General features: G+C 43.0%; 1 protein-coding gene and 1 pseudogene across 2 annotated transcripts; one reads left to right on the forward strand and one right to left on the reverse strand.

Annotated features, from left to right (window-relative positions):
* Window positions 1-6,225: 6,225 nt before the first annotated feature.
* Window positions 6,226-425,761, reverse strand: GRIN2A (glutamate ionotropic receptor NMDA type subunit 2A). 2 transcript variants are annotated; one of them, XM_063717183.1, is made up of 15 exons: window positions 425,673-425,761; window positions 424,899-425,089; window positions 423,004-423,435; window positions 182,560-183,152; window positions 134,849-134,963; window positions 93,691-93,896; window positions 85,010-85,178; window positions 84,733-84,886; window positions 78,215-78,340; window positions 73,562-73,791; window positions 66,460-66,620; window positions 41,757-41,944; window positions 12,423-12,661; window positions 7,318-8,494; window positions 6,779-6,974 (listed from the first exon to the last, which is right to left on the reverse strand). In XM_063717183.1, the coding sequence occupies exons 3-15, from the start codon at window positions 423,415-423,417 to the stop codon at window positions 6,901-6,903; spliced, it is 3,846 nt and encodes a 1,281-aa protein (XP_063573253.1). In that variant the 5' UTR covers window positions 423,418-423,435; window positions 424,899-425,089; window positions 425,673-425,761; the 3' UTR covers window positions 6,779-6,900. The 2 variants fall into 2 exon arrangements, with proteins under 2 accessions (XP_054389424.1, XP_063573253.1); XM_054533449.1 differs by having other exon boundaries at window positions 6,226-8,494.
* LOC100439290 (inosine-5'-monophosphate dehydrogenase 1-like) lies at window positions 354,411-355,881 on the forward strand (annotated as a pseudogene).
* Window positions 425,762-576,716: the final 150,955 nt, after the last annotated feature.

Raw genomic sequence — 576,716 nt, forward strand, 5'->3', positions numbered from 1 at the left:
TTCCCTGTCACAGAGGCTGACACTCAAGGGTATATGCCCAGGAATCTCAAAAGAGCAGACCTCTCTTTCTGACTTCTATTCTGACCTCCCTGGAGGAGACCAGGCACTTTGAGAATATGTCTAACGTTAGGGATTTACTAGCTAATTCTAGTTGCTGATGAGGCTGAGAAAAACCTGAGCCTCAGTTTCCTTATCTGTGAAATGGGAGTAATCATATTTATGTCTTAAGGTTATTTTGAGGATCACATTCTAGGATATGCCTAGAATATCACCTACACTCAATTTAGATATATTTTGATATTTTCAAATTCAGTTGCAGATCCATGGCAAGTACTTGCGATAAGCAGAAAATATAACATTCCAAGAATGCACAGAATGGGATGGACAGAGTGACAAAATCTCCATCTCCACCTCACCATCCTTCCTGAAATACACCCATATTCCTTTTGCCATCTCTGCCCCATTTTCTCTCTAGGGAACCTGATGCCTTCTCTTTTGTCAGCCACAACAGTAGGCACTTGGAACTCGATAAAGAATTCTCCCTCTACCCTTCCCCGATACATTCATACCCTGGTCTATCAAAAGGGTTCTTCAAACGTCAAAAACAAAACCAAACAAAAAAGCTTTAGGGAAATGCTTCGTCTTTTTACAACATGGTCTATTTTCTAATCCTTTGGGGAATTTTTTCAACCTTTTCTTGAGGCACATGTCATAACGCAAGGCTGGGAAGAGGCATGATTTGGCAAGGATTGGAGAACTGGTTGGAACCAGACCAAAGCCTTCCTGTGCAAAAATGTAGGAGTGTGAGTGTGTTCACCTGGTTAGCAGCTCCTGGGTCTCCTAAGCACATTATTTGAAGATTAAAATAAATCAAGTGCATTTCCGGGAGCACTAACTCTATTCTCCAGAGTTACTTAAAGGTTTAGGGAACGACTTTAAAAAAAAAAAAAAAAAAAGGTATGCTCATAGAATCAGATTATTTTTTTTTTCCTGGCTACAACTTTAGTTGTCATTTCTAATTTTTGCTGTTTAGTCTCTGTTTGCATTTCATGGGTCCTTGGTTATCCTTTGCATTAGAGAACTGAACTTCTAAACCATAAGCTACTCATAGGAAGAGACTATATTTTCTACTTATTTTGCATCCCCTCCCCCACAATCCCAAACTGGCTTTCAAAATAAAGTGGACATTCAGTGAAATCCTATTAGCTGGTCAACGTGCTTGGTTCTTCCTCAATGCATGGTACATAGAACTCAATTATTTCAATGGTCACTGCCAGCCTTTTATCTTCAGTCTGAGGTTTTAAACAATATCCCTGTTGATTTTTCCTAAGGAGATGGTCTCTGAAAAAAGTTTTCTCTTCTACGAACTTTAAGACAGGGATTGTGAGGGAGTTTAAAGGAAAACCAATTTCAAAGAAGCATGCGTAGGTCTTTCTAGGGCAAGAGGCAAAAAAAAAAAAAAAAAGCCAGGGCAGCTTTATGGGGATCTCTGGCTCTTATTTCAGAGGTACTCAGGAGTGTCCCCTTGAAAGAAACCTAGAAATAAGTCAGCCCGGTCAGAGAATCGAGCCAGAAATTGAACCATGTCTTGGATCTAATCCTCGCTCTGATACTCTCTAACTTGATCTTAAACAGGCGACTGCCCATTTGTAAACTTCATTTTTCTCATCTCTCCTCCCCTTCTCCTAATTTTTGGTGTGGTTCTACAAACTCTCTTTTTCTAAGACCCTTCTGGGCAGGCACTTCTAGCTAATACTATACTGAAAGTATTGCTGGGCACAGAGACAGTGCAGGTGAGGAAAGAGGATAAGGAGTTTAAATAGGAAATCTATGCCCTTTGATGTGTTTAAGGAAATCACACACAAGTCCATATCGGCATTCTCTTCAGAAGCAAATGTGAGCAGAATATATTCTATACCCCTCATCCCAGAGTTTTGTTTTTTAAAGAAGGGGCCAAGAACGCCAACACCCAAATTCTACTTAGGCTCTGTCATCCTCCCTACAACTGAGATTAAAAAAATATAGTGCCCTCTCTACAGAAATATCCTCCCATAAAAATAACCAGAATGGGTTTTCCATGTGTTAATACCATCATCACCATTTAATTTTTAACATAAACTTTACAATATGTACAATTTTATTTGGATAATACACTTACGTGTGAATTGTAGAAATCAAGCATGTATATTATGTACATGTGTACACAAGCAGTTGTATTCACAGGATAAGTGCATTTGATCATCTCTGATCTATATCAAGTGGCAAGCTGACCTCATCTGATACAATTAGATATGAACATAGTACAATGTATAGGATTGAATGGGAAACAGTAACTGCATATTGGGAGAACTTTTCAAGTATAGACCCCACATCACTTTCAACCCTGTTCACCAAAAAGAGATGGGGTATCTGGAAAGGTCTAATTTTGTCTCCAGTGAAAAGAAACAGTACTTTTGGAAGGAAAATTGCCTTTACATAGAACCCTTCACTCATTAAATATCAACCAACACATTTAGCTTCCACCTACTCAAACTTCTTTTTCTTTGAGTCCAATCATGTCTACTATAGCCATGGTTAAGACAAACAGGCTCCATTTCAGAAACAACGCATGTCCCCTTTTCAAGGATTCATGCACAACAGCTATGCACAAAGAAATAGTACAGGAATGTGCATAATGTTAACGAATATATCCAGCTCCTCTGTAAGGTATTTAGATTTCTCAAATTAGTGTTTATTTAGGTCTTAAACCGCAAGGGATTTCAGTACAAGGTACTTATTTATATGACAACTGATTATTAAAGCTGCACTTTTTAGATTTAAAGGAGATAAATTTTTAATCACCATTTAATTAACATCAACATTTTTTTCTTTTTCATTAGCAATTCTATTTGCAAATAATTCAGGGCATTTGTCATTTCCTGAGAAGGATGCAGAATATTAAATACACATCGGTGGTCGACATATCAAATAGAATAAACAATGTGTGACTATATGACAGCCGTGGATCTTTTGACTAATTAACTACCTTGGCTAGAGTCCCATTTAAGTGAAACTATTTCATTTGTAAACAAGGTGTAATTTTCTTTTTTTCTCCCCAGAAAATAAGCGTGAAATGATTTGACAGATTTTGCTGCAGTGTGTGAATTTTAATGCTTTCACCAGAAAAGCTAAATACGAAGACTCTCTGGCATCCTGTGAATCAGGGAAGAGAAAAATCAAGAGTAATCCATGGATGCCCAGTCATGGTGCTGGCTAAAATAATGCAGAGAGATTTGCAGAGGACAAAACAGTAATGAGTGGTGAGATTATGAGATTATAATCCTGCAAGTCTCCCTGGCAGAAAGATAGACCTATAGGGACTTGCCAGCTCAGAGCATTGAAACCATAAGTGGCCTAACAACCAGCAGATGTAAGGATGATGAAACCCATTTTCCAGAAGCACAAAGGTTTCTCAAGTACAGTTTATGCTCTAGAAGACTCTCTTACCCAGAGTATTTTAAATTGGTTGCATGTGTGTGCTATTACCCATGGACAGAGACACAACCATTTGCATTCAAGTGTACCTATCTGAGGACCAGTTGGGTCCTTCTCAAGTGGGGAAAACCAATTAGAATTAACAAAATATCATTATGGATGCCAGCTCTGACTTAAGCCAGCTGAAACTCGGGCATTTGTGTTCAGAAATTTGGGCTCCTTGCCATCAACAAATCTAAGATCTCAGAGCTGGGATATGTTACAGGAATCTTCTGTGATGGATCTATAGTCTCAGGCTTCCTATTTAATTCTTGTTACTTCTCATACTGTGGGTTCCATTTACCACTGGACGTTACATTCCTGATATTCTTTTTGCAAAAACTGAACTGACTTAGATGACCTTTGAATAACTCTACATCTTTTCCTTAGAAATTGACCATCTGATCAGTAGTTGATTTTTTTTTCTTTTTTTTTTTTTGGCTTGGGATCATCACATTGAAGAGTCAGTGAATTAGTAGAGAAGGGAAACCATAAACTTTGTGTAGCATAACATTTCTGATTATTTATTTAAAAAACACCTTGGGCAGTGAAAAGAATATATATATTTTTTCACAACATTACTGTTGATTCTTCCAAAGGCCACGTTTTCAGTTTCTTTATCCAGAGATGTATGGGGTTAATAGCAGAAATAATGCTGCTGTTAGGGGAAGGCTTTCTGACTGATGAAGTCAGTCCAAATATAACTCTCACTCTCCCTGGAGGTCTCTGTGGCATTTGGCAGCGCCCTGGGTTTAGAGGACACCAGAGGAAGATAGAAACCCTCTTTGGCTTGACGAAAAATCACTGTTCTGTATTCTGGAAAGACTTTTTAATTCATTCATGTCAAAACATCCCAGACTCATGAGGAAATGGAGGTGATCCTTGCTGGGGCGGATAAAGGTCTGGAATGCACAGGAAGGGCAGAAGGTAGAAAGGGCTAAAACGCTACACAGTCATGGAAATTTAGATTTAGGATCAGAAGTTGGGGTGACTATTCCAGGCCCTTCGATCCAGGCTTCTCCATGGCTGGGTCTTGGGGCAGAAGAGGTACAGCATCCGGGAAATGTCATTTTCAAGCACATGCATCCCCAGCACCTAGTCAGCCCCTTCTGCCTTTCAAAAATGAAAGGAAGCTCCTCTCACCCACTGCCTCCCCTGTCTCCCTATCACTGACCCTGAAATTTATTGCAACCATTTTTCATCATTATAGGAACACTGTAGGTCAGGCGTACTTTCCCAAAGATGGAGCTATTCCATGCATCCTTGAGCTTTAAGAGAATCATCCCTGACACTTGCCCACATGCAAGAAAATAATACTTACAAAACAGAACGCACACCATGAGGAGAAGAAATGGGATAATTTTTCAACCTGCCACTTTATCCCTTTCTTCAAGAATGTAAAGCAGAATGCAGGAGGAAACCAGGAAATGGCCAGGCGAGTCTACATTAGCTTAGTGTTTCCGTAATGGCCGGAAAGAGACTGAGGTCTTCTGCAAACACTGATGGCTAGTTATCCCAAATACTTCAAAAATATTCATGTACATGAAATACACTAATTAACAGAGTAGAACTATATAAAAGGTTTAGTTAATATTATTTGCTGGTTTTATGATATTTAATTTTTAAACTAGAAATCCTGATCTGATAAAGTGTCATAACATAGCAACTATCTTGTCGGGGGCACTTTTTTTTGTGGCAGGCACTGTGCTAACAGGCTCCCCATGCATAAGTATTCCCCTCTCTGTCTCTAACTTTAAAAAAAATGGGTATCATTTCATGTCACATATGCACAGCTTTCAGTAGAATAAGAATGGGATAATGCAGGTGACTCAGAAATGACAAATACTTTGAGGAATTTTTCCTATATCTCTGTTGGTGCTATGAAGTGGTTTGCCACCAACATAGAGAATAACTCAGAAGGGAGAAATCACTTGTCTCACTAAACTGTATCCACAGTTTGGAGGATACTCAGGGTAGATCCAAGAGTGCCTCGTGTTTTGAAGGCTTTTGATTTGAGGAGGTTGGGGTGGCAGTGAGTGTCCAACAGAATTTCTGGATGTGAAGGAAGATAAACCTAAAACCATGCTAGCCTTCAGCACACAGATGGCATTGTACTTCTTACAGATCACAGTACACATACGGCTGTTGGTGCATGTCACCACATTAACAACTCTGGGAAGAGCGATACACAGCTAATTGGACACCACCATGGCTGTTTGGAAATGCAACGAGTTATGGTTACTCTGGGAGGGAAGGGGTAACAGATACTATACAACCCTGAGTCATCACCAGAAGGGATGAAATGCAAACTTACGTACATAGGCGTCTTCGGGATAAACTACAATGGCCACTGTGTCACAGACAGAAGATCCACACTTAGATCTCGGAGACATAAATGTGTTAGTTTATGCAGCTCTGAACAAGACCATCGAAGCCGAGGGTGAGAGAAACACAACATCAACATCCAAAGAGATTCCTGTAGCTCTCTCCACCTGAGGGTCCCTCGGGCCTTTGGCTCCAGATGTGTCTTGGAAATGAACTATAGTGAAGGTAGCATAGTCACCACGAACACACTGATTTGCTATTCTTTGGGGGAGCCTGGAGTTCTTGGGGTGAGCCTGGGCTGTGATGGAAGGCATAACAAGAAAGCTGAAACTGTTACGAGCCAAACTTCCTAATCTCTTGCACATGTCAATCGCACTACAGTGCAGATACATTCTTAACTTTTTATTTTGTCTGTGTCAGGTTTACATGCATACCATATTGCTTATTCTGTATTAGAGAAACCATTAGGCATTTCTGATGAGAAAATTACATGGTGGACTGACCTTAATGGAATTTGGAATATAGGAAATCATAACATCACCATTGGCATCCAACGCATCATTATTGCCAACATACCCAGTAGGCATGTCCCGGAGACTTGCCCTTATGTAGTTAGTTATTTTTGGTTAAGGACTCACCTATCTGGTGTCTGCCATGCTCAGCACACACCTCACAAGATTCCTTGAGTGGAAGATTATGGCATGAAGCCATGTGCAAAAGAGCCAACAACAACAACAAAATACCTCCCTACATCTTCTTCCTCTTAGCAGGGCACTATTGGACATCCAACATTTACCCTCCAGAACGTTGGCCATTACGTATATTTCCCTATAGATAAAACATTAATGGAAGATTTTTAAACATCAGATTCGATACTAGGCATTTTCTTGTACACGCGTCTATTGCTGCAGGAATTTAAAACCCTGGGGGTAGAGTACATATTATTCTTATTTGCAGCATAAGGCATAACATGCTCCGAAATATACACATCATTGTGGCCCCGACTGTCCCTGGAACAGTACGATGCCGTTGACCTCAAGGACGACCGAAGATAGCTGTCATTCACCGCCTGGGATGGCAACGAGTGTTTGTAAGGGTCCGAGGGGCATCTCCCAATAACCAAGCGTTGGTCATCCCTGTGGGAGTGGAGGAAAGGGTTATCGGAGGTGTGGTCTGGCAAGAGAGACTTGCTCCTCTTGCTGTCCTCCAGACCTTGGGGGAAAAGGGAGCTTTTTTTCCCCGAGAGTTTGCTTGAGGGGACACTAAACAGGCTGCCGTAAAAATTTCCCTCCAGAAGCCGTTCCCTGTCCTTGAGGCTTATGCTCCGGGAGGGCCTGCTAAGGTCTAGCTCCCTAGGTTTGTCGACAATGTTATCGTAGGAATGCTGACGGCTAATCCTTAGCTTGTTCTTTTGTAATTGAAGGGCATTGTTCTGTGCCCAGTCCTGCTGGTAGACCTGCTCCCCGGTGGCTGGGTTACCTGTCTCCTGAAGCATCTGGTCTTCATCGATGTCATAGAGGTTCCCCATCCGCAGGCAGGCATCGCACTTGAAGGGGGACCTCATGGTGAAGTGGCCTGAATAGGTGGGCAGGTTGGAAAGGCAGCTTCTGCAGTGTGTGGAGTTCTGCCGGTATCGCTCGCTGGTCTCACTGTGCGGGGAACCCTTGTCTTTCAAGGTGAAGTGCTTGGAGTAGAGTTTATACTGGTCGTTGTTGGAAGGCCCCTCTTCATTATGCAAGGGGTTCCGGTTCATTGGCAGCGTGGAGTCCCCCTTGCGGAAGTTTTCACTGTGATCCTGGTAGGGGTCTGGGAAGTCCACGTTCTCGGGCAGGGTCACGTTTTCAACAAACTGGGGTGGATCTAAGTGGAAACCAGGCTCCTTCTCACCATCAATAGTGTAGATCTTGTCTCTGGGGGAGCTTGATTTGGTTTTCAGGTAGGTGCGCTCGACCTCACTACAGTCCTTGGGGTATTTGGAGGCCCCTGACCTTTTAAAGTTGTCCTTGGTTTTGTGGTTCTTACTGTTGTCAGGTTCCCTGTGGCACGTGGCCCGATTTGACGTTTCTGAAATGTCAGAATGGGCCATCTCTTCTGGAAGATACCTAGGGCTCTTTAGGGAGTGGGTCCTATTCTCTGCTGTTCCCTCATCCCTCTGGGAGACTGGATTCTGGGATAGTGAATCCTGGCGTATGGAATCCATGGATTTCTTCCAAAGCTGCCGGGGTCTAGAGTTCACTTTGGATTCTGTGCTCACGGCCACCTCCACCGTGTTAGGGTTGGACTCATTGAGAGTAAGAGGATGTTGTCCCTGGAATACATAGTTATTGAGGTTATCCTTCTGCCGGTTGGCCACAAATGTTTGGAGTTCGTTCATGTTGTCTCCAAAAATGCTCTCTTTCCCCTGAAAGGACCTGTTGTCTGAGTACATCAAATTCCCCTTATCTGAAACCATGTCCATGATGAGGGAACCTCTTTGGATGAAGTCAGCAGCTCTTTTGGGTGAGTCCATTCTTGAGGAGTTCATGTTGGACATGTTGGAAATGTTTTTGGCTGACCGGAGGAGTTTTAACATGTTGCTCTGGGATCCCGTCAGATTGAAGTCTGGAGACTTCTTCTTTTCTTCAATGTGCACTCCATGAATGCAGCTGTAGATGCCCTGTAGGGGAGTAACATAGAGCACTGTCAGCAGCAGCAGCAGTGAACATGAAACCACTTTGCACTTGAACTTTACCTGCAAAGGTGAGATTTGTACTTCTTGCAGGAGCCCTGGAGAAACAGCAAAATTTAGTCTGAATCCTGATAATGTCTCTTAAAGGTATGAGACAAGTTGCAAAGCATAGGGTTTATCTTATTGCTCTGGCTCAAGATTAGCTGACACCTTTGCAAAGAGTCACACATGGAGTTTGAGAAAAGGTATCAACCGATGCTCATACAACTGTCAATGCCTCAGTGTCTCCAAAGTGGCATATAAGAACAGATAACTGAGCCTCCCAGCACCTGGGTCACCAATCCAAGCTTTTATTAAAGTTTCCCAGCATCATCTTTGAAAGTTTAGGCACCAGAGAGTTAACTACTGACAAACACAGTCAGCATGAAAGGTTCATCCACTGTTAATTCTTTTCTGGAATTACCCCCTACTCTTATGCAAAAGCTAACAATCAAAGAATGTGTCCTAAGTGGCCAATCAGAAAATCTCTTCTCCATGCACACATTGATTCATCTAAAGGAAGGCATGAAATTCATGTGAGACTCATCATACTCTTTGGCGGGGGGGATACATATGGATGCTTGACTAGAAGGAGTTGCAGTCTTACCATCATGTGTGGGTGTGAGCCTATCAGTGAAGCCATTGCAGTGAAAAGTAGAGCCCAAGAGATAGAGAAAGACATGGTTTAAACCCCTGGAGCCACTCCCTTGAACTTTTTTACTTAATCCACTCAATCTATTCCTTGTGTGTTTGTTTGTGTGTGAGTCTATTCAATGTAGTTAGAACTGGGTTTTGGTTACTAGTCATAGTGAAGAGTTCTGATGACACAGTGACACCGCCTTTAAAGCCATCCAGGGAACTGAATGACTTAAGGGCTCCTGGGCAGCCTGAATACAAGCACCTCCATCTATATGTCTCCTCATTTTCTACTCTTTCTTTCTTTTAGAAAACAACTGTTTATGTTCACTTAAAAGTAGCTGTTTAACTGTTATCAAGGGAAAAGCCCTTGATTCATACCACGGTAACAGGCAAAAGAACGTCTGGAACATTTTGATCTGTGGCCTCCCCTGCTTCTCCCCACACCTACCCCAGATTTCAGCAGCCGCACCTACAGGAAACAGTCAGATCAAGGCTGCAGGATTTGACCTGGTCTTCCCAAGGCTGACAGGGAGCCAAACTATGAAGGGGTTTGTAGGGCAGAATTGGCAGTGGCTGCTGACTTTGGCATAAACTACAGGAAAGTATGTGTGATTAACTGTGGACTCTGATAATGGTGGCTCCATCGGTTCCCCATGGTGGGGACGAGCTCACCCTGTAGGGATGCTCACGGAACTGTGACAGCCTCAACTCATTTTCACTGCTACATTTTTCTTGTAGTAGACAGTCTCTCTACTCCAGCCTTCAAGGAACCATAAACACAAGAGCCTACAGTTGCAAGTTTGAGCTGCTCTTTCTCTGATCCTCTCCACCCCAAGCTTCATGGTTGGTGAAGGCCCCCTGAGGCCCAGGGAACTGGCATTACACCCTTTCCTGCCTTCCTGCAAACTTATCTGTGGTCTCCTTCTATATATAATGTGTGGTTGGCTGTTCGTCCTGCCACAAAATAACACCCTTTCCTGCCTTCCTGCAAACTTATCTGTGGTCTCCTTCTATATATAATGTGTGGTTGGCTGTTCGTCCTGCCACAAAATAACATCTGCCCCTGCCATCATTGCTTCCAGAGCTGCTGGAGCATCCAGACTGTGGATGTGGAAATCTTACAAATGAGCCACTGCGCTTCAGCCTGGGCAACAGAGGGAGACTCCATCTCAAAATAAATAAATAAATAAATAAATAAATAAATGCACATTCCTCCCATAAAACTTAGGTCCTTCTCCCCTAGGGACGGAGAGGCCAAAGTTCAAATTCTACCTGATTAAGGAACTCCACCAACAATGCCTGCCCTGTGCTGCCCAGTTTGCTTTCCATTCCCATCCTTTGGAAAGGAAGATATGGATTTACTTCATTTCTTAAAATGTTGATAAATCAACTTGGCTTCCTTAGCGGTGTTTTAGATAGAGGAAATGTTCTTCCAAAAACAAGCAAGATTTAGAAGTAAACGCAACAGTGTGTATTTGTTTGGTGATAATCCCAGAATCATTTGGATATGAAAAGCCTTTGGTAATTGGCTGGGAGAATTAGCTTAACGTTGGCATAATACCTAGCTCTATGCACGTACATTGTTATTTTTAAGCAATCTATGTGTTTAGATGCCATCAAGCTAATTAGGAAATATGTATTTGCACAGAACCCGAGTTTGGAGTGCAACTGAATGGAGAAAATAAATCTTCCTCACTAAACTAATGTGTACCTTCTGAATCTCCACAGGTCTTGAAACTAGCAAATACTAAGAATATACAAATTTGATTTTTAAAGCAATTATTTAGCTTTCTCAGTAAACAAAAGCATATAAAATTAGGTGTTATTTATTTATTTTTTATTATTATTATACTTTAAGTTCTAGAGTACATGTGCACAACATGCAGGTTTGTTACATATGTATACATGTGCTGTGTTGGTTTGCTGCAATTAGATGTTTTTAACCAAAAAGTTTTCACCATTTTTCAAATCCTAATTAATGAAGTTCTTCCAAGGCCAAAAAAAAAAAAAAAAAAACAAAAACAAGGTGGGCAAATAAGAGAGATGAGTGGATAAATAAATGGATGCATAGATGGCTGAAATGAATGAATGGACATATGGACAAGAAGGTAGATACATATGTATTCTGTGCTGTTGTTTTTGTTGAGTTGAAGGTATACTTTGTTTTCTGCTTGATACGTGTGCATTTTCTTCTGTTACTTTACACCTGTGTTTCATTTCATGTGCTATTGCATTCCACATGCTCTTTGTGTTTTGTTAGATGTGTATGCATATTGCATAGCATTGCAAGTAGATTTTGTTTTGTTGTGTATGTTCTGTTACAATGCATACACAAATTGTAACATCTTGCATAGCAGCATTAGTAGTGTTATACAACATACCTTGGTGCTAGCGATGGGAGCCACAGGCTGGCTGTGTCTGGCCCAGTGTTTTTTATTTATTTTTATTTTTTATTTTTTTTTTTGTGAGATGGAGTCTCGCTCTTTCGCCCAGGCTGGAGCTGGAGTGTAGTGGTGCTATCTTGGCTCACTGCAAGCTCCGCCTCCCGGGTTCATGCCATTCTCCTGCCTCAGCCTCCGGGGTAGCTGGGACTACAGGCGCCAGGCTAATTTTTTGTGTTTTTAGTAGAGAGGGGGTTTCACCGTGTTAGCCAGGATGGTCTCGATCTCATGACCTCGTGATCCGCCCGCCTGGGCTTCCCAAAGTGCTGGGATTATAGGTGTGAGCCACTGCGCCCGGCCAAAAAATTTTTAAATGGAATTAGTTACTAATATTTAAAAATGGAAAGTTTCTAACAAAATCAGATGACATTTTCTCTTTTTAAAAAACTAGAAGACCTGATAATGTTGACCCTACGTTCCCATAAGACAATACTCAGCAGGAGTTGAGGATGGCTGCCCGCTACTGGTGAGGTAAACGTTATACAGTTGGCCACAGTCCTCAGTATTCCCTATCGTTCTCTCACTTTGATACTGAGGTTTAGCTGCCGTTTCACGTCATTTGTGCTATTTTTCTCATGTCCCGCCTGCTGCACCCACTCCCATTTCCTTTCTGCCTTCCTTAGTCATCTGGGTTTGCAACACCTGGCTTACGAATGCACAAAATCTGGATGCTTTTTTGACAAGCCCAAGAAGGGCTGGTAAGGGGAGGAAGGGCAGACCCCACTGAGACGTCAAGAACCCACACGCTTTTCTAAAACTGCTTGCGCTGCAAGAAAGTAGCCACCCGGGGTACTGACCCTGCTGATGGAGAAGAGCAACCCAGGCCGGTCGGAGCACACGCCCGTGAAACAGAAGCGCAGCTTCCAGTAGAAGAGGTGCTCCCAGATGAAGGTGATGAGGCTAAGGGCCATGGCGGCGGCCAGCATGTAGAACACGCCCGCCATGTTGTCAATGTCCAGCTGGCTGCTCATCACCTCGTTCTTCTCGTTGTGGCAGATCCCGGTGAGCCACAGGGTCTCCAGCTCCTCCATCTCACCTGGACAGATCACAACATTCACAGGCAGTGAGGACCAGAACATGCACTTTGGGGCAGACGCTTCTGGGTTTGGAACAGACGATGTGCAACTCACAGCTATGTAACCTTAAGCCAAGTTTCTGAGTTTGCTGGGTTTCCATTTGCTCACTTCTTGAGTGAAGATAATAATGATTACAAAGCCTACCTAATATTGTTGCAGTGAGGACAAAATTTATATATAAAAATAGAGAATATATATATATAGAGAGAGAGAGAGACAGAGAGAGCAAACTTAGAGTATAGCAAACTTATTCTCTATTAATATGTATTTATATATTATATATTATATACATATATCATATATATAAGTTAGCACAGTTCCTGGTTTTGTTTTTTGGAGTTTCGTCTTTTTTTTTGGATCATTATTATGTTTTTCTGACCTTGCTTTCCCTTACCCCTGCCCCCAACACCCACCCAAGCTTGGAACAAGACATGGGAATAAAAGGGCAGAACGTGACAATAGAAAGACTTCATTGCAATTCTGACTTGATCATCTGCTAGCTGCATGGCCTCGGAGCTACTGTTATCCTGTCTGTGAAATAGGCATAATAATAGAACATACTTCCTAGAGTCGCCATGAGGATTGAATGAGATGAGAATGTATAAAATCCCTAAAGGACCCAGATCATAGTAAGTTTTCATAAGTGGTATGTTTGCTACTATTTACTGTTGCGAAGAAAATGCCTAACACAGTGCCTGGCCTATGGCAATCCTCAAATATATGTGTTTCTTTTTCTGTCTTTAGAACATTCAGGATTACTTAGAAAAGTCACACATGAGCAGTATACTTAGGGCACAAAACTTTAATTGAAAAGAGACATCCAGCTGGCTCTGAATGGCCCCTTGCAAACTAAACTATCCCCACCCCCCAACTTCAGTAGGCAATTAAAGAACCAGGTGGTTTTTTCCAATGGGGGGAAGAAAAGAGTAGGCATGCTTAGAATTATTCTGTCCCTCTTTTCTGTGCTATCCAGTTGCCATTTAGCAGAAAATTCTCTGATCTAAACATCTAGCAATTATGCTGTCTAGCAATTCACTAAACTATGGCACTTAGACTGTGATTCAGCCTTTAAAAATGATCTTTCAAGGACACTAAAAATCAAGGAAGATGCGTATGTTAAATGAAAAGTATGACTATATTTTATATGTATATGTATATACATGATCTCTAAGATGTAATGGGGACATGCAGAGAAAAATTAATGAAATACTCTAAATGTTTATATCAATTCTCTTTGAAGAAGTCAATCATAATGATTGATTTAATATTGGTCTTTTAAGTTATGTGAAATTAGCATGTATTGTTTTTGGTTCTCACTCTTGAATGATATGGCTGAATATAAAAATCAAAGTTGACAATTATTTTTCCTAGACCTTTTGAGGATGTTAAATTTTGTTCTGATCTGGATGGCAGTTGTTGAAAAGTTGGCTAATCATCTAATTGTCCTTACTTTCTATGCAATCATATTTTCTCTCTAGTTGCTTTTGAGAATTTCACTTTGTCTTTGGTGTGAAGTCTAGGTGTGGGTTGTTTTATTGGTTCGGCTCTGGACTTAGTATGATTCTTCAATCTGAATACTTAAAACTTCAGTTCTGGCAAAAATTCACCTGCTATGGCTTTGAATATTACTTCTCCCCATCATATCTTTTTTAAAAAGTTAACAGATTTTATTTTTTAGAGTGGTTTTATAGTTACGGAAAAACTGAACAGAAAGTACAGAGAGTTCCTATATACTACCTCTCCCCGCTCCCTTCAATTTTCCCTGTTAACGTCTTGCATTAGTGTGGTACAGTTTTTACAATTCATTTGGGTAAATACCTAGGAGCATTACTGCTAGATTACACAGTAAGTCTGTGTTTCAGCTTTGTAGGAAACTGCCAAACTTTCTTCCAAAGTGGCTGTACTATTTTGCACTCCCATCAACAATGAATGAGAGAGCTCCTGTTGCTCCAAGTCCTCACCACCCTTTGCATTGTCAGTGTTAGTGTTAGTGTTTGGGGTTTTAGCCACTCTCATAGGGATGTAGTGCTAGCTCATTATTTCAATTTGCAATTCCCTAATGGCATATAATAGTCCCATCTTTTTTTTTTTTTCCTGAAAACTTTAAAATACTGTGGAACTTTTCATTCTCTCCTCTAGGTTATTTACCTTGTTTTAATATTGGCATTCTTTTTTCTCTCTGTGCTGCATTTGGGTGATTTCCAATAGATATATTTTCCTGTTAATTTATTCTGTTGTTGGTAATATTTAGCTTTATGTTTTAATTTTATTTATTTTAATTGTGATATTCATTTGGTTCTTTTACAGTTCTGCCTGTTCTTTTTATCATAATATCCCACCCTTTTGTTATGATTTTTAAAACTTTTATATATTTAATAATTTTAAACCTCTAGTCTTTCAGATTACTCCCCCCAACCCCCACCTTAGTTCTTGGGATTCTCATTCCTCTGTTTGCTGTGTGTTCTGACTCTCATGGTGGGTTACTTCCTTGTGACGTCTGTAACTTTTGACCATGAGTTACTCTTCTGCAGAATTATTTTCCCTCTGAGCCCCATGGGACTTCCAAGAACACTAGGCTATAGAAACATCCCTACAGAGAGTTTCTGGGTTTGCTACTGCCATGGTTCCAGGAATTTTCAATGTATGAGTTTTTGTATGGAAAAATTTTTACTTTGATTACCACACCATTTAAGTAGCATACATTTGAACTCACGTGCTCATTTGGGCTTTAATTTCTTACTGACAGCTTCAAACAGATGGTAAACCTCCTTGCATTTTCTTCACTTTGATGGACAGAGATTTTCCTAGTTTTCTTTTTACAGACTAAGTGACTCATTACAGGTCTCAAATGTATTAACCGGAAAAAAAGCATACATGTTAATGAGTTTTTTTAAAAAAAAAATAGGAAATCCATCCCCTTTCAAGTTCCTCACCCACAAAAATGGATGCTGATCAATCAGTTGTGTAGGTAAAGGGATGAGAAGAGGGTATCTTGATTCGATTCCTTCTCTTCCAACAGCCTCCCATGCTTTCACACAGTCACAAAGGTCATGGGAGACTTTGAAATAATATCTCACTGTCTACCAACACTATCTCAAACTCATCCAGATCTCTCTGCCCACCATGTACCTCACACCTGCACGGCTGCTTCCTCTTCTCACAAAAACACCAATGCTATCCCTTTCGAAATACAATGTGCTATTGACTTCTCCCCTCCCTTTGGAGGTATTCTGTTTTGTTTTGTTTTGTTGAGATGGGGTCTCACTACAGTCGCCCAGGCTGGAGTGCAGTGGTGCGATTATAACTCACTACAGTAGCAGCTTCCTGGGCTCAGGTGATCCTCCCACCTGAGCCTCCGAAGTAGTTGGGACGACAGGCACACGCCACCATGCTGTGCTAATTTTTTGTATTTTTAGTAGAGACGAGGTTTCACCATCTTGCCCAGGCTGATCTCAAACTCCTGGGCTCAAGCAACCCACCTGGCTCAGCCTCCCAAAGTGCTAGGATTACAGGCGTGAGCCACTGTGCTCAGACCCTTTGGAGTCTGTGAGGACACAAAAATGGGTCTTCTCACTATGACTCATCAGATTCCCAGAACATCTTCCTTTTGGTGTTGCCTCAAAGCAAGCCAGGTTTGTAAGCCTGTAAGGAGGGCCGTCTGATATAAGAAACATCATCTTGATTCTTTTCAGGATGTAAATAAAAAGATATCCTTCTGCCCTTTGCCCAAGCAATACCTCTTTTTAGAGGAAATCAACCTGGTAAAGCAGATCTCAATTTCAAAAAAAAAAAAGAGCAAATGCACATTTCTCATTACCAATTACAGCCTGTTCCAATAATTTTCAAATTAATCATTTCCTGCCTCGTGGCCCTCTTTGACTAGCGTACTGAACTGTAGTTCAAATACTTTCTTATTTCATTTTTAATTTACTCAAGTATATTGTAATCTCCTGGAGGGAGATCAGGGACCATATTTTACAGTTTTGATATTTTTCATGGCCTGCAGCACACAGTGAGCATTGAATCCATATTTTCTGTTTCTGTTTCTTTTCTTACATCCCCAGGCTTAAATTGGGCAGCATTGCAGAAGAGTTCAAATCTGTTTAGTGAGTTATTCTGCCATATAAATAGAAGGAATACAAAGCAAAGGGGAACATGCAGCAGGCTTGAGAGTAAAAGGCTGGGAAATGTGCACCCTTTAGGTAGGGTGAAGCATCAAATGTCGTTTTTCCAAGGAGTGGCTCTATGATATTTATTGTGCTGTCAGTTTCTCCTATTAAAAAGAGGCCGTGATCTTTGTCAGTGTGATCTTGTGAACCAGAGCTAGTATATGGGGCAATTAAATCTCTTTCCTGAAGCAGACTCATTCTTGCTGGGAAGACACAAGCTAAATGCTCTCTTGGGAACAGATGGAACCTGGGAAGTTTTGTGGTTGCAGTCAAACCACACTGCCTTTGTCTCCCCACTGGAGAGGACTGGTCCCCATGTAGCGCTCAAAGCCCTCTCCTTTTGTGTTTCCACCTCCTCCGGTGACAGTAAGCTCATGCACATATGCAGAACTTCTTTGCGCCCGTGGGAACTTGCACCTGTTCTTCCTATATCTGTTTTCAGGGGAGATGTTTCCAGCCACAAGTATCTCTGCCACTTAGTTCTGCACTATCCTGAGGAAAGCTGTAAGTTCAGTAGAAGGAGCAAGGTGTCAAGGTCACTCTTTTCCTAATGCTGGCAACATTAAAAGACAGAATAATAAAGTTTCAGGAGTCAACCATCAGAGAGATGCAGAATCTAAAAGGGAACAGGCAAGGATAATTGAGGCAGTGTTGTGTGTGTCTCCAACTTGCTTCCATTCTATTCCATTGGCTGCTTGGGTCAGGCCGTAAGAAGGCTGGTTAGACAAAAGGCACAGACAGGATGCAGACAGTGGAGGAGTTTCTCCCATTACCCATCCACCACTGACAAGGTGGAAGCCAAGGGTTTTATATTTGCAAAAAGGAATGAAAGAAAATTCAACTAGATACTGTCCAGCAAATTACAAGAAAGAATGTTTCAGGTAGAAAACACTAGAATGAGATATAAAAGGAAGCACCCTTCCCTGAAGATTTTGGGGAGCACATCCAATCATCTGGTAAGGTCTAGATAGTAACACAGAGGTATTAATACACTCAATATCTGAGTCAGACGGCTTGCATTAGACTCTTGCCTTCCACAGGTACCGGCTCTTTGATCATGGTCCAGGTACTCTAATCTATCCAACTACTCATCCATTCATGTATCTATTTTTCTATTTAACAAAATTACATAAAATAGACTGTCCTTCAGGTACCATACTAGAGTTTTAAAAAATTAACTCATGTAAACTTAATGTGGCTGGTCTATTTTACAGATGAGGGCACGCAGGTGCAGAGAGGTTAAGGAATTTTCTTAATCACTCTAAGCTTCAGTTTTAATATCTAGCAAATGGGAGTACATCAGAATTTATCTCATAGAAGTTTTGTTAGAATTAAATGATGTAGCATACACACAGTGCCTGGCATACACTAATTACAAAATCAGTATTTCTGGAGATATTATTATTGCCGAAATCAGGGAAGCTGCGGGGTGGGATGGAGCACATAACGCTCTCTGTGCCCTTCTAACTCTATCTATCTATGATTCCAAGAACACAAGCTCAGGGAGAAGGTTCAGCTCTCCATGGAGACTCTGTTATATCCAAAGTAAGAGAAATTAGTTCTCTATTTGCCCTAAGACTCATTCTCAGCACTTTCAGAGGAACTGCAGTTTTTGGGAATGGATTTTATAGCAAGCAATGTGACTAGCCTTCAAACTTCCCAAGTACCTCTCCCCTGAGGTCATTTGTGAAAAATCCATTTTGAACCTGTACCCTTTAGGCTTTGTCCAAAATTTGCTGAAACGTATCTTCTAAAATCAGCTTCCACAGGCACATGTCTACATATTTTTTTTCTTGGTTTCTTGCCAAAGTACCTGACCCAAGGCAGTGATGAAAGATGAAAAGAGAGAGTATGTGGTTCTGAGAAGCTGAGTTCCATGTTCTATTTCACGTCTGGTCAAGGAAGCTGTTGCTTTTTGGTTTTCTGAGGACTTCATTTGTTTTTTCTTTACTCATTCATTTACTCATTGAAAAGAGAATATTTCTAAAGTGCTTAACATGTGGCAAACATCTCTGTATTTTCATATAGAGATTAATTACGGATAGTCTTTGGCCTCTAACAGTTCATTCCTATGAGAGAGATAGTCATGAAAACCAGTAGTTACGGCAAAATGAGATGATTGGATTTGCATAGGGCTGGAGGCAGGAAGAAACAAGGAGTGTTGAGATCAGAGAGCAGTTCAGGATTTCTGGGAAGGAAGAAGGGATCAAAGGAGGAGCCTGAAGAGTAGAAGCCAGAATGCTAAGAACTCAATTTTCATGCTAAGAAGTCTGGGGTACCCAGGGAACAGCAAGGCCATCAGATGTACATCTGTAGTGAACACCCAACTATTTTCTTGGTGGACCCAAGATTCTTCAGGTGTTGCTCATGTTTCTCCAGTTATGGCCCCCTAATTGGAAATCCAGTGTCTCCTCACATACAATAGGAGGTAAGCTGTGATGAGTGAGTGTGCAATGTCTCATTCAAATTGCAAATGTGTACAACGGTGCTACCATGTAGAGGAAAGTCACCAGTCAACTCTATCCTGGTGACACAGTCACTATTAGAGTCCTGTCCTGATTTCAGAGTCAGACAGAAGATGCAGCTTAAGCTTTCCTGTTCTGAGGTTATGTAGTGACTGGGAGAAATGACTTACAAGAAACTGCTGGCAAGGATTCATTGTAAACTGTCACCAATATCATCACCCATTACAGTCTACTCTGGATATACCAGCTGCATGGTATTTGTGCTGAAAACTTGGCAATAGCTATCTTTGGTGTATAGCTCAGAGGTATCCACCTTCAGGAAGTCTTCCGTGAATGCACAGGAATGTAAATACGAGGCCATGGTTTCCTCTACCATAACATCCTGGATTTTTTTTTTTTTTTTTTTTTTTGTATAGAATTTGTCACAGTGGAATGTAATTGTCACTGGGAGGTGAGTTTATTCAGGGCAGGGATCTTGTCTTATTCTCCTTGTACCCCCAATCTGTGGCACAGGTCTTGGTACATGTGGTTCATAACATTGCACCAACTGTGGATAACACAAGGCTCCTGTCTCCTTGATCAGTTTGTGATCCACAGATCTGAGGATCAGTCAGAGCCCAAGACAGGAAGAAATTTGAGAAGCCCCAGGCAAAGGGGTGAGGAATAGATTCTGAAACCCAGAAATCAAGGCTGGCTCTTGGGCGAGTATGTTCTAATCAAAGATCCCAGCAATAGAGCCTGGTGGTTTCCCACAGGGAACAGACTTCCATCTATAGCTGAAAGACGTCAGAAGGTTGTTGCTGCTGATCTCATTAGGGTTTGTTGTGAACACCGAGAGGGTAACTGACCCCATTTCAATCCTGTTTCATGTCTTGCCCAGGGGTTGGGTACTTTGGGTTTCTCAGAAGCCCGATTGGAATTGGAAATGGCAAAGGAACAACTTTTTTTTTATGTGAAATCTAGGGCACAGATTCATTGGCAGGCTGGTGGTCTCGATGACAACAGATTTGGCCATTCTGAGTTCTGAATTGTGGTCCTGCAATTAACGATGGCCTGGGGGACACAGAATTGGGGCCAAATCCTCTCCTTGCCCAGTTGTCCTATAGATGAAAGGAAGTTGTGTATCCGATTTGGGGATGTGGTCTGTGGCCTTGGAGCAGAGTAAGATCAGCTAGACCATCTGAGCTTTGACCTTGAGGGCCTAGCTTCATGAATTCCACCATCCTGACTCAAAGCCATGTGAGGCAAGTCCACCCTCCCAGATGCAGCAATGAGAAACTCATTCCTTTCTCTCTTCCCTGTGCTGACCCAACACCCATGTTGTTTTAAAGACAAATTTAAAAACTCTCAAAAGGACAAAACAAAGCCCCAATAAATCTGACAAATAAGAAAAAAAAAATGAGCTAGAGAAAAATAAGACCCAAGTAACCTTGGGTTCAGAAATAATATTCTGGAGCCTATGACCTCTGTTCTCATGATCTCAGAGGGTCACTGAACTATTTGCTGAAGAGAAAAAATACTTTTGATGGTGGTGGTGATAGGAAATAGTACAAGATTCTGGACACAAATAGATTGAATTTGGGAGATAAATATTCCTTATTTAAATGTCAGAATATTCCATTTCTGTATAATGCTGAGAAGTCACAAAACCAAAATAAAAATAGGGCTAGGCTTAAACGTATCCAGTTAGAGGCAGGGACAGGCTGTCTTTGGCATAAATGTTTCACCGCCACCTTCCAACTGAGGTTTCTGCTCCATGGATGAAACTTGAGTATTGTCAAGTTCATTGCTACTTGTCACATTGCAGGATTTCACAGGCCACGTGATTAGTCGCACAAGTTGGATGGAGTTGGGGGATTTTATGCACACAGGTTCCCAACCATAAAATCTCCCAACTCTGGCCGGGTGCAGTGGCTTACACCTGTAATCCCAGCACGTTGGGAGGCCGAGGCAGGCAGATCACCTGAGGTCAGGAGTTTGAGACCAGCCTGGCCATCATGGTGAAACCGTGTCTCTACTAAAAATACAAAAAATTAGCTGGGCGTGGTGGTGGGCGCCTGTAATCCCAGCTACTCAGGAGGCTGAGGCAGGAGAATTGCTTGAACCTGGGAGGTGGAGGTTGCAGGGAGCCGAGATCGCGCCATTGCACTCCAGCCTGGGCAACAAGAGTGAAACTGTCTCAAAAACAACAGCAACAACAACAAACCCAACTACAACTTGTGCAGCTTCCCAACCAGTGTCTCTTTCAGAAGAAAAATTAAAAAGAGGATTGGACAGTAAAGGATTGGACAACTCTATCAAACATCAAACAATACACATGGTCACAATTTTCCATTACTGGATGAAGTTGGAGAGATATAATTCTTTGAAGTAAGATGGCAGAAACCTTGTAGGAATCGAGGAAACCTTATTATATACCAAGCACTTCTGGAATCTGCTTAACCAATCTGCCTCACACAAATAAAGACGGTCAAGCTGACATGGCTTAAAAGGCACATGCATTTGTGAGCACAAATGAATTCATAGTGACTTTTTGCCATTGCATATTTTCTCAATCAATAGTCCTCAAAATCTGATGACTTATCATGAGAACGTTATGAGGACTTTTTAATATCACACAGGGGTTCTTGTGTTTTAAACATATATAGATTTAAAAAAAAAAAAAGGATAGCAATAACTTCAGATCCCGTGCTGTTTTGAGATCTGGCTAAACTGAGTTTCCAGTACTACAGCAGCTAACAACCCTGCCCTAATTGTCAATGAGGGGAAGTAAATCTGGGTGTTTACATGTGCCTTTCACAGGATGCTTCTTTTACCTAATAGACAGCCTTATGCCTAGTTTTCCTATCCATGACCAGGGGATCTCTCCCAGGAGGAACTTGTTTATAACTGCTGATGCCCTTGCAGCTCTTGTCTGACCCATGTCCAGTTTATGTCTGCCTGATCATCGCTCTGGCACTGGAAGCCCAACCTTGTAGTCTCCTCGAGGGAAAACCCAGTCTGCGGTAGTTCCTAGGTCTTCAGTTGAAAGGTGCAAATTCAATACACCACCATATAGAAAATAAGCTCAAAGATTTATTACTTCCACATCCTGGGCAGGGAGGGTGCAATGAATCAAGAGGACAGTTTTCTGCTCCTGCATCACACAAGGCAAGAATGAAGAGTCAGCCCGAGAAAGAGAGAATGTGGCCAACTAGTGGTACGTAAAAGGGAATAGGGTGCGGGTCACTTTAAGTTTGCAGGCAAATACCTGAATGATCCATTTAAGGGAAACAGTGGGAAAGCATGGAGCCTGGTCTCCCAGGTGGGGGAGATGCCTCTGAGTTCTCATCTCTGGCCAGGGGCTTCAGCCATTTGGGTGTGATGCTTCACTTGTAACCCCAAGGTAACCTATGCTGTGTTGCTCAGTTCTACATGCCAAGAAATAGCTCCTCTCTTTCAGCAAGTAAAATTATCTCACTGCTTTTCAGTTTCTTTTTTATTGAAGTGTTGTCAACAAGTTCCTCGAAGCTGTAAAATCCAGAAGCAAAATGGATCACTTCCAGTTGATCTGTATTCCCCATTGCTTAATATACACAAGGAGCTTAATGGGCATCAGAGACTTGGTTGTGGAATGAAAAGAGGAGAGAGTGGAAAGGGAAGAAAAGAGGACAGGGAAAAGAGGACAGGGAAGAGAAGGAGGAGAAAGATAAAGGGAAATGGAGAAGGACAGAAAGTGAGAAATAAAACTATTACAGAAAGGACCCTATATCCGCTGTCAGAACCATCTGTAACTAAAGCAGAAGGAAGACCCTGTTTTTCTTTCCACAGAGGGTAATAGGGTGGTGTGCAGGGCTGGGTTATAACTTAGGAGAGCTCTCAGCTCTTCCTAGGATGACATCCTCCCCCTCCCCAGGTATGGAGGTGCTCCTCTGACCTCTCCCTTTTCCCAAGTCTATGGCACCAGATGGGGTGAGACAGTGGCCAGGGATGAGTGAAAGAGCACATGCAGGTGGGAGAGAAGCTAGATATCAATTCTAACTCAGGAAAGTAAGTGGGGCAGACTCCACAGTCCTCTGCCCCCATTGTACCGACATTGAATCTGAGGTCAGGTTACATGAACCAAGGTCACAAAATAAGGCAATGTTGATGTTGGGGAAAGAATGTGGATCTCTAAATGATTGGTGGCAACAGCCAACCACACAGCCACTGATGAAGACACCTAGAGTTCAGTTGCACAAGCCAGCTTTACCTCTCATAGAAAGTCGAAAAGGAGCACTTGGAAATTGGAGAAACTACCTGCGCTGCTGGCGGGAATGTAAATTGGTTTACATTTTCAGAACACTGGTTCAAAGTATCCACTAAAGTTGAGTAGACACGCTCTATTACCCAGCAATTTCATTCCTAGGTATATTTCCAAACCAATAAGTGCCTTTGTGCACAAGAAAGGTACAAAAATATCCAAAGCAGACAAAAACTAAAAGTGATGTAAATGCCCATCAGCAGCAATGGATAAATTTGTATGATGAAATACCACCCAGCAATGAAAAAAATAATGAGCTGTGGTTACATGCAGTAATATGTATTAATGTCATAAGAGACATCAATGAATACATGTTGTATGATTCCACCATTTATTTGAGGATCAAAAGAAGGCAAAACCACCCCATGGTCATGGAGGACAGAATGTTGATTACTTGCAGGGGTAATATTGACTGGCAGGGGCCATGAGGAAGCTTTCTAGGATACTGGTCACATTTTATAGCTCAATCTGGGTGGCAGATGCACAGCTGTACAAAAATTAACTGGACATTGGGATTTGTGCAGTATAATGAATGCATGTCATAGTTTACAGAAGGTAACAAATAGAAAAAAACAGTGAGTGGCATAGTACAGGTATAAGTGTTCTTTTACTTTGGGGGTTAAGTGAGGTAATAATAAGGAAAGCTGAAGAAAACAGACTTTCTAAACCAGAGAGAAAAATAAAAACTTTTTTAAGTGTGATATTTCTTTACAAAAAGAGAAAATTTCTTTAAGGATAAGGGGATACCAGTCATGTTTAGTTAAATTCTTCCAATTGTTGGAGTTGTTTCAAAATAACATGTCACTTTTATCGTTTAAGCCAGAGGTCACTAATCTTTTTTTTTTTTTTTTATGGTAAAGGGCCAATTAGTAAATATTTTCAGCACTACAGGCCATACGGTCTCTATCACAACTACTCAACTCTGCCTTTGTAGCACAAAAACAGCCACAGACAATATGTAATACAGGAATGAGTGTGGTTGTATTCCAGTAAAACTTTATAAAAAACACGTAATGGGCCATAATTTGCAGAATTCTGATTTAACCAATCAAAACATGAAACATGAAATAACTTTTTATATTTATATACAAAAGATAGCATGTTGTACCTTCTAAAATAGCAAAAAGAACTGTAATGCCTAATGCTGCTCTTGTGGTAAAATTGGTACATTGATCTACTATTACTAGTACTTTAGATGGAAACACAACTTTTTTTCTTTGAAACAGGGTCTTGTTCTGTCACCCATGCTGGAGTGCAGTGGAAGGAACACTGCTCTCTGCAGCCTCAACCTCCCGGGCTCAAGTGATCTTCCCACCTCAGCCTCCAAAGTAGCTAGGACCACAGGTGCATGCCATTATGCCTAGATAATGTCTTTATTTTTTGTAGAGATGGGGTCTCACCATGTTGCCCAGGCTGGTCTTGAACTCCTGGGCTCCAGCAATCCCCCCACCTTGGCCTCCTAAAGTGCTGGGATTACAGGTATGAGTCACTGCACCCCGGGGAAACAAACCTTTTGGGCATCAATATGACGCCATATATCAAGACTCCTAGAGTTCTTTAGAACCAGTAACCCTTTAAATTCTACATCTAAGAGTTTGTTGCAAATAGTTCAAAAGAAAAAAGAAATAGGCATGAAGATATTTCTTCCATCATTATCTATACTAGCAAAATACCAAAATGCGTAGCATTTGGAAAATAAGGTAATGGTTTCTGGTTTAATAAAGATGATGACACTTCATGCAAAAAATTAAAATAATTGTGAAAGCAGATAATGTAGTTACATAAGAATGCTTAAAATGTAATAATAAGTGAAAAATCATGGAATATGAAAGTATATATAACCAATAATTATAATTATTTAAAGAAATGTGTCTGCAAGTAACAGGGATCAGGAGATAATATATAAATTAGAAACAATTATGTTACAGTAGTAGATTGGGCTGATTATATGTACAGTCAGCCCTTTCTGTATTTGTGAATTCAAATGATCACAGATTGAAAATATTTTGGAGAAAAAATGGTGTCTGCACTAAATATATACAGACTTTTTTCTTGTCATTGTTTCCTAAACCATACGGTGTACACCTATTTAGATAGCATTTATATTGCATTAGGTATTATAAGTAAACTAGAGATGATTTAAAGTATAAGATGTGCATAGATTATATTCAAATGCTACACCATTTTATATCAGGAACTTGAGCATCCACAGATTTTGGTGTCTATAGGAGGCCCTCAAATCAATCCTCCACAATACTGAGGGACAACTGTATATATAATATATTGCCTTTCCAAATGAAAGTGTTTAAAAAATATAGACTGAGAGGGATTTGGGGCCACTGTTTATCCATCCCATAAATTTTGCACGAGCCTATGTGACATCAATGTTTGACTTACCAACAAGCCATTCATTATGTCTTATTTCCACTTTGATGATTCTCTTGACATTTGACTTTCTCTGGTTTGAGCAATTCACTGCTTGTCACGTATGGGCCTGGCATGCTGACCTTGTACTAATCCTGGTGTTGGATTGATAACAGACACTAAGATTCTGAATCTCAACAGGCCCGTTAGGGAATTCACTGCAAATTTAGGCAGATGAAATCCCCTGGAGTTTTACCTCTGAGGAAGAGTCAATGGCTCTCCAGGATATTTATGGATTTTATCTGTTTCTTAAGTAAGTACTGTTCCATTATTATTCCAAATATGTCTCTAGTTAAAATTAGGAGGGAAATAAACAAGTCTAATTTTTATGGTACCATCTGGTCACAGGCCAATGGAGAAGCAGTTAAGTCCTTTATTGCTAATCTGTGCTTAGAACTGACATATTTCTTATTTGAAAACGTTGCATTTCTGAATAAATGGTTTGTCCTAGACAGCTTTTAGGTCATAGGAGAGTAAGTGACTTAGTTGTTGGGGCATCAGAATGGTTATTAATGATCACCTCCTTCTGATGTCTATATCATCAGTGTATTATCTTTGTGTATACATGAGGTTTATGTACATGCAAAAGTGATCCACATACGTGGGAGCAATAATGAAATCCATATAAAAAATTAGACTCAATCAACGGTCTTTAGCTGCACTTTCCCCGTGGTTTCAAATGAGACCCCGTCTACACGTATAAGGAATCAGGAGAGCCATTGCATCCAAATCTAGTTCCAGATCCGATTTAATCGATAGAAGTGCTGGCTCAGTCTTTACCCAAATGTGGGGTTTTCAGTTTTGCCTGCTTTATTTTTAACACTGTTATTATAGTCAATAAATGAAAATGAAATCTTTGGAAGCAATAAAGGCTTTCATGTCTATTTCGATCCTTCCTGAATGAGGAAGCTTAACATTAAAGCTTATCTGACTACATCTTCCATTCATAGCCTACCCTCATATCTCCTATGTTCTTTATTGTGGTTGGCATGTGGACTAACGCTTAGAAGTGCCAAACCATTTATGCCTCTAGTTTTCACAATCACCAAGGGCTCTGTGTAAACCCAATTAGAAGCCCTGAGAGAAAGAGAATGAATAAAACACAGCGAAAAGATTCAATATCATGGAACCCAACTGAGTGACTGGATGGCAACTGATATTTGTACTCAACATCTGCCAATCAGAGGATAAAATGTTTCTAAATGGTAAATATTGTTACTTTAAAGAGTGATTCTTAAACCTTATGGATGGAGCTGAAGACCATTATTCTCAGTAAACTAACAAAGGAACAGAAAACCAAATACCCCGTGTTCTCACTTTCAAGTGGGAGCTAAAGGATGAGAACACATGGACATATAGAAGGGAGCAACGTGCACTGGGGCCTGATGGAGGGTGGAGGATAGGAGGAGGGAGAGGATCAGGAAAAACAAATAATGGGTACTGGGCTTAATACCTGGGTGATGAGATAATCTGTACAACAAACCCCCATGACACAAGTTTACCTATATAGCAAACCCACACATGTACCCATGAACTTCCAAAAAAAGTTTTTAAAAAAGAATTATATGGCTGGGCGTGGTGGCTCACAGCTGTAATCCCAGCACTTTGGGAAGCCGAGGTGGGTGGATCACCTGAGGTCAGGAGTTCAAGACCAGCCTGGCTAACATGGTGAAACTCGGTCTCTACTACAAATACAAAAATTAGCCGGGCGTGGTGGTGGGTGCCTGTAATCCCAGCTATTCGGGAGGCTAAGGCAGGAGAATTGCTTGAACTCAGGAAGCGGAGGTTGCAGTAAGCCGAGATCTCACCACTGCATTCCAGCCTGGGCTACAAGAGCAAAACTCTAACAACAACAACAACAACAACAACAACAACAACAAAAACCTAAAACCATAAAAACCCTAGAAGAAAACCTAGGCAATACCATTCAGGACATAGGCATGGGCAAGGACTTCATGTCTAAAATGCCAAAAGCAATGGCAACAAAAGCCAAAATTGACAAATGGGATCTAATTAAACTCAAGAGCTTCTGCACAGCAAAAGAAACTACCATCAGAGTGAACAGGCAACCTACAAAATGGGAGAAAATTTTTGCAATCTACTCATCTGACAAAGGGCTAATACCCAGAATCTACAATGAACTCAAACAAATTTATAAGAAAAAAACAAACAAACCTATCAAAAAGTGGGTGAAGCGTATGAACAGACACTTCTCAAAAGAAGACATTTATGCAGCCAAAAGACACATGAAAAAGTGCTCATCATCACTGGCCATCAGAGAAATACAAGTCAAACCCACAATGAGATACCATCTCACACCAGTTAGAATGGCAATCATTAAAAAGTCAGGAAACAACAGGTGCTGGAGAGGATGTGGAGAAATAGCAACACTTACACTGTTGGTGGGACTGTAAACTAGTTCAACCATTGTGGAAGTCAGTGTGGCGATTCCTCAGAGATCTAGAACTAGAAATACCATTTGACCCAGCCATCCCATTACTGGGTATATACCCAAAGGATTATAAATCATGCTGCTATAAAGACACATGCACACGTGTGTTTATTGCAGCACTATTCACAATAGCAAAGACTTGGAACCAACCCAAATGTCCAACAATGATAGACTGGATTAAGAAAATGTGGCACATATACACCATGGAATACTATGCAGCCATAAAAAATGATGAGTTCATATCCTTTGTAGGGACAGGGATGAAGCTGGAAACCATCATTCTCAGCAAACTATCACAAGGACAAAAAACCAAACACCGCATGTTCTCACTCATAGGTGGGAATTGAACAATGAGAACACATGGACACAGGAAGGGGAACATCACACACCAGGGCCTGTTGTGGGGTGGGGGGAGCGGGGAGGGGTAGCATTAGGAGGTATACCTAATGTTAAATGACAAGTTAATGGGCGCAGCACACCAACATAGCACATGTATACATATGTAACAAACCTGCACATTGTGCACGTGTACCCTAAAGCTTAAAGTATAATTAAAAAATATATATATATATAAAATATAATGTAAAGGGAGCAAATGCCTGCTTTAAGAATTTTCACTTAAAAGTTATAAAATATTATAAAATTATGTACATGGAGATTCAATTTAGAACACTAGATAAAAAGTATAAGTTTCAATTAAAAAAACCCTTAATGTGTATTAGAATCATCCAGAAAGGATGTAGAAATGCCCCACAGGAGGTGAAAATTAGGTGTCTTTATTTTCAGTTGGCTTGCCAAGTGATTCTATTGGATGCAAAAATGTCAAAAGCATCTCCATATGCAAGGGCAATAGAGTAGGAGTGTTTAATCATTTTTATATTCCACCACCTGGAGTTTAAAAGCTGCTCAGTTGTTCTTTGTTGAATAGATGACTAGAAGGTAGAATGAATGAATGAACAAATGGGTGAATACATGGGAAGGGGGTTGTCAATGGCACCCAGTTCTTCCTAACTTTATTAGAAAGTTAGTATTTTACAGACTAGCTGAGCTCATCCCCAATTGTGATTTCTGCCTTTGAAGTCTCAATTTGATTAAAACACGTTTAGCACGGAACAATAACTTTCTGAAATTCTGGAGATTATGCAGCTCCAAGAAGCTCTGTGGGGAACAAGCAATTCCAGCAACCAAGACAGGTCTTTGTGAACCTGGAGAGGCTGCTTTGCAAGCCTGTATCGAGGCCAAACATCTGACTTCTCTTAATTACATTCTGTCCTTGTTTCATTCCTTCTCATTTCCTGCTTCTGGGTCCTTAGTTTTCCCCAAACTGGCAGGGTTGAATGATCTGAAAAATTAGGCTGGGCCTGCTCCCACGGTGCTGGGGCCTGAGGCATGGATGAGTCTCCTTCACCATGGAACAATGGAAAAAAAGTGTAGGTCACTTTCTCTCCCACCCTAAACTTCTGTCGCAAAATGATTTTGCCCAGTACCTTCTGCAGGGTAATGATGCTGTTTCATTAGTAAAAGACGAAGGAGCACTGACTCTGGGGTGTGACCTACTTGTGTTTAAATCACAGCCTTGCCCCTTTCCAGATGAGAAAACCACCTGTCTTCCAAGATGTCTATGAGGGTTTATAGCAGCTAAAGAAGTAACATCACGTAAAGATTAAAGCAAAGATTCTGGCGCCCTCCTGCGTAGGTACCAATTGTACCAATCTCAGATCTCCCACTTAGCTGGATAATCCTGGACACCTTACTTAACTGACCTGTGACTCAGTTTCCTCATATGTAAATAGGAATGAATAATCATAACTCCATGCCATTTAGTCATTGTGAGGAGCACATGAAATTAACATAAGGACCAAACTCCGACCATTTTCTTCTCTTGCCCAAAGCCCTATCTAAGGGCCTGAAGAGTCACACCCTACAGACAATCAAGTCTTGTCAGAGGGGTTTTATTCCATGCTATATAACAAGGCTTAGTTTCCAAATTTGGCAGAACATCACATGACAGATAAAGAAGGAAGTCAAAATATTTTACCTCCAAATATGTTTCTTTGCCGTATTTTTAAATGGCCTGCAAAGCCATTCTTGTTGGGGAAAATTGCATCTTATACATATTCTCTATTAACATAACAAGATCTTTCCCCATTCTAGGCCCTCCCAATCTTGAAGAGACTATCTGAGAATCCAGCATCTTTTAGAGGTCTGAATAGAAAACACTGAGGCTTCGTGCACATAAGAACCCTAGTCTCCACAACCCCTTCTCTTAACCCAGAAACTCCTTTCTCTTGATTCCAGGCGTTTCTATAATAATTTAACTCTTTCAACCAATTGCAAATCAGAAAATCTTTGGACTTTGACTCTACCTTTTACTTGTGCCCCACCCCCTACCCCACTTCGGGTTATCCCGCCCTATCAGACTGCACCAATGCATACCTCACAGGTATTGATTGATGTCTTTTGTCTCCCTATAACATGTAAAACCAGGCTGTAGCCCGACCACCTTGGGCACATGTTCTTGTTCTCAGGACCTCCTGGGGGGCTGTGTCCTGGGTCATGGCCCTCACATTTGGCTCAGAATAGATCTCTTCGAATATTTTACAGAGTTTGACTCTCTTCATGGATAAATACATACAAGGACTGAGATGATTTTGTGACATGTAGTTATCCTTCTTGTAAGTGTTACTTATTATGATAAATATCTATAACAATCATGGTAGCTGTTGAACTACTTCCATGTGGAGAAATGGAAAACTCTCTCATCCTCTCAAACGAGGTTTTCAGATGCTCTGCAATTCTTCTCCCCTCTATTTTTACTTTGCATTTATCTCTTTAATTGGGCTGAGGCTGCTGGTTGTAATGGGTGTTGCTGAGTCATCTGAGGACACAGGGACCTATGTCAGGAAGAATTGCTGGCAGGGAAGCCATCAAAAGACACATTAGACATCTCCGAGGCAGGAGTGAGTCATCCGGTGGTCTGTGCCTTGTACCAACACACTGGAGCCGAGGAGAAGCAGGGACGGCTCTGAGACATCTTCGGTTTCATTTGCAACATGGCTAATTCTCAGTTTAATAAAACCAGCCTGCTCTGTGGATGGACAGGCTAAACATCACCTGAACTATCACTTAGCAAACATCTCTTACCTATCCCACTCCTTCTTTCTTTGCCTCCCTCTCCCTTTACTCCTCCCTTTTTTGCTCTCTCTTCTTTTCTCCCCTTTCCTTACTTTTTGACTCTGTTTTAGGTTTTTTTTTTTTTTGAGATGGAGTCTTGCTCTGTTGCCCAGGCTGGAGTGCAGTGGTGTGGATCTCGGCTCACTGCCACCTCCATCTCCTGGGTTCAAGTGATTCTCCTGCCTCAGCCTCCAGAGTAGCTGGGATTACAGGTACCTACCACCATGCCTGGCTAATTTTTGTATTTTTAGTAGAGATGGGGTTTTGCCATGTTGGCCAGGCTGGTCTCAAACTCCTAACCTCAAGTGATTCACCTGCCTTGGCCTCCCAAAGTGCTGGGATTACAGGCATGAGCCATCATGCCTGGCCTTCTTTTCTCTTCTTTATCCTTTGTTATTACCTTCTTCTTCTCCTTTTTTCCCCTCTAATTTCTCCCTCATATATCTCTATCCCTTTTTCCTTCCCCACCCTATTTGTCTTTCTTTCTTCTTGTTCTCATCTTAATCTTCTCCCTTCCCTTAGGAGAACTGGACAACCAACTTTAAGTCTTCTCTGCCTTTTTTTTTTTTGAGACAGAGTCTCATTCTGTTGCCCAGGCTGGAGTGCAGTGGCGTGAACTCGACTCACTGCAAACTCCGCCTCCTGGGTTCAAGTAATTCTCCTGCCTTAGCCTCCTGAGTAGCTGGGACTACAGGCATCCACCACCACACCTGGCTAATTTTTGTATTTTTTAGTAGAGAAGGGGTTTCACCATATTGGCCAGGCTGGTCTCGAACTCCTGACCTCGTGATCCACCTGCCTCGGCCTCCAAAGCACTGGGATTGCAGGTGTGAGCCACTGCGCCCAGCCTTCTCTGCCCTTCTTATCTGTCTGTCTCCAGACAGTCTAGACTAGGTGCCATCAAACTTGTTCTGTAAAAGGCCAGATAATAAACATATTGGCCTTTGCAGGCCTTATGGTTTCTGTTGCAGTGACTAGGCTTTACATGTGATTGGGTTTCAATAAAACTTTATTTTCAAAGTTTTGATAAATGCTAAGGGAAATACTATTTTTCTTGGTCACCCACTTCATCATAAACCAGCAGACTAAAGAACAGGTTTCAGCCTCATGGTACTAATTTCTGGGCCCCTGAAGGTACAGTCCCTAGCCACACTCTCCCAGGTTCTTGATTAAAGAGACTGAATCCCATATTCCAGAACCCTCCCTAGATCTGGGGGACATGGAAGAACCATGAGTTCTGACTTACGTTGCTGACTATTATGTGGGAACACCTGAATTCCTGTCTGAGGTTAGAGAATTTGGAAAACAAACCTTGGTTGATAAGATATATGAAACATACATACATACACACACACACACACATACACACACATAAATAAATTAAGGAGGATGCTTTTGAGTGTTTAAATTCTTAGGACTGCAGCAGCAAGTTTAGCAAAGGACACAGTAGGAGCTCGATCCAGTTTGGCAAAGGGCCTGGCTAAGTCAAAACTGTGCAATTATCATTCCTGGTTGTTGGGGTTTTAGAATTCTCTGTTCATGCTAATAACATTGCAATGAACAAAACCACATCAGTGAAGTACAGCAAAAGTCAAAGGTGGAGCAACGCAGCTTTATTTCACAAGCCCCTCCGTGGGGAAGGGATTAGAGCTAGAGTTTGGAAGAGGTTTGCATGGAAGAAAGGGAGAAGCTGTGAACAGGGCTGGTTTGTCACAGAAAGACATAAACCAAGGGTGTGTGCCTGAGAACATTATGGACATGAAACTTGCCTACTGTTCCCCCATTAGCATGCAGTCTTACCTGAAATAAACAAAGCACGTGTTTTGGAGTCCACATTGTTTCTCCTGTCTTGCCTCTACTGTGCTGCAGGGAAGGAGGGTTCCTGGGAGACAGCAAGGCTCATTCCACTGGAGGCTTTTATGATTTGGATAGGGCTGCTGACCAATATGCCTGGAGGTACCCCAACTGTCCTCTATGACCCTTACTCCTACTGCAGAGGTCAAGTCTTTCCCAAAGAAACAGAACAAAGGACCATCACTGGTTTTGTGTTCCCTTTGTTTTGTTTTTAATATATAATTTGTCTAGGAGGCAGAGAACCTGGGTTTCAGCCCCAACTCTGCACTCCCTTGCTGTGCATCTTTAGGTGAGGTCATATCCCCTCTGTGGTTTCAGTTTCCCTATTACTGGACTAAGTAGCAATTTATGATCCACTACAGTTGTAAAATCCAGGGAATATATAATTCTGTTGGTTATATGCCTCATATTGCACATGTTAAATATATGCATATATGTGCCTCATACGCATATTGCATATATTGCATTAAAGAGCTTAATACAGGGATATTTGATTATTATAATATACAAATAAGACAATGGAGGAATTTGCCTCTATCTTGTAGTGAATACAGGGGTAAGATGCCTGGGAAGATTGTCAAAAGATTGGCAGTGATTCAGTGATTACCTCCTTGCATCTCTCTCTCTAGAGGTATCTAGTGTCCTTTCTAAAGAAAATAAGGGCCCTTTCATTACAGAACATATTAAATCGATGACATAAGACTTGAAAATAAGGTCCCTTTCATTACAGAAGATATTAAATCGATGACATAAGACTTGCAAAAGTATATCTGCAGTATTTTCTAATTCATTCATTTAACAAATTTTGTTTATGCACCTGCTGTATGCCAAGCTCCACTGAGTCCTGCAGTAAGGGGACAGCAACAAAGATGGACATGGATAGCGTATGCCCTTGAGGAATCTATAATGCAGTGCACTCAAGTGGCCCAGGGGACATGGAGAGGCCAACAATGGCATCTAATGTGTGCCAGGCATGGGCTAGCTTCTTTGTTTATTTTCATATTTAATCCTTAAAGAATTCTGATTTTAAAATGAGAAAACTGAGACTCTAAGAAATTAATTTGCCCCAGGTCACACCACTAGGAAACTGCAGAACCTTCATCTTACTTATTTCACTTCTCTTGCTTTGCTAAATGCCACAAGCATAGAGATATGGGAGTTCACAGGCAGGGTATCTAGCTTAGAGGTCTTTATGGGAGTCTTCACAGAGGAGCACAGAGGCTGAAGGATGGATGAGATGTCATATCAGGAAATGGGGTTAGGAAAAGAGGGAAGGAGGAATTCCATTTTTATAGGGTGTTGCATGCAGCAATCCACACTTATCTAAAAAAAAATTTCAAATGGTGAAATTTTGGATGCTGTAGAAAGTTGAATGGGAAAAATATTCAGGGGTAAGGGGCATTCAAGGATTTCCCCAATCCACACTGTCATACCATTCCTAAACCAGCCCTAAGAAGACTGGCTGTGAAGGCCTCTCAGGGATATGCCGTCCTCAGAATGGACACATGTGTGGTCATCACTGCCGGAGCTGTGGGACTGTCCAGCTCTACCCCAGACTCGGATGTCAGCCCAAAGATATTAAGCTGGGAAGTTGATTAAGGGCAGTGTTGAGGATATTAGCAACCCATCCAGTGGCCCAGAGCAATTTATGAGAATTCTAATTAGATACAAGGACTTCTGTAACCACAGAAACACTCTCTATTTTGCCTGCCAGCATGGGGTCCCCTGCCATCAAAAGCTATCTTGTATGCTTCAGTGGAAGAGCGGCCAACAAAAAAAGGACTCAGGATGCCAACACTGACCCACTTGGAGGGAGGAAGTGAGTTCTCCATTGACTTCCAAGGCTCCCCCACTCCAAGACCTGTGAGCATCATTATGCTGAATGGTGCTATTAAAGCTCTAGAGTCCGTTGCAGGAAGGTTCCCTATTAACATGAGAGCAGGGTTTGTGGTCCTCTCCAATCTGTTAACAATCTAGATGAGTCTTTAAAATTATTGCTGGCAAAAGTTGCAGTACAAAAGGAACAGAGGGAACCTGATGAAGTAAAATTGTGTGCGTGTGTGTGTGTGTGTGTGTGTGTATCTGTATCTTTCAAATATTTAACATATGATTATATGTACAAATATGATATAACTAGGGTCACTCACTAGTTTTAAAACTTGGAGAGTCCAGGCAACATTGGTTGAGTTGGTCACTCTATAATGTAATTTTTTTTGGAGACAAAGTCTCACTCTGCCACCTAGGCTGCAGTGCAGTGACATGATCATGGCTCACTGCAGCCTCAAACTCCTGAGCTCAAGCAATCCTCCTGCCTCAGCCTCCTGAGTAGGTGGGCCTACAAGCATGTACCACCATGCCCAGTAATTAAAAAAATTTTTTTTTGTAGAGATGGGTTTTTGCTATGTTGCCTGGGTTGATCTTGAACTCCTGGATTCAAGCAATCCTCCCACCTCAGGCTCCTGAGTTAAGATTACAGGCATGAGCCACTGCACCTAGCCTAATATAATATCAATGTGAGAGATATACGTACCATATCTTTCAAATATTTCACATATCTATTATATATACCTAAATATGATATAGGTGCAACTGAATATGCCATATACATAATTTTTAAGATATATGATAAATATATACATTTATGTGTTAAATGAACTCAGACTAGATGTCAGGGATGAGTAATGTCTACTGGAGTTTAAAAATAAATCCACAACCATTAAAACTGAGCAAAATACAAAGAAGAAGATTAAATGCTTCTCAATACTAAAAAGTCTTACTTATAGCTAAGCTGACCTGGCCACCTGCAAACCAGGTTTCTCCTTGCAGCTTGGTTTAGTAGGAAGTGATCAGAATTGGACTCAGATGAAATAGAGCCAATTGTTACCTCGATAAAAGTCTGAACAGGGTGTTGTCCATTGGCTGGTAGCATCAGCATCACCTGGGAGCTTGTTAGAAATGCTGGGTCTCAGGCTCCACCCTAGACCCACTGAAACAGAGTCTTTGTTTTAGGAAGATCCTCAGGTGATCTTGCTCATGGTAAAGCTGAATGAGCTCTGCTGCAGTTCACTTGACCCATTGGAGCCTCATTTTCCTGCTTTGTGCAATGGAGATAATAAGATTTACTCCAGAATATTATATAAAGGCTTACTAGGATATTATATGTGATGTGCTTGGTATAGTGCTGAACCATAGATGAGAGGACCCAAAACAATTTTTTCCTTCCCTTTTCTCAGCATCACTTGTGACTGAATAATAAAATTAGGCATTCTTGTTCTTCTCAGTATCTTTTGTTCTGGCCCCTAGATATGAGAAGGGTTTGACCTTTATGGTCTTTCTTCTGCTTCTTCAAATCCCAGAATCATTTTTTTGAAAATCACAAAATGCATGAGATAGATGGGACTTATGGGATCCCCTGTTCACCTTTACTTCAAAGCCAGAAATGCCATTCTTTAAGTCCAAGGCTTACCCAGTCTTCAGGTTCTCACTCAAGTATTACCTTTTAAGGACCAAGCAGAATTGAGGTACTCAATAAAGAGTTGCTGGTTGCTGGATGAATAAATGGCTGAGGCTTCTGTGAACCTGGCCCATTCTATTCTTTGTCTAAATCTTGCCACACTTGTTTTCTTTATGAATCATTCTGTCTTTTATTCTTAAAGATACTAGTTATGTCTCGTAGTTCTCCTTGACCACTCTGTTATGTACCCAACACACCTAAGAATATATATGTATGTATATATATACACATACATAAGAATATATACCACATACATAACACGTGTGTATATATGTATTTATGTCTACATATGTGTATATATACACGTGTGATATAAATTTATATATGTGAATTACTAGATACATGTTTCGATTTTAGGATTAGATATCTTGCATTTATACATTTGTCAACCTACTGGACTGTAAGTTCATTGAGGGTAAGAAGAAAAAGACCATGATAACCCCTTCTGGGAACATCAGTGCCTACAAAAACATCTGTTTCTCAGTAAATGTTGGGTATCGATGCTGAGCAATGCTGAAAAATATGCATGAGCATTGTTACTCCAGTACTGAGAGCCAAAGATGCCATGGTGCACTCTATCATTTTAGAAAGACCAGAGACAATTAGATGGGAAAAGGAAGGCAACATCTTGCTAGGATCTTGTGTATGCTTCCAGGCAGATGAGCAGCCTTTCTCCTAGGGAAATGCACAGCAGGCTTCATGTAAGAGGTTCCCTCAATAACCAAACACTCCATTCAAAGGTTATATTTACACAGCTCATTAGGAAAATTTTTTATACTTTTGACACTCATTTGACTCATAATCGTCCACTGAAGCTACTGTGTAACAAGAGATAAACACTCCATTCTAGAGGATGAATAATTAGGTACTGCTCAGCACTGTGCTCTTTACACTTCTAATTTTAGAGCATAATTAATCCTGCTGAAGCTGCATACGATAAGTGAAATATTTATGCAGCTGTGTTAATTCATGTATTTACTCCTAGAGAGACATCCAGAATTGGTCATGGCTTTCCGGGAAGATCATCTGGAGACACCCCGTGGACCAATGGCATTTTCTCTCCCAAGTCTTTGCCTCCAGATGGCCTCAAGAGATGAAGCTGAATAGACACATTTCCCAAACCCAATAGTCTGACCAGGAAGGCAATGAGCCAGAACAGAAAATATCTATGAGAACCTAGATGTTCTGTAAGTACATGAACAAACCCCTGGCCCATCTGGATGCTTTTACTGTTTATTTTTTATTTGGTGCAAAGAAGACCTTTTCTGTTTAGCACCACAAAAGTTGTTTCTGTGTTACTAACTTGACTATATTATTGCCAGTGCAACACTAAAGAAGTTGTGTTTGATACTAGAGTTGTGCACGGGCAACTATGGTGATGATGAGAAGGAAAATGATGAAGAGGAGGAGGAGGGTGGTGTGATGGCCATGATGATGGTGGTGATGATCGTGGTAATGAGGATGATGGCATTGGTCATGATGGTGATGGTGGTGGTGATGATGATAATGATAATAATGATGTCAGAGGCATGTGAACCAGAACAACTCCATCTTAAATAGTAGCTGGGTAAAATGAGGCTGAGACCTACTGGGCTGCATTCCTAAATGGCTTAAGGCATTCTAAGTCACAAGATGAGATAGGAGGTGGGCACAGGATATAGATCATAAAGACCATGCTGAGAGATAAAACAGGTTGCAGTAAAGAAGCTGGCCAAAACCCAACAAAACCAAGATGGCCATGAGAGGGATCTCTGGTTGTCCCCACTGCTACACTCCCACCAGCGCCATGACAGTTTACAAATGCCATGGCAACGTCAGGAAGTTACCCTATATGGTCTAAAAAAGGGAGGCATGAATAATCCACCCCATGTTTAACATACCATCAAGAAATAACCCAGCCCTTGGGTCTGCTCTGTCTGTGGAGTAGCCATTCTTTTCCTTAACTTTCTTAATAAACTTGCTTTGACTTTACTCCATGGACTTGCCCTGAATTCTTTCTTGTATGAGATCCAAGAACCCTCTCTTGAGGTCTGCATTGGGACCCCTTTTCTGTAACAGCAATGGTGACAGCTAACATTTATTGAACCACTTGTATGTTACAGGGTATATGCTAAGCTATGCACTTTACATGTATTCTCCCATTTCATCTTCACACCAGCCTTATTAGGTAAATATTTCTGTACCCTTTCACAGATGAATAAACTGAGGCTAAAAAAGATCACTTCTTTCACAGAAGTATTTGTAAATGGGACAGTAGATTTAGTTCAGATGTGCACTAAATTACTCCTTCCTAAAAGATTTATACACCTCAAGAGTTTAGTTACTCATCTTTGATAGATATCTTAGAGAATTAAATGTAACAACAGTCTTCCCTAATTGGCCCCCTTCCAGAGTAAGGTCCCTGAAGCAGAATCTTTGCCACTTACTAGCCTAGGGATTTGCCCTCTGAGATTCAATTTCCTCCTCTGTAAAGTGGGAATAAGCAACATTTAACCTCATAAGTTTATGAAGATTACATTGAGGAACATATGTAATGCATCCAGTATGATGATTGACATACCCAAGTCCCTAAATATGTTAGCTGTTTTATAATAGATGCTTCGAGAGTGACACCAATGGGGGGTGGGGCTAGAGTTAGAACTCACTTATTTGACAGGTACCTATCACATTTAAAAGTTTCCTGCCAAATGAAATACATCTTAACATCAACCATTCATCCATACACGTATTTATTCATTCAAACCTTTATTGACCAATTTACCTGTCATGTTCAGTGTTTTGTTGTAATGCTGGAAATAAGACTCCTGTTTGCTGAGTAGTTCATCCCCTGTAAGGGCGTTTATCCACCCCTGTGATAGGCAAAACATTTGGCCCCGATTCTTCAGTGTACTCTCAGCATCCACACTTTTGCCATAAAACTTCAAGACCTATCTCATGAAAGGTGGCGTATACCTGCAATCCCTTGACCATGAACTTGGCCACCTGACTTGCTTTGGACAGAAGGATGTTAGCAAACATGAACGTGACCGAGCAGTGGCTTGAAATGTGCACGTGCAGCTAGGCGTTCCTTTCTGTGCTTCTGCCATAGCCAGGAAAAGAGCTTCCCCAGGTAGCTGCTACCTTTTCAGCCTGAGACACAGCATAAACACGTGTGGAGCAGAGACCACACCATTGATTCATGGGCTTGTGGCAGGAAGCAGAGGCACTATCCCCACCCCAGGCAGAGCTTCTCCACTCAACCTGCACTACCATGAGGAAAATAAATGCTTACTGTTGTACGCCTCTAAGATCTCACAGCAAAAAGCTGACCAACACAGCCACAAATCATTATTACACAGCAGAGAACATGGCCAGTGATCTGAGGAAGGTACAAATGCCCTATGGAGAATTCAAAGACTCACATGTTCTTATTTGGGAGTTAAATATAAAACACATTTAGAATGCTTGATGGCACTGTGAGAATCTAGGATTTAATTCTGTGAATAGAAAGAAGATAAGAAGCCACAAGTAACTGTGCACTTCATTCAAATTCACACCAGCCCTATGCACTAGCTAACCTCTGCCTATTTTGATATTGCATTTCACTGTAGTGGTAACTAGATTTTTCTCTCCCACCTCTAGCCTGGCATAGCACATTCTGTAACCATCTCTGAATATAGCCTCCACTATTTGAATGGGGCTTCTGCCCTCTGGCCTGAGTCTTTCTATCCTCCTCATACCGAGCTCATTTTTGGTGTTAACCTGCTATCTGAGCTGACTTTGCTTTTCCTATTTCCTCAGTGTTAGCAATTAAAAGGAAACCAACCTGCCATTCCAAGCCACGGCCAGCCTCTAGAGACCATGCCAGGAAATCCCGGACTATAGTGAAATCACCAGCTATGAAGTAGAAAGGGCAGACAGGAGGAAATGCTTCTGGTGACACAGCTGGCCCAAGTGGCTGTATAGTTCTATGAATGCCACAGTCTCATTAGACTGTAATAGAGATTGCCTTTCCTTCATTCCTCCACGGGATAAGAACATGAGTTGCCATGTTGGTACAACATGACTCCACCCTGAGTCATGCCTGGTAAGTCTAGGAAGAGTCTTTGACCTCAAAATACATCAGGAATCCTTTCTCTGGAGTGAAATTGAGACTGATTACAGCCTAGTTATGTAATTTTGTACAGCAGGGTCTGTCAACCACAGCCTACCAACATGTGAGGTTGGATAATTTTGTGTTTTGTGATGTAAGGGGCTGTCCTGGACCCTGAAAGGTGTTTTCGTGCATCTTCTAGCCCTGGCCTCTACCCATTAGATCAGCAAGCAGATTCCCAGCCATGATCACTGAATGTGTCTCCAGGCATTGCCAAATGTCACCTGGGGGACAAAATTGCCCTTCACCCTTTGAGAACCACTGCCCTAGAGAGAAGGCCTGTGAATTCCCACTTAAGGCACCAGGACTGTCCTGGATCCTGTCTTTTTCTAAACCTATTTAACTCTTTCCTAAATCCCCTGAGAGAGACTGTATCCTTAGAATACTTTTGTTTGTTAAATTTAGTTATCTAGAATTGCTTTCCATTATAAGCAACCTAAAGAACCATGGTTTCATGTGACAGGAACTCAGTAAATATTTTTAGGGAGCAAACTCATCATGCAAAGATCCACTGGGAAGCCCAGGAGCAAACAAAGCGAGTGTGAGGGTGTCAAGTCCCCCTAAAGAAAGGGATCACCCGGGGTCTTACCATCACCCACAAACTGAAGCAAGGCCAGGTCAATCTGCCTCTTCCAAGGAGAGCCTTTCTGAAGGGCAATTCCGTAACCGGTGGTGGCAAAGATGTACCCACTCCCGATGGTCACCAGCTTGCAGCCTTCATCCCTCCCGGCCTTGTAATTCAAGACTGCGGCATCGTAGATGAAAGCGTCCAGCTTCCTGAAATGACGAGAAACCAAGGGGTCACAGGGGTGGCCGGGTACCACCTCGGGGTCCAGCTCCTGAGGCCTGATCCTGAAAGCATCACACACTTTCTTTCATGCTGGTGATGATGACTCATGGCCTCTCCATCCCCTCGTCATAAAAGGATCTATTTTTAATGAGGAGATAGAAGCCAGAACCTTTTCTCTCCAACTTACAAGAGACAGCTAAATAAAGACATGAAGGATCCATATACTCAAGTGAGTAAACAGTTGAGTTTGCCGGTCTGCTAAGTGTTTGTCCTTAACACTCCCAATGGTGGAGAACAGTGGCCTATTTAGAAAGGTTCACATCAGAACAAAATAAACCACTAAGGGGCAGAAGAATTTGGTGGTAGTGTGTATGAAGGGGAAAGGAACTAAATAGGAATATTTTTTCCTCCCAAAAGAAATACGTGTGCTGCTTATTTATCATACAGAAATTATTGCAGAATTTTTAAAAATCCAAATAATATAGAAAAGTATTAAAAATACAATTAAAATTAAAACTACCTATAATTCTACAACTTAGACTCAACCTTTGTTAACATGTTAGTGAACAGCCTTCCAAATTTTTTAGTGAGTATGCACAAACATGCATACACGGAGATTGGCAAACTTTTTTCTTTAAAGACAAGATAATAAATAGTTGAGGCTTTGTGGGCCATACCGTCTCTGTTGCAGCTATTAAACTCTGCTGTTGTAGGGTATTATGGGCTGCAATGTGTCCACCCCTAACATTCATACAGAAGTAGGATGAACCCCTAATCCACTGTGGCTGGTGTCCTTATAAAAAGGAGAAATCTGAACACAGACAAGCACACAGGGAGGATGCCATATGAAGACTGGAGTTACGCTGCTGCAAGCCAAGGAACTACCAGAAGCCAGGAGAGAGGTCTGGAACAGATCCCTCCCTGGAGCCTTCGGTGGAAGCGTGGTCCTGCAGATGCCCTGATCTTGGACATCTAGCCTCCAGAGCTGCGAGACAGTCATTTCTGTTGTTTAAGCCACTCAGGTTGCATTCGTTTGTTATGGCTGCCCTAGGAAACCAAGACATAGCGCCAAAGCAACCATAGAGAATGTGTAAACAAACGAACTTTGCTCTGTTCCGATAAAATGTTATTTAGGAAAACAGATGGGTCCATGGGATGTAGTTTGCCAACCCTTGTTTTAATCCCGAAAATGTTATTATGCCACAAAAACTATTTCACAAATTGCTTTCTTCTCTCATTCCATACCTAGTGAATGTATTTCCATGTCAATAAACATAGCACTTTAAAATTCTTTTTTGATATACTTATTTTTATTGAGGTATAACGTATGTGCAATAAAATGCATGATGAATTTTTACATATGTATATATCCTTGAAATTACCATGCAGTTCAAAATGTGGAATGTTATCATTTCCTTAGAAATCCTATGCATACCCCAGAAAACAAGCATCAGGTAATCTCTCCAAGGGCACAACTGTGCCTAAATATTATTATTATTATTATTATTCAGATGGAGTCTCACTCCATTGCCCAGACTGGAGTGCGATGGTGTGATCTCAGCTCACTGCAAACTCCACCTCCCGGATTCAAGTGATTCTCGTGCCTCAGCCTCCCAAACAGCTGGGATTACAGGTGCTGCCACCACTCCCGGCTAATTTTTATATTTTTAGTAGAGACAGGGTTTCACCATGTTGATCAGGCTGGTCTTGAACTCCTGGCCTCAAGTGATCCACCCACCTCGGCTTCCCAAAGTGCTGAAATTACAGGTGCTAATTATGATTAGATCCCTATCAGTAGTCCTGGATATTGTTTCCAAATGTTAAAGTTATTTAACGAGGCTGAAATGATCACTGTGGAATGCAAGGATGAATGTCTCAACTCTAAAATGGGTAAGAAAACTAAATCGGAGATGACTCAACTTCATGACACTTTCTCAACTTTATTGCCTTTCTTTCTTTAACAAGAAAACATAAAACAGTGAAGCAAAAAAATAAAAATAAAAATGGCAAAGAGAGGATGTGAAACACTGCATCTTTTCAGAGACAGCTGCCGAAGGACTCCTTATGGGAACAAAACTATTTGGCAGGTTTACAGCCATGTTCTTCATTTTAATTTTTTTTTTGTTTCTATAGTGGTTTGAGGTGGCGCAAAACTGTAGGACTTGTCTCATCCACAGAAACACTCTGAAGCTTTGATCTCAAGGTGGGGTTATCAGAGACTTGGTTTTAGGCTCTAAGAGTATTTAAAGGGAATCAGATCAAGCAGCAGCAGAAGAGAACCGGGCACTGATTGGCAACAGTGATGGTAACCTAGAGCTGTCATACGTAACCTAGAGCAACCTAGAGCTTGGCTTGATGACAGCAAGTCAAGAGGAACAGCCAGCAATAGTGAGACCTGCAGAAATATGGGATGGAGAGTTATACAAGGTCAAAAGTAACTTGTGTATAATGGGAGTAGGGTGTGTAACAGGAACACTGGAGTAGTAGGTAAAAGGAACCTGAGTTCTAGTCTAGGCTAGGATGATGGTGCAACCTCAGGAAAGTCACTTCCTCCTTTTGGATTTCTGGTTTCTCTTCTGTGAGAGGTGGTGTTCATTGTGGTCTTGCTGAGACACTTGTTCAGCTGCAGTATTCTAAGATTGTGTGAGCCAACAGTCACATTCTGTGGCTATCCATAGGGAAATTGAAACTCTGGATAACACATGTATCCTAAGGACTTAGGGCCGTGGAAGGTGTTGGTCTCTTGATAAAGCTGAGATACTTGCAACGTCAATACTTCCCATATCCAAGTTGCCATGGAGATATACAACCTTGGTTTTATTTAGACTTTCAAAGTACCACCCAACTCTTGTCTCTCCATTCCTCAAAAAATAAACATACACACGTACACATGGGCACATTCAAACATCAACGCCCTCTGTTGGAATTCATGGGGTGAAACCTTCTCCCATCCTGCTAAGCCACTGTGCACTGAGGTGCTGCTGGGTTGGAAATCTAAACACGTACCTAGCAACCACATGAGAGTTGTCCAGAAGCAGTTTAAGTTGGTATTTTATGGACAGGCATAGACATCTGCAAATCAGTACCATATTTCATGACAGGTCTTTTTGAGCTGAGCAACAAACAGACATATGAGTACAAGGAATAAAGGAAGTTTTCTTTGGGAACAAAGTTTGTAAAACCACAATGCTGAAAAGTCAGAGGCAGGACAGCTGCAAAAGATGTGGTTGACTCTGACCAAAGCAATTACACATTGGCATGACTGGGGTGGGCTGGTGGTCATGCTGTCAGAGGGGTCTGGCCATGGAGGGGCACAACTGGGCCAGCCCTCCATGGCCTGACTGTCATCTTAGGGCCACGTCAGAACTGAAGTGATTACAACACAGAAAGGAAACTGTAGGGCCACAGGAACTGGTTTCTAGATTCTAGAGAGCTGGGGCCTACACACAATGGGCTACAGAAAACTGCATGTTTAAAAATATCCTGGGGCATACACAGTCCCCTCTCAGAGAGATGGTCATTGTCTGAGATACCATCTCACACCAGTCAGAATGGGCTATTATTAAAAAAGTCAAAAAATAACAGGTGCTGGCAAGGTTGTGAAGAAAAAGAAACAAACACTCTTGGTGGGAGTGTAGATTAGTGCAACCATTGTGGAAAGCAGTGTGGCGATTCCTCAAAGACCTATACTGGGTATATACCCAAAGGAATGTAAATCATTCTATTATAAAGACACAGGCACATGTATGTTCACTGCAGCACTATTCACAATAGCAAAGACACGGCATCAACCTAAATGCCTACCAGTGATAGACTAGATAAAGAAAATGTGGTACATATACACCATGGAATACTATGCAACCATAACAAAGAACAACATCATGTCCTTTGCAGAGACATGAATGGAGCTGCAGACCATTATCCTGAGCAAACTGATGCAGGAACAAACTATGAATTAAAATAATAACAAATGGAATCACTAATAATCGCTTTTTAAAAAAAGAGATGGCCATTGTCTGCAAAGTGTTTTATAAAATACTTAGCATTTTACAGACATCCTCCCACTGAGGCCTCACAACTGTCCAGTAGCAAGATATTATTATTGTTATTATTTTTCTATTCTGTCTATGAGCAGACAAGGTTCGGAGAGGCTAAGGCAGCCTGGGGCTCATTGGTGATATTTCCAGACTTTATATTATAAAACCCTCTAGGACAATACTGTCCAATAGAACTTTCTGCAATGCTGGAAATGCTCTGACACTATTTACTATGGATATTGAGCACTTGAAATATGTTTAGTGCAACTGAGTTGTAAATTTCATTTAATTTCATTAATTTAGATTGTAATGTACGGGGTCCCACGTACCTATGGGCTATTGCAGTGGACGGCACAGCCCTAGCTGTTCCGTGGCAAGCAAGGGGAAGGCTTAGGGAGCGGGACTCTGGGTCTCCCTTCTTGCTCTGACCCAAAAAGTCTACTTTTGATCTGTTTTCTATCGGAAAAAATAATTGTTCCTGTTGTTAAAAAGGAAAAAAAATCCCCGAAATCTCTGAGACTTGTCATCAGGGACTTTGGGCAAAGAACCTGTATTTCTCAGGCTCAGTTTTCTCTATGAAAAATAGAGCCAACTCGCCGGGCACAGTGGCTAGTGCCTGTAGTCCCAGCACTTTGGGAGGCCGAAGTGGGCGGATCACCTGAGGTCAGGAGTTTGAGACCAGCCTAACCAACATGGAGAAACCCCATCTCTACTAAAATTACAACAAAAAAAAAGCTGGGCATGGTGGCACATGCCTGTAATTCTAGCTACTCGGGAGGCTGAGGCAGAAGAATCTATTGAACCCGGGAGGCCCAGGTTGCAGTGAGCCGAGATTGCACCATTGCACTCCGGCCTGGGCAACAAGAACAAAACTCCATCTCAAAGAAAGAAAGAAAGAAAGAAAAATGGAGCCAACAATATTTGCCCTTAGAGGGCTGTTGGGAATAAAGTGGTATTATATAAGTAAAGCATGTGTGCAATGCTCAGAACATAACAAATGCTCAAAACACGTAAATGCATTCAATCAAATTCAGATTTTATGCCAAAGGGGCTCACCAATTTTATGGATCCTATAGGAGAAATCCAGTTCTCCATACTTTATATGCATTATTATATATTTTTTGGTCCTTCTCCTTGTGCAGGGATGGGCATACTACTGCTATCCCCATTGTCAGATGGAGAAACTGAGGCATTGAGCATTAAAGTGACTCAGTACCACCAACCAGCCCATACGTGTCAAAAGTGGCATTGGAACCTATGCAGTCTGACACCAAAGATCACTGACATAACCACTGTTACCAAGCCATGTTATCCATAAGACTTGTAGAGTAAATGGAGGCAGCTCTATTACTTAGGAAATTCAGATTGGGGGTTTTAGCTATAAATAAGCCAAATGTTTTGAAAGAAGAGGCAAGAATGGGGCCAGAGCAGCCAGAGTTTCAATAGTCGTGGTGGGTTGTTCCACTTCATCTGTCTCGTTCCCAACAGCCACAGAATCATCTAAGGGGCTGGAGTTACCTCCATAGAAAACTCTTGCCCCTAACAGAGTCTACTCCAGTCCATCAGAAGACATGTAGGTATAGGTGGCCATAGCTTCTTGTTGAAGATGGAGGGTAAGAAAGAGAAAAAAGGCCACCTGAAACGGAAGCCTGCCATATTTCAAGTGCTTAATTTCCATAGTAGACAGTGTCAGAGTATTAGTCCTATGTGGACCAATGGCATTTGGAGGGGTTGAGCTGCGACTGCTGGATGCAGAGTGATGTGTTAGGCTGCAGCCTGGTATTGGCAGCACTGGCTTAGAACACCAATGAGGGGCTGGTTCCTTAGAACCAAGAGCATCCAACTGAAAGCCCAATTAAGAACACACAGCTAAGGGAACCCAGTTACTCTTCTCTGCTTGGTGCATGTTCTCTTCCTTTTTTCAAGAGGAAATTGTCTTTGTGCCACATTCTCAGTTCCTACCCAGGTACCAGGGTTGTGTTTCTCCCACTGGGCAGGAGGACGTTCAGAGGTCAGGTCTGAGAACTGTGGGATGTTGCCTGTGATGAGGACAGAGACACCATCTGACACACTGGGGTCCCTGCCACCTTTCTGCCTCCACTCCCTATAGAAGATGTTGGAGAGGAGTGATCCCTCTTCTCCAATGTCTGTGACAGACCAAAGACACCTTGGCTTCCCACCATGAGGGCTGGAGCAGTGCTGGAGCCCAAAAGAATGCCATGGTATGCTGGCTACATGACAGGCTCACCCCCTGCCAGGTATCTTAGTGGCTGTGCGGGTGCCATTACCTTCTCCATCACCGGCAGTCCTCAAGGAGCACAAATGATTAGAAATGACAGTAATTCAGAATGAGAGGGGGAAATAAGACCTCCTCTGTGTAAATTAGCAAAGAAGCAAGGTAAGGACGGATGTCACATGTGCCCCGTGCTACTTTAACCTAGTGGTTTCCTGCCATCCTTATTGACAGCTCTCAAGAGCTGCTACAGCTTTCACAAGCGTGTAGATCTGACCCCATTCCTTTAGTCAGTGGGTCTCTCTTATGCCTGCACAATGGCCTTGAAAGTCCAATCCTAGCGCCAAGACTGTTTGTTGGCAAATCTAATTGTCCCTACATTGGGGAGGACCATACCCCACAGTAGAGGCATGGACACATTAGGGATGGGAACTTGTATTGTCAAGCGGCTTGACATTTCCTAATCAAAAGTTTCCGGTTTTAGCTCATCATCTTCTTATGCATGTTTGCAGATGCTCTCTGGGGGTCTCAGCACATTTAAAGGCTAATTATATAGTTAAAGTTAATTATTCATTCATTAACATTCAAGAAGCCTTTAACAAGACACTGCTTGTCTTGATGAATTAATGAAACCAGCATGTGCACGTGTGTGTGTGTGTGTGTGTGTGTGTGTATGTATGTTACTGAAAATTAAATTAAAACATCTCTTTGATGATAACTGAATGTATTTTTTTCAAATCAAACCAAACCCTTGCCAGGAAGAGAAACACATTAGCACGTGAGGTCAGTTGGCATGTTTGGGCAACTGTGGAACAGGGAACACAATTCAGATTTGTCTTCACCAGCTCCATGAGTGAAGCCCGGTCATGGGACCTCTCTGAGCTTCAGTATTCTCATCTGTAAGATGGGAAATAATACCTTATTACAGGGCTGGCTATTGGATGGATTAAAATGGAAGTGAAGGTGTTTTGCTTGTAATTGCAGATACTGGTGGGATTTAGGAGATTGTCTGGCAGTGGTGGTATCATTATGCAGAGAAGCAGTGGAGGTGTGGATCACCACCAGGTACCCATCGGGGAAGGGCATTCATGATCCCCAGAAATGGTATCACTGAGGCATGACAACCTTTGAAATTGTTTACTTGGGCAAGAGACACTCAACCTATATAGAGACTACCTGCCATCAGCACAGGATGGTCTAAAACTGGCTTTGGGAAAATGGCCTAGAATCACATTTTGATTCTGGGTTTGTGAATACAAACTCTAAAGTCAGAGCTTTACCAACATTGATGAATTTTCACAAAGGAAGCATTCTTCAAAGCAAACTCCATTAAGCTAATTTAATTCCTCTATCGATGTCTTGCATAGCATAGTTAAATTGTTTCCAATTTTTTGGGAAACATTTTTACTGGGGTCAATTCTTTTGTGTTTAAATTTTATAAATATTTGCTTCATCGATCAGCATTTGGACCACAACAAATTTTACTAATTTATAACTTCTGCCATTTTGAGTTTTCTTTTGTGGTTATTATTTCCACTAAGTCCAGTTCTCCTGGGTCAAAATTGTACAGAGATCCAAAATTAGCTAAGAAGATTTGAGTCATCTGTGGATTTTTAGTCAATACCAAATTTCACCCTGTGTGCTTTCGGCTCTTGTCAGTTTATTTTGTGTAGTTTATTTTTTACCAATAATATTCACTGTGAATTGGGCAAAAAAGATGGATGGTTAATATTTATTTTTTTAGCTGAGAATAAATCCTGAGTGATTTTGTAAGACAGAGGCAGAGAGAAGCAGAGAAGGGGAGACGATAGAAGAGAGGAAGAGAACTAGGGAGGAGGAAGAGATCCAGATGGAAGGAGGTACCAAGCAAAACAGGAAGACAGAGACAGAAAGAGAGAAAGAAGATGAGAAAGAGAAAGTGAGGAAGAGAAACAAAAGGAGAAAGAGATAGTAGTAAGGTACAGAGAGGGAGAGAATAAAAAGTGAGATATATTAATTGCAAGAAACTAAGAGAAAAAAGGGGGGAAAGAAAGAGAGAAAAAGAGGATAGAAGAAGGTGATGGGGAAGGAGTGAGAAGGACAGTGATATGGTTTGTCTGTGTGCCCACCCAAATCTCATCTTGAATTGTAGCTCTCATAATTCCCACCTGTTGTGGGAGGGACCCGGTGGGGGACAAATGAATCATGGGGGCAGTTTCCCCCATACGGTTCTTGTGGTAGTGAATAAGTCTCATGAGATATGATTGTCTTAGAAGAGTTTTCCCCTTTTACTTGGTTCTTATTCTCTCTTGCCTGACACCATGTAAGACATGCCTTTCACCTTCCACCGTGATTGTGAGGCCTCCCCAGCCACGCGGAACTCTGAGTCCATTAAACCTCTTTTTCCTTATAAATTACCCAGTCTCGGGCATGTCTTTATCAGCAGTGTGAAAATGGACTAATAGAGAGAGAGAGAGGGAGACAGAGAGGAAGAGGGGGAGAAAGGGGGGGAGGGAGGGAGAGGGGGAGGGAGGGGGGAGGGAGGGGGGAGGGAGAGGGGAGGGACAGAGGGAGGGGGGAGGGAGGGAGGAGGGAGAGAAGGAGGGGGGGAGGAGGGAGGGAGGGAGGGGGGAGGGAGTGGGGGAGGGGGGAGGGAGAGAGGGAGGGAGGGGGGAGGGAGAGAGGGAGAGAGAGAGGGAGGGAGGGAGAGAGGGAGGGAGAGAGGGAGGGAGAGAGGGAGGGAGAGGGGAGGGAGGGGGAGGGAGGGGGAGGGAGAGAGGGAGGGAGAGGGGAGGGAGGGGGAGGGAGGGGGAGGGAGAGAGGGAGGGAGAGGGGAGGGAGGGGGAGGGAGAGGGGAGGGAGAGGGGAAGGAGGGGGGAGGGAGGGGGGAGGGAGAGGGGAGGGAGAGAGGGGAGGGAGAGAGGGAGGGAGAGGGGAGGGAGAGAGGGAGAGGGGAAGGGAGAGAGGGAGGGAGAGAGGGAGGGAGGGGGGAGGGAGAGAGGGAGAGAGAGGGGGAGGGGGGAGGGAGAGAGGGAGGGAGGGGGGAGGAAGAGAGGGAGGGAGGGGGGAGGGAGAGAGGGAGAGAGAGAGGGAGGGAGGGAGGGAGAGAGGGAGGGAGAGGGGAAGGAGAGAGAGAGAGGGAGAGAGGGGGGAGGGAGAGGGGGAGGGAGAGAGGGAGGGAGAGGGGGAGGAGAGAGGGAGGGAGAGAGGGAGGGAGGGAGAGAGAGGGAGGGAGAGAGGGAGGGAGGGAGAGAGAGGGAGAGAGAGGGAGGGAGAGGGGGAGGGAGGGAGAGAGAGGGAGGGAGGGGGGAGGGAGAGAGGGAGGGAGAGGGGGAGGGAGAGAGAGAGGGAGGGAGGGGGGAGAGGGGGAGGGAGGGGGGAGGGAGAGAGGGAGGGAGGGGGGAGGGAGAGGGGGAGGGAGAGAGGGAAGAGAAACAGAGAGAGAGACAGAGAGAGAGAGAAAGAGAAAGAATACCCAAGAGATGAATGTACCCCCTTTGTCTATTGACTGCTAATTTCAAAGATAGGGAAGGATTGAAATGATTGTGCAAATCCATCTAGCTGTAAGTACTTTGTTTCTGTTAAATGTAACGTTGGACCCAAACTGACTATGCCCAAGGAGTTGAGACAGTATGTAATCCAGTCTCTTCATTTTTCAGATGAGGACACTGAGGCCCAGAGATCTCTGCCCAATGTTTCCAGACCGGTCTGTCACTCACCAAAGCAGTGTGCCTTCAGGACACCATTGCCGGGCTCCCCCAGTGCAAGGCCTCAGCTGGGATGCAGGGTCACAGAACTGGCTCTGCATACTTTGTGGAAAGTTAGGAAAGTCTAAATATTTCTCTAAGCCTTGATTTCCCCATCTGACAGGAAGGAAAACATAATCTGTCTCCTATGTTTATGCACTGGTTGAATGAAGTCACAGCCATAAATTTGCTTGGTGAATTGCAAAGCACTATGCAATACTGTATTTTCTTCACCACAACTCATGCTCTGACATAGGAACAGTATTGGTTCTTTCTGGAATGTTACTCTTTATAGAGCTTCTTAGATTGTACTTTTCAAGGGTTGAGGTCAGAGCTAACCATTCTGCTGCAGATTTCATGAAGCATAGCATTTTTATAATATTAGAAAGATGACTCAAAAAGGTTTTCTTTGTTCAGACTTTTCTTGAACATTTACTATGTGCTGGACACTGCACTCTTTGCCTGAATATCTCATTTAATCTTTACAGTGTACTTCTAAGTGAAGGCAGCACAATAGTATAATTTTATAAAAGTGGAAAACTGGAGTCTAAGATGTTAATTAACTTGTCCAAGGTCCCAACACTGGATGTCACTGGAGTGGGAATTCGAATCCAGGATGCTTATCCTTTAAGCACCCCATCATACTGTTAGTAGTGACGACATCGCGGAACTTGTCACACAGGAGGACTGAAAGACAGGGACTCTCAGGGGCCAGAAAACATGAGAGTGAAAGAGAGATTCCGAAAAACATCGAGATTTGTGAAAATGCTATTATGTGTTAGATGGAGTGCAGGGTACTTTCCATAAGTCAACTTAGTTATTTCTCAGAGGAATTCCAGGAAATAGGATTTTACACACGTGGGAAACAGGCTCAGAGAGGTTATTTAATTTGCCAAAGGTCACACAGCTGGTATTAGAGGTAGAATGTTAAAGTAGGCATTTCTTACTCCAAAATCCACTCTCTGCACCAAGAGGCCACTCAGAAAATATAAAAATAAGCAAATCAAATAAATTGACTACCTAAGTTTGAAGGCTTCAAGAAAATATAAATACTTACGCCCAGAAATTCTATGTCCTGGTTTCATTCCTAGAAAACCACTTGTAGAGGTACACAGAGGACTCCCCAGTGATCCTTAACACAGCCATATGACTGATAGCCCTAATCCCACCCCCAAAAACCAAATCTAGTAAGAAGAAAATGCTTAAAAATACTCTGATGCATGCATATCATAGAATTCTTTCCAGCAGTCAAAGAGAATGAAGGCAAAAAATGGAAAGCTCTCCAAAACTTATCGTTGACTGAAAACCAAACTGTGACATACTGCATAGAGTTTGATAGCATTCCACAGAATAAAATTTTATTCTGTGTGGACATATTAATACATGCAAATGCAGACCAGGCACGGTGGCTCACTCCTGTAATCCCAACACTTTGGGAGGCCAAAGTGGGTGGATTACTGAAGGTCAGGAGTTTGAGATCAGCCTGGGCAACAATGGTGAAACCCCATCTCTATTAAAAATACAAAAATCAGCTGGGCATCATGGCGCACCCCTGTAGTCCCAGCTACTCAGGAGGCTGAGGCAGGAGAATCACTTGAACCTGGGAGGCAGAGATTGCAATAAGCCAAGATCGTACCACTGCACTCCAGCCTGGGCAAGAGAGCAAGACTCTGTCTCAGAAAAACAAAAACATATGCAAACGCATATAACAAAAGTCTGGGAGAAATGGAACGTACATCAAACAGACAACAATTTGGCATTGAGATGCCAAGCCAAAGAAATGCTTCCTTAGCTGTATTTTCATTTTTTTTTTTTTTTTACAATGAGGATACATTTTTTAATGAGAAGCAATATAGCATAATGGTTAAGGGCATAGCTCCTAGAGCCAGTTCAAATCCCAGCTCTGAAGCTTACCAGCACTGTGCCTGTGTCATGACTTAATCTGTCTGTATAGTGGAGATGCTGGGCATGCCAACCTCCCGGAGAAGCTGTGAGGATTAAACCAAGAGTTATAGGTAATGCACTCATAAAAGCTGCTGGGGCCGGGTGCGGTGGCTCGTGCCAGTAATCCTAACACTTTGGGAGGCTGAGGAGGGTGGATCCCCTGAGGTCGGGAGTTCAAGACCAGTCTGGCCAAGATGGTGAAACCCCATCTCTACTAAAATTACAAAAATTAGCTGGGCATGGTGGCACACACCTGTAACCCCAGCTACTCTGGAGGCTGAGGCAGGAGAATCACTTGATCCTGGGAGGTGGAGGTTGCAGTGGGCCAAGATCGCACCGTTGCACTCCAGCCTGGGTGAACAAGCCACACTCTGTCTCAAAAAGAAAAAACTTCCTGGCATGGAGTGAGGGCTACCTAAACAACTGAGACCAGGAGGCAGGGGATAGGGAAGGTATGGGAAATTGGCCAGCATAATTATCACCTGATGGTGGGGGTTCACATGCAAGAATCCACTTTGCATACCTGTGGGCTGTGCATCCCTATGGAATACACCACCACTCCCCACAGCACACCCAGATAAAATACTGGGCAGCATGGCCTCTTCCCCTGGTCCCCAAGACACCTGAGGACAGCCTCCACTGGCAGCGCTGATGTCGGATACCTATCAGGAGGTGATGTTGGGAAAACCACACTACAGCCTAGGTGAGTATACCTCCAAATTCATGTCCATCTGGGACATCAGAGTATGCCCTTATTTGAAAAATCATGTCTTTGCAGATATAATTATTTAAGGATCTTGAGATAAAGTCATCCTGGATTTAGGGTGGGTCCTAACTCCAACGGCTGGAGTCCTTAGAAGAAGAGGAGACATACCAAGGGAAGAAGGTCACCTGGAGATGGAGGCAGATTGGAGTGATGCAGCCATAAGCCAAGAAATACCTGGAGGCACCAGAAACTGGAGGAGGCAAAGAATGGCCCTCGCTTAGAGCCTTCAGAGGGAGCAAGGCCCTGCTAACACCTTGATTTTGGACTCTGGCCCCCAGAACTGAGAGAATAAAATTCTGTTGTTGCAACCCACCATGCCTGTGGTTATTTGTTATGGCCACTCTAGGAAACTACTTCACTGGGGCCACCTGAAGGTGCAGTACCCGAGTTCCTATCACTCCTCCACCTGCATTTCTCTATGGGAGGAAGGAGGTGGGGCTTGCTTTGGGAGAGGCAGCTGGCTGGGGTTGGTCCCGGGCACTTTCCATGGGGTGTAAACAGTGTCTCCTAACCCATGCTAGAGGCTTTCCATGGTCTGAGTGAGCCCAGTGCCAGGAAAATTCACTTCTCCCTGCAGCAAGAAAACACGCAGGGCTGATACATTAACACCATGACCTTTTTAGCACCTGGGTCGGTGGAGATGTGTTTATAATTTTACAGTGGGGAGAAAGGAAGCTGAGCTATTCCAAATCTGTGATGCTTCATGGGTGAGAGCAACTTCCCAGCTCCTAACCCCACGACCTTGTAACAGATAGGTACAACCCTTGACAGAGCTGTTCCCTTCTCAGGACAAGCAGAAGGTTAGCACAACATCATGGGTCAGAAAAGATGTTGGGTCTTCAATTGAATGCTGGCACTGCTACTCACTAGATGTTAACCTTCAGACGAGCTGTGGCTTCTGCCTGAACTTCAGTGTCCTCCTCTATAAAATGGAGAAAATGACTATCTGGCAGAGTTGAATCAGGAGGAGGAAATGAGATCACATGTTTGAAGTTCCCATGTGAGTTCAGCAAGCAATAACAAGAGGTGGGCCAGGTGTGGTGGCTCATGCCTGTAATTCCAACACTTTAGGAGGCTGAGACAGGCGGATCACTTGAGACCAGGAGTTTGAGACCAGCCTGGTATAACGTGACAAAACCCTGTCTCTCCTAAAAGTGCAAAAATTAGCCAGACATGGTGGTGCACATCTGTGGTCCCAGTACTCGGGATGCTGAGGCACGAGAATCACTTGAACCCTGCAGACAGAGGTTGCAGTTAGCCAAGATCTCGTGATTGCACTCCAGCCCTGGTGACAGAGTGAGACTCTGTCTCAAAAAACAAACAAACAAACAAAAACAAACAAGAGGTGATCCCTAAGGATACAGAACCTGCCAGGGAGTTCCTGCTTCTTCACAGTTCTTCCCCAGGAGAAATTTTCTGACCATGTGCTTCCTGTGGCTTGGCTCAAATAGAAGAAATTCATTTCCTCCACCCTCTTGCTCCATGCATTCATTTATTTTCCTCATCTCAATGGAAGAAGAAACATTACCCCTTTTGAAACAGTAGTAAAGATTTTAAAGAAAAAAAGAGAACTTTTGAAGTAAAAATATGAACAAAATTGGTACTAGGTTTTGCATAATGGTGGGCAATTACAAACGGCCTTAATTGTGGAATATTATGAGAACAGTCACATTTTTTATTTTATTTATGTTGTGACTCAAAGCATGGGCTCTGGGGTAAGATTGATCCCAGACACGCTGCTTAATCTCTCAATGCCTGTTTCCTCAAAGGTGGATGAAAATCCTGATGGTCACCATCATATAGGGTTGTCATGATGTTTAAATTAGATAATGGAGGCAAAGCATTTAACACAGTACCTGGCACTTAGGTAAGCTCCCAACAGATGGTATCTGTTAGTTAGAAATACCTCACTTGGGCCAGTCACAGTAACTCATGCCTGTAATCCCAGCACTTTGGGAGGCCGAGGTGGGAGGATCACCTGAGGCCAGGAGTTCAAGACCGGTCTGGACAACATGGCAAAACCCCGTCTCTCCTAAAAATACAAAAATTAACCGGGTGTGGTGGTGCACCCCTGTAATCCCCCTACTTGGGAGGCTGCAGCATGAGAATCACTTAAACCTCAGAGACGGAGGTTGCACTGAGCTGAGATAGTACCACTGCACTCCAGTCTGGGCGACAGAGCGAGACTCTGTCTCAAAACAAAAACAAAAAAGAAAGAAAGAAAAAAGAAACAATAAATAAAAACAATCAATAAAAAAAATTAAAAAAACAAAGAATTGCTTTGTGTCCAAAGCAATTCAGGTAGCTCACACTCACTGTAATAGAATAAGGTTTACACATACGGATAAAGCAATTGGAGTTAAGTGAATTCAGAAGTGGAATAGTAGCTCAGTCTTAGGGAAAGTCAGTTAACAGATATTCAGGCCAAAGGCTCCACAATTATGAAAGAAGAATCATGCATTAAGCTCTGAACTGTGCGGTAGTCCAAGCAAAAAAGAAACCATAAGTTGTTATAAGAATTGTGTTGTCAACAAGATCAAAGCATGCCTCAAACAGAACAAAGCAATGCTCTTCATTGTACAGAAATGTGAGGGATGCCACAGGACGACGTTCTCCACAAGCTGTCCTGTAATAACCGTATCAGCAAGCTTTTCAGAAATAACTATTTCTTGTAGTACTCTTCAGTGCTAGTTAAGACATGATGAAAACACAAAGCAGTAAAAGCTAAATTAATTAATATTCCTCTAGCTCAATGAAACTATCACCTGGTCCTTAAATGTGGAAACTAAACAACATAACTGTCCACTTTAATTGAGAAAAGCAAAACAAATTTGCATATGCACCAACTCAACTTGTATGAATTGTATATACGTGTTGACAATACAAGAATGAAATGTAGGAAAAAATAGAGAATTACAGTCAGAAGAAACTTTTTTCTAGCTATTGCAAGTAATACTGTGTTGCTGAAAATTTGTTAAATGTAAAAGGATGTAAAGTCGATCATCCCAATCACCTAGCAGCATCTCTGATAACATTTTGATACATTTCTTTTTAGTCTGTTTTTTTTACCTTTTTTTCTATCTCTGAGTTTAAAGAATTATGATCTCACTTTATTTAACTCCTCCCCCCCACAGACATTTTTTTCTACTTTAAAAAAGTTTTTATAGGTGGCCTTGAAAATCCTTTAACGTTGTTTCAATAGAGCTTACCAGGAAATAATTCCAAGTACCCCCCCACTGCCCCCCCCCAAAAAAAAAGATGTCTGTGTTTACTTGAGTTTTTATTAAGGAAAAAACTTCCTAACTCTAGGATGTGGAAGCAATTATTTTTGAGCTTTGTTTGCAGTGTGGGGGTGGATCTCAGAAACCAGGTCATTGTCGATCTGATTTTCTCTGGAGATGACGCTACCCCATTTAGAACAGCTCACTGAACCCTGATGTCTATGCCCGCTTTCGAATTCAGCAGCTGAAAATGAACCATTTGTGTTTGATTCTGTTTGACCGATAAAATACAGCAAATAAAACCCGCTCAAATGGCATCTTTGAAAAAATTTGCTCTGCAGAGCAACTGAACCTCAGTGACGATCCTTATACTCTCCTGGTTTACCTTTGCCTTGGGAATGCCAATATCCCTGAACCAGTTTCTTTTGAGGATAGAAATGATAATGCTGTGATTTTATCAGTTCTCAGATCATCAGTTAATATGATATGTACTCTATCATATATGCACATATGTAATATCTAACTTTAGTTTTCAATTCTCTCCTGAACCATAACCCCATATTTCCAACTGCCTAGGTGGCATTTCCAAGTGGGGAAGTAAGCCTAACTTCTATACTAACTAATTCTGCAATGTAGTTACTTAGCTGAATAGCCTATTGGGTAATTAGGTTAACATTGTGGAGCTTCAGATTCTTCATCTCTTAAAGGGGATATTAATGGTACCCAGATCGTAGGGGTGTTGTGAGGATTAATTGAGATTAGGCATATGAAGTACTCAGGGCTGTAGCTCACTAATTGTCAGGTCACATTAAGTGCAAAGATGCCTGGACATATGATGATGGTGTTCCAAAGGCACTTCCAACTTAATATGCCTAAACCTAAACTCACATTTTGCCACATCTCCACCCATCCTGCACCCTCCTTCTGAAATATCCTCCGTCTTCCTTGTCCTGTTTAGTCACTACAGAACTCCATCTCTCAATAGTCAACTAACTAACCTCTCAAAGACATGGACTACCTACATCTGAGTCACTAGAAGCACTAATAAAAATGTACATTCTTGGCCGGGTGCGGTGGCTCAGGCCTGTAGTCCCAGCAATTTGGGAGGCCAAGGCAGGTGGATCACCTGATGTCGGGCATTGAGTCCAGCCTGACCAACATGGAGAAACCCCATCTCTACTAAAAAATACAAAATTGACAGGGCATGGTGGCGCATACCTGTAATCCCAGCTACTCGGGAAGGCTGAGGCAGGAGAATCGCTTGAACCCAGAAGGCAGAGGTTGTGGTTAGCTGAGATTGTGCCATTGCACTCCAGCCCGGGCAACAAGAGCGAAACTCCGTTTCAAAAAAAAAAAAAAAGGTACATTCCTAAATCCCACAGGCTTTGCAAACCTATGCTCTAGGATAGGAATTCAGTGCTCATTTGTTTTTCAATGCAAAACTTTCTATGAAGACATTTCAAACACATACAGGGAGATGGGACTATACTGTTCTTTTGTTTTCACAGACATGTCACTGAGGACAACTCAAGCCTTTTAGAAAAATATTTATTGGTAAAAAGACAATACTCCCTAATTTTTTTTAAATGTGCATCAAAAGACACTATCAATGTAAAAGCTAGAATATAAAAAGGTAACCCATGGAATAGGAAAAAATATTTGCAAATTGTGTATCTGATAAGGGATTGATATCCAGAATATACAGAGAACTCTTAAAACCTAACAACAACAACCAAAAAAAAAAGAAAGCCCAAACAACAACCAAATGTAAAATGTCCAAAAGACTTGCACATCCACCTCTCAAAAGAATAAATACAATTGGCCAATAAGTAGGTAAAAAGCACTCAGTACCACTAGTCATTAGGGAAATGCAAATCAAAACTGCAATGAGATACCACCTCATACCCAGTGGGATGGCTACTATTAGAAAAACAGAAAACAACAAGTATTGGCGAGGATGTGGAGAAATTGGAACCCTTGTGCACTGTTGGTGGGAATGCAAATGGGACTGTGGAAAACAGTATGGTTGTTTCTCAATAATTAAAAATAGAATTGACATATGATCCAATTATTTCACTTCTGCATATATACCAACAAAAAAAACCAAAGTCTCAAAAATATATTCACACATCTACGTTCACAGAAGCATGAGTCAAAATAGTTAAAATGCTGAGATAACTCAAGTGTCCATTTAAAGATGAATGGATGAGCAAAATGTGGTACCTGAATACAATGGAATACTGTTTAGCCTTAAAAAGGAATAAAATTTTGACACATCCCAAAACATGGATGAACATTATGCTAAGTGAAATAAGCTAGTCACAAAAAGACAAATACCGTATGATTCCACTTAGATGAGGTACTTAGAGTAGTCAAAATCATAAAGACAAAACGTAGAATGGTGGTTGCCAGGGGCTGGGGAAAAGGGGGATGAGGAGTTTTTGTTTAGTGGATACAGAGTTGCAGTTTTACAAGATAAAGAGCTTTGGAGACAGATGGTGGTAATGGTTGTACCACATGATGAACGCATTTAATACCACTGAACTATACACTTAAAAATGTGAAGATGGCAAATTTTACGCTATGTATATTTTATCACAATAAAAAATACTGGGAAAAAAGACAATCCTCTCTTCCAGTTCTTCTAACTACTGCATGTAAAGGAAACCAACAGAGACCTGTTTTTCAACATTGTGCTGAGAATGAAATCGCACAGGGGACTGGGGATCCTGAGAGCTGAAAACTGAGGCTTCTAAGGAAATTGGGACTTTTCCATAAATGTATACACCCAGACTTGTACACGAAAGTCAATTAAAAGAAAAACACAAACTATCCCACTGTGTCTTGAAATATTAGGCTCTTCGGAGTTCTAGGGACGTTGTTTAATTTAAATCTGGCATAAGTGCGACGCTTGCAGTTTTGCCCCCATGCCAAAACGGCTTGGAGGACATCAGCTTCTGATGACTGAGCATTCGTAAATCTAAATCTGTCTCCACTCATTTCAGCTTCAGCTCCCTCTTCTAGAGAGGATGTTCTTCAAATTTGATTAGGGCATATCGGAGTCACCTGAAGAGCTTGTTAAACCATGCAGATCTTCAGACCCCTCCTTACAGAGATTCTGATTCAACTGGCTCAGTGGGGCTCAGCAATCTACATTTTTATTAGCACCTATTCTGATTCAGACTCAGGCTATGCTTGAGAAGCATTAGCCTAGAAACCTGGGGTCACTGACGCTCATCCACCTTTGGTTCACAGGAGTCCCACAAGGCACAACAGATCTGTGCCTGAAAAATCCCGTCTCTGTTGATGTTTACACATCAAACCCTCTTTTCTCACTGATTTGTCTGATAATTTCTTTATCTCCATTTATTATGAATTTCAATAAACAGTAAAACTTAGCTTTCAAGTTTTTCTCTGCCTATGCCTTTCTTCAAAAAATTATGGATTCCAAAGACAAGTATTTGGTTTGTCTACTCTGTATATGCCTATCTCAATAAAATGTGTTTCTCAAACTCCTTTAAAATAGTAGTTCTCAGCTCTGTTGCACAATGAATAGTGCGTTGGACTTCTAAAACAGTAGTTCTCAAATATTCATGTGTCTCAAAATCACATGGTGTGGCGTGCTGGGGGGAATGATGCTTATTATAATAAAGATTCACAGGCTCCATAGCTAGACAGAAACCTGTGTGCTGGGCCTAGGAATCTGCATTTTGACAGGTAATCATGTGATTCAGGTACAGTTGGTCCACTGACCAGGCTTGGAGGCACCCAATTTTGGGGCATGATTCTAAATCCTTTCTGCAAAACTGACAGTTGTTTGTATATGTGGTTTGTCTGAGTCTTCATAAGTGTTTGACACAAATAAAATAATCTCATGAACTAGTTCAGAGATCAAAGAATTCAACCATTTCACTTCTTAGATGGGGAAACTAGAAAGTGACTTGGAGAGGTGACATGACTCGTCCCAGGACACAGCTAGCTAATGCTCGAGCCCAGACTCAAACCCAGCTGGGACTGTCACTTGACAGTAATCCAAAGCCCATCTGGTGTTCAAGACTCTCCCAGAAAATTACAACCCACAATTTCACTGACCCTGGTGTGCATGCACGTGGCTTTGCTAGGCAGCAGATGTTACTGAAACGTGTGGGTGGAGCAGTGAGACCCAGCAGCTGAGCCACATGCTCTGGATGTTCTAAGTCAAGGCTTGCTGGATTCTAGGGTGTTGGGGGAATGTTCAAAAGCTGAGCAATTCAGGAGCAGATGAGGTTACCTTCTTCAACCTTCCAGAGGGATGGAACCTTCTACAGATGCTGGTCGTGGTGAAGGACAAGAATGACTTTTTTTTTTAAGGCTCGGTGGTAGGTATACGAAGATTTCATTGTATTATTATTATTCCTTAAACAGCAATATATTTCATAATGAAAATGTTAAAAAGGAAACAGGAGATGTGAAAAGGAAGGAAAAGGCCTGTGAGTGTGCTGACGTGGACACCTGAAAGACCGCAGTCTCGTGGTGGGATGTTGAGAAGACACAACCAACACAAAGTTGATCAGATCTTGGTGTAGCTCTGTGGTGGTAATTCTCCTATTTTGGTTTTCATAATTATCTGAGGAGTTGAAGTCATGTCTCATACCATCCACCAAGAAAAATTCCAAATATTAAAAAATGCAACCAAAAAAGAAGAAAACACGAGGTAATTTTCTTGTAATAACAGAATGATGAAAGACTTTTGAATTACGTCTCAAAATTCAAAAGCCATAAGCAAATGGTTGATATATTTCACTACAAAAAAGATAAAATCTGCATGGAAAAAAAAAAGCAGCAAGCTCAAAAAACAAAAAAAGAAATAGGGAAAATATTTGTAATCACATCACAAAAGGCTCATCTGTCCAATATATAAATTAATAAGAAAAAGACCAACAAACCAATAGAAATATTAATAAAAGTAAAAAAGGAATTGCCGATGGCTCTTAAGTATATAAATATGGCCAAAATTTACTGAAAATAACTGCAAATTTATATCTCAGCATACTTTTTACCTATTAGCAAAATTTTGAAAGATTAATTACACATTGTATTGGCAAAACTTTGGAGAAATAAGCTCTCTCATGCGCTGATGGAGTAAGTATGAATTTCCTTTGGAGGGAGATTTGGCAATATCTGTTAAAATTGCAACTATGACCCACTCTTCTTTCAAGAAATTTATTCTACATTGAATGTGGACGCAATCCAAAGATATTCACTGCAGCTTTGTTTGCAATGGCAAAAGATTGGAAACAACCTAAATGTCCAACAATAGAGGCCTGACCAAATAAAATATGGTATATTTGCATAATGAAAGATTATGACTCTATAAAAAATAACTTTATAGCTCTTTATGCATTAATATAGAAAGATTCAGAAGAACATATTGGAAGGATACACAGAGTAAATGTGGTTACCATGGAGGGGTACTAGATGAGGAATAGTGTGGAGGGAAAACTTTTCACTGTTTTTCTTTTTATGTACTTTTTTATTTTTGAAGTATATAAATATCTTATCTATTCAAAATTTAATTTAGGCCGGGTGTAGTGACTTACTCCTGTAATCCCAGCACTTTGAGAGGCTGAGGCAGGAGAATGGCTTGAGCCTTCTGAATTTGAAATCAGCCTGGGTAACACTGCAAAACCTCATCTCCACATGAAACACAAAAATTAGCCAGGTGTGGTGGTGCACGCCTGTAGTCCCAGCTACTCAGGAGGCTGCAGTGGGATGATTACCTGAGCCTAGGGAAGTCCAGGCTGCAATAAGCTATGATTACACTACTGTACTCCAACCTGGGTGACAGAGTGAGACCCTATCTGAAAAAAAAAATTATTTAAATAATTAATCAAGGAGCCTGTTAAACATGTATGTGGTTTCCCCAAATATTAACTTCAATGAAATTAAATCTCCAGGAATGATAACTGCTGTGCTTTCATCCCTAAGAGTATATTGAATTAATTCTTTAAAAATGACTTGTGGCTGGGTGCAGTGGCTCATGCCTGTAATCCCAGCACTTTGGAAGGCCGAGGCAGGAGGATCACCTGAGCTCAGAAGTTCAAGATATGCCTGGTCAACATGGTGAAACCCTGTCTCTGCAAAAACACAAAAATTAGCTGGGTGTGTTGAGAATCGTTTGAACCTAGGAGGCAGAGGTTGCAGCGGGGAGAGACTGCACCTTTGCACTCCAGCATGAGCAACAAGAGCGAAACTCCGCCTCAAAAAAAAAAAAAAAACACTTATACTCCTTCAGCTCTAGTTTCTGAGTTTAAAGTAACAATGCAAAGCAACCCCCACATAGGAGATTGAGTATAGAATGAATCTGCCATCTGCCCAAGTTTTCTAAGATGGATGTTATAATTATTATATGGCTTCCAGAAAACAATTTGTACAATTTATGGCCACGAATGGTTTCCATTTCTCTCCTTTTTGCTATTATATTTAAAAAAAGATTGAAAAAGAAAGAAAACAACCTATTTTGTGCTCTGGTTAATAAATGGAGGGAGGGAAAGCCAGCTAGGCATCAACCACTGTCTCCAACCATTGTCATCTGCATTTGTGCTCATGGTCTGTCCAAAACAACAGTATATGTTGATTAAAAGACCACAATGGAAACAAACAAACAAAAATCCCAAACCCATGGCTAAACTGTAAAGTCATCAACAGTTGGTTTTTTCTGGTATCTGTGAAAGTGGAAGACAAATATTCTATGGCTCAGCAGTTGCAGTCTTCGGTGTATACCAAGAGAAATGCGCTCACTCATTAACAAAAGAAGCATTATTCATAATAGCCCCAAAATAGGACATTACCCAAATGTCCATCAAGATTAGGAGAGAGACATCCATGTGTGGTGTATTCCAACAATGAGAATGAAAGCACTGAAATTACATGCAACAATCTTGCAAACACAATGTTGAGCCAAAGACGACAAAATAGAAAAGAGTGTAGCTTTATTTCTGTGTTTAAATAGCAGCCATCAAGAATCTATGGCTTTAGAAGTGCAGGTGGCGGGTGGAAGATATTGACTGGGAGAGGGTGTAGGGTGGGGTTCCAGGGAGTGATGACCTGGATGATCAGTTTGTACAAAGCCATAAAGCAGCATATTTAATATTTGTGAATTTTCTGCATTTTTGTTATACTTCAAAAGTTTAAAGAAATCATTCCAAGCCAGAATGAGCACTGTGGGAATGAGTTTTTCAGAAATCATAGACTTAACTTCTGAATAAATGCTCTCCCAGCCCCTGCTGAGATGCCAAAGACATTCCAAAGGCACAGACTGAAAGGACAGAATGCTCACAGCCAAAACTACCGGGATTTCTATGCAGAAATCCGGGCTTTGATGCTTTAGAGGGGCCTCTGTCTCCCCCTACCAGACACAAAGCCAGCAGCAAGGCCTTCACAATGGGCTTGCAGAACAGCCGAAAAGGAGGTTATTTATTAAGCCGCAAGGAGAATGCACCTGCAGTCATATTTCCATGCAGGAATCTGTGACAACTGAAATGCCCCATATGAGCTAATTTTCTGGATAATCAAAATCCCCTCATTAAACAACTCCATCATTTAAAATAAAATCATTTTTGTTGGATTTAATCCTTTCTAAAATGGATTTCTTGCATTCCTGGGTCTACATCCAGGACACACTCCGCGCTTCCTACGAGAATGATTCCTAGCAAGACTTTCTCCCAGAGAGTTCCAAGTGCAAGCAGAAAGAAACCAATATGGGCTTTGGCAAAGGAAGGGGCAGGACAGAGGTCTCCATTGTCAGCAATACCACAGAACAATGGACTTTTCAGAAGAGTCCATGGAATAGAATTTAACCTTTACAATAAATAACAACACTCACATTTAGGTACTGTCTATTTCCCATCCAAAAGGCTTTCCATCAAATTTTCTCTCTTAGGTCCTATTATTATTCCCATGTCAGGTATGAGGCTATGAGGTATGAGAAACTCTCTCTCCAAAGTCTAAACTCCTAACCCTTGTGCTGTCTTTTCTTTACAGCTTCAGCTATGGAGTCTGTGTTACACTCCACAATGCCAACAGACAGAGAGGAATGCTAGCTGTAACTTGAATGATTTGAGTTCTCATTGCTTTTCTTCCATCTTTGCTTTCTCTTTCATCAATATTATACAATTAGTTTTTTCATAAAGCTCCTACTAGCAAGCTGCTCCTCCCCACACTCAGAAAACCTCCTACCTAAAATCTGATAAAAATCTTTGTTTTCACTACTTTAAACGCTCGGCCTTCTTGGATCTTTCTATTTGTTAAAATATCCTATGGAGTTGGACAAACTTCTTTATCAGTTTAAGAAACCCCTCTGTTTCTGCGCATTTCAAAGTATCCTGGATTTGCTTTTTCTTCACCCAACTCAGAAGGAAACCTGGGATGCTCATTAGATTAACAAAAACAGCCCTCAACTGGGGCCCATCTGGACCACAGTCACTCTCCAGAAATAAAACAATGGGAGCAGATAGGAACTGAGGCATGCTGAGAGTCAATTTCTGTAAGGTTTATTGCCCGCAGACCTGTGGTGAAAAGGAAACTGCCATCCTTACCCTGTTTTCAGGCTGACCAAGGCGTCCTCTACTCCCTTCTGATTAAATTTGGTCATGTACTGATGCATGTAGGGATAGTTATTCCGAATGTTTCTCTCTGTGCTTCCATTAGGCACTGTCCCAAATCGAAAAGGTGGGGAATAGTCATGAGGTCTCTGAAACTGGAGAGAGAACAAGAAAGGAAGAGAGAGAGTAGGAAAAGAAAGAGAAGGGAGGAGGGGGAGGAGAGAACAAATAATAAATTAGTGATCATTTTGTCTGGTGTTAGGAGGTAAATGCATGTATTAGGGCAGGATGACAATAAAATGTTGCTTTTTGGTCTTTCTTTCTACTTAGTCACATCTTCAGCCAGTCTGTGAGCTCCAGGAGGGTGGACACGGCATCTGTTTTCTTCTGTACTATTGCTCAGATCCTAGCACAGGGCCCGGCTGGGTGCTCCATAGGTATTTGTTGAGTTGAACTTTTCAATGCCATTATGGAGACTAGCACAGTGTTAGGCACACAGTCAGTACTTAGAAATGCTGAATGAGCTGAACTTAATGTACTACCTTAGTCCAGTCCATTTATCCACTTTATGATGAAATTTTCTGTGATCTCCACCAATCACTCCCTTCTCTAAACTCCATTTATAATTACCTTCACCTCACCCAGAAAACAACTATATATTACCACTCATTCATTTTCCACTCACTCAGTCATGCATTCACTCCTGCAGGCACTATTTATCTAGTGCCTAACATTCCCCAGGCATAATTGCCAGTGCATGGCAGGCTCCATGAATACTTGTTGAGCCAGAGTCCCTGTTGATCTTTAGCTATCAGGGATACCCAGCACTCAGCATTCAAGCCCCCCATAAAGGCCTGTAGTCCATGCATCACCAGTCTTCCCTGATGGACTGGATGATTCTGTCTGTCCACAGCTTCGATGTTTCAGGTGACTCAATGAGAGTTGAAGTCAAGAGAACTGGATCTGAGTTCCAGAAATACAGCTAAACACTAGAGATGGTGCCGGGCTGTGGTTACAAGCGGGAGCTCGAACTGGCTGGTTGGAAGATCGGGTTCTATCACATACAAGCTATAGAACCCTAGATAACACATTCATTTCATGCTGCTTCCATTTATTTTCCATCTGTAGAGTGGGGGGCCACCATGAAGGTCTCAACATACATTTGTCAAGTAACTGGAATAGTGCCTGGACCAGAGAAAGCATTCAAAAATAAAGCTATGATTACCTTCTGTTATTATCATTATGAGTGAAAAAGGAACCTGAACCTCATTTTTCTATGAAATATTGAATTCTGGAACTAGAAAGTAGTAGCAACAATGACTAACACTTTTTGGGAACCTAGTCGGGTCCAGCACTATGCCAAGAACTTTACAAACATCAGGTCATTTAATCCTTACAAACCCATGCCAGGTAGTTAATCTTAGAGGCTCCTTCTTGCAGATAAGAAAACTGAGGCTCAGAGAGGTTGTGTGATCTATTTAAGATTATGCAACTACCAAGCAGTGGCCCAGAATTCAAACCTGGATGCATCTGACCACAGGCTGAGGTCTTAACTCTATCATTCCTCAGAGACCATTGCTAGTGACTCTCTCCTCATCTAGACATGAAGTTTTAAAGACCCCAAGAGGGGAAGAGCACCCAGAAAATCAGTGTCAGAACCAGGACCACAATGCAGCAGTCTCTGCAACTTCCAGACCAGTGTGTCTTCCACAGAACCAAGAACCGCCAGGGTAAGTGTCCAAATTTACCCAAGAGTCAGACCAGCTAGAAACATTATTCTTTTTTCCAGACTCACACTTCATTTCACTGTTAATTAAAATTTCCAGTTGAAAATCATTTTCCCTAAATTAGGCATGCTGTTGCCTAATACCCAGTCATAACTGGATTTGGGAGAAGTGGCCATCCATTGTCCAAATGAGATCCTCCTGCCAGGGTGTGCCTTGCCCTGGGAGTATGTGCATCCACGTGTGCATGTGTGTGTATGTGAACAGCAAAATGCTTTTTGCAGTCACTCCACCAAGCAGTGCCTTAACTCATCACCAAAAGCTCAAAAGGCCAAGCCCAGGCTCATCCTCATGGCAGCCGCCTGCGCGGGAGGAGAGAGGTAATAGTGCTGTTCATAAATCTCCTTGTAGCAGCCATTCCCAATCTCCAGAGATATCCGGAGATGGCCTATTTGACTAAATGCCTTCCACTTCACTCCCCGTCTGTTGCAGAGGAGCTTCATAGGTCTTTAAAAATTCACTTTCTTCCCTGCGTCTGGGTTGCGCACAGACTGAGTATCTGTGATGGTTTCCGCGCTTCTCTGGCCTGAATAGTACCATCACCCACACAAAATTCAGCCTGACACCAAGCTCCAGGAACCTTTTCCACTAGACTGAAGACTGTCAAACTTTTTAAAGCATGACTCACAATACGTTTCCCATCACCACTCCATGCACATGCATGAAATTTCACAGCACTCATTCTTTCTATCTGTGATGTACTCTGAGGTTATCCATTATGTTCTTTTTTTAAAAAAAATGTCTGCAATCCTTAGATTAATGTCATGGCTCACTAAAGAGTCATGACCTACAGCGTGAAAAACAGTGAGGGGGCAAGGATGGCTCATCTCAGGGTCTACATCCAGGACACACTCCATGCTTTCTACGAGAATGATTCCTAGCAAGACTTTCACCCAGAAAGTTCCAAGTGCAAGCAGAAAGAAACCAATACGGGCTTTAGCAAAGGAAGGGGTAGGACACAGGTCTCCATTGTCAGCAAGACCACAGAACAATGTAATCACAATATCTGGAGTCAGAGGAACTCCCCTGGCTTCTCTGCAGGGTTCCCTTGCTGTGTAGGTTAACTGGTTTCACCTGGCTTTGGACTTAGAGGAGACAAGTTCAGGTTCTCATCTGCTGCTTAGAAACTGCGCCATTTGGAGCAACCAGTTAAGCTCCTGAGCCTGAATTTCTCTATCTATAAATTGGAGATTGCTTTTGCAACCAATCTTAAAGTGTTTGAAAGAACACCTGGCATCCTCTAATGCTTGGGATAGATCACCTGGTGTTACTCACATCATTTCAGCCAAAGAAGCCAGTCTCCTTACAGTTTGGAGAACAGAGGATTATTTTCTAATTTTTTTTCCATCCAATATGGAAGCATGTCTGAAGGTCATCCAAGTGACTAAAACATGGCAAGTATTTGATGATGGAGGAGGTAGAGATGCAACACTTGGAGATAAAGTTTCCAGAAAAATGCAGCAATTAACCAAGATATTTTTTTTTTATGAACCAAAAACTACACATTTATTAAAAATATCTATCTGTCTTCTGTGCCTGTAAATAAGGGACATCTGGCAACTGGAGCCCCTATTTCTAGTACAGTCTTTTGTTGGTGAAGTCCCACGTGCTTCTTGATGTGAGCAGCAAGCAGGTGTGTCCTTGAGCAGAGAGAGGATCAGCTGGGAGGAGGCCTGGCTGCCTGGACTGGGACCACTCAGCAGCAGCAGCACAGTGCCCAGAGACAGCACGGCTCCTTGAGAACACATTCCTGGGCTCATCCACTGAGAGCAGTTGCCTCAATTCCCTCCATTGGTTGTCACAAAAGACCAATTCAGTGCAATAACATTTCAGGCCCCAGAAGCCAAGCATGGTTTGAGTCAAGCGATGATGAAGATGATGGAAGGAGTAGGAGGAGAAGGGAGACAAAGAGAAGGAGAGGGGGAGGAATGAGAGGGGGGAGTGGAAAGGAGGAGGGTAGAAGAAGGAAATAACACATTACAGGATCATCTACTGTGTGCCAGGCATGGTGTGAGGATTATTTCTAATCCTCCTATCAACCTTGCCAGAAAGGAGATAATGTCTTCTCTTTTATAGGAAATTAAGCCTAGGGGGATACTGACATACAGAAGGCCAATCATATGGCAAGGCCAGGATTGGAACCCAGCTCCATTTGACCCCAAACATGATATCGCTCTTCCCACAACATAAATCTGCCTCCCAGAGATGGATTTCCTCTATCAGAGTGATTCCCAACATTTTCGAAACCATCCCTATCAACATTGCAATTTTCTCTTAATAATTCCTAGGGAAGCATCTTACCCATGAATTCACCTATTTATAATTTAAGTCCCAGCTCATCTGAGCACACCATGGGCTCCAATATGATTATTTCACAGCAAGCACTAATGGCTTAAAAGCATTGTAAACCTGAGTTGTTACACAGGTATACATGATAAACAAAAAAACAAAAGCAAAACCAACCACAGTGTACAATAAATTGATTCAATATAGTTTTTTTTTGCAGACTTTCTTGGTGTATCTTCTATTAATCTTCTGGGAGCATATAGATTATTTACTCATGAATTTTGCTGTTTATCTCATTGTATCAAACATTTAATTAAAAGAGCTGTCAGCTTGCCTCTAACGTTTTGAGCATGGAGACTGAGCTGTGTCTCTTGAGGATATGGTATCTGTTACTGGGTGTTTCCAAGTCAGTGAAGGTCAGTCAAATTATTAGTGGTTTTAATTAGTTTTCCCACAAGTGGTCATGTTATTTAGACCCAAAACTATGTAGTAAGGATTTCCCTCCGCCCTTGCCTTTGAACATAGCAACAAAAAGCAAAATATGCTGCCAACCACTTTCTTGAAAAATCCTCTCTTCCAGGGCATTGCTTCCTGCTGCTTCCACCATACCTCCAATCACTTCTAGGAATTGCACTTTTGATCCCATAATGCGACAGAGTTGCATAATAGCACTTCATGTCTGCAGAGGGATTCATATGCTACAAGACACATTTACATATGTGGCTTTCTTTCATCCTCACTGCAATTGTGACTCCCAAATTTAGAGAGCAGACAAAGCAGGCACCGTGAGGCGACATGGCTTTAAAAACATTATACAGCTGGTGAGTGGCAGAGAGGATACGCAAATTTTCTGACTCTAAACTCAGTGTGTTATCTACTGCCTCTGACATACCACCCGTTTTAGGCGGGGATCTTACAGTAGCTGACCCCAAGTGAAGGATTTGGGGGTGAGCATGATTTACTAGTGAAGGGTTCCAGGAGAAGTCAGCAGGGGAGCAGGACAAAGTTAGGAAAGATTGGAGAAGGGGGAGAAATCAAGGGTCTGATTTAAGGCCAAGTCTCCATCTCAGTCCTGTCCTGCAGGGAGCTCCAGAGAGTGATTCATACCTTAAAGTTTTTCCTACTTCGAAGCAAGGGAGCAGCTTGGCCTTTGTATTCTCACACTGATTAGTCTTTGGTTACAGGTGACCACAAAGATTGAGGGAACTTAAATTGCCAGGCATTTACCATTCCAGTGCCCAAAGGCAAAAATCTGCTGAGGATCCCTGAAGTGAGGCTTTGTCAGCAAAGCATAGAAAGGTATGGCTGGGCACACAGGTTTGCAAAAGGGATCCCAGGAGATCCAGGTGGGGTATGCACAGTGTCCAGTATACTATGCATGTATTCATTCACCCAGCAAGAATGTCCTGAGCACCTCCTAAGTGCGAAATAACTCTATGAAAACTACATCCCTGAGGTTCTCTTCCCCCAGACAATTTTAGTCTCATCAGCTTTATCTTCTTTATAATACTTATTCCTGCCCCAAATTTCCAAATTTGTTTCTTCCTTGATGTTTACTTGTGTATTGTTTATTTTTTTCCTACTAGAATTTAAGTTTCTTGGGAGCCTGAGCCCATTCTGCCAAGTTTATTACAGTAGCCAGGAAAGACTTCCCTGAGGAGGTAATGTCTTCCCTAAGGCCAGAAATTCCAGGAGGAGCCAACCATGAGAAGAATGGGGAAGAACATTCTAGGCAGAGGGCATAAGAGGCACAAGGACACTGAGCTGAAATAAACTTAGTGACAGGGATGGAGCAAGAGGAAGGAAACGTGGGAGCAGGTGAGATAACACAGGGCTTTGTGTGCCATGGTAAGTAAAGTGACCCTTACTCAAGCCTCAATCAGAAGCCATCAGAGAGAGGAAAGCCACTCTCATGCCTTTGTGGAAATGACTCCATCTTTAACCCCAACCCCTCATCAGCTCTCTTGACAAGATTCTTTCAATCACAGTGTGTACCATGGATAAGCTGTAAAAGCTTTCCATGGATTGATTTTCTATTCAGCAGTTTGTTGATGAATGGCAAAAGGATACATGTAGACTTATGTCAACAAGATATGTTAGCAAGGTTTTATAACGAGAGACAAATTATCCCCCCACACGCGGAACAGAAAATCTTTGCGGTGCTGCAATCTCAACACTTGCTGAGCTTAGCAAGTCAGGATGTTTCCTGAACTAAAGTCTCAATAGGAGGATGCACCCAGTTTACCTCTTTTTTTCCTCAATGTGCGTTTCTGAATAGCTACTCACACCCCGCAACCCTTGTTACATTTCATTTCAGTGGCGAATGAGAGAGCAGGTGTTTTTACTCCTGTCTTACTGATGTGGGAAGTACAGCCCCATGAGGGAAGATTAGTGATATATCTGAGTAGAAGGAACCAGTGGGAAATAAAAAAAAAAAAAAAAAAAAAAAAGAAAGAAAAAAAACCTCTCTGCTCCTTTTGTGTGCCTTGAAGACATTTCAGGTGAGTCAGAAGCACTGATGCTGAGACTGATTTGGCTGTATGGAAAAGAGGAGCTGTCAGATAATTTTGTCTCTGGGTAGGGCTTAGAGATGACTTTTTTTCATGTCATAGATGAGGTACCCACAGCCTACAGTGCTCCTTCACCCCAGTTTCTTCTCATCCAGGCAAATGGGCCTTCCTTAACATCACACTTTCGAAAGGATGAATTTCAACCTAAGCACTTGAGTCATAGGCCATTCACAAGCATCATCAGAAAGATCATATATAAATAGGAAACACGACCACTCGGGGAAGCCACGCTTCCAAATTAGATGTGGAATCTTTTAGATCTAGGAGAGCTAAGCTTAATGTTCTGTTTCAAAAACTTTGAGAAAGATGACAATTTGAGTTAAGGAGAAAAAAACCTTCTGGCTTTTGTGCATTAGAGTTGATGGATCTCAATGAGAGGCACCTGAATCACTTCCTCCTGAAAGGAGAGCAGTTAAGACCAACCCTCAGATAGAGATGAAAGCAAGGTGACCTTACCTTTTTGTCACTGAGGCCAGTCACTTGGTCCACAAATTCCTCTTGGATCATGAAGGCAGCCAGATTGGCTGTGTAGCTAGCCAGGAATATGACAGCGAAGAAGGCCCATACGGATACCATGATCTTGCTGGTGGTCCCTTTAGGATTCTGGACAGGCACGGAGTTATTGAACACCAGGCCCCAAAGAAGCCATATAGCTTTTCCAATTGTAAAAGAAGGCCCATGGGGTGCTGCAGAAGATGAAAAGGACATTCTCAGCATTTTCTGAAAAAAATGCCTATTTGTGTATGACAACCATGCAGCAGCCACCAGCAACACTGAAGGTTGCCAGAAGATGGAATTATATCATAGTTGTGTCCTGTGATTGCCCTAGAACCACAATAACTTATTTTTTTCTTTAAAAATTAGCATTCTTCTCACATTTCTATGTAACTGGATTTTTGCCACATTTCTTTAAAAAAAGAAAGGAAACGAAAATGGTTATGCAAAATGGGGGTTTGAATAAGTAGTGTTATGACCTGTTGTAAATTTGGATTTGATTCCCATTTGAGGAAACCAACCTTCTTAATGAACATAAAGAGAGCCTGACAAAAATGTGTGCATGGGGACTGCTTCCAAATTCATCGGATGTGCTATCGTATAAGAACCACGCAATTCAGCGGGACTGATGTTTGGTATTCTAATCCGATTGTCCCTAGCAATTGCTCCTGTTCAAACTCAGATGTAAAGTGTGTACAACATAAGAATTAAACCAAACTAAAACCCTCTCCAAATGGAGACATTAAGGAATGGAACAATAGATCTTAATTCTTCCAACACTTCACAGATGGAAGACATTTCATTGCAGGGTCATGGAAAATGAACACTGATGTCATATCACAGCACTTTTTCCAGTATGTCCTCGCAATAGCTATGTAGCCCTTTTAAGATTCTTAAATGTTCCTTGCAACAGACTTAACTAAAGAGACAGAACGATATGCCAAAATTTATGGAGATGGGGCATATGCAGGCTGTAAAACACACATATTAGGGTTTTCAAGTCTTTGTTTTGCACGGGCAAAAAAAAAAAAAATCAATTGATGCCCTAATTTCATAGGGAAGGTTTTCCTTTAACAGGAGGTTAATTTTTATGTCATTTAAGTAAATGAAGATATGAAAAAATGATCTACTCAGATGTAAGCTGGCAATACAAGCAGAGTGGGCAATAAATAAAGTGGCAGAAGCAAATTCACATTAATGGAAGTTATGAAGTGCTGGGCGGGAAGCCTAGGAAAAGCAAGCTCTCTGCACATTGGAGGCCAAACCCAGGCTACAGCAGTACTTATAATATCCATGACACAACCCATTAAAGAGAAGGCAGTTAATTCTCTTATTCTCAATCTCTCCTGTTTCTATTTGGCTAGTTTTATGATCTTCTGGGCTATTCTCAAGAGGCAGGAAATTGTTGGGGAAAACTTGATCAGTCAACTTTATGAACTTAATTTTTTTAGGGATGCACATTGATCAGAAATGACAGCTATTTGGGAATCAGACGTAGGCAGTTCATGGTCCAAGACTTCTAGGAATTCCTGATTCATGAATACTATGACTGGGCCATATAACTTTTCCCATAAAGTGCAGCGAAATGTAACAGAAAACCATTTTGTACAAACAAACAAGTAGCTGTCATTTCCCAAGAGTTGCCACAGCAGACGAGCTGGAAACAGAGAGCCTGGAGAGAATGGAAGGGCTGAGGAGTTTGCACAACTGATGCCATCCTTTACAATAGTCTTTCCAGCATGCTTCAGTCAAAGGAGAACGTATTGCAAGGATGGGCTGTGGGTCATTTTTACCTTCCAAAATGTAACTCAGATTTACCTGATTATCTGTATTTTCATTGTTCTTGACCAGTTCCAAGTCACTGCAATCCTTTCTCTTGGAAAAGTGACACCTTCTTAACTGCCCTCCTCGTCCCCGCTTCCAACTGTTGTCCACACACACTATCTGGATAGAGTAGCCCCAGTGACCTTTTTGCTCTGTACATGTATGTCACCTCTCTCCCTGCCATTGTTTTTTTTTCTTCTTCTTCTTCTTTTTTTTTGAGATGGAGTCTTGCTCTGTCACTCAGGCTGCAGTGCAGTGGCACAATCTCGGCTCACTGCAGCCTCCACTTCCCGGGTTCAAGGGATTCTCCTGTGTCAGCCTCCCGAGCTGCTGGGACTACAGGAACATACCACCACGCCCAGCTAATTTTTGTATTTTTAGTAGAGATGCGGTTTTGCCATATTGGCCAGGCTGGTCTCAAACTCCTGACCTCAAGTGATCTGCCCACCTCAGCCTCCCAAAGTGCTGGGATTACAGGCATGAGCCACTGTGCCTGGCCTCCCTCCATTGTATTTTGAAGAAAGTCTGACATGCTTACCATGGTCAATTGCCTATCTCTCTGATTTCATCTTATTCTATTGTCTACCTCATTCACTCACGTCTTTTTATTTTATTTTTTAATAGAGACAGGGTCTTGCTCTCTTGACTAGGCAGTGCAGTGGTGTGATCATAGCTCACTGCAACCTAAACCTCCTGGGCTCAAGTAATTCTCCTACCTCAGCCTTCTGAGTAGCCGGGACTACAGGCACACATCATCACACCTGGCTTATTTTATTTATTTATTTATTTAATTAATTTATTTATTTATTTATTTACTGTAGAGATGAGGTCTTGTTATGTTACCCAGGCTGGTCTCAAACTCCTGACCTCAGGCAATTCTCCTGCCTTGGCCTCAAGAAGCCTTGAGATCACAAGTATGAGCCACTGCACCCCCTCAGCCTTTTTCTGTTTCTTAAGCATCTCAAGATTAATTTCAGCCTTTCTGTTTGCTGTTCCTTTTACATGAAATGACTGTAACTGTTTTTCACAAATACAATTGTATGTCACCCTTTAGGTCCTAGCTCAATGAACGTCCTTTCCCATTAGACCATCTTATCTAATGTAGTGTCTGCACCCCATCACTGTCATGTCACTATGTTTTTTTCTTCTTCTTCTTGATATTTATTATAATCTGTGATTATTAGTTCGTGTGTCTACATGTTATTTTCACAACTAAATTCTAAACTGCCTGATAGAAAATCTCTATTTGATTTACCACATTATCTCTGGCAGCAGTTTAGTGCCTCCTGGCACATAGTACCCATTTGATAAATATTCATCGGATAAATGCGTAAATTCACAACAGCACAAGCCCTGATTATGCAAATGTAAGGAACTACTGTATCACAGTATGGTCACTCACAGAAACTGTCTCAGATTCCACCTTGTTGGAAATCTTCTTAGTGGTTAAATTACCCTTTAAATGAAGGCTTGCAATCTCCCATTAAACACAACATCATTATTTATGGCATTGTTTAGTATTTGGTTGATTGAAGATGGTTTATGTGGTAATCACCACTCTTCAATGGTGAGGAAGAAGTTGAAAGATTTCAGTAAAACTCGGTTCCTAATAGATTCCCATGACCTGTTGAGTATTTCCAATATTAAAACATCCAAGGAAAAGAATATGTATCAATCACATTAAAGTGCTCTGCTTTTTGGGGGATATGAGACTTCAAGTTCCATCCTCTACCATATCAAGTCATTTTTTGGGAAAGAGATTTGGTCCTGACACTTTTCTGATAACACCCATTTAGAAGGTAGTGCCCACTGAGGAAAGCCCACTCAAGATGGCATAACGTGTATGACATAAACCCTGGCTAGAGTGGGATCCTTTTAATGAGTTATAGCCAACGAATGCCTCCCAATTTTATTTCCTATCTACTGATTGTCCCTTTATCAACTACAATGCACTAAGATCAATGCATTATATTTTAGCACACTTGATTTCCTCCTGATATCACTAAGAGGAAAATATAACCCTATGGGGAAAGATATCGCTTCATAGTTATATTTATTGTCAAACTAATGTAAATTGATTCAGTAGTTTGAGGAATGTTCTTAAACTAGATTTTATAAAGTCATTTTCTTTGCATAGACTAAAGTTGAAACCCATGACAATTTTAGCATTTCTTTTGACATGCATTTTTTAAATTAATTGTCAGAAAAGCTCCTTCAAATCTGCTTTCCCAACAAATTGAACATCAGTGGTTTTCACCTAACAACTATTGACTTCAGGTTATGACAAGATTAAAATATTTCATTTTGTTTTATCCATCAGTTGAAGTACATAAACCATACTTTTCTGGTATTACAATATCAGTGACCCAACACCATTCATACAATGGTATACCAACATAGTATAATGTATTCTTTATGTGTGTGTGATGGAGTCTCGCTCTGTCCCTCAGGCTGGAGTACAGTGGCACAATCTCGACTCACTGCAACCTCTCCCTCCTGGTTTTAAGCGATTCTCCTGCCTCAGCCTCCCGAGTAGCTGGTATTACAGGTATGTGCCACCATGCCCAGCTAATTTTTGTATTTTTAGTAGAGATGGGTTTCACCATATTGGTCAGGCTGGTTCTGAACTCCTGACCTCGTGATCCACCCACCTCGGTCTCCCAAAGTGCTGGGATTACAGGCGTGAGCCACCATGCCTGGTCTAGAGTAATGTATTCTAAAACTGAAATTTTCATTAAAGGTAAATGAAATTGCAACAACATTGAATCACACTCATGAAGGTATCCTTACCTTTCCCTTTGGCTAAGTTTCTATTGTATCCAACAGGGCTGAAGTATTCAAAGACAAAAACAGCTATGGCAGAAACAATGAGCAGCATCACAAACATCATCACCCAGACAGAGGCGCTGAATGGTTCTGCAAATAAACAGATAAAGGAATGGAAATGTGGTCAGTTATCTCTTCCTCACTTCCAGCAGGAAGCCCAGACATCCATTTGCAGGCTCACCAAAAATATTTTCTCTAATTTGAATCTGATCCTTCAAAAGAAGCTAATCATTTTTTATTTTTATTTTTTAGATGTAGCTTCACTCTCTGTGTCACCCAGGCTGGAGTGCAGTGGCACAATTTCGGCTTGCTGCAACCTCCACCCCCCAGGTTCAAGCAACTCTCCTGCCCCAGCCTTCCGAGTAGCTGGGACTACAGGCATGTGCCACCATGCCTGGCTAATTTTTGTATTTTTAGTTGAGACAGGGTTTCCCCATGTTGCCCAGGTTGGTCTCAAACTCCTGACCTCAGGTGATCTGCCCACCTCGGCCTCCCAAATTGCTGGGATTACAGGTGTGAGCCACTGCTCCTGGCCAGCCAGTCGTTTTTTATTCATCAATTTAAATCATTCTTTATTCTACAAAATATTTGAAGTACAAGATTGCATATAATCTAACAAAAATAGAGAAGAGCATAGGACATTTTACAAATTAGGTCAAGGATAATCAGAAGAAAAAAGAGTGATAAGAAAGAGGGAGCAAGTTAGAATGCAAATAAACAGGCCATAGTTTCCTTTGTAATTATAGAACCATCCAGGGGGCTAAAGCTAGGAAGAAAAAAGAAGACTAGACCCAAAGAGTTAACCATAGGCTCCTGCAAATTGTTATGGTTTTTATTTTTATTTTTTCATACTAGAAAGATGATATGCAGGGAATTCCAAAAATAAAGGGAGAATTATAACCTGTTGGAAAAGAATTATAAAATCATGGGTGACAGAAATATTGGAAAGTTATAATCTACCACACTCTCCATTTCACCTTTTGCCTCAGACAGATGAGATTCCTACAGCTTTATTAATCTTGTTGATGTTGGTAGCAGCCTTAAATGCAGTTGAAAGTCAATTGAGGATATTATCTTCACATGATAATTCAATAAAAAAGTATCACTTAAAGGGTAGAGGCAATAAAATAGTAGATGGATAGATGGTTATTTCCACTAAAAGTAGTTTTCATCAGCTCATTTGCATGTAACTTAGGCAGTAGGTGGATGTCTCAGAAGGGCAGGCCAAGTCATAAGGCTCTAAGCCTTGTAACACTCTAGAAAGGTAAGAAATATTATGTAAAATAAGATTTCTATTCAACCTGATTGAGGATATGAAAATTAGCTGACTGAAGCCATGTTATTTATGGTATAGATTTGCTATAAAATCAACAGAAAATAAATTTTAAAAATGAATACATCTCCACCTGAATGTATCATGGGGAAGAAATTGCCTATAGACACCAATGAACTTAAAACCCTTTTCCTCATAAGCAAATATTTTCTGAGGGTTAAAATAAGTCCAATAATACCTCTTGAATAGTAAACATATTATTATTTTAAAATTGTTTTCCTAATGAAGCTACTTATAATAATAAAGAGCTAGGTTGATAGCAGGCCACCTTCTTATTAGAGTATGACTACTTAACACAGCTAGAGGTCATCACAAATTCCAATTTAATGAGTTTAATGTATAACAAGCTGGAAGGAATGCTTTCTAATGCATTTGATAGTGCAAATATATTAAAAAGCAACAGGTAACACAACTTACTTAAGTAACACAAGATGCGCTCCAAGAAATCAATGAAACTGCAACTGAAATTTATTTTAAATTTAGCTTGAGTAATAAACAATATTATATCCCTGAAATAATAGCAATTTAATACTGAGTTGTATCCAAAAAGGAAATTAGATAAATAAATGATTAGGAGATTTATAAGTACTTCATATTCAAGAATAGAGATAAAATAATTCTCCAAGTTGCGTAGTGTATCTTATTGGAGGAGTATCATTGTGATGAGTAAATAAGCATATACATGAAAGTGTTTGTTCGTGTGTGAGGCACACAATATACAGACAATATATTGAATGGAATAGCTGTTTGATTCCAGGATTAAAGCCAGAAATACTGGGGCAACAATACGCTGTCCATGGTTCTGAAAAGGGCATGCTGGTTTTTGAAAAAGCACATTTATTAATCTGGTAACTTCTATTTCTCTGCAGGCTGTGAAAACATTATTTTTAAACATTAGAAGGGACCATAACTGAATTATCCTATGTGCATGTAAGAATCTGTAAACCTGCAGTGAACTTTTTTTGGTAGGTGCATCCTTGTCACTAACACACTAGTCAGAAAATCAAGTGGAAACTGATGAAGCAACTGTTCCCAGATGTCTCCCCACTTGGAATTGACCACATCTGTTCCTTAACTTGTGAGTACAGCACAGATCAAAGGACTCTGCTGCAGTAGTCTCGTTTTAGTAAATTAAGTACCTATCAGTGCCCCAAAGTGTTGCTATTCTAAGATACCACACACGTGAATGCACACACACGCCCCAGAACAAAGAAAAACATTAGAACATCGTTAAAGCAACATCTACAGTGTCTAAGGAGTGACCCAGAAATAGTTTAGATAACTCTCTATTACATATTCTAATGGCTTAAAACAGATTCAACATTTGTCCATGAAGGAACTTCAATCGAGGAGATACCAGGTCAGCATTTCTTTGGATCAAAGAATCCAACTTGTTTGGAAAGTCTTCAGAATTAACTAGATAGAAATATTACAGGAGATGCCATCTCTGTCCTTGAAGAGCCACTGGTTACATTTTTACACAAAAGCTTAGAGGCATTACCTGCAAGTGCTTCTGATGTGAGTTAATGGAGTTTGTGGAGGAGAGAAAATAGAAAATAATGAAGAGCAATACAATCAGATTTTGAATGTTTTGGCTCTTCCAGATGACTAAGCCAGTGAATGGAAAAATGTAGCTTAGCGTGGTTCATTATGACTTTCAAAATCTGTAGATAATGACCGTAAATAAGGGGGTGCACCGTCAATCAAATAGGGATGTAATTTAGTGACTAGGAAAAATATTAAGCCTACTGTGTAAAAACAGCTTTGAAAATAGTTTCTTCTGGTTACAATTTATTTTACTTTTAAAAATGCAGCAGGAAAAGTGTGGGGAAAGAGAGGTTTTGCTAAATTTAGCAAAATACTTGACATTTTTATGAAAATGTTTTACAAATGCAAGTAAGATAAAAATCTAGAGAAACTGGGTTGAGGCCAGATTCAATATTCACGACCCATTTTCATGAGACAAGCCAATTGATATTTTTTTCTCTCTGATTGAATTGGAAAAAGAGTTCTCTCTAGCTCACTAAAGAGATACAAGACTTTTTTTGTGAAAAGAAACAGTTTCTTTCCATTTTGATCCATGAACTCACTTCCTCTAACCCTTTCTTAACCTCCAGGACAAAGGATTCCTGCCAAAGAGTCTGAAAGGGAATGAGGGGAAACATGACTAGGAGTGACTAAAGAGTGAATGTCCACTTAAGAATTATTAAGATTCTGCAAGTGTTGTCAATATCAGCTGGTTGCATCATTGTTCCTGGCATAGTGAGGCTCTCTTATTAAAACATGAGTATCTGAATCCATGTCTGACAGAGGGACAAAAGGAACATAATGAGGTGTGTATTTGTCAGGGTCCACATTACTCCAACAAAGGTTACAAAAATTGAACCAACTACTGCAAAATCAAATCCAGAGAGTGGCAAGCATTTTAACAGCTTAAATGGATTATCAAAAATGAAAACAGTAAATCCATAGTGCTCTGAATGTAAGGCAGTGTCCAAAATCCAGTTAGTCAATATTTCACTGAGGAGAATGAAACACAAAAGTTTCACTGGATGCTAACATTACACATAAATGAAGACAGTGGAAGAATAAGACAATGGGCTTGGAGTTGGTGTCCACAAATTGGTTTCAGTTTACAATTTGCTTTAAGAGATAAAGTTATTTTTGTCTCTGGAAAAATATAAGAAAGTTAGTTGACCTTAATATAACTGTTTTCCCAGGGTGGAGATTTCTCAAAGAACTAAAAGTAGATCTACCATTTGATCCAGCAATTTCACTACTGGGTATCTACCCAAAGGAAAAGAAATTATTATATCAAAAAGACACTTGCACACATATGTTTATCAGAGCACAACTCACAACTGCAAAGATATGGAATCAACCTATGTGCCCATAAACTGATGATTGCATAAAGAAAATGTGGTATATACATTATATACATTGTGGAATACTACTCAGCCATAAAAAAGAATGATGCAATGTCTTCTGCAGCAACTTGGATGAAACTAGAGGCCATCATCCTAAATATTTGCTCGTCATCTAGCAAATAAATGAGTGTTGTTCTTTGTGAGATGGAGGATGGGTATGTAGATGCTGAATAAAGGTTTATGGGCTGATTTAAATTAACTGTGGACCGACAGGTTTATTTTTAAAATGTTTTCAAGACTCTAAGCAATATAGCTATTAATTTACATTCTACAGAGTCAAGACCAGTATCTGAATATGTGATCTTATTTTTTTAGCAGCTTTTTCTAAGTTTGAGATAAATGAAAGATGTGAACTGGGGTATGGGTTTTTCGGGAATGGAAAATCTAATACTCCATGTTCTCACTTCTAAATGAAAGCTAACCTATGGGTATGAAAAAGCACACAAGTAGTATAATGGACACTGGAGACTCAGAAAGGGAGAGGATGGGAAGGAGATGAGTGATGAAAAATTACCTACAATGTACCCTGTTTAGGTGACAGTTACACTAAAGGCCCTGACTTCACCACTATATAATTCGTCCATATAACCACTTGTACCCCAAAAACCACTTGTACCCCTGAGCTATTGAAATTTTTTTAAAAATTAAATATATAATATTTTGCCCCTCTCAGTTTTCCTCCAGAGATTCAGGTTTGTCTTAACCTTCCCTAATTTGGGACAAACCCACTTATATGGGAGTGCCAAGGGAGAATTAGTGATCTGAATTTCATGATAATCAACATGATAGTTACGGTCAAAATAACCAAACAGTTAATACAATACTTTCCTTTAAAGACAAAAATAATGCTTTACTATGTTCCATGAAGTTTCAACTCTAGCCAGGCTACCCAATACAGTCCAAGTGCTAGAGAAAAGCAGATGATAGAAAACATAGCTCTTCTTTGATTTCAGAAAAAAAACCTTTTATGTAAAAACGTAAATTTATGAAATGGTTAAAAAAATCAAAAGATTTCCTTCTTTACAAACTATTTGGCTTAATGGGTAGTCACATTTAAAATATGATTCGATTAATTTTAAATCAGCATATACTTTTCAGATTATTTCTATTAGCAGAATACTGGCATAAATCATCATGCAGTCATCATTATTTTCACTCTTACATCTAGCAAATAAATGACTGCTGTTCTTTGTGGGATGGAGGATGGATATGTAGGTGCTGAATAAAGGTTTATGAGCTGGTTTAAATTAACTGTGGACAGACAGGTTTATTTTTAAAATGTTTTCAAGATTCCAAGCAATATATCTATTAATTTACATTCTACAGAGTCAAGACCAGTATCTGAATATGTGATCATATTTTTTTCAGCAGCTTTTTCCAAGTTTAAGACAAATGAAAGATGTGAACTGGGGATGGAGGGGAGTGAATTAGGATGTATTAGTCTACTCTCATGCTGCTATAAAGAACTGCCCGAGGATCACTTGAGGTCAGGAGTTTGATATCAGTCTGGCCAACATGGTGAAACCCCATCTCTACACAAAAATTAGCCAGGCATGGTGGTGGGCACCTGTAATCCCAGCTACTGGGGAGGCTGAGGTGGGAGAATTGCTTGAACCCAGGAGGCAGAGGCTGCAGTAAGCCGAGATCACACCACTGCACTCAAGCCTGGGCAACAGAGCTAGACTCCATCTCAAAAAAATACACTGTCTGAGATTGGGTAAATTTATAAATGAAAGAGATTTAATTGACTCACAGTTCCACATGGCTGGGGAGTCCCCAGGAAACTTACAATCATGGCAGAAGAGGAAGCAGGCACGTCTTACATGGCAGCACATGAGAGAAGTGAAGCAAAGGGGGAAGAGCCCCTTATTAAACCCCTTATAATAATAACAATAATAATAAGAGCCCTTTATTAAACCATCAGATCTCATGAGAACTCACTCATTATCACAAGAACAGAATGGGAGAAACCATCCCCATGATCCCATCACCTCCTATCCAGTCTCTCCTTCAACAGCTGGGGATTACAATTCAAGATGAAATTTGCGTGGGGACACAAAGCCTAACCCTCTCATAGGATAATTCAAATGCAGCATCCTCTGAAATATGCTGCCACAGCCAAACAGAACTAAACAAGTTCCTTTCTGGTCCCACCCTCTGAGCAAACAAGATTTCCTACAATTCCTTATAGAAAAGCAATAGTCACTATGAAATTCACACACCTAGAAAAGCAGAAGGTGAGACAGTGCCATTACTTCTTGAAACCATGACACTGATTCCCGTTTCCACAAAGGGCACAGAGAAGTCCACCACTTCAGAACGTTCCTCATTGATGGTGAGCGAGCCAACCGCCATGACTGCCCGTTGATAGACCACCTGGATGCAAGGCAAAAAAAAAAAAAAAAAAAAGAACAGTACCTTTACTTTTCCTGCCAACATTCCTGAGGACTGCAGGCCCTTTGTATGAATAAGAGCCCAGGGGATGAAAAGATAACTTACTTCACCGATCATTCCATTCCACACATTGTTAACTTTCTTGCCATGCTTCCCATTGGTCACCAGGTAGAGGTCGTAAGTAAACTTCACAGTTCTGGAAAGCTTCTTCAGAATATCAATGCAGAACCCCTTGCAGCATTTCTTCACATTCATCCCCTCATTGGTTGAATTGCTGTAAAGAAAAATCCCAAGACCACAGAATGTTAGCACTGGAAGGTTTGTTCACAATCATTAGCTGTACTCTTCTCCTGTTTTTCAGATGAGTAAAACGAAGTTTAAAAAGGGGAAGTGGCTTTCCCAAGGACACACCGTGAGTATATGACAGCAAAAGCAGAAAGTGTCCTTAATTATATCAGTTATCATGACAAGAGGTAACACTTATTGTGTAATTACTATTTGCTAGGCACTATCCTAAAGGCTTCATACTAATTGTTGAATTAATCTCCATGACATTTTCTGAATTAGGGGATATTTGTACATCCATTAAACAGGTAAAAATCACCAACTCTTAAATTTTTAAGTTTATAACATATACAACTTTAGATTAGAGTTTAGTCATCGGATCTAAACTGAGTCATAAAAACTTATTAGAGAATGGAAGAGAGGAAGATGTGAAATTCTCAGAGAAAGCAGGGTTTTGCTTCATTCTATAATTACAGAGGCTTGAAACCAAAGGGGAGAAGTGAAGGTACCCAGAGAACACCTCAGCCAAGCATCAGGAGACCTGTGTTCTATTCCATGCCTGATTTTGTGGACTGAACTTCTCTTGATAGAGCCAAATGTTACATGAAGGTTCATTAATAACGTCTTCCCTACCTACCTATGTGACATGTAGTATAAAAGGAGACACTTCTAAAAGCAAGGTCCTTGATCAGGTAAAAGCCCTATTAAAATTTAAGCTATCTTAAAGGCTATTGTATACTCTACCAAGGCTATACTTACTGTTTTGTACCAGCCACCTTGCTGTATTCACCTGAACAAGACATATTCAAAGGACACCCACGCAAACCAGAAAAATACCTTTGAAAAGAAAGGAGGCTGTGTATGGTGGCTCACACCTATAATCCCAGCACTTTCGGATGCTGAGGCGGGTGAACACCTGAGGTCAGGAGTTCAAGACCAGCTTGGCCAACATGGTGAAACCCTGTCTCTACTAAAAATACAAAAATTAGCCAGACATGGTGGCAGGCACCTGTAGTTCCAGATACTCAGGAGGCTGAGGCATGAGAATCACTTGAACCCAGGAGGCGGAGGCTGCAGTGAGCCAACCAAGATCATGCCACTGTACTCAAGCCTGGGTGACAAGAGTGAAAATCTGTCTCCAAAAAAAAAAAAAAAAAAAAGAAAAAGAAAAGAAAGAAAAGAAACACTGGTCTATCCAACTGATAGCAAAAAGTACTTAGACAACTCACATAAGATCAAGGTCTTTCTGGGCAATATACTTGATTAATGGACATCCCATTAGCTCAACCCTATCTTTGAGTCATGCATTTCATGCATATGTTCTCTGTTTGAATATCCCATTTTTGGCACATCCACACATTGCAGTGTTACCTAAGCACTAAAGTGATGTCTATGGAAATCCAGCATCATCACAGGAAAATTCTTATGCTTCCATGTCATATGAAAAAAGTAGGTTACACAGTAGTACCAACAGAATAATCACAGCTATATAAAAACAGATGAGCTTATGAAATAACTGTATGGAAAAACAATGAAATATGAAGCATAGGACAGGCGCAGTGGCTCATTCCTGTAATCTCAGCACTTTGGGAAGCCAAGTTGGGTGGATCCCCTGAGGTCGGGAGTTTGAGACCAGCCTGGCCAACATGGAGAAACCCCATTTTTACTAAAAATACAAAAATGAGCTGGGCATGGTGGCATGCACCTGTAATCCCAGCTACGCAGGAGGCATAAGAATAGCTTCAACCTGGGAGGTAGAGGTTGCAGTCAGCCAAGATCGCACCACTGCACTCCAGCCTAGGTGAGAGAATGAAACTCTGTTGAAAGAAAGAAAGAAGCAGAAAGAAAGAGAGAGAGAAAGAAAGAGAGAAAGAGAGAAAAAGAGAGAGAGGAAAAGAGAGAAGGGGGGAGAGGGAGAGAAAGAGAGAGAAAGAGAAAAAGAGAGAAAGAGAGAAAAAGAAAGAGAAAGAGACAGGGAGGGAGAGAGAGAAGAAAGAAGAGAAGAAAGAAGGGAAGGGAGAAAGGAAAGGGAGAAAGGAAAGAGAAAAAGGGAAGGGAGAAAGGAAAGGAAGAAAGGAAAGAAAGAAAGGAAAGAAAGAAAGAAGCAAGCTATTTTGGAATGGTGAAAAACATGTTTTCTTTTTTATATTTTTAGGGTTTTTTCCCCAAATTATCTAGTAAGTACATACTACTTATGTAATTGACGACACACACACACACACATCAAACAACATTGATTTATATGATATACATCATCTCTATATCCATGAAGGTGGGCAGATTTGACAGAATAATTTTTTTAAGAGACGCGCTCTTGCTCTGTTGCCCAGGCTGGGTTGCAGTGATGCGATCATGGCTCATGGCAGCCTGGACCTCCTGGCCTCAAGTGATACTCCCACTTTGGCCTTTCAAAGTGCTGGGATTACAGGTGTGAGCCACCATACTCAAGCTGGAAAACATAATTTTGAGTAACATAAGTGGGTTGTAAATGACACCTGCTTATCAATGCTTTCCTTTATCTCAGGATCACAGACCGCCTGTCTTGAATCACTCTCACCATTGTACCCCACCCCCACATCCTGTCGGTGACTTGTACTCAACCACTCTGCTTCTGTCAGCCCAGACCACCAGAGAGACTTTACTCTCTTGCCTAGAGGCTGGATGACCTGCTGTGATCCAACAGCCTTAGTGAGGGGGTAGTAGGAGGCCATATCTGTGTATAGCTACATGTGATGATTAGTGACCTCAACACTGTACAGTCATGGGGGTATGTGCCAGCTCCATCTCCACCAACTATCCAGAATGAAGGGGGTTGGGCTAGAGTTAAAACTGCCACAAGTATGATAGAAATGTGTCCTAAGTACATTAAAGTTGATGGAACGTCCAGATACCATTTCCTTCTTAGTATACATGGCTCTGAAAAATGTGTCAAAATCGAATTCTCTATTTTTCTTTCTGGTCGCTGTTGGCCATGCACTGATGTGCTTTCCCTACCTCTGTTCATTTTTATCACCTTCATTCTACGTTCCTTCCCTTCTTCCCCTATCACAGGCTCTTCCTTCACCTGGTCAAGATTTCTGGAAGATTAGACAGAAGTTTTAGATGCTTCAGGTTTAAGATTCAGGGTCACAGCCATATAGTGGCATTCTTTGGTCTCCCTGGAAACCTCAGCCAGTTTATGAGTTATCTCACCCATATCCCTGAACATGAAGTATATTTCTAAATACAAATGATCACTGATGCATTTTCACCCAAGAAGCACCCACTAAGTGCCTACTGTGCACAAGACATGGAATTGGGCCCTGGGGACCCAGGATGAAAAAGGCACGCAGCAAATGCAATAGTTGAATTTATCACAGTAATTATGGAATTGCAGACCAGCTTGTAATTGGGAACGTCTGTTGGTTCCTATTACAGCCCTTGTGTGGGTGTGCAGGGGATGTGACTTAACTACACAGACTGAGAAATGGTCCCCATGTGATCTCTCTTAGTGCTCCACTACCACCCAAGAGAGAGAATGACTCATAAAAACAAATATGGGGAGAGGGATCCAACAAATTGTCCAGTTTACCAGCTCTACAATTTCCCAGTATAGCCAGTGGATGTGAGCACAGCCATGCGAGTCAGAGCTGTGTCCAGGTCCTGGGTTGGCTCCTGTCCACTATGCAGACTCAGAAAAATCTCATCCAGCACTTAAAAATAAATTTCCTTTCTTCCCACCAACGATTTGACAGTTTGGGAGCTTAATTGACAGTATGGCCATTTCTCGCTACACATCAGGCCAAATGATTTTTCCAATTTTCTCTGCATGTCTTTATCACCCAACTAACAGACCAGAAAGGAAGATTTCTCAGCTCATTTCCTGTTACCTGGTATTCTTAGAAGACCCCACCATTTACCAGAAGTGAGAAAGAAAAAGGTTTCACACAATCATGTTGTCTAACAGGAATTCTTTTTGCAACTGATCAGCCTTCCTCAAAGATGTTCCCTATAGGAAATGCAATTCATCTAATCTTCTTTAATGTTGGGATTAGTGGATCCTAGCAATTCTCTATTGCTCTCACGAGTCAGACTTTCATTTCATCTAGACACACAGTAAACTCCTCATATCCCCAAGTGGAAGAAGGAAAGCTGCAAGCTACTATCTCCTCACAGAAACCAAAAACGTGAATTTGAACCTGTAAAGCTGTTGATAGTCTTCAGTAGAAAAGTCAATTCTTTTAAAGATAGCAATTTATTTTGATTTCTCTTCTTCATACAAATGTGACTCAGTACTTGCGGATCTACTTGTTTTCAGCTCCAGGGCTTTTGATTTTAAAGACTCTAAACTCCTATTATTGATTCTGGAGCACAAGGTGCCTCAGTTGATTGCCCTATTGAAACACAGAGGGTATTGTTATCATAGAGGAGGTGTCCCACTGAAGTTAGACTCTGCTTTGTGCCAGCCACTTTGCTTTCTTCATCGGGCCAAGTTCTGCTCAAAGAACACCCACCCAAATTAGAACATCCTCTGACAACTTTCCCACATCATCCCCTCCGTTCTCCTTGTAACTCATCACTCTCTAGCATTGCACTGGGTTTCCTTCCATTTCCCAAACTCCCAAGCTCCTTTCCTCCCCAGGGCCTTTGCACCTGCCATTGCCTCTACCTGGAAGGCTTTGCCCAGATCTTCACATGTTTGGCTCCTTCTCATCCTGTATATATCACCTTAAACCTTATCTGTGTGAGCTAAAGTAACCCCACATACCCCGATGTACTCTCTTCTCACACCACTCTCGTTCTATTCATCACAAGGTTTATTACAACATGGGGTTGCCCATTTCTTCCTGGTTGAATTTTTTCTAACCACATACGTTCCATGATGGAAAGGTCCTAGTCTTTTGCCCTCCCTGTTCATCCATGTATCCCCTGTGCCCAGCAATGTGCCTAACATGTAAACTGTGCTTAATGCACATTCATTCATTCTGTATTAAAACAATTTATTTATAACAATTTTATTTATAACAATGTCTGTGTTATTTCACTGTAAAGGAATTCAGCAAAAATCATTAAAACATTCATGACCCCAAAACATGGTCTGTTTCACACAATTATGAATCATGATGAATCATGAATCATGAATCATGGGATGTACACTTGCCCTTCCTTTGTGGGCCCCACCTCTTCCTCATCTCCAGGAGAGTGGAGGCTGGAGGACTGCTTATCAAAAAAAAAAAGCTTCATCCCAGGGAGCCACAGTGGGGACACTGGAGAAAGCAAGGGCCTTTTTCGGTGGGGCATATTTATTTATTCCATGATGTATTCAGGATTTCAACTTCAAAGAGGCTGACATTTGTGACCTCACTGATAAAATTTTCTCCAAACCAAAACAGGCCTTCATAATACATTTAGCAATTTCATATTATATCTTTAAAATCCTGATCTCAAGGACTGAGATCTGGGGACTTGCATCTTGTGTGATAATAGCTGAGACTGGCGTTTGAAACGAGGAAGTGAAAATCTCTCTTCCTAGTCATGAAACAAACATTGGTGTGTCATGCTGTGCCCTTGTAACTGAGGGTGCAAATATTAATAAGTCACATTCCCTATATGTAGGTGACTCAGAAGCCAGGGAGAAGACAAACTATACACTGTAAAGACAGGTGATGAGGGTAGAGAGAGATAGACCCAGGTACTGTGGAAGTAGGAAGAGCTAACCCAGCTTGGGGATGCAGGAGCTACACTTAAAGGATGAGTAAGAATTAGGTAAAAGAAACAGATCAGAAAAGACTCAGAAAAAAAAATAAAGTTTCCATCCAACAGCAGGCCTTTTTCTTCTGTGAGTCTCCTGTGAGGTAGTGTTTTTTGCTTATGTTTGCATTAGGATATACCAGGATCAGGGCCTCGGAGTTGGCCATGGAGGTTTCTGTGTCCCCAGAGGGTTTGTAGATTAAGGGGACCTCATAATGGACAATGCCAGCTCTTTCTTCAATCATAACGAAAGGAGAAATGACACAGAAGCAGTGCCTGCTGGCTGTTGCTGAGCTGAGAAACTGCCAGAAGTTCCATTTGCAGCTGGATTGTATCAGAAAGTAACATGCAAGGTGTGTGTTCACTTCCAAATGGAGAGACGTTTTTAACCTTTTTGAGAAGCATGGATCTGGGATCTATAAAAGAGATGGAAGGAAGAAGAATGTGTGGGGGGAAGGAAAGGGACAGCCAGAAAAGGGGAAACGAAATAATTATTTTTAAAAAGACTAAAGGAAGCCAGACACAGTGGCTCACATCTATAATCCCAGTGACTCAGGAGGCCAAGGCACAAGGATCACTTAAAGCCAGGAGCTTGAGACCAGCCTGAGTAACATAGCAAGACTCTTGTCTCTAAAAAAAAAAATTAATTAAAAAACGAGCCAGACATGGTGGCGCAGGCCTGTAGTCTCAGCTATTCAGGAGGCTGAGGTGAGAGGATCACTTGAGCCTAGGAGTTCAAGAATGCAGTGAGCCGTGATCACACCACTGCACTCCAGCCTGGGGGATAGAGCAAGACCCTGTCATTATATTAAAAAAATTAATGTTTTATATATTTTAACACATAAAAATATGTAATGTTTTATATATTTTTAACACATAAAAATATGTAATGTTTTATATATTTTTAACACATAAAAATATGTAATGTTTTATATATTTTTAACACATAAAAATATGTAATGTTTTATATATTTTTAACATATAAAAATATATAATGTTTTATACATTTTTAACATAAAATATATGTTTTATATATTTTTAACATAAAATATATGTTTTATATATTTTTAACATATAAAATGTTTTATACATTTTTAACATATAAAAATATATGTTTTATACATTTCTAACACAACAGGAGGGGCATATTTATTTATTCCATGATGTATTCAGGATTTCAACTTCAAAGAGGCTGACATTTGTGACCTCATTGATAGAATTTTCTCCAAACCAAAATAGGCCTTATTTTTATATGTTATATATATACAAAAATATATGTTTTATATATTTTTAACATGAAAATATATGTTTTATATATTTTTAATATATAAAAATATATTGGTTTCTATATTTTAATATATGAAAATGTTTTATATATTTTAACATATAAATATATATTTATATATAAACTTGTACATAAACTATATATTTATCTATAAAATATATAGTTTATAGATAAACATAGTTTATCTATAAAATATGTAGTTTATATATAAAATATATAAAAATATGTTTTTTATATATTTTATATATATAACAGTTTATCTATAAAATATATAGTTTATCTATAAATATATAGTTTATCTATAAAATATATAGTTTATCTATAAATATATAGTTTATATATAAAATATATAAAAATATGTTTTATAAATTTCAATATATAAAAATGTATAATGTTTATATATTTCTATTTTCATTTATTTATTTATTTTTGAGTCAGAGTCTCACTCTGTCACCTAGGCTGGAGTGTAGTGGCTCGATCTCGACTTGTTGCAACCTCCACCTCCCAGATTCAAGTGATTTTCATGCTTCAGCCTCCTGGGTAGCTGGGATCACAGGCGCCCACCACCATACCTGGCTAATTTTTGTATTTTTAACAAAGACAGAGTTTAGCCATGTTGCCTAGGCTGGTCTTCAACTGCTGACCTCAAGTAATCTGCCCAGCTTGGCCTCCCAAAGTGCTGAGATTATAGACGTGGGTCACTGTGTCCCACCATATATATTTTTAATATATAAAAAAATACAATGTTGTATATTTTTAATGTATAAAATACAATGTTTTACATATTTTAATGTATAAAAACATATGATCTTTTATATTTTTAACATATAAAAATATGTTTTATATATTTAATACATAAAAATATATGATGTTTTATATATTTTAAATATATAAAATATACTGTTTTATATATTTAAATATATAAAATACAAAATTTCTATATATTTATATATAAAAATGTTTTATATTTTAATATATTAAAATATGTTTTATATTTATTTTAATATATACAAATGTTTTCTATATTAAAAATATAAAGATATTTTTAAAATATGTTTGTTCAAAAATAAATAAATGAATAAATTAAATTAAACTAGAAAGACTGAAGGGGAGGATTGATTCAACATAAGGGTTAAAAACATGTCTGTGGAGTCAGTTGGACCACTGTTTGAGTCCTACCTCTTCCATTTCCTAGCCAGATGGCTTTGAACATGTTTCATAGTCTTCCCATAACTCGGTTTTATCATATTTACAATGGGAAAACTACCCACCTCATATCGCTCCTGGAATTAAATGAATGCAAGTTTGGCACATCTCCAGGAATTTATCTAAGTCTTTTTTAAATTGATTATTGTGTTACACCTACTATAATGAAGTGTATTTTCTATGACATTTTGTAATTCAAGTACACATATTGTTACTATCGTTGATCCATGCTATTTCAAAGGGTTGGGCACGTTCAGGTGACAGCATTCCTGCCACTCACTTGATTTTGACGAACTTCCGACATGGCACGGTGTTCCTCACACACGTCTCGGTCAGGGGGTCTATGTCTTCCACGATGACGAATGGGGCCTCCTCCAGGGTGACGATGCTGAGATGGTTGTCATCAGGCTCACAGTCGGAGAAGGACTTGTACCTGGGCCACACGGCGTGCCTCAGGCTCAGCGTCTGGTTCTCCCACTTGCCCACCTGCAGCACAAACACAAAGACACAGCTGTGCTTTCTTCCGCCGCTGATTTCTGGAGAGGCAAATCCTTTCCCTGCCGGAGACATCCATCCGTCTCAAGGGCCTTTCTGGCCACATATCTCAACACATGCATCTACTTCTGTGCTAAGACAAACGGGCATAAAGAGAAAACAGAATATGGGGCAGTTCTCCATCCCAGCCCCCCTCATCTCCAGAGGAATCAATCTGCATCTCTGGAGGCAGTGCCCAGGCACTGATACCTTTAGAGCCCCGCAGGTGGTTCTAATGTTCTGCCAGAGTTCAGGACCACGGATGGCAAGGAAACGGCATAGACTTTTAGAATCAGAGAGGTCTGGGTTTGATTCTCCAACTGTACCACTTACTAGCTGCACAACTCTAGGCAAGCTCTTAATCCTAAGATCTTCTGTTTTCTCATCTGTATAATGAACACAATTCCTCCTATTTCCTAAGGATGCCATGGGAATTCAATAAAGCAATGCATGAAAGGCAAAAGCACAACATAGGGACTCCATATTGTTTCTAAGTATAAAGAAGAGAAAGTGAAAAGGAGAAAGAAGAAAAAGGTGCTAAGACGAAGGAAAAGAGAAAAAGGGAGAGGAAGATGAAGCTGGAGAGTGAAAAGAAGAGGAGTGGGGGTTGAGACAACACAGAGGAGAGATGGAGCAGGTGGGGAAATTAAAAGCATCATTTTGACCCCAGATACAGTTCTATTTAAGTTGCAAATTAAGGTGAACTTTTATTAATTCTGCACAGAGGGGAGACTGTCACTGCTTAGCGTACATCAAGACCTGTCAAAATACAATCGATTGTATTCCCTCGGAGCAGCAGTCGGCATCTTAGTGCAATCAAATTGAAGGCTGTATATTTTGAACCTTAATTTTATTTGACAGCTTATTGGCGCTATTCACATACACGCTGGGAGGAAGCTGCCCCCGCGCCGCTCTTTCTCTCTTCTCCTCCTGCTCCCACACGCGATTGCTTGACACCACAGGTCACCGCTTTATTTGTAATACCAACCTCGAGGAAAACACCTCATCTGAAAAGCTAAATGCCAAATCCAGGCTTGTCTGTGTTGACATGACCCACTCACCTCTTCTCCTGTAATGTTTAAGTGTCACCAGAAATGAATCTCAAACCCTTAAAGAGAATTCAAACATGCCGGACACCAGGAGACGTGACAGGGTGGGAGGAGAGAAAAGAATCAGTGCTCTCTAAGATTACCTCATCATATGGGCTGGAAAATTTTTGCTGGCTATAAAGAAACATTTCCTGTGGCTAATTACAAAATTGTCCAGCATTGCTGATACATTTCTTTTTAAGATAGCATGGCGAGTAGAGCAATTTGGTTAAACACACACACACATGTTCATTTATTCATGCTATGATATATAACAGGCTGGGAAGAATGTTGAGCGCATCAAATTCTTCACTCATTCGACATGGATTTATTGAAGGCCTACGATGTCCCAGTGCCAGCCTAGGAATAATGATGGCTAAAACAGAATGACTCTTGTCTTCTTGGAACTGTCAGTCAGTTGTATGACATAGATCAAGCCAAAAATACTAAAATATGCAAATAGATAAAGAAATATACCAGTTTTTCGTTTTGGAACATATTATACCAATCCCTTTTCTTTCTATTTGCTTTGGAAGACTCAAACACAACCTTCGAGAGAGGTTGGGTAGTTCAGTGGTTAAGAGAATGGCTTTTGAAGTCAAACAGAACTAAGTGTAAATCCTGGCTTCATCCACTAGCTGAGTAGCCTTGGGAAAGTCATTCAACCTCTCTGAGCTTCACTTTCTCCGTTTGTAAAATGAAGAGAGCAACAGGGTATGACCTTAAAGACTGCAGTAAGGTTTGAATGAGCCAAAAAGTACCAAAAATATAAAGCACAAAACCTGACATGGCATGTAACACACATGGTGGCTGCTATTATTTTACTATTGTTGTTAGCATTTAAAACATAGCTGAACTATCACCTTATCTGTAAAATCATTCCTGCTTTCCCTAGTAATATAGAACTTTGCACATATCTCCACCATAGCATTTTATATTACAACTTCAATGACATAACTTTTGAGCAGTTCTGTACAGTCAGGAAATGTGCCAATATCACCACTTAGTTTAATTCCTACAAATTCTACATGGTAAGCATTATTATTCCAACTTCATAGTTCAGGAAACTGAAACACAGAGAGGTTATGTGACTTGCACAAACTCACACAGCAAGTAAGTGCTGGAACCAGAGTTATAACATGGGGCTTTCTGAACCCAAAGGTGCTTTCTCGCTATGTACAGTGTTTCTGTGAATTGAGCTGCAGTAGCCACGTTATAGCTCCAACACTCTTCCTTCCTTGCAGACATGTTTCCTAAAGTCCCAAGATAATGCAAATTAAGGCAAAGACTAGCAGAATCTTTGTGGATATCATTGACCACATCACAACCCCCACACCATGGGAGTCAGCCAAAGTTTCAGTCCAATGCTCACTCATGGAGAGACAAGTTGCAAAGGTTTATGAGCCCCCAGAGTGCAATAACTTCCTAAATCTTCTCCAAGTTCTACTCCCTGTTCCTGACACATCCAAGTATCCACGGGTCAGCCAAGGAGGTTGAAGGTGAGTGGTAGGTAGAGAGAACTCGATCAGGAGCTGAAGCTGCTGTGTCAACATTGCCCTAGGTCCCAAGAGCTCTTACCTTCTTTTCTGATCTGATAGACCCTTCGGCACCCCATTGCAAACACCAAAAATCTCAACTACTAAATCATATATACCAGATAAAGAACAGACATTCTTCACTTTCCCTGCCTACATTCCTATTTACAAGGGACTATAACTGAGTCCAGTGTTTATATACAGGTTTAGCAGAGTCATTCATTCCATAAATATGTGTTGAGTGGTTACTAGGTTCCAAGCACTGTGCTAGACACTGAGAATACTGTAATGTAAGTGATAAAATGTTTGCTTGCATGAAATTTTTGTGCTAATTGAGAAGACACATGAGTCAAATGATTACACAAAAACGTATGTTCATACAAACTGGCAGGAAGAAATGAAACATGGGTCTAAGAGAGCACATAGGAGAAAAGATATCAGAGACATCTTCCCTGAGGAGGTGACACTTAAGCTGAAATTGGAAATTCAGGGTGAGTTGGACCATGGCAATTGTGGGAAGGAATTGTGGAGGAGCAGAGAAAGAAAGAGCACTCCAGATAGGTGAAGACCAGAAAATGCAAAGCCTTGTAGGCTCAATTAAGAAGTTGCGATTTACCTTAAGGGTTTGCTACAGACTGAATGTTTGCGTCCCTCCAAGATTCATAGGTTGAAATCCTAACCCTAATGTGGTGGTGTTAGGAGGAGGGGTCTTTGGAGGTGATTAGGTCATGAAGGTGGAGCCCTCATGCATGGGGTTAGTGCTTTTATGAAAGAGGCCCCAGAGAGACCCATTGCCTTTTCCACCATATCAGTATGCAACAAGAAGATTGCTGTCTTTGAACCAGGAAGCAGCTCTCACCAGACACTAAATCTGCTGGCACCTTGATTTGGACTTCCCAGTCTCCAGAAGCATGAGAAACAAGTTTCTGTGGTTTATAAGCCACCCAGTCTATGGTATTCTGTTACAGCAACCCAAATGGACTAAGAGTCAATCAAGTTCAATGGCCAGAATGGAAAAAGATTTATAGAAGTCACCATGGATATATGTCCATATATAACCTGCCTGAAGATGGAAGCTTCTTTGCCTACTTCAATTTTTTTTTATTATGGAAATGTTTAAATGTATGTAAGAGTAGAATCATATAATGAACCTCCATATTCCCAATATCCAGCTTCAATAATTAGTACTCATGACCAGTCTTGTTTCATTTATACTCCCACTCACTCCTTCTATATTACAGCAAAAAAACCCGTTACATAATTTATTCATAAATCCTTAATTTGATTTAAATATCTAAACATCATTTGCTTCACAATATTATACCTCAATAATCTACAATAATCTATTTGTTTATGTATATGTTTTACTTATGAGACTATGATTTCCCAGCCTAGCAGGAATTTTATATGCATAATGATTGGTTTCTATGTCCACAGCTTCGAACTCAGGGCATGCCACATGGAGGGACTTAATGGGTAGTTTTTGGTGGAGTGAATAAACATACAGCCTGTATTTTTTTTACATGTGCATGAGTCAGAAAAATGTTAGAATGATTAATGTGTCCATATGTGCCTCAGCTTTGGAATCTTGTACCCTAGGCAAAATATGGAAGTATCAAGGACCTGTATTCTCTCCCTTGCTCTTACTGCAACTTCAGCCCCCCAGACTCAGAGCCATTGAGGGTGGCTGTCTGAATAGCCTCTGGGTATTAAATTTCCCCAGAGAAAGCAAATAGCATCATCCTAACACCATTTAAAAAGGGACTCCAGCCACCAGAGTATTCAGGGAGAAAGAAAGAACCAATGGGTTGAATCCTGAAGACCTCAGTTTCAATTGTCATATTGTTTCTGCTTGTCTCCATTTTCACAGTGGCATGGAGTATGTATGCTCTAAATGCCTTTATTTAGAAGTTATATCCAAAATGGAAGGACCCTGTGCACTTTGAAGATGGCAGCCAGCAATCTCTCTGCTCCCACCTTGGACGTGATGGTGACTTTTCTGCTATTCTCTAAACTGGACCTTTTTCCTGTTCCCAATCCCCTCCATAAAAATGAACACCACACTCAGCTGAGTCTGTAACTTTAGATCAGCAGTCCTGACTCATATAAGCTATTCTGAAGAGTGAGCCAATACCAGGGTTGCACCACATTTCCTCCAGCAGTGCTTCCAGGAGTAAGGTTTCAATCCATTTCCTCCAGCAGTGCTTCCAGGAATAAGCTTTCAATGCATCAGAGCAAGTGAAATCATACAGTCATTGTCAATCACATGCTCCCACTTTTGGAGCTTGGAGGGAAAATGAAGTTCCAGGACACCTTGCCAAACTTCTGGTTATATTTATACACAACCAGGACAGGCAAGCACACTTGTCTGTGTGTGTGTATGTGTGTGTGCGTGTGCTGTATACATGTACATGTATATGCACATACGGATCCCACTGACTTTTCAGGAATCAGCTTCATTGCTGCAGAATCCCTCTCTTCTCTCCTTTACATGGCACAGGACAAGAGGGTTCAGAATCATTAATACCACAGGCTTAGAGATCAGACAGATGAACAGGTTCAAATCTTGTCACTGCTTTAGCCATGTGACCTTGAACAAGCCACATAATCTTTTTGAACCTCAGTTCACTCAATCACCAAATAAAAACAACACTTCCATTTCATATGCTGTTATGAGGCTTACTTATAAGATAATGACAACAAACATTTCTTAATGCACAGTTCCTGGCACACAGAAAGGTCTCCATACGTGGTACTATTATCATTAATTCAACATTTGTTAAACTTATCTTCAGGAAAATGAGCCTCTGTAGCAGAAGAACTAATTGACAAATGGAGATCTGAGTTTCTTCTATGGCATTCCCTTGACTTTTGACCTCACTGATTGGGTCTCATTCTCCTCACTGGAACAGGAATGAGGGGAGTGGGTTTGAATTAGATAATCTCTAAAGTCTTTCAGGTATAGCACTCTATATAAAATGCAAGGATAAGCTGCCCTCCCAAATCTTTCCTGATTTGAGCTCACAGTAATGAGTACATAAATAGAAGAGGGGCAAAGGTAACACTCCTTACTTGATGTTTAATTCTGTATGGCAACCATATATTAGGGCAGTCTTGCACCCAGGGCGAAAGGACACCAGAAACAGCCAAATGGCAAGCTATCTCTAAAAAAGGTGGCAGGATGGTTCTGAGAAACAATTAGAAGACTGAGGAAAGAAGAACATGGTCAACAGAGCGCTCTTGGATAGTAATTCTCCATGCTGCACAAAAAACAGTGGTACTCAAATCTGAGGCTTTTCTCAAAGCTGGCTCTTCCTCATTCTCTAAAGAAGGGCATGAGTTCAAATCTTGACTTGTCCATTCCTAGCTGGGGCACAGTGGACAATAATGACAAAGTCCATTGTTAACATTGATTAGGGCTTTACTGTGTGTTTCCAGGAGCAGTGCTAAGGGTTTTTCATTCATTATATGACTCAATCCTCAAGGCAACTGTAGGACATAGATAAGTATAATTATCCTCATTGTATGATGCGGAAACTAGGGCTTAAAAATATTATGTTTCTTGCTCAGGTCAGATCATAAGGGTCACAGTAAGAATTTAAACTCAGTCAGTGAAAACCTCTAGAGCACTGCTTAATCACTACCTCCCTTTTTGAAATTTAGTTTCTTCATATTTTAAAGGTTACAACAAGGTCACAGAGTTGTTATAAAGATTACATGAGATTCATGCCTGTAATCCCAGCACTTTGGGAGGCTGAGGCGGGTAGACCTGAGGTCAGGAGATCGAGACCATCCTGGCTAACATGGTGAAACCCCGTCTCTACTAAAAAAAAAAAAAAAAAAAAAAAATACAAAAAATTAGCCGGGTGTGGTGGTAGGCGCCTGTAGTCCCAGCTACTCGGGAGGCTGAGGCAGGAGAATGGCATGAACCCAGGAGGCCGAGCTTGCAGTGAACCGAGATCGCGCCACTGCACTCCAGCCTGGGTGACACAGCGAGACTCCGTCTCAAAAAAAAAAAAAGAAAAAAGATTACATGAGATGATAAAAATAAGTCTTTCTGTTTCTACTATTGTGAAAGCTTTAATAATTTCTGTAATCCTAAAAATAGACACATGAATAACATGCTACTTTTATTATCTCCATTTCATAGATGAGGAAGCTGAGGCATGGGGTTTAAATAATTGTCCAATTCATATGGTTTGAGAGTGGCAGAACCAGGATGTGAACGCAGGATTCATTTTTAAGTCTGTGAAAAAATGCAACTAGAATTTTCGGCTGAACAAAAAAAAAGACTAACTTTACAATGCAGAAATGTGACAGATGTGATGTCAGCTCAATGGTCAAAGCCAATATTGACAAGGATAAATAATTCTAATAGTACATATCCTTAATATGATGTGATGATAATGGCGTGGTGGTCTACCTGTGTGGTCTTATAACCTCAGTGTAATTATAAGAAAACTATCAGAAAAATTCCAATGTCGGGGTATTCTAGAAGATAGCTGACCAGTAGCCCTCCAAATTGTCAAGGTCATTAAAAAACAAGAAGGTCTAAGAAAGTGTCCTAGCCAAGAGAAGCCAAAGGCAATATTACGATTACATGTCATATGGAATCCTGGATCAGCTATCAGGATGGAACAGAAAAAGATTAGATAAAAACTAAGGAAATCTGAAAAAATCGTGGGTTTTAGTTAACAATAATATATGAATTGACTAATTGTGACAAATATACCATACTAATGTCAGGTGTTAATAATCAGAGAAACTGGGCATTAGGTATGTGAGAAGTCACTGGACTATCTTTGCAAGTTTTCTGTAAATATAAAACTAGTTAACCTAAAAAGCTTATTCAAAAACTGTTTTTGAATTCAAAAGGGAGAGTTTTTTAAAAACAGCAAATATGTTCTCAGACACAGAGTAGCAAAGTTGCCAGGAGTTTAAACTTTGGAGCCAGCTACTCTGGCTTCAAATCCCAGCTATACCACTTGCGAGCTGTGCCACTTGGGCAAATTGCTTAATATCTATTTGCCTCAGTTTCATCATCTGAAAAGTGGGATGATGTTAATAGTATAATTCACAGGATTGCTGAGAGGACTAAATTAATGTATGTAAAGCCCACAAAGGAATGCCCAATGCTATGTGCTATGTATTGCTATTTTGTCATTGTTTCAATCAATGGGGAAACAATTTTAGAGTAGAATTTAGATTATTTCATGTTTTAACTTCATAACAGCTTTTCTTGATACTAACTTTAGTTTACTTTAGACACGGTTTTTACCATGTCAGTAGTTTTAGCCATAAAACACGCTTTTCTCCACATTTCTCCCAAGGGTTTTGCAATAGCCTTACGCTGTTTTGCTTACCTGTCATTCATTTATCAGATTTTTGGTTATAGCATATTCATTTTCCCTTGGAGAGATGCTGCCCCAATTTCACGAATAGGCACGTGTCCTTTATTTGGCAAATCAGTACACTGATTGGCTCAGGAATGTTCATGTGACCTAAGCTAAGCCAATGAGAGTTTTCCCTGGGACTTTTGATGGAACTATTAGAACAGGGCAGTCATGAGAGAACAACTTATCAGAAAATAAATACTGAGCTAAGAAATTGAGAGAAGAGAGCAATAAAGTGGGGATGGCATTGCTTGAGTTCTTATAATAACAGTAAAAATTGACATTCACTAGGCACTTACTATGTATCAGGCACCATTCTTAGTGCTATTTTAATTCTAATAAACTCCCTATACAAAAGAGGAAGTTAGAGAAATACTTTTTATCTCTATTACGAATTTTTTTGGTACTTAAAAACAGTTCTCAATTCAACAAAATAGGTTGTGTGGGAGGAGAAAAAAAAATCTTTACCTTTAAAATAAACTGAATTTTGGTGATAAGCCTTTGAGTGTTTTCAGAAATATACTGAAGTTGTGAAGACAAAAAAATAATAATAATAATTGACCTCTGATGGAGAAAAGTGATTTTGCTAAAAGAAATATAAAAAGGGTAGATTAACTTTGTAATGATTTTTTATTCCGATTAATAAAATTTAAATGCAGTGCTTTTAGGAAACTAATTGCTCTTCAGCTCCTAGAAAGAGTTGTTTTAAAGGGCAGTGATTACTTATCAAAATGTTCAGCCAATATGTTCTCAGAGCAGAGATAATTTCATCTCCAGAAATTGTATGTCTCAAGTTAATATACACCTCTTATGTCTGGATAAATTCAGAGGGATGTTGCCGAGGCTGCAAAAGGCTGGAAGAAATTAGGTTAATAGATGTGCGTGGCTCTTTCACAGAGATCTGAGTGTTTTATCTTATTTGATCTACTTATGAAATGCTTACAAGAGACAATTAAAATAACCTCATCACAGGTCTCCTGGTCTCTGAAGCCACCTCCTAAAAAACAAATATCTAAACACCAAAATTATAGATCTGCTCCATGCTCAAGTCCCTCCATGTCTCATGCTGCCTACAAAATCAAATCCAGACTGCTCTGTATAGTAAAAGCTCTTCTATAATAGAGGTCCAATCAACCTCACTAGTCTCTTTTTTCTCACTTTCTCTCTCTCATTCTCACACACATCGTCACACTAAAACACACACACATCTGCCTTTGCACACACACTTATACCTACACATATTCACAATTAAATATGGAAAAATTCATAATAGAGATAAAAAGTATTTCCCTAACTTCCTCTTGTGTATAGGGAGTTTATTAGAATTAAAATAGCACTAAAAACAGTGCATACCATAAGTGTCTGATACATAAGTGTCCAGTGAATGTCAGTTTTTACTGTTATTATAAGAGCTCAAGCAATACCATCACTACACCTACGCATATATGTATACATATTCCTATACATCTATACATAAACCTCTACATAAAAGCACACTTATATACAGGTACATTCATGCCTACCCACACTCACATTATACACATATACACTCACACCCACACGTACAACTACAAATACACACATACCTAACACAAACACATATACTCGAACCTCTACACACACACACACACACACACACACAGAGGATATGAAGCTACAATGATGCATATACTTTTCACAAAACACACCCTGAACGACACCCACTTTCCTGCCTATGCCTACACTATTTCTTCTGCCTGGAATTCTTCTCCTTATTATCTCCCCTTACTGAAATCCTACCCACTCTTTTCAGGCCTAGCTCAAATGCCAATACTCACATGGAACCTAATTCTCCATCTGGAATTCATTTTTGCATTTTCTTTGCCTTTAGAACACACTTTCCGCTCACTGGTTTATTTATGAGCCCACATGCCTTCAGTGCTTTCCATTGTGCCGGGTGCTGCTGGAAGCCCTGGGGCAACGGTGGTGAACAGTCCTCAGAGAGGACTATCCTATCCCTAGAGTTTCCAGTCTGGGTGGAGAGAAGTCAAAGCTTAATAGCAATGAAGTGAATGAAGTGAGACAAATGCTATGCCGGGAGCAGGCACAGGATGCTGTTGAAGAACACAGCTTCCTAATCTGGAAGAGAATCCAAAAAATGCTTCTAACAGGAAGTGGCTTCCAAATATGAAACAGGCGTGGTGGCTCGCGCCTGTAATCCCAGCACTTTGGGAAGCTGAGGTGGGCAGATCTCTTGAGATCAGGAGTCCCAGATCAGCCTGGCCAACATGATGAAACCCCATCTGTACTAAAAATACAAAAATTATCCAGGCATGGGTCTGTAATCCCAGCTACTCGGGAAGCTGAGGCATGAGAATCACTTGAACCCAGGAGGCGGAGGTTGCAGTGAGCCGAGATTGCACCACTGCACTCCAGCCTGGGTGAAAGAGCAAGAGTCTCTCAAAAAAAAAAAAAAAAAAGACCAAGGGAGTTAGTGGGTTGCCTGTTATGGGGTTTTATCTTTATGCTATGGGCAAGTGACATATGTAAGGGATGGGGATGAGGACTTATTGAAGACCTTATTGAGATCAACCCCCAATTAGAAGTGGATTAAACACTTCTTCTCAATGTAGTGCAGAGACAGAGTTTGCAGCTCGAAGATTCGGAAGGCAGAGTGACAAGATGGGAGGTGGCTGCAGGAATCTGGATGACACAGGCCATGATGGTCAGGCTGGTGTGAACTCAAAGTGTAGAATCAACAGAAATGAGATGGGCTGTAGGGGTGGGGGATGAGGGCCCAGTTTGCCTCGAATTATGGTTCTGTAGAGTGTCATGGCTGGCCAGTCCTCCTCAACCACATGATCCATGTTCAATATAGTATAGTGCTCACCCACAACGCAGTTCAAGAAATATCCGCTGCACTGAATTCAATTCTGACTGTAGCATATCATCAATTTTTACTTAGAATTCAGAGTTTAAAAAGGGAAGTTGCCTGTTTACTCATCTTCTGTCCTTGGGGACAAGACAATAGGAATTGCAAAACTAAAAATCAGAGAGGAAATTTATTAAAACCAACAACAGAAGCAGAGTTCAGGCTGCCTGTGCTCTAGTCTGGCTGCACCCAGTTAGCTCATTGGGTGGTTTCATCACCATGGGGAAACAGGCTTTAAAACACATTGAGCTTGCAAACCTTCGGAGTACATTTCACTCCAGAAAATAAGCAGTGATTTACTCCCAAGCTGGAGAAAACATGAGTAATTAACTCTTCAGGAAGATGACGTTAAGGAGGAAAAACAAAGCAAACGGGAGACCAATTTCTCTCCACCTGAAATATAAAGTCTGCCAAAGGACATGAGATAAATGGCCGTGAAGGAAATTTAAAATGATTTAGTGTCCATATTTAGCATAAGTAGCAACATGGATTAGCATCACTTCCATGCCTCTGAATGCACATCTGACACACAAACAAACCGATCGCAGGTTAACACATAAGTAATTCTGGGTCTTGGGTTGCTGCTTGAAACCAAAAGCAGATCTAAACGTAATTGATCCAGAAACAATTAAGATATCTGAGCCACTGCTGTGGCTTGATATTAGGTTGACATATGCTGTATCTGGAGGACTTTGCAGTTGAGGTCAGTGATTTTTTTTAAACCAATACCTGATCTAAAGAGTATCCAAGAAAACTAGTCTGCTGAAATCAAGCATCACTTTGGAACTCAATTTTCCCCTGTGTGGTATGCACAAACAAGTTTCTATGAAGAAATTACTAAAGAGCACGTGTGGGTCAAACCTGCTCTGTCTTCACTGCCACGAGCCTTGGATGGCTACCGGCAGAGTGAAACTAAGAAATGCTTTTCAGATACTGAGGTAAAGTGCCTGCTTCCTCTGAATGCACTGTTTTAAATGCAACGATTGGAGGTGGTGGGATTATAAAGCTTTGGCATGAATAAGAACCTTTCCTGGAAGCTGATTAAGAATGCAGACTCCTGTATCTCTGGAGTGTTGGAATCAGTAGATCTGGGAAAAAGTGTGGGATCCTGACTTTTCAACCAGTGTCCTAGAGTCATTCTGCTCCGAGTGGTCTAAGGACCCCATTTTAAGGAGCACCAGGAGGGGAAGACCTATGACTAACAGACAGGATTAAATAAAGCATAAGAACAAGATGGAAATCTTTCTTCCTGGGTTACTTATGTAACCAGTGGCAATTGCCAGCAGATCTAAATGAGTTTAATCAGCTATTAGAGCCTTAATTAAATTCCTCTCAGTTGAAATTTCAGAATTGCCTAATTGTTACACAGCTCACATTGGAGCAGTAGATTTTTTTTCCTCCCGTAATAACTGCTCTCAAGATAATCTAGTATCTTTATGGATAACAGCATCAACTGTCTTAGAACCCAGTACTGACCTGGTAATTCATAGAAACGTGTTTTGATTGTTATTTCCATGAACAACCCGCATCTCTGCTTCCATTCTCCTCTTGAGGCTCAGCCAACAGGGGAAGAGCTCAATGCTTGTTCAATCTCAAATTTAAAAGCGGAAAAATCTTTGGAACAAAGAGCCATCATTTTCTTCAGGAGTTCATGCATAATCTTCAGTCCTCTAGAGTTCCTTTGTTGCCAGATCCCTGGGGATAGATAGGAGTTCTATTTCTTTGGATTACTTTTAATTCTTTTTGTGCTCTTAAAAGTGATGGGTTCTTGTAATTAGCTAAAAAGTTAATAGTGTTTTCTCTCTTTTGGTTCTACCTTGGAGTAATATAATGCCAGAGACTTGAAAAATCAGCAAAAATAAAAAAGGAGCTCTTTCATAATCATGGATTAATTTTTTGAACTTGCTCTTGGGAGTCCTTCATTGTGCAAGTTCTGTATCAGTCCATCTTCCATGGACTGCAATAATAAGTATTAAACAATTAACGAGTATAATTGTTGGCATTTATTGAGGTACTGTGATCACCCCAAAGGGCATTTTCTATTTTACCCTCACAATCCTCTGATAAAAACGCCATTTTTAGACTCGTTTTATATGCTGGCAAACAGGGAATTTAAGTGACTTGCCCAAGATCAAACAGCGAGTGAGAAGACCTGGAATCTGAGCTTGGACTTCAGGGCAAGAGCTGTTACCACTGCCTGATATTTCCAAGGCTGCCATCCTATTTGCTTTGGGAAATATTGAGGCAAACATGAGCAGTTTGCTTTCTTGAGGGAATATTTCATGGATGAGTTGGGAAGAGAGTATTAATAATTAGCACCATGCAGCACAGTGATGTCCTGAGAGTTGGAGAAGCCGGGTTCTGGCCCCAGTATGCATAGTCTTCCACTTTGGGAAGGGGCAACATTTTCTTTCCATGTGGAGCACAGGAGGTGGGGAGAAAGCAGCCAGAGGTGGTCTTACAGTTTGCTTTTACGCATGACAGTTTTACTTCCTCCATTTGCCCGTGAATTGACTCTTCTGAGGACCTTGAATTCCACCACAGAAAATACCTCCAACAGCAGAGCTACAGTGAGCCCTACTTTGCAGGCTTGAAGTTGAATTCCACTGCTACCAACACGGACATCCAAAAGGCGATCAGAACAGCAGATCAGGCAGAGAAAATCAACTGTTCAAATGTGAACCGTGTGTCAATTAGGAATTTTGAGGGTTTCAACCAAGAGGAATGTCATTAATGCTCTAGCAGCTGATTGGACTTCTTCCTTGCCTCTGTGGTCATCTCCATCCATTACATAAGGGGCCTTAGAAAGGAGGATTTCATCTTCCTTCTGTATCATGTTATATTTGAGATATTGTTGGCCAAGACAACACAATTCTGTTTCTATATCTGCATCTGTTATTATCAAAACCCAAACATAAACTTGGTTGAACATAAGGGGCTGCTTCTTGGAGGAGAAAACTAGAATGCATATAGGTCTGCAAAAAAAGTTTAGGAGAAGATGTGAAGGTAACTGGGACAATCACAGAAACAGGAATTGGGGCTGGGGAAGGTTAAACACATAACACTGGATGAGAATTTGACCTAAGGACAGTCCTTTATTACAATAACAGTGATAACTGTTATTATTTTTTAATACCTGCATAAAGACAATTTAGAAATACGATAAAGGTTTTTGTTTGACCTTCTAATGTACTTTTTCTGGGTAAATTTCAAAGATCAGCATAGCACCCAATTATAAAATAAATGAAATGCCATTTGCAATCTGGCAGAGTAAATAGCTCTTTTGGGGAGTATTTACCTGAATGATATTAAGGAGTTCTTGTTCCCTCAGCAAACTTGCCAATAAGAGTTAGAAAGTGGCCAAGAGAGCTAGACTCTGATCCTGGGCTGACAGCTGAGAAAGCCTTTTATTTAATGGGATAATCAATTCATTCTTACCAGCCTGAAAATTATGACTGAACATGACTATAGATATGACTTCTCTTACTCTATGGCAAGTTTTTTTTTTAAACGAAAACCTTGAAAAGTGGCAAAATTTGGGGCTGAGTGTGTAACAGTTTATAAAAGGAGATAAGTTCCAGGTAATTAAACTGCAGGCTAAGGAAGCACGAGGCTTCAATGCATCAAACCTGACTTAAAGGATCTAACAAGTCAAAAGCTGATGGATTTCCTCACTCAGCATTATGTAAAAAGCCAATTCCATTTGGATCTCAGCCCTGAACATTCAAAGTTAACCTCATTGACTGTGTCTGCAGAGTTCTGCAATAAGGTTACAGAACCTGGAGGTATCAATCAGTGGAACAGCATTTCATCCCCCTCGCCTGTGAGAAGTTATTGGGTTGTGAGAGTTGAAATGTCTGGAACTTGGTGGCAGGTCTCTGATGGGTGTTTGTTCTTCTGTATCTGGGGCAAAATAATAAATTTAAGTTTTTGAGATGGACATTTTCCTTCTTCCAAATGAAAGGGGTTGGTGCCTGAGGCCCTGCTAGTTATTACGAGGATGCTAACCAAAGCCGTTGTGCATGGGTGAAATCCATCGTTATGATGAAATGCACACTGATGAGAATTTCAATTTTCCTTAGATAAGACGGTATTTTGACAATCATTTTTCTTTGCTCATCTCTGGCCCAAAACTACTTTGCTCCAGGCTTGTCTGAGCTCTAAAGTATTCCAACAAGAGGATCATTTGAAATGCTAAAGCCAACAGAAGATTTAATAGTGAGAAAACAGTAATAAGCTTAACGACAGCTTTGCCCAGTTAAAAACGTGATTATTCTAAGGCAGTGGGGGAAGAGGAGGGTTCCCTTGGGATGGGATGGACAAGACTTGCTATTTTTGAAAACTAAGTAACCCACCACTGCCAATCCAATTTCACCCAAACCAGTTATCCCCATCTCAGACAGTAATCAACAATTTGAGAGCCCTATGGAGCCACTGGGAGAAATGAGAATCATGGTGACCAATCAGGAAGCCTCTCAGCATTGCTTTTCCCACTAAATTATTAATATATTGGCAAACACAGCAGTTTAAAAGAACCATGCATTTGGAGTTGGAAGACCCAAGTCCAAGTTCAACTATGATACTTATGAGCTATGTCACATCAAAACCTTTCAAACTCACACAAATTGTAGCCAAAAGCAGAATCTCAGGATTCCTAATTACTCCAAGGGTTACAACCAATAAACAGAACTATTCTGTAGGTTTTCAGTTTCTTAGGGTTAGATCACACGCATTCATCTTGCTCATTCATTCACGGAGTGCCTACTATGTGCCATAAACTCTTCTCACACTGGTGACACAGCAGTGAATAGACTAAACCTGGGGTCAGCATACCACAGCCCAAGGGCAAGCTGTTTCTGCACAACCCACGAGCTAAGAATGGGTTTTCCATTTTCCATTTTTAAATGGTTGAAAAAAATGAAAAGAATATTTGGTGACACAATTATAAAATTATATAAGATTTGAATGTGAGTGTCCATAAATAAAGCTTGATTGGAACACAGCCATGCTTATTTCCTTACATAGCCTCAACGCTTGCCTTTGCACTAAAAAAGCAGAGTTGAGTGCTTGCCATAGAGAGAGTATGGCCCACGAAGCCTAAAATATTTACTAGCCAGCCCTTTACATAAAGAGTTAGGGGTTTTGTCAACTCCTGCTCTAAGTCCTTATCTGTAAAGGATCCACTCACCAGTGAGGAAGATAAAATACAATGCCCTCTGAATTAATTGTACAATAAAACAGAAAATGCTAACAGCCAAAGGGTGAAAGGTGCAAGAAATGCAGAGGGCTTCAGAAGTGAGAGGCAGATCTGATGAGGGAAGGAAGAAATCATGAAGGAGTGCAATGGAGGGGAGTTGTGCAGTTTGCGAAGGACCTGAAAAGTCAGAGTGGAAAGAAGGGATGTGTAGGATCAGAGAACAGCATGCGCAAAAGCTTAGAAGCTGAGTTTTAATAACATGTTTGTGAACTAGGGTCCAAACAGGAAGAAACACAAATATATAAAGGAGAAGAGAGGGAAAGACGAATAAAGGGATACCGTGGGACAAGATTGAAGAAGCCCTTGGATATTGGGCTACAATCCCTTTGTGCACATTGGAATTTGGTTGCATTTAAGTTGAAATTGGCAATTGGCCTTGGGAATCCCTCTGACTCAACACCTGGGGATAATATTGGTGATTTCATCCACATATGGCTAGGACTTAGTACTCCTCACATATTTTGAAGTTATCCTATTTGCAAGTAATTGATGTCATTTCATAAACACATCCATACTTGTCAGAGCATTTGGATAAAATTGAAGGCCAGTTTTTTTTGACCATCTCTCCACTGACCACCTGCAGTCCACTGTAGCCACCCATTCCTATGGGTATAATTCACTTAGAACTGCTTGACTTGAGTGACTCTAAATTTAGAGCCTCCAGTCCACTGTAGCCACCCATTCCCATGGGGAAAGTTCACTTAGAACTGCTTGACTCGAATGACTCTAAATTCAGAAAACCCACAGCTCTCATTCAGGTATTCTTATGTCTCCTCTCCAGCGTCATCCCTGGTCTCTATCTTCTCTCAATTAGCCTATTCGTTCATGCCTTCATTTCTTCCCCATTCCAACTTAGACCTCTTTATCCATAACATCAACAGATTTCTTGTCATACCCACAATTTTCTTGCCCCCACTTTGTCTTCCTATCACACCCACCTGGCAACACCATCCCCAACTCTGAGTCAATACCACCACTTCCACACCTGTAAAGCAGCAAGTACAGGTGGAGAATATCATATAACCACATAGATTAATGTCATTTCAAATTTAAGGACTCCCTCTCTGGCTAAAAATCTTTCTCTTTTTCCTAATTGCATCTCTCCCATTCCCTAGAAACTATTTCAAACCTTCACACCTGCCCACAAGACTGCAAAGCTGCCAGCTCCAGCCTCACTCCCAGCTGATGAATCTGCCTCTTATTTCAGACTCTATGGACAACCCACATCACCCACAAACTCACCTGCCTCTGCACACATGTCTTTCTTCTCCCCTCTTTCAGTAATAAAGGAGGCATCTCTCCTCTAGGCTAACATGCATCCCAGCCCTTGGGCTCTAGACACATTCTCTTCTGCACTGTCCTTGCCTCTCAAACTGACCTAAGACTTCCAGTGGTTTTCACTAAATCCAACAGGTGCACTGCACATAAGCCCCTCCTCTGCATTTGACAATGGGACTACTCACATCTTTCTTGAGTTCTCTGCCCTAGACTGTCACGACACTACCATTACCCAACTGTTTCCCACCTCGTTGGCTGATTCATCCCTGCCAAAATGCAAGCTTCTCTTTCTCTGAACACATCTGACTTGTCTTTCCTCTCCTTCTTGCCCCTAGAACATCCAGGCTCAGGCCTCAGCCTCTTGTGCTCCACAGTCTCCAGTTATCACCTCTCTTGACAGCCCCTGATCTGCTGCTTTTACCCCACTCTTCTATTCTGCCTCCGAGAAACCTCAAACTCAGTAGACTTAGAGAAGAACTCAGCCTCTTATCTTCCACCGTTAAAAAATAGTTTCTCTCCCATCTGCCATATAGGAGTTCTTGAAATCCCAGTCATGGAAATATCCCCTAATTCATCTCTCTTCTGCCACCCCCATATATATTAAATCAATCACCAAGCCTTGATAGTTCTAATATTTGAACATTTTTTACTTCTTTCCTAACTCACAGCCACCACCCTCATCCAGGCCTTCACCTCTCACTAGTTTATGCCTCAGCTTCTTAGCTGGCCTTCTTGCTTCTGGTAGATTTGCTCTTCATCCCATCCTCCAAACAGCAGCCCAAACCATCACTTTATTTTTTATTTTTTATTTTTTTGAGACAGGGTCTTATTCTGTCTCCCACACTGGAATGCAGTGGCACTATCTCAGTTCACTGCAACCTCCGCCTCCCGGGTTCAAGTGATTCTTATGCCTCAGCCTCCCAAGTAGCTGGGATTACAGGTGCGCACTACCACACCCGGCTAATTTTTGTATTTTTAGTAGAGATGGGGTTTTGCCATGTTAGCCACACTGGCCTCAAACTCCTGACCTCAGGTGATCTGCCCGCCTCAACCTCCCAAAGTGGTGGGATTACAGGCATGAGCCACCGTGCCTAGCCCAAATCATCACTTTAAATACCTCTGTGTATCTGGCCCTTCTACTCCCCCGCTTGTGGCCTTTTAATGGTTCCCCACTGCAGCTAGAATCAAGTGAAAATGCCTGAGCACGGTCTAAGTGACCTGGCCTCCTCCCCAGGCCTTCCCTTCCCTCTGCATTCATGACAGCCTCATTTTGACAACCAACTCCTGGTTCCAGCCCTGCCCCACATCAGCTCATGAATCACACAGAACTAATCACAGGCTTCTGAGTACATTGAGCTTTTCTCTCAGTGCCAGGTTTCAACACGCTACTCACCCTGCCCAGAAAACCCCTTCCCACTCTCTGCCTGGCACTCTCCTATGTGTCCTTCAGAACTCAACACAGAGGTCAGCTGTTCTGGGAAGCAGCCTCCAATCCCATAAAACTGGGCAGGTGGCCTCTCCTTTCCCTACCTCACCAGCTATTGTGAGACCTGCACACTCATCTGTCTGCCCTAGTGGACTCATTGAGGGTGGGACTGTGTTCTGTTTGCCTTTGTGTCCCTTGCACCCAGCCCAGGGCTGCTTACACAATAGATGCACAAATACCTATTAAATGAACAAGTTAGCCAGGAACGGTGGCTCACATCTGCAATCTCAGCACTTTGAAGGCAAGGCAGGAGGATCACTTGAGGCCAGGAGTTTGAGACCAGCCCAGGCAATATGGCAAAACTCTGTCTCTACTAAAAATACAAAAATTAGCTGAGTGTGATGGTACATGCCTGTAATCTCAGCTACTCAGGAGGCTGAGGCATGAGAATCGCTTTAACCCGAGAGGCAGAGGTTGCAATGAGCCTAGATCACACCAATGCACTCCAGCCTGGGCAACAGAGCAAGACTCTGTCTCTAAATAAATAAAACAGACAAGTTAACACACAAAGGTACCAACGTGACCACCATAACTATGATCTTCCTGCAGTCAATTATCAACTTTAATTATCTCTTCTGGTAAAAGGCCCTGAAAATGATGTGGATTTTGGAGTCAGCCACATCTGGACCTGAATTCCCAGCTCTTCTGCTTACCAGCTACATGAACTTGACCAACTTTACTTCTTGGACACCAGTTTCCTCATATGTAATGTGGGCATAATAGGAGTAATCACATCATATTATTCTCATGGAAATAAATAAAGTAGTAACTGCAAGGCACTTAATTGAACTATCTGCCACATAGTCCCTGCTCAACCAGGATTAGGTGTTTTATTATATGCAGGGATCTTAGAAGGATGACATTAACTCATGTTTGTGAACCAGCAGTCAGATGTCTGGCCCACAGAAGGTATTTAGTCAAGGATCCTTCCCATCTACAATGTGCATGTTCTTGTAAGCTGAATGGAGGACACTGGCACAACTCCAGAACAGGCAAGAGCAAGGCATTGCTTTTACCAGAATTCCAGACCTAGGGTTTGTATGCCAAAATGAAACTAAGGAAATGTATTTGGATCTTTTTTTCCCTGCTCTAAGAGGAGACAGATCTGCTTTTCACTTACTGCTCTCTATTTTGGATAGAAAAAATATCATCTGTTAATATAATTCTGTGTACGGAGAAGAAGGCCCTGCCAAAAGCCACTTGGTGTTATTTTCACTCTACCAATAAATCCAAAGGCCTGGCAATTATTTTTAATTCCATTTGCTAGTTTGAGGTTCTGCACAATTAATGCATGCCATTAATTTCATAACTATAAATGTAACCCAAGCTTTCTTGGATCGTTGTATCAAACAGTGTGACCTTATGCATATACTTGCTAGTGTTCACCTGGCTAAGAAGCTGTATTGGGGAAAAAATGAAAAGAAATAGAAAAAAAAAAAGATAGAAATGTCAGATAATAGACACACTGGAAGACGCATCCTAGCCAGAAAGCTGTGTGTCATTACGTGGCTAATAATACAAAAGTCCTAGAGTTAATATAGCTCTTTATGGGCTAGGAGTTGCTGGTTATTTTCTCATTTCACTTCACCATCACAGCAGAGTCACATACACGTGAAAGAGATATTATTACAATTTTTCAGAGTGGTGAACTGATGTTCCTTCAAGTAACTTTTTTTTTCTTTTTCTTTTTTTGTAGAGATGGAGTCTCGCTCTGTTGCCCAAGGTGGAGTGCAGTGGCATGAACTTGGCTCACTGCAACCTCCGCTTCCCGGGTTCAAGCAATTCTCCTGCCTCAGCCTCCTGAGTAGCTGAGACTACAGGCACACACTGCCATGCCCGGCTAATTTTTTGTATTTTAGTAGAGACAGGGTTTCACTGTGTTGCCCAGGTTGGTCTCGAACTCCTGAGCTCAGGCAATTCACCCGCCTCGGCCTCCCTAAGTGCTAGGATTATAGGCGTGAGCCACCACGCCTGGCTCAAGTAACTTTCAAATTTAAGGACTATTCTCATGTCTCTTTTCCAATGTCATTTTGGCCTCTGGGCTCTGGACCCCTCTATTTTCTCCCAATCAATCTGCTCATTCATGACTCTCCATTTTTTTCCCATTACAGCCCAGATCTCTTTATCACAGCAACAGATTTCCTGCCATGCCCACAATTTTCCCGCTCCCATCTTGTCCTCCTGTCACACCCACCTGGCACCACCCTCCCCCCAACTCTGAGTCAATCCACCACTTCCTCACCTGTCAACCACCAAGCCTCATTCACAAATTACAGCAAATAGGTGAAAGAACCAGAAACAGTTTTCTGGCTCCTGGATGAGGACTTGCTTAACTGTATGTGTTGCAATATATTCATACATATGCAGGACTTAAAGGACTCCTTCAAGATGCTTGTCTCTAAAACTTTGGACCCAGGTCCTTTGAGAAAAGAGAACACTGTCAATAGGCTTTTAGAAATCCACTGAAAATGAAAAAAGGTAAAACAACCTTAATAGTGCCATTTAAAAGTCTAGAAGTCTAGAGTCTAGATTGCACTTTGTATATGCATAATAGTTCCTGTTTATTAAGATCTTTCTAACTACGTTCCAGGCCTCATGCTAGATTCTTGGCATGTATATCATTTATGATGCCTCTGAGCTATGAAGTGACTGGGTGACCATGTTCCAATTAATTCACTTCTCTGGTCCTCATTTTTCTCATCTATAAAATAATATGTACCATTTGGGGTTGTAGTGAACATAAAATGTGGTAATGTACATAAAGTGGTTGGCTCAGGACCTGTGATGGAATCAGAGTTTAAAAACCCTTAGGCACTTTTTTTTTTTTTTGGAATGATACAGGAAAACTAAGCTCCATTCACTTCTCACTTAAATTCTCTATCTCCCACAACATGACATGATTGCACTTGCTTTGTAGAATCTGATTGAAGAAAGTAGCAGAAGTTAGTAGTCAAAGCACGAGCTTTGGAGTCAGACAAATGGGGTTCAGAATACGGTTCGGGTTAGCGGAAATTAACTTGTTCTCTGTTCCTTAGATTTTTCATTTACAAAATAGGGGCAATAATAGTGCCAATATCATCAGGATTTTGTGTGAGTTAAGACAGATCATGCATCTAAAGTTCTGACTAACAAAAAGCATTTAATAAATGGTGGCTTTAATATCCTCACAGGAACCCCAAGGGGTGGGTATGATCATTAGCTCCATTTTGCTGTTGGAAACAAAGAATGATGGATTTCCGGAGTTAGCCTGAGTCTCACAACTGTTACCCCTGGCCAAACTCAACAGCATAAATGTTGATCAAACTCGTTCTCTAACCCCAAACAGCTCAGCTCCTAACCGGTGCCATGCTCAGTGAAACAGAGGAGGAAGGCACCAGCTCACTTCTCCTGACATGATGCTGTTCTCTCTCTGTCTACATAGACCAGTCACTTCATCTCTTGGCATTGATTTTGTATTTTGGGCTTCTGATCAGACACATCTGTGTTTCTAGCTTTTGTCCCCACTGATTTATAGTATAACTTGATAGATGTCCCATCTGTATTTTTTGAATCCTCATCCATTTTCAATGAGATGACAATGCCTTGATGCAAAGCCTCCATGTCATTTTGGTAATGAAACTCAAATCTTTGGGTAAAGAAAATGTGGTATATATACACAATGAAATACTATTTAGACATAAAAAAGAATCCAATCACGTCTTTTGCAGCAACATGGATGGAACTGGAGGCCATGATCATAAGTGAAGCAACTTAGGCCAGATGTCGTGGCTCACGCTTTTAATCCCAGCACTTAGAGAGGCCAAGTGGAGGGGTGGGGGAATCACCTGAGCTCAGGAGTTTGAGACTAGCCTGAGTAACATGGCGAAACCCTATCTCTACAAAAACAAAACAAAATAAAAACAAAAAAACTAGCCAGGCATGGTGGCACGTGCCTATAGTCCCAGCTACTTGTGGGGCTGAGGTGGGAAGATCACTTGAGTCCAAGAGTTCGAGGCTGCAGTGAGCCATGATTGAACCACTATACTCTAGCCTGGGCAACAAAGCAAGACCCTGTGTGAGGTGTTAAAAGAAAGAAAAAATGAAAGAAAAAGAAACAAGGACAAATACTGCATGTTCTCACTTGTAAGTGGGAGCTAAATAATGCACACACTTAGATGCTGAATGTGTAATGATAGACAATGGAGACTCAGAAAGGCAAGTGGGTGTGAGGGAGGAGGCTGAGGGAAGAGGCTGATGAGAGACTACTTAATGGATACAATGTATGTTATTTGTGAGAGGGATATTCAAAAAGCCCTGACATCACCACTATACAATCTATGCATGTAACAAAATTACACTTGTATACCCCATACATTTAAACAAACCAAAAAAGTAACCCAAATCTTGCTGTATTGATTCAAGTCACCAACCTGAATGCCAAAAGTGGAGTGAGACTGGGTGCAGTGGCTCATGCCTGCAATCCCAGCACTTTGGGAGGCTGAGGCAGGAGAATCCCTCGAGCTCAGGAATTTGAGACCAGCCTGAGAAACAAAGTGAGACCCCCCATCTCTAAAAAACAACAACAACAACAAACAAACAAACAAACAGAAAAGAAACATCTGTGGAATCTTTCCTGGTCTTAGAGAAAACAAAACAAAAAAGTGGAGTGAAATGTTTACTATTCTTGCAGAAGAAGGCTGAACAAGTCTCGTCTCTAAATCTTAGTCTCTTCACCTATTAAAAGCAGGTAAATGTTTCTGCTTTCCCTGTATACAGCATGGATGTCAGGGTCTGATACCCAAAACTAATTGTTGCCCTCCTTTCCTATGTTAGATCTGCCTGTCCTAGTTTCTTCAAACACACTTTAATTGTGGAAAGAAAAAATATGCCATCAGCTATAATCTGCTGGACCACATAGAGGCCAGCACGGTGGGAATCAATAGGAATTAGGATTCTTCTGATTCAAATTGTTTGTTTCAATGTTAAAGTTAAAGACAACATAAGTGAGAGGCCATTGGTTTCTTTGAGTCATTCTACAACTCCCTTCAAGGGAATACGAGTTGATTCTCTTGTTTTTCCCCAACTTTAGATTTTTTTCTCATGGGCATTTCCAATGGAGTCTTTCTTCACATCCAGGGAAGTCAAGATAGCTCAGCTTCTATTCTTCCCATCTCAAACAGGCCCACTCGGTCTTTCTAATTTGCAGAATTATAATTTAAATGGAAGGAATATAGACTCCAGGAATATGATTTCAATGAGTTTTAAAGCACGTTTTCAAAAGGCAATGGCTAGATAACAAACCATATGGTGGAGTAATAAGGAATAAAGGAACAGTTTACTGCAGCGGGGGGGACTGGTTTACATCTTCAGATGTGCAGAGGAATTCTGTTTTGCACAAAGATGCAAGAGACTGATTAGGAGGCAGATTTGCATACATCTCAGTGGGATGCTCTGAGCCGAGCTCAGGAACAGACATGTGGTTCAGCAGGGAATCTTGTACCTGTAATAGTCCTTCTTGCCAACGCTGGGGGCACATCCACTGTGCAGGGATGAGGGGACCCCCAACATGAGTTTTCATAATTAAAGAACTGACAGCCTTCACTACTGATATACGAACACCACCCATCTCTACCATAAGGTACTGGGGAAACAAAATGGACTTTGCAGTCTGGCAGACCTGAGCTAGAATCTAGACTTTGCCATATACTTGCTTTGTAACCTTAGGCAAATCAGCAGTCATCTTAGAGCCTCAGTTTCTTCATATGTAACTGGAGGGAGGGGGAAGGAGTGATCATACTCATCTTGAATGTCTGTTAAAAGAGGATCAAGGCTGGGCGCGGTAGCTCATGCCTATAATCCCAGCACTTCAGGAGGCCAAGGCAGGCAGATTGCCTGGGCTCAGGAATTTGAGACCAGCCTGGGCAATCTAGCAAAACCCTGTCTCTACAAAACATACAAAAAAATTAGGCAGGTGTGGTGGCACACGCCTGTAGTCCCAGCTACTTGAGGGGCAGAGGCTGGATAATTGCTCAAGCCCAGGAGGTCGAGGCCTGCAGTGAGCCACTCCAGGGAGTGCAGTGGCATGAACATGGCTCGCTGCAGCCTTGACCTACTGAGCTCGAGCAATTATCTGGCCTCAGCCCCCAAAAGTAGCTGGGACTACAGGTGGCTCCTCACTGCAGCCTCTCCTCTCTTAAAAAAGGGTGTGTGGGGGAATCAAAGTGGTGAATCTATAGCCCCTAGGCCATAATCATCGCCATATTTTTTTATAAAATGTGGGTAATTATCTCAAGGTACAAGGTCTTCAGAGTCTAGAAAGCACATTAAACCCTCCACAGCTTAGAGACCAGTGCTGAGAATATGCAACCTCTTTTTATCTCTATTTCTCCTCCTGTTCCAAACCAGGTTCCAATGCCAAGAAAAACAGGGTAGTGGAATGGGAAGCTTCTGCTGCCAATGGCACAGATGAGGAAACCAAACTGTAGCTACAGAGGCAGGCTGACAGAGCCACTTGTAGCTAGAAGCAGATTGCTGGGGGGAGCACCTCCCTGTTCTGTCCATTTTCTTAGGGACAGATGTCGTTCCTGTCTGTTCCATCAGCAGGCAAATGGGGAAATAATAGAACAGAGACAATGGAAAGAAAGTGTGAAGCAGGTCCAGACAGCAGCCACTGAGCTCTGGTAATTGTGGGTGGGATAGGGGAAAAATCTAGCTGCTGCTATCAGATGCAATGTGAAACAAAGAAAAATAATGTTTGTGGTTCAGTTACTAGAATGGATCAGATGACTGTTACCCTTTGGATAGCTCTTCTTTCTCCTTTAGGACTTGGGTCCTAAGTTAGGTCTTTCAGGAAGTCTTTTCACCTCCCCAGTGCCCAGGCTGGAGTAGGTGTCCCAGTGTGCCATGTGCACCTCTCCTGTTCATGCTCATTTCACAATGCTGTAACTAGCAGTGCATTTCCCTGTCTCTCCCACTACAATTTCCCGTTGGTAGAAGAGCTGAGGCAGGACTAGCTTGTCTGTCATAATGTAAAAGAGTCTTGGAACATGTCCTGGGCCCAGGCTGTAAACCCCCTCATGGTCTTTGGAACACCAAGCTCTGTGCCAAAGGGTGGAAGGCTGCCCTGCCACACCACAATCTAAGCCCAGGGCATAAAACCCCTCATGGCTTGGATACAGTCCAAGGCTCAGGGCATAAAATCCCTCGTGGAATCGCACTGGAATGGCCTCTGGAATGTGCACAGACTTGCTGGCTCATTGCTTCTTACTCTCCCAGGCTTGTAAATATGTTCTCCATTATCTCAGGTAGCAGAGCATATTACATATGTGTCAAAGAAAATGCTAAACCATCACAGCTACGCTTGATGCATCGCTACCTTTCTACCCCTATGTCCTCATGTCCTCACCTGTTTACCCCCACATCTGCACGGCCTCACCACCCACTTCTTTGTTTGATCACCAATAAATAGGGTGGGCTTCCAGAGCTCTGGGCCTTCGCAGCCTCCATACACTAGCGTTGGCCCCCTGGACCCACCTTATGTACTCTTAACCTGTCTTTTCCCATTTCTTTGATTCCGCCAGACTTCGTAGCCCCCACAGCCTGGTGTTGAGTCTGATCACCCAAACATTGCCTAAAATCCCAGGGATATTTTATTAGTCATCTCTGCTTCACCTGTACCTACCACAGGCCTGGCACTGAGTCAGTAATCAGTGAATGCTTGGTAAACAGATCAATAGTGGGTAAGTGGGTGGGTTCAAGAGTGAATGGATGACCATATGGCTGGATAAATTACGGTTGGTCTGATGGGTTGATGAATGGATGGATGGTTTATTAGATGATTAATCTTTGGATGACTAGCTGGGTGCATGGGTGGATAAATGGATGGGAAAATGGTTCAATCCCATCAGAGACAGTCATAGTTTATAGTTACTTTGTCCTAAAGAATACGAGTTGAGTCCACACAAAAGCCTAGGTATTGTCATACCCCCAACTTCCACTCAACTTCCAAGGCAGATACCATCCCTATGAATCTCCAGATCCTATATGGAAGTTTCCATCATTCATCCTAGGAACTGTGCAAAGTACTGGAACAAGCACCAAACTTGGAGACTCACAAGACCTAAATTTGAATCCTTTCTCAGCTATTAATTTTTTAAAAATCATGGAACATCTCTAAGTTTGCATGACTCAAATATGAAATCAGAGACTCACTTCACAGGGTTATTATGTGGCTAAAGTGAAATAATAAGTACAAAAGGCAATACTGTAAGGTTTGGTATAGAATAGGTGCTCAACAAATGCTTACTATTTATTTATGTCATATTCAGACAATTACTAAAGTCAATCCCCTTCCTCTACTTGCTTTCAAATTTATTTTAGAAATATTTTATTTTTCCCCAGATGGAAGCTCACTTTGAACCTCAACATACCAGTTAGATGAAGCTTTGCCACCTCCAGTTGAAGCTGAGTCTTACTGCATAAGCTCCCCAACCACCCAGAGACCCTGGTGGCACTCTAGGTTCTGAAAGGAATCAGCATTCAAGGGAATATAGTTAGAAAAGAAAATTTGCCTGAAAGTCCACTGTTTCTTTGTTCTCTCTCTCTTGTCTCCTCTTCCCCCTTCTCTCTCCCCCTTCCTCTCCCCAGTTCTGTCTTCCTCTCTCCCTCTCCCCCCTCTCTCTCCCCTTCTTCGCCTCTCTCTTCCTCCTCTCCAGGCCCTCTCTATCTCTTCCACTCCCTCTCCCACCTCTCTGCCTCTCCCTCTCTCCTCTTTTCTCCCCCTCCCTCTCTCATTCTCCCCCTTACTCTTTCCTCCTCTTTCCCTCTCCCCCATCCCCCCTCCCTGTCCTGCTATCCCTCCCTAGCCCTCTCCCTACTTCCCTCTCCCCCCAACTTTCTCTCTCCTGCTTTCCCCGCTTCCTCAGGGCTTTGTGTTCCTCTACAACACAGATGAGCAGATGACCCTGTCAGAAAATCAAAATGGTTTTCATTGGTCTATTCAGGAGTTTCTAGAAATACTTCTGACTGAGAGGCTCTTTGAATAATTTACTCATCTGAGATCATTTAAATAATCTATTCACTCATTTTCATAATTGATGGCATTGGAAAACTAGCAAGAGTGCAGCTTTCGTCTTACATTTACACCACCTGTCAGCTTAATCATGCTCCCATCACCCTCAGAGAGATCCTTAACAATTTGGGTTTGCCACTGGGGTGGAGAAGAATGTTCCGTATGGCCGAATGTTTGACTCTGGCTCTATTAAAATACTGCTTGGGCTCAAGTCCTGCCTTTACCACTGTATGGCCTTGGACAAGTCATTCAACCCATGTTGCTTCCAATTTCTCTCCTATAACATGACGATAGAAATAATTATACTTGGAACTGGCATCTATGTGTCAGTGTTCTAAGCACCTGATATATTACCTTGTTTAATTATCCTAACAACCTAGGAGGTAAGTACTATTATTGCCTCCCTTTTAGATATGAGAAAATGCAGAGAATGTTGGGAGACTGAAACAAGATTATCGATTGAAAACACTCTGCATGGTGTCTGACACACAGTGGGAACTCAACTAATGGTAGCTGCTGCCCTCATGATCATCCCATCCATCAAGAACATCACCATCATCACCATCATCAGTCATCATCACCATCATCATCAATCGTCTTTATCATTAGTATCCCTATCAACGTATGTTCCCGTAGAGATGTCTTTTCTATGAACTGCATTTTTTTTTTGTTTTAAGTTCTGAAATCCAAAAAACTTTCAGCAGAATGTTGCTCTGCAGGAGAGCGCCTGTTCAACTGCTGTTCTTTTTGGAGTTGGGTTGATGTTACAACTGCAACAACAACAACAGCAACAACAAAAGAACCAGTGCAAGACACACACACACACACACACACACATGCACACACACATGCTTTGGGAGATGGCATCACTTATTTCAGTTGAATGTGTTAATTTGCTAGAGATCTACTATATTTTCCTCACTGTGACCTAACATATTGTACTGTGTATTTAAAATAGTCACTATGCGTGACTCTAGGCAAGTCAGATGATTATTTTATTTTATTTATATTCACCTTTGCTAAATCCTGATGCACAGATGATAATTTTAAATGTTTTGTAATGGCTCAATTTTCCCTCTCTATGGCTCACATCATTTGAGAAACTTAATGATCATTATATAAGGAAACAAATTAAATTCCACACAGAATCTGCTAAGGTTGATATTACCAAACCCATTTTATAAAAAGGAACTTGCCTTTAAATATGGATTTGGGAGAAGAAAGAAAAGAAGAGAGGAAAGGAAGGGGGATGACAGGGAAGGAAGAACAATGTCATTTACAGCCATGGCAAAGCTCTTCCAGAAATACCTAATCTGAAACTACCTAATGAGAGACTTACACCTAAAAAAAATTGTTTTAATCTATCTAATTCCCCTCTGTCATGCATCTGCCGGAGAATCAGTGCAGCCAATGCCATGGCTTTCAGTTCTGTTTCTGAAATTTCTCTGATTCCGCGGCCACTATTCCTCCCCACACCTCTATTCCCTCTAACCCAAGCCATGTAAATAGGCCCTTAGAAAATTTCCCAGATTCTTGTCAATCACCATTTTCCTTTTAAAGAAGCAGTGTAGTTCATGTTTAAGAGTGCAGATGATTGGGTTCCAATCCTGGCTTTGAAATTTACTAGCTCTGTGACTCTGAGCAAGTTCTTGAATTTCTCTTAGCCTCATTCCCTCCATTTGCAAAAGAGGGTAATAGTTATGTCTGTATTACAGTCCTGATATGAGGATTAGATGTATGCTTAGCACCTAATAAATGTTAAACAAATGTGAGTGATTATTATTTTTTATGTTGTTCTCTCATCTCAAGCTCTTCAATAGTGCCCCAAAGATTACTGAATTAAGTGCCATAACCTATCATTCAAATTCTAGCATAGTCCTTTACCCCCATAAAGTTTCCTTCAAAAGATTTGTACTAGTCTTCTATTGTTGTGTAGCAAATTACCTCAAACTTAGCCATTTGAAACAACACCTATTTATGATCTCACAGTTCTGCAGCTCAGAAGTCCTAGTGGACTCAGCTGGGTTTTTGCTCAGGGTGTCACAAGGCCAAAATCATGACACTACCCAGGCTGAGCTCATATCTGGAGGATCTTGGAAGAATCCACTTCCAAGCTCACTCAGATTGTTGGGCAAGCTCACCTCCTTGGGGTTATATGTCTGAGGTCAGCTAGGACTGATAGTGCCTAGAGGACCCTGCATTCCTTATCATGGAGCCCCCTCCATCCTCAAATGTAGAAGTCAGACTAAGCCTTCTCACACTCCAAATTTCTTTCTGCAACTATTAGGCTTGTGTGAAAGTAATTGCAGGTTTTGCTATTTTTTTTAAATGGCAAAACCCACGATTACTTTTGCCCCAACCTAATAGCTGCACAAAACTTTCTACTTTTAAAGGGCTCATGTGATTGGGTGAGGCTCGCCCCAATAATCTCCCTGTTGAGTAACTCAAAGTCAACTGAGAAGTCCTTTCTGCCATGTGGCCTAATAAAACCACAGGAGTGACAGCTCATCATGTCACATACTCCCAGGGGAGAGGCTCAGAAAAGGCCGAGTGTCACTGGAGACCATTCTAAGAATTCTGCATACCACACAGCTATGTTTCAATCACATTGAATTCTTCTCCAGATGGGCCTTGGGCACTCTTGCCTCTGAACCTGACTTTCAGTTTTCCCACTGCATGGAATGGCCTCCTCACACATATTCAGAAATCCAAATCTTGCTTATTCTCTGAGACCTTGTTCAAACGAGAAATCCTCCATACAAACGCCCTTGATTCTTCTGCCTCCCTATAACATCTCTCTTCTCTAAATACCCTGGAGTTGCCAAAACATCTTTATGGCACCTCACATGCTCTCCTGCAGTTATGAGCATCTTAGTGCCCCGTTAGACTCTAAGTCTCTTGAAAACCAGATGTCTTATCTGCCTTGCAACCCTCAGATATGACTTGCACATAGTGGGTGCTCAGGAAATTTTCTTTGATCAAATAAGTGTGTGAATAAATATGGATTATATAATACCCTAAGTTCTATTATCTCTGTTGATGGGACAAATTTTTAACAAAAAAATCATTTAATAACTTAATATCTATTGAGAAAAATCTAGGTAACAGGCACTGAACTACATCTATAAACAGCATTTGCCTTGTTATTCTCTCATTTGCCAGAAATTATTCAAGATGCAACAAGACTCCAATTTCCTTCTTTCCTTTTCGTCTGTAGTTTCTCCTAAGCATTGCTACTGAGCAGTATATTCCAAAGGAAGAAAGAGGCACAAAAGCTAAGAAGCAAGAATCTTGATAACAGGATGACCTAAATAAAACCATTTCAGGGTTACACAGAGTGAGTCTATGCCCTGAAATAGTAGCTTTACATCTTTAATGGGCATGAGAATCACTAGGAAGGCTTATAAAACATGCAGATTCAGAATCAGAAATGCTGATTCCATAAATTTGAGGCAGGGCTAAGGCCTTTACATCTTTCCCAAGGTGATTCTAATCTAGGTAGCCCAAGGAACCACATGTATAAAATGCCCATACTAAAAGATGCTCCTCATTTGGGGAAGTTAATGGGGAAAAGAGTCTTTCCTTTCATTCTACAAATCCTTATTGAGCCTCTGCTATTGAATACCAGAGATACAATGGTAAAGGAGAAACTGAAAACACACCGTGAGCTCTCACTGCTAGCTGTGGCCAGAATTCATGGCTTTACTAATGGGCTGCTATTGTCTTTCTAAGCAAAGTGAGTTGTAACATGTTTCTGCCTGCTGGTAGAATGTGTCACAATGTACTTCAATTTCAGCAATCCACATAATCGTTCTATCAATTGTCATTTACTGGTGTCCTCACAATTACAATTTTTCTCCATGATTTATTTTACATAATCTTCACTGAAATGTGTGCGCAGAAGCCAAGAACAATGTTTGTATAAATACTTCCATCCTTTGGCTGGATGAACTTTTTTGAAGACTACTGATATCTCATACATACACACACACAACACACACATACACACACACAGAGGCAAACTCACACTAACAACCTGCATGTTTTCTTGAGATCTTGAAACTCACTGGGCCCTTCTAGGCTAAATGTGGTAGTAGTGATGGGAAAGAGATGGCAAGGAGAGAGAGTTAAAATACAATAATTTAGATAGAAGGGAGCTATGGCATTCTATAATTACAAATCACATCATGTAATAATTGCACTCCATGCATCACCATGACTCACTAGACCTGATAGCACATTGATACGCCACAGTCAGAACCACAGACTCAAGAGAGCAATCATAGCTTTTTAAAGATCTCCTTTATCATATCTGTACTAGGAATCCTATAACTAGAATCTACTTTATTTCACACAAGACATAACATACGGGGTGCATCCCCTCCCTTAATGAGACAAATTGGAAGATGAAACTACTGTAGATCAAAAAATAGAAGGGGCCGGGTGCGGTGCCTCATGCCTGTAATCCCAGCACTCTGGGCGGTCAAGATGGGAGGAATGTTTGAGGTTAGGAGATTGAGACCAGCCTGGGCAGCACAGCGAGACCTTGTGTCTGCAAAAGAAATAAAAATTACCCAGGGAAGGTGGTGTGCACTTGTGTCCCCAGCTACTTGGCAGGTTGAGGCAGGAAGACCCCTTAAGCCCAGGAATTTGAGGCTGTAGTGGGGTATGATTGTGCCTGCACTCCAGCCTGGTAACAGAGTGAGACCATGTCTCTAAAAAAAATTAAAAATTACAAGGTCTGGGAGATGCAATAAATGCCTATACCCTGAGTTCTAATTAGCTGGGTTCAGGCCAAATCTACTGCATCCAGTGAGAGGAAAGGAAGCAGACACCTTTCTAAGGGTAGGAGGAGGAACTCCCTAAATTTCTCCTCTAGAATACCTCCTCCCCACTGCCAGTTGTTCCACATGATGTAGTGGTGGTGAACACAGCCTTCGGGGCCAGGCGGACCTCCACTTACATCCTTCTTCCATCACACACCAGCTGGGGGATCTTAAGCTGGTCACTAGCTTCTCTGAACCAGAATTTCCATCTCTGAAGCAGGGAGAAGAATACCTACTTTAGAAGTGCTATTAAACGAATACCTACTTAGATGACTAAATGAGATAATAAATGTAAAATTATCATCATAGTTATTGGTACAGAGTAGCTCTTAATAAATAGCGGCTAAAGTCGTCGATACCAACAGATCATAGAGGGGTCCATTTGTGCACTAGGTCCAAACCCTTGTGGTGAAGCTGAAAAAACACAGATGAAAGGAACAGACCTTCCCCTGTTGGGGCTTCTAGTCTAAGCAAAGATGAATAAGCAAGCAAACAATGCCAAAGCAAGCTGTTAACACTCTTACGAATTAGTATACAGGTCTGCAGAAATGAAGTGGAAAAGGGCAGACCCACTTTGAGCTACCCAGATATAGAATCAATGGAAAGGGTGTCCTTGGCAAAGAGGAAAAATGTTTCAAGGGGCAGGAACATCAGGAGCAGGTGACAGCTGAATACTAGGGCTTGGGGAACACACCAGGGATAAGAAGAAAGCTTTCTGTGTTGGCACACGGGCGAATAAACATATCCGTTAGAGGAAGATGATGGGTTTCACTTTGGACAAGATGATATTGGGTGTCTGTGGGTCAGCCATGTGTGCTGCTGTAGGCAAGTCTGGAGGCCATGAGACAGATCTGGGCTGGAGGGAGAGATCTGGTTGTATTTCTGTGCAAAATGCACCTGAAACCAAATGTAAACAGAGTGGTGAAAACAAAAAGAAAAACAGACCCATCAGAGCGAGAATGGGACATTTCCTTCAGGAAAACACAAGGAAGGGTCTCCCTTATGTCTTCTGGAACATCGGTATCATCTTTAATTGGATCTTCTCTGGGGAATAAAAGGCTTGTTTTACTTTAATATTTATGTGTTTTGTCCTATTTACATTTAAAGTCAAAACTTCAAAAATCTTTATTTATCTCTCTCTTTCTCAATATAGATCCCTTTTAAAGTTAGTCTGGGATACACTAATTAGTTCAGTTTAGCTTTTCCACAATGTACAAATATATCAAAATGTCATGTGCACTAAAATTATCTACAATTTTTATTTGTTAAACAAATTTTTAAAAGCTAGCCTGTATGTGTACATAGGTGTATGGATAAACACACATATATTTTCATTTTAAAGCTATTGTAAGGCCGGGCACAGTGGCTCATGCCTGTAATCCCAGCACATTGGGAAGCTGAAGCCAGTGGATCACCTGAGGTCAGGGGTTCAAGACCAGCCTGGCCAACATGGTGAAACCTCATCTCTACTAAAAACACAAAAGTTAGCCAGGAGTGGTTGCACATGTCTGTAACCCCAGCTATTTGGGAGGCTGAGACAGGAGAATTGCTTGAACCTGGGAGGCAGAGGTTTCAGTGAGCTGAGATCGTGCCACTGTATTCCAGCCTGGGTGACAGTGTGAGATTCTGTCTGAAAATAAATAAATAATAAAATAAACAAAGCTACTATAACCCTAAAATGGTAAACAGAATTATTCTCAAATCATTTTTTTTCAGGTAGAATAAACAGTTCAGCCTAGAGCAATCCAGTTTATCACTCAAGGCCCAACTCCAATGCCTCTAGCTTTACAAAGAATTTCTCTAAGTGAGGAATTCTCACTTAGAGAATCTCTTTTTTTTTTTTTTTTTTTTGAGATGGAGTCTCACTCTGTCGCCCAGGCTGGAGTGCAGTGGCATGATATGGGTTCACTGTAAGCTCTGCCTCCTGGGTTTACGTCATTCTCCTGCCTCAGCCTCCAGAGTAGCTGGGACTACAGGCACCTAATTTTTTGTGTGTGTTTTTAGTAGAGACGGGGTTTCATCATGTTAGCTAGGATGGTCTCCATCTCCTGACCTCGTGATCCACCCGCCTCGGCCTCTGAAAGTGCTGGGACTACAGGTGTGAGCCACCGTGCCCAGCTAGAGAATTTTTTGACTGGGCCAAGTTCACCCTCCTTTCCCCCTATGTAGCACTTATAGCCAGTTGTTCCAGGGTTGGCTTAATTCCCTATTATGAGCTACTTAAGAAGACATATGGTTTCCTATGCATCCTTGTAGCATCCCTGGTACCTAATGAACTGCTGGCCACAGAGCTGGCATACACGGGGCATTGGTTGTACTGGCCTAGACTGCTAATTGGCAGGAAGACCCCTTATGCCCAGGAATTTGAGGCTGTAGGGTCTTCTGAGGCTGAGGTTGAGGCATCTAGGGTTTTGTTTTTGAGCATCTCTGGGAAGCCTTGGACTCATCAAACTCTAAAGCAGACCAAAATCACTCAAGAAAAAGGGAGAGAGAAAAGACATGAAAGTCCCGATTTGTAAGAGAAAGTCTGCTCCATCCTGAGTTCTGTGTCTGCAGCATACAGGTAGGCCTGGTGTTTGGCGTCTGTATAATCCACACCAGCCACCTATAAAGGCCCGGAAAAAAGCAAGTGCCCCTCTAAGGGCTTGTCGTGTTTTCCCAGACACCCTCATTACATGCTGCTGCTTTCAGTGACGCCACTGACTGACCTTGGAGATGAAAAGAAATCGCCTCCGAGTCCCAGAATAACAGCTCCCTCCTCAGCAGTCCTTCCCCTCTGCTGACCTGCTGTACCAGCGAGTAGTGCTGGGGGGGGCAGCTTTAAGGGTAACACGACTGGTATTTACCTGCTCCACCGGCTTTCTCTTTCTTAGAGACAGAAGCACACGGAGTTATTTCTGAAGCACTAGATCCCCTGAGTGCCAAGAGGATAGAACAACTACAGGCAGCATTTGTGCATTCTAAGCTCAACTCAGCAGCAATTCCCAAAGCTGCCTTTTATGGGAAATTGCTATGTTTCAACAGGAATTTGAAGAAAGGCCCACAAAATATTAAAAGGCATTTTCTGTATCTGGAAATGGAGTGTATCAAGGGCAGCTGTCACCTGCACTGCAGTGGCCTCCTTGTGTACCGGCTCCCTGGAACATGAGTCAGATTTTAAGGTAGCACAGAAAATTCACAGGTGTGAGCCAAGCCTGCTCCAGGACTGGTTAAAACCAACCAAAAGGCATGATTTGGAGGCTCCAAAAGTGAATCGCAGATTGTGTAACATCAAAAGGTTGAAAACTCCAAAACACAACAATATAAGGCAGAAAGGCTCCGACTCTCTACCTCCTATGGATGATTGGAAAAGAAACATGAATTGCATTTTGGCTTTACATGTGTAAGAGAAAAAAAAATCAAGATTTGAAAGATAGATAAGAGAAAGTAATGATATAAGAAAACATTATAGGCAACAACAACAAAAAAAGCATATTCAAAGTCCCAAATGCATGAAGGAACCTGGGATATACATTCATGGAGCTGCAAATCACTTGCATGGTGGGCTACAGGATGTATAAGAGGGAAGAAAGGAGGTTAAAACCAAGGACAATTAACTAGATGCTAACACTTTCCTTAAGCATGACAGAAGTCCATAGAATCCCAGCCGACTCCATCTCCTCCATATACGCACTAGGATCTAAGTATCTTGAGTACAGAAAATATTTTTTCTCTTGTTTATGATGGACTCCAAACATCAAGAATAGTGCCTGGTACACAGTAGGCACTTAATAACTTTTGTTGAATGAAAAAATGAATAGACGAACCATGAAGTCAGGGCTTCGGTGGATCAACTGAAGGATCAATACAAGAGGTGATCAATAAGCAATGGATATTGTTATTATAATTGGTATTCATGTTAGGGGGTTAAATATGAATGCTCAGTGAAAACTGTTAGTTAATTGTGCTGGGTATCCCGATTTGAAGGATTTAAGCTTTTGTTGTTTTGTTTTGAGACAAAGTCTTGCTCTGTCACCCAGGTTGAAATGCAATGGTGTGATCTCAGCTCACTGCAACCCTCGCCTCCCAGGTTCAAGTGATTCTCCTGCCTCAGCCTCCTGAGTAGCTGGGATTACAGGCACCACCACCATGCCTGGCTAATTTTTTGTATTTTAGTAGAGACGGGATTTCATCATGTTTCCCAGGTTGGTCTTAAACTCCTGAGCTCAGGCAATCTGACTGCCTTGGCCTCCCAAAGTGCTAGGACTACAGGCGTGAGCCACCAAGCCTGGCCCGGATTTAGGTTTTTTTTTTAAATTAAGCACAATGACATACAACAAAATGAATGGATCTTGTGTCATAATTTGATGCCTTTTGACAAATGTTCAAGATAGAAAATAACTGCCATCACTCCAGAAAATTCCCTGTGCCCCTGTCCTGTCAAATGCACTCACCCACAGAAGCAACCATTATTCTGATATCTAACCCCATAGGGAAGGTTTGCCTCTCCTTGAACTTTATGTAAATGGAATCACACAATATAATCTTTCATGTCTTCACATAATATAATCTTTCATGTCTTTGATTCCATATAATGTTTTTCAATTCATCCATGTCGTTGCACATATTACTAGGACATTCTATTTTATTAATATACCATAATTTGTTCATCCATTTCCTTGTTGATGGACATTTGAATTATTTCTGACGTTTTGCTATAATGAATAAAGTTGCAATGAACATTCTTGTACAAGTATTACTTTTTGGATATGTGTTTATCTTTCCTTAGGATAAATAGGAGTAAAATTGCTGGATAAGATTTGTGTATGTCTAAGTTTATTTTTAAAAAAAACACACACACACAGTTTTTGGCCAGGCATGTGGCTCACGCCTGTGATCTCAGCATTTTGGGAGGCCAAGGTGGGTGGATCACTTGAGGTCAAGAGTCTGAGACCAGCCTGGCCAACATGGTGAAACTCCATCTCTACCAAAAATATTTAAAAACTAGCCTGTGTGGTGGCACACACCTGTAATCCCAGCTACTCAGGGGGGCTGAGGTGGAGTCTCGTTCTGTCGCCCAGGCTGGAGTGCAGTAGCTCAATCTTGGCTCACTGGAACCTCCACCTCCCGGATTCAAGTGATTCTTGTGCCTCAGCCTCCCAAGCAGCTGGGACTACAGGCGCACACCACCATGCCCAGCTAATTTTTGTATTTTTAGTAGAGACGGGGTTTCACCATATTGGTCAGGCTGGTCTCGAACTCCTGACCTCAGGTGGTCCACCTGCCTTGGCCTCCCAAAGTGTTGGAATTACAAGTGTGAGCCACCATGCCCAGCCCTCTTTTTTATTTTCTAACAATGTCTTTAGATGAGCAAAAGTTTTTAATTTTGATGAAGTACAGTTTATTTACTGCTTAATGGTTTTTCATATTTGGTTTAAGAAATCTGAGGCTCACAGATCACAAAAATATTCTCCTACATTTTCTTCTAGATAGTTTTATCTTTTACATTTAAGCCTGTAATCTATTTCAGGTAATTATGTGTGCATAATGTGAGCAATGGGTCAAGGTTTCTTTTTTTCCATGTAGATTGCCTGTTGATCCAATACCATTTATTAAAAAGATTTTCCTTTTCCCTGTTGTCATAATCATTCATCAAAAATCATTTGAATGTGCCTATGTGGATCTATTTTCATTATTTCATCATTAAATAAGATATAAGCTTATTTAATATATATATATTTTATGCACTGTAGCATAACTTAGAATAAAATAGAAAAACTTAAAAATTGTCAAATAAAGTATCTCATGATATGCATATGTGCATATAATATATATTATATGCATAATATATGCAAATAGATATATATATCGTAGGTTTTTCATAGATACCCTTTATCAGATTGACGAATTTACCATCTTTATCATAACTGGATATTGAATTTTGTCAAATGCTTTTTCTGCATCTATTGAAATGACCATATTTCCCCCTTTACTCTGTTAATATGGTAAATTAATTTAATTTTTAAATGTTAAACTAATCTTGCATTCCTAAGACAGACCCCACTTATCCATGATGTATTATCCTTTTTAAAATACATTATTAGATTATGATTAGTAACATATTGAAAAACTTCCTATAGAGTGCTGTTATTTCTTTTAAATGTTTGTTATAGTATAGATGAAGCTATCTAGGCCAGGAGTTTCTCTTTTGTCTTTTTAAAGTGGGAAAGTTTTTAGGTATATTTTCAGTTTTTCAGCAAATATGAGCTATTCAGATTGTCAATTCCTACATCTCAGTTGTAGAAAATTGTGTTTCTTCAGAATTTGCCCATTTTATCTATATTGTCGAATTTGTTGTCATAAATTTTTCATAATATTCTTTTTATCTTTTAATGCCTGTAGGATCTGTAGTGTCTGTAAGTGATAGTCCCTCTTGCATTTTTAATATTGGCTTATTTGTGTTTTCTCTCTTTTGTGTGATCACTATTGCTAGGGATTATGAATTTTATTAGTCATTTCAAAGAACTAGCTTTTGGCTTTGTTGATTTCTTCTATGGCTTGTGTTCCACCTTGTTGATTTTTACTCCTGTATTTATGATTTTTTTCTTCTACTTCATTTGTTTGCTCTGCTCTTTTCTAACTTCTAAATTTATAAACTTAAATCATTGACACTGAATTCACACTTTCCTTTTTCATTATAAGCAGTTAAAGCTATGAATTTCTTAGTATGCCTTCAATCTTATTCCTCAAATTTTGATATTTTGTGTTTTCATTATCATTCTGGCCAAAGTATTTTCTAATGTCTTTCTGATTTCTTCTTTGACCTATAGGTTGTTTAGAAGTGTGTTGCCATTTCCAAATATTTGGAGATTTTCTAGATATATTTTTGTTACTAATTTTTATTTTAACGCGGTTATGATCAAAGAATGCATCCTCCATTATTTCAATTCTTCTAAATACATTGAGACTTTTGTTTTATGCTCCAGAATGTAGTCTACTTTGGTGGATTTCCCATGTGCCCTCAAAAGGCTGTGCATTTTATAGCTGTTGGGTGTAGGATGCAAAACTTTCCTCAGCTTCCTCCTCACTGTTCTTTTCTAGGAATCTGTCATTGTCTCCCCAGAGTCAATGCTTCTGTTTGTATAGTATTTCCCCCTGATTTCAGTCAATTACATTATGTCTCCCACAGCACATCCTATGTCTTCCTTCCCTCTAGGGTCACTCAGGCCTCCATTTGATGTACTAAGTGAAGATAAATTTCAAGATGCTAAAGTAGTTCAGAGGTCATGCGTTGCTTGTCAAAAAACAAAACAAAGAAATAAGATAACAACACAACAACAAAGGCTTTCTGATCTCTTTTATTCTAGTCTTTCTATGAAATTGTAGTGACTAACTTAAGCATTTAATTATGGAGAAGGAGTGAGGGCAAGTGGACCAGATATTGTCATTGTATATATCAGATCATCTGTAAATTCCGTGTGACATCTCTCCTCTCTGACCCAGGTCATGACATGTATGGTACATAAGATGATGATTTTTTTTCTTTGCACACTGATTTTTTGTATTTTCAATAGCTAATATACATGTAGTTGAAAATACACTTTATAAGAAAAATAACCTCCCTCTCTAACTCATGATTTACAGAAGTGATACATTTAAGTTTTTAAAATTAGTTTATTTAAAGCAAAAGACTGAGTACATGAAAATACAGAGGGTTCGTTCAATGGCAATGATTATGGTACACAATTAGGAAGTTTAGGCAAACTTGTGTGATCATTGCTGTATAGTCAACGCTTACTAGTGTAATGCTGCAACCCAAACTTCACTGTCTTTAAATTATCCTTAGTTCATACCTTTCCTACTGGGATTTGAGAATAGACATAGAGCGCACCACACAATTACCACAGTTCACCCAGGGAAAGCATTCCAATTGCACCTTACAGATTTAGTCTGCCTTGTTGCAAGAAAGACGTGCTCTTGGCTGTGAGATAGGATCTAGAGCAGCTCAACAGGAAATGCGTGGGAGAAAGAAGCACTGTGAGCCCCTTTATTGCCCATGCTTTCTTCCCTCCCCTGCATTCAGCACACAGAAGGATGCTCACCTTTTCCCATTCCCGGTCTTTGTTCAGCACAATCACCACCAGCCTGGGGTGCACCTGGTAGCCTTCCTCAGTGAAGGATAAGTCTTTGCCATCCCATGTAACATTGACCATAAATCTAGAAAGGGGAAGAAAGAAAGACAAATTTTTAGGAAAGAATTAGAGCAATCAAACAAATAAGTGGATGCCACCATTAATGGAATACTGAAAAATTATAAACTTACAATGCTATATTCATCACAAGAAGCCTCTCTGTAGAAGTATTAATAACCATGCAACCATTGCTAGTTGACCATGCTTTGGTAATTGACTGTGATTAACACGTGGAATGTAAGCTTTTTGTCCTGCCAGTTTCACAGACCTATATTCAAATGATCTTCTTACAGGAAGATCTGAAAGCACATTCTATTACACTCTAACAAACTTCCCTAAAGGAAGCTGCTTGCTCATAAACCACATGGCATTCAGTGTTGAAAAAATGACATTACATTATTCATTATTTATTCCACTGATATATATGAAGCATTTGCTATATGTCAGGACTCAGCTAGTTGGTTCAGGGTAAATAAGAAAATGAACAAGATTCCCGCCCTCAAGAAGTTTAGAGTCTAAGGGGAAGGATAGACATTAATTGATTAATCACAGACTTATGACAAACGCTACAAAGGACAGGAGAGTATGCTATAACAAAGTGAAATAGGGGTGAGGCAAGGCTGAGGAAGTGCAGCTTGACCTGAAGGATGAATTGGCATTAACTAGGCAAGAAAAGACACAAACAGGTAAAAGAGACAACATGTACAAAGACTCTGTGGTGTGCATACCAGGAACTGAATGCAGACGAGTGAGGTTGAAGCAGAGAAAGACAGGAAAATGTGAGATCGGGTAAGGCTGAGAAGATGAATAGGAACAGAAAGTGCAGGATTTTAGAGACCAGGTTAAATGTCTGTCTTAAAACCATGGGAAGGTGCAGGCACGGTGGCTCACACCTGTAATCCCAGCACTTTGGGAGGCTGAGGTAGGGGAATCACCTGAGGTCAGGAGTTTGAGACCAGCCTGACCAAGATGGAGAAACCCCGTCTCTACTAAAAATACAAAAAAATTAGCTGGGCATGGTGGTGCACACCTGTATTCCCAGCTACTCAGAAGGCTGAGGCAGGAGAATTACTTGAACCTGGGAAGCAGAGGTCACGGTGAGCCAAGATCATGCCATTGCATTCCAGCCTGGGAAACAAGTGTGAAACCCTGTCTCAGAAAAACAAACAAACAAAAAAAAACTATGGGAAGACACAGAAGCGAGGGTGACATCAAAGAGGTAACAGATCATGCCTATTGAAGGCTGTGTAGAGAATAGATTGGAGGGGAACCAGAGTGGGTACAGAGGGACTACTTACGCTATTCTTATAAACCAGGTCAAAGATAATGGTAGCTTTGACTCTGGTTGTGGCCAAAGAAGAAGAGAAGGAGGAAGAGGAAGAGAAAAAGCAACAGCAAACAAGACCGAGTGGAGAGATATTTAGGAGGTATTTAGTGAAAGATTACATGAAGGGAAGGGAGAAAGTGGCATCAAGGATGACTCCTAGAATCTACCTTATATAACATGTATAAACTTAACTTTTGGTCTAGGTGTTTTCATTGCAGGTAACATCTGTCTGCCTTACAACATTTATACCCTTATCACTCCTCAAAGCCACCTTAGCCAGTACTCAGGCTGAACTCAGAGAGCCAAGGCAGACTTCATCTCCCAGATTTCAGGTGAGAGGTTCCCCAAAGGATCCACTCTCCTTGCAGCTTGAGAAAAATGTGATGTTGTTAAAGACATCTGAGACAACATGGTGGTGGCCACTTAGCAGACACAAGATACATACAATATGGTGGACTGAAGCATTCAAAGACTTCCCCAGAAAGATACTGTGTCTCTTGCTTCATATTCCATTAACATCCAGAGATGCTAAAAAGTGGAAAAAAAAAAAAAGAAGAGGAGAACTAGGCTACAAGAAATTTTAAAAAGAGACACTAGCCTAATGGGTCACATGTACATCCCTGGACCAGCATGGTGCAGAAGCGACTGATGGGGGTGTTGTGTGGGGGAGAATCTGGTTTCCAAGGACAAAGTGAAGAAATTGGGGAAAAGGAAAAGAGCATATATTGTGTATTTATTCAATAGACTATTCAGGTCATTGAAAATCACGTTTTTGAAGACAAATTAATGATGCAGAGAAAATGCTTACTATTTAATGTTAAAGAAGCAGAAAAGAGGATAAAAACAGGGCTTGTCTATGTCTAAAAGGGTTACAGATATTTTTCATTGTGTGTGTGTGTATCTTTGTATTCTTCCAGTTCTCTGCAATCAAATACTTTAACAAACAGAAAACTAAAACACTGCTATTCTAGAAGGAACAAAGGGTAATCACTATTCTATTTGGTTTATTTGGGGTATCTCTTATTACTTCCTAGAAAGGTTTTTTGTTTGCTTTTTGTTTTTTTTTTTTTTTTTTTTTTTTTTGAGACAGAGTCTCACTCTGTAGCCCAGGCTGTAGTACATTGGCACAATCTTGGCTCACTGCAACCTCCGCCTCTCAGGTTCAAATGATTCTCCTGCCTCAGCCTTCCGAGTAGCTAGGGTTACAGGTGCCCACCACCATGCCCAGCTAATTTTTGTATTTTTAGTAGAGATGGGATTTCGCCATGTTGGCCAGGCTGGTCCCGAACTCCTGACCTCAGGTGATCCACCTGCCTCTGGCTCCCAAAGTGCTGGGATTACAGGCATGAGCCATCATGCCTGCCTGAAAGGTATTTTCTTGATTTAACAACTATTTACTCTATTTATTATAGAGATGATGGTCAAAGAAGCATATCTACTGTATGCCTGGTATATAGGTCAGGGCTTATAGTAAGTCTTATAGATAGAGAAATAAAAAACACAGTGTTTGTCTTCTTTCTTACCCACATTCTTATAATTCAATGGCATAGACACATAAACAATGACAGTACCTATAATGCCACTTATTCACTGATGGAGAGTAAATGTAAGAAGATGAGACAACACAGACAAAAGAGTCCCTAACTCAACCTGGGGAATTTGGGGAGGGCTTCCCAGGGAATCTTAATGGGTGAAGGGTTTGAGGCAAGAGAAAGCATTCTGGGCAGAGGGATCATCTTAAATAAAGAGTCAGCAAAGGTAGTAACACACGCTAGAGGAAGTAGGAAACGGCTTAGTAAGGCAGATGGTTATATTACGTGCAGTGAGAGGAGTCTGCAGAGGATCTCTGAAGCCAGATCATAATGGACACACTGAAGGGTTTGGATTTGTTCAGAAGGTCATGGGGAGCCAGGAAAGATTTTAAGTAGAGGAGTGATACACTCAGATTTGCAGTCAATAGGGGCAGAAGTGAAAATGCTTCTCTGCACTTGAGGGGACTTGAACATTTTTGTTCACGGCTTAAAAACCATTCATTATCTAGACAATTGAAACTTTTTTTTCTCTCTTCCTTCTTCCCTTTGATGTTTCCTGGCTGGAATTTGATGAACTAAATGAACATGGTCCAGATACACACAGCTAGGTGTGCTCCACCTCACACCCCTTTTTGAGACTCTAAAGAAGACATTTGCATGGACTGAGTGTTTAGTGGAGAACTGGAGTCAAATTCCTCACTATTAGCAGGACTTCAAAGTAACTAATTGAGCCTAAGTTAAGCTGTTTTTATTTTTTAAGCTGACATTTTGTTTCCGTTTCCCACGGTTATTTTTAGCCCTGTCACATTGTCTGGCATACTGTGGGGGCTCAGTTAATGTTTGGCAAGTAAGTATGTTGACAGATCATCACCAAAGGGAAATCCACCCACCCATACATTCATCCATCTATATATCTACCCTTCCAACCATCTGTCAATGCAGTCATTCATCTATCCATCAATCCATCAATACATTTACCTGTCCATTCATCTATTCATCCATCTATCAATACATTCATCCATCCACCCATTAATCCATCCACCCATCCATCTATCCATCAATACATTCATTAATACATTCATCCATTCTTCCATCCATTAGGCATGTTTGAGCACCTCCTATGTATCACACCCTGTACCAGAACTATGCTATGAAAATGATAAAAAAATGACCAAAAATACTTAATTTTTCAAGGTTGGGGAGAGGGACACACAAAATAACTGTAACGAAGAACAGTAAGTGTAAAAATAGAGATATGGACTAAGTTGTTGGAAAGCATAAGAGAAGCAGTGGCTAATTCTATGGTGATTCCATGACTGGAAAAAGGAAACAAAGTGGAAGGGATTTAGGTTGTGCTGAGAAGGAAGAGGAAGGAAAAGTTGAGCAGCTCTTGCTCATGCACATGGAGAAAATGCAAAGTCCAAGGCAGAAAACCCTGAAACATCATGATGTGTTCAATGAGCTGCAGTCAGTTCACAATGGCAGGGAAGTGGGGGCAAGTGGGAAAGTAACTTGGGAGAGGATGCTAGAGACAGACACAGGAGTCAGATAAGTAAGTACTATATAGACCGTACCATGGAGTTTATACTTCATCCTGTATTTATTTGGAATGGAGGCTTGAAATGCAAGTTTGCAAGAGGCAGATGGGCAAACAGATGAGGCTTTGTAGTAACCCAAGCAAGGAATAGAGACGACGGTCAAAGAAAGCGACAGGTGGAATGAAGAGATTGGACAGACAGGCAGGCAACCGCAATGGAATTTCAATATAAAAACTACCGACAAAGACCACCAGTGGCCTTGACCTCAGCTAGCAGAAAATAAGTTACCAGTCACTCTACCTGCTGCCCTAAGTTGATAATTAAGGTGGCCAACTCACTGAGGTGTTTCTTATTGAGTACAATGAGATCTTAAGCCAGGTTTCAATTATCCAACACTTTGGGGTGAATGTAGTTCAGGTTGAGTCTACCTAGCATCCCAAATGTGGAAAAACTGAAAAATTTAGTAAATTATCAAGAAATTTGGAAATATCCAGTTTGTTATCTGTTTGGAAATGCTGGATTAGGGAACAAATGTTTTGGTTTCGATAAAGACACTTGGTCCTGGGGAGAGCCATTCACAAGGTTACGTAACATGAACTGAATGTCAGCAACTTTTTTTTTTTTTTGCAAACAGGGTCTCACTCTGCCACCCCGGATGGAGTGCAGTGGTGCAATCTCAGCTCACTGCAACCTCTGCCTCCCAGGTTCAAGCAATTATCCTGCTTCAGCCTCCCGAGTAGCTGGGATTACAGGTACCTGCCACCACTCTCGGCTAATTCTTATATTTTTAGTACAGACAGGGTTGCACCATGTTGGCCAGGCTGGTCTTGAACTCCTGACCTCAAATGATCCACCTGCCTGGGCCTCTCAAAGTGCTGGGATTACAGGCGTGAGCCACCACGCCCAGCCAACACAGTGATTGTTTTAATCAAGAAGGTAGCATACACAGTTGAGCACCTTTCTTTGGATTTACTTAAAATCTCCTTCTTTAATTTCCCATCTCCACGTTCTCCACTTGTTCCCTTTTCTTCCATTTTGTAGTAAAATCAGATGGAATTAGCAGAGTGATTATTGAGATGCAAACAGTGTTCTTCAGATTATATGAAAATAACTATGCAGAAATCCTCATGCTTCAGATTTTTCTGTGTTCCTCTAGGATTCAATATTCTGGGTGAATGACTCCATATACTCAATGTTAATATTGTCTTTCTTTTTCTATTAAAAGTCTTCAGTCCCTTGGGAGCGGGAAAAAAAAAAAACCTCTAACAGAAATTTCTGCTGAACAGTAATTTCATTATGAAGTTGGCAGGGAGCAAGTACCTATTACCTTCAATTCCCCCATCCAATTTCTAGGAAGGACTATCCATATTTCCATGGGCTTTCTTCCCATTTAAACTTGCTCCAGAGCAGAGTTCTTTACCTAGGGAAATGCCATTTTACAGCACATTGATCAGTTCCCATTAACACCTGCTGGGCACTTGTATTAAACAGTAAAATCTTATCATTGTTTTGCTTATCTCTACAAAATTGATCACAAAGCTTTAGTGGTCAGATAAAATGTCAGAAATTCTGACTGCTTGTAAGCCTCAAATTACAGCTTCAATATCTCCATCAGGAGCAATAAGTACACAGAAGCATGCTGGCAAATAGAGAAGGGGAAGACTCTAGTGATTTGCCAAGACCACTTCCGTGTTGTCATCCACTGGTGGTAAAGTGCTAAGTTGTTTTTTATTGCCAGTGACACGCACAAGACTAAATACATATATATTTACATATTTTATATATATATATAAAATACATAAAATATGTACATATGTATATACACATTTCCTCTGGTATTTACAGTATTAAGTGTATGAAGCTGAAGTCCAGGTGAAATATACATTTCTCTTCCCCTTGCGTTGTGTGCTCTATGAATGGTGATGTATGGTGATCACAGATAACATTGAAAAATAGGCAATATTTCCTATATTTCCTATATTATGATTGAATATAAATGGGGCCAGAATTGTCCAATTCTCTCTAGCCCTGCTATCACGTTAGATAGCCACCAACCACGTGTAGCTATTGAGCATTTGAAACGTGGTTAGTCTGAATTGAAATGTGCCATCCGTGTAAAAATACACACAGAATTTTGAAGACTTGGTATTTTTCAAAAGAGTAAAAGGTCTCATTAATAATTTTAGGTTGATTTCATGTTGGAATAGTTTAGACATGTTGGGTTAAATAAAATATATTATTAAAATTAATTTTATCTGCTTCTCTTCACTTTTTTAATGGGCTACCAGAAAATTTAAATTGCATGTGACTTACATTATATTTCTAATGGTCAGCTGTTCTAGACTCTGTTTGTGCTTTTGCTTTTGTTTTTAACTGGTAGACTGTAATCATGGAAGCAGGAACCTCATCTGCCTTGCTTAGTATTATATTTCTAGTGCTAAACAGGGTGTGTGCCACAGAGCTGGTGCTGAACATGTGCAGAATGAATAAAAGAATAACTTGCTGATTCTATGTTGTTGAGATTTCATGACATCGAGGAAGGAGAGTAGGCTTTACAGTGAGACAGTACCTGGCACCTTGGGCAGCGTATTTAAAATCTACTGAGCCTCCGTTCCCTTTTTTTTTTTTTGCAAAAATGGATTAAGTTAAACCATATAAACTAGGCATGACAGTTTCATATGGTTTAACCTAACTTCATAGTTCACATAAAATGCCTAGCACAGTACCTGGTATACAGCTATTAATAAATAGTAGTTAACGTTGATGCAAATTTTCCATGTAGTTTTCACTCTTTTTCCACCCTGTCATATTTTCTAACACCCTACTACAAATGCAATGCTTTTTAAAGCCATGCTTCCTCTTGCCATTTAGTATACTCACTTCCAGAGTCCCTCTGTCCTTGTGTGAACAGCCAACCATAATGGGCTGCATAAGCTTCTTTAACTATGACTTAAAATATCTCATTCCTCCAGATTTCTATTTTATCTCTTTTGTCTTATAGTCATAAGTCTCCTTTAACTTCCAAAATCTAATTATTTGAGATGTTCTCTAGACATATTTATTATTCACTATTTCCCCCTTAGCCTTTAATTCTCTTACTGTTTCACAAATGCCACCATAACCCATTTAGTGTTTCTCAATTTTTTGGTTAATTTTCCATCTGCTTTGCCATTTCTCAAGTTCCCAGGGATGTTTCCTGGATCACAGTGTCCCTTAAATGCCTCCTTGAACTGCTTGGGTGTCACAGTTTCTTCGTTAGTCACTTAATTTACATGTTTTTGAAAACACAGTCACTGTTTTCTTTAACCTCTTTTCAATTCTCAAGATAGTTTCATTTTCAGAGGCTGTTTTTTTTTTTTTTTTTTTTTTTTCTTTTACAAGCATTCTCCTGGTGTTTGCAAATCCCTTCAACTTTGATGTCTGTCTTAGTGCTTTCGCATCTTCCACTAACTGTTCCCTTATGGGCACAAATGAATCCTCATCCCTCTTTAGTACAACTTCACTCTACTTTCACCAGTTTTCAATTCCCAACTCATCCACCTCCTCGTTCTCTTCTTCCTCTGAACATCCTTGCGCTGTCTTTTGATGGCAGCACCTTCCTCTTTGCCCTGGTGCTCAATTTCATATACAGTACTCATTGGTGGTTTCCTGTTCCCCATGAACAATTAAAAAGGCTTGACAGCAGAGCCAGGACTTAAACATCAAGGCAGAGAAGGCCGGATGCGATGGCTCGCGCCTGTAATCCCAGCACTTTGGGATGCCAAGGCAGGTGGATCACCTGAGGTCAGGAGTTCGCGACCAGCCTGGCCAACATGGTGAAACTCCATCTCTACTAAAAATACCAAAAATTAGCCAGGCGTAGTGGCAGGCAACTATAATCCCAGCTACTCATGTGGCTGAGACAGGGGAACCACTTGAATCCAGGAGGCGGAGGTTGTGGTGAGTGGAGATCGCACCATTGCACTCCAGCCTGGGCAACAAGAGCGAAACTCCGTCTCAAAAAAAAAAAAAAAAAAAAAAAAGGTCAAGGCAGAAAAATAATAACTCCAACACAGAGATACTCTAAAATGGGCTCAGAAACCACAACATAAAGAAACAGAAAGAAGAAAAGGATTTTTATAAGGAGAAAAGTATTGTTTATTCTTTCAACACAAATTCTATTGTGGCCAATTAAAAAAAATAATGTTAGTTGTCTTGGCTGAGCAATACTGAATTTTAAAGATTTTAGGACAGAAAATAGAAATCTTCATAAGGGCAGGGGTCTTTGTTCTGATCACTGCAAGTCTAAAACACCTAGAAGAGGGTGTGTCCTGACTTTTAAGCCAGAGCTTGAAAGTAACTGTGGAATAAATGAACAAACGAATGAGCAGGCATAGGTCTCTAGGATCTTGCACACTAAATATTTGATTCCAGTACAACAACTGCCAAGAGGCAATATTGCAAGAATTGGATAGCCTGAGTTAGAATTCAGTTTTGTGGCTTTCAACCTCAGGTAACTATCCTCAGTTCTCAGAGTATTTGTTTCCTCTTCCGTAAAAGTGAGGTCAGAACAGCCATGTCACTGCGTAATTATAGGGATCACATTAAATGACGTCTAATGAGATACACAACGTGATAACGGCCAGCAGAGTGCTTGGCACATTATGGGTGTCTGCTAAACGATGGTAGGGGTAGCAGTAGTTGTCATGGTTTTATATAATTGTCTTTCTTCCTCCTAAAATTTGGGGTCAAAAGCTTTCTTTTAAATGCTGGAGAATCACTTTGGCTACTAATTCCAGTCCCTGAAGGGAGGCAATGAGAGCTCATCTAGGCCCTACCCCAAGGAGAGAGGAGGACCTCGTCTGATTGTTCAGAGCTCACAGCATTCCCTGGACTGGGCTTACTGCCAGGTGAAGCTTCTATGGTGCAAAGCCTGTAATCCATGTGCCAGCCTGGGCTTCCAACTCTATTCAGGGAGCACACCTGAGTCAAGGGTGACTCTTTAAGGACAGGACCCTATATGCTGTCTTTTGTAATACAACCTCTATGTCTAAAACTCGAGGTAAGTTAGGACAAAGCTTTTTTCTGTAAATATGGCTCTCCTCCTCCCAGCTCCAGACAGCATACCTGAACCTTTGACCCAGCTGGCCAAAGATTTCAACTAGAAGCAGGGTGTATAGAGTAGGGTCTAAGATGCATGTCCTAATTCTACTTTATTGGGAGTTATTGGAATTCTGAATGACCATTAATAAAGTGGTTCTTCGAATCTCAGGCTGCTCTTGGAACCTGGGGTGAGGAATCTGGAAATTCTGGGTAGTATTTATAACACTGTTAAAATAGCACCAAATGCATCACCATTAACCTCTCATGACTAAGGATCACCTAACCACTTTGAACTGGCTGGCACAAGAGCCAGTGGAACCAGCTCACATAATGAGCTTCTAATCCAAAAGAGCAGAAAAAAAATGTATGTAACATGACGTGCATTTCCAAGCTCACTCAATCACCTGTGCCTATACTGCCAAATTATTCAAGATCTCAAAGTGGCAGATGTGCGTGCATGTTGCTCTTCCCACCAAAAACTATAGACTGAGATGATATGGATCAACTGACATACAATTCAAGGTGTGATTTTTATTCTGGAATTTCTGGATATTCATATACTGGAATATAGAACTCATAAAAGCAGGGATTTTGCCTGGTTTTTCTTTCCCTGCTTTTTCTCCCTTGAAGAACATAGAATAGTACCCGGTATAGAGTAGATGCTCAATGCAAATTCGTGGAATGAACAAAAGTCTCAACTCTCTGTCTTTTTGTTTTCTTTCATTTTTCCTTTTGATGATGAGCCCTACTTTGTCTCTCTGTCCAGTGGGTGTCTATCTGTGTTCTGTGAATTATTACTAGACATCCAGTGAGGTAACTCAAAGGCAGGGAGGAAAGGTCGGGGGTGATATGCCAATGGGACTCTAACATTCCTAACTCTACTTACATTGTTAATATGTTGTTCTTTTTTATACGATATTATTTGGGGAAAATATATATCTATCTATATATATATCTATATCTATCTATCCTATATACCTATATATATATATATATATTTTTTTTTTGAGACACAGTCTTGTCTGTCACCCCGGCTGGAGTGCAATGGTGCGACCTTGGCTCACTGCAACCTCCACATCCCAGATTCAAGTGATTCTCATGCCTCAGCCTCTCGAGTAGCTGAGATTACAGGTGTGCACCACCACACCTGGCTAATTTTTTGTATTTTTAGTACAGAAGGGGTTGGTCAGGCTGGTCTCAAACTCCTGACCTCAAATGCTCCATCTGCCTCGGCCTCCCAAAGTGCTGGGATTACAGGCGTGAGCCACCACATCCCACGCCTGACCAGGGAAAATATATTAATCAATTAAACAAACTAGAAAACAATTAAGATATTTGCTCATCCATGCTGCTACAAAAGAAGAACTGGTCTTCAAATCAGGAGACCTAGAATCTTGTCCTATCTCCCTGAATATGTGAGTAAGAGCGATCACTTAAGGATAAGGGACTAAAATGTATTTAGCCTCTAATATGTGTTGAATGGTGTGCCAGATACTTTCCATATGTTACCTGAATTCTCATCCAAAGAACTAAGTGCAGATTTTCTCATTTTACAGACAGAAAACAGAGGTGGGTTTTATAATGGTGTGAAAAGCTATACGGGTCAAGAGATTTCTGGTTGTTCATCAATATCCTCTTTTCTTCTGCCTTAGTAACAGAAATTCTATTTTTAGAGGGGCACAGAACCTCCAATAATAAAGCTTACATTTCTAGCTTCCCTAGCAGCTAGGCATGACCCTATGACGATGTTCTGGATAATAGGAAGACAGAAGATATGATATGTATAACTTATAGGAAGTACTGTAAAAGAAAGAGGTGAGCCCGTCTTTGTTCCTTCCTCCTTCCTTCTAGTTGCAATGCAGATATGATGGCTGGAGCAGTAGCAGCCATCTTGAATTATGATGTGGAAGCCACTGGCTGAGGGTGGCAGAGCCACAAGGTAGAAGGAGCCTGGGTCCCGGACACTGTGGAATACCATACCAGCCCTAGACAACCTTTGCACAAGAAAGAATTCAATGTCTATCTTCTTTAAGCTACTTTTATGTTTTAGAATTTCTGCCATTAAAAAAATAATTTTAGCTGGGTTAAGCAGTCAACTGGTTATCTGAACCAAAATCTTTCAGATTTCAAAGCCTTTGAATTAAGGTGCACCAGCACTCATTTAACCTCCCTACACCTCGATTGCCTTCTCTGAAAAATGGGGGGGTGGTACCACACACTTCTTTATTTTTCCACCTCTACAATATTTAATTTTCTCTCCTCATCTTCCCTGACTCCTGTGAATACACAATGCATTTGGTCCTTTTAGTATATGCTGTTCCTCCCACCCAGAATGCCTTTCTGCCTCATCCTCTTCAGTCTAAATCCAGTACTTATTTTTAACAAGGCTGATTTCAAGCTGTTTCTTCATTGTGGGGTTTCCTAATAATCTTTCCTTCTCTTGGTTCTGTGTGTTTTTGTTGTTTTTTTTTTTGGCAGGGGGGTGGGGTGGATGGGTGGGGGTGACGGAGTCTCACTCTGTTGCCCAGGCTGGAGTGCAGTGGTGCGATCTTGGCTCACTGCAACCTCCACCTCCTGGATGCAAGCGATTCTCCTGCCTCAGCCTCCCTAGTAGCTGGGACTATGGTCACGTGCCACCACGCCCAGCTAATTTTTTGTATTTTTAGTAGAGACGGGGTTTCACTGTGTTAGCCGGGATGGTCTCAATCTCCTGACCTCATGATCCGCCACCTCGGCCTCCCAAAGTGCTGGGATTACAGGCATGAGTCACCATGCCCGGCCTCTCTTGGTTTTTTTAATCCATTCCTCATGTAACAGCATTTAGCAATACATTGTCTCCTGCTATTCTCTGAGGATTCCACATTCACACATTTGGTCCCACCAGGAGCAAAGGTCAGATCTTCCCTTCTGTCATTTATGTTTATCCAGCAGAATTGCCATTGAGCACAGCATGTTCACCATTTATTGACTTGATTCAAAAAGGGATACCTTAATCTCCACCTCAGGACCACCTTTTCCCTACTTGACACCAAACACAAGGAAGGCTGAGCAAGGACAATAAGCCAGGCCACAAATCTTTGTCCATATTATTTTTCTGCAGCTATAATTCCCTGCGTCAGGCTTATTGGCCACCCCTCATGATCATCTCAAATAATACCTCCTCCACAAAGTATTACTTGACTCCTTCAAGTTAGATGCGTCTTCTTCCAACTCTCAACCCCTGTTCTTCATGTGGCACACACCTCTTAGAGGGCACCTTCTTTATTTATGTTGGTCCCAACCACTCAGGACTAATTTTAAAAAGACACCTCTTTCTGAAAACCCTTTACTACCATTTGCCAGAACAACTGTCAAAATAAAACACAAATGTTTGATGAAGCTGATATGAAGGGTGCCCTGGACTTGTGTAATTCATAGCCTGAACAATGTTATCACCTCTCCCAGACTGTCAACTCCCTGAGGACAAGAATTCATAGCCCAGTACCTTGAACTCTGGGAACACTGTGAGTTGCAGAGAAGAGTGGATTTGGAGACAGGCAAACTGAAGTTGAGTTTTAAATCCACAATTGTTGGTGTTTATACCCTTAAGGAAATCAAGTTATGCAAGACTCAGCTCACTTCTGTGTCAATTGGGGTAAGGCCGCTGTTTTTACCAGTTCAGGCTGCTATAACAAACTACCACAGTGTGGGTGGCTTAACTAACAAACATTTGCATCTCACAGTTCTGGAAGCTGGAAAGTTCAAGATCAAGGCACCAGCAGATTTGGTGTCTGGTGAAAGCCCTCTTGCCTGTTATAGAAGGCTGCCTCCTGAAGTGTACTCACATGGTGGAGAGAGATCTATCTCATGTCTCTTCCTCTTTTTCTTTTCTTTTTGAGACAGAGTCTTGCTCTGTCACCCAGGCCGGAGTGCAGCAGTGCGATCTCAGCTTACTGCAACCTCCACCTCCCAGGTTCAAGCGATTCTCATGTCTTAGCCTCCCCAGTAGCTGGGATTACAGGTGTGCACCACCAAGCCCAGCTAATTTTTTGCATTATTAATGAAGACAGGGTTTTTCTATGTGGGCCAGGCTGTTCTCAATCTCCTGGCCTCAAGTGATCTGTCCACCTCAGCCTCCCAAAGTGCTGGAATTACAGGGGTGAGCCACCGTGCCTGGCTCTTCCTCTTTTTATAAGGGCATTAGTTCCATTGCAAGGGCCCCACCCTCATGACATCATCTAACCCTAATTACCTCCCAAAGGCCCCACCTCCAGATACCATCGCTTTGAGGATTAGGGTTTCAACATAAACTTTCAGTCCATAACAACCACACAGCACTGTTGCGAAGTTTCATGGTGGCATCATGAGAGTTAGAAGGGGTCCTATGATAAGCACATTGTTTTTGATTGACATCCAGTAGTAGTGTGACCAACCATCCCAGTTGTCCCAGCACTGAGGTGTTTCCTGTGGCATGAAAATTTCAATGCTAAAACCAGAACCACAAATTATGGATCACAAATTAAAGAGTTTGATCCACTAAGAAATATACCAAAAGGACATCCATAGAAAGGCTTCAAATCTACTTCTTAGTAAACACATCACTTCAATAAACATTAATTGAACATCTACTTTATGCTAGCAAAGTATACGAAATAAAGTGGTAAGTAAAAATTGTGTGGTCCTTTCTCTGCAATCATTTAGAGTTGAAGGGAAAGGCAGATTCTATGCAAATAATTACAATAAATGGCAATATGTCTGCAGCTGACGTTCCTGTTGCTGTAAGAACATTAGGAGGGGGACCTGACCCGTCAGAATACTGGTTAATCTTCCATTACTCCATTTCTACTTGCTTTTTTTCAGGGCAAACACCAAGTTGATTTATCAGAAAGAATACAAATCTCTCATGCTTTTCAGGACTGGGCAGATAATATCAATGAGTAAAATGAGCCAGGTGCAAGATGATAACAGTGGTGAAAATCTTAGCTAAAGGCATTCAAATTCATTTAAATGTAAATGAAATAAAACTGATCTACTGGCTCCTCATTTGGACTGTCTGTTCTAAAAGAAATGAAAAATATTCATATTCCTTCCTCTAGCAAAAACCTAGGCTTCCTTCTATACCAGTACAGTTCACGGCACTGCATTCCTTCTGGGGCGGAGCGATGTGCCTATGAACATACAATAAGCCCGGATCTTTGAAAAAGTCCTCCCTTATGTATATCTGAACACTTATTTGTTTCCCTGGCCATAAAAATATATACAAGGGGGAGGGGTGCACCTGTCCCATGGCAGATCAATTAGATTCTCTCTCCTAGGAATTTGAAACTTGATAGGTAAGACACAGAGACCAGGAATTGTTGGCTCTAAACCAATGTAATAGTGACTCTCCTTCATCGATGAATGTTGCCTCGCCTTATGACCTTTCCAAAGATTAGTTGCTCAACTTATACTTTGATTTTTAAAAGGTCTAATAAAGCCCCAAACAATATTTTCTGTTGTTTCTCCTTCATTACCTTTTAATTAAATTAAGCTAATCAGGCTTTATTTCTGTTGCTTGCTACCAAAATGTCTTTCACTTTGCTCCTACCTGGACTAAAACATCTGTACTGCTGTTCAGATTTCTACATTGCATCCTCCACACTCATATCAAGCCCACTTGCCAGATGAATGTTCCCACACCTCAGCTCTGATCATGTGCCACCCTTCTCAAAACCCTGAAATGGATCCCCATTGTCCAAAAATAAAATCCATGCTCCTTGGCCAACTTTAATTTTTCCAACCTTCCATCCTAAAACTGTTCTTAACAGTATCCTGCATTGGAGCAAGCCCAAACCACTCATGGTATCCCAGTAAAGTCTTGTGATTTTCCACTTCTTAGCTTTTGTTCCTACACCTCCCTCCACTGGAAATGCAGTCATAGCTGTTGTTTCTGGTTACTTTCATTACCTGATAATAGATCTTCCCCCACGAACCCTAAAGGGCATCTCTGGCCACAGAGATTGGTTCAGGGATCAGCACATGACTCAATCTCATTCAATCACATTTCTTCTCTGGGAATTTTTTATTGCAACTAGAAGGAATCACTGTCTTTCTGGATTAAAAAAATATAGCGCTAAAAGTAGGTAAATCAATACTTAGTTTAGATGAGTTCATTCCCTATCTCCTGGAGGCAAACAACACACCTTAACAGGGAGAAATATGGAAAGGAGAGGAAGACCTGAAGACACCATTTGAGCCTGGATCTAGACACACAAGATAACAAGTCCATCCTTTCTAGTTGAATGGACCAATAAATCATTTTGCACTTTTTTTTGTGCCTAAGTTAACAAGAATTTATTTTCTCTCAGTGAAAATCAGAAATTTTTATTTTTTTTTTTGTTTGGCTTTTTTCAAGATAGGGTCTTGCTGTGTTGCCCAGGCTGGAGTGCAGTGGCACAATCACAGCTCACTGCAGCCTCAACCTCCGGGGCTCAAGTGATCCTCCTATCTCAGCCTCCTTAGTAGCTGGGTAATTTCTGTATTTCTTGTAGACAGGGTTTCACCACATTGCCCAGGCTTGTCATGAACCCTTGGACTCAAGCAATCTGCCCACCTTGGCCTCCCAAAGTGCTGGGATTACAGGCATGCATCACGATGCCCGACCACAAATGTCTTGTTTTTCTATTCAGCCATCGAAGGACATTTAGGTGTTTTACAGTTTGGGGCAATTATGAAAAGAGGTTATAAACGTTTGTGCACAGGTTTTTGTGTGACCATAGGTTAAATATCTAAGAGTGAGATCATTGTATGGATATCCAACGAAATACAATATGGGAATACAAACAATGAATTATAGAAACACAGAACAGTTTGAATGAATCGCAGAGGCATTCTACTGATTGACAGAAGTGACCCTCAGAAGGTTACACACTGTATGATTCTATCTTATATGACATTCTCCGAAACCCGAAACTGCAGACACAGAGAACAGATCAGTGACTGTGTGACTAGAGCAGAAAGCGTGGCTGTAAGCAGACACAAGGGATTTTGGGGGGTGGTGTGATGGAACGGCTCTGAATCCTGATTGTGGTCATGATTATACGAATCTGTGTGCCAAGAAACATATAGTCATGCCTCCAACCGTCAATTTTACTAGATATTATTTTTAAAAATAAAATTTAAAATTTTCATTAAAAAAATAAAATAAAGCAAAATCACAAGTCTCAATTAAATACAAAGATCTATCTCGCCTAAATATTCACATGCTCAAATCCTCCAAAACTGAGCAGAGAGTCCACTGAGCTTCCAGCCTCCACTCCCTCCTCAAAACTCCCCTCCCTTCCTCTGCATCTCCATTTCCACCTTAGAGTTTTTCAAACACATACATTCTCTTCTCTGCTGGAGGGTAGGCTCCCGGGAAACAGGGATCATGTCTGAGCCCTCGCTGTGTGCCCTCACCCCTGCACAGTGTCTGGCATATGGTAGGCGGTCAGTGACCACTTGCTGAACAAGCAGGAGCAGATTTTCATCTGGCCGGAGCTGGAGTCCTGAGCAGCGTGGAGAACGTCCCGCTGTGCTGGATGGCATGTGAGAACCATCAGGACAGAGTTAACTGTATTCTGGCCTAAACAGAGGTCTGAATGCTGCCGGGTCTCATAATGAAACTTGACAGCACTGTGTACATTAGCAGCAATAATGTTTCACACCCGGACATGGATTTCTGGTGTGGAAATGTGTCCCCTAAAAGACTAAGCTCTGCAAGTCCCAGTCGCTGCCCTGATCATATCTTCATCCGTAATTGCAAGGTCACCTTCTTGGTGGGAAAAGAAAATGATGTGCTTACCACCTAAAGGGCAAAAGAAGAACTGCTGGGTGGAGGAGGAGTTTGGTTTGGTTTTGTTTTTTCTGTATAAATGGTAAAAAGAATATAGCTTTTTTTTTCTTTTTACTATAGTCCTTCTTCCAGTTTTTTTTTTCCAAATAGAAATAATTGTGGGGAGAGTAGGAGGAAGAGAAAGAAGGAACAAAGGACGAGAAAGAGGAAAAGAAGAGAAGAAAACGCAGGGGAAGAAGGAGAAGAAGAAGACAGACCAACAGGAGAGTAAAGGGAGAAGCGTGGGAAAAGGAAAAGGGCTGTCTTCTTACACTTGATAATGAAACAAAATGGAGTTTGAAGCCCAGCAGAGCCCTTCAGGAAAGCTGGCCAGGGCTGTGTGGGAGGAGATCCTCACGTCAGTACGATGAGAGCAAGAAAGAGTGGCAAGATGGATTGCGTCCAGAGCTGGGTGAGCAGCAAACAGGAAGGGAGCAGTGAGGGGAGGTACCACACCGTGGCCTGGCACCAGGCCCTCACTGGTGACCTTGGGAAAGTAGGTCAGTTTCAGAGCTGGCTGGGGGATGAATGGTCAGCCAGGAGCAAGTGGTGGGAATTAAGGATGCTGAGTGAGAGGTTGACTTAAGCATGGGATCTGGGAGACGGGGAGTGTTATTAGTCTGTTTTTCACATTGCTGATAAAGACATACCTGAAACTGGGAAAAAAAGAGGTTTAATGGACTTATAATTCCATGTGGCTGGGGAGGCCTCACAATCATGGTGGAAGGCAAGGAGGACCAAGTCACGTCTTACATGGAAGGGAGCAGGCAAAAAGAGTTTGTGCAGGGAAACTCCCCCTTTTTAAAACCATCAGATCTCATGAGACTTATTCACTATCACAGGAAAAACATGGGAAAGACCCGCCCCCATGATTCAATTACCTCCCACCGGGTCCTTCCCACAACACATGGGAATTCAAGATGAGATATGGGTGGGGACAATGCCAAACCATATCAGGGAGCTTCCCTAGCACAACAGAAAGAATGAAAACCAGCCCTAGGTTGAGCTGTCCAGTAGATCTTTCTAGCACAACGGCAATATATCTGTCACATCAGTATGGCAGCCACTAGTCACCTGTTGCCATTGAGCAAATGAAATGTGGATAGTGTGACTGAGGATATGAATTTTCCATTTTATTTAATTTTACTTAATCTCCATTTAAATAGCCACATATGGCTAGTGGCTGGCTGTCATATCAGATAGCTTAAGTACAGAGAAAAGAGCTGTGTGGATCACATTCAAGGAGAAATTGATTGCCAAGAGGAACCCAAAAGGCTGTTTTCTGAAATGCCTTAAGTGTATTTGAGATGGTACACAGATGCATTTAGATGGCACATGGGCGAACTTTATTTTTAGAATTAGATTTTATTATTTTCATGTATATTGGAAAAATGGAACTAGCATCTCAAACCCACTGTTTCATAGATGTCATTGCTTAAGAAGAGGCTATGGTGGAATTTTATGTCTCTAAAAGATTAGGTCAATGTAGGTAAAAAGTACTATGTTAACAATATCACAGAGGGCTTACAGATGTAACAAAAAGTAATAAATGTATTTCATGTAAACAGAATCATACACTATGTGGCCTTTTGTGCCTGGCCTCTTTCACGTAGCCTAATGTTTTCAAGGTTCATCAATGTTGGAAAATATATTTCATTCCTTTATGGCTCATATTCTATAGTATGGACAAACCACATTAAGTTCATCCATCACATGTCTGTTGATGGACATCTAGGTTTACACTTTGGGTTACTACGAATAGTGCTTCTAGCAACACTCTAGTACAAGTTTTTGAGTTTTTGTTTGAATACCTATTTTTAATTTGGGGAGGTATCTAACTAGAAGTAGAATCTTTTAGGGGTAGGGTAATGAGGTATTCTGAAACTAGATAGTGGTGATGGTTCTACAACATTGTGAACGCACTTAATGCCACTGAATTATACAGTTTAAAACTGTTAAAATACCAAATTTTTTGTTATGCGTATTTTTCCACAACAAAGAATCATTTTAAATGAAAGTAACAAAGAAAGTAAGTAGATGGCTGAATAGAACTGAGTAATTCAAGGATACAATAAGTAGTTGAAAAGTAGTCATATCTGAGATATGAGATTTAAACTCATATGTGAGTCTCATATGAAGTCTCAGAGTTCTTTTTTTTTTTTTTTTTTTTTTTTTGAGACAGAGTCTTGCTGTTGCCCAGGCTGGAGTGCAGTGGTGTGATCTCGGCTCACTGCAACCTCTGCCTCCCAGGTTTAAGTGATTCTCCTGCCTCAGCCTCCTGAGTAGCTGGGACTACAGGTGCCCACCACTACACCTGGCTAATTTTTGTATTTTTAGTAGAAACGGGGTTTCACCATGTTGGCCAGGCTGGCCTCAAACTCCTGACCTCAGACCATCTGCCCGCCTTGGCCTCCCAAAGTGCTGGGATTACAGGCATGAGCCACTGCACCCAGCCTTAGAGTTCTTTTGATTCAATCTTCTGCCCCTGAATCATTTCTACAATACCTCTGGCAGATAGGTGGGCCTATTTTTCTGCTTGCCTGCTTCCATGGAGTAAAGACCTCAGTATCTTTCCAAAACAACCAGTATCATTGCTGTATAGATACACATTTTAGAAAGGTCTTCTTTACTTTAACTAAAAAAAAAATCCATCTTGTAATTTTCACATTTTATCCTATAGTCCCCAGAGTTATCCAAAATAATGTATTTCTACTATGTGCCTGGCTAACAGCACAGGAGCTAACAGCAGCCTTAACATAGGAGTGACAGCAAAGAGTTAGTGGAGGTCAGCCCGTGTAGAGAAGATTCCAAAATGACCATAAGCTGAGTGTGGTGGCTCACACTTGTAATCACAGCAGTCTAGGAGGCCAAGGTGGGAGGATCACTTGAGGCCAGGAGTTTCAGACCAGCTTGGGTAACATAGAGAGATGCTCATATCTAAAATAAACAAACAAAATGGTCATAAAATGAATGAAAGGAACAGTGAAACACAATGATTACATGCACTAGCTCTGGAGCCAGAAAACCTTAAGTTTATATGCTAACTCAGCTAGTTCCTAGTGTTAGCGATCTTGGGCAAGTTATTTAAGTATCCCTAGCCTGTTTCTTGATCAGTAAAATGGGCATAATCATAGCAGCCATGCCATGGGTTTGTCATGAGTATAAAATGAAAATTCATCGAGAGTCCTGAGCAACATCCCAATCCCTGTATCCAGTGGCTCTCATTAATATTAGCCCATGAATGTTAACAATGCCCTCCAACTTAGGAACAAGGAGGTGCATTTGGAAAAACATAGCTCTACAAAGGTCTGTCTCCTAACCTGTGATGGCCATTTACCCATCATGTAACAGGGAGAAGCACATGATTATAATGTCTAGAAAATTTTAAATAATTCTACAGTAAAAAACGTGAGTATAAAGGTTGAGTGAACATTTTTACACTTTTGGGAAGTGTCTATGACTTATTTAAGTGATGATTCCCACCCTTAGTCAAGCTGAAAAGCAGCCCCTAAAGGGTGAGAGGCATTAAGGTATTGTGCTTAAGAGCGTGACTGGGCAAGCTATTCACTCTGCATCTTAGTTTTCTCAACTGTAAAATGGGGTTAATAACCCTATCTCACAGTGTCGGTGGGAGGATTAAATGAGTTAGTACCTGTAATGTGCTGGCACACAGTGAGCACAAAATATGTGTTAACTATGATGAAGATGATGGTGATGGTGGTGATGGTGATGATGGTGGTGATGGTAATGACGATGATGATAAAGGAAAAGGAGAAGGAAGAGGAAGAATGGGGAAAAAGAGGAAGAAGATGTTGGTAATTATGGCAATGATGATGATGGCAATGATGATAGATAATGATGTTGGTGATGGTGTGATGTTGATAGCAATGGTGACAGTGATGATGGAGATGATGCTATAAATGGTGATGGCAATGATGTGATGATGATGATGATGATGATGATGATGATGATGATGACGATGATACCAATGTTGACATCATTTGGTCTCTGCCGTTTCCAGAACCACGGTTCCAGAAACACCATTTTCAGAACTCAGCCCCTGATGAAATGCATATAAAAGCTTTATCAAGCTGTAAAAGGAATAATGAGAAGATAAAGCATTCTTCTCAAAATTCAGAGTAAGCGGGTGGGATTGGGAGAGGGTAGTACAAAGAAGTGGTTAAGAACAGAAGCTTTGGATTTAGAGTCCTTGCTTTGTATCTCAGTATTGCTAGTTATGAGTCTGCCTCTTTAATTGTGCCACCTGAGATTCATGTTTAAAATCTGCATAATGGGGATAATAAAAATACTCATATGGAGTATCTCTGAGTATTAAAAGGGAAATATGCACAAAACACTTTGTGCAGAGCCTGGAACATAGTAACTGAAGAATAAACATTAGTTATCACTGGTATTAATGGACACAATTAAAGGTAAATGATCAGAGCCAAGGAACAAATACTATTGAATTTCATATCTAAAAGGCAGTAATAGCTGTGCTGTTCAGCAAAAGTGGACGGGAGGATTCCAAGGCAGATAATTCAGCTGGACCCAAATAGTCTCCACATAGAAGAGTTTTAAGGTTATCTATCTAAACCAACAGAACTGCTCCCTCTGCCCTTGGCCTCACCATACATTGCAGAAACTCTTCCCAGTCTTCCTGCCAGAAGATTCCAGTGTCCGCATGATTTCTCTCCACTTCTTTGGAAGGTCTCTTCCACTGATAGCTCAAAGTGTCAGCAAGAGCTTCCTTTCACTGAGCCACAGTTATTTCCTTGAAGCTTCAACCCACCAGCTCTAGTTCTCTACTGTAAGCAAAGGAAATTAATTCTACTACAATTTCCGGATGGCAGTCCTTTAAAACCCTGAAGCCAGTTCTTGGGTCACTCCTTATGAGTCTCCTCTAGGGAAACATTTCTCATAAGACACATAGTAGATATGGGTGCTCTATTTCGTTCAAAAATATACATATAGAGTCTTCACTCTTTTTCTCCAGACAAGATCTTGAATTTGCAGAATGAGATTCCATCCCAGGGACCTTTATGTAAAGATTTACAGACATTTGCTACAACGCATTGTGAAACCTTGTATTTTAGGTCAAATAAGTAATTGAAACAAGTTTCTTTATGTTTCCCCTCTATAAAGGAATAATTGATAATAATATTAAATTGAGTGTCCAACATGGGCTAGGCACAGTGCTGGGTGTTTAACATAAGTTATCACATTTTATACTTCAGCAGCTCTGGAACTAAGCAGCTAATGCATTCAACTGAGAGAGTGTTTGCATGTTTCGGAAATTGGGCCTTGTATCCTGGAAAACAGCTACATTCTACGCTTCATTTACACTTCACTCATCAAAACACTCTTTGGTAAGAGCTATTTGATGTTCTAGGTCCAACTTCTTTTTAGCTTTTGCCTTTAAGAGGTCACATTTTGCATTCTTTGACTCAATCCTCAAGGCTCTGAGCCTGCTTAAAATGTAGAAGGCAGATAACGTTTGGGCTTGAAGTTTGGAATAACATTTTTTTTTTCCATTTCTCCTTTGGGAGGGATATTGTATTTCACCCACAGGGGTTCTTTTTACTTGTTGCCGATTTTCAAAAGAAAAAAAGAAAAGAACAAAATTACAAAAATCCATTATGTGAAGGCATTAGAACTGAGTGTGAAAAACAATTTAGAATAGAGGCTCCCAAGCACGTATGATTTGGAGAGAACTACAACATCATTCTTGGTTAAAAAAAAAATGATGCAGTTCCAGTATTAGAATAAAATCAGAGACTAATTTCTTCCAGCTAAAGTACAGCCAAGAGTCAAAATGCCAAGTCATCATTTAAAAAACGGCAAATCTTAGTATTTCTTTCCTGGACAAAAACACCTAGGAAGACAATAAAACTTTACAGAACTGCCAGTTTTCAACATGCTGGCAGCAAAACCCAGCAGATGCACCAACAAGAAAGGCAGACCTAAACCAGCCTAGCAGGGGCATCGTTTGGCAAAGGGACAGCCTGCCACCATACTGGTTTCTATTTCAGACAACAAAATTGTCCAATAGTGTCTAATAGAGTTAACTCAACCAGCTGTGTGGCTGACAGGCCTGCACCTGCTTTCAATATCAGTTCTGGCTTCTGAACAGCACAGGCTATTCCAGTTCTTCTCACCGTGTTAAACCACAGAAAATTTCCCAATGCACAAGTTCTGAAACTGTCTTCAATGCATACACATTTGTTTTGCTGTGGCTCAGAAGTTAGGCTTATTGAAGATGGAAAGATGGTCCCAGAGAGAACAAAGCGGGAACGTAAGGGGCTCCCAGACCCAAAGCTGAGGAAGACCACAGTGAATTGAAACTTGCCATTAAGGCTATAACAGCTCAATCACCTGGATATGACAGCAGCAGTTAGACAAGCCACAAAGAGACTCAACTGAAAGCTGAAGCATTGTGCTACAAGACAGCTAAGGGACAGAAGAGCCAACAGCAACATTCCCCACATGTGGGAAGGTGCATATGTTTCCATTTATTTGCATCCTATTGCTTACGCAGCTTTTTTTTTTTTTTTAAATGAGACGGAGTCTCGCTCTTTCACCCAGGCTGGACTGCAGTGGCGCGATCTCGTCTCACTGCAAGCTCTGCCTCCCGGGTTCACGCCATTCTCCTGCCTCAGCCTCCCTAGTAGCTGGGACTACAGGCACCCGCCACTGCACCCGGCTAATTTTTTGCATTTTTAGTAGAGACGGGGTTTCACCACATTAGCTAGGATGGTCTTGATCTCCTAACCTCATGATCCACCCGCCTCGGCCTCCGAAAGTGCTGGGATTACAGGCGTGAGCCACCACGCCCGGCCAACTATGCAGAATTCTTAATAAGGCAAGCAGAAGAAGCTGAAGCTGACAACAATTTACAAGTCAGGGAAATAAGAATCAACTGGTTAAGGAACACATCAAAACTGGGAGGACTTGAACCAAGTCCACCACCCTTAATAACAGCCACCTTCCTTAAGAAGAACAGCATAGACCTACATAACTATCCAAATGTTCTAATGAAGGTAGAAAATACATACAAACAAGTGTTTTTCTCTGACAGTAGCTTTATAGTAAGACTATTTATCAAGGCCATTGCCCCAATTACTTGTTTCTACTTATTTGAACAGAGACAGTATAACGGAATCCTGCTCCTAAAACTTGTATTTTTTTTTAACCAATGGTAACAACTCACAGTTGCTCTGTCCAATGAATTGATGTAATTGATGTCATTGTTATTAATATTAGAAGTACATCATCAATGGAGGTAGTTTAGGTGGTGGTGACAAGCACCGACTCTGGAGTTAAATTATTCGGGTTTGTGAACTGTCTCTGCAACTTGCTAGTTATGTAAACTAGTTGTTATTTCACCTCTTTGAGCCTCCGTTTTTTCATCTGTTAAATGGAGATAATAATGGCTCCTACATGACACGGTTGTTGTGAGAATTAGATTGATGAATAAATAGAATTTAGCACAGTATGCCAGACACACTCTAGGCACTTGATAAATGCTAATTATTGTAGATGTGATAATACCTTTGGTTGTTGTTAATTAATCAACATCTTTACTTCCTTCCTGGGATTATTGAGAGTGCTGCAACAATTTCTCATCTGCCAATTATTTGCCAACTTTGTCTTCTGGAGTTGGAGGCATAAGAGTTAGGTTAATCTCTTTGTGTAATCTTGGTTATATGATGTCACCTCTGTGAACATTATCTGTAAAATTGGAATAATCCCATGCAACTCATAGAATTGTTATGAGGATTCAAGATTTTGTCTGTGAGTCTAAAACACTATATAACATTATTGTAATAATTATTAATTATGTCTAATTAGGAGGGTAATGAAGCAAAATGATCCCATGACCCCACAGATCCTCCCAACAGTCAAAAGCTTCATGACATGAGTCCTTGGAAAAAAAGAAGAGAAAGTTGCATTAAAGCATCACCCAACTTCTCGAGGGAACCAGAAATTGTGAGTAGGAGCTTTTCATACACCCTGAATCTGCCGGCATGTATAAATCAAGGTCTTCTCATTCTTCCCTCATTTTTAATACCTCTTGTTGGGAAGGAAGGTACTGAAATGAAAACAATTTGGAACCAAAAGGCACAACTTTCAAAGCCACAGCGATACAGTGACAAGTGAAATGGGCTTTCTAATAGTATCCTGCTGTGGATTAACAGACACCCAGTATTCCACCTTGGAGGTGGCTGGTGATGCAGCCTTCTTGACTAGGAGTCAACGGTCCACTCCTAGCTCTTTTTCCACCGTCCTCCCTTTTCCAACCTTTCAAGCCATGACCTCTTTTCCACCAGTTCCTCTCCCCCATCCATATCCCATATATTAACAGAAGCCCTTCAAATATCTCCTCCAGCTTTTACAAGGCAGGGATGGGGTTGGTCATTTAACGTATGAAAGGAATTTTCTTCTGGGGAGTTAAGTAAGTGATGTGAGGAAGTGATGAGGATCACTTTGGCAGCCACTGCTCCATGGTGTCTCTTGGCCTTCAAACACACAACTTTCCCTTTTGCAGAGGTAGTGTTGCCTAGTGGTTCACAGCAGAGTCTTTGAAGTTAGAAAGACCCGAAACTGAGTCTACCGTGAGAATAAGTGTTTTTATTACCTTATAAACACTAAAATCTTTCCCACCTCAGGGACTTTGCACACTCTGCTCCCTTTGCCTGGAATGACTTTTCTCTGGCTCTTTTCATGTCTGATTCTTCACCCTTCGGCTTTCAGTGGAAACATCACTTCTGCAAAGAGGCAAGAGATATGTTCCTTCCATCCTTCGTGTTTTCCATCTCAGTACCCCATATCTGCCCTTCACAGGAGCCATAATATAGTGCAATTATTTTACGTACTTGACTCCTTACTCATTTTTGTTTAAATTCTCTATGAGATTATAACCCCAGGGGTCATGCTCTGTTGTTTTCACTGTTGTATCCCCTGTGGGGTTTGGCACTGAAAACTAGGTAAATTCTTCAGATGAATGGATGAATGCGATTGCGACTGCTGTCCACTAACAATGTGACCTTGAAAAAGGCACTTGACTTTCCTAAGCCTCAATGTTCTTACATCTCAAAGGAGGATAATATCGCCTACCTCACAGCTACTTGGAAAACTGGACATGGAATGCACCACTGTTCTACTGCATCGGTTCCAAAATGCACATCTTTTGCACTTTAACTTTTTTAAAATAAAGATCTTATAATAGCTAGAATCTTCAGTCAAATAAAATATGTTAACATCTCACTCTTACACAGGACCTAAGTTCTTCTAACTTTTTTAAAACTTCCTTTGGAAAGACATGTTTGTGTGGTTCAATGTGTGCATTTACTGTTTAAGGACCAAGTTTACACCAGTACTCATGCATTCTGCTCCACAACTTCAACATGTCCTCCCTCTCACTTCCCGCCTAGAGATTGCCCCTTCCCCACTCTCTTAATGAGACTGTCGTTGTACATTTTTAAAAATTTTATTTTCAAAAGCCCCAGGGAGTTGGAATAATGAAACATACCTAATTAAGCTATGCAAAGCAATCCTGCCATCTAGGTGGCATTTTTTGTTCTATTTTCCTTGGTTATTCCGAGAATTATATTATTATATAAGAGCCAACATTCATAGATCACTTACTGTGGGCCAGGTACTTAGCTAAATGTTTTACATGCTTTATTTAATTCTCACAAACTCCCCCACTGTGAGTGTGGACCAGCATTATTTCTATTTTACTGATGACAAAAATGAAGCTCAGATATATTTAGTTACTTGCTCAAAGTCTCACAGCTAATAAGTGGCAGAAAAAGCCGAAATTTGATTCCAAAGCCTGTGGATGTACTACACTATCTCCCTATCCACAGGGAATATGTTCCAAGATCCCCAGTGCATGCCTGAAACTGCAGATAGTACAGAACTGTGTATGTATTATGTTTCTTCTTATACAGACATACATACCTATGATAAAGTTTATTAATTAGGCACTGTAGGAGATTAACAACAATTATTAATAAAATAGAACAATTGTAACAATATGCTAGAATAAATGATATATAAATGTAGTCTCTCTCTCAAAATATTGTATTGTATAGAATATTTTCAGACTATGGGCAACTGGAACCACAGAAAGAAAAACCAAGGATAAGAGGGGACTACTGTATAGGTTCGAATCATTCAAAAGTGACTAATACATAGGAAGCACAAATTATGTCCATTGAGAAGTTTTCTGTCTGAAATTAAAGTCCAAACTATCTTGTGCAAAACAGTGTTTCTCAAATTCTTACTTAAAATGTCACTTTGTTAACATTCAGCTTTGTTAAATGTAACCATGTAAATTAAAGGGTATAATACATCAACTAATTAACATAATACTATACATTCACTGCAAATTATGCAACCAAAAGAACTTTGGTTGCAATGAAAAAAAAACTAACTTAAACAAAATTAAACCACTACGGGCGTTTAGTGGTTAATGTCTGAAAATGGAGGGGTGCAGTGGCTCATGCCTGTAATCCCAGCATTTTGGGAGGCCAAAACGGGCAGATCACTTGTGGTCAGGAGTTTGAAACTATCCTGACCAACATGATGAAACCTGGTCTCTACTAAAAATACAAAAGTTAGCCAGGCGTGGCGGTGTGCGCGCCTGTAATCCCAGCTCCTCAGGAGGCTGAGGCAGGAGAATTGCTTGAACCCGCGAGGCGGAGGTTGCAGTGAGCCTAGATCACGCCTCTGCACTCCAGCCTGGGTGACAGAGTGAGACTCCATCTCAAAAAAATACATATATATCTCTGAAAAGATCAGTGATAGGGTAGATTTCAGATAAAGTTGGATCATGGCTCTGACTCATTCTTCATACCATGCTTCTCTTAGTTCTTCCCCATATATAAATTGCCTTTATTATCAGCCTGGTTTATTTCATGGTGGAAAAACGGCAGCAGAAATTCCAAGTCTCACATTTACACACTTGCCATATATCAAATAGCTCAGAAATTTTTAATATTAGACCAAATTAGATAGTGTGTCCATTCCTGAACCAATCACTGTAGTGAGTTGCATGGGATTATTCTGATCAGCTGTGGCCAAATAAGACCCACCAAGGCCTGCATGATGAGGAGAAGAGAAACGGAATCTGGAAAGGCAAGTACATTTTGTACCACACTAGGAAAAGCTTGTGTCTAACAGGAGATGAATTGTCTCAGGGAAAAGAAAAAGCGAATGAGGCTCCACATACAACTTGTGCAAGCTCAGAGGTCACTGCAGTACCTTACCTCCCTGCTAAAACTCTCCAACGGCTTTTCATAATACTTGAAACAAAATTCCAAACTCTCACCGTGGTCTCTGAGGACCTAGAGAACTTGGCTCCTCTCTCCAAATGCATGCTCCTCTTGCTCCTGCCATTCTGACCATCATGCTGCTCCTCAGACCCTCCAAGCAATTTCCCAGTTCCAGGCCTTTGCATTTGGCAGTCCCCAATCCAAAACGCTCTTTCCTCAGACTGTCAGATTACTTTCTCATTCACTTCATTCAGGTATCTGCCAAATTTCACCTTCCCAACCATTCTGTCTAAAATAACCATCCTTCAGTCTCTATCCCCTTACCCTCTGCTCTGTTTCTCTTCCCATCCCATATCAATAGCAAATTGACGTTGTGTGTATTCATTTATTTTCACTCTTCTCACTAGAATAGGAGCTTTGAGCAGCATGCTTTTTTCTGTTTTGCGCATCACTGTGTGTGTCTCATGCTTACTATAAGGTCTCACCCATAGCAAGCGCACAATACCTGACTGTTGAGGGTAAATGGATACATGCAAGGATAAATGAATGAAAACAGGTGAATGCATGCATGAACGAATGAATGAATGAAAGAATTCCAGGAAATTGCTAGGTGAACATGGGTAACAGATGCCAGGCGACTGTTTTTATTCTGTGTGTTTTGTTTTGTTTTGCTTTCACCTCGTCGGCTGAAGACAAACACCCTCTCCCAGTCCTGCATTCAGAGTTCTCAGTCTAAGAAATGCTCTCTTTTGAAAGATTTATTAAACTCAAGATAAAGTTTAAACTCAAGTAAATAGCTAAGAAGTATGATGGATCCCTCCTCCCTGCTGTCATATTTCACACTGAATGGAAAATACTTACCAGTGTCTTGGCCTCCCTGCATATATGTGAATTGAATTTTTTTTTTTTTTTTAGATGGAGTCTTGCTCTGTCGCCAAGCTGGAGTGCAGTGAGAAGGTCTTGGCTCACTGCAACCTCGCCTCCCATGTTCAAGCGATTCCACTGCCTCAGCCTCCCGCCGTAGTTGGGACTACAGGTGCACGCCACCACTCACGGCTAATTTTTTTGTATTTTAGTAGACAGGGTTTCACCATGTTGGCCAGAATGCTCTTGATTCGCTGACCTCGTGATCTCCCTGCCTCGGCCTCCCAAACTTTTAAAATCCAGGCAGACAAGCCCATTATAGACTGGTTTGCACCCAGTATCACAATTAAATCTTGGTTTCCTTCTTTCTTTCTACCTTTTATTTCCTTCCTTCTGCCTAGTCAGAATTACTAAGATTCCCTTGCTGGGGATTTTGCTCAGTCCTCTGTAGAGTTAATATGTATGGGTCCTCCTCGGGGTGCACAATGTCTCAAGGGACTCATTCCAGAACTAATTTAGAGGGAGTGATGGCTCTACAATTGAGCTTTTGACAATTCTCATAAACATTTTCCCAGGAAAGACCAGCTTCTCCCCTTTGTTCTTCTGCCTGTTTTATTATTGGCAATGCCAAACATAGATCCCCGTGCTAATGACAATAATAATAATTAGTATTGATGACATTAACATTTTCAGAAAGGTTTTGTAGTTTATAAAATGAATTTCCATCAATCTTTCATGATGAATTAACTCTAAAGACAAGCAAATGTCTCCTACCCACCAGGGAGAGATCTTTGTACCAGCTTCACAGCATTGGAAGACGTCCTAGGACCTCATGAAAACACAACTGACACCTTTTCTTTCCCCTGAGAAGCCAGAGAATCAGAAGATCGGGTGCTAAAGCCGGAGAGGTCATCTTGATACTGATCCTACCACTAACTGAGCCTGGGAAAGTCATTCTTTTCTCTGAAATCTTTTTCTCCTGTGAAAATAGAAATAACACTACTACTTATTTCACAGAGATGTTGTGAGAATAATATAAGATGGTCCATGTAACATAGCACGTAGATCAGAACAAATGCTGTGGTAGCAATTATCATTATTGACTTATTCAACATATATTTATTAAGTGTCTACACTATGCTAGGTTCTGGTACACAAAAGTAAAATGGACAAGGTTCCTGGAGTTCATCATCATCATCTTCATCAATCATCATCATCACCATCATCAATCATCATTACCTTATTATTAATAACCACAAAGAACCTAGAAGGTGTAGTGGAAGCAATGCACCTAGGTCTGGGAGAAAGAAAAATTGTGCTTTTACCATGACTTTGCCATGAGCCAGACAGCAAAACATTAAACCTGTCTCTATGGGGCCTCAATTTCCTCATCTGTAACATAACACAGACAAGCAATTTATTTTGATTTTGTAAAACCAGTTGAAAATAAGTTGTTACAACTAATAATATATTTTATAATTTTGAGGCAAATTTTATAAATTATTTATTAAAAACATAAAAAAGAGAAATTAGACTTCGATCTAATTTAAAGCAGACTCACTATCATCACTCATTTGCCCTCTAATCTTTCTTAAGTGGAAGAAAATGGTTGGAGCTACCACTTACATCCTAGGGAGTGTGATGATACTGCAAAAGCACCCAGAAGCCTGCTTATGTACAAAGGAGAAAAATAATTAAAAGTTAATGGCCTAAGTGATCTCCAGCATCCCTTCCTGCTCTGACATCATGAAATACAATTCCAGATTATTGTTACCAACACCATCAATCTGCAGATTTAAAAAAAAAAAAAAAAGGAGAATCAGAAAAGTTAAGAATCTTAACAAAGATTACAACCATATGCAGGAGCAAGCTAGGATTAAAACCCAATGTCTCAAATCTTAGTTTGGGTCCTATTTCCACCATCACACAAAAACTCGGATGAAGGCAGGCAATGTGGCTTGCCTGAGAATTACATCCGCACCCATCTGGACCCAGTTTTCTATTATTTTTGTTAGGAAACACATTCTTCATGCCCTCATACCCACAAACCCCTCTGTAGACATCAATTCCTGACTGTTCTGAGCAGCAACTAACTAAGCAAAGAGCCAAATGTCCCTGTGACTTGGTTAATTGAAGATAGACCGCATGCCTGAGTGAAGAACAGTTTCCCAAAGAGGCTTGGATTTCTGCCAAGGGACAACTTGAGTAAAGAGTCATTTTTATTTATTCTTTTACCCATAGGTTTTTTAGAAGTATGTTATTTAGTGTGTAAACACTTGGGGAATTTCTGGAGATCTTTCGGTTATTAGATTCTAATTAATTTCAAAGTGGTCACAGAAATACTTTGTGTGAGTGAATCCTTTTAAATATACTAAAACTTGTTTCATGGCCTAGAATATGATATATCCTTATACATTTTCTGTATACATTTGAAAAATGTGTGTTCTGTTGTTGGCTGGAGTGTTCTACAAGCAAATATTAGGTCAACTTGGTTGTGACATTGTTAAAATCATCTGTATCTTTACTACCTTTGCTTGTTCTAGCAATTATTAAGAGTATTGAAATCTCCTACTATAATTATGAATTTATTTCCCCTTGCAGTTACATCAGTTTTGCTTCATTATTTTGAAGCTATACTAGATGCATAGTTTGATCTTTTTGATGAATTGACTCATTTATCATAATGAAATGGCAATATTTAACACCAAAAAACTTCATGATCTGAAATCTACTTAGTGTATTATTAATATAGCAAGTCCAGTTTTTTAAAATTAGTGTTAGTGTGTACATATTTTTCCATATTTCAACTTTCAACCTATTTATGCTTTTATATTTAAAGTGGGTTTCTTATGGGCACCTTAGAGTTGGTTCTTGCTTTGTGATGTTTATACTATTTACATGTAATGTGATTATTAATACAGTATGTTTAAGCCTATCATCTTGCTATTTGTTGTGTCTGTTCTTTGTTCTCTTTTTCCTTTCTACTTACCTTCTTTTGATAAGTTGAATATTTTTTATCATTCTATTTTCTTTGTGGCTTATTAGCCAGAGCATTGGGGTTTTTTTAATGTTAGTGGTTTGTTTAGGGTTTATAGTATATATTTGAAATTTATCATGGTTATCTTCAAGTGATGTCATACCACTACACTATGTAAGTATACCGTAAGACCTTCAAATAGTATACTTTGATTTCCCTGCTAACCTTTGTGCTATTGTTGTCATATTTACTTTTAAATTTACTTTTAACAAGCTATAAACCTCATGCTACATTGTATTTTTGTTTTAAAAGTAATTTATCTTTTAAAATGATTTTACTGTTTAAAAATCCTCATGTGAGGCTGGGCGTGGTGGCTCACATCTGTAATCCCAGCACTTTGGGAGGCCGAGGTAGGTGGATCACTTGAGGCCAGGAGTTCCAGACCAGCCTGGCCAACATGGTGAAACCCCATCTCTACTAAAAATACAAAAATTAGCCGGGCTTGGTGGCACGTGCCTGTAATCCCAGCTACTTGGGAGGCTAAGGCAGGAGAAAGTGGAGGTTGTAGTGAGCTGAGATCGCACCACTGCACTCCAGCCTGGGCAACAGAGTGAGACTTGGTCTCAAAACAAACAAACAAACAAACAAACAAAAACCTCATGTGTTTAACAATGTAGTTTTCATTTAATTGCTTTTCATTCTTTTGTGATTCTGTTTGGTATTACTTTCTTTCTCCCTGAAGAACTTTGTTTAATATTTTTTTGTAATGCAGATCTGCTGCTAATTTTTTCAGTTATTCCATGTCTAAAAAGTATTTCATTTTTACTTTGGAAATATATTATTACTGTGCAAAGAATTCTAAGTTTACATTGTTTTCTTTCAGTACAAAATATTTTTCTGGCTGCATAAAAAAGAAAAAGAAAGAAAAAAAAAATATTTTTCTGCATTCTTTTCTAACCTGTATTGTTTCTGACGAGAAGTCTGCTGACATCTTTTTTTACTCTGACAGCTTTCAACTCTGGTATATCTTTTTAGCTGATATATCTTTAAAACTGATTTTGAGAAATTTGATTATGCTATGTCTTCATATATTTCTCATTCTCAGGATTTAAGTTTTTTGAACTGAGGGTTTATAGTTTTCATTAAATTTGAAAATTTTTCATTCCATTATTTTTCAAATATTCTTCCTGCCCCCTCTTACTTCAGGGATTCAAATTAAACACATATTAAAATCCTCAATCATGCTCAGTTCATAGTTCAAATTGTGTTTTCTCTATGAGTTTCATTTGGGGAAATTACTTTGTCTTCAAGTTCACTAAGTTTTTCTTCTTCAATGTCAAACCTGCCATTAATCCATCCAGTGTAGTTTTTATCTCATGCACTGTGGATTTTATATCTAGTAGTTTGATATGGTTCTTTAAAAAACATTCTCTATGTCTCCACTTGAATTTTTGAACCTATGAAGTTGAGAGTTAGAGTTACTCTCTATAGTAATAGCCCCATCTGCCAATTCCAACATTCATTTAAATCTGGGTAAGTTGTTACATGATATTTTTTCATTATGGATTATATTTCCCTGCTGCTTTGCATGCCTGGTAACTTTTGATTGGATGGAAGAAATTATAAATTTTAACTTTTTTCGTGCTGATATTTTTGTATTACTATAAATATCACTGAGCTCTGTTCTAGAGTGACTAAGTTACTTGGAAACAGTTTGATCTTTTCAGATTTTGCTTTTGATATTTGTTAGGCAGAGTCAGAACAATTCATAGTCTACAGCTAATTATTTCTCCATTATTGAGACAACCCCCTTCTGTGTACTTAACTCAGTGCCCATGAATATCTGGGTTTTCTAGTCTGACTAGTGGCTAACCTTCACTCCATGTGAGTCCTGGGCTCTGTTATTTTCAATCTTTGGGAGGCTTCTTTCTTTGGCTTTAGGTAGTGTCCTCACCCTTATGTTGAGCAGTATTCAGCTCAACACTAAGGTGGGCCTTAGGCAGATCTCCATTTATGTGGTTCACTTTTCTCAGGTACTCTCTCCTATGAAATCCAGCTGCCTTTGTTTCCTAGATTCAACTTTGTCTCTGCCATTCAGGGAGTCTGCCAGACTTGAATCCCCTATCCTTAAGTTGCAGCCTGGAAACTCTCTCAAGGTGGTGAGTAGAGCCATAAATAAAATGTGATAAACTCACTTATTTTAGTTTCTATATTCTTTTCCCCAATATTCAGGGTCTTAAAAATAATCACTTCAAATTTTTTGTCCATTTTGGTTGTTTCAGTCTGTAGGGGATATTACAGTCCATCTTGGTCTGAAGTAGAAGTAAATAGAATGGAATTCAATGAAGGTAAATAAGACAATTAAATCTGTCAAACATATCTCCAGTAGTTAGAATTTACAAACCCCAAATTTATTTTTAAAGCAAATATTGAAACCCCCAGTATGACTAAGAAAAAGAAAGCAGATTGGAACCAAACACTTTACTACATTAAATGACAAATTGGAAATTTTCAGCACAATTTCTTAAGCAAGTAATATGGGTTCCATCAGGCTACATCATTTGCCATTCACTTGACAAATGTCATAATGCCACTGCACACCCCACCAAAGCAAATATTTTCTTCCAGCCTTAAAATAATATCTACAAATTAATTCAATCTGTCAAGGGGGATCTCTCCTTGGGTAATTCAAGAAGTTTTTGCCTTTGGGTAAGGCACTCTAGGCACAAACAGCTCAAATTCTCACCTGTAAGTTGAACCAAGAAGGAGGTTTATGGTCTACACCTACATGAGATGAACACTTAGTCGCAGATGACTATGTCCCAGACACGCCCGGCTGTAATTTTGAAAGCCAAGTTCAGTTTACTTTGTTTTGAGAAAATGTGGGTAAAAGATTAGAGGCACCTCTCCAATCTTGGGAAGCCTCTAGTCATGGAAAATCATATCCCAGCAGTGCTTTATATGATTTCACCTTCAGCTTTAAGTAAGAATGTTTGACCAGTAACGCTGTAAGCATATAGGATAAGAGAGACCTATGTTGTACACAGTTCCAGTTGTACTAACTCAGGTATGAAGATCTCTGGAGGTGAGCTATTAAAACTCCCTGTTATTGCTCATTCTAATATCTGCCAATCTTAATAATCATCAAGTTCTTGTTTTGGAAATAAATATACATAATGATGATTATCATAAAAATAATAAAAATGAGTACAAGACAACCTGGGATAAAATACTTTAAAAAGCCCTGGAGGTAACATGGATAAATAAAGCAACCCAGGTGGGGACTAAGGTGCACTGCGCAGAGATGACAGTCACTTCCAGCTTCCAGTTGATCATTAGCAGGTCAGGATATGGGATTATTATCACTAACTCCATCTTTTTCATGGAAAACAAAAAATATAATTTTTGTGAAACCTGATGATAATGTTTAAACATTGGGACTTGACTTTTGGAAACAGGAAAAACACTCTAAGTTTAAAAAAAAAAAAAAAAAAACATGCACACAACGCAGGTCAATTTGCAGCCTCTGAAAGTCGTAACGTGGGATTTAGAACCAAAGGAAACTGGATTTAACTTCTGGATCCATTTTACATTACCTGTGTGGCTCTTTTCAAGTTCTATAACTTCTCTAGTCCTGTTTACTTATCTGTAATATGAATTATGATTTATAATTGACCTGCTGGTACTCTAGCATTCATTCACCTCTTTCTCATTCTTAACAGAACTCAAATTTTATTGAGACTTCATGTCTCCTGTAAGAAACTATGGAACTCAAGGGAAGTTTACCCCATTCCCAGCTCCAGGAGTAGGTCTGGTTTGATTTAACCTATTTGCCTTCTCTGTGAGTGGGTCAGGAGTTTGGAGTTAAGCCAGTCAGTACCTGGCATTTTCAAAATCACCATTATTGGCCCAAGATGGGTACATGACCTAATTTGGCCACAAAGAAGTCTTCCCAGGTGTTGCTACCAGCAAACTTGAGGTAATGAGGAAGCCAGTTAGAGAAAAAAAATCACACTGCCCAAAAAGCAGAGTCAAGAGATCATAGAGAAAAGAACTAGAAGCTTGATTATATTGCACCTGAAGTCCAAAGTTCTTCTGGAATTTTTGTTACGGGAAATAATTCAATCACATAACTTTGAGTTAACTTGATTGCTACCTGCAGTAAAAAGATCTTAACTCACATCTAAGGATGAAAGATAATGTATTTAAACAGATTGACACATAGGAGGCAGTCAATACATGGTAGGTCTTATCCTTAGAGTACTTTCACATTTAAAAATATATATGCTTAGATAATGTAACCTATGAAACTTGAAGTTTCCCCACTCACCCTCACATACATAATGATGCATTAATTAAATTAAAATTTTTAAACTTCCTCTTATTAATAGTGATGGAAATGAAAAGGAAATGAGCACATTTCTCAGGAGAGCTATTTTCTATCACATGGAAAACTGGGCAGTGTGGATTTATTGTTTGTGTTTGGCCAAGACTTAACCAAATGAAGCAGATCCTCGGGAAGCTGACTGTGGGGATTTGGACAAGGGTACACCAGACACCAGCAGATCTGCCAGTGCATTTACCCAACTTTGAGGCCCATGTAGAAATGTGGCTGGCCTCCCATGCCCACGCAGAACACAGCTAGCACCATCATGCTGGACAGTGACTCCTCCATCCCTGAGATTCATGCCAGGATTTGAGGCACCAGGAACCTGGATGGGGGCTCAGTCACACCTGCAGGCAGGCAGCATCCACATGGAAGCACGAGGTGAGAGAAGCAAAGAAGCAAGGAGACAAAGGCAGAGAACAGGTGGAGAGGCCTGTTCTGGCTCTCTTGCTCCCACCTGGAAGGGATGAGCAGGAGAGCTTTTGGCCTATATATAGATAGAGGTGCACAGACAGATACTCTTTCAGGAAAGCAAACCAAGGACAGCTCATAAGTTAATCGGTCGTGAGCACCTGCCCCTTTATACCTTGCCGCAGGCTTCTCCCTTTTGGTAGAAAGGATTTTTAACTTTGTCTTTTTCTACAATATCAGATGTTGCCCAAATCATGTCCAGAATGAAACAAAAACAGAGGTTTTCCCCCTGCCTGAACTATCACTCCCTCATCTCTCCAGACCCCAAAAGCTCCATCGCCTCCTCATCTCTCCAGATCCAAAGTTCCATCACTCGTCACTTACTCATCTGTCCAGACCAAAGCTCTATCACCTCCTCATCTCTCCAGACTCAAAGCTCTATCACCTCCTCATGTGTCCAGACTCAAAGCTCCATCACCTCATCTGTCCAGACCTAAAGTTCCATTAACTTCTCATCTGTCCAGACTTAAAGCTCCATCACCTCCTCATCTGTCCAGACCTAAAGCTCCATCATCTTCTCATCTGTCCAGACCTAAAGCTCCATCACCTCCTCATCTGTCCAGACTCAAAGCCCCATCACCTCCTCATCTGTCCAGATCTAAAGTTCCATTACCTTCTTTTCTCTCCAGACCCAATGCTCCACCACCCATCACCTCCCTCATCCGTCCAGACCCAAAGCTTCATCACTTCCTTATCTCTCCAGAGCCAAAACTTTACTTGCCATCTCAGTCATGTCTTAAGCTCAGTAAAATATTAGTTTCTCACAACTCAAAGGGTTCACTGCTGGGATGATTTGCCAGGCAATTCATTGTGTAATCAATTTTACTTTCGGCTGGGTGCGGTGGCTTACTCCTGTAATCCCAGCACTCTGGGAGGCTGAGGTGGGTGGATCATCTGAGGTCAGGAGATCAAGACCAGCCTGGCCAACATGGTGAAACCCTGTCTCTACGAAAATACAAAAATTAGCCGGGTGTGGTGGTGGGTGGCTGTAATCCCAGCTACTCAGGAGGCTGAGGTGGGAGAATTGCTTGAACTCGGGAGGTGGAGATTGCAGTGAGCCAAGATCGCATCATTGCACTCTAGCCTGGGTGACAGAGTGAGACTCTATCTAAAAAATATATATACTTTATATATATATAATATATATATATAAATAATATATTATATATTATATATTATATATAATCAGTACATTGAGAAAGTAAAATATATATATATATATTTTTTTACTTTCTCAATGTACTGATTAAATAAAACTGCTGGTAGGATTAACTCTGCAAGGATGCACCAAACCCAGATATATTCACCATAGCCATAGATTACACATTTTTGGAAGGCTTACAGGACCTACTACGATGTCTATCATGGAGCAAACACTGTGCAGATGCCCACCAGGCATCAAAAGAAAATCAACATTGGGAACAGAGTCTCCATGTGGGAAGAGCACCTGGAATTTACAGCCTAACTCTTCCTCTCCAACATTCGCCTTCCCCTTGGAGGATTATTTACCAATTAATGTTAAAGTTCCTCATGGTTTAAACCCAGGCCCTCCTGAGTCATCATTCTCCCCTGCAAGGCCTTGTCCAGTCATAGGGCTTTGACTGCCATCAATAAGCTCAAATCCTGTGTATTGCATTTTCAGTCTCTTCTCTCTGATTGCCTATTGAGATTTCCACTTAGATATCTCAAAAGTATGTCTAATTTAACATGTCTAAAATTGGATGTCCCTGACTGTCTGTTCCCCAACATTTCTTTCCTCATTTCTTCTGTTTAGTAAAAGACACCACCATCTACTCAGCTATACAAGAGAAAAATTATTATTATAGATCTTTTGACACCTCATATTCATCTGTTAAGTCTTGTCAATTTTATAGCCCAAATATGCATTAAGCCTGCCCATTTCTCTCTGAATCCACAGCTATTACTATAATGCAAGTCACCACTTCCTCTTTCCTAGACCTGTGCTATGGTCTTCCAACCAGACTATGTTTCTACACATTAAAGCCTCCCAGCCCCAATATACACTTTGTTAGCAGGCATCAGAGTAATAGAGATGGGGCTTAATTTGCTTTGTTTTTTCACAAAAGAGAGTTGCAACAAATAATTAGCACATGTCACCAAATTACTAAATTTCAAAATGAAAACTTCTCTAGTATTCAACCCTGGAGGAAATAGATCAATGTGCCTTTTTGTTGGGCATGCTGGTTCCAAAATTCTAAGACTTACATCTGGCCTAAGGCAAATGTGAACCATATTTGTGCTTTATGTGTGACCCCAAAACAACCCAAACCACCTTTCCCTCAAGGTAAAGACACGGCCAACTTCTGGTCCTCCCAAGCTGCCAGCATCAGGTTGCTACCATTTGTCGAGCTATTCATTGGGTGCCAATTGGAAATGATTGACTTGCATTGCAGGGCTGGCATACGGTTCTTTTGACTTCCAGCCATAAAAGGGAGGGCTGTGTTCCAGGAGAGATGCCACAAACAGAGATGATGCTGAAGAGAGGCTGTTGACTTAGTGCTCAGGCTGAACACCCAGCAAGCTCAGCCCACTCTCATGGGTCCATCAGGACTAGATCAAGCTGTGCCTCTAGTCCAGAAGAGGAGGAGAATTAACACCTGTAGAGTGCCAACTATATCCTAGATGCTTGACTAAGTACAATACCTGCATTTAAGTGGCATCATCCTCCCTATTCTTGGAATTTTCTCTGTTTACAATCAAGGAAATGGAGGCTCAAAGAAGTTAAGGAACTCTCCCAGAATAACCCAGATAATAAGAGGGTTTGAACACACCACGAACTCCACATTCCACAAAATATGACTTGTGTTCCTCTGGATTCTCTCACCTCATATCTCTTGCTGATTTACTTTGAGACTCAGCTGTTTTTCCCACTTCTGAGTTCAGAGTCCCAATCTGATGTACAGCAAAGGCCCACAGGGCAGCTTGGCCTCTGAGGTGCCTGATCTCACTGCGAGAAGTGTTTGTTGAGCATATGGTGATCCCCCAGATAAATATTTGCAAAGAGTTAATCACATTCACCTAGGGAAGTTTTAACTCTGGTCAAGCTCAGAGAATTAACTGAGCAGGCACTTCTATTGGCATTACAAAAAACCAACAGTGATCATTCTGATTATTAAATAAAAATATGTCAACCAGGTTTAGCAGAGTCTCTTAATGGGTCATTAAACCAAGAATTTTTCCTATGTTATTTTAGAAATGAAGATTTACAGTAGTATCAATGTAACTTAGACATGAATAAAACTCTTTCTCACCTATATATCTTCCTTCTATTTCCCTTTCTGAAGGGGTAATAATTTACAATGTTGTTGGTTTTTAAAGCTGAAGCCTGACTTCATAACTCAAGAAGTCAATTCAAAACACATAAATGGTCATGCCAGGTGTCATCAATGAAGGCCAAATAACTTCCCTTCAATACTAATTCATAACTCTCCTGGGATAAGACTTTTTTTGCCCCCTCATTTGTGCTATAGATCTACTTGAGCTCTTCTACTTGATTTCCAGTGCAGTGACTTCTCCATGTCCTACCTCCCTAACTAAAATGGGAACCACAGAACATACAGTTGTAATTCAGTAATTAAAGAATAGAACTGAAACGCACTTCCATTGCTTGATTTCCTAGCTTATTCAGAGCTTGCAGCGTAACGAGTATAAAGTTACAATAATGATGATGATGACCACAATAACAAGAAAAATAAAATTATAATAATGACCTGATAGTTATTTGTAAAATGCTTCTCCATGCCTGGCACCATGCTAAATGTATATACTTTAAGATGTTACAAGAAGAAGACATGTCTATCTTACACACACACCCTCTTTAGGAAAACTCCTGGGTTCAGAGTTGTTAATAACTTATACTTGGTAAATATGTGGTAAATTCATAGTCAAGTCTGTCATACTACCTAGCCCATGAAGTTTTCTTGATGCCACACTGCCCTCTTCCCAGTGGCCATATTTCTCCCAAGGTAATCCTTTGGTAAGAGGGTTTTGGTCTGAAAAACATCCACCCTCTCCTTTCTATGACCTCCTCTTCAGTAAGTATAAAATGTGTCCCCTCCGTTGTGGAATAAGAAACACATATATGCATGCAGAGAGAAAGACACACACATGCACACGCAAATGCAGGTAAACATGTGTGCACATGTGTGTATATACATACCCATGTACATATATGTGTGCAAAAACACTTGTAGACATACACAAACACACAGCACTCACAGCACAAACTGAATGCTTTGCATTTCATAAAACCACAGGCTAAAATGTGATATGAATTTCACCTGGGTCTACATGCTTGAACCAAGCCCCAAATAGGCATTAGTGGCTACAGCTTTAAGCACCAGAAGAAATAAATAAAAGCTACCAAAAAGCAGCTTGGAAAATGATCACAGAGCATTGAGTCACCCAGATCCTACTCCTCTTGTTAGGTGCTGTGCTTTTGCATAAGGACATTTTTTTTTCTCCTATACCTCCAACTTGGGAGGCTGGGCCTCTACTATGGAATATTCCACTGGCCCCCAAACCTCAGAGCAAACAATAGATGAATGACAGCCCTGCCCCACCTGATAATCACATGATGGCCTTTTTGTGTCTCTCCAACTATGAATAATTGGTGCTTAGCATATGTAAGACACCAAATACATTTTTTGAATTAACAAATGGTAATATCATGGGCTATGGCATGAAGAGACACTTGCTTCACTCATAACTTTATTTCATTTTTATTTTATTTTATTTTTTTTTGAGAGACTGGGTCTTGCTCTGTCGCCCACGCTGGAATGCAGTGACGTGATCTCAGCTCACTGCAACCTCCACCTCCCACGTTCAAGTGATTCTCCTGCCTCAGCTTCCCAAGTAGCTGGGACTACAGGCATGCACCACCACACCCAGCTAAAGTTTGTATTTTTTTTTTTTAGTAGAGATAGGGTTTCACCATGTGTTGGCCAGGCTGGTCTCAAACTCCTGACCTCAAGTGATGTGCCTGCCTCACCCTCCCAAAGTGCTGGGATTACAAGTGTGAGCCACCACGCCCAATAACTTTAGATCTACAAGTTTCATCCATAGTAGTAACCATTTACAGACTGCTTTTCCATACGCCACACACTGGTCTAAGATGCAAATGCTTTTCTTGTCCCCATATTACACCTGAGGGAGCAGACATGGAGTTCAGTGACTCACCCAAAGTCCAAAGTCTAAAAAAGTACAGATCAGGTTCGAACCCATGCAGCCTGGCCCCAGTGCCCATGCTCTTAACCGTGATGCCACTGCCTCCCAGGGGGCCCTGGCCACTCATGAACTGGACAGATTCTTGTGATGGAACCGGACACAACAGCCGGGATTCCACCGGCCAAACAGGTCATGGTTTACCTTCACAATTTTGGGAGTTACCAGTGACATGGTCTGTGCTTGGTGAAGGAACAGATGTTTAATAACTTTGCAGTAGCAAGGAGGTTATATAACATGGCTGAGCTATTTTTGAACTTTGGAAAATGCTGACTGCTCTTTTCAAAGTGTCTTCTGTAAAATCAGGAATATTAAACATGAAGAAAATGTCCCCCTTTCCTGTACTTTTTTTTTCTCTGAAACTCTATGTACAGAAACAGTTCGGTGGTAAGGTTGTGAACATACCTTCCCTTGCAAGCAGCCCCTGATACCACGCCCAGCCCATGAGCAATAAATCAACGTTACAATATCCTAACTGCACCAGCTCTTTGCCTGAGATTATAAATAAAGTCCATGAGGACCACCAAGTGGCATGTCTAGCTGGCCCCACGACTTTGTTCTCAACCAGTCAAAGCTGGATCCCAGATCCCCTCAGTAACTCACCACGAGGACATCAGGTATGACCTCATCTGAACTTCTTCTGGAGCTATCTGCAACCTCCCTGCTACATAGGAGGAATAGTGAGAGCTATTTGTTTATCAGATGCTTTGCAGAGTAAGACCTTAATCCAGCTGCAAATGTAATTTTTAAGCTTGAAGTGAAGAACTCCTAACTCCAGAGTCCTGGGCTTCTATTGAACAAGCTGGTAGATCTAACACAAGCTACAGATAGGTCTGTTCTCTGCTTTCAGCTATCCAGACTGAAAAATATCTTACTATAAAAAAACCTAAATGTCCATCAAAGAGGAATTATATAAGTGTAAAGATGGAACACTTATACAACAGAATATCATCAATAAAACAAAGGCAATTGAATTATCTTCATAGAGGGATTTTGAAAACATAAGGTTGAGGTAAAGGAAGTTCTAATACATTAGACGCCATTTGTGTACATTAGACAGAAGTATGCATTGGGAATATGGTTGCACATGTATGTGTATTGAAAGTACGAAAACATGTACATGTATTCGGATGTAAACCAAATTGATTATCATGTTTTCCCTTCTATGGAGAAAAGAGGAGAAAACTGGGACAGGGAAACAGATACAATCAGAACTTCTACACTATCATTAATGTTTTATTTCTTTTAAAATGTTGAAACAAACATTAACCTTTGGAAGGTTTAGCTTTGTTCCCTATGATGAATATTGGGTTGAGTATTTTATCAGATTCTGTAGTTTTCTGTACTATTCTTTTTTCAATATTAAAAAAAGAATTCTTACTACCTAAGTTTGTCTTTAGACAAATTTCCCCCACCTTGATCAGACTGTATGGTGTTTGAGGAGAGAAATTATATCTTAATTCATCTATGTATCCCAGGGGCTAGCACAGAGTCTGTTGGTTGGAAGCAATGATAGACAGAGGATAGAATATAGTGCCTTGACCAGGCATGGTGGCTCATGCCTGTAATCCCAGCACTTTGGGAGGCCAAGGCGGGTGGATCACGTGAGGTCACCAGTTTGAGACCAGCCTAGACAACATGGTGAAACCTTGTGTCTACTAAAAATACAAAAATTAGCCAGATGTGGTAGTGCGCACGTGTAGTCCCAGCTATTTAGGAGGGTGGGGCTGGAGAATTGCTTAATCCAGGAGGCAGAGGTTGTAGTGAGCCAAGATCGTGCCACTGCACTCCAGTCTGGGAGACAGAGTGAGACTCTGCCTCAAAAAAAAAAAAAAAAAAAAAAAAAAATTAAGGGAGATATAATCCTTTTTGTTTTTTGTTTTTAAATGCTTTCTTTGGCCTTTCTCTAGCTCCCTGTCAAGGACAGCCTGGCAGGTTTCCACTATTCCCTGGGGTGGGCATCAGGGACTGTGGGATAGTGTGGGAAGGAGAGACTGCTTGTGCCTTATCCAAACCTACACACTGGGTGGACACCACCAGCCCTGCATAGATGGAGAGATGTTTCATTAAACACCAAGCAGTGGATGGCGACTTACCACACTTGATGCATTGCTTCTCTGGGGCTGAAATACCATTTACAAAATTACTGCGTTTAAAGGCGTAACTTTGGGAAATTGCGCAACAGCATTTCACAGCAGCAGAATTTTTTTAAAAAAGAATAGAATCCAGGGTGGTCACTGGAAAGGGATCTAAATGTCTTGCCAATTGTCCTTCTAGAATTCCTTTTCCTGTATATGTTATATTTCAATTGCCCTAAAAGTGAGTTATGTTTCCATCAAAATTATACATTTCTGAATATTCCAGCTGCGGGGCACATCTTATTATGGAAGTGAGAATTCATTAGCCTCGTTTGTGTCTTTGCGCTGGCAGCAATCCTGCCTCTGTAAGAGACTCCCATGTCTCACGCTGATTTATCTGAGTTCCTTCCTGATATCTGGACCATTATTTAAAATGCTGAAAGTGGCAGTGTAGAAACAGGATTACTAAAGAGAGTAAAAGGACAGAGGACGGAGAAATGTCAAAGGAGCATGATTTCTTAATTCAAGGTTCATTTTTCAGATTTATGTTAATTGTAAAGAAGTATATTCTGTCTACTTCATCACACACACACACAAACACACACACACACACACACACACTCCTCCAGCCCCAGTTCAGAGATAACCTCTGAACTGTAGCAGATTCAAAGTCCTAAAGCTTTCCAGAAATATTTCAGAGTGACATAGTACCCTGCTGGCAATAAACCAACATGGTTTGTTGACTGTATTTCCCTTTTATTATTATTATTTTTTTGAGATGGAATCTCTCTCTGTCACCCAGGCTGAAGTGCAGTGGTGCAATCTCAGCTCACTGCAACCTCTGCCTCTCCCTCTTGGGTTCAAGTGATTCTCCTGCCTCAGCCTCCTGAGTAGCTGGTATCACAGGCATGCTCTACCACATCTGGCTAACATTTGTATTTTTAGTATAGACAGGGTTTTACCATGTTGGCCAGGCTGGTCTCAAACTCCTGGCCTCCAGCGATCCACCCACCTCGGCCTCCCAAAGTGCTAGGATTACAGGCATGAGCTACCATGCCCAGCCTGCTGACTATAATTTCTGATGACCAAAAACTTCACTGATCACTCTGGAAGTTACTTAATATTACTAGGTGGTAAATACTGTGCTAAACAGTACTTTTCAGGCAGCACCTCAATGAATATGACAATCTCTAGAACACTGGTTCTCAAAGCACAGCCCCTAGACCAAGAACATCAGCATCACCCAAAAACTTGAAAGAAATTGCAAATTCTCTGGGCTCACCCCATATTTTCTATTACATTAGAAACTCTGAGATTGAGGCCCAGTAACTTGTGTCTTAACAAGTCCTCCCAGAGACTCTGATGCCTGCTAAGGCTTGAGAACCGCTGCCTGGAAATTAGGTGCTATTATCATCACTTTGCAATAAACACCTGAGGCCCAGAAAAGTAAAATTATTGTGCAAGTCATATAGAAAGTGGACGAGACAAGCTTTGAACCCAGACAAGTCTAACTCCAGAGTTGAGGCCCTTAATTACATTTCTACACTACTCATTATCTGAGGAATAAAGCATGGATTAAATCAGTGAACATTAGGCAAAACCATGCAAAATGGGGATAGGAATGATCATTCTAAATCTCAACAGCTGAACCATAATGATGGGCCACGAGGAACAATGACACTTCTCAGAAACCTAAAATTTAACTTAAATGTTCGCCAAGATGGGAGTAGTTAAATAAATTATGATACATTCACATAATGGAATATAATGCAGTTCTGCGAGTAATGTTTGCCAAGATTTCCAATGGTCTACAAAAATACTTAGAATACAAGAAGGGAAAAAATCAAATGCAAAATCAAACAGAAACCAGGAGCACTAGTGTGGGAAGTTTCCCCAAAGCGTAACATGTTGGTGAGGATGTGGGAAACTGGGTGGTTTCACAAACTGTTGGTGTGACTATAAATTGGTGTTGTTACTTTGCAGGACAATTTGGCAATAGATGCTTCCATTTAAAAATGCACACGCATTAAGACCCAAAAATTCTATATCTTAGAATCAACCCTAGAAAAAACACTTGCACATGTGCTTAGACATGTATAAAGATTATCACAGCTGTTTAGCTTCTAATGGGAAAATAATCTGACAAAATCCCTAAATTAAATGTTTATAACACAAATGATGAATTCTTGACGTGAAGAAAACCCCATTTACCCTGATGCGATTATCAAACATTGTATGCCTGTACTAAAATATTTCACTTATCCCATAAATAAACACATTTTTGTATTGGGGTTTGGGGCCGGAGGTGGGGATGATCAATAGGGTAAAAAAAACATAGAAAGAATGAATAAGACCTACTATATGATAGCATAATAGTGTGACTATAGTCAATAATAAACGACTTGTGTATTTTAACATAACTTAAATAAAATTGAATTGTTTGTAACTGAAAGAATGAATGCTTAGGGGATGGATACCCCATTCTCCGTGATGTGCTTATTTCACATTGCACGCCTGTGTCAAAATACCTCATGTACCCCATAAATATATATACCTATGTACCCACAAAATTTTTTTAAATAAAAGAAAATTAACTCCTAAATTCCTATCATTATGCAGACTGGAGAACTAAGTCATGATACCATGATACCATATTGAAGAATGTGATGAGGGCTATGAGGTTAGACTTATCTGGGTTCAAATCTTTATGAGTTACAAAAAATATAGATACACTTGAGATACAGCCATAGACAGACAGACAGATTGATCAATCCCAGGTGTAGGTTTCCAAGGTATATTGTTGAGTAGAAGAAAAAGGTAAGTTGCAGGAAACAAAGTTTGATGTGACTTATCTTACAAAGGAGATGAGAGAAAGAGAGAGGAGAGCAAAATAAAAATCCCGCAAGTAAACACATAACATTCTGCATTTTCAGTGCGTATTTCCAACAATGAGTATGTAAGCAAGCAATAACAACAGCAAAATTGGGAGACAAAAAGCCCTTTCTTACGGGTGCAAGGTGTGCATCGGGACCTCTGGCCTCTCCATCTGCCCGTAGCAGCTGGTCTTGGCCTCGGGGATGTAGGAGAACTTCTCCAGCATAGAAGACGCAGCGGTGGTTAGGATGCCAATGCCGTCCCTCACTCTCGCCTCCAGGCTGTAGTCCCAATCATCGTAGGAGACAGAAATGAGTCCCGATGGAAACTCTTTTGGGATGAGCTCCGTGTTCCCAGAGACCAAGCTGGGGACAATCCAGAAGAAATCATACCCGGTGAGGCCAAGGGAGCGGGCCTCACTCAGAATGAGAACAGCCTCGTCTTTGGAACAGTAGAGTAAGATGACAGAAGAGTGGATCTTCTTCAACTGGACTTGTGTCTTTGCATCCTCAAAGGAAGTGTCCAGTGTGATCACATTCTTCATGTCCCAGCCCACAAAGCTGTTGTCCACTGTGGTCTTGACGAAGCTGATGAATTCCCTGTAGCCAGGGAAGATGGTGGTTACCAGGGAGAAAACATGCCAGTCATAATCCTGCATGATCTTCAGCATGACCGTGGCTTGCTGCTGGATGGACGCTCCAAACTGGAAGAAGGTAGACGTCGGATCCTGCCAGTGAAAAGAAAGTAAAACAGAGGATGAGGCGGGAGGTGGTTTATACAGAAACACAAACTGTATCCTAGAAGTAAGGAAAGTAAATCACACATCAATCATTTGCAGACACTCCTGAGCATCTACTGTATGCCAGACTCCAGAACAGATCCTGCAAATACAGAGAGGAGAGAAGCCCCTGTACTCAGGAGCTCAAAGCCAGGTCCTGGAAGGATGTCTGTAATTATTGCTTGCCTATCATCTATTCTTCTCATTTTCCTCTAGTTCATCCTGCCCCTTCCTCCTTTGAGTCTATACGGTTCTAACAGAACAAACTCTATCTGACCCCCACCCCAGCTCATGACCGGAAAATCAAGCCATGGAAACAAAACAGCATCAGCAAAGACAGTTTTCTAACGATATATTTGGAGCCCCTAGAGTCTGCCAAGTATGAAGCCATTTCTCCTGGACCCCTTTGTTATAGAAGCCAGTGAGTTTCTATGTTCATGTAAGTAGTTTGAGTAGGGTTTCTGTCAATTGAACATACGGCTCCCACATAATACAGAGTATCATAAATACCATGTGGACATCTACCTTTTCAATCAACAAATATTTATCAAACACCTTATTAAGTGTTCTTAATAAGAATTAAGTGGAAGACAACTTCCAGAAACTAAGAGCTAAAAGAGGCATATGAAGTGCTGAAGGAGCATCCAGGTGAGGAAGAGGAGAAGTGCATGGATGTTACAGTTAGAGGAATCCCGAGGATGCACTGCGACTATCTCAGAAGCTGTAGATGAATGCATCATGGCGCCCAAAGGAGGGGGACGATACAATGTTGAAGAGCTTGGCAGAAATCCTAGCACACACGGCCTATTCAGAGCATAAGGGAGAGTCGCTGAATGCTCTCACCCTAGAAAGTGGCATTGTAACTTATGTTGGGTTCAAGGGCCTCTATTAGCCCTAACATCTTCACCCATCTACAATCATGAGAACAAACTTCCATTTAGAAAAGGCAGGTGATGCATACAGTTGTACAATACACAAACTGCCTTCATACCCTCTAACTCTTCAAATCCCCATAATGATCCTACAAAGTTGGTATTGTTGGCAGGGAAAATGAGGCTCAAAACAGTCACAGAGCAAGTAGGCATCTGTACATCAGTGCCGTGACTCTGCATCCTGCCCCCTTTCTGATACTCAACTACAGTCTTCCTGGGATCACTGAAGATCTGTATGGAACAGATGCTTAAACCACGTTGTTGACTTGTGGACACAGTGCAAAAATGCTAACTAAACAGAAGGTATGCCTCCGTGTTAGAGCAAAACAGGATTTGAGAAGTGCTGAGATATATTTCTTTCAGGGAACTGAAAGAATTATCAAAAGGTCCTCACCATATTACAGCCATGTTTTTATTTTGCATTCTGTATTTACCATGAGTATTGAACACAACCCTCAACAGGATAACTTATGAGGATTCCACTGCGAGAGAGAGAGAGAGAGAGAGAGAGCGCGTCTGTGTGTGTGTGTGTGTGTCTGTGGGTGTGTGTGTGTGTGAAAGGTGGATGTTCCATTCATGTTTTTCAGAACAATACTTTGTAGCTGTGCGTGTCAATTCCTTCAACAAGCTTACATCACTTTCCCTGTGGGTGCTCACTAAAAGTTTTATCAGAATGGGCTAAAAGCTATAGTTCTTCGAAATACTGTTCTTTTCTGAAATGCATGGGTTTGGGGGATAATTTGAGTGAAGTGTGGCCTGAAGGCAGAGAAAAGAAACAAGAATAAATGTCTTCTGGGCCCCTTCCAACATTGCAGTTCCATGAATTTTACCTAATTAAATCAATTAAAGTGGGTAATAGATTTAAAGACTGTGGATAATTATTGTTTTCCCTACAGTAGCTTTTGCAGAAATCTAATATTCTTGAATTGATTAACCATTTTAAATCACATCTCAACAAGACTGTGAGCTCCTCAAGGGCAGAGATTTTTGTTGTTTTCATCTTTATGTCCCCAGAACCTGGCAGAAGTCTTGGCACACCCATAAATGGATGACAAGGGAATGAAGATGTGAATGAAGCCTAAGAGGAATGTCCTTGGTTAAGACCAGAAATGGAAAGAAGGGGAATTCAGTATCTGAGATTGTATTTTGTGTGGATTCTGAATATTGTGTCCAAAACAAAACAAAACGAAACTTTCAACATCATCACCTACACCTTCCTACCCTGAGGAACTACCCAACCATCCAATACCCAACCTATATCTCAATGTGTCCTTTATTGATAACGAGGAGAATATAGAAGACCTATAAACCTCAGCAGTTGTCCATAGAACTTCATTAATGCCAAAATAGGGCAACAAGATAAAAAAAAAACACCAACAGAAGACAACACAGAAGTAGAGTCTAAAGGCAATTATATTCGCCAACCTCACACACTGTGAGACGCCTCTTGGGATGGGGCAAAAATGTTCTAAATTACAAAAGAAATGTGATAACTCCCATGGAAATGATGCCTCAAAGGAAGCCAGTCACCAGAGTTACCTTCTGACTGCAAAAGGTGGTGGATCAGCATCTTGCACTGAGTACACAAGGAATAGAGAAACCTCTCAACAGGACACACGCTAAAGGCACCATTGGAACCTAATAAAAAGGGTCTATGAGACACTTCCTTGGGAAGATTGGTATTGGTATCGGTGGAGAGGTGGAGGTCAGACATGCCAGATGGTGATGGAATGTGGGATCCTCCAACACCCTTGCTCTATGTACTCTGAGCTAGACATGACCAGGATACCCATGAAAAGGTCTGTGCACAGAGCAAAGCTGTAAGCACACACATCTTATCTGGTTCTCCACATGTAGAGGAGGGCATGGCTGCACTGTGAACTTCCTCAGGAGAAAGATAATTAGACGGACAGCAGTTAATCGGCCCAAAGCCAGCTCGGCACAGGCCATCTGTGAAAGAGTAGGTGCAAAAACCCTTGCTTTGTGCTGTCTCCACCCCCTGTCATGCCAAACTTCAGCCCAAGCTGAATCTCTCCCATTACGCACTATGCTGATCCCCATTCGCAGCCTCTCCCCAGAAAATGGAGAATACTAGAACCTCTGGGGCTGGACTACCCAGCTCCAGTCCTCATTATGTGGCCTTGGATGAGGGGACAAAAAACACTCAGCCTTTCTAAGTCTCAGTTTTCTCATCTATAAAATGGGTGTGGCTATGGTAATAATGATCATAGTAAGCATGCTAGAAATACTCTATGAGAGTCATGTTGCTCCTTACTTTCTAGGTACTATCTCATTTAATGCCACCCCCAACCACCTTACTAAGTTGGCACTAATAGTATGCCCATTTTACAAACAAAAAAAGACCCAGAAGTAAGGTGATTTTTCCAGGTTCATACAGGTAGAAAATCAGGTTTGCCTGCCCTCAGGGTCTCGAGTTTTTACCTCTGCACTCTGCTGTTGCCAATAATGGTGCTTCCTCATTAAGTTGTAGGAATTAAATGATTCTCTTGTATCAAAACACCCAGTGTAGTGCCCATCACGTATGATGTATTCAGCAAATATTTCACATCAGGAGATTATGCTATCTTTTGCAAGAGGTAATCCACACTTTGAACTCGGAGCATCTCAACAACTCACCCTGTTGAAACTCTTAAAGCACTGGTTGAAACTCTTAAAGCACCCCTTTAACCATGCCACTGCCCTGCTCTATAGTCATCAATAGCTCCCATAGGCCTACCATGTTAAGTTCAGACTCCCTAGCCTACCCATCTATGTGCACCAGCTTTATAGTTGAAATACCATGAGCTCTAGGGTCTATTGAACCTGAATTCAAGTCCTGCCTCTGAGGGACTGTGGCTAACCTAGCCAGCCCCGTGGCTTTGAGAAAGTGCTTAATCTTTCTGGGCCTGAGTTTCTCTACCTATAAGATAGGAATAATGACCCTTCCATCACATGGGTCTGCTGTGAGAATGGGATGAAAAGGGAGAAGTGGGAGACTCATCTGTCCATGCCTGACTTTGACAGTTTTGGTGCTTGTCTCCACATCCTCGGTCCTACAGACCACACAGATATCATCAGAAACCTAAGAGGGTCCTCATCCTATTTCAAGAACTGGCCTCTCCAGGTCCACTGACATGCTGGTTTCAAATCCCCACCACCCCATGCAAACCAGCTCATTCATTCTGAGCCCAAGGAGCCTGTATAATGCAAAGAAGAAACTGCCTTTCCATACAGCAATAAATCCATGCTTTGGAGAGAAACCATCCCTAATGTCCTTCCTGGGCATCATGCAGTTACCCTGTACCACTGTCATTTCTATTGGCATCTTAAAATTCAACCCAAAAACCACCATGGACCAAAAGCATCATCTACCCCTTGGAGGGACAGAAGCGAGGGCCTATTTGCAAAATATAATTGCATAGCAAAGCAATGAAGAGGCTTACATTTAGCTTTGGGATTTTCTAAAGTGATTTTATGAACTGGCAGGACATGATGGGGAATCTGGCCACACTCCCAGGGCCTGGCGTCCAATATGCCAAATATCCCAAAGCCCCTGAACGTCCTTTCCACTCCCTGTCTTGATGGTAGAGGCCACCTCTCCTGCACTTACCTCCTCCTGCTATGGCTCAGCCTGTACTTTTCGGATTCTACATATCAGCCTCTGACCACCTCTGGCACTCGGCTTCCTTAGAATGTGCAGCTGGGGGAGAGGAACAGATTTCATACACCCACTTTGGTTCTGAAGCAAAAGCACTTCTCTCCCCATGCTCACTGCTCTGCGGAAGACAGAACAAACTGTTTTAAACACAGAGCGAGGGAGGCACGAGGGTGTGGGATTCTGGGTGTCTGCTCTAGACTCTGTGTTTCAGTCCCATCATAACTGAGGACTCATTCAATCAGGCCTAGAGCATTCAATCCTGTTCCAGAATGTTCCAGAGCTTGCTGGGTCCCCAGGGTGATACCTGACTCCATGGGTACCAAATCCTGGTATTTCCTAGAGCCTAATAGCAACTTACATTCCATTTACCCATTCATAAATGTTACAAAGCCCACCCACACCCATTATCTCTTTGATCCTAACTACTCAAGAGATAAAGCAAGTGGCATAACACTCATGGATGGCATTTCTCCTAAAGACACAGGATGAGAGGTTAAATGACTTCCCTGAGATCTACATGGCCTCATGGTGATGGCAGCTCAGTCATTGTGAGATGCATCCAGTTTTCACTTGCTCACATCAGTGGCTCTCATTCCTGGCTGCACATATGAATCCCTTGAAGAGTTATCAAAGAATAACCTATGCATTGTGCCCCATGCAAGTCTGATTGAAATGGAATCTCTGTGGCCTAAGTATCTGAACTTTAAAGCTGATTTATGAGTTTTTCCTCTGTCTCTTCTCAACAGCAGTATTGTTGAGAAGTAGGTATTCAAGTTAGTATCTTTAAAGCCAAGTACAATGTGTGACACACACTAGGGGCCTGATAAGTACTTGGGGAAGGATGAGAGGGACAGGAGGCTTACCCCCAAGAAGCATGAGAGAATTGGTCACTATTGTCAACCCCACACCCATTTCCACAACTTATTTTCCTGCTGTCTGCCAAGAAAGGGAAATAATGGAGGTAACCCAGCAACGATCCAGAGAGACTCCTGGGGAATTTGCATTCTCCTGTTGAGGATTGCCCTTGTGAGCCCCGGTAAGCCCTGATGTGCTTTCTGTTACTCACATAGTGTATCAACTGAGCATTTCAACATATTTTATTTCAATTTCCAGGGGTGAGAGGAAAAGTAAAAGCATCAAATAAGCCTGGTAAGCCTGAGGATTCAGATGGATAGCATTCTCACGTGCACATAAGCTGAATCGGTCCCACTGGAAAATAACTACTCCACCACCACCCACCTCCCTCCCCCTTCCTCTGTCATCATCATCCTCCATTATCATCACATCCATCCTCCTCCTCCTCACCATCATCATCATGACCATCATCATAGCCAATATCTCTGTTGGGCATATCCAGTATGTAGCTCTATATAGCATACAGTGGGATGTCTTATTATTATCCCTGCATTAAAGATTTTAATCTGGATCGTATGTGGTTGCCTAGTTGCGGAGAGCTGTGAATCTTGCATGTCCTTCAGACTGAGAATTCTTGAGGGTAGGGCCCTCCTGACTTCCTCTCACCACCTTGCAGACTGCTGGACCACCTCTTTGAGAAGGAAACTGGCACAAACATCTCCCCTAGAGTGCAAGACAGCCTGTGGGCAGGAAAGGATCCCATGCTCTATGTACTTAAGCAGACCTGCCAGACCTACCACTCGAGAAAGAGACATTCATCCGTGGATTGTCTTTCATTCATTCAACAAATTTAACAAACTCCAGCTCTGTGCCAGGCATTGTTCCAGGAAAGTGAATCTAGGGAAGGAGGCTACCAAAGTGAAGGACGCTGATTCCATGAATTTTACATTCTTAGGGGAGGAGACAAACAAAGAAGGACATCAATAAATAGAACATTTGGCCGGGTATGGTGGCTCATGCCTGTAATCCCAGCACTTTGGGAGGCCAAGGAAGAAGGACTGCTTAAGGCCAGGAGTTTGAAACCAGTCTGGCCAACCCCAGAGTAAGACCCATCTCAAATTTTAAAAATGTGAATAAAAAAAAATAGAATAATTTCAAGAAAATCAGATGATGTCATAGTTCAGGAGTGGGGTGGAGAGAGGAGCCCCACTCTAGGTCATCTGATCTGCTACATTGGAGCTGATCAAAAGGATATGAAGGAGGAGTCATCCAGGCAAAGATTAGGGGTGAGATGAGAGTAGGGAGAGCCATTCCAGCAGAAGACACATATGCCAAGGTAAGCGAGGGTTCGTCAAGTTCAGGGAACAGAAGGAAAGTCAGAACAGCTGAAGTTTAAGGAGCAAGAGAGAGAGTGGTGAGAAATGAGTTAGGACAGGAAGCAGAGGCCACATCACACAATGAGTGCCCTGTAGTCAGGATAAGGAGTCTGTATCTAATTCCTAGGTCAACTGTATTGCAAAAAACTCCTCTGCTAAGTGTGCCACCAGTGTCTCCTAACAGGGAACCTGGGAGAAACCTGGAATTTGTGGGATTTTGTGTAAGATAACCCTGTTCTTCCCTCTGGAATTCTGATCTGTGCCAATAGGTAAGCCTACATTGACTAACATAGAAGGGCTGTCATACATAGAGGGGTTGCTGCTGAACTAAAGTAAGCAGCTTTATTTCTGGAATAAAAAGGAATGTTTCAGGCTTTCCCATAACACTTGCTAGGTTATGACTTGAAAGATGCAGCCAGCATCTTTCGTTTGCTATATCATTTAGTCAACTAGTACTCTAACTTCAAATATTGTGGCTAGAACTTCCATGTTTTCCTGGGAATTTCAGACCTTGTCCCAGTTTACCACCCAGAGCCAAGTTTCCCACTATCAAGTCCGCAATGCCAGAGGAAAGAACACATAAATGCATGGAGAAATGTATTTCTTGATTCTCGTTGCAGCTAATTTAGGACAGCCCAACATATTGTACATTAATTAGGACCACACCATGATCATTGCTCTTGAACTCAGCCCTGCTTTCTAGATCATTAGCAGGGCTGGCCAAAAGGAGGCCCTGCTGAGATTCAGACCCTTATTGTTATGCAAGGAAACAGCAAAGGCCCAAGCTGGCTTCACCTGGTGCTCTGTCAACCTGCAGGTGAGCATCTGACTCTAGGCTTCCAAACAGGGTCATTAGCAATTATGGATTGTCTGGGGCTAGGTCCAGCTAATCTCACACAGAAAGCAAGCCTGATTCCCACCAAAGCCAGAGGGAAATCCTACTGGACCAGAGACCATGGGGTCGGGTCTCTGAGGAGCTGATAAACTTAAGCACAAGGAAACATCTTTATTTTGCAAGTCCCAACTGTGACTAGGCCACTGGCCTTCTCTGTGCCTCTGAAACTGTTTTCTTCAGATCCCTTTTTTTTCCATGAAGCATAGGCCTCCCTGAGCCACGTGGTGGATATTTTTTATTCTGACCACTGAGCATCTGTTCTTCCTTTACTGGTAATAGTGAATGCCCCCTGAGAGCCTTCATTTTCCTCTCTCTCAGTCAAGCCAATTGACCCATAGTGCCAGTAATTAATTCGGGGGTGGAACATGTCCTAATCTGATCTAATCAGAGTGGCTTTCTGGATTTATGAAGAAAGGGACTAGGAAAAGACAGCTTCTTTTACTGTTAGACTTGAACTCGGATGGATGTTCGGCCAGAATTTCTGGCGGCCACCCAACCACTATATACCATCCTAAGAAGAAAGCTATCAGACCCAAAGTTTAAGCTGTAAGATGGAGAGTTATCAAGATCTGATGTCCGTGTTGAACACCTTGTTCAAGCCACACCTGAAGACAAATTCTCTTCTTGTCAATTGCATGTCCCAATTAATTACCTCATTTTGCTTAAGCCAATTTGATTAGATTTTCTGTCACTTGCAATCAAAGATTAATGATGCCACTTTGGCTAGGAAAAAAATAATGTGACATGCTTAACTCATCTTCCTGAACTTGAATCAGAATAATTCAAACTACAGGGTAGTGCATCTCTCTTCATCATCCTTCCCTTTTCTTATCATTCTTCTCCTTTTCTTCACCATTCTTCCCTTTTTCCTGGGACACCCACCTCTCTTCACAAATCTCACTTTTCCCTGCATGAGCTCTTCATCTTTCCTCATTGTTTTTTGTTTTTCTCTAATATGTGCTGAGATTGGTTTCTTCTCAAAGACTCTGACAGCCACAACTGCCAAGACCCAGACTTAAGACATGACAAGTTGCCACCAATAATAATCGCTTGTCATTAAGCTGTTCCAGCAAAGAGAAAAAGCAAACCAGTCCCGTTCATTAAGTTTTCGTCTCCGGCTGTCATACATAGAGGAGCTGCTGCTGAACTGAAGGAAGCAGCTTTGTTTCTGCAATAAAAAGGAGTGTCTCGGGCTTTCCCATAACATTTGCTAGGGGCAGGCCCTGGTGGTAAACATTTTCGTCGAAATGTCCGTTTCAAAAGTATCCCACTGTTCTCAAAGAATTGTCTACAAACAGCTCTGAATGCTCAAGTTCCAGAAGAAATTGCTTCTTCTCCCTTTGGGAGTCTGTGTGTTCCTGTTATCAAAGGCACAGACACTGGTACCAAATAGAGGGTTCAAATCTCAGCTCTTTCTCTTACTGGTGTCTGGGCCTTGGACAAAATCCTTACTAGCTCTGAGGCTCCATTTTCTCATTTTTTTTTTAAATGGAGGGAATTTTATTCCCTACTTTAAAGAGGTTGTTGTGACTGGGATAATGCGTGTATTACTCTGAGCACATACCGAGAGCTCCATTAATGAGAGCTGTGATTATCGTGGCTGTTGTAATCAAGAAAGAATCAACCACAATGACAGCAACAAAACCCAAAACACTACAACCCACCAGCACAGCACTAATGCAAATACAAACAGTTCCCCTGTGGCTTTTTTCCACGTCTTCTAAATGCCACAGCTTTGCAGCACCATGGCAAAGGAGCTCTTATCGCGTGCCAAGCACTGAGGTGAAAGCAGGTTGAAAACCCATCCCAATGTTAAACCTGAATGTTCTGCTTTGCAGGAACCCTTTCAGTCCTGGACAAATCAGGACAATCAGTTGATGACACAGAGATCTTCAAGTGCATTTATTTAATCCTCACACTGATGTTTCAGTGAATATTTCTATTCCCATTCTACAGTTCAGGAAGTTGGGGCTTAGAGAGAGGCAGTTCTCAAAATCTAATGAGCATAAGAATCACCTCCGCTCCGAGATAAGAATCATAACACACCGCTGTGTGTGTTAAAACACAGCAGGTGGGGGCTGGGGCATTGCAAGCAAGCTCCCAAGTGGCATCAGTTGCTGCTAGTCCATGGACCAAGTTTTCAGTAGCAAAGTTCTAGAGGTCAAGTCACATGGCACGCCGAACATCACGCTGCAAGCATCTCTCAGAGTGATGGTTCTGACCCAGGGGTCCTGGTGCCAGGTGACCTCTGTGCATCCCAGAGAGGACTAGGCAATGAAATAAGACAGTGTCTGATGTCTAACATTCTCACCACCGTGTGTTTCCTTCAGGTATGTCACAGGTATGTCATGCCTGTCAGTCCCCATCGTCTTACCCAGCAAAGCACTTTCAGCTTTGAGTCAGAACGTACTGCGCGGGAGTAAAGGAAGAGGGGCCACCCTGGGGTGAACTGCCTCACTCCTGGCAGAGAACTGAAGCCATCCAGGAAAGAGAAGAGCACAGAGAGAGAAGGAAGCACCAGTCAGTCCTACAGTGCCCATGGCCATCTGCCAAGCAAAGAAAACGACCCCAGGGTATGCATAGCCACCCTTCTCTGCATGCCATCGCTGCAGCTCACAAATGTACTCAAGTGGCTGGGTCTCCCTGAGCCTCCATTTTTTTCATCTATAAAATGGACCTGGCAGTTTTCTAATTACCTGGAGGGGAGCTGGGGCATCTGTAACAGGGTAATGAGCAAGAGCTCCATGAACTGAAAGGTAGGGGACTAATGTGGGAGCTCACTGGGGAAATAGGAAACAGCTGCCACCTCCTCTCTCCCCTCCACCTCCACGGTGCTCCCAGAACACATTGTCCAGGTCTCTATTGTCAATTGTCACCAGGTATTTTAGGTGTCTATTTAAATAGCTGTCTCCACGCAACCAGATTAATGCTAATTCATCTGTACAGTAATAGAACCCAGCCCAGCTCCCAGTACATGGGGAGCTCAGAACACATTTAGTGAAGGTATAAGTAAGCAGGTGAACGGATGGACAGACAGATGGATGGATGGATGGACGGATGAATAGACTAGATGAATGCATGGATGAATGGATGGACAGATGGATGGATGGATGGATGGATGGACAAATTGGACAAATGGATGGACAGGTGGATGGATGGGTGGGTGGATGAATGGATGGGTGGGCAGATGAATGGACAGATGAGTGGATAGATGGATGGGGTAGATGGATGGATGACGGAACACAAAAACGAACAGATGGATGGATGGGTGGGTGGATGAATGAATGGATGGATGGATGAATGGATGGATGGACAGACGGATGGATGGGTGGATGGGTAGATGGGTGGGTGGATGGATGAATGGATAGATGGGATAAATGGATGGACAGATAAATGGATGGGTGGGTGGATGGATGGATGGATGGACAGATGAACAGATGTATGGATGGATGGATGTGACATGAGTTGTGGGTATAAGAGATTGAAGAAATAAATGAACATCCAGTGAGAAAGGGAGTGGCTGAGTTAGTAGCACAGTGATGGGTTAGAGAGGGCAGGGTATAAGTGAGAGCTGGATGAACAGGGGGTGTGAGATGAGGGGGCTCAGAGGTAGAACTGAGTGTCTGCAGTGTGAGAATCCATTGCTACATAAACTCTCACAATCTGAAGGCAGGAAAGTAATAAACAATTCTGAGGAGGGTTGGGCTGGCATTCTTCACTGTCTTAACCCTTGTTACTTGCTCTCTAGGATTCAGGAACCAAACAGATTCAGGCAAAGTGGATTCCTTCTCTATCAAAACCCAGGAAAGGAATTGATTCCAAAAAGAGCCCATGTCCTTGCTGCTGTCAGAGCTGACTCAGGGCTCTTGTGAGCACAAGGACAGACTGTTTCCCTCCCCTAATCTCTAGCCCACTCCCAAGCCCCTTTATGTGTTCTCCTCTCCCAGCTACATATCCTCAGCAAAAGCTTTTCCTAGGTATCTTTAGTCTCGCAGGTGGTGTGAGGGGATCCCTAGGGAGCCCTTGGACCTCATGGTTACTTGAGGCCCTGGCCAAGGTAGAAAAAAGAAACTACCAAGGGTCTAAGAGGGAGGAGGTCACCACCCATCAGATGTGGGTACCTGGAGACCCACATCTTATTGCTCCTTCTAGGTATCCAAAGCTCCCAGAAAGCTTTGCAAGCATCATTTTCCCCCCTCTCACTTTGCAGAGCCCTACAACTTGAATAGGTTGTAATGACAGCCTTCTCTAATGAGGCTACTAAGCAGATAGCAAACAGGACAGCTATAATTGCTTCATAGGAGCAGAGTCCCAGCCAAATCATGGGAGGTGGCTTAGTGCAGTGGAAGGAGCAAGGATTTTGGAATAAGACACATCTAGGTCCAAACCTCAGTTCTTCCACACACTACCCATGTGGCCTTGAGAAACTGGCTCAACCCCTTAAGCCTCCGTGTCCTAGGCTGTAAAACAGGAAAAGCAATTTCCACCAACTTCATAGATCAGATGAGCTCATGTAGAGTAGCTGTTCACTGATTATTTATTGCATTCCAGTCATTTCTTCCGCATTATCTCATTCAGTCTTTAATGAAACCCCATGAAGAAGGTGGTATTAATGTCTAATGTCAAAACTAATTAATTTAAATTTTACTGGATTCCAAAACCCTTGCTCTTCACCATTGGCAATGTGCACCTCCTCCTTATCGGTGCTTAACCTGTGAGTTCCCTTTCCTTTACCCGGTCATTCTCCCATATATTCAGATACCATCTGAAGATCAACCCTTCCCCAGCACAGTGCTTCTTCCATCACCAGCTTATTCCTCTGGAAGCAATGCATCCACAGCAGAAGAATGCACCCTGAACTAATGCCAGGAGATTTAGCAACCTAATCTGCACTGTCTTCCTGGAGCATAATATTCTGCTCGCAAATCACTCCCCCCACTGAAGCTAACACAATACAGAGCATCCTTTAACTTATGTAAATAAGCATCTTATGGGCATCCGATTTATTCACCTCTCACTGCTTTGGAGACCAGCAGACCAAATACAGAATATCATCTGCCCCTTTAACAGAGCAATGCTAAATTCTCATGGGTGCATTTGTGTTTGTGTTTGTGTATGTGTGCACAGGCGTGCATGTCAAAAAGCTAATATCTGTTTGTTCTCTCCAGCAAGTACTAAGCTGGGCAGCCTGTCCAAGACCCACTTGCAGCTCAAAAGAAGAGGATGAACTAAATGTGACCAGAGCTCATCATTACAATTAAACTCTGAGCACAAATGGAACTAGGAGCATAAACAAGGGGTGGAAAAGGGAGAGATTTTAACAGAAAAAATGATGGTTTGTATTTTTCTCCGAAGTGACATAGAAAAAGAAATTGAATGTCAGCCTCTGAAAAGGGTCCAAATTACTATTTGAAAGGAGAAAAACACAATCGAATAAGGTCCATTTGTGTTCATGCTGAGCCCCAGGGCTTCCTGGCTCTCATCACACTCAGAGCTGGTTGCAGGCGAGAGCCCAAGTCAGCCCATGTGTTCTTCAACCTCAGGTAAGTTTGTCTTCTCCAGTGTTGTTGAACACAGAAGGGACTCCTTCCTCAGGGCTCAGAGGACAGAGAAGCCCTGACACTCACTGCCCAGTGACCTCCCAGCCCCCAACGATACCACTCACCCTTGGGTATTTCATATTTGCTGCAAACTTTGTAGCAACCACGAGAAATAAATAGAAGGCTCTCCTTCTTCCCACTTTGTACCTGAAAAATTAAGGCTGGAAGTGTGGAGGGTTCACTGGTCTCCAAGACTCACCCAGAGAGAAATTCATGGAGCCACAGAGCTCAACCCACCCTCAGCATGCTCCAGTAGTGAGAGTTGTGGCCAAAGAAAGCTCAGGGCACCAAGGGAATGCAGAGGAAGGGGACACACCCAACCCAGCAAGAGAGGGTGAAAGGGTTCCCAGTGACCCCTGAGGTCCTTGTAGATGGAGGGCAACCTGGCACAGGCTGGGAAGGCTGGAAAGGTCTGGAGAGAGAGTACAGAGAGGACAGTGTGCAAAGACAGTGTGCAGAGACACAGAGATTGAAGAACATGGCGCCCACTGGGAATGTGAGCAGCTTAGTGCTGAAGAATTTCTCTGAATACTGGGATTCAAACTGGGGTCAGGGGGCTCCTCCTCCTGCCTTCTTTTTTCCCCATTCCCCAGGTCCTCTATGTCAATCCTTCTGTCCTAGACAAAGAAACTTGTGCCAGAAAACACAGGATATCCTAAAATAACTCCCTACATGCTAAAGGAAAACGAAGTGAACATTTTTCCTTTTTAATTCCAAAATCATACTTGCAATATACCTTCAATGTTGAAGAACAAGATTCCTTAGTTTTTCACCCTGGACATCACTTTTTCTTTACAGAGAAAACGTAAAACCCAAGTGTGTCTTGTTCCCCAGAGAACAGAAAGGAAGTGAAAATTAGATGTGCACGTGGTCGGCAGATTGAGATAGACAGCTTCCTAGACACTCTCTGGAGTTAAGACGGCTGCTCTTTCCAGCTCACACACATTGCATCATCTTACTGTTGATGTCTCCTCAAGGATTTGTTCCAACACTCCGATTTGAAAAGGACCGAGAACAGAGCTTATTAAAAACTCAAGACACTATATCTGATGGGGGAGCATCAAGGGGCCATTAAACACTCACCTCATTAATAGCCTGCAGAATGAGTTCTTTTCTAAAGCTCACACAAAATGGTGATTAGACAATCCTGGCATACAAACCCATCTCTCCATTTTTCAATCCCTTGCCGAGCAAAATTTTCAGGCCACAAATTAGAGATACCCCTGGCTTAAAACAAAACAAACAAACAAAAAAGGTTGGGATTTTAATGAGCCTTCTGCCTCTAAATAAATCTCTCTACCCGGCACTCAAGTCCTCTCCAGACTTAAATGAAATGCATCGACAAAGCAAGTCATGCAGTGGGATGAATCCAGAATTCAGTAAGAGTCAAAGTCCTCCTTTCTCCAGGCCAGCGTCCTTTATGTTCATTATGTTGAGTGATAAGTTTGTAGCAAGTGGTGCTAGGCTTACTCCACAGTTATCATGCACATAGTGACTGTGATGATGTGGTTTCCATCACCTGGGATCAGACTGTACTTATTCTACAGACTGTCTGAAGTTGGGAATGAGTTTGGTGTCATCCCCGTGGGCAGTCAATAAATCCTTGCAGCCAATTGCCTGAGTCAAGGTGAGGGTTTCACTCTCTCAACAGCCTGAGCTTACCACTACTCCAGTGCTGACCATTCAGTGTCAAATGTCACTGAGGACAAATACCACAAATCACCACATGGCCTGTGGATACCAGTGGGATATGTAGTCTTGTCACAGATCGCAGCCTCCCCGCCTTGCTTGCTCCTCTCTGGATGCAATGACCTCTCGGCCACCTTGTGTCCCCCACAGAGACTTTGCTTGTCTTGTTCCAGGTTCCTTGAACTGTTCTTACCTTCTCTGACTCCTGTTCTTCCTTCATTCATTTCTAGATCATCATTTCCTAAGGGATGTCTTCCATACCCTCACGGATTAAGCAAATTTCCTCTCTTCTATGCTCTTTCTCGTATTAGGTTGGTGCAAAAGTGATTACCGTTACTGCCCCTACCTTTAATGGCAAAAACAGCAATCACTTTTGCACCAACCTAATATTTGCATAGTACTTAATGTGGCTCTTAATCAACATTGATTTATAGACTGCTTTCATGAATGTACGTGTCCCCCATTTAAACAAACTGTCCAGAAAGGCAGGGGCTATGTGTGCTGTTTTATTTTGTTTTACTAATCACTGTATCTCCAGCACTGTAGGAGTCTAATTCTATGTTTGGTTTTGTTTTGGTTTACTGGTTTACTGGCTTGTTTTGAATGAGGTTAGGCAGCTTGCCTAAGTGCATCAATGCGAATGAGCTCCCTGGGTCACACAGCATTGAGCAAGTCATTTCTTTCAAATTCTCTCTCACCGCCAGCTTCAACAAACCAGGAAACCCATCAGGCTGTGTCACCTTTGGGCAGAAATCCCCAGGGGCTTTGGCATCACGCTGACAAAGTCTCTGCCAGGTGTTAGGTGCTGGTTCCTATCATTGGTTCCATCACCCCTTAAAAGCGGCTTGCACCATCCTTGTAAAGTTCTGTTGTTCAGACTCATGATCAAGACACAAAACAATTCCCAGGGGCTTGAATTAGCCCCTCCTAGCTGCTACTGGGTGAACACTGTGATTTGTGACAGGTAATTTAAATGCAAGAAGTAGACTTTCTCCAAATGTAGCTGCCACTGAAGTGAGATGTTTGGAAAGAATCCACCGTCCTGTGGGCTTTCTTGTGTTTTCTGTTATTTTCATGTTTTAACTTAAAAAATTTTAAACCTCTACCTATAAGCTACATAATACCCATACTTAAAGCAAAGGTGAATAAAAATTCAGATTCTCGGGGGTTCTATGCAAGTCCTGGTTTATCATATATGAGCCGTGTGTCTCGGGAAACTCGCTTCATTTCACTGATCTTTAGAGCTTCAGTCTCTTCACAGGAATGACAAATAGTATGAGCCTTACCAACTTCTAGAACTGCACAGTGAGCCAGATGTCAATTATCACTTAACTGTGTCTTTAATTAATTCATTCATTTAACCTACTATTTATTCATCTCTGGACCAGGTACAGTGCTGAAGGCTGAGAATCCAGTAGTGAACAAAAACAGCCATGAAACCTGGGCTCAAAGAGCTTATGATCCAGATGGAAAAGACAAATATTAATTAAACAACTACACACGTGTAAAATTGCTATTGAAATTCACATTTTGTAAGAAAAGCTTATGGTGCGTTAAGAATGCACAATGGGGGAAACAGAATAATTTAGATGGTCAAAGACTTCTCCAAACAGGAGATGCTGGAGTAGGGGTTATCTAGGCAAAGAGGAAAGAATGCCTCTTGCAAAGAAGGTGCTTCATATGCAAAGGTGCCCGGATAGGAGGCAAGTGTGAGGGTCTTTAAGAAAGCCATTGGGGTGAGGGTGAAAGAGACTGGTTCTCTGCTAAGAAAATGTATTTGTATTCCTTTGTACCTAAAGAAGAGGGTATTACCTTCCTCTCACCTCTCAGTTGCCCAAGAATCTTTTCACAGTTTCTGTCTAATCCCTTTCAATAATTCCCTGGCTGCTAATCAGAGAAAAGGTGTTAATTCCCTTATTAGCATACCTCTGCCTCTCTGTGATCACAGAATTCTCCTAACTTCCTCCACCCTGGGAATGCCCTTGGCTTTCACTCTGGCCCTGTGTGCTATCTGCCTAGGGCTTGTTCTTAGCCAGGGGGACCAGCACTCACCTGGTGCCAGCCCCTAATTTTACTCAGGTAAAATTATTTAAGGGAGCTACCCATGTTCAGGACACACACAGTGGATATGGGATTGAGCTCCAAACCCAGGGCTTCTGTCACTGTGGGATACAGCCACTTCCTATCGCATGGACCACCCAAGGAAGAACAAGCTCTTTCACTTCTGTGAGCACTCCTCCGTATTTGGGTCCTGATACTGTGGTTCCTTTAATAAACTTTTTTCATGCCTTCCCGTGTGAAACCCCAATTCACTTTGAAAGACATTAGCAATAACAATATCACAATCCACAGTTGTTCTCTGCATGCACTGGGTGGCCAGAGTAGTGGAAATAAAGCAAATATAAAACCTAAGAGGCAGCTTCCAATAGGAAGGGAGATTACCCAAATGATGTCATCGCATCATAATTAGCAATAGGGCCAAAATTCCCAACCACAGCAAAGCATGTCAAAATGGGGCTATCTCAACTCTTCTTTAATTGGGAAATTTAACAACTGAAAGATGCCCCTCGATGACTCTGAAGGGCTTGGTTTCTCGTATTTCCTGGACCTCTTTGACCCTCACCTGAGAACTCTTCTATAGACATGGGCAGGTGAACATCACCTGGGCCTCTGCCTGTTGGTTTTCAGCAGGGTTTTCACACTGGTTGCCCCCATGAGCAACACTTGGCCACTGATATGAAGGTCTTCCCCAAAGAACAGGTTGGCTTGTTTTCCATGTTGATTGTGCATGCTTCTCTAGTCTTTCCTCTCAGTTATACCAGGAAAGAGAGATAGTGATAAAATGCTTCAGAATCACAGCTCTGCTATCTCCAAGCTGGGTGTTTGAGCAAGTTGCTTAGCTTCTCTGTGTCTGCCTTCTTTCTCCATAAATGAAGATAACTATAACTTCTGCATAAGCGACTGTGAGGATTAAAAGTGGCAATTGATGTAAAAGCACCTGGCATGCAATTAACTCCCAATACATTTAGTTGTTATCATAATTGCCATTAATAACATCCAGCCTGACCTGAACTTACTACCAAATCCATCCTCCTTGAATGTTGACTGGCCACAAAGCCATGGCTCCCTCTTGCTGATTTGGGCAATGTTGGTCTTCTGAGACCATCTTTCTTGGCAAACCAGACTGTGAATTGCCAAATTTACTACTCCTCATACCCATCAATGACCACACAGACACATGCACACACACACACAGGTTCAACCCCACTTCCATATCTTCAGCAATGGTCTCCTGGGGCTCTGTACCCACAGATTTTATCTGACACGGTATGTCTGAGGTGTGGCCCAGAAATCCGTATTTTTAAGTAGATTCTGAAGCAAATAGTCTGCCAATTAGTACTAGGACAGACCCCATGGAATGGAAGCACTTTGCCAAAGTGAACTATCAGGAATTACAGAGAGCTGGGAAAAGAATGTTTGCTGTGTATTAGGTTTCAGTTGCATATATTCATTTGCATACCAGATTGCAAGCTGAGGGCAGAAATTAGAACCTGAATAGCTTCATACCTCCACCTGTCTCCAAGCCACATATAGTAGGTGCTAAATAAACACTAAAGCATAAACTGCCTTAACAGACTAGAAAATCCATACAAGCATGGGCTTGTTCACTGATACATCCCTTGTGCTGGCTGTACAGAAGGTGCTCAGTGAATATTTGTTAGATAAATGAATTAATGAATAAATATAGAGGAGTTGGTAGGGAAAAGGCACAAAATGAGCAGAATTGGTGCTAATTTATGTTGAATCAGACAAATGTTCAGCTTATGCCCCAAATTTTTACAACCATCTTCCTTTCAAGTCACTGAACAACTGCTAGGAGCCTCTGAGCCATGCTACCCCAGAATACCCCAGAATACTCATTCCTATTCAAATATTTGGTTTTCAGTGTCACAAGGACAAGTATTCATCTGGACCAGAGAAATAGGCTGGATTTGCACTCATCTGTCACAGTGCCCTGAAATCAGCCTCAAATGATTCACAGCCCTCTTGAAAACATCTCCAATCTCCTAAGAGATAAAAAGCCTCACTCATTTTCCCACCCCTGACCCACCAACCAGCTTCCATCCCTGAACCTAGAGCAAAATTATGATGTTCTGTCTCCTCCTCCTGTTTCTATTCCTCATGCCCTGCATGTCTCCCCATAGGAGCTCATAATAGGCTTGTAGGTTCCACCTGATTCTGAAAATCAAGTTATGGCACTGAGGTTTTGGAATCACTTCAATCTATTTGCAGAGTGAGCCTGGTTAGTATTTAAATATGCCACCCAAGCTACCGATGTGCAACGTCTGAACTCTTCACCTGGGATGGTTTATTCCACGAGTCGCTGTTCTGACTTAGTGCACAGGCTTTCCACTGTGCTAAAGCAAGGAGCCCAAGGAACTAGAGGGCTTGCCAATGGTTTTCTTGTGGTTTTATTCGTGTATTAATTAAAAACACTGGCCGGGCATGGTGGCTCACGCCTGTAATCCTAGCACTTTGGGAGGCTGAGGTGGTTAGATCACCTGAGGTCAGGAGTTAGAGACCAGCCTGGCCAACATGGTGAAACCCCATCTCTACTAAAAATACAAAAATTACCTGGGCGTGGAGGCGCATGCCTGTAATCCCAGCTACTCGGAGGGTGAAGCAACAGAATCGCTTGAACCCAGGAGGCAGAGGTTGCACTGAGCCAAAATCAGGCCACTGCACTCCAGCCTCGGTGACAGAGCGAGACTCCATCTCAAAAAAACAAACAAAAACCACAGCACACACCAGCAAACCTAGAAACTCACTGAAACCACATAATTGAGCAATATTAAAGGCAGAGATGATGTGGCTTCCAGGTTGAGACCCAACTATCTGGCCCAGGTAACAGATAGTAGAGCCTAGTAGTAAAAAAGGAAAAAAATGAGTTTTGCATATAGGAGGGGCTCAATCAACAATGTCCCATAGTAGGTAATTCATAAATATCAGTTGAATAAATATTGAATGAACTAGATTGCAGACACCGAGTTTATAACAACCTAAGTAGAGATTACATGAAAAAGTTGGATATAATTTTGCATGTATACTTTTATAATAACCTTATTAAACAAACAGATAAAAAAACTATACACAGAAAATAATGCAAAAAGATAATATACCCCAAAACAGTAAGAGCGACTGTTCTTGGGTTGTAGCATATGGATGCCTTTATATTTTCTTGCTTCTGATTTTCTGTATTTTTCAAATTTTCTATAATTAGCCTGTTTCTTTTATAAATGAAAAATTAACTTGAAAACGAGGCAGCCTAGGTAGGTAGGGAGAGCATATGCTGTGAAGTCAACCAGACTATCTTTTATTAATTGTATCATTTGTTCCTAACGTGTAATTTTTCTTTTTTATACACTTCATTTTTATTTATGTATTTATTTTGGACAGGGTCTGGCTTTGTCACCCAGGCTGGAGTGCAATGGCATGATCTCAGCTCACTGCAACCTCTGCCTCCTGGGTTCAAACCATCCTCCCACCTCAACCTCCCAAGTAGCAGGGACTACAGGTGTAGTCCCTGGATAATTTTTCTATTTTTGGCACCACACCTGGTTAATTTTTGTATTTTTGGCAGAGATGAGGTTTTGCCAATGTCATCCAGGCTGGTCTCAAACTCCTGGACTAAAGTGATCCTCCTGCCTCACTCTCCCAAAGTGCTGGGATTACAGGTGTGAGCCACCACACCCAGCTGTAATTTTCTTAGTCTCAATTTCCTGAGTTATACTCTTGAGCTAATAACATTTACCATTCAAGTGTGTTTGTTATTGTTGTTTCCATTTATGTGCAATTTAATGGATGTAAAATACTCAGCACTGTAGTGCTTGGTACATAGCAAGCATTCAATATATGTATGATTTTAGCACCCAACAGACTGTTAGAGAAGTACAGTACTTATTCATGTGCTCGTTTACTTAATGGCCCTTTATTAAGCCTCAACCATGTACCAAGAACTACTGACTCACTGAAGCTGTGGTCCACGAGGAAGACATTCCAAGTCCGAATCTCTGGGTACCACTCTGATGGAAATACACAGCTATAACCCAATAGAAGGTCACATGCTCCAAACAGGGAACTCATCTAATGATATGGGGGTGTCGGGGTGGGGGATCACTAGGAGAGTGCAGGAGTAAACAGCTTTCTACACTCATCCTAATGAATGAACCACAAAAGCATCATGCTGAAGCAAAAGAAGCCAGCCACAAAAAAAGGCATGCTATACAAGCCCATTTATAACACAACAGAATGGAAATTTTATAAAAGTTCAAGAACAGGCAAAACTAATCTATGATGATTGAATTCAGAATAGTGGTTATCTTGGGGTTGGTGAGAAGGGAGCAAATAAGAACTTCGTAGGGAACTAGATATGTTCTATATCTTTGCAATATCTATGTAATAAAACTGCACTTGCACCTCTTAAATTTAAACAAAATTTTTGAGATTTTTCGTGAAAATGGCCATAATGCCCAATGCAATTTATAGATTCAATGCCATCCCCATCAAGCTACCAATGACTTTCTTCACAGAATTGGGAAAAACTACTTTAAAGTTCATATGGAACCAAAAAGGAGCCCGCATTGCCAAGTCAATCCTAAGCCAAAAGAACAAAGCTGAAGGCATCACGCTACCTGACTTCAAACTATACTACAAGGCTACAGTAACCAAAACAGCATGGTACTGGTAGCAAAACAGAGATATAGACCAATGGAACAGAACAGAGCCCTCAGAAATAATACCACTTATCTACAACTATCTGATATTTGACAAACCTGACAAAAGCAAGCAATGGGGAAAGGATTCCCTATTTAATAAATGGTGCTGGGAAAACTGGCTAGCCATATGTAGAAAGCTGAAATTGGATCCCTTCCTTACACCTTATACAAAAATTAATTCAAGATGGATTAAAGATTTACATGTTAGACCTAAAACCATAAAAAACCCTAGAAGAAAACCTAGGCAATACCATTCAGGACATAGGCATGGGCAAGGACTTCATGTCTAAAACACCAAAAGCAATGGCAACAAAAGCCAAAATTGACAAGTGGGGTCTAATTAAACTAAAGAGCTTCTGCACAGCAAAAGAAACTACCACCAGAGTGAACAGGCAACCTACAGAATGGGAGAAAATTTTTGCAATCTACTCATCTGACAAAGGGCTAACATCCAGAATCTACAATGAACTCAAACAAATTTACAAGAAAAAAACAAACAACCCCATCAAAAAGTGGGCGAAGGACATGAACAGACACTTCTCAAAAGAAGACATTTATGCAGCCAAAAAAACACATGAAAAAATGCTCATCATCACTGGCCATCAGAGAAATGCAAATCAAAACCACAATGAGATAGCATCTCACACCAGTTAGAATGGCGATCATTAAAAAGTCAGGAAACAACAGATGCTGGAGAGGATGTGGAGAAATAGGAACACTTTTACACTGTTGGTGGGACTGTAAACTAGTTCAACCATTGTGGAAGTCGGTGTGGCGAATCCTCAGGGATCTAGAACTAGAAATACCATTTGACCCAGCCATCCCATTACTGGGTATATACCCAAAGGATTATAAATCATGCTGCTATAAAGACACATGCACGCGTATGTTTACTGCGGCACTATTCACAATAGCAAAGACTTGGAACCAACCCAAATGTCCAACAATGATAGACTGGATAAAGAAAATGTGGCACATATACACCATGGAATACTATGCAGCCATAAAAAAGGATGAGTTCATGTCCTTTGTAGGGACATGGATGAAGCTGGAAACCATCATTCTCAGCAAACTATCGCAAGGACAAAAAACCAAACACCGCATGTTCTCACTCATAGGTGGGAATTGAACAATGAAAACACATGGACACAGGAGGGGGAACATCACACACCGGGGACTGTTGTGGGGTGGGGGGAGGGGAGAGGGATAGCATTAGGAGACATACCTAATGCTAAATGACGAGTTAATGGGTGCAGCACACCAACATGGCACATGTATACATATGCAACAAACATGCACATTGTGCACATGTACCCTAAAACTTAAAGTATAATAATAATAATAAAAAATTTACTCTAAGTTCCAGGACACACGTGTAGAATGTGCAGGTTTGTTACATAGGTATACATGTACCATGGTGGTTTGCTGCACCTATCAACCTGTCATCTATGTTTTAAGCCCTGCATGCATTAGGTATTTGTCCTAATGCTCTCCCTCCTCTTGCCCCCGACCCCCTGACAGGCCCCGGTGTGTGATGTTCCTCTCCCTATGTTCATGTATTCTCATTGTTCAACTCCCACTTATGAGTGAAAACATGTGGCGTTAAACAATTTTTAAAAAAATGTTCTGCATCTTGATCTGTGTGGTCACACTTGCATATATGTGTAAAAATTCATTGAGCTTTACACTTAAGATTCATGCATTATACTATATGTAAGCTATACCTCCATAAATTACCACTGAAACATAAACAAAAGGCTTTTAGATAATTACTACAGGTTTATTAACCTTCAGCCTCTGTATTTTTATTGAGAATCTGCTATTCAATAATTCACCCATTCAACAGATATTTACTGTATAGCTACTCTGTGCCAGGCACTATTCTAGGCACTGGAGTATAGCAATGATGGACAAAACTCCCTGCCCTCATGAGGCTTGCATTTTAGAGCTATGTGCCAGACATAGTGCCATGTCCTGGTGGAGGAGAGGAAGTGCTTGTGGTGCAGGAAGGAAAGAACTCACAGTCTAGCGGACAGACAGACACAAAGTCACACCACACCGTGCAGTAAGTGCTGTGATAGGGCATGTGGTGTCTTGATGCACAGCAGGAAGGGGCCACGTGGGTGGACTGCAAATTTGGAGAGGGCTCCCAAGAAAACACAACAAAGCCTGAGGATGAAGCAGTAGAGATTGCAGGTGACTCTTTGGAGGAGGCAAGAGCATCTGTGAAGGCATGTGTGCAAAGGCACTGCTGCATGGACTTGAAGGGAATCCTCAAATATCCACATGGAGTTTCATACCATGGGGCTTACGTGAATTTACAGTACAAGACTGGCCCTGGAACCAGTGACCCAATCCTGCATCTACCACTTGATAAATATGGGACCTTGCACAGTTACTCAGCCTTGAATTCTTCTTCCCAAAAATGTGACCAGTATTAGTGCTTAATTGAGGTTCTTGTGACGATTTAATGGGATCAGCCATGGTGCGTTCATTTTCTATTGCTGCTGTAACAAATTACCATCAACTTGGCGGGGACTTAAATAATCCTCACTTACTCTCTTACACTTCTGTGGTTCTGAAGTGTGAAATGGGTCTCGCTGGACTAAAATCAAGGTGTCAGCAGGATTGCTTTCCTTTCTGGAGGCCCTAGGGGAGAATCCACTTCCTTGCCTTTTCCAGCTTTCAGAGGCTGCCCACATTCGTCGGCTTATGACTCCTTCCTTCATCTTCAAGCCAGCACCACTACATCTCTCTGACTTTTCCATCTTCACATCTTTCTCTGTCCACATCCTGGAAAAGCTCTTTTGAGGATTCACAGGATTAAGTTGGTCCCAACTTGCTAATACAGGATTATCCGCATCTCAAGGTCCTAAACCCTGAATCTCACAACTGCAAAGTCCCCTTTGCACTATAAGCAACATATTCACGTCATGGACATCTTAGGGAAGCCATTATTCTTCCTATCATACATGAAATTATTTAGCACAATGTCTGGCTTATAGTGTGTGCCTAATAATTGTCAGGCACTATATTATTAAATATGATTCAAGAGTATGAGAAGGAAAGGCCAAATCCTCTGGACCAATAAGCATGCAAATATAAACCAAGTTAGGTGTAAATCCTGGGAATATTCAGGTCTTAGGGAACTACTCCAAACAATGTACAAACCTAGAGTTTCCATTTAGGCAAAAGTTTCCAATAAAGTAAGACTTCTTCACTAAATACTGTCAGTTGCATACTCACACGCTGGAAGAACAAAGACTGCAGGGTGTTTCAGCATCTCCATACCAACAGCTAGAACAGATTCCTTTCCTAACCCCCTGTGCCGTATCAACCAGCTGGTCTGGTCTGACTCACAAATGGCTATAGCCTGGTGGTAAAGGGAACTTTGTCAACCATTTGCAAAAAATTCCAGGCAATTGGGGAGATGGAACAAAAATGCCCCCCAAAGCTGCCTCACTATCATTAAAAGTTGGGCAGTGAGGAAGCCAGGAAATAGAACACAAAGCATGTTGGGCTGAGCTATAGAATAAGAGACTTTTGGGATAGTGAATAAACTCTACCTCCCCTATTTTGAGCAGAAATCACAATCGATTTTGATCCCACTTAATAATTTCCTCGACACTTGACAAGATGGCAGGCTCCATGAGAGCAAGGATCCTGCCAGGAAGCCAACAGTCCATCTCTGATGTCCAGTCCATGTCTAGCACACAGCTGAGACCCAATAAAATAAAATGTGCGGAATTAAAGAATAAATGAATGGAAAGGAAATCACCCAGGATCACAATCAAGGGTGATATTTAGATTCTAAAGCAGAGGTTGAGAATCCATGGCTTGTGGACCAAATCCTCCCCACAGCCTCTTATATAGCCCAAAAACAGAGCCAAGCCCTTTCCTATATTGTCTGTGGCTGCCTTTGTGCTATAGCAGCAGAATGTGTGGCCTCTCAGTTTGCCAAGCCTAAAATATTTACTATCTGGCCTTTTACATAAAACACTTGCCAATTTCTGCTTTACAATACTTTCTGGTAGCTTACCATAATAATCTTGGGATCTTTCAAATATGCAGCACCTTAAGCCCAGAATCTGAATTTTAACTAGTTTCCCAAGGTTTGAGAATCCTTGCACTTAAAGAGAAGTGATCTGATATCACAAGGGCAGGGTTCTCAACTTTTCTTTTACTTTTAAGTTCAGGGATACACATGCAGGTTTGTTACACAGGTAAACTTGTGCCATGGGGGTTTGCTGTACAGGTTATTTCATCACCCAGGTATTAAGCCTGGTACCTATTAGTTACTTTCCAGACTCTCTTTCTCTTCCCACCCTCCACACTCTGAAAGGCCCCATTGTGTGTTTTTCCACTCTATGTGTCTATGTGTTCTCATCATTTAGCTCCCACTTATAAGTAATAATATATGATATTTGGTTTTCTGTTCCTGTGTTAGTTTGCTAAGGATAATGGCCTCCAGCTCCATCCATGTCCCTGCGAAGGACATGATCTCATTCGTTTTCTATGGCTGCATAGTATTCTGTGGAGTATGTGTACCACATCTTCTTGATCCAGTCTATCACTGATGGGCAAATATTTAGGGTGATTCCATATGCTTGCTATTGTGAATAGCCCTGCAAGAACATACACATGCACATGTCCTTATAATAGAATGATCTATTTGCATTTCGGTATATACCCGGAAATGGGATTGCTGGGTTGAATGGTATTTCTGTCTTTAGGTCTTCGAGAAATTGCCACACTGTCTTCCACAACAGCTGCACTAACCTACATTCCCACCAACAGTGTATAAGCCTCAATCAGAATCACCCAAAAGACTTGTTAAAACACAGACTGACAAGCCCTGCCCCTCACTTTCTGATTCAGTAGGATGCATATGGGCCTGAGAATGTGCATATTTTGGCCCTATCTCAAGTGATACTGATGATGGTGGTCCAATCCACACTTTGAGAACCACAGCGCAAAGGTTACCCAGTGCCCATCCTTGTTTAATAGTGACTCATTTTCCACAGTTCAGCCTTCAGCAGTAGTGGAACATGAGCCACTATTAAGTTCTCACGATTAAATTCTCACTATTAGTTCAGCACTATTAAGTGACTCATGTTCCACATTTCAGTGGTAGATTCTGTGTTCAGCAGGTCCCACATTTTGAAATTTGGGTGAATTCTTCCTGTGACTCTGTGGTAGTAAAGAATATGAATTATGCTTACAATTGCGAAGATATGGAACAAACCTAAATGCCCATCAGCCAATGAGTGGATCAAGAAAATGTGGTAGATATACACCATGGAACACTACTCAGTCACAAAAAGGAACAAAATGATGTCTTGCAGCAACTTAGATGAAGCTGGAAGCCATTATTCGAAGCGAAGTAACTCGGGAATGGAAAACCAAATATCGTTATGTTCTCACTTATAAGTGGGAGCTAAGCTATGAGGATGCAAAGGTATAAGAATGATACAATGGGCCGGGCACAGTGACTCATGCCTGTAATCCCAGCACTTTGGGAGGCCAAGGCGGGTGGATCACTCGAGGTCAGGAGTTTGAGACCAGCCTGGCTAACGTGGCCAAACCCCATGTCTACTAAAAATACAAAAATTAGCTGGGCGTGCTGGCATGGGCCTGTAATCTCAGCTACTTGGGGAGGCTGAGGCAACAGAATTGCTTGAACCTGGGAGGTGGAGGTTTCAGTGAGCCAAGATCGCACCATTGCACTGCAGCCTGGGCGACAGAGTGAGGCTCCATCTCAAAAAAAAAAAATTACATAATGGACTTTGGGGACTTAGGGGTGGGGAAAGTCTGGGAGGGGGTGAGGGATAAAAGACTACAATAATGAGTAGTCTTGGGTGATGGGTGCACCAAAATCTCAGAAATCACCACTAAACAACTTATCCCCGTAACCAAAAGTGCCTGTACCCCAAAAACTATTGAAATAGAAATTAAAAAAAATTTAAAACAATATGAATTATTAATGCATTAGGAGACAAAGACAGTGAAATGTCAGAAAGAAAGACACTTATGACTGTGGCTGGAATTCTTTCATACAGTGTTTCATTATTTCCAAAGTTAGTCCCCATCTATTATCTCACGTAAACCTCCAGACAACCCAGTGGGTAGGCATTATTATGGCAACGTGATTCTTACTCCCATTTTGCAGGTAAAAAGGAGGAGGCTGAAAGGGGTTGAAAACAGATACAAGTTAATCTCCCCGACGCTCCCCCAAACCATTCAATGACAAACTCTCTAGGCTTTGTATTGCTTCCTTCCTTCTTCTCTCCCCTGTATCTATCATTTCTTTGCCTCTATTGACTTGTATGTATGTATGTATGTATGTATATATGTATGTATGTATGTAGGTATTTAGAGATGGAGTTTCGCTCTTATTGCCCAGGCTGGAGTGCAATGGCACGATCTTGGCTCACTGCAACCTCCGCCTCCTGGGTTCAAGGAATTCTGCTGCCTCAGCCTCCCGAGTAGCTGGGATTACAGGCATGCGCCACCACACCCGCTAATTTTGTATTTTTAGTAGATTTGGGGTTTCACCATGTTAGCCAGGCTGGTCTCGAACTCCTGACCTCAGGTGATCCGCCCACCTCGGCCTCCCAAAGTGCTGGAATTACAAGCATGAGCCACCGTACCTGGCCGTACTTATTTTTTTGACAGAGTTTTGCTCTTGTTACCCAGGCAGGAGTGCGGTGCCATGATCTCGGCTCACTGAAACCCTGGACTCCCGGGTTCAAGAGAGTCTCCTGCTTCAGTCTCCCAAGTAGCTGGGATTATAGGTGGGCACCACCACATCCAGCTAATTTTGTACTTTTAGTAGAGATGGGGTTTTTCCATGTTGGTCAGGCTGGTCTTGAACTCCCAACCTCAGGTGATCTGCCCGCCTCAGCCTTCCAAAGTGCTGGGAATTACAGGTGTGAGCCACTGCGACCTGCCCTTAAACCACATATATTAAAGTAAAAAGAAAAAGTTGAAATTAATATTAATAATGTATCTTATTCAACTCACTATATTATCATTTTAATGTGCAATCAATATAAAAATTATTATTAATGAGATACTTCACATTCTTTTTTTTTCACAGCAAGTCTGAAATCCAGAGTGAATTTAACACGTATAGCACATTTCAGCTCACACTAGCCACACTTCAAATGCTCAGTAGACACAGGGAGTCAGTGGCCATCCTGTTGTACAAAACAGGTCTCTGTGGTCAAGGTGATCTCCTCGTCCCATGGTCCTTTTTTGAACTTGGTGTTACTGAATCTTTCTTCTACTGACATCACCTCCCTTTTCTCCTTGACACACTTTCCTCCATTGCTGCCTGAAACATCTTTTTCTCCTTGTCCTTCTCTTATATCCCCCTATCATTCCTTCTTATGTGCACATTTTCTTCACTCGCCACTTAATGAGTTAGTGTTTCCCAAGGCTCTGTGTTGCATCCATTGTTCCTCACTGGGTACATCATTTACTTGGACATTTTATCCATCATTATTGTTTTAAATATATGCCAATGGCTTCCAAATCCAGATCATTCCACTGGGCTTTGATATTTAAATAACTGGATGTTCACGGTGCCCCATAAGCCAGTTAAGCTCAGCAAACTCTAAAATTGACCTTGTCATCCACCACCCAAACTTACTGAGTGATACCTCAATCCACAGCCATCCAGATACACTAGAGCAGTGGTTCTCAACATGCAATGACTGTGCTCTACCAGGGGATATTTGGCTATGCCTGGAGATGCATTTAGCTGTCACAGCTAGGGGACAGGGTATGACTGGCACCCAGTGGGTAAAGACCAGGGATGCTGCTAAACATCCTACAATGCACAAGAAAGCTCCCTATAACAAATAATTATCTAGCCCAAAATGTCAAGAATTCCACTGCTGAACAACTCTGCCTTAAAGCCTTAGCTGCATCAGCAGCTCACAGGAGACTCACAGGCACACCTACTCTCGCACCCCATCTTAGACCTACTGAATTAGAATTATCTGAAGTGGGGCCTGGGGTTGGTGTTTTAACACACTCTCCATGTGAATCTTATACACACTACAGTTCAAGAATCACACACTAGGTAGAGCCAACCTTGACATCAGAGAAATCCTGAGTTCTTGTTCTGCACCAAGCATTGGGATCGCTGATACAGAAAAAAGCAGCTCAAATTCAATGTTTGAGTAAGCACTTGACTTCAGCCTTCAGGATACAACCTGCTAGGCCTCCATGTGAATAATTTAACTTGTTTTCTCTTCATTAGCACTATTCCAGAAAAAAATTGAACTGTAAGGTTCACGGTCCAAAGCAACAAGTCTTTAATGTACAATCCTTTTCTTAGTCCTGGAGCTTGGAGCTTATTTCTTCAAGTTCAAAGCTAGGAAATAGAGCACTGTTTTGGTGCATTGCCCTTAGAGAGACTGGAGTAGAGACCAATGCAGGAAAATCCTGAAACCTTTTCATCTTATTAAGCTCAGTTTATATTTTAAAACATATGAAAGTGCTTTTGAGATATGGGGATAAAGATACGATAGATCTGCTAAGGAAAAGAGGCCTTGAGGATTGTTTAGATTCACTTGGCTGCTGGAGGGCCCTAGAAAGAAGTAACTTAAAGGGGAAATAAATCTGGAATTGAGTTCTTGCTCTGCCTTAACTGACAATGTGAATTAAAAAAAAATCATTTTGGTTCAAGAAATATGTACTAAGGATCTCTGATGAGCTAGACACAAAGTTAGGTACTGAAGATAAAATAACTAAACCAGGCAGAGTCCCCTACCTTAAGAAAATTACAGGCTGGTAAACTCTCAAAAGGAGAAATATTGGATATATCAAATATAGTTCCTTCCCCTGAGAAACTCAGACTGGCTGGTGAGACAGACAAATAGATTTTATAATTTCAGAACAATGTAGTAAATGTTAAAGTATTACAGAATGCTATGGAATAATGGAGAGATGAAAGGCTCATTCACCCTGGGAAATAAGGGAAGGATTTCTGGAGAAGTCAAAAAGTTGTGTAGATAGTCATTTGAGAGGCAAGACTGGGGGGAAGGGGACAGGCTAGAAGGCTATTTCAGGAATTCTATAAAGAGATGATCAAGGCATGAACAAAGGCCATGGGTGACAAATAAGAGCAGACAGTATGAAGTGGGGTGAATTAAGGATGTCCACACTGTTTTCTGCTATCCTTCCCGTTAACAGGTGGATTGCTTTATCCTCCTCTTGAATCTGACCAGCACAGTGACTGTGTGACCAATAGAAAAGCCAAATTTTAAGTAAAACAGAAGCTTCCACTTCCTCCCTCATATAACAATTTCCCTTGGGTATGTCAACTCAAAACTCAACCACCATGCTTTGTGAAATCCAAGCCACATAGAAAGGTTACATTAGGCAGTGAGCTATGCCCCCAAGCCAATAGCCAGCTCCACCCACTTAGCTATGTCATGAGCCATCTCATACATTCCAGCCCAACTGTGCTCTCAGGGAACTGTAGCCTCAGCTGTTATTACATGGAGCAGAAGAACCACCTAGCAGAGCCCAATCAACCCACAGAACTGTGACTGACAATAAAATGATTCTTGTTTCTAGCTCCTATATCTTGTAGCAAGAATATATAAGAATGTAAAACTGCCAATGTCAGGTAAGAAAATGAGATGGCTGAAGATGATGACATGTTAGTCTAACTTTACCATAAAAATTATCTGATCTAGTTTATCTGAAAAATAGTTCCAGCAGTGTAGACGTGTAAGAGAGAAGCAGAATATAGCCAGAGTTCTGCTTCTGGTATGGTAGGAAATCTTTTAACAGATTCCCTCCCACACCCAAACAGGTAAAAACTTAAAGCTAGAAGGAAAAAAAATATACCTGAAGGCTCTGTAGAGTAAAAATAGCCAGTAGATTTCACAGGGACATTGAAACATGGAAGAAGAGCTCATCATAGAGTTCTACATTTTTGCCACCTAGGTCTGACAGCATGCTGCTGTCCCAAAATGGCACTAGGTGGCTCAACATCTAGTGGAAGAGCCAACCTCTTTCTGGCCTGAGAAGGTGGAAGTTAGAGACCTGGAAGTCCATGGCCAGCAGAATGTAAAAACCCCAGAAAGAGGAGACTTAGAGAAGGGAATTCTTGGCATGTATATGTAAACTCTGCCCAAGCCTCTGGCCAGTCCTTGAACAAAGGGTGAGTAGACAAGGCTCAAAGTAGTTTGCATCTAAATCCAACAAGACTGAGAACTAAGCCTCCACCCAAGAGACAGAGATGGAAATGTAAGTATAATCAGGTAAGTTACCTGCTAAGACACAAATATGAATATTCTTTAAAGAAATATAACCCACAATATAGCATTCACAAAGTGCTAGTACAATTCAAAATTACTTAACATATAAGAAGTAGGGAAATCTGACCCATTTTCAAGCAAAAAAGACTTACTTTACATATAAGAAATAGGGAAATCTGACGCATTCTCAAGAAAAAAAGACAATCGACAGAGGCCAATCCCAATATGATCCAGGTGTTAAAGCAGCTATTCTAACAATATACTTAATGAGGTAAGGGAAAATATGCTCATCACAAAGAAAAAGGCAGGAAGTCTCAGAAGAGGAAAATAAAAAAAAAGAAAATTTAGAACTAAAAAATAAAATATCTGAAATAAAGAATTTACTGGATAGAACTAACATGAGAATGAAGATGACATAGGCAGGAGTCAGAGAGCTTGAAGATAGATCAATAGGAATGACTTAAGCAGAGGGGCTTTTATAAATTAACAGAGTGAGATCTAACATACATGTGATTAAAGTGTAACCACCCAAGATCACCTTGCCACTGCCTAGACAGAGCCGATTTATCAAGACAGGGGAATTGCAATAGAGAAAGTGTAATTCACACACAGCCAGCTGCACAGGAGACCAGAGTTTTATTATGACTCAAATCAGTTTCCCCAAGAATACAGGGATCAGAGTTTTTAGGATAATTTGGTGGGTAGAGGGCCAGTGAGTCGGGAGTTCTGATTGGCTGTCTGGAGATGAAATCACAGGGAGTTAAAACTGTCCTCCTGCTGTGAGTCAGTTCCTGGGTGGGGGCCACAAGGCCAGATGAGCCAGTTTATCAATCTGGGTGGTGCTAACTGATTCATCAGATGAAGGTCTGCAAAATATCTCAAGTACTGATCTTAGGTTTTACAATAGTGATGTTATCCCCAGGAGCAATTTGGGGAGGTTTAGAGTCTTGCAGCCTTCAGCTGCATGACTCCTAAACCATAATTTCTCATCCCGCGGCTTTAGGCAGTCCCCAGGCAGGAAGGGTGTTTGTTTTGGGAAAGGGCTAATATCTCTTTGTTTCAAAGTTAAACTATAAACTAAGTTTCTCTGAAGGTTATTTTGGCCTACACCTACACCCAGGAAAAACAAGGACAACTTGGAGGTTAGAAGCAAGATGAAGTCGCTTAAGTCAGATCTCTTTCACTGCCATAATTTCTCAGTTACAATTTTTGCAAAGGTGGTTTCAAAAGTTCCTACAAGAAAGAGAATGGAGAAGGGGAAAAAATATTGAAGAATAATGGCCAAAAAGAAATTTGGTGAAAGACATAAATTTACAAATTCAAGAAACTCAAAGAACCCCAAATAGGACAAATGTGGAGAAAACCATGCTAGGCACATCAAAGTCAAACTGATGAAAATCAAAAGAAAGAAAATCTCAAAATTAGCAAGAGAAAAATAGCACATTATATATAGAGAACAATGATTCAAATTTTTCACAGACTTAAGATTAGAAACTACAGATTCCAGAAGACAGTGGAATAATGTCTTCATAAGTGCTGGGGGAAAAAAAAAACCAAATTCTATACTTAGTGAAAATGCCCTTCAAGAATGAAAAAGAATTAAAGACTTTTCAGATAAAAGAAAACTAAGAGAATTCATTTCCAGCAGACCAGCCCTTCAAGAAATGCTAAAGCAAGTTATTCAAGCTGATACCAGAGGAAAATAATACCAGAAGAAAACTCTAATTCCTTCAGGAATTAATGAAGAGCATTAGAAGCATAAATATCTGGGTAAGCATAAAAGACTATTCTTTAATTAAAAAAAAAATATGCATGTGACTATTTAAAGCACAAATCCTTACACTGCCTCTTGGGGTATTAACGTACAGATGCAATGCATATAACACTATAGCATACAGGATGGTGAGGGTGGAAGAAGAGAGACAGGCCCTCTCATATTGTTTTATACTGTTTTATACTCAGAAAAAGAGAAGCAAAACTAAAGGCAGGTAGCCCGGCGCCTAGGAACCAGACCCAAGACCAAGGAACCAGACCTGAAATCAGGCCTGGGCCTGCCTGACCTAAGCCTGGTAGTTAAAGATTGACCCCTGACCTAACCGGTTATGTTATCTATAGATTCCAGACATTGCATGGAAAAGCACTGTGAAAATCCCTGTCCTGTTCTGTTTCGTTCTGATTACCGGTGCACGCAGCCCCCAGTCACATACCCCCTGCTTGCTCAATCGATCGCAACCCTCTCACGTGGACCCCCTTAGAGTGGTGAGCTCTTAAAAGGGACAGGAATTGTGCACTCGGGGAGCTCAACTCTTGAGACAGGAGTCTTGCCAATGCTCCCGGCTGAATAAACCTCTTCCTTCTTTAACTCAGTGTCTGAGTTTTGTCTGCGGCTCGTCCTGCTACAAGGGGAATGAATAGGCCCTATACTGAAAAGTTTCTACATTGTATGTGAAGCAATGCAATACCAACCCTAAGTAGCCTGTGAAAAGCTAAAGATGTTTCATGTGATCCCTAGAGCAATCACTTTAAAAATGCAAATAGAGATAATTTTACTTCTTCCTTTCCAATTTGGATACCTTTTATTTCTTTTTCTGGCCTAATTGCTCTGCCTGGGACTTCCAGTACTATGCTGAATAGAAGTGGTGAGATTGAACATCTTTGTCTCGTTCCTGATCATAGAGGAAAAGCTCTCAATTTTCACCACTGAGTATGGTGTTTGTTGTGGGCTTGTTGTATTTGACCTTTATTGGATATACTTCTATAATGAAAACACTCAGAAAACTGGTTATAGAAGGAAATAGTTTAAATTTTATAGGAATTAAAGTATGAAAATTTTCAAATACTTTTTCTGCATCTATTAAGATGATTCTGCATCTATTGAGATGAGAGGTATAGATTAAAAGCCAATAAATAAGTTAAAACAAAGCGTGTAAATACTCTAAAAATCCAGAAGAAGGCAGATATAATGGGCAAAATGAATCCCCCAAAAATATCCACACCTTTAACCCTGGAACCTCTGAATGTGTTATGTTATGTGAAAAAAGTGATTATGGACCTAAAAACGGAGAGATTATCCTGGTTTATTCCATGGAGCCTACTCACAAGTCCCCTGAAAAACAGAGAACTTTCTCCAGCTGGAGTCAGAGAAGTAGCAGAGAAGAAGTCAGAGAGACTCAAAGTGTCAGAGGATCTTCATTCACCATTGCTGGAGGAGCTACATGGAAAGCATGAGAAAGTAGTCTCTAGGAGCAAAGACCAGCCTGCCATCCACAGACTGCAAATAAATGAGAACCTCAGTTCCACAACTCTTCAGTTGGTGAATCATTTGTCACAGCAGCAACAGAAAACTAACAGAGCAGGAAAGGGAGAAGAGAGACATGAAAAACAGAGGGGAAATACAGAAACAACAATAAACATGCCAAACCCAAACGCATCGATAATTGCATTAAATGACTGTGGACTAAAAGTTGAAGATTCTCAGAACGGATCAAACAAAAACAAGACCAACTATTCTCTATCTACAAGAGATGTACTTTCAACGTAAAGACACAGACAGATTGAAAGTAAATTAATGGAAAAAGATACAACACACAAGCAGAAAATGTTAGAAGACTGGACCGTCTTTATTAGCATCAGATAAAACAGACTTCAAGACAGTATTCCCGGAGGGGCATTTCATAATGAGAAAAGGGTCAATTCATCAGAAAGATATAATAACCATAAATGTGTATGAACTTAATAACAGAACCCCCAAAAATATAGAATGGAACTAAAAGGAAAAATAGACAGCTCCACAATCACAGTTCCTCTTCAACTTCAATCACAGATATTTCCCTTTATTATTAGTGTATAAACCAACTCACTTTTTAAAATGTAATAAAGCTATTCTAAGGGAAATTTTATAGCTTACATAAATGGGGAGCCTTGTGTCACTTACATAAATAATCACCATGAACATAAAGCAAACCATATCATTAAATCCTGGCCAGACACCATGGCATGACTACTATGTGAGTCTGTGTTCTTTAACTGGGGCTGTGTACCACCTAAAGCCATCTCATTTACCCAAGGTGATATGCAGCCCCATATTCTGGGAAACACTTATGTAACCTAACTCTCTCAACATGTCCAAAGGAGGACTGGACACTAACTGGTCTCCTGTAACCAAACAAGTTGCTGCCAGATTCCAGTGTTCTGATCCTTTGTTGAACGTTCCTTCCTCTGTTCTGTGAGTCTTTTATTAGCAGTAAGAGTGGAACCCAAGCCTCCTCTTTAAAGTTGGCATTTGAAACCCAACAGAAAACTGCAAGCTCCAGGACCCTGAACCAACTCAGAGTCAGAAGTGCTGGTGGCATTCAGCATCCAAGAACACTTAGAGCCAAGTTTGTGCTGTCTTTTTAACATGACTAATACCATCAGTGGAATTAATAGAAAAATGAAAGTCGGCACTCTAATTCCAGTAATGAAATCACAGGTGCACAGCTCCCACCTTTAGGAGCCTCACAAATGATGCATGTCCTCTGAAGCCATTCAGCTGGTGTGACTTGTAGATTTATCCCTCCGAGGGAAGCCACTATCCATCGGGTGGCCAGCCTGACACCACATCGTGTGACAAATGAGATCTGAGAATCAAGTCTTACCAGGCAAAGGCTGCCACATGAGTGGAATACAAAATAGTTTTCTGCATGTGTTCAGTTCACTGCTGTAAATAAGATTCACTGGAGACCTGAAACAGGAGGGCCCAAAATAATTTTAGTTCTGATTCCAACAACAAAGAAAGAGTTGCCTCTCCACCTTCTCTAACTGATCACAGTGATTAATATCTCACCAGCCACTTTATTACATAGTCCTGCTCAATCTAAAGCTGGCATGCAAGACACCATTTTCAAAAATTAAACAAGCCAGGTGTGGGGGCACATACCTGTAATCCCAGCTACTTGGGAGGTTGAGGCAGGCGGATCGCTTGAGCCCAGGAATCCAAGGCTGCAGTGAGCCATGACTGTGCCACTGCACTCCAGCCTGGGCAACAGAGCAATACTCTTGGAGTGAGGGAGGGAGGGGGAAGGGAGGGAGGACTGACCGGAGTTTGAATCCTGGGTTTATCATTTGCTAATTGAGTGATTTTAGGAAGTTATTTAAGCCTTGAAGTCTCCATTTCCTAATCTGTAAAACTGAAAAAATAGTATTACCTCACCATAAATGAGATAATTATAATTAAAGTTAATTTCATTGCATGCCATCTGCCAGATACTATGTTAAGCCCTTTATGTGTAGAAATGAAAGGAGAGTTCTGTGCGCATGCTAGGTGCTCTGTATACAGCGTACCACCCACTCCAAAGCTGAGAGTGGAAGGCAGAGCTCAAGCAATCATTAACCACAGCACACGTTCAGGCAGCTTTGCCACTAAATTTTAACCAGTACATATATAAAAGTGTCCCACTCTCCTCCTCGCACCCCATATGCACACGTGCACATCCATGTGTGCATGTACTCACATGCACACACACACACATACACACAAACTTCAATTCAGTCGGCTTTTCCTGGGGGAGCAGACTTTGGTGAGTAAGTACCTCTCTTAGCCTCAATCTCAGCTCCAAGCAAATTGAAAATCTCTAATTCACAAAAAAAATAAAAATAAAAATAAAACTTTTAATTAGGTCAACCCTGCAGCTTAACAACGAAGATGAAGAAAAAGATCTTCAGCAAGGACAAGACAGCTGTGGTTTGAGAAGAAAGCACTAGACTTGGAGTTAGAACTTGGATGCTGGCTGTGCCATGTATTCACCGGATGATTTTGGACACATTCTTCACCTTTTTGAGCCTTTTCTTCCATGCAAAATGAGGCAGTTGGATGTTATACTTCTAAACATGACAATGCGACAGCATAACTAAAGCACCAACTGATAAAGAAAAAGCAATGGGTTGTCAGTTCCCAATGCAAGTTAGAGTTGTGTGTGATTTGGTCTAGAAAGCAAGGGCCACTCACTTTTCAAAGCATCCATGGAGAAGCTATGTGATTCAGGCAAATGCAGTTACAGGGACCTGGCTCAGCCTCCTCCTATCTGTGTGAACTTGGGGAAGTCTCTTCACCTTGCTTACCCTCAGTTTGCTCATTTCCAGAAAGGTGATAATTCCCAGCCTTGCTGGTTTATTGTGATGATTAACATGAGTATGGAAGGTGGTTAGTACTTTGCCTACTCCTTAGTCCTTCTCCTCCTCCTCCCTATCCCCTTCCTCCTCAGTCCTCTTCTTCCTCTTCCTCCTCTACTTCCTCCTCTTTCTCCTCCTCCCTTTCCTCCCCATCCTCCTCTTACTCCTCTTCAATGAAGCAAGATCTTCCCTCTGTAAGAACATTACATTTCTTCCACTCCGTGACCTGGCTCAAGTTCACTATGAAAATGATCACTGCCAGTAGGAAAATTCCTCCAGAAGGATTTTTATTACATTTCCCTTTGAAGAGGAGCAAGGAATAAACAATTGGCATCCCTTGGAAGATGAAAGCAAGTTCCTCTGTATTCAGAACTGATGTTCCTCTGGAATCAGAGTAATCTGTTAATGGACCCTGATGACATAATGCGGCGCGGGCTCCTCGTCTCAAATGGCAGGTTACTCAGCAAGACAGAGGGAGAGAAGCAGATGGATGTGACAGTAAATTCTGCTATGTACCCACAGACACTTCTAAGACATTAAAAAGTGGTGCCCACATTTCCGACTCCCACAACGAAACCTGTGAAGAAATCCTGACGTTGATTTCAGGAGCATGTGGGATCTTGCCTCTCTTACAATGCAGGTCTCTCACTCTGGTTATGCCAAGCACAGCTTAAACTGACCCCTCTGGTTGTGAGAAACTAAGCCAAGAGGAGACTAAGATTCTAACAGGTTTATTTTATCTACTCAAAAGGAACACTAGATCTGGGTCTGGCGAAGAGGATTCAAGCTCTCATTCTGTGACTTACTAGCAATGACACAGAAGGTTGCCTCAGTTGTCCTATCTGTGAAATGGAAGGAACAAGGAAGACAGTGCCACATGATTATTCTGAAGACAAGATCAGCTCCTATCCCTTGGGCCACTCTCCATCTTTCTCATTTAACTCTATGATAGACCTTGACAGTTTCCTGTCACCAGCTTTTTCACTCTTCAGTGTCTTCGCACTGTCTGTTCCCTATACCTGGAACACTTTTTCCTCCACTCTTCCCGTCATCAGGACCTCCTTCTTATCCTTCAGATTTCAGCTTAAACGTCTCATGCTCTGAGAGGCCTTTTCTTGCTAGAGCAGGGTCTTTGTCCATCAGTCTTCATCACAGCTCTGCTTATTACCTCCCCCATAGCACTGTCCAAAATCTATAATTAGTTTTTTCACCTGTATATTGATGTCTCCCTATACTAGAAGCTGGACATGAAAAGACTGTATCCTCATTCTCTAGTACAATGCCAGACATTTAAGCATTTAATATTCACTGAATGAATGACTGTACTAGAAAACGCTTGGGGGCTATACAGTCCTATATACATATAAGAGACTATGGGACTATATATATATATGTATGTATCTAGGACTTGTGTATGTGTGTATATATGAGATAAAATTATATATATCCAAGATATTTATATTATATTGAAAGTGCAACTATAGACTCTGGTGATATTGGAAAATTCCCCTATATAATTAGAGAATAGTCCAGACATGGTAACTCAGTCCTGTAATTCCAGCATTTGGGAGGCCAAGGCAGGCGGATCACTTGATGCCAGGAGTTCAAGACCAGCCTGGCCAACATGGCGAAACCCCCCTCTCTACTAACAAAAAAAAAAAGGAAAAGAAAAATTAGCTGGGCATGGTGGTGCACAGCTGCAGTCCCAGCTACTCAGGAGCCTGAGGCACAAGAATTGCTTGAACTCAAGAGGCAGAGGTTGCAGTGAGCTGAGATCACACCACTGCACTCCAGCCTGGACAACAGAGACTGTCTCAATAAAAAAAGAGAGATACCATCTCACACCAGTTAGAATGGCGATCATTAAAAAGTCAGGAAACAACAGGTGCTGGAGAGGATGTAGAGAAATAGGAACACTTTTACACGGTTGGTGGGACTGTAAACTAGTTCAACCATTGTGGAAGTCGGTGTGGTGATTCCTCAGGCATCTAGAACTAGAAATACCATTTGACCCAGCCATCCCATTACTGGGTATATACCCAAAGGATTATAAATCATGCTGCTATAATATAAAGACACATGCACACGTATGTTTACTGTGGCACTATTCACAATAGCAAAGACTTGGAACCAACCCAAATGTCCAACAATGATAGACTGGATAAAGAAAATGTGGCACATATACACCATGGAATACTATGCAGCCATAAAAAAGGATGAGTTCATGTCCTTTGTAGGGACATGGATGAAGCTGGAAACCATCATTCTCAGCAAACTATCGCAAGGACAAAAAACCAAACACCGCATGTTCTCACTCATAGGTGGGAAATGAACAATGAGAACACATGGACACAGGAAGGGGAACATCACACACCAGGGACTGTTGTGGGGTGGGTGAAGGGGGGAGGGATACCATTAGGAGATATACCTAATGCTAGATGACGAGTTAATGGGTGCAGCACACCAACATGGCACATGTACACATATGTAAGAAAACTGCACGTTGTGCACATGTACCCTAAAACTTAAAGTATAATAATAAAAAATAAAAATAAAATAAATAAATAAAATATTATTTTAAGGAAAAAAAAAGAGAGAGAGAGAATAGTTTCATCCTGTAAAGTCCTTAGAGGAGAAAAAAAGCAGGCCCGGGCTAAAGGTGCTAAAAGAACTACAAGATAGGAAATGCACAAATTAGCATTAGAATCAAAACTGAAAATGCCATCTATGCAGTTTGTTGTTCACTTCCTGACTGGGAGGATTCCTTCTATGATCTCAAGGCAGCACTGCCATGCTGCTCAGTGCCTCCAATAATGTCTCAAGGTAATGGGGCTGGTAGATGTTTACCTATCTGCAAAGCTTAGTTATGATCCCATTAGGTCATTTCCAGAAAGGTTCACATAAACTTGGGTCACTTTATATTCTTTTTAAACTTGTCATCATGGGAAATGACAAACATAGAAAAGAGAAAAAATAGTATAATGAACCCCCATGTATCCACCACTCAATTTTAACTATTTTCAATTAATGACTGATGTTGTTTTGTCCATGTTCTTACCAATTTTCTCCTTCCACTGCATTATTTTGAAGTGAACTCCAGACATCATATCATTCATCTGTAAATATTTCAGTGTGCATCTCTAAAAGTCAAGGACTCCCTTTTACAAATATCATCACAATACCATCATCATACTCAAAATTTATCTTAATCCTTAATATTATCAAGTGTCTGGTCTGTGTTCATATTTCGCTGATTGTTCTATATACTTTTAGAAAAATCTTATTCTTTTGACTTAGAATACACACAAGGTCTATATGATTAATATGGTATTTATTTATTTATTTTTGAGACAGTGTCTTGCTCTGTTGCCCAGGCTGGAGTGCAGTGGTGTGATCTCTGCTCACTGCAACCTCTGCCTCCTTGGCTCGAATGATTCTCCTACCTCAGCCTCCTCAGTAGCTGGGATTACAGACATGTGCCACCATGCCTAGCTAATTTTTGTATTTTTAGTAGAGACAGGGGTTTCGCCATGTTGTCCAGGCTGGTCTGGAACTCCTGGCCTCAAGTGATCTTCCCACCTCGGCCTCCCAAAGTGCTGGGATTACAGGTGTGAGCCACCGCAGCCAGTCTAATTAATATGACTTTTGAGACTCTTTTTATTTCATTGCATTTTTGGTTTTAAAAATTGGGTCTTTTGTTGCAGTTTCCAATAGTCTGGATTTTGCTGATGATATGCCCATGATGTCATCTAACAGGCTTATGCCCCCTCCCATATTTGCTGGCAGTTCAGGCCAGAGGTAGATGCAGATCTCATTTATTTTGCCAAGAATACTTCATAAGTGATGTGTGTGCTTTCTTTAAAAAATAAATTTTCTGGTTGTCTTTTGTAACATTAGCAGGCAGACAATAATTGCCTGGATCCATTAGTTCATTAACATTTGCAATGTAGGGATATTCCAATTCTACTATTCCTTCTTCATTTATTACCTGGAACTATGCCAAAAAGAGAAATCTTCCTTTGTCAGCTATTTGGCCTGAGGGAGAGCTGATATAAGAAGGGCAGAATACAGTAAACGCATGCTTCTTCCCGCATGTATGTTTTCAGAACAATGAATTGGTTCCCTGGCATCCTCCAAGGGTTACCAATTAGATATCTTTTAAAATATTTTATTATTACAAACTCATGGATGTATTATTATAAAACTCATGGATTTTATGTATTTCAATCCCTTGCAATTGGTATCTTCATTGATGCCCAAACTGTTCCATCTTTGGCTAGTTGATTTCAGATTGGCTTCTGAGTCCCTTTGACCTGTAGTCTTTGGTAACTGCTTTGCTCATTGCAGTGACAAGACACTCTAGGAAGGTTTATCTTGTTCATTTCCACCCTACACCTTGAATCACCCACTTTCCTTGTGGTCTCCCTCAGTGGAAAATAATTTCAAAACCAAACTCTGAGTGGAGGAGTACTTAGTTTTATTAGGTTGGTTACTGTTCTAGGATATATGCATTTTAAGTAAAAATACATCAGAAGTTCATACTGATACTTTTTTAATTGACAATGTATATTAATATTTATGGGGTACAGTGTGATATTTCAATACATGTATACAATGTGTAATGATTAAAGCAAGGTAATTAGCTTATCCATCACCTTAAACTTGTCATTTTTTGTGTTTAGAACATTAAAAAGTCTGCTTTTCTAGCTATTTAAAAATACACAATATATTTTTAACTATGGTCATCCTACAGTATGATAGAATAGTAGAACCTATTTTTCCTCTCTAGCATAATTTTGTATCCTTTAACCAACCTGTGGCTACACCCTTCCTGGCCTCGAGTAACCACTAATCTACTTTCTACTTCCATGAGATCAATGCTTTGAGCTTCCACATGAATGAAAACATGTGATATTTGTTTTTTTGTGCCTGGCTTATTTCATTTAACATAGTGTCCTCCAAGCTCATTCATGTTGCCACGAATGACAAGATGTTGTTATTTATTTTTTGGCAGGGGGGATGGAGTCTCGCTTTGTCGCCCAGGCTGGAGTGCAGTGGCGAGATCTCGGCTCAATGCAAGCTCCGCCTCCCGGGTTCACACCATTCTCCTGCCTCAGCCTCCGGAGAAGCTAGGACTACAGGTGCCCACCACTACGCCCAGCTAATTTTTTGTATTTTTAGTAGAGACGGGGTTTCGCTGCGTTAGCCAGGATGGTCTCAATCTCCTGACCTTGTGATCCACCTGCCTTGGCCTCCCAAAGTGCTGGGATTACAGGTGTGAGCCATCGTGCCCAGCCAAGATGTTGTTATTTTAATGGCTGAATAGTATTCCATTGTGTATACATAGCACGTTTTCTTCATCTGTTAATTCAATGGTTGATTCAATGTCTTGGCTCTTGTGAATAGTGCTGCAATAAACATGGCAGTGGGTAAAGAATATCTCTTCAACATACTGATTTCCTTTCCTTTGAATATTTACCCAGTAGTGGGGTTGCTGGATCATACAGAAGTTCTACTTTTCGTATGAGGAAACTCCATACCGTTTTTCATAATGGCTGTTCTAAATTCCCACCAGCAATGTATACTCGTTCTCTTTCTCCACATCCTTGCCAGTATTTACTTTTTGTGTTTTTGATAATATCTTTTCTGAGCTGAGATAATATCTCATTGTGGTTTCAATTTGCATTTTCCTCATGATTAGTGATGTCGAGTATTTTTTTCATAAACTTGTCCATTTGCATAACTTTAAGAGATGTTTATTTAACTCATTTGCCCATTTTTAATCGGATTATATTTTTTTGCATTGAGTTCCTTGTATATTCTGCATATTAATCCCTTGTCAGTTAAGTAGTTTGAAAATATTTTCTCTCTTCCTGCAGGTTGTCTCTTCACTCTGATTTTTTCCTTTGCTGAGCAGAAGCTTTTACATTTGTCTATTTTTGCTTATGTTACCTGTGCTTTTCAGGTCTTCTCTATAAAAATCTTTTCCCAGACCAATGCCCTGGAGTTTATCCTGTTTTCTTCTAGTAGTTTCACAGTTTTAGGTTTTACATGTCAGTCTTTAACCTATTTTGAGTGTATTCTGTATATGGTGAGAGATAGATGCCTAGTTTCATCCTTCTGCATATGAATATCCACTTTTCCAAGCACCATTTCTGCTGTAGCTGTTGTCATCAGAATGGTCTGCCTCATTTTCCATTAGTACCTGATGATGATCTTGAACTTCCCAAACTCTCAGAGGCATCACAAGTAACTTGGTCTTGTCTTTACTTCTCACACACAGTTTCTAACACCACATGAGATTTATAGTTGTGATTATCTACAAGCTCATTTTAGAATTCATGCGGGCATCCTGTCTCATAATTTTTTGTAGCTATTACCCATTAGTTTTTGTTTTTTTATTACTTTCATTAGTCAGTCTGTTTTTTGAGGAGTGGCTTCAAAGATAATCAAAAGCTCTGCTATCTTCCAGATTTCCCTAATAAACATATCCATGATATGACACTCCTTCAGCTACAAACACACACATACCAGTACGTTCTCCTTCTCTCACAGACACACTCACATGTGGACACACACTCATGCATGCATGCGTGCACACACACAGACACAGAGTAACTTGATTCTCCATGAGACTCTGCCAGAAACTAAACTATTGACAAAAGTTTCCTGATGCGCCCAACTCTCTAGGTGTGCTTCTCAGTTAGGTTGGGCCCAAACCTAAAGGTGTTAACTTCCTCGTCATCAGTAAGAACAAACCTAATGATGTTATTACAACATCCAGATATGGGGCCAATTATTCATATGTTCATTTTATATGGTCCCGCATTTAGAATAGAATGAAATTTTAATTTATTCTTTTGGTTTTTACCTGCCTTTATCATTAGGAAGTGATGTTTATTAGTCAGTGAATTAAGAGGAAAATATCAAGGAGACATCTGCACTCCCATATTTGTTGCAGCACTACTAACAATAGCCAAGATTTGGAATCAACCTAAATGTCAACAGACAAATGCATAAAGAAAATGTGGTACATATACACAATGGAGTACTGGACAGCCATGAAAAAGAATGAGATCCTGTCTTTTACAACAGTATGGATGGAACTGGAGGTTAGTATGTTAAATGAAATAAGCCAGGCACAGAAAGCCAAGCTTCGTATTCCCACTTATTTGTGGGAGCTAAAAAAAAAAATTAAAACAATTGAACTCATGGAGGTAGACAGTAGAGTGATGGTTACCAGAGGCTAGGAAGGGTAGTTGGGGGGTGGTATGAGGTAGTGACAGTTAATAAGTACAAAAATATAGTTAGAATAAGATCTAATATTTAATAGCACAACAGGGTGACTACAGTCAACAACAATTTATTGTACATTAAAAAGTAACAGAGTATAATTGGATTGTAACACAAAGAAAGGGTAAATGCTTGAGGTGATGGATACCCCATCTACTCTGATATGACTATTATGCATTGTATGCTTGTATCAAAGTATCTTGTGTACCCCAGAAATACATATGCCTACTTTATACCCACAAAAATTAGAAATAAAAAACATTTTTAATTGATATTTTATAATTATATACGTTCATAGGTACAATATGATGTTTTTATATACATATACAATGGAATGATCACACAACTTTAAAGGAAAAGACAATTACCCAACCTCCTTTGGAAACAGAAATCAACAGCATTGTTCCTTCTGGCTAGGTACCAAGATATAGTTATAAGAAAGGAAATCTGTAGAAAATCCTACAACCAAGGAAAAGAAATATGCTACCACCAAGAAAAAGTGCTTATGGAGAAGTTGTCATAATATGATGAACTGAAATTATGACGTTAGGTGAATAATAAAAGTGAAAACAAAATGTATATACAAGCCAATCATAAAAATATTTGTAAAAAAATAAGATTGAAAAACTCCACCAAAGGGTTACAATTGTGGTGAAATTACAAGTGATCTTTGTCGATTTTATTTTATAGTGTATTTCTGTTTTAACAATGTGCAATAACCAAAAGGCTCTTTTAAAGAAATAAAATGGGCCGAGTGCGGTGGCTCACAACTGTAATCCCAGCACCTTGGGAGGCCAAAGTGGGCGGATCATGAGGTCAGGAATTCGAGACCAGTCTGATCAACATAGTGAAACCCCGTCTCTACTAAAAAATACAAAAAATTAGCCGGGCATGCTGGCGGGTGCCTGTAATCCCAGCTACTTGGGAGACTGAGGCAAGAGAATCACTTAAACTCAGGAGACGGAGGTTGCAATGAGCTGAGACCACACCACTGCACTCCAGCCCAGGCAACAGCGCAAGGCTCTCTCACAAAAAAAAAAAAAAAAGAAAATGTTTATTTTGTCAGTGTTTTATCTTTCAAGATCTAGATATCATCTTTTCCCTCTTCCATAAATACAACCTCACATAGGTATTTTCTGTCCTCCAATTGTGTAGAGTGCTAGTAATTCAATAACTTAGCATCAAAATCACCCTAATGAGCTTTTTAGTATGCATATACCCGAGTTTCCTTCCAGCACCACTGAATCAGAATCTCTGGATATGGTACCCAGGAATCTATATTCTGAACCAGCATACTTGGCATCATTGATGAGGGAGGTCCATAGACTTCACTTAGAGACATTGTATTAGGGACTCCACTTTTCTCTGAGCACATAATTTGATACTTACTGGTATGGCTGTTATTGCAGAGCATGTCTGGTTCCTGCAACCAGATTACTAATTATGAAAAAACAGAACCCAACACTAACCCTAACTTGGCCCAGACCTCTCTAAATGATTCTAGGTATTAGGCCAATAAAGATGGCCTAAAGACTTTTTATATTTCTTCCTTTTGGAAAACATTAATTTTGTAGGTGCATATAAAAGCCAACTCACTCCCATTTATAACTCAGAAACTATGGAAGCAAAAAATGCAGCTAGAATAATGTTGTTTTCTTTGTATACTGTTAGGCACGGAAGTGGAATTCCACCTATTCACTAAGAATAGTAGCTACCTGATAACATCCAGTTATCCAAATGCAGTAAAATAAATGAGGGCATAAGAAAGCAAACAAATGTGCCAAAACATGTTTCAAGAGTAGCATGCAAAAAATATCTAGTCACCTCTCCCTTAAGCTAAGAAAATTAAACCAATGACCCCAATAGAAGAAAATTATTAGACATTCAAATTCTGTGTATTTGGCTTAAATAAAAGCAAAGAAAGATGGAGAAGGTCTCATTCATGCGAGATCTGTTTACTCTACACAGCCTATGTCAGAGGTAATGGTCTTAAATAGTTTTAGGAGGATCTAGGTTGAACTCAGATCTGAACCAGGTAGAAACACCCATTCTAAATGGAGAAAATTCCCAAGCATGGAGTCAATTTAATACATTTCGAGAGTTTACTCTACAAAAGTCAACATCTTTCCAGACTTGGGGCAGGAAGTTCTCTCTACCCAGGAGATAAATCCAAAGACTGTACAGCTAATACTTGGACGTGTCTAGCATCATGCTCAGTGGTTTACCTGAATCATCTCTAATTCTCACAGCAACCATTTTGCAGACAAGAAATCTGCAGCTTGTAAAAAATAAGCCCAAGATGCAAACCCTGGTTTTTCTGCCTCCAAAGCCCATATGGCTCCCACAACACCAACCTACCACTTAGAGGCAATAGAAGAATACCAGATCTCAAGAGAAGTAGGAGCCTGCATCACTACAGTTGATGTCAGGGGCAGGAATCAAGAGTGAAGAAAAGGAGATGCCAAGATGTCTGGGGAGTGTGTCTCTCCTGAACACTGAAGGAAAGAGATCCATAGGGGTGTGTGTGTGTGTGTGTGTGTGTGTGTATGTGTGACACAGAAAGAGGTCTTACAAACACACATTTTTAAATTTTTAATACATAAAAACAGTGGACAAATTATATTATACCACTCAATTTTCTACAATTTGAACACATCCATACAACCATTTTCCAAAATCAAGGTTCAAGATACAGAACACCAGAAACCTTTCTCCAGCTCCCCCAAGTCTATATCAAATCCCCACCATGGTTGTCCAGCCATCCCTCTCCTTCTCTGTATGTACCAATTAATCTCTCTCTCTCTCTCTCTAACACACACACACATTTTTAGCAAGGACAATGAATATCCAAAGAGCATCTTCCATATGCCAGGCTGAGTGATAGGTGCCTTAAACAATATCATCTTCACAACTACCCTCTCAAGAAGCCATTATTATCTCCATTATGAGGAACAGGGAATTTAAATAACTTCCCCGGGTTGAGATGTTTAGAACTAAGCAAAGATATGATTAATCTCAAATAAGACTAACTATCGGCCCAGGTTATTTCCATAATACTGCAGGTCCCTCCATGCTCCCACTTTGATGGAATGTAGCCCAAGGTCCCCCAGAACAGAACCATGATAACCAGAGAGGAGGAGGGTCCTACCACTAACTCTCATTTTCCCTTCAAGCCAATATTGAAGACTTGATATCTTGGTCCATTATTCTGCCTCAATAAGGAAAGGAAACAATGTTGAATCTTGATATGTGACCTGATAAGACTTTAGTGCTCTCTGAACATCCATCTTCTTTGCCTCAAAATAAAAAATATAGGGTTGATGAATGGGCAAGGCAATCCTAAGCAAAAAGAATAAAGCCAAAGCCATCACATTACCTAACTTCAAACTATACTACAATGCTATAGCAACCAAAACAGCCTGGTACTGGTAAAAGACACATAGAACAATGAAACAGAATACAGACCCCCTAAAATAAAGCTGCACACCTACAAACAACTGATCTTTGACAAAGTCAACAAAAATAAACAATGAGGAAAGAACCCCCATCCAATAAATGGTGTTGGGAAAACTGGCTATCCATATGAAAAGGCTAAATCTGGACCCCTATCTTTTACTATATACAAAAATGAACCCAAGATGGATTAAAGACTTAAATCTAAGACCCCAAACTATAAAAAATCCTAGAAGAAACCTAGGAAATACCGTTCTAGACATTAGCCTAGGCAAATAATTTGTGACTAAGTCCTCAAAAGCAAATGCAACAAAAACAAAAACTGACAATCGGAATCTGGTTAAACTAAAGATCTTCTGCACTGCAAAAGAAACTATCAATACACTAAATAGACAACCTACAGAATGGGGGAAAATATTTGCAAACTAGGTATCCAGCAAAGGGCTAATATTCAGAAGCTATAAGTAACTTAAGAAAAAAAAACAAATAACTCCATTAAAATCAGGCAAAGGACATGAGCAGACACTTCTCAAAAGAAGACATACATACAAGTGGTCAGCAAACATGAAAACATGCTCAGCATCATTAATCATAAGAGAAAAGCAAATCAAAACTACAGTGAGATACGATCTCACTCCAGTCAGAATGGCTATTATTAAAGAATCAGAAATAACAAATGTTGGCAAGGATGCAGAGAAAAGGGACATTTATACACTGCTGGTGGGAATGTAAATTAGTTCAGCCCCTGTGGAAAGTAGTTTGGAGATTTCTCAAAGAACTAAAAATAGAATTACCATGCTACCCAGCAATCCCATTACTGGGTATATGCCCAAAGGAAAATAAATGGTTCCACCAAAAAAACACCTGCACTCATATGTTTATCACAGCACTATTCATAATAGCAAAGACATAGCATCAACCCACATGCCCATCAACAATGGATTGGATAAAGAAAATGTGGTATATATACACTATGGAATGCTACACAGCCATAAAAAAGAGTGAAATCATGTCCTCTGCAGCAGCATGGATGCAGCTGAAGGCCATTATCCTAAGTGAGTTAACAAGGGAACAGAAATCCAAGTAACACATGTTCTCACTAATAAGTAGGAACTAAAATTGGGTGCTCATGGACATAAAGATGGGAACAATAGACATCGGGGATCCCAAAAGGGAGGAGGGAGGGAGGAGGTCAAGGGTTGAAAAACTACCCATCAGGTAGTGCATTCACTATACTATTTGGGCAACAGGAACATTAGAAGCTCAAACTCCAGCATTACATAATATGCCTATGTAACAAACCTGCACACACACCCCCTGAATCTCTCTCTCTCTCTACACACACACACAAGGTTGACAGAAAATGAATGCTGCCTCTAGATACTGACTCAAGATAGTCTCAACTATGTTCTTATATTGGCATTTTTTTTTTCACCTGTCTCCTTCTCAAAAGGTCAAGAGCAGGAGAAATTTTGCCTAACAGGGTTTGTAAGGTAGGTTTTGGATAATACCATTTTCTGATTTTAAGAAATAACTTGGCTGCATAAATGTCTTCTTTTGAGAAGTGTCTGTTCATGTCTGTTCATGTCCTTAGGGACATGGATGAAACTGGAAATCATCATTCTCATGAAACTATCGCAAGAACAAAAAACCAAACACCGCATATTCTCACTCATAGGTGGGAATTGAACAATGAGAACACATGGACACAGGAAGGGGAACATCACACTTCGGGGACTGTTGTGGGGTGGGGGGAGGGGGGAGGGATAGCATTGGGAGATATACCTAATGCTAGATGACAAGTTGGTGGGTGCAGCGCACCAGCATGGCACATGTATACATATGTAACTTACCTGCACATTGCGCACATGTACCATAAAACCTAAAGTATAATAATGATAATAATAATAATAATAATGAAAGAAAAAAAAAAGAAATAACTTGGGCTAGGTGCGGTGGCTCCTGCCTGTAATTCCAGCACTTTGGGAGGCCGAGGCAGGTGGATCACCTGAGGTCAGGAGTTTGAGACCAACCTGGCCAACCTGGTGAAACCTCCTCTCTACTAAAAATACAAAAGTTAGCCAGGCATGATTGTGGGTGCCTGTAATCCCAGCTACTCGGGAGGCTGAGGCAGGAGAATGGCTTAAGCCTGGGAGGCAGAGGTTGCAGTGAGCTGAGATCACGCCACTACACTCCAGCCTGGGTGACAGGGTGAGACTCTGTCTCAAAAAAAAAAAAAAAAGAAAAAAAAAGAAATAACTTGATAATTCTAAGATGCCGATTCTCAGCAAACTAACATAGGAACAGAAAGCCAAACACATGTTCTTACTCATAAGTGGGAGTTGAACAATGAGAATACATGGACACAGTGAGGGGAAGATCACACACCGGGGCCTGTCAGGGGGTAGGGGGTAGGGGGCAAGGGGAGGGAGAGCATTAGGACAAATGCCTAATGCATGCAGGGCTTAAAACCTAGATGATGGGTTGATGGGTGCAGCAAACCACCATGGCACATGTATACCTATGTAACAAACCTGCACGTTCTGCACATGTATCCCAGAACTTAAAGTATAATAATTAAAAAAGATAAGGACCTCAAGTTCCTTCCATGTTGCTTCAAAAGACATGATGTAATTACCTTTTATGGCTCAGTAGTATTCCATGGTATGTTTATATCATTTTCTTTATCCAATGATCCGTTCATGGACACTTGGATTGATTCCCTATCTTTTCAAGTTGCAATCCTGGTTCTTAATAAGAAGACTTCTCAGAGGATAAGCTAGTTTATAGAGGAAGCTGGATGAGGTAAAGAGGAGGGTTTATATGTGTAGTGTCTCTCAAGCTGATGTTCCCATGTGAAGATGAAACAGGGAAGACAGATTCTATTTGCTCAGCAGAAAAGGCCAACTTCACTCTCAGCCAGTTATTCACAAACAGCAAATTGTTTGTGCCCTATTTCTTTGTACCATCAAAGAAAAGAAACAGGCCAATATGTTTCTCAGTTCCCAAAGTTAAGGAGAAGGTGTCCGTGGTGAAAATAACCTGCCCTGTTTTAGCTCCTTCCACCAGAGGCAAGGAACAGGACCAACTAACACATTTTCTGAGACTAATGCTCTGGATATTTGCTGATGGGGCAGGTTATAAATTGTTCTTGAATTTATGCAGAGGTTCACTTTGCATCAACCAGGGCTAATAAATCAGGATGAAGAGAAATCAAGGCAGCTGTGCAAAATACAGTTCACAGGGAAGTGTGGACAGTGGACAAATCTGACACAGAGAGACAATACTCGACTATATAAATCAGTGCATAACATAAAGCACAATGTGCATACTACTTGGGACTGAAATTATCTCCTTCTCAGTCTTGCTTCCAACACTACCTGTTCCTGCCATAATGATAAACTGTCATATCTAAAAAATAAGATAAAATAAGGCTGGTGGCGGTGGCTCACGCCTGTAATCCCAGCACTTTGGGAGGCCAAGGTGGATGGATCACTTGAGGTCAGGAGTTCAAGACCAACCTGGCAAACATGGCAAAACCTCATCTCTACCAAAAATACAAAAAAAACAAAAAAATTAGCCAGGTATGGTGGTACACGTCTGTAGTCCCAGCTACTCGGGAGGCTGAGGCCCAAGAATCATTTGAACCCTAGAGGCAGATGTTTCAGTGAGCCGAGATCTCTCCACTGCACTCCAGCCTTGGCTATACAGCAAGACTGTCTCAAAAATAAATAAATAAGTAAAAATAAATAAAATAAGGTTGGATATAGGGGTTCATGTCTGAAATCACACTGTTTTGGGAGGCTGAGGCAGGAGGATTATTTGAAGCCAGGAGTTCGAGACTAGTCTAGGCAACATAGTGAAACCCCATCTCTACAAAAAATTTTTTAAAAAGAAATAGCCGAGTATGGTGGCCTGCACCTGTAATCCTAGCTACTTGGAAGGCAGAGGCAGGAGGATCACTGTAGCCCAGGAACTCAAGGCTGCAGTAAGCTACTATCATGACACTGCACTCCAGCCTGGGTGACGTGAAGTGAGAACCCATCACTAAAATAAATAAATAATAAATAAATCTGTTTTATTTTGTTTTCCCTAAAAATTGAGGCTCCCCCATTTTAAATCTCTCCTGTGCAATGGGCATGCTTCCCTCCTACACTGCAGGTTGGGAAACAAAGACACAGAGGAAATGGGTGGCTTGCCCAAAGTCACCCAAAAACTCTGTCAGAGAGAGAACTCAGACTAAAACCTAAATCTGCCCCTACCTCCATCCCCCATTGGTAAAGACCCCAGTCTCCAAGTCAACAGAGGCAAGAGATCCCAGGTCCATCATGAGTCAGGACAGGAGGCTCATGTGGGGAAAAGGATGCATTCTTTCTTTTTGCTCCTGGCTCAGACCTTGGACACATCATTGTAATCCCCTGGTCTTCTGTTGCACCATCATGTCTTCTCACTTGCAAAGAGTAGTCTGATATTCTACAGGAATTGCAGATGGAAAGTTTATTTTTGAACATTCTGTAGTGAGGCAAGGGAAGAAGAAATCCATCACATGGAATATCACCCTCCATGTTATCATCATACATCTTTGGCACAAACACTCGGAAGTAAAGGTAATACTGTGAAATACCTCCTTTCTCACTTAAAAATTGAATGAATGATCTAGAGCTTCAACAATAGGCTCATTTTTCCAATTTCCAACACAAACTGCTGAAGAGGGCCCTGCACTTGTCAGAATGCAAAGCCCATTTGTCAGTTCCTGGGTAGTTTCTTTCAGCTATTTCAAGAGGTGACCTGGGTTACTTCCCTCATCTTCTCTGTGCTCAGGCCTTGTAGCTCCTTCTCTCTAAGGCAATAAAGTAAAATGTCATTCTTCCGGAGATTGTGGAGCCCTCCTCGTCCCCAGGTGGGAGGTGAAATGAGAGAGTCTCAGCAATGGGATCCCATCAATTAGGAGGAAAACATTCTCTTCACTAAGTTCTGCCCTGAGGATTGACATCCCCAAGATGTTAACCTCTGTGTGTCAATGAAGCAGGGAAACTGGAAAGTTGGTTCACTTTTCTAAATGCAGGAGCAAGATGAGGGAAACTATCGATTTCTATCAAAATAGACAAGAAGCAAATAGAAGAGAAGACCATGGGCAGGGAAGGGTTTGAATACAAATGGAAACCACCAGGCATAGCATTGGGAGCGTCTGAACTAAGTTTCAGGTCAGAGGTACCTGCATCACCACAGCATGGAAAAACGTAAGGGAGAATTCTCGGCTCACCATCTCCCCATTGGAACTCCTTTACCCTGAAAGTGCTTTTTCCAGTGTCTCCTGTTGCTATGGTAATTAGAGGTATTCCTGGCTTGGATCTTGATGATGGTGAATAAGCAAACAAACATACAACCTCATTTCAGCTGGTTTTAAGGGTTAAGAAGCAAATAAATGCAAGCTAAGGTGATACGGTATGACAAGGGAGGGGAGGAGCTCTTGGAGACTGACTTGGTGAAACAGACACCTGAAAAGTCCAGGGACAAGCTGAAGAATCCCCTGAGACTGGGGGAAAGGAAGACTGTTGGTCCTTGGTTTCATCAAATTCTTCAATGTATTTCCTCCTATCATCCCCATAAGGTTAAGAGTATCTGCAAGAGAGAATGGTTAGAGAAGGCCACTCTGAGGAAGCAGCATCTGAGCTGAGGCCTGAATCATAAGAAATCAGCCCCCTGGAGACTGCGGAGGGTTTGGAAAAGGGAATAGGGAAAGCAAGGCTAAGCCCATCTAAGAGACAAACAGGGGAAACAGCACAAGTCAGATGTGGTCAAGAGAATTTGGGGGACAAACAAAAGAAGAGACATTTTTAAGCAGGTTCATGGAGGGGATAGATGAGGAATTAGGATTTTTAAATGGATTTCTAAGCATTAATCCCCTCAGGTTTAATAAAGACAAGAATGTTGTTGTTGTTGGTGGTGGTGGTGGTGTTTTGGTCAAGATATTGTGAAGAAGCCCAGCCCTTTCAGGCTACAGTAACACAACTTCCAAGGAGGGCTTGGGTACAAGTGAACAAAGGAAGGAGGGATCCAAACCAGTCTATTCACTCCCAGTCAGAATGAAACTTCCCCAAACACATAAATCACCCAAGGTCCCAGTCATCTAATAACACCTCTGACCTCCCAGTGTATGCTATGCTTATAATGTTTGTGATTCTTGCGCTTACATTTTCCAAAGCCCTCGTCCCCTTTCCTTTGAGTGGGTCCCCCTATATCCTCAGTATGTTTTTTCAATGCAAGGGATAAATGACCCCCTTAACACTAGCTTCCATTTAAGGAGGGGATAGAGAAGTAAGGCTTATGGAATCTACGTGGGATCATCAATGAGTCTAAGATAATAACAGAGGGATGTGCACGGAGGTAGAGAAACAAACCAGGAGAGCTAGAAGTGCATTGACCAAGAGTGAGCAAAGAGGTAAAACAATAGATCAAGAAAGAAAAGGAATGGGAGGAATAAAAACAAAGCAGGCAGAGGGTGGCAAAAAAAAAAAAAAAAAGAAAGAAAGGAGTAAGAGGGAAGAGAATAGAAGGAAATAGAGAAAGGAGGATTTGGAAAGTAAAGAAACTAAGGAGAAAGAAGTATGGAAATAAAATAATAAAAGAATGGGATAAGTTGAATGTCAGAAAGAGAAGATGCGAGCCAACCAAGAAAATGGCAGAGTTACGTAGGGTGGAAGGGCATCTCCAACAATTACCCCAACCTGCATCATAACCTGCCTCTTTCACCTTCCAGAAGGAGCAGACCTCATTCTCTTCTACCACATTGCATTGTGTGAAACCACTGCTGCCACTCCCTCCCACAACTCCCACGATGCAGGCTCCCTGGACTCCCCTGAGCAGCTATTCTTTCAGACTCAGGCACGCATGAAAATTGAGATCAGCTAAATGCAAACTGAACTCCAGAAGATCCGCTCCTACCCATTACTGTAATCGTTAAGGGAGAAAATTAATTGCCTGAGGCCAGAGTGTGGAAATCCAACTAGACATCTCCTCCCAAGTGTCCTGTCCCTGAGCAGATTGTGGTGGGCACACCTGTAAGTAATATTCCAACTTCATTTGTCTACACATAATTTCCCTTGTCAGGATTTATAATCATATACACATAGCTGTTGTGGTTTTTATGGAGTTTCTGTCTTTCCCAGTACACCATAAGCTCCACCCATGGGAAGAGGCTATACCTGTTTTTTAACACTACAGCACCTAGCACATACACTAATCACTCATCAAAAATTCTCAATGATGGAGAGATGAATGGGGTGGGGATTTCAAACCAGGACTCACAGTTCTTAACAAAGAAAACAGAATAAAAATAAAATGTTCATTTTTCTGGTCTGATTCCTCTAACACCAGGTGTTTTTTTAATCATAAAATTATCTCTCACATATTAAGTAGCTAATTGCTATGACATTTCAAACAAAAAAAAAACGCCAACCTTTACACAACTTAAGTCATGCTCTTTCGTTCCTTTAAGGAAACCATCATTTTTTTCATCATCACCAGCTCAAAAATGTATCATCCTGACAACACAGAAGAAAAACCAACTTGATTAATCTTGGAAAATTTCCTCCAAAATCGAAACACTGATTGCTGCGTTAAAACTCAAAACAGGAGCTCTGTCCTGAACTGGCCTGTAGACTTTCTAACACTGGAACAAACCAATAATCACTAGTGTTGGAGATGCTATAATTAAAGTCAGCTTACGACAACAGGGAAAAGGCTGAGTCTAAAAGCTCTCACCATTCAACACTCCCCACTCACATGTTCCCACTCCAAATGGTACAGTAATGGTGTGATGATGGGTCCATCCAGATTCCATCCCGGGGGATCTCTTCCTGTGTGTAGCCTTCCCCCTACACTTTTTCTTGGTATCATTGGTCTCCTTCTGTTTTTCCTTTCTTTTCATGTTTTCTTTCAATTTGATTCATTTATATACACATATGAATATATTCTTTGATAAATCCAAACATTAAGAGAGAAAGCTAAAGCCCTCTTGACTGCCATCCCGAATCTCAACTCATCCCCCACATTAACCATTCTTGTGTTATATATTTGTTGTGTATCCACTCAAACCTCTGTCTGTACATTGATGTGCTGATATGGTCTGGCTGTGTCCCCATCCAAATTTCATCTTGAATCATAGCTCCCATAATCCCACATGTCATGGGAGGGAACCAATGGGAGGTAAGTGAATCATGGGGGTGGGTTTTTCCTGTGCTGTTCTCATGACAGTGAATAAGTCTCACAAGATCTGATGGTTTTATAAAGGGCAGTTCCCTTGCACATGCTCTCTTGTCTACCACCATGTAAGACATGGCTTTGTTCCTGCTTTACCTTCCACCATGATTGTGAGGCCTCCCCAGCCATGTGGAACTGTGAGTCCATTAAACCTCTTTTTCTTTGTAAATTACCCAGTCTTGGGTATTTCTTCATAGCAGTATGAAAATAGACTAATACATGTACCTACTACATTTATTTATAGAATTATAACACCTCATTCCATAACTTTTTACACAAATAATAGGTTATGCTTTTTGTTCTATAACTGTCTGTTTTTACCCAAAAACATGTCTTGGAGACCTCTCCACACCAGTACGAGGCTCTACCTTATTCTACTAGATGAATCTTTCCCATGGTGCAGATGTGTCATGGGTTAGCCATGGCACTGCGATTGATATTTAGTCCATATCTGTTGTTATATAAGAGTGGCACGAACCTTGAAAACGTCAGGATAAATGACAGGAGCCAGGCATAACATTGTATGATTCCATTCACATGAAATGTCCAGAATAGGCAAATCCATAAAGACAGAAATTAGATTATTGGTTGCCAGGGAGCTGGAAGGATGGAGCATGTTGTGTGAATACTTAATAGATACAGAATTTTCATTTGGAGTCATGAAAATGTTTTGGAAGTAGAGATCAAAGGTCCTTGCACAACATTGTGAATGTACTTAATGCCACTGAATTGTACTCTTTAAAATGGTTAAAATAGTAAACTCTATGTTATGGGCATTTTACTGCAATAAAAAACATAGAACTGCCAGATCACAAAGTATGCTCTTTAAATTTTTATAAAAATTGGCAAATTGCCTTGCAAAATCTTACTCCCTTTATGTTTTTTGATTACTGTACATATCTCTACGTATCTTTCTCAACTAATTTCAGAATCAGTCTCACTCTTCTCTCTCTCTCTCCTTCTCCCTCCCTCCTTTTCTCTCTCCCTTGCTCTTCCTATTCTCTTTTCAAGAGAGTGGGGAATGCCTTCCTCTCCAACTCTCTAATAGTTCTGACAATAGTCACAAATACTCCTCCTCCCCCTCCTGCAAAAACTTTTCGGGTAAGACCTGAAAATAGTTCTGACTATTGTCAGAACTATTAGAGAGTTGGAGAGTGTTGTGGGGTGGGGGGAGGGGGGAGGGATAGCATTGGGAGATATACCTAATGCTAGATGACGAGTTAGTGGGTGCAGTGCACCAGCATGGCACATGTATACATATGTAACTAACCTGCACATTGCGCACATGTACCATAAAACCTAAAGTATAATAATAATAATTAATAAATAAATAAATAAATAAACAAACTTTTCGGGTCATGTATCAGTTTCAATTACATGCATTGTTTTCTCCTTCAGGACTTCCTGGATGGCTTGCTGAGGGACATAAACATCCTAGGGGTGCAGGTAGGGGGTGTGGAATATACACAGAATCCTTATTTCTTTAGTCAGCTCAAAGCCAATGGAAGCATTACATCAGCAGAACAAACAACATTAAATTAAAGGTTCCAACAACTCACAATTCCTATTATACAAGTGTAGTATTTTCCTCCAAACAGCACAGAAACTTACACTGAAAGCAGCTTCCCAGGCACCTGCTGGCCCAAGAAGGATGTTCTTATGTCTAAGAGTTTCCAGCTATATTAGAGAGGTAGTAGAGTCAGTGGTTAAGAATCCAAGTTCTGGTATCAGACTGCCTGGGTTCAAATCCTGACTCAACTGCTTAACTCAAGAAGTGACCTTGGCATATTAAACTTACCACTCTAAATAGCATTTTGTAATCTCTAAAATGAAGGATTGATAAGAATCAAACTGTCCATCAGTGAGACTGGATAAAGAAAATGTGGCACATATACACTATGGAATACTATGCAGTCATAAAAAAGGATGAGTTCATGTCTTTTGCAGGGACATGGATGAAGCTAGAAACCATCATTCTTGGCAAACTAACACAAGAACAGAAAACCAAACACTGAATGTTCTCACTCATAAGTGGGAGTTGAACAATCAGAACACATGGACACAGAAAGGGGAACATCACACACTGGGGCCTGTCGGGGGTTGGGGGCTAGGGGAGGGATAGCATTAGGAGAAACACCTAACGTAGGTGACGGGTTGATGAGCACAGCAGACCACCATCGCATGTGTATATCTTTGTAACAAAACTGCACATTCTGCACATGTACCCCAGAACTTAAAGTATATATTAAAAAAAAGAAAAGAATCAAGCAAGATACAGAGGCGAATCACTGATCACAGGCTCTCACACAGAGGGTATTAGTTTCCACTTGCTGTTGTAACAAACTCCACAAGCACAACGACTTAGAATAACACACATTTATTATTCTGCAATTCTGAGGTCATAAATTCTAAATGGGCTCACTAGGCTAAAAATCAAAGTATGGACAAAGCTGTGTTCCTCCAGAACTCTAGGAAGGAGTCCATGTCTTTGCCTTTCCAGGTTCCAGAGAGTTCCTGCATTCCTCCCCTGAGCACCCTCATTATTCCACCTCTGTTTCCTCTACTTTCACTATACATCTCCTCCTCTGACTCTCTCCCTCCTGCCTCCTTTCTTCCCTTATAAGGACCCAGTATTATTACATTGGGTTGACCTGAATAGTCCAGGATAATCTCCCCATTTCAAGAGCCTTAACTTAATCACAGTTGTAAAATCTCTTTTGCCAAATTAGGCAACACATCCACTGGTTCCGAGCATTAGGGCATGGACACATTTGGTGAGTCCTTCTCCTACCACATGTGAACAACATGCATGTGTTAACCACTGCAGTTATTTCTACGCTACTCCTACTATTACAGAGAAAGAAAGTTTTTTTTTCCTCCTCCTAAAAGGAAAATAAGTAGCAGTCATGGCTCAGCTATCAAGAGGAAGGGTAAAAACCTATATCCTCATCCCTTGAAATTCCTCTAAAATTACTTAATATATTGCTTTTCTTCCACCATTGGGCCACTTGTTGGAAGTCCTAAGCAGTGAGTTATGTTCTAAAGCACTATTAATAGTCTATAGAGTCCTTTAAGGTATTTTAGCATGGAATAAGGGAGGAAACAGAGGAGAGGGAACAGTGTTCTGGGTACCTTAACCTACCGGATCTACACTGATTTCATTGTATTAAGGAAGACAAAAAACAAAGATTCTTCTCTATCCATCATGCTTCTTTGGTTTTGGACAGCACCTTGTAAATATCTTTCTCCTCTTTCTCCTTTTTCTTCTCTTCCCCTGCTGTCTTCATTTATTCTTTTTTTCTATTTCTCCAGAAATGGGTGCAACACTGCGTATCTTCAGCTTCTTCAGCTTTGTACTCCCATTACTTTGGTCCTAGTCTTGGTTATAATCAAAGGGCAGATTTCACAAATGAACTCTAGACTCCTCCTGGGCCCAGGAAGTTTGTCCTGCTTACCATGGCCATAATCTGTAGGCAATGACTCTGCATCCCTGAGAAACATTAATTTAACTAGGATGATAAACAGAAAAATAAATAAAGGTGTTGTGATATGAGGAAGAAAAGCAGCATACTGAGGTCAGCCTACCTTACCCGTGGGCCCCAATTGTCCTGGGCAAGTTACTTTTCCTTTCTTCACCTCAGTTTCCTTATCTGTAACATCAGAGGCTGAGCAGGATGATCTTGTGGGTCTCTTCAAACTCTGAGATTCTATGAGTCTATACAAAGAGTGTTTATCCAAACCAAGAACAGGAGGAGTAGAAATGGCACCAATATTGGAACCATGAAGTACTGGGTTTAAATTGTGGCTCTATTATCTACTACCTGGGTGCATCTATCAGGTAGGATTCACCTGGTTGCAAGTGACAGAAAATTCAAACCATCTTAAACAATAGAGATACATAAGCTTCTGTGACTGGAATGACCAGTGGCAAAGAAGGCTTCAGGAGTTTTCAAGTCAGTAGACCAATGATGTCATCAAGATTTTGTTCCTTCCAACTCTCTGCCCTACATTCCCTCTGCTGAAACTATCTTATGGCTGAGGCCCCATCGTGAACACAACATGGGAACCCGCCAACATTCCAGGAGTGTTTCCATGCATGCTCTTGTATCTTGAGAAGGTTCTCAGAAGCCCTCCAATCAAATCTCCTATCTCATTGTTCTTAACTATGATTCATGCTAATCAATGAGCCAGTCACCATGGCCAGTGAATAAAAATTGCATGGATTGGCTTAAGCCTGAGTCACATGGCCTGCTTTTACCAAAGGACATGAAATTCATGGGGTAGGCATGGATATCCAATGGGAAATTATGGCAGTTACCATAAGAAAAAAGAGCAAATTTGAGGACAGACAAATAAAATGTCCACCACAATGGCCTTTGAGAATATATTTAACTTCTCTTAGTTTCAGTTTACTCATTGATAAACCAGGATAACACCTACCTTTAATTAGGATTAGATGCAGGGATATTTATCAATCATTCATTCTGGCATTTAGTTTACCCTGGCAGCATTTTTCTAATAAAATGTAGCTACTAATATCATCATTATTATCAGCACCATTACCACTATAGAAAAAGCTATAGAAACTAACACAGCTTCCTTTGGCTCTTACCAGGTGAACCTTGAGAAATCTCTGAGATGGCCTCATGCATCACACTAGAGCTTGCAAATGGCACAAAATAATCAGATAAAACATGGTACAGGATGAGGAGGCATCAGGGTCCTTAACGCTTTAACATCAGCTCAGTGCAAATGGTGAACTGATAGTTCCTCTGAGCCCTTGGAAATACAATGGAAATCAAGTCTTGGAGAAATAGAATAATCAAAATGGGTTATTGCCAATAGATCTCCAACTAAGGGACAAGAAGACATAATAGATGAAACACCTAATTTGTGGAATACATTCTCCTAGGGAGAGCTGACCACAGATGGAATGGCTATGCAGGAAGACAATGAGAAATTCATCTCTGGAGGCTGAATGACCGGTTTCACGGATTAGGTGGGTAAGAGAAGGAAGTCAGTGTAGTCATCTATAGGTACCTTCCTCACAGTAAGCCTGGAACTCCATGAGAGAAGTTGCAAATTGAGATGCCAACAGAAATCACACAGGTAACAAAATTGAGCAAAGTAGGGTGTATAGAGTGTGAGTTGAGCCAAGGGTTACCACCTTATCCCAAGGGGCAATGACTATACAACTTCAGCTTCTATGGTCTGTGGCCATAGAAGAATACAACTTGATGTTGCCAGCTCTTTCGGTATTTCAAGACAATCCAGAATTCAGGATTTTGTGTTAAAATCTTCCTATCTTAACAGTTGGTAACCCGTGCACATTTAAGATTTTGTGTAGGACACATTTGTGAACCAGAGTCACCCAATGGACTTTGGAGAAAGGCATTTCATGGCCTTTAGGAGAAAGGCAATTTTCCTACTGGAAACCATAAGGCCTTTTATTCTTGTCAAAATTCATCAGTACTCTGTAAAATGGAATAAACTTTTAAGCATTAACTAGCAGAAAAATCTGGCATATTGCTGCTGAGTGAGTGTGTAGCAACTGACAATTATGGACAGTAGAACTCAAACTAGCTCTTGATGCATGGGAAGAGAATACGAGGCAATCAGTTTAAAATTAGAACCACATTTCTTAGAGGCCTCCATCTGTCTTCCTGCATGGGGAGTATGGAGTCCCTGATCCTTCATCTATTTTTGAGTGGTCCTGTCCAGATGAAGAGCAGAAACAGAAATCCTGAATTCTGATTCCAATGGGAGAGGCATGGAACGGTCAAAAGGGTGGTAGAAGAAAGAGAAAAACCCATGTGAAAAGTGTTCACAGCAGTAATTACCATAAAGGATTCCAGATAAGACATCTATTATGCAGGAAAAAGAAAAGACATCAAGATTAGCTAGGAGAAATTAAAGAACAAAGTTAGTGAATTCAGGAAAAAGCTAGATAGGCCTGCTAAAAGATTAATAAAAAGAGAAAAAACAAACAGAGATGACCATGGAATTGTGTGCATTATTTTGGATATGGAAGGCAGGAAACCAAGAACACAGTGGGAGTATACGAAGTAGAGCTGATTTCTTGGACAAGGCTGAAATTGTGCACACTCCCACTTCTGGTTGCCTTGGCAATGAGACTCCTACTTTATACGAATGACATGAGAATGAGTAAAACCTTATGCAAATGAAGCACACAGTAATTAGAGGCAGAGCCACATGGAGTCTAGATGAGGCCATGTCGGCAGAATATCTAGGGAATAGTCTGAGTGGGCTTATGCAGCAAAGAATGAGGTCATTAAAGCAAAGACACTGAGCTATGAATAAGAGGCATAAGTGCTTGAGAAAGACTGTGGGTTCCACAGACTTGTTGGTTCTCCCATTGATTTTGGTCAAGTTATTTCAGGTAATGGATCATGTAGTCACACATCCACATTGCCTCACCTGCTCTATTTTACTGTGTCTCTCCTGGGAAGAAATCTTGGAAAAGGGAAAGAAGGTTGTTTACTGTCCTGGTTCCCTGTGTATGCTGCCTCTCACTATTACCCATGAAAGGGAATCAAAAGGGGGCTGGGAAAGTTTCACGGAGAGGCTCGAGAACACACAAATAAAGAGGACAATTAGGCCCAGCGTGGTGGCTCATACCTGTAATCCCAGCATTTTGGGAGGCTGAGGCGGGCAGATCATGAAGTCAGGAGTTTGAGACCAGCTTGGCCAATATGGTGAAACCCCATCTCTACTAAAAATACAAAAATTAGCTGGGCATGGTGGTGCGCACCTGTAGTCCCAGCTACTCAGGAGGCTGAGGCAGGAGAATCGCTTGAACCCGGGAGGCAGAGGTTACAGTGAGCCGAGATCACACCACTGCACTCCAGCCTGGGTGACAGACCGAGACTCCATCTCAAAAAAAAAAAAAAAAAAAAAAAAAGGACAATTATGGGATGTTTCTTATGGCTGCTGTAACAAATTACTACAAACCTGGTGGTTTAAAACAGTGTACATTTATTCCTTAGAGTCATGGATGTCAGAATTCCCAAACCAGTTGCACTGGGCTAAAATCAAGGTGTCAGCGGGGGTGTATTCTCTCTGGACACTCTAGGGAAGAATCCAATTCCTTGCCTTTCCCAGCTCCTAGAATTGTAATCCTAGCATTCCTTGGTTCATGGCCCCTTCCTCCATCTTCAAAGCAAGAAGCACAGCATTTTCCTTTGGTCATCACACTGTCATCTTCCCTAGTAGTAGAATCTCCCTGTCTTTCCCTGATGAGGACACTTGTGATTATATTGTTGGGTCCACTTGGATAATACAGGAAAATCTCCCCATATCAAGATGCTTAATCACATCGGCAAAGTCCCTTTTGTTATGTAAGGTAACATACTCACAAGGTCAAGGAATTAGAATAGAAACATTCTAAGGGCCCTTTATTCAGCCTACTACACGGGGCAGGAGAGAGTAGAAGTGGAAAGGAAAGACAATTTTAAGAATTGTTACTTAAAGTGCATTATAAATTAGATGCCCATGAATTTTATTGAAAAGACAAAAGTAAAACGAAAATTTATTTTTATAAAAACTCTGTGTTTCTCTGAATTTACAAAGTTTTGAGGCTAGTATACATGGGGCACTGGTAAGTATGTAGGTTACAAGCATAAATCAAATAAAATAATCATTTGAAAAAATTGCATCTAGCAACATGCATCAAAGTAATTAGTTTAAGAAATTACTTCTTTGCCAGCACTTATTTTAAATAAGTATTGATATAAAAAGTGACAGGGAAGATTTGGATATCAGAAGCTACTTATATTCTGGGCCAATGTACCCTTAAAAGTTGATTTCTCACCTGCTTTCTCTCAGACATCTGCTGTTTGTATTTGTAAGCTTGTGCAATTCCACAAATTAACAAACATGAGTATAACATTTTTTATTACTCACATTAACTGCTATTTTTCATTCCAAAGGAAAATGAAGGAGAAATTTCAGAGCGATGGTCACAAAACCAAATTTTATAGGGGTCAAGTGTGTACCATGAGTGAGTGAAGTGGTCCAGATACATAAAGAGGTAAACTGGGGGGGTCCATGTCCTACCTGGAGAAAAAGATGCTACTCACTTCCATCTGAATACTGCCATTTCAACAGACAGTATCACTGGAACTTTTAAATCTTTAAGAGAAGTCAAATATGCAGAATTTCATGTAACATCTTCTGATTTGTAAATCTTGGAGACTAAGTCAAAGCACCATGTGGGCTGAATAAAACTCATTCATCCTGTGGCCTGTCACTTTGCAAATTCCATTGTAAATTCTATTACGTACTTTTTACTTTTTAAACCTAAGACAAAAAGGAGAAGTTTTCATCCAGTGAAATGACATGATCACATGTGTGTTGAATTTATTTCTAATGTAACCACATACACACAGTGACACACACATTTACACAAACCTCTGAGTGTATGAATAAACTACCTTTGAAACCATAAGTTCTTAAGGGATAGCTTTTTACCTCAACGTTACAGCTTTGGCCAGCATTGAGCAAAGACTGTTTTCCTTTCAGTGAAGATCTATGTAAGGATGTAGGCTGTTGTAATAATAACCTACTTCATATAAGAGAAGATAAGCTCCCAAATACAATGCGATTAGCCTCAGTGGTCAATCTAAGCACAATTGTCCCAGAAACCTGGACACCATCCTAACTGCAGTCATAGAAGTCACCAACTATGCTCTCCTGGTCCTTGGTCAGGACTGGAATGAAATTGTCTCAGGCAAAGGCGCATGCACCCAGATTTTTAAACCCAGTTTTTTACAATGCAACTCCAACATTTGCATCAATAAATAAACCATGTGAACAACCAAAACAACTTTTTTAGACAGTGAGAAGAGCTGTGTGCAAGACAAAATGGGCCATGAGATAGAGTGTACTAAGGGGGAGTGGTCAAGGAGGATCTATCACCCCTAAAGAGATGACATTCTGGTTGTGGCTAGAGAACCCAATCATGTAAATTTCATTTTATTTCTTAAAAAATGTTATGGGTACATAGTAGGTGAATATATTTATGGAGTACATGAGATATTTTGGTACAGGCATTTAATGCATAATAATCGCATCAGGGTAAAATGAGGTTTCCATCACCTCAAGCATTCATCATTTCTTTGAACGTTCCAATTGTACTCCCTCAGTTATTCTAAAATGTACAACAAATTATTGCTGACTACAGTCACCCTGTTATGCTATCAAACACTAGATCTTATGCTTTCTATCTAACTATATTTTTGTACCCATTAACCCTCCCTATTTCCCAACACCCTCTCTCACAACTACCCTTCCCAGACTCTAGTAACCATCCTTCTACTCTCTTCTCTCTGTGTTCAATTGTTTTAATTTTCAGCTCCCACAAAGAAGGAAAAACATGCAGTTTGTCTTTCTATGCCTGGCTTATTTCACTTAACATAGTGACCTTCAGTTTTATCCATGTTGTTGCAAATGACAGGATCTCATTGTTTTTGTGGCTAAATAGTACTCCATTGTATATATGTACCACATTTTCTTTATGCATTAATCTGTTGATGAACACTTAGGTTGCTTCCAAATGCTGGCTATTGTGAATAGTGCTGTAATAAACATGGGAGTGCAGATACCTCTTCAATATACTGATTTCCCCTTCTTTGGGTATATAGTTGACAGTGGAATTGCTGGATCATATGGTAGTTCTATTTTTGATTTTTGAGAAACCTCCATACTGTTATCCATAGTGGCTGTATTAATTTACATTTCTACCAAAAGTGTACAGGGTTCCCCTTTCTCCACATCCTCCCCAGCATTCATCATTGCCTGTCTTTTTAGCTGGAGTGAGATATCTTATTGTAGTTTTGAATTTTATTTTTCTGACCATTAGAGATGTTGAGCATGTTTTCATAGACCTCTTTGCCATTTATATGTCTTCTTTCAAGAAATATCTATTCAGATCTTTTGCCCATTTTTTTAATTGGATTATTAGATTTTTTTTCCCATTGAGTTGTTTGAGCTCCTTAAATATTCTGGTTATTAATCCCTTGCCAGATGGATAGTTTTTAAATATTTTCTCTCATTCTCTGGGTTGTCTCTTCGCTTTGTTGACCATTTGCTGTGCACAAGTTTTTTAACCTGATGTGATCCCATTTGCCCATTTTGCTTTGGTTGCCTGTGCTTTCGGGGTCCATGTAAATTTTAATTTAGGGGGTTAAATGTTCTCGGTAGAGGGAAATAGAAATGCAAATGGCCTTTGGCAGTAATGAGCACATAGATGTAAGTGGCAAGAGGCTATGTAGCTGGAGACAGATTTGAGAGGAAGAAAATATGATTGAGTTGGAGACACTGACACGGGCAGATAAGAACACAGGAGGACTTTAGAATGGAAGGTCCTAAGCAGGAAGGACAGTCTTATTTGTATCTTTAAAAAAGCTTACTCTGGCAAGTCATTCTACCTCTTTGAGCCTCTGGTACATCCTCTATAAGATGCAACTAGTATTCTTTTTTTCACAGGGCTATTAAGAAAGTTAAATTAGATCTTGAACAGAAAGTACATGGCATACAGTAGGCACTCTATGAACATGAGCTGAACTTGAACATCTTGGGGGGAAGTAATAACACCACAGAGAGGAGGCAGGGAATTAAAGTATTGGAGGAGATCTGTCCTCTTGAGCCCTGACAGCTCCTGCTTCTAAGAGACATTGTGATCTTGTAACAGTGCCTTCCCCACTCCCCTTATTTGGATATCCCATGGCTATGCAACAGCTGTGCCCCAACTAGCACCCCATGGTGGCTTCCAACAGCAAAACTAATTTGGTTGTGTCATGCTGAGAAATCCATCTTCTAATACAAATGTAACAGATTAGCATACAAAGAATGGACTGCTGTTGACCACAGGGAGTAGCGAGACAAACTTTAAGAAGCCTGAACAGTGTGCAGTCACTCCCCTACTGCTGTTGTTTTGTAGAGCATAAGAAGTGGGTGGAGTTGTTTCCAACGATAACAATCAAAGGACCAAAGACCGGACCCATGAGAACTGTGATTCTTCCCTGAGCATACAGTAAACCAACTAGGCAATGTTTACCCAAAATAGCAACATAATCTGAGAACCAGCAGTTCCACACGTAGGTAACTTCCTATAGGTACTCACACTTTTAGGCAGAGATCTGTGCAAGGATGTTCAAGGCATTTTTTCTATGTGATGGCAAGAGATTACGAACAACCTAGGTGTCCATCAGAAGGGAATTGGTCACATCCATTAGGGTCCATTTTTACCATGGATGCACATTCCATGCAGCTGTTAGAAATCAAAGCTGATTTACAGGGACCAACAAATAATAATTTGAAAAACATGGCAGTAAATGAAGAAAGCAAGGTGTACAACAGAGTACAGACTTGGCTACCATTTGTGAATAAAAAGTAGTATATTTATTTGTTGGGTCTTTTTGGTGCCAGACACTGGAGATTTAGCAGTAAACAAAACAAGCCCTGGCTCCATTTAGCTTACACTCTGATGGAGAGAGACAGACAATACACCAATACACATGAAAATACGTTATATGTCAAGTGCTGATAAAGTCCCATATTTATGCTGGAATTTGGGTGAATCATGTGAATTTGATGGTAAGTGACTTCTTTGACCCATAAAGAAGGTGATTTCGAAAGGTTTAGCCAAATCCATACTCAGACAAAACGATGTACAAGAAACAGCAATTCCTCCAGGAAGGAAGCTTAGAAGGAAAAATACTTGCTAGACACATGGAGGTGATTATTTAATTTTTGTAATCCCATGTGGGTATTGCCTATTCAAAACAAATAAATATTTTTAAATATGTAATCATAGACGCACAATAGAGTTGACACACAGAGAGGTAGAAGATACGTAAGGATGAAGTGAGGATTAAGAGCTAAGAAGAGGTGAATTTTTTTAATGCAAAAGTAGGCAGGTGAGAGCGACATACTGTAATAGAGTATGCGCCACTCGAAACCATAAGTGCCCTTTTATTTGTGATTCAGCTCAATCCCCAAGGACAGCACAACCCCTAGGCTCAGACCAGGAAAGGCAGTGGTAACAAAAAGGAAGACCTGGGCAGGATGGGGGTTGCAATAGAGTCTGTGCCTGAGCTCACCTGAGCACCCACCCCACATGTTCCTCAAGGGTCTTGCTTGCAGGGAGCTCAGTGAAATAAGCACAGATTGCAAAACTATGACTTCCCTTTATCACCCTCAGTGTTCCCAGAGCCTCGCTCAAACGAGAAAGAAAAAAAAAAAATCAACCTGCCAATCTGGTCTTTCCTGCAGTAAATGAAAACTAGCTTTGTTCCTGCACAGAACACAAGAGTCCAGGCAGCTAAGTCACATGACCAGAGACAAACCAAGCAGAAAGAAGTCACGTGGGATCACAATGAACAAGAGGCAGAGACAGGCCGGATGACGGCCAAATGCACAATGAAGCTGGAGCTGAGGTTCCTAAAGATGCTGGCCCGGTGTTGCTCAGTCACTTGTTTTGGGCCAGACCAAAGCATAGTCTCCTCTACTCTATGAGTGAGCAGCAACGCCCAAAGAAACAAGCACGACTGTGAATTCTGTTTGAATTCCTGCTTTCTACTCCCTAGTACTGTGCCCTCAGGCACATAGATGAACATCTCAGCTCCTTTCTTCTTTCTGATAAGGGTAGAGAATAGCAAGGCCTACCTGGTTCTTTCCTTATTTTATTATTATCAAGCTGTTCATTTCAGCACATATATCTAGCTTTTACTTTGTACACTAATACAAGAAGAATCCTCACCTAGGTGAGTTTCCACAGGCTTATTTTTCTGAGTCCTCCAGAATTTTCAAGAGAGAAGCTTATTCTACAGACAGGAAAAATAACTAATGGATACTAGGCTTAATACCTGGGTGCTGAAATAATCTGTACTACAAACCCTCAGGATATCAGTTTACCTGTATAACAAACTTGCACATGAACCCTCGAACTTAAATATAAAAGTTTTAAAAGGATAACATTTGCAATCTGGAGAGCATTAGCAATAGTACCTACCTGTAAAAATGTTGTAAAATTAAATAAGATCATGTATAGGAACTGTTTAATATACTTCATAGTACTTCATAGGTACTTCATAGGTTCATAAATGCTTCCCACCATTATTATTGCACTGTGAATACTGTGGATTTGCAGCATTAACAAGTGATGACTAGGACTCAGCTCAGAGAGGAGAGAGGAGAGGCTACTGAAGGTTCATGCCTCCACCCCCAGGTAGCTGCTGAAAAAGGAATATCTCCCCTTGCTCCTCCAGAATTCTTACCTTGTCTCTCCAGGGAGGCCATGTATTTATACTGCACTGGTCTCTTCACCAGGATTGCTATGCTGCACAACTCCAGGGGGCAGCAATCATATTATATCCTGTGAGCATAGTCCTCCACCCCACCCTTCACCTGAAGTTGTGAAACATGGTGTCCCCATGTGCTAAAGGTTTAGGCTTGCTGGGTTATTCCTGTAACATTTATTCTATATCTCAGTCCAACTTTTCATGGTGACATCCAAGGCTCCCAGGCACCAATGCTAGATTCTTCTTTAGCATCAGTCACCCCACAAACAACTGGGAAGAATACTCATCTACCTTCCCCTCTTTCTTATTTATGAATCAATTTGAAATTACAGGGTAATAATTGTGCCTGCATTTTGAAGATGGCTCTTTTCAGTAATTACAGATGCGTGTTAAACTAAGTTTGTAATGCTAAGATTATCTTCCCAGTGTTTACATTAGAAAGAATTCTAGATTTGGAGATAAGTGGACACAAGTTCACCCCTGAATATTTAGTAAGGTGCTAAGGTAGCTGTGGGATTGCCTGAGTTGTGACTCTTAAGACATTGCAAGTAAAAAGTTACAACTGACATCAGCATCCAGCCATTCTTCTGTAAGTAGCAATATTCTATTTCCTTTTGTCTTGGTGGGTCCATCAGTCAAGGTGTCTACTCTCCCAGGGCCAAGGCGGGACCCAACTCAACCAGTCATTCTCCAGACATTTCCAACACAGGAGGAAAGACACAAGGCCAGGGCTGATTCACTGACTGCTGTGTGCTGAAGTAACTGCCTGTCAGATCCTCCTTCATGGATCCCTAGAGAGGCTCTCCTTATTCATTGCAGATGCATGCTTTTTGCAGAGCACCCTTGAAACATGCTAATTAATTGTTTTTTTTTAATCTAAGTTACCCAGTGTTGGTTTCATCTACTTGCTGCCCTATTGCAGAACCAGAAAGTGGGAATCTGCTTTGTGGCGGAATGACGTTCACCAAGCATCCTTCAGGGCTGGTTCACCATGATGCCTGTCCAAACCCCTGAGCACCTACTGTCTGTACCACACATGTAAGTACTTAATCACATGCTACACCAAACTTCTCGTAGTTTCACCCTATAACTGTTGTCTCCGCAGACAGACAAAAGCTTTTCTGGAGGCTGGAAACCATAGCATAGATAAGAGGTCCTCAAGACTAAGGGATCATGAGCAGCTATGAGGTGTGATGCACTAATTAGTTAGAATCCCAGTCCAATCAGTGATACTTGGAAATGATTTTGGCTTTTTTTGTAAGCTACAGCACATTCAAGGTCATTTCTATAATAACATCATTCTTACTCATTTACATTCTGAAATGTTTTCTTGAGTGGGAGCGAAATGGAAAAAGTTTTTAATGTGTTATGCTTTGTCTTACATATTCTTTAATCCTGTACAGAACAGAGCACGGATTCAATGTTGAATTGAACTGATTATGTGACATCCTGCAAATAAAAGCATCACTTTTAAAGGATTTAAAGTTCCTTCTCACACCTTTTATACCTGATCTCCAGCCCCTCAAAGGGTTGTATTAATGCATTTAATCCTCATACGCTAAATTTCATTTCTAATTATAGGATAACCACAGGAAGAATTGTTATCCAGACCAGCCCTTTAACTCAAGAATCACAAATGCAACATCTAGCATGGAGAAGCAGGTAAAGAAAATAATGTAAACCTTGTTCAATCGATTCTAAAAGGGTGGCCATGTGGGACAGGCAGAACAATGGCCCCCAAAGGTGTCCATGTCCTAATCCCTGGAACCTGTGAATATGATACCTTACATGGCAAAAGGGGCTTTGCAGATGTGATTAAGGTAAGGATCTTGAGATGGGGAGAAAGGACATATCAACGTAGAGTCTGAGAAAGATATTTGAAGATGCTCTGGTGCTGCCTTGGAAGGTGAGGAAGGGGCCTTGAGCCAAGGAAATCAGGCAAGGAAAAAGCAGGTTCTTCCCCTAGAGCCTCCAGAAAGAGTTCAGCCCTACTAACACCTTGATTTTAGCTCCATGAGACCCATTTCAGCTTTCTGACCAGAAGAACTGTAGGATAATAAATTTGTATTATTTTAAGCCAGTAAGTTTGTGGTAATTTATTTCAGCAATAAGCAACTAATACACCATGTATCAACTGCAAACAATTGTTGCAGTTCTAGAAAGCTGGCCCAATTTACCAGTTCTTGGGTGGGAGGTGGTAGAGAAGTAGAAAAGATAACTTTTGGGTACTGAGATTAATACCTGGGAGATGAAATAATCTGTACGACAAACCCCAGTGGCACGTGTTTACGTATGTAACAAACCTTCACATGTACCCCCAAACCTAAAATAAAAGTTTCAAAAATCTGGATTTTAAAGAGATCTATCCCTAGATATTTTCATGAATACTCATTGGATTTTTACAGCCTCTGAGGTCCAGGGTGTATCTGTGGGCTGGATTCAGCCCATAGGCTGCCTTTTTCCTCTGCTCCTCTCCCACGAAAGCCTTCCCCTCGCTTTATCCTGAAGAATGGCCAACCAGCCTTAAGCATCCACATGACGGCAGCTGACTGCCTTCCTAATCATCATCCCAATAAGTGAGAGCTTTAATATTTCAAAGAGTCTGCTCTGAAGCAGAGCTAATTTCTCTCTCTCTTATAGCTTTTGCCCACAGGTCCTACTGTTCCCTGCGGGACAGTAACTAGTGGCTCTTGTTTCTCCACCACAGGACAGCCATTCATATGTTTGAAGACTGCTCTCTCATGCCCTCTGCCTTTCTTCCTGAGACCTTCCTGGAATCATAGCTCTTCTCTCTGTGCACATTCTGTCTGACCCTTCTAAAACGCAAAGATTGGTACCAACCAGCATCCTCCTGGGTCAGGACCAAGGACAGCGAAACCATGACCACTGAAGTGTTTCTTTCCAACTAGAAATCATCTAAACTCTGCTTAAAATTATTCAATCTTTTTCCAGGCAAAGAGATTTTCTTTGGTGAAGAGAAAAATTGCTTAAAGTGGTTTGACCCACACCTCTTTCTCTGGCCTCCTTCCTTTTCCTAGAAATCCAGCTATTGATTCAGCTTCTACTCATGCCTGCAATCTCTTGCTCAAGCGTCACTTCCTCAACGAAGCTGTCTCAGACCAGCTACCAGTCTGGGTCAAGCTCCTCTGTTGAATGATATTTTCCTTTAGAACATTCAGCTCTGTCTGTAATTACGCACAGTTACTGTGACTTCGTTATTTGATGCCTGTGTCCCCCTCTAGATTGATAAGCTCTGTGAGAGCAGAGTGCAAGCCTGTATAGCCTAGCCCAGCTAATAAATGGGTGGGTGGTGAGTTGTGAGTGAATGTGTAGGGGAATCTGACTTGTCAATATTCTGCCTTATTATCAGAACAAATGAAAACTCCAGTTTTTGGTCATTTTCATATGGTTGGATACCTTCCCCTTCTCAACCTGGCACTTGTAGAATAAATTTTATAACCTAAATGCAAGACTTCAGTATGTATGTCTCTTAAAGGATACCTTGACAACTTTACCCTGCATTCTAGTTTAGTGACCCATATTTGAAGCTTGATTTCATTGGCCACTATATGTTCTTTTATCCTGGCCTTATAAATGTACACATTTCTTAGAAAACTTGGGTCTTCATTCACTCTACAAACATGTCTTGAGTGGCTACTATGAGCCAGGCTCAGAGGGTAGCTGAAGATAAATAGGTAAACAAAGCATGAGCCCCACCCTTAGATTACTCAGTCTAGCAGGAGAGACAGAGGCATAAATGGACCACTCTGAAACCAAGTGTTGAATGCCATGATAAAGAAAGTTGGGTTCTCTGGTGTAAGTAGGAGTTAATGAGATGAGGATGGCACAGGAGACCCAGACAAAGGGAAACTCATTACCAAGAAATGAGGGTGTCTCAAGAACTGACAACTGTTTTAAGTCATTTAAACATAGGTCAGAGTGGAGAGAGACAAGCCTAGAAGGCCATGAACAAAGAGACTTATGCAGTGAGTTAAGCCATACGGACTTTATCAACAAGTAATGGCTTATTAACAGGAGCATGACATTTATATTTCAGAAAAAAAAATCTAGCATCTACAGGAGGATGAGTGAATAGAAAAGCAGGAGGGCGTTAGAAGGTTGTTATAATCATTCAAATAAGAAATAACTGGACGGCTGTGGTGGCTCACGCCTGTAATCCCAGCACTTTGGGAGGCCAAGATGGGCAGATTACCTGAGATCAGGAGTTCGGGACCAGCCTGGCCAACATAGTGAAATCTCGTCTCTACTAAAAATACAAAAATTAGTTGGGCATGGTGGCACATGCCTATAATCCCAGCTACTCAGGAGGCTGAGGCAGGAGAATCACTTGAACTGGGAGGCGGAGTTCACAGTGAGCTGAGATCATGCCACTGCACTCCAGCCTAGGCAACAGAGCAAGGCTCCATCTCCAAAAAAAAAAAAAAAAAAAAAAAGAAAGGAAGAGAAAAGAAAAAAAAGAAATAACTGGAATCTTACTAAGGGTAGGAGGAAAGAATAGAGAGGAAGAAAAAGACTTGAAAGATCCACAATGTCTATAAAACAGATCTAAGTACAGAGACCTGTGGCCTACCTTTGGAGACCTACTTCCAGGTGACTTATTTTAACTCAGTGACACAACAACTAGTTCACTCAGGCAAAATAATAGCAAAAATATTTTTTTCAAAAAAAGACTCCCTGATTCTGAATGCGCTTTAAATTTCTGAACATACTTACATTTGGAAAATCATTTTGCAAGATAGGCAGTTTGCACTAGATTCATTTGCATGTATTTAACATTGCAGTGTAAGCTTTCTTCTAAGCATTTTCACCTGCTTCATCACCCATTGGCCGCATCCCCCCCAGGAAACATTTATTGGGAACATACTATTTACGAGGTGATGGCAACTGCAGGGGACAGGGAGGTGCAACAACTCAGCCCCTGCAATGAGGCAGTTCACCATCAGTGTGGGAAATGGACAGCCAGGCACAACCTCACTAAACCATGTGGTAGGGTAGCTGGGCATGGTGGCTCACACTGTAATCCCAGCACTTTCGGAGGTTGAGGCGGGAGGATCACCCGAGGTCAGCCTGGCCAACATGATAAAACCCTGTCTCTACTAAAAATACAAAAATTAGCTGGGTGTGATGGCGAGCGCCTGTAATTTCAGCTACTAAGGAGGCTGAGGCAAGAGAATTGCGTGAACCCAGGAGGTGGAGGTTGCAGCGAGCCAAGATCACGCCATTGCACTTCAGCCTGGATGACAAGAGTGAAACTCCATCTCAAAAAAAAAAAAAAAAAAATGTGGTAGGCATGGCCTGAGCAAGGGAAACAAGGGAAACCCAGGGTAATGTGAGAGGCGCAGAGAAGAGGCCCCCTAATTCAGCCTGCAATGGTGCAGTGGAGGGGGGACAGTCAGGAAAGACACTTTGGATACCTGAGCGTTGTTTGGTTTCCCACGCAGCCTGTGGACTTCTCATGGTACATGTTTCATCTGTCACCCCATCCAACAATCAGCTCAAACAAGATGGGGTCAGATCTCCACTTCATGAACACTGGATTTCCACACACGCATGGGAAAGAAAAGAAGGACTACTGCCCCACAGATTCACTGCATCTAGTATTGCTAAGGGGCTGCAGCCTCTTGCCAACCACAGACCCATCTCAGTGGACAATGCAAAGGGTAAGCATTAAGTCATGAGCTTTGTGAGGGCAGGGAGCCCTGTGCCTCCTATCTGGCACAGCATCCCACACCTAGTGGGTGCCCAGTAATTGTCCATAGGATAAATGGATAACAACAGAGAGACAAAGAATTTATTGTAGTTGAGTTTTTGCAATAGTTTCTCTCCCCCCCGGGTGATTATTAATGCACTGCATCTCCACATTAGGGCAAAGTGAGCTCACATCTCTCTTACCTGCTCTCTGGGCCTCCCGGCCTTGACTCGCACAATGGCACCATCCCACTACCCTTCATACTTCCGATCAGTGCAGACCAGAGCTGCCCCAACCCCACTATCATCACTCACATGAGCAGCAGGATGGAGCTGGCACAGAAGACAAGCCTCCTACACCTCCTCTGCCAAATCTTCAAGTATCATCAGTCACGCTGGAAAATGGCCCCAGGCCACTGCTGCTTAATGGGCCATGATGGATGAACACAGATCTAGAGAAATGATTGTTTACCAACTAAGGGATCAGAGCCGATGGGCCTCTTTCTGTCCTCTGAAGAGCATGTTGCTACTGGGGCAAATGAGTTTGAGTCCAGAGCCGACAATGAGCAAGTGATCAAGCCCCAAGTGAAATGGCCTACAAGCCCCTCATCTTCCGACCACAAAAACACCATAGGAACATGGAGACACTGCCATGTTTTTAAAGAAACCTTATGAGGAATACAGACAAGGAAACAGATAATCATTACACATTAAGATAATCATTACACGATGATTAATAGATAATCATTACACGTTGTTAAGTGCTACAATGGCAGCATGATAGGGCACTTGATGAGTCTTCGGGGGGTGGTAGTCAGAGAAGACTACCTGGGGGCTGGGGATCATGAAAGAAGGCAGGAGGGGAAATCATTTCTGCACAGGTTACAGTAGCCTGAGTGCATGTTCTAGAGCCAAACAGCCTTGGTTGCATCTTGGTTTGTTCGCCTTCTTTTGAGCTATGTTAATCGCAAGTCACTACTCTCTGAGGGTCTCTAAGTGCTCTGAGAAATGTGAACAGTAACAGTTCCCAGCGATTGTGAGTTGTTGCAGGGGTTGTGCAAAATAACAAGCATAACATAAGAAAAGCATAAGAATGAGCCTGAGACACCATGAGTACTCAGTATATATTGGTCATCATAACCAGGACTGCAAGTACAGCAAGGCCAACGAAGCACTTCCTTTGGGTGCAACATTTAAGAGGGTGACAAATGACTCATCAGTCAAGATAAGTAATATTTTAATATGATATTTTTATAAATAAAAACCAATGCAAAAAAAAACCAATTATGCAAAAAAAACCAAAATTTGAAATAAAGACAGGATCCGACTCCGTACTTGCCCAACCTTAGTCTCAGCCCTGCTGGATCCTCTATTACCCTGTTAATCATGGAATTCTTGGCATTAATTTCTATTCTCTAAAATATTGCACTGAAGTAGTATTTACCTTGATAACTTAATTGTTTGGCACCGTTTTAAATTTTGCATCCAAGGAGGGAGTCTTAATCTCCTCTTCCTTGTCCTGGTCCTGATACGTGGCTTTCCAATTTTTCTATGATGAGAGAGTAGTTACTTTTATATTTAGAAGAATCAAATGATATGACTTTTTTAAAGAGATGAGTTATTAAAAGGAGACGTGATCAGAAGACATTTAGCTTCGTTTAGGAGGCAAAGCAGATGCACGTGGGCCATTTCAAACAGAAAACCATAAGACTGTATGTGAAAAAAGGACCCTAACATGAAACAGTGGTGGGTGTTATAAGAATTCTGATCCCAGTAAGGTAAGAGGAGGCTGGTGTTTTCCAGAAACAGTTAGAAGAGAAGAAGGTGGGGTTTCTGTGGTAGCACCAGAAGACACAAACTGGAGGCAGCAATCCCATTGCAGTTGATGTGACCAGAAGCCCCTGGAGAAGAGTTCACCAAAACGTGAAAGGGGAGTCCAGCAGCTGCATGCTAAGGGGGTGTGGCTCTCAGCTCAACTCTAGCCTGACCTTCTTATAGATGGCTGAGAGAACCCTAGAGGCTATTTCAGGCTGTCAACACTAATGATACTTTTGCCAGGAGAGAGATGAACCTCTGGTCCAGCTATTGCTGATGCTGCACGAGGGAAACTCTATCCAGGGAGGTGACTGTCCTGGTGCCATGGCACTCACAGCTGGGCATGCCTGCACTGCCAGTCACCCCCCACACACCATGCACCCCAGCTCCGCTTGCACCATGAAGATAAGCAGGAAAGAAAACTCATCTCCCAACCCCATGCTGCTCTGATTCTCTAGGTCCCAGACTCTCTGAGTTGAAGACACCTTGGAAATCTTCACTGTTATAAGCAAGAATGCACCAGAGTTACAGCTCCACCTTCCCAATCTGGGCACTGGCTGTGGCCTGCCTTCAGTGGCTTTGGACCATGCCAGTGGCTCAGACCCCACTTTTTCTCCCAAGTTCCCCCAAACCTCAAGAAAAAAATTTTTTTTGGAAAACATGTTTTTAACAATGATCATCCATTTCCCAATAAGTCCAAGGAAGTGGAGATCTCAAAAAAAAAAAAAAAAAAACTGAATCCCAACGTAAGTTTGTGACCTTGAGCAAATTGCAGGATCTCTCTGTGCCTTAGTTGCCCTATCAATAAAAAGAGGGAAGTCACCTCACTGCTATCACTTCATTAGTAAAATAAGGACACTAACAGTACCTTCATGGGTGGCAGGTATAAGAATAAAATAAGATACAAACATTCGACACAGTGTCTGGCATATGACAAGCATTTGATATATGAGAGCTACTGTTTATCATTGTTTTATAATTATCACTATTATTAAGTTGTAAAAATTAGAATTAGATTATGCATGGAAAGCATCTATCACAGTCTGGCATACAGCAGAGGCACAATAAATGGAAGACACTGTCACAAGGATAGCAGGGAGGAAATGTTTAACCTGTAAGCATTTCAAAGAGGGAAGCTAAAATAGTATTTCTAAGCAGAAATTTGTGGACCCATTTTAATGAAAAGATAAAACACGTTTCTAGTTAGCAGCATTACTTGTACAAAAACAATTTATCTACCCAAGGCTAGAAAACGGTGTGCCCTCAAGTACATTCAATCACCCCTGCTGGGTACCCCAATGCCTCTTTACTACTCATTTGTTTGGCAAATGCTTTCTTCTGAGATTACAGCCAGATCTGTGTCAGCTCAGCGAGGGTTCAGGACTACTGGAGTCAGAAGGAGTGATCCTGGATTCATCTTACACTGACTTCCTGGCTGACTTAGAAATGGCCCTAACATAGATATGTTAACCAAAGGGTATCAGCTTTCCATTATAAGGTGAATAAGTTCTGAGGATGGTGACTACAGTTAATAATATTGTACTATACACTTGAAATTTGTGAAGCGATTAGATCTTAATTATACTCACCACATACACAGACACCCAAAATGGTAACCAACAGTGGTGACAGATGTGTTAATTAATTCGATAGTGGTAATCATTTCACAGTCTACACACTCATCAAAACATCACATTGTACACCTTGAATACAAACCACTTTATTTCTCAGTTAAACCTCAATAAAGCTGGGAGGAAAAAAAGATTATCCCAAAGAAATGAAAAGATGGGCTGGGTACAGTGGCTCACGCCTGTAATCCCAGCTCTTTGGGAGGCCAAGACAGGCGGATGACGAGGTCAGGAGTTCAAGACCAGCCTGGCCAACATGGGAAAACCCTATCTCTACCAAAAATACAAAATTAGCAGGGCATGGGGCGTGGGGCAGGTGCCTGTAGTCCCAGCTACTTAAGAGGCTCATTGAAACTCTTTGGGCTCAGTTTCTTCATCTGGAGAATGGGAATTCTCATACCTATCCTACATTATTTTTCCAAGAAGTTCAGAAGTCAATTGCATAAAAAACCACCTTTCACAATGTAGATGATCAATAAATATAAAAGGGAGTTCTGCATATTATTATTTCAATACAAGGTGGGAGTTTAGTGCAGGAGGCTGCAGCTGTGTGTGCAATAAACGTAGAATTAGAATTTTCCATATTGAGTTTCTGAAAAACCAAGGAGAACATGAACTCTGGATTCAAGAGAGTCATACTAGCTACATGATACAAGGTTAATTAATTGTTCTGATTCTCAGCTGCAAAATGAGGATAAATAATCATGGTGCCACCTATGATGTTGTAAGGACAAGACAAAAGTAAGTACATACAAAGCACCAAGCATAGTGCTTGGCCCATGTTAAGAGCTCAATAAAAAGCATTATTTTACTATAATTATGATCATCATTATTATCATTGCTATTCCCTTGCCAGGTTTAGCAGGGATCCTACCTGTACCAGCTCCAACATAAAGAGCCACAGTACAGTCTGGACAGACAACTGAGATGCTGTAGGTCTTGGTCGGGCCCTTGCACTTCTCCAGCCTGTGCATGATGTCACCACTTCCCCAGCTTCTCCCTCTCACCTCCAAGTTTGTGCTAAACAGCTTACAAAGCAGCTTCAGACTCATTAACATCTAATCAGCCCTAATTGGCTGCAATTCAGCAGAAGTCCTTTCAGGGGGCAGGTAACTGGCAGAATCCCCAGAAGCAAGCCCACAGCCTTTGGAGAGCAGTCACTGGGTGGGTGGGAAAGGGAAGACCACAGTTGGGTCCCCTAAGCAGCCTGTACCTTCCCAGCTCTAAGGCAGCCACGAGACCTAAGTAGTGAATGAATGGATTGGTCAAGGATGGCTCTATTCAACACATATTTTTTGAACATCCATGTTGTGTCAGACTCTGCTCTCCTGGAATCCCTCCTGGATGGCCCTGTGAGGGGAATCTACTATTGTTCCCATTTTATAGCAGAGGAAAATGACGGCCAGAAAGGTGAAGGACTTGCCCAATATCCCAGCAGCTGGTAAGTGTTGGAGCCAGGATTCTCACCTCAGCAGCAGTCTACCACAGACGCCAAGCTCTTTGCCACTCAGTGAACTGTGATACATTCCCCCAATCACCAATGGTAGAGTTTAAAAAGGGAAATAAAAAAGGAAGCTGAAATCCACATTGACAGCAAAGATAGGCAGGAGGGGATTGACAGGAGCAGAAGCAAGCCCTTTCTGAGGAGATGATGGATAATGATGAGAAATAGCCAGCCAAGGAGGGAATGAGGGAAAGAGCATTCCAGGCTGAAAGAAAACCATGTGAAAATGCCCCAAAGCAGGGAAGACCTTGGGGTTGGTCAGGAAACTGAAACACGGTCAGTGGAGCTGGAGCAAATGAGGAGGCTGCCAAAGTCAATGTCCATCAAGCCCATTCAGGACACTCTGAGTGACCTTAGGCTGCATTCTGCCCCATCTGCCTCACTTCTCTGCTCAATGGACCCTCTGCCCCCAGTGATGGGGATCATCATGCTGTGTTACCTTGGGCAAGTCACTTCACCTCGCTGAGCCTCAGTTTTCTCATTGGTAAAATGAGAGTAATGGTCATAATACCTATCTCATAATACCTCACACAGAACACCTTGCTGTTCCTCCATGTCCCACCTTGACACCTCTAAAAATCTTCCCTCCGTCTAGAATATCTTTCCCTATCTCCTTCACCTGTGGAGGTTTTACTGTGATTATGAGGCACACGTCAAAACACCATAGCATCCAACATATAGCAGGTGCTTGATAAATAGATGTTGAATAAGTGAATACAAACTCCCTAGCAGAATAGAATGCAAGCCTTGATTTCCAGCTCAGCCTTACACACACATCCACACGCATGCACACAGTCACACACATGCATATGTGCATGCACACATATTAACACACACACGCACACACGCAAGCACGCACATACGTGCAACATCCCAGCCACACAGAACATCTTGCTGTTCCTCCATGTCCCACCTTGACATCTCTACAAATCACCTCCCTCTGTCTAGAATGTCTTCCCCTATCTCCTTCACCTGTGGAGGTTTAGCCTCTCTTTAAAGACCAGCACTGATGCTAGTTTCATTTTCCTCTACATCCCTACAACATTTCATAAACAAAAATAAAACATACATCAGTGCTGCACCATAGTCTATTTCCCAGCCTCTCTTCCCTCACCTCAGACTGAGTGCTTCTCCATAGCAGGTCTTATTCTTCTCTCCGGTCTGAACACTTAGTACAGAGCTGACATTTTGAGGATGATAAATAAGTATTTGGTGACTGAATGAGTGAATGAATACCTTGGAACTGTTTTTCCATAAATATGTATTCCCACAGTTCTCTTCCTATCAGTCAAAGAACAAGCACTTAATAAGACCCCATTTCTTTTGAGTATTATGCCAGCTCTTTGGGAAAAAAATGACAACAATGGCACTGTTCTCAAGAACTGAAAATGTGGTCTAAGAAAGGCACCAATAGAAAGTACTACAGACACATAATCAGTATGACTACCACACATGGTATTCCAATGTCTACCAGGGATAAACTACTCAGTTTGTAGATTAATACAGGAATCTAAAGGAGAAAATCCTACTAATTAGGGCGATATAGCTTAACTTTCTTTCTTCAACAACCTGAGATAATCAGCCAGACTTCCCAAGCCTGTAAAAAGAGGGCTCTACCAATGAGAAATGAACCACCTGGTATTGAGATGGTAGATTCCAACTGAGTCCACTCAGGCTGATCTTAGACCGAGTTAGCAACAAACAAAAAGAGGGCCACAGCTGCCCCCAGTGTTCAGCTGCATTCCCAAGCTAGAGAACGAGTCACTTCCAAATCTAAAATAACTCATCCAACTGAGGCAGGGCTCTATAAACAACAGACAAGTAAAATACATCAAATAAATATTACATAATCTGTTTTCTTTAGTGGTTGTGTCTGTGTATATGTGGGTACATCCAGGTATGGTTTTTACAACGACCCTTCGAAGCGGGTATTATAATTACAACTTTATAGGTGAGAAAACTAACGTTAAGATTTGATTAGTAACCTGGCACAAATCTTAAAACCAGTAAGAGAACACATCAGGATTTGAACACCAATATGAGCCCATTTTCTACTCTTACTGCTGATGTGAGTACTAAGTCCTCATTACCTGGTGATGAAAGAAATAAATGTGAAGGAATTAAAACACCAAAAAGAGCCTTGGTATTTCCTCTCATCTTGGTTCAATAACCTCTTGTGAGAAGAAAGTTTTCAGTGCGTGTCACTATAAATGGGCATGAATGGCTTGCCAGTTGAACCTACAGACAAAAATAATGTGAGAGGTCACAAGTCCACTCATTTGCACTGGACTTCCAAAGAGTTTTGTCATGCAGTGTCTCAGTTAATCCCCCAATAGCTCAGGGAGGTGGACATGGGCACAATTTTACATACAGAGAAAACATCCCAAAACATTGCAGTGATGACACGTATTTATTAAGCATAAACCTTAGGCCAGGTACATCACGCATTATGCCATTTAATCCACCCCATAAGCTGTCATTGTGCCTCTTGTTCAGAAGAACAGGTTGGGGCTTAGAGAGGTTAAATGACTCATCCGAGGTCATATAGCTGGTCATCAGAGCCAGAATTCGAATCCAAAGACATGTTCTTAAGAACCATGGCATTCGCCTCTCCCTAGGACACACAAGGACTCAAATCAAGCCCATGAGGCTTCCATCAGCTATCTACCAGTTCATTTGGATTTTTGGCTCATTGCAGACTAATGATGCACAAACGGTCTCATTAATTTTTTTTGTTTGTTTGTTTTGTTTTGTTTTTGAGACGGAGTCTCGCTCTGTTACCCAGGCTGGAGTGCAGTGGCACCATCTTGGCTCACTGCAACCTTCGCCTCCCGGGTCAAGCAATTCTTCTGCCTCAGCCTCCTGAGTAGCTGGGATTACAGGTGTGTGCCACCACACCTGGCTAACTTTTTTTTATTTTTAGTACAGATGGGGTTTCACCATGTTGGCCAGGCTGGTCTCAAACTCCCAACCTCGTGATCCACCCGTTTTGGCCTCCCAAAGTGCTGGAATTATAGGCGTGAGCCACCATGCCCAGCCAATGTCATGCAGTTTTAAGCAAAAATGTGTTTCATTCTCAGCTAAACTATGTCGTTACCACGTCTTCTCTGTCTCCCATTGCCGCTTAGAGATCACAAAATATGCCAAGATGGGTCTGGCTTTTAGAGACTCTCATTTTGCAGACCCATTCAAGCCATGGATTTAGAGTAGTGTCAAGATGAGAAGCCTAAACAACATAAAGAAGGCCCACGTTCAGCCATAACTTCCCACTCACTCCTCACTGAAGAGGTAGGCACAATAGCTTTCTCACTGCTTAGCAATTATATCAAGTAAGAGCTGTTGGATGGCATGAGAGACCACAAGTAGACACAGAATGGCTATTTGGTTGGCTGGCTGCTCATTTTTTGAGCAAATAAAATAAGCACTAAATTCAAAACACAGCCTCCCACAAAATAATCCAAAATTTTTTTAAATGAATTTTTTTTAAAAAGCAGAGTTGAAATGGAGGTAAGTCATGGAAGAGTCAGAGAGGAGAGAAAAAAAGAGGGAGGAAGAGGGAAGAGAGGATGATGGAGAGAGGAATCGAGAGATGAGAGGAGATGGAGAGGAAAAGGGAGGAGGAAAGAAGAGAGGAACGAGTAAAGAAGAAAATTGAAAGAGGTGGCAGAGAGATGGGAGGTGCTAACAAGACTGGAGATCATAAAACTATCATGTTTATAGGAAACTTGTGGTTCCAGGGTTTAACAAAAGGTTTTATATTTTTAATTTGCCAGATCAGGGAAGCAGCAGGGTCTTTTTTTTTTTTTTTTGAGATGGGGTCTTGTTCTGTTGTCCAGGCTGGAGTGCAGTGGCGTAATTACAACTCACAGCAGCCTCGATCTCCTGGGCTCGGGATCCTCCTGCCTCAGCCTTCCAAGTAGCTGGGACTATAGGCCTATGCCACCATATCTGGCTATTTTTTTTTTTTTTTGGAGGGACAGGGTCTCCCTGTGTTCCCCAGGCTGGTCTTAAACTCCTAGGCTTAAGTGATCCTCCTGCCTTGGCCTCCCTAAGTGCTGGAATTACAGGTGTGAATCTCCATGCCTGACACAGCAGAACCTTTGAGATATATTTAAGCAAGGAGGCTGGAATACCTTCTAATTTGACTCCAGGGAAAATATAATTTTTCCCAGAGATGAAAATAAAGACACCAGAGCAGGGTCCACTCAGGGATACTGATGTGAGCCATCTCCTGCCTCCCTGTATCGGCTGGCAGAGACAGGCAGGCTAGGGGATGCAAAATCTCATGGGTAGAGATGCAGCCTTGCTTCAGAGAAATCTTACTGCAAACCCTGGAGACCAGACTTTAGACAGGATTGCAATGACATTATGTATCCGAGGCAGCGGAAGTTTCCTCTAAAGAAAAAATGGGAGGCAAGTGGCTTGAGGAAGTCAGGCACAGCAAGCTTGGTAGCCAGGGTCCTGGAGCCAACCTCAAGGCAGCCTCTTTGACTCACACAATACTGTCTGGCTACAGCATCACTATTCTCAGCCCAACCTTCCTCCTGGCCATAAAATATCGTATGCTCACTACAGAAAAAAAATAATAATAATATCCAGAGCACGAGGACACAGAAAGGACTTCCAGAATCCCCCACCCAGTGGCAACCACTTGGAAACAGGACTGCTTGGAGGTTGAGAGCCAAATTCAAATCCCAACTTAGGTTCTCACTAATTGGATGAGTTGGGGCAAGTCACGTCACCTTCCTAAGCCTCAGTTTTCTCCTCTGTATAACAAGAGTAATAAAAAGTAGCTCCCTCATGGTATTATTGTGAAAAATAAAATAAAATTCTTGGTGCACTGTCCAGCATGTACAGGGAATCTATTGTTATTATTTATTATTGTTACTAACAGCATTAGATGCATTTCCTTTCTCTGCATCTTGAAGGTAGTCTATGCAATGTACCCAACATAGCCTGAAGGATATTCCCAGGCCACTAGAAAAAAAAAAAAAAACAGTCCTTCCTAAATTCAAACTTCAGATCACTTCGCCCTCTGATTTAAGGAGGGCATTAGGTTCATCTCTAACTCTCCCTTTCTGTCAACCGAAGAACATGGATCTGCTCCATTCACTGCACCGTCAAGCTGGGGGGCACTGCAGAGAACAAGGAAAGAAGACCACCACCAGCAGACATGGGCCATGGCAGCTCTTAACAATGGCCCCAGGAAAGCCTAGTAGCTCCACTCAGTGAGAAACACGCCAAACAAGAACCAGGTCTGTTTTTCTCTCACTTCCTCCCACCCCAAAAAAATGCAGAACTTGAAAGCAGGTGCTTTCAGATTCAGGTGAAGGAACCTCAGGAACAATTGCACTTCCAGCCCCCTCTCTTTCTCAATCACAGAAATGATCACGTTCTCTCCTATTCCACCTGCCTGTTCTCAAGAGGACGCTCCCGTGAAGATGGCTCTATTTCAAATCAAAACCCCATTGCACCACCACCCGAGGCCTTCCTTTTGCCTTTCCCTAATCCACTTTTTGCCTAGTGCTTATTATCATCTGACACATTAAATATTTGTTATGTCTGTGTCGGCCTCTCCTCACACAAAGAAGACAGGTTTGTTGACTGCTGTATCCCTAGCATGCACAGCCCATTGAAGGCTCAAGTAGTATTTGTTACATGAGAAAATAAGTTGTTTATAGCCCTCCCCAACACCTAGCATCCACATGAAGTGTAAGGGATCTTACAAAGGAGTTGCCCATATTACAGATGAGGAAACTGAGGCTCAGAGAGAACAGACTTTTCCAACCTCTCACAGCAAAGTTTAGCATCTCAGCTATCAAGAAAACCCAAGTATTAACGTTAGAATATAGTGAATGTCCCCCCTGCCAGTGCTCCAAGGAACGTTCATCCTGCCTTGTTTCAGAAGCAACAGCCACAGCCACGGTGTCACAGGAGCCTGGCTGCCAATCCTGGGTCTGCATTTACTAGCTGAGTGAGGTTGGTGTGTCTCTCAGTGATTCCATCTAGCCATATGCAAAATAAGATGACAAATCCTGCTCTTACTACCTTCCAGTGCTGCTCTGGACATCGATGGAATATTTTGGAAATTTCCTTGGCTTCTGACGGTGGAAGGGGAACCCAGTGAGACATGAGGAGTCCTTGCTGGTGTATTACCTAATGTGAGTGCTGGAGTTGGTGAGCTTTCAGCATGGGCTGGCCTGGTGCCTCTGCGACTTCCCATCCAGACGCTGTCCCTACCCTTACTCGTCACAAGCAAGGGAATGTTGATGCAGCAAAGGACTAAACCAGAGATGATGCTGCACCCACCAACCAACTGCTTCCTCTGCCCTGCGTGCTCCTCCTCTCCCCTCCCTCGTCCAAGGCATTCCAAGAAGCACCCTTGTCTTTTGGTCAGAGATCCCTTTCCACCCTCGAGCTGTCCCCACTGCCTTAGCCTGGACTAATCTCTCCAGGGAACCTCTCCTACATCCACCTGGCTTCTCCCAGAACAGTGCAGGAGGTTGGGGACTTATTACAAAGTGCTCTGAAGGACGTTGCCGAGTGCCTCTGGTTTTTGTCAAGTCACTGAAAATGCCGGCATCATCCTTGATCAGTGACACATGTTCTACATACGCCCCATGCCAGGTCTGTGTTGAGCAGTAAATAATATGTCACTCACTGCTTGCAGCAACTCTATGAGACAGGAACTGTGATTGTGCCCATTTCAAAGGTGAGCAAACTGGGACACAGAGTGTTTTGTTAAATTCCCCCAAGTTTCACAGTCAGTAAGTGGCAGAGCAATGATTCAAATGCAGGTATCTGGCATAGTAGGGAAAGAGCATGGTGGTGATGGCTACAGGTCCAAAACGAATGTGTGCTCCCATTTACACAGTGTGGCACTGTTGCCGGGAGGCAGCTGCCCAGCCATGGACACTTCCCAGCACCTCTGCATCTGGGTGTAGCCATGTGACTCGTTCATCCAACAGGATGTGGGCCAGAGTTTTGGAGAGGTAGGACACCCTTTCTTCTCTCATTCCTGCTTCCACTGGCTGCTTGCAGAAAATCCTAAGTTATTAGAAGATGGCAGAGCCACAAGATAGTGGAGACTGAGTTCTTAAATCCCCACATGAAGAGCAGCTGCCTGCTGACCCCAGGAATACCCACCATTGGACCATCAGGTTAGCAAAAGGTAAGCTTTATAGTTAAGCCAGAGGTCAGCAAACTTTCCTGTAAAGAGCTAGAGAGCAAATACTTTGAGCTTTGCAGGCCATGCAGTCTCTCTCACAATGGCTCAACTCTGTCATCATAGCATAAAAGCTTCCTTAAATGATCTGTAAACAAATGGGTGTGGCTGTGTTCCAATAAAACTTTATTTACAAAAACAAACAGGGGCTCAAATTAGGCTGGAGAACCATAGCTTGCCAAATCTTCTGCTAAGGCATTAAAATTGTGCAGGAATTATTTGTTATTACAGCTAATGTTAATCAAGTAATATAGGAAAGGGGGAGTCCTCTTTGGTTTCCTTCTTAGTCTCCTAATCATCACAACCATATGCAGAGGGATCTCACTTTCCCAATTCTCTCATTTCTCCCCAGAGCTGGAGTGGCCCTCTTTCTGTCCCTACTGAATCCATTTATCTATGGAAAATTGAGAGAGTCTACAAGAAGACCACTATACCTCCCCACCCCAATTGCACACCCTCTTTTTTGTTCGTTTGTTTTTTTTTCCAGAGTTTCGCTCTTCTTGCCCAGGATGGAGTGCAATGGCACAATCTTGGCTCATCGCAACCTCCGCCTCCCAGGTTCAAGGGATTCTCCTGCCTCAGCCTCCCAAGCAGCTGGGATTACAGGCATGCACCACCACACCTGGCAAATTTTTGTATTTTTAGTAGAGACAGGGTTTCTCCATGTTGGTCAGGCTGGCCTCAAACTCCTGACGTCAGGTGATCCTCCCGCCTTGGCCTCCCAAAGTGCTGGGATTAGAGGCGTAAAGGTTGCAGTCACATAGACTCAAAAGAAAAACAGTATTTAAAAAAAAAGAACAGGAATGCTGTATAAAACAGTAAACAGAAAAACATAATGCAGCAATTAAAAGTTAATGCCCCAACATTTATTTTGGGGATACAGCATATGTCTCACCTCATCTGTGACTAAAAAGTTTACTGCCTTATTCATGCGTGGCTTCTTCATGGTTTGCGTAAGGCAGACAGTGAAAATAGAAACTCAGACCTGGCACGATGCTCACGCCTGTAACCCCAGCACTTTGGGAGGCCAAGGGGGGTGTAGATCACCTGAGGTCAGGAGTTTGAGACCAGCCTGGCCAACATGGTAAAACCCTGTCTCTATTAAAAATACAAAAATTAGCCAGGCGTGATGGCAGGCACCTGTAATACCAGCTACTCGGGAGGCTGAGACAGGAGAATCGCTTGAACCCGGGAGGCAGAGGTTGCAGTGAGCTGAGATTGAGCTACTACTGCACTCTAGCCTGGGCCACAGAGTGAGACTCTATCTCAAAAAAAAAAAAAAAAAAAAAAGTATATATATACAAAAAGAAACTCAATGGAGGCTGCAGCATCCTCAAAGTTTATCGCTGATGATGGGAAGCCAGCATGGGCAATGTGCAAGCTGGGCTGCCTATGGACAGGAAGGGATCATTTTCAGAGGCGTTTCAAGTCATCTTCACGTTCTTGGGTGATTTTTTTTTTAAATCATTAAATGTTACACAACTCTCATTTCTCTCATCCTTCAATATTACTGCATTTCTCTCATCATTCAATATTACTGCCAGTTCTGGCAGAAAATATAATATACCCCTGCTCAGTTTCCTACGCCTTTCTCTACTCCAGACCATGTTGTGTTTGTATGAATAGCATGTGCACAGGTGAGACACTGCCTCCTTGGAAGGCACCAAAGGCGTGTGGCTGCTGTGTCCAGTCACGTGCTCAGACTTCACCCCTGCTATGGGGATGGGGGCAAGGGTATTGGTTTTGGTCTCCTGCCTGCACTTACTCTTGCCCTGGGGGTTAAGATGCTACCTGAAAATCCAGGCATCCTGGAAAGGTCTCACACAAGGATCAGGTGTTTTCAGACAGAACGGTTTTGTTGTTGATGTTTTCTACTTCATTCTGTCTTAAGCTCAAGACTTTGTATTTTGTGTTTTTTACATTGATGAGTTATAAAGGGGCCTCTCTCATCTTTCCCTTCTTTTTACCTTCTTCTTTGCTGAATCTCTGCTCTCTGGCCAGGAGTCATTACATAGAAACTTAAGTGCAGGGTGATCATCTGTTAACTCAGCAAATAGTTATTGACAGCTACAATCTCAGATACTATTTAAGGCTTCAGAGACACAGCAGTGAGCAAAATTGCTGTCAAGGTGCCCACATTCTAATGGAAAAAGCAATAAATAGATGTATTATTTGTTGCCCTAAAAAGGTGAAAAGTGAAGCTTCTTTGGTATGTCTCATGCACCATCTATGGGGTAGGCTCTGCCATACTGGCTGCTGACTTGTTAAAAATACTACTATCATGAGGCCAGGGAGAAATCTGAACTCGGGAAAGTGGTGTGGGGGCCAGAATTTGAGAAGAGAAGAAGCCTATGCTGGAATCGCCACTTAGTTACGTCACTTCCCAGCTCTGGCTTCTAATGGCCTCTTCTCACCCTCCAAATAAAATACATAAATCCTCAATGTGGCCTTTATAATCTGCCTCTTTTAATCCTTCTCTGCAGCCACAATGACTTCTATGATGGTCTTCAAATACCCTGAGCCTGTTCTCACCTCAGGGTCTTTGCCATTGCTGTGCTGCCCCCTGGAAAGCCCTTCCCCCAGATATTCACATGGCTGCCCCCTCACTTCAAATGTCAGCACAAGAGGTCTTTCCTGCCTAAATGGCAGCTCTATTCTCTTGCCCTGCTTTTAAGTCTTTCTTCCCTGCCACATTGCTTCCTGACACATTCATTCACTTGCTTGTCCATTTGCCATCTCTGTCCTTGTACTGAAATGTCATCTTTCTAAGGCAGGGGCTTTGTCGTGGTCAGTGCTGTGTTCCTGGCACCCAGCACAGAGCCTGTAGACAGCGGTGCTCAGTAACCACCCACGGAATCATGAATGCTTCTTAGCAACTTAACTTACTGCCTGCTCTCCTCTCCCCTGCAGCCGGTTCTCCACGTGGCCACCAGAGGATGCTTCTGGAAGGTAAATCTGATGTTCACCACCATCCACCCTGGCTTTAAAATCTTCAGTGGTTTCTTTCTGCTCTTATGACAAAGATGCAACACCCAGATGTGGCCTGAGGGTCTCAGCATGGTCCTGCTCTGACCTTCACTCTTACCCTCCAAGCACCAGGGTCTTCTCAGGCAATTTTTTTCAGACCAGACATTTGCTATGATCCCTCCTGTCACAGGGCCTATGCCCAGTCTCTTTCCACTTCCTGAAATGCTTTTCCTTTCCCTCTGTCACCCACCCTAGTCTTCACATCTCAGTTTCAGCCCATGTCCTCAGGGAACCTTCTCTGACCTTCCTGGGTGGGTCACACAGTACTTATTACAGTGCATCGTATTTACTTGCATGATACTTTTTTGAAGTATCTGCCTCCCTCTCTAGACTGTCAGATTCAGATGAGCAGAAAGAGCACCTGGTTTTGGACCCCATTTTAGGCTGAGCCTAGCATATAGGAGGCTTTCAAGAAATCCATGAACAAATAACTAAAGAACTGTGACCTTCAAACAAGCAACTTCAAGCTTGTTGAGCCTTGGGTAATAATGGCTATGCCACAGAGACATGGGAGACTTCAATGACATAAAATGGATGATACTTTATAAATAACAATTGGCACACACTGTACAAATTAAGTGATTTTTTTAAAATGTGGGTCTACCCACCTCGAAGCCTTTCATCTAATTTGATACCTTCCACAGAGATACCTTGATCTAAATGCCACCTCTGCTGAGTTTCTTTTAGCGCCTTTTGCATTATGAAAAGTCAGTATCTCATTGAATCTTCTCATCAAAACAGTAAGCCAGACATTTACCATGTGTTCCAAGTGCTTTATATAAATTAACTTTCAGCCCTTGCAACCCACCTTCAAAGGTAAATACTATCATTATCCCCATTTCACAGATGAGGAACTGAGGCACGAAGGAAAATGAAAACTTTCTAATAGGCACACCACTAGAAAATGGTGGATTCAGGGTTGAACGAACACAGTTTAATGCCAGTCCCCACTTTGAGCCATTAAACAACGGTGGTGGAACACATACACACACCAAACAACAAATGGGGAAACTGAGGCCCAGAGAGGTTTCATCACAGGTTCTGCCTGACTCCCAGCTGGAACTCCTAACATAAGGCTCTGCTCACGTGAAAGAGTTCAGTGTCCTCACCCAATGGAGAGTTTCCTTACCAGTGTCCTTACCCATTGGAGAGTTTCTTGTATCCATTTATCCAGTGTCCTTACCTAGTAGAGAGTTTCTTGAACCCATGACCACACCATGCCTTTCAGCACACCAGGCTCCTAGGATACCACAGGTGCCCCAGCTGGTTTGCACCTGTGGGCAAAGTTTGCCCTGCATTCCTGGGCCCGTGATTATACCTATATTGGGGTGCATTTCTGTGACTTTCTCAGATGCATGTATCTGACACCTCCACATACCAACCTTGAACTGTTATGACTCAATTCCGTCGGCATTTACCAAGCAAGATTGCACCACATGGAACTCTGCAGTGAGCAGAGGTTACAGAGTGAGGCTTTGGCCAAATAGGTCTGGGTTCAAGTCATTCATTCATTCATTTTGTTAACAAACACTGTAGAGCTTTGGCTGTATGATGGGCCTGTGTTACACACTCAGGATACCAAGGTGAACCCAGGAAACACAGGTGCCGCTATCAGAAACCCAGAGCCTGGAGGGGTAGACAGACACTAAACACATCAACAAGAAAGAAAATTGGCAATTGTGATACAAGCTATGATGAAAATAAACAAGATGATGTGAAGAAATGAAACTGAGAGTGAGGGGTTAGAACAAGGCCATGATCTTCTCCCCATCAAGGTAAATGTCTATGGGCAAGTCTCGTAATCCCTCCAAACCTGTTTCCAAATCTGTTCATGGTGATGGTAAATCTCAAGGCACATGTAAAATGCTCAGAAATGAAAGCTATGCCTTTCTTGAACCCAGGCACCAGGCATTCAGGTGTGAACAAAGCTATCCATGCAGTCCAGGAGGGGAGCCAGGCAGAAGCAAGCATGTGCGACCAGCATTGAAGGGGCAGCTGCAGTCAGTCCTCTCTGGAGCCCTGTCCTTGTTCTTCCCAACACAGCCTTGTGCGTGTGCTGATGCTGCATGAAATCCCCACTTCTTCACCGTTCGTCACAAGAGGTAAGTTCCCCAGCTCCATCCCAGCCCATCAGCCAACCATAGGAAAGGCAGCTGAGAAGTGTCTTCCTTCTCCTGCCTTCCTGGGTCATTGAGCAAAGAGGAGACAGAGGCACACGGGCCCACTCTCTCTTCTGTTTCTTCCTATCACCCAGGCCAAACAACCAGCAAGGAACACCTGCTGAAAGGTGAAGAGGACAGAGCCTTGGCAGAGATTAATGCCTTCCTAATGCCAGGCGGCCATGACAACTGAGATTGGCAGTGTGAAGCGCAGAAGCTCCACCTTCTCTGCAACCAAACCATAAGTGTCCCATAGACAAAGGCTTTGTGTTTATCTGCCTTCAGACTGGGTCAGTGATCAGGGAAGCTTAGCAACTTGGGGCAAAACTGGCTCAGGGCCGGGCATGGTGGCTCATGCCTGTAATCCTAGCACTTTGGGAGGCTGAGGCAGGCGGATCAATTGAGACCAGGAGGGCGAGACCATCCTGGCCAATATGGTGACACCCCATCTCTACTAAAAATCCAAAAAATTAGCTGGAATGTTAGCACATGCCTATAGTCCCTGCTACTCGGGAGGCTGAGGCAGGAAAATTGCATGAACCCAGGAGGCAGAGGTTGCAGTGAGCCAAGATCGTGTCACTGCACCCCAGGCTGGACTATAAGAGTGAGACCCCATGTCAAAAAAAAAAGAAAAAAAAACTGTCTCAGAATTGATGGAGCCAGACTTTGAGAAAGATGTTGACTCGCTGGCTAATGAATGGTTAACGTCAAGAGGTAAAGGTGTCACTCATCTTTAATAGCCCCAGGTGGAAGAAAACTGGTCTATCTATTCAGGAGGCTTACTGGTCCTTGTCTTTCTTAAAGATTCCCCAAATCTAGAGTTCTCCTGGCATTGGTGTGACCCCTCTACTCATCTCAAGAACCACTAGGAATTTGCATTTTGAGAAAGCGTGGTTGAGTATCTGCATTCAGTGATTTGTTGGCTGAGACAGTCCTAATAGGTCAGCTAATTTGAATATCACACATATATCCAAATTACACATTGATACTTCAGCCTACAATAATCTTTCTAAAACTCTTCAGCGGCCCCCATTAAATATAAACTCATCCTGACTCACAAATCCTTTACAACATGACAACATCTTTGACTTCATGTTTAGAGACGGGGTCTCGTTCTGTCACCGAGGCTGGAGTGCAGTGGCACCATCACAGCTCGCTACAGCCTTGAACTCCTGGGCTCCAGTGAACCTCCTGCCTCAACCTCTTGAGTAGCTGGGACTATGGGCACATGTCACCACACCTGGCTAATTTTTGTATTTTTTGTAGAGACAGGGTCTTGCTATATTGCTCACTCTGATCTTAAATATTAAGACTCAAGTGATCCTCCTGCCTTGGCCTCTCAAAATGCTGAGATTACAGATGTAAGCCACCACTCTCCACCCATCCTCACTGCCCACCACGTGTCTGTACTTCCTTTCTCTCACCCTCCTCTCCATATACCCTCCAAACTGTACTGCTCCTCTGAAGAAGTCTCACGCATCTATATCTCCCTGCCTCTGCTCCATTTCAAATGTCCTTCCCTGGCTCCTTTCAAAGCCCTACCTGTCCCTCAAGGCACATCTCATGTGTCACCTCCCCTGTGAAGCGCTGCCTGACTTCTCCAGGGTCTCACAGACCCTAGGCCAGAGGCTCTCAAACTTGAGTGTGCATGGGCATCACCCACTGGAGTCGCCGACCCGGAGATCTCAGGGGAAAGCCCAAGAATCTGCATTCCCAGGTGATGCTGATGCTGCTGGTCCAGGGACCACACTTTGAGAACCACTGCACTGGATGATCAATTTTTTTTTTTTTTTTTTTTTTGAGATACAGTCTCACTCTGTCACCCAGGCTGGAGTGCAGTGGTATGATCTTGGCTCACTGCAACCTCTGCCTCCTGGGTTCAAGCGATTCTCATACCTCAGCCTCCCCAGTAGCTAGGACTACAGGTGCTTGCCACCATGCCTGGCTAATTTTTGTATTTTTAGTAGAGACGGGGTTTCGCCATGTTGGCCAGGTTGGTCTCGAACTCCTGACCTCAAGAGATCCGCCTGCCTGGGCCTCCCAAAGTGGTGGGATTACAGGCGTGAGCCACCATGCCCGGCACGATTAATGGATTTCTATGGAATTTAATTTCCTTTCTGCCTACTGCTTTCAGGTAAAAATGATGATTGATTCAGATTCCCCTGATGATCTCACTTGCATAACTGAGATCAGGGGTTTTTCTGAAATTCACCAGGACTTCTCCCCTTTTCAATCACTTTGTATGATTGGTATTAGCATTAGTTCTCTAGAACTGCTGTGGCAAAGTATTGCAAACTTGGTGGCTTGAACAATATAATTTTTTTCTCTCATAGTTCTGGAGGCTAAAAGTGTAAGATCAAGGTGTCGGTGGTTCCCTCTGGAGTCTCTGAAGGACAATCTGTTTCATGCCTTTCTTCCAGCTTCTGGTAGCCTCAGGCATTCCTTGGCTCATAGATGCCGTTCTATTTATGCCATAATAAAAATATTAGTACTTTTTTTTTTTTTTTTTTTTGAGATGGATTCTCACTCTGTCACCCAGGCTGGAGTGCAGTGGTGCAATCTCGGCTCACTGCAAACGCCATTCTCCTGCCTCATCCTCTGGAGTAGCTGGGACTTCAGGAGCCCACCACAACGCCCGGCTAATTTTTTTTTTTTTTTTTTTTTTGTATTTTTAGTAGAGATGGGGTTTCACTGTGTTAGCCAGGATGGTCTCGATCTCCTGACCTCATGATCTGCCCACCTCGGCCTCCCAAAATGCTGGGATTACAGGCGTGAGCCACCGTGCCCAGCCAGTATTTTTTTAAGATTGTATGCATCTTCATACCATCTCTCCTCTCTGCATGTCTGTTTCTGTGTCCAATTTTCTCCTTTTTATAAGGACACCAGTCTTATCAGATTAGGGCTCACACTAATGACCTCCTTTTAACTTGATTACCTCTGTAAAGACCCTCTCTCCAAATAAGGTCACATCCTGAGGTACTGAGGGTTAGGACTTCAATATATACTTTGTTTTGGTGGGGGATACGACCCATGATGCCTTGTCAGATGACACCTCCGATCCCAGGAGGATCCATGCCTTGGAGACAAACAACTCATTATTTGCCTTGATGACCTACCATCTCATAGACACCTCCCTGGATGGATGGAGCACTGGAATTTGGGCTACTGGAGAGTTCCGCCTCGGTTAGCAGAAGTAATTTGCCTGTGTCCTTATGCAACATGCTGACCTGATTGGTCATTTAAATGAAAGGTCACGGCAGCCATGCAAAACTCTATCTCCCTAATGCTTTTCTTCCCATTGCTTTCTTCTTGAAATATAAAAACTACCCTGTTGTATAACTGCATTCCATTGCACTGCATTAACTAAACCAATTCTAAGTTCTTTTGTGGAAACATCGTGATCACTTCTCCACTTGCATGCACTCACAGCCCACATTTGAAGCCTCTCCCCACCGTGTGCAGCCCTACCACCCTCCACCACAGCCGACATGCAGTATCCAGAGTGATCATTCTAAAAAGTATATTGGACTAATTTACTCCCCTGTTTAAAACCTTTTAATGTTTCCCCTTCCCTAAGATAAAGTCTAAACCCCTTAGCATGATATTCAAGGGTCTTCATTCATCTCCACTCCTATGACAGCTTCTCTACTCCTATTTCTTTTATTATTATTATTTTTATTTTTTAGAGACAGGGTCTTGCACTGTCATCAGGCTGGGGTGCAGTGGAGTGATCAGAGTTCACTGCAGCCTCTACCTCCTGGACTCAGGTGATCCTCCCACCTCAGTCTCCTGAGTATCTGAGACAGGCGCATGCTACCACACCCAGCTAATTTTTGTATTATAGTGACAAGGTCTTGCTATGTTGTCCAGGCTACTCTCAAACTCCTGGATTCAAGCAATCCTCTTGCCTTAGCCTCCCAAATTGTTGAGATTACAAGCATGAACCATTGTGCCTGGCTCTACTCCCATTTCTAAGCCCTCTCCCACACCCAGCAGTCCTTCCAGACAAACCCAGCTGTCTGCAGCTCCTCCCAGTCTACATCATAATTCCCTGGAATGCTTTTCTGCCTTAGTCTGTTCAGGCTGCTGTAACAAAACACATAAACTAGGCTTAAAAACAACAGACATTTATTTCTCGCAGTTCTAGAGGTTGGGAAGTCCAAGATCAAGGTGCCAGCATATTTGCTGTCTGGTGACAGTCAGCTTCCTGGATTACAGGCACTGCCTTCTCACTGTGTCCTCACAGTGGAAGGGTCTAGAGATTTTTGTCTTGCCTCTTTTATAAGGGCACTAATCCCATTCATGACTTAATCACCTCCCAAAGGCTCCACCCCCTCAGCCTATCACTTTGGAGATCAAGATTTCAACATATGAATTCTAGGGGGATGCAAACATTCAAACCACAGCACTTTTCCTCCTCTTGTCTAGACCTGTGTTTTGCAACCCCAGCACTCCGAACATTTGGGGCTGGATAATTCTGCATTGGAGAGGGCTGTCCGGCACACACTGTAGGTTATTTAGAAGCATCCCTGTCCTCTACCCACTAGATGCCAGTAGCAACTCCACCTCATCCCGTTTGGACAACGGAAAAACCTAGATATTGCCGGCTGGACACGGTGGTTCACACCTGTAATCCCAACACTTTGGGAGGCCGAGGCGGGCAGATCACGAGATCAGGAGATGGAGACCATCCTAGCTAACATGGTGAAACCCTGTCTCTACTAAAAAGAATACAAAAAAAATTACCTGGGCATGGTGGCAGGCGCCTGTAGTCCCAGCTACTAGGGAGGCTGAGGCAGGAGAATGGTGTGAACCCGGGAGGCGGAGCTTGCAGTGAGCCAAGATCGCGCCACTGCACTCCAGCCTGGGTGACAGAATGAGACTCCTTCTCAAAAAAAAAAGAAAAAAACAAACAAAAAAAAACACACAAAAAAAACCCTAGATATTGCCAAATGTCCCCTGGCCTAGATAATTCCAACCAGTCCTTCAAAAATCAAGGCAGTGTCACCTCCTCCAGGAAGCCCCCTGGCCCCTCCTCCAGGCCCCATATCCCCCAAACAGCAGCAAATTCACTGCGTGTTTACTTTAGCTCTTCCCCACATCAGACTGAAACCAGGTCTGCTTCTATTTTGTGCCCCTAACGCTAGCACAGTGCCCGCCCGGCAGGGAGCAGACATCCCCTCCCACCCCGCAACGTCCCCACTGATGTCTGTTGATCACCTGGATGATAGAAAGTGAGTGGAAAAGAAAGGCAGAGAGGGGACCCATTCTTGTTCCTTGGTGCCAGGGTTTAAAGAGGTTTGGCTGCGTCTAGGGTGTTTTCTCAGATGCTCTCTTGCTCACGACTCAAAGGCGAATGCGGATGCGCATTCATAGCGGGGGCAGGGATGAACTGCACTCCAAACATGCACCAAAAACCTGCTCTCTATCCCCAGGGTCTCAGGTAAATGTGGCTTTGTTTAAAAGCGCATTCTCTGGATCTTCTGTTTTCATTTTTAAACTGTAAGAGTTGTTTGTTTGAAAATCGAGACACTAAACTCTAAGTCTTTTGCTGAAGCTCCTCTCCCAAGGGGCAGGATGGGAGCAAGGCTTACCAAGGCTGCCACCTACAGAACAGAGGGCAGCGAGGACTGCGCAGCAGTGGGAGGGACCAGTGGCGTTGGGCGCGGGGAGGGTCTGCGCGGGGAGGGTCCGCACCCGGCAGGGGCGGGGCGGCTGCTCGCTCTACTCCTGGGAGGAGCCTTTCGAAGGACCAGGTGCTGGGCAGAAGCCCCCTCCCTCACTCAGCAATGAGGAGCCTGAGCAAATGAGCAAGGCTGCGAGAGAGAGGGGAGTCCTGGTCCGCGCCGCTCAGAGGAGGGGTGCGGCAGCCACACACTCACCACGTACACACTCGCAATCCAGCACACTCACAGTGCACATGCAAACACACACCCACAAAAACACACAATACACCTCCACACCGCACAAATACACAACACACACATCCACACTACACATACACACTCGCAACCTCGCACGCTCACAGTGCACACTCACACACCCACAAACACACCCAACACACACCTCCACACCACGCAAATACACTGCACACACACACACAACACAACCATACCACACAAGTACACAACACACACATCCACACCAAACATACACACTCGCAACGTCACTCACAGTGCACACGCACACACCCACAAACGCACCCAAAACACACATCTGCACCAAGCACACAAATAAACTACACACAGAACATATATCCACATCACAATACACAACACACACACACAACTTCACACAGTGCACACGCATATACCCACAAACATACCCAACACATACGACCACACCACACACACAGATACACTACACACACATCCACACCACACACACAAATACACAACACACACATCCACACACACAAATACACTACACACATCCATACACCACACACACAAATACACAACACACACATCCACACACACAAATACACTACACACATCCATACACCACACACACAAATACACCACACCATCCACACACCACACACACAAATACACTGCACCATCCACACACCACACACACAAATACACAACACACATCCACACCACACACACAAATACACAACACACACATCCACACCACACAAATACACTACACACATCCCCACCACACAAATACACTTCACACATCCCCACCACACACACAAATACACTACACACATCCACACACCACACACAAATACACTACACACATCCACACACCACACACAAATACACTACACACATCCACACACCACACACAAATATACTACACACATCCACACACCACACACAAATACACTACACACATCCACACCACACGAACACTACACACATCCACACACCACACACAAATACACTACACACACCCACACCACACAAATACACTACACACATCCACACCACACAGACACACAACACACACATCCACACCACACATACACACTCGCAACTTCACACTCACGGTGCACATGCACACACCCACAAATACACCGAACACACACATCCACATCATGCAAATACACCACACACACATCCACACCACACACAGATACATAAACACATCCACATCATGCACATCCAAATACACAACACACATCCACACCACACAAACATGCACTCACAACCCTGTACTCACAATGTACAAACACACAACGCATACATCCAAACCACAAATACACCCACAAACACACCACCACACACACTCACAAATACATAAACAGTCACAGATACAAGTCCACGCCACACACAAATACATGAACACGCATTCACTCCACACATCCACACCACACACACACATCCACACCACAAACATAATGCTGCACACTCACAGCACACATACAAACCCACATTCACACACACAAAAAAAAACACATCCACACCACACACATTCACAACTACGCACACATACACATAACATACACACACAAATACAAACTCATATGTGCACACACAAACCTACACATTCACACCACACATACACACACCATAGGCACACTGCACACACTTGCACACACTCCCATGGAGAGACACCCACGCAACCCTCACGCAGCTGCGCTCTGACTCTGCAGCTGCCTCTGTTCCTGAATAAGCCGCTCTGGAGGCTGGAGGCAGCTGTGGGGGAGGCTGGCAGGCCAGGGCTGTGCTGAAGAGCTGTCGTATCTGTGCTCCAAGAAAGTGGCCCCAGCCAGGAGCACTCTCCTCTGCCACAGGTTGGAGGAGGTGGCTTTCTCTGTGCTTATCCTAAGCCCTTCCTTCTCTGCCTCCACCAGACATCAAAGCCCCCTGGCAAAGTAACCCAGGTTAAGGTACCCCCTCACCTCCAATACACAAGTGGTGGTCTGAGTGGGTAGAGTGCCAGATGTTAATTAGCAACAATTAATGTCTTTTTACTTTAATGAATCTTATCACCTTTATCATAAAAAAGTGAAGGGAATGTGTAAGACTTCACTTCTTCCATGAGACCTTCCCAGTTTCATAACCTAATTTTTACCAGCGAATTCTTCCAACAAACCCAGCCTACAAAAGGTATAACGCAGAGTAGGAATTCCAGGGGGAAAGATGTGCAAAGTAAATCTTAATAAATTTTGAATCATATTTTCAATGTATTGGGTGGGGTGTGGGCTTGATAATTAAGGAGAATCTTCTGTAAAGTTTCAATAAAATGACAAATTCTTTTGTAAAGAGATTACTCATTCTGCTGTACCTACTCCCTGAAGCTAAATTGTTATATAAAAGCCTTACTTTGAACAAGCTAGGGAAGTTCCTTAAGGCAAGGTGACGTCCCCTCAGTTCTTTAAAACACAAGTATCTCTTAGGCAAGGGCTCTGAGTGGGGCCTCTTCCTAGCTACATGGTCTCAGGGGGTCATTTAATATCTCTGGGCTTGTTTCTTCATCTGTAAAATGGGAGTAATATTGCCTGTCTCCCAGGGATGCAATAAGAGTTAAAGATAATATATGTTCAGTGGCTGGTACAGACTAGGTGCTCAATAATTGCTAGCTGATAACTTTGGTATGACCATGCTTTTGACCAACCCAGATACCCATCCTTGAGAGTATAAATCCAACCTACTCGTTGAGCTCAGTTCAAAGCCCACCTCCTCAGTGAAGTCTTTCCATGAATATGCTAATTGGAAGTAAACCACCTCCTTCTGCAATCTGCAGTCACCCCCTGGTACTTTATTTGTTCCTTTCCACATTTAGCTTTGTATATCACAATACAGTCCCAGTGCATCTTACACTCCCTTTACACCATAATTAACAGGACTCATGTCTGAGTCCTCCGTGTGCAATGAATGCACACAGTAGGGGCTCCATAAATGTTCCTTAGGTGATTAACAGTAATAGTGTGGTAGACCTTGTAGGTGGCTCCAAAAAATGCACTCCACCCCCTGACCACCAGATAACCATGGAATTTCTGTTGTACCACACATAAGGTAGTTTTAAAATATGTCTGCAAATTTTTCAATACTCCCCTCCTTCAAAAGGTAAAGCTTAATCCTCCCTGTGTGCTTGGCAACTCTCTTCTCATGAATGGAGTGCGGGAGAAAAGACAGTGTGATTTCTGAGATTACATCAACAAAGGCAATGTGGTTTCCTTCTCTCCTTTGGATCACTCACTCTGAGGAAGTTGGCTGCCATGACATGAGGGACTTCAGGCAGCCCCATGGAGAGGTTCTCAAAGTCAATAAATGAGGCCTCCTGCCAGCAGCCTTGGAAAGAAGCCATCCATGCCAGCCAGTCCTCCAGCCTCAGTCCAGCCTTTAGATCACTGCACCTCTGGCCAATGTACTGACCACAGCCTCACAAGAGACCCTAGGCAAGAATCCCCCAACTAAGTTGCTCCTGAATATGATCTACACAATCAGTAAGATAATAAATGCTTGTTGCTTCAAACTTCTAAGTTTTGGGATGATTTGTTATGCACCAATAGCTAACTAATACACAACACAGCCATCAGCACATAGTTCTGATGCTGACCCAATCCTGGACAATGATATATTAAAAGGAATCTGCTGGGGTTGGGATGGAGGGGGCATGGGGAAACATTTACTAACTCACACCTAAGGGGGCCATAGGAAGATAAAATCTCTCTTCTGCCACATTTGTGTCGGTATGCAATGTCTCAAACTTCAAGAACCCTTTTGGAACCAGCCTATGAGTAGACTCAACACTAAGGATGGTAGAGCAGACAGAAGGGAAGAAGGTGGATTCTTGTTGATACCACTGGGCCACTGAATCCGTCAGTCCCCAACCTTGATCTACTTCAGAGTTTCTGGTCATGTGAAATAATAAGTTTATACATTGTATAAACTACTTTGAGTCAAGGTTCTCGTAATTACTTGCAGCTAAACATACCCAACTCATTCAAGGAGCTACTTCTAATGGGCTCTCTGCATTTTACATTTGGCACTATCTTAGACACTTTTTAGATTATTTCTAATCTCTCTAGTATCCTACAATTTAGATATTATCATCCCTACTTTACAGATGACGAAACTGAGGCTTGACACAGTTAAATAACTTTTCCTAGGTCACATAGCTAGTGAGAGGCACAGCTAGGATTCAGTACAGGCCTTTGAACTCAAAGTTGACATTCGTTCCAACCCACCAGGGTGATGATCAAAGTGGCACGCTAAGAAAGCACCCCAGGATTTGCTCAGAAAGGCAGCCGGGATCACATCAGCAGCAAGCCCAAACTTTAAATGCTAACTCGCTAACTCCTTATCTTTTTGTGGAACTAAACATTACCCTCTGCCATGATGCCTCCCAAAGCGGGACAGGTCTTGATGTGATTTTCCACTTCTCACTATATATGGTATTATTTCTCAGTATCCTACAAAGATGCCACCAACCTTCAATTATCTCAGCTAGGGAAGCTTCTGCAACCATTCTAGCCCACAGTGAAGGCTCCCTGCTCTGAACCCCCACTGTACTGATAACCGGAACCACATAGCTTAGTGCTGAAGGGTTTTCAAATTGTTTCAAGCATCTTAACCTGCCCCCATCAGCCAAGCTACCTCCTTCTTAAGGTCAAATTCCTGTGCCAAATACTCCTTTTGTTCAACCCCTGAGCCTAGATATTACAGCATTTGATGCTTAATATACACTTGCCCGCTGCTTGATCAATGGAAAGGGGCTGCAATATACATATACATATATACACACACATACATATATGTATATATATACACTTATATATGTATATATATACACCTATGTATATATTTACACACACATATATATACACATATATATATATATATATATAGAGAGAGAGAGAGAGAGAGAGAGAGAGAGAGAGACAGAGACAGAGAGTCTCACTCTGTAGCCCAGGCAGGAGTACAGTGCAATCTCAGCTCACTGCAAGCTCTGCCTCCCAGGTCCTGGTTCAAGCAATTCTCCTGCCTCTGTCTCGCCACTATGCCAAGCTAATTTTTGTATTTTTAGTAAAGATGGGGTTTTACCATGTTGGCCAAGCTGGTCTTGAACTCCTGACCTCGTGATCCACCCACCTTGGCCTCCCAAAGTGCTGGGATTACAGGTGTGAACCACCACACCCGGCCTGCAATATCATTTTTTAAATCATGTGTACATGGCTTTTTGCTGCACAGAAAAGTTTGACTTGCCTGCCCTCCTTTATGCTTTTTCTTTCCTCTGTTGATGTCTTTGCTGAGTCCTTATGAAGTCTTTCCTCCCAAACTCCCAAATTAAGTCACTCTTCATCTAGGCTGTCATTGTGTTCTGTACATATCTTTAATAAAATATACATCCTATTGCTTTATGATTATTTGCTTTTGAAAAGTTTTTAGACAATCAGATGTGTTAAAAATTCCCTAAGCACCAATGGCTGGTTCATACTAGATGCTCAATAAATGTTATGAAAGGGATACACACATTTATCATTCAAAGGATAGCCTATGTCTGCTGTGTTCCTGCAACAGTTATGACAGCTCTCATCCCATGACATTCCAATCATGTGTTCGAATCTGATTCCTCTTTTAGACTGTAAGTTACCAAGGACAAGAAATTGATTTTTTCACCATTCTTGTCTCTAACATAAATCACAGGGCACAAAAGCAAGCATTCAAATATTTGTAGATAAATGTGTGACAATTGTGATCTATTTAGTCAAGGGTTAAATGTGTTGCTATTCCCCAATCAATGACCAGGGAATTATTGAGCAATTCAAAGACACTGGTCTTGAATAAAACATTTACCATACATTATCACCTGGCAAAGAAAAAAAAACCTGTGCCTGTTCAAAATATTCTTTTGAAAATGTTTGGTGGGGGGGATCTTTAGTTGATGTCATAGGCTTCTTCAAGTTGGTAACAGTTCCTTGCCAATTGGCCAAAGTCTTCCTTGGTGCCTTCCATCACCAGGGTGCAGACATGATTCAAGGATTTCTGGTAAGATCTGGCCAGGAAAATGTCTCCCACGAGCTCAAAACTACCAAGCAGTATTGTTAAGAATACAGACGGCCTCCTTCAGGAAAGTATTATTTTCTTTCCCCAAATAGAAGCAAGTTAAATATGTTCTTCCTTCTTATGTTTACCAAGGGTCTCTGGCTAGTTTACATCCTTTTGTACAGCAGGCTCTCTCTCAGGCCTCTTGCAATTTTTTTTTTTTTTTTTTGCACTGGATTCCAAATGTTCTGCTCCTAAGACTCCAAATCTGCACTGCTCTGGCTACATAAGAGAGAGGTTCAAAGTGGGACACAGCTTCACCATCAATTCATCCTGACTGATCTTCTGCCAGAGGTGACATCCTATCCTCGGGGTTTGGCAGTGAGCCTGATGAAGATAAGAAATACCAGACTGGGTCAGACCAATGGCCCATTCAGGCCATGGCACTGTCTGACAGAGGCATCCAGAAACGTTTTGCAGAAAAGAGCTGTATTTGTCTCCTATGACATCAGTCATCAAAAATGTGCAAAGTCTCCCTGAAGCAGATGATCTTGGGGTGCCCCACCCAACTTCCATGCCACCCTTTTCCAAGCTGATGGAGTCCTCATTTTGTTCAAGTGCTTACTTGCCTACAGGAGGCTCAGAATTAAATCTCTTTTGCCCTATGCCAGGGTTTCTCAACCTCTGCCCTACTGACCAGATCATTCTTTGCTGGGTGGGCTATCCTGTACATCGTAGGATATTTTGCAGCATTCCTGGTCCCTACATGCTAGATATTAGTAGCATCTCCCAACAAACACCTACCTGTGAAAACCAAAAATATCGCCAGACTATTACCCTTCGGGGAAGGAAAGATAAAATTGTCCCCAGTTGAAAACCACTGCTCTAAGCCAATATGATAGCCCCATTGCCTTAGCCAGTGATGGTTTTAGGGGTGAGCACGTGATCCAGTTCTGACCAATGTGGCATGAAAGGAAGTCATCTTGAGGCCTTTTGAGAAATGTTCTGTCACTCTTAAGAAGCTACAAAACTGAAAGTGTCTCTTTCTGGTTGCTGGCATGTCTAGATCACATCTTATCACCACCGTGAGGATGCAGCCAATAAAAAAGGATGAAAGGGATTTTTAAAGTGTTTCTTTTTCCTTAAAGCCATGGCTCCCCAGTTAACCTAAGCAACCTTAGGGTCACCATACCTTAAGACTCTGCACTACATAATAAATGAAATTCATTTCATTACTGATGGCATAAATTTGAGTTGGGGTATTGTTACTTGCAGCCAAAAGCATCCCAATATATACACCTTCCCATCTTTTCCATAACAAACCTACTTTGCCTCTCTCGCTTATTAGTAGTCAACACATCACCTTTCAATGCATCCCAACGCCATATAGGATGGTTTAAAGAGCCCTGGAATCTGCGGCAAACAGCTAAGTTTGAACAGCAGCTACACACACACAGCTCTCTTAATTTCCTTCATTTCTTCCATGGTGACACCATCATCAATTCTGCACCCTTTTGAGATCGTGTAATGGTCAAATGAGATAGTGTGTATGAAAATGCATAATAAACTCCAAGTGCTTTGTGGGTATCATTACATTTTCAGTCCCTACCATCCCTTCAGAGGGTGGCACATCTACATATTCACCACCCAACACTCACACTTCAGCTAACGTTTATTAAGCCTAACTATATATTAAGTACTGTATATATCAGTTGCTCTACCTTAGTGGTGTTGACAACAGGAGCTGGTTAATTCTGTGTGGAAGGAAGCTGTTCTGTGCACTGTAGGATGTTTAGAAGCATCCCTGGACTCTACCCTCTGGATGCCAGTAGCACTCACCTTCAGTCATGACAACCAAAGCTGTCTCCACACATTGCCAAACACGGAACATCTGTCCTTGAAGGATAAAATTACTTCACAATGAAAACCATTGGTGTACACCCTGGTGACATACAGATAAAAAGATTTGTTTCCTGCCCTCAAGGAATTTATATCCTTCTATAAATGATCATTTATTTTATAGCATAAAACAACCACAACCATTATTTGGTAGCAGATAGATCTAGGCTCCACTCTCCACTAGCTTGTGGATGTTACTGTCTCGATCTCAGTTTCTTCATCCAGAAAACGGGGGTGATAAAGTCTACCTCTCTAGATCATTTTCAGAATTCAGTAAAATAATGACTGCAAAACACCTAACGAACTGCCTGGCAAACAATTAGTACTCAATAAATGTTAGCTTTGCATACTATTGTGTTCTTGGTTCAAAGATTATTGTCTGGTTTTAGGAATTAGGACCTCAGTTCCTGTTAATCTTCTTTACTTTGTTCTATGAACTTACAGACTTGAGTCCCATACCTGATATAGATGTTGGTGTTCCACCTGAACTGCCTCAGATCTTCTTACCATTTCTGCAAAGCCACCCTGAATCCCAATAGCCAGCACCTTCATCTTTGTAGGAGAGAAACCCCTCTGAATATTGGACCCCACATTGCCAGCACGCATGGTGGGTCAGAAGTGTCTGAGAGTTAATATATCCTCTTCTGCCCTGGAATAGCCTTTGAAAGATGACTAATGGGCACAGGAGTATAAATACCTCAGCTCCTCCACTCCTTAGCAGGAATAATTCTCAGGTGTGCATTTTACATTGATTCTCAGAGCTTACCTGCAGGGTTAACTTTCAGTTCACCACCTTGGTATCTGGCTTAGTAACATATGCCTCACTGGTGGGCTCCCTCTCCTTTTATCACCTCCTGTCTCCCCTGCCTGTGCCCCTGCATGTCCCAGATAAACTAGGTACACTCAATATTTAATCATAATCTGTTTCTGAGGGACCCAGCTAAGACACTATCCCTTTACTTTAATGATTAAGAGCTCATACTCAACAGTCATATTTCCTGATTAGAATCCCTTTTCAAACATGTATTAATTTCGTAGCCATGGGCAAGTTATTTCACCTATGACTCAGTTTTCTTTATGTAAAATGGAGATAATAATACTCACTTCACAAGGTTATTATAAGGGCTAAATGAGTTAATATTTAATACTTAAAATCATGATTGGCACCTACTAAGCCCTATGTAAGCAATTATTCCTTTTAATTCCTTTGTAATCAATCCTAGTCTCCTTGGCAGCCAGAGTCAACTTTCTAGGACTTGGGAGAGCTGCCTACTACCTCAAGCCAACATATCAAGAATTACTTAATCTAATTTTCAAAAACAGTCAACAGCAAAAAGAAAGCTTCTCCTATTTGCCCAAAGCATCATTCCAGACTTTGTTAGTGAAGACATATGTGGGGACATGTTGCCTGCAAACTGCTTGGATTCCTCCACTTGAGTTGACATTCAGGAAATATGCCTGAATAAGTCTGCATTTGCTCAGTAATCTCTCCTGGCCTGGGAAAAAGACTAGAGATATTAGTGTCTCCAAACACTAACATAGCGCAGGTCTGTGCCCTCCAGAGATGAGCATTCCTCGGGCTGTTGAATGGCTAAGCAGTATTCCATTCTGAAAGACAGTAATAACCCCACACTTGGCCTCCCTTGGGCTGGTGCCACAAGGGGCTCAAAATGTCTCAACCCATAAAAGACTTCTCTCCCCATTCCCTCTCTCCATCTCCACCTTGGAGAGTTTCTGTTTCCTAAAGCCATTCTACATGGCAGCTGGGATCAGTGCAAGCTCCAGGGCCACGTTCTACAAGCCTCCTTCGTGCTGACATGGAGGAAGGAGCCGAGGGAGAGATCTCTCTAGCCCCAGCCTCTGCCCATTCATGCATCAGAAACTTGCTGCCTCTATTCTAAGATATTAACCTCCCAGTCGTTGCTATTCCAAAAGAGAGCCAGAGGGGAGGAAAATCTATAACAGTATTTTAATTTCCTGATATGACACACTCCATACTGAAATTACCCTTCCAAAGATCAGAGTTCCTCTTGGCAAAAGCCCAGTGAATTTCAATGAATGATACCACCCAGAAAGAACAGAGTTTTGTTTTATGGATGGTGGGATGACAATGAAGAGATGAATTGCCCATTTATTTAAATTTATTTTTAATTTACATTTAAATGCTCTGTGTTTACTCTGTCTCAGGCACTGTGCTAAGCATTTTAGACTCATTATCTCAAATGCTACCTTCTCAAGTTGTCACAGCATTACCACCTTATTTATTGATTTTTTACTATTTTTTTTTTCGAGACAGAGTCTTGCTCTGTTGACCAGGTTGGAGTGTGGTAGTGCGATCTCGGCTCACTTTAACCTCCGCCTCCCAGGTTCAAGCGATTCTCCTGCCTCAGCCTCCTTAGTAGCTGGGATTACAGGCACCCACAACTACGCCCAGCTAATTTTTTGTATTTTTAGTAGAGACAGGGTTTCACCATGTTGGCCAGGCTGGTCTCGAACTCCTGATATCAGGTGATCCACCCGCCTTGGCCTCCCAAAGTGCTGGGATTACAGGCGTGAGTCACCGCCACAAGCCCACAACTTGCCTGGGACTCCCCAGTCCTCTTCCCTCCTGATTTTTTTCCATTATTCTTAGCACCCTCCAATACATTATATAATGAATTGTTTGTCTGTCTCTCCTGATTAAGATGGAAGCTCTATAACGACAGAAAATTTTGTGCAATTTTTTTGTGAGCAGTGCCCAGCTCATAGGAAGCTTTCAATTAATATTTGCTGATTGAAAGGATGAATAAATGAATCTCCTAGAATCTTTCTGATAACCCAGTGGAAAAGCCACTGTTATCATCCTTCCCATATTTATACTCACACCCATACCATCCTACCTGATAGGAAGAATAAAGGTCTCCCAATAGATGTCTATGTCCCAATACCAAGAACCTGTGAATATGTTAACTTACATTGCTGAGAAGACTTTGCAGAAGTGATTAAGGATCTTGATATGGGGAGATGATCCTCAAGTCCCTGGTTTGGCCCAATGTAATCAGAAGTATTCTTCTAAGAGGGAGGTAGAAAGGGCAGAGGGAGACAGAGACTTGAAGATGCTACACTTCCAGCTTTGAAGATGAAGGAAGAAGCCAGGAGCCAAGGAACAAATGCAGGTGACCTCTAGAGTAGGGATCCCCAACCCCAAGCCATGGACCAGTACCAGTCCATGACCTATTAGGAACTGGGCCACACAGCAGGAGGTGAGTGGCAGGTGAGCAAGTGAAGCTTTATCTGTATTTATAGCTGCTCCCCATTGCTTGCATTACCACCTGAGCTCCACCTCCTGTCAGATAAGTGGCAGCATTAGAATCTCATAGGAACACCAACCCTATTGTGAACTGCACATACGAGGCATCTAGATGGCATGCTCCTTATGAGAATCTAATGCCTGATTATCTGTCACTGTCTCCCATCAACTGCAGATGGGACCATCTAGTCGCAGGAAAACAAGTTCAGGGCTCCCAATGATTCTACATTATGATGAGTTGGTACCATTATTTCATTATATATTATAATGTAATAATAGAAATAAAGCACACAATAAATGGAATGCACTTGAATCATTCCAAAACCATCACCCCAACCCCGGTCCATGGAAAAACTGTCTTCCACGAAACTGGTCCCTGGTGCCAAAAAGATTGAGGACCACTGCTGTAGAGGCAGTGAATCATATTCTGAGAGTTTTCAGAGGAACACAGCCCTGCTTTCACAAACCTTGATTTTAACCCAGTGAAACACATTTTGGACTTCAGTCCTCCAAAACATATAACTTATATAATAAATATGTGCCACTTTAAGTTAAGAAGTTCATGGTAATTTGTTATGGCAGCAATAGGAAAGTAAGAGACCCATTACTCAGATGAGGAAGCTAAGACTCGAGAGTATGTCCCAGGCCCCCCAGGTAGTTAGGTGGTAGGATGATGTAGATGTGAATGCAGTCAGCTGAACTCCACACTCTTCCTCTTGTCCTCCGTACAAAGTCAAGGGAGTTGATCAAACGATAAGAAACACTGTGTGCAACACTCAGTTCTTGAGATTTTGGTGCTATAAGGTCATGACTATTCCACCCTGCAATCTCTTCAGCATCCACTCTGTACTTTGGGACTGTTTTTCCTCTCCATGGAATTCTCAGCTCAAATAACTGCAGTCAGCTGTAAAAGTGCACAGATACGAATAAGACACCTCCAGCATGGGTCTCAGAGTTTGATGGAAAGGGCAGTCATAAGTGAGTAGTAATAAAACATTGGGAAGAAAAACTCCATGGGTGCAGGGCATTGCCTTTTCACAGGAGTATCCCCAGAGCCAAGATCAATGCCTGACCCATAGTAGGCACTTAATAAATATTTGTGGAGTGAATGAATGAGTAGTAACTCAAAGTGGTTTTTAAAGTGCTCCAAGTATACAAAGCTGGAAGGAATTAATTCTGCCTTGCATGTGTGTGTCTGAGGGGGTGTATCAGGGACTCGGCCATTCAAATTGAATATTGCAGAATTCACACAACTTGGCAAAGAGAAAGGGCATTCCAGGGACAGAGAACTGCATGAGCAAGAGCAAGGAGGCAGAAAATACCAAGGAAAGCAGAGCATACCAGGGTGAGTGCAATCCTGTGCAGCTGGTACAGAAGATGGGGCTGAGAGACTGGCCAGACCCTGCCTTCTCTGCCAGGCTGGCCTGCTCCTGTCAGCCACAGGAGCCAGCTCAGACATTTAAGCAGAAGGGTAATGTGATTAGGTAGGTATTTTGTAAAGACTACACTTGCATTGTTATGTGGGCACCATAACAATGCATTTTCATTTGTCAGATCACTGTCACATACTAAAAAGTCTTGTTTGTGCGGAGAGATCTCAAACTACCTCTTTTACTGAAGACTTCAAGGGGGAAACTACAGAATTATAATGGCCTGGAAGGAAATGTCTCTAAAAGGCAAGCACAGTGGCCAAGAGACAATGGCAAAGATGCCCAAAACAATGTCATCAGGAAATCCGAGAGGTCACTAAACCCTACTGTAGGAGGAAATTAACACAAAGATGATCCCAATGATAGATGTATTCTCATGATAATTCAAGCTCTTCTCCATCTGGAATAAGAGAAAAAGAAACGACTTTCCAAAGAGCTGATCACATTTAATCTTCCTCTAAAGACCTGTGGGGTGGATGTGCTATGATCACATCACAGTTAAGGAGACTGAGCCCCGTGGGCCAGTTTTGCAGAGCTGGTGTTTGAACTTGGGCAGCTACAAAGCCTGTGCTCCTTCCCATGCTCACCCTAAGTCCTTTTACATATCATGCACTGAACTTTCAACAGGAACAGTCAAGTCCCCAAGACCTAGGCCCCGTCCTTAAGGAATCGCCATCTGCCCCAGGGGACATGAATGATGCTTCTAGCTAGGGAGAGTAGTGGGCTAAGATATTCTGCCTTGAGGTTGCAGGGAGGGTAAGTGTGACCAGGGCTGGCTGGCGGGAAAGACCTGCTGGAAAATGTAGGTCCTGTGCTGGATATAAAGAAAAGATCTGTTGAGGCAGGAAGCTTCAATCACTAGAGCAAATTCCACCCAAACTGGGAGCTTCTCCTAAATGGAGATCCTGAGCCCTATCCTTAGAATACAGAGAGTGAGGCCAGGCATGGTGGCTTACACCTGTAATCCCAGCACTTTGGAAGGCCGAGGTGGGCAGATCACCTGAGATCAAGAGTTCGAGACCAGCCTGGCCAACATGGTGAAACCTCATCTCTACTAAAAATACAACAATTACCCAGGCACAGTGGCACACTCCTGTAGTCCCAGGTACTCAGGAGGCTGAGGCCCAAGAATGGCTTGATCCTGGAAGACACAGGTTGCAGTGAGCAGAGATCGCGCCATTGCACTCCAGCCTGGGCAACAGAGCGAGATTCCATCTCAAAAAAAAAAAAAAATAAATACAGACAGTGAGTCTGAGTAAAACTTGGGAATCTGAACTTTGAACAAGCCCCATTAGTAATTCTGCCACTGTTCAGGGCCGCAACAGTGAATGGAGAAGAGTAGTATGGAGACAGAAAGCTTTTAACTGAAACTTTCCAAATTCAGGAAGAAAATCAAATAACTGAGACAGATGGTTTCTGTAGGTGACTAGCAGAGGATCCTGTGGAAGAGGTGGTTTGATCTAGAGGACCTTAAATGTCAGGCTAAAAGGAAGATAATACATTTTGTTGAACATCTACCACAGATCAGACCCTAATCTTGTCTATTCTTCACAACAACCCTCTATGAATATTCCCACTTTAAATTACCCAAAGTCAGCCAGCTAGTAAGAGAAGAACTGGAGTTTAAATCTGATATGTTTGCCTCTCTGAAGCCCATAATTATTCCACTACACACTGTCTTTCTTAAGGACTATGAGTGATGAATGAAGCAGAGTCACTGGTATCTTTTGAGCAGGCGGTAACAAGTTCATAGGAGATTTGGGAGGGCAAATGTTGCACTAAGGTGGATTGCCCTGGGGAGAAAATGGAGCCAGGATTAGACCACTTTGCCTAGTCTAAATCCTGCCACCTGCTGTTACAACGTCCTTCCGTTATCAGGGTCACCCGTGAAATGCAGTAAAAGCCTCCACACAAGAGATGTATTAGTTGGTGCAAAAGTAATCGTGGTTTGTAATGGCAAGAACCGCAAATACTTTTGCACCAATCTAATACATCCATAAATGGATATATTTGAATATGGAATGACAGTAAGAACTTAAAATTTAATTTTAAAAAACTGAACAGTATAAAGAAACAAAGCCAAAGAAAGGAAAAGATCCTACATGGATAAAGCAGAAAACAAAAATAAACCAAGCGAAAAAAAGAAGCCAAATAAAACTATAAGCTGATCTTCAGGGGAAAAACATTAAATGAATCTTCTGACATGACTGTTCAAGAAAAACAAACCAAAGAAAAGAAAACCCAAATGGCCAATAAATGTGAAAATATGTTCAACTTCTTAATAAGATAAATGCAAATTGAAGACCATGGTTAGATTCCATTTTACATCTATCATATAAGCAAAAATGAACAGGACTAATACAAAGATTTAAAGAGATAAGAAGGTTGCATCTTTCATTCCTTGCTGTGGGAACATAAACAGGCTCAATCCTTTTGCAGAACAAATTGGCAGTCTCTGGTGATGTTGAAGATGCCCATATCCTATGACCCAGAAATTTTACTTACAGGCATATATCATTAAGAAAATTTCTCATCTGTGCAAAGATGTTCTGTGTTTCATTGCTTTAATAACAAAGTGCCCATCATTCAGTTCATGGATAAGTAAAATTTTTATACATCCATAGAGTGGATATTTAAAATATAAATAGTTAAAATAAATCCACTAAAGCTACATTTATAAACACAGATAAATCTCAATAACATAATACTGACTAAAAAAGAGTAATTTGGGCCAGGCGCGGTGGCTCACGCCTGTAAGCCTACCATTTTGGGAGGCCAAGGTGGGCAGATCATGAGGTCAGGAGATCAAGACCATCCTGGCTAATATGGTAAAACCCCATCTCTACTAAAAACACAATAAATTAGCCGGACATGGTTGCACGCGCCTGTAGTCACAACTACTCAGGAGGCTGGAGGCAGAAGAATCACTTGAACCCAGGAGGCGGAGGTTGCAGTGAGCTGAGATCACGCCATTGCACGTCAGCCCGGGCAACAGAGCAAGACTCCATCTCAAAAAAAAAAAAAGAGTAGTTGGAAAAATATAGTACTGTTTATAAAAAACATAAAACATACTAATACCATTATACTCTAGGTTTGCATGTACATATAGAAAAACACATTTATCAGCTTCAGGTTAGTGGTTTCCTCTGAGGAAGGAGAGAAGGGAATGAAATGAGGGTGGCAGGCTTCAGCAGCATCTTTATATTTTTAAAATCTGAAATAAATGTGACAAAAATATTAACATTTGTTAAATCTGAATTGTCAGCACATGGGTGTTTGTTATTTTATTCTCTGTACTTATCAGCATGTCTGAAATATTCCAGCATTCATAAATCCTGGTTTTGAAAGAGAAAAAGAAAAGATTTAAACACAATAATAGGATGACTTCTCTGAGACTCCTTAGTTCACTGGAGATATCCAGATCAATGTAAAAGGATACTCTGAGCAGACAAAACATCTGGGAAGATCTCTGTCATCTGATGAAGTGAATCCATCTGGCACCAAGCTGCAAACTCCCTATTAACAGTGCACTGGAAAACCCAGTCACTTCAATAGACAACATCAGAATAGGTGTTTTTAAATTCAACTAAGCCCTTCCTTAGGCAAATAAGATAAAACCTTCAACAGAAACCAATGTAGGCCAAATTTAGGATCACCCACACTACATTTACCCATCCAATCTGAAATAATAAAAGCAATTGTGCCTGTCTGAGGCATATTTTTCTGCCATCAGGTTTAAAATGTTAACTAAATAATAATTGAAATATGAAATAGTGGTGACTATATATGTATATTTTTGTCACTCCCTAAACAGCAGGAATTATACCCAACATGTAAGTTCTTTCTCAGGGTTTCACTAGGCATACGCCAGGCTAGAGACAGATCCAGGCTGGACATTGCACCAAATGAATTCACACATACACTCCCTCATCCCCTAGAAGTTCATATCCCAGGACAGCTGGTAGCAGTCATTCCAGTTAACCGCATTTCTGAATGCAGAGAAAACCAGGCAACAAATATTTAATGAGCATTTCCTAAATGCAATGTCATACTAATAACAGAGAAGATAAATATATGTATCAGAAAATCTACTCTGAAGAAATTAATAATATAATTGATTCACCCATACATATATCCAAGCAACCAACCATTCATCCCTCCACCCATTTACCCTTTCACTCATCCACCTTTCCACCCTTGATCCGTTCAACCCTACATCTTTTCACTCATGCATTCAAATAATTCATTCACCATTCTCTTTATACAACAACTCCTTTACCAATCCATCCTCTTGCCCTTCCAGCCAGGCTGGTCCTCCCCTCCCATTCTCCACCTACCCATTAAGCCACCTTCCATTGCTCCATACATCCATCTCTTCAACCCTCTAACCACCGGTATTGGGTTGAGCATCGTCCTTCAAAAATTCATGCTCACTCAGAACCTAATAATATGACTGTATTTGAAAAGAAGGCCTTTGTAGATGTTATGAACTAAATTAATATGAGGTCATACTGAATTTGGACCCCAGTCCGATGACTGGTATCCTGAAGAGGAGAAAACACAGGAACACACACAAGGAGAAGGCCATATAAGTATGGAAACAGAGACTGGAATGATGTACCTACAAGCCAAGGAACGCCAAAGGTTGATGGCAACCAACAAAAGTTACAAGATGCAGGCAAGGGTCTCCCTTAGCATCCGTGGAAAGAGAACAGTAATGCCAGAACCTTGATTTTGAACATCTCGCCTCTAGAACTGTGATATAATAAATTCCTGTTGTTTTGAGCCATGAAGTTTACAGGACTTTGTTGAGCAGCCCTAGGAAACTAATATACCACCTCCCCTACCAACTACTCCATCTCTCCAATCCCCCAGCCAGTAATCTTCTCAACTATACAACCCTCCACCCCTCCAGCTTTCTACCCATCCATCCCTCCACCCATCCATCCAGCCATCCACCCAATTCACCATTCATTCCATCCACCCATGCATCCATCCATGCATCCATCTATCCACCCATCCATCCATCATTCATCCATTCACACATACTTTATTTAGGGTCTATGTGCCAAGTGTTGTTCTGTGTGCTAAGTGTACAATGGTGACAACAGTAGTAGCAAGATATTATGGGTTCTTCCTCCGACATATGCTAATAACCCCACTAATATCACCAGACCTCAAGAATAAATACAATCTAAGTAAATACAATGGGCTTGCTATGCAAATTGAACTTCAAGGTAAGTTCCCTAGCTATTCTTGCCACTTGTAACTATATTGGTGGCACTTAGGCCCTTCCAATATAAATGTTCTGGGGCCTCCACTAGATGAGGAGCAAAATATCCAAGGCCTCTTCCCAAATGGATATATAGACATTAAATAAATCATACAAGTAAATATATATTTATCAATTTTGCTGAATTCTATGAAGGAAAAAATACAGCTCTACAAAGAATAACAGTGGTGCAGGGGTCAGGGCAGTAATTATGATTAGGGAGTAACAGAAGGTCTCTGTAAGTTGGAAAAACAAAACAAACTCATAAGTAGTGAAAAAAAAAAAAAAAAATTCACTTCCCAAAGAGGCTTACAGGATCAGGGAGGTATTGGGCTTTGGATAAGTGCTACACACTCTCAGAGGACGGGGAGTCCACTGAAGACTGCAAAGCTTTCTTGAAAAAAGGTCTGCCTGGATTCTGAAGGATAAATGACAATTAAGTAATGGGAGGGATACCTATTTTTAGTGTGGTCCTCAATAAACAAAAACGCAGACATCACTCGTTCATTTAAAGAGATCTTGACTTTTATGTGCCAATGACCACTTTGGCAGGCTGGTGAAGCCTTCAAATTCCTTCTCAGAACAGAGCTGTCAAATAAGTAAAATAAAATACGTGGCCAGGTGCGGTGGCTCACGCCTGTAATCCCAACACTTTGGGAAGCCAAGGAGGGCGGATCACTCAAGGTCAGGAGTTTGAGACAAGCCTGACCAACATGTTGAAACCCTGTCTCTACTAAAAATATAAAAATTAGCTGGGCGTGGTGGTGCAGGCCTGTAATTCTAGTTACTTGGGAGGCTGAGGCAGCAGAATTGCTTGAACCCGGGAGGCGGAGGTTGCAGTGAGCCACGATCAAGCCATTGCACTCCAGCCTGGGTGAAAAGAGCTAGACTGTGCCTCAAAAAACAAAAAACAAAACAAACAAAAAAAGACGCTAGATTACAAAGAAAACAAATTATATCAAAATACAGTCATAATGATGTTTTAAAACAAACTTGTGATATGTATATGTCAGTATTAACATGCTAAATCACAAGATCTTTGCGGTGTCTACTAACTACAATGATTTCAAACTAATTTGGTAAAAGTAAATAATTCTGAAATACCTGCAACAATGATAATGTGATGAGAAATATGTAATTTCTCTTGGTAAAAAAAAAATCAGAGAGCTGCTGTTACTGTGCATTTCTTGCTACAATTCAAAATGAAAAGAATGAAAACTTCTGTTAGAGGTAAGTGAAAATAAGCAATTTTTCCCCATCCAAGGTTATAGACCACTGAATTCCATCCACAGACCCCTTAGGGGCCAGTTTATGTGATTACGTGTTTAGGTATTTATGTATTTGTCCATTCATTTACTCGCTCATTCATCCCCCAAATCCTGAATGTTTCTGACATTCCTGACAATATGGTTAGTGCTAGCAACATAAAAGGCCAAAAAGACAGATGTGATGTCTTCCCTAATGAGCTTATATTCTAGTGGGCAGAGACAGTCAATAAGCAGATAAACAAGATAGTTATAGGTTGTGATAACAATAGATTGTGAAAAAGAATCAACAGAATGATATGGGGAAAGGGGAGGTTCACCTGGTGTTGGTACCCATGATGAACACATTATGCAGGAGGATGGGGAGTCATAATACATGGAAGGGGGATTCAGACAAAGGCCCTGTAACAGGAGAAGAACTTGGGCATCGGAAGAACAGGAAGACAGTCCATGTTGCTGAAGTGAACACAGCAATAGGAGACAGAGGCAATGGCAACAAAGATGGAGCAGCTGCAGATGTGCTGGGCTCCACAGACTATGGGAATAGGTTTTAGTTGCACTTTAAGTACAGTGGGTAGTCATGAAAGGAGTGTATGCAAGGGAATAAAAGATCTACATTATATTGTTTTAAAAGATTTCTTTGGACACTGAATTGAGAATGGATTGTAAAGAAAAAGATAATTGACACAAGAGACCAGTTTAGAGGCCATTGCATTCATTCAAGTAAGAGAGTGGTGACTTGATCCAGGGCTGGGGCTACTGAGGCATCTACGGGTACAGAATTCAAGGAAGCACTCATTCTCAGGGCCACGCAAGTGCAGGATTCAGCTACCCCTGGCTTGGACTGGTGGTAGAAATGGGTAGGTTGATGATATATTTTGGAGGTAAAATCAAATTTGTTCTCAAAATTTCTTAAGTTCAGAAGCAAATAATAACTTTAGAAAGGAGCCCATGCCACAGACAACAGAGGGTCTTAAACAATAGAGGAAGGAGTTTTGACTTTCTCCTGTAGCTAATGAAGGACCATGGAATTAAAGAAATAAAATCACACCATGCTGACCGAAAAAAAAAAAAAAAGATTTTTTGAGGGTGGTGAGAGGTAAGAGGTAAGTGAACATAATGTTTGGGCATTATGTGTTTATAGAATTTTAGATTCGTGAATAAGTTAAGATCCAGTCAGGGAAACAGAAACCACTCCAGTTGTTTCCAACAGAGATAATACAGGACATTGGTTACATAGGAGCCACTGGGACACAGACAGAAAAGGAAAAGAGAAAGCCATTAATATCCTAGGGATGGAGGAAAAGGGGGATGTAGGAGACATTACCAGAGTTCAGAAGCTGGGTCGCCTGGCAGTAGCAAATCCCACAGCAGGGACCACCTGATAGGAACTGGGACCCTGGAGGCTGCCCATCAAGAGCTAGATGGGGACATTCCCAAGGAAGAGGAACTGAGGGAGAAATCCCCTGTAGCCTGGATAAAATATGCCCTTGCACATAGAACAGAGAAGGGAAAGGGCAGAGAAAGGATTGAGAACAATCAGGCTACCAGAGCAGACCCAGGAACCAAGTCCTCACAGCCCAATCCTCTAGACAAGAAAGAGAAGGAAAATCAATAAGTACTAGGCACGAACCATTTGCCAGGGTCTGTGCTTGACGTTCTCTGATGTTGACTCAGTTCTGTCCCACACATTCTGTTTAGCCCCTATTGTGACCTATCTCACAGATAAGAAAATTAAGGCTCAGCAAGATTCAGAAACCTACTCAGGATTCCTCTGCTAGCCAGTGGCTAAGCTGGGACCTAAACCTATGTCTGGAGGAACCCAAAATTTATAGTCTTTCCTCTGATATCCATTGTTCTTCAAAGAAAATTATCTGCTGTTAATTAAATACTAACTGCATGCTAAAAACTGTTCCTAGTGCTTGATCTTCAACATATCATTTGTCCCCGCAAGAAAGTCATGATTATTTTTAGCACCATCTTCATTATCATCATCTTTGCTACTATTATTATTTTCAATTTACAGGTGAGGAAATTGAGACACAGAAAGATTAAATATCTTGCCCCAAGTCACACAGCTAGTAAATGGCAGATTCAAAGCCAGGGATATCTAATGAAAGCTGTGTTTCCTCTTTACAAGTGCAAGCTATATGGCCTTCCATTCATAATATACCCACAAAAGTGCAAGCCAAAAACCATCCCCAAATCTAACTTCCTACCATATCGATCAAAGTATTCATTCTCAAAGACGTCACAGCAGAAACTGCTGGTTTCCCACCCTATGTTGGTTCTCCTTTTCCTTTTTAGAACTCCAGTTTAATTCAGAAACAATGTTCCTAGGTAAAATATTCTATTCTCCAGCCTTCCTCCCTATCAGAGATGGCCAACAATAGACTGAAATGCTGCGGTAGGATTTCTGAGCTCTTGAAAAAGGGGCATACAGCTAGAGTGTGCCCTTTTTGCTCTTCTCCTCCTTATTCTTGTTTCCTGCTTTGAGTGTGAATGTGATGGCTGGAGCTCCAGCAGCCATCCTGGATCATGAAGCAACTTTAATGATGCAAACCATGTGCTTAAGAGTACAACAGAAATACAGAAAGAGGCTAAATCTATGAGGACACCATGAAGCCACCTTGGCAACCCTCAACCACCTACCTCCAGGCTGCTTTAATCTGAGAAGGAAATAAACTTCTCTTTTGTTTTAGCATTTCCAGGCTTATTTGTTGGCAAACACAATTCCTAACCAATATACACACCTGCCCTAATACTAAAATCCAATGAATAGAGATTCCTTTACATACTCATTTCCACTCATTCACTCTGATTTAAATACAGTCAACTATGTGTCTCACTTTGATTGATGGGGTGCCATCAAAAGCAAAATTTTCTCCCTTGTTGCTTCTGAAAAAGACTCCCAAACCCACAGTGAAGTCAGTCTGGGGCAGAGAGAGGTGGTGTGATATTATATATGTCATTATAAACTCTAAGTGCCTCTTTTCCGAACTCTTAGAAGGTTAGTAGTGGCAAAGGCAACAAAAAAGTCACAGTGATGAATAGAACATGTTGGAAAGTGGCTGAGAAAGTAGGAATTAATGAATGCCAGCTCCAGTAAATGTCACATATCAATCAAAAGTGAAGAAAGGGAGTTCCCTCCAAAAGTGGCAGAGGGGACACCTTCATAAACAGAACATAAAGGCCAATCTAACTCAGCAGCAAAATGGGACGTATTCAGCCAGAGCCTGTCACTTTGTATGATGGCAACAAACCATTCCATCAGCTTTTCTGCTGAAATCAGAGAAGTACTAAAAGGGATTTTTGAAACCATTTGCTCAGTGCCTCCATTACATAGGGGAGGCAACTGAGGATCAGACAGGGTAATGGCTGGATGGAAGTCACATAAAAAATGAATGGCTGAACTGGGATGAGATGGAAACCTAGGTCCGGCACTTGCTGACTTCTCCATTGATGTACATAACTTCTTTATGGATTTTGAGTATCCACTTCTACCTAAGGCAGGAGTTGATAAGCTTTCTCTGCAAAAAGTCAAATAGGAAACACTTCAGATTACAACTACTCACCTCCACTGTTGTAGTAAAAAGCAGCCCTAGACAGTAGAAAACAAAAAAAGTATAGCTGCATTCCAATAAAAATTTATGTACAAAAATGGCCAGCTGGATTTGACCTGTAGGCTGTAGATGGCCATGCCCTGACCTATGTCACTGAGTTCATCTGGTCACCAGACCAACAGCATTCAGACCTTTCCAGAAATGCAAATTGTCAGTCTCTTTGCCTCCAGACCTAATGAAACAAACTCCAGAAATAACATTCGTAAATCTATTTTCACAAGCTTTCCAGGTGACTCTGACACACACTAAAGTTTGAAAAAACACTGGGTTAACACGCTGGGCACATCCCCTGTAATCCCAACATTTTGGGAGGCCGAGGTGGGTGGATCACCTGAGGTCAGGAGTTTGAGATCAGCCTGGCCAACATGGCAAAACTCCATCTCTACTAAAAACACAAAAATTAGCTGGGTGTGGTGGCATGTGTCTATAATCCCAGCTACTCGGGAGGCCATGGCAGAAGAATTGCTTGAACCTGGGAGGCGGAGGTTGCAGTGAGCCGACATCGTGCCACTGCACTCCAGCCTGAGTGACAGAGCAAAACTCTGTTTCAAAAAAAAAAAGGATAAAAGAAAAACACTGGGTTAGCAAAAAGACACATGCACTCCTATGTTCGTTGCAGCACTATTCACAATAACAAATACATGGAATCAACCTAGGTGCCCATCAGTGGTGGACTGGATAAAGAAAATTTGACACATATATACCATGGAATACTACACAGCCACAAAAAACAACAAAATCATGTTATTTGCAGCAACATGGATGGAGCTGGAGGACATTATCCTAAGCAAATTAACACAGGAACAGAAAACCAAATACTTCATGTTCTCACTTATAAGTGGGAGCTAAACACTGGGTATATATGGATATAAAAATGGGAATAGACACTGGGGATGATGAGAAGTGTGGGGAGAGCAAGGCTGAAAAACTACCTGGTGGGTACTATGCTCACTACTTGGATGATGGGACCATTCATGTCCTCAGCATCACAGAATATACCCATGAAACAACCCAGCACATGTATCCACTGGATCTAAAATAAAAGTTGAAATTATAATTTAAAAATGCGTTAGAATCATAGCAAATCACTGTGCATGAGACCTGCCTAGCCATTCCTAGTACATAACCTGGTATTTGGCTTCTAGTAGATGCTTATGACAGCAACCACGAGCCTCCCACCCAAAAATCTATTCTCTCCTTCTTTTACATGAGAAGGAAATAAAATTCTTACTTAAGCCATTGATAATCTGGATTTTCTGTCATAAACCACCAAACTGAATCCAACTGATTTAGTATCCAGTTAATATTTGCTGAATGAATAAATAATTCTCAAGCAAATCAGAGGATCTAAATCACATGTTACAGGTAGATTTGATTAGTACAGAACTGCTGCTTCAATATACTTTTATCAGTAGATAAAATCCTCCTAAACACAGTGTCCATAGGAGTCAAAATAATAAAAAAGAACACTAGGTGGGGAAAACATTGGAAACTTTTAGACGTACAGTAGCCTTCATTTCTTGCACTGCCAAAAGCCGGGCTGATAATGGAGCAAACACCCTCTTCCCAGGCTCCCCTGAGGAGGCTGCCACTTTATCCATGACCCCACAGTCACCTTCTCCTGGAAGCCTTTCCTAATTAGATCCCTCCTAGAATTCTGGGATTTTGTGTCTCAGCAGTATGGTAAGAACAATAGGATTGTTCTGTTCTGCTTTACTCGAATCACAGATGTGTCATTTTTCAATGATCCTTAAGTTACTCTCAAACAGAGAGCTTTTCTTACTCATGGTAGGTTCTCAATCGATGTCTACAGAATTGAACTGACTTTGTTGGTGAGTGTTTTGTTTCTTCTGCGAGAACAGATATTTCTTCAGAAGCAGGGGCTGACTCTTCTATTTTTCAAACAACCCCCAAAACTAGCCACGGCAACATGCAGGGGCCCTGCATCAACAGGTACTTGAATGCTGGTGAATGCGTCCCAGGCACCTCCCCTCGTTCGCCCATTTTGATGCATCAGAACAATGTTGTCACTGGTCTAACCTCATCTTCACTCCCTGGGGACTGAGGTCTGGCCTGATTCCCAAAGCTCTGCACCAGAGATCCTCCAACATTTTCAACTAGGACTTTATCAACGGGAAAAAGATGGACAGCTTCACTCCATGTTAACCCAGCGACTCCATCAAACCTATGCTTGTTTCTACTGTTCATGCCTCCACATTGATGTTTCTCAAGCTTTTATGACCCAGGTCTCCTTGATAAACATTTTTAACCTCACATTTTCCTCTAATGCTATTTAAAATTGCAAGAGAAATTAATATGGTGACTAAAACATATCAAGAGATGTCATAGTTCAATAGACCCTGCTACTGACAACCCCAGGTGCAAATCTTTGCTTCACATGCTATTCTCTGGCTCTTACTTGTATAGTCTGTTTTGACTTCTCCGTGTGCTTCAGTGAAATGCAAATTACTGTTTGATCCCACAGACTAGACTATGGGGAAATCTCCATTGTTTCAGGGCAAGAATGATATTCAGCTGGTTGTTTATGGCTGGCAAGCATTCATACGGTCAGTGCATTCATCCAAACTGACCAGTCCCCATGCCTCATCAATTGTTAAACTTTTTCAATGTCACCTACCTAAGAAAATCAGAAGACACCGTAAGGTGGAGAATCCATATGCATATATGTGAAAGAGGAGAGTCAGGACCACGCAAAAAATTACATGGAAATTTAGCAAAGTCTGGTGATAACATAAACTCTCCACACAGCATTCAACACAAATAGAAAATTAATCTCTGATGCAATTGGGCATTCATACATGCCAGTAAGTTCTGTACTTTATTTTAAGGTACCTCGCCTGCCTGGCATCAGTTGGGAGAATTATTAACCATCATTAAATGATTAACTGTCATCATTAAAATGGTAGCCTGCTGCCACCCAGCCAAGAGCATGCTGTGTGGAGTTACTCACATGAGAAAAAACTTGTTAGCAAAAGAATGCACCTGCAACCCAGAGCATCTACTATTACGACTTTCTATTTCAGCCTCCTTGTTACAACCACGATTTTCTTTCTCTATCTAGGACAATACATATGCCACAGGAGTCTCTCAACTTCAGGTAAATTACACCCATCTCTCTAAGGTCAGATCTTCAGAATCCATCCTTTCATAAAGTTCATTTAATTCATGTTTAAATCTCTGTCATTTGCTCACTGTGTGACTTCAGGCAAGTTATTGAACCTCAATTTTCTTATCTGTAAAACAGGGCTAATCAAAGCTCCTACCTCATAAGGTTTTTAAAAGAATTCAGTGACAGCATGGATGAAGGGCATCTAGCATAGTTCTTGACTTGTAGCGTGTGCTCAGTAGTGTTAATAATTATGGAAGATCTCATTGGCCACCAAGTGAATGCTAAGCTGGAAGAGGATTGGATACATTATTTACTCCAACCCCATCTCAAGCCAAGACTATAACCCTCTTAATTTCATGGGAGGTTGACCCTCTGTCATGACATTGGACAAACATTGGTGGGGGGGGCCTTAACATGGTTTGGTCATTCTTCCCACGGTCTCAGGGTGATAGATACTGGGTGGAAACATGGGTCTCTTATGAATAGAGAGCTGAAAGTCACCTACCCATACCTTAAAGAGTGTTCCTTGAGAGAGGGCTTTCGGAAATGGATTTAGACATCATGAATCCAACAACTAAGAGGTCATTTATCTGTCCTCCTGACACTTCCATAGTCCATCTCACCCCCAACGCATCTTAGGAGCTGAGTAGAAACATTCTTCAGACTTTAGAAAGCAGACGATGCTCTTCACCACGGCAGAATTTCATATCCCCTGGTGTTGGAGTGGGAGCCTGCCAGCCTTTGAAGTTTGGGATGCGTCTTCCTCTCTGTGCCTCTCAGGGGCCTTTACTTCTGCTACACTGCACATCTGGGGAGGGTTGCCTGAACACTAGCTCACAAAGTGGCCGCTGGGCTCCTTCCTGGAGTCTAATCCTGTCTGTCTCATCATGTCCTTCTGGAAACATCACCAACTTATTTATCTCTGTCATAAAAGTAGAGGAGGAAGGAGCGGCAGAGAGTTTCAAGGTTAGCCAATGTTTGCAGAGTAAAAATGGTATCTGAAGACAGATGTATGCTGCAAAATAGCAGTTCCATACAAATGCAAGAGGGCATCAAAGTCAACAGGGACAAAATTATGGGCTATTTCATGTTCCTCATTGAATAAGACCTCACTCACAATCACTTATTCTGATTATAAAAATGATGACCTACAAACAGACCCATGTTTCCACCTAGGATCTATCACTCTGAGACCTTAGGATGAGTGACTGAAGCATCTTAAGCCCCCCCTCCCAGTATTTGCTAAATGTCATGGCAGAGGGTCAACCTCCCATGAGATTAAGAAGGTTAAATGAGATACCATTTGTGCAGAGGCCAGCATGGTGCCCAGCTCAGTAGTAGGCACTTGGGAAATGTCACCTTTAATACTGATATGTAAGACCAGCCCATCATAGCAGCATCATTCACAATAGCCAAAGGTGGGAACAACCCAAATGTCCATTGACAGAAGAACAGATAAACAAAATGTAAATACATACAATGGACTATTAGCCAGAGTCCAAAAAGAAAGGATATTCTGATACCTGCTACACCAGCACACTCCCTAGCTCACGATATTTTAAGTGGATGAATAAATGAATGAGCCAAAAAAAGAGCGCCCTACCTCTAACTGGATCCCCTAGCTGTGAACTGTCTCACATTTTTTCTCTAGGAAATTCCCTCTTTTCGCTGTTTCTTTCTCCTCTTTTCTGTTCTATTCTCTTTCTTCATCCCCTATGCTTTAAAAGACACTTGCATCTGGGGCTTTTTCTGAAGCTGTTTTTTCCCTCATTTTTTTCTGTCCACAAAACAGCAGGAAATAATTTGCTTTAAATCCACATAAAATACCCATGAAAAATTCACACTCCTCTGAATGAGGAGGCTAGGTTTTTCCAACGGTGGAGCCACAAGTCTGTTTTGACAAGTTATCTCCCTGTAAACATACTGGTTTATCTCATGCTAAACAATTAGACGTGCTATTTAGGCAAAATAAAAAATATATTGCACATTTTCTAGACAGCCTGTTAGCATCCATGCCAATGACACGAACATCAGGACATGGGGCTGATGTTAAAGAAACCAGAAACACAAATGTGTATTGCAACACTCGGAACATCGCCATCTGTGTTGCATGCCCGGAGTGACACCCAGGGAGGACTGCGTGAAGACAGGGTAAGAAAGAGTCCAGGAGAAAAACAGCAGCTGAGAGGAATGGGGTGGGCAGGGATTGGAGTAGAAGCAGATGGGAGGGTGAGATTACCCACAGGCTAAGCCAGTGGTTCTATACTGGGGACACATTCCCACCCCCACCCCAAAGGACACTGGCAATGTCTGGATACATGAGGGTTGTCATAAATTGGGCAGGGGGTGCTACTAGCATGGCATGGGTAGAGGCTACATGTCCGGCAATGCGTATTATATCCACCCCCTCCACCCCACAGCAAAGAATGATGTGGTGCCAAATGTCATGATGCCGAAGCCAAAAAACTCCAGGCTAAGATGAAGCAGAGTACAGATCAGGTCTGCTACTCAGTGGCTGTGGAACTTGGGCAGGTTAATTAAACTCTCTAGGCTGCAAGATGGCTGAAAGCCATCTGTGGGATAGATAAGATGAGATGGCAGATGTTTCCATGAATGCTAACCCCTTTTATGCTCTTCTTGTGGTCCTCTGCTTTCCCAAAGCTTATTTATTCACTAATTCACTCAGTTCTTTAACCAACATGTATTGAGTGTCTACTCTGAGCCTGGAGCTGGGTGCTGGATATTCAACAACAGATAAGAAAGGCAGGGACCCTGTACTAGTCTGTTCTTGCATTGCTATAAAGAAATACCTGAGACTGGGTAATTTATAAAGAAAAGAGGTTTAATTGGCTCACAGTTCTGCAGGCTTTACAGGAAACATGGTACTGGCATCTGCCTGGCTTCTGGGGAGGCCTCAGGAAGCTTACAGTCATGGTGGAAGGTGAAGGGGGAGCAGGCACGTTACATGGCCAGAGCAGGAGAGAGTAAGTGGTGGGGGGAAGTGCTACACACTTTTAAATGACCAGATCTCAAAATAACTCGGAGCAAGAGTTCACTCAGTACCAAGAGTGTGGCCCAAGCCATTCACAAGGGATCCACCTCCATGATCCAAATACTTCCCACCAGGCCCCACCTCCAACACTGGAGATTATAATTCAACATAAGATTTGGGCAAGACATCCAAACCTTATCAATTCCCCCATGGATCATCTAATGTATTGGGAGATACAGATAATAGATAATGTACAAACCAAACTAAGGTTAGTGCCATGAGAGTAAAGGACAGAGGGCAGAGACTAACACCTAATCTAGGGTGATCAGGGAATCTGTCTCTGGGGAAGTGACATTGAAGCAGAGACCTGAAGGATGACAGAGTTTTGGGGATTGGTGCTGGTTCCAGACAGAGAGAACCAAATACACAAAGACTCCAAGAAGGAAAGAAAACAGGGTATGTTCAAAACTGACAGAGAGCACAGGTGACAACTGACAGAGCACAGGTGCATGGTGGGGAGCAGGTGGCAAGAGGAGAGGGATAAGACAGGTGGGTAAGGACCCCACAGTTCATGAGAAGGCACCTAGGTTCTAGCCAAGATGTCATGAGAAGCCCTTAAAGGCTATTCAGAAGAGAAGTGACCTGATCCAATTTACCCTGGCTGCAAAGGAAAGGATGAAGTAGGGGAGGAGTAGAGGTAGAAGCAGGGAGACCAGTGGAGGCTGCTTTATCTACAGCTCCAGATGATGGTGATGGTGGTAGCACTGGAGATGAGGAAGGATTTGAGATATATATTTGAAGGAGAATAATTATACATTGCACTAGACTCTGGTGGGGATGAGAGAAAGAGAATGTTCCACCATTCACTGGGTGGTCAGGCTGGGCAGCTAAGGTTAAAAGGCTAAGTGTCATCCAGGGAAGAGACCATCACACGATTTGAGGTTGCTGAGAACAGACAACACACGCACCAGGCTCAAGTGGTAGAGCAAGAGGAGACAGACTGCACAAGATGCAGTCCCTTGCAATGCGTCAGTCCCCCACAGCCAGTGGATCTGCTCTGCAGTCAACCCAGGCAGTGCAGCTGCATGCATCCACCTCGTGGTAGAAGGACCCAGATCCCTTTCCACCAGGGACAGATATAGCAGCAGATTTGGCCAGGGGCCATTAGATGCACACACTTGAGCAGAACAAAGTACATCAAGCCCAGAACAGGGAAAGATATTTCCAGGCAAAGAGATATGCCCAGCCCAGGCTAGGAGGGCTCTTCATCTCTTGTCAAGGAAATGTTTCAGGCCCAAGGCCACTCATACAGCCATACAGGGTCAAGCAAGCTGTGCATGACCACCTTTCCCAATGCAGTGAAGGATAGATCCCACGTCTTGGGCTTAGGCAGTTAGGCGGATGGTGAGTGCAATTACTAAAGAGAGAAAGACCTGGGAAGGGACAGTTAAGGGTGGGGAGCAAGAGGAAGACAATCAAGAAATGCTGAGTACCTGTGGGTCCCCTCTTGCCTATCCACCCCTCCCCCTCCTACTTCTCTTTCTCTAAGCTCAATGACAATGTTCCCCCCTCCAGCAGCTCTAGAATTCATTCATACCTGGGACTTCAGTGGCAACGTCTGCTCTTCTCTACCTGAGTAGTAGCCAGGAAGTCTGAGTCTTCATCCTCAACTCGGGGAAGCCCTTCCCTGGACAAGGGTCCCTGAGATGGCAGCAATGCTTTCTAGGTGCCCCAGCTGCTCCTGCACCACCTCGAAGCACCTCCATTTAGACCTCCTGATTTTGTTTACCAAGCACGCCTCTAGCCTTGCTATTCACAGTGGGGTCCGTGGGCCAGCAGCATCAGCATCTCCCAGGAGGTTCTTAGAAGTACAGAGTCTCAGGCTGCAGCCCAGACTTGCTGAACTGGAATCTGCATTTTAACCAAATCCCAGGTGATTTGTGCATGCGTGTTAAAGTTTGAGAATCACTGGTCCACAGCTCAGAAGCCAGCCATCTACAACATTGCCATATGTCAGTTATTTGTAATTATAGTTAAAAAAAAAAAAATGCTACCAGCGTGGCCTGGAATGATTTGTTCTTAAACTTCAAGGACTGCTTGAAGCCCGAGATCCTAGTGACATTGAGATGTTTATAAATTTTCCCTTCGTGTTCTCTGACCGCTCCTCTCATCATCAGATTTTTCCAGATGATAAATTTTTAGCAGGCCCTTCTTCCCTCTCTACTCCTGTGTGGACCTCTGGGCTGCCTCTTTTAGGTTTTGTGAACTGGCTATGAATTGTTCAGCGGTTGGATTAGCCAGTTCTGCAGACTGTCTCACACGCAGACCATCTGGACCACTTATAGAGAAGCCATGTTCCAAGTACCCTCTTTCCTTTGTTTGCTTTTCTCATGGGTACTTTGCCTTCTAAGAAGCCTACTTTCCTCTTTTCCTCTCCTCCTCTCCCTATTTCTCTTTGTTGAGAGAGCAGTCAGATTAACACAACTCTTGGAGTGCCTTGGTCACTTGAGACCATGGCAAGTCCATGCCCTCACCAGAGTAATGACTACCATTTCTCCAAAACTCTCCTCATGCCATCCGATAGGCAGTATTGATCAGAAGGGGAAATCTAGTGTGTTAAAATTGATAAACCAGCTTAATTAATACCTACATAAAAGAACCATGCCTAGCACATGGTTGAATGTTGAATACTGTTACACGGAAATTTGGGATTTCTAGTTAGAGGCTTTATAAAGGTAGAATCATGCAGACACATATACCTGGAAATATTCGGAACATTCTATTAGCAGAAATGCAATGTAGGAAGTGTATTGGTTCTACAAGAATGTGTCATTGTCAGTAATTTGAATTACTGACAGATCCAGTTGAAGTAAGGGGAAAACCACAAAGAGTCTGTACTCTTAAAACTGCAATAATACAGTCAAGGAGTCTTACGGGACGAGCCATGAGTCTTGTTAAGAATTTGGGCATGTATCTCTTCTGGTTGTCCTAATTATGTAAGTCCCTTCCTCGCCCTAATAACACTGTATTGAGAAAAACTTCAGTGCATTATGCCTCCAGGATGAAACTATACCTTGTTAACATAAGCTGTGCCTACAGAAAGGGGTTGGAGTGGAGTTTGGGAAGGCATTGTATAGAGGACAAATGATGAGTCTCACCAGACAGGGCTCAGGCGGTAAATGAAAGGGATGTACTGAGCCTGTGCTCTTCAGAGCATTTTGGGCACAGTACCTGGCTGCTGCTTCTATCCCAAGCACCAGCCCTGCCTGCCACTATCACTTCTTGAAAGGCAACCCAAGAGGAGAAGTGGATGGGAGCTGACACCAGGCAGGGGTTAAATTGTTTATATGCATCATCTTGTTTAATTTTTAAGACAACCCTATAGGTACAGTACTTTTGTTTATCTCCATTTCACAGAGAAGGAAATGGAGGCACAGAAAGGTGGGTAGGTTGCCCACCTAAGTGATAAAGCTAAAATTCAAACCAGGCAGCCTGATTCCAAAGCCCACACTCTTGGCCACTACATAAAAGATGCTTCACCAGAATGACCTTGGTGCCACAGGTTCATGATCAGAAAGTGATGATACCTCTATCTGGGGACTTGGAAACATCCATAGCTCCTTCAATGAGCCCAGGACCATCTTTCACCATCATGAGAGTGAGCAAAGATGTCTCAAGTGGTGCCCTTTGTGGTTAAGCATCGTGAGGCTGTTGCATTCCCTGCTGGTAGGGAAATTGGAGGTACGTGCACATTCCATCCCTTGCAATTCTGTACCTTCCATTTGCAGCATGAGAATAAAGAACAAGTTGAAATGTGTTTACAAGAGTGAAGCGTCAACTTCCAAATCCAGCTGACCTGTGTGGGTTAAAGGACTTGGCAAAGAGAAACAAGTACCTACAATTTTATGGCTCCAATGCCTCTCAGCTTTGGCTGCAAATTGGAAGTACCCAGGGAGCTTTAAAAACTACTGAAGCTGGGATCCCATGCCCTGAGTTTCCATTTTAATTGGTCTGCACTGTGCCCTAAGATGGAGGGAAGTTGTAAAGTTCCCCTAGGTGATTATAGTATGCAGTCAAGTTTGAGAACCACTGGACTTAGCCTCTCTTGGGATCTCGGAATAAGTTTGGGTGGGTAGGCTTCTAGAATAAGGCAGTGCCTCTCAAGATGTGGTCTGTGGACCCCCTGACATCAGAATCACCTGGGAATCTGCTTAAACATGCACATCCTAGGCTCTATCCCTAAATTTAGATTCAGTATTTCTGGGGAATATCCCAGGAATCCATGTATTTAACAAGTTATCGGGGTGATTCTATGCTCACTGAAGTTTGGGACCCTAAAGAATACAGAGTAGTCAAAGCCTATGGCTAGTTTTCATCATGGTGGAGAAGCAGAAGGAAAAATGTGCTCAGAGGCAGAGGCGGGCTGAGGAAACTCAGTGACAAGACCCCATTTTGTCACTTTTTTGTTGTCCAGGCCGGAGTACAGTGGCTCAAGCTTGGCTTACTGCAACCTCCTCCTCCCTAGTTCAAGAGATTCCCCTCCCTCAGCCTCCAGAGTAGCTTGGATTACAGGCACCCACGGCCACGCCCAGCTAGTTTTTGTATTTTTAGTAGAGGTGGGGTTTCACCATGTTGGCCAGGCTGGTCTCAAACTTCTGACCTCAAATGATTCACTCGCCTTGGCCTACCAAAGTGCTGGGATTACAGGTGTGAGCCACCGTGCCCAGTCAAGATCCCATAATTCTTGAGCATTCCTGAAATCTAGGGAAAGATGGAAAGTGCTTGCAGGCAAGGCCCATGGAAGACAGAAAAAGCATGTATAGACTACAGTCTCTAAAGACACAGGAGTGTTTTACCGCATGCTGATGTCATGCAGGGTTGGTGTGGGGAAGGGATTCTGAAGCCAGGGGAGGTGGTGTTGGCCACTGAAGTCCTGGCTCAATGGAATCACTTCTTCCCTCTCAGCCTGGCAAAGCAAAGTGGGCTGGTCCCATCTTCCTTACCCCCAAAACCAGTATAGCATTAAGAAATTCCTAATCTACCATGATGTGTGAGGGTCAAAAAAGTGGACCTAGAGGTAAAAAATGGATCATAGACAAAATATTACACATCCTTCACCCTTTGTCAAAATTAAAATCTTTTATTTGACAAAGGGCACTATTAAGAAGTGAAAACGAAAAAGTAAAGCATTAAACCAAAAAAAAAAAAAAAAAAAAAAAAAAAAAAGAAGTGAAAACACGACCACCCTGGCCAACATGGTGAAACCCCATCTCTACTAAAAATATTTTTAAAAAAATCAGCCGGGCAGCAGTAGCACGTGCCTGTAATCCCAGCTACTGGGGAGGCTAAGGCAGGAGAATCACTTGAGCCTGAGAGGTGGAGGTTGCAGTGAGTGAGCTGAGAAAGTGCCACCGCACTCCAATCTGTGCAACAGAGTGAGACCCCCGTCACAATAAAAACAAACAAAACAAAGTGAAAACACGACACACAGAAAATATTTGCAAATTACATATCTTGTAAGAGTCTAGTATCCAGGGTACATAGAGAACACTCACAACTCAATAATAAAAAGGCAACCCAGTTTTTAAAAAAGGCAAAGGGGCTCAATAGACATTTCTTACAAGATGGCATACAAATACGCAATAAGCACATGAAAATATGCTCAATACAAACAGTGATTAGAGAAGTGCAAATCAAAATCACAATGAGATACTACTTCACCCTCACCAGCATGGCTAAATTCAGAAGAATGGAAATAACAAATGTTGACCAAGATGTGGAGAAATAAGAACCCCTGTACACTGATGGCAAGAATGTAAAATGGTACAGCTGCTATGGAAAACAGTACGACAGTTCTTCAAAAGGCTACACATAGAACTCCTATATGATCCAGCAATTCCATTTCTAGGTATGTATATACCCAAGAGAACTGAAAACAGACGTTCAAACAATAACTTTTATATAACTGTTCATAGCAGCATTACTGATAGCAGCCAAAAACTGCAAACAATCTAAACATCCTACAATCAATGAAGGGATAAACAAGATATGATATGCCCATTCAATGGAATGTTATACACCCATAAAAAGGAATGAAGTACTGATACCTTCTACAACAAGCATGGGCATTGAAGACATTATGCTAAGTAAAGGAAACCAGACGCAAAAGGCCACATATTATACAATTCCCTTTATATGAAATTTCCAGAATAGGCAAATCCATAGAGACAAAAAGTAGATCCATGGTTTCTAGGGCTGGGGAAAAAGGGAGACAGAGTGACTGCTAAAAATATGAGGTTTGTTTTTGTGGTTTTGGAATTGTTCTAGAATTAGGGAGTGGTGATGGTTGCACAATATAGTCAACATACTAAAAAGCATTGAACTGTGAACTTTAAAATGATAAATTTTATGTGAATTATATCTCAAAAACATTTAAACGTAAGACTAGGTATCACTTATTGACCAATTTCTCCTTGCTGGCCTAAGTGCTATTATACATAGATAAAATTTCTGGCTCAATCCTTCAAGGAATCCTCCTATGAAGGAGTTTCCATTATTATCAAAGGACAGCCCAGTGTAGGCATTGAGAATGTGGTTCTGACGCCAGGCCACATGGGTTAAAATCTCAGCCCTGAACTTGCTGGGACTTTGCATGGGTCCTCACCTATGCAGTTTCCTCATCTGCATGTCGGGGAATATAATAGTATCTAGTACCTGGCGCATAGTCAGCACCTAGTAAATTACGGTTGATCACTTAAAGGTCCTCCTCCCTCCTTCCCTTTCATCCTGAGTTTGAGATTTGCACAGTCATACAAAATCAGATTAGGAAACTGAGCCCTAGAGAAATGACGTGACTTGTCTAAAGTCCCGTATCACAAAAAGATAAATTTGTATGACTCCACTTATATGGGATACCTAGAATAGGCAAATTTATAGAGACAGAAAGTAAAATAGTGGTTACCAGGGACTAAGCAGGGGGGCGGAATGGAGAGTGATTGCTTAGTAAGTACAGAGTCTTGATTTGGAATGATGGAAAAGTTCTGGAGATGGATACTGATGATGATTGCACAACAATGTGAATGTACTTAATGCCACTGAACTTAAAAATGGTTAGAATAGTAAATTTTAGGTTATATATATTCTACAACAATAAAAAGGAACCAGTCCATCAAAATGAGTGTCATCCAGGACAGTCACCCTACAGGGCACCTTGATGACACATATCAAAGTCTTAAAAATAAGCCCTTTGACTAACACATTCTGTACTAGGAATTTCTCATAAGAAAATAATCAGACAAGTGTTAGAAGGACATTCATCTCAGCAATATCTAAAATAATGCCTCTAGCTGCTCTAAATATCCAAAATAGAGAATTAAATATAATTAATATGCTAAAAAATTAAAAATTAAAAAATAAAATCCTATAACTAGTGTGTATAACTCTGGTCTCTGAACCCAGACAAAGGGACTCCAGAAATTCCCTTAGCCACTATGCTTCTAGACAGTGAGAAAATCCAAACTACTCCCTTTTTCAGTGTAAGGAAGTTCATTCTGAGATCCATCTGCAAGAGTGAAAAATGTGCCCATTGTGCTACCTGTAGAAAGCATGGCAAAATGTGAATGTTCCTTAGGATCGGACATAGAGCTAACCAGACCATTCTCCCAGCCCAGCACCTGGGACATCAGGAAGCAAAGTGGGTTGAGGATCCCATCCCCATAGGCCTTCCTCTGAGTCACTGGTACAAAGTCTGTCCTGCTGCTTGTGTTTGTTTATCCTCTTTCCTGCATTAGGCACTGCTAAGCTTTGCAAATTAACTCACAACAGAATCCAGTGGGCCTTGACCCAAAAACCATCCACAGGAGAGTGTTCACGAGACAACAACTGCTGCATCCATCCCACAAAACCCCTAGTCACGATGCCAAGTTTGTATCCAGATTGGTGACAGTGGGGACCTAAAAGCTAAAACACGAGTTCAGCAGGGTTAGGGTCTGCCATAAACTCTTACCAGGCAAGGCAGGGTGGAGACACATGTCCGCGGCCCTCCCAAGCACTAGGATCTGTATCATGCTCCTCGTCTAAGAGATGAGTTTGGTTTAAATTTGAACTCAAACTGTATTCATGTCATAGACAATCCAGAGCACTCTTTGGGGTGTGGCTCTGAGACACACAAGGAGGAAAAGACCCAAGTTCTACCTCAAGCAGTTCACAGTCTGGAGGAGAAAGAGCTATGACGACTGAACAAATGCAGAAAGTAAGTATGGAAGAGTCGAGAGCACTGTGAATATTACATCTGCAGCTACCCTCGCTTCTGAAGGCCATACTCAAACATCCAAGTCTCTCCTTGCATCTCCACCAGGATATATGTGTGGTAGGCAGAGCAGTGGTCCCCAAAGAGGTCCACACCCTAATTCCTGGAACCTGTGAGCATGTTACCTTACACAGCAAAGGGGACTTGGCAAATGTGATTCAGTTAAAGATCTTCAGTGGGGAATTTATCCTGGATGACCTGCGTGGGGCCAATATCATCACCAGGGTCACAAGTGGAAAACCTTTCCTGGCTTTTGGTAGAGAGAGATGTGACTTCAGAAGAAAGGCACAGAGGAATGCAATGTTGCTGGCACTGGAGACAGAGGAAGCGACCACAAGCCAAAGGGTACAGGCAGCCTCTAAAAGCTGGAAAGGCCAATAAATGGATTCTCCCCTAGGGCCTCCAGAAAGAACACAGCCTTGCACCTTGATTTTAGCCCAGTGAGATGTGGAACATAAGGATTATAAATTGATGTGTTTTAAGCCACTGTGTGTTATTTGTTATGGCAGCAAAGGGAAAAAATACTAATAGGATGTGTAATAGGCACCTCAAGTCTATCATCCATCTCAGCCGCAGTAGCCCCTGACTTCATTGGTGAGGCCAAACATTTTGGTGGCATCTCCAACTCTCCTCTTTCTCTCATTCTGCACAAATCCATCAGTAAATCCAGTACATCCCACACTATCACCACTGCCACTAGAAGTTTGGTCCATGCCACCTCTCACCTGGATGACTTGTTTCCACCTGTGCCCTCTTACAATCCAGTATCAACAGGGAAGCCAGAATGGCCCTATTAGTCCATGTTTATTATCTGCCCCAAACCCTGCAATGGTGTTTCAGGCAAGACCTTGCACAGTCCTACAAGGCCCTTTAGAGTTTGGCCTCCAGTTACCTTTCTGCCCTCATCTCCTTCCATCCCCAAGCCAGCTTGGCCTCTTAAATGCTTCTGAAACACACCGGAAAACGCCCCCACCTCAGGGCCTTTGCATATGCTATTTTCTCTCCTTGGAATGCTCTTCTGCGTAGCCCACTCCCTTTGAAACCTCTTTAGAGTCTTTATTCAAATATCATTTTTTTGGTGATAGCTTCCGTGGCATCGTATTTAAGACTGCAGCCTTATCTCTGATGTTTCTTGTCTCCAAGGTAAACTCAGGCCTGGATCAGACAGCTCTGCTTTTAGCCAGCCATGTGAACCAGGATAAGGTATTTCTCTCTCTAAGCCTCTGTTTCCTCATCTGAAAATGGGGTTGTGGTAAGGGCTGAATACCATTGTGGTGATGGTTCCACAGGTACATGCCTATATCAGCACTCATCCAGCTGTGCGGTTTATTGCATGTCAATGCCTCAATAAAGCTGTTAAAATTAGAAAATGTTAGTAATCATAATGACAAAACAATAATGAAGTGCTTAGTCCAGGGATTGAAACATCTTCCTAACATGTAAGACACTGTTGCTCTGTGGTCCAGTGGGATGAACAAACACCACAGAGCTTTACCAGCCAAGTGCCTGGAACCATGCTGGGGAAATGACAGCCTCGTTTGTTCCTCGTGACCACAGTCTCGGTGGGTATAATGCCCACTTCACAGGTGGACAAAGTGAGACTCAGGAGCCACACATGTAGAATGTTCTAGAACACAGAAAGTCCTCTTTCCAGCATGTCCTTGTGGCAGATTAGGCAAGACAAGGGGGGAAAAAGCAGAGTCCAGGGGGAGGCAAATTGAGATGCAGGAGGGAAGGAGATAAGAGCAACGGGGAATCCTCAGAGCACCTGGCAGGCCCCCAGCCACTGGGGGCAGGATGAAGCCAGGCCACGTAGTCATGTCCCCAAGGAAAATGCAGCTGCTCCTCTGTGCTCTGCCCTCGGTTGCTACTGCCCTGCAAGGCAACCTCAAGGCTGGGAATCTCCTCCTTTCTCTGTCTGCAGCAGCTGCAGTGAAACAAAGGGCACAGCCCCCTTCAGGCCAAGAGAGGTGAGAAGCTGCTGGGGAGCTGATGTCACCACTACCCCCTCCAAAGCCCATCCATGGGGCACAGTGCACTCCACTGGCAGATCCCGGAAAGGGAGCATGCTGACTGACTGACAGCCTGCCTGCCACGTCACCATCTCTGCATTGCAATTGCAAACACTGTTGTACATTCTGAATCCCCAGTCTTTCTGTTTTTCACCAGCCATGATCATGACAGTGACAACAATAACAGTACAGCCTTATGCTCATAGCTCCATTCATTCAAACAGCCATGCAACAACACCCGAGATTTGTTCTGCATCTGTGAGGACTGAAGGTCCCAGCTCCTTCCTCCGACCACCCGGACCAAACTCACTGAGGACTCACCAGGTGTCAGGCACTGTCTTAGAGCAAATAAGATACACAAGGCCTGTGCCTTTGGGAGCTTAATTTCTAGTAGGGACTGGAGGTGAGGGGCATATGGATAATAACAACCAAAAAAAAATGGTAATGTCACAGTATGATAAAGGCTGTGAAAGAAATAAAGTGTAGGCTAAAGAATAATAGGAGAAAACTGACTGGGTAGTCAGGGAAGGCCTCTTAAGGAGTTGGCCTTTAAGGGGAGACCAGAAGAATGAGATGGAGACAATGCAGTCATGTTTCAGGCAGAGGAAAACGCTATGCCCATGGGGTAGGCACTATGGTCTGAATGTCTGTATCCCTCCAAGATTCAGATGTTAAAACCTAATCCCCAATGTGATGGTATTAGGCGGTAGGGCCCTTGGGAGGTGAATTAGGTCATGAGGGCCAAGCCCTCATAAATGATATTCATGCCCTTATGAAAGATGCTCCACAGAGATCAATGGCCCCTTCCATTACCAATGAAGAACAAAACAAAATGATGACGGTCATCTATGAACAAGGAAGCAGGCCCTCACCAGACATGAATCTACTGGTGCCTTGATCTTGGACTTAAGCAGCCTCCAGAACTATAAGAAATAGATGTTTGTTGCTTACAAGCCACCCAGTTTATGACATTTTGCTATAGCAGCCCAAACAGACTAAGAAAGCAGGAAAGAGCTTGGCACAGGCTGGGAAGAAGCGACAGAAAGAAGGTTGCTATGATAACGCAATGGTGTAATCATTGTGATTTTTGTGTGTTTGTATCAGAGAACCCTGGGTGCAATTTCTGTATGAAGAATTGCATGAGCACTTTGTATGAGAATGAGCAATGTTGCTCTCAACCAGCAAATAAGAACGATTGTGGAACGGAATTGATGGCATTTTTGTGCATATTAATCAAATTGATTCATGTAAAGTACTTAATACACCACATATAGTAAGTGCTTAATAAATGCCAATTACTGTTCTTATCATCTCCCTGCCTGGTTGCCAGCACAGCAGAGTATATTCAGGGCTTAGCACTGAGATCTGATTTGCCTCTGTAAGGTCCCCTGTTAAGTTTCTTGTTGTGGTTCTCACTCCCAAGGCAGTCATCAAATATTTGTTGAATGAGCAAATAAATCAATGAGCGGGCTTCCTGATTACCTTATCTTTAAGCCACCAAAAGGCATCTTTTTATGATTAGGCTTCCTTTGCAAGCAATGTGACTCTGCCAGACCCTGGGCTTTTGCAGAAAGCAAAGGTGGAAGGGAGATGGTTATTAGCCACTGTCTCTGCAAACGACACGCCATCCGCACCCCGTTACCTAAGCACAGACCTCTGTGGGTGCCAAACTTCAGAGCCCAGAAAGTTGGAAGGGATTCCGAGCTTGGATCCCTCAGGCTAGGCTATTCTTGGAAGCCGAGCAACACGCCTGCCACAGGGAAATGAGTCATGCAGAGGCTGAAGGCTTGATGGATTTCTCCACGGCAGCAGCTATTTATCAGGGTAGATCTATACACCACAGAACACAAAGGGAGCGATGGAGTACAGGTTCAGCACTATTTAAAGCAATATCACCCTCACCCAGATCCTTGTATTGCAGCCAGATGACAATGCCTGGGACCCTCTTACCATCCAAACACCCACCTCAAGGAGGCCCAGCCCTGTCATATGACTGTCCCCATTATACTTGAACAGCCTTTGAAGGGCTTGCAAAGTGTTTCCCAGCCACATCTCCACCCTCCAAGCTCAGGTAGCCCATTCCTTCATTCCCGTCTCGAATGTTCTGCCCCAGTGAACATCTTCACCTCCCTGTTAGACTCTGAGATCTTGTACTGCAGAATCCACTGTTGTTCATACAATTCTGAGTTGTACCTGAGGGCAGAATCAGAGTGGTCTTTTTGCATTTTGTGTTTGCAGAATCCCAACTGCAAAAGAGAGTGACATGCCATAAACAGGTCAAATATCGTTAATATAAAGATCTGCCATGGGGCAATTTCCGAGGCTCTTACATGCTTCGTCCTGTGGTTAGCATGAGGCAACTGCACTCACTGCTAAGCCTTCCTACACTTATTCCAAGGGACAGCCAGCTAGGATGGAGTGGGAGCTGATGCCTCGGATTCAGGTGCCTGGTTAATTCCACTTGCCTGGTTTCCTTTGTTCTCAAACTCTGCCTGGCGATGAAGCTATGAAGAAGTCAGTCTCAGCTTGCACTTCTAAGTTCTGCTCCTTACATATGCCCCTGGAAAGTTGTTCCAAGTGAAGGCAGCTTAATTAAAAACCACATTCAATCAAACTGTCACTTTATTTATGAAAAAGTGTCGAGTGGCTGGAAATGGTAAGAACAAGCACTGAAGATTAATGCTCTAAATGTTTTCTGATTAAAAGTACGATTGAGGCATTAAGAAAGCAAGCTCCATGAACCCAGGGCGGGCCTTAAGCCCAACATTCTGCCATCTTCAAATACAACTGGGGACAGTTGTAAAAACAAATAGAACTTCTCTCTGCCTAGAGGTTTCCTTTACTTTCATGAAGATAAAGTTTCTAGCTGGAACTGGCTGTTTTTGCAGGGAAGCACACATGAGACAAGCTTTTTGGAGTCTCTCCAATACCTGCCTGTTTCATAAATGGCACAGTCTCCAAATCTGATGCTCACTGGACCAGGGTCAGGCTATGGAACTGATTAAAATAAGTAGGAACCTCCAAGGCCCTATGTCCCTACTCTCCATTTTCAAATTGGTAAACTGAGACCTATGTACTAGAAAAATAAGCTCAAGGGCACCAACTAGAAATAGCTGTAGTCCTGGAGTCAGCCTTGGGTTTAGCTCCACTTCCAAAATGTGTCAACTTCTAGAACCCTTATTTTTTCATAGGGTTATGAAGCCACTGGTCTATTTTATCCAGCAGAGAAATCAGCTCCAAGCAAATCCCACCTAGACACAGTGTCTTTGCCTGACTCCACAAACAAGATGGCACTCTGTCTCCAGTGGTTCCACTTTACCTCGACTTGGAGCCTCCAAAACATTGTATGGCCACACTCCATCTCTGCTTATGATGGAATTATGAAAGGGCTTTGGAAAATGGCTGTTGGCAAAGTGATAGTCTTAACAAACAGATCAGGAAGAATATTTGATTTAGATTACCAGCCACAGTAGGCAGAACTCTAAGATGACCACCAATGACCCATGTCCTTGTGTGATCTCCTCCCCTTGAGCACAGGTGAACATGTGAATACGATAGGACATCACTTCTGTGATTATGTTACATCATATGGTAAAAGTGACAAGATTTTGTAGATATCATTAAGGTCCCTAATCAGCTGACTTTGAGTTAATCAAAAGGGAGATTACCCAAGGTGGGCCTGGCCTCATCAGGTGAGCCCTTTAAAAGAAGGCTTAAACCTTCCCTGTGCTCAGAGACTGGAAGCAGCAGAGCCCTCCTCCTCTCTCCATCACTGGTTTTGAAGAAGGAGGCCTCTTTGAGTTCCACAGCTGCAAGGAAACAAATCTTGCCAATGACAATGTGAGGTTAGAAAAGAAACCAGAGTCTCAGATTGCAGCTGTAGCTGACACCTTGATTTCAGCCTTGTGAGACCCTGAGCAGAGAGCCCATCTAAGTTGTGCCAACACTCCTGACCCACAAAAACTCTGAGATAATAAATGGGTGTCACCTGCTAAGTTGGTGGTCGGTTGTTACACAGCAATAGATAGCTGATACACAAGCCAAGAACAAATAATTCCTACGGCAGTCAAGACAGGGATGATGTCAGTGCCGAGATGAGAAACCAGCACCAGACATTCTCCCACATGGGCTTCTTTTAATAATAATAAAATAGAAAAAACTTCAAAACCTAACTGGCCCATTTTCTTTTCCTGTCATTCTCTTTTTTAAAATTAAAAGCCAACATGGGTACCCAGGGCTGACTTGATCACAGCATGATTAAATACACTTCCTCTAGAAGTTAGGGAAAAGAGGACTCAGTGAGCATAGGAAGAGGAGCAAGTTTCTCTTTGCAAAAACATAAAAAAATAAAAAATTTTCAAAGAAAACATCCAAGTCTCAAACCTCAAACCACTTCATCTAAGAAGAAACCCCACCATTTGTCATTTGCAGAAGCTACAGGAGAGACTATGCAAACAGGAGCTAGTTCTGGGTGTGCAAATCTCTGACAGGTGGGTGTGCAAGGCACAACCAGTCCTTCCGTGATTTCTTCCAACCGCAGACTCCACAAGTGCTTATGTACATGAGAAAACATGTGTGGCCCCTGGGAGAAGGGAGCAACCATTAGGACACAGTATTTAATGAAGTGCTAAACTGTGCATGGCTGGGTTTAAATGGTGACCTTTGAGTAAAGCCAGTTCAATCTCAGGACATTTCCTTTTCCGGAATTACTTGCATAGCTACCTGATGCAGTCAAGATAAAGATCTAAATCACTGAGTAAGGCCTATGAGGCCCACGTGCTTTCACCCTGACCTCTCTCTACCCTCTTCCCCTGCTACTCCTGTCTGCATCCTGAACTGAACTTACCAAACACTCTCACTGAGCTGCTTCTCTTTACAATGTTCTTTTCTGCACCTCACCTCCCATCCCTACTCTCCTACCTGAAGAATTTATCTTTCAAGACATGCTTTATAAAGTCACCTTCTCTAAGAAGTCTTCTTGAATTCTTTCTATGAAGAGTCCTTAGATAGCCCCAGCATGGCCTGTGCTCACTTTCCTCATCTTTTCAACAGGGACGAAAATAGGCATTCAGGGCTGAGTGTGGTGGCTCATGCCTATAGTCCCAGCACTTTGGGAGGCCAAGGCAGGTGGATCACTAAAGCTCAGGAGTTTAGGATCAGCCTGGGAAACATGGTGAAACCCTGTCTCTAAAAAAAAATACAAATATGAGCCAGGCATGGGGCACATGCCTATAATCCCAGCTACTTGGGGGTTGAAGAAGGAGGGTCGCTTGGACCCAGGAGGTCAAGGCAGCAGTGAGCCGAGATCATGCCATTGCACTCCAGCCTGGACAACAGAGTGAGATCTCGTCTAACAACAACAACAACAAAAGGCATTCAGTTGTAAAACTTAAATAAGTTGACAAATATCAAAGGCTTAGAACCTGGTGACATGTCTTCAGCACACAGTAAACACTCAATGACTATTTATATTCTTTACTGAGCACCTACTAAGAACCAAATGTCATGCCAGACCCTTGAATACAAAACAGGCATAGTCTCTGCCTTTTTTCCCACTCAGCACTTTAACCATGTGGCTGAGCTCACAGCCTCATACAGAGCAAACCCCTTTTCATGTCAGTCTTGCATGTAAGTGAGTCTTCTCTCCGAAAAACTGCTGCTGGGATAAAAGACTTCTGGAACCTTGGGTCCAACACCAAGGTCACTAAGACCAAAAGACAACCCCAGTCTCCGACCTTATTTAGAATTCCTGTTCATAGGCGGCAAGAAAAAGAAAGATGTAACAATATGACCCCCAAGAAGGATATTCCCATTCTCTAGCAAAATCTCATTTTGGAATTGCATGTTGGGTGCCTGCCTCTTACTACCATGCCTCTTCTCAGCTGGTGTCATCTCCTCTGGGGAAGTTTTTCATCATCTTTGCTCAATTAGGAATTAATCTCCCTCATCTGACTTTTCTAGTATGATTTTTCATTCAAGTCTTAATCACCACCTGACACTTTATTTATTTATTTATTTATTTATTTATTTATTTATTTTCTGCCTCCAACCTCTGAAATGCAAGTTCCATAAGGGTAAAAGGATATGGACTGACCTTAATGTTCCACAACTGGGACCTAGGTCAGTGCCTGATGCATACTAGACAACAGTCTACTGACACATAGATCAATAAATATCCATTGCATAAATTATAATAGTGTTAGTAGCAGCCAACACTTTGATAGAACTTCCTATGCACCAGGAACCATTTCAAGGGCCTTATGTATATTAACTCATATAATCCCTGCAACAACTCCCTGAGCTAGGTACTGTTGTCATTCCCATATTGGGAAGAAAGAAGCTGGGCAGGGAGAGTTTTGGTCACTTGTTCAGTTATATAGCCAGTGAGTTACAGAGTAAGGATTTGTCAACTGAAGAAACACGAGGTTCATGCATCTAGAAAGGAGAGCTTTATTTCTTATAAGGGGTTGCAGCCTGTAAGCTGACCACCTCGCAGGCTGGGGAGTGTAGCATCCAGCAGAAACCAAAAGCAGGCACCTCAAAGGAGGCAAGGTGAGACAGGAATTTATGCTAACAGAATGGCTAAGTATACATACTCAAGTTATAGGAGGAGTTATGAATATTCACAAAAGAAGGGCATGCAAATGCATAGTAAATTAATATGAATGTCATATACATGCCATGTTCATTTTGGGGTGAAAACGTAACATTTAAGTATATTATAATTCGGCCCCATGTGTCAAAAGGTCAATTAGAGGACATGAAGGCACTCAGTGTGCAGCCTCCGTAAACTGACCAGAACTTCATGCAAACAGAAGCTAGTCCTGGGTGGGCACATCTTATCAGGAAGGAACGTTGCTTAGTTGGCTGTGTCAAACCTGTATAAAGTGAGGGGCAGAGTCAGGTGGTTGGTTGGAAACAGTGATGGAACACGTCTTTAGAGATGGCCCATTTCTGTTTAACCCTTAGGAAAGAAAGCCAAATGATAGTTAGCAAGGGAGAGGATATAATGAGGTAAGTCTGAGCTCCTGTCTGGTTATGGCTAGGAACTCAGTTCTCAAGGTTTCTCTGGGATCCCCCTGGCCAAGAGGGGGTTCCATTTAATCAGTTGGGGTGGTTTAGGGTTTGATTTTTATTTCTAGGATTCAAACCAACCAGTCTGGCCCCAAAGTTTATGCTCTTAACCACAACACTAGAATGAATTAGTTAATTAACAAACAAAAAATGTCACGTCTGTCACATTCTGTAATGCCTGGGGCCATATTGGGGGATGTGCTTGTGTGCTCCACAGGTGTCCTCTTGAACGTTATAGCCTCTACATGAAGCAAAACCCTATGTCCTGCACACAGTAGGCACTCAGAAAGTGTTTGTTGAATTGGATGACACCTGAGTTTGTGCTTCTGGACATTCTAAATACTTTTTTATGCAAATCTCCAGCTTTCCTTCCCATGGAGACTCACAGCACCTATGCAGCAAAGTGCATTGTTGGTAGTCCCTATCCAGAGCTTCTGACAATAAGTACATCAAAGCTAGGGTGCCACAGTGACACTGCCATCAGCTTCTGGGCCACAGGAATGCTCAACAGATGTGGATAATTAGTTTGGAAGAGCAATGATGCCAAAAATAATTGTTCCTTGAGCCTTCTAGATCTTCTCACTTCCCCTGAGGAGGGATTGTGCATTCTGCATACCCAGGAGGACAGGCAAGACTGCAGACACGTAAGATGTTTGTGGCAATAACTAACAGCTGTCTGGCCAGACCTAACTGCAAGCGAGCAAATCACACCTTCTTCACTAGCTCAGAACCGGCTGTAAAATTACAGAGGAGCCCCAGGAGAAGCTGCACCATACCAAGGGGGTGGAGCAGCTCCATAAAAAAAAAGGAAACACAGAAAAAATTATCTGGCTACATATCTACCTGGGACAATCTGTTTTCTTAACAGTACACAGGACCATGTACCAGGACCAGGCAAGCAAAGCGTAGGCATATGCTACCCCTGGGCTAATCCAAGGACCTCGGGGAAGAGCAAGCGGCAGTGCTAGGCTGCCAAACTCTAAAAATACCCAGCTCATTCCCACCATGACACGCATGGTAAGCTCTTAGTGGGCAAGAATCCTGCCAAACAAATGCCTACCTAGCTGGACTATCCAGAATGAGCCCAGAGGCTGGGGACTATGCAAACACAAGATCCAGATAGGGACATGGTTTTCTCTTGAGCATGAATGAAGTTTTAAGAAAACTGGTGTGTGTGGATTGCCATGAATTGGGGAGGAGGAACGAGGAGTGGAGGAGAAGCTCCTGCTATAACAATGGAAGTCGATGAATGCAGTGGCTAAAGCTGTAGGTTCGAGAGTCTGACCAAGTCCATGCAAATCTTGAACCTCTCATTTAATAAATACACAGCACTGGGGAGAAAGTTAACCTCTCTGAGCCTCAGCTTCCACATCTGTAAGAAAGGGACAATCATAATAATCACTACTATATCTACCGCATTGGTTTTTATAAGGAATGTAATAGATTATGTTATTGTTCAAATATCTGCTGTTCCTCCTCTCTACAGGACTCCTCCCTACTGGACAATTGGAATCCTCGCCAATGTTGGGCTGGGAGCCAGCGGAATGTAAGTGGGAGTGATGGTGCCACTTCCAGGAGAATCTTTAAGATCCATCTCTTCGTCTACATCCTTCTCTTTTCCCTCTTCCATGAGATTAGCAATGACCCAGAAAGGAGCCCTCCCTCAGTCTGAGTCTTGCATCTAAGACATGAAGCAAAGCTGCAACTAACCTCATATAACTGGAAAAAGAAATCAACTTTCATAAGCTACTGAGATTTTGGAGTTGTTTATCACTGTAGCATGAACCTGCTTAAACTGACTGATACAACAATTAAATTATATCATCTATATAAGAGACCTAATGCATATCTGACATTTTCTTTTTTATTTACTTTTGGGCAGGGTTGGGGAACAGGGTCTTACTCTGAGACCCAGGCTGGAGTGCAGTAGCATGATCTCAGCTCATTGCAGCTTCCATCTGGGCTCAAGTGATCCTCCCACCTCAGCTTTCCAAGTAGCTGGGACTATAGGTGTGCACCACCATGCCCAGCTAATTTTTTTTTTTTTTAAGAGACAGGGTTTCACCACGTTGCCCAGGCTGGTCTCAAACTCCTGGGCTCAAGCAATCTGCCCACCTCTGCCTCCCAAAGTGCTAGGATTACAGGTGTAAGCCACCATGCCTGGCCTTAGCAATTTCTAAGCACTCAGTAAAGTTACTTTATTATTGCTATTATCAATATCATCATCCTGGGTTCTCACCCTTTTGGAGACATCCCATACCTTGTTGAAAGCTTTTGTTGTTGTTTACTCATAAAAGCTTTGGACCCTCTCCCTTGAGAAATGCACATTTGGACACAATTTTGAAGATAAGTGCAGGTAGTTTGCACATCTCAGGCTCAGAGCCTTTGTTAGAGGCTCCCAGATTGAAAAACTCATCCTAAAGTGGATTTCCTAAGCTTCGGCCTGGAAATACTGCCAACATAGACTCTGTGTCATGTCAACTATCACTGAGTACAAACAGGTAAAAATGCCACAGCGCCACTTTCCATCCTGGACCAACAGCCCAGGACATACAGGGAGGCAGGGATTAGCAGACATGGAAGGAGAGTGCTGGCTCTGCCTGCATCCTCACCCCTGCACTCAGGGCTGTGAGTGAGGATGGCAGACAGAACAATCTATACCCACCCCAGACCTGTGGCATCTCTTAATCTGTACTCCACAAGATCAGCGTCTGATCCTGGGGCCGCAGGCTGTCTGGGGAACATGCAGTTCTTTAGTGTCTGGATATCATTAGCTAATTTGTGTGTCCAATTTCAAAGAAATGTTTCCTCCCTGGAGGAGTTTCTACTCAAAGGACTGGCTATTTTTGGCTCCCACCCACTCGGCTTTGTTGTGTGAAGCCAGCATTTCCTAGACTATTCCAACCCCCACCTTTTCCTCACTCCGGAGTCAGCAGCATTGGAGTCCAAACCAGTCTCCTGGGCCTCCCCATAGCCTTGTATTCCCATTCACCTCGCAAGAAAAGAAAAGTCAGCGCTCTTGTAGAGGCCCTGCTTCCAACTAGGATCAAGGGAATAGCTTCATTCACCCTTTCTTTCTCTTATTCATCCATTCGTTTAACAAATAATTATTGACACCCTTCTGTATGCCCCATTACATATTGTCTATATGACTTTGAGCAAGTTACATAATCTCTCTCCTCATGCCTCAGTTTTCTTATCTACAAAATGGGATGACAATAGGACCAACCCAATAGGCCACTGTAGTTATTAAGTATATTAATATATCCATAGCATTTAAATAATGCCTGGCACAAAGTAAGTGCTTGGTAAAATGTTAGTTATACTTTGCCAACTACTGTGGTAATCAATAGGGCCAAAATGGTGAGTGAAAACTACTACAGTTCCTGCCCCTGTGAAGCCAATGATCCCCTAGGAGAAATATACGTTAATCACATACCCTGGAGGTTAAAGATATGTTCAGTACTCCTTGATTTTGGTAACGGTATCACAGATGTATGCATATGTCTACATTCATCGAAATGTTTACATTAAATATGTGCAATTCTTTGTATGTCAACTATACCTCAAAGCTTTAAAAAATAAGCACACCAATGAATGTTAAATATGTAACCACCATAAGTGATACCAAGGAGAAGCATATGGTGGGTTCCCGGAGGGCAGTTGATACAGGTTATGGTTTCGGAACTATTTTTCTAAGGAGTGATGATGAGGTTGAAGTCTGAAGAATGTCTAAGAATTATGAGAGAGTCTGGGGTATGTGTGCTTCTTTCTGGGAGGGTTGAGGGGCTCTGTTTCAGACAGAAGAGGCAACTTGTAGGAAGGTCCTCTCAATATCTAACACTGTTAGACAGATAAAACCTTTGATAATAATAATCAGATAATAATAACAGAGGTCTAAACGTGAAACTATAAGATTTCAACAGCAAGCTATCTTGATAAGGTTCCACCATCTCTCAAAAATTTATAACTAACAACAAGACAATTACTTCCCAAATCCCCTTGAAATTAATTCCATACTCCTCCAGGAGCTGTGATGGGTGGGAAATGAAACTGATGAGGGGGAGGCTCAAGTAGTAGTGATCATATCAGAGCATATCAAAACCTTGGTGAATTTTACCTCTCTAGTTTGACCTGGAAATTTTCCCTAATCCCAAGACACAGATGATACCATGTGATAAAAAAAATCTTAAGATACATTTATCCATTTATTTAAAAGCTTTTTTAGTATTTAAGATCTACCAGGCATTATATGAGGTGCTAAAGACACAACGGTGACCAAGACACAGTCTACTGGTCTCTGTCCCCTATACTCTATTGTACCATATCTATCTCCAACCCTATCAGACCCAAGAGGGAGGGGTTTCCAGTAGCCAAAAAAAATTAGACCCAGGCAAAATAATTTTGAAATAGAAAAACAATGGTGAAGGACTTACATTACCCTCATTTCAAACATATTGCAAAGCTACAGTAATCAAGAGAGTGTGGTATTAAGGGAAAGAGACAAATCACTGGAACATAACTGAATGTTTAGAAATAAGCTCTGACACTGTCAATTCATTTTTGACAAACATGACAGGATAATTTGATAGGAAAAAGATAGTCTTTTCAACACATGATGCTGGGAAAATTTGATATCAATGTGTGAAAAAGTGAACTTAAATCCTTATCTCCAAACCACAAAAAAACTAACTCAAAATAGACCTTAGACCTAAATATAACAACTAAAACTATAAAGCTCCTTGAAAAACAAATTAGAGAAAACCATCATGTCCTTGGGTTAAGCAGAAAGCTCTTAGACACAAAACCATTCATTTTTCTTTTACTAGACATAAATGAAAAAATAGGCAAATTCATCTCCATTAAAATTTAAAACTTTTGCACTCCAAAGACACCATTAAGAATAAAAAGACAAGCCAGACTAGGAGAAAACATTTGCAAATCATACATATGATAAAGAACTGTATCAAAAATATATAAAGAACTCCTACAACTCAATAATTAGAAAACAAACAGCTCAAAAATAACATGAGCTAAAAAACTCAATACTCAATAGTTATTTCAGCAAAGATGAAATACACATGGCCAATAAGAAATGAAAAGGAGTTAAACATCGTTAGTCATTATGGAAATGAACATCAAAACCACAATGAGATTCCACTTCCATATACACACTAGAATGACTATAATGGAAAATATGAACAATACCAAGTGTTGGCAAGGATTCACAGAAACTGAAACCCTTGTACATTGCTGATGGCAGTGTGATATGGTGCAACTACTTGTGAAAACAGTTTGGCAATTTTTTAAAAACTTAAAACATAAACTTACTATATGGCCCAGCAATTCCGTATCAACCCAAGAGAAATTAAGACATACATCCACACAGACTGGCATATAGATATTCACGGAGTATTATCCCTAACAGACAAAAAGTAGAAACAACCCAAATACCCGTGAGCTGGTAAATAAACAAAATGTTGGCTGGGCACAGTGGATCACATCTATAACTTTGGAGGCTGAGGTAGGTGATCACTTGAGCCAGGAGTTTGAGATCAACCTGGGCAACATGGAAACCCCATCTCTACCAAATATGTATGTGTGTATGTATATATTTATATACATACACACACACACACACACAATTAGCTGGGTGTGGTAGTGTGTACCTGTAGTCCCAGCTGCTTGGGAGGCTGAGGTGGGAGGATTGCTTGAGCCTCGGAGGCAGAGGCTGCAGTGAGCCACAGCCTGGGGAATAGGCCCCTACTCAAAAAAATAAAAAATAAACAAAATGTTATATATCCAAATAATGGAATGTTATTTGGAAATAGAAATGTAGAAAACACTGAACCATGACAACATGAATTAACCTCAAAGACATTATGCTAAGTGAAAGAAGCCAGACTCAAGAGACTATATATTGTATGATTCCATTTACATTAAATTTCCAGAAAAGGAAAATCTACAGAGACAGAAAGTGGATCAGTGGTTGCTTGGGGCTGGGGTTAGGAGCAATGATTGACAGGCCTGAGATAATTTTTTTAGGGCTGGTGAAAATGTTCTAAAATTTATTTGGGGTGATGGTTGCAAAATCTATAACTTTACTTCAAAAATCAGTGGATTATGTATTTACAATGATATGTAAATACATCAGTAAATATTTACTGATATATAATTTATATGATATATAAATTATATATCAGTAAAGGTATTAAAATAATTAATCCTCTAACAGCCCACACAATAATTTAGTCATCTGCATGCCTTAATATACCTCCAATCTAGTCCTTTCAACAAAGAATAAAAGAGTTCAGTCAAATGAGGAGTCTTTGGGATTGGAATGGTTCTAGCCTCATTCTCTCTAAATAATTCTACCCAAACAACATTTAGGAATAATTTTTTTAGAGTGGCATAAACACCATAATAATTACATGCACATATTTTTAATCTTTTCTGTTCTAGAAAGGGAGTCTTCTTACAGTCCAAGGAAAATCAGTCTTTACACTGAATTATAAATTAACATTTCAGCAGACATGCAATGTTGTGTGAGATCTTCCCACGTTAGCAGTCAGAATACAGGGGACAGCATCACCTCCTTTGCCTCCAGGGATCTGAGGGGGCAGTGGAAAGAGATCAGGGTGTCTTCAAGAGTTTGAATTTCTCTCTTCTCAAGAACAGAAGGAAAATTAAGCATTTTTTTTTCTCTCAATGATTTTGCCTTTTATAAGTAACTCTTATAGACTGCTTACTATGTCCCATGCCCTGTTCCAAACATATAAAATATATTAACTAATTTAATGCTCATAACAACTCTATGAGGTCAGTTCTATTTTATCCCTTTTAACAAATAAGTAAACTAGAGCACAGATGGGTTAAGTGATTTGTCCAAGATCACACAGCAAGCTAGTAGAAACGGGATTCAAACTAAACAGATAACTCAAGTCCCTTCTCTTAAGCCCTCCATCAAATGTACTCAAAGGCATTAAATCTCAAGGTATACATAAAAGATAAGGTAAAAGGCAGCGTGAAAAGTTGCTTTTTTATTTTAACAGGCTGGAGTGCAATGCCACGATCTCGGCTCACTGCAGCCTCTGCCTCCTGGGTTCAAGCGATTCTCCTGCCTCAGCCTCCCAAGTAGCTGGAATTACAGGCACCCAGCACCACGCCTGGCTAATTTTTTGTATTTTTAGTAGAGATGGGGTTTCGCCATGTTGGCCAGGCTGGTCTCAAACTCCTGGCTCAAGTGATCCACCTGCCTCAGCCTCCCAAAGTGCTGTGATTACAGGCGTGAGCCCCACGCCCAGCCATCCTTTCTAAGACCCAGAAGGAAGAAGAGCAAGTGGGGCTCAGAGTCACAGTTGCTCAGCACTGCAGGCAGGGTCCATATGTTATAATAACAGATGGGGGTAGGTACCATTGCTCTTGCAGCCTGCAGGTCCCAAAGGAAACTGTGTCATTTTATCTTGCCTAGCTCCAAAAGGACCAGCCTCTGTCAGAAGATCTCAGTCATCATAGGCACATCTCAGGTGTGTGTCCTGCTTCTCGTCAGGCCTCCCCATCTTACTAGACCACTGGGTTCAGCCCTGACTTGTGGGAGGGGCTGGGCCTCCATACTTCAAAAAACATACAGTTAACACACAGCATCTCTCCTATATTTGCCGTGTAGCATTGGCACCTTCACTCAAGTGACAGTATTATAGTCAGGTGGCATCAATCAGCTTTAATCAGCCTTATATTTAAGAGCTACAGTCTCTGGGTGTTTTAGGGAATACCCTGGCAACAAAGTGAAAAAAAAAAAAAAAACAGCCTTTTGAAGTAGATTGCATGATTGCAAAATTGGCCCAATTATTCATCCCTTACTGGAAACATGTCCCTGTCATATGATTCTGTGGTCCTGCCACTTAAGAAGCAGGATACAGTGCCTCACCCCTTGACTTTGAGTTTGATCACATGACTTAGTTTGGCCAATTACATGAGGGAGACGTGCCAGTGTGCCAGTTTTGGCTTTTGCCCAGGGTGTCTAAGACTGCAGGGAAGAGATTGTCTAGGAAACTCTGCCCAAGACATCACCAGAGAGCCCATGTAGTCTGGTTTCTCCCCTAGTATCAATGAGAAATGAGACCCAAAGAGGAGAACTGATGCATCACCCAGTGAGTGAATATAGGAGCTACAGTGAAACTCATGTCTCCTGTCCTCCTAGTCCAGGTTTCTAAACAGGAAGCATCAGAACCTGGCTGTCAGAAAAATAATCCGAAGCCCCAAGGTTTCATGGAGCAGTTACTTTCTGCTCAGCACTAAGCCACGTGTACAGAGGAGATACCAATAAGTAAGATGACTGGGTCCCTGGTTATAATGTCCTAAATCTGCAATGGAGTGAATGGGTGATACCCCTGAATCAACAAGACACTTGCAAACAAAACGGTGAGGGCTCAGGAGGGTGCGATTTTTAAAAAGTGCTGGACTGAGGAAAGGTGAGAGTTATAGGCTCAGTTCCACCACTCGCCTGTTGTGTGACTTTGAGCTGGTCATTCCCTGTCTCTTAATATCGGCTTCTTCATCTATAGAATGTAGGTATACATGAGGGGATTTTTTTTAGAACTCTAGTTCTCAGTTCTGACTGCATATTATTCTCACCTGGAAAGCATTTTTTTTTTTTTAGATAGAATCTCTCTCTTATTGCCCAGGCTGGAGAGCAATGGCACAATCTCAGCTCACTGGAACCTCCACTTCCTGGGTTCAAGCAATCCTCCTGCCTCAGCCTCCTGAGTAGCTGGGAGTACAGGCACTCACCACAACGCCTGGCTGATTTTTGTATTTTTAGTAGAGACAGGGTTTCACTACGTTGGCCAGGCTGGTGTCAAACTCCTTACCTCCAGTGATCTGCCCACCTCGGCCTCCCAAAGTGCTGGGATTACAGGCATGAACCACTGTGCCCGGCCTGGAAAGCATTTTTTTAAAAGAGGAACCCAGACCCTTGGAGAAATGACTGATTGCTGATTCCAGGGTTGAAGCAGGAAAAGTATAAAATGAACCTAGAGCATCTTATTGTTCCAGAAAGTAAGGGAATGTGCACAAAAAAAAAAAAAGAGGACTTCTAGGGACTGAATTTTGTCCCCTACAAATTCATATATTGCAGCCTTAACCTGCCATTGACTATATTTGGAGATAGGGGTTTTAGGAGGTAACTAAGGTTAAATGAGGTCATAAGAGTAGGACCCCAATTTGATAGGACCGGTGAACCTGTAAGTAGAGGAAGAGAGAGATTTCTTTCTCTCTCTCCACCAGCATGCACTGAGAAAAGGCCATATGAGCACACAGAGAGAAGACAGCTGTCTGCAAACCAGTAAGAGAGCCCTTACCCAAAAACCACGCCAGCTCCCTGATCTTGGAATTCCAGCCTTTAGAACCATGAAAAAAATAAATTTTTGTTGTTTAAGACACCCAGTCTATGATATTTTGTCATGGCAGCCTGAGCTCACTAAGACAAGAACGTGTCAAAAGAATACAAGAGCCAGGTTGAAGTGCTGACCAACAAAATCTGAGAGACAATTTAAGCATAAATATAAATAATGACAGTAATGGATTATAACCCAATGAAAAATTAAGAATCTTGAGCCCATGCTAACATAAAGTATAAAAGTAAAAATAAATGTTCTTCCTTATAGCAGAACACTAGTAAAGAGAAGGAATGATGGAGTTAGAAAACATCAATGGATGCTAAAGCTGGTGAGTAAAAACATGATAAGGAATAGGATATTTATATAGTCTCAATGTATCTCCCTACAAATATAGGAGCTACAGTGAAACCCAGGTCCCCTATCTTCCTCGTCCAGGTTTCTAAGCAGGAAGCATCAGAATCCAGCATCAGAACTCCCTACAAGTTACTTGTTAATTACAAAGAGGAAATAGCAACTTTACAGTAGAGACTGCAGATACTAGCTTAACCATGGAGTCAAAATTAGTATCACCAATATCAAGACCAACTGACATCATCTCTTGATACAATGCACCAAGAAGGACACAATGTCACTTCAGTGATATTCCTACAAAAAAAAAGTGTGAAAGAAATAGGGCAAAATGTAAGCAACTGGTGAATCTGAATAAAGAGAATATAGGAGTCCTTTCTACTATTCTTTCAACTTTTCTGTAAGCTTGAAAATATATCTACTCATGACACAAGTTTACCTATGTAACAAACCTGCACATGTACCCCTGAAATAAAAAGTTAAGAAAAGAAAATATATCTAAATGCATATACAGTTTAAAAAACATATGAGCCCAAGCCCCACCCTAGACTAATAAAATCAGATTCACTGGGAGTTTAGGGCCCAGGCATCCATGTTTTTGTTTCTATGTTATTTAGGCTCCTTGGGTGATTCTAATGTGCCTCCTAGGTTGACAGCCCCTACGGGGCTCAGAGGATAGACATTCTGACATTCTCTGGACCTGTGCGTACCAAAGTAAATGGTTTAGAGCAATTCCCAACCAGCAGCAGCACCTGAGCACCCGGAGACTTGTAACAAATGCAGATTCTTGGGCCTCACCCAGACCTACTGAATCTGACACTTTGGTGGTGTACTAGCAATCTGCGCTTTAAACAGGCATCTCGGGGTTTCTGATGTTCACTAAAGTGTGAGAACCATGGTCTATATTGCTTCTCAGGTAACTAATAGTGTTCTTCTTTTTCAGTATTTTTAAATTGTGGTAAAACACACAAACACACACACACACACACTTTACTATCTTGGCCGGTCAGCATAGACTTCCGGCCCCACATCACCTTTCCCAAATGTTTTCCAAGGGGCAAAGTCGAGACACAACAGTGAAAGTGTGGATTATTACTCCACTGTTCTAATTATCGTTCTTTCTTGCTGGTGGTCTCATTTCCCTGCCCTCCTCCCTACCTGTGCCACGTACCCCATTCTCCTTGTACTTCCCCTACTGGTCGGTCCCCCATACATAGACCTGCTACAACCACCACTAACTCCTTGAAACTAACCTGTCCTCTCCATCACTCTCAAGCCACATTCTCTGAGCCTGCCCAGGAGACTAAGAACCAATGCGTAATTAACAATTTACTGAAAAAGACCAGATCCCTTTCCCAGGTGTGAGGCTTTACCACGGGTGTTAGCTGTGATAATTTTTAGGTGGTACAAGGAGACTGAATTAAATAACATCAAGTCACATGGTGCGAAAGTTGCTCCCTTTCAAGTCTGTTTCAACTCTTCTGAAAACGTCACGGAAAAAGTCCCAAACACCCTACAACACTTGCTAATCTCCCTTTTTAACAGAGAGATCAGGCCTCAGGCTCTGAGCCTTAGGCAGCAATCTCTGAGCTGTTTGGTCTTCGTGGTATATATTTTTGCAACTTACTTTCTATTTGTGGGAAGTGATACTGGTTTTCCATTTCTGGCTGTGATGCCAAGTTGCTTTTTAAAAATAAATGTGCTTAAATTAAAATGCAAGTGGTTTAAAGCACACACTAAACAAATAATCGTAGAGATGTTTGAAGTTGGAAAACAGAGAATGAGGACCTGGGCTTCTTCCCTGTGAAATCTTCACCCCACATGTACCATTTTGGTGTCTTGGAGACTGCATCCTACCATGATCTAATCTATGAAGCAACAGGAAAGGAATGGAGTCTCCAGTGAGATTGGATCACCAGTTTCATTAGAGGGGCTGGCAGAGCCCTCTTTTGCTCTTCCTCCTGGTCCCTAAGCCTTCCTGAAACCCAGGGACTGGAAAGGGATCCTAACCAAATCTGCAGCTATTGGCATATCCTAGATCCTAGTGAGCCAGAGGTGGGCAGTGGTGGGGACAGGGATGGCTGATAAATGTGGGCAGATCCCTAAACTGCATCCGACCCTCCTGCACTTTCTTTCTTAAGACCCTTCATCTAACATGTAGGAGAAGTAAAGTGGATCCTCATCTCTCACCTTAAGCAAAAATCAACTCCACGTGGATCAAGGACTTAAATCTAAGACCTAAAACTATAAAAATTCTAGAAGGTAACACGGGAAAATCCCTTCTACACATTGGCTTAGGCAAAGATTTCATAACCAAGAACCCAAAGCAAATGCAACAAAAACAAAGATAAATAGGTGGTACTTAATTAAACTAAAGAGCTTCCGCACAGCCAAAAGAACAGTCAGCAGACTAAATACACAACCCATAGAGTGTGAGAAAATCTTCACAACCATATATCCAAAGGACTAATATCTAGAATCTACAAGGAACTCAAACAAATTAGCAAGAAAAAAAAAAAACAATTAGCAAACAAATTAGCAAGCCCAAACAAAAGTGGGTTAAGGGCATGAATAGACAGTTCTCAAAAGACGACATACAAATGGCCAACAAACATATGAACAAATGCTCAACATCACTAATGATCAAGGAAATGCAAATCAAAACCACAATGCGATACCACTTTATTCCTGCAAGAATGGCCATAATAAAAAAAAAAAAAAATAGACGTTGGCATGGATGTGGTGAAAAGGGAACACTTCTACACTGCTGGTGGGAATGTAAACTAGTACAACCATTATGGAAAACAGTGTGGAGATTGCTTAAATAACTAAAAGGAGAACTACCATTTGGCACAGCAATCCCACTACTGGGTATCTACCCAGAGGAAAAGAAGTCATTATACCAAAAAGACATTTGCACACACATGTTTACAGCAGCACAATTCACAATTGCAAAAATATGGAACCAGCCCAAATGCCCATTAATCGACAAGTGGCTAAAGAAATTGTGGTACATATATATATATATATATACGATGGAATAAAACTCAGCCATAAAAAGGAATGAATTAATGACATCTGCAGCAACCTGAATGGAACTGAAGACTATTATTCTAAGTAAAGTGACTCAGGAATGGAAAACCAAACATTGTATGTTCCCACTTGTAAGTGAGCGCTAAGCTATGAGAATGCAAAGGCATAAGAATGACACAATGGACGCTGGAAACTCAGGGGAAAGGGTGGTGAGGAATAATACTACAAATTGGATTAAATGTATACTGCTTGGGTGATGGGTGCACCAAAATCTCAGAAATCATCACTAAACTACTCATGTAACCAAATACCTACTGTCCCCACTCCCCCCCAAAAAAACTATGGAAATTTTAGAAAAGGAAAAATAAATAAAACTAGTTTTGATTTGGGTTATTTCAGTTTGTGTTCTCCAAATAGTTGTTAAAAATAATTTAGAAAATGCTCAGAAAAACCACTCATCTAGAGGAATTTAGATCACAGCAAAGAAATTTCTAACATTCCCCATACCTTGTGCATCTGACCTATGATTTTTTTCCTTGACCTTAAAGACTTACAACGGGCATCATTATGAGTAATTGCAAAACCATTATGAAAATCAACTCCCTATTTTGGATGACTCCCCACGTTCAGCATAAAAGATACTTACTCAAAAGCTTGGTGTTTTCATTCCAGAAGGAACTCCTTTTAATGCTGCAAGCAGCATTACAATTTTAAAAGAGAAAAAAAAAAACATTCTTGGTAATTAAATGCAAATCACCAGAGCTCAGAATTCAGGGCCCTGTCTCTGGAGTGCCTAGATTCAGCACTGGGAGAAGCAAATAACTGAGAAAAGGAAAGAGAATGCCGTCCTGTCTCCCTCCCTTGCACCCCCTTCCTCAGCTAACCAGTGTTCCCCTGGCTCAAACAAAATGTGGAAGTTGGTGGTTTTTCACAAGGATGATACTATCTGGAGCTGCTGTCCTCTGAGAGTAGGACGGGTCAGAAGAGATCTGCACGTGCTCTGCTAACGTAGTCTTGCCATCTCTAAGGTTTTGATTTGCTGGCTTGTTTACTGGAGTCAGAAACAGAATAAAGGTAACTCACTTCAAAGGCTAGATTCAAATGCTACTTCCTAGAAGATACCTTCAGGACCCTCCTTTACTCCCAAATAGAAGGAACTCTGCTTTTTCAACATGGTATTGAAGTCAGAATGTTTGTTATTTCAAACATCAGTACTGAAACGTCTGCTCATTCCGTGAAGTTCCTGAGGTGCTGAGTGCTGGGGATACAACAGTGAAGATGGATAATTCTCCATTCTTATGGAGCTTCATTGAGGGAGTTCAGGGAGGCAGGAGTTAGTCAAATAATCACAAAAGTAATGCAACATCACAAATTGTAGCGAGTGCTATTTAAAGTACATGAAAAGAATTTACTAGTCAAGAAGTATCAGCAGAATGAACAGCAGGTGCAAAGGGCCCATGTCAGACAGGTGAAGGGGGACACGAGGGCAACTGCAAGAAGGCCAATATCACTTTTGCAAAGAGCAGGTGAGAGGTGGGGTTCCAGAGGTAGCAGAGGTCAGCCATGACGTGCTTGGAAGGCCACAGAGACAAATTTTATTCCTACCACCATAGCAATGGGAAGCCATGAAACCATTTTCAGCAGAGAAACAACATGATTGGGTTTGCATTTTAAAAGATCCCACTGGCTTCAGTAGAGAGGATGGATTTTGAGCAAGAAGCAAAAATGCTTGTGGGAAGGAGAGTAATTCGAAGACCTTTAGTTGTCCTGGCAAGAGATGTTGAGCGTTGGATCACAGAGCTGGTGATGGAAATGGGGAGATGTACTTTGACTGATGTTGGCCAAGTTACTTCTTTCTGCACCTCCACTTCCTCATCTGTAAAATGGGAGTAATAAGCCCACTCACCTCCCAGTGAAATGAGATGGCATGGAGAAAGCACCTGGCACATCCTGATAATTCAATAAATGATAGCCATCGTTATGGTGATGATCTTTGTAACTCTCGTAAGATGCTTTTCAGTTCACATCTTTTTAAATGGTTGTTTGTCCACACGGTTCACTCCATCTGAGCAGCTTTATGTTATTTGAAGGCATAGTGTCCCCCTGCTGGATTCACTTTATAACAAATTAGTTCTCCCACCAGGATGATTATCGCCCAGAAAGCATAAGTAAATATTTGTGGAGAAAACTGATTTGAATGGCCCAGATGGTGGCACTCAGCCAGGCTCCCTAACCACTGGAGTTAATCCATCACAGACGTGCTGGCCAATGCTTTGCAAGGTGTGATTCTCCAGGTGTGACTTCCATGGAGGAGACACTTGGATCCGATCTGCCTTCAAAAAAGAATGTGTCATTCAGCCACTGGGGGTGCAGGTTACTGACATCCTCTGGCTTCAGAGCCCTCAGGATTCACTTCCGCTTTTGAGCTGAGGTCACGCTCTGCCAGAGCAGTCCTCAGCCAGTGACAGGGCATGAGGGGGACATGGGGCCCGGCAACTTCTGCCCAACATGGGACTCCTTTCATGGGCAACCTCTGCTCCAAAGCTTTCTGTTAGGTTGGCAGAGACTGTCCGGTCTGCATGGTGGTCTGAAGCTCTCCCTTGCACAATTCTGCTTCCTGCTTTCCCTATTTTATTTTTCCCAGGTACTTATGCCCCCTCAAAAAACTTCTTGTGCCCCTTCAGATGCCATCTCAGCATCTGTTTCCTGGAAGATCCAACTGGCTCACCTTGGAGAGAAAAGAAACTAAAAGCCACAACATGAAGAAGCATATACAAGAACCAGGTAAGTTAAGTAACTCAGAGCTATCTCTTGTCCCAAAGGATGAAAACCTCTGAGCGCTGTGGAAGAGAACAGTCTAATTAATTAAGTTGGCTCAAACTGTCAGGAAGCTTTCTGAGCAACAGCAGATGTTGGGGCTTCAAGAAAGATTGCTCCCTGCTTTTGGCCAGAATCCCAGGGGTCATTTAGGGAGGTGATGTTGCCAGTTCTTCTCCCCTCTGGCCAACACCTCTCAATCCATTATTTGGAATACCAATTATAAACCTGGGACAAGAGCCTAATCTCCCAGCAAGGAAAACCTGGGCGGTCAGTCTACTTTACCAATCCCTGCCTTGGAAATTGTTATATATCTCAAGCTACAAGAAAGTAGAGGGAGACAAGAGAAAAAGCATCCCTCACACAACCTTCAGATCTTCCACTGGAGAGATAGCCCCACTCTAGGAAGGAATGATTATTGCTATAATTTGGGGGATATTTTGGCAGGTTTGGGAAAATCTATTCAAAGTTTAGTTTAGTCTCAATTTCTAGAACATCAAGCCACTTTTGTGTAGGCAAGGGTGACAGGAAAAGCTGAAAACATGGTGATAATCTTAAAGATAATAGTAATAGCAGTATTTATGGAGCAATGAGTATGTTTGTAGATTGAGAGGGGTATTTTTTACAGAATCAGCTCATCTAATCATCACAGGAACTCCTAGACATTGGTGCTATTTTCACCAACTATTTCAATAAGGACACAGAGGTTCTGATATGGTTTGGATGTTTGTTCCCTCCAAATCTCATGTTGAAATGTGACCTCCAGTGTTGGAGGTAGGGCCTGGCAGGAGGCCATTAGATCATGGGGGCAGATCCCTCATGAACGGCCTAGCACCATCCCCCGGTAATGAGTGAGCTCTCGCTCTTAGTTCACATGAAATTTGGTTGTTTAAAAGAGTGTGGCACTGATCCCCTTCTCTCTTGCTCTGTCTTTCGCCATGCGATATGCTGCCCCCCTTTCACCTTCCACCATGACTAGAAGCCTCCTGAGGCCTCACCAGAAGCCAAGCTGAAGCCAGCACCATGCTTCCTGTATAGCCTGCAGAACCATGAGCCAATTAAACCTCTCTTCTTTACAAATTACCTAACTTTGGATATTTCTTTCTTCTTTTTTTCTTTTCTTTTTTTTTCTTTTTTATTGGGGAGGACAGAGTCTCACTCTATTGCCCAGGATGGAGTGCAGTGGTGTGATCTCTGCTCACTGCAACCTTCACCTCCTAGGTTCAAGCAATTCTTGTGCCTCAGCCTCCCAAGTAGCTGGGATTACAGGCACACACCACCATGCCAGGCTGCCTTGGGTATTTCTTTATAGCAACACAAGAATGGACTAACATGGGCTCAGAGAGGTTAGGTAACTTGTCTAAGACCACAGAGCTAGCAAGAGGTAGAGCTAGGATTCAAACTTAGGTATCTCCAGAATCAAAGACTACATTTATCCTCCCTTCCTCCACTGTTCTAGATCACTCTTGCACTGGGGCACTCTTGCTCTGAGAGACATACCCCACTCACAGACATGGAGTGGATGCCTCGGTTGCTGCATCATTTAACAAGCATCTATTGCCTGCTCTGCACCATCCCCTATGGTAGGCACTGGGAAGAAAAGAATGAATGATCCTTGATATCAAGAAGCTCAAAGACTAGCTGGGAAGATACTAATATAGCAATTCCTTTTATTTTCTCTAATAGGAGACCCACTCGCAACTATGAGGAATAGATACTATCAGCAGCAATAGCAACTTTTTTTAAGGACAAAGAAAGTAAAGATGCGAAAATGTAAACTTGTTCAAAGACATTCATCTAGTCATGAGAAAACTGAAACCCAAACCAGCTAAGCCAATATATCACAGCCTCTGAATCACCATCACTGAAAGAAACAACACACTTGGGGATGGGGGAAGGGCTCTCCTTGCACAAGTTGGGATGCAATTTGCAGACATTTTGCAGAGCAGAAAATACATGAGTCTCTAAAGGGCAGTGATCAATCACTTCAGCCAACTTAAATGAGACCCGAATAGATACCAGAAGAATCTCAGCCACATATAACTCTAACCGTCAAGGGTATTACTAACCCCCAAAATATTTCATCTTCTTGAAGTTTTATGGCCATGGCTCTTGAATGTTTCGGGGGTACAGGGAGATACGGGTTTAGGCAGCTGAAGCAATACCTATCTATAGATGAGAATATCGCCAGAAGTCCTAATAACCTCAGAGAATCTACAAAACAAGAGAGTCCGTATGTATGCCAGAATCCCTGCCCCTGACATGTTTACTCTGCTGACTACCTCCAATGACAAGACTCCAGACTTAATTAGCCAGCTCATAGCTCTTTCACATACTTTTTGGAGGCAGATTTTGTCTCTATGGGCTCTACTTCTTCCCTTAGATTCTAGAGCACCATAGAATGTATCTGCTCTATGTTCAAGATGGAAGCCCTTCAAATAATTGGGTATAGCAATCTACTCACCCCTCTCACTTCCCCATTTCTCTCCACTCTCAGAAATGCAAACATTTATCCTTTCGTTGATGTTATTCAGGAACCACTTCCAGCAGCCTGTACCTCCCTTAGTCATGTTCCTTTTAACAAGCTCACTTTATCAATGTCCTTCTTAAAATATAGAACTCACACATGAGCATAGCCAAAGATACAATATTTGTGAAGGGACTGTGAAAACGAGAGTAGGCAGACGCAAAGGGTTATTATTTTTTCTCTGGGACTAAATAAAAATACAAATGCTATTTCTCTTAACAAACACCAGTTTGAAGAAACTATTCGACGTATTCATTCTGTCACCTGTTCATTCATGTGTTATTGAACCTGTCAAGGTAAGAGATTAGAGGACTTGGGCCAGCAGAGAAAAGAGAAAAGTGGATGGATACGAATACTATGTAGGAGGTGTAGTCACAGGGTGAGGGGTGTAAGGGAAATGGTGGTAGCAAGAAGTTTAGCCTGGGCATCTGGGAGGATGGTGGTGCCATGCCCTGGAGGAGGGCCAGTTTGAGGAAGGAATATCATAGGAGTCCAATAAATACTACTAGAATGAATGACTTAATAATCAATATGTAAATTACATTCATTCCCCTCTGCTTCTGGCTTTCCATCTAATTAGATCAAAAGCACTCTTACATGTGGAAAGCTTGCATGAGCACAATTTTACCTGGTTATGGGAAGGAATGGTGTTCTCTCTATGTATTTTTATTTTTTCCAATTATTGGATTCTCCAGGGTGCCCACATGACAATGCCAAGTTTCTGTACTGAGTCCTGATTCCCTAGGCAAAAAGCGCAAAGCATACCTAAAAAGAAATATCCAGCCTTAAAAAAAAACAGTAAAACAATCCCTTGGCTCCCATCAACATTGTAGACCCCACCGTGTGCAGGGGCTGCAGTCGACGGCAGGGGTATGAGGAGAAACAGGTCAGGTTTCCATGTCCCTTGTGAGCGCAGAGTGTAGGAGGAAGATTGACAGGAAAACCAAAATAAAACACCTGAAACTCCATGATATGATAAATGATATGACAACAGGGGGAGGTGCTAAACATTACGAGAGCACAGCAGAGGCATAAAATAAAAGAAGCCTGAAGCAAACTTTTAATTTGTTACACAAAAAAGTCTTCAGTCTTCTTTGCCGAGATTAAAGCAGTGCCGCTCTGGGTCTAGAGCTGAGTTGGTAGCTGGGGTCTAGAATTCAGAGTTCATCCCGAGTCTTCTCTAGAGATGGAAGCCTGGAGAAGCCAGAAGGCCCTGAACCCCTGACAAAAAGCCTAAGGATCCTCACCCAACAATGCTGACCATGACCATTAAAACATGAAGCCAATCCCCCAAAGAGGAAAATCCTTGCCCTTTAAGGAAGCTGTCAAAAACCTCCAAAGTTAACAGTTTGCACTGTGTCTTTCTGCAGACACAGAAAAATGAGCTGGGAAATAGAACAGTCACATCAGGCCAAGAGAGTTGTGGATTTTTGAGGTGTTGCCTGGGTCTCCTGGGCAGTAGAATCAGCTGACCCAATGTTTAATAGAGATACTACAAATTTTCAAACATAAGAAAACCATGTAAAAAAAAAAAAAAGCAATGGGGGAGGGGGTGTTTAAATGCATTTCAGACCAGTCATATGACATGCATTTGGCAGCCCTTATAAGCCTTAGTTTTAATCACATAAGAATTCCCTATGAAATTCTAAATAAGGCTGGGCATGGTGGCTCACGCTTGTAATTCCAGCACTTTAGGAGGCTGAGTTGAGGTGGGCAGATCTCCTGAGGTTAGGAGTTTGAGATCAGCCTGGCCAACACAGTGAAATCCCATCTCTGCTAAAAATACAAAAATTAGCTGGGCATGGTGGTGCGCACGCGTAATCCCAGCTACTTGGGAGGCTGAGGCAGGAGAATGGCTTGAACCCAGGAGGTGGAGGTTGCAGAGAGCTAAGATCGTGCCACTGCACTCCAGCCTGGGTGACAAAGCAAACACTCTAGCTCCAAAAATAATAATTCTAAATAAAGCAAAATAAAACGTATGCATACACATATATATGCAAAGGTATATATGTATATGCACATACATGCATACATGTGTATAGATACATGTACAGTATAGCCTGCCACCTATGTTAAAAGAAGTTTTTTGCACAGCCATCTTTTGTGTATGGAACTGTGTGTGAAAAAAGACTTATGCACTGTGAGAAACTTGGATAAAATGAGGCATGCGTACTTCCCCATCTGAAATAGCCAAGATGATGACCATTCTTAAAAGTGTAAGAGTTTTGTTTTTTGTTTGGGGATGTGTGTTTTTTTTTCTTTTTTAACTTTTATTCCTGTTCAAATTCTTTTCTAATTTACACGTAAGAAAAAGTGGCCTGTCACAGTGGCTCACATCTGTAATCCTAGCACTTTGGGAGACTGAAGAGGGAGGACTGCTTGAGACCAGGAATTCGAGACCAACCTGGGCAATATAGCAAGACCCTGTCTCTATTTAAAATTGTTTTAATTTAAAAAAGAATTTAAAATAAATAAATAAAAATAAGAAAAAGCTCCCAAATCCCACCACCCTACTACAACCAAGCTGGCCACACCATCACACGTGAGGTTGTTCACAGCATCCTTCTCTAGGGATGATTCTAAGTCCCTTGAAGATAGGGAGCATGACTAGTTTGTCTCTGAATCCCTAGTACCTAGAAGTGGCCTGACCCCCAGAAGGCCCTCCGATGACATCTGTTGAATGGATAGATGAGAATGCACATAAGGAAATGTGATTTTTTTCCTAACAAAGTAAAATGGCATTCCATGGACTTTGGGGAAGTTGGCTCCTTCACTTCGAGAGAAAAAAGGAGAATAAGGCAGGAATTCAAAATACTCTTATGAACAGAAAGGCAACAGGTAGAGCAGGACATGGAGGGGTTCATGAACCTGGGCTGTGCAATAAGCAGCAAGCCTGGGTGTTATTTCAGCCTCCCGAGAACATGCCAGAATAGACATTGCCATTACCTCCATTTTCAGAGGAAGAAACTAAGACAAATAAATCAGACAGAAGACATGATGTTCATCTCATAAATGGACATGTGGAGATTTGAACCCAGCTCTGCTGGCTTTGAATTCAGAAATCTTTACTCCTAAGGGATATCATGAAGCGAGACAAAGAATGAAATGGAGGGCTAGGATGATGACTGGATTTCCTACTGAAATCCAATAGGAAGGAATGTTGAACGAAGGAAATTCAGTAGGAAGGAATGTTGAAGGAATGTTGAACGAAGCACATGTACTTTAATTCTAACCATACACAGGGAAGTTCTTTCTGTATTTGGAAGAGCTAAGCGGAAGATCTCAGCACTACTCCCAGCCCCTGTTTCCATGCCATTTCAGCACTAGATAACAAGATATATCCATGTAGGAAGATGGGTGAGAAAAGCAGGGTGGATCTGTCTCCCCCAAAGGAAACCACAAGGCATAAACAACAGCAGGAGTCCCCAGAGGACAATGTACACACAACCTCTTTCCTCCAACTCTGGTATTGAAACCATCCTGAGCTGACTTTAAATCCACTGCAGGTAGTTGCATGAGGAGTACTTACAGGATCCTGCTAGCTCTGTTGCTACTCTCTATCATGGAGTCCTGCAGCCTTTGAATAAATACCTGCCAGGCCAAGCTAGCAAATAGCACAGTTTCATGTCTGGAATTTGCAAACCAGGGTTGAAGGAAGGTAGACACGCTTCTGTGAAGGAAACTGATATTCTGCTGGGGTTTGCAAGATCCCTAAAGGTCCCATCCTCCCCCTGGGAATCCCAGCAGTTTAGAAGATTCCTGAAAGGAAAAGGAGCAGCTCACCTGAGACAAGCAAGGGCCACATTGTTGAAGCCATCGTTGCCCTGCTGAGCTTCAGGACACTCAACTCACAGTTGCAGATTTCATAAGCAACAAAAAGAAGAATCCATTTCACAGACATTTTTCAGTGCCTGTCTGACCACACTGATCAAGGCAGTGGGGGTACAGAGGTGCACAAAACATGCAAAGTGCCTGCTACAGTGATACTTACCCTCTGGTAGGGAGAGCTGAAGTTCTGGGAAAGTAGAGTTTGAGGGAATGCCTCATATGCAAAAGGCCAACCCTGGGCTAGATCCTATTCATGTCTCATCCAATTCCTCCCAATAATCCCATGATTAGGTACTCCTTGCATCAAATCATTTTAAAGAAGAGAAAATTGGGTGTATTAGTCCATTTTCATGCTGCTGATACAGACATAACTGAAACTGGGAAGAAAAAGATGTTTAATGGACTTACAGTTCCACATGGCTGGGAAGGCCTCACAATCATGGTGGAAAGCAAGGAGGTACAAGTCACGTCTTACATGTATGGCAGCAGGCAAAGAGGGAGAGCTTGTGCAGGGGAATTCCTCTTTTTGAAACCATTGGATCTCATGAGACCTCATTCACTATTGTGAGAACAGCATAAGAAAGACCCACCCCCATGATTCAATTACCTCCCACTGGGTCCCTCCCACAACATATGGGAATTGTGGGAGTTACAATTCAAGATGAGATTTGAGTGGGGACATAGCCGAACCATATCACTGGGTCTCAGAGAAGTAATTGCCTCAAGAATCACACAGGTGACAGGTAACAGAGCCAGAACTCAAACCCCAGGCCTCCTGATCACAGCTGCCATGTTGCACAGCCCTCATCTCAGAAGGAATCAGAATTTGTGTTCATGGTTACACGTGCTCAGGGTCACACATTTAGTGTATGGTGTAGCCAGGATTCAAGCTGAGATGAGCCAACTCTAGACCCTAGTCTCCTAACCACTATAGATACTGCTCCACTAGCATACTTGGAAACCATCATATATGTTCTTGGAAATGCACCAGGCACTTTACCATGTTGGGCAGACTTATTACCATTCTCCAATATCTGCAAGTAACATAGAAGCAAAAAAGCACATAACACATAAAATAATTGCACATAGACCTGAGGTAGAAAACAAATAATCAGAGGAGAAGGCAAGAGAAAGGGGAAGCCACCTTAGGTAGAATGGTCAGGAAACATCCTTTCTGAGAAGACATTTAGGCTGAGAAGCTAATTAAGAAATAACAGAGAAAACTAATGAAACCCAAAGCTGATTCTCTTTTAAAAAAATAAATAAAATTGATAAATCTAGGTAGACTGATCAAGAAGAAAAGAGACTATCAGAAATAGTCTGGTGCATTACTACAGACCTTTCAGATATTAAAAGGATTTTAAAAACCCTTATGCCTATAAATTTGACAATCTAGATGAAATGGACAAATTCCTAGAAAGATACAAATTACCAAAGCTTTTTCAAAAAGAAATAGAAACCTTCACCAACCCTGTATCAATTAAAGAAATTGAACCCATAGTTTAAAACCCTCCCACAAAGTAAACTTCAGGCCCAGATGTCTTCTCTGCTGCACTCTATAAAACATTTAAGGAAAAAAAAAAAAAAGAGTCCTACACAAATTATTTTAGGAACTAGTGTTCAGAAGGGAATACTTCTGAATTCATGTTATGAGGATTGTATTACCCTGACTCCAAAACTGGAACAAGCCATCATAAGGAAACTCTAGACCAACCTTCCTCGCAAACATACATGCAAAAGTGTGCCACAAAATATGAGCAGATCAAATAGAAAAATATATCAAAAGGCAACGCATTATAACCAAGTAGGTTCACACCATGAAGGTAGGCTGAAATCCAAAGAACAAGAAATAACCAGACTACCAAAAAAAAAAAAATAGGAAGAATGAATAAGACCTACTATTTAATAGCACAACAGGGTGACTCTAGTCAATAATTGAACATTTTTAAATAACAAAAAATATATAATTGGATTATTTGTAACACAAAGGATAAATGCTCAAGGGGATGGAGACCTCATTTTCCATGATGTGATTATTTCACATTGCATGCCTGTATTAAAACATCTCATGTACCCCATAAATATATACGCCTACTATGTACCCACAAGAAAAATAAAAATTTTTTAAATAAAAAGAATTTTAAATAAAAACAGAAATAACCTGTCAAGTGAAGAACAAGAAGAAAGTTCTGGGCAAAGGGAGTGGCACACGCAGAGTTTACAGGATAAGAAAGAGCTTGGCAAATTTGAAAAGTTGAATGGAGACCATTTGGAATAGCATTTAATGAGTTAGAGGAAAGTGGTAATGGATGAGACTGGAGAATAGACAAGGCTAGATCACACAGGACCTCATAAAGATAAGTAGTTTGGATTTTTTAATAAATTCTAATGGATGCTATTACATGGTTTTTACCTGGGGAATGTCGTGGGACTGTTTGTTTTAATAAAGATTTCTTAACAGAATATGGAGAAGCAAGGGGCAAAGTGGAAGAGAGATATCAGTGAGGAAGCTATTAGAGTGATCCAGGGGAGTGATGGCACCAGCCAGGACTGGGCAGTGCATGGGCAAGGGAGAAAGGTGGGTAAGTCAGGGTATATTTCAAAGATAAAACCAACAGGATTTGCTGACGGACTACAAGTATGAGATAAGGAGAAATTTTGTAGCAGGGTCTGGATAAGTGATCATAAATCCTACTCCCTTTTCCTCCTGGGAATATTTAGTCCATAAAAAACCTCCCAGGCTCCACTCCTTTCGCAGCTCAACGCAGATTATCTCAATGGCCTTAGAAGCCATATGTTGAAGGTGGCAGAGCCAAAAGATGAAAGGAGCTGAGCCCCTGAATCGTCACTTGTCAGAGGGCCACCCTCTGAATGCAAACATCCGCATTCGACTTCAGATGAGTAAGAAGTACATCTGTGGTGGATTAAGTTTCTGCTATTCAGGGATGTATGTGTTAAACTAACTTTTCTTAACCTAATCACTTCAGAGAAAAATCAAGAAAAAACTAGTGTATCAGCTCGAACAATTAAGTGGAGCTAAGAATACTCTTACTTCAGCTCTTAAAAGAACAGATTGAAATCAGACAGTTTGGAGGCTTTCAAGGGATTAGTTCAATTCCATTTCTAAAAGGAATCTATGCTGAGAAAATAAAAGTAAATATAAAGGTTTATGCACAGGGATGTTTATCAGTGGTATTTATATTAGCAAAAGTTTACATGAAAATGACCAAGGCACCCAACACTAAGTGGTTAAATAAGCACCACTATGATTTGACCTTACATGGGCATTAAAAATTATGCTTATAGTCCCCAGGCCCGCAGCATCGTCAGCAACAGCAGCAGCGGCGGCAGCGGCAGCGGCAGGTGGCCGCGCGGGTGTTTCTGTCGGGTCGCGGGGTCTTGCGGCAGCATGGCGGACTATCTGATCAGCGGTGGCACCGGCTACGTGCCCCAGGGCCGGCTCACCGCGCAGCAGCTCTTCCTCAGCGCCGACTGCCTCACCCACAACGACTTCCTGATTCTCCCAGGGTTCATAGATTTCATAGCTGATGAGGCAGACCTAACCTCAGCCCTGACCCGGAAGATCACGCTGAAGACACCGCTGATCTCCTCCCCTATGGACACTGAGACAGAGGCCAACATGGCCATCGCGATGGCTCTGATGGGAGGTATTAGTTTCATTCACCACAACTGCACCCCAGAGTTCCAGGCCAACGAGGTACATAAGGTCAAGAAGTTTGAACAGGGCTTCATCACGGACCCCGTGGTGCTGAGCCCCTCGCACACTGTGGGTGATGTCCTGGAGGCCAAGATCCTGCATGGCTTCTCTTGCATCCCCATCATGAGACGGGCACCATGGGCAGCAAGCTGGTGGGCATCGTCTCCTCCCAAGACATCGACTTTCTTGCTGAGAAGGACCACACCACCCTCCTCAGTGAGGTGATGACGCCAAGGATCGAGCTGATGGTGGCTCCTTCAGGGTAGCAAGAAAGGAAAGCTACCTATAGTCAATGATCGCCATGAGCTAGCGGCCATCATCACCCACACCAACCTGAAGAAGAACCAAGACTACCCTCTGGCCTCCAAGGATTCCCACAAGCAGATGCTGTGTAGGGCAGCTGTGGGCACCCGTGAGGATGACAAATACCACCTGGACCTGCTCACCTGGGTAGGCGTCAACGTCATAGTGTCGGACTCCTCCCAAGGGAACTCATTTTATCAAATCACCATGGTGCATTACATCCAACAGAAGTACCCCCACCTCCAGGTGATTGGGAAGAATGTGGTGACAGCAGCCCAGGCCAAGAACCTCATTGACGCTGGTGTGGATGGACTGCACGTAGGTAGGGGCTGCAGCTCCATCTGCATCACCCAGGAAGTGATGGCCTGCGGTCGGCACCCAGGACACTGCTGTGTACAAGGTGGCCAAGTATGCCCAGCACTTTGGTGTGTCCATCATAGCCGATGTGGCATCCAGACTGTGGTGCACGTGGTCAAGGCCCTGGCCCACAGAGCCTCCACAGTGATGATGGGCTCCCTGCTGGCCACCACCACGGAGGCCCACCGGCGAGTACTTCTTCTCAGACAGGGTGCGGCTCAAGAAGTACCGGGGCATGGGCTCGCTAGATGCCACGGAGAGGAGCAGCAGCAGCCAGAAACGATACTTCAGCGAGGGGGATAAAGTGAAGATCGTGCAGGGTGTCTCGGGCTCCATCCAGGACAAACGGTCCATTCAGAAGTTTGTGCCCTACCTCATAGTGGGTATCCAGCATGGCTCCATGATGTACCCAGGAGAGCTCAAATTTGAGAAGTGGACCATGTCAGCCCAGATCGAGGGTGGCATCCATGGCCTGCACTCTTACCAGAAGCAGCTGTACTGAGGACAGCACTGGAGGCCGAGGTGGTGAAGGGGGCACACCCCAGTGTTCACCTTCAGGCACAGCCTCTCTCCATAACCGAGTGGTCCACAGATTTGCACTATGGGTTCCCCAGCTCCTTTCCAGGGAGAGAGGAGGAGAGGTCCTGAGGGCTCTGCAGTCCCTTGCTGGGCATCCCCTTCAGAGTCAAGACGGCTCCCTGGGCCAGGCTGCCTGGCAGCCTCCCCCAGCCCAGCCAGCCGGGCTCTCAGGCCCTGCGCCTGCCTCAGGTCTTTCTTGCTGCAGCATGCTCCAGCATGGCCCCCACCCTAGGGACAGGCGGCCCCTCCTGGCTTCTCCTGTAGGGTACCTCCCTGCCCCCAGCCCCTCAGGAAATGGTGCTCTCCTGGCCCTGCCTCTGGCTCTTCCCGGACCACCGCCCCCTCAGCCATGTGGCACTTCTGAGCTCCTGACCTAGGCCAAGGGGAGGTCTCTGTCCCCTTCCCCAGCCCTGTGCTACCCTTGGGTCCTGCTCCTCAAGCCATTCCCCTGTCCCTGACCCTGGGGAGGAGGCTGCCCTTGTCATGGCTGCCTGCCCATCATTCCTGACTCACCACTGTCCCCGTATACCATTCTTGCCCTCTCCTCAGCTGCAGTTGAAAGCTTTAACTTTGCACATTTGGGGATCACAGTTACGTCATTGTGTATTAAATAATCAGAATAAATCAAAATTATGCTTACAGAAATTTTGATAGTAAGTGAAACATGCAGCTTATACACTACTGCATGTATAAACTGTGTGCAATTACAAATATGTATGGATATATTTATATCTTATGTACTTGTATAAATACACATACATACATACACATGAACATCAGTGCACACATATATATGCAGAAGGAAATAAAGGGGAAAATGCCATTATTGTTTAATATGTGTCACAGCATTATTGATAATTCTAGTTTTATTGTGTATTTCCAAAACAATCATCATGTAACACTCTTGGGACCACATGAAAATAAAATGCACTCAGCATTATTTTTAACAAATTTAAAAGACTATTTCATGACCTTGAGGAGTAGAGTCTTGAACGGCATCTTAAGATTTTTAACCTTAGTTAGGCATGGTGGCTCATGCATGTAATCCCAGCTACTCAGAAGGCTGGGGCAAAGAGTTCAAGACCAACCTGAATAACAAAGACCCTCGTTTTAAAAAAAAAAGAAAAAAAAAAAAAGATTTAATTAGCGGGCATGGTGGTGTGTGCCTGTAGTGCCAGCCACTCCGGAGGCTGAGGCAGGAAAAATTGCCTGAGCCTGAGTTCAACGCTGCAGTGAGCTATGATCATGCCACTGCACTCCAGCCTGAGCAACAGAGCAAGACTCCGCCTCTAAAGATATAAAAATAGAAAATAAATTTTAAAAAACAAATCCTTCATAAAACCACACAATGAGACTGTGCTCTGCAGCAATGCCAATGCTAAACACTCTTAGAAAAGCCCCACAGGGGAACCTGCTTGGAGACTCAAGAGAGAGTTGAAGAGGTTTTGATCCACCCAAGAGATTATGTGCGGGCAAAGCCAAAATGACCCCAAACTCGAAGGTGCCAGCCTGGATGAAATGAACCAAATCAAGCAAAGCAGGCAGATGCTGTAGGCCAGTCGCCCACAGAGGAATCGTAACCTTTGAAAGCAGATTTTGTAAACACAAGAGAGGGAGGAGGAAGATGTATCTTCTGTGTCCCCAGAAACCCCCAGGCACCGGTCCCATCGATCCCAGGATGTGAATAGCTAGTTTGTTTTGGGTAGCTAAGAACACTGCCCACTCAACCAAAATAAGAGTGACTTCTGCAAAAGGTTATGAACCCATTGATTTCTCCGAGAGTATTTCCCAAGAAGGCAAACAAAGCCCAAAGCCTGTGCTCAAAAAGCTAGTGATCTAATAACCAATCACAAATTAAAGTGTCCTATATGAACCAAATAGGAACATTGGCAAAATAGAGAATTTATGCTTCGTTTAATGGGGCAAAGTCACGCCCCCAATGTGCCAGGTCTGCATGCTGTTTTAAAAATTTTTTGTTTAGATATTTTCTATGTAAAACTAAGGTTATTTCACTTAAAATTCCAATTTTCAGTTTCTTCCTGAAAACATGGAAGAACTGTCAACAATGGACCCACGTTCCCGCATGGCATTGATCCATCAACTGGCCTCTTTGACTTGTTTAAAATTATTGTCTGGTTCATTTAATTTTTTGAGTTTGCAGCCCTTGCTGTGTATGTTCCTTCCCTGCTTAAAATGTGCTGCTTTCAACGTTCTGTTGCAATTGTGTATAACGTAGAAGTAAACTATCCTGGATAGAGTGTCTTAAGAGGGCTCTCCTCGGAGTAGAGCACATGGACTTTGTTGACCACTCTTCTGCATGATCTAAGTTTTTTTTTTTTTTCAGCTTACTTTGTAATTTCCTTATGCTTTCAAAATGCTGGAGAACTGGTCTCCAATTAGTGAAGGGTTTCTGGGGGCCTTCTTTAAAGTTACTTGCTTTACCATCTACATAGTATTTGTATGTTTTCATTTGTAGGTAGTAGGAGAGGTGCTTAAACAGGAAGAAACAGAAGCTCTCCTTGTTGACCCCACTCCTCCCTTGTCTTAGATGCCAGAAACCTATCTGGAGGAAGATAAGCAGAGCATCCTTCCATGTGCACACCCTGGGGCCTGCGCCCTCCCATAAATCTTTATCTGAACCAACAGGACAGGCTGCTGGGACACCCACTCTACTTATCAGAGCCCAACAGTTGTGCCCAAGGCAACAGCACCTGAATTTTATAATCCTGCAGGTGAAATTTAGTGCAAACCAGATATTCCTGAGACCTAACTTGGCTTCTGCAACTGTATGCTCAAGCTGAAAACATTTTGTGTGAATGGGGTATGGGGGCGTGGGGACACTGTTTCCCAGAAGCATTCATTATTTCATTTCTCAAGCAAATACTGGGGATGGAAACATGGAGTGTAATTACTCAAGACTTTTTTTTTTTTTTTTTAAAGAATGACCAGAAATAGAACCATGAACACTTTTGGTGGGAATGTAAATTAGTTCAACCATCGTGGAAGACAGTGTCGTGATTCTTCTAAGATCTAGAACCAGAAATACCATTTGACCCAGCAATCCCATTACAGGGTATATACTTAAAGGAATATAAACCATTCTGTCATAAAGATACATGCACACATATGTTTATTGCAGCACTATCCACAATAGCAAAGACATGGAATCAACCCAAATGCCCATCAATGATAGACTGGATAAAGAAAATGTGGTACATACACATTATAGAATACTATCCAGCCATAAAAAGGAATGAGATCATGTCCTTTGCAGGGACATGGATGAAGCTGGAAGCCATCATCCTCAGCAAACCAACACAGGAACAGAAAACCAAAAACCACATGTTCTCACTCATAAGTGAGAGCTGAACAATGAGAACACATGGACACAGGGAGGGGAACACACACCAGGGTCTGTTGCAGGTGGGGAAGGGAGAGCATCAGGATAAATTGCTAATGCATGTGGGGCTTAATACCTAGGTGATGGGTTGAGAGGTGCAGCAAACCACCATGGCAAATGTTTACCTAGGTAACAAAACCTGCACGTTCTGTGCATGTATCCCGGAACTTAAAATTAAATAAAAATTTTTAAAAAAGAAATAGAACCATGGAAGCTTAAGCAAAACAAAGGAAAGGGGAATGACTTCAGTTAGGTTTTACTTTAGAGCAGACCCTAAAGCAAGAAACTGGGCGGACATGGTTTAGTTGGGAGGTGATCACAGGAAGTGTGGTGAGGAAGTAGAAAAATAAGACAGGAAAGGAAAAGAAACCAACAGCAGGGAAATTCATGGGAAAGTTACTTCTGGGGATAACAGGGACTCAACCACACCAGGGGCCCTCCAATAACAGTATAGGACACACCTGAGTACTGTCTCCCTGAGCAGCAAAGAAGCCAAGGTATGCCAACTTCTATCCCTCATCGTTAAAGGCAGTTCTGGGGGGCATTTATTTATCCCCTGCCAGTTCAGGTCTGCCATATGCAGAAGGCAAGCACAATCTTATGGCCAGAAAACATTCTTAGGCAGAGAGATGCCTGTTCTTGATGTGAGAAGCCATCACAGTGTTGGGAACTGTCCATCTAAGCTTCAGGTGACCCTCAGGGTGGGCCAAGAGGACATGAGTGGGGCATCAACAACATAGCTACAGGGAATATTGTAGCTCACGTGACTGAAAAAAAAAAAAAAGTAGCTAAGCTTACTCCATGCACAGGTGAATTCAGGACCCAAAATCTGTCACCTGGACTTCGTGTTCCTCCTTCTTGCTGTTCTGCTGCCACACAGTTGGCTCCAGTTGTTGGCTCCAATTGTTGGCTCCAAGTGGAAGCAAGATGGTAGCAGTGATTTTATTCCCTACATCTTTTCAGGTTCACTTTTAATAGAAAATACCAAGTCTTTTCCCCCAAGAGCTCTTATCTTTAGAGACACATATTGAAAAGTATAGAGATGAAATGATAGCATGTTGGGAATTTGCTCCAAAATAATCTACTGTGGGTGGTGATAAAATGAAATAAGATTGTCCGTGAGTTGATAAATGCTGAAGCTAGATGGTGAGTATAGGAGAGTTATCTCTGCTTATGATTAGAGTTACTTCTATTTTCATGCATTTTGGAAAATCATCATAATAAAGGTTAATTTTTTAAAAAGAATCTCTTTTACTCAAGTTTGAGCTAAAGTCTCATTTCACCTCACTGGGTCTTCCTGGACCAGATAACCATCCCTGAACTGTTCACAGGGACCAGGAGCATATAATGACCGCATTGTTCCAGCACTGAACCATATGCTCCACCTCTGCACCAGGAGGAATCTCTACAAAAAGCTCAGGGGCTACAGCTGGGGAGAGGGCTTAACAGAGATTGATTACATACAATTACCAGAAGAATGTAAATGAGTGTTAAGATAAAAAACACACAGGTCCATTCCATAAGGAGAATAGAAATATAGTGGACATAGAACATCTTTCCTCATCCAGCATCCATTCTAGTTTTTTACTGAAGAATTGTCCCTGCTTGCCCCTTTATCCCTGTGGACTGGGCACCGCTTGTGCTAATGGTGCACAAGTGACTTCGTCTGAACAATGAGAGGGAGACCCTGGTGATGGGTGCAGACATGAGCACATGGCACTGGACAAGCCAATGATAATCTTGGGGCATTCTCTGGAGCCCCTCTTCCTTCTGAGGTGGCCAAGTTGAAGGATGAACATCTGTTGTGGCTCGTGTTATCTTTGCTATCACTTAAGGAGAATCTGCCAAAGACTCAGTCTGACAGAGGACAGCGGAGCCCAGGTACAGGAAGAGGTTCTCGATGACATTGTTATATATCTGTATTCAGCCCTGCTGGAAGCCAGATACCCTGAACTTTTTAGTTACCTGATCAAATAAATGTCCCTGTTTGGCTTCAGGTTCTCATTTGGACTCCTGTCACTTATTTCTCTGGCTAAAAAACGGAACTATGGTCATCCCAACCCCACCCCATGCAGCAGTTGTAGTTTTTCCTGCCCCGATACTTGCGACATCAATGTACTGCTGTGGGTACAGCTCTACAAGCACCTGTTTTGCAATTTTCAGGTTAACAAGTAAAATCTTCCTTGAGTGTATACTTCTAAGCCTGTGAACAATATTTCTCATCCATTCATCCCCTCTGAAAATATTTTACATGCCCAATCCTCTGGTAGGTACTTAGGATATAGAAATTGGGCACAATCTATGTCTTGCAGTCCTGGTATGGAGGAGAAGAAAAGATGCAAGTAGCAGACAGACTGCTGTATCTAAAAACTTGGGTTCTTTTCCCAGCTCCATCTTAAACTGTGCAGAAAGAGAATTCTGCAAAACTCTCCCGGCTGCTGAAGAAAGTGTCCTATGTGATCAGCATCCTGATGGTAAATTTTCATAACCAGAGACTGTCACAGAATTTTAGCCAAGATGAGCCATTCAATATTGATTTATTCTACTTGATCGGAAATCATCAGTGGTCCAATTGTCCTTTCTAATGGAAGATCAGCATAAACAAAGTCACATTCAGGCCAGGACTCTTAAGAAAGTGGCATGTTTTCTCCTCACTTATTTTTCTGCTGATTGGAAAGAAAAGACAGTGAGATTCAGGGGATTGGAAGAGCCACAATACGGCAGAAATCTGGGTCCCTGAATCACTGCATGGCCATAGGAAAGCTGTTCACCAACCAGGAACACCATTACATCAGCAGGAAGCAAACTTCTACTCTGTTATACCACTGATATTTGAGGGCTTATTTGTTATAGCATCTACCATTATCCTTTGAATTATGAAGCTAAGAAAAAAAAGGCCCATTGGCTTTAAAACACAGTAGAGTTCAGTATGAGGAGGAAGATCGAGAAAGTTATAAAGTAATCAAGTTGCGTGGGAACCTCAGGTTAGATCCTCATTACACTTTGAATTAGAATAAGTGTTACCCATTTGACACAGGTGGATATCTTTGCTGTTACTCAAAGCCAAGAGGAAGGTATTTTCCAGCTTTATTTGATCAGTTGTTTTCATGCTTAATATTTTCCAGGAATCTGTTAATTCATACAGGTAAGAGACTGGGCCTTAGTCATTTCTGTAGCCTCCACAGCACTTCATAAACAGTAGATTCAAACAAACAAAAGCCTCATTCAAGAAAGGAAGGAAGGTGGCTTTTTGTCTAGTCCCGTGGTTCTCAACTGGGAAAGATTATTTTTCAACTTTCATTTTAGGTTCAGGGTACATGTGCAGGTTATATAGGTAAACTGTGTGTCACAGGGATTTGGTACACACATTTGGTACAGATTATTTTGTCACACAGGTAATACACATATAGTACCTGACAGGTAGTTTTTTATCCTCTCCCTCCTCCCACCCTCCACCCTCAATTAGAACTATTTGTCTGTTGTTCCCCTCCCTGTGTCCCTGTGTTCTCACTGTTTAGCTCCCACTTATAAGAACATGTAGTATTTGGTTTTCTGTTCCTGCGTTAGTTTGCTAAGGATAATGGCCTCTGGCTCCATCCATGTTGCTGCAAAGTACATGAGTTCATTCTTTTTATGGCTATGTAGTACTCCATGGTGTATATGTACCAGATTTTCTTCATCCAGTCTACCATTGATGGGTGTTTAGGTGGATTCCATGTATTTGCTATTGTGAATAGTGCTGCAGCAAACATACGCATGCACATATCTTTATATAATTATTTATATTCCTTTGGCTATATACTCCATAATGAGATTGCTGGGTTGATTGGAAATTCTGTTTTAAGTTCTTTTAGGAATCATCACACTGGTTTCCACAATGGCTGAACAAATTTACATTCAACTGGGGGAGATTTTTACCACCAGGAAATGTTTGACTATGGCTGGAGACATTTGTTGTCACAACTATGGACTGCTACTGGCATTTAGTGGATAGAGTCCAGAGATGTTGCTATGTATCTTACAATACACAGAACAGCCCCTCCCACAGCAAACAATTCTCCTGCTCAAAATGTCCATAGTGCCAAGGTTAAAAAAGCTTGATATTATAACCTAAGGTTCCCACCCCAACTTGACCAATTAATCATTTTATAACTTTCTCCGTTCTCCTCCTATTTAACCTACTGGGCTTTAAAGCCAGTGGCCCTTTTTCTTAGCTTCCTCATTCATGAAAGAGTTTTCTGGGGAGGCCTCAGAATTTTACCTCTGTATTAAAATGATCTCTATTTTTTTTTCATTAAGGGAAAAATATACAAGGGGGGGGTGGATGCGGGGGGCAAGGAGTGGGTAAGCAGACCAGAAAGAGACTCCACATTAAAACACACAGGAAAACAGATCTTCTCTCTGGAAGACCCCCGCGATCTCTTTGTTTCCTTTCTTCTATTAGGTCTTCCGCATGGTCAAGGAAACAGACCCACTCCAGTTAGTTCAAGAGAAACTTGTTTATTGTAAGGACACATGCAGATTGCTACCAGAAGCCTTCATACTCTCTCCCCACTCCCCCGCCCCATGGTCCCCTATTTCCACTCCCCTCTAGTCGTCCCCAAACTGTCCTCCTCCCCAGCTGTCCCCTGATCCTTCCTAACTTCAGCTCATTGTGGCATCTTTTCAGCCCCTGTATGAACAATGCTAACTGAAAAATCCTATTCTATTTCTAATTCAAAGGCCCACATTCAAGTTCATCCTTTCAAACCCAGCCACAGACGTCAAATGTCAGACTGAGGACTGGATATACTTTAATCGGTCCAACACTCTTGGTCAAAGCAGCAATCCACAGCAAGAAGGGTGGGGCAACCACAAAGACTGGCATCTCTACTACGCTGTATCACACATGCTCCTACCCCTGACTCTGAGTGACATCAACCACAGACAGTTACATTGAGGTACAAGAAGGATTAAACCACTTGCAAGACCCAGGAGGTCCCCTAATCATTTTGCCCCATGTCTTGGCTCACACCCCTGGAAACACTGGGGGAAAGTCACTTACCTTGTTTGGGGACACCTTTTTAGAGGATAACTCTCGGTCCTCAAGCTTAGAAGCTGTTATGAGGAAGAAGTTGGGGCTTTTCAGAATAACATCCAAAGATTACCCCATAGATAGCTTCTCCTCTGGAATTGCTCTCAACAGTGTCAGGAAGAGCCCCAGGAGCCCACACATCTTTCTCTGTGTTCTTGTGACCATGGAAATCAGGCAGGTCTCAAGAAACCAAGTCACAAAGGCACAAGTTCATCATCTATTTTCACAACACCAATGGAAGAGACCTCCAACACAAGCAAAGCAAAGGCACCGACTGGGTGCAGCCACATATCGTGAGTTTCCAGGCCATTCTGCCTGAGTTGAGATCATTATGCTGCCTCTTTCATTGCACAGGAACGTGGGGGTTTTCTCTAAACTATGACTCATAGCAAAGCATACAGGCAATCATGTAGAGAAACCTGTTCTCCCCGGGAAAGGAGGATGAGCAAATGCTAAAAGTTTTGATACTTTAATATAGCACTGGCCTTGGCTGATTTTACTTAATATGAAAGATTTCAAATAATGGAAACACTGACAGGCAAAAACATTAAAAATTTGCATAAAGTCTCAAAAAACCCTGCAAACAAGAGAGAAGCATGGTCTAATTAAAATAAAGGAAAAGATTCCTTCTGGGTTCCTGAATACTCATCACAAAGGCTTCACGTCAGATGAACTTCAAGCACCAAGCAGCATGGATCCCACTGAAGTTTATTCAGTGCCCTTCTGGGCACTACCAGCTGTGAAACTGGTAACCTATTGACAAATAGGTTATTTTTCCAGCTGCACCCATATTCAAGAGCTTGAGCAGCAAAGTCCCCTGATAATTTGGCCATGAGTCAGAATGCATTAGGCACCTTCTGTAGCCAGAGCCAAAAAAACTCTGGCTACAGGAGAAACCTGGCACTGCGCACAAGATCCCCTTTTTAGCATCAACTGTCCCCTTTGCAATTTGTTAAAGCTGGAGGAGTTTTAATCCAAGTGAACTCTCTTTCAGGAGGCTCCTGGGTAAGGAAGCTACAAAAGGGGGGAGGTAGGGGCACGGCTGCAAAGTGATGAACATTGCAGCAGGTTCGGCTATTCAGAATGAGCTATTTTCTCCCAAATCCTGTAATTGCCTGGAGCATATGATCTTTTTGAAGGTCATTAGAGACATGCGGCTGTCAGATTCCTCCCAGAAAGTTTCTGCTTTGATTAGTCCCTTATGCTTATTTCCTAAAAGGCTCTTTTTGTCCCTCCACTCAAAAAAATGGGGAACATTAAAATTTTAAAAAAGGAATTAGATGAATATCTTGCTAAATGTAACTTGGCAAGATGAAAGGAAGTAGCAAAGAAATATGAAAAGGGTGCAGACCTTCTTGGGCCCCCTGCTGGAGAGCCAACCTGAGGGAAATTGACACACCATCAGCATATTCCTTCCCCAAAATGAGGCGACTCCGAAATACACAATATCAATCATCATCTATGCAACCACTCATTATTTTGACTCAAACAGAATGACATACATCATTGGTAAAACCCACATGGACATCTCCAGGTCCCTGGGGCATTTATAGGCTGCGAAAGTTAAAAAAAAAATAAAATTCTCCTTGTTTTTAAGGATTCTGGTGTCTAAGAAAGCAGCCATGAGGACCTAATAAAGAACTAGAGCTGAATAAATTATCCAGTGACTATGATCAAATATATAGCTAGCAATGGCGATATTTCACATCAAAGAAGGAAATCAAAGTTTTTTCCCAGCACAGGGAGATGGGGCCAATCTCTCTTGGATCAAAAGTCCTTTTTGTCCTCTCACATTTGCAGATGTGTAAATTCCAGGCAGATCTAATGAAGGAGTTACTTTTTCAATCCCTAGATTCTGTTTGCCAAAACTTCACGTGCAGTAGGGACACTCAGCAACCCTGGCTCGGGGCTCCCTGCTTACTTAGATGTAATACTATGTCAACAACATCCTGCAGGCTGAAGCAGCCTCTTTTTTTTAAAGCCTTGGATCAACTATGCAAGCTCAACTTGCTTTTATTTTTGTTGAAAATACTAAATTAATTTGTCATCACTAATTCCCTCAAGCAAAGGAACAGCTCCTCGTTGATGCCATAGTTTGCAAGATACTGAAGTCGCACGTTGTTTCTAAGAACACTGATGCCCTAAATCTCCAGCTTTTGACTTCAGGAAAATGGTACTTACTTTATATTCGTAGAATTTCTGGGGCAGTTCTTCTCAAACTTTAACATGCACATGAATCAGCGAGGGATCTTGTTAAGAGGCAGATTCTAGCTCAGTCAGTCTGGATGGGACCTGAGATTCTGCATTCAGGCTCCCAGAGGATGTCAAAGCTGCTGGTGCATGGACCACACTTTGAATGATGAGATCTATTTAGCTGGTTGGTAGGTACTTGGTGGCTGAGCTTTCAAACTCTGTAGTCAGACTACCTGGGTTTGCATCCAGCCTCCACTGTTTACCCTTTCTTACTGTGTGCCTCAGCTTCTTCATTTGCAGAATAGTGCTCAAAATAATAGTACAAATAGAGCTGCTCCGTGGGTTACATAAAGCTATATGTATAAATCACTCGGCACAGTGTATGGCACATGAGCACTGAAGAGGTGAGCTGTTTCTGCCCTGGTGTAATCATCCCTCACAGAGCCCTTGTGGCCACCTTCTTTCCAGAGAGTAGAAACCCAGAATAGTCCCCAGAGACAGATGAAGCGCAATTGCAAGCTTCTGACTCTCACAACTCAACCCATCAGCTTAGGTTGTTAAAAAAGCGAGGTCTTGCAGTGCACTATATTGTCATAGTTTGAGAAGGGCCGTGTGCGTGCCCATGTGTGTTCCAAAACCTAGGCCACCATGTACAGAGAAAAAAAGAGCACGGGTCAGGTGGCCCAGGGAGCAAACTGACCTGTGACATCCTTCGTTTGCTTACTTACAACATTGGGATAATAAAACCTACCATGTAGGGATACTATGAAGATCAGGGATCATGTATGCAAAGTGCCTGCCCTGTATGCAGTAGATGCTCAATAATTGGAGGCTGTTATGCTTGTAATCAAAATCCTATCCTCCCAAGAGCAAACAGGAGAAGCAGCCAACATAACTGGCAACTTAGCCTTGATAACTCTTTGTTTATCCGGGCAAGCGGAAAAGGGCCGGATTCCTTGGTGCTTGGGTAGAGAGCTTTTCCATAGCCTCAGATACAGACAGGGGCACTGAAATTATGGGGTGCAAGAGGTTTTTCCAGGTGGTCCAGGTGAGATGGAGCTGGGAGATGGCAGGGAAACATACAGTCACAATTGATTCCTAGAGAGCTATCCATTCATTCATTCATTCATGATATTTATAAGTTGGCCCGTGTGTCAGGTGTTGTACAAGACAGAGCAGAGGCCCCACTCTCAAGGAGCAACCATTTCCTGGAAGAGACAGAAACATGTAAATGAACACATACAAGTTAAAGTTGTGGTACAGCTAATGACAAGAGGGCTCCTATGGAAAAGGACTGTCAGGAAGCCCTCTCAAAGGAAACGCCCCGTAAGCCAAGTTTTGAAGAAGTCATCGTCAACCAGTGCAGAATAGTGGGAAGAGCATTCCTGGCATAGGGAACCATGAGGGCAAAGCCCCTGGGGTTGGAAAGAACAAGGAGGAAAATGACAGCAAACAAAGCCCCAAAAAAACACATAGTGCCCAAATCATGCAGTGTCTCTTCATAGGCCATGGTGAAGATGTTGGATTTTATTCCAAAGGCTACAAGATGCCATGAAAGGGTTTTAAATCCATCTGTCTTACAAAACCATAAATTTCACACTGCAGCAATCAAGTCCCACAATGTCCTGAGACTATGAAGTCAGAACTTGACCTCTTGATGCCTTCTACTTCTTACTAGAGATTCAAGGTCTTTGACCCTGGGGACACAACACCAGTACAGGATTTTTTCAAACTTTTTGCATTTATTGTTGAAGAAGCAGGGGCAGCAAAGAATATTTGGCTTTCCCTGGAAGTCCCAAGGGATGCTGGACAGAGCAACACCAAGTGGAAAGACCCTTGTTAGGAGAAGTCAAGTAAATACACTACTGAGTAGACCATTCCTCCACTACAGGCTCAGCACTCCCAAGGAATAAGTAAATCCCTACTTAAATTGCCTGGGAGGCCTCCCTCAATTACACAAATCTAAGACATGACAGGGTACAGCAGAGATTCTCCTCCAGCAAGTCTGAAGGCTGAGAGAAAAGCAATGGAGCTGAGGCATCATCCTCATACTGCTCACGGTGGAAGGAAAAAAAAAAAAAAGACTTTCCCGAGTCTCCCCCTCCCTGGCTGTTTTCCTAAGCCCTAGGCCTACAGGAAGCTGGATGGCCCAGGAGAAGAGGCTGCCTTGCCTACCACAGAGCCCTGGGAAAGGGGATGGAGGGTAGCTTCTTCCTCTGCCAAGAAAATCAGGCGTCCTACAGGGAGAGAGAGCTGGGGGTAAAGGCTGGGTGGGAGGATGCTTAAGGGCCAGTCTTTCCCCAAACTCAGCTCCCTAGAGTACAGCAAGTTCTCTCCCACTCAGAACAGGAGGTCTGACACACTCACACCTGCAGGAAAACTGGGGGCCAGGAGGTGGGAGACAAAATGAGGACACAGGAGAAGCCCCAGACTCCTTCCAGACTCCCTGTCTTCACCAAAATGAAGTAGGGAGGTTTAGAGCTCCTTCTAACTGCACTGTTTTGCTTACTGAATTTTCATTTCGCTTTTCTTAATTATAAGAAGAAAGCAAAGTCCCATCAACAACATTTTTGTGCGAGTTGATGGATTTCGTTTTTTGGTATGTTTTTTGTTTTTTGTTTTTTGGTTTTTTTTTTTTGAGATAGGATCTCGCTCTGTCACCCAGGCTGGAATGCAGTGGCACAATCAGAACTCACTGCAGCCTAAAATTCCTAGGCTGAAGTGATCCTCCTGCCTCAGGCTTCCAAGAAACAGACTACAGGCGTGCACCAACATGCCTGGCTCATTTTAAAAAATTATTTTTTATAGAGATGGGGGTCTCGCTATGTTACCCACACTGGTCTCAAACTCCTGGCCTCAAGCAACTCTCCTGCCACTGCCTCCCAAAGCACTGGGAATACAGGCAAGAGCCAGTGCCCAGCCAGTTTCATTATCGTGTTTCAAATATTTTGCAGTATTGGCAGGGTTTACTATTTTCTTGGGCATCTATTAGCCATTGAGTTTTTATTCTCTAATCACATGTTACTCATTTCTCTTCCATTTTTCTTTTAGTGTGTTTTTTCTTTTTCTTAATTTGTAAGTCATCTTTGTGCATTAAAGATAGTAACCCTTTGGCAAGTATCACTAACGTTTTTCCCTACCATTTGTTGGTTTCTGTTAATTTTCTTTATATTGTTTCTGGAACTCCCTGAAATGACCACAAAGCAACCATCTGATTCTGCCAAAAATATTGTCTTTGAAATATGGTTTCTAGAATGTCTATGAGTCACCTGCTCACATGTCCAAGATGTCTCAGAAATCCTTCTGCTTTTATAAACCTTGTCTTTTGGCCTATAGCACCAGTCTACACTTTTTACCAGCTCTGAGGACCTTCTGGGTCACACTCTGAAGTCGTGACCCCACCATAAACAAAGAGCCATTTCTGGGGGAGTTGGAGCTGCCCTAAGCCACTGAAAGCCAATGCTCATACTCTTGCCCCATCCAACTGCTTTCATTAGCTCCATTCTTTTTAGTCTAAAAGCCTTCCAGACAGCAACAGGGGCCAAGAATTTCTCTCATGAACCCCATTTTCTTGATTTCAAAATCCACTTGCCTTGGGAGAACTGCTTGAACCTGGGAGGTAGAGATTACAGTGAGCCGAGATTGTGCCACTGCACTCCAACCTGACAACACAGAGAGACTCAGTCTCAAAAAAAAAAAAAAAAAAAATTCCACCTGCCTTGGTACAAGATGGCACAGTCTTTGGGTGTTTATTGGCTGTATGTTCAAGATGAATCACCTGTGAGCTGTGGCATCCAAGAAAATGTGGAGCTCCTTACCATCCTCAAGAACTTTCTCACCACTCAACCTCTGCATGTCATATTCCTCCACCTAAACACTACTTCCCACCCCCATACTCCACCCTGGTTGGCCAACTTCTAATCACTTTTCCAATCTTAGCCTAACTACCACCGCCCTGGGAGGTCTTCACCAGCAACTGTGCCAGGCACCCTTGTGCACCAAGAGCCTTTAGTATCATTTCTAGCATCATGGTATATTTATATATAAGAATAATTGCCTGTTTCTCTGTCTCACCAGCCTTTTTATAGCATGAACTATGTCCTTCACCACTGTATCCCTAGCAACTAGCACAGAGCCTGGCACCTAGCTCACAATCAATAAATATTTGTGGAATTGATGGATGAATTCAGGCACTGGAAGCAAGAAAAGGGCCAGCACCACTGCTATCTACATAAGTCATCCATACCAAGAGTATCAAGTTGAGCTCTTACATAGTAAAGAATTAAACCTTGCCCAAAAAGAAGTCTGGTCTTTGCCCTTGGTGTCTTACTAAGCCCTGGGAATGTCATGCCTGGCTAGGAGTGTTTTTTTGCTTGTGGGGGCCTTAGGTCACACCAGAGAGTCTAACGATGTGATTTAGAGTGGGGGCTTAGAATCACAAAGCATGAGCTCAACCTCCAGAGGACCTGGAAGCCGAGGTCACCCATATAAGAACTCAACAGCAGAACCCAAAAAAGACTCTGCACGCCAAGGCTCAGTGAGCTTCCCTGGTTGGCAAAGTTCCATGCTTATTTTCATCCATTGTTGCTGAGAAGGTGGCACTGTCCATGATTCCATAGGAAGAGGACCACTGGCAGCTCACGTTTGGACCTTTCATGACTCTGCCTATGTGTCCCTCTTTTGGCTGATTTTAGTCTGCATCCTTCAGGTATAACAAGCCATAGCTGTGGGTTTAACAGCTTTCAGTGAGTTTTGTGAGTTTCTAGTGAATTATCAAAGATGAGGGTGGTCTTGGCAGCCCTCAATCTTGCAAGTGATGTCAGAAATGATTGTTTTATGAACCGTACCCCTCAATTTTGCAGCTACACACTTAAGGACATTCTGATGGAAGGAGCTATAATATTAACCTATCTGGGAAGTGTGAACCACAAAGAAGAGGCCATTACAGAATGTTGAGACTGGCAAAACCACCACTGTAGATGCTCCATTCACTGGAACCAGCCTTGGAATGCAGAGGGCTCCTGCCACCCCACTCTTCTAGGCTAGAGGTGGGCAGCACCCTCCAGGCAAGAGCATGAATCATGTGTGCCTGCTTGCTGCTCCCCCTCTCTCCAACAGATGACTGGGCAAAAATAGAAGAGAATCCCTCCTTTATAAATATCTTTACATGCTGAATGTCTCTAAAAAGCGCCATGTGCCAAGCTAGGCTGCTAAGAAACAGACGCAAAACAGATGCAAAGATCCATAAGATAGCTGAGAAGTTAAAGAATTTTAATTCAACAAAAGGCAAGAAAAGTTTCTTAGGAGCATAATACAGTCAAGGGAGGCCTGATGCAACTGGAGAGTCATGGAAATTCTGGCTTCCAGCTATTAACAATAGCATTTCTTACCATGGCTGTTTCAATGCACATATGTGCATGGTGTGTCTGTGCATACATGAGCGTGTACAGCACGCTCTTATTTCATCCCCGTAACCAATCTTTATCAATTTGTTTAGCAGATATTTATTAAGCACCTACTATGTGCATCACCTTTTTTTTAAGCACCTACTATGTGCATGACTTACTTTTTTTAAACAGGGTCTGGCTCTGTTGCCCAGGCTGGAGTGCAGTGGCACAATCACAGCTCACTGGAGCCTCAAATTTCTGGGCTCAAGTGATCCTCCTACCTCAGCTTCCTAAGTACCTGGGACTGCAGGTGTAAGCCATGACACCTGGTGAAGTTGTTTTAGTTTTTAGTAGACACAAAGTCTGTGTTGCCCAGGCTGGTGATAACTATCTTAAGATATAGAAATGGCTAATGTCCCTGCTTTCAAAGGACACACGCTTTAATGGGAGGAGTTTGATTAAAAAAAACACCAACCTTATAATACTTAGATAGAGCTAAGCTATAGGAGAAAATGAAGCTGAGTAATGGGCTAATGGCTAGAGTGGAGGCTACTTGAACTTGGATGATCATGAACAGCCTGTCACAGGCAACAATGTTTGAGATGAAACTTGAATGGTGAGAACAAGACAACCACAGAAAGGTCCAGGGGAAGAAATTCCCAAGCAAATGGAACAAGAAGTGCAAAGGTGAGTGTGAGGAATGTTCCAGGAAGATAAAGAGAAAGGACCAAGGGAAAAGAGAGCAGGATTTGGTCTGAGATATAAGCAGGACATTATGGTGCTCCGTCTAGGCCACAGCAAGAAAATGATTTTAATTCTAGGTAAAATGGAAAGCTGGAGGAAGATTTTAATAAAGATGCATGTGATTCAAGATATGGGTTTTTGTCATTGTTCTTACTCGCTTGACCAGCGAAGTCATGCATTGATCGTAGGATGTCAAGGCTGGAAGCAGATACCAGTTTAGAAGATGCTGCTGTCACTGAATGTGGATTTCGTAAGCACTTGCAGTGAAGGTAGAAGCATGTTTCATGGATCTGTGTTAAAGGCAGAGCTAGAAGCACTTGCTGATGGTTTCTACATAGCAGTTAAGAGAGAGAGAAATCAAAGGTGACTTGTAGGTTTGTAGTCTGAACAGCTAGATGGAAAATGAGGTCATTTACTAAGACAAGAAAGGAAGAAGGAGAGATAGGTATAGGGACATGCTAAAGATAATGAGACTCAGAAAAGCCAAGAGACTCATTCAAGGTTACATGGCTGGGAAATGATAGAGGCAGACTTGGAACGCTGGTCCCTGGGACTCCAGGGCAGGGTTCAAATGGTAAAGCAAGCTGAATTTCCAGGCCAGGTTCAGGGAAACATTGAGGGGAAAATCAAATCAGTAACCCAGGCAAATTCAGGGCATACCACATGGCTGATCTATTTTCAGCACCCACTCTTGTGAAGGCTACTGGTAAAATCTTAGAATTAATAGAATTTTCGAGCTGAGCAGATCTTTGGGCTCAAAAGGGCATCTGCGCCTTTGCAAACATGATTCACCGAACATCCCCTGAGTAGGCAGATGGGTCAGGCTGCTGAGTAGACTTTACCTTAAATGGAGCTCCGGACACAGACCCATCTTCCAAGCCATCCTATTCACTTTCTCCCCACTGTCAAAAGGAACAGGACATTATATAAACCTTCTGAAATGCCAAAAGGAGGAATTCTATATTTAACTCCCCTCCCAGCATCCAAACATCACATGATGGAATGTTGAGGATCTAATTCAACAATGTTGAGTAACAGGGATATAACCCAGGGGACTCTCTCTCTCCTTCTCGCTTCTCCTGCAACTTCTCATCTCCAGCCACCCACTGTCATGACTTCATTAAGGAAGTTCGGGAGCAGCCTGACTCAAGTAGGTCCCCAGGAAAGTAAACCTCTGGGGCAGTCAAATGGATTATGCTAACGTATAATCCATAGCTGCCAGGGAGCTGGAACTCACAGCCAAACACAGGCTCATCTCTTCAGCTATCCTGAGAAGTGTGGGGACTGAGGACTAAGAGGGACAGAGGCAGCAATATAAAAACCAGTGCCCTCAAGGTTCAGGAGGCAAATGAAATGGAACTTCAGCTTCTGCATCTCTGCAGTCGGGACTTTTGTTAGAAAAGCACTTTAAAAAAAATTCAAGGCACATCCACAAGATTTCAAGAGCTGGCATGATGGAAAATAGCGGCACGGGCTGATCAAGACAGCATGGAGTGAGGCTTCTGAAAACACTTATTGACCAGCTTGCATGCTGTGGGTGATCGATAAATATTAAACACCGAGGCTAGTGGAGAACAGGTTTTAATGAGGCCCAGAACAGCATGTAGAGTGGGCTGTAGTAGTGAGGGACCATGGAGATGCTAAGTAACCAGTCTCATGCCTGCAGGTCCCCTGTGTCCGTGCTTCTCCCTAGGCTGTTCTCAGTTACAAAGACAAAGCAAACCAACTCTGGGGAAATTCATCGGGACGTTGGAAGCTAAAGGGTCCCTCCTGGCATGGCCAAGGCCTGCTGTTCCAGTCTCTTCTCGCCACTTATCCCATTTTTTTTTTTTAATGCTCAGGGTGTAACAATAAATAAGAGAGGGACAGAGGGCAACTCTGCTCTCGGAGTTTCCAGGCTACTGAGAGAGGCTTCAAATGCATTGACAAGACTAGAGTAGGAAAGTACCTTCTGTGATAGGCCCTCAGAGAAAGGGCATCTGTTTCAGCCAAGAATATCAGGGAAGACTTCCTGGGAGACATGGCTTTTGAATGGGAGTAGCCAGTTTAAGAGGTGGGGAAGAACAGTCCGTATGGAGAACATGTCATAGGCAATGGCCTGAGTACCTGCTGTTCTCTTTGTTTGTAACACACTCATGCCCCTTACCCACCATGGATTTTGTATTCTCTTCACTAATATCCCTCTGCCTAGAGTGGCACAACAGGAAGAGTAATTCGCCATTATTATTAGCATGTTATTATTGTTATTATTACTACTATTATTATCATTATTAGTTTACTTATGAGCCCTTATGATGTGTCAGGCACTGCACTAAGCATTTTACCACCATTATTCTCCTCTAAGCTCCATATCCCTAGAAAAAAGTATTATAATCGCATTTATAAGTGAGGAAACTGAGGTTCAGAGATGTGAAATAGTCTGGGCATGGTGGCTCACGCCTGTAATCCCAGCACTTTGGGAGACTCAGGCAGGCAGATCACTTGAAGTCAGGAATTCGAGGCCAGGCTGGCCAACATAGTGAAATCCTGTCTCTTCTAAAAATACAAAAATTAGCCGGGCGTGGTGGTACATGCCTGTAATCCTAGCTATTCAGGAAGCTGAGGCAGGAGAATCGCTTGAACCTGGGAGGCAGAGATTGCAGCGAGCTGAGGTCGTGCCACTGCACTCCAGCCTGGGCAACAGAATGAGCAGAACAAGACGCCGTCTCAAAAAAAAAAAAAAAAAAAAAAAGGAGGGGGTGAAATAACTTGTCCAAAATCAACTCAGCCAGTAATGGGTGGCAAAGCTGGATTTGCGGCCATGCAACATGTCTCCAGTGCACCTAAACAGGTGCTATACCACTTACCACTAGGTGATCCTACGTCAAATGTAAAGCCACATATTGAGCTATGTCGTGATGGCTTTCTGACCTACTCCTCATGTCCCTTGACATTTATCATGTAAGAGCTAGTCCATAGACATTGGAATCATTCGGGAATGGGGTTAAATCCCAGAGGCACCACTAACTAGATCTGTCATTTTAAGCAAGCTATCTGAACTTTCAGTGCCTCCGTTTCCACAACCACAAAATGGGAATTTTAGTACCTATGTCCTGAAGGACTGCAGAAAGAAGCAAGATAATATGTTTAAGCAGAAGACCTGGCACTTCACAGATTGTAAGTTTCCCATTGCTGCTGTAACAAATTGCCACAAAGTTAGTGGCTTAGAGCGATGTAAAATGTATTAAAGTCCTGGAGGTCAGAAATCTAAAATGGACCAGCAGGGCTTCCTAGTTCTTCCTTCTAAGGCTTTAGAGGAGAATCCATTTCTTACCTTTTCCAGTTTTTAGAGTCTGCCCACGTTCCTTAGCTCACGGCCACATCACTCTAACTCTGTTTCCATGGTCACATCTCCTTCTCTGACTCTTCCATACCCGCCTCTTATAAGTACACTCATGATTATATTGGGCCCACCAGATAATTTTGGATGAGGCTCTCATCTCAAGATGGATCCATAACTTAATCACATCTTAAAAATCCCTTTTGCCATAAATCATAACATTTACACAGGAGTCAGAGTTTAGAAGGTGAACATCTTTGAGAGGTTGTAGTTCTGCCTGCCAGGCCACCCTCTTGCTCCCAAAGATTCACTCCATATCCCCAAAACTAACTCACGATAGTGTCCAAGTCCAAAATTTTCATCAAAATCTCATCAGACCAGGCACAGTGACTCATGCCTGTAATCCCAGCATTTTGGGAGGCCAAGGCGGGTGGATCACCTGAGGTCAGGAGTTCGAGACCAGCCTGGCCAACATGGTGAAACCCGTCTCTACTAAAAGTACAAAAATTAGCCAGGCACGGTGGTGTGCACCTGTAATCCCAGCTACTCTGAAGGCTGAGGCACGAGAAGTGCTTAAACCCAGGAGGTGGAGGTTGCAGTGAGCCAATATCATGCCACTGCACCCCAGTCTGGGTTGACAGAGTGAGATTCAGTCTCAAAAAAAAAAAATAATAAATAAATAAATAAATAAATGAATCTCATCAGCTCAAATGTCTAAAATCTTATCTCAATCACCTAAATCAAGTACTTATAAGAATCTGAACATGATCCCTCCTGGGTCAAAGTTTCTCTCCAACTGTGGACCTGTAAAACTAGAAAACGGATTATCTGCTCCCCAGATGCAATTGTGGAACAGGCATGGGATACCAGTTACAGGCATTTTTGATCAAAAAAGGAATCAATGAAAAGAAAAAACAAGTTACCACATCTAAACAATTTTGGAATTCAGTTAGGCAGTCCGGATGCAGTGGCTAATCCCTATAATCCTAACACTATGGGAGGCCAAGATGGGTGGAATGCTTGAGCCCAGACATTGGAGACCAGCCTGGGCAATGTGGTGAAACCCCACCTCTAAAAAAGAAAAAAAAAAATACAAAAACAGATTAGCTGGGTATGGTGGTGCATGCCTGTAGTCCAACCTACTCAGGAGGCTGAGATGGGAGAATCACTTGAGCCCAGGAAGTTGAAGGTGCAGTGAGTGATCACACCACCACACTCCAGTCTGGCCTTCAGAGTGAGACACTGTTTCCAGAAAAAAAAAAAAAAAAAAGAGAGGAGAGATTCAGTTAGGCAAACATTAGGTTTCAAAGCTTAGAAATAATCCTCTCCCATCTCTGTCCTTTGAGCTTGAGGCTCTATCCTCTGAGTAATCAGTCCTTTCTCATGAAGGGTAACATGTGTTTGCAGCCTAAGAATTTTAACAGTCATTTCCTGCCTGTAGAATTTGGGGAGTATATCATAGGTGATAATTGAACAATGAGAACACTTGGAAAGAAGGCGGGGAACATCACACACTGGGGCCTGTCAGGGCATGGGGGACTGGGGGAGGGATAGCATTAGGAGAAATACGTAATGTAAATGATGAGTTGATGGGTGCAGCAAACCAACATGAGACATGTATACCTATGTAACAAACCTGCACGTTGTGCACATGTACCCTAGAACTTCGAGTATAATAATAATAAAAAAAGAATTTAGGGAGTGTAATGGCTTTCTTTCATTTTATCTTCTCTGTTCCCTTCGGTCCAAATTGCCAATGTTTATGCTGGTAGGAAACTTCAAAAACCTCATGGGTCTCCTGAGTATGTCATGGGGATTCACTCCATGACATACATTCACTCCAGACAAAAAATGGTTCTTCTCAGTTCTTTCCTAGATAATCCTAATATCTATTCTTCACTTCTGATTTGATGGCCAAGGGGTACATGAGTCTCATACCTAATCTCTTCAAAGAACCCTCTGTGTGGCTGAATACTGGGACTTTTTATCTTTCCAAGGAACTAGCAAAAAAAAACTGTTCAGCCACACCCTTTCCTAACATGCTTTCCTGATAGTAGATCTCCTAATTTTAGCATCTTTTGCAATCCAGATAGGCTGAGAATTTCCCAAGTCATCAAATCTTGCTTTCTTTTTGCTTAACAGTTCTTCCTTCAATCTCTTTCCTCTCACATTTTACTAAAAGAAGCAAGAAGAAACCAGGCTGCCCCTTCAACACTTTACCAAGTTCATTGCTTGCAAGTTCAGATTTCCACACAACTGTAGCATATAATTCAGATAAATGCTCTGCCACTATAGAACAAGGATGTCCTTTCCTCCAGTTTTCAATAACATTTCCTTCGTAGGTAGCCCTCACTGGTAATGCCTTTGACGTCCATATTTCTACCAAAAGTCTGTTCATGATGATTTAGGTAGTCTCTAAAATGATGTATGCTTTCTCTAACATGTTTCTTACTTCTGAGTCCCCAGAAACAGAACTGTTAGCATTCATATTCCCACTCACAGTCTGTTGAAGGATGTCTAGTCTTTTTCTCTGATGTGTCTCCAAATTCTTCTAGCCTCTGCCCAACACGCAATTCCAAGGCCACTGCCACTTTTTAAGGTATTTGTTACAACAGAACCCTATTCCTGGCACTGCAATCTGTATTATTGAGGGTTCAATTAAAGGAACAGATGAGCAGGAGACATATATTAAGAAATACATGACAAGGAATTGGCTTACATGATTGTGGGGAATGGGTAGGTAAGTCCAATATCCACAGGGCAGGCTGGAACTTCTGGGCATGAGCTAAACCTTCTCTCCTCAGGTGGAATTTATTCTTCAGAGAAGCCTCAGCTCTACTCTTAAGGCGTCTGACTGATTGAATCAGGCCCACCCAGATTATCTAAAATAATCTCCCTTAAAGTCAACTGATTATAAGCTTTAATCACATCTACAAAACACCTTCACAACACACCTACATTAGAGTTTGACTGAGTACAGACTGTAGCCCATCCAAGGTGACACAGAACTGACAGTTGTTGCATTCATCATACTCTGTCCCTAACACTCAAGACAGCTTCTCACGCATTCCTGTATCTCCTCCCCTGGGGCCAAGGTCCAGACAAGCACATATAAGTTAAGTGAGCAAGTCTAAAAGCAGATGGGCTTATCCTTGCAATCACTCTACTTTTCATCACTCTCCCTTTTACCTTCTGCTCCACCATCCAACCCCACTGGTTCTGAAGGTTTCCTATTGAACCACCCTCCCAGAAAGCCCATCATCTTCTGCTTTGGAAAGCCAATATTGTAAATATTGGAAGCACAACTTGCAGCACACACACACACACACACAAACACACAATATCATCCCACCCCTTCAACAGATGAAGGCTAAAACAACTAAAATCCAAGAGTAAATCTCCAGCTAAAAACACAAGCTCAAATAACAACAGGAACTTCAAGGAGGAGATTCATTTGCAAATAAGTTCTAATGAACCAAGGTCCTCCTTCCAAGAAAATCAAACTGTGTAACTCAGAATAGCCAATTTAGGATGCAAGAGGCATTTGGCTAATTACACTCAATTGTAGACCTGTTATCCATGGTGTTAGACAAGGACTAAAGGTTAAAGATACTGATTAATAATTAATAAACTATCTCATTAAAAAAAGAAATCATTGCAATATTTTGCTCTGCATATTCTAGGTGACCTTTTCCTTCCCATTTTTCTTCATATTTTGGAAGAATTTATCTGTCAGTGGAAATGTCTTGAAAGAATAAGTTCACTCCACCTTCATAAGGATGATAATGATGATGATGTTGATAGCAGCTACCGTTTATCGGGCAACTAACATTAGGCCACATAACTGTGCTAAGCACTTTACGTACAATGTTTCATTTTATCATTATTATGACCTGAGGCCCTGAAAAAGAATTTGAGCTCCCAGTGGTTTGAGAAATGATCCCAGGAAACACTGGTAAGAGGAAAGAGAAGTGAGACAGGCAAGTAAAAGGAAACAATAAATGGTGAATTTTAAATTAAGTGACTGCTTTGGGCAACTGGGCCTTAAGATCACTAGAGACATCTGGGATATAGCACAAAACATCTACTGTACATCACAGTTATCCTGCCTACAAGACAAAGGACTGGAGTGCTTATCCACAAATCCCTACCGTTGGCTGCTTCCAGCACTTTCACTCCCCCTGCAGGTGGGCTAAACCTGCTTCCAAAGCCAGAAAAGACAGACAGGTTCACAGTGAGCAGGCTTCGGTATATGAAGGCAAGGACTGGGGGCACATGGGAAAGCCCCAACAACACATGCTATACAACCCTAATAAGTAGGTGGTAGCACCCTCATTTAAAAGGAGAACAAAAATGAGGATCAGAGAAGATAAAGTAACTTGCTTAAATGAGGAGGCTGGATTGAAAGCAGGTCTGACTCTAAAGTCACGTTCTTGCCCACTACACATGTTGACAGGTGTTCCTATTTTCTCCATCTTAGTTTGAGCCGTATCACCCACACCTGGATGTCTGCAATGACCTAATGCTTTCACTTGCCTCCAGTCCTTCCTGCACACTATGGACAATTTCATTTCCCTTCCTTAGCTACTTACAAAACGGAGGACGAAGTTCAAACTCCTTATTCAGGCACTCGATTATTCCCATTAGCTGGCCCTATGGCCACCATTTGCCTTCCTGCCCCAGCCCTGGCCTACATTTCCTTAATTCAACTCCTGTGCCATTTTTCTTCTTTTCAATAAAAACTCACTGTGCACCTATTCTGTGTGAGACACTATAGTTTCCTCCTCTGTAAAATGGAGGTAATTGTAGGGTTAAGAGCATTAAATGAGAGAATGTGACATGCTTAGCACAAAGTGCTGAAGCAATGCAAGCCTGCATTATGAGCTCACCCAAGAGGCATGACTTTATCCTCAGAGCCTGGGATGCGCCACATAGTACTTGTCACAAACTCCTAGATATTGAACATGATCTCTGCCTCTGAGGGGCCAGCTCCTTGAGATAACGGGCTGTACAGTCTGGGATGACAGAAAGAACCTTGGGCTTATAGCCAGAAGCCAGATTCCAAATTTGGATTTTACCAATCCCTGGCCATGAGACTATGACCATATGAATCCACTCCTAGACCCTAGTTCTGTCATCACCGAGGAGGGCATGGCACTTTCCTCATGGCATTAGTAGAAATCAAAGGCTCTGTAGATAATGTTTCATGAAAAGTGGGCTCTTTCCATCAAGCCTAAATCATATTAGTGTGTGAGATGGTTAACACTGAAGACTCAGACGTCAGAGAGGGCTGAGTTTGAAACCACATTCGATCACTATTCAACTGTGAGACTGTATCGGTTCATTTTCTCACTGCTGTAAAGAACTATCTGGGACTGGGTAACTTATAAGGAACAGAGGTTTAATTGACTCACCGCTCCGCATGGCTGGGGAAGGAGACCTCAGGAAACTTACAATCATGGTGGAAGACGAAGAGGAAGCGAGGAACATCTCACACAGCGGAAAAAGGGGGAGGGGGAGCAAGGGAGCAATTGACACACACTTTTAAACCATCAGATCTCGTGAGAACTCACTCACTATCACGAGAACAGCAAGGGGAAAATCCACCGCCGTTATCCAATCACCTCCCACCAGGCCCCTCCCTGACACGTGGGGATTACAATTTGAGATGAGATTTGGGTGGGGACACAGAGCCAAACCATATCAGAGACACTTTGCACTCTGTTTCCTTCTATGAGCCTCAGCTTTCCCATCTGTCAAGCAGGCGTAAGAATAGTGCCAGCATCCCAGACTTACTGTGAGGATTAAATGAGATATTTAAAGTACCTGGCACAGTTTCTTACACATAATAAAATTTCAATACATGCCAACTATCATCATTATCATTATTACTATGCCATCATTATCAGAATGTTTTGAATATAAAATTGCTTGAGGATAGTTTATTGAATGATGAATGAATTAAGTGCTGAGAGAACATCATCCACTAAGGTCTGAGTACCTAGATTTCAGAATTCTTGGTGTGGAAGTTCTCCAGTGGGGAAACAAAAAGCCTTGCAATTAAGAAAACTGAAAAAGAACAGAACAGGCTTGGCCCAGTTGCCGAAGACCAGTCGTGTGTGAAATGCCTCAGAACACCTGATGGAGACAGCACGGATCAGGCCAAGTAAAAATTGAGAGCATGAAACAGACAGCCCTGGAGGCCTGAAATCTGCTGAGGCCATTTCTTCCTGAGACCTAGGGGTGGAAGCTTGGGGATCAAGTCTGCTTTGAGAGTCAAGATCTCAGGCTGTGTGCAGAACACTTTTGCACCTCGTGTCTCAGTGATGGGAGGTCAGGGTGAGCTTCCCCACCAAACCCCAACAGGTGTTTATTATACCCTGTGGGGAGGCAGGGAGAGGAGAGGGAAATGTCTCTTCTGAAGAGGCCTAAGGCAAGAGGGGCAGCTGAAAGCCTCATTACAATGAAAATAGAAAATAGATCAAATTAAAAGCCAATTAAAAACAAAAGCCAATCTGCTTCCATTGTTAAAATCCAGATTCCAGTTGTCTGTCTGTAGGGTCTGGCCTCTGCAATTTAAACAAGACATCCCAGGGGATACAGATGCGGCTGGTCACACTTTGAGTAGTAAGGCCTTGGATGTTACTTAGTCCAGTGTTTCCAAACTTTCTTTACGATAAGAATCACCTGAGGATACCTTGTTAAAAAGGCAAGTATCCAACCTTATCCAAACACACTGAATCAAAGTCGGGTGGGGGGAATACCCAAGAGGCTGTAAGTTTAAAGAGCTCACAGGTTATTTTTAATATCAGAGAGGTTTAGGAAACACTGATTTGGTCTGTATCAGGTGCAGCAAATTCAAATATGTGCAGAACCCAGACAGATGAGATAAATAATTTTTTTTTTTTGAAGAGAGTCTCGCTCTATCCCCCAGGCTGGAGCACAGTGGCGCGATCTTGGCCCCCTGCAACCTCTGCCTCCCAGGTTAAAGTGATTCTCATGCCTCAGTCTCCAGAGTAGCTGGGATTACAGGCACCGGAGATCTAGTAAATGAGAAATAGGAATCTATAGCCGTGCTGAATATCTCATAAGGCCTGGCATAATTCAAATTCTGCCCTGTAATCAGGCTGTCCCAGGCAACGCAGGCAAGATTAAAGAAATATTTAAGTTTATTTGCTTTGGGCTGGAATATATACAACTCAGTGTAGTTCCACTGGTTACCTTACATTCTGTTGATCTGCATTTCTAAGTGGCAATTGATTGCATGCTGTTAATTCATTTTTTTAATAAAATCGATTAGTACTTAATTAATGTATTTTGTTTTGCTGGCAAAACACACAGTACACCATGACGATAAAAACCCACAGGATAAGAAGAGTCCCTGGTGAAGAAAAGGTGAGGAACTTCAGAATAATTCAGGCCCAAATCTCTTTCAAAGATTTGGAAACTGGGTTCCCAAAAAGAGAATTGACACGTCCAGGGTCGAAGTGATAGTCTTCCCTGACTCTCAATCTAGTAAATTTTTCTATTATAATTCAAATAGGTAGCCTATGGGAGAATGAGATCTTCGGTTTTCTCTAGTCCCAAAAACACTCTTTCTTCTGGCACTTTTGGGGAACTAACTGTCCCCACTTTTCGTTCCATGTAGCTCAAGTGGGGCAAGCTCAGCATCTCCAGCTCTCAGGATATGCACATGACCAGCCTGGTCAATCAGTGTATTCCTATCCTGAACAATGTGATTGGTTTATTTATGGGCACGTGAGTTAAGAGGAGTCCAATCAGAGTTAGCCCTGGGACTTCTGATGAAGCTACCAGGAAGTGGACTCTGCACTCTGTTTCCCCTAAGTCACTTAACTGATAGAATAAAAATGCAACACTTCTTCTAGTGATTGTCTTGCCACACTGGGAGCCGGGGTGGAGAGACATTCCCTGAATAAAGCCAATACAGGCTGGGTGTGGTGGCTCATGCCTGTAATCCCAGAACTTTGGGAGGCCAAGGTGGGAGGACTGCTTGAGCCCAAGAGTTTGAGACCAGCCTGGGCAACATAGTGAGACCCTGTCTCTTCCAAAATAAAAATAAGTAACCAGGCATGGTGGTGTCTGCCTGTAGTCCAAGCTACTCAGAAGGCTGAGGTGGGAGGATCGCTTGAACCCCGGAGGTTGACGCTGGAGTGAGCCAGATCGTGCCACTGCACTCCATCCTAGGAGACAGAGCAAGACACTGTCTCAAAAAAGTAAAAAAATAGGCTGGGCGCAGTGGCTCACTCCTGTAATCCCAGCACTTTGGGAGGATGAGGTGGGTGGATCATGAGGTCATGAGTTCGAGACCAACACGGCAAATATGGTGAAACCCCGTCTCTAATAAAAATACAAAAATAGCCAGGCATGGTGGTATGTGCCTGTAGTCCCAGCTACTCAGGAGGCTGAGGCAAAAGTATTGCTTGAGCCCGGGAGGCAGAAGGTGCAGTGAGCCGAGATCACGCCACTGCACTCCAGCCTGGGCAACACACCAAGACTCCATCTAAAAAAATGAAATAAAATAAAATAAAAATACAATGAATACAGAGAAGAATCAAGGGGGAAAAGCAGGAGAGACCAAATCCCAATGACTCCTGGATCTAGCCAGGCTGGAAGATTCCTGCTCTTTTCAGTTACATCACTCACCTTGTCTGACTTCCTACAGCTGCCATTGGTTAATAACAACTGTAATGCCAGATCTTTTCATATATTTCTGTTGTAAAAATTGAGATTTTACAGATGATGTTCATTTACACTATGGCATGCCATCTTCAGAGCACCTCTGTGAGGTAAATAGGCCAAGGGCTACTTTCCACATTTTATAAATTAGATACCAGAGCTCAGAGGGGAATGATGCGTTGCCAAAGGTCACACTGCTCACCAACAGCAGGACAGGGACAATAAATCTGGTCTTATGACTCCAGTTGAGAGGGCTTTCCACCACAGCACTATGTCTAACCTGGTGGAAATGCAGCAACTTCACTCCTCACCTTCCTCAACTTAGGAGAAGCCTCTGCCTCTCCTATCACACTCAACAGGGATATGTTTCTTGAGGCTGCTGCCAGCTCAAAGCTTCATTGCAAAATTCTTCCAGGCTACCTGTTCTGAGTTATAGGAAATATCCCAAAGTGCCCATTTCCTACCATTCCAGGGTGCAAAAGAGCACGAACCCACAAGAAGATATTGGAAGATTTACAGAGCCACAGGGAAAGGAGGAAACGAGAGCAAAGGAAGTTATATAAGGGCCACACACACACACCAAAAAACCCCAGGGTTAAGGTTAGCTGCAGCACACAGAGCCTTGCAGCTTACATTTAGGAAGACGAATAAGTTTAAAGAACAGATAAATTGAAAAGACCTAAGGCTCCATAAATGTCAGAGCCCTGACTTAACCTCAAGCATCCAGGCTCAAGTTAAACCAACCAAAGTGACCAGGCATAGTGGCTCATGCCTATAATCCCAACACTTTGGGAGGCCAAGACAGGAGGATCAAGGCCAGGAGTTCAAGACCAGCCTGGGCAACACAGCAAGACCCTGTCTCTACAAAACATTTAAAAATTACCCAGGCATGGTGGTGTGTGGTGGTGGTATAGTCTCTGCTACTCAGGAGGCTGAAGAGGGAAGATTGCTTGAGCCCAGGAGCTCAAGGCTGCAGTGAGCTGAGATCATGCCACTGTACTCCAGTATGGGCAACAGAGCAAGACTCTATCTCTAAAAACACAAACAAATTTAAACCAACCAAAGACACCCTAACCCTCTCCCATTTCCACCTAGCTTCTCTCAAGTCTCTGTCCCTGAATCAGACCCTCTTGCTATGATCTCAGTCACATTCCCATGTAAAATTCTCGGGTCTCGTCCCTTTTCCAATTAGGTATTTAATACAACTCTGATCCTGGTGCCACCACATAATAATTTACACAGAACACTTAATTAGCTTCTTAGATAAAAATAACATGTAATTTGTTTGGTAATTATATGTTTCTACAACTGCTGAAAGCAACTCATTATAGGAATTTGGTATACTTAGGATAGATTACCTTAATTCTATTTTCTGTTTATCCAATTCAATTTGCCGGTCTTAATTGTACTATAAATTGTGTTGAGCTGGTGAAGATGACTATGAAGTTGTTGTTCCTTCAGATTTCATGGTTGGTTTGCATGTCCCTGGTGTTTGCTCCAGGCACTGACTAACTCTGTCTGGGTTGTGAAAACAAGGACACTGTAAGATCTTTCATACCATTCAAAGAAGAAAGTGGACAATGCCTTCTGCTAAGGGCCTCCTTAACATGGCGTATTCCAGTATGAGGTATACTGATGGTGTACAAGATCATTTTAGATGGTGCAGGGATACATTTTCCTCTTAAATTTTCAATAATTCAGGAGCCATTCTACTATATTAAAAAATATAGATAGCATATCTGAACCATAATTTCAAGCAAATTATTGCTTGAAACGAAGCTTAAGTAGGTATTTATGTTTAAAAACCTTGAGTTATTTAAGGATAGTTGATGATATTAAGGAATTTTTAATTAAGAGGAATAATAAAATTGTATTTATAGTCAATACAGGAGTTCTTATCTCTTAATATACTTACTGAAACTTTAAATTAAAATGATATAAGTTCTGAGATTTGCATTAAAATAATCAGGGGGTTGGTAAGGTATTAGGGAGGAGGCAGTATTAAGAAAACAAGACTGGGCAGGGTGCGATGGCTCATGCCTTTAATCTCAGCATTTTGGGAGACCAAGGCAAGTGGATCTCTTGAGCCCAGGAGTTTGAGACCAGCCTGGGCAAAATGGTGAAACCCCATTTCTACAAAAAAACACAAAAATGAGCCAGGCATGGTGGCACACACCTGTAGTACCAACTACTAGGGAGGCTGAGGCAGGAGGATTGCTTGAGCTCAGGAGATGGAGGTTGCAGTGAGCCAGTATCACGCTACTGTATTCCAGCCTGGGCAACAGAGTGAGACTCTGTCTCAAAAAAAAAAATTTTTTTTTTAAATAAGATTGTCCCCAACTTGGCTATCTTGGATAATGCCATAATGAACATGAGTGAACACGAGGGTACAGATATTTCTTTGAGATCCTGATTTCAATTCTTTGGGATATGTACCCAGAAGTGGGATTGCTGGATCATAAGATAGTTCCATTAGGTTGGTGCTATTACCTTTAATTGCAAAAACCACAATTACTTTTGCACCAACCTATAATAAAAATTTAAAAATTTTTCGAGGAACCACCATACTGTTTTTCATATCAGCTGCATTATTTTACATTAGCACCAACAGTGTACAAGGGTTCCAATGTCCCCACACCCTTGCCAACACTTGTTATCTTTGGTCATTTTTATAATAGCCATCGTAACAGATGTGAGATGATTTCACAATCACTCGTTGTGGTTTTGTATTGCATTTCCCTGATGATTAATGATGTTGAGAAACTTTTTAATACCTGTTGGCCATTTGTATGTCTTCTTTGAAGAATCATATATTTCAAGTCCTTTGTCCATTTTTAATTGTCCATTTAATAATTTTCACTACTGAGTCATAGGAATTTCTTATATATTTTGGATATTAGCCCCTTATCAGATATATAATTTGCAAATATTTTCTCCCATTCTATAGGATACCTTTTCATTCTGTTGATTGTTTCCTTTGTTTCGCAGAAGTTTCATTGCAGCATTATTCAGAACAGCCAAGATACGGAAATAACCTAAATGTCCATCAAGAGATGAATGGAGCCTGGCCAACATGGTGAAACCTGGTCTCTACTAAAAGTGCAAAAATGAGCCAGGTGTGGTGGCACGCCCCTGTAATCCCAACTACTCAGGAGGCTGAGGTGAGAGAACTGCTTGAACCCAGGAGGCAGAGGCTGCAGTGAGCTGAAATTGTGCCACTGCCCTCCAGCCTGGATGACAGAGCAAGACCCCGTATCAAAAAAAAAAAAAAAAAAAGAGATGAATGAACAAAGAAAATGTGACATATTTATACAATGGAAAATTGTTCAACCTAAAAAAAAAAAAAGTCCGCTATTTGCAGTAACATGGAAGAAACTGGACCATTCTGCTATGTGAAATAAGACCATTACAGAGGACAAAAACTGCATGATTCCACCCATACAGCATATCTAAAATAGTCAGACTCATAGAAGCAGAGAATAGAATGGTGGTTGCCAAGGGTTGGGGGCATAGGGAAATGGGGAGTTGCTGTTCAATAGAGATAAAGTTTTAGTTATGCAGGATGAATAAGTTCTGGAGATCTGCTGGACAACATAGTGTCTATAGTTAACAAACTGTATTCTGCCCTTAAAATGTTCTTAAGAGAGATCTCATCTCAGGTGTTCTCACTACAACAACAACAAAAACAAAACAAAGAGACACAAGGAAACTGTTGAAGTGGAAGATATATCTATTACCTAGATTGTGGCCATGGTTTCACAGGCGCATGCATACGTCCAAACTCATCAAATTATGTATATTAAACACACGCAGTTTTTAATATTATTTAGATGTCAATGGAGATGTTTTTAAAAAAAAAAAAAAAAACTGACCATGAGTTGAAGCTGAATGAGGGTACCTGAGTGTTCATTACACATTCTCTCTACTCTTGTATGTTTGCTAATCTTCATAGTAACAAGTTTATTCTGAAACTGAGTCAATTTAAAGAAAAATTGATTAAATAATAATGTACATCAAGGGCCAGCATGCTTTTCTGTAAAGGGCCAGATAGTAAATGTTTTAGGATTTGTGGGCCATATGGTCGCCACAGCAACTGCTTAATTCTGCTGTTGTAATACGAAAGCACCCATAGAAAGCACATCTACAGATGGGTGCAATTCTGTTCTAATAAAACTTTATTTACAAAGACAGGTGGCAGGCCATAGTTTATAGATCCCTAAGGTAGGTGATACCTTGATATGGCAAAATCCAGGAAGGTGATAAAGGAAAGACTGAAAGAAGAACAGCATTCAATTGTTGGGACCCTGAGTCTCCTCTCTTTAGAGAAATTAATAAATTCTTATGAATTCAGTCTTACTCAGAGACAGCTATAGGACACCCTTGGTGCCAGGTAGAAACACAAATAAAAGGAAGACAGGGACAAGATGGGAGCACGGATGCATATCCACTCATCCATTTATTCAACAACATTTTTTTTTTGAGATGGAGTCTCGCTCTGTTGCCCAGACTGGAGTGCAGTGGTGCGATCTCGGCTCACTGCAACCTCCACCTCCCGGGTTTAAGCAATTCTCCTGCCTCAGCCTCCTGAGTAGCTGGGATTACAGGCGTGTGCTACCATGCCCGACTAATTTTTATATTTTTAGTAGAGACAGGGTTTTACCATGTTGGCCAGGCTGGTCTTGAACTCCTGACCTCAGGTGATCCGACCACCTCGGCCTCCCACAGTGCATGAGCCACCATGCCCAGCCCGTTCAACAACATTATATAGAATCCCCTAAAGGTGGAGGTCATGTTTGTCTGCATCACAAGGGGAGGGAGGTACTTAGCCTATTCCTCACCATCTTCATCTCCCACTGAGATCATCTCACATACAGGTGCCCTTCCACTGTGCTTAGCCAGTGAGGGACTAAAGACTCCCCCACAGAGTATAAATTGCCATGTCTATTTCAGAATAACAGCTATTAATATTATTATTGTTACGACTCTGAAAGCCCACTCATCTTTGAGTCTCTGGCAAGAGGTGAAAGACAGGTGTTGGGAGGTGGCTCCTGGAGCGTCTGTAGACAGCATTTGCCTAAATAATGGAATCCACATGTAATAATCATGCTTGAGATAAAGAGCTTCCCCATCCCTCGTGTCCACTTGCTTTTGGAGAAACTACACAAGCAACATTCCCAAGCAGATGAGGAGGCATGAAGCAAGAGACCTTGATAGTCCAGAAGCCGCATGAGAAACATCAGCTAAATGTAGCCACCCTCTTGCTACTAACTACACAATCTTCTCCAGTGCAATTGGAAGTCCTCAATCTCAGCAAAGATCAGGCATGCTAAACTCAACCCTGGAGACCTGCCTTGCTTTCCCCTCAGGCCACCCAGGTACCATGTGACTTTCTTATCAGATGATCAAAACAGTACTTTGTAAAGGAACACATGTATTCACCAACTCACTCAACAAAATACTTATGGCACCCCCTGTGTACGCCAGGCATAGTATTAAAAACCAGGGAGACCAAGAAGAGTAAATCTAGACCCACACTCTAGGAGCTTAACGAGCAGCAATTTTGCCCTCCCCCCAGCAAATAATTGTCTGGCCCATAACGTCACGTTCAAAGACTGAGAAACCCTGCTAACAGAAGACAAAGATTTTAAACAAATGATAATGTGAAATAATTAATTGTAGAAGTGTACTGTAATCCCAGCACTTTGGGAGGCCGAAATAAACAGATCGTTTGAGCTCAGGAGTTCGAGACCAGCCCGGGGCAACATGGTGAAACACCGTCTCTACTAAAAATACAAAAAAAAAAAAAAAAAAAAGCCAGGCATGTGGTGCACACCTGTGGTCCCAGCTACTCAGGAGCCTGAGGTGGGAGGATCTCTTGAGCCTGGTAGGGCAGAGCTTGCAGTGAGCTAAGATTGCACCACTGCTCTCCAGCCTGGGTAACAGAGTGAGGCTCTGTCTCAAAAAAAAAAAAACAAAAAAAAAGAAGAAGTAGTGTATACAGGGTACAACCATAGCAAAATCATGAGGAGGATCACCCCAAAATACAAGCATAGATTCTACCTTAAAAACAGAAATGAAAACCCTTATGTGACCCCATGTCCCTCTGTAGATGATTCTCCATTTCTCTCTGTTCCCTTTTATAGCAAAAATGATCTAGAGAGTTGGCTATAACCACCCTGCCTACTTCTGTGCTATTCTTTCCTCTACGAACTCTGGTCAGGTGTGGCCACGACGGTGCTACTGAAAGGTATCCTGCAACCTCTGTGTTGTCAAATCCACAGGTCAATTCTCATTCCTTGTCCTACCAGCATCAGACATAATGGAGAATTCCTTTCCTGGACTTGCCTTCCTGAGCTTCCCACTGCCCTGGTTTTTCTGCTACTCTACTGGTTGCTCCCTCTCAGCCTCCTTGATGGTTTGTCGTCATCTTCCCAACCTCTCAACTTTGTACGGCCCAGGAATTGGCAAACTATTGCCTGTGAGCCAATTCCAGTCCACCACCCAGTTTTTGTACATAGAGTTTCATTAACCCAGCCATGCCCATTCATTGATGCATTATCTAGAGCTCCTTTTGTGCTAAAATGGCAGAGTTGAGTAGTTCCAACAGATCCTATGGCCTGCAAAGCCTAAAACATTTTCTACTGGCCATTGGTAGAAAAGTATGACCTAAGTTATTACTTAATCATATTTCCTTAAACTGACTCAATTTTTAAATGAATTTTTTATTATGAAAATTACCAAATATAAAAGAGTGGAGCATTCTGTGACCTTAAATACTATCTAAATGCCGACAGCTGCACCCACAACCCAGGCTCTCTCCTGAGCTCCAGATTCAGGCTAGCCAACCTGTTTCATATCTGCTTCCACTTGAATGTGAAATGATTTGCTGACGTGGCCAGAGCAGAGCTAGAGATATCTCCCTCTTCTCTGCGTCTTCCCCATCTCAACAAAGGTCAACTCCATCCAGCACGTTAACCAGGCCATATTAAAACTCTAACTAAAACTAGAGCTAACATATGACCCAGCAATCCCACTGCTAGCCATATATCCAAAAGAAAGGAAATCAGTATATCAAAGAGATATCTGCACTCCTATGTTTATTGCAGCACTATTCACAATAGCCAAGATTTAGAAACAACCTAAGTGTCTACCAACAGATGAATAAAGAAAATGTGGTATATATACACAATGGAGTACTAATCAGCCATAAAAAGAAAAAGATCCTGTCATCTGGAACAACATGGACGGAACTGGAAGTCATGACGTTAAGTGGAAAAAGCCAGACATAGATAGACAAACTTCACATGTTCTCACCCATCTGTGGGAGCTAAAAATGAAAACAATTGAACTCACAGACATAGAGAGTAGTGCAATGGTTACCAGAGGCTGGAAAGGGTATTGGGGGTGTGAGGGCAGGGAATAGGGATGGTTAATGGGTTCGAAAAATAGAAAGAATGAATAAGGTATGGTATTTGAATGCACAAGAGAGTGACTGTAGTTAATAACAACTTAATTGTACATTTTTAAGTAAGTAAAAGTATAATTGGATTGTTTGTCACACAAAGGATAAATGCTTGAAGTGATGGATACCACATTTACCCTGATATGATTATTGCACATTTGCATGCCTGTGTCAAAATATCCCATATACCTAACAAATACATACACCTACTATGTATGCACAATAATTAACAATTTAAAAAATTTAAGAAAGAACTCTAGGACTTTGCCCAGTGGGGCAACCTGGGTGAAGCATATATCGAAATTCTCTGTACTAATTTTGCAACTTTTCTACAACTCTAAAATTATCCTCAAATTTTAAAGTTGAGTAAGTAAAAGCCCTAAGAATCATTCTTTCTCTCTCATTCTTTTCTTTCTCTTACTCCTCACATCAAATCCATCAGCAAGTACAGAGCAGTCCACTTTCCAAGCACATCCCCAGACTGGTCAGTTTTACCACCTCCACCAGTACCTCCTCACCCAAGTAACCATCCTGTCCTGTCTCCACCTGGATTATTGTAATATCCTCCTAACTGGCCTCCCTGGTGCCCCCTATCCCCTCCTCACTCCAGAACTCCTACTATCCATGCAGCATCCAGAGTCATATTTTTTAAAGACATAAATAAAGTTAGGTCATCCTTTGTTCAGACCCCTCCAATGGTTTTCCATCACAGTTGAAATAAAACCCAAACTGCTTTTTTAAAAAGTTTAATTGTGTTTAATTGATTCAAGAATTGGGCAGATCTCGAACCAGAACAGGTGTGAAGAGGCTCCATTTCTACCACAAAGAAGATTTATGGACAGAAGAAGGAAAGCGACAGACAGAAAATGGAAGCGAGGTGCAGAAACAGCTGGATCCATTACAGCTTGGCACTTGCCCTACTTGAGCCCAGTTTGAACATTTGGCCACCCTTGATTGGCTGAAACTCGGTTGTTTGGACAATAGTGGGTTACAGTCTGTTTACACATCCAGTTAGGTTGCAGTTCACTACTTATGGAGAAAACTTTAAAGTATGTAAAGAGGCAGCTTTTGGCTAAACTTAATAATTCCCCCTTTTGATCAACCTCTCAGTTGAGAGACCGACCAAAACTTTAGGCATTGGCATCACTCTGTCACTATTTGGTTTCAAATCCCACAAGGAAATAGCAGTGGGTTCTATAAGGTGGGAACAAGGGCTTCAGGTTATTTTTTATAAGGGTTAGAGTCGAAGGAACCTTCTTGACCTGGTATCTCCTGTTTTCAGGAGAAAAACAAAACCAGGTCTATTTTAAGATCTATTTGTTTTTAAAGTTTTTTCATGGCCAAGTCCCATGAGAGCTGCCCTCTCTCTACCTCTCAGAACCTGTTTCCTCCAACTTCCTGTCTGATCACTCTCCTGCAGCCATCCTAGTCTTCTTACTGTTCCCCAGACATGACAAGCCCACCCTCCCCTACCCACCCAGGGTCTAGACACTTGCAGTCACCTGCTGCCTATATTCCACATGGCTCACTTCCTCACCTCTTCAGAGAGACCTTTCCTGCTCAGCCTCTCTTAAATACTCCACCTTTATTCATCCACAGCACTCTGTCTCTTACCTCTCCCTGCTTTATTTCCCTGTCTAGTACTTAACACTACCTAAAATTAACTTATATGCTTCTTCATTCTGTTTATCATTGCTTCTCTGAAAGGTAAACTTCCTGATGGTAGAGATCATGTCCATCTTGTTTATGGCTGCAACTGGTGCCCTGAACATGCCTGACACATGATAGATACTAATATATCTATTGAATATCATGCGTGTTGAATGACCCTACCCAGAAGAAGTCAAAGAAAGTTTCCCTAGGAGATGACTATTGAGCTGGGGACTAAACAATGATGAAACAGGCATGTGTTAATTTATTTGGCTGCATAGCAACCACCACTGCCATCAATGCCCTCGGAGAATGCTCACTCTTCCTGTCCGCCATGTTGATGAGTCTATTAAATTCACTTGCTTGATCAAGAGCTGAGATGCAAGATGCAAGCTGTGTCCAACAGGCTTTTTAATTTTGAGTAGCATGCCCTCAGAGTCCTGCCTGGTCCCCTCAACCTCTCAAGTTTGTGAGTTCCCCCTCTTTTCCTTTTCAACTTCAGCTAGCCAGAGAATGTGTCTGGTGCTTACAAGTGAAGAACTGTTCCTGACATTGCCAGTTAGGTGGGGAGGTGCATTCTAGACAGAGGTAACAACTTGAACCAAGGCATTGAAGCATGAAGCGATAGGAAACAATGGGGCATGAAAATCAAATGTTCCTTCAAGGTACAAACATATTACCCTAAAACTCCATGGTTCCCTAGGGACTCAATTCAAAAGTTACAGGGCCATTTTTAGGGCATCTCTTTGCTATAGGAAAACAGGACATTTTCTGCAAGATCAATACTTGACCAACATCAGATTCAATTTTTGCATCCTTCAAATCATATCAGGCTGGAAAATTAAAAGTTTCATCTCATTTTTATCATAATTACTATAACGACCACTACCATCTTGTGTTTGTCCAGTAATTTCAGCTTTTCAAAGAAATTTCAAATCCATTAACTTAGTCTCTACCAAGGCCTCTGAGTTCGAGGCATTAAAGCCTCCGCAAGTGGAATTACCAACGTGTTATAAACAAAAGAATCTCCGAGTCACCAAAACAGCCCAGCCTCTCTCTGACCTCCAACCCTCCTCATCTGACACTGCAGCTTTTCCCAAGGCAGCTGCAGGTGAGACATTCATTCAAACCAGCAAGAAGAGAAATGCTGAATCTGCACAATCAGAACCTTCTGCTGACTTAGCACCATGTCTACAGAGATGCTGCTGTTGTCCTTCGTCCTGAGAAGGAGACACAGTGTGCCTGAGTGAGCCCATTTCAGACACCTTGCCCCTGGCAGCAGCCACCAGGGAAGCCAGTACAATAGTGGTCTCAGTAAGGGAGGACCTAGGACTGAGCAAAAAAATCAAGCACTGTAACCCAAAAATCCAGATACCAGGCAGATCCAACAACGTGGCTAGTGCCATTTCCATTTGCTCAAAATTAGCATCAAAGTTAAGAAGAGATAGGGTTAAAATGCAAACAGCCCATGCTCCAACCAAAGTGATCTGCATATGGCTCTCCATACGCACCATGTACTTGGCCACCTACGTGTCTTTATTCATGCTGTTTTCTCTGGCTGGAGAAGCTCATGGAAATTGTTTATTTTTGCCAAAGTTAGCATTTAACATGGACATAATGATGGTTCAACTCCATGGATACCATGTGCCAATCTTCCCCCAGCTCCACTATTGAAATCCTACACATCCACTGAGTCCAGTCTGTTTTCCCCCCAACCATCACTCACTCTGACCTGGTTCATTCTCCAGGAGCCTCAGCTGATTTTTCTCTAGCTTGATCACCCTTCTTGGTTTCATGTTCAGTTCACCATTGCCTTTATTAATAAACCCACTCTTCCTCTAGTTAAATCCATGTCACCTTCTTGACAAGCAATAGGGCTGAGGTCAGAACTCTCCCCATAGCCATACCCTAAAAGATGGTACATCCAGACAATATAATATTATACAATGAAAAAAGGAAGTGTGACATCAAGCCATGAAAAGACATTGAGGGACCTTAAACGCATATTTCTAAGTGAAAGAAGCCAATCTGAAAAGGTTACATACTATACGATTCCAACTATATGACATTCTGGAAAAGTCAAAACTACGAAGACAGTGAAAAGATCAGTGGTTGCCAGGAGGTAGGGGCTTAGGAAAGAATAAATAGGTAGAGCATAGATGATTTTTTTCATGAAATTACTCTGTACGGCACTATAGTGCTGGATACATGTCATTATATATTTGTTCAAACCCATAGAATGTACAACACCAAGGGTGAATTATAATGTATACTATGGACTTTAGGCAATAATTTTGTGTTCATGTAGGCCTATCAATTGCAACAATCGATGTTGTTACAAGCTGGTACTATTCTGGTGGGGGATGTGGATCACAGGGATGGCTATTCATGTGTGGGGCAGGGGTATTTGGGATATCTCTGTACATTCTGTTCAATTTTGCTGTGAACCTAAGACTGCTCTTAAAAATAAAGTCTGAAAAATGCTGCATAGCTTTCCCTCCCTCTGCCAACCAGTCCACAAGTACTGGATATATTGGCCATCCATCACTTGCCAGGCAGTATCTAGGTGCTGGGGGGACTCTATGAAGGGGATATGCTCCTGCCCAGGTGGAGTTTAGCAGGGAATCTGGACAGTGATGAAGTCATTTCAAATATGATAAACCCATCAGGTATACACAAGGAGAAAAACTAGTTTTCATTTTTATAGGTATATTATAAACATTTTTCTAAACACTCTACTATAGTTAGGGTGATTTTACATATTTCTGCCTTGTTTCTTGTGTTAGAACATAAGATCCTGGCCTTTAGTCAGAGGACAAGTCAAAATAAACTTTGTAGCCAGAGCTAAGTTCAGTATAGTGACTCTAAGTCCTATAATTGAGACTCCAATACCAAACAATCTTTGTTTGGGCTGGTTAGAATATTCCACTCTTACAAATGAACACTCACCTCATCTAGACCTGCCACTTGGACAACAGAGATGGAAAGATTTCATTAATGCAGAATGTCCTGGAATTCAACATATTCATTCAACAAACACTGCCTGGTCACCTACTTCACGTCAAACCCCATGCTGAATGCTGGAGGGGCATCAGGGTCTTCGCAAGTGCTGTTTCCTCCACCCTCCTCCCACATATTCACGAGGCTCCCTTCATTTCTGCATTAAGGTCTCTGTGCAAAAGTCCACATGTCAGAGAGGGTTCCTATGCATTCATTAATGCCATCCACCCCACAGTCCAGTTTTCCTCTCATTCCAGGCACATGGCAGGAGAGCCCTTTCCTGGCCCCTTGAATCAGTTGTGGCAATCAAATGTGAGCTGAAGCCCTTAAGAGCCAGTGTATGACTCACCACATCCCCCTCCCCACCTACTCCACAACAACCAACCATGCTCCATCTGGGCCCACAAGTGAGGCGATGTGGCGCAGAAGTCGTAGCCAACCCTCGGTGGGCACATTGCATGAATGAGAAATAAGCTTTTATTGTTATAAGCCATTAAGATACAGGGGCTGTTTGTGCAGCAGGGCCTCATCCATCCTAGCTGATCCAGCTTTCCTGAAACCCTATCTTAAAGGGCATCTCCTGTCACTTTCAGTCTCTTTACCCTGCTTTACCTGTGGCACTTAATGCAATCTAACATTATATATTTACCGTGTTTATATTTTGTCCCCATCCCCTTGAATATAAGTTTGATAAGGGAAGGGACATTGTTCCCCCCAGCATCCTCAGTGCCGTGAACTGTGTGCCTGCATAGAGGAGGCTCAGTACATGTTTATGGAATGACTCACTGAACGAATGAACACATAAGACACTGTTTCTATCCTCATTGAGGACAGCTGGGAACCTAAATCAACAAATAAATTATCAGAATGCAGGAGCTACAAAAGTACAGGAATGGCACCTAAGCCCGTGGGGGGCAGCAGTCCAAGGTTTCTCAGAGGGCATGGCTTCTGAGATGAGTTTTGAAGGATATGAGACAGACAGAAATAGCAGCACAGACAAGTGCCAGAAAATGTGAAAGAGGCACATTTAGAGCAATGTGGGTTTTTGTTATATTTTAGCAATCAGGGCAATGGTTTTGCCATATTTTATCAAGCCAACAAGAACAAGTGTATAAAAAACAAAAGGGGAGTCTTGTGATCAAATAGATTTGGAAAACATTTGTTCAAACAGCAAGAAATAAGTTTAAACCGTGTCTGTAGTGCAGGACTTCTCAGAGCTTTGAAGAGGCTAATATGCATTGTAAATATCCGAGGATCCCATGATGTACAGCATCTCTTAAACTTATTTTGGCTTAAACTTTTTTCTGTAGGGTTGTATTCCTCAGAGCCCTCTTTGGGAAAGTCTACAGCAAATTGCAAAATGAGGAGAGAACTGAGTTGAAGCTCAAAAGGACAGCAGGGGTCAGAAATCAGGGATTTGTGCAGCCAGGAGTTTACATTTTATCTGAAGGCAACGCAGTACACGTGGTGAGTTTGCAGGAAGAAGTTTTATTACCATCCCCCTCACAGAAAATGAATATCCTTGTTGGTCTTTTCATCAGCACCAGTAATCAACATCTGATGGGCCAGGAGACCCATGGGACTGGTACTCAGGAAGCAGTGTGTCCCTCAGCAAGTCCCTGAGGCTCTCTGAGCCTCATATTTCTCATCTGTGTGATGATTCAAGTTAAATAGTGGACATCCCTTCTACAGTCCCTGCCAATTCTCCTGGCAGATAATGTGACTGCAATACCATCCATGATTATAATGTTTGGTATAACGATTTAATGTACTATCTTTTCCACTGAAAGAGCTCTGTATTAGTCTGTTCTCACACTGATAATAAAGACATATCTGAGACCGGTAATTTATAAGGAAAAGAGGTTTAATGGACTCACAGTTCCACATGGCTGGGGAGGCCTCACAATAATGGCAGAAGGCAAATGAGAAGCAAAGTCACATCTTACATGGCAGCAGGCAAGAGAGCATGTGCAGGGGAACTCCCATTTATAAAACCATCAGATCTTGTGAGACTTATTCACTACCACGAAAACAGCATGGGAAAGACCTGCCCCCATGATTCAATTACCTCCCACTGAATCCCTCCCACGACACATGGGGATTATGGAAGCTACAATTCAAGATGAGATTTAGGTGGGGACACAGCCAAACCATATCAAGTTCAAAGGCTCAAAGGATTTCAAAAGAAGGGGCAAGAATAAATAATCATGCAGAAATCCATTTTAAGTGGTAGGAGGGACCCTGGACAATGAAAAGGATGATCTAGCCCAGGGTCCAGGAAAACCATCAGGCTTCCTACCCGTCTGCCCACTCTGCACCTGCACACATACCTGACTTCCTTCTCCCTAGAAGAGCTCCTGTCCCCCACAGTGATTTTCAACTCTCTTACTATGCACAAGATCAGCCATTTCATGGCTCCACCCAAATCTTCTGATGCAAAAGTGGAATGGACTCATGCCATAATGCTGGGCTGCCTGATCATCGCATGTGGTCAGCTGTGTAGCAGAATATAAATTTTAAAAACGGAAACGATTAAACTGTCACTTCCTATTAGAGAAATCACATTCCAAGATGCAACTAATGAGGGAAGAGAAATAAGGAAAGAAAGTATGTTTGACAGAGGCAGTGTGGCTATAGCTTTCTCCACTTCTGATTGACGACAAGATGGTTTCTCCTGCAAGTAGGCACAGAGTTGCTCTTTCAACCCACGTATACTGGGCACTGAGGGGAGGAAGATGAAAATGGCTACAGCAAGGGTATAGAAGAGGAATAAATTCACAGTCTTGTGGGGAGGCCATTCTGTCTGTCTTCTGGCATAAAAAAAGACTGAGTGCATAGGAGGCAGAAGAAGGCGATTGCTTCAAGCCTAAGAAATGGAAAAGGCACCTTGGAGAACTTGACACTTAAAACTTAAAGGACTTAAAGGCAAAGCGGGACTAACAATGACATGTTTCGCACTTGTATTTCTTCTTACAGTTTTCAGGGTTTTCATACACCTTATTTCATTTGATCCTAATAAGAACCCTGAGAGGTAGATTTCAACTGTGCTTTCCAAAAGTAAAGATGGAAGTGGGAGGAAGAGCTCAGCGATAGAGCTAGAACTATGGGCATGTGAAAGAAAGAACAAGTTATCTAATTCACCTGATGGGTGCACCGTGGGAGACAGAGCCTGGTGGTGATGGGGGGCAGAATGAGGTGATTCTTGGATGCCTGGCTAAGGGTTTAGAATTTACCCTGAATATAATGTTGATATCACCAAAGCTTTAAGAGTGGAAAGTAACATGTTCAAAATTCCCCTTGAGCAGGAAAGCTTCCCATATAAGCAGGAAAGTTAGAAGACTGGAATCAAAGTTCAGGAGGAAGGTGATAAGGACCAGGTGCCAGGGATGGAGATGAACCAAGAGTTGGGCAGTAGAAGAATGGACAAAACCAGAGGCCAGGTATAGTGTCAGAGATTGTTTTATGTCTTACTTAGATGAGACACAAAATAATATTAAAGTATGCAGGATAAAACTCTGATTATCTTTCAATCCTTCTAATTAGTCAGTGAGGAAGTCTCATTTTGGTGCTAATAGGTCTTCAACACCTTTCTAACACTTGCTAATCATTTAAAGGAGACAATAATACACTGTATTAGTCCATTCTCACACTGCTATAAAAATACTACCAGAGACTGGTAATTTATAGAGGAAGAGGTTTAATTGACTCACAGTTCTGCATGGCTGGGGAGGCCTCAGAAAACTTACAATCATGGCAGAAGATGAAGGGGAAGCAAATACCTTCTTCACAGGGAGACAGGAAAGAGTGTGAGCATGCAGGAAAGACTACCATTTATAAAACTATCAGATCTCATGAGAATTCACTCACTATCATGAGAACAGCATGGGGGAAACAGCCCCCACAATCAATCACTTCCCTTCTTCAACACTTGGGGATTGCAATTCAAGATGAGATTTGGATGAGGACACAGAGCCAAACCATATCATATGCGAAGTAAGACTTGGCAGGAACAGTAGTTTGTTATATTTTAATATTACTACTGTAATCTTTATTTTTAGTTTTTTTACTAGTGGCAGGATTCTGTTTGTTTATTTGATTGTTAGTTTGCTGTTATCTTCTACTTACCATAAGTGAAACTTGTTTTCATTATTGGCAGTGATACACCATTCTCTTTTAAACTATATTTATTTTTATGTATTTATTTATTTATTTTTTGAGACAGGGTCTCACTCTGCCACCAAGGCTGGAGTACAGTGGCACAATCACAGCCTACTGCAGCCTCAACCTCCTGGGCTCAGGTGATCCTACTACTTCAGCCTCTCAAGCAGCTGGGACCACAGGCATGTGCCAACACACCTGGCTAATTTTCATTTTTTTTGTAGAGACAGGATTCCACCATATTGCCCAGGCTAGTCTCAGACTCCTGGGCTCAAGAGATCTACCCGTCTCAGCCTCCCAAAGTGCTAGGATTACAGGCGTGAGCCACTGTACCTGGCATCATTTTATTTTAAGATGTAAAGAAAAGTATTCTGGTGGTGGGAGTAGGGGGATATCTATCCTCAATAAGTCAAGCATAGTATTACCATGTGACCCAGTAATTTCACTCTTGGGTATAAATCCAAAAGAATTGAAAACAGGTGTTCAAAGAAAAACTTGTACATAAATGTTTACAGCAGCACCGTTCACAATAGCTAACAGACGGTAACAGCACAAATGCCCATCAATGGTTGAATAGATAAATTAAATATAGTATATCCATACAATGGAATATTATTCAGCCATGAAAAGGAATAAAGTACTGATTCATGCTATGACATGGATGGACCTTGAAAACATTATGCTAAGTGAAAGATGCCAGATGCAAAAGGTCACATAACAGAAAATCCCATCCCATCCAGAACAAGTAAATCCACAGATACAGAAAGCAGATTAATGGTTTCCAGGAGCTGGCGGAGTGGGGAAATAGATCGTAACTGCTTGATGGTTACTGGTCTCCTTTTGGAGTGATGATGTTCTGGACCTAGATGGAGGTGCTGGTCACACAACACTGTGAATGTACTAAATGCCACTGAATTGTTCACTTTAAAATGTTTAGAATGGCAGATTATATGTTATGTGTATTGTACCACAATAAAAAATTAGTCAAAGTGGCCAAAATATTGTGAAGGTGGCATGGAAGGAAACAAAACTTAAGAAATTCTTGTGATCGAGAAAACAGAGGTTGTGGAGTCAGGAGACCTGAGTTCAGGGCCCAGCTCTGTTACCTGCCTACCAGCAGTGTCACCAGAAATAAGCTTCTGTGATTCCCTGTGCTTCACTTTCCTCCTCTCTACAATGAGGGTGGTGCTCCTCAGATCTCTGCCTGCAACACTCTGCCTGCACATCAGGGAGCTCAACACACATCCGTCCTTCATTTTCCTTCCAAGCAAGGAAGGCTTGGACAACAGGAATACCATTGACAGAGAGAAGAAATCCAGAATAAGCATGAATCAAAGAGGACAGGCCTGGGCAGGTTCAGTATGAGGCACCCATGGCCATGTCAAGGAGAGAAGCCCACCAAGCACCTAGGAGAACAGGTCAGGAACCCAGGGCAAGAGGTGGAGGCTGCAAGTGTAGATTGTGGAGGCATCTGCAAAGCTCCAACTACTAAGGACTATATCTAGAGAAGAGGAGCTGATGGGATGCTTGGAGGGCTCTTGCCTGTACAGAGGTGTAGGTCCCCCAAGCAGGCAAAAGGCAGATCATCATCAATGAGGTTTGAGTGACTCCTGACTTCCAAGAAACAGTGGAGTCTATCAAGGAGTGGGCCTTAGCCAAATCCCGTTTTACAGATGAGGAAAGGTCAGGTCCAGAAGGGAGAGGGGAAGGAAGAAGATACACTATAAAGGTAATGTTTTAGATAGATAATATATATTATTTTATAGATAGCTAATGATAGATAAATATATTATTCTTTGTGAGGGAGAATATCAAAGCTCAAATTCCATCCCAGATCTGCCTAACTCAAAGCTCCATATTTTTGCAATACAAACTATGGTTCTCATTATGTGGAACTCACCCAAAGAAGGCCACATATTAAAGCTGTAAGAGCATTTAGCCCAACTTTCTTACTTGCAGGAGAAAGTGGATTTCAGAGTTTGCCACAAGTCAAGGAATGCAGTTCTGGAAGCTAGTAAAGGAAACGAAATAGATTCTCCCCCAGAGTCTCCAGAGGGAGCACAGCTTTGCTGACACCCTCATTTTGGTGCAGGGAACCTGATTTCAGACTTCTGCCCTCCAGGGCTGTAAGAGAGTAAAAGTGCGCTTGTTTTCAGCCACCATGTTTGTGATGATAATTTGTTACAGCAGCTGTAGTAAACTAATACAGACCTGGACCTAGTCCCTTCTCCTAACTCACTATTTTGTTTGAACATCTACTAAGTACCTACTCTCCCCAAAAACAATGTTCTGAGTGCTGGAAGTATAGAATGATGAAGTCATCAATACAAGTGGGATATGGTCTCCCCAAAACAAGAGAACAGGAGCACACAGCACAAGTGGGCGTGGACCAAGGGCATATGAACTGTGGATGGGATGTAGACTTGGGCAGGTTCATTTCTAGCTTCTAAATTCCACTCCAGCGAGTACCCCAGACCTGGCTTTAGGAACCATGATATGGCTGCATGAAGTGGGGACCTCATGGCAACACATTCTAAGTAGGATTTTAGTAACAAGAAGGATCAAAGCCCCATCTGCATCTCTCGTGTCATCTCTGCATTCTTGACGATTCATCTTTTTCATACAACTGCTTGGAGGGCATCAGAGACTTTCCCACATTCAGCAGAGCCAGAGATTTTGGCTGTTGTAATGAATTCTTCTAACCTGTTGCACCACCCCAAACTGACCGTAAAAGTTAACAGATTTGTTTAAGAAACAAAACTTGATATCAATATATTGTGGAGAAATGCTCAATCTAACAGAAAGCTCACTGTTAATTCGCTCTTCCTCCTTCTCTATTCTCCAGCTATCCTGAATTTCTTGTCTCTTCTCCCCTCCAGGCACAAAAATGATAAGGAAACTTTCCTTGGGAAGAATTGGGAGGAGGCACATTCATGGAGCTAGGTTTTGGGGTTTCAGGGTTCAAAGTACATTCCACCCCAGGGTTCTCAAACAGAGGCACATACAGCCCAGCAGAATACACGTGCAGAGCACAAATACAGTAGCACAAATACAGTAGAACTTCCTAGAGCATTGCTTTTACTTGTGATAAGGTTTGGCTGTGTCCCCACCCAAATCTCATCTTGAATTGTAGTTCCCATAATCCTCACGTGTTGTGGGAGGGACCTGGTGGGAGGTAATTTAATCATGACAGTGGTTACCCCCATGCTGTTCTCATGATAGTGAGTGAGTTCTCACAAGATCTGATGGTCTTATTAGGGGCTTTCCCCCTTTTGCTCACACTTCTCCTTGCTGCTGCCATGTGAAGAAGTATGTGTTTGCTTCCCCTTCCGCCATGATTGTAAATTTCCAGAGGCCTCCCAGCCACACTGAACTGTGAGTCAATTAAACCTTTTTCCTTTATAAATTACCCAGTCTTGGGTATGTCTTTATTAGCAGTGTGAGAACAGTCTAATACAACTTAACTATTTGGTAAAGGGAAAAATGGACACACATATCTTGTAAGTCGTTTTAAATTATTTGGCCTTAGTACCAACATAGTTACGTTATGAGGTAGGAACCAAAATCTGCATGAATTTTTAAGATAAAACTCAGAGAAAAGGCCACAAAGGGCACAGCCTGATGTGCAGAGCATGTGTTTATCAGACGCTGTCCCTGTATTGGCTTCCTATTGCTGTTCTAACAAATTACCACCAATTTAGTGGCTCTAAGAAGCACAGATTCTTTCTCTTACAGCTCCAGAGTTCCAAAGTCTGAAGTGGGTCAAGCGGTTGGCAGGGCTGCATTCCCTCCAGAGGCCCTAGAGGAGGACCTATCTCCTTGCCTTCTCCAGCTTCTGGAGGATGCTGGCATTCCTTGGATTACAGCCCCTTCCTCCATCTTCAAAGTGCATCACTCCAATCTCTGCTTCTGTTGCCACATCTCCTTCTCTGACTCTCACCTCTCTGCCTCCCTTTTATAAGGAATGATGATAAATTGGACTCACCTAGGCTAATCCAGAACAGTCTCTCCATTTCAAGATCCTTAATTTAATTACATTTGCAAAGTCCCTTGAGCCATATAAGGTTAGTACTCATGGGTTCCAGGAATTAGAATGTGGATGTCTTTGGGTGGGGAAGAGGGGGTGGTGGGGGCATGACTCTGTCTACCACACCCCCTAGGACTATTTGAGTAAAAATTCCTGAGAAGCATTGAACCTAGAAGTCCTAGAAGGGTTTTAGGAAGGATTCTAAGACAGGGACTCAGTTCCTCAAAGCAGGAGCCTAGTGTCCAGAAAGGGAGCCCCCATGAGAAGAACAAAGTCAGTGTTAGAGCAGGTGGAGGTCTGGGTTCTGAGCTGAGGTGTCTTGACTCCCCTGAGGCTCAGTCACAGAAGAGAAGTGAGGAGAAGACTTGGAATTAAGCTCCAACTACCTCCCAACCTCTCTGTATTCATTTTCTCAGGCTGCTGTAACAAAGGATCACAGTCTTTATTATAGCAAAGGTGGTTTAAACAACAGAAATGTAATTTGTTCACAGTTCTCAAAGCTAGGAGTCTAAGACAAGGGAGTAGCAGGATTGCTCCTCTGAAAATTATCTCCTTGGCTTACAGATGGCCCTCTCCCTGTGTCTTCACATGGTCTTCCCTTTGTGTGTTTATGTTGTGTCTTAATCTCCTGTTCTTATAAGGACACCAGTCATGTTGGGTTAAGGCTTACCTATATGCCCTCATTTTACCATAATTACTCTTAAAGACTCCAGCTCCGAAGTGTCACATTCGGAGATACTGGGGGTTAGGACCCAATATATGACTTTTAGGGAGACACAATTCAGTGCATTCTCAACAATAAACAACATATCACGGGGTTCTCCTACCCTTGGATGAAACCAGAGACGTGCTTCTTTCTCCTGAAGCCCATTTGAAAACCTCCATGAACCAGGACAGGGATGAAGGATTTCCTATTTCGGAGGAGGGAAGGAAGCCACAGACTCTACAAGTAAACTAAGCACATGATCCCACGAAGGCACATCCAAGGATCTCTTTTGAAAGTTGATCTTTAACAAAGTTAATTTAGGCTGTGGAGTATTTTTTGGTAAGTTACAAGATTATTTTTATGCCTCTGCAAATGAGCACATCACACCCCAAAACCAGAGACTAAAACAGCCCTCTTCATTCAACCCCAGTGAAAACAGGAATTGTTTGGGAATCTCTTGCCCTAGAAGACAGGGAACATGGGAGTGGGGAGTGGGCGGTGGAATGGACAGCTGGCTTCAGCTCCTGCACTTTTCATGGAAGAAAGGCAGGCTTATGATAGCCAGCTAGAAAATTAACCCACAAGAGACAAGCCAAGGCACCAGGCTCAGAAGGTGGAAGGTTAGAAGGAAGCACATTTCTGTTTCCATATTTTAGGAAAGAGATCTTCAAAATGCTCTCAGCCCTACCTCCCTTTTTCAGGGCATGGCTAATACATGGCGGACGAGACAGCCATCCTGTGTCCTTTTCTAGACAGTTCCCCGAGAAAACTTCTGCATACACATTGGCATAAATGACACATGAGATCTCGCTGCTATCCTGGCTGGTGTGCACTGGTGCAGCAGAACTGGTTATCTAAAGACTGAAATGCTTCCATTTTGCTTGTGAATAGCCACATCTTCCAGGAACCCCAAGTGCCCCCTGCCACTCAGCCCCTCCCTCGGAAACCCCCCACTTCCCCATAACCAGCCACTAAAGGATTAACACCTCACATAACAGGTGCTCCAGGATTCTACAAAGTGAGTATCTATTCTGATTCAGCTCTGATAGTGCTGTAGTGGCTAAATATTTTGAGTATTCCTCACAGCTGTTAATATCAAACCTAAATCTCTCCCACTTTTGTTTAAAACTCATTTTACTGCCCCCTGCCACCCGGGCAATATCCCTTTCCTATCACAAGGCAGTTCCTGTTACAACCTTGTGGGGATTCAGTCAGGCTGGTGGGAAAAATTTTGGTTATAGAGAATAGCCGCAAACCTTCTTGGAAGGCCTGAAGGTTTTTGCAAAAGTCTCAGGATAAGGTTATGGCTGAAGGCAACCTAATCCTTACCTTAAGTAAATAGCTTGAAGTGGGTACAAAGGAAGACAGAGCAGTTTATCTAACTAGCTTGTTTACTCACGTGGTCTTAAGACCAACCTTTGATCATTCTTGGGTGCATGATGGCTCTCTCCGGGGTAGGGCAACCAGGTTAATTACTCACCAATGTGTTTACTCACAACCTCTGTCAATCAATCTTTACTGAATAAACGTGAGTCTCACTGGCAAGTCGAGGCCGTGGCCACTGACTCTCTACAGAACCTTCCTTTGTGTCTATAAGTGGCATGGACACTCAGCTGGACTGGCAAAGCAGAATATCTGTGCATCAGGGAAATTTATTCCTCTGTCATTGGGTCAGGGTCTGTGGGACGGACGCCGCACAACCTCACCCTGCCTCTGCTTTTTTAGAGAAAGGAACAAACAAGGGCTTCCCATCCCTACCATTCCCTACAAAGCCTGGGACACAAACATGACTCCAGCCCACTTGGACATGAGTCTCTACCTAGACTCCTGGCAAATCATAACAGTGGGGTCCCACAAAATGATTTTCTGCTGGGAAATTTTACATATTAAAGCAATTAGTGAAACAACACTGATACAGAGACAATGGTTGAGCAATGCCTGGTGATGAACAATGAATAATCATAGAACTCCCTGCCAGGCTTCAAAATATTTATTATTTTTTAGAAATTCAAATTGTTCTACTGTATATTATATTGGAATCCATCGTTCTCTGAGGTTTTCCATTTACACAATGGGGAAATATCAAAGCAGTTAAAATATGCAATACCTAGTGAATATAACAGCGATGATTAAAATATATTCCATGGCAGGTGTCTTAAAAGAGATGCAAATTATAACAATGAGATAATATTTTTGTCTAGCCAATCAGAAAAATTTCTGTTTCGAGAGCCAACAAGAGTTAAGTGACAGAGATACTTTAGGACATAGTTATTAGAAGTGTCCAGTGATTCAATCTTTCTAGGAACAAATTAACGGAACCTTAACTGGTTCTGTATTGATAATTTTAAAATTCTTTAATTTCAGTAATGGAGTCTATTAAAAGCCAATAATCTGTGATGCAGACATTTCATTAAAAAGATGTTAAACAAGGTATTGGTTTTCATAGCAAAAAATTGGGGAAAATCTCAATTATCAACTAAATCATGATATATCCACAGAATGGAAAACATAGAAGATAAAAATGTTTACAAGTAATCTGAAAGCTTCATGATAAAATGTTAAGCAAATTACAAGCTATCTATAAAATTATATAGTGTGTATTTGTAAATAAGGTATAGGAAAACAGACAAGAGGGAAATAAACCAAAATATTAATAGCAGTTGTCTCTGGATGGTGAGAGTAAAGGTGATTTTCATTTTCTTTATACTGCCCTGATTCTCACAAAATCCTCTAAAATACATATGTATGATTACTTGTATATTAGCTGTGATTATTTTTTAACAGTTCTTAAAGTTCTTATATTTTTGATATATATATACTGACATATTTATATATATACTGACATATTTTTATATATATATATAGACATATTTACTGATGAATACAATGATGTCTTGGATTTGCTTTAAAATGATCCAGCAGTGGGTCCATGATAAAAATATTTCTTTTAATGCTGCTAAACAGGAGAGAGACAGAGAGAGAGAGAGAGAGAGAAGAGGGGAGAGGAGGGGAGGGGAGGGGAGAGAGGAGGGGAGGGGAAGGGAGGGGAGAGGAGAAGGGAGGGGAGGGAAGAGAAAAAGAAGAGAGGAGAAGAGAAGAGGAAAAACTAGAATCAATTAACCAAGGCAAAACCGATAGCAAATTTGTTTTTAACTAAAGTGCAAATTTGACCATGAAGGTCTTCACCCAAGGCCTGCCATTTTCAAAATCCCATTCGTGGAAGCCATGCACACACCCTAGCACCAGAACTACAGCAAGCCTACCTTTTTCCACAGCTCCGCAGCTTCTTCACGTGGTTCTGAGTCTACTCACCCAAGTCAGCTAATACTACATTTCCTCAGTCCTACAGATAGCATTAAAACAATTCGCCTGGAAAATATGTCTTTTTCTTTCACCCCTAGGACAGCAGACTAGCAAGACAATATGGATTTCAAATGCCACTCACTCTTCCTGGGCAGGTATTCCTAATTTCAAGAGACAAGATAGAGCAGGAGACATTCAGCCATTTGTGACAACAAAACAGAAATCTGCAAAAAGCTCAATGTTTGATGGTAAGAAATGCCATCCAGAGGAGAATTTGGAAGCTATCAAGACCACTCAAGACTGGCAGCCTTGAGGAACAGGTTAAGAGGAGAGGGAGGCTTAGATTGTGAACTCAATTCTGCTCCTCCGTGAGCCAGCCTTCCCTCTACAGCTCATCTTCAGCCGTGGGGGATGACAACCTGCAGGGGCAGGCACCCAGGACACAAGCCTCTTCTAGACCAGCTCTCCAGTTTGACCCCATATCCCGACCCTCAGACCTGTGGATGAGGCTGTCCCTCCTCTGCATTCCCATGGTCCCATGAATACAATCATACTGGACTTGCATTATGAGTCTCCCCAGCTAGATTCTGAAACAAATTGATCACAGATGCATCCACAAAGCATTTTGGCCCAAGGACAAAGCCAAGAAAGGTATGAAGAATGAACATACATTTGACCTGTGAACAACACACTGCATGGGTCTACCTATATGCAAATTTCTTCTCCCTCTGCCAACCCCTGAGGCAGCAAGACCAACCCTTCCTCTTCCTCCTCCTCCTCAGCCTCCTCAATGTAAAGACAAGGATGAAGACCTTTATGATGACCCCCATCCACTTGAATAGCAAACATATTTTCTTCCTTATGATTTTCCTTATGATCTTCTTCTCTATGGCTTACTTAAGAATCTGCTATATAATACATATAGCATACAAAATTTGTATTAATTAACTGTCTATGTTATTGGTAAGACTTCTGGTCAACAGTGGGCTATAGTTTATGGGAATCAAAAGTTATACATGGATTTTAAACTGCATGGGGGTTAATGCACCTAACTCCTGCATTGTTCAAGGATCAACTGTGTTAATAAACCAATAAATAAATCAATTCCAAGGAAATCTGTGAAAGGGTTTCAGGGGGTCTGTGATCCCCTGAAATTGCACATTATTTTGCCTGCATGTTTATGAACATGCACTCCTCTGGAAGGGTCCATAGCCTTCATTAGATTTTAAAGTGGTCCCCGACTCCCCCAAAATCACCCCAAATTATCTTAAATTCTTTGAGTGAGTTTGTGAGCCAAGCTTCAAGGTGTCAGTGATTTTTGGAAATCACAACTTACATTTTAGAGTGAGTTTATTTTTGTTTTGGCAAAAAAGTCACTGTTAGGGACCAATGGAAACAATTAACCTTTTTCAAGTCAGGGATTATAGTTTAAGAGAAGATCCTTCCTTTTGATATGCCAACTTCAGCAAAAAAATCACAAACAGAAAGAAACTGCCATTCCAATTAATATTTTCCCTCCTGAAATGGGTAACACAGCCACCTCCGTGGAAGGGAACCTGAGTTCGAAGTTCTGCGATGCATTAATGGAGCAAATATTCTTTCTCTGAATGCTCTGTTGTATTATTTAGATTTTTTTACTCTGTACATCAACATCTATTTCAAAATTTGAAAAATGGAGACAATATATATCAATTGCCATCCCATGGAAAGTTACAAAATTTGAATGGAAAGTGAAAGCATTTGGAAAGCAATTTCAGGTTCATTTTTCTTTTGTGGGGATGTGGGGGAATAGGAGAAGTGAATAAACAACAGAATAGTATCTAGAGCATTTTCTGCCATAAGCAGATGTTCCAAATGCAGGAGAATGCAATTGACAAAAAAGAATGATTTGCCAACTGAAAAACCAGAGAGGAGTCTGGCTGGCTCTTTAGAATACAAACATATTACTACAGTAAGATGTGCAAAACAAGCTGAATATATTTTATTCAGTAATAATGATTAACCTGATACAAGTGCAAAAACACCCCATTTCAAGATCATTGGCAATTATTCTAAACATCGTCTTCTGTAGATGAGCTTCTTAGCCAAAAACATTTTCACTAGTAAATATGACGCCGACTGACCTACTTATGTTTTTATTTATATATGTTTGTGTGAGTTGATATATACATAGGTTGTCTGCTTTTCAAATATCTTCTACCTTCAGGATAATGTAAAGTCTTTTGGGAACTTGAGGTGATGATGCAGGGATTATAAATTCCTCCTCCATGCCAGGCAAATTTATACAGAATTACTCACACACTTGGAAAAAGTGAGGATGTTGGTTTTCAGCCAAATGCTTGGCCTAAAGCACCAAGGCTTGGAGATCTTTTTTTAAAAATCAAGAATTTGAGAGGTACAGAGTGTCTGAATAAGAAAGGGCCTCAGAGGTGACCCAACCCAACCTTGCAAGCCCGATTTTCCACCTAATTACTGAGGGACAGACAGTCACTCTTAGCTCAATCATATCCTGACATATCCTTCCTATTCCATGAATCCTCACAGTCTTCTGTTAGAGACCTAATTGCCGAAGCTTATTCCTTATATCAAGATGAAACTTTACTCCTTATAGTTTCACTCTTGGCCAGGTGCAGTGACTCACGCCTGTAATCCAGCACTTTGGGAGGCCGAAGCGGGTGGATCACCTGAGGTCAGGAGTTCAAGACCAGCCTGGCCAACATGGTGAAACCCCGTCTCTACTAAAAATACAAAGTTAGCTGATGGTGATGGCAGAGGCCTGTAATCCCAGCTACTCAGGAGGCTGAGGCAGGAGAATCACTTGAACCCAGGAGGCAGAGGTTGCAGTGAGCCAAGATCGTGCCATTGAACTCCAGCCTGGGTGACAAGAGCAAAACTCTGTCTCAAATAATAACAATAATAATAATGATAATAATAATTTCACTCTTATTTCTGTCCCCAGAACAACAGTAACAAAATTAAGACTTAACCTTCTACCTTGTAACAGCCCATGGAGTATCTGAACACTTCTCCCATATCCCCTCTGAGATTTCCCTTCTCCAGACTAAACATCCCTAAATACTTCTTCTGAAACTCTTAATATATTTCATTTAGAGTGTATGCAATCCTAAAGGCCCTTTTTCTGCATGCATTGCAATTTTTCAACGTCCATCTTTAGATATTACTCCTCAGAACTAAGTGCAATTCTACATATAATGGTGTTAGTGTTGCTGGAGACATCACCAGTTGTACTACTGAAGCATTACCCCACACCCTTGCTAACAGAAGCAATTTTGCTCAGTGGCAATTACCCATTCTCAGAGAGGAATCCTGGATCTCTATCATTGTTGTTTGAGCAGTGGGAATGTGACCCAGTTCTGGCCACTGAAATGTAAGAGGAAGTCTACTCCAATGAAAGGATAGAGGCCCTAGAAGAAGGCTTATTTTTCTCTCCCTTTTTTTCCTGTTTTGAATGCTAGGAGGTGAAGTTGTGATGGCTGGAACAGAAGCAGCCATATTGTGACTCAGATAAACCAGCAGCTGAGGAAGGCAAAGTAGAAGAATAAGAAGGATCTAAGTCCTCAGTGGGACATTAAGTCACTAAGCTAGATCTGAGGCTCCTTACTAAGCAAAAAACTGAATGTCTTTAATGGTTTAAGACACTGTTGGTCAAATACTCTGTTACCTGCACCTGAAACCACGCCAAACAACAGAAGAGGTATAATGGAGCTATTGCCTCCCTTGATTTAAACATTATATTTCTATAAATGTGGCCTCCACTTTTTATAAGGCCACAACATATGTGGCCTTCACATATATTTCTAGATATGTGGCCTCCACATATCCCCACTTAGGATCTGCTGAGCTTCTGGTCACTACAAAATAAACAAGCAAACAAATAAAAAGTCTGTATTTGAGTACCATGATCTCGAATACTCACAGAAACCATATCATTAACATAAATGTATGAATCACCCTAGATATGGGATAACAGAGTGGGGACAGCTGTAGTGAATTTGAAAATGCGTGCTGCCTAAAGACATTAAAATTCAAGCATTTAAAAATGCTGTACTCGTGAAACAAAATGCATCTATGAGCCAGATTCAGCATGCAGTACACCAGTTCATGACCCTTGCAAAAACCATTCCCAAGTAAGTTGGATGTGATAGCTGGAACAGAGGCAGCCACATTATGACTAAGTGAGTTGGAAAGTCTCATATCCCCCTTTCTGCAATAGTGAAAATTCTTATTCAAACTATTGAGAGAGGTTGGTCAAAAGGCACCAACTTCCAGTTGTAAGGTAAATAGGTTCTAGAGACCTAATGTATAGCATGGTGACTGGTGATAGCATGGTGACAATACAAAAATGCATTGTATAAGGGCAATTTGCTAAGATAGTTCATCTTAGGTGATCTCATCACACAATAAAGGTAACCATGTGAGGTAATGGATATGTCAATTAGTTTGATGGTGATAATCATCTCACATTTACATGTATATCAAAATATCATTTGGGGCTGGGGATGGTGGCTTATGCCTGTAATACCAGCACTTTGGGAGGCCAAGGGAAGAGGATTGCTTGAGTCTGGGAGTTCAAGACAAGCCTGGGCAACATGGTGAGACCCTCGTCTCTACCAAAAATTTAAAAATTAGCCAGATGTCATGGTACACACCTGTGTTCCTAGCTACTTGGGAGGCTGAGATGAGAGGATGACCTAAGCCCAGGAGGTTGAGGCTGCAGTGAGCTATGATCATGCCACTGCACTCCAGCCTGGGTGACAGAATGAAACACTGTTTTCTTTAAAAAAAAAAAAATTGTGTTGTACACCTTTAATATATACAATTTTTCTCTGTCAATTAACCTCATTAAAGCTGAGTGCAGTATGGGGGGAACCTCCAGTGCAGTCTTTAGAGTGGCTCCATCATTTCAATCTGAAGTTTTGAATTTTAATTCCATCATCCAACATCTTAATCCTTTTAGTCACAACAACGAAAATATGAACATAAAAATCTGTTTTTGTCTTGAATCTGAGCCCCTTCCCTAAACCAAATGGATTCGTAGTCATTAACTTGAAAGGGTAATAAAGTAAGAGCAAAAGAATAAGAACCCAAAGCCCTAGGTTCTAGTTACGGCTTTGAACAATGCACAAATTACTGCAACCCCCAGATCCTTTATTTCCTCATCTGAAAATAGAGATTCTTTAAACAAATACCTTTGGAGCTGCCAGGTTCCCCAGGCTATCACTGAGTTATTAATCCTTGGCAGAGATAAAATGAGAAACTATATATGTCCACACTCTAAATCCCTAAGCCCCGTGCAAACATATGGTCCAGTTGGTGGAGTCATTTAATGCAAAGGTCAATGAGATAGTCTTCTCCTGCGATCACTTTCACGCTGGCCACGTTTAGCTTCGGTTTGCCAGGATAAAGCTCTCAGCAAGTCCTACAAAGGCAAAGGAAGCTTCTGGTTGTCCCAGTTAAGAAAATACAAATCATTTCATGTTAGACCCTCCACTTCTGACAGTTCTGTGGGATTCACTCCCAGTTTCTTGCAGAGCATGCCCTCATGTAACCACGTCATCCTTAATCACTCTTTCTGGTTATTAAAAAGTACATGTACACTGGAGAAAAATAAAAACTAAAAAATGCAGACACAATAACAATAGCATTCCTGTAATAAGCACTTATTATAAGGTAGGCACTGAGACACGGACTAATATCCATGATGTCATTTAAATCTCACAACTTTATAAAGTGGATGCTATTATTGTTCCCATTTTAGAGATGAAAACATTGAGGCTCAAGATATTAAGAACTTCCCCATGATCACCCAGCCAGTAAGAGGTGGAATCCCTGAATTTAAACGCAGGCAATCTAACTCAAAGTATAATATGTTAACCACTTGATAATGATATTCTTTAAAAGATTAAAGCAGCCATGAGTCTACCACTCCAAAGATAACTGCTATCCATATTTTGGTATGTTTGTTGCCAGTCTTTCCTTGATGGGGCACAAAATTTTCAGAGCTGGAAGAGATCTTAGTGATATTTTTGTCCCAAATCCTCATTTTGCAGGAGAACCAGAGGTTCAGACAGGTGAAGGGCCTTTTCTAAGGTCACACAGGTATTTTTGGAAATTGAATTTCATTCTTCAGACTCTTTGCCCAAGGTTTTCTTGGATCTTCCAACTCAAGTTGATTCATCATGGCTGCCTGCAGTACTGTGTTGAGAAGGCCTTAAGGCCAGTGGGCTCAACAGGGCCAGGTGTTATACGAGATTAATGACGGCAGCAGTGAACATGGCATCCATGGTTGCATACATGCCATAGATCTGCCGTCTTATCCAGGAACAGCCCCTGGAAGAGCTACTTCCCTCACCTATATCATAGGCCTCACAGCCTAGTGCCTTCAGGACACTGTGTATGTAACATAAATGAGTGAAGTGAAGTGAAGTGAAGTGATTGTTGGGAATTTAAGAAAGGAGGGGCACCTGTCCTGTCCCAGGATGGCAGTGGGAGGGCAGGGATCGTGGCAGGTGGGGTTGGGGGATGAGATTCATCTCCAGCCAACTGTTGCCGTAGGGGAAATCGGGGCCAGTGTGGCCAGGCCTTCTGACTGTTTCAATGCAGCATGAAGTTTGGATTTTATTTTCCAAGGGACGTCTTCCAACTTTAAAACATTGGCAAAGAATTAGAAGTTGAAAGATCAAGGGTGGGGGATGCAGGACAAACAAAAGACACCAATTAACAACCTTATAATGTCTCATTTATGTGATGACTTATCAGAGGCTACCAACTCTCTATTACAAACCAGAGATTCAGTTCCTGTTTCTCTTCTGCACAGCCCTCTTTCTCTCTCTTTCCCCACTCACTCTGCCTACAGTAGCATTTTCCATCTGACGCTATGAGAAAGAAGATAAACACCGCTGCAAACCCACCAGACCACAGCTCTTAAGGGCCCAAACGATTACCAGCAACCCCTGAGGGCTACTTGGAGTGTGAGTCACGCTACCGGGAGGATGCCTGTTGGTCTCTGATGACTTATGTGAGGAGGTGTTGATGATTGCATCTGACATGCTTCATGGAAAAGACTAAAGATAGGTCTCCCCACTCTCCCAGGAACTACCTGATGCCTCTTTAGCAGGAGCTGAGTGGGCTCCACCAACATTCTGATCTGTGCGTCTGCCCTTTTCGAGAGCTTTCGGTGTTTAATGGGAAGGCCCGTCACTCGCATCCAAACTCTGGAGCTGCCAGGTTACAAGAGCACCAACTTCCACCTCCTGCTGACGAGCTGTTACTCAGCAGTTCTCTACAGGCCTTTTGTATGTAACCCCCCAATTTATGCTAATCCTCAGGATGGCTGGTAATTATCTGCCCACTAGAGAGAAGAGAAAAATTGGCAAACACCTATGAAATCAGTCAGCATTGAGGGAACAAACACTGCACAAATGCCCTGAACCATATTGTGATATGTTCATCCGGAAGCTCCAACAAGCTGGCATCGGAGTCAATGACTAGATTCATTCAATCAACAAACATTTACCGTGTAACAAACGCAAATGGCAGGACAAGGGCAAGGTACTGAAAAGGATGCCCCTATGGAGAATAAATGAATCTTATTAACGGTGGAAAAAGAGAGAAATTGTTAAAATAATTGTGGTATGAACTGAACGCTCTGCAGCCATTGAAAATCAAGTTTAAGAAGTCTATGTAGTGATAAAGGAAAATTCCAAGAATACATAATGAAGTTTAAAAAAATACATAAAAGCAGGTTGTGAAATAAAACTGGGTCAAAATCCGAGTGAACACACTCAGTAACCTTCCTTTTCTGCTCCTAAGACATAGAATTTATAAAGAAATCTTTAGTTATTTTTAAATTTACATAGTATTGCTTGGAAATAAGAAAACGGAATCACAGATTAAAAATAGAGAGTAATCCCTAAAAATAAATGAACTGAAAGACGGGACTCTAGGGTTTCAAGCAGGAATCAAAGCCACATAATCCATGGATGATAGATCCAATATGAGCCGTGAGAACAGAGGCATCAATGTCCATCCAGGGAAAAAGGGGAAGAACTGGACCTAGAATCAGGCTGCTAGCTGTGGATGGTGCTGGAACATCCGCACCATCCACCAATAGTCACAGCCAAAAAGCAGGACCCTATCTGTGTCAAGGAGCCAAAATGAAGTCACCTACATGAGATGGACTCCTAAGCCTGTACCACAGGCCATGTAGAATGGGAAGAGAGTACAAACCTGAGCTGCTGACATGGGCTCTGGCTTAAAACACACACCCTCACAAATATAGGGCATAAGAAATCATAAAGTTGCCTTGAAAATAAGTTCACAAACAAAAATTAAAGAACATATGTGAACATCCAACTAACTGACTTTACAAATGAAGGACTTCACAACTGAAGAAAGAAAGATGCTAGAGCAATCAGAGAAGAACTTTATAATATATATTTTTTAATCTTTGAAGGGACAGGGGAGGGAGTTACATGCACAAAGTGAGAAGAGTTTTTCATTATTTATAACACAAAAAAACAGGGAGGTGTAAAGAGGGACCAATTATTATCTTGGAAATAAAGTATATCCTTGTTGAAATCCATAACTCAACAGATAGTCAAAATAATAGACCATCCATGCTGTTTCTTTCTAAAATAAAATATTAGACCAGACACAAATGAAATGATGTAGTTAACTGGAGTACAGAATTGAAGAAACCTTCCCAAACACAGTACAAACAGAGAACTGGAAAAAAAAAAAAAAAAAGAAAACAACTTAAGATACATGGAGAATTGGTCGAGAAATTACATATATATATATATAACAGTCATGTGCTACACAAGGAGGTTTAGGTCAACAATGGACCACAAGTACACAATGCTGGTCCCATAAGATTATATTCTAAGTTTTTGCTGTACCTTTTCTGTGCTTAGATATGTTTAGATACACAAATACTTACCATTGTATTACAGTTGCTTACAATATTTAGTATAGCATTCATACAGTAGAGTATGCTGTAGAAGCTTGTAGCCTAGGAGCAACAGGCTATAGCACATAGCCTAGGTGTGTAACAGACTATACCATCTAAGTTTGTGTAAGTGCACTCTGTGATGTTCACACGATTAAATCACCTAATGATCCATTTCTCAGAACGTGTCCCATCATGAAGCAACGCATGACTATACATATGCATTTATATTCAGAAGGAGAGAATAGAAAGAATGATGGAAAGAAAGAATCCAACAGATAGTGGCTGAGATTTTTCCAGAATTAAAGAAAATCTTGAATCCTCTAAGAAAGTCCACAGAGGGCAAAGCACAATAAGAAAAACCATATATGCTATAAAATCCTGAGCATGCGACTAAATAGATAAAAGGAAATACACCAAAGTGTCAGTAATGTTTACCCATGGTGATAGGATTTGGACAGAGATTTTTATCTTCTTTAAATTTTAATGTATTTCCTAAGTGCTCTACAATGAAAAGACATTATTTTTATATGTCTGCGGAGGAGAGAAGCATTTGTTATGTCAAATACACAAAAACAGATAAACACAGTTTTTTTTAAAATCTGCCCTCACACGACTTACACTCTGGCAGAAGACATGAGGCTTGCATAGGAATAACATAGAAAATAAAACACAAGTGATAACTGGCATGGATGGATATAGCTAAAATCTGAGCCTCGTCTTTTCCTGCATGGAGCAATTAGGAATATGGGGAGAAGTGGTAGGGGGTGAGAGGGTTAAGGACACTGAGCAGAACTGTAAAGATCTAGCCCACATGCTGGGCTTACCAGGGACTATTACTGCAGCTGGAGTGTATTTCACTTAGACAGGGTCAAAATGGCCAAGCCAAGATAAGATTAGAACTTCATCTACATCGAGCATTATTTTCACATCTTATTTATTTATTTTAATTTTCTTTTTCTTTTCTTTTTTTTTTTTTTTTGAGACAAAGTCTCACTCTGTCACCCAGGCTGGAGTGCAGTGGCATGATCTTGGCTTGCTGCAACCTCCACCTCCCAGGTTCATGCAGTTCTCCCTGCCTCAGCCTCCTGAGTAGCTGGGATTACAGGGGACTGCCACCACATCCAGCAAATTTTTGTATTTTTGTAGATGGGGTTTCAGCATGTTGGCCAGGCTGGTCTTGAACTCCTGATCTCAGGTGATCCGCCCACCTCGGCCTCCCAAAGTGGTATGATTACAGGCATGAACCACCTCACCCAGCCTTATTTTCACCTCTAATTTAGTTATATTGCAAGACTACCCAATGATGCAAGCAAAACATTAACACCTCCATTGTAAATTAAATTAACACCACAAAAATCTGCCACATTTGCATGACATTTCAATTGTTATAAGGCTTTGTTATTTTCTTCAAGGGTCAAATAGACAGAGAGAAGGAAAATGTGGCACATATACACCATGGAATACTATGCAGCCATAAAAAAAGATGAGTTCACGTCCTTTGTAGGGACATGGATGAAGCTGGAAACCATCATTCTCAGCAAACTAACGCAAGGACAAAAAACCAAACACCACATGTTCTCACTCATAGGTGGGAATTGAACAATGAGAACACTTGGACACAGGAAGGGGAACATCACACACCGGGGCCTGTCATGGGGTGGGGGGAGGGGGGAGGGATAGCACTAGGAGATATACCTAATGTAAATGACAAGTTAATGGGTGCAGCACACCAACATGGCACATGTATACATATGTAACAAACCTGCACGTTGTGCACATATACCCTAGAACTTAAAGTAAAATTAAAAATAAAAATAAAAAAAGTTAAAAAAAAATGTGTGTGTGTGTGTGTGTTCATTTTAACTGATAACCAAATTGACTACTAGTCTTACTGGCAGGGGCACTATCATGTTGCCAATTTAGAAGTAAATATAACACAGGTGTGTTCTGTGTGACTTTACCAAATCAACATCATTTTAACAGGAGGCAGAGGCCTTGTCAATCTAGGGAGGTTGAGGCTGTAGTCATAATAACATTTGCAAACGAAGCAAGGCAGAGTTTTAAGCAATGCACCGTGACTGTTTCTTTGGAGACAAATAAACTCAATGCTCAGCTCTAAATGAAACACGTGGCAGAAGCACAAGCCATCTATATATGTTACTAATGGAAGGAAGGGCTGTTCACATCTCAGACAATCTCCTTTCTAAATACATCCCCAGTTTCTCAAAATACCACCTTTTAAACCAACTCCTCTCAATATCATCCAACTCCTCTCAATATCACCGTTCCACATGGGGACCAGACATATACCCCGATGTTACCTCCACTGAGCTCTTTGCTTCCCTGCCACCTTGCCTCATCTCCCTACAGTTCCACCAGAATCACAGAGAGGGGCCAATCTCTCCAAGACCAACTCTGAAAGTCCCAACAACAATCAGGAGTATCGAATCCCCTTCCCCATTTTTGAATCAATGGACCCTTTCATTCTTTTTCTCTCCAACCCGTCTTAAATCTCTATTCTTGATTTCTCTGGAAATGTCTTTTCTCATCTTCCTCTTGCCCTTTCCTGATTCCTTTTCTCTTCTTACTCTTAAGTGAGGTCACATTTTGGTCCACATCCCCAAAAGGCAGTTTCATCCCAAAGGAGAGAAGAATGTTTCCACCCATACTCCCCGGACTTCTCAAAACTTTCTTTCTAATGCCCCCTTCAAGGGAAGAACAGTTGCTGGTCTAGTTGGTCAGAGCCTGCCATTCACTGGGTCAAGATTCACTAGCAGGAAGGGTCACTGCCTATCAAGGGGGTTCCATTCCATGACCCTACACTCTTCCGGCTTCTCTCTGCCTACAGTTGGATGAATGAGCCACATGAGAGCCTGAGCCACACACCTATCGGCTGAGACTTAGAAGTAAGAGCGGAAGCCTACCCAGAACCTCCCAGTCTCACACCACCTTTTCCAATTCAGCTTTTCCCAGATTTCTCCATTGGGTTGTGCCAAACCCTCATGGATCCAGAAATTTCACTTTCGGTATGGTTACTGTTTCTTGTCTATCGCTCCTTTAGAAAAACTCAAGAAGGAAGAAGGGATCCGTGGTAATATTTAAATCCCAAAATCACACTCCAAGGCCTGGCTGGAAACTGGCTGTTCTTCTCCCTCAATGCCTTCATTAGAAGACCGGCCCCTCCCATACAAAAGCCCTATAGGCTGTGATTCATCATAGCTCTCCATGCTCAGGCCCTCCCACAAAATGAAACTGATCCCTTGTCCCTCCTGAAGATGGATGACATCATTAAAGTACGGGCTTCATTTAGTGGAATGGAAGATCACAGCTTGGGATCAGAAATTCAGCTACCTAGCTACATCACCCACTATGTGGTCTTGGCAAACTCCCTTAACTCCCCTATGGCTCAGTCACTTCATCTGAAAGTTACACCATGCTCCAAGAAACCCTAAGATTCTCTCCAGTTCTGAAATTTTCACTGGTGGCAGAGCATGGCTAGTCCCTACTCTCTTCTTCCCAGACAGGAGCCCCCCCAAAACTGAGAAGTGACTGGGAAAATGCTCAACCACACACAGGAATTCTGCTAGGCTGCAAATCATTTAAAATGAATGTTTAATAAGACACTGCATCAATTGTGTGCTTCAGCTGAATGTGCTGCAGCCCAGGAGACCTGAAAGAATTAATACGGTTCCCAAAGGAGCTGGTGGGCATTGCTGAAACAGAAGCAAAAGCTGATGTGATGAATATAAAAGTGCTTTGAGAGCATCAAAAGGAAAGTGCTACAGTGAATGTCTGCTCACTCCACTAGAATATCTCCTGCCATCTAAGGAACACTGTCCAAGAAGGTCTCAGGGCTAGAGACCATGGCACACAAGTACACTTACTCTTTCCTCCCCTTCTGAACTCCCAATCTTTTCTCAGGACTTAGAGGACAGTACACACACAACTCCAATCTTTCCCTTTTTTCTCATTCCTCACTTTACTTCTTCATTCCAGCCTTCTTCCTTCCCTCCACTTCTGTGTAACTCCCAAACCAGGCTGTCATAACATCTCCTTCAAATCTTCAAATCTCTCTCCCTTCTTCTCCAAACCAAAGCTCCCAGGCTGTCCACAAAAAAAGACCCTCCCTCTCATTCGAAGCCAACAGATTTTTTTACACTCTTTCTTGCATTTTGAGACTCTCCAACTTTAGTACCAAGATCCATCTTTGTTCAGGGGCCAACTCCTTCATCTGAGAGCCTTGGAGCCCCAGACAAAGAACATGTAAGGAAAATGCCAGGCCCTCCATGCTCTGGGTTTGGAGTTTATTCTCTCCACTCCCACCCACTCCCCTTGAGGAACGGGTCTCTCCTCCGCTCCTCTAGCCCAGAGCTTCTCAAACTCCCCACCTCTGTTCCTCCAACTGCAGAGTCAGAGGAAGCATGACATTTTTTCTGCCCTTTTGTGCTTTACCTAAAAACTTTGCATTTTCTTCCAGAACCTACCCACATTTAATAATTTTTAGAAATAGTTTTAGTCACTTACCATAAGAGGAAAAAATGGACATTTTCCCACAAAACAATCAGGTAAAACTGGCATTGTGGAAATAGGAAGCATATGTCTCCAGTGCTCCTGGGCCCACCTCTGTGCCCCATGGTACTCGTAAATCTCCAAACATGCCACCACCACCACCCCATAGCCTACTTCTCAGTTTTCTGAGCTCTTCCTGGCACACGCACAACAAAGTGCTCCTGCGTACACCATTTTCAGAAACAAGGCAAAAGGCATTTCCATTCATTTCTGGGTTGGAGAGGCAAGACCTGGTTCTCACCAGGGCCAGTGGCCACGGCCCTCCCACCCCCACCCTCACTTCACATCAAGACAGATTCTAGGGGCGTCGGAAGACCTGCAGCAGCTGCCATGCAGCTGGTGGCTTCCCAGGTCCTGGCAGGGCATCAGCTTCCGGCCTTACCTTGTCAGCCATGATCATAGATGCGCCCCCATGAATGCCCAAGATGGGGACGAAGGTATGGGAGGAGATAAAATCCAGCATCTGGGCTACAGCCTCCTGGTCCGTGTCGTCCCCAAACACGAGGCCGTGGATGCGTGCCCCGGACATGAGGTCGCACACGTGCGTGATGAGGCTCTTGGGGTCGGTGCGGTTCATCAGCAGAGCTACCACGTTCACGTCCAGGGGCAGCCCCGCCGCCTGCTCGGGGCCCCACAGGGTTCGAAGTTCGCGCTCTGTCACGTCGTGGCTGTGACCCAGCATCACCGCAATATTCAGCGCGGGGGGACCCTTCTCCGCCGCCGCGCTCGGCGCCGGACCGCGCCAGACCAGAAGGGCCGGCAGCACCAGCAGGGTCCAATAGCCCACTCTGCCCATAGTCGCCACTGACGGTCCCTGCAAGGTGAAGAGTGAGAGGCAGGGCCGCGATGAGCAAGGCGACCAGAAGAAAGGGATTACCGACTTGGCCCCCTGATCTAGGAACCAGGCATGGAGCTCAGCAGCAGGATAGGCTGCTGGGATCACGGACTCCATTCCCAATCCCCGACGCCATCCACATCCCTCGATCCATCTCTAACTCTATCTACAACTCCAATCCGAGCTAATTCTCCATCCCCCAGCCCATTCTCGCATCCAGCCTCCTCATCCCCTGTCTCCAGGCACTTCCCCATCCCCAACTCTGTCCATATCCCCCACCGCATTCCCCAAGTTCGCTGCGGGCCACAGACCCCAAGCGCCACGCGCGTTCTGTACCCCACCAAGCTCGTAGGTGCACAGAATAAACCCTCCATCCAACCGTTCCCACCTGGGATAGAGATGACCAAGTTCTCCACCCCGCCCCCTGCTGGCGCGGAGCGAACTACAGACCCGGCAGGGCGTGCGGAGGCGACACCCAGACCCCGCGTCCCCGCTTGAGAGCTGAACTAGTTGACTGACCCCGCCCCCTGCGAGCCCGTCGTGTGCACCACACACTTTGCTCTACGCCCAGCCCCAACTACAGACCCGGCTCCTCTCAGGCAGAGTACACCCCAAGTGCTTGGGAGTGAGGACGCTGCCTGGTGGGCCCAGGCTCCGCTGTGCCTGGGGGAACTTGGGGCTCGCCCCACCTCGAGCCAAGGGGCCGTGGAGAGTCCTTCACTCAACTGCAAGTGGGCCCAGGACCCACCCCTACACGCGCGCGTGCACACACACACGCACACACACATGTTCACACACACACACCCTCTCTCACGCGCGCCGTGTGCAATGCTGAATTCTGGAGAGTAGGCGTATCCCCCCGCGGGCCAGCGCGTAGGAGCTGGCAAAGAACGTGCGTAGGGGGAAAGGTAGGCTCCCAAGAAGCTCCCAGACGGACGTGGACTGTACAGCCCCTCCCTAGCCTTTCTACTGCGGGCGCTGTTGCCAAGTCTTAGGTGCACGTGGGCAGTGGGCCGCACACGCTCATAGGCACGCGCGCTTTTCTGCGCACCTCCTCAGACTGCTGTAGCGATGCCCACGGCCAGCCGGAGTCCTCACATGTCCTCAGGTGGTGCACACGCATGAACGGCGGCAGGTGCACAGCCCTGCGTACCTGCAAATACCAGCGCGGTCGTGCACGCGTGCCCTGACGCGCGCGTCTCGGGACGGACGCTGCTGGAGCCGGGGGAAGTTGAGGCGAACTCCAAGAGGCCTCGGCGTTCCTGGGTAAGCGCCGCGAAGCGCGGAGCCGCAGCGCCCCCTGGTGCCCCTCCTGCACTTCGCCGCTGGTCTCCCTCCCGCTTTCTCTCTCCCTCTCTAGCCTGATCCCTCTCCCGCTCTCCCTCCGGTCGAGTCTCCCTCCTCCCCGGTCCACGGAGCCCTGATCTCCCGCTGGGACGTACCTGTAGCCAGAGAAGGTCGAGGATGCAGTGGGGCGCGCTGCGCGCACGAGCATCTCGGCCGCCTCAGCAGCCACCGGGTTTAGCGGGTTCCCGCATGCTGCGGCCCCCGCGCGCTCCCCTGGCTGTCCCGCGCTGTCCGCATCGCCCCCACGGGGGGCGGCTATCCCAGCCGGAGGCTCTGCAGCAGGGCTCTAACGGGGCGGAGGAGAGAAGGAGAGGCAGGGTCAGCCCACCAGCGAGGGGAGGGAGGGTTGAGGGGAAGGCTGCAGTCTGCAGTGCTCACAAGCACCCCTGTGCCCAGGGGGGCTAGACAAGAGGGGGGAAGCTGAAGCCCGATGCCCACGACGCCCCCAGTGCGGATCCTCAGCCCCTGTGGCTGATAGCGGGTGCTCCACTCCAGGGTGCACTGGAGAATGGGAGCCCTAGGTTGGCCACCCACGAGAAGCTAACTGGGCACCTCCACCCGCACCCCCTACCACCTCCCCAGCGCCGGCTGCTGGGAGTTGTGCGACCGGGAGCTGCTGAGCGAGGGGGGTAGGGAGAGAAAGAGGAGGTAACGAGGGTGGGGGGGCGCTGGCTGAGTTTGTGACGAGCCAGCAGTAGGAGAGGGGGAGGGAAGGACGCGGGCTCCCGCGGTCCCGGCTCCCCGAGGGAGGAGGATCTTTCCCACGCAGCGACCCTCTTGTGATCCTGCCGCTTCCTCCCCCTTCAGGCCTCCCACCTCCCCCTTCCCAAGGGGGCCTCCCAGGCCCGGCGTCCCGCGCTAGCACTCACCGCAGCCTCTCTCCACATAGTTCTCAGCAGTGGCCGCTCCTGGTCATCTCCAGGGCTGATGGCTGCGGCCGCGATTCTCAGCGCTCACCCGGTCCCATGATCCGGCCAAGCCCTAGGAGCTCCCCTCCAAGATCCCTAGCTCCGCTTCCTGCCCCACTCCGGACGGCAACTGCCCGGTCCTCTGAGTGCGCCGGAGCACCCTCTCCGCAACCCAGCTCCGGGCTGGTGTCTTTGAGGGCGAGTGTGTGTGTGAGTGAGTGTGGGAGCGCGCGCGCGTGTGGTCGGGGATCCCCGCGGTCCCCGGCCGAGAGAGGCGCGGGCGGGGAAAGGCAGCTCCTTCCGAGCTCTTCGCTGCTGGGCCAGCTCCGCGCCGGGCGTTCGGCTCCCCACTTCCCAGCGGGAGTCCGGAGAGCGCCTGGACACCCTGGTTCACAGCACTGGCAAAGCCGGGTTCCCGGGTCGTGTTTCTGCTGCGGTCGCCTCCGAGGAAGAGGAGAAGGAAGGTAGGGGTGCCCTCCACACCAACTTAGGGACTTGTTCTCAGCCGGCGAGACGCAGTAGCCCCCGCGCAAGCCCAAGAGGCTTCGAGCTCCAGCGGGCGAAAGCGTCTCCTGCCCGCAGCCTCTCTCCTAGGTGGGTCGAGACAGACCCCGCAGTCCCTCGGCGGCGACGCGGAGCGCGGCCACCCGTTCCGAGAGCGCACGGCGGCAAATAAGGCCAGGATAGGTGGCTGGCTGGCGACGGGGGCGCCTGCGGCGGCGCGCGCTGCTGTCCGTGGTGTTGGAACCACGCTCTCCGCCCGCTCCCGGGCGTCTGGTGCGGCTGAAGAATCAATTATTCAGATCTCTGCTACCGCTTCCTCCTCCCCCAGTGCCTCGCGTTGGGTACAGCTATCCCCCTCCACGCACAGGCGCGCCGACACACACACACACACACACACACACACGCACAGAGTCTGCTCCAATGCTTCTCCCTGTGCCTCGCCACCCCCGTACGGGAACCCACTCCTCTGATCTCAGGGAGCCAGAATCCTGAAAGCAAAGACATCTGCATTTCCCACTTGCTTCCTTCTAAGTTGTACCAAACAGAAGCCTCCCTGAGGCTGCCACTTCTAAGCTACCAGAAGAGGTGAGCCAGGGAGCATGGGCCGGCCTGGGTGTGTGAGGGCTTGGTTGACTTGAATTCTAGCGACTGGGCATGAAATGCATGGTCAAGGGAGGAGCTCTGCCCCTTTTATATTCACCTGTATCTCCAACGCCTGTCTGCCTTTCAGGCCTTGGAAGGAAAGGGGTCTTCAATTCTAAGAGGTTTTGCAATCACTGTTCTAACCCTGCCTCCTCCACTTAACCTAATGTCACCTGCTGCGGTCTAAATGTGTGTTCCCACCCCCAAATTCATAGGATAAAATCCTAACTCCCAAAGTGATGGTATTAGGAGGTGGGGCCTTTAAGAGGTGACTTCATGGCTTCATGAGAGTAAAATGGGATTTGTGCTCTTACAAAAGAGACGCCAGAGAGTCAGCTAGGTCCTTCCACCAAGTGAGACTTAATCAAGAAGGCATCGGCCTATGAACAGGAACCAGGCCCTCCCCAAACATTGAGTCTGCTGCTGCTTCATCTGGGACCTCCCGGCCTCAAGAAGTGAGAGAAATAAACTTCTGCTGTTTATGATGTTTTGCTATGGCAGCTGGATCAAACTAAAACATCATTTTTGGACATTATATTACCTCCCCTTATTGATCACCAATCTGGAAATGGGGGGCAGTAAAAACATCTACTTCTCAGGATTATTTTGAAAAGAAAAGGAGGTAGCCTTAATTAAAGGGGTCAACAAGGTCTGGCACATAGTAGATGCTCAACCAACATCATGCACCTTGAAGTAGCCTGGAAGCAGGGGAACTTCTTCCAGGAATGTGGCTGGATGTGGCTGCTGAAATGGAGACAGGAGAGGGGCACAGTGTCTGGAGACAAATGGATTCATTATTGAGCTGGTTGTTCTATGTTGGGTTTCCTGGGTTTTTTGTTTTTTCTTTTTTTCTTTTTAATCCAAAAGACAGAGAAAGGCTGAGGGAAATCCTGGAAAGTAAATTAAAATGGGGTATTGTATAATATAAGGCAGGGAACAGGAAAGTGTTTCCTTTCTTGAGACTACGGCTGGGCTGAACTGATTAGGCCACTCCTTGGCATCCATGCAAGACTCTGGCTTGGGGTCTGAAGGGGAAGTTAGGCCATTTTATTTAAATGAGTTATAAATTATAGACAATAAAATGCATATCTCTTAAGGGTTTCATTTGTGAAGGTTTTTTGGTGTTTTGGTTTTTATTTTTTGTTTGTTTGTTTTGTTTTGTTTTGTCTTTTTGACAGGGTCTCACTCTGTTGCCCAGGCTGGAGTGCAGTGGTGTGGTCGTAGCTCACTATTAACTTCAACTCCTAGGCTCAAGTGATCCTTCTGCCTCAGCTTCCCATGTAGTTAGGACTTGTAGTGGTTAGCACAAGCCACCATATCTGGCAAATTTTTTATTTTTTGTAGCGATTGGGTGTTGCTGTGTTGTCCATGCTGGTCTCAAACTCTTATCCTTCGCCGTGGCCTCCCAAAGGCTGAAATTACAGGTGTGAGCCACTGCACCCAGCCAATTTGTTACTTTTCAAATTGTGTGTATCCACATAGACCCTCACGTAAAATGAGGTACAGAGTATTTTCATCACCACCAGGAAGTTTTCTTGTGTCCCTTTGTTGTCAATCCCACTCTCCCCACTCAGTGTATACTACAATTTTGATTTCTAATACCATGTATTAGTTTTGCCCTTTTTTGAACTTCATGTAAGTGGAATTTTACACTATGTATTCTTTGGTGACTGGCTTTTTTCACTTACCCTGATGTCTAGAAGATTCCTCCGTGTTGTTGCATGTATCAACAGCTTTTTTATTTTTTTATTGTTGAGCAGCTAGCTCTCTATTACATGGATAAGGCACACTTTGTGTATCCAGTCTCCTGTAATGGATATGTGGGTTGTATCTATGGGACTTTTTAAAATACAGATGTGGCTGGATGCAGTGGCTCACACTTGTACTCCCAGCACTTTGGGAGGCTAAGGCAGGAGGATCACTTGAGCCCAGGAGTTTGAAACCAGCCTGGGTAACATGATGAGAACCCAGGTGTTCACACTGCTGCACTCCAGCCTGAGTGACAGAGTGACACTTTGTCCCAAAAAAAATAAAGAAAGAAAATAAAACACAGATGCCTATGCCCACTCTAGATCTACTCCATCAGGATCTCCAGGTGTGGGGCCAAGCACAGACATTTGTTTTAGATCCATAGGGGATTCTGATGCTGCCTCTGCACTTGCTATTCTCATAAATTGATGCTGACCCTGAAATTGGATTTGCCTTTCTTGAAAACTACTGGTATTCAGAGTTTTAAGTTATTCATGATCAGACTTATAGAAAGATAAATCAAACTGATATGGCCTTTTTTGAATAGAGAAAAAAGGCAGCCCTTCATTGGAAGGGACAGTGTGCCTCTAAACATAGGCACAGGAGGCTGGAGTTGCACTGGGGTGGACATGTCACCAGGGTGGAGCACATCATGTGTCAGGCACCTGGAACTTCACCATACATGCAGAGACCGTGACAGCGTGTATAAGATCATGACAGCCTTACTCCATCTATGCTGCGAAGCTTAATTCTCAATGCAGCTTAGGATGCTGAGCAGAATTTTGCTGCTCAAAGAGTTTCAGATGGTAAGAAAACCTTCTTCGTAGCAGCTATATCAACTGTGATGGTTAATACTGAGTATCAACTTGATTGGATTGGAGGATGCAAAGTATTGTTCCTGGGTGTGTCTGTGAGGGCGTTGCCAAAGGAGATCAACATTCGAGTCAGTGGACTGGCAGACCCACCCTCAATCTGGGTAGGCACCAGCTAATCAGCTGCCAGCACAGCCAGAATAAAAGCAGGCAGAAGAATATGGAAAGACTAGACTGGTTTAGTTTTCTGGCCTCCATCTTTCCCCTGGGGCTGAATGCTTCCTGCCCTGGAACATTGGACTCCAAGTTCTTCAGCTTTGGGACTCAGACTGGCTTCCTTGCTTCTCAGCTTGCAGTCTATTGTGAGACCTCACCTTGTGATCATGTGAGTCAATATTCCTTAAAAAACGCCCCTTTAGGCCGGGCACGGTGGCTTATGCCTGTAATCCCAGCACTTTGGGAGGCTGAGACAGGTGGATCACCTGAGGTCAGGAGTTGAAGACCAGCCTGACCAACATGGTGAAACCCCGGCACTATTAAATACAAAAAATTAGCCAGGCATGGTGGCGTGTGCCTGTAATCCCAGCTACTTGGGAGGCTGTGGCAGGAAAATCACTTGAACCCAGCAGGCAGAGGTTGCAGTGAGCTGAGATTGTGCCACTGCACTCTAGCCTAGGCAACAAGAGCAAAACTCCGTCTCAAAAAAAAAAAAAAATTAAAATAAAATAAACTCCCCTTTATATATACATCTATCCTATTAGTTCTGTCCCTCTAGAGAACCCTGGCTAACAGAACCGATAAAGACTTCTCTAAGAGAAAGAACAAGAAGCAGCTCTTCCACGTACCTGGGCAGGCCACACCGCTGCACCCCAAGAGGAAGCACATTGGGTGCCCCTTCTCACACTCACCATAGGAGGGCAGCTTCCATGTCCAGAGGATGCCAGGCCTCTCCTGTAGGAAATGTCTTTCTTGTAGGCTCACTCACCATTGTACAGGGAAGCTGGCTCCATCTTAAGCTCTGTCACTCAGCTGTGACTGGTCAGAGCAGTCCCTCAAGACAGTGCTTTGATGGCCCTGAAGTCAGACCATGTCAGGCCAACTTCCCAAGGCCAGGAGTGCCCAAAAGTCTCATCATTCACTCCACAGATACTCTGTCAGAGTCTATGCCTATGGGAAAAACTTCTCAGGGAAATGTCTGGATGCTAAGGAGAGAGGTCATATTTCCTGGTACCTGGGATCATTGAGGCTTGCCATCTTGAAACTGTGGAGGCCCTTGGCGATGATCAAACCAACCCCCAACGCTGCCTTTTTTTTTTTTTTTTTTTTTTCCTAATGAGGACTGTGGCCAGGCACGGTGGCTTACGCCTGTAATCCTAGCACTTTGGGAGTCCGAGGCAGGTGGATCACTTGAGGTCAGGAGTTCAAGACCAGCCTGGCCAACATGGTGAAATCCCATCTCTACTAAAAATACAAAAATTAGCCAGGCATGGTGGCATGTGCCTGTAGTCCCAGCTACTCAGGAGGTTGAGGCAGGAGAATCGCTTGAACCTGGGAGATGGAGATTGCAGTGATTTGAGATCGCGCCACTGCACTCTAGCCTGGGCGACAGAGTGAAACTCCGTCTCAAAAAAAAAAAAAAAAAGACTCCAAAGCACAAGGCATCGAAGGTCACATAGCTACTAAGGGTCACACATGGTCTCTTTTTCATACCTTCCTGTCACAAGAACAGCCCTTTTCCTATTCATGAACACAGACTCCTCCACTGGATGTGACTTCCAGTAGAGGTTGCCAGGTAGAAAGTCACAGCAAATTATTCCTCAAGAGGTGATTGTCCTTGGGTGCCCCTGGTATATGCAGCATAGCTGGGCAGGTCAAAAGATATTTGGGTGCCCTGTGCTCTTTGGGAGGGGAATTGGGATTGGTGTGAAGAGGGAAAGGAAAGATGACTCAGTTAGTGAGATCTCCATCAGAAAAATGACTCAGGACATTAGCAATCTTACTGAGAGTATTTAGTAGTAGTAAAACAAGCCTGGTCTACCAGTCAAGAGCAGACTCTGCCCAACGACTAGTAATTAGCAGAGGTAGGATTTGAACCCATTTGTGTCTGGCTCCAGAACCTGCAATTTGAACCAATTTGATGTTATCTGCCGAATTCACTAACCTGCTGGGCCTCTTTATTTTTCTTATTTTATTTTACTTGTTTGTTTATTTATTTATTTTTGAGACAGGGACTTGCACTGTCTCCCAGGCTGGAGTACGGTGGCATCATCACAGCTCACTACAGTCTCAAACTCCTGGGATCAACTGATCCACCTGCCTCAGCCTCCCAAGTAGCTGAGACTACAGGTGGTGCATGCCACCATGCCCAGCTTTTTTTTTTTTTTTTTTTTTTTTGAGACAGTCTCACTCTGTCACCCAGGCTGGAGTACAGTGGCATCATCTTGGCTTACCTCAACCTCCACTTCCTGGACTCAAACAATTCTCCCACCTTGGTCTCCCAGATAGCCACGACTACAGGCACATGTCACCACGCCGGGCTAATTTTTTTGTATTTTTTGTAGAGATGGGGTTTTGCCATGTTGCCCAGGCTGGTCTCAAACTCGTGGGCTCAAGCGATCCACCCACCTCAGCCTCCCAAAGTGCTGGGATTACAGGCATGAGCCACTGCTTTTTAAAAATATTTTTAGTAGAGATGAGGTCTCGCTTTGTTGCCCAGGCTTGTCTTGAACTCCTAGGTTCTAGCCAATCCTCCCACCTCAGCCTCCCAAAGTATTGAAATTACAGGCATGAGCCACTGTGCCCAGCCTGCCGGGCCTCTTTAGATAAGTCACTTAACATCTTTCAGGCTCATTTTTCTTCACTCTTAGGATGCAAGAATGTCAGATTAGCAATTCCTGTGTTTAAGCTTGCCTCAATCAGCAGAGCCCCTTTCATAAGCCAACTCCCCTACATTGCCCCAGTATAGGAAGCAGCTAAAAGTGAAGCTTTGATCTCAGGTGAAAAGGTGGGTAAGAGATTGGAGTCTGATGCTCCTTAACTTCTCACCCCTAGCCTCCCTCCCACTAACACCAAAGCTCATCACAGAACTCTGGGACTCTGATGAACACATTTTGAAAATGTGGTCCAATCTCTGTGTGGCACAGAAGAAGAAACAGGACCAGAAAGAGCAAGAGACTGAATAGAATTACTCATCAGTTAGAGATGGAGCAAAGATTAGAATCCAGTACTCATCACGGACAGCCAGGCTTTTAAAAATAGCATCTGAACCTTGGCTCTGAAACTTACTGGCTGCTTGATACTAGGTAGATCTCTCAGCCTGTCTGTGCTCCAGTTTCGTCATCTATAATGTGGGGATAGTAATAGTACTTGCCATTTAGGGGTTTCTGAGGGCTAAATTGAAAGAGGCAATACATATAAAACATTTAGCATAGTCCCCAGTCATAGCATGGGTTTAATAAACGTCAGTTATTAGTATGCTTATTATTGTCTTATAGGGCCCTTGAGGGTTCCACTGAGATGTTGCTGTCCCCTGATGCTCAGATACCTTTCCTGGGCTGAGTGCTCCTGGTGCGTGTTCAGGAAGGTGTGGTCTGCAGGGCGGAGGGGGCAGCCATTGGTCAGGCCTAGCTCTCCAGCTCAGTGTGTCCCAGATGGTGCCCATGGGGGTGCTGGCCGGTGACATATTGGCAGCCTCCCTTCCCTGCACAGTTCACCAAGCCACGCAGCGCTCTGGAGCCTTGAGCTGTAGCCTGCTCTGCCAAGGAGGCAGCCTGCCCAGCCTGGACTGATGGACAACAGGCATGGCCAGCCCCAGGGAACTCGGACTGTGCCTCCAGCCTCCAGAGAAGGCACAGGTGAGGCACTAGTCTGGCCGCCTCCCCAAGCTCCAATGGCTCCCACGGCTTCTCACTGAGAGGGAGATGGAGGGACTTAGTCAAAAGTCAGCCCCCTCTCCACTTACCTGAGTCCTTGCCTGTCTTAACCCCTTTTCTGAAAGTGACAGCTCTTAGGAAACAACCATGGAGCAGAAAGGAAATGACTGCTTCACTGAACAAATGAGAAATCAGTTTCTTCATTTGAAAAAAAATAGAGACGATAGTATTGACTTCATAGAATCATTGTGGGGACTCAATGATATATTGCATACAGTGATTGGAATCGTGTGTACCACAGACAGAGTAAATATTAGCTATTCCCTATGTCACTAGGACATTCATACTTGTATCGGTATTATAGCAGTAGCAAAAATACAGGCTCTGCAGCCCCTCTGCCCAGGTTCAAATCTGTGATGCACCTCTTCCTATCTGTGTGGCCTTGGGCATGGTGCTCAATGCCTGAAGCCTCAGTTTCCTCATCTATAAAATGGGGGGACTCACGGACACAGGGAGGGAAACATCACACACTGGGGCCTGTCTGGGGGTGAGGGGCTAGGAGAGGGATAACATTAGGAGAAATACCTAATGTAGATGACGTGTTGATGGGTGCAGCAAACCACCATGGAACGTGTATATCAATGTAACAAAACTTCACGTTCTGCACATGTATCCCAGAACTTAAAGTATAACAAAAAATAATAAAAATAAATAAATAAATAAATAAGAAAAGAAATGAGGGATTCTTTGTGCCTCTCCCACAAAATTGCTGAGAAAATTAAATCAGGTGATGCACACGAGTTGCTTAGCACAGCACCTGATACATAATAAGAAATCAATAAGTAAAGGTGATTATTATGATTAATTAGCATTGATATGAATGCCCAAGGTCACAGAGCAGGTTAGGATTGAAATAGGTGTTTTCTGACTTGCCACTTGGTTCTCACTCTGCTACTCACTGCTGCCTCTCACCCAATTAAAATTTCTGGCTCTGCCCTCTGAGAGTCACTCTTCCTAAAAAAAGAACTCCATTTGTAGTAAGAAGCCACAAAATAAATTGTCACCAAGTCCAGTGGTCAGATCCAAATTGCATAAAAGCATTTCTCTTAATTAGGCAAAGTTGTCCAAGGATTCAGGGTGTAGGGAGAAGAAGAAAGACTAGTTCAATGACCAGACGTGGGAGCCAACAGGCCTGGCTGAGACCTCAGTTCTGCACCATCTCTCTTGCTGGGTGACTGTGGGCATGTCATTCTACCCTCCTAGGCCTCAATTTCCTTGCCTGCAAAATCAGGGTTGTTGTGAGAATGAAATTAGATAAAACATCTTGTGTATATTGAGTTTTTAATAAATGGTAGGAATTATGTTCACAGCCCTTTTTGTTGAGAGAGGTATTCGTGGGGCTTGTTGTGGTGGTCTTTTGGACTTTTGTTTTTGTTTTATTCTTTGCAAAAGGGTGAAGGAATTGTGTGATTTCCATCAATGACAAAGCATATATGCTAATTGCATTGTGGGATTCTGAATTGAGTCTTGGAACAGAAAAAGGACATTAGTGGAAAACCCTGTAAATCCCAATAAAGCCTGAAGTTTTGTCAACAGCAGTGTACCAGCGTTAGTTTCTTAGTTTTGACAAATGTACCTGCATTGTGTAAGATGTTAACATTAGGGAAAACCAGGCAAAGTGTTTATAGAAAGTCACTGTACTATCCCTGCAACTTTTCTATAAATCTAAAAACATTCCAAAATAAAAACTTTATTTGAAAAAACAAAAAGCAATATATGCTTAAGAAAATGACCTATATGCTTATCTATGCATAGAATATCTCTGGAAGGATACCCAAGGAACTAGCAATCACGGCTGCCGCCAGCGAGGGAACACAGGTGACTGGGACAAAGTGGAGAGAGACAGGTAAAAGAGGGTGGATTCCTTCTCACTGTGAGGCATGATTTGTTTTTGGCATGCACATATATTACCTTCCTCCTTAAAGAATGAGTAAAAAGCTGAGATGGTAGAGAGTAATGAGTGGGTGTGCTTGTCTGTGTCTGGTGTGCCCCCAGGTGTCAGGGCACAGTTCAAGCAACAACTGCAATGGGAAGCAAAGAAGAATGAGCCCCCACAGCCATGGCAGGGCCTTGGGCTGAGCCCCCAGAGTTGCACTCTGCCTGACTTGATCCACCTCTACAAGTTGAAAGAGATCCAGCTGTCTGCAAGGGGCTGAGGGCCCCCCATGACAGCAAAACACACCCAACTTTCTGTGTACCAAATCGTTTCTTAGATGCCTGTTCTACGTGAGCTCATCTAATCCTCAGAGCAAACTCACAAGGTTGGAGTTGGTATCCCATTGTTATGGTGGAGGACACAGAAGCCCAGAGTGGTAAGGTGCTCCCTAAGTATTTACCCAAGGTTGAACTGGTACTAAGTGGTAGAGTTGGGATTGAGCTTAAGCTTCTGGAGTTCAACCCACTGAGCCTCATAATGTCACAGCTATCAGGCTGTGAGGAAGCTACTGCCTCCTTGCGTGATGGTCACATTGGTTTTTGGCAGGTGGAAGGGGCCCCATTGAATGGGGAGGGGGTAGGAAGCATCTCTCTTCTCTGGCTCCCAGAACTGCATTCCCACCACCACCAATAGAGGCCAGCAGCCAGGGGTTTAACCACTGGGGTGGATCTCAGCACTGTCTCAGAAGACAAAATATTAGAAGGACAATAAACCCCAACACCAACCTTCTGGCAAGGAAGGTGTTATAGACCTCATTTTCAAGATGAGGCAGTAAGACAGATTTAATTTTTTTTAATGGCTTCTGTTGTCACATAGCAAGGGGCAGTGTGATATAGTAGGGGTAGGGGTTTTGGAACCAAATTACAATCAGTTCAAATCCTAGTTCTTCCCATTCCTTGGGCAAGTCATTCAACCTTTTTGAAGCTCAGTTTCCTTCTCTGTGAAATGGGGTTAGTAATACCTGCAAATTGTAAGTAATAATGGGTTTGGCACTGAAAGAGCTGTAAACAAACAGTAGCTATGATAATTATAATAAAGCAGCACTTTAAATTTACAAAGACTTTAGCAGTCATAATAATGTCATTTGAATATGATACTATTCATTGAATACTCACTCTGCAACAGGTACTAGGCTAAGCATATTCTAGGTTTTGTAGTATTTAGTCCTGAGAATGACCCTCTGAGCTGTGTATAATTATTACAGCTAAGAAGAATGAACCCTGAAATAATAAGTTACTTTCCCAAAGTCACACAGGAATCCAGCTGCCTAGCCAGGACAAAAGCCTGTTTCCTGGCTTCCAGTCAGCTACACCTAAATGCTATGTTAGCATTGTCTTATGGAGGTTTCATGTCAATTCTCACATAGGGAATCTCAAAATTTAGTGATCAATAGAAATTATATGGAAGAGATTGAAATGCAGATTCCTTGCCCCTGCCTCCATAAATTCTGATCCTGTAGCTCTGCAGTGGGGTCATGGGAATTTGCTATGTAGCAGATTGTATTTTCCAAAGCTAGCCACAATAATACTTCCCATCCCACATGCTCTTCCTGAATCTTGACATTTCTCCCACCAAGAGGATGAATTTATGAACCCTTGAAACTTGGTGGGCCTTTTTTACTCCCTCAACCAATATAGTACAGCAGAGATGTATATCAGAAAAGTGCGATATAATTGTACCTTGTTCTCTTGGAACCCAGCCACCATGCTGTGAGGAAGCCCAAGCATCCTATGGAGAGCCTTACATAGAGAAGAATCAAGGCCCACAGCCCTCAGCCCCGGCAGTATTCCCAACCAACAAGTACACCAATCTGCCAGCCCTGTGAGTGAGTCATTTCAGAAGAGAATCCTCCAGTCCCCAGTTGAGCTGACCCAGCAAAGACACTCCTGATGAACTCTGCCCAAGTTGAAGATTCATTGGGAGACTAGTTGCTGTTGTTTTAAGCCACTACAATTTGGAGCAATGTGTTACACAGCAATAAATAACCAATACCCTGCATTTTTAACAAGCCTCGCCAGGTGGTTCTATCACAGATGATCAGAAGTCTACAGTTTGGAATAGACTGCCCTTTGCCAGATCTTTGTGGATGTAGAATGAACATTAGTTAACTATTTCTGCCCCTCACATTGCAGAGTTTCTGTTTATAAGCACCAAAGCAATGTTTGCAGAGAGACTTCAAAAGTCCCCTTCTCTGGCCAAGAGCAGTGGCTCATGCCTATAATCCCAACAGCTTGGGAGGCCAAAGCAGGAGGATTGCTTAAGCTCAGGAGTTCAAAATCAGCCTGGTAAACAGTGAGACCCCTCGCCCCCACCAACTCTACAAAAAATAAAATTAAAAAATTAGCCAGATGTGGTGGTGCATGCCTGTGGTCCCAGCTACTCAGGAGGCTAAGCGGGGGAGGAGGGGGATCACTTGAGCCCAGGAGTTAGGGGCTGCAATGAGCTGTGATTGCACCACTGCACTCCAGCCTGGGTGACAAGTGAAACCTTATCTCTAAAAAACAAAACAAAACAAAAAAGAGTCCCATCCATCAGAGGAATGGGACTCTTATTACCGTGATTGTGGTGATAGCATCATAGGTATGTACATAAATCTGAACTCATCAAATTGTATACATTAAACATGTGTAGTTATTTTTGTATGCAGTTATACCTCAGTAAAGCTAATTTTTTGAAAAAGAATTTTTTCCTCCCCCATTGTGTTGATAAGTGAAACCCAATCAACTTTGAGCATCTTTGGCACCTATGCATGTTTGCATCAACCCCTTTTCCAAGAATACTTGAAGGCTTCTCCACTCCTAGGTAAGCAAATCCAATTTCCCATCCATATTTGCAGAGGTGTTTGCTACTTAAGCAAGGTGCAGCCTTGCAAATTCTTGGGTAAATAACACAAGTCTGAGAACAATATCCCCATGCCAGTAGCCAAGAAGTGCAGGAAATGACAGATCTCTTAGAACTTCTCTGTCTCACTCAAAGACTCAACAAGGTCCTGGCTTGAAAGAGTGCATGGGCACTGTCACTCGTGGTACAGCAGAAAGCGAAAGACGGGGCAGAGTATCATAATTAAACATGAGGACTCAAGAGTCAGGCCACTTGAATTTGAATCCTGACTCTGTGACTTACTAGCTGTGTGACTTCAGGCAAGTCGCTTAACCTTTCTGAACTTCAGTTTTCCACTGTGCAAAATGAGAACAGTAAGAGCTTCTTTACTGGGTTACTATTAAGGTAATGCAACTGTCTTATACAGGAAGAAACTTAATGTGTACTCAATAAATAGTAAAAGTTATTGTTTTTTAATGCAGTGTGATTATATGCTGCCCAGATATAAAAAGAGGCAGATCATAGAGGTGAAAAAGACCCTGGGATGGAAGTCAGGAGATCTGATTTCTTGTTTTGGTTTTGCCACTAATTCACTTACTTGATGTATTAGTCTGTTTTCAAACTGCTGATAAAGACATACCCAAGACTGGGCAATTTACAAAAGAAAGAGGTTTAATGGACTCACAGTTCCACGTGGCTGGGGAGGCCTCACAATCATAGTGGAAGGTGAAAGGCACGTCTCACATGGCAGCAGACAAGAGAAGAGAACTTGTGCAGGCCAACTCCCCTTTATAAAACCATCAGAGCTCGTGAGACTTATTACTGTCACAAGAATAGCACAGGAAAGACCTGCCCCATGATTCAATTACCTACCACTGGGTCCCTCCCACAACTGTGGGAGCTACAATTCAAGATGAGATTTAGGTGGGGACAAAGCCATACCATATCATTTGGATACCTGAGACAAGGTAGTTGATGATGTTGAACTTTAGTTGTAAACTGAGGAGGAAGGATTAGGAGGTGCTCTCTAAGCTGCCTAAGTCACAAACTTGCTGGGTATCTTTATTTTTATTTAATTATTTTATTTTAAGACAGGGTATCACTCTGTCACCCAGGCTGGAGTGCAGTGGCACAATACTAGCTCACTGCAGCCTCAAACTCCTGGGCTCAAGCTAGGACTACAGCCGCATGCCACTGTACCCAGGTAATTTCACTCCAGCTCTTCCCTTCTCTGGACTGCTAAGAGTGTCCTATTGCCTAATATACAAGACACTCTTCTAGACATAAATGGTAGAAAAAAATCCCAAAGAGGCTTAAGCCAAAAATAAGAAATAGTTGGCTCAGAGAAGCCAAACCTGTGGTTGAATGGTCAAATCCCACGGATGCAGCTAGACTCCAAGAACAGCTGGAGTCTGGGTCTCACTTCTCTCTCCCCCTCTTTTGCTTTCACTTGCTTGCTGCATTCACCCTCCCTCACAAACTGTCTTCCTCCACACTCAGGGAACATTCATAGTAATGCTTCCTATTTCACAGTTTAGACCTAAACCCACGGGAAAGAAAGACTGACTGCCCTCCCTTCCCAAGTCCAAAAATCCCAGGGTGGGGATTCATTGGCCCAGTGCAGATCAGTTGCCAACTCCATGACCAATCAGCCATGGCTTTGGGATGGGGCCATGTTAGACCATGGCAGCTGTCATGGGAACCATGTATTACCTACCCAGCCAGTCTGCACATCTGAATTTGCAACTTCTGCAGTATACCCTAAAGGGAAGCTTTTATATTTCTCTCATTATTTTGCAAAGCACTTCCACTCTTATCTTCATATAATCCTTATAACAACCTCACAATGGAAACAGCTGTCAGCCTTAAATCCAACATGATTTAGAGGATCCTTTGGCTCAGGGAAGCTGGGTGCCCTGGCCAAAGTCATAGCCTGTCCATAGCAGGGGCAAATCCAGCTAAGAACCTGGGTGTTTTAACTTCTCTTCCAGTGTTTTCTCTATCTTTTTTTTTTTAAGAGACAGGATCATCTTGCTCTGTCACACAGGATAGAGGGCAGTGACGCAATCAATCATAGGTCACTGCAGCCTCAAACTCCTGACTTTAAGTGATCCTCCCACTCAGCCTCCCAAGTAGCTGCAACTATAGGCACACACCACCATGCCCAGCTGATTTATTTATTTATTTGTTTGTTTGTTTATTTAGGTAAAGATGAGGTCTTGAAATGTTGCTCAGGCTGGTCTCAAACTCCTGGGCTCAAGCCATCCTCCTGCCTCAACCTCCTAAAGTGCTGGAATTACACACATGAGCCACCACACTTAACCTCTTCCAGTGGTCTTTCCCAAAACACACTGCATATTTGTTTTTTCCAGAATGCTCATCAATGAAGACCCAAGAATATAATCATTGGTAGGGCCCATGTGTCTCCCACCCTGGTAGCTATGCAGGCACCTCCCTTGAGGCGGCTTTCTGGCTCTGATGTCTCTTTGCCTATAAATAGCAGACCCAGGGACTCTCAAGCCCAGTGAGGGAAAAGCAGAGGCTTCTTAGGGACCTCTCCAACCTGCTGAGAATGGAAGAAAAGGAAACAGGAGGAAACCCTGGAGAGGGCCCAGAACAGCTCCACGGTCCAGCAGAACAGATGCCATCACTGGTGCCACCACTTCATCACCTCCTCCAGGACACTCCCTGGACCCCACAGAGAATCTGGTCTTCGGTCTTCACTGAGTATCCCCAAAGGAAGGCAGGGTTGACCTCCCTGTCTTCCTTCCTTTGCAGCTTCTCTTTCTACTCTTTCCATATGGCATGGCGGTTAGCTGTGCTGGCTTGAGAGCTGGTCTGCCTGGCTATATGGCCTGGGCAAGTTTTCACCTGTGTATTTCATTTTCATCATTGATAAAAAGAGTCCCTATGTCATGGATTTATTGAAATGGTTAAATAAGATCGTGAAAATAAAGCACTTAGAACAGCACCTGGCTTGTGGAAGGTGTAGTTACAATTATCGTCCATATGGCCAGGACAGTGGCTAGGAATGATAGGGGCAAATTTGTATTGCTTGTTTTCATATTATACAAGTAATGCAACCACAAAGAAAAGGCAAAAGGCAGAAGCAGGGACATCTATGGAATAATTGGCATGGTCCGTTCAACAAGTCCATGTGACGGACAAAAGGGCAGAGGTAGATTGTCCTAGATTAAGAGAGAGTTAGAAGACACAGTAGCTAAATGCAGTGTGTGGTCCTTGGTTGGATCCTGGTTCAAACAAGCCCTTTGTAAAAACAGGGCCAGATGCAGTGGCTCACGCCTGGCATCCCAGCACTTTAGGAAGCCAAGGTGGGAAGACTGCTTGAGCTCAGGAGTTTGAGACCAGCCTGGACAACATAGCAAAACCCCATATCTACAGAAACTACAAAAAATAGCCAGGCATGGTGGCACATGCCTGTAGTCCCAGTGACTCAGGAGGCTGAGCTGGGAGGATCACTTGAACCAGGGAGGCAGAGGTTGCAGTGAGCTGAGATCACACCACTGCACTCCAGCCTGGGCAACAGAGCCAGACCCTGTCTCAAAACACACACACAAACACAACCATTTTGAAGGACGATTGGGGAAATCTGAATATGAACAATGTATTAGATAACATTTAAGACATTCTTAATTTTGTCACATGTAATCATAATACTGTGGTTAGGTAGGAAAATATTTTTTTAGAGACAAATACTGAAATTTAAGGATAAAACATCCGGATGTTAGTAACTTTAAAATATTTCACCCAAAAGAAAAGAGAAAAAGACGACACAAATATAGCAAAATGTTAACAATCATTCAATCTAAGTGATAGGTTTCTGGGTGTTCATAATACTAGTCTCTCCACTTTTGTGTACGTGGAAAAATTTTTATAGTAAACAAAACATGTTTATTGTAAAAATTTAAAGCTACAGAAAACATTCCAAAGAAAACACAGTAACTCTACCACCTAGGAGAAAATTATCAATAATGTTTTTATGTATCTCCTTCCAAGTTTTAATTGTCTTAACATTACTGCAATCAGAAGGCACATAAAATTCTGCAATTTACGCCAGGTGCCATGGCTCACACCTGTAATCCCAGCACTTTTGCAAGGCTGATGGGGGCAGATCACTTAAGGTCAGGGGTTCGAGACCAGTCTCGCCAACATGGTGAAACCCTGTCTCTACTAAAAATACAAAAATTAGCTGGGCGTGGTGGCAGGCACCTGTAATCCCAGCTACTTGAGAGGCTGAGGCAGGAGAATTGCTTGAACCTGGGAGGCGGAGGTTGTGGATGGTGCCAGTGCACTCCAGCCTGGGTGACAGTGAAACTCTGTCTCAAAAAAAAATTCTGCAATTTAGTTTTTCTTAATTTATACACACTTTTCCGTGATATTAAAAAAATGCAATCATTTTTAATGGCTGCAGAATATTCCTTTGAGGAGATAAAATGGAGAAGTCATAAGTTCCTCTACCACAGAATTGCGATTATAATTAAAATGATGATGATGAAGATGATGATGGCTAATATTCACTGAGCACTTATTACATGCCTGAGCTCTAACATGCATTATCTATTTTCATCTTCACAACATGTGAAGTAGCTATGATTCTTTTTTTGAGACAGAATCTCACTGTGTTGCCCAGGCTGGAGTGCAGTGGTGCAATCATGGCTCACCGCAGCCTCAACCTCGAGCCCAAGTGATCCTCCTTCCTCACCCTCCCACGTAACTGGGACCACAGGCACACACCACCATGCCTGGCTAATACCTACTATTATTATCAGAAGAAGAAAACGACACTCAGAGAAGTTAAGTGACATATCTAGGGTCACACAGCTAGGGAGTAGCAGAGCCCAGGCCATACTCAGGCTATGAGGTACAAATGTAAGCCCATGCCTTTACTTTCATTTATTTGTTCATTCACCAAACATTGACAGGGCTCCTGCCCTAAGTCACATGCTGGACTGGGTTGTGACTCACCGCAGAAGTTCACACTGCTGCAGGACACTAATGATTTTAAATTGTCAGACTAGGCCAGGTGCAGTGGCTCATGCCTGTAATCCCAGCACTTTGGGAGGCCGAGGCAGGCGAATCACTTGAGGTCAGGAGTTCAAGAGCAGCCTGGCCAACATAGCAAAACAATATCACTGTCTCTACTAAAAATACAAAAATTAGCCGGGCGTAGTGGTGGGTGCCTGTAATCCCACGTACTCAGGAGGCTGAGGTTGCAGTGAGCCGAGATTGTGCCACTGCACTCCAGCCTGGGCGACAGAGTGAGACTCCATCTCAAAAAAAAAAAAGATTGTCAGACTACAGACTGCAAGAGCCATGATTCCTGGGGCCCTGGTCTACAATGCCTGCATTTCTTCTCCATAGCAGATGAGAAAGCCACATCTCAGCCTTCTAGTAATAACTCATCTTGCCCAGGAAAAATTCATCCCTGGCAGCCAGAGAAGGGGTGGGGGGTAGTGATAATTTATTATTGATAATTAATGACACCAAAAACCCTTTAATATTCATATTATTTATTCTTAGCCCTGTCTGGCTGCACTGGCACAAACAGTTTTTTGTTAATGAGACTAGGAGCATTTTTAAATCAACTTAATTGACGTTTTTATGGTGTTCAGTGGGTCTGAACGCAAGATTTTCAGCTGGGGAGCTGGATAAAAGTGATAGGAAGGGGGAGGAGCTCTACAGAGCCCCGGGAAAAGGAGAAGGTCACTGAGGAGCAGCCAGAGGAGGGAGGAGCCTGATGGAAACAACTGGATCTGGGAATTTTGTGCTGTGGCTGTTTCCAGGTCCACCACTTCATTTTCATCATAGCTGCGCTGCCCTGCAGGTTCCACCTAAGCTGTGCAGTCTTGGACCTGGGACTTGACTGCTCAGTGCCTCAGTTTGCCCATCTGTAAAATGGGCATCATAATAGCCCCTTCCTCACAGGCTTGTTATGAAGATAACATGACATGGATTCGTTTATGTAAAAAACTTAGAACAGTACCTGATGTTTTGCTACTCTTAGCATCATTGTTACTGTCATTGTTTCTCCTAAAATGAATTTTATGAGGTCTCCACGGTTGACTTTAAAGCCATTTGCCAAATATTCTGGATTACCTCCTTGCAAGAAGATTTTAGATCTCCACCTTGTTGAACTCAACAAGGGCCATGTGACTTGTTTTGGGTCACTATTAGGCAGGTGGAACTAACACGTGTCACTTGCCAGCAGATTTAAGAGCCAACACATTTTTCACTATGTCTTTTTTCCTCCCGTCTGCCATGAGATTGGCAATGTTCCACTTAGAGGTTCTCCCATCTGCCAGGTCCCAGAGTGAAGATGGAACAGAGCAGAGGCACTGCCAACCCACCACGGATGTGCAACATGAGGAAGAAATAGACATTTGCTCTCAGAGGCCATGGAACCTTGGGGGTCGTTTGTTATGGTAGCTAAACCTAGCCTGTTGTAACTGGCACAGCATCTTGCCTTAACCCACTCTCGGCCCAATGGGAAAACGTAATCAGCAGAGAAGGACTGTGATAGGGGCTTCCAAAGTCCCAAAGACCAGCACCAGATCTAGCCAGGGAGGACTGGGGGAAGGGTGCCTTTCCATTTGAGCTCAGAGAAGGTTTTACACAACAGGATGGTACTTTACATTTGTTGATTGTCTTCTCTGTTCCAGGTGGTCTACAGATATTATCTCCTTTAATCCTGAAAACAGCCCTATGGCGTAGTTATGATAATGAAGGTGATAACTCCTACATCTATTACGGGGCACTGAACTTTTAAAGTTGAAGTTTTCTGGGTGTCATGGTTCATGCCTATAATCACAGCACTTTGGGAGGCTAAGGTGGGAAGGGGCTAAGGTGGGAAGCCAGGAGTTCGAGAGCAGCCTGAGCAACACTGTGAGATGCTTGTCTCTACAAAAAAAAAAAATTTTAATTAGCCAGGCATAGTGGTACATGCCTGTAGCCCCAGCTCCTCAGGAGGCTAAGGCAAGAGGACCCCTTTGAGCCTAGGAGTTTGAGACTATGGTGAGCTATGATCACACCACCGCACTCCAGTCTAGGCAACAGATTGAGACCCTGTCTCAGTCAATCAATCAATCAAATTTTAAAAAATAATAATAAGTACATCAAATTTAAGTAACTTGGCCAGGCGCAGTAGCTCACGCCTGTAATCCCAGCACTTTGGGAGAATCACTTGAGTTCAGGGGTTCGAGACCAGCCTGGCCAACATGGTAAGACCCCGTCTCTACCAAAAATACAAAAATTAGCCGGGCATACTGGCGGGTGCCTGTAATCCCAGTTACTCAGGAGGCTGAGGCAGGAGGATCGCTTGAACCCAGGAGGCGGAGGTTGCAGTGAGCCAAGGTTACACCACTGCACTCCACCCTGGGTGACAAAAGTGAGACTCCATCTCAAAATAAATAAATAAATAAATAAAATAAAAAACAAGATTTAAGTAACTTGCTCCAAGTCCCAAGTGAGAGGCTTTGGACCAGGCAGAGTTCACATTCTTTCTACCATATAACACTGTCCCCTTATAGGTCTTTATCTTACACCTACATCTGAATCACTTGGGTGGGGAGAGGAGTGCATTAACATGAAGATTAACAGGCCTGCCCCAGACCTGCCATGGTGGGCAGAATCTTCAGCTGTCCCCCATGAGCTCTGCCCCCTGGTGTTGCACCTCAGTATAATCCCCTCCCCTTAAATGCAATTAGAACCTGAGACTTGCTTCTAATCAATAGGAGATGACAGAGGTGATGGGGCATTCCACCTATGATTACCTTTCATTTTATAAGTCTCAGTCTTAACATAGTAGAGTTACTTTTTTGCCAGCCCCAAAAAAGCAAACAGCTATGGTGTGAACTGTCTATGGAGAAGGCCACATAGCATGGAACTACAGGATGTTTCCAGGACCTGAGAGTGGCCTCTACCTTACATGGCCAGTAAAAATCTAGGATTCTCCATCATACATACAGCTGCAAGCAAATAAATTCTGCCAACAACTTAAATGAGTCTGGAAGTTGGTTCTTCCCCAGTCAGACCTCCAGATGAGAACACAGCCCACCCAATGCCCTGACTGCAGCCTTATGAGACCCTGAGCAGAGGACACAGCTAAGCTGCACCTGGAATCCTGACCCACAGAAACTATGATACAATAAATGGGTGTTGTGTTAAACTGCTAATTTTGTGGTGATTTGTTCTGAAGCAATAGAAATTAATACACCAACACCGGGTACAGTGGTTCATGCCTGTAATCACAGCACTTTGGGAGGCCGAGGCAGGTGGATCACCTGAGGTCAGGAGCTCGAGCCCAGTCTGGCCAACATGGTGAAACCCCATCTCTACTAAAAATACAAAAGCAAGCCAGATGTGGTGCCACATGCCTGTAATCCCAGCTGCTTGGAAGGCTGAGGCTGGAGAATTGCTTCAACTCAGGAGGTGGAGGTTGCAGTGAGCCAAGATCACACCAGTGCACTCCAGCCTGGGTGACAGAGCGAGACTCTGAAAAAAAAAGAAAAAGAAAGAAAGGAAGGAAGGAAGGAAGGAAGGAAGGAAGGAAGGAAGGAAGGAAGAAAGAAACACAAGCTCAATTCAAATCTCTAAACATAGGACCCAGGATGTAACATTTTGAATAAGATGCCTGGGTGATTCTTACGTGTACTAACATTTGAGAAATGTCAGGGTACTGGTTATAAACATGCCATCTTAAATCTGTGTAGCCTTGAGTAAGTTACCTAAATTCTCTGGCCTCAATTTCTTAATCTGCAAAATGGGGATAAACATACAGATCTTAATACAAGTAATAACACAAAGTGCAGTACCTGGTGCACGAGAAACTTCAAAAGACAGTAGCTACCATTGTGAATTTTTTTTTTTTTTTTTGAGACAGTCTTGCTCTGTCACCCAGGCTGGAGTGCCGCGGCACAATCTCGGCTCACTGCAACCTCCACCTCCAGGGTTCAAGTAATACTCATGCCTCAGCCTCCCAAGTAGCTGGGATTACAGGAGTGAGCCACCATGCCCAGTTTTGTGTGTGTGTGTGTGTGTGTGTGTGTGTATGTTTAGTAGAGATGGGGTTTCACCATGTTCGCCAGACTGGTCTTGAACTCCTGGCCTCAAGTGATCCACCTGCCTCAGCCTTCCAAAGTGCCGAGATTACAGGCCTGAGCCACTGTGCCCAGCCAACTACTATGCATCTTGAAGGAGGAGGAGGAGGAGGTAGTCAAGTGAAGGAGGAGGGAACAGGCATTCCTGCAAAAAGGCAACATCCCTGGAGGCATGAAAGGTGTGGGGTTGTGAATGATGGGAAGTATGGATGCCCTCCAGCCAAAGACCACCAGAAGACACCTAGAGTTCAACAAAACTGGGTTTGTTGGCTTGTTGTAAAGAGGGTAACATACACCATGTGGGGCATCTCTGTAGGGGCATGTTAGAAAGAACTTATAGAACTTGGACTCTTGTTAGGCAGTTTGGAGGAGGGTTTAAGAAAGTGGGGCTTGAACTCCTGGCATGAGAATTGCTAGAACCCCGGAGGCAGAGGCTGCAGTAAGTGGAGATCGCATGACTGCACTCCAGCCTGGGCGACAGAGCAAGACTCCATCTCAAAAAGAAAAAAAAGAAAAAAAGAAAGTGGAGCTTTGGCTGGGTGTGGTGGGTCACGCCTGTAATCCCAACAGTTTGGGAGGCTGAGGCGGGAGGATGCCCTGAGGCCGGGAGTTCAAAACCAGATTGGGCAACACAGACAAGACCCCATTTCTACAAAAAATTTAAAAATTAGCTGGGTTTGGTGGCTGGTGCCTATAGTCCCAGCTACTCAGGAGGCTAAGGTGGGAGGATCGCTTAAGCCCAGGAGTTGGAGATTGCAGTGAGCTATAATTGTGCTGCTGCACTCCAGTCTGGGTGACAGAGTGAAGCCTTGTCTCAAAAAAACAAACAAATAAAAATGGGGCTTTGTTCTGGTTTGAATGCTATCAGGAAGCAGGAGATAAGTCTCTAACTGGGTTATCTTTTTTTTTTCTTTTTTTTTTTTTTTTTTTGAGACAGAGTCTCACTCTGTCGCCCAGGCTGGAGTGCAGTGGCGTGATCTCGGCTCACTGCAAGCTCCACCTCCCAGGTTCACGCCATTCTCTTGCCTCAGCCTCCTCAGTAGCTGGGACTACAGGGACCCACCACCACTCCCGGCTAATTTATTTTTGTATTTTTAGTAGAGATGGGTTTTCACCGTGTTAGCCAGGATGGTCTCGATCTCCTGACCTCATGATACACCCACCTCAGCCTCCCAAAGTGCTGGGATTACAGGCGTGAGCCACCGCGCCCGTCCTCTAACTGGGTTATCTTAATAAATGCTAGTAAGAAAAGAAGAAAGTAAGGCTAAAGCTGTAATTGGTGGAGAAGTGGACATCACTCAGAGGAGCCAGGATGAAGATTGTTTGGTTATTTTTGAGGTTTGGACAATGCTCATGTTTTGTCTATGTTCTGACATGACTGTGGAGTGGTTTTGTCTCGTCTGACTCATCACAGTCACCGAGTGACATTGCTCTTCTCTCTCCCTCTCCCTATCCATGTCTGTGAAAATCCTAATTGTCCTTTGTGGTTCATCTCAGAACCTCCTCTTCCACGAAGACTTCTAGGCTCACCCTGAAGTGGTCCCTGTTGGGACCACTGCCCCATAAAACCCTTCCTTCAAAACCATTTTATGCTAAAATGCACTCCATAGTAGAAGAGTCTGATGGTCTTGATACTGGTTGGATATCAAAGACAGACAGCCCATATCAGAGGCCAGCAAGAAGAGTAAAAGGGCCCAAAGGGGTCAGTAAGGACTGGGGGACATTGTTTCCTAATGACTGTGAAGAGGTTTGACCATAGTGGGAAGCCCCAGGCACTCAGCCAGCAGAACCTGCCCACCAGGGAGCAAGGGCCAAGGTGAGCCAGATGGAGGATCTACCCACCTGTGGACTCCATGAGTTGGAAGATATGACTCAGAATTATTTGTACATTCTTCTTGACAACTGATCAGTTAGTCATAAAGATGGTTAGTCTTGGACCTATGTCAGGTACGGAGTTGAGCTAATTATATTCAGAAATTATGGTGGTTTCAGGGTTGAGTTTCCAGTACACACAGGGCTCTGGGCAAGCTGAAGCCCTGGGGTTTGCCAGTGGTGACAGTGGTTCCCTCACAAGACAAGCTCAGGTAAAGTTCCCAAACCCAGAGACATCCACTTGAGGACTGGGACTCCCCCAAATCCTTTTAACGAATTCCTTTTCTGCTTAATTAGCCTAAGTTGGCTTTTGTTAAGAATCCCAGTGGGTACACCCACACCCCACCTACTCAGGAAGGATCATTGTTAACTCCAAGGTGTTCAAATTTCCAAATCTTTTTCTGGTCTTAAGTGAATTACTACTTTTTCATAAAAATGGGACCACATTTTACATAATGTTGTATAACCTACCACAACTTATTTGAGCAATTCACCAATTGTTTGAAGTGTTAAGCTTTTTCCAAATAATCCTCTATTTTTTAACAATTTGTTCCAACTAATTCTTGATTTTTTCCAGATTTCACAAATAGTGGAACTATTTGACTAATAATGGATTACAAAGAAAGCTCTGTCTCACCTTCCATTTCTTTCAGGCAAACAAAATATTGATGGCTAACCACCATTTTTTGAGTGCTTCATATGGCACTGTGCTAAGTTTTTTAAATTATCATGGTAAAAACAAAAAACACATAATATAAAATTTACCATCTTAATCATTTTTTTTTTTGAGTTGGAGTCTCCCATTGCCCAGGCTGGAGTGCAATGGTGTGATCTCAGCTCACTGCAACCTCTGCCTCCTGGTTTCAAGCGATCCTCCTGCCTCTGCCTCCTGAGTAGCTGGGATTACAGGTACGTGCCACCATGCCTGGATAACTTTTTGTATCTTTAGTAGAGACAGGGTTTCACCATGTTGGCCAGGCTGCTCTCAAACTCCTGATCTCATGATACGCCCGTCTCAGCCTCCCAAAGTGCTGGGATTACAGGCATGAGCCACCATGTCCCGCCATCTTCATCATTTTTAAGTGTACACTACAGTAGCATTAACTATATGCACATTGTCATATAGTTCACATGCACAATCTCTAGAAATTTTTTATCTTGCAAAACGGAGACTCTATCTATTGAACAACAGCAACCCTTTTGCCCCTCTCCACAGTCCCCAGCAACTACCATTCTACTTTCTATTTATATGAGCTTGACTACTTTAGATAACTCGTGTGCTATAGTTTGGATGTTTGTCTTCCAAATCTCATGTTGAAATTTGGTCCCCAAGATTGGGGGTGGAGCCTAATGGGAGGTGTTTGGGTCACAAGGGCAGATCCCTCATGAACATCTTGGTGCTATCCTCATGGTAATGAGTTTCCACTCTATTAGTTCCGAAAGAGCTGATTGTTAAAAAGAGGCTGGCATCTCCCCCCACTCTCTCTTGCTTTGTCCCCCACACTGTAATCTTGCACATGCCAGCTTCCCTTCACCTTCCACCATGATTGGAAGCAGCCTGAGGCCTCACCAGAAGCTGAGCAGATGCTTGTGCCATGCTTCTTATACAGGCTGCAGAATCATGAGCCGAATAAACCTTTTTTCTTTATAAATTACTCAGCCTCAGGTATTACTTTATAGCAAAACAAACAGGCTAAGACACTCATATAAACAGAATTATGCATATTTGTCTTTTTTTTTTTTTTTTGAGATGGAGTCTCACTCTGTCGCCCAGGCTACAGTGCAGTGGCATGATCTCAGCCCACTGCAATCCACCTCCCGAATTCAAGCAATTCTCGTGCCTCAGCCTCCCGAGTAGCTGAGACTACAGGTGTGGTGGCATATTTGTTTTTTGTGACTAACTTATTTCAATTAGCATAACATCCTCAACGTTCATCCATGTTGTGACCTATGATTTTCTTCTTTTTTAAGGCTGAGTAATATTCAATTGTATGTATATACCACATTTTCTTTATCCATTCATCATCAATGGACATTTAGGTTGCTTCTACCTCTTGTCTATTGTGAATAATGCTGCAGTGATTATGGGTGTGAAAATCTGTCTTTGAGATCTGTTTCCAGTTCTTTTGGGTATGCAATCCTTGACTTACCATAGTTCAACTTAAAATTTTCCAACTTTATCATAGTGCAAAAGCAGTATACATTCAATAGAAACCATACTAAAAGTATCCATACAATCATTCTGTTTTTCACTTTCAATAACATATTTAATAAATTACATGAGATAATCAACACTTTATTATAACATTGGCCTTGCGTTAGATGATTTTGCCCAATTGCAGGCAAATATAAGTGTTCTGAGCATATTTAAGGTAGACGAGGCTAAGCTATGACATTCAGTAGGTAAGGTGTATTAAATGCATTTTCAACTTAATGATATTTTCAATTTATGATGGGTTCATCAGGACATAATCCAATTATGACTCAAGGAGCATCTGTAATCTCAGAAGTGGTATTGCTGGATCATATATTAATTCTACTTTTTTTTTTTTTTTTTTTTTTTTGAGACAGAGTCTCACTCTGTAGCCCAGGCTGGAGTGCAGTGGCATGATCCCGGCTCACTGCGATCTCTGCCTCCCGGGTTCAAGTGATTCTCCTGCCTCAGCCTCTCGAGTACCTGGGACTACAGGTTCACACCACCATGCCCAGCTAATTTTTGTATTTTTAGTAGAGACGGGGTTTCACCATGTTGACCAGGCTGGTCTTGAACTCCTGACCTCATGATCCGCCCGCCTCGGCCTCCCAAAGTCCTGGGATTACAGGTGTGAGCCACCGCACCTGGCCTATTAATTCTACTTTTAATCTTTTAAAGGCCTGTGTTCTTTTTTCATAGTGGCTGCACCATTTTACAATCCCACCAACAGTGCACCAGGGTTCCAATTTTTCCATATCCTCACCAACATTTGTTATTTTCTGTTTTGTGATAATGGCCCCAACAGGCATGAGGTGATAGTTCATTGTGGTTTTGACTTGCATTTTCCTAATGATTATAATGCTGAGCATCTTTTCCTATGTTTGTTGGCCATTCATATATTTTCTTTGGAGAAATATCTATTTAAATCCTTTGACTGTTTTTTAATCTAGTTATTTGTTTTTTGCTACTGTTGTTATTGGTAACTTGTGGGAGTTCTTTACATATTCTGGATATTAACTCCTTATTAGACATATGGTTTGCAAATATTTTCTCCCATTCCATAGGTTGCTTTTTCACTGTATTGGTGGTTTCCTTTGCTGTGTCTAATTTCTTAACTTGTGCTATCTCATCTAATCCTCATCAAAATCCAGGGTGATGGTGGGGAGATTCAGAGGGGGGAGCTGATACCTAGGATAGGTCCATTGCTTGCCCAAGGCCACACAGCCTGTAGTGCCAGAGCCAAGATTCAAATCTGTATTTTCTAATAAAACTCTCTTGCCACTCTACATCAGGGACCATCCATCTCTCTTGTATATGCTTAGAAATATTCACATAGGGCCGGGCGCGGTGGCTCACACTTTGTAATCCCAGCACTTTGGGAGGCCGAGGCGGGTGAATCACGAGGTCAAGAGATCGAGACCATCCTAGCGAACATGGTGAAACCCTGTCTGTACTTAAAAAAAAAAATACAAAAATTGGCTGGGCATGGTGGCGCATGCCTGTAGTCCCAGCTACTAGGGGGGCTGAGGCAGGAGAATCACTTTAACAGGGGAGGCGGAGGTTGCAGTGAGCCAAGATCGTGCCATTGCACTCCAGCCTGGTGACAGAGTGAGATTCCGTCTCAAAAAAAAAAAAAAAATTCCCATAGGAACAGCTCTTAGGCAGCCCTGACCCCTCCAACATTTGCCCCAAATACCTGATAAGGTCTGACTCTGTACTCCTCTAAATTCCTTACTACCCTTCCCACTCCCATCCCTTCTCCTCTCCAGGACTAAATCAGTAACAATGATACTCGATGCTAGGCATATGTGCCACCTCTACCTTCTCTAGAACCTAATTCTCATCAATCATTCTCTTTTTCCTAGTGGGTCTAAACTGATTCTTAGAGTCTTTCTTGATACAGTATTCCAAGCAGCCTCTATCCAGAGCTGACATGTGAGATGAAACCCCTTTGCCATCTCTACTCAAGACTAGGAGTTTTTCCAGAGCAGAAACTGTACAGGATTCATCTCTTTAATGAAAATTTTTCAATACTAACAGCAACATTTTGTTAGCTGTTAACATGCCTGAGCACGTCAAAGGCTGTGCTGAGCTGTTTATATGTATTCTCCCCTTTATGTTATAAGGGAGATAATACCCATTTCTCAGATAAGGAAAGCAAGGCACAGAATGCTTAAACGATGCACAAAAAATTGTATTGCTGGTAAATGGTGGAGCCGAGACTGCAACTGATGGAGCTTGACTGACACAGCATACCATATCACCCCTGCCCCACCCCTGTCTGTGTCCCCGAGCTCCACACTGTGCTTGGCATGCAGTAAGTACATAATCAGCATTTTGTAAATGAATGAATGCACAAATTCTTGCATGAATGAATGAATTGGCTTAAGATCTGGTGCCAGGGTAAGAGGGGACCAGCTGCTGCAGACCCATGGGAGGCTGGGCTGTGGGAGATGGTTTCTGACTCAGACCTAGCTCCCAAACCAGGCAGGAAGAACTGCCTCCCTGCTTCTCAGCCTGAGAGTCAAACCTTCCAAGATTATAATTATCCTGCTTGCCCCACCCACGGCCCTGCTTCTCCTCGGAGCCACAGCTCACAGGCCTGAGGGCTCCAAATGAGAGGGGGCGGGTGAGGGTTGACAGATGGGCGGGGTGCCTCAGGGGTTCTTTTAGTCAGAGAGCTGGAGAAACCAGGGTGGGGGGAGGCTGAGGCACTGGAGTGGAGGAGGGAAGCTGCACAGGTCACCGCACATCCCCCTGGTATCCTCCGAGTTGCCCAAGAGATGGGGCACAGGCAGAGTGGTGAGCATGTGCCACAGAGAGCAGATATGCAGTGGGTGCAGACTTGAAAAGAGGCAGGGCCTTGGACTGTTCATTGCTTCTCTCCAGGCCTCCATTTCCCCATCTCTAAAGTGACAGAGGAGCTCAGGTCCTTTGAGCCAAATTTTCTCTAACTGGCAGACACATGTCTTGCGTAAAGAAAACAAATTTGCATCACCCTCAGTCTGCCCCACCCTCTTTCTCCCCCAGTTCCAGGCTGGCACTTTGGTGCAGACTTCCCTCTGCCCCTAACATCATTTTCACCACCCAGGGCTATGTCAGAGTCACCTGTGATCATGAGTCTTTTCTCAATCCCTCCCCGCACCAGGCACGTACAGGGGGGCCATAATAGCTGGCAACATACATTTGGTCGTGTATGTTAATATCAATAAACCATTTGTTATGCATGTTCACCACCGTTGCTGGACTTTATGGCCACTCTATAAACAGCACCCTGTAAAGGCTAGAGGGGAAGCTCAAGGGCTTTGCAATCAAGTAGGCTGAATTCCATACCTGTTTCCCACATTTACCTCCTATGTGGCTTGGGTAAATCTCCACTTCTTTTCACTGAGCCTGGTTTCCTCATCTGTCCAATGGGCATCAAACAGATACAGAAATGGCAAGCATATAGTAGTTATCCAAGGTTCAGTAACTCCTACTATTACTTTATCATTTTCCTAAGTGCTAAGAGTTGTCTCCTACTCAAGACCAAGCAGGTAAGTAAAGGGCCCTCAAGAAACAACCTCTAGTGAAGTTATTAGAAGAAATCTCCAGCCTGGGCAACATAACGGGACCTCATCTCTACAAAAAAAAAAAAAAAAAAATACAAAAAATTCACCCAGCCTGGTGGCACACACCTGTAGTTCCAGCTACTCAGGAGGCTCAGATGAGAGAACCACCTGAGTCCGGGAGCTCGAGGCTACAGTGAGCCACGATTGTACCACTGCACTCCAGCCTGGGTGACAGAGCCAAACACTGTCTCAAAAAAAAAAAAAAAAAAAAAAAAAACACACAGAAGAAGAAGACACCTGAGGTAGCCCCTTGAGTTTCTATGTACAAGTCACATTACAAAGAGATGAATGCACACTTGCTCAAAGAGGGGAACAAGCGATGTGGTAAATACTGGAGCCCAGTTCCATGTCATGCTAGAAGGTGGCATACCCTGAGCCTCAGTCTCCTCATCCATACAATGGGAGTGTTGGTAGAACCTAGCATGAAGGGCAATTGTTAGAATTAAGTGAAACAAGGTAAGCACTTAGCACAGGACCTGGCTTACAGGAAACAATTAATGCCAGTCATAGCTATCATTCAAGGGGAGACATTAGCATTTGGGTCACCTGATTGATAGAGCAATAATCTAGCGATGGCCTGGGCTCACAACCTGTGTAAGTGGATTGAGACGTGATGAGGCTTTGGCTCACACCTGTAATCTCAGCACTTTGGGAGGCCGAGATGGGTGGATCTCTTGAGGTCAGGAGTTCGAGACCAGCCCGGCCAACATGGTGAAACCCCAACTCTACTAAAAATATATACAAAAATTAGCTGGATGTGGTGGTGCACGCCTGTAATCCCAGCTATTCAGATGGTTGAGGCATGACAATCACTTGAACCCAGGTAGCAGAGGTTACAGTGAGCTGAGATTGCACCACTGCACTCCAGCCTGGGCAACAGAGCAAGACTCTGTCAAAAAAAAAGAAAGAGGAGAAAAGAGAAAAGACATGATGAGGTTGAGGAAAAAAAAAGCACTGGTTTAGCCTGCAAGGAGCCTGGCAGGGTCGGGCTACCAAGAAGTATGGCTCTTGTAGCATTTCCCTCTGACCGTGGCCAGCTGCTCTGCACCTCCTTTTAGGGCTAGCAAGAAAAGAAACAGGAAGAAAATGCAGCAAGCAAAATTCACTGTAGAATAGGGAAAACTTCTGACCACAGTGGAAGATGTGAAATCACAGGACAAGGGCACCATAGCACTGTGTCATCCTTGTTTCTGAAGCGAATCTCTCGTCCACTCTTGCTTCCCTTGACCCAACAGCTTCAGCTGCAGCTGTGTGTCTGGTCCCCATGCACCTGACACAGTTCCTCCACAGCCTTCCAAGTCCCTCTACATTTCTCTTTTGGGGCTTTTTCCAGAACTACAGAATCTCACTCCCTTGGGTCTCCACGCACAAGGCAGCCTAGAATTGCAGAGTTACGCCCTGGACAACCTTCAACCATCGATGGATAAATGCCCAAGCTCCCTCGACACGCAGAGGAACAATTCTGAAGTTTATTCTGGTGGCTTCTCCAGGTCCCCAGAGGCACTGAGACCCAGTTTCCCACAGCTCAGTAACATGCCTTCTATTGGCTTCTTCCCCTTCGGAGATTTACACTACTTGCTCCCTCACTCCTGCCCACTGGGGTCCCCTCCCAAATAAAACACCTGCACCTATGTCCTTGTCCCAGGCTCCAATATCAGAAGAATTCAAACTAGGACATAAACCTGGCAGCACCACCTCTCTACCTGGTCCAGGATGCCCTTGCTGGCCTCTCCCCCGGGCCGACTTGATCCTGCCTCTCCTGCTCTGTCCACTATCTGGTGCTGACATCTGCATGGTAGACACATCATATCCTATTGTCACAGTGCATCTGTGAGCTCGTGCCCCACTCAGCTCCGAGACGTTCACAGGCCAAGACAGTCTCCTGGTCACCTGAGGGTCAAGTAGCTCAGGACACCCCTTATTTTTATTACAGTTGTGATCATTATCAACAACCACATGGAGTCCGGTGACTTCTGTGTTGACATTTTGCATTTCTAGAAGGTAATATGGCATGCTATAGAAAAAAACACTGAGTTAAAAGTCAAGATATCAAGGCCGGGTGCAGTGGCTCATGCCTGTAATGTGGGCACTTTGGGAGGCCAAGGTGGGCGGATCACTTGAGGTCAGGAGTTCGAGAGCAGGCTGGCCAACATGGTGAAACCCTGTTTCTACTGAAAATACAAAAATTAGCCAGCTGTGGTGGCAGGCACCTGTAATCCCAGCTACTCAGCAGGCTGAGACAGGAGAATCACTTGAACCTGGGAGGCGGAGGTTGCAGGGAGCCAAGATCACACCATTGCACTCCAGCTCTGGGCAACAAGAGTGAAACTCCATCTCAAAAAAAAAAAAATAGTTAAGATATCAAGATTCTTAAACATTACCTGTAAGTTCAACAAATGAACAGTTATATGAATAATGACATATTCACTCAATAGACTACTCTGCAACCATTTACGATTTTAAAGTATTATATTATAATAATTTTTGCTAAGCACTTAGTATATTCCACACAGTGGGCTAAAACCTTTTCCACACATTTTCTCATCTAATCCCCACAATAACCCATAATATAGGTACTGGTATTACCATCATCATCACTATTACTATTATTCTCATATTATAAATGAAGAAATTGAGTCTTTATAAAAATCGTCAGCTAATGCTTATAATGCAATGTTGAGGTAAAGAGTAGGATATCAAATGGTGTGTTCAATACATCTCAATTATATGTAAATATATATGTAGAGAAAACAGGCTAAAAGATGGTGTATTACAATGTGGGCCATTGTTGTCTCTGGGTAATGGGTTTATAAGTCATATTTATTTTCTCCCCGTCTAACTTGCTCAGTGATTATGGGCAATCCATCTGCAGGCTAAGGCTCCACTGCCCTGCCGTCACCTCCATGAGATGTGGGTTAAGTCCCCATGGCTCCACCTTCTCCTCCTTAAGAAGCAGGGGCCAGAGCCTGTGAGCCCTGAGGATTCTACAATCTGGATGTCAAGAGGAAACTGCCAGGAGCCAGAGCCAAGCATCAAGAGAGGTTGCAGCAATTATGCTGGGTCAGATCATCAAAAGGACTCACAAGACTCCAACAAAGTAAAAGGCCTGAAAGGTTTTTCTTTTCAATTTTTTTTTTTTTATATTTCAAAGACAGACAGAGTCTCACCATGTTGCCCAGGCTGGTTCTGAACTCCTGGGCTGAAGCAATCCTTCTGCTTTGGGCTCCCAAAGTGCTGGGATTACAGGCGTGAACCACTGCACCTGGACCTGAACGGTTTTATTACAGGCAAAGGATACAGAACAATAAGAGTAAGAAAACTCGGAGCAACTTCAGGAAGATCCACAGCATCCACGAGCAGTTGCTAAGGCCCCCCTCAGTCGCACGGGACCGGTTTGGCCTCTGCATCGTGAACCCCCTAGTGCATGGGGAAGAGCTGGGCCTCAGGGAAGCCAAGGCATATGTTCATCTTATTTCCCTCTGGTCACATAGCCCAAACCAGTCTAAGTAACCAGGCATAATAACTGAAACCAGGTGCCAACCATCCATCTATGTTTTTCCAATAAACTATGTAGCAAGTTGGTACAGGGTACCTCCAGGCAGCTCTAGACTTCTGAAAGCATGTTATAAATCACTGATTAGTACATCCCATCCTTTTTTGGCCAAGCCTGTGGTTCCAGCGTCTCTGGAGAAAATGCACAGAGTTACACATACTAGCTTCAAGTTGGCCCTATTCTTACAGAGGCTTAGGATGAAGATTGGCCTTCCTGGGCCCCTGGAGTCACACTCCAGCTTTGCTCCAGATGAAGACCTAGAATCCTGAAATCACAGCTTGGGTACCAGGTGTGCAAAGTCATGGATAAATGCCCAAGCTCCCTCAACGCACAGAGGACAAAGTGCATGAATCTCCTGGTCGTGGAGATGTGCTTGGATATGTCCTCTTGGAGCCTGAGCCCGAACTGGCATGTCTCATTCAGTTGCCACTGATGCTCTGATCCTGGAGAAGTGGGAGAAAGGAAGGTGAGGATGGAGACTGGCTTTTCTTGCCTCCCTTACTTCTTAACCCTCCCCCATGCCCCACCTCCCTTAAAGTCCTCTGCCAATATCCCATAGCCTAACAGAGTAGAGTAAGCTTGGGATGCAGTAGAAATTGACCAATCTGAATCCCACCTTCATTCAATGAGTACTCATGTCTCATGTGTAAGGAGCTTGCGGATGCTCTAGAGCTCACAGAAGTAGACAGAAGTCATCTCTATTCAAGTGGTGTTTATAGTCTAAAAGGAGTCAGGTAATTAACAAATAAACATTCAGATGAATATACAACTTCAAATAGTACAAGGAAAAGGAAACAATTTGTTCTGAGAAAGAGTAAAGGGTGTTGGAACCCACAAGAGATCAGAGGCCAGGAGGAAGCGACACTCTCTAAGGGACTGGTATTTAAGCTGAGAGCTGTAGGAAGGACTGATGGACATAGAAGAAGGGGAAGTGGGAGGGAACAGCCTGTGCGAAGGCCCTGAGAAGGGATTGCTTGGCAAGTTAAAGAAAAGTGACTGGAGGCTGGTGTGGCTGGATGTGGCAGGTGTGGGCAAGAGTGGTAGCAGGTGTGAGGTTTGAATGGCAGAAAAGCATTGTGCAGGGCCCTGCAGCCACAGCAAGGAATTTGGAACTTATTCCAGATGTGATGATCTCATGGGTTGACTTCTCCAAAAGCAAAGCCTTAGACAGGATTTGGGTGCAGGTCGTTGATTTGGAAGTTGATTTCTGGAAGCAGGAACAAGGAAAGGAAAAGATTTAGGAGACAAACCAATATACATGTCCATCATCAAGGTCACCACTGAGAACAGAAGCTCTGTGCTGCAAGGACCTCGCGAAAAGCATGCAGGAAGCCTCCTGGAATTTTCTACCTGAAGGAGGGATAGTGGCACATTTATCTTGATGATCGCCTCCTGGGCTGTTAACTCAGTACTTCTGGGCTAGACTTTTGCACAGACTAAGCAGGTTTCAACAGCATCCAAGGAGACTCGAGAGCAGAAAGCAAAAAGACTCAGGGCACACTCTTGAGGTGGAGTGAGAAGTTACTATCAGCGGCCGGGCGCAGTGGCTCATGCCTGTAATCGCAGCACTTTGGGAGACTGAGGTGGGTGGATCACCTGAGGTTAGGAGTTCGAGACAAGCCTGGCCAACATGGTGAAATCCTGTCTACTAAAAATACAAAAATTAGCCTGGTGTGGTGGCACATGCCTGTAATCCCAGCTACTCAGGAGGCTGAGGCAGCAGAATCGCTTGAACCTGGAAGGCAGAGGTTGCAATGAGCCGAAATCATGCCATTGCACTCCAGCCTGGGCGGCAAGAGTGAAACTCCATCTCCATCTCAAAAAAAAAAAAAAAAAAAAAAAAAGAGGAAGAAGAAGTTAATATCAACACAGAGGAGGAGCATGGGGGCAAGACATAGGCATGGGGTGCCTCTGCCACCAATGGGGAGCCTAAGACAGTTTTTAAGTGGGAGAGGGCCATCTGATTGCACCTTAGATGCTGTCTGCCCTGATGTGCACACAAAGGGTACAAGAACCTTGAATATGTTAAGTACCTACTCCATGCACCAACACTGGGAGCTTTATACACAGTATCTTTAATTATTCACAGTAGGAGTGATTATCTCCATCCGTCATGATCAGGGGTTTCAGGTGGTCCTAGTTGACAAGTTTCCCCAGGGGTAACTTCTCTCCTTCCATTTGATCCATGCCAAAGATGAGTCTTAGCACATGAGTCTGATGCTTAAGGAGCTTATTCTGGCATGTTCTTATGAGACAGACAGTGGGAGCAGGCTGGTGGCATGGCCAGACACAGCCAGGGGTCAGATGACTGACTGACCGGGAGGGTGTCCATCCAGAGACCATTATCAAAGTTTGGGGGAGCCTTCCCCCTTCCTTCTATCCGTATTCAGTCCAGGTCCCTTACCAGGTGTTTCTTACATAAAAGGAGTTTAAGCTATTCTTGTGAGGATAAGCTTTATTTTAAGATTTATGAAAGTTATATCTGTGCCGACTTAACTTTGTCTCCTGGAAATCCCCGGGCCAGGCTGCATCACACTAAGTGACAGGTAGTGTCAGCCCCGCAAGATGCTTGGATGGGTTTTATGGCTACCATTAATCTTATAGCCACAAGATGTCTTTTATCGTATACTACACCAACTTACAGATGTGGAAACTGAGGCTCAGAGGACTGCACTAATTTGCAGGTCTCACGGGGAGTAATGGAGCCAGGAGCTCCTACCAGCCCCTAATGCTCTTGTCTGCAGCTGCAGCAAGATCGGGGGGGCCCACTGTGTTCTTATCTGGGGTTCTTCACTCGGCATGGGTCTTCTCTGACTCACGTGGTGCCAAGAAGCAGTTCTGGAAAGCCCTAGGCCCCTGCATTTTGACTTTCTGCCCCTGCAGGTGTTCGCCTCCCCCACACGCAGAACTGTGCCGCCATGAAGCCTAATTATAAGTGCCGGGTATTTATAGTGAGTTTCTCCACCCAGTGCTTCCAGCACCTCGAGGGAACTATTTACAGAATCCTCCCAGCACCTCGGAGAGAAAGGCAGAGCCGAGCAGGGGAAACTGAGGTGAAGCGGCGGGGCGACTTCTCCCGTGTTAAGGACCCTCAGCCAAGGAAGACTTGCAGGGCGTCCTCACAGCAAGCACTGGGATTTGACTAGACAGCTGTCAGAGAGAGTGAGACGAAACCCATGAACGCACACTTCCCAGATGTCTGGCAGCCACGGACCATTTCCAAGCACCAGCTCATTTCATCTCTGTGCCTCGATTTTCCAATCTGCAAAATGGGGCTGTGAGGCTATGCCTCATAGACTTGTGAGATTTAAATGAGTTTAAACAGGTAAAGGAGAGAGCCTGGAAGGAGTAAGCTTCAAAAAATGCTATTAACTATTTATTATTTTTTTATCACCTTTACAACTAATCTAATAAAGTAGGCAAACGTTATCCATTGGGCTTGTTGAAAAATGAAAATAATAATTACATTTTTAATCATTTCCTCATAGTGCATAGTTAGGCTGCAAGACTATTTCAGAACCAAATTTATTTTTTGCTACACTGATGTGTTGCACTGTGCTGAAGTCAGGGCCTTCAGTACGTCCATCACTGGAGCCATGCACGTTATACCCACCAGGCAACCACCCATTGCCTGTGCGCCTGACATCCTCCACACCTCCATGTCTCCACTGTCCATCACCCCACACTCTGCTTCCATGTGTACATATTATTTAGCCCCTGCTTACAAGTGAGAACATACAGCATTTGTCTTTCTGTGTCTGAGATGTTTCATTTATGGTCGTGGCCTCCAGTTCCATCTGTGTTGCTACAAAAAAATTTTCATTCATGTTTACGGCTGAATAGTATTCCATTGTGTGTGTATTTATATAGGTATATATACTACATTTTATTTATCCTGTCCTCCATTGATGGCCACTTAGGTTGATTACATATCTTTGCTATTCTGAATAGTGCTGTGATTAAACATATGGGTGCAGGTATCTTTTTGTATGATGATCCAGGAAACAAAATTAAAAAGGGAAAGGCAGGTGGGTTGTCTCCACCCAGATCAGAGGGAAAAGGGGAGAAAGGGAAGGGGAGGGAAGGGGAAGGAAATGCAAGGGGAAGGAAAGGAAAGGGAAAGAAAGGGGAAAAAAAGGGAAGGAAGGAGATGCGAAAGCAGGGGAAGGTAAGCAGGGGCCCATATCACCTTGTTTCTGGTTCTCTGCTCCTGGTCAAAGTTCAGTGATCCACAGAGCAAGCCATAAGTGGAAACAGGAAATTATGATAAGATCTTTAGGGGCTGTGGCACACACACACACCTCCCACCTCATAACAGGGGCCAAGCCAAGGGCTAACCACAGGTCATCCAAGTTTTCTGCTTTCAGCAAGATTCCAGTGCCTAAACCATAGAACCCTGGAGATCCTCCCCAAAAAAGGGCAAAAGGGAACAATAATTTCTCACCTTGGAGAGACACAGTGAGGATAACATGAACAAGTTTGTACAGAGTTCCTAGCACATGAAAGGCCCTCAACAAAATGGTCACTATTATTAGAATCCTGGGTTTTCTTTATTATTTATTTTTTAACCAGTGTATGAGTCCATTCTCACATTGCTATAAAGAACTACCTTAGACTGGGTAATTTATAAGGAAAAGAGGTTTGATTGGCTCACAGTTCTGCAGGCTATACAAGAAGTACAGATGGGGAGGCCTCAGGAAACTTACAATCATAGCAGAAGGTGAAGAGGAAGGAGGCATGTCTTGCATGGCCAGAGCAGAAGGAAGAGAGAAGGGGGTAGGTGCTACACACTTTTAAACAAGCAGATCTTATGAGAACGAACTCACTATCCTGAGAACAGCAAAGAGGAAATATACCCCCATGATCCAATCACCTCCCACCAAGCCCCTCCTCCAATGTTGGGGATTACAATTTGACATGAGATTTGAGCAAGGACACAGAGCCAAAACATATCAACCAGTCCTTAATATTTTTTATGTATTAAAATTACAACATGCTTGACATTAAAAACAATTCAAACTTTAAGGAAGAATAAAGACAGGGGAAAAGCCTCTTCCTCTCTCGCATCTCTCCACCCAAATTTTTGTTGTTGCTATCGTTTCTGTTTTCTTGGTAGGAGCAGAAGTCCTCAATCCAGAAAGTCAGGAGACCTGAATCCTCTCCCAGGATGGCCAGCAACCCTCTGTGTGACCCTGGCCAAGTCACTTTCACTCCCTGTGAAGTTTCCTCTTCTGGGAGGATAGACCACACGAGCTGTTCTCAAACTCTACTGCACATTAAAATCATACAGGAGATCTGAAAAACTCCAACACCCAGAGGGCACCCCCAAGGCAATGAATCTTCGGTAGGACCCAGGCTTCAGTATATTTTCAAAGCTCTCTGTGTGGTTTCAATGAACAGCCTTGGTGGCAGGAAACTACCCTCCTCCCCTCCCAGGTCCTTCTCAAACTTCACTGTAGGCACGGATCATCCTGGTCTGTGCTAAGATGCAGACCCTGGCTCAGGCAGAGATTGGACATTTCTAGCAAGCTGCCAGGTTCTCTTGCTGCTGGTCCAAGAAAAGGGACTAGACCGTTGGTTCAAAAGCTTTTGTTAGCTTTGCAATACTTTCTACAAAGAAAATGTTGCATGGGAACAGATACTTAACAAAACTGCTCTGATTAAAGTCAGTGTTCAGAAAGGATGGGACAACTGGAGTCTCAGACTCAGAGTCACCCCTAAATCCCTGAATTGGGCAGAATTACGACTCCATCAAAGACATCATGTTCTAATCCCACAAACTTGTGAACATGTTCCGTTACCTGGCAAAGGGGAATTATGTCTTCAGAGGAAATTAAGGTTGTTAATCAGCTAACCTTAAAATAAGGAGATTATCTGGGTGGGCCAAATCTAATCAGAAGAGATTGTTAAAAGTGGAAGAGAGTCACTTAGTATTCCCTATATTTTCTCCTCCATAGAACTCATCTTCTAATATATTTTATAATATGTATACTTATGTTTTGTTTTTTGGTTTTTTAGAGGCAGAGTCTCACTGTGTTGCCCAGGCTGGAGTACAGTGGCTATTCGCAGGCGTGATCCCACTGCTGATCAGCATGGGAGTTTTGACCTGCTCCATTTCCAACCTGGACCAGTTCACCTCTCCTTAGGCAACCTGGTGGTCCCCTGCTCCTAGGAGTTCACCACATTGATGCCAAACTTAGTGCGGACACCCGATAGACACAGTGCATTGCAGCTCAGAACTCCTGGGCTCTAGCAGTCCTCCTGCCTCAGTATCCCCAGTAGCTGGGACCAAAGGCACGTGCCATGGTACCCGGCAACATTTCGACATATGGATTGTTTCTATTGTCCTCTTCCCTGGAAAATACTCCATAAAAGTTGGGATTGTGTCTGTTTCACTCATGCTGGATCCAAAGTGCCTACAACAGTGCCTGACGCCACGTAGATGTCTAACAAATATTTATGGAATGAGAAGTTAACAAAAAAAAAAGTGGAAGAGGGAGGCAGAAGAGTGATGTAATGTGAGAAAACCTCACACCACTGTTGCTGGAATTGCAGATGGAGGAAGGGGCCCCGAGCCAAGGATACAGGCAGCCTGTAGAAGCTGAAGAGGACAAGAAAATGGATTCTCCTTCAAAGTCTCCAGAAAAGAATTCCTTGGTTTCAGCTCACTAAGACCTGTGCCGGACTCCTGATCCCCAGAACTGGAAGATAATAAATCTGTGTTGTTTTTACCCACTCAGTTTGTGGTCCTTTATTTCAACAGCCGGAGGAAAGTAACACACCCTCTGAAGCATCTCCAGTAAAGCCCTAGATCACTGAAGCACAGCTGGGCTAGACAAGCTTCATCACTATGGATCGTGAAGGGGCTGAGAGTCACTAGGTCTGTCCTCTACCCCTTTTCTTGCACAGCTACTGGCAGACACTCAGTACTCCACGACTTGCTGACATAGCCCAGACTGGTGGTATCAGCTTCCCTGGGATTCCAGGGCCCCTACTTCCCCTCTTCCTGGCAGGAGGGGAATCCCAGGTAGCCTCCTCAGCAATGCCGAAGTTATTTTCAGCTTAGCAGCTGAACATTTCAGCAAAGAGCAGCTTGGAAGTGTCTTCTGGACCCCCAGAGGAGAGCTTGTTCCTCTCCTTGTGCTGTACCCTGCCAGATGTGGCCTTGCACCTGCCTACTCCAACTGGCGCAGTACCCAGAGCATCTCTGGTCCAACCAACTAGCTCAGGACAGGACAGACGGTCAAGGGAGGCCCCAAGTCCGTCTCAGGCTGGTCTCCCCTATGCCAGAGGTGGGGGTTGGACTATTCTGCAGGAGAACAGATGGGCAGGAATCTCAGGGGGTCCTGAAACAGATGAGGTCTCAACAAAAGCCCTAGAACAGCGGTTCTCAGCCCAGCTAGCACTTGGATTCACCCAGGAAGTTTTTCAAACTCATGATCAGGCCAAGCACAGTGACTCATGCCTATGATTCGAGCACTTTGGGAGGTCAAGGGAGGAGGATCACTTAAGCCCAGGAGTTCAAGACCAGCCTGGGCAACATAGCAAGACCCCATCTCTGTTTTTAAAATGAAAATTTTTTAGCCTGGACATGGTGGCTCACGTCTATAATCCCACACTTTGGGATGCCAAGGCGGGTAGATCACCTGAGGTCGGGAGTTCAAGACCAACCTGACCAACATGGCAAAACCCCATCTCTATTAAAAATACAAAAATTAGCTGGGCATGGTGGCATGCACCTGTAATCCCAGCTACTCGGGAGGCTGAGGCAGGAGAATTGCTTGAACCCAGGAAGTAGAGGTTGTGGTGAGCTAAGATCATGCCACTGCACTCCAGCCTGAGCAACAGAGCGAGACTCTGTCTCAAAAAAAAAAAAGAAAAGGATAAAGAAAAAGAAAGAAAAAAAAAAGAAAAAGAAAAGAATTAAAAAAAAAAAAAAAAAAAAAAAAAAAACTTCATGATGCCCAGGCTGCTGCAATTCAATCAGAATTTCTGGAGGTGCAGCCAAGGTGGCAGTTTTTAAAATATCCTCGGTGATTTCAATGCAGTCAGGGGCGTGACTCTCTAGATTAATAGTTCTCAGAGTGTGGGTGACAGGTGGACAGCATCGGCATCGCCTGGGAGCTTGTCGGAACTGCAGAATCTCAGGCTCCACCTCAGACCTAACGAATCAGAATCTGCATTTGTACAAGGTCCCAGAAGACTCCTGGGCACTTTCAGTTAGAGATGCACAACAGTGGAGCATAATAGTAAAGACTGTCAGCCCTGGGTCAGAGTTCTTGGGGTGTCTCCACCACTTCTTTTTTTTTTTTTTTTTTTTTTTTGAGACGGAGTCTTGCTCTTTCACCCAGGCTGGAGGGCAGTGGCGCGATCTCATCTCACTGCAAGCTCCGCCCCCCAGGTTCACACCATCCTCCTGCCTCAGCCTCCGGAGTAGCTGGGACTACAGGCGCCCTCCACCGCGCCCGGCTAATTTTTTGTATTTTTAGTAGAGACGGGGTTTCACCGTGTAAGCCAGGATGGTCTCGATCTCCTGACCTTGTGATCCGCCCGCCTCGGCCTCCCGAAGTGCTGGGATTACAGGTGTGAGCCACCACGCCGGGCCTCCAGAAGTGCTGGGATTACAGGTGTGAGCCACCACGCCGGGCCTCCACCACTTCTTATCCACAAAGCCTTGGGCAAATGACACCCTCGGAGCTCTCATTTTCTCCTTTCAGCTTCCTCCCACGTCCCACAGGTGGGGCTAGGCAGGAAACTCCAGAAATCCACAATAGTCCAGGGGACTTGGTGGGGACACCCAGGAAAATTCACAGCCTGTCTTGGAGGAAGAGGTTTGGAAGAACCCTGAAGCTGAAACAGTCTGGAGGACCTCCTGCAGTAACAGAACATGAAATTCCATGTAAATGTGAAAACAGCTATATTAGGGAAAGGATCCAATTTAAAATATTCTGCCCCTATATCTCTTAAATGAGTACCCAGGTCATATGTCCTGACCTTCTAGTCTCAAAAATACTCTGTGTGTGTGTGTGTGTGTGTGTGTGTTTGTGTGTGTGCGTGTGTGTGTGTGTGCATTTACCATCTTGGCCTCATGAAAAATTGACAACCCATTCATGGTAGCTGAAGAATGATGGAAGCTTCAAGGTGTTCAAGAGAAGTGTTACAGGAAGTCAGCACTTATTTGAAGCTCCTCCATTGATGCTATCAGAAATCTGGAAAAAACACTGGAAAAAAACAGTGCCTTAGAGGGAAAACCAGGCAGCTCTCTGAAGAATTTTAAAAACAGGAACAAGGATTTCTCAATTTGCAGGGCTCTCTGGAAGCAGGCCCTTTCGGATGGAGGCGGCAGGCTATAGTTAGAAAGAGATCCATGGTGAAGAGCATTCTGTTACTATAAATTCACTTCTAAAAGCCAAACATATGTGTGTGCACACACACATAAATACCATATCTATGGAGGAGATAAATCAGCGTATGACATTTAGCCCTTCCTAAATTTGGAAAAATATAAAATTACTCCTTTTTTTTTTTTTTTTTTTTTTGCTAGTGTGAGAATAAGAAGGAAGGCATCTCACTCTAATAAGATCGATCTGGGAGAGCGTTATCTACATTCCTGAGTGCAGCTCACTCAGTCATTCACTCATTCAGTCTCCAAATAGTTGCGGGTGTCCACATGCCAATAAGAAATAAGACTAAGGCCTAGCGCGGTGGCTCAAGCCTGTGGTCTCAGCACTTTGGGAGAGCAAGGCGGGCGGATCACGGGGTCAGGAGTTCGAGACCAGCCCGACCAACATGCAGAAATCCCGTCTCTACTAAAAACGCAAAAAAAAAAAAAAAAAAAAAAAAAAAAAAATTAGCCGTGCATGGTGGTGCATGCCCGTAATCCCAGCTACTCAGGAGGCTGAGGCAGGATAATCGCTTGGACCCAGGAGGCGGAGGTTGCAGTGAGCTGAGCCGAGATCGCAACACTGCACTCCAGCCTGGGTGACAGAGTGAGACTCTGTCTCAAAAAGAAAAAAAAAAAAAAGAAACAAGACTGATATCATTCCAGTCTTCACGAAGCTGGCTGGCTAATGCCTACCTTTCAGAGTATGGTCCCAGACTAGCAGCAATAGCCTCTTCTGGGCACGTGTCAAAATGCAGATTTGTGGGTCCCACCTTAGATCAACTGAATCGTAATCTCACCCAGGGGTTCACATCAGGTTTGAGAAGCACTGACCTAGTACAACCTAATTTCTAAAGGTTTGCCACGAAGGAGGGCGGTCTGGAATTTTACTTTCACCCATGACCTACAGACAGAATCATTAAATAGAAAGATTAATAAAGTTAGCTATTTACAACCCAAACACCCCCACCTCACCAATGGAGATTATCAATCCAAGACATTGCTGATTTGTCTAATTGCAAAAGACTGCGGAAACCAGCAACTAACTCCACAATAGCGCTAAGGGAATCTGGGAGGTATTATACAACCATTTCATGATTCATCAGTATCCAGGGACCCTCCCAGGAAGGAAGAGATGGGTTCAAGTTGCAGGGTGAGGGTTTGGAGGAAAAGTTTGCTCGTCTTGGTACAGAAACTGAAAAGTCTCAGATTCCAACTCCAACACTCAAGCCCACTAATGGATGGATTGGCTCCAAGATCGGCAGGGTAACAGATGGAAGTGGAAGAAAAAAATATCATTTTCCCTAAACTTGCTGAGTCTGATGAAGATGTCGGAAGATTTGGATGCAGCCAGCATGATTAATCTTACCAACTTTACCTTGAGTTTCACTTTTGGCGGGGGAATGGCATCAGCTTAAAAGTTAATTACCAGCAAGAAACAAATCATGCAGCTGATGCGCACATTATAAACAAATTAAGTTCTTAAAATAGGCAACACGCCACTTGGAACGATGGTTTACAAGCCCAAGGGTGCATGAAAATAATTGCGGAAGGTGAGCAAACTAATAGCTAAAATATGTGAATTAAATGAGGGCAAATTGCAGATATTAATGAAAAAGCAAAGGGAAACATGGTCAACCTCTCATTTTGTAAACAGCAAGCCAGGCAGAACGATCCAGCATGCAGCCCCCTGTGGAATGAGGAGGGAGGCCCCTGATGGAGACAGGGCTCCCCAAAGATATAGAAGCAGCTGGAGTGTAGATAATCAGGGCAAGAGGAGGGGGTGCCCAGCAGGGGAAGCTCAGATCAAAGCTGACAGCAGCAGAGCCCCACCACAAGAAGGTAAATTCAGAGGTGTGTGGGAGGCGAAGTTTCTTTCCATTGTAGAAAGTTGGAAATTAAGTCCAAAGTCTTCCATTGTATTTCCATTGCAGAAAGTTAGAAATTCAGTCCAAAGTCTTCATTGTACAATTGAAAAGACCAAGCACAGAGAGGGGAGGTAACTCTCCCAAAGTCACACAGTAAGTGTCAGAGCCAGCACTTGAACTTTGGCCTCCTGACTCCAGGTCACACTTCCTTCCCATTCATCAGGGGTTCCAAACTCCTGTGCCTACAGGGTCAGGCAGGGAGCAGAAATGCAAGAAGCTGGCTTGATGTGAAGACTGTGGGCCACTAGGGTCCAACAGAAATCCAATATGAACCTCATAAGAATTTTCTAATAGAAGTAGAAAAATACCTCCCAGATTCCCTTATCCCTAATAGCCACCTCAATTTGGACTAGCCACATTTCAAGACTCAATAGCCCCATATGGCTAGTGGTTACCTTATTGAACAGTACAGCTATATGCAGTGATGGGGAATGTCGAAAACCGGAGAGAGGGTGACCCATCTAAAATGGGACGGCAGCCACAATCCCAGCCAGGAGGGAATGTGAAACCAGATGTTCAGTTTTCAAGAGAAGCCAGAAATCCAGATAGTCGTATGAAATCATTCAATGGTGAAACATCTGTGAAATGAAAAAATATTACTGTGCTACCAAGAACACATCTGATAACTGGAAATGGCAGGTGGGCCCACGGTTTGCAATCTCTCTCTCAAAGAAGCAAAGAGCAACTGCATTAAATAACCATCTTAAGCATCCTTAGGAACCTAGTCAACATCAACCACTTTTAGGGACAAATTCAAGTCCCAATTCTTACTCCTCCACTATATGAAACTTAATGAGTTCATTCCTCTGAGCCCCAGTTTTCTCATCTCCAAAATGGAAATAATCTCTTTCATGAACATGTTTTAAGGGCCCAACGGGAAAATTAAATGTAAAAGCAACTTGTCAATGTCAAAACACTGCACAAACATCATGGTTGCTACTGGGACATGCTCAGAGAATAGGACATGGCTAACCATCACGATGACATCTGGGACCCTACCGAAGTCTTGTCCCAGGGGTGTTGTCCCAGAGACAGTAAGCTATCATCACTGGGAATCCAAGCCCTGCCTGTCTGCATCCTGATCCTGAAGCTTAGAAGAGCTTTCTACAGGAGGAGTTTTCTGACTTTCTAGTCTCTTCACACTCACTGTAATCCAAATAGGCCGTATGTAGCCTTGGACACTAAATTCACTGATTCATTCAACAAACACCACTGAGCATACACCTTGCATCAGTCATTCTGGGAACTGGGGATATTTACTGGAGAGGATAGGGTGGGTGCTCTGCATTATTTTGGCGAGTTCTTTGTGCCCAACTCTGTACACCTGCTGCCTTTCTCTGAAGACTGACTTTGGGCTATGGAAGCTCCACCACTCATATCTAGGAATTTACATGACTGCCAGGGTAGTCTTTAACCACTGACTCATAGGTGCGGGATGGAAAGCCCCAGCTTCTCCTGGACTCGAGGTGGCACAAACTCTAAGGTGTCAGGTACCCACCCCCCTCCCAGAGCATCCTGCAGAATCAGGCTGAGGCTGAACTTGATCTGAAATCTCACCCTTGCTTGGCTACTGCCCATTCTGATCTTTTCGTCAGTTTCTCTTGGAAGCACTTTCCTAATAAATCACTTGCCGATGAACCCTCATCTCAGGGCCTGATTCTGGAAAAACTTGACCTAGGGCACAGACATTGTTATTATCCATACACAGCCCTGCCCTCGGGGAGCTCTCCAGCTATCTGGAGAGGCTGATGTGCCACAAATCAGATAATGCTTCATTTGCCAGATAAACAAATACAGTCCTTTTGGGGAAAGTGCTGTATTTGTTTGGAAGGATGTTTTAACAAGTTCACTGAGGGCAAAATTGATTCCCTAAGGGCATGAATGCTGCTGGTGCCAAGACTTCAAGAAAAGAGGAGGAAACTGCTCTGTGTGTGAAAGTGAGAGGGCTTTGTTTGTTCCCCAGAGCGGAACAGGAAGGGGAGTGCCAGGACCTGGAGGGGAGGCCAGGACATGGGTGGTGTGATGTGAAACCTCTCATCTTCAGTGAGGTGGCGAACAGCATGCAGGCACAGGGGCTGGAGATGGAAGAGACGGCACATGGGCTGGAGATGGAAGAGACGGTTAGGAACTGACCTCTTGAGAAATCTTAAGGAGGGATTTGGACTATCTCAAGCCATAGAAACAGGGGCATTTGAGGCCAGTTTGCAAGCTGCCACCCACGCCCACCAGGAAGACTACAGCAGCCTCCTACATGGTGTCCTGCTTCTATGCCTGCCCCCTCCCACACTATGGACTCCCCACCAGCAGCTGGAGTGAGCCTTTAAAATGCAACTAGGTCTTGACACCTAAATGTATTCAGTTCTTGAGGCCAGGTCATTTTGTGCCCCTGAAATCCTCCAATAGCTTCAAAGCCAGGCATGGTGGCTCACACCCATAATCCCAGCACTTTGGGAGGCCGAGGAGGGTGGATCACCTGAGGTCAGGAGTTTGAGACCAGCCTGGCCAACATGGTGAAACCCCGTCTCTATAAAAAATACAAAATTAGCCAGGCATGGTGGTGCACACCTGTAATCGCAGCTAGTTGGGAGGCTAAGGCAAGCAAATCGCTTCAACCAGGGAGGTGGAGGCAGTGAGCCGAGATCGCGCCATTGCACTCCAGCCTGGGTGACAAGAGCAAAACTCTGTCTCAAAATAAATAAATAAAATAAAATAAAATAAAATAAAATCCTCCAATAGCTTCCCATTGCATTCAGAACAAAATCCAGGGTTCTTACCCTGCCTTCATGGACTCTGTAAGATCCGTCTTTCTGATCTTCTGAACACACCCATCTTTTTCTGACCCCAGGGCCTTTGCACTGGCTGTTTGCTCAGCTTAGACCACTCTCTCACGCCCACCCCAATATTCGCAGGGTGGGGTCCTTCTCATTATGCAGCTTTCTGCTCAAATATCATCTCCTCACTCGAGTCTTTCCTTACCACTGTGAATTTTAGCACCTGCCTCGATTTATTTATTTATTTATTTTTGAGACAGCATCTTGCTCTGTCGTCTAGGTGGGAGTGCAGTGGCACGATCTCAGCTCACTGCAACCTCCACCTCCCAGGTTCAAGCAATACTCATGCCTCAGCCTCCCGAGTAGCTGGGGTTACAGGCGTGTGTCACCATGCTTGGCTAACTTTTGTATTTTCAGTAGAGATAGGGTTTCGCCATGTTGGCCAGGCTGGTCTCACACCCCTGGCCTCAGGTGATCTGCCTGCCTCAGCCTCCCAAAATGCTGGGATTATAGGCATGAGCCACTACACCGAGTCCCTGCCTCAATTTATATCACAAAATCCTGCATCAGTTTCTTCATAACACTTCTCATCCCCTGAATTTGAACTGTTGATTCATGCATTCATGTGTTTTTTGTCTCTCTGCTCCAAGAACATAAACCCCATGAAGGTGGGAGCCTTATTCTATTTACCAAAGTGTCTACAGAATCTGGCATATAGTAGGTACTCAACAAACATTTCTGGAGTGACCCGATGAGCCCCTGAGAGACAGGGAACCTCCAACAGGCATTTGGATGACACAAACAAGTGATGTTGACATAAGTATGCATCAGGGCAGGGTGTACCAAACGCTGTGAGAGCCCAGAGGTGGCAGAGAAGGTTCCACAGAAGAGAGGATATTTGAGCTGAGCCTTGACAGGCTGGCCTTCCTCTTGTTTAGGGTGCCTTTACAGTTTCTCAAAAGCTCTAGGCTCCTTATGACTCTGGATGCTCTGATTTTGTAGATGATGTTCTCTCTCTCTCTGTAAAACACTTCATTCTTCACCTAGCTCAGGTCTCAGCTTAAATGCCACTTACTCAAGCCAAGCATTCCCAGACCCACTGTCATTCAAATAATGTCCTTCTTGCTGATCTCTCTGTAAGCATCCTGTGTTAGTCATTCTTAGCACCCACTCTTTGGGTTTCCCCCACTAGACTGTAAGCTCCATGAGGGCAGGGACTATGTCTGTCCTCTTCACCACTGTATCCTCTGCACCTAGTGTGGGTGCCTAACACTCAGTAGAGGCTCAGTAAATATTTGTTGGTGAATAAATCTGTCCACAGAGGAGAAGGGCAGAGGAGGCTGAGGCAGGTGGATCACCTGAGGTCAGGAGTTCGAGACAAGCCTAGCCAATGTGGCAAAACCCCATCTCTACTAAAAATTTAAAAATTACCTGGGCATGGTGGCAGGTGCTTATAATTCCAGCTACTCAGGAGGCTGAGGGAGGAGAATCGCTTGAACCCAGGAGGCGGAGGTTGCAGTGAGCCAAGATCACATCACTTCACTCTAGCCTGGGCAAAAGAGCGAAACTCCATCTCAAAAAAAACAAAAAAAAAAAACTTATCTGCTAATTCCAACATCTGGGTCACCTTGGAGTCAGCTTCTATTCATTGTCTTTTTGCTCAAGAATGGGCCACATTTTCCCATTTGTTTGCATTTAGAGTAGATTGTATCCTAGATATTGTGACTATTACATTGTAGAGACTCTGGATTCTGTGCTATTTCTCCGAAGAGTGTTGATTTTTTAATTTGTTTTTCGAGGCAATTAACTTGGTTGGACTCAAACTGCAAACTCTACCAGTGGGGCAGCAGCTTAGTTCTCAGACCATCTCTTTTAGCTTTATCTGGGCTGCTTATGGTTTGCCTGGTGCACAGATACTTCAGAAGTCACCCAGAGATTGGGGCAGAATTTTAAAACAGAGTTAAACCTTGCCATCTCCAGTTCACTTTCCCATGAGAACAGATGTCTGCAACTATGTCCTCTGGCTCTTCAGGCCGGATGGAGTGAAGGTTTTCTGTTGGAGTTTCAGCCACAACCACCCATCCTTTAGGTAGCTGAGCTTTTTTTATTTTTGTGTTCAGGGATTATATTTGTTATCTGAGGGAAGGTCACCCCAATAGGCACCTACTTGGCCATTATCAGAAGCAAAATTCCACATTTCTCTTTAAAAGGGTGTTTAGCTCTTAAGAAAAGTCAAACGTATGTCATAGTATAGAACAAGCCTTTACAGACAAATGTCTGTCCATTCATAGTAGCCTACATCATTGTTTTTCACAGCTCCGTGAAAATTCCGTCTGGGATATGCAAGAGTCAAAAAACCAGTTCGGAAATGACCGGGTTTGCTAGATAACTTGCCAGTTTAAATCATAGCTTTGCTCCCATTTTACTGATAAGGAACCCTGTGCTCAGAGAAAATATGTGGATTGGCAAAGTCTCAAGGTTACAAAGGAACGGATCTAGAGTTTGCTCTGAGGTGAGTGGGATGTTTAATAGAGGCAGGAACTGTCCACAAAGAAGAGATCTCCTGGGCCATACTCCTGAACTTTAAAAATCAGATTGTGTCTACCTTCTCTAAACAGCACTACTCAAGCTTTAGCTAGAAATCACACAGCTAGAAGTGACTGGGCAGGTCAAGAACGTTGGGGTTGACTGGGCGCAGTGGTTGACATCTATAATCCCAGCACTTTGGGAGGCTGAGGCGGGCAAATCACGAGGTCAGGAGTTCGAGACCAGGCTGGCCAACATGGTGAAACCCCATTTCTACTAAAAATACAAAAATTTGCCAGACGTGATGGTTCACACCTGTAATCCCAGCTACTCAGGAAGCTGAGGCAGGATAATCTCTTGAACCCGGGAGGAGGAGGTTGCAGTGAGCCAAGATCATGCCACTGAACTCCAGCCTGGGCAAAAGAGAAAGACTTTATCTCAAGGAAAAAAAAAAGAACGCTGGGGTCCTGTGATTTGTTTCAGGGTCACCCCTCAATGTCACATTTAATGGAGTTCACATGATTCCAATTTGATGGTCCTGTGTAAACCCCAGTCCCAATCAATCCACTTTAAAAAGTCCCCAATGTGCCTTTTAAAATTACAAATACCAGACTCTTTCTTACTCTGCTAGCAGGGTGATAAATTGCCTTTTTTTTTTTTTTTTTGGCAATACCTTATTAAAATTGTTTGAACCCTTTCACCAAGGAATTTCACTTCTAGGAACACAGCCTAAGGGAACAATCACAGAAGCACACTGAGATTTATGTACAAAGATGAACATTGTAGCATCATTTGTAATGGTGAAAAATTGCAAAGAATTTAAATGTCCAAAAGTAGGAAATGCTTAAATAAAATATGATACAGCCATACCATAGAATATTAATATGCAGCTGCTAAGAATCATGTTCCTGGAGAGATTTAAGGACATAGGGAAATGCTGATGTATCTAATGTTGAGCTAAGTAAAATAATGCAGAACACAGCTCTCTGTATAATATGATCCCATTTATAGGTGTGTGAATGTTTGTATATGCATGTACAGGTATGTATCTATCTTGGTTTATATCAGAAAAAATATGCAACAAAATGTTAATAGTGATTATGTCTGGGGGTCAATATTATACATAATTTTTAAATTTTCTTGCTTTTGCATATCACTTTCTAAAATGAGTATGTAATGGCCTTAAAAGCCCAAAAAGAAATATTTAACCTGTAAATGTCATCAAGAGAAACCAGAGTGTGAAAGGGCAGAAACATGGTAATATAAACCATTACATACCACAATTTCAATTTTCCAGGAGAATGATGACATTTTAAATCAAATTAACAGCCATGTATCAGTTAACCTCTGCTACATAACAACTACAAAATCTCAGGTGATGAAAGAAAAAGCTCATGTGTCTGTAATTGACTGGAGCTGGCTGATCTAGGCTGACCTCTCACTGGTGTATCTCTGGCTAGGCTGGGACTAGGGTGAGTTGGGCTGGGTGGTGTAGTGTCTTGTTCCTTCCACTTGCTTCCCATCCTCTTCTGGGACCAGTGGGTAGGTGCCCATCCAAGTTCCTCTCATGGTGATGAGAGAGGCACAAGACAGCAAGCCCCATCATGCAAGTGCTTTTCAAGCTTTTGGTGGCATCAAACCTGCTGCTGTCTCATAGGCTAAAGTGAATCACATGATCAAACCCAAAATTAAGGGGCAATCCTGCCTCTCCAATGGCAGAAGCTGCAAGGGGACAAGTCAAAGATCATGGATACAGAGAAGAATGAAAAACTGAGCCATGCACTCAATTTGCCAGTGGTCACTATCCTAGGGGAAAGACGCTTGCATGTAGTGAGTTGGAAATCATGACTTCATAGGCCTCTTGTTCAGTTAGAGACAGATTCCTCCAACTCCATCTTCAAAACCACCCACCCAAGACCTTTTTTTTTTTTTTTTGAGATGGAGTCTCACTCTGTTGCCCAGGCTAGAGTGCAATGGCGTGATCTTGGCTTACTGCAACCTCTGCCTCCCAGATTCTCCCTGCTCAGCCTCCCAAGTAGCTGGGATTACAGTCGCCCACCACCATGCCTGGCTAATTTTTCTAATTTTTAGTTGAGACGGGGTTTCACCATGTTGGACAGGCTGGTCTTGAACTCCTGACCTTAGGTGATCCGTTCACCTCAGCCTACAAAAGTGCTGGGATTACAGGTGTGAGCCATTGCCCCTAGCCCAGCCAAGACTTTTTGTTCCATGGATATCAAGCCAACTTTCTCATTGACTGGTCATTTGAGTTGTTTATCGTTTGGTTTGTTGGCTGGTTGGTTTTGTCTTTTTCACATCATTCAAACCATTAATTATCTCTGAGATGCCTGCTAATTTGTTCTGTTTCATGTTTCACTGTAGCAGAGTCTCAAAGACACAAAGAAAAATAACAGTGTTCTGGAAGGCAAGCGATTTGCCCAAGGAGCATATAGGTCAATGCCACAATGCGCAGCCACACTGACAGGGCACTGTAAGATTCCAGGGCTGCGCTGTCCAAATGGTAGCCACTAGGCACAGGCAGCTATTTATATTTAAATTTTAATTAGTTAAAAATAAATAAAATTTTAAAATTCTGTTCCTCAGTCACACTAGCTACATTTCAAGTACTTAATTCCCACGTGTGGCCAGTGGCTATTGTAATGAACAGCACAAACAGAACAAGTCTGTCTTTGCAAAAAGGGCTAGTGGACAGCATGGGTCCGCAGAGTGCCACTGACCCAAACTGGATGGTGCTCCCTGGAGCTGTGCAATCCAACAATCCTGACACAGCGAGCCAGATCACTCATGCCCAGGTCTCCTGGAGCTCACTACAATTCTATCTGTGCTGAGTTTTTTGGTCAACAATTCTAAGGGCATTTGCTTTTTTCACTCTTTCAACTGAATAAACGCATACCTGCTATTCGTCTACTTTAACCAGGTCCTGCCAACGCAATCCATCCTGGATATTTTTCACAAAGCAATAGATTTCTTTGATGTTCTAGTTCCTATGCTTTGTAGCCTTTGTGATCTGATCCTGAAGCACCTGTTGGTTCTCATCTGCTAATTCTCCTTGCCTCACACTCTTGGCTGCAGTCATTTGTGGTTCACCACACGTATATTGTGTTGTTCTATGGCTCTGGACTTTGGGAGGTTTGTTTTTTTTAATTGATGAGGTATTGCTCTGTCGCCCAGGCTGGAGTGCAGTGACATGAACACAACTCACTGCAGCCTCGAACCCTTGGGCTCAAGTGATCCTTCCACGTCAGCCTTCCTAGTAGCTGGGATTATGGGCATGCACCACCGTACCCAGCCAATTTTGGGACCTTTGGATATCTGGTCCCTGCAGCCAGAGTGCTACTGTCCCACCTGTCACCTGCACTTTTCAAGCTGAGTTCCCAGCCTGCCCTCTGAAAGATGCTTTCCCTGACGACACTGACACAGATGCTTCTCCTCCACTTTCAGACCCCACAGTTCCCCTGGCTTACGTTTATCCTCACCCCTCTGCTTACCATTCTCTGACTTCTCTTCCAGGCTATGGGGTCCCTAAGAGCAGAACATCTTGTCTAATTCAGATCATTAAAGTGGCCCTGGAGCCAGACCCACCTGGGTGTGCACTTCTGTTCCTCCACGTGCTGGCTGTGCACTCATAGACAAAGTGCTTTAACTTTTCTGTACCTCATTTTTCTCACTTGTAAAATGGGGATACTATTATGTGGGTGTTTTGTCCAGGTACAGTGGCTCACGCCTGTAATCCCAGCACTTTAGGAGGCCAAGGAGGGAGGATCGCTTAAGGCCAGGAGTTTGAGACCAACCTGGGCAACATAGTGAGACCCTGTCTCTACAAAATACTTTAAAATTGCCAGGCATGGTGATGTGCACTTTTAGTCCCAGCTACTCAGGAAGCTGATATGAGAGGATTGCTTGTGCCCAGGAATTTAAGGTTGCAGTGAACTGTGCTCACATCACTGCACTCTAGCCTGGGTGACAGAGTGAGACCCTGTCTCTAAAAAGAAAAAGAAAATCGGGATGTTTTGTGAGTATATTAATAAGGGTTCTCCAGAGAAACAGAACCATAGGTTAAATGTAAAAAAGGAGGCCAGGCGAGGTGGCTCATGCCTGTAATCCCAGGACTTTGGAAGCCCGAGGTGGGCAGATCACTTGAGGTCAGGAGTTCGAGACCAGCCTGGCCAACATGGTGAAACCCCATCTCTACTACAAATACAAAAATTCACCAGGTATGATGGTGGGCACCAGCTACTGCAGAGGCAGAGGCAGGACAATCGCTGGAATCCGGGAGATGGAGGTTGCAGTGAACCGAGATCGCGCCACCGCACTCCAGCCTGAGCAGCAGAGTGAGACTCCGCCTCAAAAAAAAAAAAAAGTAAAAAAGGAGATGCACTAGAAGAAATTGGCTCGTGTGATTCAGAGGCTGTTAAGTCCCACTCCCGGCCATCCGCAGGCCGGAGGCTCAGGAAAGCCTGTGCTGTAATTCAGTCCAAACTGGACGACCTGAGAACCAGAGGAGCTGAGTGAATGCCATTTGGAGGCAGGAGAAGATGGGAATGAGAAGGGGCAAATTCCTCCTCCCTCCACCTTTGGTTCTATTTGAGCTCTCAACAGATCGGATGCTGCCCACTCACACTGGGGAAGGCGGATCTTCTTCACTCAGGCTACTGATTCAAATGCTAATCTCTTCCGGAAACACTCGCAGTCAGAAATAATGTTCTACCACATATCTGGACACTCCTGATCCAGTCAAGTCGACATGTAAAACTATCACAGAGGCTGAACCGAGATGACACAGCTAGAAACTTAGAACAGAGCCCGGCACCCTTTAAAGGCCTGCTAAGTGTTAGCTGTTGATCATATTGTTTTTTTTGGTTTTTTTTTTTGAGACAAAGTCTTGCTCTGTCACCCAGGCTGGAGTGCAATGGCATGGTCTTGCCTCACTGCAACCTCTGCCTCCCAGGTTCAAGCCAATCCTCCTGCCTCAGCCTCCCAAGCTGGGACTACAGGCACGTACCACCTTGCCTGGATAATTTTTGTATTTTTAGTAGAGATGGGGCTTTGCCATGTTGGCCAGGCTGGTCTCAAACTCCTGACCTCAGGTGATCCGCGTGCCTCGGCCTCCCAATGTGCTGGGATTACAGGCGTGAGCCACCGTGCCCAGCCTCTGTTGACCTTTATATTACGAGACCTGGCATACAAAAGGTGCTCAGTTATTGCTGCCTGGATTAGTAAAATGATAGGAAACTCAAACTAGTTTTTAAAAAGACCCCATGACTTGTCATGGTGCTGCAGAAGACCCAGGCACTTTTAAGTGGTCCCTGCTAAAGGAACTGGGAACAAAACTGCTTATTATCACCAAGGAGGAAGTACAGGTCTGTGTCTGGGATGGTTTTCCCTTCAGACAATCCTAGCCAGGGAACGACTCCAGATTCCCTTAAAAGGCTGCCCTCCTAGCTTTGAGCATGGTTAAAGACTTCCACAAAGTACTTCCATCATCAGACCAGCTTTGAGGCAGCTTAAGGTCCGGTCAGAATAATAATCATAAAATGCCTAACCTGGATCGGGTACTTACTATGTGTCATTGATTCTCAAAGGGAGGCAATCCCCCCACACATACACCTTGTGGACGTTTATCACATTTTTGTGTATCACACTGGGGGGAAGGGGGCGGGCTGCTACTGTCATCTAGCAGCCAGAGGCCAAGATTGCTGCTAAACATTTCACACTGCCCAGGACAGCCCTCACAATAAGGCATTATGTCACCCAAAATGTCAATGTCAAGGCTGAGAAACTCTGTTGCATTCCAAGGCACTGAGCATTGTGTTATCTCATTTAATCTCCATACTGATGTTATGAGTGAGGCACTATTATTACCACCATTGCCCTGTTTTCCAAAAGAGGATACTAAAGCTCAGGTATGCAAACTGCCCAAGGTCACACAGCAAGAAAGTACGAGACAGACCAGGCGCGGTGGATCATGACTGTAATCACAGCGTTTTGGGAGGCTGAGGAGGGAAGAATGCTTGAGGTCAGGAGTTTGAGACTAGCCTGAGCGACATGGTGAAACCCTGTTTTTACAAAAAAATACAAAAATTAGCTGAGTATGGTGGTATACACCAGTAGTTCCAGCTACCCAGTAGGCTGAGGTGGGAGGATCACTTGAGCCAGGGAGGTGAAGGCTGCAGTGAGCCATGATGACTCAGGACAACAGAGCGAGGCCCTGTCTCCAAAAAAAAAAAAAAACAAAAAACAAAGAAGAGTGGCAGAGACTTGATTCAAACACAGGTGGCATGCTCTCAGTGGCTGCCATCTATTGGGACCAACACACCCTTTAAAGCCACGTGGTGTAGCAGTGAGAACCCTGGTTCTGTCATCAATAGACCTGGGGTTGGAACCCTCCCTTGGTTTCTCAGTGGCCATGGATATTAGTCTGTTTTTGTGCGGCTAATAAAGACATACTGAGACTGGGCAATTCATAAAGGAAAGAGGTTTTGATGGACTCACACTTCCATGTGGCTGGGGAGGCCTCACAATCATGGCGGAAGACGAAGGAAGAACAAAAGGGCCTCTTCCACGGCAGCGGGCAAGAGAGAGTGTGCGGGGGAACTCCCATTTATAAAACCATCAGTTTTATAAACCTCTCATGAGACTTATTCACTACCATGAGAACAGTACTGGGGAAACTGCCCTCATAATTCAATTATCTCCACCTGGCCTCACCCTTGACACGTGGGGATTATTACAATTCAAGGTGAGATTTGGGTAGGGACCCAGCCAAACCATAGCACCATGTGATCTTGGGCACAGTGTCCTGAAGCTCTCTAAGCTTCTGTCTCCCTATCTGTAAAATGGGGGGATGACGTCCACCTTGTAGGGTTGTTACAGGTAAAATCTGACAATGAACACAAAGCCCCCGACAGATTGTCTGACACTCACTAAATGGTAGCTGCTGCTGTTATTGTTGTCATCATCCACATCACTATTATTATTCCCATTGCCTTGGTGCTGGAGGCCCAGATTCCCTCCCACCTGATCCTAAGGAAACAAGAACTCAGTTTTGTAGCTGATCCCAGGGAGCCAGCTGGCACTCAGAAACCAGTGAGATGCTGCCTTCCCAATGCCAGATTTCTCCCTTACAGAAGGGAGTCGGTGTTTTGGGAAGCTGCAGCAGTTCCCAGGGGAAGACATGTGTTGCTCAGGGCCTCACTGCTAGGAGCCAGAGGCAAGAACATGACCTGGAGCAGGCGGCTGGGCCACACAGGCTGTTTCCTCTCTCCCTGGGGAGCCATTCCCCCTGGTTCCTCCATTGAGAAGCACCAGGGTCCTTCACTGCAGAAACCAGTCATCCACTGGACCCACCCCGGATTCATGCTGCCCTCAGAGACTCTGTTACCCAACACGGGAGGAAAGCCAAAGGAAGAACAGAATTCTTTAAAGAGAAAAATAATTTCTCTCTCCTAACTGTCTAGGACTGCCTATCTTTTGGAAGGTGCCAAGAGAATGCAATGCCAAAGTGGAGAACATGCTAGAAAAGTTTCCAAAACATGGGAGCTGCTGCTGATGAGGACAGGGCTCTCATGAGGCCTCTCAGACCCCCAAGACCAGCATCAACCACTCCATGTCCCTACTAATAACAGTAATAATAATAAGATCCAGCACTTATAGCCCACTGTGTCACACACTGTTATAATTGCATTCCATGCGTCCTCTCCAATCCCTGTCATCAGTGTGCCCATTCAGAGGCCTGTGTGTCAACACATAAAAGACATTTCATAAGTGACAAATAGGAATATATAAGCCCTGGCCACCACCATCATCTGTTATTACTACAACTATCACTATGACTGCCATCCTGCAAGAGAAGTGTTTATCTTCATAGAACAGTTGGGCAAACTGAGGCTCCAAGAGGGGGATTTGCCCAAAATCACAAAAGAGGTGGGATAGTCCAGTGGCTAAACCAACAGGCTTCAGCATCAGTGGCCACTGTTAAATTTTGATGTGGCTGTTTAGTAACCACATGCCAACTTGGGGAAGTTCCTTCCCCTTCTGAGCTTTCAGTTTTTTCTCCTGCAAAATGAAGAAGTAGATTCAAATACAGGTTAGGTCAGGCTCAGTGGCTGACACCTGTAATCCCAGCACTTTGGGAGGCTGAGGCAGGAGGATCACTTGAGCCCAAAAGTTTGAGACCAGCCTAGGCAATACAGTGAGATCTCATCTCTACAAAAAATACAAAAATTAGCCAAGCGTGGCGGTACCTGCCTGTAGTCCCAGCCACCTGGGAGGCTGAGGTGGGAGGATCACCTGAGCCTGGGAGGTCGAGGCTGCAGTGAGCCATGTTCACACCCCTGTGACAGAATGAGACCCTGACTAAGAATAATAATAATAATAATAATAATAATAAAATTTTAAAAAACAGGTTAAAGTAATGATTCTACCTGATTGTTTTTGTTTTTTAGTTAAAAACTCAGCTCTAGAGTTCAGGAAGTAGAGGTTAGATGTTCCGTGTTTTCTGAAGATAGAATCCTCCCTGCCCTTAAGAAAAGAGGAAAGAACTGATCGGGCGCAGTGGCTCACGCCTGGAATCCCAGCACTTTGGGAGGCCGAGGTGGGCGGGTCACCTGAGGTCAGGAGTTTGAGACCAGCCTGACCAACATGGAGAAACCCCATCTCCACTAAAAACACCAAAAATTAGCTGGGCATGGTGGTGCATGCCTGTAATCCCAGCTATTCGGGAGGCTGAGGTAGGAGGATTGCTTGAACCCGGGAGGCAGAGGTTGCAGTGAGGTGAGATTGCACCATTGCACTCCAGCCTGGGCAACAAGAGCAAAACTCCACTTTAAGAAAAAAAAAGAGAGAGAGAGAGAGAGAAAAAGAAAAGAGGAAAGAACTTTCTATTGCTAATATGTTAGCTCTGTTGTTAATGGCCAGTGAGGATCCTCTTGATCTGCCATAAAGGCTACTATGAGACACAAGACATTAGCAAGACTGGGGTGTAGAGGGAGAAAAAGCTAGGGTGGAAAGGAGAGGTTGGAGAGGAGATGGAGGAAATTCAATACCAGACACCTTGAGCCAAGTGTAGATCTCAAATGAGACCAATGCCCAGGAAATGCCAGGTGAGAGGTCGAGAGAGTGCAGACAGGAACACCTGGCATGCCCCAGGTCTCTGCTACACCAAAGGCTCTCCTGGTGACAACCACTCATCAATTGAGGGAAGAAGAGGCTCTGCCCCATGGTCAAGGTCTTCATTCCCACCATTGTACAGATGCTCCAAGAGCACATAAGCTCCCTCAACAACAACATGCCCCCACCCCAGACAACCATAAGACCCAAGGCAACCTCTGGATGCCAAGTAGGGCAGTGAGGAAGATGCCCATCCCTATGTAGGGGGGTAAAGGGGATCCTACACAGGCATTCTGAGCTAGGACAGTGAGAGGAGCAGATGCTGCTATTCTATTAGCTATCATTGTTGTCATTATCTCCTTCTTATTTTATTTATTTTATTTTTAGAGAGAAGGTCTCACTCTGTCACCCAGACTGAAATGCAGTGGCACTATCATGGGTCACTGCAGCTTTGACCTCCCAGGCTCAAGTGATCCTCCCACCTCAGCCTCCCATGTAGCTGGGACCACAGGTGTGCACCACCGCACCTGGCTAATTTTTTTTTTTTTTTTTTGTAGACACAGGGTCTCACTATGTTGCCCAGGCTGGTCTCGAACTCTTGGGCTCAAGCGAGCCTCCTGCCTCGGCCTCCCAAAGTGCTGGGATTACAGGCATGAGCCACCATACCCAGCCATCATTTTCATTTTCATCACATCTCAGGCTGGGCTGCAGACTGGTGAGGGATCCTCTGAACTCTGCTCCCAAGTCCCTCCAAAGCTGCTGGACCTCCAGCAGTGACCACTTTCCCCTGCCCAGCCAGGCACCTGGAAGGAAAGCCATTGTTGCTGTTTACCACCCCACCAACCATGTGGCTGGTGGGCAAAGACTCCGCTGACCAGCAGGAAATGAGGGGTGCAGGCAGTAGCCGGGTCCCTGCTTGCTCTGCCTCTGAGGCAAGGGGGTGGTGCTGGGGGAGGACAAGGCTTTTATACACAAAGCAGATGCGCCATAAACTCATACTCCCTGGGCACAGACACTCCGGGGGAAATGCTGCCGATTTTACCCACTCAATCCTCTGAAAATAACTGCACACACTATCTGCCAAGTTTCCGGAACAGAACAAGTGCTGAGGAATAGGGAACTGACGGAGAGAAGGAGTTTAGGATAGTAGGAAGGAAACCACATTGCTCTGCCCAAGAACAGGTCTCTGAAAGGGAAAAAAGTATCTGCAATGGACTTTATCTTGTCCAGTGTTTTTAATAATAGCAATGCTAATTGCTATCATTTTTAAAGCAGCTACTCTGTCCTGGCTCTGTGCTTCATATACACAAAATTCCATTCAATTCTTCTGGTACTATTAGTGTCTCCATTTTTATGGATGAGTAAAGTGAGTCTCAGATAGGTTCAGTAACTTCCCCCAAGGTCACACAAGATAAAATGGCAGAATCATGATTCAAAACCAGGCCCCTCTGACATCTGAACTCTTCCACTATACTCAGCTCCCTGCCAAACAATTTGTTCACCTGTACCTCTCAATAATAGATGGATTGGGCCAGGTGCATTGGCTCACACCTGTAATCCCACCAATTTGGGAGGCTGAAGTGGGCGGATCACCTAAGGTCAGGAGTTCGAGACCAGCTTGGCCAACATGGTGAAACCCTGTCTCTACTAAAAATACAAAAATTAGCTGGGTGTGGTGGCACATGCCTGTAGTCCCAGCTACTCAGGAAGGTGAGGCAGGAGAATCGCTTGAACCCGGAAGGTGAAGGTTGCAGTGAGCCGAGATCACACCATTGCACTACAGCCTGAGCGACAAGAGCAAAATGCCATCCCCCAAAAAAAAAAAAACATAATAGACAGATGGATGGACGGATGGAGATGGAGAGAGAGAGAGAGAGGATGAGGCGAAAATATCTATGAAGAGTATAAAACATATCTCTACCATTCACTTTTGTAGATGAGGCAGCTGAAGTTCCCAGACATGAAATAAAAATTGCTCTAAGTCACTCAGTTATTTGGAATCAGAATTATCAGTCTCTCTCCTGTTTTTTTTTTTTTTTTTTTTTTTTTTGAGACAGGACACCACAGCTGCCTAACACCATAATTTTAACCCTTTTCAGACTCACTTTGGAGTTCCAACCTCCAGAACTGTGGGGCAATGAACTTGTGCTGTTTTAAGCCACTAAGTTTGTCCTAATTTTTCACAGCAACAGAAGGAAAATAACACAATGGGCTTCTTAGCCTAAGATAAAACTGTACTTCACAAAATAGCAAATAAAAGGATATTTTGGGTCTGTGTTACATTCATGCAAGAGGAGATGTAGGCCAGCCACGGTGGCTCACGCCCGTAATCTCAGCACTTTGGGAGGCTGAGGCGGGTGGATCACCTGAGGTCAGGAGTTTGAGACCAGCCTGGCCAATACGGTAAAACCCTGTCTCTACTAAAAATACAAAAAATTAGCTGGGCGTGGTGGTGGGTGCCTATAGTCCCAGCTACTCGGGAGGCTGAGGTAGGAGAATCACTTGAACCCAGGAGGTGGAGGTTGCAGTGAGGCAAGGTTGTGCCACTGCACTCCAGCCTGGGCGACACAGCAAGACTCTGTCTCAAAAAACAAAAAGAGGAGACATGAAAAAAGAAGCAATGCGAAAGGAGAGACAGAGAAACAGATATAAATATAAACAGGAACAACAGAAGAGAAACAGATATAAATATAAACAGGAACAACAGAAGAGAAACAGATATAAATATAAACAGGAACAACAGAAGACAACAGATAGCTCCTGTTATGAGCACTTAATTGTGTACGCTGCCCCACCTCCATTCAAAAGATATGTAGGATATGGTGGCTTATGACTATAATCCCAGAACTTAGGGAGGCCAAGGCAGGAGGATCACCGGAGGCCAGGAGTTCAAGAACAGCCTGGGCAACAGAGCAAGACCCTCCCAGCTCAGCCTCCTGAGTAACTAGAACTATAGACACGCATCACCATGCCTGGCTAATTATTTTTAATTTAATTTAATTTTTCTAAAAAAGATATATGGAAGTCCTAACCCCCAATAACTCTGAATGTGACCTTATTTGGAAACTACGGTCATTGCAAATATAATTAGTTAATATGAGGTCTTAGTGGCGTGAGTTGCATCCCTAATCTGATATCACTAGTGTTATTATAAGGGGCAGCCACTTAAAGGAGGAGACACACAGGGAGAACATCCTGAGGCTGAGACTGGAGTTCTGCAGCTGCAAGCCAAAGAACACCAAAGATTGCTGCAGAAACCACTGGAAGCTAGAAAGAGGCAAGGGAGGATTCAGAGGGGGTGTGGCCCTGCAAACACCTTGATCTTCTGGCCTCCAGAACTGTGAGACCATACATTTCTGTTGTTTTAAGCCTCCAAGCTCATCACACCTTGTTACCGTAGCCCTAGGAAACCAATACACCTGCTTTCACAAAGTCCCAGCAACAGCACTTTTGGGGATACTGCTGCTAATCATGTTGCATTTTTGCAGGTCTAGGCATATATTTCAGCCCCTTACCCCCAAATCAAAGTTTACCATATTTTCCTGTTTCTGAAATTTCCTACCTCAGGTATATACATTTCATATAATCTGACTTCCTTTCTTTTTTTTTTTTTTTTTTTTTAAGAAACATGGTCTCACCCTGTCACCCAGGCTGCAGTGCAGTGGTGTGATTATTCCCACGTCAGGCTCCTGAGTAGCTGGGACCACAAGTGCATACCACCATATCCAGCTCATTTTTAAATTTTTTGTAGAGACAGGTTCTCACTATATCGCCCAGTCTGGTTTCAAATTCCTGGGCTCAAGCAATCCTCCCGCCTCAGCCTCCCAAAGTGCTGGGATTACTGGCATGAGCTACCATGATAAGCCCCTTCCTTCTTCATAACCACCAAAGGCCATGCTTAAATTATTGTTGCATCTTATCATCAAGAGCATTTTTTTTTTTTTTTTGAGACAGAGTCTCCCTCTGTCACCCAGGCTGGAGTGTAGTGGCGTGATCTCAGTTTACTGCAACCTCCGCCTCCCGGGTTCAAGCAATTCTTCTGCCTCAGCCACCCAAGTAGCTGGGATCACAGGCATGCAGAGCCATGCCCAGCTAATTTTTGTATTTTCTAGTAGAGACAGGGTTTCCCCATGTTGGCCAGGTTGGCCTCAAACTCCTGGCCTCAAGCAATCCTCCCACTCCAGCCTCCCATGTAGGTGGGATTATAGATGCATGCCACCATGCCTGGCTATTTTTAAAACTTTTCATGGAGATGGGGGCCTCGCTATGCTGCCCAGCCTGGTTCAATCTCCTGGCCTCAAGTGGTTCTCCTGCCTCAACCTCCTAAAGTGCTGCGATTTCAGGCATGAGGCAATGTGCCCAATATGTTTGAATTTTTTTTTTTAAGTGTGTGGTAGGGGAGAGGTAGAAAGATAAAATAGGGATGAATGGGTGGATGGAAGGATGGATAGATAGGTAGATGACAGATATTTGATGGATAGGTAGATAGATAGATAGATAGATAGATAGATAGATAGATACACGGGTAACTCCAATGCCATCAGTCACCAGTTTACAACAAGGACAGAGAAACTTCCAGCTCAAGCCATCTCACACTTTACTTTGAGGACCAAGCACATCCCCAGTAGAGTTACACAATTTTTTTTTTTTTTTTTCTTTTTTTGAGATAGAGTTTTACTCTGTCGCCCAGGCTGGAGCGCAGTGGCTCGATCTCGGCTCACTACAACCTCTGCCTCCTGGGTTCAAGCAACTCTCCTGCCTCAGCCTCCCAAGTACCTGGGATTACAGGTGCACGCCACCACACCCAGCTAATTTTTGTATTTTTAATAGAGACGGGGTTTCACCATGTAGGCCAGGCTGGTCTCAAACTCCTGACCTCAGGTAACCCTCCCACCTCAGCCTCCCAAAGTGCTGGGATTACAGGCCTGAGCCACCGTGCCTGGCCGAGTTACACAATCTTGCAGGAGAAAAATGTGATTACTTACCCAGCATAAGAGCTGCTGGGGAGTGGCTCTGTGGTTAAGTCACTCTGTAGTCTTATTTCCATTTGTCTCTGTTACATGTCTAAAGAAAGTAAGGTCAACCAGGCGTGGTGGCTCACACCTGTAATCCCAACACTTTGGGAGGCCAAGGCAGGTGGATCACCTGAGGTCAGGGGTTCAAGACCAGCTGGCCAACAGGGTGAAACCCCGTCTTTACTAAAAATACAAAAATCAGCTGGGTGTGGTAGCACACGCCTGTGATACCAGCTACTCGAGAGGCTGAGATGGGAGAATCGATTGAGCCTGGGAGGTAGAGGCTGTAGTGAGCCAAGATCACCCCATTGCACTCCAGTCTGCGTGACAGAGGGAGACTCCAACTCAAAAAAAGAAAGTAGGGTCAACATCTGAGATGCCCAGAAAAGAGTGGGGATGGAGGCGCACTCCCTGAAGACTCCCAACGGGGAGGAGGGGGAGACAGGGATTATATACGCCCCACTCTTCTGCATAGCACTTGTCCCAACTATAATTCAGTAACAATTGGTATCATCATCTAAGGATTATCTCCCTCCACGGACCATAGATTGCATGCCAGCTGCCCCCTGCATGTCCTGCCCACTGCAGCATCTCCAACAATGAGATGCTCATTACTCCAACAATGAGCTGGGGTGCTCATTACTTGTTTGTTGAATGAATAAATGACTGTGGGTAATAACTGCACTATGTGAACCAGGATACCAACAAATGAGGCTGTGACACATGAGATGCCCAGAGGACAGCTGAAATCAAAGCTGCCTTTAAATATCTGGGCTACATCATCACCTTCTGTGGGGTCGGCTTTTCTTCTGTCGGCTTAGCTTCATCATCTCGTGCTTCAATGCTAAGGGGTCTGCTTTGTCTCTCTCGGTCCCAGCCATCTCCAACCCAGGAAGGAATGTGGAAAATGGTGCTTGAGAAAGCAAGTCAGGGCACTCCGGGCCATTGGAATCAGGTCTGAAAGAACACCAGAGCCACTCAGACAAATGTGTAGACCTGTTTGGCACCTTTATTTTCCTTCCAAGTACCCATTACTCATCCTGGGCCCAAATGGTGGCAGGTTTCCTTCCCCAAAGGGATAGATTGCAGAAACCAGAAGAGAGAGGTGGGTAGGGGGGAAGCTGAGAAGGGCAGGAGGGGAAGCCTACACAGCACCTTCGCTGCAAACTAGGCAAGGGGGAGCATTGGAGAGCTGCTACCTCCAGGGCAGCTGCAGCCTCCTGCAAGGTTATCTGTGGCGGGCACAGGCTCAAAAGCAACGGGGCAATAAAAGTGAGTCATTGTCACCCAGCGTGAGCCAACTCAGCCACTCGGGGCTCCATGAAGCATATCCCCAGATGCAAAGTTACTCAAATTCTGGAATGAGTTTTGCCTGAATAAAGGACATTAAAATGTCCGTGCCCATAAAGACCGGCTGCTGTGCAGCGCCAGCATGGCTGATGGAGCCAGGGTGATCACCTGACAAGCACCACCTGAAACAAGCTTCAGGCTGGAGACAGACAGTGCCATACCCTCTAGAGACATCTGTCCTCAGGCTCCTAACCCAGCTCTGTGGCTGCCTGGCTGTGTGCCCTTGGGCAGGGACATCACCTCTCTGATCTTCGCTCCTCTAAATGATCTCTAAGGGCCCTCATACACGGAAATTCCATGTAACAGCAACAAAGAGCTTGTGTGTTACTCTTCCCAGGGTTGGTGTTTGCGTTTTAACAAAAAGTGTCTGCACTCTCCAGCAGCCTACTGATGAAGTGTACAGGTTCCTGAATCCAATTGTTCAAGTTCAAATCCCGGTCCCATCATTTATTAGCTCTGTGACTTCAGGCAGGTTGCTTAACCTCTCTGAACCTCTGTTTCTTCATGCCAAGGATAACATAACCAACAGAAAGGCAGGGAGTCTTATGCCAAATCTGCAGGTATCCACCTTTTGATTGGGTTCCCCAGTGATTCCAGGCATCTTTTGGCTGAGGTTTCTGGAACCTTCTGTTTGGAGCAGAAATTGGAGCATCCTACTGGCTACCGCCACTTGCTGCACGAGTAAGTTTGCAGAGGCCCCCAGCCATCACGCTCGCTCTCTCTCATTACACTGCATTTTCTCCTTTGTAACATCTATTACGATCCAGAATTACCTAGTAAATTTATTTACTCATTTATTATCCATATCTCTCCCCTGGATTTAAGCTCCATGAAATCACAGACTCCATCTAGCTCATGACTATCAATTCCCATAGCATAGCATCAGGCACACAGCAGGTGCTCAATACACCTGTGGCTGAACGAACAAATGAACGGATGAATGAATGAATTGCCCTTATCTAGATGCTTCTCACCTGAGCCTTCCCAAAGTTTCTCTGTATCCCTGCTTTGCAAAAAAGAAAACTGAACCCTCTGGGGTGGAAATGACCCAAAGTCACAGGGCAGTGGCTGGTACACAGGTCCGACTAACTCAAAACCCCACGTGTCACCGCCCCCCTCCCAGGAAGGTGTAGACAGAAGCACCAAAAAGGGGTTAAGGGCAGGAGCTTTGGGTCTGTCCAGTCGAAGTTCCATTCTAGCACTCTTTGGGCAAGTCACTTAACCTGAGGCTCAGTTTCCTCATCCACAACATGACGATGATACTACTAACATGCTCTTCAACAGAGTGAGAGTCTCAGGACGATTAAGCCTACTTTGCACAGTGCTGGGCACAGAGCAGGCCCTCAATAAATGGCAGCTGTTATTCATTACTACTTCTACTGCAAGCTTTTCATTCTTTTTTTTTTTAATTTTTAGTAGAGACAGAGTCTCACAATGTTGCCCAGGCTGGCCTCGAACTCCAGAACTCAAGCGATCCTCTCGCTTGAGCTTCCCAAAGCACTGGGATCACAGGCGTGCACCACCATGCCAGTCCTACTACGTCCTTTCCAAAAACCACACGGGGCTGGCCTCTTTGCCCAGCTCACCATTTTCTCTCTCATTGCACTCCCTCCTTCTCTCTGCCACCTCCAAAGAGAAGCATCCCAGCCCCCAAGAGAATCCCTTCTGCTCTGTTTCACTACCCCCAGGCGGAGCCCACGCGTGGTCCCGCGGCAGCCCACAGCCCTCTGCTCTCCGTTTCAGGCTGTGCACCCCGGCTGTCCGCACTCCCCGGGCCTCAGTCCTCCCCAGCCGCCCCCTCCACCCACCTGCATGCCTGTGGCACGAGTGGGCACACGTGTTCCCGTCGCACGTGGAGCCCGCACCTGTGGGAAGAGAGCCAGCCCGGGCTGCCGCCGCGGCAGCTGAATCAGGACAGCAAATCTCGCCACCCCCTCACTCCTTAATCCATTGCAATCTGGCTTCCTCCCTACGCTGCCCGAAGCTGCCCAAGCCGGGGTCGCTGATGATTCCCACGCACCAAGTCCAGCATCTTTTCTACGGTCTGGTCCGTGTGTGTTTGGGAACGTCTGATTTTGATGACCACCACCCCACCAGCACTCCCTCCGCTAACTCCCTCCTCCTCGGACCCTGCCTGCTCCCCTCTGTGCCTTCCCCGCTCCATTGTGTGCCCTTCCTGTTCAGATTCTCTCACTCCCACTCCCTTCCACCCAATGAGCATTTATGGAGCTCCTGCCCTATGCAGAACGTTGCTGGGCCTTGAAGGGGAGCAGGCGGACCCTGAAGGAGGCGGTGAGCTCCTGCAGTGGGGGCTTAGACTGCAGCTTCGCTGGCCTGCAATCCGTTCCCAGCTCCTGGCCAGGTGCAGTGGCTCAGCCTATAATCTCAGCACTTTGGGAAGTTGAGGCAGGATTGCTTGAGCCCAGGAGTTCGACACCAACCTTTAAATTTTTTGTCTTTAAATTTCATTGAAAGACAAAAAATCCTGGGCTTAAGCAATCCAGGAGGCCAATTGGCCCTGCTAATTTCATTTAAACTTTTCGTAGACATGGGTCTTGCTGCGAGACCCTAACCCTAACCCTAAGCTAACCCTAACCCTAACTCTTGCTGCGAGACCCCATCTCTACAAAAAATTTAAATGAAATTAGCTGGGCATGGTGACAGCTGTGGTCCTAACTACTTGGGAGGCTGAGGCAGGAGGATCACTTGAGCCCAGGAGTTTGATACAAGCCTGGGAACATAGCGAGACCCCTGTCTCTATGAAAAAATGTAAATGAAATTAGCATGGCATGGTGGCCTTTCCTGTAGTCCTGGCTTCTCAGGAGGCTGAGGTGGAAGGATGGTTTGAGCCCAGGAATTCAAGGCTGCAGTGAGCTATGGTCCCACCACTGCACTTCAGCCTGGGTGACAGAGTGAGATCCTGTCTCTAAAAATGTATTTTTTTTTTTTTTTTTTTTTTTTAATCTTGGTTCTGCTGCCTTGCTAGCTGTGTGTCTTTGGGCAGATAGCGTACCCTTGCTGAGTCTCAGTTACCCCTTGTAAAACGAGGATCACTGTGGGATTTGCATGAATGCCTGTGAAGTGTTTAGCACTGTGGTTTGCATGACTGCCTCACCCTACTCTATTTTCTGCACAGCAGCCAGAATGATCTTGAAACATAAATTAGATCTTGGCAACTGCTCACCTAAAACCTCTCCAAAGGTTTCTCATTGCCCTTAGCATAAAATCCAGGCTCTGCACGATGTTTACAAGTCCCTGGCGATGCTCTGACCTCATGTTGGGTTACGCTTCCCTTGGTTCAGAAATCCCAGCCACCCTGGCTTTCTTTAATATTACATTTCATTTTAAATAATTAAAATATAAAGAGTAAATTATTTAATGTACTAAATTAAATAATTTCATTTAAAATTTAATGTCTAATACCTAAATTAAATAATTTCATTTAAAATTTAATATCGAATACATCAAGCTCATTTCTAAATCAGGACTAGTGCAGTGCCACCCCCTCCACTTGGAATGCAGAGCGCTGCCTTCTCTCCATCAACCACGTGCCCCAGGTTTTCTCTCCTTCCCATCCTTCAGGTCTCAGCTTCAATGCCACATCCTCAGGCCTTCCCTGACCACAAGGGAGGAGATACTGTCAATGTCCCACTCAGATCCTTGTTGCTAGGCTAGTGGACCCACCCCCAACTGCTGCAGGTATCAGCCGCTTAGGGCTCATACCTGAAACCTTCTCTAAAGGATTATCTACCTGGCTTCTCTGACTCTCCTTTCACTGAGAGCAACCCCTCAATAAATCACTGGCACAAGAGTTGCCATCTCAGACTGCCTCTAGGGAACAGAACTTAAGATACTTTTTTTTTCTTTATCTTGGTTTCTTTCAGAGCAATTATTGTTATTACTATTATTATTATGATTATTATTATTATTATTTTAAGACAGGGTCTTGCCAGGTGCGGTGGCTCACTCCTGTAATCCCAGCTCACTCCTGTAATCCCAGCACTTCGGGAGGTCAAAGTGGGAGGATCACTTGAAGTCAGGAGTTTGAGACCAGACTGGCCAACATGGTGAAACCCCATCTCTACTAAAAATACAAAAATTAGCCAGGCATGGTGGCAGGTGCCTGTGATCCCAGCTACTCGGAAAGCTAGGGCAGGAGAATCTCTCGAACCCAGGAGGCAGAGGTTGCAGTGAGCCAAGATCGCGCCACTGCACTGCAGCCTGGGTGACAGACTGAGACTCTGTCTCAAAAAAGAAATAGGATCTCACTTTGTCACCCAGGCTCAAGTGCAGTGGCACAATCATGGCTCACTGCAGCCTCGAACCCCTGGGCTCAAGGGATTTTCCCACCTCAGGAGACTCATGACTACAGGTGCATGACACCACCCACACCTGGCTAACATTTTATTTTATTTATTTATTTTTGACACAGTCTCGCTTACCCAAGCTGGAGTGCAGTGGCACAATCTCAGCTCACTGCAACCTCCGCCTCCTGGATTCAAGCAATCCTCTCACTTTAGCCTACAGGCACAGACTGTCATGCCTGGCTTTTTTTTTTTTGAGACGGAGTCTCGCTCTGTCACCCAGGCTAGAGAGTGCAGCGATGCGATCTCGGCTCACTGCAACCTCTGCCTCCCGGGTTCAAGCAATTCTCCTGCCTCAGCCTCCCAAGTAGCTGGGACTACAGGCACACGCCGCCAAGCCCGGCTAATTTTTTGTATTTTAGTAGAGGTGGGGTTTCACCGTGTTGCCCAGGTTGGTCTGGAACTCCTGCGCTCAGGCAATCCGCCTGCCTCAGCCTTCCAAAGTGCTAGGATTACAGGTGTGAGCCACCACGCCCGGCCAATATTTTTTATTGTTAGCGAGGTCTGTGTTGCCCAGGCTGGTCTCAAACTCCTGGCCTCAAGTAATCCTCCCACCTCGCCCTTCCAAAGTGCTGGGATTACAGGTGTAAGCCACTGCACCCAGCCATTATTAATTTTGGAAAATATTTGGTACATTTCTTTCCTCTCTCTCCCTCACTACAGGGGAAGAAGTTCCATGAGGGCAAGAATCGCACCTGTTGAATCCATCACTTCACCCGCACACTTGGCGTGGGGGCCTGCATGTAGGAGATGCCGGAAGAACTATTTCTTGAACTCAGGAAATGAGGTATCGTGTTTCCAGGGATTCCTCTCTAGTTTCCCCTCTTTTGACCTTCTTCTCAGTCCACTCTTAGATGATCCTCTTAGGATCTCAAACTCAGTGGGTCCCAGTGTTGATCCATCATCTACCCTCAGGAGAGGAGCTCTCCCCTGCCTTCTCTACCTCTGGCAATAGCACCGGCCTTCTGGTGCCAAGGCTAGAACTCTGAATGCCATGTCTCACTCATTCATCACAGCCATCCCCGTAGCTAATCAGTGCCTGGACCTGTCCAAGACGTGTTGACATTGTCCCCTTCTCTCCTCTCCCCGAAGCTCCATGCTCATAGCCTTCAAGCCAGCTCAAGCCCTGGTTTCCTCATTCCCAAGTTGCTACAAGAACTCTTAGTAGGAACTCCCCACATCTAGCCGTCACCTTTCCTGCACCCATCTTGCACCAACCTGCTGGACTAATACTGCCAACACTCACCAGGAATCACCTCCCTCCCTCTGGTAAAAACCCTAGGAAGCCCACAGAGCCATGTCCTGTTGCCTTGCCTAACCTGGCACTCAAAGCGTCCAATGATAAATCCTCGAGCCACCTCTTCCAACCTTGTCATTAATACTACGAATGGTCAGGGAGCGCTTCTTTTAGGAGGTGACATTTCAGCCAGATCTGAACAAGAAAGAGCAACAATACAGAGTTGTTTTCAGATGTTAGGGTACTTCAGAACCCCCTGGGAATGTAAAAATATATGCAAATGCCTGAGCTTCATGTTAGATCTATTGTGTTGAAATATAGTGGTGGAGATTGCTTGCTTGTTTGTTTATTTGTTTTTAGCAATCCCTCCAGACATTTTGTAGTCAGGCTTAGAAGCCACAGGTGGAGGGACAGACACACAGATGGACGAACAAAGAGACATAAATTAGTAAGTTATAACCTAACAATAAATCCCAGGGCTGAAAGCACAAAAGACCTGCCATTCACTTTTTCTGGGACAATCAGAAAGATGTCCAGAAGGAAAGGGTCTTTAAGCATCGTCTGAAGGGGTGAGCGGGGTTTGCAAAGCAAAAGAAGAATGGTCCTCATTAATATAGTGGAGAGTTAAAAAAAAAAAAAAAAGTACCCAATGTAAAAGCTGGGGGAAAAAAAAAAAAGAATGGAGAAAGTCACAGGCAGAAAGGGCAGCTCCTGTGAGAGGTCCCGAGCTGCGGCTAGTAGGTGACCACCAACGGGAGGCAGTGACTATATCAGGATGCCGAGGGGCCCCAGGGAGATGCAGCCGAGGTTGGAGTTGGGGCAGGTGTGGGGAAGGACTTTATGGGGTATGTGAGGAAGATGTAGTTTCTCCTGAGGCCACCAGGAGGCGCCAGAGGCCAAGCGGGGCGGGGGGCGGGGACTGGCTCAGTAACTTCCCGCTGCTGAAAACGGCCCTGAGCAGGGTTAGCAAGGATGTGGCCATGGCAATAAAGGGCTTATAAGGAAATGAAAAGGTCTGATGAGGGCCATAAGGATGATTTATACCCTTTCTGTAGCATGCCTCTTGCTTATACTAGAATTCATGTATGCCTTTGTCCCGTCTCCCTAATGAATTGTGAGGTACTCATAGAACTAAAACCCTTATAAAGTATTAGCTGAAGCAGGGTTTCTCAACCTTGGAACTGTTGACATTTGGGACTGATAATTCTGTGTCGCGGGAGGTCGTTCTGTGCATGTTAGGGTGTTTAGCAGCATCCCTGGTTTCTACGCACATGATACCAGTGCACCTCCATCTCAACTAGTGACAAGCAAAAATGTCTCCTGACATTGCCAACTGTTCTGTGGGAGCAAAATCACCCTCAGTGGCAAACCACTGGGTTAAACGGGTTCTGCAGGCTCTAGCAGGATCCAAATCTCGGCTCTGCCACTTCCCATGTGGGTGATCTTAGGCAGACTACATCACTCCTCTATGCCTCCATTTTCTCATATATCAAGAAGGGATTTTTAAAAAGTATTGACATCAGCGTCAGTGTAAGAATTAAACACAGTGATCCAGCCAGGCACAGTGATGCACGCCTGTAATCCCAGACCTTTGGGAGGCTGAGGCAGGAGGACTGCTTGAGCCCGGGAGTTTTAGACCAGCCTGAGCTACATAGCAAGATCCTATCTCTACAGAAAACGAAAAAAAAATTAGCCAAGTGTGGTGGTGCACCTGTAATCCCAGCTACACAGGAAACTGAGGCGGGAGGATCGTTTGAGCCAGGAGCTCAAGGTTACAGTGAGCTATTATCATTTACTGCACTCTAGCCTGGGCAACAGAGGAAACCCTTGTCTCTAAAAATAGAAATAATAAATTAATAAATAATAAAAATAAATACAAGGCCGGGCCCGGTGGCTCACGCCTGTAATCCCAGCACTTTGAGAGGCCGAGGCGGGAGGATCACCTGAGGTCAGGAGTTTGAGACTAGCCTGGCCAACATGTTGAAACCCTGTCTCTACTAAAAATTTAAAAATTAGCTGGGCATGGTGGCGGGTCCCTGTAATCCTAGCTACTCAGGAGGCTGAGGCACAAGAATTGCTTGAACCCAGGAGATAGATGTTGCAGTGAGCTGAAATCGTGCTACTACACTCCAGTCTGGGTGACAGAGCAAGACTCCATCTCAAAACATAAAAACAAATAATAAATACAATGACAAATGCGAAGGCCACAAGGTAAACACTCACTGAACACCAGGCCTCTGAGGACACAAGGGATAGTAATGGTTATGGTAACCTCAGTGTTAGCAACTACAGCCTAACTCAAGAATTCCCCAAAGATGTGTTCCAAGGAATACTGAACTCAAAAAGTAGTTTTATTTAAAAAGGTTTTCAGGCCAGAAAATGCAGGACACCTAATCCTTTTTGAGCAAATTAGGTATATTCAGTTAATTAAGACTCCAAGAAGGCCTGCAGTCATCATTACTAGATTTTAAGCTCTGGGAAATGAGGAGTCAAGTCTAACTCACGACAGTATCCCCCTTCCTAGCATAATGCTGAGAAGCAGTCAATAAAAACGTGATAAATTGTGGGCGGAGGATTACCCAGGTGCCAAGGCAAGAGACTAAAGGCACAAACTGTTTCAGTGTAATAAAGAAAATAGTTACAATAAGAATAGCTATAATACAAATTAGATATGGAGACGATCGTGGACATTATCAATCATTAGTATAACCATTATTAATCATTAGCCTTTAATATTACTGTTTGTTTAATTACTGATATAACAAAGGAATAACCGGCGGGTATAGGGTCAGGTGCTGAAGGGACATTGTGAGAAGTGACCAAGAAGGCAAGATGTGAGCCCTCTGTCACGCCTGCATAAGGGCTGCTTGAGGGCTCCTTGGTCAAGCGGTAATGCCAGTGCCTGGGAAGGCACCCGTGACATAGCAGACCATGAAAGGGAGTCTCACTTTACTTGGAGGAGTCAGGGAACACTCTGCTCCACCAGCTTCTTGTGGGAGGTTGGATATTATCCAGGCCTGCCCACAGTCATCCGGAGGCCTAAACTCCTCCCTGTGGTGCTGTGCTTCAGTAGTCATGCTCCCTGTCCACGTTCATGCTCCTCCCGTACTCCTGGTTCCTCTTTGAAGTTCTTAGAAGATAGCGGTAGAAGAAACAGTGAAAGTCTTAAAGTCTTTGATCTTTCTGATAAGTGCATAGAAGAAAACGTAGATGTATGCTGCCTTCTCTCTCTGCTTCAGCTACCTAAAAGGGAAGGGTCCCTGTCCCATGATCACGTGACTTGCTTGACCTTATCAATCACTTGGACAACTCACCCTCCTTACCCTGCCCCCTTGTCTTGTATAGAATAAATATCAGCGCGCCCAGCCATTTGGGGCCACTACCGGTCTCCGCGTCTTGGTGGTAGTGGTCCCCCGGGCCCAGCTGTTTTTCTCTTTATCTCTTTGTCTGGTGTCTTTATTTCTTATCATCTCTCGTCTCCACACATGGGGAGAACACCCACTAAGCCCCGTAGGACTGGACCCTACAATAAATGAATAAAATAACTGAATATTTACATGAGTAAACTTGTTAATTACAGAAGTCAGCTTAGCTGAGTTTAACCCAGTGTTTTCCAAGCTCTTGGACCACTGCACTACATAGATCCCTAGGACTAGAGCCCTACAGATGTGCTTTAGAAAAAAAGTAAAGAGACAAAAATAAAAAATTTAAAATATATACATATATACTTGGGAAAATGTAGCCCTTTCCCAAAATGGTAAAACAAAAGTGAGTGACTGAGAAGGCAAGGACGATGACAGGACACATTTCTGGGATCTGAGTTTCACAGGGGCTTCATCTTCAGCTAACATTAATTTAAAACATTTTTTTTTTAAATCAGAGTCTTGCTCTGTTGCCCAAGCTGGAGTGCAGTGGCTCAATCTTGGCCCACTGAAACCCCTGCCTCCCAGGTTCAAGCAATTCTCCTGCCTCAGCCTCCCCGGTAGCTGGGATTACAGGCGTATGCCACCACACCTGGCTAATTTTTGTATTTTTAGTAGAGACAGGGTTTCACCATGTTGGCCAGGCTGGTCTCGAACTCCTGACCTCAAGTGATCTGCCTTCCTCAGCCTCCCAAAGTGCTAGGATTGCAGGCGTGAGCCACCACACCTGACCTAATTTAAACATTTAATTCAGCTCCAAAATGAGCCCTAAGAGATGAAAAAGCAAAAGCATTCTTGCCCAAGTAGACTCTATTTTTTAAAAAGAAATACAGCAATCTCTGATGCCATTTTGTGTGCAGTAAAGCAGTGAAGCAAACATCCCCCATAGAGGTGATTGTCACGCGCGTCCGTGTGAAGAGAGTCCATCAAACAGGCTTTGTGTGAGCAACAAGGGTGTTTATTTCACCTGGGTGCGGGTGTGCTGAGTCCAAAAAGGAGTCAGCAAAGGGTGGTGGGATTATCATTAGTTCTTATAGGTTTAGGATAGGCGTACAAAGTACCTTCTTAAGGGCGGGGGAGAATATATGTATCAGTTAGGGTGGGGCAGGAACAAATCACAATGGTGGAATGTCATCAGTTAAGGCTATTTTCACTCCTTTTGTGGATCTTCAGTTGCTTCGGGCCATCTGGATATATACATGCAGGTCACAGGGGATACGATGGCTTAGCTTGGGCTCAGAGGCCTGACAGTGGTATCAGTCTCACTCCTCACATCCAAAGAAATGTCTGTCACTGCAAAGGTTGTAGCTCCCACACCCCAAAAGATTAAATTTCTCTCAAGTCGTGATTCTATTCCGTAACAATTCTATCCAATGGTGCTTATAGCAAAAGTCAAGAAAACTGCCTATTGCAAACTCAGTTCCAGTTTCTGATTTTTGAGGGATGTGTTTAGACTACCGCCCCCCTTGTTTGCATCTAAAATTTCCATCCAGATGAACAGTAAGCAAAATAAGTGATCATGGAAAAACATACTCAAGGGCACAAAAGACTTTTCGATAGCAATGGGAAAATCCTTAGCCAAAATGAGGGCTTACATTTGCAACATGCCCATTCCATGTCAGATACTCTTCCAGGTACTTCTCACATGCAAACTCATCTAATTAGGGGGTGGATCTTATTATGATTCCTGTCTTACAGATGAGCACATTGCAGCTCAGAGAGGTAGAGTGACTGGACCCTCGACACACAGCCAGTAAGGGTGGGAGTTGGCATTGGATCATAGTCTTAATGTTGTAACCCAGCGAGTTATAGAGAAACGCCACACTCTGAGACTAATTCAGGAGTCCTTTATTGCCGGCGACTGAGAGACAGCTAGAGCTCAAAAATTCTGTCGGCCTGGAAGAAGGGGCTACATTTCCTTTTATATTTTGGTTTAAAAAGGGGACGAGGAGCCTAGCTGAAGCAATTTTACGGAAGCAGAACAGGCAAAAAGTTAAAAGATAAATGGTTACAGAAACAGTTACAGAAAAATAAACAGTTCCAGGTGCTTAAACTATCACAAAGAGATAAATGCAGGGGCTTTGAGTACCATCAACCGAGCGAGTTCCCAGGAGCTGCTGGTACAGCTTGCCTCGGTATCTTATCAGTAAGTGCATTCCTGGATGTGCTTGGAGTCAGCTTGCACCAGTTATGTCCTTAAGGGACGGGGATAGGGACCGCAAGTGAAGAAACCAAAATGAAGTCTGTCCAGCTCCCTCAGCAAAGTGAGAGTCAATCAGGCTAAAACAAGGTAGGGTATCACATTAACACCACACTCCACAGCCTCAATAATTTGCAGTAATCACCAATGCTACTTTTAAGAAGTTTTAATATGCACTTTGGTTATCCATTTATAACTTTAATACTAAAGTTAATTATCACGAGGCCAGTCATGGTGGCTCATGCCTGTAGTTAATACAAAAATTAGCCAGGCATGGTGGCACACACCTGTAGTCTCGGCTACTTGAGAGGCTGAGGTAGGAGAATTGCTTGAACCAAAAAGGTGGAGGTTGCAGTGAGCCAAGATCGCACCACTGCACTCCAGCCTGGGCGACAGAGTGAGACTCAGTCTCAAAAATAAATAAATAAAAAGTAAAAAAATAAAGTGAATTATCTGGTAGAAGTATAGGAGGTATGGAGGGAGAAAGTGTCTACACCCAAGACACATTAGAGTCTTTCCTGAGGCACTTAACTCCCAGACCCTGGGACACTAAACGACATGAAAGGCAAGAAATAGCTACCATTTCGCAATTCCGTATTATTCCAAATATACTTCTTATTGCCTTTTTTCATGCTCCTTGTATTTGCTGAAAAGGTTTAAAACAAAGAGTAAACTGCAATGCCAGCTCAATTTGCATAATTCTAATGAACCAATTCCAAACAACATTCAAAGCAGTAATATCCTCACCCTCACTTCCTCCAGGCCCACCCCTAAATCAAAAAAAAAAAAAATGGCTTGATCCCTTTACAAACACTGGACTAGGAACTTCACTTATAATACCTCATTTAATCCCTAGCTTAAACTGACAAGCAAATATTAGTTCTCATTTTACAAATGAGGAGACTGAGGTTCCTAGTGGTTCAGTGTCTTGCCCAAGGTCACATACCTAGTAAACGACATGAAGAGGGTTCTGAACCAGGTCTGTTTTCAAAATCTCCAGGTTCTGCTGCCTTCTGTATTTCAAGGTGGTTTCACCAGAGAAATCCCCCAAACCCCAGAAGGAAAAACAAACAAACAAACAAACGGTTATATTCCAATGTCCTCACAAGAACTGGAGGCCGGAGGCCATGGCTCATGCTCGTAATCCCAGCACTTCGGGAGGCCACAGCAGGAGGACTGCTTGATCTCAGGAGTTCAAGACCAGCATGGGCAACATGCCGAAACCCCATCTCTACCAAAAATACAAAAATTACCTTGATATGGTGGTGCACGCCAATAGTCCCAGCTATTTGGGAGGCTGAGGTGGGAGGACGGCTTGAGCCCAGGAGACAGATGCTGTAGTGAGCTGAGATCGTGCCACGGCATTCCAGCCTGAACAACACAGCAAGACTCTGTCTCAAAAAAAAAATTCATTTTAATTTTAAAAAAAGAACTGGAGATAGTATAAATGTTATTAAACTTGAGTGCTGCTAGTGGAGAATTGTGACCAATTAAATAGCTGTTTCCTCTGTTCTGAACTGCATCCCGCCTGTTGATGAGATTGGCAGATCAGCGCTTTGAGCCATAATGCTAAGAATCTCAGGAGAAGAAAAGAGCCAGAGAATGGCACTTCACTATGGGTAGGGCTCAGTGGTGAGGCCAACACTTGTAAGAATTGTGTTAATAGCAACATTTCTGGGATCCTTCTAGTCAACCAGAATGTGACATGTAAAAAGAAGTTTATTATTTTTTCCATATTAATACTGATCAAGTGCAGACATAAAACCTCTCTGCAGGTTTCGATTCTTTTGGATACAGGCACATTTTGCCATTTTCAAACACAAAATCTCTGTGACCGACGCTTGCTCATGAAAGGCTAATAATAATGCATCGACTGCTACAAGCTATTTTTTGTTCTGGCTGAAAATTTGTGACACTCCCTAGGTGCAGCTTTTCTTCCAGGGTTTTTACAAGGTCACTGCTGTTTTCTAGGGCACTCATCCCAAACTGTGGAGGTGAGAGTAGCGTTGGAAATGTGTTGATGCCAGAACGTTCATCTCAATATTTGAGTCAGAGTTTAAAATTCTTTTTTTTTTTTTTTTCTGACACGGAGTCTCACTCTGTCACCCAGGCTGGAGTGCAGTGGCACAATTTCAGCTTGCTGCAACCTCTGCCTCCTGGGTTCAAGCAATTCTCCTGCCTCAGCCTCCTGAGTAGCTGGGACTACAGGTGTGCGCCTCCACGCCCGGCTAATTTTTGTATTTTTAGTAGAGATGGGGTTTCACCATGTTGGTGAGGCTGGTCTCAAGCTCCTGACCTCGTGATCCACCCGCCTCGGCCTCCCAAAGTGTTGGGATTACAGGCGTGAACCACCGCGCCTGGCACAATGAACTGGTTTTGAACAACTTTTTTGTCTCAAACACTGTCCTTGACACTGGAGCTAGACCAGGGAAAAAGGACCAAGTTGTCCTCCATGGAGCTTATATCCTAGTGGGGCAGGAAAAAAGATTTTTAAAAGATAAATTAAATAAACGAATTAACATTTGGAATGGGTAGGATTGTGTCCCCCAAAAAGATATGCTCAAGTCCTAACCCCCAGTGGCCTTATTGGAAAATAAAGTCTTTATAGATATAATCAAGGTAAGATGAGGTTATACCGGATTCAGTGGGCCTTAAATTCAGTGACTGATGGATCCCTTTATAAAAGGAGGAGGCCAGGCACGGTGGCTCACGCCTGTAATCCCAGCACTTTGGGAGGCTGAGGTGGGAGGATCACTTCAGCCCAGGTGTTCGAGACCAGCCTGGGCAACATGGTAAAACCCTGTCTCTACAAAAAATTAAAAAATTAGCTGGGTGTGGTGGCATGTACCTGTGGTCCCAGCTACTTGGGAGGTTGAGGTGCGAGGATAGCTTGAGCCTGTGAGGTTGAGGCTGCAGTGAGCCATGATAGCACCCCTGCACTCCAGCCAGGGCAAAAGAACAAGGCCCTGTCTCAAAAAATAAATAAATAAATATGAAAAATATATATATATATATGAAGAGGGTAATTTGGACACAGACAGACAGACATGGGAGGAGAAGCCCATGTGCAGGCAGAGGCCCAGATGGTACTGACCCATCTACAAACAGAGGAACCCCGAGGAGTGCTGGAGCCACCAGAAGCTGGGAGAGACAAGGAGACATTCTCCCCTAGAGCCTTACGGGAGAGCGTAGTCATTCCTAACTTTGATCTCAGACTTCTGGCCTCCAGAACTGTGATGGAATAAATTTCTGTTGTTTAAACCTCCCAGTGCCTGGTACCTTGTTATGGCAGCTTCAGGAAATAAATATAGCAGCTAATAGGATTCTCAGACAGTGATAAATAGCATGAAGAAAATGAAGCAGGGGGCCGGGCGTGGTGGCTCATGCCTATAATCCCAGCACTTTGGGAAGCTGAGGTGGGCAGATCACTTGAGGTCAGGAGTTGGAGACCAGCTGGGCCAACATGGCAAACCCCATCTCTACTAAAAATACAAAAATTAGCCGGGCCTGGTGGCAGGTGCCTCTAATTCCAGCTACTTGGGAGACTGAGGCAGGAGAATCGCTTGAACCCAGGAGGCGGAGGTTGCAGTGAGCCAAGATCGCACCATTGCACTCCAGCCTGGACAATAAGAGGCCTCTTGTTCAAAAATTATTAAGAATTTCAACATGGGCCAGGTGCAGTGGCTCACACCTGTAATCCCAGCACTTTGGGAGGCTGAAGTGAGTGGATCACTTGGGCTCAGGAGTTCAAGACCAGCCCGGCCAACATGGTGAAACCCCATCTCTACCAAAAATACAAAATTTAGCCAGGCGTGGTGATGCGTACCTGCAATTCCATCTACTCGCGATGCTGAGGCACAAGAATTGCTCGAACCCAGGAGGCGGAGGTTGCAGTAGGCCAAGACTGCGCCACTGCACTCCAGCCTGTGTGACAGCAAGACCCTGTCTCAAAACAAACAAACAAACAAAAAAGAATTTCAAGATGGTCCAGGTGCAGAGGCTCATGCCTGTAATCCCAGCACTTTGGAAGGTGGAGACAGGAGGATCGCTTGAGCCCAGGAATCCAAGACCAGCCTGGGCAACACAGCCACAGCAAGATCTCGTCTCTATTTAATAAAGAAAGAAAGAATCTCAAGATCATGAACTCAGAGCACTAAACCAAGTGAGGGGCCTTTTTGAGCATGGGCCCTGTGTAGCTGATAGAGACCCTACCTTATCTTTCTGCAGTAAACTGTTCAGTACTTCCGTGTTTGCCTGGATAAGAGATCTTTCACTTTTCACCTGGAACACTGAGCACTGTTCTTTGGTGTCTGTGTCCCCGATGGTGCCCTCACACTTTGCACTTGAATAAACTCTTTCAACTAGATCCTGAGCCTTTGATCACTTTAGATTGACAAAAACCTAACACAGCCTGACCTCTATGGTTTGAAGAGCTCAGAGTATGTGTGAATGAAAAAAAAAAACACCAGCTTTTACCTTTTCTTTTTTTTTTTTTTTTGAAACAGTGTCTCACTTCATCACCCAGGCTGAAGTGCAGTGGCGCAATCTCAGCTCACTGCAACCTCCCTCTCCCGGGTTCAAGCAATTCTTGTGCCTTAGCCTACTAACTAGCTGGGATTACAGGCGTGCACCACCACACCCAGCTAATTTTTGTGGTGTGATCATGGCTCACTGCAGCCCTGAACTCCTGGGCACAAGCGATCTTCCTGCCTTAGCCTCCCAAGTAGCTGAGACTACAGGTGCATGCTGCCACATGTGGCTAATTTTTTAATTGTTTGTAGAGATGGGGTCTCACTCTGCTGCCCAGGGTGGTCTTGAACTCCTGATCTCAAGTGATTGTCCTACCTCGGCCTCTCAAACTGCTGGGGTTACAGGAATAAACCACAATGCCCAGCCTTGCTTGTAATTTTTAATCATTGGTTAGGTTTAGTGTTAGATTAGATGCATGATTCACAAATCTAATTTGACATGTCAATTCTTTGTGTCAACACAGTTTTCTTTAAAAAATTTTCCCCAAAATGAGAATTACTTGAAATTTTGAAAGTAAAAGAAATCTTTCTGAAATTAATTGAATATTTGCAAGTAAAATAAAATAGGTATTCATCCTTAAAATTCTGATTCATATTGTCAAACTGTCCTCCCTTCAGAGACATTTTCACTTTCAATCATACACACAGAGCATGAGTGTGCCACCTTCACACCTACCAGACACCAAGCTAGGCTCTGTATCATCCTTACCACCACGATCAGTAGAAAATAAAAGCACTCATTTCTGTAGCAATGGTAATTACATAGTCTGGGGTAGAGAAATCAGTCAAGTCCCCCCAAACTAGGATGCCATTTGCTGGGAGGGGGTTGGAAGAATGCACCAACTGTCTATCAGCCATTTCTCTACATCTGCCTTCCCAATGATTTATCTGTAGGCACTTGCTGATCACCCATCTCATCATGCCTGGCAACAACTTTGGAGAAACCAGACTATCAACAAGAGTGGAAACTTCAGCCTGGGCAACAGGCTGAAGACCCCATGTCTACAAAAATAAAAAAAATTAGCCAGGCTCAGTGGCGCATGTCTGTTGTCCCAGCTACTTGGGAGGCTGAGGTGGGAAGATGGCTTGGGCCCAGGAGTTCAAGGCTGCAGTGGGCTGTGATTGTGCCACTGCACTCCAGCCTGGACAACAAGACCATGTCTCAGAAAAAAAAAAAAAAGAAGGCTGGGCACAGTGGCTGATGTCTGTAATCCTAGCACTTTGGGAAGCTGAGGAGGATGGATCATTTGAGGTCAGGAGTCCCAGACCAGCCTGGCCAATATGGTAAACTCTGTCTCTACAACAAATACAAAACACAGGCCGGGTATGGTGGCCCAGGCCTATAATCCCAGCACTTTGGGAGGCCAAGGCGAGTGGATCACTTGAGGCCAGGAGTTCAAGACCGGCCTGGGCAACATGGTGAAACCTCGTCTGTACTAAAAATACAAAAATTAGCTGGGTGTCATGGCGCATGCCTGTAATTCCAGCTGCTCAAAAGGCTGAGGCATGAGAATTACTTGAACCTGGGAGGCGGAGGTTGCACTGAGCCGAGATCATGCCACTGCACTCCAGCCTGGGCAACAGAGCAAGACTCCATCTAAAAATAAAAATAAAAAAAAAAGCCAGGTGTGGTGGCACACGCCTGTAGTCCCAGCTACTTGGGAGGCTGAGGCGTGAGAATCCCTTCAATCCAGGAGGCAGAGGTTACAGTGGGCAGAGATCACACCACTGCACTCCAACCTGGGTGACAGAGTGAGACTCTGTCTCAAAAAAAAAAAAAAAAAAAAAGGAAGAAAGCCTTTAGGACCAAGTGGAAGATTCTGTGTGCTATAGATGCAAGAACACCAGATCAGGGGTCAGGAGCCATGGCGTTTGCTCTCTCAGGCGTGCCAATTGGCTTTTCTGGGATATACAATACCCAGGACCATAGGTCAGAAATGAAGCCATTTCTGTCTAGGCACAGTAGCTCATGCCTATAATCCCAGCACTTTGGGAGACTGAGGGGGAGGATCGCTTGAGGCCAGGAGTTTGAGACCAGCCTGGGCCACATAGCGAGAACTTGTAGCAATATTTTTAAAAAAGAAAGAAAGAAGGCCAGGTATGATGGCTCATGCTTGTAATCCCAGCACTTTGGGAGGCCAACATGGGTGGATCACTTGAGGTCAGGAGTTTGAAAGCCTTTCAGAGATAACAGCCAACTCTCCTCTTTTTTTATTTTTAATTAATTTATTTATTTATTTTCAGACAGAGTCTCGGCCGGGCACAGTGGCTCACACCTATAATCCCAGCACTTTGGGAGGCCGAGGTTGGTGGATCACCTGAGGTCAGGAGTTCGACATCAACCTGGCAAACGTGCTAAAACCCCATTTCTACTACAAATACAAAAAATAAGCTAGGCATGGTGGTGCACCCCTGTAATCCCAGCTACTCGGGAGGCTGAGGCAGAAGAATTGCCTGAACTAGGGAGGCAGAGGTTGCAGTGAGCCAAGATCGCACCACTGCACTTCAGCTTGGGCAACAAGAGCAAAACTCCATCTCAAAAAAAAAAAAAAAAAAAAAAAAGGACAGAGTCTGGGTGACAAATCACCCAGAGCTAGGAGGATTAACCTGATGTGGGACGAAGGACCATTTGGACACTCTAATGGCCCTTCTTCTCAAAAAAAAAAAAAAAAAAAAAAAAAAAAAAAAAAAAAATTAAATAATTGCATATGCATATACGTGCACATACCCACGTATAAATATAATTCAGCCTATAAATTCTGGTGGATTCACTGACACCTGAAGCCCACCCTCAGATCCCCAATTTAAACATTTTTCATTAATAGAAAACATACTGTCATTGCATCAAGCCATTTTGTTTTGAATCCTTACACCAACTCTTCAAGTAGAAATTAATAGTTTAATTTTATAGAGGAAGAAAGCAACACACCAACACGCAGAGTTAACAAAACATGCTCAGATCACATTTCAAGCCAACGTCACATTAGTTAGGTTCTTTGAGTGCAAGTAACAGAAATTTGTTCTAGCAAACATGTGAAGAAAAGGGATGAATGGCAAGGATATCAGATAATGAAGAATCAAAAAAAAAGGCTGTGGCCAGGCACAGTGGCTCATGCCTGTAATCCCAGCACTCTGGGAGGTCAAGGCGGGAGGATCACTTGAGCCCAGAGTTCAAGCCCAGTCTTGGCAACATAGTGAGACATTGTCTCCACTAAAAATTAAAAAAATTAGCCAGGCATGGTGGCACGTACCTGTAGTCCCAGCTACCCAGCACAGGGGCAGGAGGTAGGGGGGCTGAGGTGGGAGGATCGCTTGAGCCCTGGAGGTCGAGGCTGCAGTGAGCTGTGATCACACCACTGCACTCCAGCCTAGGTAACAGAGCAAGATCCTGCCTCAAAAAAAAAAAAGCTGTGAAGTTGGGCTCAAAACAGTAGAAATCAGGGCAGCTCTACAGCCCTATTTTTATTTCAAACTTTATATTACTGTCCTCAGAATGTATTGCCCTGAGCTGTTGATAAAGATTCTCTCTTTGACCAAACTTTAGTCAGGCTCCTCTGAACCCTCTTCCTAACTTGGCCTTGACCTTTGGACTTCCCTGTTTGTCTCCGAATCTCCCAGTTTTAGCAAAATTTCTGTCATGTTGATTTAGCCAGAATCCCCACCTGCGATAGCCAACAATCCTCAAATACTTAATCAAAGTCTTCTTCCCCACGACCCCCAGGTGATGTCTGATCACCCTAGCTTAGCTTTAGCAAGAATCCTGTTAGGTCATTTTTAGCAAGAATTCCTCTATCCCCTAATTAATAATAATTTTCCATCCACTAATCCTTTCCACCACAACCCTGCCCTTTGGCTATAAACCCCCATTTTTCCTTGTTGTATTTGAAAGTGATCCCAATCTCATTCTCCTACTGCAAAACTCCATTGCAGTGGTTTCTTGGACAAAGACTTTTGTACTGTTCTTTAACAAGTGTCAGAATATCTTCTCCTAGGGAATTGCTTTAACCTGGGTGGCGGAGGTTCAAGGGAGCCAAGATTGTGCCACTGCACTCCAGCCTGGGCATCAGAGTGAAACTCCGTCTCAAAAAAAAAAGAAAAAAAGAATGTTTTCTCTTGGGGTGAGTCATATGTCCACACATGGCCAAGGAAACTGCCAAAAAGGCTGTGTACTACGGGTATGATCCCTAGAGGGAAAGTGGGATGCAATGACTGAAAACAAAGTAGGGAGGTGAGAAACACCAACACATCTACAGTAAAAATGGCATCCATAGAATGATGGTTTGGGAGTGAATCCAACCAGGATATCCCTACCCTCCTTTCCACGCTCTGATTTGAAGAGAAGTTGGGCTCATTGGTAATTAATCAACTTATTTAATCAATACTTGTCTCTACTATGAATTTGTAATTTAGTTTTCCTAATGATGTGTCAGCAATTTTGAGTCATGTCTGACCTATGAGCACTCAGAAAGTACATTGAAAGTCAAATGGATGGTTAGGCTTTGACCCAGGCCTTGGATGAGTTTTATGGGTGTTAAGATGTCATGGAAGGATGTAGTTTTGCCTTTCCAGAACACATCCTACTTCTGCTAACAGCATCCTGATTTTCCCTTGCTCTGTCTCTAAGAATGAATATAAGATCCAGGCTTGGCCAACCATAAATGATTCACATTGGTCCCAGGTTTGAAATTATTCATGAAATTATTGGGAAATACATATGTTTTTCTAGGTTTCCCAGCCTGGAACACAAAGACTAAGGCTGATAGTACTTTTTTACATTGCCTAAGCACCGAGATCCAGCCGTGGCTGAAGCTTCATAAACATTTTGGTTAGGAGCCAGGCGCAGTGGCTCACACCTGTAATCCCAGCACTTTGGGAGGCCGAGGTGAACAGATCAGCTGAGGTCAGGAGTTCAAGACCAGCCTGGCCAACGTGGTGAAACCCTGTCTCTACTAAAAATACAAAAATTAGCCGGGCTTGGTGGTACATGCCTGTAATCCCAGCTACTTGGGAGGCTGAGGCATGAGAATCACTTGAATCCAGGAGGCGGAGGTTGCAGTGAGCCAAAATCACGCTACTGTGCTCCAGCCTGGGTGACAGAGCGAGACTCCATCTCAAAAAAATATTTTTTTTTGGTTAGGTTAGTCAGTGTTAGCCTTTTTTTTTTTTTTTTTTTGAGACGGAGTCTTGCTTTGTCTCCCATGCTGGAGTATGGTGGCGTGATCTCGGCTCACTGCAACCTCCACCTCCCAGGTTCAAGCAATTCTCCTGCCTCAGCCTCCTGAGTAACTGGGATTACAGATGCATGCCACCATGCCCAGCTAATTTTTGTATTTTTAGTAGAGATGGGGTTTCACCATGTTGGCCAGGCTGGTCTCGAACTCCTGACCTCGTGATCCACCTGCCTCGGCCTCCCAAAGTGTTGGGATTACAGGTGTGAGCCACCGTGCCCGGCCAGTCAGTGCTATTTTTATGGAGGCCTTTTTTTAAAATTTATTTATTGAGATGGGGTCTTGGTTCTGTACCCAGGCTGGAGTGTAGTGGCTCAATCACAGCTCACTGTAGCCCCTACCTCCCAGGCTCAAGCAATTGTCCCACCTCAGCCTCCCAAGTGGCTGGGACCACAGGCATGCACCACCATGCCCAGCTAATTTTTTTTTCTTTTTGTTTTTGAGCTAGAGTCTCCCTCTGTCACCCAGGCTGGAGTGCAATGGCTCTGTCTCAGCTCATGGCAACCTCCACCTCCCAGGTTCAGGTGATTCTCCTGTCTCAGCCTCCCAAGTAGCTAGGAATACAGGCATGCACCACCTTGCCCGGCTAATTTTTTGTATTTTTAGTAGAGATGGAGTTTCACCATGTTGGCCAGGCTGGTCTTTGCCGAGACCAGCTTGGTCGGGGAGACCCTAACCCAGCAGTGCTAGAGGAATTAAAGACACATACACAGAAATATAGAGGTGTGAAGTGGGAAATCAGGGGTCTCACAGCCTTCAGAGCTGAGAGCCCCAAACAGAGATTTACCCACATATTTATTAATAGCAAACCAGTCATTAGCATTGTTTCTATAGATACTAAATTAACTAAAAGTATCCCTTATGGGAAACGAAGGGATGGGCTGAATTAAAGGAATAGGTTGGGCTAGTTAACTGCAGCAGGAACATGCCCTTAAGACACACATCGCTCATGCTATTGCTTGTGGCTTAAGAATGCCTTTAAGCAGTTTTCCGCCCTGGGCAGGCCAGGTGTTCCTTGCCCTCATTCCCATGAACACACAACCTTCCAGCTTGGGCATTAGGGCCGTTATGAAAATGTTACAGTGCTGCAGAGATTTTGTTTATGGCCAGTTTTGGGACCAGTTTATGGCCAGATTTTGGGGAGCTTGCTCCCAACAGGTCTTGAACTCCCGACCTCAAGTGATCCATCTGGCTCAGCCTCCCAAAGTGCTGGGCTTACAGCCTCCCAAAGTGCTGAGCCACTGTGCCTGGCAAATTTTTTTTTCTTTTTGTAGAGACAGGGTCTCACTATGTTGCCCAGGCTGGTCTCAAACTTCTGGGCTCAAGTTATCCTCCTGCTTTGGCCTCCCAAAGAGCTGGGACTACAGGCATGAGCCGCCGCGCCTGGCCTATGTGTTTTTTTAATATTGGATTTGTGCTGCTTGCAACTTAGAAACATATGACTAAAACAAAGGTGTCCTACCATGTCTAATCACGTAGTGAGACCAATGACTTTTGGTAAGATAGTAAGCGTGTTGTTGGTTTTTTGCTTACTTAACCACATGCTATAACATAGACAGAGACAGAGAGGAGCAGAAAAACACAAAAGACACCAAAATAATAAAGGCACATACATTTGTACTCCAGCCAGCTCTTTCTATGTTTTGTCTCTCTCTATTTTCAGGCTCCTTTTTTATAGATACCTAATATTATCAGGATGCTGGGTTATCTAAATCCATTTACAGCTTCGAACCATGAGAATAAATCACCTATTTTAAATAAACTAACAAAATTAAATATCTAAGTACCCAGGACCTGAATATAGTTCTGTTACTGAGGTGGTTTGTATTTTAAGAGGCCCCTTGAAAGAACGCAATGTTTAACCGAATGGAATAAACAAATAGTGGTAGAATTCTGGGCATTCCTCTAGTAAAGACTTTTTTTTTTTTCAGACAGAGTCTCGCTCTGTCACCCAGGCTGGAGTGCAGTAGTGCAATCTTGGCTCACTGCAACCTCTGCCCTGTGGAGTCAAGCGATTCTCCTACCTCAGCCTCCTAAGTGGTTGGGATGACAGGTGCGTGCCACTATAGCTGGCTAATTTTATTTATTTTTTTTTTATTTTTTGGGGGGATGGAGTCTCGCTGTTGCCCGGGCTGGAGTGCAGTGGCACAATCTCAGCTCACCACAACCTCCGCCTCCCGGGTTCAAGCGATTCTCCTGCCTCAGCCTCCGGAGTAGCTGGGACTACAGGTGCATGCCACCATGTCCGGCCAATTTTTGTATTTTTAGTAGAGATGGGGTTTCAGTATGTTGGCCAGGCTGGGCTCGAACTCCTGACCTCGTGATCCACCCACCTCAGCCTCCCAAACTGCTGGGACGACAGGCGTGAGCCACTGCGCTTGGCCTTTTTGTATTTTTAGTAGGGACAGGGTTTCACTATGTTGGCCAGGCTGGTCTTGACCTCCTAGCCTCAAGTGATCCACCCATCTAGCCTCCTAAAGTACTGGGATTACAGGCATGAGCCACCGCACCTGGCCTCTAATAAAGATTTATTGAGCATCTGCCATGTATCTGACAAGGTGTTATGACACAAGGGTGTACAAATGCTGTCTTACCTCAAAAAAAAAAAATGTGCAGATAGGCCAGGCACAGTGGCTCACGTCTTTAATCCTAGTACTTTGGAAGACTGAGATAGGAGGATTGCTTGTAGAGACTTCATCTCTACAAAAAAATTAAAAATTAAAAAATTAAAAAGAAATTTTGTAATGTGCAGATAATTTCGGGGAATGGATAAGGAACTAGTTACACAGCTGAATAAGAGCATGCTGTGAAAACATCCTGGACTTCTAACCTCCAGGTGAAGGAGAAAGTCACCTAGGGAGGCTTCCTTTCAGCCCAGCCATTATTTCTACCCCAGCAACAGCATCTCACACACTGTGGTTGCTCTGTAAATATTTACCATGCAATGTAAGAAGCCAGTAGTAGGTGACTGGGCGCAGTGTCTCATGCGCACAATGCCAGCACTTTGGGAGGCTGAGGCAGGTGGACTGAGGTCAGGAGTTCGAGACCAGCCTGGCCAACATGGTGAAACCCCCGTCTCTACGAAATCGCCCCCCTGCACTCCAGCTTGGGCAACAGAGCGAGACTCTGTCTCAAAAAAAAAAAAAAAAAAAAAAAAAAGCAGAAGTCAATAGGTGGCCTGACCCTTAAAAGACTATGGACCTGTCCCTGCTGCTCTCTCCAAAGGACTCAAAGGGCACTCAATCAAACACTGAGGAAATCACTGTTTTTCCCAGCCTGAAAGGGGCCTCCAGGCTGCTGGGTTTATTCTGCTGTGGTGTCTCCTCTAGTCATTAACATTCTATTTTCAGGCTAGTAGTTTCTCAGTTCCCAGCAATTAGAGCGTTTTGCACAGGATAAACAAACAGGGGATTGATTTCTGGCCAAATTCAGGTGCTGGATAATACAGCACGCAGTTTTGAAGACTTGAAGGGTAAAGGTTGGATGAGTTGGTTTGTACTCTGGGCCTGGTTGCAGCTACCCTTAGAACAATTCCAAAGAAAGCCGAGGCTGAGGTGGGATGATCACTTAAGGCTGGGGTTCAAGACCAGCCTGGGCAACATAAAGAGATCCCATCTCTAAAAAAAATTTAAAATTAGCCAGGTGAGACCAGGTGCGGTAGCTCACACCTGTAATCCTAGCACTTTGGGAGGCTGAGGCGAGCAGATGACTTGAGGTCAAGAGTTTGAGACCAGACTGGCCAACATAGTAAAACCCTGGCTCTACTAAAAATATAAAAATTAGCCAGGTGTTTTGGCAGGCGCTTGTAATCCCAGCTACTTGGGAGGCTGAGGTGGGAGAATCGCTTGAACCCAGTGAGCTGAGATCGCATCACTGCACTCCAGCCTGGGAGACAGAGCGAGACTCCATCTCAAAAAAAAGAAACCGGGCCAGGTGCGGTTGCTCATGCCTGTAATCCCAGCAGTTTGGGAGGCCAAGGCGGCCAGATCACCTGAGATCGAGAGTTCGACACCAGCCTGACCAACATGGAAAAACTCCATCTCTACTAAAAATACAAAATTACCCGGGTGTGGTGGCACATGCCTGTAAGCCCAGCTACTTGGGAGGCTGAGGCAGGAGAATCGCTTGAACCCGGGAGGCGGAGGTTGCGCTGAGCCATTGCACTCCAGCCTGGGCAACAAGAGTGAAACTCCACCTCAAAAAACAAAAAAAAAGAAACTGATACCCCAAAATGTGGCACTCTGACATGGTGAACAGAAGAAGCAGCTGTGAGGGCCCTCTGACTTCCTCCCCCCACTTCCTGTCTCTCATTTCTCTTTGCCTCCCAAAGCACAGGATGAAGCTGTTCTGTGAAGTTTCTTTAGCTACCTAAAGTCCAGACCTGTCAAAGAAGATACAATGACCTCTGGTCTCCTCCCTGAGCTTTAATGAACTCAACTCCTATCACAGGAAGAAAGACTGAAGTCTATAAAGTGTATCAACATTCCTGGACAGAATTTTATCACAAGCCCATTGTCTGATCTGCAGGCCCAGTAGACTTTGTCCCAGGCCGTTGTAAGTTCTGCAAGCCCCTTGAATGCATTTACTACCACTATCCCCTAAAATCATCCACTCGTCTCCATCTCGCTTTGCCCTAAGAAGTGTATATAACCACCTGTACCTCATTGCATGGCAGGGTCATTGCTCTGTGATTCTCTCCTGTGCACATTAATAAATGTATATGCCTTTTCTCCTATTCATCTGCCTTTTTTTTTTTTTTTTTTTTTTTTTTGAGACGGAGGCCTGCTCTGTTGCCCAGGCTCGAGTGCAGTGGCACGATGTCAGCTCACTGCAAGCTCCGCCTCCTGGGTTTACGCCATTCTCCTGCCTCAGCCTCCAGGGTAGCTGGGACTACAGGCGCCTGCCACCATACCCGGCTAATTTTTTGTATTTTTAGTAGAGACGGGGTTTCACCATGTTAGCCAGGATGGTCTCGATCTCCTGACCTCATGATCCGCCCGGCTCAGCCTCCCAAAGTGCTGGGATTACAGGTGTGAGCCACCGCGTCCGGCCTCATCTGCCTTTCATCAGTTGATTTTCAATGAACCTTCAGAGGGTGAAGAGGAAGTTTTCCCTGAGCCCTTATAATTAAGAAGGTCCTAGTTTTTCATTTATCTTCCAATGCTGCTCATTACATCAAGGAGAAAGTTGGTGATATTCCATCTATAAAACTTCTCAAATCCTGGGTAATGTCCCTTTGTAACATTAAGAATAGGACCAAGGTCTTCAGATAACCATATCTGGCAATTATGTGATAGCACTATTTTTATTTCCATGGCATTTGTTTGCAAAGTTGCCTCCAATTACAGAGTAATCGCAAGTTTTCCATTTATCAGTGATATGAGATTTCTTTCTAAAAGAATTATCTAGGCCGGAGGCAGTGGCGTTTGCCTGTAATCTCAGCTACTCAAGAGGTTAAGGTGGGAAGATCGCTTGAGCCCAGGAATTTGAGACCAGCCTGAGACAGTGAGATCCTGTCTCAAAAAAGATTTCAGAATTATCTACGTAAATGAAAGGGCAAGTCCATTAAAAATAACATTATGAAAGTAATTATGTAGATTATAGGTAGCTATGGTAAAAATAAAAATCAAGGTGGTACTCAAACGGCTGGCATTTCGGAAACTTTTTTTTTTTTTTTTTTGAGATGGAGGCTCACTCTGTTGCCCAGGCTGGAGTGCAATGGTGCAATCTCGGCTCACTGCAACATCCACCTCCTGGGTTCAAGCAGTTCTCCTGCCTCAGCCTCCTAAATAGCTGGGATTACAGGCAAGTGCCACAATACCCAGCTAATTGTTGTATTTTTAGTAGAGACAGTGTTTTGCCATGTTACCCAGGCTGGTCTTGAACTCCTGACCTCAGGTGATCCACCCGCCTTGGCCTCCCAAAGTGCTGGGATTACAGGCGTGAGCCACCGTGCCCAGCCAGGAAACATTTTTCTATGCAAAGGTAAAACCTGATGTATTGTCCTACAGCTCTCATTCTCCCTCTCACCAATTGTTCCAGAACAATTGCAGGCCCTGGAGAGAAAGCAGGGCCTTCTAGAAAGAGAAATATAGCATTGACTAAAGATTACAGGAAGAGGAAGATTTGCCCTCCTACTTCCCCCTCGTCTTCTGTCTAGTATGATCACAGCATCAAGGACTGTGAGGGATCTCAGATTTTGCCCTACTTGCATGTTAACAAATTAGCCTGCCCGACTAGGTAGACTATGGATGTTGGTAAAAAGACATGAGGTTCCTGGGTCAGAGACAGAAGACAGTTTATTACTCACAGCAATAGCAGTAGCCAGCACTTTTTCTGCCAGTTCTCCAAGCCCCAGTTTCCAAAGACTAACACCAAAAGGGTCCAATGATTGCTGTACACATGCTAGGTTGCAATATAGGAGAGGAACCCTGAGCTTAGGGATCCTGAGTCTTTTATAATAGGCCGTAAGCAAGCCTACACTTTGCTCTGGAGGAAGATACTGTCTCTGTTTTTCTTTTTCTTTTTTTTTTTTTTTTTTTTTGAGATGGAGTCTCGCTCTGTCACCCAGGCTGGAGTGCAGTGGCGTGATCTTGGCTCACTGCAAGCTCCACCTCCCAGGTTCATGCCATTCTAGTGCCTCAGCCTCCCGAGTAGCTGGGACTACAAGTGCCCGCCACCACACCCAGCTAATTTTTTGTATTTTTAGTAGAGACGGGGTTTCACCATGTTAGTCAGGATGGTCTCGATCTCCTGACCTCGTGATCTGCCCACCTCAGCCTCCCAAAGTGCTGGGATTACAGGTGCGAGCCACCGTGCCTGGCCCTGTCTCTGTTTTTCAAAGCTATTCATTACACAAGCATCCTTGAAAAGTTCAGAGCTTGGCCAGATGCAGGGACTCATCCCTATAATCCCAGCGATCTGGGAGGCCAAAGTGGGAGAATTACTTGAGTCTAGGAGTTCAAGACCAGCCTGGGCAACATAGCAAGACCCCCATCTCTACAAAAAATTTATCAGTTACCCAGGTGTGGTGGTACACGCCCGTAGTCCTAGCTATTCAGAAGGCTGAACTGGGAGGATTGCTTGAGCCCAGGAGGTTGACACTGCAGTGAGCTGTGAGCACACCACTGCACTCGGCCTGGGTGCCAGAGTGAGACTCTCTCTCATAAAAGAAAAAGTTCAGAACTCTTCTGGAAAGGAAGCCAGTACTTTTTCATAAAAGAGGCCTGTGGAGAACTGTCTCCTAACAGACAGCAGCTTATACTGCAGCTTGAACTCTAAGGCTGGCCCCATGTAGTCACATTAAGTAGTTTATAGCCCAGTAAGCATAGTTAACATTTACTGAAAACTTCCCAGGCCCTTCAAATGCATTTTCTCACTGTAATAGCTTCTTGAAGTAGGTTTTATTCCCATTTTATAGATAAAGAAACTAAGGCTCAGGTAAGTTGAATACATTGTCTGATATCACCCAGTTAGAAGTAGGAGGGCCAGAGTTTGAACTCAGGCTGGTCTGACTTCAGATAACTGGTATCCCATTCTATCCAAACACCTGCTATGCAAATAAAGTTAGATAGGGAGGAATACTTGTACTTGCTTTTGGAGCGAGACTCCATCACAAAAAAAAAAAAAAAAAAAAAAAAAAAAGTGTTTTCAAGTCTCAAAGAATGCAAAGTAGCTGCTTTTTCCTAGAGGACCCAGTTGCGCTCTGCAAATCAGACAAGGGAAGGTGACAAGAGTCCCTCCTCTGCCTTTTTCCACGCTCTCAGTGAATGGATTCAAATCCAGGCTCTGTCACTCACTCACCTTGAGATCTAGACCCAGAGGCTCCCTCTCTCTGGCCTGGCTTCTTGGTCCTGGATGACCCACCTCAGCGTATCCAGCAGCCTTTCCTCCGCCTGCTCTGCTCCCCAGACCTACCTGTGACTGTGTCTTCTCTGCCTTGGGCCAGTTTTCACTGCTTTCATGGCATCTGGCTGCCCAGGATAGACGTGGAGGGGACTTGGGACCCCTCCGACCATGAAGAAAAGAAGGCTCCATCCCATTTCCTGGGAAAGCATCTGAACAACAGTGAGACCTTTCAGGAGGCCAGATGTGGCCACCTCCCAACACCTGGGCTTCATTATGGTGAATGTGTCTGCTCCTTTTCTCCTCCTCGAGTTGCCTTAGGAAAGATTTCCTATGACTGGCTCTGCAGGTGGAGACCCAAGAAACCTGGAGAGGGTTGGAGGTGGGAATGGGGGTGGGGAGAGCTCTACACTTTATTGTGTCTCGCACAATTCCTGGCACATATGAGCATGGCTGCTGTGAAAACAAATCAGAAATGGAGATGATTATGTCAGAGGTCTCTACAAAGGAGCCAGGAGGGCAGGAGACGCTGGCCTCTAGTCACGCAGCACGCACACGACCAGATGGGATTTGACCTGTTTGAACTGGGCCAAATCGCAAACGTCCTGGAGAAGCAGCTACATTGGATTTGAGCTGCTCACACCAGGGCGGATCATGAAGCTCCCAAGGAGACAGCTGTGCCAAATTAAGCTGATCATGGCCTAGAGACTTTCTAAGCTGTCAACCAGCTATTATCAATCCTGGGCTGTGCTAAAATCTTCCACTTGTGTAAACTTGCAGTAAACCTTTACAAACCCCTGCCTACCTCACCTGGACCAAACACAATTTAGCTACTTGCTAGATTTGTGTCTCCCGAATTGCAATTCATAAAAACCCTGATTAAAACATTTTCTGTTTTATTTGTGGCTTCACAGTATTGGTTTCATTTCTCATTAGTTGACAGTGCCTTTTTTTTTTTCTTTTTTTTGAGACACAGTTTCACTCTTGTTGCCAGGCTAGAGTGCAGTGGCACAATCTCGGCTCTCTGCAACTTCTACCTCCTGGGTTCAAGCAATTCTCCTGTCTCAGCCTCCGAAGTAGCTGGGATTACAGGTGCCCGCCACCACGCCCGGCTAATTTTGTATTTTTAGTTGAGACAGGGTTTCACCATGTTGGCCAGGCTGGTCTCAAACTCCTGACCTCAGGTTATCTACCTGCCTCAGCCTACCAAAGTGCTGGGATGACAGGCGTGAGCCACCATGCCCAGCCTAACTTCCTTTAATCTCTAACTAAAGTCTGATTCCTGAAGACCTTCCTCTGGATCCTCAGTAAATTTACTTAATCTAAATGGGTCCAGGTCCTGGGGTGATTACCCTTTTCTTTTCTCCTGCTAAATCACAGAGGTTTGGGGAGTTCCTTCAGACCCCCATTAAACTTATTTGTGGAGGCTTCTTCAGACCCACAGTAAAACTTGTTTAATCTTAAATGGGTCCTGTTAAGAATTCCTTTGTTATATTTTTTATTTTTATTTATTTATCTATTTATTATTTTAGACAGTCTCACTCTGTTGCCCTGGCTGGAGTACAGTGGCATGATCTCAGCTCACTGCAACCTCCGCCTCCCAGGTTCAAGGAATTCTACTGCCTAGGCTTCTGAGTAGCTGGGACTACAGGCACATGCCACCACGCCCAGCTAATTTTTGTATTTTTAGTAGAGATAGGGTTTCACCATGTTGGCCAGGCTGGTCTTCATTATTTTGTCATGCTTTAAGGCCCAGGAAAGGCCTAGGAAAAGCTCTTTGGGCTTTTGTTACATTCTAGCCTTTGCATAAGGGCACTGGCTTTTAATATTTTGAGACAGAGTTTCGCTCTTGTCGCCCAGGCTGGAGTGCAGTGGCGCGACCTCGGCTCACTGCAACCTCTGCCTCCCGGGTTCAAGTGATTCTCCTGCCTCAGCCTCCTCGGTAGCTGGGATTACAGGTGCCCGCCATCATGCCCAGCTAATTTTTGTATTTTTAGTAGAGATGGGGTTTTGCCACGTTGGGCAAGCTGGTCTCAAACTTCTGACCTCAGGTGATCTGCCTGCCTTGGCCTCCCAAAGTGCTGGGATTACAGGCATGAGCCACTGCACTCAGCCTATTGTCATTTATTTCTTTTGCCAGTTTGTGTTTTTTATTACAAAGACCACTAACCTGAGGAAAGAGATGTTGGGGCTTAGAAAATGATACCCTAAAATGAAGGCCCTACAAACAGCCTCAGAAAAAAAGTCTCTCTCTGCCCTTGTTCTGCCCTCCTGTCTCTCTCCCCTCGTTTTCCCCCAAAGAAACTGGATTCCCGGTCAGGCGCGGTGGCTCATGTCTGTAATCCCAGCACTTTGGGAGGCTGAGGTGGACGGATCACGAGGTCAGGAGATCAAGACCATCCTGGCCAACATGGTGAAAACCATGCCTCTACTAAAATTTAAAAAAGAAAAAGAAAAAAAGAAACTGGATTCCCTTTTCCCCAAGGTAGGTCACAGAAACCAGAACCCCTTCTTTCTAAAGCTGGCCATAAAACCTATAGGTATTACTCTACCTTTCCTGACTCCACTTCCATTTAAAAACTGGCCATAAAGAAATTGTCTGACCTACCTTGCTTGATTGTAGGTCATCTGAAAGTTGGCTATACAAACTGGGTCATTCTTGTCATACTCAACTAAATCAGAGTCAATGGGCCAGGGATAAAAAGCACTCAGGGTACCTAATATTTCTCTAGAAATGTTATTCTCTGCAAGTCCAGTGGCTGAAACTGCCTGTTGTAACTTGAAACCAGTTTTATCTATAGCCGCTGAGATAACCTGCTGCAACTCTAGGACTAATTTTGCCTACAAGAGTCACCTACCAATTGGTGCTTGTCAGTTCCCTATAGCTTTACTAATGCCAACGAACTTTCTTTCAGGACCACACATAACATTCCTCTTTGATTTTGTTTTAATCTTTTTTAAAATTGATTGATTGATTGATTGATTGAGACAGAGTCTCGCTTTGTTGCCCAGGCTAGAGTGCAGTGGTGCCATCTTGGCTCACTGCAACCTCTGTCTCCTGGATTTAAGTGATTCTCCTGCCTCAGCCTCCCGAGTAGCTGGGATTATAGGCGTGTACCACCATGCTCGGCTAATTTTTGTATTTTTAGTAGAGCTGGGGTTTCACCATGTTGGTCAGGCTGGTCTCAAACTCCTGACCTCAAATGATCCACCTGCCTCAGCCTCCCAAAGTGCTGGGATTACAGGTGTGAGCCATCACACCCGGCCGCCTTTTCTCCTATTAATCTGCATTTTGTCAGTTGATTTTCAGTGAATCTTCAGAGGGTCAAATGGAAGTTTTTCCTCACCCCTACCTGTCAGGCCTCTGAGCCCAAGCTTAGCCATCATATCCCCTGTGACCTGCACGTACACATCCAGATGGCCGGTTCCTGCCTTAACTGATGACATTACCTTGTGAAATTCCTTCTCCTGGCTCATCCTGGCTCAAAAGCTCCCCTGCTGAGCACCTTGTGACCCCCGCCCCTACCCGCCAGAGGACAACCCCCTTTGACTGTAATTTTCCTTTACCTACCCAAACCCTATAAAACGGCCCCACCCCTATCACCCTTCACTGACTCTTTTCGGACTCAGCCCACCTGCACCCAGGTGAAATAAACAGCCTTGTTGCTCACACAAAGCCTGTTTGGTGGTCTCTTCACACTGACATGAGTGAAATTTTGGTGCCGTGACTCGGATCGGGGGAGTCGCAATCCGAAATCAATCCCCTGTCCTCCTGCTCTTTGCTCCGTGAGAAAGATCCACCTACGACCTCGGGTCCTCAGACCAACCAGCCCAAGGAACATCTCACCAATTTTAAATCCGGTAAGTGGCCTCTTTTTACTCTTTTCTCCAACCTCTCACTATCCCTCAACCTCTTTCTCCCTTCAATCTTGGCACCACACTTCAATCTCGCCCTTCTCTTAATTTCAGTTCCTTTCCTTTTCTGGTAGAGACAAAGGAGATGCATTTTATCCGTGGACCCAAAACTCTGGCGCCAGTCATGGACTCGGGAAGACTGTCTTCCCTTGGTGTTTCATCATGCAGGGACGCCTGCCTGATTATTCACCCACATTTCATTGGTGGCAAGTTAATTGTGGGGACACCTGCTTTGGCTGCTCACCCACCCCTTCTCTCCGTGTCTCTACCCACCCCTTCTCCACTTTCCTAAGGGGCAAGCACCTCCCACCCCTTCTCACTTTCCTGGGGGGCAAGCACCCCCCACCCCTTCTCCCCATGTCTCCACCCCTTCTCCACTTTCCTGGGGGGCAAGCACCCCCCACCCCTTCTTTTCATGTCTCTACCCCTTTTCCACTTTCCTGGGGGGGAAGCACCCCCCCATCCCTTCTCACTTTCCTCAGGGGGAAGCACCCCCCACCCCTTCTCTCTGTGTCTCTACCCTCTCTTTTCTCCGGACTTGCCTCCTTCACTATAGGCAAACTTCCACCCTCCATTCCTCTTTCTCCCTTAGCCTGTGTTTTCAAGAACTGAAAACCTCTTCAACTCTCGCCCGACCTAAAACCTAAATGCCTTATTTTCTTCTGCAATGCTGCTTAACCCCAATACAAACTCGACAATGGCTCTAAATGGCCAGAAAATGGCACTTCGGATTTCTCCATCCTACAAGACCTAAATAATTCTTGTAAAATGGGCAAACGGTCTGAGGTGCCTGACGAATCCAGGCATTCTTTTACACATCGGTCCCTCCCTGATCTCTGTTCCCAATGCAACTCATCCCAAATCTTCCTTCTTTCCCTCACCCCTGTCCCCTCAGTCCCAACCCCAAGTGTTGCTGAGTCTTTTGAATCTTCCTTTTCTATGGACCCATCTGACCTCTCTCCTCCTCGCCAGGCCAAGCTAGGTCCCAATTTTTCCTCAGCCTCTGCTTCCCCACCCTATAATCCTTTTATCACCTCCCCTCTTCACACCCGGTCCAGCTTACAGTTTCGTTCCATGACTAGCCCTCCCCCACCTGCCCAGCAATTTACTCTTAAAAAGGTGGCTGGAGCTAAAGGCATAGTCAAGGTTAATGCTCCTTTTTCTTTATCCCAAATCAGATAGCATTTAAGCTCTTTTTCATCAAATATAAAAACCTAGCCCAGTCCACGGCCCGTTTGGCAACAACCCTTAGATGCTTTACCGCCCTAGACCCAGAAGGGCCAGAAGGCCGTCTTATTCTCAATATGCATTTTATCACCCAGTCAGCTCCTGACATTAGAAAAAAACTTCAAAAATTAGAATCTGGCCCTCAAACCCCACAAGAGGAATTAATCAACCTCACCTTCAAGGTGTACAATAATAGAGAGGAGACAGCCAGATGGCAACGCATTTCTGAAATACAGTTGCCTCTGCTGTGAGAGAAACCCCAGCCACATCTCCAGCACACAAGAACTTAAACACCTGAACCGCAGCTGCCAGGGTTTCCTCCAGGACTCCTCCCCCAGAAGCTTGCTTCAAGTGCTGGACATCTGACCACCAGGCCAAGGAATGCCCACAGCCTGGGATTCCTCCTAAGCTATGTCCCGTCTGTGCAGGACCCCACTGAAAATCGGACTGTCCAACTCACCTGGCAGCCACTTCCAGAGCCCCTGGAACTCTGGCCCAAGGCTCTTTGACTGACTCCTTCCCAGATCTTCTTGGCTTAGCAGCTGAAGACTGAGGCTGCCCGATTGCCTCAGAAGCCCTCTGGACCATCACAGACACCAAGCTTCACGTAACTCTCACAGTGGAGGGTAAGTGCATACCCTTCTTAATCAATATGGAGACTACCCACTCCACATTACCTTCTTTTCAAGGGTGTCTTTCCCTTGCCTCCATAACTGTTGTGGGTATTGACAGCCAGGCTTCTAAACCTCTTAAAACTCCCCAACACTGGTGCCAGCTTGGACAACATACTTTTATGCACTCCTTTTTAGTTAGCCCCACCTGCCCAGCTCCCTTTTTTGGTTGAGATATTTAAACTAAATTATCTGCTTCCCTGACTATTCCTGGGCTACAGCCACACCTCATTGCCACCTTTTCTCCCAGTTCAAAGCCACCTTCACATCCTCTCCTTGTATCTCCCCACCTTAATCCACAAGTATAGGATACCTCTACTCCCTCTTTGGCAACAAATGATGCACCCCTTACCATCCCATTAAAACCTAATCACCTTTACCCCACTCAACACCAATATCCCATCCCACAGCACACTTTAAAAGGATTAAAGCCAGTTATCACTCACCTGTTACAGCATGGCCTTTTAAAGCCTATAAACTCCCCTTACAATTCCCCCATTTTACCTGTCCTAAAACCAAAGAAGCCTTACAGGTTAGTTCAGGATCTGTGCCTTATCAACCAAATTGTTTTGCCTATCCACCCCATGGTGCCAAACCCATATACTCTTCTATCCTTAATACCTCCCTCCACAACCCATTATTCTGTTCTGGATCTCAAATATGCTTTCTTTAGTATTCCTTCGCACCCTTCATCCCAGCCTCTCTTTGCTTTCACTTGGACTGACCCTGACACCCATCAGGCTCAGCAAATTACCTGGGCTGTACTGCTGCAAGGCGTCACAGACAGCCCCCATTACTTCAGTCAAGCCCAAATTTCTTCCTCCTCTGTTACCTATCTCAGCATAATTCTCATGAAAACACACGTGCTCTCCCTGCTGATCGTGTCCACTAATCTCCCAAATCCCAATCCCTTCTACAAAACAACAACTCCTTTCCTTCCTAGGCATGGTTAGTGTGGTCAGAATTCTTTTTTTTTTTTTTTTTTATACTTTAAGTTTTAGGGTACATGCACACAGTGTGCAGGTTTGTTACATATGTATACATGTGCCATGTTGGTGTGCTGCACCCATTAATTTGTCATTTAGCATTAGGTATATCTTCTAATGCTATCCCTCCCCCCTCCCCACAACAGTCCCCGGTGTGTGATGTTCCCCTTCCTGTGTCCATGTGTTCATTGTTCAATTCCTACCTGTGTGTGAGAATATGCGGTGTTTGGTTTTTTGTCCTTGCGATAGTTTGCTGAGAATGATAGTTTCCAGCTTCATCCATGTCCCTACAAAGGATATGAACTCATCCTTTTTTATGGCTGCATAGTATTCCACGGTGTATATGTGCCACATTTTCTTAATCCAGTCTATCATTGTTGGACATTTGGGTTGGATCCAAGTCTTTGCTATTGTGAATAGTGCCGCAATAAACATACATGTGCATGTGTCTTTATAGCAGCATGATTTATAATCCTTTGGGTATATACCCAGTAATGGGATGGCTGGGTCAAATGCTATTTCTAGTTCTAGATCCCTGAGGAATCACCACACTGACTTCCACAATGGTTGAACTAGTTTACAGTCCCACCAACACTGTAAAATTGTTCCTATTTCTCCACATCATCTCCAGCACCTGTTGTTTCCTGACTTTTTAATGATCGCCATTCTAACTGGTGTGAGATGCTAACTCATTGTGGTTTTGATTTGCATTTCTCTGATGGCCAGTGATGGTGAGCATTTTTTCATGTGTTTTTTGGCTGCATAAATGTCTTCTTTTGAGAAGTGTCTGCTCATATCTTTCGCCCACTTTTTGATGGGTTGTTTATTTTTTTCTTGTAAATTTGTTTGAGTTCATTGTAGATTCTGGATATTAGCCCTTTTTCAGATGAGTAGGTTGCAAAAATTTTCTCCCATTCTGTAGGTTGCCTTTTCACTCTGATGGTGGTTTATTTTGCTGTGCAGAAGCTCTTTAGTTTAATTAGATCCCATTTGTCAATTTTGGCTTTTGTTGCCATTGCTTTTGGTGTTTTAGACACGAAGTCCTTGCCCATGCCTGTGTCCTGAATGGTATTGCCTAGGTTTTCTTCTAGGGTTTTTATGGTTTTAGGTCTAACATGTAAGTCTTTAATCCATCTTGAATTAATTTTTGTATAAGGTGTAAAAAAGGGATCCAGTTTCAGCTTTCTACATATGGCTAGCCAGTTTTCCCAGCACCATTTATTAAATAGGGAATCCTTTCCTCATTGCTTGTTTTTGTCAGGTTTGTCAAAGATCAGATAGTTGTAGATACATGGTGTTATTTCTGAGAGCTCTGTTCTGTTCCATTGGTCTATATCTCTGTTTTGGTACCAGTACCATGCTGTTTTGGTTACTGTAGCCTTGTAGTATAGTTTGAAGTCAGGTAGTGTGATGCCTCCAGCTTTGTTCTTTTGACTTAGGATAGACTTGGCAATGCAGGCTCTTTTTTGGTTCCATATGAACTTTAAAGTAGTTTTTTCCAATTCTGTGAAGAAAGTCATTGGTAGCTTGATGGGGATGGCATTGAATCTATAAATTACCTTGGGCAGTATGGCCATTTCCATGATATTGATTCTTCCTACCCATGATCATGGAATGTTCTTCCATTTGTTTGTATCCTCTTTTATTTCACTGAGCAGTGGTTTGTAGTTGTCCTTGAAGAGGTCCTTCACATCCCTTGTAAGTTGGATTCCTTGGTATTTTATTCTCTTTGAAGCAATTGTGAATGGGAGTTCACTCATGATTTGGCTCTCTGTTTGTCTGTTATTGGTGTATAAGAATGCTTATGATTTTTGCACATTGATTTTGTATCCTGAGACTTTGCTGAAGTTGCTTATCAGCTTAAGGAGATTTTGGGCTGAGACAATGGGGTTTTCTAGATATACAATCATGTCATCTGCAAATAGGGACAATTTGACTTCCTCTTTTCCTAATTGAATGCCCTTTGTTTCCTTCTCCTGCCTGATTGCCCTGACCAGAACTTCCAGCACTATGTTGAATAGGAGTGGTGAGAGAGGGCATCCCTGTCTTGTGCCAGTTTTCAAAGGGAATGCTTCCAGTTTTTGTCCATTCAGTATGATATTGGCTGTGGGTTTGTCATAGATAGCTCTTATTATTTTGAGATACGTCCCATCAATACGTAATTTATTGAGAGTTTTTAGCATGAAGGGTTGTTGAATTTTGTCAAAGGCCTTTTCTGCATCTATTGAGATAATCATGTGGTTTTTGTCTTTGGTTCTGTTTATATGCTGGATTACGTTTATTGATTTTCGTATGTTGAACCAGGCTTGCATCCCAGGGATGAAGCCCACTTGATCATGGTGGATAAGCTTTTTGATGTGTTGCTGGATTCGGTTTGCCAGTATTTTATTGAGGATTTTCGCATCAATGTTCATCAAGGATATTGGTCTAAAATTCTCTTTTTTGGTTGTGTCTCTGCCAGGCTTTGGTATCAGGATGATGCTGGCCTCTTAAAATGAGTTAGGGAGGATTCCCTCTTTTTCTATTGATTGGAATAGTTTCAGAAGGAATGGTACCAGCTCCTCCTTGTACCTCTGGTAGAATTCGGCTGTGAATCCATCTGGTCCTGGACTTTTTTTGGTTGGTAAGCTATTAATTATTGCCTCAATTTCAGAGCCTGTTATTGGTCTATTCAGAGATTCAACTTCTTCCTAGTTTAGTCTTGGGAGAATGCATGTGTCAAGGAATTTATCCATTTCTTCTAGATTTTCTAGTTTATTTGCGTAGAGGTGTTTATAGTATTCTCTGATGGTAGTTTGTATTTCTGTGGGATTGGTGGTGATATCCCCTTTGTCATTTTTTATTACGTCTATTTGATTCTTCTCTCTTTTCTTCTTTACTAGTCTTGCTAGCGGTCTATCAATTTTGTTGATCTTTTCAAAAAACCAGCTCCTGGATTCATTGATTTTTTTAAAGGGTTTTTTGTGTCTCTATTTCCTTCAGTTCTGCTCTGATCTTTCTTATTTCTTGCCTTCGGCTAGCTTTTGAATGTGTTTGCTCTTGCTTCTCTAGTTCTTTTAATTGTGATGTTAGGGTGTCAATTTTAGATCTTTCCTGCTTTCTCTTGTGGGCATTTACTGCTATAAATTTCCCTCTACACACTGCTTTGAACGTGTCCCAGAGATTCTGGTATGTTGTGTCTTTGTTCTTGTTGGTTTCAAAGAACATCTTTATTTCTGCCTCCATTTCGTTATGTACCCAGTAGTCATTCAGGAGAAGGTTGTTCAGTTTCCATGTAGTTGAGCGGTTTTGATTGAGTTTCTTAACCCTGAATTCTAGTTTGATTGCACTGTGGTCTGAGAGACAATTTGTTATAATTTCTTTTCTTTTACATTTGCTGAGGAGTGCTTTACTTCCAACTATGTGGTCAATTTTGGAATAGGTGTGGTGTGGTGCTGAAAAGAGTGTATATTCTATTGATTTGGGGTGGAGAGTTCTGTAGATGTCTATTAGGTCCACTTGGTGCAGAGCTGAGTTCAATTCCTGGATATCCTTGTTAACGTTCTGTCTCGTTGATTTGTCTAATGTTGATAGTAGGGTGTTAAAGTCTCCTATTATTATTGTGTGGGAATCTAAGTCTGTTTGTAGGTCACTAAGGGCTTGCTTTATGAATCTGGGTGCTCCTGTATTGGGGTTAGTTCTTCTTGTTGAATTGATCCCTTTATCATTATGTAATGGCCTTCTTTGTCTCTTTTGATGTTTGTTGGTTTAAAGTCTGTTTTATCGGAGACTAAGATTGCCACCCCTGCCTTTTTTTGTTTTCCATTTGTTTGGTAGATCTTCCTCCATCCCTTTATTTTGAGCCTATGTGTGTCTCTGCACGTGAGATGGGTTTCCTGAATACAGCACACTGATGGGTCTTGACTCTTTATACCATTTGCCAGTCTGTGCCTTTTAATTGGAGCATTTAGCCCATTTACATTTAAGGTTAATATTGTTATGTGTGAATTTGATCCTGTCATTATGATGTTAGCTGGTTATTTTGCTCATTAGTTGATGCAGTTTCTTCCTAGCCTTGATGGTCTTTACAATTTGGCATGTTTTTGCGGTGGCTGGTACTGGTTTTTCCTTTCCATGTTTAGTGCTTCCTTCAGGAGCTCTTTTAGGGCAGGACTTGTGGTGACAAAATCTCTCAGCATTTGCTTGTCTGTAAAGTATTTTATTTCTCCTTCACTTATGAAACTTAGTTTGGCTGGATATGAAATTCTGGGTTGAAAATTCTTTTCTTTAAGAATGTTGAATATTGGCCCCCACTCTCTTCTGGCTTACAGAGTTTCTGCCAAGAGATCAGCTGTTAGTCTGATGGGCTTCCCTTTGTGGGTAACCCGACCTTTCTCTCTGGCTGCCCTTAACATTTTCTCCTTCATTTCAACTTTGGTGAATCTGACAATTATGTGTCTTGGAGTTGCTCTTCTCGAGGAGTATCTTTATGGCGTTCTCTGTATTTCCTGAATTTGAATGTTGGCCTGCCTTGCTAGACTGGGGAAGTTCTCCTGGATAATATCCTGCAGAGTGTTTTCCAACTTGGTTCCATTCTCCCTGTCACTTTCAGGTACACCAATTAGACGTTGATTTGGTCTTTTCACATAGTCCCATATTTCTGGGAGGCTTTGTTCATTTCTTTTTATTCTTTTTTCTCTAAACTTCTCTTCATGCTTCATTTCATTCATTTCATCTTCCATCGCTGATACCCTTTCTTCCAGTTGATTGCATCGGTTACTGAGGCTTGTGCATTTGTCACATAGTTCTCGTGCCGTGCTTTTCAGCTCCATCAGGTTCTTTAAGGACTTCTCTGCATTAGTTATTCTAGTTATCCATTCATCTAATTTTTTTAAAAAGTTTTTAACTTCTTTGCCATTGATTCAAACTTCCTCCTTTAGCTCAGAGTAGTTTGATCTTCTGAAGCCTTCTTCTCTCAACTCGTCAAAGTAGTTTTCCATCCAGCTTTGTTCCATTGCTGGTGAGGAGCTGTGTTCCTTTGGAGGAGGAGAGGCACTCTGATTTTTAGAGTTTCCGGTTTTTCTGCTCTGGTTTTTCCCCCATCTTTGTGGTTTTATCTACATTTGGTCTTTGATGATGGTGACCTACAGATGGGTTTTTGAGGTGGGTGTCCTTTCTGTTTGTTAGTTTTCCTTCTAACAGTCAGGACCCTCAGCTGCAGGTCTGTTGGAGTTTACTGGAGGTCCACTCCAGACCGTGTTTGCCTGGGTATCAGCAGCAGTGGCTGCAGAACAGCGGATATTGGTGAACCACAAATGCTGCTGCCTGATCATTCCTCTAGAAGTTTTGTCTCAGATGAGTACCCAGCTGTGTGAGGTGTCAGTTTGCCCCTACTGGGGGGTGCCTCCCAGTTAGGCTACTCGAGGGTTAGGGAACCACTTGAGGAGGCAGTGTGTCCGTTCTCAGATCTCAAGCTGTGTGCTGGGAGAACCACTGCTCTCTTCAAAGCTGTCAGACAGGGACATTTAAGTCTGCAGAGGTTATTGCTGTCTTTTGTTTGTCTGTGCCCTACCCCTAGAGGTGGAGCCTACAGAGGCAGGCAGGCCTCCTTGAGCTGTGGTGGGCTCCACCCAGTTCCAGCTTCCCGGCTGCTTTGTTTACCTGCTCAAACCTGGGCAATGGTGGGCGCCCCTCCCAGCCTTGCTGCTGCCTTGCAGTTTGATCTCAGACTGCTGTGCTAGCAATGAGCGAGGCTCCGTTGGCGTAGGACCCTCCAAGCCAGGTGCAGGATATAATCTCCTGGTGTGCCATTTGTTAAGCCTGTTGGAAGTGTGCAGCATTAGGGTGGGAGTGGCCCGATTTTCCAGATGCCGTCTGTCACCCCTTTCTTTGACTAGGAAAGGGATTTCCCTGACCCCTCGTGGTTCCCGGGTGAGGCGATGCCTTGCCCTGCTTTGGCTTATGCACGGTGTGCTGCACCCACTGTCCTGCACCCACTGTCTGGCACTCCCCAGTGAGATGAACCCGGTACCTCAGTCGGAAATGCAGAAATCACCCATCTTCTGCGTCGCTCACGCTGGGAGCTGTAGACTGGAGCTGTTCCTATTCAGCCATCTTGGCTCCACCATGTGGTCAGAATTCTTACACGAGAGCTGGGACTGTGCCGTGTAGCCTTTCTGTTCAAACAACTTGACGTTACTGTTTTAGCCTAGCCTTCCTGTCTGCGTGCAGTGGCTCCTACTGCCTTAATACTTTTTAGAGGCCCTCAAAATCACAAACTATGCTCAACTCATGCTCTACAGTTCTCATAACTTCCAAAATATATTTTATTCCTCACACCTGATGCATATACTTTCTTGCCCCCCTTCACTACCTCTCAGGAAGCCAAACTCATTGCCTTAACTCGAGCCCTCACTCTTGCAAAAGGACTGCACGTCAATATTTATACTGACGCTAAATATGCCTTCCATATCCTGCACCAGCATGCTGTTATATAGGCAAAAAGAGGTTTCCTCACTACGCAAGGGTCCTCCATCATTAATGCCTCTTTAATAAAAATGCTTCTCAAAGCCACTTTACTTCCAAAGGAAGCTGGAGTCACTCACTGCAAAGGCCATCAAAAGGCATCAGATCCCATCACTCAGGACAATGCTTATGCTGATAAGTTAGCTAAAAAAGCAGCTAGCATTCCAACTTCTATCCCTCACAGCAGTTTTTCTCCTTCTCATCTGCCTACTCTCACCTACTCCCCTGCTGAAACTTCCACCTATCAATCTCTTCCCACACAAGGTAAATGGTTCTTGGCCCAAGGAAAATATCTCCTTCCAGCCTCACAGGCCGATTCTATTCTGTTGTCATTTCATAACCTCTTTCATGTAGGTTATAAGCTGCTAGCCCGCCTCTTAGAACCTCTCATTTCCTTTCAGTCGTGGAAATCTATCCTCAAGGAGATCACTTCTCAGTGTTCCATCTGCTATTCTACTACCCCTCAGGGATTTCTCAGGCCCCCTCCCTTCCCTACACATCAAGCTCGGGGATTTTCCCCCACCCAGGACTGGCAAATTGACTTTACTCACATGCTTCGAGTCAGGAAACTAAAATACCTCTTGGTCTAGGTAGACACTTTCACTGGATGGGTAGAGGCCTTTCCCATAGGGTCTGAGAAGGCCACCGAAGTCATTTCTTCCCTTCTGTCAGAAATAATTCCTCAGTTTGGCCTTCCCACCTCTATATAGTCTGATAACAGACCGGCCTTTATTAATCAAATCACCCAAGCAGTTTCTCAGGCTCTTGGTATTCAGTGAACTAATGGTCTTTTAAAAATACACCTCACCAAGCTCAGCCACCAACTTAAAAATGACTGGGCAATACTTTTACCACTTTCCCTTCTCAGAATTCGGGCCTGTCCTCGGAATGCTACAGGGTACAGCCCATTTGAGCTCCTGTATGGACGCTCATTTTTATTAGGCCCCAGTCTCATTCCAGACACCGGACCAACTTGGACTGTGACCCAGAAAACTTGTCATCCCTACTATCTTCTGTCTAGTCATTCTCCTATTCACCGTTCTCAACGACTCATAAATGCCCTGCTCTTGTTTACACTGCCAGTTTACACTGTTTCTCCAAGCCATCATAGCTGATATCTGCTGGTGCTATCCCCAAACCTCCACTCTTAACTCCCTCTTAAAGTAAATAAATAATCTTTGCTGGCAGGGCTATGCTGAACCCCCTTGAGCACTCTCTAATTGAATGTCCTGGGTCCTCCCAATTCTTAGTCATTTAATATCTGTTTTTCTCCTTCTCTTAATTCGGACCTTGTGTCTTCCATTTAGTTTCTCAATTCATACAAAACCACATCCAGGCCATCACCAATCATTCTATATGACAAATGCTTCTTTTAACAACCCCACAATATCACCCCTTAGCACAAAATCTTCCTTCGGCTTAATCTCTCCCACTCTAAGTTCCCACACCACCCCAATCCTGCTCGAGGCAGCCCTGAGGAACTTTGCCCATTATCTCTCCATACCACCCCCCAAAATTTTCGCCACCCAACACTTTACCACTATTTCATTTTATTTTTCTTATTAATATAAGAGGACAGGAATGTCAGGCCTCTGAGCCCAAGCTAAGCCATCATATCCCCTATGACCTGCACATACACCTCCAGATGGCCGGTTCCTGCCTTAACTGATGACATTCCACCATAAAACAAGTGAAAATGGCTTGTTCCTGCCTTAACTGATGAAATTACCTTGTGAAATTCCTTCTCCTGGCTCATCCTGGCTCAAAAGCTCCCCCAATGAGCACCTAGTGACCCCCGCCCCTACCCGCCAGAGAACAACCCCCTTTGACTGTAATTTTCTTTACCTACCCAAATCCTATAAAATGGCCCCACCCCTATCACCCTTCACTGACTCTCTTTTTGGACTCAGCTTGCCTGCACCCAGGTGAAATAAACAGTCTTGTTGCTCACACAAAGCCTGTTTGGTGGTCTCTTCACACGGATGCAAGGGAAACCACCGAGTCAAGAAATTTAGCAACTTTTTTTTTTTATTTCTCCTAAATTGGATTTTCCAGAAACACAATGAATATTTATAATGGCATTAATGAGCTCACTTATCACCAAGTGCTGGCTTTGCAGACGTGACCTGAATGATGCCACCTTTCACTCTTTCTTTTTGGGTCTTTCGGCCAAGAATTACTGTGTAAGGTTTTGCACAAGAAAGGAAATCTGCCATCTATTCGGTGCAATGGCCTTATTTGTGTATTCAAAAAGACATGATTCAGAGTGGGAGGTTTCATTAAAGTGGCTGCAAACCTCCAAGGCATTCTTCCTGCACTATTTGTCTGTGGAGCTTTGTGGTAGAAATTAATCAAATTTTTGGCAGAGATTTGTAGAATATTAATGTTGGTTGGGGATTTGATCCATTGTTTTCTTGAAGTGGGAAGAAGAGATCCCAGGAACACTGCCCAGCTAAGGGTGAGTGAATGTGATGGTAATTTACATGGAAAGGATTAACCAATTCTTCCTGAAGGATGAAACTGATCACCTTTGAGAGGTAGTGTGCCTGAGGGTCTGTTGCCACACTTCCTCAGTGGCTGGGCTGAAACTACTGCCCCTGGTTCTCAGTTAAAGCTTAGGATTCTCAAGTGCAGGGTTTCTCTATCTTTGCCTGAAAGATTCAAACTTTGAGACCAGGTGTGGTGGCTCACACCTAACATTCCAGCACTTTGGGAGGACAAAGTGGGCGAATCACTTGAAGCCAGAAGTTGGAGACTAGGCTGGGCAACATGACAAAACCCCATCTCTACAAAAAATACAAAAATTAGCTGGGCATGGTGGCATGCACCTCTGGCCCCAGCAACTCAGGAGGCTGAGGTGGGAGGATCACTTGGTCCTGGGAGGTGGAGGTTGCGGTGAGCCAAGATCATGCCACTGCACTCCAGCCCAGGCAACGGAGTGAGACTCTGTCTCAAAAAAAAAAAAAAAAATTCAACCTCTAGAAGCAAAGTACAGAATCTCATTCCTATCCAGATGGCACTGACTATGTGGGAGTTTGACATTGTGTTTAGGGGCTAAAGATTTTTTATTCCAATAGATCATGTACGAGTTAAGGGATATTATCCATTCGAATAAAACCTTCGCCCTCTGAAAGCTCCCTGAAGATCACCTGACAAAAGGTAAATGATAGAAGAAAAGGCATACACGTTTATTAGCATGTGCTGGGGAGGATCGCAGAGTGATGGGCTAATATCCCAAAGGGATACAGATTCTTCTATATCCAACTTCTTAGGGGAAAGGATCATGGGGAAGTGTGAATAATTTTAGGAGAGTAGCAAAGGATTTTTGTTTTTATTATTATTGTTGTTATTTTGAGATGGAGTTTTGCTCTTGTCGCCCAGGCTGGAGTGCACTGGCGTGATCTCCACCTACTACAACCTCCACCTCCTGGGTTCAAGTGATTCTCCTGCCTCCCAAGTAGCTGAGATTACAGGTGCCCACCACCACGCCCAGCTAATTTTTGTATTTTTAGTAGAGACGGGGTTATGCCGTGTTGGGCAGGCTAGTCTCCAACTCCTGACCTCAGGTGATCCACCCACCTCGGCCTCCCAAAGTGCTGGGATTATAGGCGTGAGCCACAGCGCCCAGCCACAAAGGATTTTTAGGGGAATTCAATGGGCTTAGAGAACACACAATGGCTTGGAACAAAGTCTGTTGGGTCTGCAGAGCAGAAAATGATTTGTGAGAAGTCTGTTCAGGTGTGTTGGCAGACTTCAGTCAGTCTTCCAGTGATGTGAGTTCAGCTAATGAAAACTCAGGGACCGGAGTCATTGTTTTCTTCTTTTTCAGGTCCGGGCTTTAGGTAGATAAGGGAACTTCAGAGAACAACTTCATCCTGTGTTTTGGGAGAGACGGAGGATTGAGCAATGAGAAGTGGGTGGGTGAGGTCAGAGAGACCTGGGGTCTTCCTCAGTTCAGCCCACTGAAGTGCCCTATTTTGGGGTATCGGTTTCTGACTCCCAACAATGGTGAAAAAATTGGGCTTGAAGTGGACTGGAAAGTTAGTAAAATTTCTTTAATCTGTAGCAGGAGGAGTCATAGACAAAACCTCTCAGACACCGCATTGTGGAAGGAAAGAGCTTTATTTTTATGGGAGCATCGGCAGACTTAAGTCCTAGAAACCGAGCTCCCTGAATAAGTAATTCTTGTCCCTTTTAAGGGCTCAGTACTCTAAAGCGGCTGCGTGAAGAGGGGGTCGTGATGGATTGGGCAAGCGATGGGTAGGTGACTGAGGGCTGCATGCACCAGTAATCACAATGAAACAGAACAGAACAGGGAGTTTCACAATGCTTCCTCAAACAATGTCTAGAATCTATAGATAACTCAAACGGTGAGGTCAGGGGTTGAATTTTAACTACCAGGCCCGAAATGTGATGCCAGGCTCTCTGACTATGAATTTCACTTCTGCTTATTCTTTTAACTTCTACCTTTTCAGCAAACAAGAAATTAAGTATAAGACACTACGAGGAGTGGTCTCATGTCTCATGACCACCTCCACTAGTTCAGAGAAAGGTGCCCACAGTGACTGGGTGGCCAAGATATTGTTGCCTCAGACATTTACATTTCAAAGGGGATAAATCCAAGACCTTTGAAAAAATGTTTCTGGGTTGTAAAGCTGGCAAGAGGCTTACTTGGCTCTGAAGAGATTTATAGACGCACCAAAAGATTAAAGTAAGAATTTACGACCACTAGGTTTCTCTCAAGAATACTCTAAGAGGAGGGGGATATGGTCTCTTTTCTTTTGTGGTAAAAGGGGAAATTCTTTTTTTGTTTTTTGTTTTTTCTTTTTTTTTTTTTTCTTCAATTGGTGATACTCAATTGTCCCAAAACTTTTAGAGTGATTAGAACAGAAAAAGTTAAATATATCATTGATTTATTTTTTCGGTCTATTTTTTTCAAAATGCCATTATAAGGGTAACACAATTTTATTGTGAGGAAACTGGGGAAGTAAAGAAAATCATAAGAAAACTCAAAGCCACGTTTTGAAGTTCATTCTAAAAGGATGAACTCAACTTGGGTCTGCTTGGTAATTATGTAAATGTCCTGTTATAATTGATAATTAACTATTTTGTGTTTTGTATCATCAAAGCCAGCTCGGTATAGTTGAATAAAAGGTACACCAAATGAAATCTCATATATAGACTAATTTCAAGAGAATCAAAGGAAATTATTATAATTATCATGAACTTTCTAATCACCAGAACAGCATAAAACCTTTGTTTATGTAGCAAAGTACCAATGAGTGGAAGGTGCAAGATAGAAGCTGTCACAAAAGAAAGGGCAGCCTGAGAATGAGAAGTTACAGCTTCTCTTTTCTATTCCTCCTCCCAGAGGTTGAGTTCTGCATGCCCTCCATCCCCACAATTCCACTTGACATTGCCACTGCCTTCCTCTAACCTGTCTCTGATTCTTCCTTACATTGCTGGTGGAATGACCATTCCATCTGACATATCAGATTATTCACTATTTCTTCCTTCTCTGTTACTTGTTTGTTGAACAAGTTTACTGAGCATCTATGTGCCAACCACTAGCCAAAATGCTGGGGCAAGGCCGGGCACAGTGGCTCACGCCTATAATCCCAGCACTTTGGAAAGCTGAGGTATGGCCAATTGCTTGAGACCAGAAGTTCACAACCAGTCTGGGCAACATGGCAAAACTCTGTCTCTACAAAACAAACAAACAAACCGGCAAACAAACAAACAAAATTAGCCAGGAGTGGGGGTACACACCTGTGGTCCCAGCTACTTGGGAGGCTGGGGTGGGAGGATCACCTGAAGACTGGGAGGTCGAGGCTGCAGTGAGCTGAGATCTCACCACTGCACTCCAGCCAAGGTGACAGAGAAAGACCCTATCTCAAAAACAAAATGCTGGGGCTATAACCATGAATAACCATGAATGTGATAGGAGAGAGCGCTGGTAACAGTACTCTCCTCTTCATTCTCTTCCTCCTGGCCTATCTCCTTCTTCCTCCTTTCCCTAGTTTCACTACTTGGGGCTCCAATACGAAGACTTTTTGGATGTATTGCATCTTCGCATCTCCAGGGCCCAGCACAATGGCTGTATTTTCGTACATGCTTCTTCAGTTTCTTTTTCATGCTTCTTCAGCATGTACGAAATGAATAAATTCTCTATTGAATAAATTCTCTATTGAAATTATTGGCCAGGCGCAGTGGCTCAGGCCTGTAATCCCAGCACTTTGGGAGGCCGAGGCACGCAGATCACCTGAGGTCAGGAGTTCAAGAACAGCCTGGCCAGCATGATGAAATCCCGTCTCTACTAAAAATACAAAAAAAATTAGCTAGGCGTGGTGGCAGGCACCTGTAATCCCAGCTATTCTGGAGGCCGAGGCAGGAGAATCGCTTGTACCTGGAAGGCAGAGGTTGCAGTGAGCCGAGACCGTATCATTGCACTCCAGCCTGGGCGACAAGAGTGAAACTCAGTCTCAAAAAAAAAAAAAAAAAGAAAAAGAAAGAAAGAAAGAAATTATTTACTCAGAGTCTGGGTGTTAGAGCTGTTAGAGAAGGAATTAAAACACTACTTGGGATCTTTCCATTTTTATCTACATTGTTTTTTCTGCTTATTAAAATATGAGTCAATATCATAATAAAATCATTACAGAAATAAATAAAATAGAAAGTGCAACTCCTCCACATTTCTAAATTCAAGAGATAACTGCAATTTACAATTTGATGTGTGCTTCTCTAATTTGTTTCTCTTTTTATGTAGCTCTATCTTTTTATATACACACCTACATAGGTATATTTATATCCTATACATAATTTTAAAACACAAACAGGATCATAGTAGTCAAATGAATCTTCAATTGCTTTTTTTTCTTTTTTCTATTTGATGATATATCTTGGCTTGGATTGTGCTGAATTTCTTCTAAATATCTTTCCAACTGTAAATTGTATGCTTTTGTATCAAGGCCAGAAGCTCACTTATTTTTATTAACTAATTCTCATTATTATAAAAGAAATACAAGGCTGGGCACGACTGCTGACTCATGTAATCCCAGCACTTTGGGAGGCCCAGGTGGGCTGATTACTAGAGGCCAGAAGCTTGAGAGCAGCCTGGCAAACATGGCAAAACCTCATCTCTACTAAAAAAAAATACAAAAATTAGCCGGGCATGGTGGTGCACGCCTTTAGTCCCAGCTACTCAGGAGACTGAGGCATGAGAATCACTTGAACCCAGGAGGTGGATGTTGCAGCGAGCTGAGATGGCGCCACTGCACACTAGCCTGGGCTATAGAGCGAGACTCTGTCTCAAAAAAATAAACAAAAAAAAAAAATTATTTTACAGAAACTTCTGCATAATCAATAAAATCATCAAGTCTGGAAATTGTCAAATACTTGGTTACCTAACCATAGTGCAAACTGCTTGCCGTCTCTAAAAGCCAGTCTTTTTTTTTTTTTTTTTTTTTTTTGAGACAGAGTCTCACTATGTCACCCAGACTTGAGTGTAGTGGTGCAATCTCAGATCCCTGCAACCTCCGCCTCCCGGGTTCAAGCAATCCTCCTGCCTCAGCCTCTTGAGTAGCTGGGATTACAGGCACACACCACTACACCTGGCTAATTTTTGTATTTTTAGTGAAGATGGGGTTTTGCCATGTAGGCCAGGCTGGTCTCAAACTCCTGACCTCAAATGAGCCACCTACTTGGCCTCCCAAACTGCTGGGATTACAGGTGTGAGCCATGCACCGGATATTCTTTTCGATAATCAGAAACCAATCGGTTTCTTATTACAGACGACTTCCCAGAATGAAAACTACATTACCCACCCTCCTTTGTAATAAGGTGTGTCCAGGTGACCACATTTTGTCCAATGGGCTATGAGAAGAGCCATGGACAACTTCCCAGTTCAGTGATGCCTTACAGTATGGTGTGTTCCTTCCTTGTGTCTTTTTCCTCCGTGTAAAGGTTGGAATGTGGACCTTGGACCATGAGAACCAGCACAGCACCTTAGAGATGAAGACACAATGAGATGAAAGGATCTTGGGCTCCTGACAGCTTTGCAAAGTAGGACTTCCAAAAGTAGTTGGACTTCTTTAGGAGAGAGAAATATACTTGCATCTTTGCTCTTGTAAGCCACTGCTATTTGGGGTCTGTGCTATGCACAGGTGAATGCCTGCCTTTACTGTGAGCATTATTACTAAGAAATGAAATGCTTTTTGTCTGAGGAATGTAAGCTCCTTTATTTATTTATTTATTTATTTTTTAAATTTGAGACAGAGTCTCGCTCTGTCACCTAGGCTGGAGTACAGTGGTGCAATCTTGGCTCACTGCAACCTCTGCCTCCCATGTTCAAGATATGCTCCTGCCTTAACCTCCGAAGTAACTGGAATTACAGGCACACACCACCATGCCCAGCTAATTTTTGTATTTAGTAGAGATAAGGTTTCACCATGTTAGCCAGGCTGGTCTCAAACTCCTGAACTCAACAGATCCACCTGCCTTGGCCTCCCAAAGTGCTGGGATTACACTGTGAGCCACCATGCCCGGCCATTTTTTTTTTTTTTTTTTTTTTGAGATGGAGTCTTGCTCTGTCACCCAGGCTGGAGTGTAGTGGCGCAATCTCAGCTCACTGCAACCTCCGCCGGGTTCATGCGATTCTCCTGCCTCACCTCCCGAATAGCTGGGACTACAGGTGTGAGCCACTTGCCCAGCGGTAAGCCTGGTTTTGAGCACTGGGTCTAAATACTTCTTAGCTCTGTGATCAAGAGCATGTCACTTTAAAAAAAAATTTAATTTAATTTAATTCAGTTTGTTTTCTTTTCTTTTTCCCTCTCAACGCAGCTTTTCCCAACTACTGGGAAGGCCAAGGAGCCTGTCACTTAACCACTCGGAGCCTTACTTGTCTCATCCATGAAACGGGAATAAAAATAAAACCAATCTCAGAGTGTAACTGGGACAACCAACATTTCTTCGCAAGATCGTTGCCGGAAAGAGGTCCCAATCCAGACCCCGAGAGAGGTCTTTGACATTGCCCAAGAAATAATTTGGGGCCCAGTGCGGTTCGAGACTAGCCTGACTAACATGGTAAAACCCTGTCTCTATTAAAAATACCAAAATTAGCCAGGCGTGGTGGTACATGCCTGTAATCCCAACTACTCTGGAGGCTGAGGCAGGAGAATAGCTTGGACCTGGGAGGCAGAGGTTGTGGTGAACTGAGATCGGGCCATTGCAGCTCTCTCTTATAAATGATTATTATGGAGGTCTATTTAACAGGAAGAAATTATTATTCTCTTTTAATTAATTCATTCATTCATTCATTTTATTATTTGTTTATTTTAAGAGTCAGGGTCTCGCTCTGTCACCCTGGAGGTTGGAGTACAGTGGTGCAATTATAGCTCATTGCAGCCTTGACCACCCAGGCTCAAGCAACCCTCCCACCTCAGCCTCCCAAAGCACTGGATTACAGGCATGAGCTACTGTGCTTAGCCCAAAAACAAAGTATTATTATTCCTTGTTCTTTCTCTTCTTGAGAGAATTAGAACCACCACTTCCTTCCATATGAATTTATCATCTTCATACAAGATGAGCCAATCATAATATCATACTGTTTGGCCACAGAGATTGGTCAAAAGATGGACATGTGGCCCTTGCTAAACCAATCAGAGTCCTTCCTTACAACTTTATGATTTGGGGTCAGGTGCAGTGGCTCACACCTGTAATCCCAGCACTTTGGGAGGCCAAGGCAGGTGGATCACCTGAGGTTGGGAGTTCGAGACCAGCCTGACCAACATGGAGAAACCCCGTCTCTACTAAAAATACAAAATTAGCTGTGTGTGGTAGCGCATGCCTGTAATCCCAGCTACTTGGGAGGCTGAGGCAGGAGAATTGCTTGAACCCAGGAGGAAGAGGTTGCAGTGAGCTGAGATCGTGCCATTGCACTCCAGCCTGGACAACAAGAGCAAAACTCCATCTCAAAAAAAAAAAAACAACTTTATGATTTGGAACCGGGGAGGAAAGAACAGTAAGAATCACTGTGTAAATGTATGCAAGTTGAGTTGTGCACTGAGTAACTTGTATAGCTATACATGGTAGCCTATGAAACGTAGGGCCTGGAAGTTACTGGTGGTGGGGTGGAGGGCACATCCCAGCTTTCCAGAGATGGCTAATCTTTATGCAAATAGAGTAAAATTGATATATATAGGGAGAAGAAGACATCCGAGATAGGAAATGAGAACCCTGACTGTTAGCATTAAAATCCCAGACATCCTGCCTGGGAATGGGTTTGGATCCAACATTGTGACCTGGAGGATATTTTGACCCCTAGTGTATCCCTCTCTTTCTATCTCTCTTCAGTCCCTCATTTCAACATAGTCCCATTTCTTTTTTTTTTTTTTTTTTTTTTTTTTTTGAGAGGGAGTCTCCTCTGTCTGGAGTGCAGTGACGAGATCTTGGCCCCCTGCAAACTCCGTCTCCTAGGTTCAAGCGATTTTCCTATCTCAGCCTCCCAAGTAGCTGGAACTATGGATATGTGCCACCACGCCCAGCTAATTTTTGTGTTTTTAGTAGAGATGGGGTTTCACGATGTTGGCCAGGCTGGTCTTAAACTGCTGACCTCAGGTGATCTGCCTGCCATGGTCTTCCAAAGTGCTGGGATTAAGGCGTGAGCCACTGTGCCTGGCCAACATAGTCCCATTTCCATCCTCTCTGGCTTCCACTTGACATCCACATCTCTCTCTCTCTCTTCCCTCTCTCTGTTTTTCCTTCTCTCCACTCTCCTCTCCCAACTCCTTCCCCATTTTTCCCCATTTCTATCTCTCCCAGTCTCTCCACCTAACAAAACACCTTACAATTTTCTCATCAAGTAACTAAGAAATAAATGCAAACTATCATTCTTTGATTCAAATAATGATGAATACTACAGCTATAAATTATCAATACAAATTAACACCAAAAACAACTAAACATCACAGAGGGTCAAATTTGCTTCTAGCTAAAAATCGACAAAACATTATAATTTTCTTCACTAAATGTGTATCTTTGATAATTTATCCCAGGAAGCTGAAATAATGGTCTCACAATGAAACCAACTGTAAATTATAATTAGTACATGCAATACGGGAAAAAAGTAGATTAAATAAAGAAAAGCAATTGATTCCATGCCACCAATTTCAGTAAATTAAAATTATAAAAAGTTTGGGGAAAATTAGAACAGTTTAATGGACCCACATAGATAATTGATCACAAAATTAAACTGGCTTAGTAGAGTTTACTTTGGATAATGCTTTCTCATTGATAATTCAGCCATGTTTTATTTATTTATTTATTTTTTGAGATGGAGTTTCGCTCTTTTTTTTTTTTTTTTGAGACCGAGTCTCCCTCTATCACCCAGGCTGGAGTGCAGTGGCGTGATCTCGGCTCACTGCAAGCTCCACCTCCCAGGTTCACGCCGTTCTCCTGCCTCAGCCTCCCGAGTAGCTGGGACTACAGGCACCCGCCACCACGCCTGGCTAATTTTTTGTATTTTTTTTTTTTGGTAGAGAAGGAGTTTCACTGTGTTAGCCAGGATGACCTCAATCTCCTGACCTCAGGATCTGCCCGCCTCAGCCTCCCAAAGTGCTGGGATTACAGGTGTGAACCACCGCGCCAGGCTGGAGTTTCCATCTTGTTGCCCAGGCTGGAGTGCAATGGTACGATCTTGGCTCACCACAACCTCTGCCTCCTGGGTTCAAGCGATTCTCCTGTCTCAGCCTCCTGAGTAGCTGGGATTACAGGCATGTGCCAACATGCCCAGCTAATTTTGTATTTTTAGTAGAGACGGGGTTTCTCCATGTTGGTCAGGCTGGTCTCGAACTCCCAACCTCAGGTGATCTGCCCGCCTCAGCCTCCCAAAGTGCTGGGATTACAGGCATGAGCCACCAGACCTGGCCAGCCATGTTGATATAATTCTGATCTAAACATTTGTATTCAAAATGTCCTGGCCAGGTGCGGTGGCTCACACCTGTAATTGCAACACTTCAGGAGGCTGAGGTGGGATGCTGCTTGAGCCCAGGGGTTTCAGATCAGCCTGGGAAACATAGTGAGACCCTGTGTGTGTAAAATTTAAAAATTAGCCAGGCGTGGTAGCACATGCCTATAGTCTCAGCTACTCAAGAGGCTGAGAAGGGAGAATCGCTTGAACCTGGGGGGTAGAGGTTGCAATGAGTTATAATCATGCCACTGCACTCCAGCCTAGGCAACAGAACAAGGCCTTGTCTCCTTTTTAAAAATTATTATTATTATTTGAGACAGAGTTTTGCCCTTGTTCCCCAGGCTGGAGTGCAATGGCACGATCTTGGCTCACTGCAGCCTCCGTCTACTGGGTTCAAGCATTCTTCTGCCTCAGCCTCCTGAGTAGCTGGGATTACAGGCACCCGCCACTGTGCCTGGCTAATTTTTGTATTTTTAGTAGAGACAGGGTTTCACCATGTTGGCCTGGCTCGTCTTGAACTCCTGACCTGAGGTGATCTGCCCACCTCGGCCTCCCAAAGAGCTGGGATTACAGGCGTGAGCCACCACACCCAGCCTAAATTATTATTTTTTATAGAGACGGGGTCTTGCTGTGTTGCCCTGGCTTGTCTGGAACTCTTGAGCTCAAGCAATCCTCCAGCCTTAGCCTCTCGAGTAGCTGGGACCACAGGTGTGCACCGTGATGCCCAGCAATTTTTTTTATGTTTTTTGTAGAAACAGGATCTAGCTTTGTTGCCCAGGCTAGTCTCAACCTCCTGGATTCAGGCAGCCCTCCCACTGCAGCCTCCCTAAGTGCTGAGATTACGGGTGTGAGCCCCCATTCTTGGCCAGTTTTTTTTTTTTTTTTTTTTTTAATTTTTTGAGACAGGGTCTTACTCTGTCACCCAGGCTGAAGTACAGTGGCACAGTTATGGCTCACTACAGCCTTGCCCACCTGGGCTCAGTCAATCCTCCCACCTCACCCTCTCAAGTAGCTGAGAATGCAGCCATGTGCCACTGCGCCCAGCTAATTTTTGTATTTTTTTGTAGAGACATGGGTGCTTTGATTTTTTTATAAAAAAAGTTTTATTTCATATTTGTTTATGACTTCATCATCATCAACAATGTAATAAGGTCAAGGGTTGGCAAACTTTTTCTATAAAGGGCCAGACAGTAAATATTTCAGCCTTTATGAACCACACAGTCTACATGACAGCTATTCAACTCTGCCCTTGTAGTATAAAAGTTGCTTGTACTGTTGTTGTATGTATTGAAAATACATAAGCAGGCCTGTCATCCTAGCACTTTGGGAGGCTGAGGTGGGCAGATGGCTTCAGCTCAGGAGTCTGAGACCAGCCTGGGCAATCTAGGGAAATCCCATTACTACAAAAAACACAAAAATTAGCCCGGCATGTTGGTGCCTGCCTTTAGTTCCAGCTACTTGGAAGGCTGAGGTAGGAGGATCACTTGAGCCCAGGAGGATCACTTGAGCCCAGGAGGTCAAGACTACAGTGAGCTGTAATCAGGCCTCTGCACTCCAGCCTGTGAGACAAAATGAGACCCAGTCTCAAACAAACAAACAAAAAAACATGGGCGGGTCATTTGAGGTCATGAGTTTGAGACCAGCCAGACAGTGAAATACTGTCCCTACTAAAACACAGAAAAAGATTAGACAGGCATGGTGGCGAGCACCTGTAATCTCGGCTACTTCGGAGGAGGCGGAGGTTGCAGTGAGCTGAGGTTGCGCCATTGTACTCCAGCCTGGGTGACAGAGCAAGACTCCGTTTCAAAAAAAAAAAAAAAAGGACATAACTCAGGAACGGCCAGCTAGAAGAGATGCATAGGACAGGTATGGGGGCGTGTGCATGAAGCTTTCTTGCACTCCCTGGGCTCATCAGCCTCCCTGCACTTCAGTGTGTTCACCCATCTAGAAGCTTCCCAGACCTCATTGTTCAAGAGTTTTTCTCAAGCTCAATCTCCGTTGTTAAAAGGCGGGAGGATCACGAGGTCAGGAGATGGAGACCATCCTAGCTAACACAGTGAAACCCCATCTCTACTAAAAATACAAAAAAAAATTAGCCGGGCATGGTGGCGGGTGCCTGTAGTCCCAGCTACTTGGGAGGCTGAGGCAGGAGAATGACGTGAACCCGGGAGGCGGAGCTTGCAGTGAGCCGAGATCGCGCCACTGCACTCCAGCCTGGGCGACAGAGCGAGACTCTTATCTAAAAAAAAAAAAAAAATTTCAACACTCCAACCACTTGGTCTTTTTTTTTCTTCTTCTTCTTCTTCTTCTTTTTGAGTCAAGGTCTTGTTCGGTTGCCCAGGCTGGAATGCAACGGCACGATTACAGCTCACTGCAGCCTTGAACTATTGGGCTTAAATGATCCTCCCTCCTCACCCTCTTGAGTGTCTGGGACTACGGATGTTCATCACCATGCCTAGCTAATTTTTTAGTTTCTGTAGAGATAGGGTCTCCCTATGTTGCCCAGGCTGGTTTGGAACTTCTGGACGCAAGTAATCCTCCCACCTGAGCCACCCAAAGTACTGGGATCACAGGTGTAAGCCACTGCAGCTGGCCTTACTTGGTCCTCTGATGACCAACTCCATCCTGAAGCTATATAGGGGAACTACTCTAAGTCACTTTATTGGCATGGACTCAGGTGTGATGGAAAAGGACTCCTCATGGATAACAAAAGACACTCCAGGACAGGCACAGTGGCTCATGCTTATAATCCCAACACTTTGGGAGGCCAAGGCAGGAAGATTGCTTGAGTCCAGGAGTTCAAGACCAGCTTGGGCTTGGTAGGCAGAGGTTACAGTTAACCGAAATCACACCAGTGCACTGCAACCTGGGCAACAGAGTGAGACCCTGTCTCAAAAAAAAAAAAAAAAGACACTGACATCGCTCAGAAAATTCTAAAGGTTTTAGGAGCTCAGTACCAGGAACTGGGGACAAAAACCAAATATTTCTTTTTTTTTCAAGACGGAGTTTCTTGTCACCCACGCTGGAGTACAATGGCACAATCTTAGCTCACAGCAACCTCCACCACCCAGGTTCAAGAGATTCTCCCGCCCCAGCCTCCCAAAGTAGCTGGAATTACAGGCACACAGCACCACACCCAGCTAATTTTTGTGTTTTTAGTAGAGACAGGGTTTCGCCATGTTGGCCAAGCTGGTCTCGGACTCCTGACTTCAGGTGATCTTCCCACCTCGGCCTCCCAAAGTGCTGGTATTACAGGTGTAAGCCACCGTGCCTGGCCAAAAACCAAATTTTTTTTTTTTTATTAGACCACAGCTTGTCTGTGTCTCTTCCCCTCTAGATTTTGAGTGGCCAAGGGATGTGTGTAGACACTTTTCATTTCTACTGCCCAGCACATAGTTGTTATCGCAGGCTGCACCATGTTGTAAACCCCTGCCATTTCACAACCCTAGTCAGAGTGGAAAATCCCACTAGGTCTCGGCTGTGAGAAACACCCTACCAGACAAGTTCAGGCCTAACCGCCTGAACCCAGGAAATTCCCTCCTTAGCAGCAGCTAACCACACTGCCTGCCCCTTTTTGCAACAAGCCCAGACCTGTCCCGTCCTGACCTATAATTACCCAAGTCTGTAAGCGGGAGTGGGCTCCGGCGCTAGCTGGAGTCCCCCACTGCAGGTCTTTGATCTCTGTTGCTGTAGAGCCACCTCCGTCCATTCCTTCTTCTTTTCCCGCTCTAACAATAGTAACACTTAAAACATACATAACTGCTGGTGTCATTAATCTTGCCATTGGTGTTGTTGCTTGATTACTGGTGTAATGTCTACCTCATAGAGTAATCCAGCTCATTCAATGACGTGAGTCATTTAGCAGATGATTTAATGAATATTTGTCATTATCACCTCCCCCTAGGTCCAGAAAAGGTTGCTAACTTTCCCAAGACCTCTTAATTCTTTTTTCTTTTTTTTCTTTTTTTTTTTTTTGAGGCAGAGTCTCTGTCGCCAGGCTGGAGGGCAGTGGCACGATCTCGGCTCACTGCAACCTCTGCCTCCCTCCCGGGTTCAAGCAATTCTTCTCTGTCAGCCTCCTGAGTAGCTGGGACTGCAGGCCCCCACCACCATACCTGGCTCATTTTTGTGTCTGTAGTAGAGACAGGGTTTCACCATATTGGTCAAGCTGGTCTCCAACTCCTGACTGCAGGTGATCCACCCACGTCAGCCTCCCAAAGTGCTGGGATTACAGACATGAGCCACCGCGCCCTGCCGATCTCTTAACTTTTTAGAACAGGGTTCTGAACTTCCCGACTCTGAAGTTATCTTTCCATTCCATCCTCAAAGATACCCAAGGGAACTTTTAGCGTATTGGTGATTGAGACAAAAGAATTTCCAAACCTGGAGACAAATCCCAACTCTTGCTTCCTGATTCTCTTTTCTATACTGTCTTCTCAAGTCATCCTTTCCCCATGGCTGCATAAAATTGATTGAATCAAATGGAGCCCATCATGCTGGCTGCTTCTCTCCACTGGGGCCAGGAGCATCCTGACTGCAGAGTCAGCTGAAGACAGACAGCGGTCAGAGCGCTGGGCTTCTCCTTCCAAAAACACAGCCGTTCAAGGTCACAGACAGACTGAAGATTAGGGTAAACACAGATAAATGTGCTTGAGGGTGAGTGATTTTTGTCTGGGTATGGAAAGAAGAGTAACAGGAGAAAAGGCATCATTTTCTTGGCCTGAACCGCCTCCTCTGGTTTCTTTTTTTCTTTTTCTCTTTTTCTTTTTTTTGAAACAGGGTCTCACTCTGTCACTCAGGCTAGAGTGTAGTGGTACTATCATAGCTCTCACTGAAGCCTCGACCTCTTGGGCTTAAGCGATCCTCCTACCTCAGCCTCCCAAGTAGCTGGGACTATAGGCACACGCCACCATGCCCAGCTAATTTTTTAATTTTTTGTAGCGATGGGGTTTCGCCATGCTACTTAGGCTGGTCTCAAACTCCTAAACTCAAGTAATCTGCCTGTCTCAGCCTCCCAAAGTGGGGGGATTACAGGCACCTCGCTCAGCCCTGCCTCTGTTTTAAGAGACAAACAAGAATTCAGATTTCCATCAAACCTCTCTTCTTAGAGCAAGTTGACTCTTCTAGGTGCAGGAAACCCTGACAGAGACTGGCCACAGGGCCCTGCGCCTCTCCCCAGCCCAGCACAAATAGAAGAGGCCAAAAAAGCAGATGTGATGGTTATGGTTCTGCTGAACACTGGAAGATACTTACTACAAGCTTTATACACAAATGCATCACCACACTCTTGTGAGGTGGGTCATATCGTCACTGTCCCATCTATTTGTTGGTAGAGGAAACTGATGGTTGCAAGAGTGAGATTAACTTGCCCTAGGTTCACTCAGCTCATTATTGCCCAGTAGATTTGTGGAGCAATCAAGATTTAAATCCAGAATGAGATTCCAATCAATGGTATCCAGGGAACAAAATAAAAAATAAAAATAAATCCAGGCCGGGCATGGTGGCTCACGCCTGTAATCCCAACACTTTGGGAGGCCGAGGCAGGTGGATCACCTGAAGTCAGGAGTTTGAGTCCCGCCTGGCCAACATGGCAAAACCCTGTCTCTATTAAACATACAAAAATTATCCAGGTGTGGTTGTACAGGCCTGTAATCCCAGCTACTCAGGAAGCTAAGGCAGAAGAACCACTCGAACCCAGGAGGTGGAGGTTACAGTGAGCCAAGATGATGCCACTGCACTCCAGCCTAGGCAAAAGAGCAAGACTCCCTCTCAAAAAAATAAATAAATAAAAATAAATCCAGTGTAGGCTGGCTTCAAGATCTATGGTCTTTGATAGTGTTGTTGCTGTGATTTTCCTTTGTTTTTAACTTTTTAAACTTTGAAATTATTTTAGATTTATCAGAAAGTTGCAAAGATAGCACCGATCATTCCTGTGTACTCTCATCTAGGTTTCCCTGATGTTAAGGTCTTAACAATCATCAAAACCAAGAAATTAGCACTGCGACAATTCACTGCAGACCTTATTCATTTTTCACCGGTTTTCCCACTAATGTCCTTTGCTGCCTTCTGGGAGGAAAAATATTTCCTGTGCTCCCCTATTTTCACTGACAGAGTCCATACATTAAACTGACACAAGACAGACTAGCAAGAGAAAAGACGTTTTTATTTCCATATGTATGTATGCACATGGGAGTTCACAGAAAAGAAAATGTGACTCAAAGGAGTGGTTAGAATTTGGGGCTTATAGCCAGACGTGGTGGCTCATGCCTGTAATCCCAACACTTTGGGAGGCTAAGGCTGGTGGATCACTTGAGACCAGGAGTTTGAGACCAGCCTGGCCTAGATAGTGAAACCCCGTCTCTGCTAAAAATACAAAACATTAGCCGAGCATGGTGGCAGGTGTCTGTAACCCCAGCTACTCAGGAGTCTGAGGCAGGAGAATCGCCTGAATCCAGGAGGCAGAGGTTGCAGTGAGCCGAGAACGCGCCACTGCACTCTAGTCCGGGCAAAGTGAGACTCTGTCTCAAAAAAAAAAAAAAGAATTTGGGGCTTACAAACCGTCTTAATAGGTGAAGGGTCCCAGTACTTTAGGAGGCTGAGGCAGGAGGATCACTTGAGCCCAGGGGTTCAAGACCAGCTTGGGCAACAAAGTGAGACCTTGTCTCTACAAAAAAAAAAAAAAAAAAAAAAATTAGCTGAGCATGATGATGCACACCTGTAGTCCCAGCTACTTGGGAGGCTGAGGTTGGAGGATTGCTTGAGCCTGGTAGGTCAAGGTTTCAGTGAGTTATGATCATACCACTGCATTCCAGCCCGGCCGACAGAGGGAGACCCTGTCTCAAAAAAAAAAATAAATAAAGGAAATGAAAAAGACAAAATAGATGAAGGAGAAGGGAAGAAAGGGCACTTGTGAAAAAACAAACAAGGTTTTGGAAAGATAAATGAGCCCTTAGGAGACTAGATGGGGGATATGACAGATTTTGTGACTGTCTTCTTTGGTGTGTGGCTGACTTCTGTCTCAGAGAAGATTGGAGTTGCTCCCAGGGATAAGATTTATGACAATCGAGTTATTTTTTATTCTTTTGGGAGCCTCTGCTCTTAGGCAGATAAGAGATTTCAGAAAGTCAGATGCCCTCGGCTCAAAACAATTTTTATGCCACACTGGCTTATTCTGGGGCCCTTCCCCATTTCAGAATCCAACTGGGGCCGGGCACAGTGGCTCACGCCTGTTATCCCAACACTCTGGGAGGCCAAGGCGGGTGGATCACTTGAGGCCAGGAGTTTGAGACCAGTCTGGCCAACATGGTGAAACTCTGTCTCCACTAAAAATCCAAAAAACAAAGTAGCTGGGCGTGGTGGTGGGCACCTGTAATCCCAGCTACTCGGGAGGCTGGGGCAGGAGAATCGCTTGATCCCAGGAAGCAGAGGTCGCAGTGAGCCGAGATTGCACCACTGCACTTCAGCCCGGGAAACAGAGTGAGATCCTTTCTTTAAAAAAAAAAAAAAAAAAAAAAATCCAATTGGGACCCCACCTTACATTTAGTTGTGTCTTCTTGGTCTCCTCCAATGTGTGACGGTTTCTCCATCTTCCTTTATTCCTCACCACTTTGACACTTTTGAGGAATATTGATCTTTTATTTTGTAGACTGTCCCTTAACTTGATGTTTTCTCATGACTAGACTGAGGTTGTTAAACATTTACTAGCACACCACTGGCCATTGGTTTGCATGAGAATGAAACAACAACTAGGGTTTCTCTTTATATGTATTTTATATTTGATGCTCCCAAAGTGCTAGGATCAGCCAGGCGCGATGGCTCATCCCTGTAATCCCAGTGCTTTGGGAGGCCAAGGTGGAAAGATCACCCAAGCCCAGGAGTTCAAGACCAGCCTGGGCAACATAGTGTGATTCCATCTCTTCAAAAAATTTAAATATTAAGCTGCAGGGTGTGAACCTGTAGTCCCAGCTAGTCAGGAGGCGGAGGAAAGAAGATCCCTTGAGGCCAGGAGGCCAAGGCTGCAGTGAGCTATGATTGCACCACTGCACTCCAGCCTGGGCAACACAGTGAAACCCTGATTTTAAAAATAAACACAAAAAAGGAGGTGGAACATAACTCCCCATGTCTTAAGTGTGGACTGCACAGAGTGACTTCCTTACAAAGAGCACAAAGGGAGGGAAAGAGCAACTCTACAGTGAGAAACTTGATAAACACGACCTCAGTCAGATGATCAAGGTCAACATCAACCATGATAAGTCATGTCAACAGTATGTGCTGGTTTCACGTGATAAAAATGGCATTTTACCGCTATCATCTTTCTTCCAAAAATCCATAACCTCAGCTAATCACAAGAAAAACATCAGACAAATCTCAGTAGAGGGCCGTGCTGCAAATTCCCCGACCAGTACTTCTCAGAACTGTCATCAAAAACAAAGAAATTCTGAGAAACTGTCACAGCAAAGAGGACCCTAAAGAGACATGACAACTAAATGTAGTTGGTATCCTGGATGGGATCCTGGAACAGGAAATCTGTCACAAGGTAAAAACTAAGGAAATCCGAATAAAGTATGGGCTTTAGTTAATGCATCAATATTAGATCGTTGATTGTAACAAATGCACCACACTAATGTAAGCTAACAGGGGAAACTGAGTCAGGATATATGAGTATGCTGTACTACCTTCACAATTTTTGTAAAATATAAAACTATTCTTTTTTTTTTTTTTTTTTGAGATGGAGGTTTACTCTTGTTGCCTGGGCTGGAGTGTGATGGCGCAATCTCGGCTCACTGCAACCTCCACCTCCCAGGTTCAAATGATTCTCCTGCCTCAGCCTCCCGAGTAGCTGGGATTACAGGCATCTACCACCATGCCTGGCTAATTTTTGTATTTTTAATAGAGATGGGGTTTCACCATGTTGGCCAGGCTGGTCTCGAACTCCTGACCTCAGGTGATCCACCTGCCTTGGCCTCCCAAAGTGTTGAGATTACAGGCGTGAGCCACTGTGCCCAGCTGAAACTATTCTTAAAAAATTTAGTTTATTTTAAAAAAAAAAAGGAAAAAGTGACCATTTTTTAATCTCTCAAAAATATACCATTAACCTAAACCCTTAGAATATTTACATTCAGGCTGGACACAGTGCCTCACACCTGTAATCTCCGCACTTTGGGAGGCTAAAGAGGAGGATCATTTGAGCCCAGGAGCCTAGGCAACATGGCAAAACCCCACCTCTACAAAAAATACGAAAATGAGCCAGGGGTAATGGCATGTCTGTAGTCCCAGTTACTCAGGAGGCTGAGATGGGAGGATCACTTCAGCCCAGGAGGTTGAGGCTGCAGTGAGCTGATTGTGCCACTGCACTCCAGCCTGCGCAACAAAGTAAGATCCTGTCTCAAAATAAAATAAAATATTTGCATTCAAAAGGAGCTTCAGAATAGACCACATGAATAAAATATAGCAAGAGCTGAAGATAAATAGATTTCTCTAGAGAATATGAAAATAATACCTGGTACCTATTCAATGATACGAGGAACATGCAGAGGGGAGGGAAATTATTCCAATCAGTCTCCTGCTGCAGAAACCATAAACATAAAAATAGAAGTATGCTATGAATCTCCCCTCAAGAATGGGAAGGTGATCAATAGCTTCCATCTAGCATCCATGCCCCCCTGAGATGACATTCTTTCCACAGGGGGAAAAATGAGCTGCCAATGAGAAATTGTTCAGATGACTAAGAATGACACCATCTCAGGAACTTCCAAATTGAGTCTGACTGTTAGTCAATGTGTTGAGTAGTTGTTATATGTCATTTCTTCTCCAGAAGATGGAGCTTTAGTCTAAAATAACGATGTAAGACAAGCCAGCAAGCTGGGCCCAGAATTATAGAATTCAAAGGAAATGCATAAATCGTGGTTACTATCAAGAGGGTTTCAAAAGCATTTTAAATCTCCTTGGAGACAGGTTCATTTGACCCGATTCTCCTACTCATTATGAGTATCCATTGTTTCAACTGTTTTCATCCAGGCAAAAAAGAAAATTTCAGTGGGAGTCATAAAAATGATTATGTATCATCTTATTTTTATTTGGTATTTCTCTTCCCAAAAGTCTAAAGGCTCACTATTATCTTGTAGTGCAGTTCATATGTTGATGGAGGTGACATTATTTATTTGTTTATTTATTTATTTTGAGATGCAGTTTCGCTCTTGTTGCCCAGGCTGGAGTGCAATGGTGTGATCTCAGCTCACCGCAACCTCCGCCTCCCAGGTTCAAGCGATTCTCCTGCCTCAGCCTCCTGAGTAGTTGGGATTACAGGCATACACCACCATGCTGGCTAATTTTGTATTTTTAGTAGAGACGGGGTTTCACCATGTTGGTCAGGCTGGTCTCGAACTCCCAACCTCAGATGACCCACCCACCTAGGCCTCCCAAAGTGCTGAGATTACAGGTGTGAGCCACCGCACCTGGCCGAGGTGACATTTAAGTTCACTGTTGCAGTGAATTTATTATGCAGATAGGAGTTGCATGAATTTTCTCCAAAATATTCAGATATAAAATTCATTTCTTTTTGTCTAAAACAAATCAATCTGACTTAGCCCCCATGTCAGCCATAATTTTTCTCACATCTCGCCTCCATATATAAAACTCTAGAGAGGAACTGATTAGCGTGAAAGGAAAATAAATCTTGGGACCCCAAAATCACTAAGCCAAAGGGAAAGTCAATCTGAGAACTGCATAGGGCAAACCTGCCTCCCACTGTTTTCCTCAAAAAGATAAAAGCTACATACCGGCCAAGCGTGGTGGCTCACGCCTGTAATTCCAGCACTTTTTGAGGCCCAGCACTTTGGGAGGCCGAGGCGGCTGGATCACAAGGTCAGGAGATCAAGACCATCCTGGCTAACACGTTGAAACCCCATCTCTACTAAAAATACAAAAAATTAGCTGGGCATGGTGGCACGAGTCTGTAGTCCCAGCTACTCGGGAGGCTGACACAGGAGAAGCACTTGAACCCGGGAGGCAGAGGTTGCAGTGAGCCGAGATCTCACCACTGTATTCCAGCCTCGGTGACAGAGCAAGACTCCATCTAAAAAAAAAAAAAGGCTACATACCTCCCTCAAAAGGAATTTCCTTGTGGACAAAAGACAGAATTCAAAGTCATCCCCCTGCTCACTGAGATAAATGTATGTCCAATTGCCACCTTTGGGGAGGCTAACCAGAAACTCAAAAGAATGCAACCATTTGTCTCTTATCTACCTATGTATAACCTGTAAGCCCCCTCCCTGCTTCGAGTTGTTCCACCTTTCTGGATGGAACCAATATATATCTTACATTCATTGATTGATGTCGCACATATCCCTAAAATTTATTAAATCAAGCTGTGCCCTGACCACCTTGGCACATGTCATCAGGACCTCCTGAGGCTGTGTCACAGGCGCGCATGCTTAACTTTGGCAAAATAAACATTCTGAGTTGACTGAGACCTGCCTCAGATATGTGGGGTTCACATTGGCATACCTCAATTCACATGCTCATCTTTGAGCTTATCATAGTCACCTTAATGGTGGTCCCATGAGAAGCCAAGCTGCACCATGTGCCCATACCTATGTGTAGCCAGCATTGTGGGGCCATATAACTAGCCACTACCTACCTGCCCTAAGATCAAATACTGTCAACAGAATTGAATTTTGCTGAGCATGGTGGCTCACACTGTAATCCCAGCACTTTCTGAAACCAAGGAAGGAGGATCACTTGAGGCCAGGAGTTCAAGACCAGCCTGGCCAACACAGGGAGACCCCCGTCTCTACAAAAAATTTTTAAGCCGGGCGTGCTGCCTCACACCTGTAATCCCAGCACTTTGGGAGGCTGAGGCGGGCGAATCACGAGGTCAGGAGTTCAAGACCAGCCTGGCCAACACAGTGAAACCCCATCTCTACTAAAAATACAAAAAAATTAGCCAGGCATGGTGGCAGGTGCCTGTAATCTCAGCTACTTGGGAGGCTGAGGCAGGAGGATTGCTTGAACCTGGGAGGTGGAGGTTGCAGTGAGCCGAGATTGCACCACTGCACTCCAGCCTGGGTGACAATGCGAGACTCCATCTCAAATAAATAAATAAATAAATAAATAAATAAATAAATAAACATTTTTAAAAACTAGCTAGGCATGGTGGCACACACTTGTAGTCCCAGCTACTTGGGAGGCTGAGGTGGGAGGATCCCTTGAGCCTTGGAGGTCGAGGCTGCAGTAAGATGTGATCACACCACTGCACTCCAGCCTTAGCAATAGAGGAGGACCCTATCTCAAAAAAAAAAAAAAAAGATTGAATTCCGTTAGCTGAGAAGAAGAGAGGGAAATGGATGTTTATAGATAATAAACAGTGTCGGCTGTATGTATCAGTTAGCTATTGCTGCATAACCAACGACTCCAAAACTTGACCATTGTGAGCTGTGATTGGGCTGAAGCGATCCTCCTGCCTCAACTTCCCAAGTAGCTGGGATGACGGGGGGTGTCACCACACCCTGCTAATTTTTTAATTTTTCTAGAGCTTAGTTGCGCAAGCTGGTCTTGAACTGGTGACCTCAAGTGATCCTTCTGCCTTGGCCTCCCAAAGTGTCAGATTCCATCTATGAGCCACCACATTGAGCCTTGAAGCAAATCTTGATGAGCAACCTATTTTAGCTATTTCACAGTCTCACCTGCTAAGGCAAGGATTTCCTGGAATGAGCAGCTAAGTGTTTTATGCTTGGTCCCTATATTATTATTATTATTATTTTTTCTTTATTGAGATGGAGTCTTGCTCTGTCACCCAGGCTGGAGTGCAGTGGCGCAGTCTCGGCTCACTGCAAGCTCTGCCTCCCGGGTTCACGCCATTCTCCTGCCTCAGCCTCCCGAGTAGCTGGGACCACAGGCGCCCACCACCACGCCCGGCTAATTTTTTGTATTTTTAGTAGAGATGGGGTTTCACCGTGTTAGCCAGGATGGTGTCGATCTCCTGATCTCGTGATCCGCCCGCCTCGGCCTCCCAAAGTGCTGGGATTACAGGCTTGAGCCACCACGCCCGGCCACTTGATCCCTATATTATTTAATATAAGGATATTGAAAAGTATTCCTGATCTCAGTATGGTTTAATTCAGGAATAAAAAATTATATCTGTTGGGCCAGGCATGGTGACTCACACCTGTAATCCCAGCACTTTGGGAGGCCAAGGTGGGCAGATTGCTTGAGCTCACGAGTTTGAGACCAGCCTGAGCAACACGGTAAAACCCCATCTCTACAAAAAGTACAAAAATTAGCCAGGCTTGGTAGTGCATGCCTGTAGTCCCAGCTACTCAGGAGGTTGATTTGGGAGGATCGCTTGAGCCTGGGAGGCAGAGGTTACAGTGAGCTGAGATTGTGCCACTGCACTCCAGTCTGGGCAATAAAGCCAGGCTTTGTCTCCAAAAAAAAAAAAAAAAAAAAATTTGTCTGTTTCTGTTCTCATATATATTCAATGTGTTTTATTTAGTCACTACTTTTCTCTAACTCTGGCTATCTCTGGGTGAGATTCTCCATGACCTTCCTTATAAGCACGAGATGATTATGAACTGCAAACAAATGGGTTTAAATCGAGGCAAAACAGTTAACATTGAAAAAGCTAGCTAAATTCTAAGTTGAGAATTAGTTGAAAGGCCTAATTTCACTATTTCTGCAACCAGGACACAGACTCCCACACAATCTCTTTTTAAAAATTGCTTTATCTTCAGAAAAGCCAGTTTTCTCAACCAAAGTTCAGTACATTTTTACAGTAACACTGTAAAAAGCACTGACACGGACAGATTCCAAAGAAAATGAAGCAAGATATAAAACTTAGATTACTACTCATTGAACATATGGCTAGACACTTTATTTAAAGGAAAGGACAAGGAATTCAGAAAGGCTATAATTAGAAAGAGGCTTCACGCACTGCTCACAAGAACAAGAAGCTTTCCCGGGGCCTTGCACAGCTAAGACAATGGCCCCCGACATTTTGGAAAATGGCCACATTGTACCAGGTCAGTCAATGTGAAAAGGTACATTCCATGAGCAGAAAATTGTGTAATGTGACCTGTTTCTTTGTTGTCTATTGACACAGGTAAGATAATGGGCTATGTTTTCTTTGTTGCTATGACGATCGTTTCCCTCTGTAGGACAGGCAACCGGCCAGTGATCTGCTGGGTTCAGCCAATGTTGACGAGCGGAAGTGGGAAGAAATCAGTCTCCTGTGCGGATAGAATCAGGAAACCCGTCCAGTCCCACTCTTCTCCATTCCATTCTTCATACCGAAACCAGTGTCATCTTCAATGAGATAAAGCATATCTATATTACACCCCTGTTTACAAAAAACCATCACTACTCTCTCCGCTGCATTTGTCTTAATCGCTTAACATGGCTCCTAGTTCTTGGGCCAGTTTTACCATGTGCCAGTTCCCCCGAAACCAGTCTCTCCCATTGGAAGGTTTTGTCTCTCTGCACAGCTCTGACCTCTGCCTGCATTGCTCTTTCCCCAGAGCCTTGCATGGCTGACTTCTACTCCTCCCTCACGTGGCAGGAAATCTCACCTTTGCAGAAAGACCTTCCATGCCAACCTACATAGCAAAAGTCTTCTCCCAGCCTATGCCCCTTTCAACTCTCAGCTCCTCACTTGTTTTCATCATAACAATTACCCCAAATGATAATGATGGTTTTTTTTTTTTTTTTTTTGGAAACAGAGTCTTGTTCTTTTGCCCAGGCTGGAATGCTGTGGCGTTATCTTGGCTCACTGCAACCTCCCACTTCCTGGGTTCAAGCAATTCTCGTGACTCAGCCACCTGAGTATCTGGGATTACAAGTGTGTGCCACCATGCTCAGATAATGTTTGTGTTTTTAGTAGAGTTGGGGTTTCATCATGTGGGCTAGGCAATTACAGGCGTGAGCCACTGCGCCCAGTTACAATGGATCTTATGTATCTGACCACTTACCTGTTTTGTCCTTCCTTCCTAGTGGAACTGGACTCCCATGCAGGTGGAGACCCAGTCAATCTTGTTCACTGCAATCTCCCCAGGGCCTGCCACATCTAAAATACATATTTTCTGATAAATGAATGATAACAGTTGTTTCTTTTTTTTTTTTTTTTTTTGAGACGGAGTCTCGCTCTGTTACCCAGACTGGAGTGCAGTGGTGCAATCTTGGCCCACTGCAACCTCTGCCTCCCGGGTTCAAGTGATTCTTCTGCCTCAGCCTCCCAAGTAGCTGGGAGTACAGGCGTGTGCCACCACGCCCAGCTAATTTTTTGTATTTTTAGTAGAGACAGGGTTTCACCGTGTTAGCCAGGATGGTCTCAATCTCCTGGCCTCGTGATCCACCCGCCTCAGCCTCCCAAAGTGCTGGGATTACAGGCGTGAGCCACCGCGCCCGGCCAAGGTCAGGAGTTCTAAACCAGCCTGGCCAACATGGTGAAAGTTCCTCTCTACTTAAAAAAAAAAAAAAAAAAAAAAAGCCGGGCATGGTGGCACATGCCTGTAATTCCAGCTACTCAGGAGGCTGAGGCAGGAGAATCGCTTGAACCCGGGAGGCCGAGGTTGCAGTGAGCCAAGATCACACCACTATACTCCAGCCTGGGCAACAAAGCAAGACTCCATCTCAAAAAAAACAAGAAAAGAAAAGTTACTTTCTATATATATATATATATATATTTGAGACAGGGTCTCGCTCTATTGCCCAGGCTGGAGTGCAAAGTGGCATGAGCTTGACTAAGTGCAGCCTCAACCACCTGGGCTCAAGTGATCCTCTCACCTTAGCCTCCTGAGTAGCTGGGACTATAGGCAACGCACCATCATGCCTGGCTAATTTTGTTCATTTTTTGTAGAGACAGGGTCTCACTATGTTGCCTAGGCTGATCTCAAATTCCTGGCCCCAAGTGATCCTCCCACCTTGGCCTCCCAAAGTTCTGGGATTACAAGACTGAGCCACTACGCTCAGCCTTAGCTTCGTTATTAGTTTGGAAGGCTTTTACATCTGTTTCCCAACTGATGGGAGTAAAGACATGCCCTTGCTATATAGGTCTAAGAAGCAGCCACAGACGTGGCTTACAGAGCCCCAGCCCCCCTTCCTTCCTTTCTCAGTTGCTGTTCCTTGGACCATACCTGCCCCCTACCCCCACGTCCTCTTCTCTCTGCCCAAGGGCTGGGGTCTTGGCTGTTTTCTATTTTAAGCCAGGCTCCAAGTGTTTACTTCTCTTGTTCTATAATGATTTCTCTCTTTCCCAGAGACATGTGACATTTTTCAGCTCCTTATTCTTTTTTCAAGTGCCTTTATCTGCTCCACTCCCGTCTCACCAAGGCCAGCCACATTTGTTATCCTCAGAGACATGCTTGCTATCCATTTTACCCTGTGCAGAGCAGCTGGCCCCTACATAAATGAGCTACATTCTCAGCAGCTTTAAGGAAAGAAACTTGAAAGAAGGGGGAACCAAGAAGGTATAAAGTTGGGCACCCCTTCTAATAAGGCTTCGAAAGCAGGGGTCGCATGGAAAGCCAAGGACTTTTTTTTTTTTTCTGAGATGAAGTCTCACTCTGTCACCAGAACGCAATGGCCTGATCTCAGCTGACTGCAGCCTCCGCCTGCTAGATTCAAGCAATTCTCCTGTCTCAGCCTCCCGAGTAGATGGGACTATAGGCACGCACCACCACACCCAGCTAATTTTTGTATTTTTAGTAGACATGGGTTTTCGCCATGTTGGCCAGGCTGGTCTCAAACTCCTGACCTCAAGTGGTCCACCCGCCTCGGCCTCCCAAAGTGCTGGGATTACAGGCATAAGCCACCACTACCAGCCAACCGTGTCCTTAAAAAAAAAAAAAAAAAAATCCGTATTCCTTTTCATGTTTTTATGGCTCATGGGGTTGTCAGAAAAAGGAAAATTCAAAAGAAACTGTTAACAGTGACCCACAATAGCTACAGTTAGGCACATGGTTTATAAACCTATGACTATATGGCCGGGTGCAGTGGCTCATGCCTGTCATCCCAGCACTTTGGGAGGCCAAGGTGGGTGCATCACTTGAGGTCAGGAGTCCAAGGCCAACGTGCCCAACATGGTGAAACCCTGTCTCTACTAAAAAATAGAAAAATTAGCTGGGCGAGGTAGTGGGTGCCTGTAATCCCAGCTACTGCAGTGGCTGAAGCAGGAGAATTGCCTGCACCTGGGAGGAGAAGGTTGCAGTGAGCCAAGATCATGCCACTGCATTGCAGCCTGGGCAACCAAGCAAGACTCCGTCACCAAAAAAAAAAAAAAAAAACCTATGCCTATAAACTAAAGCTGACCTCTTGCCTGTGTGCCTGTGTAACTGGAACTTGTTAAACATTTCACTGACAGGTACTGGGTATAAACTTGTTTATCTGAGGTAGAACAAAGACGGGCTGGAATCAGCCACCCTCCACCAGGCCCTAAGATTCGTAACCTTTCTCCTGAACCTCTCAACTACTCTTTTACCTTATCTTATGTATACAGTCACTGAGCACCAATCAGAATCACAAAAATGTAACCCTTGCTTCTCTCCCCTCTTCTCCTACCTTCTGTGCCACACACATCCTCCTGTTTGAAAATGTGTATATACTGTGCCTTGTGCAACCTACTTTGGGACACATTCTTGCTCTATATTGAGTATGTGTTCCCAGGCTTCAGTCCTCCAACTTGGCTCAGAGTAAATCTAACCATGATTTCTCTGAGTTCTAGCGCTTGTAATTTCACTTTTTGGTTGGCAGGGTCGCAGATTTTTTTCTCTCCTCTCCAAAGCTCTTCCCCTAGTCCACTCATCTTTTTTTACCTGCAGGTATATTTGCACAGAGAAACCAGAACTAACAAAAATCTACAGTTATGACCATTATCAATACCCAGTTTCAGAAAGTTTCTGTGGAAACTCCCTATGATCAGACAAAAATATTAGCCTGTGCATAGGAATTCAGTAGTGGCCATTTCAAAAGCAAAGTTTACAGAAAGATGTTAAAATGAAAACAAATACACTAGCAAAAAAAAAAAAAAAAAAAACAGCTCGGCCAGGTGAGGTGGCTCACGCCTGTAATCCCAGCACTGTGGGAGGCCGAGGCAGGAGGATCACCTGAGGTCAGGAGTTCGAGACCAGCCTAGCCAACATGGTGAAATTCCATCTCTACTGAAAATACAAAAATTAGCCAGGCATGGTGGCGTGCGCCTGTAATCCCAGCTACTTGGGAGGCTGAGGCAGAAGAATTGCTTGAACCCAGGAGGTGGAACTTGCAGTGAGCCAAGATCATTCCATTTGCACTCCAGCCTGGGCAACAAGAATGAAACTCCATCTCAAAAAAAAAAAAGGCTAAATTCCAAATACAACAAAGACAAGTGGAAATTTATAGCCCAGAAACAGGGTAGGGATCCATGAGTGGAAAATTACCAAAAAGAAACATCAGTGGTAAGAGAAGAGGATTCTGGCTAAATGGACCTAACAGGATTCTTGCTGCAGGTAAGTTAGGGTGATCTGGAATGTGATCAGATATCCAGGGTTGAGGATTCTGGCTAAACTGACTTAGCAGGATTCTTGCTAAAATTGGGCGATACAAAAAAAAAAAAAAACACGTGAAAGTCCAAGAGTTCAGACCTAACTGGAAAGTGGATTTCGATGAATCTTCCTAAAGCTTGGTCAAGGAGAGGCTCTTTGTCAATCCTTAAAACAACTACTCTAGCCAACCACAGTGGCTCATGCCTGTAATCCCAGCACTTTGGGAGGTCAAGGCGGGTGGATCGTTTGAGGTCAGTGGTTTGAGACCAGCCTGGCCAACATGGTGAAACCACATCTCTACTAAAAATACAAAAGTTAGCTGGATATAAAAGTGTTATTCTCTTTTATAAATGAGAACATTGAGGCATACAGAGGGCTACTAGCTGTGGCATTCAGTATACCATGCTTAGCCAGAAGATTATAAAATCTCCTGGAATGGTGGGTGTAGGTCAATCTGCCATACATGCAGCCACTTCTTCCCAATCAATGGTCACTTAATCCTCTCCTTATACCTCAACTTCATTTAGAGGATAATTAACTACTGTAGGAGTGAAAAGATAATAAGTTATCCCCACCCATCACAAGGTCATTGCCAACACTCCTACAACAAAAGACAGATTAATAAGAGAAAAACATAACAAATGAATTTAACAAAATTTTGCATGACACAAGAGCCTTCAGAAACAAAGACCCAGAGGAAACTGTATTTTTATGCTGAGATTCACTGGAAAATGAACGGGTGTGTACAAAGATGATTGGACAAGAAGAGTATGATCTACTGTTAATAAACTGGGGGTGGTGCAGGGCCTCTGGGCATAGAGCAGGATCTCTCTGAAATTGTCACCAGAAAGGGGTCCCTATCGAGACCCCAAGAGAGGGTTCTTGGATTTCATGCAAGAAAGAATTTAGGGCGAGTCCACAGAGTAAAGTGAAAGCAAGTTTATTGGGAAAGTAAAAAAAATAAATGAATGGTCCAGGCGCGGTGCTTCATGCCTGTAATCCCAGCACTTTGGGAGGCCAAGGCAGGTGGATCACCTGAGGTTGGGAGTTCGAGACCAGCCTGACCAACATGGAGAAACCCCATCTCTATTAAAAATACAAAAATTAGCCAGGTGTGGCTCTGGGTGCCCATAATCCCAGCTACTCAGGAGGCTGAGGCAGGAGAATCACTTGAACCCAGGAGGCGGAGGTTGTGGTGAGTCGAGATCACACCATTGCATTCCAGCTTGGGCGACAGAGCAAGACTCCATCTCAAAAAATAAAAAAGAAAAGAAAAGAATAGCTATTCCATAAGCAGAGCAGCCCCAAGGGCTGCCGCTTGCCCATTTTTATAGTTATTTCTTGATGATATGCTAAACAAAGGGTGGATTATTCATGCTTCCCCTTTTTAGACCATATAGGGTAACTTCCTGATGTTGCCATGGCATTTATAAACTGTCATGGTGCCGGTGGGAGCATAGCGGTGAGGACACCCAGAGGTCACTCTCATCGCCATCTTGGTTTTGGGTTTTAGCCAGCTTCTTTACTGGAAGCTATTTCATCAGCAAGGTGTTTATGACCTGTATCTGGTGCCAACCTCCTATCTCATCCTGTAACTAAGAATGCCTCAGCCTCCTGCGAAAGCCTCCCACGAAAGCCTCCCAGTAAGTCTCAGCCTCATTTTACCCAGTTCCTATTTAAGATGCATTTGCTCTGGTTCAAGTGTCTCTGACAGAATGAGGATCTTAGGATCTACTTTCAGGCAAGGTAATGTAACTGTGTAACAGATTCTCCTTGCCCACTGCCTCGACAGAGCCAATTTAAACTGATGCATTAAGACAGGGGAACTGCAATAGAGAAAGAGTTTAATTCACACAGAGCCAGCTGTACAAGAGACCAGAGTTTTATTATTACTCAAATCAGTCTGCGCAGAAACTCAGGGATTGGGGTTTTTAAGGATAATTGGGTGGGTGGACATTTGGAAGGTGGAGAGTGCTGATTGGTTAGCTCAGAGATGAAGTTGTAGGGAGTGGAAGCTGTCCTTTTGCGCTGAGTCAGTTACTGGGTGGGGGCCACTAGACCAGATGAGCCAGTCTCGACAGAGCCAATTTAAACTGATGCATTAAGACAGGGGAACTGCAATAGAGAAAGAGTTTAATTCACACAGAGCCAGCTGTACAAGAGACCAGAGTTTTATTATTACTCAAATCAGTCTGCGCAGAAACTCAGGGATTGGGGTTTTTAAGGATAATTGGGTGGGTGGACATTTGGAAGGTGGAGAGTGCTGATTGGTTAGCTCAGAGATGAAGTTGTAGGGAGTGGAAGCTGTCCTTTTGCGCTGAGTCAGTTACTGGGTGGGGGCCACTAGACCAGATGAGCCAGTCTGTCGATCTGGGCGGTACCAGCTGATCCATCAGGTACAGGGTCTGCAAAATATCTCAAACACTGATCTTACGTTTTATGATAGTGATGTTACCCCCAGGAGCAATTTGGAGAGGTTCAGAATCTTGCACCCTCTAGCTGCATGACCCCTACACCATAATTTCTAATCTTGTGGCTAGTTTGTTGGTCCTGCAAAGGCAGTCTAGTCCCCAGGCCGGAAGGGGGTTTTGGGAAAAGGCTGTTATCATCTTTGTTTCTAAGTTAAACTATAAATTAAGTTTCTCCCATAGTTTAGCCTATGCCCAGGAATGAACAAGGACAGCTTGGAGGTTAGAAGCAAGATGGAGTCAGTTGGGTCAGATCTCTTTCACTGTTATAATGTTCTCAGTTATAATTTTTGCAAAGGCACTTGCAATCGGCCAGAGATTTCCTTTATGACTGGCTTTCACACTGAAAGGTAGGGGAGGGTCAGAGCGGCTTTCTTGCTTCTGAGGCTTTTTCAGTTGCCAAGATGCCACATATTGGAGTATCATGTTCTGAGACCCAACAGGAGCAACCTTCAAGGCCTCCCAAAGTGAAACTCCCATATTGTTTGCTTTGTTTTGAGACAGGGTCTCGCTCTGTCACCCAGACTGGAGTGCAGTGGCATGATTATAGCTCACTGCAGCCTCCAACTCCTGGGCTCAATCGATCCTCCCATCTCAGCCTCCCAAGTAGCTGAAACTACAGGCATGTGCCACCATACCCAGCTAATTTTTATTATTTTTATTTTTATTTTTTGAGATAGACTCTCACTCTGTCACTCAGGCTAGAGTGCAGTGGTGCAATATCGGCTCACTGCAGCCTCTGCCTCCTGGGTTCAAGCAGTTCTTCTGCCTCAGCCTCCCAAGTAGCTGGGACTACAGGCATGCACCACTTCACCCAGCTGATTTTTTTACTTTTAGTAGAGATGGGGTTTCAGCATGTGGGCCAGGCTGGTCTCAAACTTCCGACCTCGAGTGATCCACCTGCCTCAGCCTCCCAAAGTGCTGGGATTACAGGCATGAGCCACCACACCTGGCCACCCAGCTAATTTTTAATTTTTTTGTAGAGACAAGGCCTTGCTATGTTGCCCAAGCTAGTCTCGAATTCCTGGGCTTAAGGATCCTCCTTCCTTGGCCTCCCAAAGTGCTAGGATTATAGGTGTGAACCACCATGCCCAGCCAGAACCCACATATTCTTCTTTGCCTGTATTCCAAGTGAAGAGCATCAGGACATGCTACCCTAAAATATGCCACTTTGACATAAGAATTATTTTGAGCTGAAGGCATTTCATTTTCTAAAATCCCTAAAATAAGTCAAAGAAACTCAATTGTCATAAATCCCCTCCCCAGGAACAACTCTACTCTTCTCAGAGAGGAGTCGCCAGCGCACCCAAGCACACGTTGTCACAAGACCATCATATCTCCTATCTGTTCTCATAAGGGCCCATTCATCTTTCCAAAAAGTCATTTGCTTTTCCATAAATGCCCTTTCACTGCCTCCTCCCACCTTTCCTCTGCTAAGTTAGGTATTACAGAGCCTCCAATTTTTATGTATTAGTTATTATTATTATATTTTTGAGGCGGAGTTTCGCTCTTGTTTCCCAGGCTGGAGTGCAATGGCGTGATCTCAGGTTTTTGCAACCTCTGCCTCCTGAGTTCAAGTGATTCTCTTGCCTCAGCCTCCCGAGTAGCTGGGATTACAGGCGCCTGCCACTAGGCCCTGCTAATTTTTGTACTTTTAGTAGAGACGGGGTTTCACCATGTTGGCCAGGCTGGTCTCAAACTCCTGACCTCAGGTGATCCACCCGCCTCGGCCTCCCAAAGAGCTAGCATTACAGGCATGAGCCACCATGCCCGGCCTATTATTATTTTTTTGAGACAGGGTCTCATTCTGTCACCCAGGATAGAGTGCAGTGGTGCAATCATGACTCACTGCAGCCTCAACCTGGCCTAGAGCCCAGATTCTAACCATTCCTTTTGTCAGAGGCCTTCAAACCAGCGTGCCTCCATCTTGAGTAAGGGCTAGGAAAATGAGGCTGGGACTTACGGGGCTGCATTCCCAGAAAGGTATTCCTAGCCTCTAGATGTTTACAGTTAAGGGAACAGATTGATAGTGTTTACCGAACAGACTCAGACTTGGGAGTGTCCAGATATCCCGATATCTGGAGAACAAAGGCATTCCTAATTTTGGTTTAAAGATAATAGGCCTGGCATGGTGGCTCATACCTGTAATCCCAGCACTTTGGGAGGCTGAGGTGGGCAGATCACCTGAGGTCAGGAGTTCCAGACCAGCCTGGCCAACATGGTGAAACTCCATCTCTATTGAAAATACAAAAATTAGCCGGGCATGGTGGTAAACACCTGTAATCCCAGCACTTTGGGAGGCTGAGGTGGGCAGATCACCTGAGGTCAGGAGTTCCAGACCAGCATGGCCAACATGGCGAAACCCCGTCTCTACTGAAAATACAAAAATTAGCTGGGTATGGTGGTACACACCTGTACTCCCAGTTACTCGGGAGGCCGAGGCAGGAGAATCGCTTGAATCTGGGAGGCAGAGATTGCAGTGAGGTGAGATAGCACCACTGCAATCCAGCTTGGGTGACAGAGCAAGATTCTTTTTTTTTTTTTTTTTTGAGACAGAGTCTCACTCTGTTGCCCACGCTGGAGTGCAGTGGCCCCATCTCGGCTCCACCTCCCAGGTTCATGCCATTCTCCTGCCTCAGCCTCCCGAGTAGCTGGGACTACAGGTGCCCACCACCACACCCAGCTAATTTTTTGTATTTTTAGTAGAAACGGGGTTTCACCGTGTTAGGCTGGATGATCTTGATCTCCTGACCTCGTGATCCTCCTGCCTTGGCCTCCCAAAGTGCTGGGATTACAAGCATGAGCCACTGCGCCCAGCCGCAAGACTCTTATCTCAAAAAGAAAATAATAAAAATAGTCCGGGTGTGGTGGCTCACGCCTGTAATCCCAGCACTTTAGGAGGCGGAGCTGGGCAGATCACCTGAGGCCTGGAGTTTGAGACTAGCCTGACCAACATGGAGAAACCCCATCTCTACTAAAAATACAAAATTAGCCAGGCGTGGTGGTGCATGCCTGTAATCCCAGCTACTTGGGAGGCTGAGGCAGGAGAATCGCTTGAACCTGGGATGTGGAGGTTGCAGTGAACCGAGATTGCACCATTGCACTCCAGCCTGGGTGACAGAGTGCAACTCCATCCAAAGAAATAAAAAAAAAAAAAAAGCCCCAGAACTTGTGACATTAACCTGTGCTTACAGCTGTGCTTGCTTACAGAAATGAAGGCCGGATGTCAGTAACCACAAACGAGCCACCAGATAAGAACTGTGGCTCCCAAGTCTGAGTCTGTTTAGTAAACACTACCATCCTGCTACCCGGACCTGAATCCTCGCTTCTTCACTGTATTAAAATCTTCGCCTGGGATGGGGAGAAATGCGCTTTGCTAGGCATACATAGTGCCAGTGGAAAAGAAAGAAGGAGACTGTGCATTCTCCAGTTCTCCCTGGAAGGTCCCATCTTTTTCCACAAATCACCAACCTCCAGTCTCCATCTACATGTTTTAAGAGACCTTAAAAACCCTCCTTCACCATACCCTCAGGGATAAGGTGCTTTGAGCATGTGCTCTCCTTCTTCTTTTCTTTTTTTTTTTTTTTTGACAGAGTTTTGCTCTGTCACCCAGGCTGGAGTGCACTGGCACAATCTCGCCTCACTGCAATCTCTGTCTCGTGGGTTCAAGCAATTCTCCTGCCTCAGCCTCCCAAGTAGCTGGGATTACAGGTGCCCACCACCATGCCCAGCTAATTTTTTTTTATTTTCTGTACAGATGGGATTTCACCATGTTGGCCAGGCTGGTCTCGAACTCCTGACTTCAGTTGATCCACCTGCCTCAACCTCCCAAAGTACTGGGATTACAGGTGTGAGCCACCACGACCGGCCGGAAATTTTTTTTTTTTTTTATCAACACAGAACTCCAAAAGTTGAAACCTACTGGACAAAGAGTTTAGGAGAACCTGAGTAGAGTTTGGTGAAGAAGAGAATCTCTGTCACAGGTCATTGAGTGTTTGAATAGAGCATTGTTCCAGGCTTGACATCAGGGACTCTATCTTGGGCTACCGACGCCATATTGAACTAACGATGAACTTTTTTTTTTTTTTTTTTTTTGAGACAGAGTCTCCGTCTCCCACGCTGGAGTGCAGTGGCACGATTATGGCTCTGTGGCTCACTGCACCCTCGATCTCCCAGGCTTATGCCATCCTCCTGTCTCAAACTCCTGAGTAGCTGAACGACAGGTGTGCACCACCACACCCAGCTAATTTTTTTGTATTTTTTGTAGAGACAGAGTTTCACCATGTTGCCCAGGCTGGTCTTGAACTCCTGGGCTAATCTGCCCGCCTCAGCCTCCCAAAGTACTAGGATTTTAGGTGTGAGCCACTGTGCCTAGATCAGGTGGTGAACTTTGAGACCCACAAAGAACTGTGAAAAACAGTTCTCACACAAACAATTATGCTCTCGACAATATACAATACAAGGAAACTGGTCCTAATCTTTAGGGACACTCTGTATAGTTTTTTCCTAACTGACCCAAATGTAACCTTCCACTAATGACTAACGACTTCTTTGTTTAATCCATCAATAAAATAACCTGGTAATTTATGTCACCTAAAAATTTTCCTATAAGCCTTTCTTGCCCCTCTTGGATGGTGGTCTCTGGGGCCTGGTTGCAACCCCCATTCCTGAGTAAATTCTTATTTGCCTCTGACCTGTTGATTCCTTTTCTTTCTTTCTTTCTTTTTTTTTTTTGTAATAGTCTGGACAAAATCTGAACAGAATTTACAGAAAAGTAGAAGAGAATAATTGAAGCATCTTTTGTTGGGTCAGGTGCAATGGCTCACTCCTGTATTCCCAGAACTTTAGGAGACTGAGGCAAGAGTATCACTTGAACCCAGAAGTTCAAGACCAGCCTGGACAACAGAGCAAGACCCCACCTCTACAAAAAGTAAACAATAAATTAGCCAGGCTTGTTGTGCGCGTCTATAACCCAGCTACTCAGGAAGCTGAGGCAGAAGGAGCACTTGAGCCCAGGAGCCTGAGGCTGCAGTAAGCTATGATGGAATGACTGCACTCCAGCATGGGCAACAGAGTGAGACTTGTCTCCAAAAAAATAAAAATGTGAAAGAAAATCTTATCTCTGATCTGCCTCCTGTACTCCTCCTTCTATGGCAGCCTTGGAAGTGCGTGTTTACAGTTCCAAGGATCAGAAAGCCCATAATTTCTTTTTTTTTTTTTTTTTTTTTTTTTTTTGAGATGGAGTCTCGCTCTGTGTCGCCCAGGCTGGAAGGCAGTGGTGTGATCTTGGCTCACTGCAACCTCCACCTCCCAGGTTCAAGCGATTCTCCTGCCTCAGCCTCCTGAGTAGCTGGGATTACAGGTGCACGCCACCACGCCCAGCTAATTTTTGTATTTTTAGTAGAGACAGGGTTTCACCATGTTGGTCAGGCTGGTCTCAAACTCCTGACCTTATGATCCACCCAACTCCTCAGCCTCCCTAAGTGCTGGGATTACAGGCATGAGCCACCGTGCCTGGCCTCAGAAAGCCCATGATTTTGTGCTATGAAATCAAAAGACTGGACCTTGTAAAGGAGCTAGTGGTCACCTCCAGCTCCCCTTTAGTTCCTATGTGGGCTCTTTGGCTGGATCTAGACACCAAATTGACACCATGCAGATTAACAAAAGTATACACATTTTATTAGTTTTACCTGTACATGGGGGTCTTCACAATAGCGTGAAGTTCAAACAAGTGGCTAAAGATGGATGCTTGTATACTATTTGTATACTATTTAGATACATTTGAGAATAAATGACAGGAAAACCTGGCTAGGGCAATAAGTTTTCTAGGGGAGTTGCTAGGAGGCATATGGGGGTGGCAAACAGTGGAAGATAAAGGTTGTTTCATTAAGTATGTTTATTCAGGTCCATCACAGTCCCCAATTCCAAGTCTCTGGTGATAAGGGCTATTTTCTCACCCTGGTATGTGACAGCCCTCCTCCCAGAGGAATTTTTATGGCCTACTACATGCACAAAGAGAGAGGTCAGTTAGCCCTATTTAATTTGTTTTTTTTTTCAGAGACAAGGTCTTGCTCTTGCTCTGTCACCAGGCTGGAGTGCAGTGGCATAATCATAGCTCACTGCAGCCTCAAACTCCTGGGCTCAAACCATCCTCTTGCCTCCACTCAAGTAGCTGTGATTACAGGCATGCTCCACCAAGCGCAGCTAATTATTTCATTTTTGTTTTTGTAGAGATAGGGTCTTGCTATGTTGCCTAGCTGGTCTCAAACTCTTGGGCTCGACCGATCTTCCTGCTCGTGAAGAATCACTTTCTTGGGGCCGAGCGCAGTGACTGACACCTGTAATCCCAGCACTATGGGAGGCCAAGGCAGGCACATCACTTGGGCTCAGGACTTCAAGATCAGCCTGGCCAACATGATGAAACCCCTTCTGTACTAAAAATACAAAAATTAGCTGGACGTAGTGGTATGTGCCTGTAATCCCAGCTACTCAGGAGGCTGAGACAGGAGAACTGCTTGCATCTAGGAGGAAGAAGTTTCAGTGAGCTGAGATCACGCCACTACACTCCAGCCTGGGCAATAGAGCCAGACTCCATCTAAAAAAAAGAATCATTTTCTTGTTTCTTGTGAAGATCCCCATGTACATGTAAAACTAATAAAATGTGGGCTGGGTGGGGTGGCTCATGCCTGTAATTCCAGCACTTTGGGAGGCTGAGGTGGGCAGATCACAAGGTCAAGAGATCAAGATCATCCTGGCCAACATGGTGAAACCCCGTCTCTACTAAAAATACAAAAATTAGCTGGGCGTGATGATGCACACCTATAGTCCCAGCTACTTGGGAGGCTAATGTAGGAGAATCGCTTGAACCCGGGAGGCGGAGGTTGCAGTGAGCCGAGATCACACCACTGCACTCCAGTCTGGCGACAGAGCGAGACCCTGTCTCAAAAAAAAAAAAAAAAAGTGTATATTTCCTCTTGCGTGGGTGTGGTGATGCACACCTATAGACCCAGCTACTCAGGAAGCTGAAGTAGGACAAATGCTTGAGCCCAGGAGGTGAAGGCTGCAGTGAGCTGTGATTGCGCCATTGCACTCCAGCCTGGGCAACAGAATGAGACTCTATCTCAAAACAAATAAACAAGCAAACATACCAACCACAATTTCATCAATGTTTTCAACTCGAAATAATCAATATGCCAATCTAGCATATTTTGGGATGGCACATTTTTCTCTCCTTCAACTTTTTGTGGGGCCTGTTATGTTTTCAAGGAGACACCCTGGGAGGAAGGGGGAGAAGGCCATCACCTCCCCCCTCATTATTAAACAAAAAAAAGGTTGATCCCCCTTGTCCCTCCCCTGTCCCACTGGTGTCTCTTCTGTCAATTCTGCCAAGGTTCCACCCTCAACTCCAAATCAAGAAATGCATCTGAGGCCACTATATGTGTAAGAAACCTTCCTGAAGGGCAGGAGAACTCAGGAGGGATTATACATTTCATCCGTGCGCTGTCAACCAACACTGGGGAGCCACAAACAAAGGGAGGGACTTTTTATTTTATTTTATTTTATTTTTATTTTTTTGACACAGAGTCTCGCTTTGTCACCCAGGGTAGAGTCCAGTGGCATGATCTCAGCTTACTGAAAGCTCTGCCTCCTGGGCTCAAGTGATTCTCCTGCCTCAGCCTCCCGAGTAGCTGGAATTACAGGCATGCGCCACCACACCCGGCTAATTTTGTATTTTTAGTGGAGACGGGGTTTCACGATGTTGGTCAGGCTGGTGTCGAACTCCTGACCCTGTGATCTGCCCATGTCGGCTTCCCAAAGTGCTGGGATTACAGGCGTGAGCCACCGTGCCCTGCCCACTTTATTTTATTTTTGAGACAGAGTCTCGATCTGTCACCCAGGCTGGAGTGCAGTGGCGTGATCTCAGCTCCATGCAATCTCCACCTCCCAGGTTCAAATGATTCTCCCGCCTCAGCCTCCTGAGTAGCTGGGACTACAGGCACCCACCATCCTGCCCAGCTAATTTTTGTATTTTTGTAGAGATGGGGTTTCCTCGTGTTGACCAGGCTGGTCTGGCATTCCTGACCTCAGGTGATCCACCATCCTTGGCCTCCCAAAGTGCTGGAATTACAGGCGTGAGTCACTGCACCTGGCCCGGGAAGGCATTTTAATCAGGGCTTTTATGCATTGCAATTCGGGAGAAACAAATCTAGCAAGTAGCTAAAACATGTTTCATCCAGGCAAGACTAGGCAGGGGTTTCTAAAGGTTTACTGCAAGTTTACCTAAGCGGAAGACAGTAGCACAGTCTGTGATTGACACATGACCTGTCAACCTCAAAGGGAGAAGCTGAGACAATATTAATATAAAGTTTATTTGGGTCAAGGTTGAGGGCAGCAGTCCAGGACACACTTCCAACTTGCTGTGGGGCGTGCTCCAGAGGACATTAGAGAGGCTGAAGTTTTTAGAGAAAAAATAATCAATCAGGAGAGAGGGTGATTACAAACATTGTTAGGAATTCTCATGGGTTTACAGAAATAGCATTGGCTAGTGATTGAATATACATTGGTGAACTGTAGGGCATTTGGCATTTTAGGGGTACGTGGCCTTAGTTAAGTGTAGAAGCCACATAGCAAGTGGCTTCAAGAGGTGATTATTATTTGGCTGGGTGCAGTGACTCACGACTGTAATCCCAGCACTTTGGGAAGTTGAAGTGGGAGGATAACTTGAGCCCAGGAGTGTGAGACCAGCCTGGGCAACATAGGGGGACTATATCTCTACTGAAAACTTTTTAAAAATTTAGCCGGGCATGGTGGTGCACACCTGTAGCCCCAGATACTCAGAGGTGAAAGCCGGAGGATTGCTTGGGCCTAAGAGTTTGAGACCAGCCTAGACAACACAGTGAGACCCTGTCTCTACAAAAAATTTAAAAATTAGCCATGCATGGTGATGTGTGCTTGCAGTCCCAGCTACTCAGGAGGCTGAGATGGGAGGATCACTTGAGCCCAGGAGGGCGAGGCTGCAGTGAGCTGTGACGGTACCACTGCACTCCAGCCTGGGCCACAGAGGCGGACCCTGTCTCTGAAAATAAAAATAAAAAATAAGGTGATTATTAATTCAAAGGGAAGTAACCTAACTGCTGTTTCATTTCAATGCCTCTTTGGCCTGATGGCTTAAAGGGGCCTGTATTCCTTGAATAAAACATTTCTTCTTGTTTTTTTGTTTGTTTGTTTTTTCCTCCCCCTATAGGCCAGCTGACAGCTTAGAAAGTCTTTAGGCCATGATCAGCTTAATTCAGCACAGCTGTGTCTTCAAGAGGTTCGTCATCTGCCCCGGTGTGAGCAGTTCACACCCAATGAAGCTGCTTCTCCAGAACGTCTGCAATTAGGCGCAGTTCAAACAGGTCAGATTCCTCTGGATCTATATATGACTGAGGGCCAACTTTTGCCCTCCTGGCTCCTTGACAGAGACCTCCGACAAATCATGTCCATGTTGGCTTTCTTTTTTTTTTTTTTTGAGGCGGAGTTTTGCTCGTTTCCTAGACTGGAGTGCAATGGCGCAATCTCGGCTCACCGCAACATCCACCTCCCAGGTTCAAGAATCTCGGCTCACCGCAACATCCGCCTCCCAGGTTCAAGCGATTCTCCTGCCTCAGACTCCTGAGTAGCCGGGATTACAGGCATGTGCCACAACGCCCGGTTTATTTTGTTTTTAGTAGAGACGGGGTGTCCCCATGTTGGCCAGGCTGGTCTCGAGCTCCCAACCTCAGGTGATCCGCCCACCTCGGCCTCCCAAAGTGCTGGGATTGCAGGCGTGAGCCACCGCACCTGGCCTCCATGTTGGATTTCTTTTCACAGCACTGTGTGTCAAAATATGGCAGGAATTATCGCAACAGCAACTGTTATTAATCACACTGTAGAGCAAATCATAAGAAAACTCCAAGAACATCTTTTTTTTCTTTTTTTTTTTTTTTGAGACAGGGTCTCACTTTGTCTCCGAGGCTGCAGTGCAGTGGCATGATCAGGGTTCCCTGTAGCCTTGACCTCCCAAGCTCAAGTGATCTTTCCACCTTAGCCTCCTGAGTAGCTGGGACTACAGGTGAGCACCACCAGGTCTTGCGAATTTTTGTATTTTTCATAGACACAGGATTTTGCCATGTTGTTCAGGCTGGTCTCAAACTCCTGGGCTCAAGCTAACCTCCCAAAGTGCTGAGATTAGAAGTGTGAGCCACCATGCCCGGCACCAGAAGATCTTATATGCCATACATCTTTATATATTCACAGAAGCAATGGGTAAGTATATTCCGGTAACATTTTTCAAAACTTCCCCACCCACAGCCAACCCTCCACCCCTGCTATTCTTTTTTTTTTTTTTTTGAGATGAAGTCCCGCTCTGTCACCCAGGCTGGAGTGCAGTGGCGCGATCTTGGCTCACTGCAACCTCCGCCTCCTGGGTTCACACCATCCTCCTGCCTCACCCTTTCCAAGTAGATGGGACTACAGGCACCCGCCACCACGCCCGGCTAATTTTATTTTTTATTTTTTTGCATTTTTAGTAGAGACAGGGTTTCACCGTGGTCTCGATCTCCTGATCTCATGATCCGCCCGCCTCAGCCTCCCAAAGTGCTGAGATTTCAAGCATGAGCCACTGTGCCCAGCGTTTTTTGTTTTGTTTGTTTGTTTGTTTGTTTTTGAGACAGTCTTGTTCTGTCATCTGGGCTACAGTGCAGTGGCACGATCTAGGCTCACTGCAACCTCTGCCTCCTGGGTTCAAGTGATTCTCCTGCCTCGGCTTCCCCAGTAGCTGGGATTACAGGCATGCACCACCACACCCAGCTAACTTTTTATATTTTTGGTAGAGGTGGGGTTTCACCATGTTGGCCACGCTGGTCTCAAACTCCTGACCTCAAGTGATCTGCCCACCTCAGCCTCCCAAAGGGCTGGGATTACAGGTCTGAGCCACTGCACCTGTCCCAAGTTCATTATCTTTTAAGTGCACTTCCTCTTAAGTGCACTTCCAAAATTCACATCCAAAATAGTTTTAAAACTAAATTGATTTTTTTTTCCAGTGAACTCATTTGGTAGCAAAGCCTGAC

Source organism: Pongo abelii, chromosome 18, assembly GCF_028885655.2.
Source record: "Pongo abelii isolate AG06213 chromosome 18, NHGRI_mPonAbe1-v2.0_pri, whole genome shotgun sequence".
Classification (NCBI taxonomy): Eukaryota; Metazoa; Chordata; class Mammalia; order Primates; family Hominidae; genus Pongo; species Pongo abelii.

What these genes read in the sequence shown, in the direction of transcription:
- GRIN2A (XM_054533449.1), bottom strand. Translation starts at nt 423,417, where the DNA reads ATGGGCAGAGTGGGCTATTGGACCCTGCTGGTGCTGCCGGCCCTTCTG. An exon ending in CGGAAGTTCGTCAAAATCAA is followed by an intron (nt 85,179 to 93,690) that starts GTGAGTGGCAGG and finishes TTTTCTTTACAG; the next exon opens with CAATTCAACCAATGAGGGGA. An exon ending in GCTTCAGTTTGTGGGTGATG is followed by an intron (nt 12,662 to 41,756) that starts GTAAGACCCCGG and finishes TGATCTGTCCAG; the next exon opens with GTGAGATGGAGGAGCTGGAG.